Consider the following 568,399-nt stretch of genomic DNA (forward strand, 5'->3'; position numbering starts at 1 on the left):
GAGACTAGAAGGAGTGAGCCCCATCGATCCCTGAGGAAGCATCAAGGACAAAAGTCCAGGTCTGGAAGGGGGTGAGCATGCTTAAGGAAGAGGCTGGTGAGGCTGGAAGGAAATGAGTACGGAGTGAGTGAGGTTAGAAATGAGGCAGAGAGGGAATAGTCAGGTGAGGCAAATCTTGTGGGGCATGTTGGCCATGGTCAGGACATGAGTTTCACTAAGCAGTACAATATGGGAAGCCTCCCAGAGGGTTCAGAGTAAAGAAGTGACATGATTTGAATAATATTTCCAAGGGACACCTCTGGTGACTGTGTGGGGAATATTCTGTAGGTTAAACACAGGTAGAATCATGGAGACCAAAAGGTTGGGGTCTCCAGTAGTAGTTGCTGAAACAGAATTTGGAGTGCAAAGGGTTTGTTGGGAACAGGAACCAATATTTGTGAAGGAAGAAGAGAAAACAAAATTGGCAGAGAAAATAGTTGCGATTCCAGCAAGCCTTGGACAACCCAGTGGGGCATTCTGGAACAAGTACTGCCTGTCAGAGTGTCCTGACCAGCTTTCTGTCCCCATCTCGCTCAGTCACTGGATCTAGGTTGCCCAGGTAGGGCATGACCTCAGCCAACGCAGCTCTCCGCAGCTGAGGCACAGCCCAAAGGAGCCCATGGCTGCCCAGCTGGATGATGCATTTCCCAGACTCCCTTGCAGCTAAGCATGCCATGTGACCATGTCCCGACCAAAAGGATGTGAGTGGAATTGATATGTTCAATGTTGCATCCTAAAAAAGGAAGATACCTTTCCCCTAAACACACACACACACACACACACACACACACACACAGAATCATTCTTTTTCCCTCCTTTGTTGTGGACTGGGGGGGCGGGGAAAGGAGCTTGCTTCAAAAATGAAGAAAAGAACAATACCTTGACAAATGCTGGAGATACAAAATGGAAAGAATCTGACTTCCTGTATGACCTCATGGAATAGAGGCTTCTAGCTCTTGGTTAGAGAGACATAAGCAACTATCTTATCTGGACTACCATATTTTTAGCTCAGCATCTCAGTTAGGATGATATTTTTGTTACAGCACCTTAGCCAACACCCTAACTTCTTCTGAGGCAATTGCAATGGTCTGTATTTTCACCAAGGTGGGAGGAATAAAAGTGGTGAGCCATAATCAGATTCAATTTTGTGTAGAAGGAACAGTCATTGTGATCTGCTGATGGGTATGAGGTGAGATTCCAGGAAAAGAGAAGAATCAAGAATGACCTGAATTTTAGGCATCAGCAATCAGAGAAATAGAGATGCTATTTATTGAGATTCAACCGGGAGGAGGTTGAATTTGAAATGGCTCATGTAACTAAAAGTTCAGGTTTTTATCTGATAGATTTGGGATAACTAATAGACCCAAGTTGGATATGGGAGTTTGCAGTTGAGAAGTTAAGAATAGAGAGATGAATCTGAGAGACAACACATACTATTTAAATCCAGATTTATTTCTTTCCCTGACACATGCCAGAATCTTTGCACATGTTCTCTCTACCCAGAAAATGTTTGCCCAGGATATTTGCTTTGCCCTCCTTGTCAACACTTGGGGTGTCCAGCCTTCTCCAAACCTGGCTAAAGTGCTGCCCAGTCCCCCATTCACCTGGCACTTTTATCTGGACTTTGGGGTAGTGAGTCCTGGACCCCATCACTACAATGCTTTTCTTTCTACCAATGTGAATACCAGGGAGGGGACCACCTTCATGGGAACCATCAAACAAGACGCTCTCTGCTTCCAGTGCTACATACACCCTCCTGGAAGGCAGACTCCCCAAGCTTGACAACTAACAGCCTTCAAGAACACTCGAAGAAAGGTCCTCAACCTTCTCCAAAGTGTTCAATTACGTTAGTACAGTCGGCTCCTGGTTCAAACTGGCCTCTCTGGTTCAGTCCTCCCCTTCCCCCTACCCCCCCCCCCCCCCCCCCGCCTCATCCCTCAAACCACACCCATCCATTCGCACTCCTAGCTGGAGGTGGACATAAAAAAGAAAAAAGAGGTGGAAAGGGGATGATATAGGCATCATTTCTCTTCTACATTATATGTGTGAATTCTCACAGAGTAGAAAGATATATCTGTGCAATTTCCAAATAGAAGAAGTCCAGATGTTCATTTTTTCCCCTTGCGAATGTTAAAAAGACAGTTGTATGCTATTGGCACCCACCTACACATGTTAAAGATGGTCCTACAGGACAAAATGTTAAGTGTAAGCGGTAAGTTATCCCTCTCGTCTCTGACCATCGTGAGTCTTTCTTTCAAAGTGAACCACTGTGCCCACTCTCGTGGATGTCCTTGCAGGGATATCCCGTGCTGTTGAGTTATTCTCTGTCAGCCTATTTACACTGATTGCAGCCTACGATGCACATTGTTCTAGCTCATGTTTATTTCACTTAGCAATACATCTTCGTGAGCATCCTGTATCTGTAGACATGGACTTTCCTTCTTTTTTCAACCAGCTTTCTAATATATACCCATTGCGTGGGAGCATCATACTTTATTTAACCAGTAGCCTAGTGATGAATATTTATTTTGTTACCACTTATCCACTATTACAAGCAGTCTGCTGGAACATTCTTGTACAAACATTACTTTGTGTACATGTGTAAATATATTTCTGAAGTAAATTCATACAAGTGGAATCACTAGGGCAAGGGTGTATGTATGTGATTTAAGTTTTCAAAGATATTTTCAATGTTCCCTCTTTTAGAATTTGCAGAGATTATGGTCTTTTCTGTCACTGAGATTGTAACAATTCCACAGCCACCAATCCTGTGTGAGAGAAACGCCACGTTATCCCTTGTCTCAGCGGACCCTTCCTCCAATGAACACCAGGTGGCGGAGTGGACCCTCATGTGTATGCCTTGGTGACTTAGGGCTGCAAAAACTGGAAGCCTCCTTTTGGTTAGCAGGCTCTCAGGAGATGAATTTGGCAAACCAGTTGTACTTGGATGGATTTCTATAGATAGAGATGTTTCAATGTATCAGCGATAACAGATGGGCAGCCTGTGCTTTTTCCCCGCCTTTCCTTGGAAGAACACTAAAAAGATCCTCGTTCTTTGCTCTGTAATTCTTCCCCATTACCCAAACACCACGCTTTCTCCAGCTGAATGGGAAAACGTGTGAATGGTATAGAAAACACGAGTTAGCAATAACGCTTGGAGTTACATTTATGTGTGAAAGTGACTTATTTAGTTCATGTTGCTGCAACAGGGAGCTGTATGAACATATGTGTGTCACACAGAGCACTTCTTCAAGCAAAGAGAAATGAATAATTAAAGTTGGAGTATTTACTATGATAAGGCTGCCACTTGGCAGAACCCCAGCAAACCAATTTCAGAGCAGAAAAAAAACAAAAAAAAACAAAAAAACACATGATCCCCTGCCCTCCCCCCACCTCACCCTGAAGAGAGAATGTGTCATTTGAACAGAAAATATTCAATTAGAGTTGTGTCTGCTTAGCAATTTATGAGCACATATACTTTTAGATGTGAGTGTGGATAGCCACCTCCAATCCACAGTCCGCCGCCCACAGACATCCAGTGGAGAAAACATCATTGACTTGTGTGTACTCACCCGTAAAATACTTCCCAGTCAGCAGGGAAGAGATGGCTTTTGATCAATCCATCATTTCCCTAAAAGGTAAAAAGTTGGAAAGTTAATGAAATTGATCTCCTATGTTACCTCTATAGAACCAGTATTTACGGGAATCAGACCATGACCTCTTGGTTCATGGGTTCACGCCCAACCATTGAGCCACACCGGCCAGGCAGAATTTACATTTTATTACGAAGTTTCTCTGATTCCACAGCCTAAGCTTCTTCCATAACCCACTAGAAAGTTCTGTCCTAATAGTGATATTGAACAGCTGACTGTTCATCTATATCCTGAGGGTACTCCACACATAATTGTAACAAGCTTGATTATATGATTTCCTAGCTTAAGTCTAGATCAAAGATAACAAATGAGAAGGAAGCTGCTAGAATAAAGGGACCAAGAAGTGCCCTAGCTGGTTTGGCTCAGTGGATAAAGTGCTGGCCTGCAGACTGAAGGGTTCCGGGTTTAATTCTGGTCAAGGGCACATGCCTGTGTTGCAGGCTCAAGCCCTGGGAGGTGGAGGGGAAGAGGAGGCATGCAGGAGGCAGATGATTAATGATTCTTTCTCATCATCGATGTTTCTATCTCTCTCTCTCCCTTCCTCTCTAAAATAAATAAAAATATATTTTAAAAAAATAAATAAAGGAACCAAAAAGTAACAGACAAGTTTTGCTACCTCGCCCGGGGTGTCCATGAAGTCTCGAGGGGGAAAGAAAAGAATGCTCCTACCTGAATCACACACCAGGGCTGGGCTCATTACCAGCTTCTCTGTCCTTGGACTAAAGCAACGGGATGGCAATTCAGGGACGGCTGATCTAACGCATTTCAAGGCACGGGTGCTGAGCACATCCGGTGCCTCCACATTCAAGGGAAACAAACTCGAGGGGTTCCCTCCATGTAGGCTTCGCCCAGCACTCTCAGAACAAGCCTCAGAGGAAGTGCAGATGACAAAGCAGCAGAGGTTTCCACGACGAGCGAATTCGTGGGGTGGGGACACAGCGACAGAACAGACACTCCCAGAGCCCGGCTCGGCTCTGGTGCCCTCCTCCCAGCTCTGGCTCCCTGAGCAGTTCCTGGTGGGGTTTTTTTTGTTTGTTTGTTTTTTCCTGTCTGTTTAATCTTGGTGCACAGTTCTTCCCACGTGCCAGGCCCTGTGCGAGATGCTTTCCATACATGGACTTCTCTCATCCTCACAACTCTGGGACACAAGCATCTTCCCGCTTCTCGGATGCAGAAATGGAGGCTCCCCGGGTAAGAATCCCACCCAAGACCGTGCAGCTGGGATGACAGACAGCCCAGATCCAGACTCAGGCCTTCTGATTCTGGAACCTGCCCTCTGAACCCCCTCACATTTGTTTCACAGGCTGGTCCTCTGAGTTGGGGTGGGGGTGGGGATGGGGCCGGTCACCAGCAGCTCCAGGGATCACTAATGACCAGGGAGCTTGTTAGGAATGCATCCTCTCCCGTCCCTTGGCCATGCCCCACATGGAAAGAGAATCTGCATTTTCATAAAACCCCTGGGTGATGCCCGTGATTACTACATCCAGAGAGTGGTCATCAGGCTCTCGCTTGCTTCTCTGCCGAGTCTCTCCCCTCTCCTTCCACCCCCAGTCCACACGCAGGTCCTGGGGACAGGTGAGGGGATCAGGGAGTGCTGGAGGGAGGGATGGGGACGGGCCAGACGGTCAGCTAGAGGGCAAGGTCAGAGGCCCAGGAGCTGGGGCCTGTTACTTCCGCAGACATGGGAGTGACTTTTATTACTAATTCCCGATCCTGGCAGGGCTTCCGGATGTTAATGGGCTGGAGCACTCACCGTTCTAATGTTTCTCTCCCGCGCCTGAGTCATTACCAAACACACCACCTGCCACCGACCTCTGCTTTCCGGAGACGTTGACAGTCTGTAGAGCCCGCGTTGGTGCGCACCTCGTCCCTTTGATGACTGAGTTGGAGTTGAGTCAAAGAGACCTGGTGTTGGGGGTAGTGTGTGTGTGTGTGTGTGTGTGTGTGTGTGGTGGGGGGGGGGGGAGGATGTTAGCTCTCATCCAGTCCAGCAGCTCTTAACCCAGGTGTGCATCCTGGTTCCCAAAGGCTCATCCAAAACATCCCCGTGGTCCTCTCCACATGCAGTGAATCAGACTCTCTGCAGGGAGCTCGGGACCATTTTTAAAAGATTTCCGGGCTAATCTGCCACCATCTCAGGCGTGTTGAAAACAGTTATTTCTATCCCAACCCCTTCCTGCTCCCAAAAGTTATTTCTATTGAAAACAGTTATTTCTATTCCAACCCCTTCCTGCTCCCAGCACTATCTAAGGTGGCCTCCAATCTGCTCCCACCCCCACAGGGGTGGGCATACCCCAAAGCACTTTTCCCAAATCACCGGTTGTGCCTGTTTCATTTTGCTGTTTAAGAAAGGCCAAATCATGCCTACAAACGATCATGTCCATTATATGAAGTCGGGCTCCCTCCTTTGCATTCATCAGTGGCTATAGTATAAAATGATCAGAAACGTCTGCCTTGCTAATTCTTTTTTTTTTAAAAAAGATTTCATTGATGTCTGACAGGGAGGGAGAGGAAGAGAGAGGTGGAAACATCAATGATGAAAGAGAATCATCCATCAGCTGCCTCCTGCATGCCCCCCACTGGGGACCGAATCACAACCCAGGCATACGCTCTGACTGAGAATGGAACTTTGACCTCCTGGTTCATAAGTGGATGCTCAACCACTGAGCCACACTGGCCTGACTAACCTGTCATTTTTAAGGGACAAGCAGGAGCTTCACTCTGCGTTGTTCCTCAGACAGCCCCCAGCAAGAGCGAGCCCCTGCACCTGAGCTGTAAGCAGCTCAGTAACACACCCTCACCCGGAGCTTCCTACCTCAGGCTCACTCCCCGGCTCACCTCCAAGTCCCTGTCGCTGGCTCTGCTTGTAAGCAGCCCAAACTGAGCGATGGAAGCCCACCCTTGGCCGCACCTGCTCGCACCTGTTCTCCAGGTGTCGGGGAGAAGGAGCAGGCGGCCCGTTCACCTTCCCTAAAGGGAGACAGGGCCCCTAAGACTCATCTCAGAAAGGAAGGTAGGAAAACCACAATACCACCACCACCAAGGGCTAAGCGTGTGCACATCCCGCTAAGGCACTCCGGATGCATTATCCCATTTCATTCCCACCACAGGCCCAGAGGTGGGCGCTGTCAGAGGCTGGGGATGCGCCCAGGGTTGCCGGGAAGTGGAGGCGCCCAGACTGGTGGCCAGGTTTGTCTGGCTCCCTCGGCTGTCCTCTTTCCCCCAGCCTGGCATCCCTACAGTGCTGCTCACAGCAAAACCCGAATGCCCTGATTGCATCCGCATAAGAGTCCCTCTCTGGCTCCAAATCCTACTGCAAATGAAGCCATGAGCTCCGTTTCCAGCCCCAGGAACTTCCCGTTTCTGGGAGGTGGCTGGCTCCCTTTCTCCCTCCATAGCATGTAGTTTCCATCATCAATGGCATGATCCTGATGTTGCTTGGGAAAAACTGTTTTGTCTTGGGTTGCTTGCTGTGCAAAAACAGGAAAGCACAATAAGAATGTGCTTTCCAGCATTCTTATTGATTGAACCTGGTTCTAAACATTTTCATCCTGACACACCGCCTCCCACGTAGTCCTAGAGGGCAGGGATCACCCTGGTTGAAGAGGGAAGTCCAAGACAGGGCAGCATTTCTCGTGCAAAGAGCTGCTTGACTTATCCCTGGATACGGGCCGTGCCTCCAGGACGATTCAAAGAACGATTGCCCCTGAGATATGTGGCTGCTCCTGGGGGCTGTCAATGAGAAAGTCATTCAACGTGAGGACTTTGCTGTGAACCCGGCACCTTATTAACGATGTGTGATCATGGTGGCAGGGGCGCGAGGGGGCACTTCCCCACCAGGTTATCAGAACAGCAGCCACGAAAGGGAAGTCAGCTGAATTGGATGGAGAGAACACCAGCTAAGGGGTCCTACCCTGGGGTTTGAGCCCAGGCTCGGTCGCTTGTCAGCTGTGTGAGTGTGACCAAGTCCTTTACCTTCTCTCAACCTCAATGTCCTCGTTTACAAAATGAGGTTTTGGGGAAGATCAAATGAAATTATGCTTGGGAAAACTTTACACAGATATTGTTGGAGAGTGGGAATTTTTGAGCACTACTGAGGCCGTGGAGTAGGCCCCAGATAGAATTGTCAGTGCTGACACCAGGCCAGGCCTTGAGATAGGGTCTCATGACCCCTTCCCAGCATAGAGGCCTTCTTTCATAGAACACTGTCAGCTTTCTGAAGAACAGGATGACCCTGTGAACAACATGGTCGTCAGTGGCATGATCCTGATGTTGCTTGGGAAAAAACTGTTTTGTTTTGGGTTGCTTGCTGTGCAAAAACAGGATGTGGTTAATGTGCTTAAAAGGTGGTCTTGCCCAAAGGGTTGGAGCTGCTTTCTGGACTCCCTGCATGGAGAATGGCAGAGCAGTCGCCTGGTCTACTGGCCAGCCAGCTGGTTAGTTAATAAAGGCTCCCTAAATTTTAATTTGGTCTGGGCTCCAGTGAGTGGTCGTTCACTTGATCACTCCACAACAATATTAGCTTGGCTACTACTATTATACTATTATCTCTAGAAAGCCCATAGAGATTGTAGATGGCTGTCTTGCTGCACACTGGGTGACATCTGAAGTATGGAGCAATCATGAGCAGTATCTGTGCAAAGAAACTACTCAAAAATCTAAGCCTGATGTTAGAGGTGTCAACGGCATCAGCAGGTGGGAGGAAAGGAACCCATGAAATCCAGGAAGAACCAGAATGCTTTACGGAAATGGTTCTCAAAGTGTGATCCTGGGGCCAGGGGGAGCATCACCCAGGAATTTGTCCAAAATTCACATTCTTAGGTCCCACGTGGACTTATTAAATCAGAAGCTCTGGTCCTGGCTGGTTGCCTCAGTGGTTAGAGTGTCAGCCTGTACACCAAAGGATTTCAGGTTTGATTCCAGGTCAAGGGCATGTACCTAGGTTGCAGTTTCGATCCCTAGCCCAGGTAAGGGCACGTGAGGCAGGCAACAGATGAATGTATCTGTCTCACATCCATGTTTCTCTCTCTCTTCCTCTCCCTCTCCCCATAACTCAATCTCTTTCATTCTTAAAAAAAATAAATAAATAAAAAATAAAAAATCAATGGAAAAATGCAGTATCCTATATAATAAAAGGCTAATATGTAAATCTATTGAACGGTGGAAGACGCTCAATACAGGGCTGCCCCCTCTTAGTCAGTGTGCTCCCACAGGGGGAGCACTGCTCAGCCAGAAGCTGGGCTCATGGCTGGTGAGTGCAGCAGCAGTGGCGGGAGCCTCTTCCACCTCTACAGCAGTCAGACATCCCCCAAGGGCTCCTGGACTGTGAGAGGGCACAGGCCAGGCTGAGGGACCCCCCCCCCCCCCCCCAGTGCATGAATTTCATGCACCGGGCCTCTAGTTAAAAATAAAATCCAGGAACTCTGGAGATGGGAAGGATTTTCAATTTCATACAATTCAACAACATTAACACACTCCTGGTGACTGAAGTTTCAGAGGCACTGCTTTAGGTACGTGGCCTCGGTTGGTCCTCACAACAGAGATGACAGGTGTGCTTGATTATTGCCATCTTACAGTTGAGAAAACAGAGGCTCCAAAGGGAAGTTGCATGAGCTCAACGCCACGGGGATTCACCTGACGCCTATGAACTTTCTAGCTACATGGCGGCTTATCTTGGAGAGGTATTACATGTCTAAAACAGTCTGCCCAGGGGATGACTAAGCAATCTGGCACCAGCTTCTGGACCAGCCAGTACAGTGGCCACGAGTATCAGGAAGACGTGTCACCCAGCAAACAAAACCAGCAAGGGGTGTGTATTGTGCCACAGTGACTCACAAGAGCCCAGGGGCCCCATTCAGAGAGTGAGCCTTCCCCAGTGACCTTCACACAACTCACTGGTCCTTTCCTACTGGCTCTTGTACATGCTGCACAAACATATATGCTGCCCCCACTCCACTCCTGTCCCCCTGCTCCTGAGCCAGGGTCTTGTCCCTCCTTAGGTTTCAGGTGGACTGGTTGTCTGGGGGCCTCTGCTGAGCCTCCTGCCCTCCTAGACTTTCTTCGGCTCTCTGGGCACAAGCAGAAAACTGGGCGTTTCCTTCCTGCGGTAGCTAAGGGGGTCCCCCTTCCAGCCTGACTTTTAAAAAATATATTTTATTGATCTTTTACAGAGAGGAAGGGAGAGGGATAGAGAGTTAGAAACATCGATGAGAGAGAAATATTGATCGGCTGCCTCCTGCACACCCCCCACTGGGGATGTGCCCGCAACCAAGGTACATGCCCTTGACCGGAATCGAACCTGAGACCCCTCAGTCCTCAGGCCGATGCTCTATCCACTGTGCCAAACCGGCTTCAGCCCAGCCTGACTTTTGCTAGTACTGAGGGTGGGTCTCTTCTCCTTCTGGGCCTCCCTCCTCTACCCCCTGCAGCTCTTCATCTCTGGGTATGTCCCCCCATCATCAGTCAGGACAACTTAGAGTCCTTCCCAATGCTTCACAGTGTAACCCTCTTCTCTCAAATGGATTTTCCACTCCCCTTCTAGGGGACCCCCAGAGGCGGAGCTAGAGCCACCATTCCCCAGGACATTCATTGCACGCCATGTTAGGGAAGAGGGAGAACCTCACCGCAACTGAACTATTGTAAGTCCTCGAGAAATGTTTCCTTAGTGATCTCCCAAGGCTGGAAGGAAAGGAAAGCTACGGTCAGGGTTCTGTGTCAGCCACCAGAAGACTTGGTGGGTGGCCTTCCCTATGCATAAGTCGCTTATGTCTCATGGGACACTTCTAGCTGCAAAGGAGGCTGGGAATATGGTATTTTTGCTGGACACATTGCCTCCAGAATAGGACCACAAGGAAGAAGGGGCAGTGGAGTTTGGTGAGCAACTACCGTGTTTCCCTGAAAATAAGACATCCTTCGAAAATAAGACCTAGCGCATGGAAAGATAAGACATCCCCTGAAAATAAGACGTAGCACAACTTTGGGAGAAAAAATTAATATAAGACACTGTCTTATTTTAAGGAAAACGGGGTAGTATACTCAAAGGCTAGGAAGAGCTAGCTACAGGCATAGCAAGTTTTAAGATCAGCCATGCCACTGCCACACAATACAATTTGGCCACCACCGAGAGATGACCTTGGAAAAGGAAAGCTCAGGAGGCTGCTGGGTTGGGAGGGAGGTGGAATAGAATGCAATTGACAAGGGTTAGAAATGAATGAAAGGCGAGGGAGTAACGATGCAGGACCAGACTTCTCCGGGGAGAGATGTGAGTAAAGAGAAAAGAGAGGGAGTGAACGATAATGGAAATGTACACACCATTTCCAGCCTTTACTGCGACCACATCCTTTCTTCTTCCAACTCGACAAGACTTGCTAACAGCAGACATCGCCTGAGTGGAGCTTTAGCTTCTCTCTTCTTCTTCTTCCCGGGAAAGGTGCTAATGAGGAACGAAACGGCCAGAGGTCGAACCGCAGGGGGGAGAAGAGAGGCCCTGGAACATGTACCCAGCTAAGCACAGAGCAGTGAAGACTTTGTCCGTGACAAAGGACTTTCTGTTGACTTATTACTCTTACTCCTGCTGGTCTTTGCTTTCTCCTCCGTCTCTTCTTTTTATTCTTCCTATGTGACCCTTTCTTTCTTCCATTCCTTATATACGCATCTTAAATGAGGAGTTTACCTCATTCACATGAATTAAGCACCTGCTAACTGCTAGGTCCTGGGCTTGGGGGCTTTGTGGGGATCTACATTATCACCCCCATTTTACAGAAGAGGAAACTGAGGCTCACAGAGGTTAAATAACCCTCCGAGGTCATAGATTGCCACTGGAAATGGCATCCAGATCCATCGACTCCCAAACCTTTCCCCTCGCTATTAATACCTGGGTGATCCAGATGCGCTGTGAGGGGGTGACAGAAATGTCAGTTCCTTACTCGAGTGCAAAATCACAAACTAGACATGGAATTCCTGCGTATTTTTCAGAGTCCAGATCTGTCTCTAGCAAGTGCCACTGAGCGGCTCATAGAAACCCTCGGGAGGGTGAGCGTGAGGATCCTAGCGTGGTGCTGTCTGTCCGTGTCCTGTGAGCCGAAGCAGGCCACGAGGCCCCTTCCCTGAGCACAGCCCCCGCCCAGGGGCCTGGAGTGACGGAGAGCAGGAGCAGCGGCCACATGCCTGCGTTTATAGACTCTCTCAGACAATGGACAAAGGAGCAGCAACTGTCATAACAACCTGACACTGACCGTTCCCAATAAACAGAGGCCTTGTCTACTGTTACTGCTCCAATCTGTGCAGAAAAAGCAGCAGAAGGTTATCAGCAGAGACAAGACATCTGGAATGTACCCCCTGGAGGCCTTTCCAGAAACTAGTCTCTCTCTCAAATTATTATTATTTTTTTTAAGTGAGAGCAGCCTGGCTGGCGTGGCTCCGTGGTTGAGCCTCGCCCTATGAACCAGGTGGTCACGGTTCTATTCTCTGTCTGGGCACATGCCCAGGTTGTGGGCTTGATCCCCAGTGCGGGGTGTGCAAGGGGCAGCCAATAAATGATTCTCTAGCATCATTGATGTTTCTATCTCTCTCTCCCTCTCCCTTCCTCTCTGAAATCAATGAATATATATATTTTAAGTGAGGCACAGGACAAGAACAACTTGATGGCTAACAGGAGAGTGGGCTCCTGGTTTGGGAGAGGAAACTGGAGACAAACTTGGCCACCCCTCAGGGATGCCCCCTGGCCCTGCTGGTTATCTTTCTGGGGCCAAGCCCAACAGAAATTGTTACAAAGGTATCTTTGTCTTCATGGTCAGACATCTAACTCCCTACAAGGAAAGATTTTATTGGCAACATTTCGCTCTCACCTATGGTATAAAAGTAAGTGTATCCGGCTCAAGTCCTTCTACCATCTTACTCTTCATACCTGTGATTTTGTTGCATTTAAGACACCTGCGTCAGTGACAGTGAATTTGCTAGTCTGTGTTTAAGAAATTGCTTCGGAAAAGCAATAAGCACCCTACAGCCAAGTTGCCATTTGTCGCTATTCAGCTTTGACAATGTCCAAGACACCACCTCTCTTTGCCATATTCTAGCCACCAATTCGATTGTCATGAATAAGAAAAGAACCCTCCAGCCCTACCATCATAAATGCCTACTTCTGGTTCCGGTTCTTCGCTTGCACAAAGACGTTATTCTTCGCTGATGTGTCCTTGCTGCCCAGGCTCCAAAGTTGCAGTGGGCATAGCTGTGGCCTAACCAAGTATCTGGCATTGGCGTTTCCGTTCCTTTACACCATCGTTGCTGAGTCCAAGTGCTAGGAGGTACATTGTGCATTCTATCAGAGAAAAGGACAAAAGCTGCCAGCAAATAGGCGGTGACTCGGACACGTTGAAATATTTGCTTTGCTTGTTTGTTCCTTCCTCGAGCTGCCCAAGGAAGCTGGGTATTCAATGGCCACAGGTCATTTTCACACCACTGGATGGAAGGCTGGCTTCCCTTCGACTCTTTCAATATTTACCTTGTGTCAGCAGCAGCTTTAGTTCCTCACCAGAAAACTCCTAAGCTGGGGGGATCAGAGGGGAGAGAGAGGACTAACTTGGGAGAGTTCCTGTGGTGAAGGCATAGGGTTGGCATGAAGAATGACAAGGACACTAGTCATGAGGGCAGACCATGCAGTGAATGGTTTCGGGCATGGGCTGTGAGTCAAGATGCCAGGGTGAACCTGCTCTGCTGGTGGTCAGTCCGGTGATCTTGCACATCCCGGTCACTTCTTTGTGTGTCTCGGTGCCCCTTTGTTCTTCACAGGCTTATCATTGTTATTTTTGTTAATCCTCACCTGAGGATATTTTTCCATGGATTGTTTTTTGTTTTGTTTTGTTTTAGAGAGAGAGTGGAAGGGAGGGAGGAAGGGAGGGCGAGAAAGAGAAAGAGACACACACACCCAGAAACATCAATGTGAGAGAGAAACATTGATTGGTTACCTCCTTCACAAACCCTGACCGGGGCTGGGAATTGAACCTGCAACCCAGGTACATGCCCTTGATGGGGAATCAAACCCACGACCCTTCAGTGAGCTGGCTGACGCTTCACCCACTGTGACAATATTAGCACCTATCTCTTAAGAGGTGAGTTTACACTTGCCCTGGAAAGAGCTTAAAATAATTCCTGTCCTCTATACATGTTAAATGCTTTTTATTGTCATTTCTCTCTTATTAAGCCTTGTAAGATATTAAGTCTCTCTCTGTCTCACTGATCAATGAAATCATGCAGTCTGGAGCTACGGCACCAAGGGTTATTTTTCTCATGACTGTCTGTGGAACTGAGCTTTTTTAAATAGTCATTCTGCCAGAGACTCTAAAATGCAGAATATGCCGCCACAGCATACAAATGATTTTGAAAATCAACTGTTGCAGGAAGAGGTTTTTCTCTGAACTCCCCTTATCTGTCGAAAAGCAGAGCCTTCCAAAAGAATTCAACTGTCTCAACTCCCCTCCTAAGGCTTTTACAACTTTAATCACTGAAGATAAAGTCCCTGAGATCACATAAGCAGATATTGTCACAAAAATATTACCTCCTATTTATTCTCCTAAGGGTTCATTTATCTTTCCTAAAAGTCATTTGTTTTTCTTTATTTTTTTAAATCCTCACCCGAGGATATGTGGGTTTTTTTTTGGGGGGGGGGTTGGGGGGAGGATAACAGAGAGAAAGAGAGACATGGATGTGAGAGTGAAACATCGATTGAGGATTGAACCCTAAACCCAAGTAGGTGCCCTGACTGGGAATTGAACCCACAACTTTTTGGTGTATGAGATAATGCTCTAACCAGCTAAACCACCTGGCCAAGGCAAAAGTCATTTGTTTCCATATAAGTGCCCTTTCTCTCCTTTCCCTTCTCTTTTATTAAGATGGTAGATAAGCCCCAAAGTTGAACTATCCTTTGAGTCACATTTTCTTGTGTGCTTCCTGGATGTATGTGAATTAAAGTTGGTCCTTTTTCCTGTTAATCTGTTTTTGTCAATTTAATTCTCACACCCCAATCACTGACTGAATCTAAGTGCATGGAGGAAAAAAAGGTTTTCTTCCCCATCACCTTTAACCAGTCCTAGTCATCAAAACTAGTTGACAATGAGACATACGTAATACTTTCAGCAATAAAGAATTAAAATTAAATTTAAAAAAACCTATTTGAAGTATCAGTTTCTATTCCCTCTCTAGGGTCATTCCCATGATCAGACAAACAATGTTATTTTCTCATAAAAATGTACTCAGAGCCCTCAGGCCACCCTTCTCCACTTTTCCTTCCTCCGGTTTGCAGCAGCAATCTACAATCTTCTAACTTCAGTTTCTCCCTTTCTCCTTTCTCTTAAACGCCCTCCAAACCAGCTCTGACCCCCCACCCTCCACTCCCACCCCACCTCTCCATTGAAATCGTTCCATTCGCTGTTAATTTCCAGCATCTATAACAGTGCCTGAGCATATAATACATGCACAATGAGCATTGTTTAATAAAATGTGTCTCTGAACATCTTTGCACAGTCTCCTATTTGCTGGTGCCACACCTTGAATAGACATCTGAATGACCTCTGAATGGCTTTGGTGGGGGGCGGGGGGCACAGGGATCACTGTTCCCGTTCGAAGGCCACACCAACCACAGATACCATTGCAGGTTGTGCAACTGGCCAGAAAATGTTCAGTGCGCATTCAAAGGAAACAGGCTGGCACCACTCCGTGACTCCATGAACCGGCTCCACCCACGGGAGCTGACTGGCCTGCGTACACTCCGTCTGAGCCGCTTCTCCAAGCTGCACTGGAGTCTTCACTCTCTACCAGCTGGGGGCAGGTGTGCTGGTTTCACTCCTTCACCACAGATAGCGGAAGACATCCCATCTAAAACAAGATTGGAGTTTGAAGGTAGTTATGCATGCGCATTAAATGGTGTGGCTCAGTGGGTGAGCATCCACCTATGAACCAGGAGGCCCAGGAGGTCACAATTTGATTCCCAGTCAGGATATGTGCTTAGGTTGTGGGCTGGATCCCCAGTGTGGGGCGTGTAGGAGGCAGCCAGCCGATCAACAATTCTCTCTCGTCATCGGTGTTTCTACCTCTCTCTCCCTCTCCCTTCCTCTCTGAAATCAATAAAAAATATATTTCTTAAAATGGTGACTATCATAAAAACAGAAGTGAGCCTAGGTCATTGGTCGGCAAACTCATTAGTCCACAGAGCCAAATATCAACAGTACAACGATTGAAATTTCATTTGAGAGCCAAATTTTTTAAACTTAAACTTCTTCTAACACCACTTCTTCAAAATAGACTTGCCCAGGCCATGGTATTTTGTAGAAGAGCCACACTCAAGGGGCCAAAGAGCTGCATGTGGCTCTCGAGCCACAGTTTGCCAACCACGGGCTTTAGTGATGAGTTGAATCTTGCTAGGTGGGTGTGTCCACAAAGGTAAATTACACAAAGGTAGAAAGGATGTCTATTTGGCTCACCTCCGTATCAATATATAGTAAACACATAACAGATGAACATTGCAGGACCTCACATTCATTGTTGAACCACAGGATGGGAATCTGGTCATTGCCAGCACTCTCCCTGTGTTCAGCTATCCTGATGCTCACTCTTATCCCGTTTGAACCAGTTCCTAGACTTTTTGTCATGCAAGACCATAGGAAGAGGACAGAATGCTTTTTTCTAAAAGGAGAGGTAGAGGGAAGTCTTGTCAAAATCAGTAAAATAACAAAGAGTACCAAAAACATATTAATAAATGGGAGGAGAGGGAGTCAGAGCTGATCTAGTTGTGGGTAGAGGAGGAAGCATTTTGGGGTGAAAAGGGGATGTCTGAGATGCTCCTGAGAGTGTGGGAGGTCAGAGTGAGGGGTGGGGGAAAGAAGAAGAAAAAAGTATGTCTGGTTGCAGGTTATGAACTGCATATTGTTCGATGCCCTTTGAGGGACATGAGAAACACATGGCGTTCTTTTCCCTTTAACTTACCTCCTTCTGCCCATCCGTGCTTCTTTAAATGAGGCTCTATTCCAGGTCTGATCCTCTCCCCTTAGGGGTTACAGCAGAAAGATCTTGAGCCCCTGGGTGACAGGGAGCAGTTCTTCTTCCTTTTGGATTTCTGAGACTGGCGGGAATGCCTGCTGCGGAGTGGGAGCTCAAGAGCGTGCTTGAGATGGAACTAACCAGGAGTCTCACACCTACAGGACAGAACGGGCTTTGAACACCAGGCAAGGCCGCTCCACGCGGGTGGGCCAACTGGTTCTCTGACTGGTCCTCAAGCTTGTCTGTTTCTTTTAGTGGATGCAACTCTTTAAAGAGGCTACAGGTTTGTTGAGGCATAACTGACTTATAATAAACTGTTCATATATTTGAAGTCTAAAGTTCACTTTTGGTAGGTGAATACTTGTGAAACCAGCGAATAATGAGGTAAGGCCTTAGCTCAAAAGTTTCCTCAGACAACAGTGTGGTGATTTCTGGGGGAAGAAGAGGGAGGAGGTGGAGGGGAGAGGGGAGGCGAGGATTGGGGGGTGGGGGGGTGGGTAAATAGTGATGCAAGGAGACTTGACTAGAGATGATGACCACACAATACAGGGTACAGAAGATGTGTGGTGGAACTGTGCAGCTAAAAGCTGCATAATTTTGTTAACCGGTGTCACCCCAATAAATTCAATCAAGAGGGGGATAAAAAGAAAAAAAGAGGAAGAAAAAAGCACCAGACAAATAAGTTTCCTTGTGCCTTCCTTCAGTCAATCTCTCCTCTCCCAAACTCACTGTTCTGATTTTTATCACTATAGATTAGTTTTGTCTGTCCTACAATTTAATATACGTGGGGTTATACAATTTGTACTCTTTTGTGCCTAGCCTCTTTTGCTCAATATCATGTTTCTGGGATTTCAAACAAAAAGTTTCCTCCTGGTGCTGATGTTTTGCTTTGTTTTGGATTTTATTATCCAAAGAGATAAGGCAGGGGACAGATGGCACAGGATTCCTCAGGCGCCGATCACACGTCTCCCCAGATGGGTCTGGGAAGGCGTCACGAGGGAAATGGAAAGTACCTGCTCCCATGGGAGTGAACGGGAAGCTCTGGCAGTTGAGTGGGTCCTTGCATTTCCCAAGAGCTCAGCCATTTTCAAAAAGCAATTGAGAAGTGAGGGTGGTGGGTGAGGTTGCAAGTTTGAAATGTGGGTTCCACGGTAAATTTTTAGACTCCCTCCTGGTGTCATGTCTTGCTTCCTAATTCACAGTCACTGGGGATGCAGGGACATACATCTGTCAGTTTGGGAGGAAGATCTGGCTTGGCAGAGGGGCGCTCTCAAATCAGTTCCTCTAAAATGAAGACGTGGCAAAGTGGAAAAGGACCAACCCACCTTGCATTTGACCAAGACTTTAAAACTTCCCAAACAAATACTCTTCTGTTCATTGTCTGGTTAGAGTTTCTCTTTTTCTTAAGTATATATTTTTATTGATTTCAGAGAGGAAGGGAGAGGGAGAGAGAGAGAGAGAAACATCAATGATAAGAGAGGATCATTGACTGGCTGCCTCCTGCATCCCCCACTCTGGGGATGGAACCCATAACCTGGGCATGTGCCCTGACCGGGAATTAAACCATGACCTCCTCGTTCATAGGCTGACGCTCAACCACTGGGCCCCACTAGCCCTGCTGATTAAATTCTTAAAAAATTCCTAGGGTAATTATGCATATTCCCATTTTTTAGATGGAAAACTATAGATTTGGAGAAGTTAATTTATCCAAGTGTCACCATCCAGTAAGTGTTGGAGCTGGTGCCTGAACCCAGGTCTTCTGAGAGCCACATCTTGTGCCGCAGCTGTTGTAGGAAACTGAAATAACGCGAGAACAAACATTATGGAGGAAGCTGAAATACTGGACACCAGAAGCTGCTCAGGGCAGTCCACTTGTGGACTGTGGCGAAGGAGGGGGAAAGGGACAACAGTTTTACATAAACCACTCTGGTTTGGAACCATCACTTTAGTGGCCTAGCTTTGATCCCTGCCTCCAGACATTGGGTCCCCCTGCTCTAGGCAACACCTCTTGAGAGTCTCAAGCTCACTCCTCTAAAGACAGGAGTCACAGAGGAGGGATCCTACAAACTGTGTTCTGTCTACCATTCTCTACCATCCCCTTTTCTCTCCTGCAAGGTCCCCATGAAACAGCAGATGTAAAATAATCGGGGCCCTAGCTGGTTTTGCTCAGTGGATACAGCGCTGGCCTGCGGACCAAAGGGTCCTGGGTTCGATTCCAGTTAAGGGCACACACCTCAGTTGCAGGCTCCTCCTCGGCCAGGGGTCCTGCAAGAGGCAACCAATTGATATGTTTCTCTCACATCAATGTTTCTCTCTCTCTTTTCTTCTCTTCCACTCTCCCTAAAAATCAATAGAGAAATATACTCGGTGAGGATTAACAAAAAAAAATAATAAAATAAAATCATCAGGAATGCCCAGACTGACTCCCAACCCCTCCCCAGGGGTTCTTTCTGTAATTCCCTCTATTTGAGGGCTACCCAAGGAGGTTTCTCAGGTGGGTGGCCTAGGGCCAACTCTGGTTCACATTCCCATCAGTCCTTGCCAGGGGCAGTGTCACACTGCTTGATCATTCCCTGCTCCCGGCACCCCCCCCCCCCCCCTTACAGTTGAGCGGAGCTATAGACAATTGAGCACTCAAGCTCAGCCCAGCTATCAATCAACAAACTTCCAGTTCGTTCTCTCCACAAGGAACAACAGTAATAAATGAGGCAAGAAAGCAAAGCCACAACGTGAAAGAAAAGCAATATATTTCTCCATCTGGTCTACCCACTGCTGCAATCAGTCACTCCGAACACAGATGTGCAGGCTGCTGCCAAGGCCCATTGGTTCTTAGCTCATCGTCCCTATTACTTTGTGCAGGAATTCCACGATCAGCAATCCCAGCTTCCAACTCCCCGCTGTTCTTCCTCCACCATCACATCAAGGCTTCAGGTAAATAGAAAGACGCTTGTCTTCATAAAATGTGTGAGGACTTCTGTCTCATAAAAATGGCTGTGAGGAAAGAATCATTTGTTTCATTCTACCGTGCTCCCTTTGATTTAGGATGATAAAGCAACTAGAGGCTCAGTGCACAAATTCGTGCATGGGTAGGGTCCCTCAGCCTGGCCAGCGATGAGGGCCAATTGGTGCAATAGGGGAGGGACCACGGGAGGTTGGCTGTGGGAGCACACTGACCACCAGGGGGAAGCTCCTGCATTGAGCATCTGCCCTCTGGTGGTCAGTATGTCATCATAGCGACCAGTTGACCAGTTGTAATGGTCGCATAGGCTTTTATATACATATTGTAGATTAACATTCATGGCTTGAGTTACCTAAGGTGGAGAATTTGATCTACTTTCCTATCCTTTTTTAATCTTTAAAAAAATCCTTGGACTGGAGAGGCCACTATGTATGGTGAAATTTCTATTTCTAATAGATTATCAAGAAGGTGCCATCTCTTTAAGCACTAAGTACATTGGCTGAAGGGATTGGACCTGGGCCAATAGTGTGTGCGTGCCCCATGAAAGGCCAGTCCATATCTTGCACATGAGAAAATATAAAAGATATTCCTATAATCTAGCATTCAATTAGGCAATTTTTAAAAATGGTAACCTGACAGTCTATGTGAAATGCTCTAAGATAGTATATACTTAGAATTTTTATTTATTTATTTATTTATTTATTTATTTATTTATTTATTTATTTTACTTCTTGAAGTGTTAAACAACATGTTTTTGGGGTTTTCCCCCCTTTCTCTTGGATGTTTTGGTTGTTAATGTCATTTCACTTTATTTTTCACTCATCTTCCACCCTCCTCCCCTTTGGCAACCATCAGCTTGTTCTCTGTTTCTAAGGGTCTGTTTCTGGTTTGTTTACTCATTTTTTAAAAAAGATCCCATATATAAGTGAAATCATACAGTATTTGTCTTTCTCTGTCTGACTTTTTTCACTTAGCATAATACCCTCTAAGTCCATCCATATTGTCACAAATGCCTAAAATTTTGTTCTTATTTATTGCTGAGTTATATTCTGTTGAGTGTACTAGTACATATATACTCACATCCTATATAATAAAAGCTATTATGCTTTGTCCAGTTGGCCATTCAACCAATCAAAGTGTAATATGCTAATGATATAATATGGACACTCAACTGCTTGCTCTGACTTGCTCTGACCACCAAGGGGTAGTTGCTCCCACTTATAGGTTAGCTTGCTACTGAGTGAGATAGGCCAGACACACCCTGGAGCCTTCCGGCAATCCCTCCCTGGCCCTGATTGTGCATCAGTGGGGTCCCTTGGCCTGGCCTGCACCCTCTTACAATCTGGGACCCCTCAGGGGATGTCGGAGAGCTGGGTTTGGCCAGATCCCAGGTCAGGCTGAGGGATCTCACTGGTGCATGAATTCATGCACCCGGCCTCTAGTCTTCCTATAAGATTATATGTTTCATGTGTACAATTCTATGATACATGATCTGTATATTGCGCTGTGTGCCCACCACCCAAAGTCACATCTTCTTTATCCATTCATTTATTGATGAACTCCGGTTGCTTCCATCTCCTGGCCCTGGCAATTGTAAATAATGCTGCAATGAACATAAGAGTGCATATGTCTTTTTGAATTAGTGTTCTTGTTTTCTTTGAATAAATTCCCAGAAGTATAATTACTACGTCTACGGCAGCTCTGTTTTTGAATTTTTAAAAATATGTTTTTATTGATTTTAGAGAGAAAGGAAGGGAGAGAATGACTGAGAAATATGGATGTGAGAAACATCTTCTGGCTGCCTCCTGCACGCCCCCTACTGGGGATCTAGCAGTACCCTGGGCACACACCCTGACCAGCAATCTAACCAGTGACCTCTCTTGGTGCACCCAAGATGCTCAACCCACTGAGCCACATGGGCTAGAGCTCTACTTTAAATTTTTTGAGGAACCTCCATACAGATTTCTATCGTGGCTGCACCAACTTTCAGTCCCACCAACAGTGCACGAGGGTTCCCTTTTCTCAACATCAGTGTTTCCCAAACTTCTGACATATGTGTACCCCTTCTATAGTTTTCGTAACGCTGAGTACACCTTGTACTCATGAGAACGTAGAATTAGGCGCAGCTAAGCACGGTGCAGTGCATATCCCCACCAAACTCCGGCGCAACGTGTACCCCCACCAAACTCTTCCCGTACCCCTGGGGGTACGAGTACCACACTTTGGGAAACACTGCTCTACATCCTTGGCCAACACTTACTTGTTGATTTTTTTTTTTTTTTATGACTGCTGTTCTGACAGGTGTGAGATGGCATTGTTCACTTCCTTGATGTCCTCAGTTCATGAAGTTGATTTGTGAACCTAGTGAACACTAACGAAATGCTGGGAGATGGGTGTTGCCCCTCGTGTATCTCAATATCCTCCAGGCAGAACGAATAAACATTCAGCAAGTAATTAGTTGGTACATCCCCAGTGCGTCTTTTGCATATGCATGCCAGCTATCCTCTCACAAGCACTTTTACTTGGTAATTTGCGAATGCACTGGCTGCACTCCACACCTGCCATTACCAAAATAATTAGCTTAGTATGCAAACAATTTCCAAATTAAAGTTCTGGACTTGTAAAATCAAGAAAGCCTGATGAGCAACGCTGTAACAGTGGTAGGCATCAAGCAAGGGGATGGATCAGAACAAGTCCTTTTAGCTAACCCACTTGCAAACCAGAGGGCGATACCGGGTGCCAATGAAACACAGGACCACGACTGGAGACAAGTGAAAGGTCAATATTCAATGATTTTGTTTTTATTAAATATATTGGGGGTGACTTTGGTTAATACGATTATATAAGTTTCAAGTACACCATTCCATGATACATGATCTGGTTATTGCATTGTGTGCACGTCACCCAAAAGTCAAATCATCCTCTTTACCACCCCTCACCTCCCTTCCTCTGGTAACCACCATGCAGTCGTGTCTATGAGTTTGTTTTATATCCCACACGGGTGAAGTTCAGAATCGCTCCCTTTCACCTGCCATCCATATATAAACAGCGTGAAGGTGTGGGGGTAAGGCATTTAGGCACACACAAGTGGAGTGGTTTTAGCCAGGCGAAACTTCAAATCCATACGTGCTGATAGAAGGGGCAGCTGCAGAGCGCAGGCAGCGGGGCCAGGGTGGGAGCAGGTCCGACCAGGCGGGCGGCGCTGGCGGCCCATCCTGGGATCCAGGGCTCCTCTGGGCCTCGCACGGGCAGCGCAGAACTCCGACCCGGAGAGGAGAAAAGAGGAGAGAGAGGAGCTGGAGGAAGCCAGTGGGGATGGGAGGAGGGGGACGGGAGCAGAGCGAGAGCGAGAGAGAGAGAGAGAGAGAGAGAGAGAGAGAGAGAGAGAGAGAGAGAGAGAGAGAGAGACAGAGAGAGACAGAGAGAGAGAGACAGAGAGAGAGAGACAGAGAGAGAGAGAGACAGAGAGAGAGAGAGACAGAGAGAGAGAGAGAGAGAGAGAGAGAGAGAGAGAGAGAGAGAGAGAGAGAGAGGAGCGGAAGCAGAGGAAGGAGGAGAGGCGGGCGCAGGCAGGGGAGGAAAAGGGAGGAAAAAAAAAAGGCGGCGGCAGCGGCGAACGGGTGCGCCCCGCCCAGTGTCCGCCTACGCGCCCCATTCCGGGCAGGCTCTCCCCGGGCCACCGCTGCGGCCTCAGGTTTCTGGGCTCCAAATGCCCCCGCCCCGCGCGCGCCCCCGCCCCGCGCGCGCCCCCGCCCCGCGCGCGCCCGCGCCCCGCGCGCGCCCCCGTCCCGCGCGCGCCCCCGTCCCGCGCGCGCCCCCGTCCCGCGCGCGCCCCCGTCCCGCGCGCGCTGCTCTGGCGTCCGGGCATGCGCGGTGGGCGGCGCCGCTCCGGGCCGCCTCTGCCGCCGCCGAGAGTAGGAAGCGCGAGAGCCGGGCGCCCGGCTGTCAGTGAGCGTGGGGCCAGCCAGCGAGTGAGCGGCTCCGCTCCGCGCCGCGCCGCGCCGCTCCGCCCGACTCTCCCCGGCCGCCGCCGCCGCCGCCGCCGCCGCGCCTCCTCACAGGGACCGCCGCCGCCGCGCCCCTCGCCCCTCGCCGGGGTCGCCCGTGCCCCGCCGCTCCGCCCCCGCCCGCCCACCCGGCCCTCCCGGGCTGCAGCTCCCCGGCGGCGGCGGCAAGAGGTGGTTGGGGGGGACCATGGCTGACGTTTTCTCGGCCAACGACTCCACGACGCCTCTGGACGTGGCCAACCGCTTCGCCCGCAAAGGGGCGCTGAGGCAGAAGAACGTGCACGAGGTGAAGGACCACAAATTCATCGCCCGCTTCTTCAAGCAGCCCACCTTCTGCAGCCACTGCACCGACTTCATCTGGTAGGTGCGCCCGGGCGGGGCGCGCGGACCGACCCCGGGACCCCTCCCCGGCGCCGCGGCGGGGGGCCAGCCCTCCCCGGGAGTCCGGGATCCTTCCTTCCCTCCCCACTACCCCCCGCCAACCGCCCCGGGGACCCTGCTCCCTCCCCGCAGGAGTGTGCGCTCCGGGGCGGACTCGCTCGGGGAACTTGGAGAGCCCGGCGGGAGTCCCGAACTCTCTCTCGCCCGGAATGACACGCGCGCGCCCGCCGCCGGGGCCACGGCCGCCCACGCGGGCAGGACTCCCGGGAAGTCAGCGCCCGATCGCACGCCCCCTGCGGCCGCGGGGCTTGGGGGGCGGAGGGGGAGGCAGGGACAGGGATCCCTTCCACGAGGCTAGTGGCCCCGTGCCTCCGGGCGCGCCCGCCCGCCGGGTGTGAGCGAGCGAAGGGGAAAGTGAGAAGGAGGATCCAGAGGGCAGAGTTTCCCGGGGAGCACGCCCGCCCGCCCGCCCGGGAGGAGCCGCGGCTGCGGCGGCTGCGCCTCCTCGCTGTCCAAGTTGGCGAGCCGGGCTGGGTGCCCTCGGCCGCGGGGGGGGGGGGGGGGGGGGCGCTATTTTATGTGTCCCAGCGGGCGCGGACGCCGCTGGAACCTTGGGCCGCTGCCTACTGTATAGCTTGTATCTACTGGGCACGGAAAGATTTTTGACTTTGCCGGCTGAGCCCAAAGAGAGACGAGGCAACAAACTGTTGAAAGCTTACCGTGGGGGAAAGGGGGGGAGGGAGGGAGGTGGGACTAAAACAGCAAGGCAAAAGGCAAGAAGGGCAGAGGGAGTCATTTAAAATAGACCCTGTCAACACCAGATTAGACCCGTAACCCTGTCGGTGAGGACAGAAGCCTTATTTAAGAAAAATACTGTAAGGGCTCAAGGTGTCAGAGTTCAGGTAATTTCCAGTGAGCTCAGCTATTCTTAACGCGGGGTGCGGGGAGGAGAGGGGTTTGGGAGGCCCTGGGGAATGCATGGGCTGCTCTCAGGGGGCCTCTGAACCCTGTAAAAGTAGGCGAACTTGTAGGTGCTCTTTGTGGGTGAGATACTTACAGCTTTCTTGAGACGATTCTCGAAAGATCGGTGACCTTTCCCCCCTCCCCCGCCCGCCTTAAAACAAAGAAAAAAAGAAAGACATGCAAAAGTTTAGAAAGCTGGAATTAAGGGACTCCAGGTCGTGCAGTGTGAGGAGCTGAAGGTTTTTGGGGCTTTCCCCCCTGGGTTGCCGGCCACCCTGCCTTTTCTGTGGCTTGTGCACGGATAGCTTGCCAAGGTCCCCAAGTCAGAGCTGTGGCCGAGGTCCCTGAGCGCTGCCCTCTCCAGGTGACCCGGCCACGGAGAGCGCCCTGCCGCCAGCTGGCTGCGTGGCGTGCATCTTGCCGGGGCCCTGGGGAGCAGCATGGCTGGTGGCTCTGTGTGAATGGATCACAGGTGGGGAAAACATCTCCAAAGGTGAACCCCACAAATTCGGCGTGCTGAGGAGCTTCGTTTTTCCTTCCCTTTTTAGACTCCTGCTCAAAAGCACACTTTTACGAAAAGCACAGCCACCTCTATGAATGATTCCCATTGTGTAGTCAGCCTACGAAGCAGTTGCTCTCAGAGGAGTAGGTGATTGTAGATAAGGCCACTTAAAACAAGTTCTTGGAGCATCAGGGGAAAGAGGACATTTAGTGTGAAATCCCATTAAAGGGGAGCAGCTAGACTGCTGATGACTCGTGCAGGAGGTTGGTACGTGAGGAAAGGGTCTACAACATACATACCCAGGCTAGCACATGTTTTTCCACTACCGGTTGCCCTGAAGAATTAGCCCCTGGTGACCTGATGTGGGAGTCAGGTCACCAGGTCTAAGGTGAAGTGGAAAATAAAGGTCAACCTCTGTCTTCATGTCTTCCCCCTCCCCACCCCACCCCCCAACCCTGAGGAACCCCAGCAGTGTTTCTCCAGCAGCCACTCGGAGGTTGCAGGATAATAATCAACAGGCTTGTCTAGCCGTGGTTTTCATTTTTCAGTGTTTCTCTAGGTCCTTGATTTGTGTTTTATTTACATATTCAAGCACTGATAACTTTAAGTGTTTGGGTTTCAAGTATTTTTTTTTGTGTGTGTGTGGGGGGGTATGATGAAGTTAATTATAAAAATGTGAAGTGTTTTGTAAATGTAACAAGCTATGTAAAACAAGGGATTAGGACTAACCACCTTCTGAAAAAATTTCAGTCCATCCTCGTTGGGAGAACCCTGTTTGTAATTTAACGCCCATGTCAAGGTTCTCCACTGGGGGAGTAAATCCTTTACAAGAACAACAGAGCCTCCATAAATGTTTCAAATGCTCTTGGTTCTTAGTAAAAATTAGATCATAATGTTAAATGCAGGCAATAGGAATGCTTTGTAAGACCTGGCTCCTTTAAGCCAAACTTTAATACAAGAGTGATGCTGTTCAGTAAATTCTAGACAAATAATATTTTTAAACAAATTCACAACAAATGAAACCACTTTTTAGCTGTCTTTAGGGAGAAAAAATTTTTTCAGTTGGTCTTTAGAGACCAAATTAAGGCACGTGTTGTTTTGCTTTTTCCCCCTTCACCATAAGGTCCTTTTTTTTTTTTTTTTTTTTTTTTAATATATTTTATTTATTTTTTACAGAGAGGAAGAGATAGGGTAGAGAGTTAGAAACATTGATGAGAGAAAAATCATTGATCAGCTGTCTCTTGGGGATGTGCCCGCAACCAAGGTACATGTCCTTGACCGGAATCGAACCTGGGACCTTCAGTCCGCAGGCTGATGCTCTGTCCACGGAGCAAAACCAGTTTCAGCACCATAAGGTCCTTTTATGTTATTTGAATATTGTGGCCAACTGCTTTGAATATACAATTATGTGATTGTCTTGAAATTTAAGTGTTGATAACAGTGTAACATTTTGGAAAGAATCTGGATACATCGAAATAGTTCAATGAGCCTTCAGACAGCAGAGAGATTTTTTTCAAAATTGAATTTACACAGTACTTTGAGCTATGTAGGCATGTTTCCCCAAGCAAATCGTTGGGTTTTATGTATTTCCTTTTAACTCTGTAGAATACTTTGTCATATAACTGGCTTGAAATGTGGCATCCAACACAAAATGTGTTAAGTTATTTTGTTCTTGTTTCTGTTTTTCAGGGGGTTTGGGAAACAAGGTTTCCAGTGCCAAGGTAAGCTGCCATGTTTTCTTTTCTTTTCAAGCACAATGTGAAATTGGCATCCAAACAGGAACTGTATTTTCAGTCTCCTTTTCTTTGTCATCCAAAAAAGTTATTTAGATATATGCAAACTATGAGGGCTGTGAATGTGGGCCTTAAATAAACATCATGCTGTATTGCCTAGTGGTCTACATATTGAATATAGAGCTGCCTTTTTCTCATTGAAAAAAAAAAATCCCACCAAAACCTTCCTGTCATTTTATCTTTCGCCAAGAATATTCTTGTCAGAAACTGCTGTCTTTGTGTGGGTGTTCAGAGAGGGGAAAAAAAAAAAAAAAATTGGAAATCGCTTTGTAATCGTGTGGCTATTCCTGTTCTTCATCTGTGTCTGTTTATCTCTCACCCATGCATTGAGTTGGACTCCTCATTGTAGGGCACACATTACGCTAGGGAGCTGTTTGTTATTTGATTGGTGATTGGCATCTAGAGCAAAGTTTGCAGGTTAATGTAAGGTTGGGTAGATGCTTGGATCATGACCGTGTGCTGTGACACAGGGCACACTTCTCCTCCAGCTTACACCTGTGACAACATACGATGCTGTCCATTATATCCAGAAAGAAATCAGATTTCACACATGTAAAATATATAACTATTTAATCTCTCCATTCTACTTGTCCGTCCTTCCTTCCTTCCTTCCTTCCTTCCTTCCTTCCTTCCTTTTTAAGCATTTTGTAGTTTGTGGAGGCGTCCCAAGTTTTATTAGCCTACCTCTGGCTCTCCTGCTCTCTGTCTATATTATGTTTATTCAGTGCTGGTTACATTTCCCATCTGGGCATAGGTTTATTATTAGGGCAAGTGGAAAGTACATTCTAGCCTGGAAAATATTATGCGAACAACGCTGTTTAATATTAAGTGCAAGAGAGAGAGAGAGAGAGAGAGAGAGAAGACTGCACTTTTTGTATCTTTACTGTCAATTACATTTAAAACCTTCTGTTAATTTGTGAACTTGTGTTTTTTTCCTTACAGTTGTAAGTACAGGAAACAGTTTATTCTTGTAGCATTAATTATTGTATTTTCCATACAAACAACTGTAAAGCTACGTTTGCCTCGCCCTGTGCATTTTCTAAAGATTTTAAGGGTGGATATTTTGTGATGTAATTAGTACTTGTCCTTTTTACACCATGTGCTTAAAATCCCTATCAAATAAGTCATTTTGAGAATTACATTAGGGAACCAAGGGATATTCCTTAAAGAGAGAGAGAGAGAGAGAGAGAGAGAGAGAGCGAGAATATAGAGAAAGATGTGTTGTACTGGTATCTTTATAAAAGATGAAGGTGTAATTCTTTCCATTCCTCAAGTGGCGGACCTGAACGTCTGAGACAGTGTTCGGGCCTACCCTTGAACGTGATTTAAGGAAGCTTAAGGATTAAACTTGGGACTGTGGACTAAGGTGGTTCGCAGCGGGTATTTTTGGTAATGTGTTTGGGTGGGGACCTCTGGAAACCAGTAAGAAAAAATGTTTATTAAATTTTCAAAATAATAACTGGTAGAAAGTAGGGTATGCTATTTTAAAAACTATGGTATTTTTCAAATAAAGAACTCTGGGTCAAGTTGGTCCCTTTCAGACCTGCCCTTCAGAGCAGATTTTATTGGTAAAATCAAAGAATGGCTGCATGATTGGGCCAGCTGCGGAACCTGAGTTTTCCCCCCTCACATGATGAACTTTTGGTGACTTATCAGATTCATAGTCCCAGCACAACTCACGAGTTATGATAGTGATAGTCACAAAAATTGTGAACACTTTACAAAAATGAAATTGTATTCTTTTCTCCCTTTCCACCCTCAGTGATAACTTCTGTTTATGATAACCATTCATTCACTCAATCACACATACTTAGTATTTTAAAAAGCAGTCACATTTTTAATCATTCGGCGACTTAGTTTTTTTCACTCAGCAGTATATGGTGGGTACCCGTCCATGCCAATACATCAGCTCTATCTTACTCTGTGTAGTGATTGCATGTGCAGATATATCCAGATTTACTCACCCGTATCTCTCTTGATGGGCATTTTAATTGTTTCTGAGTTCTTAACAGTACAAATATTGTTGTTGATAATATCCTTGGATACTTGGATGCAGTGCACAGGAAACAAATAAAACATTGAATGTCATAGATACAGGTATTTTTGCCATAGATACAGAGAAGGGTGTGTATACATTTAAAAATTAAAAAAAACCCACACCATGTTTTATTGATTTCAGAGAGAGAATGGGAGAGGGAGAGAAGGCTAGAACATCAATGATGAGAGAGAATCATCAATTGGCTACCTCCTGCACACCCCCTACTGGGGATCAATCCCACAATCCGGGCATGTTCCCTGGCTGGGAATTGAACCCGGTGACCTCTTGGGTGATGCGTGGGTCAGCATTCAACCGCTGAGCCACACCAGCTGGGCATGGGAAGCACTTTTGACTCTTGAGCCTTTTCCCTGCTAGGATTATACCACACGTTGTATTATACTTACCTCGTGTCTCTCCCTGAAACTCTGCACTTTTTAGGAGTGAAGGGTTAAAAGTCAGCTTCCCTTCGCCTTTGCTGAGGACATTGTATTGTGGAGGCCTGCCTCGGGGTAGCCATTTCCATCAGCTCACCTGAGCAGGGTGGTGGTTTATATTCCTCCTCTCAGAATGAACTGTGATGTTCGAGGGAAGAGGAAGGATAAAGAACTAGACCCCCTTGGCCACACAAGCTGAGGAATTCCAGCAGTTAAAGGGAGGGTGACCTTTCACAGGACGGAGATTGAGTTGGCAGCTTTTCAGAAAAGAATGTCTAGTTATTCTAATCAGAACGCAGGGTCTGAGTGCCAAGAAGTGCGGGCACCAAGTGCCAGCAGATAGGAGTGGGCTGAGGTCCAAGTTGGGCGGAACATGAGGTTGATCCCTCTCACAGAGCATCCATGCTTCCTGTATATGGGGCTGGCCACCCCTGAACTCAAATAGGCCACTGATTTTTAAAATTGATCTCAGTATTTTTTTTTTCATTTTCAATTGCAGTTGACATTCAATGTTTTATTTGTTTCCTGTGCACTGCATAGTGGTTAGACGTTTATGTAATTTACAAAGTAATTCCGGACCCACCCTACCCTGCCCCTCGTAAGTCTGGTGCCCCGTACCTGATGTCAGGATTTTCTGTCCTTCATCTTTAAAACACGGGTCAGCTTCTCGGCACTGCACTTTCCTTTGGCTGCCCCGGATTCAAAGCTGTGCTAACCACAGATGAACTCCTGGGGTTATCTGTAGAGTGCCCAAAAGACAGGCCCATGGAAGAATGAGTGTAATTTGAAAGTTGTACACTGAGGTCACATCAAAGCCTTGTTTCAGAGTGGAAGATAAAACTGCCAATAATGCCTAAAATAAGGAAAACGGCAGTGGAGGTGGGCAGTGACAATTGCTTTTCGCCCTGGCCCATGGGGCTAGGTTGGTTGGAACATTATCTCATGCATCAAAAGGTTGTTCATTCAATTCCAAGTCAGGGCATATGATCAGGTTTTGGGCTCAATCCCCAGGAGAGGCCATAAAGGGAGCAGCCAGTGGATGTTGTACTCTCACATCAATGTTTCTCTCTTTCCCCCTCCTTTCCTCCCTCCCTCTCTCCCCTCTCTCTCTCTCTCTCTCTCTCTCTCTCTCCCCCTCCCTCCCTCCCTCTCTCTCTCTCTCTCTCTCTCTTTCTCAAATAAATAAATAAATAAATAAATAAAATAATCTAAAAGAAACACAAAAAAACCTGCTTTTCTTTTCAGTAGTTCCCCATCCTTCTCCCTCCCCGCCCCACAAACCCACAAAGATGCATTAATACTTGCTGGAAATGGGATACACGGACAAAACTAGTGTTGGGTGTTTCCATTTGATGCTGTATACTTGTCGTGAAATGATTTCTGATGCACGGCTTTCGGGATTGTACTTAGTACATTAAGTGAAAGTGTTTTATTGTTTCAGTCACACATCCCCACCCATAAGCCGATGTAGCAGATGAGTGCTTATTCTTTCTACGAGGCCGTAGAAACCTAATAAATATGTATTTTTTGAGGATGAATCTGACATTCCAGTTTCCTTTTCTTTAATTTTTTGATGAAATAATTTACTTCCCTCAGAATGTTTACCCTCCGGGGACGCTGTTATTCAAATTTAAATCTTTAGGCATCTTAACCCTTAGCTTGCTCATTCATTTTCCTGCTGAGGATTCTGATTTCAAAACAGCTCAGCTGCCAGCCATCTCCTGGGGAAGCTTCTGTCTCTAAGGTCCTGCTGCCTTGCTTTTCCAGTTTCATCTCAGGATGCTTCCTTCTTCCCATCCTCCCAGTCATTCTGGCCATGTTGCTGTTTCCCAGAAAGGGTTTTCTCTCTCCAGTTCTTCCCCCACCCTCTGTTTGTCCCCCCAAATGCCTGTTTCCCCAGGAAATCTTGGCCCAGCCCTTTTCCGTCCTCTGCCCTCCCTGTGGTAGAACCCTCACCTTTTGTCGCTTCTTGTCTGCTCCTCTGCCAGCCTGCGAGCAAAGGCGGAGGCTCAGTTCTGTCTCCAGTGTGCCTGGCGCTCGGTGGACTCTATGTAAATATTAGGAGAGATATGACAAGAATGCCCATAACCGGGAGGATTACAGTGACTTCTGCCTGCCTGTTTTTTTTTTTTTTTTAATCTGTTTATGATCCAAAGTTAGGGAGATCTTTAGGTGGCTTAAGGAAAAGTGCTTTCCAAAGCTAAGCCTACTTATTCAAAACACGGAGCAGGAAATCTTAATCTGTACCTCTCACAAGTTATATGTAATGCTAAGCTTACAAAATGAGCACCCTAAGAGGAAACCGCTCCATGTGCTGCCCTTCTGTCTTTAGAGAGGTACCCAAGCGTCAGAAATGAATCTTTTTTTTTTAAAGTAAATTTCTTTTTAAAAAATATATTTTACTGATTTTTTACAGAGAGGAAGAGAGAGAGAGAGATGGAGAGTTAGAAACATTGATGAGAGAGAATCATCCATCAACTGCCTCTTGCACAATCCCTACTGGGGATGTGTCCACAACCAAGGTACATTCCCTTGACCGGAATCGAACCTGGGACCTTTCAGTCTGCAGGCCGACGCTCTATCCACTGAGCCAAACGGGTTTTGGCCAGAAATGAATCTTATTGTCACAAATAAAATGAGCATGTTGCGGGCCGCAGCAGGAGGGGGGACATATCCTGGGGTGGGGGGTGGGGCGGGAGAGGGATGAAAAGCAGCTCCAATCCACGGGTCTGGTACAGCCATGGAGTGTCCCGCCTTCTGTCAAGATTGCTCATAGCTGACACAGATGGCCACGCTCCAGAGGCAGTAGCTCAGCACGACTGGTTCTGGTTTTCTTCAACAAGAAACGTACCCAGGACGCTCCTGGGCTTTGGTGTGAGAGAAATAGACAAGGGCACCGTAGAGAGGCCGGAGGAGGATGGTTATACCTGAATTACAGCCACTTTAAAAGTTTCATCTGCCCAGAAGGAAAGACAGAGTAATATTAAGTAGACGTGCAATAAGCTGGACCTGTCGGAGTTCTCACGTTGTGTATGGTTCCATTCCAAAAGCACCCCATTCAGCACGGGACTGTATCCCCTCCTTAGAAACGGGAGTGCAGAAGACTACCAGGCCGGCGGGTGGGGTGTGGGTTCAGATTCTCACTCTTCTGCCGAAAACATCTCTCAGAGCCAAGTGGAAATTTTTTGGGTACTTACGAAGCCTGGATTTATATTAGGAGAGGAAAGAATGATGGCGTTAAGGGAAACATGGAACATTTCTTGGTGACAGAGAATTAAGGCTTCCCTGTCCTCGACTGTCAGAATTTCCATGACACGCCCTTTATTTGAGGTCTTTTAAAAATATTTTATTGATTTATTTTTATTTATTTTTTTTGAGAGGAAGAGAGAGGGATAGAGAGTTAGAAACATCAATGAGAGAGAAACATTGATCAGCTGCTTCCTGCACATCCCCGATTGGGGATGTGCCCACAACCAAGGTACTTGCCCTTGACCGGAATCGAACCTGGGACCCTTCAGTCCACAGGCCGACGCTGTATCCACTGAGCCAAACTGGTTTCGGCTTTGAGGTCTTGTTTTCTACCAAGCACTGAAACCTCATGGTAGACTAAACCCGATCTGTAAACATCTCAGTATTGGAACAGTATTAATAGTCAAATCTAATTGAGATTACTGAGGCTACATTAAAAACAGAAAAAGCCCTCTGTTAAATTATACAAAGTGGAAAATGGTTTCTGGAAATAGGTTTCTATCAAAAAAAAAAAAAAAAAAAGGGATGGAAGGGAATGATTTGATGAATTGTCAGCACAAGATAAGAATTATTTAAGAGGGAGTTCAGAAAGTAAGATTAGCTTGAGGGCAGTTCATCTCTGGTGCTTTTCCTGGCTATCTGTTTTGTCCAATATCTCTGGTTTGGGCATTTGGGGAAATACCAGTTCCATCGATAATATGCGGGGTGACTCCAGGAGGCAGTTAGGAGATAAATAATGAGGGTAGAAATATAGGATGGGAAGGTGTTACAGGTTTAGCTCCAACTTGGACAAAACTGTATGAGAAATGGGATAAGAGGAGAGTCCGGGTAACAAGCTGACAAGAGAGCCACATTCTGTTTTAGAGCTGCTCGAACTCCCGTCAGCGTCCATGATCCCGTGGGTGAGACCATGGGTGTTTAGAGATGTGGATCGTAGTCACGGATGGCCCCACACAAAGTCTGATGTGGATAATTTCCTGTACTTGAAACACTAGCAATCACCTGTGTGCTTACTCCTAGACATTGTTCCAAACACAGAATGGTTTCAGAGAGGAGGAGAAGAAAGGTAGGAACGTCAGTGATGAGAAAGAATCATGGATGGGCTGCCTTCTGCCTACCCCCTCCTGGTGGTCGAGCCCGCAGCCTGGGCATGCGCTCTCTCAGGGAATTGAACCATGACCTCCTGGTTCACAGGTCGACACTCAACCCCTGAGCCGCGCCAGCCGGGTAGAAGCACTTTTCATTAACACATCTGATCCTCACGATTCTGAAATGGGTAAGCAGTGTTATTACCTCATTTCACAGAGGAGGAAACAGTCACTGAGACACAGAGACATTTGGTCACTTGCCCAAGATCACCCAGTCAGAACATGGCAGCGCTGGGACCCAAACCCAGGCAGCGTACGGGTCCAGGCTCCAGGCTGGCAACCCACGTGCCCTCTCCGTGGCCTCTCAGTTCCCCTTGTGTCAGACTTAAACTGCAGCACCGACTTGGTTGTGGAGGTGTGGAAGGATGAAGTAACAGCCATTCAACTCGTGCTTACTACCTGTCGTAGGAGATTATGCCAGACATGCGGACCTCCATTGAATCTGTTGTGCCAGACGCTACGGGGACAGTCTGGTGTCAGGGAGCGTGGAGCGGAGCAGCCTCGATGAAACAGCTCATTGTTGTAGAAGTCTGAATGAAGCCGTGTCGGAGCATGCGAGGAGGAGGAGGAGGAGGATGTCTGGGCTCCTTAGGCGGCGGCTCTGAATTGGGCTCTGAAGGATGCATAGAATGCCCTCTGGAGAGATGTGGGATGATGTTCTGCTGTAAGAAAAATAGCACAAGAAAAGGAGAGAGGGACAGAAGTGACTGGTCCCTTCAGGGAGCCCTGTAGACCAGGAGGGAGGCTGGACTGTGAGACATTAGTGCCCCAAGCAAGAGAGTGGATGGGAGAAAAGTATGTGGGGTGTTATGAGTCCTTCTATACCGATACGTTACTTCCTTTTCTGTCTTTTTATGGGTATGTCATGCTTCCTTTCCAGGAACATGTTGCAATTACGGGAGATTAAAGCTCGTATCTCCATGAAAGATCGATAGTGTTGAAGCTTGGAAAGTAACTTCTTGTTTTACAAACTGTGCTGCTTGGGCACTAACTCAGGGGTCTCTACAAGGACCAAGCTGTTACTGTTGATCACAGCATCCCGTTGGAAATCCAAGCGTTTTACAGCCTGGGTATTCTGGGTACCTTGAGTTATACTAGGTATGTCCCTATGCATTCGTGAGGGAAATGGAAAAGAACTAAAACATTTCCCTGTTTAAAGTCACCACTTTCTATTTGAAAAACTGCCTCCTGACCCATTCTGTCTGCATTTCTGGTTCGTTATTCCTTCCTCCTTCTCTGTGGGGCCAAACTCAGGAGAATGGTATAACCCAGTGGTCAGCAAACCCACTAGTCAACAGAGCCAACTATCAACAGTACAACAATGGCAATTTCTTTGAGAGCCCAAATTTTTAAACTATGTAGGTAGGTACATTGTTATTAACTTAATTAGGGTACTCCTAAGCTGGCCTTTGCTAAAAACTCAAGGGACTAGAGAGCCGCAATTTGCAGACCACTGGCATAACCCTAATCAGAAATGCTTGCAAAGGATGGTGCAGGGGGGCTGCAGAGCGCTCCAGGTTGGATTCTCACCTGGATTTCAGACTAAAAATCACGTGATAGCACCACCATGATGACATGTACCTGACGCTGTGCCCCCACCGCAGGGAGCCGGCATTACTGTGCTTGCCCTGCAGGTGCGGACGCCGGGCCCAGGGAAGTAGGGAGCTTGTGGTCACGGGGCTGAGACCAGGCCGATTTAGGATGTGTTTAATCGTAGTTGTTTTTTAGTATCTGAAACTATGCTCTTAAGTAACTAATTCCTTTCAGTCATATCTTTCTTTTATCTTCCCTCAGGGTTTCTAATACAGTATGATTTGTGATGCTGCTGTTGTCATTGATAAAGCTCTCCTTGATTCAAGAAAGTTAGGCTCCTGCTTGGAAAGGCTTTTATTTGGTGGCTTCCATTTGGATGTGTCTTGAACTGAAGTGGCAGTAAAGGAGCTTCCGTTATTTTCCTGTTGAATGTATGCATGTTACCATGTAACGATCCTAAAACGGGAACCCGGGAGATAACTCATTTACTGCATCTTGATTCTTAACTACTTACAATGTGGAGAGTAGTTTAAATCATACTTATTTTCTCATATTCTACACAAAAGGTGCTTTTAAAAATGCAGCTGTAACCATGAAAAGTTGTGCAAGGATGTTTACTGTCTCATAGGTGGATTATAAAATGCCACGTTGTGAGTCATTTGTCTAATAATAACTTTGAAATATTCTTTTGAGTAAATCTAATTCTTTCACATGCTGAGTGTTTTTGATCACTAAAGTGATTTTTGTCACTCTGGTTTCACATTAGTTACTTTGATATGAGTGACTCATTAATGTGGAAAACTTCATCATTCTTCCGTTTTGATTTCATTTTCTCTCACACAGGTGCCTTTAAAAAATCAAATGATCATTCATTTTAAACAGTTCAAAAGGAGACCTGACTGATGTTTCTTTTTTCACTTTTCCTTTCTATGTCCAAATTCAGGATTAGGGATAAGGGCTGAGGGATGCAATTATCCCTATTTATCCCCCTCCTGTTTAAAAACAAAATATTTATTTATTCATTTATTGAAATCTCTTGCTTTTTTATTTTATTATTTCTTTATTGATTGTGGTATTACATATGTGTCCTTATGCCCCCATTATCCCCACCCCCATTCATGCCCCCACCCCCCTGTTGTCTGGGTCCATTGATTAGGCTTATATGCATGCATATAAGTCCTTTGGTTGATTTCTCCCCCTTACCCCTACCGTCTCCTACTTTCCCTGAGATTTGACATTCTGATTGATGTTTCTCTGTCTCTGGATCTGTTTTTGTTCATCAGTTTATGTTGTTCATAATAGTAGTGTAGTGGTTATCACGTTCGCCTAACAAAATATTTATTTAAAGATGTTTTTATTGACTTTAGAGAGAGAGAGGAAGGGAGAGGGAGAAAGAGATAGAAACACCGATCGGCTGCCGCCTGCATGCCCCCTACTGGGGATTGAGCCCACAACCCCAGGCATGTGCCCTGACTAGGAATAGAATTGGCAACCTCTTGGTTCATGGGTTGATGCTTAACCACTGAGCAACACCGGCTGGGATACTTTTGGTGCTTCAGCACCATAGCACCTGCTAGTAGTGAGCCACGTCTGTGCCCATGTGGTACAAATTAACTTGCAAGATTGCATTTTATAAAGATGAATTATTGGGCGGGAGCTGGAGTAGTTGGTATGCTTAAGACTCGTCTTGTAGTCTACGCGGAATCTAATAAAATGCCGTGGAAGCATAATTAAGATGGAAGGTAAAGTACTGGAGAGCACAGGATCACTCATGATCGAGGCTCTGGGCTGACGAAATTCTTCAGTCACTATGATAATGAGAGGTATACTACTGAGGCTTGTTGTAACGTATTTTAAATTTAAAGCATAACCATGGGTAAGCAAAAAAGCATTCGTGATACTAAGTTTGATAGGCTCATGATCTGAGTGATCCGATGTTTTCCTGGATCATAAATCAGACCACTCTTTTAAGAAAATACTGCTGCAGTGGAGTATGCTCTTCGGGGTGGCCAGCCTGTGGTCACTGCGGCTGCTGGGAGGCTGTCACTGTGAGTGTACATTGCTTCTCATTGTTGGGTCTTACTTACAAGGAGGATAATAGGAATGGAAGCCTATTCTGAAGGTCTCATGCCTGGTCTTCTCTGGAGAGATGAGCTAGGAATTCAGAGCTTCAGAGACCTGGAAAGCGGGCTTATGTCCTAGACCAGGCATGTCACACTCACGGCCTGTGGGCCTTATGCAGCCCCATAATGAATATTTTTGCGGCCCAGCCAATATAAAGGTGTGTAAGAAAGGTTTTAGTAAAAATTTTGTGACTTAATTTTTACAATATCCTGGTGTGCATAATTATTAATAACGAACTACAACGTTCCCTAATGACCGGTTATTATAAACATTTGCATTCATTTCCCTTACGCGCCTTATGTGCAGGCGCACCATTTCTCTCCACTAATACCAGCAGCGAATATTTTAGCAGCCAATTGCCATGTCATTAGTCTTGGGCTGACTTGTTCGATGTGCCTAAGAGGAAATATTTCGCTTTTGGAGAACAAGAAAAATAGGTTTAATTGCCTTATGTTTACTCACTTGTGCAGTTATTCAGTGTCTGGTAAGTTAATGTTCAAGAAAAAAATATTAATTTTTATTAAAATGTTCTATTATTTTATGTTAATATTACTCATTTATTTCAGCCCTCTGTACTCAGCACGTATCTATCAAAAAAAAAAAACACCTATGTTTCTATGAAAATTAAAGCTTTTGTTTTCTTGAGGCCCACATAAATGTAAACCTTGTGTATTTGGCCCGAGTTAGCCTTTGAGTTTGACATGCTTGTTCTAGACTGTTGTCCAATAGCATTTTGTGCGATGATGGGAATGTTCTCTAATCTGTGCTAATACAAGTATGGCAGCCACTAGCACTATCTGGCTATTAAGCACTTGAAATGTGAAACTGAATTTTTGTGTGTGTGTGTGTGTGTGTGTGTTTTTTTTTAAGTAAAGTTTAAAGTTCAGTGACCACACGTGGCAAGTGTCTCCACATGGGAGAGTTCAACTTTAGAGCATGCTGAGCAAGTAGAATTGGGTCATGCTTTCCTTCTGAAATAAAATGGATACTTAAAATCACACAAAAAACTCATGGTTTAATGAATTATTCTCAAGCAGACATCCCTGTAACCACGCCTCGGATGGAGGAGTAGAACTGGGTCTGCCTTGTCTCTTCCTCCAAAGCGACTGTGATGATTTTTAGATTCGTCAGTGCTGTGCAACTTCTTTTAGTTTCGTCATCCAAGTGGCTATGCATACACACTATAATCTTGTGCATTTAAAAATAATTGGAAGTGTCCTTGAATCTTGCAATCTACAACTTCACCCTCCATCCCTTCTCTTCCTTATTACCTATCGGGCAGAGGACCTGAGCTTCCCGGGGTAGTTTGCCAATGGAACACTCCGGGTGCCGGGCACCAGATTCCAAATTGGCAGCTGGGTCTTGAGGTTTGATGAAATGGTCTTAGGTTCTGTTTGGATCAGACAGTTTGTGTTTGTGTATGTTTTAAAATATATATTGATTTCAGAGAGGAAGGGAAAGGGAGAAAGAAATAGAAACATCAAAGATGAGAGAGAATCATTGATTGGCTGCCTCCTATGAGGGATCGAGCCTGCAACCTGGGCATGTGCCCTTGCCTGGAATTGAACCCAGGACCTTTCAGTCCACAGGCTGACGCTCTATGCACTGAGCCAAACAGTCTAGGGCTGGGTCAGATAGTTTTTGAGATGCCTTTATAACTTCACATACTTGTTGGTTACGTGTACGTCAGTGTGGAAGGAACACTAATGGAGTGCTTTCCATCAAATGAAGTATCCGATTGAGAACAGTTGACCTGGTTAGATTGGTTTATGCTAAATTTTGCAGTATGCAGTCTGCCACATGGAAACTTCTGTGTATTACTTGTGGAAAACGAGGTTGCCAGAGGTCTTTCTGAATCTGTGGTGTTCATAATACCTGTGTGCATGTTGGTTTTTAGGAAGTGCTTCTGTGAGCAAGAGGGGTGTGTGTGTGGGTGTGGATGTGTGTCTGCCTGTTGGAGGTGGTGGAAAGAATTGCTAATTGAGTGGTAATGTAGTCATTTGCTTGTCTAAAGCTCACCCCCATGGCTGTACATACCCTCTTGTGTTCTCGGCCTTTTAGTTTCCAACACAAGACCCACTTGGGCTCCAGAGTTATTTTTGTGCACTGGACTATCTAGGGGCAAAGAGAAGAAGCATGTGACAAGCGAACTGGTGTGTTCTTATTTGAAGAAGCGGATGGGTAAACAGCTCTGGACCTTCTGTGTACAGAACCTTACAGAAGCTAATGATGCGGAGGAGGAGGGGTTTCTTAAGAATTAGAGGGCCGGTTCACTCTCCTTGGGGAGTTTAAAATATAACTGGATAAGTATGACTAAGACACTCAAGAGTTCTTTTATTAAAAATATTAGCCTGCATAAGTGTAAGTGCAGTCAAAAGAGACCTTTCTATGTGGCAAATAAGCACTAGACTGGAAGTGAGCTAATCTGGCTTTGAATCCAGGTGAGGCCTCTGTCCTCTGTTAGGGTAGTAAACGTGACCTTGCCAGCTGCTATGGCGGACAACCCTAATTAATATGGTCCTTTTTCAACTTCAGAATCCTTCTTACCTCAGTGCTCCCGGTAGCCATTGCACAGCACTTGCCTGGAATTGACACGGAAGGCCAAGTCTTCTTGTCTTCCCTGGTTTCCAAGATCCCTCCCAGCTTTTATTCTCCTGAGGATGGACATTCTTGGAAGTGCTCAATCTCCTAACTACTCAGTTTTTATATATTTCTTCCTCCCCTTTTATTTCTTCCACAGAAGCATAATATCCTGGAAAAATAATCTATGGTACTGAAATCTTTTTTCTCTTAAAAATATTATCACGAAATGTTGAAACTTTCATGCAAAACAAACTATCAGTTGCTGGGAATTGGCCGAAAGCCAGGAATGGAGTTGGTTTAGGATGAAAAAAACAAAAGCGAAACACACAAACCCTGTTCATGCCTTGATGTTGTTTTTCTTTTTGAGCAGCATGTAAAATGTTTGATTTTTCTGACTTCTGCTGTGTCCAAGCCGATGGTTTTCACTCTCCAATTTATGTGAATTTCTTAAAGTCGAAATCTGGTATTTGAGCCATTTTTGGTTTCGTGGTGTTTTACAGAGCTCTGCGACTCAAGTAATCACTCCTGCAGCCTTCCCCCACCCTCTCTTTCCCCCCTAATCTGGAGAGGAAATAAAAAACTAGGAGTTGAGCTTTGTGTTTGATCTTGTAGGAGCCATAATGAAGGCTGAAATAATGGTACCCTAAGCCCAGTGATGGCTGATGATAGCAGAGTACAGATTGCTCTATTCAAAAACGCACAGGAGAGGAAATTATGTTGGAAGCAGCCAGGCAGGATGCAATGTTCCTCGAACTGTTTGGGAACAGAGTTAAGAGAGAGGAGAGAAGCTCTGAAGGGTGGGTAGCTGTGATTTTTTTTTCTTTCTTTCTTCTTTGAAAGCTTGCTTACAATCCTTTGAGCTAGAGAGAGCCCCAGGATTACTTGGAGTGTATATACTGTAAGCTTTTGCATGCACAAATCCTAGGTGTGAAAATTTGACCTTTAAAATAACTTCCATTACTGTCTCCCATCTGTTTCCTCCTTTCTCCCCCCCCCCCTTTTTTTTTTTTTAAAAAGCTGGCCATTTGTGTGAACTTTTAGGTTTTATGGTTGCTGTTTGGCTGGCTACCCTCCACCTACCTATAATTATAGATTCAGTGCATATTACCTACCAGGCATTGTGTTAGTTGCTGGGGATAATAATAGTACCTAATGTTTAACTGGATATGTCCTTTGCATATGGTTCAGTGTGAAGCACTTTGCATATATGTCCTATTTACCCGTCACAACCAAAATGAACACAGGTTATTTTATTGGTGAGGCTCAGAGGTTGTTGCCTGAATCATACAAATAGGGGTCTGGGTTAGGTTGGAATATAGATCTTGATTATTGATTCATTTTGTTAAATTTTTTGGGGGAATTTCATCTGAAATGTGGTTTTTGAAAGATAAATGCTTCATGGATTTTTAAAAGCAATTTCCCCCTTCTGACAGCTTGGGTCCAGATGTTGTCTTCCCTCCCTGGCAGCCCCCCAACACCCATCACACATAATAAAAATGTAGGAACTCTGTCTGCAAGAACACGCTCTTTAATTTCCTGGCTTATATGTTACTGCTATATGGGGATGTTATAAAACAAGTGAAGTCAAGCCACACAAACATTAAATCTGGGAGGTTTCAGAGACGCGTGGAATGGGTTTATAATTTAATAAAAAGATTACTTCAGCCCCCAACAGCTTACTTGCTGGGAGGGTTCTCTTTTTCTGCCCTCACCCGAGGTAGGGAGACACGTGGTGACTGTGTGTGTGCTGTGTGCCTGCTCTGTCCATCCTTTTGAAATGTTGAGACCAATTTTGTTGAGCTTATCCAGAGTCAGGAAGGAATCTGGTCATCAAACTCCGCTTCGCTTCGAGTTCGCTGTGTGTACTTACCTGTGTTCATGGTGTGGGCTTCTGTTGAGAGAGGCCCCTACTTATCAGCATTTGTGAATGCGTGGTATTTTAAAGTGGTAAAGGGGAGATCTGCCAAAAGTGATACCAGGTGGTACCATCGTTTTCCATTTGACAATCAGCTTATTTAAAAAATAATTTTATTTAAAAACATGGTGTGTCACCTTCCGCTTTCATAACCCCCAAATAGTTTAAATCAGCTTGGTAAACTTATGTTCTTCTTCATCTATAGCACTTAATTCTTGTTGTTTTTAAATAATAATTATTTTTAATATTTTAAAATTGATTTTAGAGAGAGAGGAAGGGAGAGAGAGAAGGGTAGAAACATCTTTCCTGCATGTCCCCTACTGGAGATCAGGCCTGAATCCTGGACATACTAGTATACCCCGACCAGGAATCAAATCGGCGACTTACTGGTGCACCAGACAGCACTCAACCAACTGAGCCACACCAGCCAGAGCCTTAATTCTTTAATCTATTCTTTTGGCTCTATCTATATCTTTTTATTTCTCATTAATTTGAAATTTGAAGTAATCTTTTACTTAGCTTTTATTTGAATATTAAAGAGAATTTTTTAAAAAATGAGGCCTAAAATTTTATATGGCTATTAAAAAAATACATATATGTGTGTATGTATTCTATATAATAAAGAGCTAATATGCTAATTAGACCGGACAGCAGAACGTCCTTCCAGAATGATCTTCTGAAACAACCGGGGAGGTGGGGCTAGGGCTGCTAGGGCTGAGCCCCTTGCACGAATTTCGTGCATCAGGCCTCTAGTATATATAGAATAGCTATATCTGCCAGGCCTGGTGTCTAGTACTAGAGCTATAAATAAGCCACACTGAGACTGTTTATGCCATAATCCCTCCAGTAACGGACCCAGCCACTGATCCAGTAATCATGTGGGCCAGCAGTGATAGGCCGGCCGCTTATGGAATTGGAAAGGAAAGGGCCCCAGGTCTTTGGCTGTGGGTAACAAGGAGGCCTAACTCAGGCTTAGGGTCAAGGAAATCTCACCTGAGGAAGCAGCATCGGAATGAGCTCTGAAGGATGAGTAGCGTTACCTAGGCGAAGAAGCGGAAAAGCCTCCCGGCAAGGCAGCCTGCACAGACCAAGGACAGACTGTGTGACCTAAGAAGGGACTCAGCCCTGTTCGGGGTGAGGAGAGCAGGGCAAGCAGGGGCTGGAGAGGAAGGCCAGGGCCCCCTTGCAGGCCTTAGACCATGGTGAAGATTCTTCCTTTGTCCAAGGAGATCCATGGAAAGGCTTTAAGGAAGGAGGTAGCCTGTGGGGGGTTTCCTTGGAGAAGGGCTCATGCCTGCTAGTAAGGGGAGAACAAATTAGAAGTGGGCAGGGGTGCCTGGGGCTGGTCCTCATTCTAGTGAGAGGTTTCCTGCCTGAAACTTGGAGGCGTGGTGGAGGAGAGATGTTGACACATCCAGGAGCTGTGGATGAGGTGAAAGCAGCTGGAGATGGTGAGGGATTGGATGTGGAAAGGGTGGGGCAGGTCAAAGAGCAGAAGGTGGAGCCCTGCACTGTTGGTAGCAAGCTAGAGGAAGGACAACTAGGTTTTGGGAAAGAGCACTTGGCTTTGAACCTGTTGAGTGAGAGGTGGCTAAGGTCTCCAGAGTGGGGCACGGGGACTGCCAGCGGGATTTGGCACCGGATGTAAGAGGGATGGGCCGTCAGAGGCATCTGCTCATGGTTGGTGAGGAGCAGCGTGCCTGGGAGAGGGCACGGGGTAAAAGGATGACAGGGTCTTGCCTCATGTCCTGGCAGGACCCTGACATTCACTGGCTGTGTGGGTAAGACTGAGCCTGCATAAGAGAGGGATTGGGGTGGGGTCAACGAGGCAGGAGCCAAACCAGGGGCTGTGGGAGTGGAAAGCAGAGGGAAGAGGCAGACCTGTTGCTGTAGGCAGGGGAGGTTTCTGGACAGGAGTTGTGTTCACGGGCTGATGGGAAAGAGGAAGGGAAATGGGGACAAGAACTCGCTGAGCAGTAATGCCCTGGACAGTATGAGGACTGTCCAGTTAAATGCACCCGGAGGTTGGGGTAGTTCTAGCTTCCCAAGCATTGCTGTTAAGTAAGGTTCTGGCTTCCTGAAAATGTCCATTTCTACCAACCAATTGGGGTAAAAATCCTTACCCTGCTTTCTATCTTTAGAAAGGGATAAAACCGAGTTATTTCTAATTGTTAAATTTTTGTGCATCCAACACCCAGTTTCTTTGTTTTGTTAATCCTCACCAGAGGGCATTCCCCCATTGGTTTGTAGAGAGTGGAAGGGAGGGGAGAGACAGAAAGAGAAACAGTGATATGAGAGAGACACAATGACTGGTTGCCTTCCGCCTGGGGCCCAGGATCCAGCCTGTAACCGAGGCACATGCCCTGGACTAGAATCAAACCCACAGGCGACCCTTCAGTCCTCAGTCCGACACGCTATCCATTGAACCAAACTGGCCAGGGCTCCATCCAGTTTTTACTGAGCTGATCTCATTGGACCTTCGCTCTGCTTGTCTCCTGGGTATTAATACAGAAGGAAACAGCTGGGACGATAAGCTGTTCTCAGATCATTAATTGGATGTGACTCAGGGAGGCATCCACCCCAACCATTGCCCTCTTGCCTGTGTTTACTCAGCCAGGACATTTGTGTGCATCCGAAGGAGGACTGTTGAATTATTATTATTATTTTTTTTAGTCACACAGCTGTAATACCTACTCATCGTATCAGAAAAGATAAAACGGATCAGTAGACAAAGCAAACATTTGTCGGTGTTTGGAAGAGATTTTATTAAGCTCGAATATTCTATTAGAGACTCAGCTCCATTTCCAAATATTTTGTTAAAAGGGTCTCAGGGAGATTGCAGGGAAAGGGGTATTTGGAGGGTCATGCGCTTGGACATTAGCTAGATTACAGAATTTTACGTCTAAGTTAAGATGGAGTTTAAAACAGCAACAGGGCAAACGATTTTGGACTCATCTGTGTGTGGGGCTGAGGCTGGTAGAGATAGGATTAGTGAACCCCGACGGGGGGGGGGGGGGGTTGGGAGGGGGGCGGGAAAGGGGTTCTGGGAGGAAGGAAGAAGGCAGATGGCTGCTTGTACATTCCTTCTACTCTCAGATAGATGGCTTATTTCTGTGCTTTTTTCCTCAGAATTTTTTTTTCTTCCTCAGAATTTAGTCTGTATTCATAACTGTTCCATATTTTGAATCCCTGGAGCCACTCCATGAGTTAACAAGAGGGCACGTTTAAGATGCTGTTGATAAGGGCAGCCCAGGTTCCGTTCCACCCTCGGCCCTTTGGTTGAGTGGGCCGGCACTCTAACCACTGAGCAGCACCAGCCAGGGTGGTCTGAGCCTTTTTTAAGGCTCTGGATCCTTATCATCATATTGCCTTCAGAAGGGTTATTAAATTCCATTTCAACCAAGTGCTCATTTCATCTTATCTTTTCAGACACTATATATTATCGTGAAAAGCAAATTGCCTATTAGGCCCAACAATGGCTTGTCATTATTGTTTTCCCTGGCATCCATTTTCTTACTGGTGACTTTAAGTAGATTTCTCACTTTCATTAATAGTGCCCGAAATCCAGGGAGTGCTTCCTTCCTTCATTGGATGAATTTGAGTCCCTACCAGGTGCCAAGCCCTTTCGAAGGGCATAAGATCAAACTGGACATACTGTCAAACAAGGTTTAGGCACGTTACAGTTTTCTCTCTGTGCTTACAGTCTAGCAGACAGGGCAGTGAGACAATGATAATAAAGTGGACAGGTGCTATCAAATGAGAAGCAAGCCTGACATGGGAACAAATATTACTGGCTCTGAACCCAGTTGCAAGAGGCAGTCTCCTCTGTAACTAAAAGCTGGATGGGAGATGTCCAGGGGGTGAAATGGAGCCCAGAGGAGAAGTGATGTCTCCAGAGAAGGTGCAACTCAAACTGACCACATGTATCGATTTATATATTGATATCTATTTATAGATTTTTTATATAGATTTTTAAAAAATATATTTATTTCTGTTAGGATTTGGCTACTCATTATATTTTCTCCCCTCCCCCCCATTCACTCACCTTTTTTCTGGTTAATTTTCAAATACCATTTATGTAGTAAATTATTACTCTTTTGTCACTTATGTATACAGGGTCTCCTCCCCCCAAATATATATACATTTTAATAATTACTCTAAGTGTGTGTACAGTTTTTGGGGACACCCAATATTTTATTTTTGTATCTTTCTTTGGTTCATTCCCCCTCTCCTCATAACTTTTTTCTTCTCCCCATAACTTTTGCATATGATTTTTTTTTTTTTTTTTTTTTAATGACAATCTGTGGCAGGAAGGACCTGGCATAGAAGAGAATCCAGAGGAGGGGACTGTCCTTCCCCGAGTCCCAGGCCTGCATCTGTGCACTGGGGCCCGGCCAGCACCCTCTCCACTCTCTGGATGCTTTTTGAGCCCCCCAGGCTCTGATGTGGGCCAGTACGTGCTCCTCTGAGACATGCCAGGTCCCAGCTGGATCCCTGCAGGCAACCAGAGATTTCAGCATTTTTTCCGACTTCCTAAGGAGCGCCTCTGCTGACGGCCAGGTCTCCTTTATGTTTGTAAGAATCTGTTTGAGGAGAGTAGATCGCTATTGTCACTTCCTCTATGGTAGGGGTGTCGAACTCAATCAGAGAAGGGGCCAAAATCTAAAATCCCGCCTAAATCGCGGGCCGAATGGTTTACTGAACAGTCATAAACTGTCATTGTGATGGAAACGCAGCGGAGTGCAGTGATGACAGCGCGGTGCGGGCCACATTGCAAGGCCTGGCGGGACGGATTTGGCCCGCGGGCCTTGTGTTTGACACATGTGCTCTATGGAGTCCAAGTAAAGATGCTGGAGGGCAGGGGAGAGTTAGGGGCTGGGGACCCTGAGTGGTCTGAGGGCTTGGAAAGGATGGCAGGTGAGGGAGTGGAGGTGGAAATACAAGCCATTGGCCAAGCACCCGTCCACGCCCTCTCAGGCTTCAGCATTGAGTCTCCCACGTTACAAACTAGCCAGCCCAGTCTCCAGGAGGTAAGTCACTGGCCCAAGTCCTTGAGCCATTGTTGCTGGGTGGTGGACCTATTGAATTGATAACGAAACTTCCTCTTTCCCTAATGCCCCTCAATGCTTTTTGTTAGATAAGAAAGGGTTGGCCTTGGCCTTTTGACTTTGGGTGCTCACAGCTTGATTCTTAAAGAAATCCTAAATGCTGGAGCTTTAGCCTGAGATGAATTAATTAGTTTTGTACTGTCCCATGAATCCAGAAGTCAGTTTTTAAACTGTTGTTGCTAAAATGTATAAGTAGTGTGCGTGTGTGTGTGTGTGTGTGTGTGTGTGTGTGTATATATATATATATATATATATTTATTTTATAATAACCTGAACATTTTTTTGGCTGAATCTTTCAGTTTTGGTAGGTGACTTATTCTCCGTGAGGTCACGTTAACCCTGTGGATTCCTCCAGGAAGGTGCCCGGGGGTATTCTGGGGTAACCCAGCCTGGCCCGTCATCTTTCTCCTGTTCAGGGAGCGCTGGGCATTGGCACCGCCTGAGGCTGCCAGGCCGGTCTGTTGCAGTCACCAGAAAACACGGGCTTTCTCTGGTCTCTCACCAAATGCGTCCCTTTTCCTTTCTGCTGGCTCTGCACTGGAGACGTGCGTCCGGTTTTCAGGACGGGCTGCCTGGCCGTCCTGTGCACACCCGCCACCTTGGCCGTGAACCCCGCTCTGCATGTTAGCCTGAGTACCTAACGGGGCTTCACTAAATCGTCGTCGCGAGGCAAAGGCTGGCAGCAGGAGCGTCTGCTGGGGCTGGAGGTGTTCCTGGCATTGGTTTTTCTGACTTCTAGGATGATTTTTATGACTATTAAATAAGCAAATTGGTATGCTAAGGACATCCCATCCTCCCTCTTAGCACCTTCTTCTCCCCCCCCCCCCCTTTCTCCCCTCGAGGCATCTTAAACACGGGGTCTGGGGGGGTTAATGTTCAAGCTGTCTTATAGGCTGGATTTTTAAAATATAAATGAAGCAGCACTCTGCAGCTGCATCTGGGCGCTGACAGTGTTCTGGGAGGTTACAGTGGGAAGAAGTGGGGCGGGGCGGGGGGGAGACATGCATATTTTGTGGAATGGACAAATAAGCTGTTTTTGCGATTTTAATTGGCTCTTCCTGGCAGAGGTTTCATACAGCTGTTTCTCAGAGCCACTGACACAAACTGTTTATGGTAAAAGGGGTTGTAGATAGCCACAAACACTCGCCAGGAGTATTGCGACTCCATTTGGAAACGTGTTTCCTTGTCCTCAAGGTAATAAATGAAGAGGACGTGGTTGCGGCTGCCATCCTAGGCCTTCCCCTCTGGCTGTGCCTGAGTTTATCTTTGTAAGATGTTCATTGCTGCAATGCAAAAACAGGCTTTGGTCTGTCTTGCTGGCATTCCCTAGATCCTTATGGACGGAGATGTGCGTCTATATTCCAGGAGTGGATAGGCTGGGGCGGGGGTAGGTGATGGCTTTAATTCTGATAACTCTCCTGCTAAAAGGAGTGAAATAGGCACCCGTTAAATGGTCACTGTTACGCTGTCAATTGGAACAAGGGGGTGGTTGGATGTGGAAGCTGACTCTTCGCACTCAGGTCTGGAGTTGAAACCTTCCAGGGGTTACAAGAATGTGCCTCTCCCATCACTGCCTCTGAGCTGGCATTGTGTTCCTGTTGTTTCTTTGTCATAGAATTGAATCCATCTTTTTTGTTTTTTTTAATTAGGCCTTCTGAAAACTGAGAGGCTCAAAAGGAAAATGGATTCTTTTGTGAAACCCAAATTTCTTAAGTTTATACATGGACCAAGAGTTCTCTCATTAACTCAGGGATGCTTCTTTTTTTAAATTTTTTTATTTATTGATTTCAGAGCGAGGAAGCGGGGAGGGAGAGAGAGAGAGGGAGGGAAGAAGAGGAGGGAAGGACATAGATTTTTCCCACTTATTTATGCTTTCATCGCTTGATTCTTGTATGTGCCCTGACCAGGGATCAAACCCCGAAACCTTGCATACTGGGGACAAAGCTGTAACCAACTGAGCTACCTGGCCAGGACAAGGATCTACCTTTCTTCCTTCCTTCCTTCCTTCCTTCCTTCCTTCCTTCCTTCCTTCCTTCCCTTCCCTTCCCTTCCCTTCCTTCCTTCCTTCCTTCCTTCCTTCCTTCCTTCCTTCCTTCCTTCCCTCCCTCCCTCCCTCCCTCCCTCCCTCCCTCCCTCCCTCCCTCTCTCTCTTTCTTTCTTTCTTTCTTTCTTTCTTTCTTTCTGACTGCTTTGGAGCTAACTTAATTTTCATTTCAGTGTATGCTAAAACAATTTCTTACATGACTCCTACAGTTTCCCTCGCGTTATTGAAAAGCCCATTTCTGTGAAGGAAGTTTCTATTCTGCTGTTCATTTTAACTGCCTGATATCGCTTTGTCAGTGCTACTCGAGGGGAACTCGGGTCTAGGGAACCATGACAGCCATTCCGGAGCGCTTGGAAGGGCTGTAAACGCCAGAATCCGTTGTTTTTCTTTGCCTCCCTCCTCTCTCCCCAAAGACCTTTAAATAGAAGCTGCTTCCTTTGCCGCGCTCGCCCCGGACCCTATCTGATTTCTCCAGTTGCCGAGCAGAGGGAGGCGGCTGGCCTCTGAAGGCCACCCTAAAGGACAGACATGTTTTATGGAGACAGCCTGATGTTCAAGCTAGAAAGCAGCAAAATAACCCACCACGAAGAGCCCATCTTGAAATCTGCCGGTTCTGATACGAGTGCATGCTTAATCAGCTTTCCCAGTGCTTTCATCAGAGGTGAAAGGGCATGGTCTGAATTAGGACTTGGATTGTATGAGCTACTGAAGGAAGCCTTAGCATCTATTTATTCCAGGCTTCACAGGAGGACAATTTGTGTGTGTGTGTGTGTGTGTGTGTGTGTGTGTGTGTAAACACATGGTGTAGATTAGCTCTGTGTTACACGCACCTTCATCTTCTTACTGCATTCAACTCTTCGGGGGAACAGATAACAAGGACATTGAAGCCTTAGGAACAAGTTGCACACCCTAACATGTTTGTAGCAGACAGTAGCCAGGGACTTCGGCCTAAGACAAGTCAGTCATGGAAAACAATGACCAAGGCCTCAGGGGTGGGTGGTTGACCTTCGGCAGGCACTGGGGGTCCTGGCTGGTGTCAGAGTGTCCGCTGTAGTTTGTCAGCACAAGGCCTCAGCGTGGCTCAGCTTGGGGACAGTCCAGAAGCTCTAGCCGAGACTTGGTGCCCCTGACATGCAAACACTGTCTTCCCAGTGGATGAATTTGGCTGACGTGTAACTGTGGCTCCTTCGTTTCTTTAAGGAAGGGAGAGAGAACATGACTGTTCAGGGAGAGAAATTAGAGCATAAGTCTTTGGATATTGAAAATGTTCAAGGGAGAACAAAGAAAAATGTCTTAATTAGGTGGCGACTCTGGTCCTAAGCAGGCAAAGCCTGTCGGAATGGGGATATCGCAGAAATCCCTTATTTAAGAAGTCATTCCTCTTCGTCACTGACAGCACCTGTGAGTGCTGTTAGGCCAGAGCAGTCACTCTGCTACCGGGGAGGGGAGCCCATTGCAGCCTGTAGGGCCCAGGAGGAACTCCAGGCGAGCTCCTGTTCACAGGGCCCATGCCAGCGGTCCGGGCAGCCCAAGGCTAGTTATGTGGGGGTCAGAGGAGAGCAGGGCAGGGGAGCCTCATGTCCTTTGTAACTTCTTATAGATCTGGAAAGTCACATGCATGCATCTTGGTAATTTTTTTTTTTAAGGGTTGGGTGAGAGACTAAAAAGAGCAACAGCTCCCACCTCATGACACCTTGCTGAATCTTGATTTTTTTGCTGGTCACAGACCCCTATCTCTAAAAGGTTGCCAGCCCCCTATTTTATTTTATTTTTTAATTTTTATTTTTTAAAATATATTTTACTAACCTTCCACAGAGAGGAAAGGAGAGGGATAAAGAGTTAGAAACATCTACGAGAGAGAAACATCGATCAGCTGCCCCGCGCACACCTCCCACCAAGGATGTGACTGCAACCAAGGCACATGTTCTTGACCGGAATCGAACCTGGAACCCCCCAGTCCGCAAGCTGACGTTCTATCCACTGAGCCAAACGGCCAGGGTTCCCTATTTTATGATAATAGACATTTAGGGAAGTATGGCAAGGCTCCTGTTTTCTTCACGGTGATGCTGTTTGCTGGCAGTAAATATTAACTGAGCTCTTCACCGTCTGTTTTGTTCCATCAGATCACGGCCACTTCTGCATGTAACCTCTTAGGTGCAAATGGATAGGTATTCAGTATTTTTAAAAAGCAATACCTTTGTTTTGCGTGACCTCTCCTCGGAGAGGTGCAGAATTGAGGGAGGCATGTTGTTCCGCAGTGTGTGCTGGTGACTTGCCTTTGTGACCGCTTGTTAACTTTGAATATCTTGCCTTGAAAGATGTTTGAAAGGCTTTAAAAAAGCACTTTAGAAGCAATCTCATGGCTTTGACTTTTTGAAGAATGGTTATAACTAAGGAACTGTTCTGATGACGTGAGTTATAAACGGTAATCAGTCACAAATAATTAACTAGATATTTGACCGTGCCAGGACGATCCTAGCACAGTGTGATAGCAACTTGGAATTTGAAATTGCACTTGACCTGGTTACCTTCTGAAGGTTAGTTTTTCTCTTATGTGAAAAACATCTTTTGTGCATGTTGCCCTAAACATTTATATAAAAAAGCCACCTTCAGCTTACTGCAATTTATTAAATAGGAGTCTCAAACAGGAAAGCAGTTTAAACAATTGTGATAATTATTTTTAGTGAATTGCTTCCTTATAGTTCTTATACAAGGAGTTCGAGATTTTTGAATTACTTTATAGTTGCCACAGATATAATATGTGTGGTTTAATAGAAAAACTCTCTATACACTGTTTTTGTTATAAATTTCACCATCAGCTGTTTCCAGAGCACCTGCTATCCACAGACACTCGGGGGGGGGGGGGGGGAGGCCAGGGGGACCCTGCATTTAAAAGGGTGCTGAAACCCATCCAAGTCCAAACTGAATCCAAACAAGGAATTCAGAGATAGAGATACTGTAGGAGGCAGGGTGAGCATCTGAACCCAATTAAATAAATGTAGGTGGAACCAATGCCAAACAATTAAGGAATTTATGGGAACAGGACAGAGTGTGAAAATTACATCTTTTTTTTTTTTTTTTCACTCTCTAGGTTTGTAACTGAACAAAAATATGGAGGCAGAGAGAAATAAATAAGAGGAAGTATTAGCATTCTGGTATCCACATCTTTCAAAGTAGAGTCAACCAGTTCTGCCTAAAATGGAAGCACATCATTTAAAAAATTACTCCAGTTTCTTAATATATATACGTGTGTATGTGTGTGTGTGTGTGTATGTATATATGTATATTTAGCGTCTCTTCATCTTAAATTCTGTTTTGTTATGACAAGCACATTTAAATTTAATATATCAACAATGACATAGCATATCGACAATGATCCCATTTTTATACAATTATTTCTCTCTACCTGTGTCTTCATTCATCCATCCATGTATGTGAAAAGATGCCTAGAATGGCTTTTGCCTTATGTTAATGACATTATTTCTGTGTGTTGATGCTTGAGTTGATCTAATTTTGCATTTATCTTTTTACTCTGCATAAATTCTTTTAAAAATATTTAAAAATTGTACAAATATGCCAAGACCTTAAAAGTAGATAATTTTTGGGTGTTAGGAATATGAAGAGTTATTATTTTAAAATATTTTTTATATTTTTAATTTCTAAAATGAGAGAAGAGGGTAAGTGGGAGGGAATATTGGTTACTATACTGAACATTGGTTATGTTACACATCCAGCCTAAGTTTCCAAAGTAACTGAGAATAAGGCCTGTTGATATTTTTGATATTTCATTCACCTCTTCTCTACCATGTTTAATTTTTAAAAAAATATATATTTTATTGATTTTGTACAGAGAGGAAGGGAGAGAGATAGAGTTAGAAACATCGATGAGAGAGAGTCATCGATCAGCTGCCTCTTGCACACCCCTACTGGGGATATGCCTGCAACCAAGGTACATGCTCTTGACTGGAATCGAACCTGGGACCCTTCAGTCCCCAAGCCGACACACTATCCATTGAGCCAAACCGGTCTCAGCCCATGTTTAATTTTTCCCCCCCACATCACTGTCTTCCCCCTGCCCCCAGCCCGTTCAAGGGTGTGTCCCACTCATAGACTGGTATGGTTTCCTTTCAACGAAAGCTTTTCCCTTGATTAAAGTGGGTGTGAGGTGGAGGGAGATGGTTTTGATATGATGCCTTTTAGAACTTCACCCAGCCTGTGGTACAGAGACCAGGCTGGAGGGAGACGGGAGAGAATGTGAGGAGGCCTGTTGTATTCCTGAAGCCGTCCTGCCCAAGGCTGACAGTGGCTTGGACAGAGGAGGCGGACATAAGAGAAACGGACAAGGCCTATGGGAAGATTGGTTGCGGAAGGAGGAGTGAAAGAGGGAGTGTCCAGGGTGACTCCTAGGCTCCAGGTTTGCACAATAGGATGGATGGCGGTGCCAGGCCCTGAGAATGCGGCCTCAGTGATGCAAGACAGCCTTGATGTTGGTAAACCTGACTCATGACACCGGACCAAGTGGCCTTGGGCTTCATTTCAGAATCGATAGCCTATGAATGGGCTTTTGGGGACCCCTCCCTCCGGAACTTAGAGTAATTGTCAGCAGCATTTTCTGGGGAGAGGTTCCTTCCGTGTCTTTCATCAGACTTTCTGGGAGGACTTGACTCAAGAAAGGTTAAGAACCACTAAGTGTGTTTCATCACAGTTACCATTCAATTAATACTTGTCCTGGGCTTGTGAAGCACAAGTAACAACACCGGTGAATGGGGATTTCCTGTTCAGCTTGACACAGGGAATTTGAACTGTTCTTCCCTGACCACCTGAGACCAGGGTTCTCTCTCCCTCCTAATTTCTTGAGAAGATATTATGCTTATGACTTCTGCCATATATATACACCACCACCCCTCCCCCCATGTTTCCCTGAAAATAAGACATCCTCCAAAAATAAGACCTAGCGCATGGAAAAATATGACATCTCCTGAAAATAATATCTAGCACATCTTTGGGAGCAAAAATTAATATAAGACACTGTCTTATTTTTGGGGAAACAGGATATATATATATATATATACACACACACACACACACACACACACACACACACATATATTTAGTACATCACTTAGCATTTTGAACAGAAACAGCTAACAATGATCAGCATATCCCTGTCGTAGGTGATTTATGTAATTATCCCTGTGAGATTAGTATTGACACTTCCATAACAGCTGAGGAAACTGAGGTGTAGAAAATATATAAGAAAATAAGTGGCAGAAGAGGGATTTGAATTCAGTCTCTATGACTCCAGAAGCTCACAACTTTGCAATATACAGACAAGTCCTGTCGGTCGGCTGAAGCGCTGCCTGTTCTTAGATCTTGGCTAGTGCTTTGTACTCAGATCTTTGCTGAAAGCATGAACAAGCAGACTGTAGTTTGATCAAGCCTCTTTTATGTAATGCCCAGAGTAAAAAATTATCCCTTTTGCTTTTCTAATTTGTGAACAAAAATGCCCTTTTTTATCCTCTATATCTGGGCTTTCTCAGCAACTTATATATCCTATCTTGTTTTGGAAAAAAAGCAAAATTATTCAGATTCACAGATTTATTATACCTATGTCACATATTTGAAATTTATTTTGCTGTGACCATCCTTACTTCCTAATCCAGCTTCGAGCTAGTTTTTAAAGTACGTGTTGGTGGTGTTTGTTGTTGTTGTTTGAATTAAAAACCTTGTTAGGAAGTTGGATTTCTGAAGGAGTCATTTATGTTCAGCCTGTGTAACTAATGGACAATTATCTTTTGGTTTTCTCTGGAATCTTGCTTTAATGATGTTCAGAGTAGTGTTTACATATGCCATCGCTTGCCCGATCAGTTTTATGAGGACATCCATGCAGTCTTGGGGCAGCCACCATTTCTCTTAGCCCTGACAGTGTTCTCTAGGTCCCCCTTCAACTACTGAAGACTGGTTCTCCCTGAGTTCCTGGCCAGGGGACCAGTCCTTCACCCAGGAAAAGGGGAGAAGGTGAGTGTCAGAGGAGGGTGAGTGCACCAGTCTTTCTTATTGTCAACAAATCTCTTCCTCTTATCGTGAAACTGAATTTTCACCCTGAAATTGTGGACAGGACACATGAATATAACAATTGCCTTCAGATTTAGGGTGAAGAAACCCCTTAACTCCGAGAAAATATGGAAATGAGCAGAGGTTGAGAACATTTGAAAAGTCTTCATAGCCCTGATGAAAAGTGCAATGAAGAGCATCAATACTTTGGTTCTGAGAAGATGGCTAAGGGTAGTGCCTGGTATATACCAGATGGTTCGTTAATTCTATTGGATGAATGCATATATAGATAGGTGGATGAATGCTGCCAGAATATAAACTCCATGAGGGCAGAGTTGCTGTACTGCTAGTGTTCTATAGAAAGTATGCAGTAAGTATATCATGAATGGATGACTGAATGAATGCCAGTAAAAGTTAAGATTTTTGTGCACACTCTATAGACCTTAAGAGATAACAAAGTATGCTTGAAAAGTCAAGCTTTTTAGAGATAGCCCTGATTTTTCTACCATACCAGAAACCCATTTTTTTCATTTGAAAATATTAAATAAAAACATTTTGAATTTTTTAATGTAAATTATATTAGGGCTATAGTTCTTAAACTTTTAGGTCTCAGGACCCCTTGATACTAAAAAATTATTCAGGACCTCAAAGAGCTTTTGTTTATGGAGATATTATCTACTAATATTTACCTTATTAAAAAGGAAATCTAAAAAGGATTTATTAATTAACTTTATGTCAAGTAAAAAAAAATAAATATAATTTCATGAAAAAGGGCATTTTTCAAAACAAAAGTTAGTGTGGAATTGAAAATCTGTCTGATATCTGACTTGAATAAAACTCTGTCGAACTCAACTGGTTTTGCTTCCAATCAGTTGTGACATGTTGCTTTGGTTGAAGTTTATATCTGACACAGATAATGTAATGTAAAGAGGGAACAGTACTAAACAAATTATTTTTTAATCCTTACCTGAGGATATTTTTCCGTTGATTTTTTTTTTTTTTTTTTAAGAGAATGGATAGGAAGGTGAGAGGGGAGGGACATCGATATGAGAGAAAAACAACGATTGGTTGCCTCCCACATGCAGCCGACCCAGGGCCAGGGATCAAATCTGCAACCCAGGTACATGCCCTTGACAGGGAATTGAACCCGAGACCCTTCAGTGTGCAGGTTGACACTCTGACCACTTAGCCACACCAGGAGGACAGGGATAGTGTTTTCATAGCCTTTTCAGATGATTGGGGGCATTTTTCTTTGGTAGTGATAGTTGGCAAGTGAGCGTTGAGAGTTCAGTTAGAATATGAAACCACATCTGTGTCGGTAAGTCTGTCTGGAGTGCCTCTGCCACATGCCTGTGTGAGCTCATCCTTTGTTGGGAAAACACCATTTCATTGAGCCCCACAGGTCTTCTGAACGTTGACATGTTTCATTAAACAACATCAAAAAGCCAGTTGTTAAGATCAGCATCAATCTCGTCAAAACAAACAACAAACAAAAAAAGACCTTTAAGAACTAGGAAGCTGTCAAGCCCATGGCAGGTACAGGTTTTCCGAAGTTCTGCTTTTTTCACTCGGAAGCTTGACTTTTATCATCGGCAGTAAACCCTGCCAGTTATTTTCCAGGAAGTGACAGGTTCTCACTTCATTCATTGGCAAGAAAGGATCTGCCAGATAGCCTCGTCTGGATAACCCTGGTTTGTAGTTCTTTCAAATAAAAATGGGCTTCCGTGGGAAGAGTAGGCGAGACAGCCCCCGTGCTCTGAGTACAGCCTGAGTGCTGTATGCGTCACACAGGATATCAACATAGAATCAGTGCGCCCTTAAGACTTTCTTAGACATGAAACTGGCATTAAAAAAAATAACAAGCCCTGGCCATGCAGCTAGCTCAGTTCGTTGGAGTGTCGTCCTGTTCACCAAAGCGTGGTGGGTTCAATTCCCAGTCAGGGCACATGCCCAGGTGTTGAGTTTGATTCCTGGTTGAGGCGCATATGGGAGGCAAACGATAAGTGTTTCTCTCTCTCTCTCTCTCTCTCTCGACCTTCCTCTCTCTAAAATAAATTTAAGAAACAAAGACACAACACTGGGGTTTCACAGTGGGAGGAATGTCATGCCGTGCAGAATGGTGCTGCTGCCTTGGTTCTTGCTAAGTCACCAGTGGCCTGACCAGCATCGCTTTCCCACCTTAGGGATCCATGTCAACACGGGGAAGAAGGCAGATAACGACTTGGCATCATCAGGAAAGTCGTTTCATCATGCTGACCCTGGGAGGTCTGAGGAGCATGCTTTAAACAGACATTAAGAGTTTGGGAATAGCCCATTAAAATTCATACTTAACAAATTGAAATTGTGGTACCAGTTGTCCAGAACAACACATAACTCAAAATCCCTATTTATCTTGGAAGAGTGCATTCCATGGCATTCATAATCACTACCTTGTTTTGCTTCTGTGTGTATTAAATTGGTTTGCACACCCTTAGCCTATATCGGTAGGTTCTGGACATTGGATCCAGGAGCAGGGGGCAGCCTGCAGTTAGGAGTAGTGAACACATGAATCATCTGCATGCGGATAATGGAGCTGTTAATGGCTCTTTGCTTTAGTCAGCTGCTTAGTCAAAAAGCAGTGGAAACTATACACAGATAAAAGTTACAGGTCTCCAAAATAGATACTTTGTGCAAACTTGCTTCATTTATTGATATTTATTGATTGATTTCAGGAAGAAAGAGGGAGAGAGAGATAGAAACATCAATGAGAGAGAATCATTAATCGACTGCCTCCTGCACGACGCCCCCCCCCCCCCCCCCCCCCCCCGCAGGATCAAGCCCACAACTCAGGTACGTGCCCTGACCGGGAATGGAACTTTGACCTCCTGGTTCATAGATCGATGCTCAATCACTGAGCCACACAGGCCGTGCTGTGCAAACTTTCAATGTAGCATTTAACTGAGCATGAAATCTAGTGTCGGGTTGAGAATTTTTCATAAAGCCTCTGTCTTCACGAGAGCTTAAGTAATTTCTTTTACGAAACGTTCCAGCCGCACCAGAGGCTGAACAAATGTGAATAGCCCAGGTTGCTCTTCTAAGGACCACTGTCAATTGGGGCACCTGGCACCCTCTTCCTGGGCATAACTGGAGAGTCATCTGGTAAAAAGAAGTTATCTTATACCTGTGGCAGCAGGTCAAGAGCAAATACTTCAATTTTGCCTGCCATTGAAAACGTGAGACTATGGCTTTTCTCTTGAGATCTGTATTTTAAAAAAGGAGGAAAATTAAAACTCCTGCAGAGGCTGGGCTTCTGAAGACACCTGTGCCTTTGGTATGCTGTGTGAACTCCTTAGGACCAGGGTGGGGAACTAGCAGCGTGCACCCGCCTTAGCGAGGACAGGGCTGTGAGGGGCTTGGCAATAAGTTGTCACATCCTTTGCGTCCTCTCTCCTCCAGTGTTTCATTTTTCTTCTGGCCCGAGGGCTGGAAGAAGTGAATCACCCTCTTCTACCAGTTTGGCTGCGTAGGGCTCGCCCACGTGGTGGACTTTGGCAGGGCAGAGAGGGTTTTCCGGGGCCTCCCGGTTGTCCGGCTCCTGTGTTCTTGCACCTTCCGTGGGCTTGCTGACTGCGCACAAAGCCCTAAATTCATTCCTCCGGGAGCAAAACACTTGGTCAGCTTCCCCAAAACCGCTCATGCTCTCCTCACTTGCGCAGCTTTGATTGAGTGTTAGGTATCTCTCCCTGGCTGCCTCCACGGCTTCTTATTTTTAGGGCCTCCGCCGTGAATGTCTTCTGTGTGTGAAACATGAAAAGTGAGCCATAGCTGCTGGAACTGGAAACTTAGGGTTTTTAGGCCACCAGTCCCTTATCACATGGCCCTATCGGGTTCTTTAGTTACAGAGGTTAAAAAAAAATCCATCCTAGGGGCTGGTAGCTGGGTGCGGGGGAAGGAAGGGGGAGGCTGCGCACCCAAGGGGCAGTGAAAAGAGATATTGTAACTAAAGCTCCGGCCAATGTCCTCGGAGCTATGGCCTCTCAGGTGCTGGCAGGCGTCTGCTTACAGCTCAGCCCACTTACAAACGAGGGGACGCACTTGTGGCAACAGTACTTTTTTTTATTTGCCGCTGGGGGCTGGCTTGTCCCATGGCGGAGTGATGCTGGGGAAAACGAAGATGCCCAGTAGGGAGGGAGGGCTCTGGAGGGGCACGGCCAGAGGGGCCACGTGGGTGGCCGATGGCAGAAAGCTGGGCTCCCCGGGGTGGGTGGCTGTGAGCCTTTAAGAGACAGGGAAAGGTTGATTATTGGGGTGACGATTTTATCTCCTCCTTCCTGAAATAGAAGAATGAAATAAAGTAAAAATATTTAAAATTCTGTTATTTTCCACCTTTTCGGAAGGCTGAGCATTTGTGTTGGGTAGTCACTGCGGTGAAATGAGAATTCATAGCAAGTCCCCAGGCCTCACGGAAACCCAAGGCCTGTGTGTTCTGGCTCCTCCCTCCCAATGTGTGGCGCTATAGAGAGCTTGTGTTCTCTGCAGTCCCGCAGTATACTGTGCTTCTCTTCTCACCTCGTCACCAACCACAGTATATTACACTTGCGTATTCATTTCTCTCTCTCTAGCTAAAGTGTGAATGACTGATGGAAGGAAAATGTGTGGACAGTCTGTTCTCCCCACTACGTGGTACTGAGCCTGGTCCATGGTGAGGGTGAATATGCAGTGACTGACTGTTGAATGGGTAGAATAAATACAGCCAAATTTATTGGCCACACTTTCCAAATTTATTGGAAAACCATGGACAGTCAGCGCTGCTCTGATTTTATTTCTCCTTCCAACTGTAGATGCATGCCCTCTAACAGGACAGAGGCTGTGCTGGCTAGAGGCTGTACATTCCCTTGCCCACTGCACAGTTTGGGTGCCTCTTGCTTCTGAGCCTTGAATGAGCTTTCTCACCATTGTGGCAATTCCTTTGGTCTGTGTTTTACGTCTGGGAGACTCTTTCTGGGTTTGAAGACTTGAAAGAAACACCTTTCACCCAAGGTCTTTGGATTTTTAACATCTCATCTCTTAGGACAAGGACACTATTAATACTTACTTAAACTTCCTCCTACCCATGTGGCTGTGTTTTAGAAAGGGCTATGGGGAAAATAAAATGTATTTTGAAATTGGAGACAATTATATTTTAGTATGTGCTGCTCAAGAAATAGTCTTCCAAGGGCTGTAAATCATTAGATGTGAGCTTTTAAACGATTAAACATATGCCTACATTTTATTAGTTACAAAAAAAAAATACAAATGCCTACCGAAGCCGGTTTAAGACATAAAAGTAGGATTTATATAAGGACACACAGGGCACTTCACTGGTCAGGGATAGGAAATGCTGCCCAGCTATAGGGGTCTTGGAACAGGCATTTGGCTGCATGGGGACCCCAGGCCCTTTCAACCTGAGGCCCCTGGGGCCCACCCCACTTCCCTCCCTGGATTGGCTTCATTCCTCTATAGGGGAACAGCTGGGCTTTCTCCACTTCCCTGCTTACAGGGTCTACAGTGGCCAAGTCAGATCCTGAGAGTACCAGCCCACAAGTTCACGAGCAAGCAGATACACGTCTCGGTTTAAATTCCTGGGGTAGAGCCTGGTCGGGTGCCCACCCCGATCCCATGCATTCTGCCCGGGCAGGAGGAGTCCGGGGAGTAAATGTAGCTTAGGTTGCTGCAGAGAGAGGCCAGCGCCGGAAGCTCTCTCAGAAGTCTGGAAATAGTCAGCAGGGCTGCACCCCTGGGAGCAGGCCACAGGGTCTGACAGCACCTTCCTTCCTTCCTTTCCTCCCGCTTCTTTCCCACTGTCCCTTTTGGGACGCAGCACCTGCCTGGAGACCCATCTTTGTGCGTGAGATGGAGTTTTCAGAGCTGGGCATGGCATTGGCAGACCATCTCTGCTGTGGGGTTGTTGAAACAGACATTCTGTCAAAGAGGTCGAGTTTCCATGAACAGCTCCTGTGAGAATGAAAAGGGAAGAATGGTAGGAAAGAAAAGAACATCTCAAGTTTTTTTTTTTGTTGTTTTTGTTTTAATTTCCGTTTTATGAGTTGTGCTGTTTTAAGAGTTTAGGGAGAAGGGAAGTGGTGGGGAATGAATGGTATGAAGGACATTTTTGAGTTTTTCTCTCAGACAGAAGAATTTTATCAGCCATCTTCACGGTTTGGAAATACTTCTTAGATGTGACCGTTCAGTAATGTTTTTCAATAACAAGTTAAACATCTTAATCTGTCAAAGGTTATTGTTCATGGTCAACTAACTTCACGCTGGTTGCAGCAAAGATAGTTTGGTTGTGCTGCCAGGCTCTAAAGAGAACTAACTGCTGGACAGCTGGGCAGCGATGGTGCATTAAACTAATAACATCCCCTGGTTGAAGGGGTGTGTCCTAGATTTGACATTGGAAATCCTTTCCATCAAGTGTAGTACAGGCAGCTTTTTCTGCACATTTCGGTGAAGCTTAACCATGTTCGATGACTCACTTGGATCATAATCTTTATTTTTTTCTTTATTTTTTTATTTTATTATGATTGTTATTTTACATATGTGTCCTTATCCTCTCCATTATCCCCTACCTCCACTCATGCCCCACCCCCTGTTTATTTATTTTCTTTCTTTTTTTTTAATATATATTTTTATTGATTTTATACAGAGAGGAAGGGAGAGAGAGAGTTAGAAACATCGATGAGAGAGTCATCGATCAGCTGCCTCTTGCACACCCCCTACCGGGAATATGCCTGCAACCAAGGTACATGCCCTTGACCGGAATCGAACCTGGGACCCTTCAGCCCCCAAGCTGAGGCTCTATCCATTGAGCCAAACTGGCTGTTTATTTATTTTTCTAATTGCTCCTGGGACCCTCCTATTTGGGCTGTTTGCTCAGTGGTGATGCAGGTATGCCCTCCTCAGCAGACACAATGGGCCCCTTTGATTCAGAAATGCAGTCTGTTCTAAAAGCACTGAGGAGCCCCCGACAGAAAGACCCTGAGGAATACTCTGAAACGCAGGACGCACCGTGGTGTGGGGTTTCGTGGCTGGCTTTGAGTTTGGTGGCCCTGGTGGACTGCTTCCAGAACCTCGGAACAGATGCAAGGACCTCACTTCAGGCCTTTAAGTATCCTCAGTTTCTGGGGACTTTTTTTTTTTTTTTTTTTTTTAAATAAGAGTTGACTTTTCATTGTCGTGATTAGAATGTCCGAGAGAAGCTCATTATTCCTTGCTTATATTCTTGCCTTTAAAAACATCCCATCTTGAACATTTCTTATGTTTCGGGCATCCATTCAAATAAACCTGCGTTGTCTGTTTTGTGGGAAGAGCTTGTGGCTGGGGTTGTAGACTTGAGCATTCCCTCCTATTCGATTGTGTTCTTGAGTTAATGCATACCCATCTCTGGACTTCCGGGTTTTGTTTTGCAAAATGAAGGAGGGCGGCTACAGTGATCTCTTAAGAGAACTTCCAACCCAACACGCCAAGGCTCAAGTTAGAGGCACTCAATTCTAGGTCATGTAAGTCCCATTAGGCAGATTCATTTGTCAGTTATATCAGCCCCGCTCCCTGAATGTGGGCTCTGGGTCTCGCATCACTGTCCACACCATGCTTACCATGGTAGCTGCTTCATCAACTTGGTTGTAATCCTATTACAACCCTTGGGAAGTAATCTGAAATAGGGGAGCTTTTTGCACAATACACGTGTCCGTTGCTGGTTTATAACAGCGAGAAATGGGAAACAGCCTTTATGTTTAGTTTTGGGGGAAATGGTTCCATGAGGATTAGTGCTGTATATTCTTCTTAAAATCTTCGTTGTTGACTGGTTGTGCCAATGAATGCATGGATGCACAGTGGCCATCCCGAAACGGCTCTGTAGGATGAATGCCATGTTTCAAGCCAGCCTGAGTCCGACCTCTGTCCTTTGGAGTCTGTTTTGAAAATGGAAGATTAAAAATCTCCTCCCTGTAGATCACAATGTACAGTCTCCAACCAACCTCGAATGGCCCAGGTCTTACTCTGCAGGACATTTATTCCCAGAAGTATGGGGGGCTGTTCCTGTCTCTAGCTTATTTGCCCTGGGACTGCCTCCCTGACTAATCAGTTTAAGCTCTTCCCTCTTAGGCCGCTAATCCTATTTCTCCGGCCCAGAGCATCAGGGTAATAGTAATGCGTCCCGTAGCTATTACAAAAATGGCATTGCCTTGCACATAAATAAATACTTATTTTTTTTTTCCTCTGGAAAAGGATGATTAAGCAGAGATTTAATTTTCATTTATGCTTTTGCCTTTTTGTGATATTTCTTTATATCTCCCAGTGTAGTCAGGGGAGACATAATTTAATTGTTATTGTCAGTGCTGGCTATACTCTACTTATTTTCAGCATCATAACTTACAGGCTGCTTTGCCTCTCGTATGTGCTTATGTTTTACCAAACCCATTATGAACCCTCGTTGCCAGAGGGGAGAAGGCAGTGAAAATGGAAATGATCTTTGGCAAGTGGTATTTTCTGAAAGATTAATTTGAAATAAGCACATTTTATGGTATTTGCTAATAACAACATTCTCCAAATTCCTACAGGTCACATTCTCATTGAACACATCCCCCCACCCCCACCCCCTCAGCTTACATGTGTAGAAAGGGCTTCATTAAAACTGAGATCATTCTAATTCAATGATAAGCAGGCAGCCAACCCAGGTCTTTTAAAAGCCTGCTGTTTGTGCTAATGAAAACTCGGCAAGCGCTAACGCAAAGGTGGTGGTGAGACCCCTCTGCTGCCTGTCGATTTAAACAGTACATTTCTAGGATTTTTGGAGTGAAGTATTGCAGTTGCTTACCTACTGGTGATGGAATTCCTCGTGCTCATCTGCTTTTGCTCCCGGGTCTTGAATTCACAACATTGCATTTCAGTCCGGTGATGAGGGCACGAGTGCTTATTACAGCATTCTCTGAGCTTCCGTGTGTGTCTGAAATGTTTCCTCCCCATCATCATGGCCATTTTCATTTTGATTCGAGAGTCATTCTGTGATGGGCTCCAGCTTCTGAGAAATCAACCCTTGGGAAGTAATCTGAAATAGGGGAGCTTTTTGCACAATACACGTGTCCGTTGCTGGTTTATAACAGCGAGAAATGGGAAACAGCCTTTATGTTTAGTTTTTGGGGAAATGGTTCCATGAGGATTAGTGCTGTATATTCTTCTTAAAATCTTTGTTGTTGAGAGTATCAGAGATGCCTTCCCTCTTCTTACACACACACACACACACACACACACACACACACACACCCCCGTCTCCTTCCACCCAGTTCCCGGCCCGCCTCAGGCCTTTCCTATCCTCCTGTGTCCATGGGTTATGCACACGTGTATACATTCTTTATTAATCTCTTCCCACCCCCACCCCCACTTTCCCTCTGAGATTTCTCAGTCTGTTTCATATTTCCATGCCTCTTGTAGTACTCTGTATTCAAGTAGTTGACTATTAAAGTGTTGAAAATCACTTAAGGCAAATACGGGGAAATGATCATGAAAATACTCTGCCACTCATAAGCTGTGAGATGATGTGCGCACTATGATGACAGTGATTAGGTAAAATCCGTAGGTAAAGACCCCAACGGTGATGGTGATACGTGAAGAGATGGTGGATGATGACTGGTTTTCCTGTCATCATTTTCTCTAATTTTCTATATTGCCCAGTTTTTTGTGTGTTTTTTGTTTGTTTGTTTGGTTTTTTTTTTTAAAGGGAACCACACTATTTGCATAATGAAATATCACATAGATGGATATTTTTAAAGTGAACAAGGCTTACAAAACAGGTGGGAATGGGTGATTGGATAATCAGAGTATCCCTTAAAATGAGTTCTTTTGAGTGTAGAAGTCTTTCCTTTTGTAAAGGTAATTTCAAGGGGACAGTGTTGCTGGGAGGTGAGAGAGTTTCCAACTCACAGCTCTGTAGGTCATGTGTCATAGCTTCTGATGCGGCTCTCAGTCAGGGGCAAGGAGATGGTGGAAAGAGAGGGAGGGTGCTGAGGTAGGTGGGGATACCGTGGCAGGTAGGGGAGTGTTGCTGCAGGTAAGGGTACAGCGGCAGGTGGGAGTGCTGTGGCAGGTATGGGGGTTGCTGCTGTAGGTAAGGGGTGCTGTAGCAGGTAAGGGGTGCAGTGGCAGGTAGGAGGGGGCACCAAAGGAACTGTAGTCTCACGCTTGAGTCTGGACCAGCTGTCTTGCATTCAGCTTTCTGTTTTATTGCCATTATATTTTTTATTGCCAAGTCAGCCTTGACTTAAGAATAGTAAGGTCTGTCCTGATCGCAGAGATAGCAGAGGTATAAACAAACAAATCTATAATAATAATAATAATAATAATAATAGTAATAGTAATAATAAATAAAACTTAGATTTAGAATGCATTCTGACCCTTTTAGAAAGTGTATATCCCTGATTCTGTACAACGGAGGACGGTAGGCTGGCTGCAGGGCTTTGGGATTGGAAAGGGGTTGAATCCTGGCCCTGCTGCTTAGTAGCTCTGAATTTTGGCCAAGTTGCCCAACTTGCTCCTGTCAGCGCTTCCTTAGCTATAAGATGGAAAATGCCTTTCTCCTAGGGCTTGGAGGTTATTAAATAAGAGATCAAGTACATTCAGGCTCTGACGAGAGAATCTGACTCATTGTATGCTTGGTCGATGACGGCTATCATGAGCTAGCAGTAAAGTAAACGTTGTTATTTAAAGACCCACCGAGTGCTGGGTCATGGGGTTCACAGTCTGCATCACGGTAGCTCAGAATTCTAAACGGTTCCTTGGAAGTGCCCATGGATGGCAGAATGACTGCTGATGAGTTCCTGGGTAAGACCATCTTTCGGGTGAACTCGGAAGCCGAGAAAAGGGTAGCAGATTATAGAGAGCGTAGGCTATTAATCAGAATTAATATGACAATTATAACCGAGTTATCTTTTGTTTTGCTCTCTATTTACTATTTTGTAATTTATAATTCGATCTCTTGAGCAGTTTGAAAAGCAGAAATTCAGTGAAATACTTAAATGTGAATGCTTAGGCAGAGTTCTTATGTTTTTGTTTTTAAGACTGAATTTAAACATGATTCCTAGGAAGGCAAAGGAACTCTTAGCTGTAATTGAATCATCCATGTCACCCGAGGTAACAGGTGGGCCCAGCTGATGCTCTTTATTAATGGTTGCAAAAATGTGTAAGTTCTTTGAGGTGAGAGCCCGATTTATTTATTTATTTATTTATTTAGTTGGTTATTTAGTTAGTTAGTTAGTTAGTTTTATCCTTTCAGTATCTAGAGTATTCTTTGCACATAGTAGTGAGTAGGTGGCAAATGATTTTAGTCCACCCAGTTCCTTTCTCATAGATTCTGTTATACAGCTAACCTAATACTGAGAAAAAGAAACACAAGCAGCTACTTTTCTCCTTACAGTGCAACAGTCAATTTAACAATTGGTGGGATTACAGTATACCGTACTTAACTCATTCATTCATTCATCAGTTTATTCATTCATTCAGTCATTCATTCACTCATCAGTTCATTCATTGGCATATAAAACACGTACCAGCACCTCCTTGATTGTTCTTTTAAAATCATTTTCCACACGATGTTGGCACATTTGCTCTGCTCACATAAATTCAAGATCTCATTATGGTTGATTCATGTAGTGATTAAAGTCCAAATGGCCCTGCTCCCACCAAGAAGAGTGTCTCATTTTCATACTAATAAGCATGTTCTTCTACTTGATTTCCATAGTTACATAGACTGTGTCAATCCGAGGAGTTAAAAATAAATTTTTTTAGAAATTGACTTTGAGAGAGAGAGAGAAAGAGAGGGAGAGGGAGAGGGAGAGGGAGTGGGAGAGGGAGAGGGAGGGAGAGGGAGGGAGGGAGGGAGGGAGGGAGGGAGGGAGGGAGGGAGAGAGAGAGAGAGAGAGAGAGAGAGAGAGAGAGAGAGAGAGAGAGAGAGAGAGAAACATTGATGTGAGAGATATACATGGATTGGTTGCCTCCCAAATGCACCCAACTGGGGCCAAGAATTGAACCTGCAACTCAGGTATGTGCCCTTGCCTGGGAATTGAACCCAAAACCTTTCGGTGCGAGGGCTGACGCTCTAACAACTGAGCAATGCCGGCCAGGGCACAAATCATAAATTTATAAATGATGTTAGAACCTGCTGAAGATGTCTTTAAAAAAAATTGCAGTTTCTTAGTATGTTCAGAACTGGATTTGGTACACAGAAAACTGGTTTCCCTGTCTCCTCAAGAAGCTATCATACCACATAATGATATAAACCTCTCAGTGGCTATAAAATGGACAGGATTGACGTTTTTATTTGTAGAAGAAACCCTGGCTGGCCATGTGGGTCTTGAAATTCTCTAAAGAGAAGGCGACTCAGTGATTTTATGTACTAGAAACACCTATGATGTGTCCAGATGACGCAAGGGGCAGGTTGAAGGATATTGACAGACAACTCAATAAATTGTGTCCCAAATGCTAATAATAACAATTCATTCTAGGCCAATACCAAAAATATTTCAGAGTTTTTTTTAGGCTTCTCTCAAGCAGTTGGGAACAGAAAAGGATTATAGAAATATTTATAGTAAGCATAAACTTGCATAGAAACTCAAAGTACTTCAAGCAAGCGAGTTGCAGTTCCTTTAGAGAACTGGAATAAGTAATTCATACCTTGTCGCCTCTGACTACTTAACTCCTACTGAGCCATGCCCATTCCCTCAGTGTCTCTCGTTTAGTCTGTGTTTCATCCCTTCCTGTAACGTTCTCTAGACTGGAGTCACAGCGTGATAGCCAGGGCATCTTTACAGACAACGAGATTGTGAGAAAGCCACTTACTAGTCCATGTAGAACTGGGAATACCTCTTATTGCTATGAAATGGGACCAGCATTTCAGAATCGTCTTTCCACTCAACATGGCTGGCCTTGGTGTATTTTACTTCTTTGTAATATTTCAGCTTGGAGGGAAAAGTGTCCTCCACAGCTGTCCTGTTCAGCAAACCAAGAGACCCTTTCACGCAGGCTGAAGGTGAGTGAGTATTAAAAATGATATCGATCCAATCAGTGGTGGTTGCCCTTAATTGATTGGCACTCCCCTTCAGTCCTTGGGAGTGGGACGGGGAAGGACTAGAAGGAATCCGTCCAGAAAAATGCTGGGTGAGGAGCTCTTAGACATTGGGTGTGGCAGCAGGAAGCATGGGTGATCCTGAGGAAGGGCCAGCTTTGACAGGCAGTTCAGGAGCAGCGCGTGGGTCAGATTTGAGGGCTACATGGTGCGTATTTGCAGGATCTTTTCATCTGTTCAGGAGAGAGTCTCAAAGCTGTTCTCCGTGCTGAACTGGGCAATACAGTGACTTGGCTCTGTGGCCCCCGGCTGAATCCAAGGGCCAGAAACCAGTGAGCTGGTGGTTGGCTGGTTCCAAAGTGGCAGAGAGAGAGAGAGAGAGAGAGAGAGAGAGAGAGAGAGAGAGAGAGAGACACTGACTCAGTGAAGTGCCAAGGGAGATTAGGAGTGAGTTTGGAGTAGTGTCCTTTTTTTCTGGTTGAAGGAACCTAGGGGATAGATAGCCTTTGTGCTGTGGTGCTTGACTTTCCCTTTTGTTTTGGGTAGGCAATTAAAAATAGAAAGACGAGAAGGAGACAAAGTGAGGTCTCAGCGAGCACCCAGTGATCTGTGGCCGGATTGTTTTCTTGGCGGTTGTGTACAAGGCCGGCGGGCCTAGAGCGCTGTCTGGCTGGGCCCGGGGCCTGAGACCCCTGAGCCACTGCTGGTTGCCCCTTGTGCACCTGCGACGCGGGGCCTCTCCGCCAGTGGCTTCCGTGTTCTCTCTCATTCCCACTTTCCCATTCCATCGTGGTCTTCTGCAAACATCTAACTTTAGACCGATCGATGTGATCTTTCCTACACACGTGTGGGCTCCGTGAACCCTTTAAGATATTTTCCCATTCGCAGGCTATACCCGAACTGAAGAAGGTAAAATCTCATCCCATCAGGCAACGAGTCCCATTATACGTGTTCATGACTCCCCAGTGTTCTATCTGCAAGGCTCTCTGATAAGAAACAGTTACTTTGGAAGGAAAAAAGGGGACTTCTATGGAAAGCAGTGTTTGTCTGCATGTCCTGATGCCCCCGGAATAGGTTCTTGCCCTTATTGCGCAGTTTCCTTGAAGCTTTCGGGAAGGGGACCAACTGGAATGATCTGGGCAGACTCTCGGGAGAGTCCCCACTGAAGTTGAGCATTCTGTTGGCTACGTAGTACGTATTGAGCAAGACAGTGGGCTGCTAAGTCTTGGCACCGAATACATCCTGCAGGAGAGGAGAGGGGAAGGAGAGAAAGACTTCCAGGCTTGCTGGCTACTTACAGCCTGATGCAGCCGGAGCAGAAAAAGCAGAGGGTGTGAGTGGGTGACCAGCCCTGGCTAAGCGCTTTACATGCGTGATCTCATTTAATCCCATTCCATCAGCGGAAATTGCATATCTCAGATAGATTTGACCCAAGAATATACGCTCTTAACCACTCCACCCGTTTCTTTACCAAGAATTCTACACTTCCCTTCTCTTATAGGTGTACTTTCCCCCCACTCCGCAGTACCTAGGGTAAGCCTCCTGGCATCCCACATGCTCTGCGAATTATTTGCTGAAAGGAAGGAGATTCTCCTTGACAGAAAACTGGTTTTGTTCAGTGTTATATCCACGGAGAAAACAGGCTGATGCATGTTTCACACTCCCCGATTATCACAGGCTCCCTTATTTAAGCAGAAGGATGGAACCCATGCCAAAGCCTAACATAAATGATTTATGATGCACCGTTTAACGTTATCCGAGCCTCGGTTTTTCATTGTGGTTATGAATTGAGTGTTGACAGTAATGCAGTGTTCGTGTTCTTTTTTTGGTGTAGGTACAGAAAGCATTTGAAATAGGTAACTGCTACTTTTCTGAGGGGCCGAGGTATGAATGGAGATGTTTATGTTTTATGTGTCCATACCGTGACTGGGCTACTTTGTACTTTTAAAGCGTGCTTTGTAATTAAGAGCATGGAAGCTAATGATCTGCCGCCGAAATCATCCCCACATCGCCATGGTCTTTCCTTCCATACAAAGGATCTTTTTCTACATTTTTTGATTTGTAGCATTAAAGAAAATGATCACATGGGTGACCTTTTAGATGTCAACACAGATGACCTTTTTTTTTGGGGGGGGGTATTTTATTCATGATGCAACTGTAATACTTTAAGGGGAGGGGAATCCTTCCTAAGCCAAAAGTTTTATAAGATCTTCAATAAGTAAAATATAGATTGCTATAGTTGGAAAATGTACCTTAAAGCAAAACTCACTCTGTTTTCCGAGTGACTTTCCCTGCGAGGCTTATTCCTAGTCACATGCACCTGGCGAGCTTATGAAAAACAAATGGCCTGTTTCTGAGCTTAGAGGCTAATTGGGAAGCACTCCTTTCTGTCGTGAATTCAGAAGAGACAGTCACTGACTCTGAGGGAAGGGGGCTCGGCGTGGTGGGGAGTTTATCAGAGTGAAGTAAGAGCCACGAACTGAAGGGGTGAAACAGCAGGACTGGAGGAGAAATTGAGGAATGATGCGTGACGGGTGGGCAAGCTGCATGATGGAGAAAAGGACCTGTAAATGGCTGGCCCACTCTGGCCGATTTTCTTGATCCAAAAATGAGTTTTAAATAGCACTTCAGCCCCAGCCCATTTCTCAGTAGTTTGAGCATTGGCCCACCGTCAGAAGGGTCTCAGGTTTGATTCCTGGTCAAGGGCATGTACCTCTGTTGCAGATTTGATCCCTGGCCCCAGTTGAGGCATGTTCAGGAAGCAACCAGTCAACTTGTCTTTCTCACATCAAAGCCTGTCTGCCTCTCTCACTCTGCCTCCTCCCTTCTCTTTCCTTCATTCTCCTTTCTTTCCCTCGTCTTTATTTCTCCCTTCCCTTTCTCCTTCCCTTCCACTCTCTTTCTAAAGACCAGTGGGGAAAATATGCCCTGGTGAGGATTTTAAAAAAAGCACTTCATAATTAAATTGTTATCTTAAATGCATTAAATAATTTGAGAAGCACATGTGGCACGTTCATTCCACATTGTCCTTTGTAGACCAGTCATTGTGATGTCAAAGTGACTGTGATAGGACAATAATTGTGATGTCAGGTGACCTGCCCCTCCCTGCTTTCAGGTCATTATTTTGTCAGGGCAACTGCACTGTCTGGAAAACATTGCTTTCAGGGTGCCAGACATAAGCTACATGTGACTGGTCTCCATTTGCAAACAGTTTGGAAGACTGGAAGTTTTTAACTGGACCATCCTGAGTTAGAAAAGTCGGATTTCTCTACAGGAAGCAAAAAGGGTTCGAGTGTTCTCGGTGGAATCGATGTTAGGAAACCAGCCGTTCAGTCCCTGCAGCAGTAGCTGGGCCATTGGCCAAGAATTCCCCGGCTTGGAGCCTGAGCAAAGGAAAAGCCCCTGGTCGCACCAGTGGATACAAGACGAATGAAGGCTTGGAGCACAGGTGAACAGTTATGGTCTGAGTGCCAGAGGCTGTTTCGTAGAAATACCGGGTGACAGAGGTATCGGGCAAAAGCCCCCACAATACCTAAAATGAATTTACAAAGCAAAGTTTCACAAACTTGGGGGCTTTCTATTTCTATACTGTTCTGAATTCTGTACTCAGTCCTTCAGAATCTGTTCAGCTGTTGTCATTGTAACAATCATTTTTAAAAAATATTTTTTAATTGATTTCAAACAGGAAGGGAACAAATGATGAGAGAGAATCATTGATAGACTGCCTCCTGCACACCCCCTTTTGGGGATCAAGCCCCCAAACCAGGCATGTGCCCTTGGCCGTAATCGAACCTGGGACCCTCAGTCCAAAGGCTGATGCTCTATCCACTGAGCCAAACCAGCTGGGGCTGTCAGTGTAACAATCTTGATAGTAAATGGACCAAAATGGTCTTAGACTATTTGTCTCTCCTGGTGAAAGGTGAATTGGGGTAAATAAGAGCAGTTCTGTCTCATTTGAAACAACTAGTCCTTAGTCTCCGGCGACCAGGTTTGCATCTGAGCTGCGTCCTTGCTGGCCTTTTGGCTCTCGGCCAGTGTTCAGTGTTCAGCTTCACCCCGTCGCCTCGCTGACGGAACAGGGACAATGCTGATGTGTAACGCCTGCAGGCAGATGTTGAGATGGTACCTGTGGAAGGTCCTCCTGCAGAATGGGTGCTTGCCAAACCTGACGCCTGTGCCTGCCTTCCCCAAAGAAGCAGTAAGACTGCCCCTCGCAGTGAATCTCTGTGTGAGTGAAAGACCCTGCAGGTGCTGTGATCTGTGATCCGCCGTGGGGCGTGACACAAATGAGAGGCATGAAGATATGACGCTGCGCTGAGATGTTCGGGGAGCTGTCCAGCTTGGTTAGCCCTGTGAACTCAGCATCCCAACCCCGGCATCCCAGCTGTCCATGCAAGCTATTTCTGTTGGAACATGTTTAAGACAATGAAGCTCATGTAATTCTGGTGTTTCTTACCTCGAATTGAATTCTGTGGTTTAAATTGCTGTGGCTGACTGGGCATTTTGAAAATCAAGGGTCCGTCATCTCCTATTCCAGTGACTTTGGGACCTGGAGCAAATCTCTTGGCCTGTTTATTTCATGTTTCTCGTTCATAATATAAAGACACCTTCTTTAATCAGGGGAAGGTGCATGTGAGCACAACTTTTTAAAATACTAAGTGCCCATCCAGGTGCAAAATGTTGTGATTCACATGGAGCCTCCTGATTGGTTGTGGGGGCAGGTAAGGGCCTGGGTCTTACTTCCTGACCCAGAGAGCTCTCAACCTCTCATCTGTAAGTTGAGGGAGCTTGGCCAGCTGATTCCCTGAACCCCTTAACATGTTTTAAATTGATTTAAGAGAAAGATAAAAACATCAATTTGTTGCTACACTTATTTATGCATTTCATAAATAAGTGTAACCTGCTTCTTGCATGTGCCCTGACCGGGTGCCAACCCCACAACTTTGACATATCAAGATGACACTCTAACCCAGAGGTTCTCAACCTTTCTAATGCCATGACCTTTTAATGTAGTTCCTCATGTTGTGGTGACCCCCAACCATAACATTATTTTCATTGCTACTTCATAACTGTTAATTGTGCTACTGTTATGAATCGTAATGTAAATATCTGTGTTTTCCTATGGCCTTAGGCTCTACAGCAGGTGCTACTTTGTACTTTTAAAGTGTCTCTACCCACAGGTTGAGAACCGCTAGCAGGGTTGCCTAAGACAATCAGAAAACACAGATATTTACATTATGATTCATAGCAGCAGCAAAATTACAGTTATGAAATAGCAACGAAAATAATGTTATGGTTGGGGGTCACCACAACATGAGGAACTGTATTAAAGGGTCTCGGCATTGGAAAGGTTGAGAACCACTGATCTAACCCACTGAGCCACCTGGTCAGGGCTCCTGAGCCCTTTCTTCCCAAACATCCCATTCTAGTCGTTCCCAAAGCTCCTGGACTGGCACCTTCTTCTCAAGGGCAGTGCAAGGGTGGCTGATAGGCAGGAGGTCGGATCCGTGTCTTATCTGTAATTTAGATTACTACTGTTTATAATTCAGCTTCTGTTGATTAAGCAGAAGCTCTGCCCAAGGGATGGGCGAGTTAAACATGTGGAGTGCTGGGCTCTTATCCCAAAAAACCCTGCTCTGGCAGGGCCTCCGAGGCTCCCGCTTCTGAGTGGGATTCAGTGACTGGACCCGTTGAACAAGGCCTACGATAGATACTCTTGTCCTTGTGTTAGAGGGGTCCTGTGAAGATTTCTCTGTGCTCTCAAGACTCCCTCAGAACACAGCAGGTGTTGGTGGGTGGAGAGACGGGGATTTCTTCTCCTCCCATTCTCTCTCACGTGAGTTCCCTGGGCCTGACTTCAGCTAGCTGTTGGTCAGGTGAAAGCAACCAATGCTGAAACGAATGATTCATTAACCTGGAAATGTTTAACTTGGGGGCCTTGGACTCGTTTAATCTCCCAGAACTTTCTATCCCCACCCCAAATAGTCTAGTGTAGGAGTGTCGAACTCAATCAGAGAAGGGGCCAAAATCTAAAATCCAGCCTAAATCGCGGGCCGAATGGTTTACTGAACAGTCATAAACTGTCATTGTGATGGAAACGCAGCGGAGTGCAGTGATGACAGCGCGGTGCGGGCCACATTGCAAGGCCTGGCGGGACGGATTTGGCCCGCGGGCCTTGTGTTTGACACATGTGGTCTAGTGAAATGTGTGGAAACATGGAGCCATCAACAACCCACCTGCATTTTTTTTTTTTTTCACTGTTGACTGTGGTGGAGTCCACTTTTTTCTAGAAAAACACGGAGGAAGTGGGGTGACAGCTCACCGAGCACCAGCCGTCTTCATCCTCCCTTTGAGGGCCGTGGCCCGTGCTGGGCATCCCCTCCTCACCTGTGAGGCCCGGCGGAGTGGCCACCGCTTCCAAGTGTCTTTCCTGCTCTCCGTTCTGTCAGGACCATCACAAGCCTGTTTGCGTCACTGCTGTGGGACCTAGTCAGTACTGCCACATCATAGCTTCATGGTTTTTATTTATTTTATTTTTTTATTGTTCAGGTGTCTTATCACTAGGGTACACATAAACTTATCATCCAAACCAGGACACAGGGAAGTGGGGAGTGCCATTGGTTTTACGCTGAGACAGCAGGTGTTCAGCAGGACCGTCCAGGCAAACCTAGACATATGGTCGCCCTGCTTGTCGCTTGTCCTTGATTGAAGCCTTCTCGGTGGGGAGGACCGTCCTTATTGATCTCAGCCTCCACAGCGGCACAGGCGTAGTTAGTTCATTGAGTGACTGAATGAAACCCATTGGTAAACTTGAGGACCAGGGATGGTAAGTAACCAGGGTGCTTAACTGTTAATGGGCAGTATTGTCAGATGTCACCAGAACCGGGCCATTCGATGGCACCTTTCTTGTTCTACAAATATCACCTAGTGGCCTTTAAAAGGCACCAGGTAGCTTGGCCAGCATGGGCCAGTGGTTGAAATTTGACCTATGAACCAGGAGGTCACAGGTTTGATTCCCAGTCATGGCACATGCCCAGGTTTCAGGCTCGATCCCCAGAAGGGGGCGTGCAGGAGGCAGCCGGTCAATGATTCTCTCTCATCAATGATGTTTCTATTTCTCCCTCTCTGAAATCAATAAAAATATATTTAAAAACATAAATAAAAGGCAGCATGTAAATTATAAGTAAAACAGTTCATACAATTCCTCTATGCCAGGCCCTATCATTCTAAGAACTTCACCATTATTGAATTAATTTCTATGGCAATGCCAACATAGCTAGTGGTACTGTTATCCGTGTCTTACAGATAAAGAAACTGAGAGGAAGAGGGAGAGATGGGACCTGTCTGAGATTGCCTGATCCTCTCTTTACCCCCAGCTCCACCTCTCCCCGCTTGACCCAGCTCCCCCCAAACCCAGATTCACCTTGTCACCTGTTGTGATACAGAGTGCTTGGTGTGGTTGTAGGGTCCCTTTGAAGGTGGGCTGAGGTGTCTGTCTTCTGAGAGACTGATGAAGGCTATCAAGGTCATGTGGGTGTCACCTTGGTCTCTTCTGCTGTTCACCGGGCCTCTTGCACGTTGGTTACCATGGCACCCATCCAGCCTAGAGGCGCCTCCGCTATCTAATTTCCTTCCTCATCCTCCTGTCCCTTCTTGTACCTCAGCCTCTGAATGAGTTCAGCAAGCACACAGCTCCCGGGCATTGTAAACGGGAGCTGGCTCCCAGGGTCGGAGGTCCTGGTCCTCTGGCGGGAAAGGAATGACACGTGGCACCTGCTGTCTTACCGTGTGCCCACACCTGTGAGGCGCAGGTTTCTATGTTGAATCTCTATCCCGATACATGGCGCGCGGTCTCGGGGTGAGCGTTAGTTGCATGGAGGTCTTTACCATCTCGTGGAAGGATTTATCATCTTACCTGTGTACCTACAGAAGATTTCTGGGGCCAGACGTTCCTGGAGGATTAGGCAGAGAGGAGGAGAGACTGAGCAGAGCTGGATTAGAAATGGTTCCAGCGGTCAGGGAAAGCCTGTGAGGAAAGGGAAGTTCCTAGGTCAGTTAATGAATATTTATGGCCTGTCACGGCTTTCCACACAAGCAGCTTTTTTCTGTTTGACTGGCTAGCTGAAGACAGGTAATGACTCTCTGCCGCCTGGTGATGGATGGTTGGTCTTTCCCTGGTCTGCTGTTTCAGAAACGGAGCCAGGGATGCTCCCCGCCGGTCTGCATTTTACCCTGTTAGCCACCACCCCTTGGTGAAGCCAGGGTAGCATCCCACTTCGGTTGTGTTCCAGATTTTGTGTATGCCACGCTTCCTCTAACAGCACATGTGCTATTGAAGCTTTGGGGGCAGTGTGTGTGTGTGTGTGTGTGTGTGGCTTTTCTACCATTTTTAAGGGTCCGTTTTGTTGCGTTCTGGGCTTGTTTTACCACTCTGATCATCTACCAGGGAAATGCTGACCTGGGAGGAACAGGTGCCACGAACAGTAATGTATAAAGACACAGAGGCTCAGGGTAGCTCCAGTAAAACCTCACAGTCCCTGGCTTCTCAGGTTAGTCCGGCCCATCCCACCCGTGTGGAATGGGCACTTACTTCCGCGAATCCTTCTGAGCCCGGGCCCCTCGGGCAGCTGCGAAAGGGGTGTTGGCACCTGCCTTGCTGATGTGTAAGGATCAGCCGAGGTCACAGATAGTGGAGTGCTGGGCACTTGAAAAACAGGATTGAGGATTTAGGTAAGGATCCCATTATTTACTCAGCACCTACCGTATTTTTCGGACCATAAGACGCACTTTTTCCCCCCCCAAAAGTGGGGGGGAAAAAGTCCCTGCATCTTATGGTCCAAATATAGCCTACACATATACTTTAAAAAAAAAGTTTTTTTACTTGCCCGGCTCTGTGTGGTCTCTGTGTGCTTGCCCGGCTCTAAAATGGTTCTAAATGCTGCTGTTTACTTTACAGGGTTGATTACATGTGTTTATGACTGTGATGTTGGGTTTTAATGCACATAAAATATTTTAGGACACTATTTGTTTCAGAATCTTTTTTTCTTCATTTCCCTTCTCTAAAAACTGGTGCGTCTTATGGTCCGAAAAATACGGTAATTACTGACTTCCTGCGGTAAGCCGGGCACAGCTCCAGCCTGAGCTGGTGCGGAACCCAGGTTCCCAGCTGCTTATTTCTGTTGTTACTAATGTCCCCGTTCCTCGTGAAGAATCACCAAGGGACACAGTTGCGCACAGCATATTTTAATGTCAAGGTTCTTTGTTTTGTTTTGTTTAGCCACATGTTTCATGTTCAGCGACAGATTTATTGATACAATTCACCCGCCATAAAATCCATCCTTTTGAGTGTATAATTCAGCAGTTTTCAGTGTTGTCCCAGCATCGTGCAACTCTCCACACCACCTACTTTTAGGATATTGTCATCATTCTGAAAAGAAACCCCATACTCAGTGCCTTCCCAGTCCCCACTCTCCAGATCCTGGTCACCAGGAATCTACTTTCTGTCTCTTTGGATCTTCCTGTTCCGGACATTTCACCTAAATGCAATGATATATGATGTGGCCTTTTGTGTCTGGGGTGTTGAAGAATCATCCACGTGGTGTGGATCATACCTTGCTATAGCTCCACAGCATTTCATCGTATGTATAGACCACATGGTTCGTTTTCCATTCACCACTTGGTAGCATGTGGGTTGTGTCCACTTTTTGCTAATGAGGAGTAAGACAGCTGGGAACATCCATGGACACGTTTTTGTGGGGATGTGTCTTTCATTTCTCCTGAGTCTATGCCTAGTTCTGAAACTGCCGGGCCATGTTATCTCCATGTTTAACATTTCAACGATCCTCCCAGCTATTTTCCAAAGAGGCCACCCCACTTTACCAGCAACAAGGGGTTCCAGATGCCCCCCATCCTTGCCAGCACTTGTCATTGCTTGTTTTTTTTATTCAGTCATCCCACTCGATAAGACAAGAGGTACCGTGGCTTTGGTTTTTAGTTGCCTAATGACTAATGATGTAGAGCATCTTTTCATGTGCTTTATAACTGTATTTTCTTCGGAGGAATATCTCTTCAGGTTCTTGGATTGTCTGTTATTGTCATGCACTCTCCATATAGTTTTAGAGACAAGTCCCTGATCAGACATTTGTAAATATTTTCTTCCATCCTATGAGGTGTCTTTTTACTTTCACTTTTCCCCCTTTCCTTTTCTTTAAAAAAATATTTATTGTTGAAAGGATTGCAGATGTGTCTCTTCCCCCCAACCCCACACTGAATCTTCCAGCCCACTCCCACTCCCACCCCAGGTCTTTTCACTGTCTTAATGTTGTTCTTTGAAGCACAAACATTTTTAATTTTATGAAGTCTAATTTATGCATTTTTTCCCCTTTGGTTGACTATACTCTCGGTGTTAGATATAAGCAACTGTTGCAAAGTGTAATGTTGGGAACATTTATTTCTTTGTTTTCCTGTAAGAATTTTATAGTATTAGCTATTATATTTAGGTCTTATGCTCCCTTTACAGTGGAGTTGTAAGGCTTTTTTACTTTTTTTTCCTCTTCTATTCAATGTAATCTTTGGTTAGGGTTATTGAAGTATATAATAGGTATAAAAAGCACTTTGATTTTTTCTAAAAAGGATTGATGTTGTTGAAATTACTAGCTACAGGACACAAAAATTATAGGTTCTGTTTTTTTGAAGGAATAAATGCCCCAGTCTGAAATTAATATTATTCTAAAATTGAGCTGACTACTAAGACAAGATCCAATTTAGGAAGTGTTTTGACATTGCCCAGTGAGCATTTTGAGAAACACATGTTACAGGAATAAGAATGTAAACATTCATGTGGGTTGCCTGGAGGGATTTTTTGGTTAGCATTGTATTTGACTTTATGGGAAAGACTTGAGAGTATGTGACTTGGTAGTCTGCCCATACTTATACACACACTTTAGATCTGCAAATAGACCATCTAGTTTTTCACCAGAGAGAGAGTAGATACATCTACTTAGGTTCTTTATCATCCCTATTTTAAAATGATAAATCAATAATACATACATACCTAATGGGGTTGCGAGTATAATATTAGTTGGTATATTAAAAGGCTTAGAATAGCCCTAACTAGTTTGGCTAAGTGGATAGAGCATTGGCCTTTGTACTGAAGGGTCCTGGGTTTGATCTTGTCAAGGGAACAAACCTTGGTTTCCGGCCTTATCCCTGGTCTCAGGTCCGGGCACATGCGGAAGGCAACCAATCAATGTCTCTCTTTCATATGGGTGTTTCTCTTTCCCTTCCTTCCACTCTCTGAAAAATTAATGGGCAAAATATCCTTGGGTGAGAATTAAAAACCCCCCCACACGCTTAGAATAGAGCCTAATGCTTAGTTAAATATTCAAGTGCTTATTGTTAAATATATCATTTACTTAAAAGGTATTTCTAGTATACAGTTAAGCCACTAGCATAATTTGTGCTAAAAAAAAAACACACACTAATATAATGTTCTGGAATTAATGTGTAAATATATGTTAATGATTAATTTTGCCCACAGTGAAGGAATAAAGTTTTTATGAGTAACTTAATGAGATCTTCTAATAACATTTCGATTATTTATAACATTTTTTACTTAGTTATAATCTTGGCTCAGAAGAGCATTGTAGAACCTGATGGGAGGATGGATTGATATCCGGTTCCTCGTCCTTACTTACCACAGCTTCGTGGGGAAGATGCTGTGAGGGTTTTTCATGAATGGCCCCGACAAAGGAGAGCACACCAAACGGGGAAAATGCCGCCCGCTGTAGAATTTGTTCCTTACAATTTGTTCCCTTCTCCTGGAAAGGATTCTCTACCGAGACAAGACGTTCTTTTTCTCCCAGCCCAATTGTGAGATAAGTCACAAATTTGCAAGAGGAGCTCCTAGGGTTTTTTGGAGATGGCTTCAGGCCAGTTACAAGCCAGCCTTTATAGCTCGGGGTTCCACCTCTGTCCGCAGGGAGCTCCCAGTTTAGGGGCGCAGGAAGGATGTGTTTGGGTGGGTGACCTGTGGAGGTAATGAATTCACCAGGTGGAAGCTGGTAGAAGATGAATCCAGGAAGCAGCGAGCAAAGGGAGGGCCAAGCTTGCTTTTGGGGGGATGGGGAGGATTGGGCAATCAGTCAGGTCACAGAGGAGTTTGAGGCCAGCGTGGCCTTAATTTACAAGCCATTTCAGGGACATACCGTTAGGTGTAACTAGCTAGCAAAATAGAGGTGGTTAGCAAAATAGAGATGGTTAGCAAAATAGAGGTGGATTTGCCCATGAAATAAAATGTGATAAAGACTGTCTCCTCCTCTTCCCGCTTAAGGTGTATTGAATGACTGCTTCACTTGCGGGATTCTGAGAAATGGTTTAACTTGTGTTGCTGTCATTTTAAAGGAATCCTGTGATTTCTCTCTCATCTGTGGACTCCCACGGCAATAGCATGGGGCCAGAGTGCTCCTTCCTTCTTGTTTGTCAAGCTCCGTTGTAATCGGGAAAGGGTTTTTGATGCTTCTTTTGAACTGCGTGCTAGGGAAGTGACAATGCATTTCATGGCTTCTCGGAGGAGAGTGAGGTTCTGGGGAGAGGATGGCAGCAGAATACCAAATGCGGCGCGTCTCCCTCTGTTAACTCCCATTACGGAAACTTTCCGATGTGGGTTAATTTCGTAGGAGGGGCGCACACGGAGCAGGCAGGGCGGTGCTGGGAACGCTGGTTTGGCGGAGACAAGCCTGTGTCCTCCAAGCCTCGGCCTTCAGAGCGGCCGCAGGGCTGAGCCACAGCCAAGGAGAACACAGGCCGCGGTGGAGGAAAGAGAACCGCCCGCCCTGTGGTCTGGACTGGAGGCCATGCATCCACCCCGGCTCTCAGCTTGGAGTTAGTCATTCAGTGTTGGCTCCTGCTATTCCCCTTTGTATTTTAAAAACTTAGTCATTTTAGTACATAACACATAGAAAAGTAAGAAAGCAGAGGAAGAAAAGGTGGCTTCAACCTAGTGGTTCTCAGTCGGGTGATCCTGCCCCCCTGCCCCCTGCCCTCCCTTTTGGGGTTGGGCATTTGGCAATGTCTGAAGACAGTTTGGATGGTCACAGCTGGTGGTGACAGTGCAGTGACATCGAGTGTGTTTGGGTCAGGGATGCTGCTTGACATCTTGCATGCACGGGACAGACCCCACAGCAGAGAACGGCCCAGTCCCAAATGCCAGCAGTGCTGGGGTTAGGAAATGCTGTGATGATCCCACTCTAACACAAAGTAATTCCACCTCCAAGTGGGTTATGTTGGGTTATTTCCTGCCATTATTGTATGCGCTACATACAATAATGCTGTGATCATAGTATGTGTATCCAGATCTTCTCACTAACCATTATATCCTAGTCAAAAGGGCTCATCTGTAGTCTTCCAGACTCTGTATCCCACGTTTCTTCCCTGTAAATATTCTAAATTATTGCTCTTATGTACAACCAATAATGAACAACTTTGAGCATTTCGCTTTGAAATTTCTCTGAATTTCCCATTGTTTTCTAAGGGGTGGATTTAAAAATATATATTGATTTCAGAGAGGACAGGAGAGGGAGAGAGACAGAAACATCAATGATGAGAATCATCAGTCGGCTGCCTCCTGCGTGCTCTTCCTCCTCCCCCCCCCTCCCCCCGGATTGAGCCTATAACCCTGGCATGTGCCCTGCCCAGGAATGGAACCGTGACCTCCTGCTTCATAGATCGACGCTCAACCTCTGCTACACCAGCTGGGCAGTTTAAAAAAAATTTTTAAGCATGAAGGAAGGTTTGGAAGCAAGCTGGCTTCTGCATTACTTCCTTGTACTTATCTATCCTTTAGAGTACATAATAGCGCATCTTGTGAAATGCTGGTGTGATAATCTGAGTGTTGTGTGGCTCCCGTGGAAGAATTGGTGAAAATGTGAAGAAAACCAACGTTCCTTGGCCTTGTGGTTGAAGGGGTCTCCCTCCTCGTTGCAGCACAGTGTGCTCCACAGAGAGGAAAGGTTCCTTCCTGCTGTTCCGCGTTGCCTGGCATTTGCATGTGAGCAGGCACCTCCTGCCTGACGAGGTGTTGCCATCCATTGGGGATGACTGGCATCAGCTTCTGGTAAAACGGGAACACATTCTGCGACTCGGTTTCCTTTGCTTTGCGTAGGGCTGGAGGGAAGACACAGGGAGGCACAAGGTTAGGGTGAGAGGCACCGTCACTGCTGGTGAATAAAGGCTGGGCATCCGTGCGGGCAGGAAAACGGAGGTTTCTGCCCGCCAGGCCTGGTGAGGCGGGCCTTGTTCCCCATCCCCGGGTCCCCTCACGGCTAAGAGCTGGCTGCCCCCATGGGAAGGGAAACTGGAAGAGGCAGACAGAACTGGCGAGAGGCAGCAAGAGGCTCTCGGTGAGGCCTGGGGAGGACCCCGCTCCTGGGAGAGCTCCCCTGACCTGGAGTCGGCGGCCTGCTCCCCTCTGGGCAGGGACTCCTGATGGTCCAGGCCAGTGGCCGGCAAGCTGCGGCTCGAGAGCCACATGAGGCTCTTTGGCCCCTTGAGTGTGGCTCTTCCACAAAATACTCGCCTGGGCGAGCCCATTTTGAAGAAGTGGCGTTAGAAGAAGTTTAAGTTTAAAAACATTAGGCTCTCAGAAGACATTTCAATCATTGCACTGTTGGTATTTGGCTGTGTGGACTAATGAGTTTGCCGACCACGGCTCTCAGGGAATGGGCGGCCGTGAGCCTCCAAGCTGGAGGTGTAGATTGTTCCTCCACCCCAATCGGAAAGGGAGGCTGGTCTCCCCAGAGCAGGGAATCGGTCAGACAGAGCCAGGCACCCCTTCAGGGCTGTGCACATGCGGAGCTAAAGAACAGACCTGCAGGGTTCCCTCCGAGTGTTCCAGGAACAAAATCCTAGCTCCTGAGGCTTCTTGGGGGATCTAGGAGTGAGAGGGGCTTTCCCATCGGACAGGTCAAGTGGACTCCTTTGCAGCCAGCCTTTCGGCAGTTCTGGAGGCTCACGGCTGCCCGTTCCCTTAGAGCAGGGGTCCACAAACTCATTAGTGTGAAAGCACTAGCTGGCCCGCAGGCATTTTCCACTCTTCACCCCACGGACCACTCACCATGGCTGCTTGTGGCTCTTCCTCTGCCCCCCGAGGAGAGGGGACCTGGGACGGGCTGTCAGAGCCGTGAGGTGGGGAGAGAGTCCGTCCTGTTCTGGGTGCATCCGGGCTGAGCCAGGAGCGCACACAGCCCTTCCCAGTGTTCACGTTCACCGTGTTGACAGGGGAAAGGCACGGCCTTTCGAAGAAGAGCTTGCCGTCTCCTCGGAAAACTCCTTCGCCTTTACCATATTTGGAGCCTTCGCTTCGCAGTTCCTCTGCGGTTCTGCGATAGCCACACTTCCCCCCTTCGCCTCCCAGGGGCTGGCGTGGAAGCGCCTGTAGCTGTGCCTGCCTTTACCAGCAGGTTGGTGAGGGGCTGTGTTTCGTCAGCGGGGCCCTCCTCGCTGTGCGACGTGCTCTGAGCCACGGGCAAAGCCGGCGCTGGCGTTTTTTGTTGTCGCCCTGGCTCGATTCTGTAACTATGCTTAAGGAGTCTCCGCGTCTCTCAGTGAAAGGCAGTGCAGGCTGCTGCACGTAGTCAGAACTTCAGCTCTTTTCACCAGACACCACAGGGCTTTGCTAAATCCTAAACACGTGTCCCTGACACCGGAGGGCCACCTCCAGACCACTTTGGGGGGAACTGTGTACACTTGCCAACTTCTTTTTAATATATTTTATTGAGTTTTTACAGAGAGGAAGGGAGAGGGATAGAGAGTTAGAAACATCGATGAGAGAGAATCATCGATCAGCTGCCTCTTGCACACCCTCCATTGGGGATGTGCCTGCAACCAAAGTACATGCCCTTGACCGGAATCGAACCTGGGACCCTTCGGTCTGCAGGCCGACGCTCTATCCACTGAGCCAAACCGGTTTCAGCTGCCAACTTCTTGAGACATACAAGTTTCTACAGCCCACACCCTAGGCCACTGAGAGAGAGGCGCTTCTAGGCTGTGAGGCATTTCACTGGGTACATAGAAAAGAAACTGTGGAAAATAAATGTTCAGTGTAGTTCCAGAGAGGGAATTGTGAGCGTGGACCCGGGGGCACCTGGAACATAGGGAGCCCTGGGGAGAGGGGAGGTCACTCTTCGCAAACCTGGGTCTGGACCCCAGACCTCTTTCGGGGTGAAGTAAGATGAACCACTGCTTGGTTTTGTTCGCATTGTAGCTGGCGGTGTTTCCCTGGGAGAGGATCTCTAGAAGGTGTGGAGGAGGGGAAGATGTGGAGTCATGGCAGGCGGTTCTTCCTAGCATTTGGTTGTCCGCTTCATCCCAGGTGTGCTTGGGGTCTCAGGCACCGGCCACGCATCACACACACACACACACACACACCACAAACGATCCGCATTGTCACTCAAATCCAATTTGTAGTTGTCTCAATGCAGCGAAGGGCAAAATGCACAAGACAACAAATACCCAAACAAAAGAAATCTGACAGAGGAGCCCACCCCAGTGATGGGGGAGCAGCTCTGATGGACAGGGAGAGGCCCCCGTTTCCTGTTGCAGACTTGAGCTCTGGGCCCCAGGGCCTGGGTTTGTGCAGAGTACAAGGGAGAGCATGTCAGGACTCAGTGCTCCCCTGAAGGGTTTTTTTTTGGGGGGGGGGCGGGGAACGGGTTGTCTTCTCATGTCATTGACCTTTAGAGCAGAAGAGACTAGAACAAAGGAGGAGGAGGAGACTCCCCAGGGCCAGGCAGCAATCTGCAGAGGGGGACTCCGAGAAGGGCAGGTGGCCCCACAGGGGGGTGTGCTTTGCACTGAGGGAGACAGTGGCCATATATGGGGATGGAGGATCTGGCCTGGCATTTCACATGGACAAAGATTATTATTATTATCGCTTCCGGAAAGCAGAGGTCCACAGAAGCCACGGCCCGGTTGACCTCAGAATTCTTGGAACTGGATGCTCGCCTCACTCCCAGCACCAGCCCACCCTCGGATCTGTCTGTGTGGGCGTGGGGTGGCTAGAGACAAAGTGAGCATGAATTTTCAAGGAAAAACCCACAACCGAAGGATCAGGTAGGAAGACACGCTGGCTGGTGTGAAGACCCAGGAGTGCCGGTCTTGGTTATTAGTTCACACACGTTCAGCATCCATTCCCCGTTTGCTGTGTGGCGTGTGCACCCTGGGTCCCAGGTGCAGGGTAGTTAGCAGTGGACAGAAGATCCAGTTCTAGTGGGGCTTCTGTCCTGTGGGTGGGGGACCCCGTCTGTGAAGAGGGTGGGTTTGATGCACACCCTAAAGAAAGCAAACAGTTTCATGGCTGAGAGTGACTGTCTAATATAGATAATGTTACCATTGTAACATCTATGATAATAAAAGGGTAATATGCTAATTACCCTTCCTTCCCGATAAAGCCGGGACCTGGGGGAAGCCAGTTCGGGCCCCGGGTGCCTGAGGGCCGCCTGAGGGAAGCTAGTTTGGGTCCCGGTTGCCTGCGGGCAGCCCTGGGGAAGCTAGCTGGGGCCCGGGTGCCTGTCGGGAGCCAGAGGAGGGAAGGCAGGTCCCGGGTGCCAGAGGAAAGCTGGTCTCGGCAGCCAGGGGAAGGAAAGCCTATTCTTGCACAAATTTTTGTGCATTGGGCCTCTAGCCTATATATATGAAAGCCTAAGCAACAATTACAACCAAATAACCAGAATGACCAGAACAACCAATCAACCAGTCACTATGATGCCCATTGACCACCAGAGGGCAGGCACTCAATGCATGAACTGCCCCCTGTGGTCAGTGTGCTCCCACAGCCAACCTCCCGCTGCTGGCCAACCTCCTGCAGTCCCTCCCCCCAGTCAGTCCCTACCCTCTGCCAGTCGGCCCTGATCCGCCCCGATCTGGCAGGCCAAACTCCCTCGGTCCCTTCCCCTGGCTCTCCCCTGGGCTGCCGGCAGGCCCCAATTGGCCCGGCCCCAATCTGGACTGGGTGAGATGGCCCCAATTGTCCCCGATCACCAGCCAGGCCTAGGAACCCCACCTGTGCACGAATTCATACACCAGGCCTCCAGTGTAATATAAAAGTTATCAACATTTTTGCACCAACTTTTCTAAATCTGATGTGCATTTTGCACTTAGAATATTTTCATTTGGACTTGGATGCATCTCAAGTACCCAGTGGCATCTGTGGGCTATGGACAGTGAAGGCTCAGTGCTGGGGTGGGGGTGCAGGCCCACTCTAGTCTTTTCAGCTGAGGACAAGGCATAGTTCTCACAACTCATCTATCTTGAGTGTTGCTGCTAATATGCCCACCCATCATGGTACATTATTATTTTTATCTTACTTCAGCGGATCAGAACAGCTGGCTTTTCTTTTCTTTTTTTAGCAGTCTTGCTCTGGGCACTGTTGGAAGGGATACCCTGAGGACAGGCAATGAGAGATCACTCAGCGTAACTGGAGGTGACAGTGGAGAGAGAGGGCTGCAGTCCTCCAGGAAAAGCGTTGGGGCCTCCAGGGGCCACATGCCGCCAGAGCCCTCATTTGCATGCGGGGAACTTGGCGGTGCAGGTTCTGTTCTCTCCATGGCTTTCCTTAATGATGGGAAGGAATCCCACAGCGTTTATGTGTAACCTGAAAAGTCTCCCTCTGGGAAAAGTCCTTGGCACAGGCAGCCTGACTATTTTTAACACTATTTCAATGCAGGTTTGAACTTTACTTTATTGACTTATTGCAGCTATTCATTTTTAACTTCGACAGGGAAAGGTTACTGAATATAGTTTTGTTCCCACCTACTCAGCCCCTTTGGCTGGGTGAAACACTGTTTGTCAAATGTTATTAAAATGTCCTCCTGAGGTTTTCTGGGTCAGCTGCCAATCAGGGAATTGGTTTGGAGTCCGTTTAGGAAGAAGGTCTTGGAAAACACTGGAGAGTGTTGTGTGAGAGAGAACTAGGTTTTGCAATGAAGGGAGTGGTAGAAAGTACTTACAAAAAAAAAAAAAAAAAAAGCAAGCAGTTTTCACACATTACCTTCTGTATAAAAGTAATAATGTTCTATGGGGCCAATTTGAAAAAAACAGAAGAATAAATCATTTGTAATTCCTTATCTTTTCCCCCCCTGTATCTCTAGACATCTATTTTATAATGAGCTTCTGTGTGGTTTTTATCTTGCTTTTCTACCATTAATGTATCCATAAGTATTTCTCTCTTTTGTAAATATATTTTTAAAAAATACCGGGTGGGGCAAAAGTAGGTTTATAGTTGTGAGTAATTGAAACAGGGTGTACTCTTGTATTCTTCATTAATTACTATTTTCCATGAAAAAAAAACACACTATAAAAATACTCTACCTTATGTTCTTTCATTAATTTAAATTTAATTGACCCTCTATTGTTCATTTTCATTTTTATTATAAGCAGTGCTGGAGTGAACATCCTTCCACATAAATATTTATATGAAAATTGAACTATTACAGTATAAATTGCAAGAAGCAAAGTTATTGGGTTAAACAATATAGATATTTGTTAGGGCTTTTGATAGGTGCGGTCAATTTATTTTCCAAAAATGTCACACAGATCTACATTCTTACCTACACTGGTGTATACCTTTCTCCCCACAGCCCAACCCATGCTGGGGTTTATAGTTACAAAGGAACTTGCTAAATTGATAAGTGATGGGTGTGTCTTTTTGATGCAAGAATTTAAAGTTAAAAAGATGCTACAATAAAGGCAGATGCTCCATTTTTCTTAGCCAATCTTTTGGAGCCCTTGTCTTTGACTGACAGGGGTCACAGTTGGTTTTCATTGGCTTTTGTTTGGTTTGGTTAATTCTCATCCAAGGATATTTATTTTTTTTCATTGATTTTTTTTTTTTTTAAGTGAGAGAGTGGAAGGGAAAGAGGGGTAAAGAAAAGAAAGAAAGAGAGAGAGAGAGAGAGAGAGAGAGAGAGAGAGAGAGAGAGAAAAACATTGATTGCCACAGGATCCAGGAATCAAACCTGCGACCCTATAGACTAGGTGTACCAGTTAAAATTAGGGTTTTTTCAATAGATGGAGTTACACATATGTTGATATATATGCAATTTGATGTGTACGCTTAAAAATGTTGAATTTCGTGACAAAAAAAAGAGAGCATTTGCGGGAAGTTTTAATTCATTACTTTAAAGAAAAGTGCCACTGAAAGTTACCCCTGGTGGTCAGTGTGTCATAGCCACTGGTCCTTCCACCGGTCATCCCGCCGTTTGGTGGATTTACACACTAGGCTTTTATTACATAGGATTATAGCATCATGTCATCTTCTCATGCAAAGCAGGGTTGAGGAGTTAGAGACCTTCTGCTGTTAAAAGCTTCCAGAGGTTCCAGTGCACGAGGCAGACGGGGTTCCTGTGTTCACTTTGAGAATCAAGTTTATGCTCTCTCCAGAGATTCACTTCATTTAATGCTCAGTTTCTGTGTGTGCGTTTACTCGTTCTGCACTTTCTCATGTCGATTCAGACCCAACTTGGAGATGAAATATCCAGGCCACGTGGCTATGGAAAGCAAGGGGGAAGGATGCCATGGGTGTGAGGGCCCACTTACTTGGTGGACATCCTTTTCATAGGGGCTTGTGGAATTTTCTTTTAAGAAAACAACCATCATATGCAGAAAATCATAATTTCTTTAAAGCAATAAATGGAATTTTGGGATGTTTTCTTTGAACTTACCAGATTTTCAGTCTGCATTGTTGGTTTTCATTGTGGTAACAACGTACTCTATTTCCTATGGAACCATCTTTAAGTACAGGTGGTAGCATTCTGTCACTGTCGTGACGCGGGTCTCCAGAGCTTTTCTGGTTTTCAAAATGGAAGCATTGTCCCTAGTAAACGGCAGCTAACTCCCCCAAGCCCCTGTCTTTGAGGAAGAAGTTGAAGATTTAGGGTAAAATAATGAGGTACAGAGCCGGGTTCTCGCAGATGCCAAAGAGGGTGGGCTGAAATCTTTGTGAAGTCAGCATTTAAAAGAAAAACAGAGATTAAAGATGCAAAGTTGAATCTTATTGGAAAGACACGGGAGGGAACATGAATGGCATTGGGTAGAGAAAAACTCCTGAATGTAGGTGGACGGGGTGCTAACGAAAGGTGTTTGAAGGATGATATGGGTGATGAGTCCGCCGTTTCATCCGCACCGTTGTCACAGGTCCTCCCGCACTGACTCAAAGCCCACCTTCTGCCCACCCGCCTCTGCCCCCACAGTGCCGCGGTTCTGGTCTCTCCCGCTGCGTGTAGTGCTTCACGTTTATGGATTGGTGGGTTCGTTACTCACAAGATGGAGCTGTTTGGGTATGGGGCACTCTGTATTTTGAGCAGCATTGTTTCAAGAAGACCCTACTGGGGTTTTCTTAAGAGCCCAGTGACGTCGTAGCACGCGTTACATTTTAATTGGTGACGCGTGGCAAGACATGCTATGCTGGGAGCACGTGGAAATCATGGTAATATGGTTTAGCATCACATGTTCCAAATACTTGTACCGCCTAAAACATCCCTGCATTCTGGTCTAGCCTACGGAGATGCTCTTCCTGACCCTGGTTTGGTGGGAAAATAAAGTGATGCCCGGGTCTGAGGAGGTCCCACTCCTCACACTCCTCCTGCACCCTCTGCAGCGGAGAGCTTGCTGGGGGTGTGCTTCCTTCCGTGATGGGCACGTGCAGGTGTCACTCACATTGCGTTACAGCCCCCAAGGAAGGTGCTGGCACTGGTTCCATATAAACTTGCCCCGAGAGCTCTTAACTCAAATCCTTGGCCAATCAGATGGGAAAATGAACCCCTGGGAGCAATGATTTACTTAGAACCCATTATAGCAATTTAATTGCAAGTTTTCCAGGTATAAGTGCTCAGGCCTCTGCAGGAGGGCCGGTGGAGACGTGGGCAGATCGTTATGAATGCTCTCGGCGGGAGAGGGCGGGTGGGCACCACGCAGTCTTTCCGAGAACCCAGCGGCAGCCCTCCATCCAGTTAGGAGCCCTCCGAGTCGTAGGGCTCGGCCGCATAATGCTAGTTTTCGGTAATGTTATTAAAAGAAATCGGAGGTTTAACTCCAATGCGTGGGGAAATGGGGCATTATACGATTCAATCAGTAGGAATTAATTTTCAGTGGGTCCTGAGATTCCATTATCATTGTTTTATTGATTGTTCAGGCGGTTGAATTTAGGTTGTTCAAACAGAAAAGGAGGCGGATTCCAGGGAAGAGCACTCGTCTTACGCTTTATGTTAAGGATGGCGGAGGCCTTCCCAGAGCTACACACACTTCATATTGCCGAGGGGCAGAGTTCCATAGTCAGTGGCTGCTCGTTTCATATCTTAAGAAGCAAGACTGCAGCCAGGCCCTGTGAGGCCCAGTGGTTGAGCGCTGACCTATGAGCCAGGAGATCATAGTTTGATTCCCAGTGAGGGCACATGCCTGGGTTGTGGGCTCGATCCCCAGTGGGGGGTATGCAGGAGGAAGCCAATTGATGATTCTCATCATTGATGTTTCTCTCTCTCTCTCTCCCTCTCCTTCCTCTCTGAAATCAATTAAATATATATATATATTAAAAAGGAGTAAGGCTGCAGGCAAGCACCAGGCTTGTTATTCACTCTGAATTCTCACCATTTGCTCCCCAGTCTCTTCCACACACTCACACGCTGGTTGCCCAAAATGGATATGAACTTTTTCAGTTACAGTATCCAATCTAGGACCGTGCGCTAAGAGATTCACAGGAAATGCTCGTCGGTCGTTTTCACGGTCCTGCTCAGAAAGCCTCTGCAGAAAATCCCCTCTGCCTGCCGAGCATCGTTTTTCAAATAATCAAAGAGGCGCTTCCTAACCCCGATCCTCCAGGAAGAAATTCTTAGAGCTGCCTCTGATAAAGTGCATTGCAGCCGTGCACAGCTGAACAGGCCAGCAGCGACTGAGTAATGGCAGTCTTAGTGTCTGCGGCTTGCAGTTCTGGTTGTTCTCCCTTACTGGGGGCAGCTCACTCTTTGCAGGCTCTGGGAGCTGAGCTGCAAGCTGTCCTCCCCGGAACCGAGGGGAGGGTAGGGGGGAGTGGGGGGTCATAGCCAGCTGGCCACCGCAGAGTGCCTGGAGACATCATTACTTAGGCCTGGTTTTGACATTCACTTCTGAATGATCTAAATGGCCCGCAGACACAGTGACAGTGAGCTCTGTTCCTCTGTTTTCCTGGATTTACCTTTGGACCATCCCCTTCTCTCGGTGATGCTCTCTGGCTCGGGTCCAGTTGTTGTTTGACTTGGAAAACGCCTGCCTATATTTCGTGTCACCAGGAGATCTTCCAGCATCAGGGTTCTGTGACTGCGTATTCCTGAGTAATAGGATAAAAACCAACCCACCCAGCCCTCTGTACACATGCTCTGTGGATTCCACCGTTAGAGCGGACATTTGAAGATGTCGTTGGCTTTACAATGTGAGTGTGATGATAGGTCCTGGTAGGCAAAGTGTATTTCTCTCTGGGTTTGTAATCCCATCATGCAACCCCTGTTCCTTTGCTTGTAGAATGAATGAATGAATCCTCCCCAGTGGGTGCCAATGCCTGCACAGGAGGTGGCAAGAAATTCCTGGCAGAGGGCTCTCTGTGCTCTTCATGAGCAGCTTTTTCCTGGGCTCTGCTGGGCTCAGCCAGGTGTTCGGTGGCCGTGCTCCTGTTAGCGGGTCCAGGGGCCTCCTGTGGACAGTTACGATGGTTGGTTTGGAGGAGGAACTGCACACGTTATTTTCACCTCTTTACCAAAACAGGGGTGAGGGGAAAGGTGGCTTCCAGCCAGCTGTCGGGTTTGCATGCCTGCCCGTTTGTGCTGTCGCACACTGAGTTAGTGGGCTGAGTTAATGATCGCCAAACCCACCCAAACCTCTTCCAACAGGTGCCTAAGGAAACAGGAGGAGGGATCTGTATCTGGTTCAGTCCAGGCACACCTCGGCGATATCGCCGGTTCGGGCCCAGACCACCGCAGGAAAGCGAGTCGCAGTCCTTCTGCTGGAGGGGCCTGCCTTCAGCTCTTCATGAAAAACGCAACATCTGCGAAGTGCAAGAAGGCAGGGCACGATAACACGAGGTCTGCCTGCACACTGACTGTTGGTCATACTGACCCAAAAGCTCTGGTTAAGAAAGGAAAAAGGGCTGCTTTGAGTTAAAAATGTGATTTCTCGATAGGCTGCGACTCTCTCCTAGGATGACTTGCTGTCAGAAAGTTTCACCGGATACGCTCAGATATTTTACTTCATAAAAATGCCCCAATTGTGCAGACGCTGGCAACATGTTGAACAGAAGTCTTGTCTGGGTCACCGAAGGGTCTGGTTGGAATCCAAAACAAAATTGGTTCCTAGTGGGGGGTTAGGGGGGTGCTAATCACCGCCTTCCGTATCCTGCCTACAGGAGAGCACTTCTCTTGCAGGGAGCTGTTGGCAGGGCGGACAGTGATGCCCGGGCAGCTTCTTGAAGCATCGTGGAGCTTTTCCGGGGTTTCCTACGTCACGGGGAGATGTCAGTGGATGTGAATCTGTTGTGCTGGTAGATATCTGTCTGGAAGTTAAAGCTTGAAATTGAAGGATCATTTCATCCTCTGCACTGACTTCTGTAATTGGTTGGAATCGAGCAGGTGGAAATAAAGGCCCTCCACCTTCGCTCTGTCATTGCTGGCAGGCCCTGCCCTGCCTGTGAGTGAGAGGACTGGGGACTGTGTGGGCTTGTGTCCCTACTGGGGAGAGAGCTCTCATCTGCTTCTGACTCTGAACTCTTGGCAACTGCATCTATGGAAGACACTTCATTTCCAGGAAATCAAATTTCAAGACAGTGATTGCATCTCTGAAAGTCTTTTGTCTGTGACCCCTACACGGTCTTCCCGGCTTTGAAAAGCGAAAGGCCGGGTGTTGGTATCTTCCCCCACCGTGAGGATCCGGCGCTCCTGATTCTGTGCGTGTCCAGCAAGCGTCTTGTCGAAACAGGAGTCAAATGCATGAATGGTGATCCTGGCTCATTGTGTTTTTGTCTTATCCCTCCATCTATTTCTTTGGACCTAACCATGTCCCAGAAATTGTTCGCTTGAGACTCAATAGACGTTTGTGTGATTCTGCTACTCTGAAAACCATTTTACATTTCTTGTTAAAAAAAAAAAAAATCAAGTAAAGATTCCTTTACAGTTTAATCAGCGTATGTGCAACAGTGTTGCATTTTATGGTTCATGAACAGAGGTTACCACGTCTTAACATGCAAGAATGAAGACGTTCCTTCTGGAACACTTCAAACAGCATTCGAAGTCTGTCTTTCACACAGGTCCACACTTCTGTTTGTTTCTTAGAAATGGGTGATGGATTAGCAGTTTAAAAAAAATCATTATTTTAAAATTCATTGTTTTGAAACGGGATGGGTAGGGACTTGAGTTTTTATGTAATTTGTTGTTAGAACCACCCAGGACTCTAAGAAGGTTACAAGGTTACGCTCAATTGCATATTGTCAGAATTGGCATTGACACTAATTCGCTTCCTGTTACCCTTTTTGGGAGGATGGATGATACACAGCATCGGGAAGATATCATGGAAAACATGCTCTAATCAAAATAGACTGTCAAAGGCAATTGTAGGTCTACGACAGGTTATTTGCAGTAACCTGAAATTATACGAAAAGAGAAATATTTGGAAGGAGCAGAGTTTTGATCTGAGTATTTCGTGTCTAAAAAGTCTGCTAGCTATGAGACTGTGTTGACTGTATTTCACCAGTTGCGTTTTAAGGCAGCATCTTAGTCTGAAGGTTGTCATACATTTTAATATCATCACCAGAACTTGGGAAAACTACGTTTGTAAAAAGAAACTATACTTCATCTATGCCAACTAACCATTTGAGTCCATGATTTGAAATCCCGCTTGGGTGTTAAAGCACCAAATGTGTGTGTGTGTGTGTGTGTGTGTGTGTGTGTGTGCCCAATCCACATGGGAATGTCCAGACCCCAACATTTGGTACCTAACTTTGCATGCTTTTAAAAAATTGGTTTTAGTCTCACTCCCTCCATTTTAGGGCAGATATTCACTTTGCTTTACCTTCACCAGCGATTAGGGCAGGGAAAGAGAAGGCCACACACACACAAGCTGTGTGCTTGCTGCTTGCCAGCTGCTTTGATGTGGGGGAAGTGTGGCACTTTGGATGCAGTGTTTGGCAGTTAACAGAAAACTTTTTTATTTTTATTTTTTATTTTTATTGATTTTTTACAGAGAGGAAGGGAGAGAGATAGAGAGCTAGAAATGTCGATGAGAGAGAAACATCGACCAGCTGCCTCTTGCACACCCCCTACCGGGGATGTGCCTGCAACCAATGTACATGCCCTTGACCAGAATCGAACCCGGAACCTTTCAGTCCGCAGACCGACGCTCTACCACTGAGCCAAACCGGTTTTGGCAAAAACTTTCATTTTTTTTTTGGAAACCTTTGGTTACCACATGTAGGTGATGGCTGGAGGAAGTTTAGAAAGCATTTTTAAGTCCACTCATCAAATATGGGATGGTCATGAAATAAGGGGTGGGGAGGAGAGGGTGAAAAAGGCTGCCCTTGTTGAAAATCTCGGCTGTTTCCACCAGGTGGTGGGGCCTGGCCTGTGTGTGCCTGGTACCCTCTCCGTTGCATTCGCAGCAGGCCACACCCTCCTTATCTTTGTATCCTGTGTACAGTGTTTGTTCTATCGATGAATCACAATTTATTCTAAAGATTATTCATGTTCCTAGGGAAGGGAAAACTTAGGAAAACAAACGCATTAATATATCCAGTAGACTTATACGATTTATCTTCTCACTCTCTCAGACGTACTGGAACTGTTCACAATTATTTGCATCTCCGAAAATTAAGTATTTGAGAAAAGTTTGATATTTAGATAGAAGTATGCTCTCCTGCCCTTTTTAAATGGATGAAATAAGAAGTTCTCCTTATTCTGAGAGTTCCAGATAGAAATTAGGCTGTTAGCAGATCCTACTGGTCTGTATACCATCATCTGCTATATTCATTCATTCATTCATTCATTCATTCGTTTAACCAACAGGCACTAGCTGGACACATGCCAACGTGCCAGGTGCTAGGTCAGGTGGAGTGAATGTGACAACTGTCAGCATCTCCTTAGTCCCTTTCTCAAAAGTTCATAGTGTACGTAATTGTGGGTTTCTGCCTTAGCAGATTATTTAATTTTGTAGGGGATATTACGAGGAATTTGAAAATTATCACGAGACGTCATATACATATCCCCACCATTATTTGAGGATGCCTTTCCTTTATGTGAGGAATATTTGTGATTCATGTAGGCTGTAAGCATTGAAAAAGACCTCCCAGTATATCTTAACGACTCATGAGCGAATTTGCAAGTGGAGTCTTGGAAACAACTAGCCTGTTACTTGCTCACTGGAAACTACTGAGTTATTCGTTTTCCTCGTTTAAAAGACAATTTACAGTTGCTCAAACTGCTCAGTAAATACCCTAACCTAAGGAAACTGCATCTTGGATTTAAAAAGAAAAAGTGATATATTGTTATTCTTGGTTTCTGAAAGCAGTCTATAAATGTCATTCCAGTTCATTGAGGTTCTTAAGTGGTTGAACTTTTGAACTTGACCAGCAAATGACTTCCTCAAACGTGTGCTTTACAGGATCAAGGTGTTTCTTTTGCTTTGGCTCGGAGATGCGTCCGTCCACCCCTCACTGAGCCAACGTGAACCAACTTCTGCATAGAATTAGTATTTCCTGTGTTTGACTATTGTTTGCTGTTTCAGAATCCTTAAAAAAAAAAAAAAAAAAAAAGAGCAAGCTTTTTTTTTGACACCTTAACCATTTAAAGATTATTTATGTACTTCTTGTAAAAATAAAAGGAAAACCATACTGAAGTACCTATAGTTTTTCTGCCCTCTGGGCCAGTGGTCCTCAGAGCATGGTCTGTACATTTCTGGGGGGGCGGGGGCTGGGGGGGGGGTGCGCGGCGGTGGTGTCTACAAAGTCTTGACTTCAAGGTCAAGCTTCTTTTCATAATCACACTCAGCTGCTTTTTGCTTTTTAGTGATGTTGACATTTTCTGTGACGGTGCAAAAGCAATCGTAGGCAAAACTGCTGGTCCCTGGACCAGCACTGTACTAGCAGTTGTAAAAATGTCCACTTAATGTCCTTGGCAAAGTATTAAAAATGATTAACTTTATTAAACCTTGGCTGTTGAGTTACATGGCTCTTTTTATATTCTTTGTACTACAATGGGAAGTACATGAAAAGGGCCTCTGCGGACTGCTGTTGCATGGTTGCTTTAAGAAAAAAAGACCTTGGGGGAGATAAGAGATCAACCGAAGGACTTTATGCATGCATATAAGCATAACCAATGGACGCAAAACTCTGGGGAAGGAGGGCATGTATGGGAATGGGGGTTGCAATGGTAAGATATATACACATATAATACCTTAGTGTTAAAAATGAGGGGAAAAAAGAAAAGAAAAAAAGACTTGTGCAATATTGAGTTATGAGTTGAATTAGCCAGTTTTCTCATGGATCAGCGTTTTCACTTAAAAGTGACTGACCAATTTATGGTTATTCAGACTTGGGCATTTGTTTTCTTTTTACAATGCATGAAATTAGCTTTTCACTTCAAGCAGAATAGCTGGTAGTATTTGTCCTGAGCCCCAAGTGTGAGTATGCCGGCTCTGGGAAAACGGGTGATTCCACGGGAGTGGGGAATCAGTGGATATATGAAATCCTGGCTGAGTCGAATTTGGTCTGCTTTCAGGTATCCCAAGCACTCCTTACCCATTCTAGCTGCAAAATGGACGTGTCATGTTCTGGTTAATAATCTCATTAATAATATACTGTTTTCCCCTGCTATTCTGTACAGAACCAGGGATGTGTTTGCATTTCTTAAATAGGATGACTGGCTTGACAGCAATTTTGGTCTTCTGGGGTCTTTGCTACTAATTCTGCTTGGTTTCTGTTTATGCGTGACAATATGATTCGAGCAGATGCTATAGTTCCTGGCTAGGTAGGTGTTGTTCTAAGTAGGGATGGGGAACGTCCGCCCTCAGACTGAATCATTTGGTCTGGCCCTTTCAAGGCCACTGCAGGTGCGACTCAAAATCGAGGAGCTTTTCTTTCCATAGCAATGTAACTTTTAAGTGGATAATTTTGCATGGCCTCCAAATGATGTTATAAATACCCAAATGGCCCTTGGCAGAAAACAGGTTCCCCATCCATGCTCTAAAGCAGTGTTTCCCAAACTTTTGACATATGTGTACCCCTTCTATAATTTTCATAACACTGAGTACCCTTCGTACTCATGAGAACGTAGAATTAGGCGCAGCTAAGCACAGTGCAGTGCATATCCCCACCAAACTCCGGTGCAACTCGTACCCCACCAAACTCTTCCTGTACCCCTGGGAGGAGTGTACCACACTTTGGGAAACACTGCTCTAAAGGAAATAGAATACATTGTAGGGAGCTGTTTTAATACATTGTGACAGAGTATGAAGCCACTGAAAATTGTTCTTAAAGACTAGTGACATAGTTTTTTTTTAAAACGGGTCCAAATGTGTATGTATCAACCCCAGAGGAAAGGTATTCGTATTTGCATATACCCAGGAAGAAAAAAAGAGTGGAAGGAAACATACCAGCCTACTAACATATCTTTTTCCTTTGCATCTTTATGCATTTTCCAAATTTTCTAAAGTGAGCTGGGTTACTTTTATCAGAAATTTAAATAAACTTTTTTTTTTTTTTTTTTTTTTTTTTTTTTTACCAACTCACAGTGAAGTCTTTCATAGTAAAGTCTGTATAATCTTTGCTGACTTTAAGTTCAGCAGTGTTATATATTTAACCGTGATCAAGATAAAAGATGTCCTTTAATTTCTATTTTGGTGTGATTCTCATTTAGAAAATAGCCAGTCCTGTGGACTTTCATCCTTATAGGTCAGAATACCAGATTAGCATGAGGTTGACTTACACTTGAAGAGAATGCTGTTTATAATTCTCACAGGAATCAGAAATTAGAAGCTTTCTGTAAGAAGCAGTTTACCTACACCTGCTCAGCTGTCAATTATTAACTTTTGGCCCAGCGGTAGCCCTGAATGTCCTAAGCCAGTGGTCGGCAAACTCGTTAGTCAACGGAGCCAAATATCAACAGGACAACGATTGACATTTTTTTTGAGAGCCGAAAACCGACTTCTGTGCATGGGCCAGGAAGTTTCCATAGCAATGTACATGCGCACTCCCACGTGGTATTTTGTGGAAGAGCCACACTCAAGGGGCCAAAGAGCCGCATGTGGCTTGTGAGTCACAGTTTGCCGACCACTGTCCCAAGGCATTCATTCAGGACTACCTTTTTGGAGGCCAGAGGTTTGAAAACCAAGCTACCATAGTTCTAAAAGCATTTTCAAAGTATTCTTCTTGTTATAAGATCAAAGATTTTCTTATATGGATGTTAGAGATGTTATCTTCAAAGTATGAAATCTTACCATTTACAGCAGCATGAATGGACCTAGAGGAAATTGTGCTAAGTGAAGTAAGACAGACAAATACCTACATGGATGCTGGAACACAAAATAAATGAGCAAACGAAATTGAAGCAGACTCATTGACACATAACAGACTGACGGTGGCCAGAGGACTGGGGAGTTGGGGACTGGGTAAAAAAGGTGAAGGGATTAAGAAGTACAAATTGGTGGTTATATAATAGTGCTAAGATTTCAAGTACAGCACATGGAATATAGTCAATAATCCTGTAATAACCAAATAGGGGGTCAGGTGGATACTTGACGTGTCTGGGGGAACACTTTGTAAAGTAGTATGTGATTGTCTAACCGCTAGGCTGTACACCTGAAACTAATACAAAATAATATTGAATGCAAACTGTAATTGGAAAAACAACAACAAAAATCTTACGTTTTAATAACCTGAAGCAAGAACAGAAAAAAAATAGTATTTGTTGAGTCAAGAAGCTGACCCTTTGGATACTCTTTGTTCCTAAAGACCAACACATTGGCTTTGTCTGAATTTGGGGGGAAGTACAAACTAGTTACAATAAGAGGAAGAGAAGAGACCTGCCGGACTTCTGACTGGCTATTTTGACAAAGTCTTATACTTTGAGGCCAGTTTTAGATCAAGAAATACTTGGATGGTCCCTTTCAACCTGAGTTCTGGAATTCAGTGATGTCATTGGGCCTTGCTCACTTCCCTTTCCGGGTGCTCCCAAATCCTCTTTACATCTAAAGGTGATAAAAAAAACAAAAAAAACAATGGTGAGCCTGACCGATGTGGCTCAGCGGTTGAGTGTGGACTTATGATGAACCAGGAGGTCATGGTTCGATTCCTGGTCAGGGCCCATGCTTGGGTTGCAGGCTTGACCTGCATTGGGGGGTGTGCAGGAGGCAACGGTCAATGGTTCTCTCTCATCATTGATGTTTCTATCCCTCGCTCCTTCCTCTCTGAAATCAATAAAAACATATTTAAAAAAAATATTGAATGCAAACTGAAATTGAAAAGTAAACTTCAAAAGAAAGAAAAAAGGTCCTCTTTACAGGGAGAAATCCGGAACAAAAAGGATTGTGGTTTCTCATAGCTTATTGGCAATGCATCCGTTTTATACAGAAGTGGAAACATTCTTAGCTTCTCGACGAGGGCATGACTGATGGGCACGGTGAGAACATTGTTACACGAAGAATCTTGCCCGGGAGCCACAAGAGCTCCTTCTACCCCTTTCCCGCCCCGAGTTCCACATGCAAACCACCTCCTTCTGCTTTTACTCACGGGGAAGAGAAGTGAAACCAAAAGCATTTGGTTGAGTAACTTCGAGAGGGAAAATGTGTTTTTTTTTCAATCTTTGACATTTGGGGGGAAATGTCACAGATGTTCACAGGTTCCTGTCATGGAAAGGGACTCCTTGGAGGCAATTTCAGGGTCCCTCCACCTGGAAGGAAGGGGCGTCCCTCTTTCCCCTGGACCACCCACTTCCAACGTTGGTCTGTGCCAACGTGTCACCGTGTAGCCACCGAATTTTTTTTTTTTAAGTGGGTCTATTTAGTGGCTTTCAGTGTCACAGGGATGTATTTATTAAGTTCCTTTTCCTCTGCCTTTCACTTTTTACTCTTCTTACCGTTGCTTTGGGATGAAGCTATAGTGCTGGGTGGGACTCGCGGAGCTGAGTTCGGTGTGTCTCAAGAGCTCAGTTTATGGTCATTATATGTGACGTGACCTAGAAGGTCAGCACCACGAGGCAGGGATTTTGTGTGTTTCATTCATTCAGTGATGCCCCTGTCACTGAAGAGCGAATGTTGGACGGATGCGTGTCATGAAAGAAAGTTAAAGGAGAGCCATAAAGCCATGTTAGTTTCCAGTTTAAAAAAAAACAAAACTCAAAAGCAGCAATGATTTTCATTAATCACAGGGCTCCATGCAGTGGTGCTAAGGTAGAGAGACTTGCATTGGAGACAGCAGAACAGACTTGTCTTAGCCTTCCCTTGATGGCACCATGTCAAGTCTTTTATTTTTTATTTTTTATACTATGATACTATATTTAGAATGTGGTGCTTGGGATCATGAATAGCAATCTTTAAAATTTATTGAACCAACACAGGTAAGATAGTGCTCTGACCTCATTTGATTAAAGTATATTGGGGGGAGGGTGTCCTTAGAATGCTGGACTCCTAGCAAAAAGTTTGCTGAGCCTGGCTGGTATGGCTCAGTGGTTGAGCATCAACCTATAAACCTGGAGGTGACTGTTAGATTCCTGGTCAGGGCACATGCTCTGGTGGTGGGCTTGTTCCCCAGGGTGGGGCGTACAGGAAGCAGCCCTTCAGTGGTTCTCTCTCATCATCGATGTTTCTATCTCTCTCCCTCTCCCTTCCTCTCTGAAATCAATTTTATATATATATTTTATATATATATATTTGATATATATGTGTGTGTGTGTGTGTGTGTGTGTGTGTGTATATATGACATTGGGAGTTGCCGTGGAATGTCATTTCCTTTATGATACCCAGGTGGTGGTGTCCACCAGAAAGCAGAGCAGATATTGTCCCTGCAATTATCAAGGCAGTACTTTCTTTTTTTCTTTTTTCTTTTTTTGCCCAGATTCCTGCTCAATGCACCCTTTCCTGCACCATAGAAAATAGCTGTGCGTGTCTTTTTTTTTTTTTTTTTTTTTTTTTTAACGATTGCATACTTGGACATCTTGTGATAATTAGAAACGTACAGGTTTGAACCTTTGATAGTTCAGAGAGATTAGACTAAATTTGTAAGCGAGGGATTTACAGATCAAATTAATAGCATGGAATCATCCCACCAAGAGAGACTGAGATCTGCTTCGAGTAGATGCCTTCAGAGGCATCATTTGCATACAGTAATTGTTACCCTCACTCCGAAGGCCCTTTCCCACCGGACACCGCCTGCCAGCGTGCGCTCTTAAGTGGGCTGTTACTGAGGCTTTTTAATGCACCTGGGGGTTCTTCCCAGGTAATCTGCAACGATGATGATTACAGTGTACCTGAACGGCCTGCCCCCAAGTGAGAAACACAATCCTATTATGCAGTAAAAAGAAATATTTAAAGCCCTCTCCAGTTCCAGAATCTTACATGGATAGCTCTAATTAGCCTGGGAGCGCCTCTCTGGAGTGGAACATGTTTAAGAATTCAGTCTTCTAAGTGCTGGCGATGTCAGTTTTTCAAAGAGCCGCATGCTGATCGAGCCAACTCGAGCCCTCTGCTCGCTGCCCTGCACTTGAGCTAAATAGAATCGAGTGCCCGTGTGCAAGTGCTGCGGGAACCTAAAAACCCTGTTTATTGCAACAGTTCTCCTTGGCACTTTGTAGCGTTATGCTAATGCTGCCTCTGCAGAAGTGGAGGCGAGCTGGGAGCCCCGCGGGAGGCTGGAGGGGAGGACGATGATGCTTTCTCATGGTGTGACTTTGGGAGAAGCGGATTCTGGCCTTTTCTTTCCTGCGCCAGCGGCTGTTTCTCAGCTCGCCCTGCACACCTGCAAGGCCTTCCCGGCGAGAGGGAACAGCAAGGTTTCCGATATCGGCCCTGAGTTTGTGCTCACATCATAGAAACTCCCGTTCTTCTAGAAACTGGCGTATTTCCGAAGTAATGTCACCTGAATAGCAATTAGTGACAGGGAAAGAAGTCTCCTGAATCTGGAAATCTGTCTATGGAAGATCCGTAAGGAACCTGGCCTTGCCTCGTTGCTCCTGCACACCGGGCACGGGCCTTTGCGGTGCCATGTCCCCGTGGACGCGCCCAGCACCGCGCCCTGCGTGGGCGGGCATCCAGCCCACGGTTGCCGGTCCTGTTGGTCGTACGAACTGTGTAACTCGCACGGTGTTTGAATGGGCGCAGCCAAAACGTGCCGTCACTGACGGATGCCAGTTCTTCCCTTTTCTGTTGGATGCAGAAAGGCAGCATGGCATCCCTGGGAGATGCCCCTTTCTCCAGCCTCTGTCAGCATCCACACGTCAAAGCCGACCCATGCAGCCTGCTTCCTGCTGTCGTTCTGCCAGCCAGGCCTGCTGTCCTCACCCTCCGAGTCTGGTTCTCCTCTCTCTGCCCTGCTCGCCCCGGCCGGGGCTCCCCATGGCGCTGTGATGGGGAGTACTGCTGTTTGCTGCTTATTGTGTGAAGGGAATTTGTCAACCCTCTTCAGCCTCATGGTCTGAGGCCTTCTGTTGTCATCGTCGTCGGAGGTGTCAGTGATGGCACACTGGCAGTTCCGCTGGAAAACCGCCGTTGAAGGCCTATTCATAATAGTGTCGAGGGTGAGAGAAATGGTGTTTCTGTGGCCTGTTTGTCTGAACCTGAAACTTCATGGCACGGGAATTGATTGCATGGAGCTCAGGAAAGAAAGGGAGGGAGGGAGGGAGGGAGGGAGGAAATAGCCAGCCGGGGTTGCTCAGTGGTTGAGCGTCAAACCAGGAACCAAGAGACTACTGGTTCAATTCCTGGTCAGGGCATCTGCCCAGGTTACAGGTTCAATCCCCAGTAGGGGGTGTGCAGGAGGCAGCCGATGAACGATTCTCTCTCATCATTGATGTTTCTATTTTTTTCTTCCTCTCTCTAAAAATCAATAAAAATCTATTTTTTAAAAAAAGGACTTTGTGTCATTTTCAAACCCAGTCATTCAAAGTGTGGCTCAGTTGTTTGGAGCACCGTCCGTGTACCAAAAGGTGGTGGGTTTGATTCCTGGTCAGGTCACATACCCAGGTTGTGGGTTAGATCCCTAGTCGGGGCACATATGGGAGGCAGCTGATTTATGTTTCACATTGATATTTCTCTCTCTCCCTCCCTTCCTTCCTTTCTCTCTCTCAAATCAAGATTTTTTTTTTTTAAATGGCACATTATTTGTTTGCAGGTAACATATGCTTTGGAATGCCCTCAGGTATCTACAGTAGGTTAACTCTAAAATGTTAACCTGTGGGAGCAGGAATGTTCTTGAAAGGATTCTCGGGGGTGGAGGGTGGGGGGAAGGTGGTGATTTAGGAGGAAGAAAGAATTATTGCAAGCCCGGCCAGTGTCTCCCACACATTTCCTCTTTCTGGTAGCTCTGAAGTACTCGTGGTGGCCCTGACGTTAGGGACGAGGACGATGGATGGCTGTCCGTGTAGCTGAGTCACAAGGCGGCAGCATGTGGCTGTGCTGTGTGGGAGTCAGACCCAGACCTCCCAAGTCTGCGTGGGGTGCTTTTCCTGAGTGCCCCAGCCTGGGAACCTGGGAAAGATGGAGGAGTTATGTGGAGGAGAGGGAGGCCGTTTCAGGTTGAGGAAGCAGCAAGAGAGATGGTACAGGAGGGGGTCATGAGCTGATCACAGTGGACAGCGAGTCCTGAGCACAGTAGCGAGTTGGTGTGGGGCTTGGAGGAAGTGGTTGGCTCATGGTCAGACACCTGTGCAGACGAAGGGTCTGTATTGGCTCGCCCAGTGCTCAGTGGTAAGTCCTGTTTGGTCTCAGACCGTCGTGGGCATCCCCTGCAGGGGTGGGCTGTGATTCTTGTCCGTGAGGGAGGTGGCTGCCGGGAAAGGTTTCCTTACCCTGGAAAGGGACACAAGGAAGAAGCCATGTGTGCCTGTTGCCATGTGTGCCTGTCTCCTGGAGCCGTGGCAGCCATTCTGTGGCCACGAGGAGGGCTAGCTTTGTCCGAGAGCTGAGGTGGAGGGAAGTGGGACTTAATGGCATAGTTGAGTGGCTGAATTAATCCATCCTGGGATTTTCCTGCCTCAGGCCTCCCTTGTTTGTAAGAGAAGTCATCTTTTTTTGTTTAAGCCATGGGCCACCTCTCCCTGTTGTTTTTTTTTGGTAAATGAAGTTGTGTTGGAACCCAGCAATGCCCACTTGCCCCTGTGCTGACGTGGCTGCCTTTGCATTGGAACGGCAGAGCTAGTGGCTGGGAAAGAGACCGTCAGGCTCACAAAGCCCAAACTACTTATCGTCTGGCCCTTGGGAGAAAGATTTGTTGACTCCTGGTCTGAGCTGTTTCCAGTTAGATAGGCTACCTCTCTGCAGCCAGCGCTGCGTCTGTAAAGATGCTGAGCTTGTTTTGTACATAGTCACTGGAGACGGTTGTGTAGACACGGGCTTTGCAGGTCACAGGTGTAGTCAGACTAAAGAGTCACGTTTGGGATTCAGTGGCACGTCTCAGAAACCCAGGAGGAAAGGGTTTCCAGCCGCGGGTAGTCAGGAAGGCCGAGTTCCCATTGGCTGCGATTTCAATCCGATGGTGAAAGCAGGAGCCCCACAGCAGGGGTTAACGAGGGGGACTGAGCAGGAAGAGAAAGCCAGAGGGCAGGTTAGTGTGTTGTAAATTGAGGTAAACATTCCGGAATTTCACCCATGAAAAGAAGGCATATCTTGTTGGTCGTAGACATGGATATTAATGTTTAATCTGATTGTCCCAGACAAGGAAAACGTTAATTATCTCTACAGCCTCTGTGACTCATGCTCTTGCTCCCTAAGAGTTGAGGAATACAGGTGACCCTTTGTTTAGGGCCATTGGAAGTATGACCCATAACTTTTATAATCTTTCTTATCGTAGATAAGACCTTGTCCCTGTAGTAATGGCCCAGCTCATGCCATCGGCTTCAGCAGATCCCCTCCCTGTGCCTGACTGCCGTGAGCTCACTGGGACTGGGTGTGGATAGATGGATTGGTGGAGGGAGGTATGATTTGCAGGAAACAATGAGTTGAGCAACCACACGTGTTTAATCTCGATGAAATTGGGCAGAGGGGATCCCTGAAGAAGGACCGTGGCCCTGGCTGGGTGGCTCCATTTCAAGAGTGGAGAGTGGAATGCTTTGTGCAGTGCCATCAGCTCTGTGGCCCCAGCCACCCAGCCAGACAGCGCCCACTCCCCCACCCCCTCATGTCTCAGGACACAGTAGATGGTCCTGCCCATGAAAAGCATCGTCCAGGTGTGGTCAGAAGCTGGGCTTGGGCTCTGAGTGCTGAGCCTGAATCAGGGGAAAGGAGATCTGCAGGGGCTTTGGGGGGGGCGGGGCTCCCTGCAGTGCACTGAGCCCTGAGAAGGGCCCGGGATCAGAACTGACTGTAGATCTACCTCCGGGAGAGCTGGATTAAAATATATATATATATATATATATATATATATATATATATATATACACATACACACACACACACATATATATACATATATACACATATACACACACACACACACACACACACATATATATATATATATAATTTTTACAGAGAGGAAGGGAGAGGGATAGTTAGAAACATCAATGAGAAAGAAACATCCATCAGTTGCCTCCTGCACACCCCCTACTGGGGATGTGCCTGCAACCAAGACCAAGGTACATACATGCTCTTGACCGGAATTGAACCTGGGATCCTTCAGTCCACAGGCCAGCACTCTACACACTGAGCCAAACCAGTTAGGGCGAGTTTGATTTTTATTCATGGGAAGTTGCAAGAACCGAGTTAGTCATTGTGCTGCCGTTGCCCACACAGCTGAAACATGAGGACGATGGGGGAGCACCAGGACATGGCCGAGGGATGGGGCCTAGGGTAGGAGATGGCTGTTTCAGGCCCAGGCTCCCAGCAGCACCCCCTGATTGCTTCGGTTCTTTTTAACGAATCCTTCACCTTCCACGCAGAGAGGACCAGTCCAGCCTGCTGACTGACCGGGGCTTCCCGGGAACTCACAGGGCCCGTGGCGAAACGGAGGGTTCATTTGCTTCCTAGGCTGAGACTGCTGTGTGGAGCGGAGCCCCGGCCTCCGGCTTGTAATTAAACCACAGCCGGGCCTTCTCGTTCACACTGGAAAATGTTCTGTGTGTGCCTCGTGAGCAGCTAGCTTTCAGAATGCTGAGCTGCTTCTCCTAATTGTCCGCCCGTTCATTGTCTTTCCGACGGGAGGGGGAAATAACAATATATTTGGTCACCGCTGCTCATGGGAGACTGAGTTTATTGTTTTCGAGACTGCTGGATATTTCAGACGCGGAGCTTTCTGTGGTACGACATTCATGTTTATTAGGGCCATTTCAGAGCAGATGGAACTGAGCTCGGTGCGGCTGTGCTGGATGGCAGTCCTGGGAATGAGTCCATTTTGTTGCCTTGTTTTTGCTTTCCTTTGGTACTCCAGATTGTTTCTTTCTCCCCCCCCCCCCCCCCAGATTTTATTGATTGATTTTTAGAGAGAAAGAGGAAAGGAGAGGGAGAGAGAAATATTATTTTTTTGTTGTTCCACTCATTGATGCATTCATTGTATGTGTACTGACCAGGATCGAACCCACAACCTGGGCATATGGGCATGATGCTCTAACCAACATACTACCCAGCTGAGCCTTTTCATATTTTTCTTTCTTTCTTCCTTCCTTTTATTGTCCTCACCTGAGGATATTTTTTCCCATTGATTATTTTTTGGGGGGGAGGGAGGAAAAGAGAGAGGGAGAGAAAGGTACCTTGATGTGAGAGGGACACATAGATTGGTTACCTGCTGCATGTACCCCGACCAGGGCCAGGGACCAAGTCTGCAATTGAAGATGGAATCCACAGCTCTTTAGTCTGAGGGCTGATGCTCCAACCATTGAGCACACTGGTCAGAGCTCATATTTTCCTTGATGGGACAGATCAGGGTCTTCAGGCAAGGCGCCCTCACGTTTCCCCTCGCCTGCCAGGAAACGGTGTGAGTTCCATGGCCTCCTCTGGTTCCTGACCCAAGCGGGTCAGAACAGGAGTTGACTGCATCAGGACTATGTTGCAGAGGTTCTGCCTCCGCTCGGCAGAGGTCTGCAGGGGGAGCGCCGCTCTGGATGCAGCTGAGGGGCTTCCCGCTCTGGGTGCCAGCACACCCCTCCGAGTTCATTAAGGACCCCTTCCACCTGCATTCCAGTTCAGTGCCTCGGAGGCTGGGACTTGAGCTGCTGGGCGGGATGGGGATGTAGTTCAGTTTTCAGAGGCTCCTTTGTTATCTCCCCCGGTTGCCAGCTTCTTCGCTCGGCCCCGTTTCCTTTTCAGCTTTTACTCTCCAGTAAGCATGGGAAGCCAATAATGGAGCATATTAAATTCCACCTAAAACAAGGCCAAATTGGCACTGGGTAAACCTCAGGACTCCTCCTGTGGAAAAGCCAATAAGTTTCCCCCACATTCTCATCCTTTAGTCATCTGTTCTGAGAGTCAGCCTTTCCAAATCACTTTCAAGTCCATTTCTCAAGCCATCCATCGGCGGAAATGGACCCCGAGAGGCAGGCAAGAAGGTTTTCATGGTTCCTGTCCAAGAAAGAGACTCTCCTCCACAGGGGAAGCAGTACGGTGCCTTCATTACTCATGTGAGGAGAGGAGGAGCCGTATGCTTTGCGGACAGTTTCTCTGAGCCAGGCCGGGAGCTGGTCCCGGGGAGGGTTTGGGAAAGCATGAGGCACAGGGCTGGCAGGCGTCAGGAGCAGGGCGTGGGTGGGCGTCCGCTGTCCAGGTCGTGCCTGTGAGCCTGTTGCTGATTGGCCTCCTGACAAGAGCATGGGGATGGCCAAGCCTGTGTCCTGGTGCCGAGCTGCCATTGATCATTTAAACGGTGGTTTCTTGTTACCATGACTACAGGTCAGGGTCCCCCCTCCCCTCCCCCGGCCTGCCCCCTTCCACTTGGCGGTTCATTCTCAGACAAAGCTGCAGGAGACCTTCAGGGAGAGTCTGCCTGTCGTGATTCATTTTCCTTCCCGGTGATATTTCATTTGCAGAGGTCTGGACTTCATTGCACTGAATATTCGAGAAAACTGAGGCTGGAGGAGATGATGTGGCTTTTCTAGGTGCCCAGGTGGTCATCGAGAGCACACAGTCACTGTAAATCCCCTAGGTCTGAAGCATCACGATGCCCTGGGCTGTGCCTTATGCACGTGGGTCTTTTTAGTGCTTCTCACACAGTAGGTGTGCAGCTGATGTTCGTTGATTGAATAAAGTGAGGCTGCCAGGTTTGGTTTATTCCTAAAAGCCCAGGTCCGCCGAGTACCGTGGAAACCCCCGAACCCCTGCCTTTACAGTCAGCACAATATCTGCCTCTCAGTAGGTGAGAGGGCAGCTGGACACGCCAGGCATGCCGTCAGGCGTGAGGAACTGCAGGGGGAATGCCCTGAGCTAGGCTCCGTGTGATCAGCCAGGGAAGGAGGAAGCCCAGAAAACGGGGAGGGGCCGACTAGGGGTAAGAATGCCTAACCTGGATGGATCATTACTGCCTTACTTTCACTTTTTTAAAGCAGAGAGGATTCTAGAGATCCAGTTTTGCAATGACTGGGGTGCTCTGGGGAGGCTGTGTGTGAACTGGTCCGCGTGCTCCCAGTAGCACATGCCAGAGGAAATCCCAGAGCCTGAGCCCCCCTCGGCCCTCGAAGCGAGGCCTAATGACGTTACCTCCAGGGACGTTTCCTATAAACAGTCTAGGGCAGCTTCTCCCTGGCCCTCGCCCTCGCCCTCTCTGGTCTGTTCTCTGAAACAGAGTGGACTTGTTTGCTGTAAGCACAGAGGGGCTGAGGGGACAGGGGTGGGGCTTGAATTCCTCAGCCCAGACGGTCCCCCAGGACACCCGGAGTGTTTCCAAAGCCTCTGACTCAGACCCTCCTGGAGGCCTGGGCACTGGGTTGTTTTTGTAGGACTTCCCTGAGGGCCTGGGACTCCCCCGTAAGGGGAGTTCTAGTGCAGTCCCTCAGCCGGTGGGTGGAGCGGGTGGGGCCCACGGAGGTGAATTTCCTGGCCAGGAGAAGTGGGGGCCAGGATGGAACCTGGCGTCTGGGCCTCTGGGATGCTTGCTCTTTCTCTCTTAGCTAAAGGCTCCCTGAGGTTCTCCCAGCCCCCTAGGCATGTCAGGAGCCAGCAGAGCTAAGAAACCTATTTCTGCTTTGAGGTTTGGAGCAGCGTGAATGGGAGACAGGGCAGTAGGTGATCCTGAACATGAACAATAGCTTTGTTGTACCCAGTGGACAGTGCTACACTGTTCCTGCTCTCATACTCTCATCCCTGGATGAGGCTGTCCCTGTAGCCCCACAAAGGGGCGGGGCTGGGAGTGTGAGTGACAGCCAGCTGCTCTGCACTAGACATGATAATCAAATGAGTTTGTGTGGGCCTCCTTAAGCCATTATGGACCCCACCGTGCTGTGGGGGGCCTGAGTCCAAGGACCTCAATGGATTTAAGTGATGATTTGGGGAAGGCAGGTAACTACATCCATCTGATCGAGTAGGCCCTGCCCACAGGGGAGCGGGCATCGCAGAAGCCGGAGGCCCGTGGATTCATTCCAGCCTCAGCTGCGGGGACTGTGGAGCGGGGCTCCCCTTTCTTTGGTCTGCGCTGGCATTTCCGTGATTCCCCCCTTTGCTTCAGTCCCCGTAAAGTGCAGGCCCCGCCGTGGCTTCGGAGTCGGGCCGTCCATTTCATTTCAGACGACAGCGCCTCGGCCTGCAGGCTGTGTGGCCTGCACAGGTTGCCCGACTTCTCGGTGCCTGATTACAGTTATGCTGTCCAGCCTTGTTTCTCAGTTATAAAAGAACGCCATCTACCTCATGGGGTGCCTGGGAGGGTTAAAGTACAGCCATACTGTCACGTGCTCCGAGCCTTCAACAACAGCGACTGCTCAGTTAAGGCTATAAGACCACCACCACCAAGGAATCCCAGCTTTGAACATCCGCATTATTCCGTCTCCCACACTGGGCTTTTGTGGTTTGATTGCTATTTCTCCTGATGCTGTTTTCCAAATATGTTTGTACTCGGCCGTTTGTATTCTTGTGGGCAACCTGTGAGCATGTATAAATGAAATAAACATAGATCCAAACACCGGGCTCCGGCCAGAGAGGCCAGTCTGCTCGGGTTCAGAATGACTGGGGAGATTTTTCGAAGCACAGGGCCGAGGACGGGCTGGCGCTGTGGCCTGACCTCCCACCTTTGGGCTGTTGCCTGAGTTTTGGTGCCTTCCCAGTCCTGCCCCCTCCTTATTCAGGCCCACAGAGCGTCTGGAACCGTGCCCTGCCACACTGGCAGAGAGTGAGCCTCTTTCTTTCCGACTCTTGACTTATTTTTTCTTTTTAGGTTTTCATTGTTTTTTGTTTGTTGTTGTTTTTTAGAGAGAGATAGGAAGGGACAGGGAGAGAGAGAAACATCACACATCAATGAGAGAGAAACATTGATCAGTTGCCTCCTGCACGTCCCCTCCTGGGGATCAAGCCTGCAAACTCGGGGAATCGAACCCATACTTCCTGGTCATAGGTCGACACTCAACCCACTGAACCACACCAGCCAGAGCATTCTGACTTCTTCTTAAAGTGTAGTTTCTAGTGTCAAATAAAAAGGCCCCAATGTTGTGATAATCAAGCTTGGTCCTCTTTACACCTGGCAGTGAGCATGTTGGTGGGATAGTATCACTTTCTATCAACAGCTGTAGATGTGCTCCCGGAGGATTTTTTAAAACAAAACTGGATAGTAAAAAAAAAAAAAAAAAAGGAAGAGGGAGGAAAAATATTTCTAAGTCTTCAAAGCTGGGAACTGGTAGGATGCACCGTGTTGGTGTTGAATGAAGATCATGTGGAAGCTGGAAAGACATAACTTTGCCGGAGGAAATGGTCAGCTCTTTCCAAAAGAGGAGAGGAAGAACGCGTCCCTGGTTAGACATTAGGACCCTGGTCTCCAAACCCCTCGGTTCAGACTCCAGTTCCACAGGCTATTTACTGTGCAACTTAGGCCCGAGTTACCTCTGTGTGTCTTTGTTGCTCAGGCCTACCTCATAAGGTTGTTGTGAGGATTGAGATAACTAACAACTGTGAAAAGTTTAGAACAGTGCTTGAGAAGAAGTCTAGGTTTGGGAGATGCTGATGATAAAACTCGGAGAACAAAGGATCTTCCCAACTGAGTGAAAAGCAGAGGTTGGTAAATGGGGTCCAATGCAAATGGAGATCAGCTCTGTGGGTGCCTTGAGGATACCCCTGTGGATTGGTGAGGGGACCACAAAGAACCCAGGAAAGACACAGATAATGAATAACCCAGAGAATTAGGAAGCAAATCAAGGGACTGTGTTGTCATGGAAACTAAGGAAGGAGAGCAGTGTTTTCTTCCCCTTTTTTTGAAAAGATGTCATCCAAGTCAGACATAATGAGAATTGAGTGAAAATTGAGAGGGGAAAAATGTGCTGCTGATTAGGCCTGGAGACTGTTAAAGATGCTAGATCAGTTCAGTTGAGGATGATTTAAAAGCCAAGTTCAAGGGATGTGAGAACCAAGATGAGAAGTGAAAGGCAAGAAATAAGATGGTTTTAGAGGAGTCAGCAGAGCCACTGCAAACCCCCGACTTCCCCAGGAGACAGTTGACTGGGTTTTTATTTTTTTATTGTTGTTCATTCTCACCCGAGGATATTTTTTCCCATTGCTTTTTCAGAGCCAGTGGAATGGAGGGAGGGGAAGAGAGACAGAGGAGAGAAACATCAGTGTGAGAGAGACAGACACTTCAATTGGTTGCTTCCCCCGTAGGCCCTGACAGGGCCTGGGATTGAGCCTGCAACCCAGGTACGTGCCTTTGACCAGGAATCAAACCTGCGACCCTTCGGTGCACAGGCTGATGCTCTAGCCACACCTACCAGCCAGGGTGAAAGTGGGGCATTTTAAAAGACACGAGAAAAGCAGCCGGTGGAAAACAGAAAATTGGAAATACAGATGCAGGAAGGAACACCTGTGGGTGCCAGGTAGGGAACGGGCGGCACAGTGCTCACAGAGGAGGGAGAAAAGGGCTGTACCTGCAAGATGAGGGGGAGAATGGTGGCGTAGAGGGCTGTGGGGGCGGGGTGCAGGCCTGCAAACAGGTTTTCTCTCTAGGAAAGAAAATCTACTCTACGGTTTTGCCTCGTATGAATGTTGACGCGTCTCACACCTTTAGAGACTTGCAGGTTGGTTTTGTTTTGTCTGGGCAGTGTTTCTTATTCATAAGGCTTCTCAGCTCCGAGAAGGACGTGACTTGGGAAGTATTAAAAGCTTTTATTTTAAAGAGGTCATTTCTCCCAGGAAACGTTAAGTGTGGAAATGTTCCCAAGTCTGGAACGGTGGCTTGGAGCCAGAGGCCCTGCCTGCGGGGTGGCCCCGGAGCAGGTGCAGCTTAGGAAGAGGTGACCCTGGGGAGCTGGAGTCAGGACGCTGAGAGTTCCAGAAGCAAGGGGCCGTTTCCTCAATGTCCGGCTTCAAATAGATGAGCCCAGGGCGTAGGATCATTCCTTAGACAGCTCCAACCCATGGAGCCACATTGCCAATATCTTTCACAGGTTCCCTTTCTTCTTCTTCTTCTTCTTCTTCTTCTTCTTCTTCTTCTTCTTCTTCTTTTTTAAATATATTTTTTATTGATTTTTTACAGAGAGGAAGGGAGAGGGATAGAAAGTAAGAAACATCAATGGGAGAGAAATATCAATCAGCTACCTCCTTCACACCCAACACTGAGGATGTGCCTGCAACCAAAGCACATGCCCTTGACTGGAATAGAATCCGGGACCTTTCAGTCAGCAGGCCAACGTTCTATCCACTGAGCCAAACCGGTTTCGGCCGCTGGGGCCCTCTTATCTTTTGCTGAGGTTCCCAGCCAAGAAGCCCCCGTGTTCCTCGCGGGACAGGCGCACCTGTGCATTTGACTGGAGGTCCTGACCAGCACTGGCAGAGAAGGGGAAGCGGCGCCCCGTTCCTAAGCATAATATGAGAGTGGGCTGTTGCTTTTCCATCCGTGCCCACGCACCCTGAAAATCCCAAAATTGGTGCACCAGCCCCTGCTGACGGATTTCCTAAATCTCTCTCAGGAAGCGCCGGGTGATACATAGGCCCTTCGAGCTCGGGAGCCTGTTGTTGCCCTCTCCCCAAATGTTCTTTCCTTATGGAACACTGGGAACATGGAGCCCCGGAAGAGCGTCAGCCATCGGCTTCTGCGCGATCACGACTGCCTGGGGTTGATCAGCTCGAGTTCCTGATGACGAGGAGCATTCAGATGACAGCTGCGATCGTACGGGTCTCCAGTCCTCCACCCGCCCCAAAAGCTACAGGACAGAAAGGCTCCTCGTCCTCTGTGGCCGAAGAGGGTGGTGACTGGAACATGTCTTCAGTCTTTTCTCTTTTTGAAGATTGTATTTCATTTAGCAACTTTGGACTGGGGTGGCTCTTCAGGAACAGACAAATATTTACCCAGTTCCCATTCTCTCAAGCCCTGCGGTAGATTCTGGAGATACGCCAAGGGGCCCCCGGCCTCCCAGATTTCGGAGTTCAGCTCGGGGATGGATATTCAGCAATAAACCCAAATATTTACAGAGTCCTCACGACAGTGGCACGGTGGGGCTGGTGACCTAGGGGACGGCATCACAGCTGGGACGAGGGTGGGCGTGTGACACTGTCCCCTGGAACCCAGGACACGGCACCAACAAGACCGGGGTGTTCCGAGTTCACCGCTCCAGCTGGCTCCTTTCCCCCTGGCAGAGGGAGACCGCTGTCCCCGGGGTGGAACCCACTTCCCCTTGCTCTGCAAAGTCTGCTTCTATATCTAAAAATGAGCCGAGGCCCCATCTGTCTGCTGATTAAAAAAAACACACAAAAAAACCTTGAAAATGTTTGTTATTTTTGGACAGCTCCATGTGACTCTCCTCTCAGGAGGGGAGCTGCTGTCCCTTTCAGGTGGTTTTGCGGTCATGCTCCCTTAGAGAGGGAGTAGGAGGCCCTGAGCGCCTCCATCCCAAGGGGGCGGAGTCAGGTGGAGCTTCCAGGTTGCTCCACAGTGAGTTTTATTCAGTTGAAGATGGAGAATATCTATCTAATTCACACAGAAATGACCTGTCCCCCCAGCCCGGTAACTAAGGCCGGGAGTTTATTGACACCGTAACAGACACCAGTGGGTCACCTCCGGGGGATGGTTTTCCTAGAAGGAATCCTCGCCGATTGTGTCTTGTGGTCTTAGTGATCCAAGGCCGCCTCACACCCCCCCTCCCCCAAGTGTAGTAGCCTTTGGTGACTGGTGGGTGGGCGGATGAATGGCCAGTAATGCCAACCGGGACTATACCGGACTTGGTCTTGGGTGAGAGTTCACGAGAGCGAGCCTGGTTATGGCCCCAGCGCTGCCAAAGGGAGATTTCTACTTGGCATCATCTTATTCCACCTTGGTGTCAGTCTCACCTGCTCTGGGTCTGGCCCCCAACCTCTCAGCGGGCCGCCCTGTGTCCCTCCATGCCCCATACCCCCTACCCCCCATCTGTTCTCTGCTCCACAGATTGGTCTTTAAACTGACCCCTTCCACACATACACACCGAGTGCTTTCTGCCCCCTGCTCTCCTTTGTTGAGAGGCTTCCCTTGTTTTTAGGGTGACGTCCAGCCCTGTGTCATCTCCCCCTGCTGCTTTCCGCACCCCCTTCCCTTACTCTCCAGGTGCCCCGTGTGGCCCTGCTCCCTCCCGTGTCCCCGGCCTTCGCCTGGCTGTTCCATTGGCTGTGAATGCTCTTCCCCGTTCCCCCCACCACTACCACCTGGTGGGCTGCTCCTTCCGTTAGCACCGGCCCCAAACACTGTTTTACTCTCAGGCCTTTTCCCCGAACCCCGGACCGTCTCGGGTCTCTCTGATTTGCTCTTGTATCAGCCACATTTTTCCTTCCTAGTGTTCATGCTAGAGAGGATACATTTAGTCTTACCATTATTTAACCCATGGTCGTCTCTCCCATTAGGCTGCAAGCTCAGTGGGGCCAGAGGCCATCTTGCTGTTTATTTACCCTGAACCCCAACTCTTAGCACATACAACTACCCAATATATGTGTATCAAATATTTACTCTTAATGCTTGTCTTTGCTTATTCATACAGATACGTGCACATACTTCCCATTTCTCTCTTTGGGGATCACGGTTCTGGGATTGGGTGGCTGTGAGCAGTCCCTGGGTCCCTGTGGGCCCAGCTCTGCCCACCACCTCACGTTAGTGTGCTTCTTGCCCAGAGCAGTTCCACACACGGTGTTTCCTTCGAGCTCAGGGGATTCCCTGGGTTATCAGGGGCTCGTTCTGTTAGGCCAAAGGTCAGCACCTTCGCTGTTGCCGGCAGTAGACAAAGGTGTGGGATCAAGATCTTCTGATGCTAGTTCGATGCCGGGGGCGGCCCTTTCTGAATCATTCCCATGCTGATCTGTTACGTTTTATAACGACAAGCAGGCTCTGGCGGGAGGCTCGAAAGTAGCAAAGGAGAGTAACGCCGGGGCGACTGTGCCGAGGTGGGTGGCAGCTGTTGCTCCTGGAAAGAAATGGAGCCTTGGTTCCCGAGACGGACAAACACAGCCGGACCTCTGAGACGTCCTCGGGTGTGGAGCCCAGGGCTTGTTTGCTCTGGCTCAGAGAATCCCCGTGAGATTTGAGGAAGGAGGAACTTGGCTCAACAAATAACTCACTGAACGAGTTACACACTTTTCTTCAGCCGCAAGTAGACGTCTTGGTTACGATGAGTAGCAAATTGTGGTCCTTGTCGGGATACGCGCAACTGAGTCAACCCGAAGCCTGCTGTGAGCCTCCCTGTTCCCTGAAGTGGAGAACTGGTCCTTGGTAACGAAATCCCTGCTAACTGGGCTGTGATGGGTGTGGCCCACTGAGTGAGAGGAATAAAAGGAGTGGATGGGAAGAATTCCTTCTCTTTTTAAAGCAGCCTGGTATTCCATTGTACAGAGGCACCATAGTCTTCTAGTCCAGTCATCTGCTGATGGGCACTGGGGGGTGAGGGCAAGTATGGGAGTGGGATGGGGGGGGCAATGGAGAGATATGGACACATGGAATACCTTAATCAATAAAAAAAAATTGAAAAAAAATGAGGAATGCTTCTTTGCTGCCAGAAGCTGTGAATGGGGCTGGCGAGAACCACGGGAGAAGGGAAGGCATTGGGCGGATACCTGCCTCCCCTGGGGAAAGGCCTGTCCGACATGCAGGCTGGGAGGGGAATTCCGGGCTGTGCACCCAGACCAGCCTGCGTGGGAACTTGTGCCCCGCCTCTGACGAGCCTCAGGAGGCTATTCGGCCTTTCTGGGACTCATTTTCTTATTCTGTAAAATGGGAAGGGTGACCATACTGCCTCTGAGAGTCACTGGGAGACACACATGCCACACGTGTGTGAGTTGCCAGTACTGGTCCTGGCACCGAGCCTGGTGCATATTCACGAAGTGAATGGAAGGCAGCCCTAAAAGTCGTCCTGGTGCACTGCTGTGGGTTCCGGTTTTCACGTCCTGGACTCCTGGTACTGGCTGGGTCACCGATTGTTGCCCTATCTCATTGCATGTAAAGCACCCATGTTTCCACATTCCAGTGGTCTGCAATCTGGGGGTGTCTTACAGTCGCTGGCATGTCATGGTTTAATCAGCAGCATTCTTTTTTTTTTCTCAGAGGTACACCTTACAATGGATGGCATCTTGGGGTCCCTCAGACCCTTCGACAGGTGACTCTCTGAGAGTCTTTGGCCGCCTGGTAATGAGGCCTCGGAGCTCAGAGTCCTCCTCCCCCAAAGCTTCAGGGGCTCCCTTTTGTCTGGAATGGAAGGAATTGCCTGTTCTGTTTGCCGTTTCTGGAGTTGCTGATGAAGGGGGAGGGTGTCAGGGCTGAGGCGTGTCTTTGAGGCTGGGGTTCAGTGGATTCATCTGGGAAGGTGTGTTGGTGATGAATCTGGGGGAGGGTTTCCCCTGGTTGTCTACCTGTGCAGGAGTTTAATTTTAGCACTTGGGCTGGTGGCTTATTTGTTGAAAAGTACTCCCACCTCGGAAGCCTTTGTTTGCACCTGGTGGGGAGGATGCAGCTATTAAGAGCAAAATATAATTTCCTTGCCTGCATGTTCCTTTTCTTAGCGTTTTAGGAAATCGCTCTCAGTGTTCAGAGTCCTTGAGCACCTTTCGCCACCTGCTCGGGACACATACCGCATGCAACACAGCACACACACAATGTAGCATGCCACAGGCATGCACACTGACTGGCCTATGGGGCCTTGGCGGGCCCTGAGCTTTGTCGTGACACAGGCCTGCCCTGGCTTTGCCACCTGACTCGCCTCAGGGCATCATGTCTGCGACACTGGCCCAGGAATGGACTTCCAAGGAAAGCCTGTGTCCCCGTGTCTCCGGTTCCCTTCGCCCTGGGGTTTGAGTCCTGCTTGTTCAGGTGTTGGGATGCTCCCAGACATGAGACCCAGGTCGTGTTGGAAGGAAAGGGGGGTGAAAACAGCTCTACTTCATGAAGAGGAGCCTCAGCACTGCCATGTCCAGGCCGGCTGGGCGCCATGGGTCTGGGTGCTGTTGACTGGGGAGTCCAGGTGTCGGAGGCCAGAGGCCATTCAGACCAACCAGCTCCGAGTAGAAGGCTTCTGGGGGCGTGAGGGGGAGGGACTCCCGGTTATTAGGGCACAGACATTACTGAAACCCTCCCAGTAGGAGAAGGCTAATTGAGTGTGACCCCTCCGAGGACCTGAACATGTAGAAACTCTCCTCTTGTGGCCTTACACGGGCCTTACACGTGGCCAGGGAGCTGAGCCGATAGGCAGACACGTCTGCTCTCCAGCGCGCCGAGCCTGCAGAGCGTGCGGGGTGAGCATTGCAGACAGCAGCCACCCCTGTGTTCCCTGGCATCACAGAGGAGGCTGCATGGCCTGGGCTTCTGTTTGTGCAGGTGGTTTCATGTCTGCCTTAGGGCTGGGTTCACCTTTGTTCTGGGAGCTAAGCTCACCTTTGAGCCTGGCCTTGTCTGTGACTCCAGGGACCTTGGCCCAGCAGGAGGTGCTGCTTTCTAATACCGTTCAATGGTATAGTCTCTCTTCCCACCACCACTGCCGCCACCTCTGCCAGCAGACAGGGCGGGGCTGGGTGGAGACAGGCATCCTCACTGTGGCCTGCCCAGGCGTCACAGGGCAGCACCAGTGTCCACCTTCTCCCAGAAGGAAATACCTTCTGTCCTTTCTGCTCAGGAAACCAGATGCCAGACATATTCAGCGTCTCTTGGGGGTCATGATGGGAACTCAGTCTAATTCTGCTTGAAAAGTAGAGACTGGTTGGGTTTCCTAAGCAGCTGTGTTCTAAAGGGATGTAGGTTCGGGTCAAGGGCTCTGAGTGCCGCCGGCCCTGGGCACTGAGGTCCAAACAAGCCGGTGACTCACTGCGGTTTGCACTGTCAGTGCTTGTGCGTTGTGCGGCCCTGAAGCCCAGGAGGCTGCACACAGGTCACTCCAGGTTGCGGCACCTCGCTCTGCGTCTGCGGTGACTCATCCCAGGAAACCCAGGGCCGGGAGCCTGGAGAGCTGAGGTCCCTCCTGGGGCTGAAGTGAAGGAGTATCTCTGGGGGCTCTGACGACCCCCAGATCTGCAAGCAAAGAGACAGCTGACATGAATAGAGGGTTTGCTCAGGGTGTGTGGGGTGGGGTGGGGAGGGTGTCTTCTCGCTCTGATCTCAGGATGGAAATGTCCAGCTTGTTTTGCTTTTTATGGCACAGTTGTTTCTGAAGATAAGTGAAATCCCTCCAAGAGTTGTAGGAATCCACTGTACTCATATTTACTTATTTATTTTTAGTGAAATAGACTTCATCTATATAGAATCCATATGTTTATGACATTCTTAAATTAACAGCATCATTTTATTTTTATTAAGTTGGCTCCTAGCCCAGAGTTCTTTCTTCCCCAGAAAGAACCAAGCAGACACTGGCTAAAGCGAGTCAGGCAGACGGCGAGCATGTCCCGGGCAGCGGGAGGGTGTCCACAGTCTCTGGTGAACACGTTTGCTGGTCTCTCAAGCATATGCCTGGGAGTAGGGCTGCTGAATCGTACAGCAGCTCCACATTTATCTCCTTCAAGTACTGCCAGATAATCTTCCAAAGCGGCCACTCCATTTTCCATTTCCGCCAGCAGCGTCAGGCAGTCCGAATCCCTCAGAGTCCTTGGCGACACTTGTGATTGTCTTCTTTATGGCGGCTGATCCTGCTGGGTGTGAGGAGCCATCTCACCGTCATTTAAATTTGCATTTTCCGCATGACTAGTTATATTGATCATCTTTTCATTAATGTATTGGCCATTTATCTTCTTGGGAGAAGTAGTTCTTTAGATCCCTTTCCCAAGTTTTAATCGGTTTATCTTTTTATCATTGAGTTGTGAGAGTTCATTTATTCTGAACATGAGTCCCTTATCTGACATGTTATTTGCAAATATTTTCTCCCATTTCGTGGGTTGTCCTTTTATATTCTTGATGGTGTCCTTTGAAGCACAAAAGGTTTACGTTTTGATGACGTCCCATTTTTTTTTTCCTTCTGCCGCTTCTACTTTTGGTGTGATAGCTAGGAAACCATGGCCTACCACCAAGGTCATGCAGGCTTATTCCTACAGGTTTAGTTCTGACATTTAGGTAGATGGTCCATTTTGAGTTAATTTTTATATGCTGTGAGGCAGGGGACCTAAAGCAGTTCTTTTGCGTGTGTATTTGTCCCAACACCACTTGTTGAAAAGACTATTTTTTAAAATTCAGTTTATTTAAACTAAAAATAAGATTTACCCATTTCCCTAACTGCCCCCCACCACCTGCTGCCTCTGGTAACCACCCATCTGTTCTGTCTTTATGAGTGTTGGATTATATATATTTATTAGGGTGCTCATATACCATATTTTTCTCTGTTATTTGATTTAGCAAATGACTCCATTTTAATTAAAAAAAAAAAGTATTCTGCAGTCTTAAGTTCCAGAATTATTTTGATATCAAGCCATCAAGAAAACAAGAAGAGGGTAAGTCCTATATTTGTAGGGCTAGCTCCCTGAGAATGTTTTGGGTGGAACCTTAAAATGCTGGTAATGTGTGAACAGCGAGAGGCGTGTCCTGTTCCTGTATAGGATACAGTGACAGAGCTGAGAGGTAACGGGGATAACTAGAGAGAGGGGATGTTAAATGTAGGAAGCAATGAACTTAGATCCTTTTCAAGTTTCTGTGGGGAGGGAGATGGACAGACACATCTCTGGAGGGAGGAGGCACTCAGGGGATGGAGAGCTTGGGACTGGACGGAGGTCACAGGACAGGTGGCATTTTTCCTCCCGGGCACCGGTTATCCCCACGGAGACTTCCACCCGCAGATCAGCTCTCTTTGGCGGAAGTTTTGGCGGGACAGAAGGGTCTGTGGCGATGAACACACAAGCAGGTATTTCAGGCCAAGGGTACTCTGATCTGTAGGTTGCCCAGTAACCTGCTCCTGTGCTGCTGTCCATCTGTCTGTCTTGAGTCAGTTGTGCTGCGTTATTTATGAAAAGGACTACTCGTGCACCTGGTGGGGCATTTTGATTTCTGCATTTTAACTCGGGAAGAAAATGGCACTGCTCAGAACTGCCGCTGTGCGGAGGTTTCCTCGCAGAGGGAATTTTTAGAACTGGGCTGACAGTAGAATGACCTGTTCTGTGGCTCTCACTGTCACTTTACAAAATAAATAAATAAATAAATAAATAAATAAATAAAAATAAAAAAAAAATAAAAAAAAGCTTGGTGATGGGAAGAAAAAGAAGAGGTGGTGCGTTTCAATCGATCCTGGGAAAACCACAAAACAGATGTAGTCTCAGGACCTCTGTTGTTCTTTCTTTGACTCTTCAATTCATTAGCCAAGTGGCATATTGATTAAAATGATGACATTTAGGAAATCAGACATTGGTATTCATCTTTAGAAGGAAGTGGGCGGTGGACGTGCTAGCCTGGGGGAGCTACATATCAAATTCTCTTTCTGCTTACGCTGCGGATTTAGTGTGTTTTTCCCGCCAGGCTTGATCTATAAGTGGTGGTTCTAACAATAGAATATTAGACTATGAAGGAGTGCTCTTAATTACAAAAAAAAAAAAAAAATTTGGTTAAAGCTCAGAATAAGAAATGCTCTTTTTCCCTAGACCAAGTTAAGTAAAAGATGCTTTTGCGCGCGCGCGTGCGTGTGTGTGTGTGTGTGTGTGTGTGTGTGTGTGTCCTGGCTTTTGTTTGCTCTGATAACAGGCAGGCCACATACAGTCTAAGTTTTGCTATCTCATAGAATGGCAAGAGCCCTTTTCTGATTAGAATATGTGCACAGGATTTTAATGGTCCTGTTCGAACAACGTCAGAGGGTCGCACAGGTGTTTTGCAGGAGTGGCTGTCCAGGTTCTGTGTCTGCTTTTCTGTTCGCAGAGGAGCAGGTCTTGGGAGCCCTGGCGGACCGAGGGGCATGGGAGGACCCCTAGATCCTGCCACCCTTTCCGGGCACAGCCCACCCACCATGGAGCATGAGCCGCAGGCTCCTCGGCAAAGCCGGCTACGGGCCTTGGGTTTCCTGTGCAGCCCAGCTAACGCGAGGGTGACCAGTGATGAAGACAGAGGCCAGGGGACAGAGCAATTTTCTGTTCTGTCTCCATCTGACCGTCCAGAAAATTGGATGAAAAGCAGGACCTCGCCGCCTGGAAGTAAATCTGATTAGGGCTTCCTACACCACAGCCTCTGCCAGCTGGTTCACGTCACAGGACACGCCCCTCGTTTATGTAACGTCATGTCGGGGGTCGATCCTCGTAGCGGGGACACTTGCAGACTGACCCCAGGGGACGGAGGCATTGGGCAGCCTTCCTCTCCTCGGGGCCTGGCCGATTCCATCGATGGAAAAGACCACCACTGCTTTCCTTTTGTCCAGAGAAGCGCCTCCCGTCCCTCGCCTTCTCTTAGGCATCATTTGGGCGCCTCTCATGATACCATGGAAGCCTTGAGACAGAATGGGAGTGGCCGCCCCAGGTCCAGGTGCAGCACAGGTGTAACCTTTTATTTGGGCACTTCTGGAAAGGGTAAAATGTTTTGTTTTGTTTTGTTTTTTGAGCTTTCACAGGGAAACAGAAATAGGCTAGCAGATAAGGGTCTGCCCACTGTTCTGCCTTGAGCTTCCCATTCCCTCTTGGGACAGTGCACGTTGTAGGGACTGCAAGGGCCTCTTCGTCATCATCTATGAGCCCAGAGGTTGCCATGAAGCCCGAAGGAATGGGCCTGAGCACTCCTGGCTAAAACCCACTTAGACCTCATTTCTGTAGTGACTTAAGTCACAAACACAACTGTCCCCCAGAAACGATGGGACTTGTCTGGCTGGGTTTGCAAACCACAGGGTCTCTTTAACCCCCGCTGTGCTTGATGTACCGAGCTGTACCAGCGACCACATTTAACCACGTGTGTATGGATGTTCTCCACCCGCCACCCTCGCCCCCCATGGCGGTCTAGGACACAGAGCAGGAAGTCCTCCTGCCCTCCTTCCCATTGGCTAGATGGTCATGAGATGGAATTGCCCCAAGTCGAAAACCATTGAGATGGGGCTGTGGCTCAGGGTAGAGGCTCTGGGTGGCGGGGAGTGGGACCTTAGGGGACCCCAGAAAGAGACTGGGGACCAGTACCCCCTCTACCAGTACCCCCAGAATCATACGATTCTTCACAGTCGCCTTTTTCTCTGTTCCCCGTTATTATCTCCAGAACTGGTCAGCTTGCCGCCCTTCCCTTTCCCATCATCTGCTTTGGGTCGAATTTGGTTGAAAGCAGGATGCCTCCGGGAAGTAGATTAGATTAGGACTTCCCATCGCGTTTCTGGGTTTTTTTCTCCTGAAATTGGTCTCGCTATTTCCCCGATAGCTTTCTCCCTGATGCAAATGCATATCTTTTCGAGGTTTTCAAAAGCAACCATGTGGCTTAAAGGGGAGTCAGAGAAAGTTAGGTTTTTCCAGACCAATACCCGGGGCATTCAGGTTTTATAAAATGCAGGATGTGATCTTTATGTACTGGAGCCAAATGATTTTTTTTTTAAATCGATAACTCCACTTGGCAGTGCATTTTAGCTGTCGGTGTTGGATATGAACCCAGCCCTGTGGAGACATTGGTTTCTTTCCAAAAACAATTCCCCCTCATGCCCTAATTGCATGATGTGATTTTAGCAGAATTAATATGAAATAGCTTAAAATTATGCAATTAATGGCATTCAACTTCAAATTACAGCTTGTGCTCGCTGCGGGGCGGCTGCCTGCATATGGAGCTCTGGCGGGCGCTGAGGCTCTGTGCTCCGTGGTCAGCACGCCAGCGGCCCAGGCCAGCACTTTGGGGATGACGGTCTCCAATGGGCAGTGCCCAGTGGCTGCCCTTGCAGGGTGGACGTGTGTCCGAAATGCCAGGATACAGTAAAGACCAAGGAGATCAGGGTCTTTGAGAGAGAATGACTTTTATTCTATTATTTTTAATTTTTATTTATTTATTTATTTATTAAATATATTTTATTGATTTTTTTACAGAGAGGAAGAGAGAGGGATAGAGAGTTAGAAACATCGATGAAAGAGAATCACCCATCAGTTGCCTCCTGCACACCCCCTACTGGGGATGTGCCCACAACCAAGCTACATGCCCTTGACCAGAATCGAACCTGGGACCTTTCAGTCTGCAGGCCGACACTATCCATTGAGCCAAACCGGTTTCGGCTATTTTTAATTTTTAAAATATATTTTTTACTGATTTCAAAGAGGAAGGGAGAGGGTGGGAAAGGTAGAAACATCAGTGATGAGAATCATAGTAGTTGCTGCCTGCATTCTCCCTTCCCCCTCTCCTGGGGATGGAGCCCGCAACCCAGGCATGTGCCCTTGACCAGAATCGAACTTGGGATCCTTCTGTCCACAAGCCGATGCTTTATTCAGTGAGCCAAACCAGCTAGGGCTCTTATGTTTTTAGAAGAAAACCCAGATTCAGGTACTGAGGGCTGGAGGAGGTAGGGTCTGGGCAGGTTTTAAGGGTTCCGTGTCAGCTAGTCCACCATGGACCCTGGGCCGGGCCAGACGAGGAGAGGTGCCGGCCTGGGGATGGAAGGGCTGAGGGACCAGGGGCCTTTGTGGAGAGAAGAGGAAGCTGGTGGAGGCAGATGGCAGAGAAGCGGACTTATTTTTTCTCAGACGAGGGATATCTTTAACTCGGCACAAATAAGTCAGGGACGGCCTGTATTCAGCGTCTGCTTCCTTTGGATGTTCTTATTTTCTTCACAAACTGACTTTGTTCGCACTGACTGCTTGGCAGTCCATGACCGAATTTGGAGCCTAGTTCTTTTTGGCAAGAAAAGTTCATTAATTTTCGTCGGCTCCCCACACTTTTTTACAAATGTGCTTGAGAAAACAAAGTGCCTCTTCTGGCCACACAGACACCATGTTCCTGCCAGGAGTGCGAGTGTTCAGGCGGGAAGGACCACCGTCGCTGGGGACACGGTGGGAGAAAAAGACGCTCCCTGAAGCATCAGGAACTAGAGCTGGCGGGCAAGCAGCGCCCACCACTCAGCACAGGCAGTGCGTGGACTTTATGCATCAGCCTCGGCTGTCTGAACATCATCCTCATCTCCTGGCTTCTGTGAACAGACATCCGCTGTGAAAGTGATGGGAGGCAAGCCTGGCAGGCATGGCTTAGTGGTTGAGCGTTCACCTATGAACCTGGAAGTCACGGTTCGATCCCTGCCCAGGGCATATGTCCGTGTGCAGGTTCGATCCCCAGTATGGGGTGTGCAGGAGGCAACAGATCAGTGGTTCTCTCTCATCGTTGATGTTTCTATCTCTCTCTCCCTCTCCCTTCCTCTATGAAGTAAATACCTATCTATAAAGAATAAACTGTTTTCCTACTCACGACTGTAAGCCCACGTTTGCCCCCCCTCCACTCCCGTATATTGAGCCGCAGCACAGCACCTGGCTCTCATGAGTTCGCAGTCATTATCATTCGCCTCTGGGATCACCTACTCCAGTGGTCGGCAAACTCATTAGTCAACAGAGCCAAATATCAACAGTATGATGATTGAAATTTCTTTTGAGAGCCAACTTTTTTCAACTTCTTCCAACACCACTTCTTCAAAATAGACTCGCCCAGGCCATGGTATTTTGTGGAAGAGCACACTCAAGGGGCCAAAGAGCCTCATGTGGCTCGCGAGCCGCAGTTTGCCAACTGCAAACCTGCTCGACCTTCACAGGATGAACAAACCAGGCCTGATGCCCGTAAGAGTTCCTAGCGACGATGCAAACCTGTCATCTCTCATCCATCAAGCTGTGTGGAGCAAGCAGCCGGACATAAATGTTATAACCGTCACAAAGTCATGCCCTGAAGGTGGTGACTTCCAAATGAGGCAGTGTAAAACGAGAACTCCACAAACTACTTAGTTGGTGGGGTACACCGATTTTAATTTTTAAAAACTGAGATATTGAAGCGTGAAAAATAATCTGTTTTTCAGGACACACAGTAAGTGTTTTGTCAGGATCTGTGTGTGAATTCATGTACTTTCTATTTAGGCCATTGGAATAAAGTTATAGCTAAAACATTTATGTAAGGCTCAACGTGAGATCTGGAACAGAACTTAGACTCAATTAAACAAATACTGAGTACTAGAAACAGCTGTCCTCAAAACCCTTCACGTTCATCTTACCCTGCCAGGGGCCCCCTGTAAGGACCCTTTTAGTATCTTCTGTAAATTACAATACTTTGTTATAATATTCCTTATAGCAAGCGTGTCAAACTCTCTTGCCTTATAGGTCTGGCTACTGACTTTCCTAGTTTATATGAGTTTGGAAAGAGCAAAGGATATAATATTTATTAAAAGCATATTATGTGCCAGGTGCTTGAGTTTATTATCCCCATTTTATCGATGGGCAAGTAGAGTCACAGAGAGGTAAAATCACCTGCTGACGTTTACCCAGCTACAAGGGGTGCCGTTGGGAATTGAACTCAAGTTTGATTGTCTGTGTAGCTTTCCCACTCATGCGCGGACACGACGTGACAAAAAGCAATCTGACTTCAGACACATGAATGAGCTCCTTGCAGCACTGTAACCAAAGGCCAGCATAACCAGGACTCCCTGAAAGGTCAAGTTCATGTCATGCAGCTCTTGTTTGAGAAGGCAAGAAAGTACACACCACCATACTCTTTAGAAATGTTCATAGTTCACATGATTTTAAAAGTTTTGGTCGGTGCAGAACAAAGTTTGCATTGTCCGGGTAAGTCCTCCGGTGGAACCCCTTGCCTTCTTGTGAAGCCGAAGAAATGAGATTTCGCTGTGTCTCATTCTGATGAGAAGACCAGCTCCTTCGGGTCTTCCTTGTTGAAATTGAGAGAAGCATGGTCGGAGCCTGGGAGCGTTCTGCTGGTCTTACTTGTATTTATGACCCGATTCCCTTGGGAGTGCTTTAAACAAATAATCACCTGGGATATTGCTGGGCTTTTTTTGTTTGTTTCTGTTTTCTTCTCTTTCGGGGTATAAGTATTGCTCTCCACCTGCTTCCTGGCATTGTTCTCCCCTGCACTGTCAAGTGAGAGGCATGTGGCCTGCCGGGTGGTGGTTGTCAGTATAACATGGGACACGTGCAGGAGGTGCGCGTCAGCGGCCTGAGTAATCCATCCGCAGTCTCATGGATAAATCATGCATGAGAGCAGCTTTCCATCCTGCTCACGGGTGCCGGCTTTTCTTGCAAAGTCGATTTTTTTAAAAAAAAATTAACCTTTGCCTTCCTGTCTTGTTTCTCACACGGTTTTTGAAATAGGAAGTTCACAGTGTTATATGGTGGTTAGTTTTTTTCTGAGTAAGTCCACAGGCATGGGCATTGTTAGCATCAATAAGCATGCCACAGAATAAATTCTATAAATGAAATCTACGAAGATTGTTGATTATGGACTTAGAAATACCCAACAAAATTGAACGTTGTGTTAGAGTGTGTATGTATGTATGTATATGCTCATGATATGTATAACTGAAGTCATGGTTCTTAACCATGACAACATGATTCTTAGTACTATGTAAGGGTGTTTTTCTTTAGCTCCCTTGAGGTTTTATTTTGTTTAAACACTTCAACTATGTAAAGATCTTGTGTATGAAAAAAATGCACACACGTATACACACAAATACACTGATCTCTGAACGCATAATAATCGGGCCACTCAGTATATGTATGTGTGTGTATATGTGTGTGATGTGTGTGTGTGTGTGTGTGTGTGTGTGTGTGTATATATATATGAATTTGTGCATGAATTTTTGCATGGGTGGGGTCCAGCCAGCCTGGCCAGGGGAGGGGACATAGGCTGTTGACTGGCCTGCCTGTTGGTCCACTCCTGATCCTGGGGACAATTTGCATATTAGCCTTTTATTATATAAGATATACACTGAGTGGCCAGATTATTATGCGTTCAGAAATCATAATAATCTGGCCACTCAGTGTATGTATATACATACACACATGTATATGAACACATATATATGTTTACACACACACACACAATTAACATACAGGGTTGGTAAGCTAAGGCAAATCATCACTCCCAAGTCCACCTGTTTCATCCCTTAACCCCGTCTCTCAAACTGGTGCGCATGTGCTATGAGCACCTGTTGGTTCTGATTCGGCAGTGCAGCCAGGAGAAGCCCATCTATCCCTCCCTGGACTCTGGCACTGTTGAGGTCGAGGGGAATACACCTTGCCTGCCCTCCCAGCCAGCGATCCATCCTGCTAAGGCCGAGAGCCTGCTGGTGGTGTGCCAGCCTGCCAGGTGACGGGGAGCACCACCAGGCTCCAGTGTCGCCCTCGCTGTGAGGCAGAACAGCATTCCCAGGACCTGACACGCGGGAGGTGCTCGAGATCAGCGGAGCGGGGGCTAACGGCTCTGCGTGCCCTGGCGCCTGCCCCAGGGTTTATCTCAGAGGCAGGGTGACGAAGGAAGCATGTAGCCTGCCCTGAGATTAGGTCTTAATATGTTCGGTGTTTAGAAAAGCACATCCAAGTACTTTTGAACGTCACTTCTGGGCCTTGTCTTCTGGAGTTTAGGGGTGTGTGTGTGGGGGGGGGGGCAAAAATATTCTGGGGAGCGTTTCCTTCCCCCCCCCCGACCTCGTCGTTTCTCCTCAGAACAAGGCAGGCTCCTTCGCTGTGGGTTATTGACCAGGATTTGGCCTCAGTGAAGCTTTAAAAAAAAAATCAAAGATGGAATATCAGCTATTGACTGTTAATAAGTATTGCACATAGAATCTAGACATCTTAATTATAGAAATTAGGTCAACCTAAGTTCCCCTTCTCTTCAGGGCTCAGGATACCACAAGGAGGACCTCCACACTGAGGTTAAGAAAGGGAAGTCAGTATGGGAATTTGAACTGTGGCCACTTCCTTCATTAAAAAATAAATAAATAAATAAATAATTACTCATGTCCTTAGTTTAAGTTTGAGACTGGCATTCAGTACTGTGGAATGGTGGAACGATTCATTTTTCATCCCAGCAAGAAATGTTTCTGTGTGTGTCTATTGTGTTGTATATTTGTTCTCTAAACTCTTCGGCCCTGAAGTTAGGAGAAATTTTTTAAACGAAAGCAAAACTACACCCACGTTCAGAGGGAACCTACAACAGAGTTGTTTGCTGATGGCTTCTTTTCCCCAAAAACATGCACAATAGAAATGCCTCTTCATTGAGTGGCTCCTTATTCTCTTCTCTCTCTGAGCATCTTAGAGAAGGATGCTGACACCACGTCTTGCCCTGGTCCACAGATGGGGCTGTGGAGAGTGCTTTTCATAGAGGGGTCTACCAGCTGGCATCTGGGCCATAGCGTGGTGCCACCCCGTCATGGATGCCAGTGTGCTGAATGGGGCGATGTTTACAGTACTCTGGTTTCATGCTCCATCGCCACATTTCTTCCGTCTTACCTGGAGTTTAATATTAAACAGGTTATATTCCCATTATAACCTGGCTGGTTGACTCCCTCACTTTCCTCATCTGTAAATCGGGCCTTGTGACTAAAGGATAGCTTGGATTTCATCGTGAGCAAAATACTGGAAGAATGGTTCACTTTAGCTGGGCAAATGTGTTATTTTGCAGAAAAAAAGAGCCCTGTAAGGAATAGTAGTCTGCGCTGCTGCGTTTTAACGTCAACGTGCAATGCGTTTGTGCTTTTGTGAAACTTCTCTTTGCTCTGTTAAGTGTTGATGTGACTCTCATCTTTCCTTCCAGTTAGGTCTACTTGCTGTTGCTCCGTTGCCCTGAAAGCAGGCATCCCAGAAACGGTTCTCCTTTGGCTAACTCCTCTGAGCCACTTACCAGCTGCTTTCAGGAACAGTGTTCTCGAGGCGACACTTCCTTTTCCTTCTTGTCAGCTAAAACAAGCCTAAGCTGTTTCTCTGGGATAGTAGTTATTCATATAAGTAAATCTTTTCCACTTGATGTGTTTGGGCTTACAGAAATGAACACTGTAGAGTGACTTTTTCCTTGACTAGGTCTATACTATGTAGTTACCTATCAGGAAACAATATGCACCAACCTCCTCTATTTTTTTTAGTGAATTAGGAGGAAACAATCTACTTTTCATAGTCTCTATGTCCTAGCAATTACTCTCCCAGCCACAGCACAGTGAGTGTCTACCATAGAGCTGAGGAGATCCATGACCTGTTGAGGTGGCTGGCTGGGTCTCTGGCTGTAGCTGAGGAGGTGCATGTCCTGTTGATGTGGCTGGTTGGATCTCAGGCTGTAGTTGAGGTCCATGTCCCACGGGGGTGACTGGTTGGATCTCAGGCTGGCAGTAGCTCACATTTGTTATCTCAGTGCAGCAGTTTGCAGACCGCCGGCTGACTGGTTCCTGCGGATGCATATTTTGAGGGCTAATCATAATTCTTGCTTTTCCCAAGGTCCGGCACATTTGCAAGTGACAGAGCGTATCTGGCTGAGAAACAAGCTTCCTGCTGTCCTTGCTGCTTGTTATCTGAGGTGTCGGTGCACTTTCCCGGGGAAGCTGACAGGGAATAAATGCCCAGGGAGTGGAGGATGTGCTCTGAAACCCAAGTACAGAAGACCCCCGAGTAGGCCCCAGAGGGAGGGAGAGAGATGGAGAAAGAGGGAAGGGGGGAGGGAGAAAGAGGGGAGGGAGAAGGACTAGAGACAAAGGGAACTCCCTCTGGGTGTTGTCAGGGGAGGGAAGCAGGCTTGCCACTCACCACTCCTCTGACCTTCCTAAATTACCATTCCTGTCTAGTTTGCGGTTCAGAAAGTTTTGATTTTGTTTCTCTTTCCCTGGCAGGGGGAGTAGCTCAGCTACATTTTCTTTGGGAACTTCACTTTCAAGGTAGACATCCTAATCAGCACCACAGAGGATGTGCGGATGGTATTCTAGAATCTTCTTCGGGCACCACAAGGTCCAGCTTCCCCTGCAGATGCCCTTGTCTCCCCCAAATGCAGGCCAGTCTCTGTGGGCAGTGTCCCTCCCTCCTCATTTGTGGGCCAGGCCCCTAGGAACGCCCCCTGGTGGTAGCTGGCTACAGGAGGCGTGCGAAACTCTTTATGGGCTCCAGGTGCTTAGCTGTGAGCAAATTTGCTGAAGACAAAGATGTCTTTCTCTGCTCTGTCGCCAGCATGAGGAGCTGGTCAAGCTAGGAGGATGACGGGCACTGGACTGTCTATGTCCAACTACCTGCTGAACAAAGGATCTATCATTCTATGTAATCTTTATGGGCTCGTAGGAATGGTATGCTTTTGTATATTGGAGATTCACTGGGTTATTAAACCTTTTCATGCTAGTTTCCAATCTCCCAGCCCCTAAGTACAAGGATTCCTGGGATTTTTTGAAAGAGAAGAGCTCTGGAAGTAGAGCTTAGTGCCAAGACCCAGTGGCCAAAGTCTTAGAGGAAACCAAAGAGTCAGTGGCCACATGAGTGTCCATAAACTTCACGGCCTAGAGAGAAACTGTTGATTTAGCTATTTTAAAAAATATATATATTTTTATTGATTTCAGAGAGGAAGGGATGGAGAGAGACAGAAACATCAATGATGAGAGAGAATCATTAATTGGCTTCTTCCTGCAGGCCCCCTACTGGGGATCAATTCCCCCAACCTGGGCATGTGCCCTTGACCGGAATCAAACCAGGGACCCTTCCGTCCCCAGGCTGATTAATATATTTTCATGGATATTAACATTTTAATGAATATTTTTCATTGACTTTTAGAGAGAGTAGAAGGGAGGGAGCAGATAGAGAGAGAAGCATCTATGTGAGAGAGAGACATCAATTGGTGGCCTCCTGTACACACCCTTCCCAGGGCTGGGGATCGAGCCTGCAACCCAGGTACGTGCCCTTGACCAGAATCAAACCAGGGACCCTTCCGTCCTGAGGCCAACTCTCTAACCACTGAGCCATACTGGCTAGGGCTTGTTGATAATCTGAAAGATGATGTGGAAAAGCAGGCTCTTTTCGTCAGTAATCCTCAGTAAGTGTATCTGTCCATTGATGCGTTATGCTGTATGTGTGTTCTTTTCTTGATTTTTTTTTTTTTTGAATGGGTTCTTTTTTTTTAGGGGGGAAAAAATGACAAGGTTTGGCTGTATGTCCCAGCAAGAGGCCACAAAAATGAAACCTCAGAGTCACATGCCAAGAAAGAAATTCCCCTGACATATTTCGAGCGGATGCTTAACGGGCTGGAACCAGTTTGCATTTTTACAAGTGGAGACAGCCACAGGCGGAGCTCCCGGGCCCCAGCTGGCCCTCTCGGGACCTGTTCTGGGCAGACCTGGTGATTCCCCGCCCGCCACGCTCATGCTGAAAGGGCACCATGAGCTCATCACTTCAGTACCGACAATTGCCCTTTTGAAACGGTCTTGAAGGACTTGATATTTTAGGGTTTAGTTATTAGGGAGCCAGCAGTGCAATGCCGCTTCGAAAGAAATGTCACATACTCGAGTGGAAGAGGAAAGGGAGTGAATTAGAACTTAAGAAGCAATCTCCTGGCCCGCTCTCGCCTCCTGGGCTGATTGGGCACCGAGCAGCTGTGCCTGAGTCTTCGTTTAATTACACAGCGCGAGAGAGAAAGCCCACCCATTTCTAAATCTTGCCTCTGACCTGTACACTGTCCCTCTGTTTTAGTTTAACCTGTGCCTCCTGCACAAGCTGTTGTATGAGTTCTGGAGCCTGAGGAAATACTAAATGGGCGAACGTCAGCCTGATTTTGGACATAATGCTCTCATTTCTGGAACCTCAGACTCATGTTGCATTTGCTGATAAGATTCCATTTCCCTAGTATTTTTGTTCCCATAAAAAGTTAGTATTTGCCGGAACAAAGTCGATTTTACGTGGGTGGTGTCTGTAAGGAATACATCACCAAGAAAGATTGGATGCTCTGTATCAGATACGTTCCCAGCTCTGTTCTCGGGCGGTGTGATTGAGGGTAATTGCAACTTGTCCTGCAGGGGCGTGTTTATCATAGGTGAGCAGGCATTGTGTCTGTTACTAATTAGCTCCCGAGCGCCCACGGGTGATCCATCTCTCCTGCGCGGCCCGTGTCTGGCACATAATAGATACCCGGGGAAGGTATATCGAACGGGATTGAGTGGCGACAATGGGTATAGACCGGACTGTCACAGGAAAACACTGTCATCACAGGCAGCAACGTCCGCCCTCCATGATTATAGGGGAGAGCCAATCTACACCTCGTTTTCAGACCGGCGAGTCTGAACCAGTTTGACAAATTGAATGCATGTTTTTCTGCACGTGGATGAGTGAAAATTACTTTCTAAAGCTGGAACGGAGAGCCAGGATGGAAATCTGATTTCGCAAAACCTCGGAGGGGAACTTGCCTTGCTGTGTGGCGCTCTCTGTCCCTACTTGGTTTCTTCGTGAGAAGGTGTGGCCGAGTTGGACTTGACCCCCGGAGAGAAAGTGGCTCACCTGCAGGGTCCCTGTGAACCACTCAGGGGTGGGGGTGGGGGTGGGGCAAACAGCTATAGAACGACTCACTCTGCAGGACTCAGAGGGGAAAGGTGAAGCAGGAGAATCAGAATTGGATCCATCAGTGTGGTCGATGAAGCTGAAACTGGGTTAACAGCCACCTGGAGCCCCGGGTGGGGCGGTAGCTTCTAGAAGACCCGAGCTTGGCCCTAAGCTGGTTCCCGGGGCTGTGGTCAGCAGGGAAGGCAGGCACACCTGCTCACAGCCCTCCCGGCCCGGTGCAGACGCCCCTGTGAGTGCTCCTGGAGGGCCACAGGGTGGCTCCCGCTGAAGTCATTACTGATAGTCCTGCTCGCATTTCTGCAATTTCCTCTCTTGTCAGGAACAGAACTCTGTTATCAGGCGTCCCCACAAAGTTAACCTGGTATTTCCTCCCTGGGTTTAGTGCTCGGTTGCAGAAAAGAAGTGAAGAGTCAGCAGTTTAGGCCAGTCGCTGGGAATGAATGTCTCCAGTGAGCAGGACTGGATCTAGATGGGTCAGGGCCTCCACCTCAGTGCCCCGCGCGCCGCCCCCTCCCACCCCCCTTTGGAAAGGAGGTTGTTGGAAACGAGGTCCAGCCCTCTTTGGGATGCTGCATGGATCCCTGACGAAAAGTAGGGTGAGGATTGGGTTACGTGGGCAACGGCTATAGCTCATTTTTCAATTTTCAGAGAAACGGGTGCCTCTTTCTAAGAGGCGGTAGCTTTTTCTGCCCCTGTCTGAGGCTTGGACCTGGGCTCGCCCGGTTCGAGTGGTGAACGAGGCAGCCTGTGTTTGCCAGGCTGGAGTCAGGGCCTCAGCACACGGTTCCTCCTCCTGTTTCTTTCTGGAGCGGACATTGGCCAGAGTTGGACCACTGCCTGCCTCTCCTCCCCCATCCTCTGTTCCCTCCTGTTCCAGCAGGGATTCCTCTCGATCGCACTGGTGGTACGGACACACACATACACACGCGCGCGCGCGCACATCTGACCCAGTGCTTAGACCTCAGCCTGGGGCCCCTGCGGTTCTGGTGCCTGTGCCTGCCGTCTGCCCTGGGCCCAGATCCTCTCTGATTGTCCCCTGGCCTCGGGTTTCCCTGTCACCTTGCCTGCTCGCCACACCTTGGGGGATTGCACAGGCTCGTCCCGGGTTGCTACCCATCTGTTCCTCTCAGCCGGCGCTGCTCTGCCCGGCTCAGGATCTGTCTTCCCTCCTGGGCCCTGGCACATTCCCCGGAGCTCCCGCCTTCAGAAAGGGAACCCCTCGCTGGCAGGACCCCCAGTAACCTTGGAGTCCCTCAGTCCGGCCAGTCCTTCACCATCCTGCTGTTGTTCAAACCCAAGTATGATGGGAGGGAAAACCAGAGCCCAATAATCGCCATAGCAACGCCAAAACCAAGGGCCCCAGGAGCTGCTGCTGTGTCCTGGTGGGAACCTGAGCCAGATGGGCAGGTTGGGAAGTGAGCCGCCCGGGTCTGAACTGTGTGACTCCGCAGTTTGCTTCTCTGCCGCACTCTCTCTGCGTCCTTCATAAATGCATTTGGTAAGCATATTATGAGGACTTACTCTTACTATTCCTTATTTTCCCGTGTGGCCAGCTCAGGTCCAGTGGCCCAACATCGTACCATAATAGTTAGAGATCCTCCAGATCGGGACCCAGTGATGCCGTCATCTGACCTCCTGAGACTGACAGGGGTCCCGCGTCTGCAGCCTTGCGCTGTCCAGATGGAGTACGGAGCGGGCCCAGGCTCACTCGCCAGTCCCCTGGGGCCCGTGCCTCTGTGCAGCAGGGTGCCTCCTCCCCTTGCCCTGGCCCGGCTTCCTGAGGCGCCTGGGTGAGGGGAGGCCCCGGGCCCAGAGGGAGGCCGTGAGGGGCTGTGAGACACCAGCCAAGGCACTGGCTGCGCTGAGTCTCTGTCAACAGCTGGCCTTGGCCACCTCCCCGTCTGCGCGGTGGCTGTCCGTGTCCCCCCGGAGTGCTTTCTCTCTGTTTCATAGGAAGGAGGAAGAGCTGCCTTCTCACAGGCCTGAGGCCCAGGCTCCCTCTGTGTCTCTCACTCATTGATTTCCACATCAGCTGGACTCTGTCTTCCCATTTTTCTCTCCCCTTAATCTAGTCACTAGTTTCACATTAATTTGGAACCCTCTGAAAGGACGTGCATTTAAAAAAAAAAAAAAAATGAATTTCCTTTTTCTCCTGGCTGGTGGAAGGGAAAAAGGGTTATTTGTGGAGTGCCTGCCCCCGGTGTCTCGGATCTGGGCTGGAGCTTCATTTATACCAGCCTGTCTGGCCCTTCACAACTGGTGAAGTCGGTGGCGTCCATGCCCCTATAGAGGTGGGGAGAATGGAGGTTCTGAAGTGAAAGTGCCCAAGGTCACATGGCTGATGAGTGGCGGGGGAGGATGGCACGGGACACTGCCCACCCGTCCTGCCAGGCCAAGAGGCTGTGCTGGGTTCACACTGCCCAGGAAACGGCTGCCCTACCCCCCCACTTCTCCCCTCCCCGCCGAGAACGTGCTCCAGGTGTCCAGCACCACGTCAGAGGCCCACACTTCGTCCAGACAACATAGAAAAAGAAATCTCCAAGGGAATAAAAATACATCCTTTCCATGTTGAGGACATGACTTAAAATTCAGAAAGAAAGCAGAAAGGGGAGCGGTATGACCTCTCAGCGTTATTCGGGGACGTGGCTTAGCGAGGCCCATGGACGGGTTATTGAATTATCCCTGGTGTTATACTGTGTCTGTTTATTTTGAGCGTTTTAAAAATAACTCTGATATAATTCCCATAATACACAATGCGCTCATTTAAAGTGTTTTCAAAGCCGGGCACCCATCAACACAATGCGTTTCAGAGCGTTGTCATCGCCCCAGAAAGAACCTGTTAGCGGTCCCTCCCCGCGCTCTGACTCAGCAGGCCTTCCCCACACCGAGTCTTAGACTCTAGTTCTTGTTCAAACCAGCCAGCTCTACCAACGTAGTGGTTGTTAGCCTCACTAACAACCTGAATAGTTTCAACAACTAAGTAGAGTTTTCCTGCAGTTTTCATGGCTTGCATCGTAGTATCTCGGATGGACACCTGGTAACCTGATTCCCATGGTGGGATTCTTAGCTGCCTTCCGACTTCCTGAGATTATGTCTAATGCTGCTTTCAACATCTCCCATGCCACATCTTTATGCACATCTCTGATCATTGTCTCTTAAATTGTTGAGTGCCAAATTGCTAGTGTGCAAAACAAGAAGTTTTTACACAGTCAACAATGAGATAGATGTGACTAGTATTCCCTTTTTTGTGCCTTTCCCCACCTCGTTGGCTAGTCTCAGTCACTGTCCGTAAGCATTTGTTGGTTCTGTTTTCTGTGCTCCCAGCAGCCTGAGTCACGGAACTGTGTGAGATACCTAATGGACGAGTTAACACAACATTTTCAACTCTAAATACGTACACGGTTATTTTTCTTAGAGGGGATGATTTGGAAATCACTTTGGGATCTCGTGGCCTGTTCTTACTATGAATATTATCTTTAAAGTTGTATTTTTAGTTGATACATGAACAATTGCAGACATTAGAAAATAGAGGTGAACAAAAGGAAAGAAAGGTGAAATGAAATCTTCTTGGACACCATCTCAGACACAATCCCTTCGCCGCTTTGGTCTGGACGATGATTGTCAGATGTACGTTTTTAAAACATGTATGTAAGTGTAGGTTAAAAAGCAGCTTGGTCTGAAAATTCTGAGTAACGATTCATTGCCTTACACTCTTCCTTTGCCTGTGGGGCCTGGCAGGCTGTTCGGAAACGCCGTGGCTGTGTTCGTTGCCTCCCCACCGCTCTCCACGCCTGAGTCCTTATTTGTATGAAAACTTCCCTGGCTCCTTTGTGTGAGGGCTCCGCAGTTGTTCCCCTTGTGCCCCAGGTTCCCCGCGGGCACTGGAATCCCTTGGACACCTTCATGTTTCCTTTCTGGAAACTTCTGGCCTCGCTGCTTGGTAATTATGTTGTGTTCCACATCCCTGATGCTTTATTGGTTCCCAGCATATTGGATAAAAGGGAGGTAATTAGTGGATTATGGCTCCTTTTAAGTTGTTCTCCAAGATAAGCAGAGGGAAATGCTACGTGGGTAAAAATTTACATAATAATGTGAACAGATTTTTGTCGCCTAAGCTCTATGTAATCTCAAGAAAATGAAAGCATTTTATTTATGGAAACTTGGTCCAGTGTATTTATCTCTGAGAATTAAAAATTGCCATGGCTTTGTGGCCACCCTATAATTTTAGAAGCAAGGCTGTACCGGTTTTTGTTTTACTTTTTGGTTAATCCTCACCCGAGGATATTTTTCCATTGATTTTTTTTTTTTTTTTTTTTTTTTGATGGCGTGGAAGAGAAGGGAGGGAGGGGGAAGGAGAAAAAGAGAGAGAAAGGAACATTGATGTGAGAGAGACACATTGACTAGTTGTGTCCCGCATGCACTCTGACCTGACCAGGCAGGAAGAACCTACAGCCCAGGTATGTGCCCTTGACCAGGAATTGAACCGTCCACCCTTCAGTGTGAGGGCTGATGTTCTGACCACTGAGCACACCGGCCAGGGCCCATGTTAACTTGGATGATGCCCTGTGTTTGTAACTAAAGGTTAACATCCTTCTTTCAGTTCTGAGACAGCCCCACTCCCCCGTTCCACCGTCAACAAAACCAAACCAGGACATTACGGATGGAGCACACTTCCCCTCACGCACCACAGGAGCTTTGCAATTATACGACTCAAACAAATAAAACAGACATTACATTGGATTCTGAAATGAGAGCGTTCACTGCAGTATTTGGAACAACTTCATAATTTCCTCCGGTGAAGCTTGACCCAAGAAAATTTTCTTGGTAGATACGAATCACATTTCTTTCTATCAGAGCTTGATTTTCCTCTGACCTCTGGGCTCTTGGTCTCCCGGGGGTTCCAGGTGTTGGTTTTCGGGGTGGGTTTACGCTTGTGTGGGAGCCTCCGTTGCCTCCCCACTGACGACTGAGAAGGATCGGTCATTGTTATGAATGTGATTGCAAATACCAGCTAGGATATTGAACATGACGTGTTTAAAAAAAAAAAAAAGCGCCAATGGTTTTAATTTGGGGCTTCTGATTACACTTCTGTATGGAACACTTTAAGCGTTTGGACTTTATTAAACTCATTTATTAAACAAATGCCCCAGCTGCATTTGAAATTTCACAATTTCCATTTCATACCCTCAGTTCAGGCTCACATCACTTGTTTCCTTCTTCAGCCATCATCTTTGTAGGCACCTATTTTTCCCTTTGGGGGTGTGAACAGAACCTGAGTTTATGAGTTTGCTATTGTTGGTTGCTGCTTCGTACTGAAAGACCCTCCCCGTCTGCACTGGGGCTGCGGGTCAGTACTAGAGACCCAGAGCGCTCTTAAACAAGGGGCACGCAGTTCACGGGGAGAGGAGAGAACTGTCTGGGGCGTTCATGCTGTAGGCAGGCCTGTGTTCTGAGACGTGAGCCACCTGGGAGCTCAAGAAGCAGGTCCTGTTCCCCTAGACCTGTGGTCGGCAAACCGTGGTTCGTGAGCCACATGCGGCTCTTTGGCCCCTTGAGTGTGGCTCTTCCACAAAATACCACATGTGGGCATGCACGTACAGTGCGATGGAAACCACATGTGCAGACGTCGGTTTTCGGCCTGGGTGAGTCTATTTTGAAGAGGTGGTGTTGAAACACTCAAGGGGCCAAAGAGCCGTGTGTGGCTAGTGAGCCGCAGTTTGCTGACCACAGCCCTAGAGTAAGGAGGTTTAGACTGGAGGGGGAGGAGGAGAAGGATGGGAAAGAAAGCAAAGTGTACCGTTCCAGAGCCCAGTTCAGCCCCCTAGTGCCTTGTAGGTCTCTCACAAACCCCATGAAGCCATCCTAGGCAGAAAGAAAAGACTTAACAGTAATGCAGTAAGAGTGATGCAAACTGTGGACTTGGGTGATTACAATGTATCATGGTAGGTTCATCCGCTGCAACAAATGTACCCTCTGGACATGGTGTTGACCCGGTTGCGGGGGGGAGGGAGGTGTGTTAGGCGCAGGGCTGTGCATGTGTGGGGATGGGAAATCTCTGTACCTTCCACGCAGTTTTCCTGTGAACCTGAAACTGCTCTTAAAAAAAATAAAGTCTTTTAAAAAAATATTGCAGTCTCCTATGAGGGGCTTGATGAACCCTTGTGTTGAAGGCATGTGATGTATTTTTTTAGGGTCAGAATGCACATGGGGTTTTGATGTTCATACATGGAGCGTGTATTGCCAAGTCATGTGACTCTGTGCCCTGAGAGACAGATGGAAAAGGAAAGCTGGATTCTTCAGGTGATTTTGAAGTCGGCGCAAAAGCGCTGCAGGATTGGAGCTTAAAAATCAAACCTTACACCGAAACCAGTTTGACTCAGTGGATAGAGCGTCAGCCTGCGGACTGAAGGGTCCTAGGTTCGATTCTGGTCAAGGGCATGTACCTTGGTTGTGGTCACATCCCCAGTGAGGGATGTGCAGGAGGCAGCTGATCAATGATTCTCTTTCATTGATGTTTCTGACTCTCTGTCACTCTCTCTTCCTCTCTGTGAAAAATCAATTATATATAAATCAAACCTTAGAATGTTTCATCACACACGTTGTTGGCCTGGCTTGTCATCAGCTTACCTAGAAGGGATTTTTTGTTTGTTTCCATACAGCATATGAGCCTGTATAATGCAGTTACTGGGGCATTACGATGTTATTACTGTGTATCGGTAGTTGGTATCTGAAAAGTCTATTCCATTTCAGTCTGAGTTGAAGAATCATGGATACTGGAACTAAGTAAAAGGAAGGAGACTGGTTAGCAACCACCTGTTAGCATATGGGTTGCCACCGTGATCTGCATTTTCCCAGGCGTGTGGCTCCGGGGCCATCATGGGCCAGTGATCATCAGAGCTTCCCTGAAAATCCTTTCTGCCCTCAGCCCCAGGCCCTGCTTGCTGCTCACTGCTTCCCCCTCTTCCCCTCCCCGCCCACCTCCTCCTCTCCACCATCAGCCACACACGGGGGCTTCCCCACCACTCGGCGTCTTGGCGTCCTCACCACGATGCTGCCTTCCGCTGTCAGCCACGTGGATGCCTCCCAAACCCCGTCCCCCGGCCCAGGCTGTCTTTGCACCTTTGCCTTGACCTTCCACTTGCTTGCCTGACACATCCACCCGGGAGGCCCACCAGCACATCCTCCTCTTGTCCACACGGAGCCCCCTGTGTAAACCACGCAGAGAAGCGTGTCTCCTGCAACCCGTGTTCTTCCTGGGGACCGTGCTCCCGGGCTGCCAGGCCCCAGCTCCAGGTAAATTCCTTCTCACCTCCTGGCGTCTTCCCTTCATTTCCCACCGCCCAGGCCTCCCTTTACGTTTAGGGTTCTTTCTCTTGCAAGTACAGGAGAGTCAGGTCAAACGTGTAAAACAATACAACGCATGTATGATATGACCTTATGAGTTCAGAACTATTGACCTCTGCCATGTGTATGATAGATGTGAAGAAAATGACGCTTTAAAGAGTGTCTGGAGGTTCCCATGCCGGAAAAGTCCGGAGGTGAGCGATGTGCCAGCGCGGAGATCTGACTTCTCTCTGCTTACTCTCTTGCTCTCTCCGTCTCACCCGAAGACTCCCTCTTATGGTGACAGCGTCGCCCAGGTGCCCTGGCTAATCACCTAGGGCCCACCCTTGTCTCCCCTTCCTTCACCCCTCATATGCATAAAGGTTCCCTGTGGACCCAGATTAATGGGGTTCAAGCCGTCATGTGGCAAATCCTGACTCCAACAGAGAGCCTACTACATTTAATAGTTCAGCTTTGCTTAGAACAGAAGACTGGCAGCTGAGCGTCCGAGAGCTCCTTTTTTAGATGCCTACATGGCTGCCTCCGTGCGAGATGGTTTTAATTAAATCTTGCTTAGCTGGAGGGGACTGTGAACGGTAGCGGCACATCAGAACACAATGAAAATGAAAATCTAAGACGGGTGAACTGCACCTTGGCTTTGCAGGGCAAGTAAGGAAAAGCGGAGCTTATATGATATTTGCATGTGTAAAGAAAATTATTGGTTTCACATTTGTAACCGTGAAAACAGTCTTCTCGGGGGATACACGTTCAAGTGGTCTGAAAACAAATCAAATCCACGTGTTTTGTCACAGTCTGACGAGGGCTATTCTTCAGGCAGCACGCAGATTCGGGCTCTAGGCATTGGGTACACACGCCCATCAAACTCCACGGAATCCCCAGTCTCTCCACTTCTCCTCCTCGGGCGGGGGGGGGGGGGGGGGATCATTGTTAACCTTTTTCTCAGCTCTCTTTCTCCGAGGTCACCAAGTCTGAGGGATGCTCCCTGTTCTGCGTTTCTCCCTGGTTGGGTTTGCAATGCACTTTGGAGAAAAGGGCTAAGAGGTTAAACATGAGGCGTGCAGGAGGCAGTAGATCAATGTTTCTATCCCTCTCCCTTCCTCTCTCTCTCAAGTCAATAAAAACATATGAATAAAAATAAACTAACAAGCACAGATGAGAAGCGCCATAAACACCAACACGGCAGCGTCACCACACGAGGTTTGCTTTTTCTTTTGAAATTTTTATGAGTTCTTGAGTCAAATGTAGGTGACTATTATTTGTTGTCTCTGAAACATATAATACTTCTGACAGATGGCCAAAACGCTCCTTCATTTCCATTTCGTCTGCTTCCATAAGTAAGCTTAGTGTGCGCCATGGACCAGCAGACCGAGCATGACTAGGCCAAGCCCGTGGTCTTTATTATTCGTGTCCTCCCGCGTCCTTTGCTTGGTGTGATTGGTGCATTTCCTGTGGCATCCCTCATGGTTGGGCGGCATAAGCACATCACAGAGAGGATTGGGGGGAAGCAATTTTGTGCTTTGAGAATAATTTACCTTGTGATTTTAGCTGCAGGACAGCTTCCTATTTTAACACCTTCCATTTCATTATACAAACAGAGGGGCCCCCAAGCCTTTGAGCACAAGGCTGAATCTCAGAGTCTTATTGGCCCTCCTGTGCTTGCTTAAGCAAAGGTGTCTTAAAGGGCTAGGGGCCAGCCAAGGACCCAGCAGGAATTGCCATGATACATATCTACTTCTTCTATTGGAGTGGTTGCTGTCTATATATATTGATTTCAGAGAGGATGGGGAAGAGAGGGGGAGAGAGAAACAACGATGAGAGAATCATCGATCGGCTGCCTCCTGTACACCCACAATGGGGATTGAGCCTGCAACCCAGGCATGTGCCCTGACCAAGAATCGAACCATGACCTCCTGGTTCATAGGTCAACGCTCAACCACTCAGCCATGCTGGCCAAGAGGTTACTATGTTAATGCTGATGTTGCCCCACTCCTCACCAAGGTCAGGCAACTATTTATCAAAAGCAAACTCTATAACAGGTACCACCTTATTCCCTCGCCCTCTCCCCATTTCCCCTTGCTCCCCATAACATGGTTTGATGAACCTTGAGAATCCCAGATTTAAAGGACACAAACCATAGCTCCTCATGTTCAGCCCGAGGACACTCCCTGCTGTCCAGCCTCCAGGTCGACCCTGCATATCTCTTGTTTTATTGGGTCTTTTTCTCATTTTTCGATGACACTAGCAGGACCTCTCAAATGTGTGCATCATATGGTCTTACACGATACGCATTACCCAACGGAGTCGGGAACTTGAAACCAAAGGTCAGGGCCAGCCGTCAGTGATTTGGGAGTCTCTGGCCCTTGCTCAGGTTTCTGGGACAGCCTTTCCCTGGCAAATGCCAGAGTCCCCAATATTGAGGTGCTCCCCTCACTGGAGGTTGGGATGAGGGAGGGCTGATCCAGATCTCTCCTCAGTCACCCAGGCCTGGGCGGGGTCTGTCTTCCTTCAGATCATCCGTTCTGAACCTGTGGTCTTTGGACAGGCCTGCCTTCAGAGTCTTCCTCCCTCCAGTGACCTGCGTGTAAATGTGTCTCTGGAAACACACGAGCCTTTTCTCCATGTTCCAATGGGCCTCCCAGGCAGGTCTGGGTCCGAGACTTCTGTGGAAGGCAGAGGGCTCCTAGGCCGGTGGGAAGGAGTATTCTGGGGCAGATGGTGGGGCTGTGTGCTGCTGTAAATTATACTGTGCAGGGAGGGCCTGGTTCTTCTCAGGAAAACACAAGGTGTGAGATTTGGGGGGCATAGTGTAGAAATAGTGTTAGCTGGAGACGTACAGTCACGTGGATGGGTTAGTGGGGATAGAAAGGACAAATACAGAGGACAAACTGTCCCTCCAAAGGGATTTGATGAATCTGGGTTTTCTTAAGAGTGCTGAGATGGATTAAGAAAGGGGGGAAAGAGAGATGGAAGACCGGGAATTTTGAATGATTAAGTAGGAAATGAGAATGTTTCTTTTCCCTTCGAAACACTGTGTCCATAAAACACCATGAAAAAACACAGTAAAGCTCCCGCCAGCCTCTTCCGTTAGTGACTTCCCTGGCTCCGGTGAGTGAAGGGTGGCTCTGTGCCTGGGGAGAGGCAGCAGGGGAGGCTGATGTGTGCATCACGGCTCTGCCTTCCTCCTCATCCTTACAGTGTGGCCATGGACATGCTTTCCGCAGGAACACGGTGGAACGGCCCTGACCGAGGGCAGTGAACAAGAACCCTCATCCAGGGCATCCCTGCTCCAAAGCGATGCCCTTTGAAGAGCTCTGCAATCGTCATGTTCCTATAGGTGGCTCTCTCATAGGCCCAGCTCTGCCTGCTCAATGCCAAGCCTGCATTTTCCTTTTGTTAAATGTACCGTTACAATGCATTGTATTATGGCAACCCTAAATGACAACTTTTTAAAGAGAAAGCAGTCTAACCTATCCTACTTCCCAGCCTCTGCATACCCATAACTTCATCCGCTGGGCTTATCCATCTCTCTCTCTCTCTCTCTCTCTCTCTCTCTCTCTCTCTCTCTCTCTCTCTCTGTCTCTCTGTCTCTCTGTCTCTCTCTCTGTGTGTGGCAAGCAGGCAGAAACAAGAAGGCATGAGGGTGTTCCCCGGCCTTTCTTCATTTCAAAGGGCTATCATTCCCTATAAACTGGGTTTATGTCTTCATGAGTGTCTCCAGTTCAGAATTTTGCTCAGGAAGTTCTGTAGCCCACATTTGGGGGTATCCATGTATTATTTATAGTTATAGACGCTCTATAGTTTATGTCGCCTGCAGGTTGTGACGTTTATAAGCCTGCACATGAGTGGGAGTGTGTTGGTATATATAGGACAGTGCAGAGTAATTTACATTGCCACCCTTGGTTTATACCTTGAGACACTGTCTGACAGCCTCTGGCTCTCGCATTCAACTGCGAACAGCGGGAACCATGGTGTGGCATCCTCAGCAGGGTCAGTGCTGGCGTCCTGTGGTGCTGTTATCTGTAAGTCTCACCGATACTGCTGAGACTTGACTGAAATGCCTTCTGGTTGATGCCTGAGGTTCTGGCTGTCCTGAAATTAAATGGGCTCCTAGCAGTGCAGAGCCCATGTGGGAAGCTTGTAAATGCTAAATGCAGTCTGTTCTAACGCTCCTTTTCTCTTTCTCTCCTCCAGTTTGCTGTTTTGTGGTTCACAAGAGGTGCCATGAATTTGTTACTTTTTCTTGTCCGGGTGCGGATAAAGGACCCGACACGGATGTAAGTAACCTGGGGAACTATTGCTCGATGCCCACGCGGGTTCCACATTCAATGTGTTTAATGCCTGGACCGCTGTTGTTGGGGCCCACACTGTGGATGGGAAGACTTGCCAGTTCGTCGCATGCTGTCTGCCTTGTGCTAATGAATGGCCGCACGGTCTTTCTAAGCCCCGTTTGGACCACGTGGGGACCGGGGAATTTCCTGTTGGCGGGTCCTCTTCCGTCCTCCCCTCTAGGCAGCCACGTGGACCAACTCCACCAAATGTGTAGCAGTAGCTTCCCTGAACACAATGTGGGTCTTTCCCGAAGATGCATATACATATTATATAGCGAATCACCCCTCAGTTGACCAAACACCAGGCCTGCCATTGCGTTTGGCCCGCATGACACACTATTCCTGGTTCGTATAGCGAGAGCCCTGCTGCCTCTCATGGCGGGTTACAAGTCCTCCTGTTGAATTAAAGAAGTTCATAACTGCAATGGCTGACGCCGTGGTGGTGTTCCCCTGCCTTGTGAGTCTGCCTGTCTCTAGGAGCATCTCTGTGGCAGCGTCTGCGTGCCCAAGACAGGGTCAGCCGAGGGGGTGGGACGTCAGAGACAGGGTGGGGCAGCGCAGGGTTGCAGTTGTCCATGTGGACCATGATGCAGTAGTGAATAAATAATACAACAAGAATAAACTCTGTTTCGCATACAACTATAGGCCTCCTGTGTCCCCCCTCCTCCCATATGGAGCGGAAGGAGCCTTGGGCTGTTGCACGGAAGGTAATATTGTAACTGAAGAAAACAATGTTGTTCTAGCAGTGTTTCCTAAACTTTTGACAGATGTGTACCCCTTCTATAATTTTCGTAACGCTGAGTACCCCTCGTACTCATGAGAACGTAGAATTAGGCGCAGCTAAGCACAGTGCAGTGCATATCCCCACCAAACTCCGGTGCAACGCGTACCCCCACCAAACTCTTCCCGTACCCCTAGGGGTATGCGTACCACACTTTAGGAAACACTGCATTAGCTGTTCGCCTTAAGGGAGGAAAGCTGCAAAGTGGCCCTTTCAGAGAATCCTACCAATGTCAGTCCTGCTTGTAAAGCCACAGTGTGTACACGCGCTCGCGCGCGCACACACACACACACACACACACACACACACACACGAAGCAGAAGTAATATCTGTTGTGAAGCTGGACGCTGTGGAGGGCTGTACATCCGGAAAGCAAAATTGAAAATTGCTTTCAGTTCTTCACAACAGTCTTGAGGATTCTCTCCTCTCAAGTTCTTTTTTGGTGTCTTAGAAACGAATTGAATTTTTAAAAAAATAATATTAAGGCTGCTAAATTGTCTAAAATTTAACATTTCAAAGCTTCGTTTATAACAAAACTCAAGGCATTTAAAACAAAAAATATGGAAATTTAATTAGCAAATCTATTTTCTCAAAGTGTGCTCTTATCTTTGCTATGGAAATAAGACAATTTCCTGAGCAAACCCAGTTACACCCACAAGGTTTCTATACTCTTGAGCTGACAAAGTAAAGCAAAGTTTGTAAAAGGTGCAGGCTCTAAAAACATGGCATTTGGAGGCAGAGGGAGCTCAGGAGGGCCCTGGCGTGGCAGCTGGGTGTTCTGTCCTACCAGGTAGCTCACTACAAACCTCTCTAGATCGTGTTCTTCTTTTCTTTCTTTCTTTCTTTCTTTCTTTCTTTCTTTCTTTCTTTCTTTCTTTTTAAAATAAATATAGGGGATGAACTTAGTGGTCTTAAAGTTGTCCTCAGCCCTCAATCCCATTCCACCTCTAAATATGTAAGGACTTCATTCTGTGAAGATGAGAAGGGGATGACAATTTCATTCCTGCCCTCCCAATACATTCTCTTATATCACAAGGATGAGTGAAGCAGGCCAATCGTTATGATTTTACTTGGCCTGGCTGGTGTGGTTCAGTGGTTGAGTGTTGACCTGTGAGCCAGGAGAGCATAGTTCCATTCTGGGTCAGAGCATAGGCCCCGGGTTGTGGGCTCAATGCCCAATGGGGGGCGTGCAGGAGGCAGCTGATCAATGATTCTTCTCTCTCATCATTGCTATGTCTCTCCCTTCCTCTCTCTGAAATCAATAGAAACATCCTTTAAATGAATTTGCCAGCTGCATACGTAGCGAAGAAATAAAATGCTTTTGAGTGTAAGTGGAGGGAGGGAGAGCATCTAATGGGAGAATGCGGGCAGGCTTTCTGAAGGTGCTGACATGTTAAACGGATTATAGTTCTTTTCCAAAGTTTCTTTTACAAACACGCAGACCAGTGCTTTCGAGTATCCCCTGCTTAAGGGAGTTACCTCTCTTGCCGAACGCTGTTATCCGGGGGGGCACACAAACTCAGGTGACGCATCCAGGCTGTCCCCCCCAAACGTAGGTGCACTTCAGAAGCTGATGGCTCCACTTTGAAAATGAGGTGCGGTTTAATACACCCTGCCTTTATCCTTGTTCAGACTGTGTGTGCGCATTTTTTTTGCAAGAAGCCCTGTGGCAAGAACAGCTGCACGGAAACCGCGGTGTTCTGCACAGCGCCCTGGGCTCCCCCAGGCCAGGTCCTGAAGCCACTCCGGCGCCCGCCCACAGGTACCGCTCCACATGGGCTGCGGCACACGGGACGCCTTAAAAACAAGCTATTCCAGAGAAATAAGCCTAACCACGTCTCCTGTGCTGATTCCCATCCCCGGAGGGTGGGCCCTCCTATGCACCAGATTCGCCGCAGCAGAAGCATTTCCCACAAAGGGAAGGGACTCCTGCTACTTCTGCACCAAATTAATTTAGCTTGGAATTAAAAATAGCCCTGAAGTCGTGCCCTCCTCGTCCGCAGCAGCGCTGATGATGAGGCGGCTGCCGGGCAGTGGAGCGCCCCTTCTCCCCCTCCCCAGGTTTGGCCGGTGAGACGTGTGCCTGGTTGATGACAGGGCCTTCAGAGTTTAGCCCCCCACGGGGCCCTGGGGGGCGTCTCCGCTCAGCCCCACGGTGGAAGTTGTCACCACTCAGACATCTTTGGAACGCCGCTCAGAATAGCACGGAAGCCGGGAGCACATTCTTTTCAAAGCCTCCCTCTTGGCACATGGTCACCCTTTGAGAGTGTGGAAATTGTTTGGGGAAAGCAGCCAAAAGTGGGGTGGAGCCAGACCTGGAAAGGGGGCGTGGTTAAGTGGGCAGTCCTGATGCGGGTGCAAGAGGAGGTCAGAGGATTCGGCCGGGAGTGATTTTTCTCATGAAAGTTGTGAACTGTCCCTGGCATCAGGTTTGGAAGAGGCTTTCGTGCGTGAGGCAGGCAGGGCACACAGGTCCTTTTAGTGAAAGCCTGTGTGTGTTCTTACGGTGTTGCATTGCTTAATGATTACGCCCACGCGGTGGATGCTCCGTGAGCAGATCCTGTCTTTTCCCTTTAAAAGCGAAGAGCCCAGGCCCCTAGCCTGGCACAGCACGGACGCTGGAAACATATTGCTGAACCAAAGAGAGTGAGCGGATGAGGGTCTGATAACCTAATTTGATCACCCGCTGTTTTTATCTGGACTCCAGTTACCTGAGTAGTTTTCTCTGTACCTGAGATGGTCACGGAACTGCCCCGGAACAGGGGCGTGGCTGTTTCATTGCATCGCTGTTGTGTTGCAGGATCCACAGGGTCGGCTTGCCTGCTTTTCATGACAGCCATTTGAAACTATTGCCTTATTTCTTTGGAGTTAAAAAAAAAAAAAATGGTGGATCTGGGTAATAATAGCCTTCGGACTGGTTGGGATACAAAATAAATAGGGTGGTTTCCTTGTTTATTCTTCCTGACCCCTACAAGTGGCTTAGGAATATCAGATAGTGGATGTACAAATAATCAAATTAACCTGCCCCTGAGGACTGATGCTGGAAATGGCCCCTGGGGAGCCTGCCTGAGCTTATAAATTCGCTCTGCAACAGGCGAGGTTTTATGGGGGTTTTGTTTGATATAAACCTGCCTAAGACAAAGGCAGTTTGCACTTTCCGGAGGCAGTTTGCCCGTTGCGGGCTCTCTGCATTTTGCAGGTCCCTAGCCTGTCTCTCCCGCCTCTCTTTCAGGGCAGGAAGATATTGATACCACAATATCTGTGGTATCAACGCGGGGTAGGAATATTTAAAGCAGGAGGGTTTCATACTTGGAAGTGATATTCTCCGTGGAGGAGGGTGATTGTAGGTTTCCAGATATTAAGCTGTATCATGACTCACTTGTTCTTAAACAGGTCGTTCCCCTGTTTCTACAATTAATCACAAAAGACCAAGGAAGCTTGAAAAGGAAGAGGAGTTGAACACAGCAGGCCCTAAAATTAGAAAGGCAGGCTGCTCTCCTGAGCACTTGCTAAGTTTGAATGATGCACCAAGGTTAAGATAATTCATTTTAATCACGTGTTTGTTTGGTGGGTTACTTTTTTTTCTTCATTACAAATCTGTAACTTAGAGTAACTTAATGTACAGAACTAGGGGAAGCCAATGGTAAGTCGAAGATTTTAGAAGGAATTCATACCTAGGTGAGACAGACCTCCCTGGCGGTCCACATGCCCACTTTTGGTTAGGAGCTGTTGGCTGATACTCTGTTCTCATGAGTAAACGTCTGTTCATCCAGGAGCCATGTGACTGGAGACTGCAACAAAATAGCCTCTGCAGACACACACAGTTCGCCCAGTAGCCTCCTAACTTGCTGCTCACTTCCGCTCTCATCTCCTCCAGTGTATCCTCCACACAGCAGCCAGAGCTGGTTTTTGGTTTTTGGTGTTTTTTGCATGTCTCAGGCAGATCGTATGACTGCCCTGCTGGGTCTAAACCCTTCAGGGGCTTTCCTTGACCATTAGAATAAAATACTAACTTCTTCCCTTAGTCCACAAGGTGACTGATCTGGCCCCCGTCCACTTCCGGGAGCAGAGCATGCCAAGCTCATTTGCATCTCAGGGCCTTTGCGCTGGTGGGTTCCTCTGTCTGCATCTCATTCGCAGAGAGAGGGATGCATGTTCACACCACTCCCGTCTCTGCTCAGAGGGCCCTGCCCCGATTATTTCCTATCAGTCTTGCCTCCTCCCATGGCTGGCATCGCCCCTGTTGCCACCTAAGCTATGCTATCTGTTCGTTGTTTCATTATTTTTTTTTAAATGTTTTATTGATTTTTTACAGAGAGGAAGAGAGAGGAATAGAGAGCTAGAAATATCGATGAGAGAGAAACATCGACCAGCTGCCTCTTGCACCCCCCCCACCGGGGATGTGCCCACAACCAATATGCATGCCCTTGACCGGAATCGAACCTGGGACCTTTCAGTCCGCAGACCGACGCTCTACCACTGAGCCAAACTGGCTTCGGCTGCTGTTTCATTATTGCCTCTCTTCCACCACCATGAATGCAGGGTCGTAGCTTACGCACTCTTCTATTTAACCTAGCACTGGCATATAGTAAGTGCTCAATTAATATTGGATGGGTGGATGGGTGAATGCATGTTACTTTTACGAGAGAGGCATGAACAACCTTACAGGGTCTTGTTTGTTTGTTTCCTTCTAATAATTTAACTAAAAGGGCCAAGACCGGTTTGGCTCAATGGATAGAGCACATGTGTCAAACACAAGGCCCGCGGGCCAAATCCGTCCCGCCAGGCCTTGCATTGTGGCCCGCACTGCGCTGTCATCACTGCACTCCGCTGCGTTTCCATCACAATGACAGTTTATGACTGTTCAGTAAACCATTCGGCCCGCGATTTAGGCTGGATTTTAGATTTTGGCCCCTTCTCTGATTGAGTTCGACACCCCTAGGATAGAGCATCGGCTTGGGGACTGAAGGGTCACGGGTTCGATTCTGGTCAAGGGCATGTACCTTGGTTGCGGGCATATCCCCAGTAGGGGGTGTGCAAGAGGCAGCTGATTGATGACTCTCTCTCATCGATATTTCTAACTCTCTCTCTCCCTTCCTCTCTGTACAAAATCAATAAAATATATATTTAAATAATAATTTAACTAAAAGGAAATGCCCAAGGTCCTGTGGAGATCTTTCGTTCTCTATGATTATATGACGTCACCTCATATGGTTAATAAACTTGCCGTGCCAGTTAAATCCACTGAGCCAAACTGGTTGTGGTTGGATGTGTCTTCAAAACAAACAAAAACCGACAACATGTTGTTCTTCATAATTGTTCCCCCTCCAAATCTGCTTTATGTAATTGGGTGGGTATAAATTAATGAACAAAACTTAAGCAAGATACATGTACAATTTAACAGAACCTGATAGTCTTATCTTTTCATTTTTTCCCCACCAAATTCAACTTTAAGGCCCATAAGAAAATTAACCCATCTATGGATGCGACAGCCAAATGTCAAATCTCTAAGACATAGTTGACATCCTAAATGCCTCTGTAATGAAGTTATGAAGAAACGTGTGTTTTGTACCCAGAAAAGTATCAGAGTCAAATTTCAACTTGCTGTAAAATAGTAAGCATTTCTGAAGTATTAGGTTGACATTGCTTCTCCTTCTGCTAATGAATTATTTTTCCAGTCATAGTATCACTCAGCTGAACAAATAAATCGCCTCTGAGTTCATAAAGAATAATAAGCACCTGCCCAGAGGGTAGAACATTACAGCCCCATCTGTCCCAGACCATCTTTGCCTCTGACCCTCAAAGCTCACAGATTCCGAGTTCTCACGGTAACTGCAAGAAAATGATGCGGGAGGAAATCCTTTCTTGAGATCACAGCTATGAAGTCATGTGGTTATACAGATTCTGCACTTGTGTGCAAAATGTGAAATACAAGTCTTGTCCTCCCAGCTCGCTAGACTGCTGGTCAGCTAGCAGGACATCCCAAGAAACGGAGCTGTGTGTTTTATAACTTCGCTAGCCTCAGCACTGCAATAATAGATGCAGTATCTTTTTTGCTATGGTTCCAGACAACACAGAAGGAGGTCACAGGAAAGACGAAATGAAAATTGTTAAAACGGAGAAACTTTTCTTAGTTCCACCCTCGCTCCAGTGTCACTTTTACATCCTGCGCCCTGGCCTAATTCAAGCTCCATACATCAGAAACCTCAATATTTAAAATGCACATTGACTTTTTAAAAAAATATATTTTTATTGATTTTTTACAGAAATGAATGGAGAGGGACAAAGAGAAACATCAATGTGAGAGAAACATCGATCAGTTGCCTCTTGCACACCTCCTACTGGGGATATGCCCTCAACCAAGCTACAGGCCCTTGACCGGGATTGACCCTGGGACCTTTCAGTCTGCAGGCTGACGCTCTATCCACTGAGCAAAACCGGTTATGGCTTCATGTTGACTTTTAATTATCACCATATTAACCAAAATAGTTAGATAAAACCCATAGAAAAGGGCCTTGTGTCTCTGAGCCCCAAGAGCCAGGAATTGGGAATTAAGATCATGAACAGGAATTAGGAATTAAGATCATTCTTAAAATTCCTGCATGACTGCGGAGATTGGGGAAAAGTGTGTCGTATTTTAGAAACGTGTGGGGGAAAGTAGGGGGATGTTTTTAGGTAAAGTCTTGACCCAGTGTTTAAATATGTAGTTGTATTTGGATCTTGCTCTTGCTCTAGGCCAGTGGTTGGCAGACTCATTAGTCAGCAGAGCCAAATATCAACAGTACGATGATTGAAATTTCTTTTGAGAGCCGAAAACTGACTTCTGCGCATGGGCCACAAAGTTTCAGTTGCACTGTATGTGCGCGCCCGCACGTGGTATTTTATGGAAGAGCCACACTCAAGGGGCCAAGGAGCCGCATGTGGCTCTCGAGCCGCAGTTTGCCAACCACTGCTCTAGTACATAAGAGTTTTACAGAGTGTTCTAGCAGCTGTGTGTGTTTACACTGTGTGTATTGACGATGAGAAAGAAGGTACTGGTTGTTTTTCTCAATGAAATAACTTCCTCTCCCCTCCTCCCCCTCCGAATTATTTTCTGAAGTTGCTGGCATTTATTTATTTTTTATTTTTTTAAATATATTTTTATTGATTTCAGAGAGGAAGGGAGATGGAGAAAGATATAGAACCATCAATGAAGAGAGGGAATCATTGATCAGTTGCCTCCTGCACTTCCCCCTCCACCCCCAATAGAGTCTGAGTTTGAAACCCCAGCATGTGCCCTTGACCGGAATCGAACCTGGGACTCTGTAGTCCGCAGGCTGATGCTCTATCCACTGGCTGAAGTTGTGGGCATTTAGGTCAAGGTTTTACTAAAAGCTACATTCTATAACACACACACACACACACACACACACACACACACACACACACAGTTGCTTTAAGCTTGCTTGCGCAGTTCTTTTTGTCCCCCTTGGAACTGGAATTCATTGCCTTAGGTCTTTTTAAATAATGTATCATTGTATTGTTGGGGCTGGCGTTCTGCTTGAAAACCAGCCTCTGTAGAAGCTGTTATAAGTGCTGTCCCTGTTTGCAGTTAGGAAATGCAGGACCTGAAGTGGCCTCCTAGCTTATAAGCAAACAGATGCACCATCCCCTTTCTATTAAAAAAAAAAAAAAAAAAAGTTCATGTGTCAAGAAACCAGTGGGGTGAACAGGATTTAATGTTCCTCATAATCTTCATGTTAAGAACATATGGTCTGTAAGGTTCACTTACAAGTCACATATCTGTAATCCACCCGAGAAGACCTAGTCATGGCCAGGTTCTGGGTAGCAGCCATTCTGGATAAGTGGGACAATTGTCATATTTGAAACCTTGAGAATAACATTCATCTAATGGGATCAGCTTCGGAAAGCATGGCGGGGCCGGATGTTAGCCTGAGAGCACGTTCTCCTCGTTAGACTTCCCTCTGCAGCCACTGGCCACTGGTGTGGTCTATGCAGGTTCTTGCTGATCAGTTCTGATTGAGATGCATCAGTGTGATGGCAAGTGAGCAGGCATTACGAGCGATGATTATGAGGACATGGGAAAATGCCTCTAAGACACAAAGGCTTAACCTGAAGCTATTCCTATGATGAGCACGATGGAGCTTGTATCAGTCCACGTAGCTCATAACTGTGGTGAAATGGTTGCTTTTCTCTCATCATTGATAGTTCTCTCTCTCCCTCTCCATTCCTCTCTAAAATCAATAAAAATAGATATGTTTAAACAATCCCATTTGGCTTCTCTTCTCTCCGACAACCCTCTCCATCCCCGGACTCCTTTTTTCCATCCCGTTCTCTGGGGCTGCCTCTCTGGAGACAATTATGACGCCGCTGCAGCCATCATGGTCTGGACCACACGCTGCAGCGCCTAAGGGCACGCCTGTCTTTTATCCCCCATCCCCTGTGCTTACCCTCAGCCTGGGCTCTCAGTGAGTGATCATTGAGTTACCAGCACATGAATAGAGACCAGCGAGTCAGTATCCATGCTATACAGCGTCTCTGTGTCCCTGGAACCAGCAGCAGCCTGTCAGCACCAAGGGTGGTCATTGAGGATGAAGAATGGCACGCAGCTCTTTGTGCAGGTGCCCTCTCGTTCCAGCGTCTGGCTTCCACGCATGTGATGAGGTTGAAAGTCACCCCTGGGGCTGTGTGTGCGAAGCACCTGGTGAGCATGTGGACTGCGGGGCAGGGACGGTGCTCAGAGCGACCGCGAGGGCAGAGCTGCCAGCTTCACGTTGGTTTGTGGAACTAGAATAAACAGAGAAGAACCAGGCAAGTTTCAAAAATAACCTGGTGCACACGCAGGTGAAGGAACCCTGCTTCCAGCGGCTGAAAACCAAATAGGCCGCAGTTCCGGCTGCCGTTCCAGCATTTGTACAGTCCGAGGGCCCTTTCCTCTGTAGTCATCGGTGAAGGAAGCATCGTGGTGGGTCAGCGTGTTAGGCAGGGAGGCGGTTACGCAAGTTGTTTGGGGTTTCATTTTGGTGTCATCTCATCTGCGAGAGAATAGCAAATGTAGTAGGGAGGGAAAAGGCCATTTCCGCTCTCGTCTGTGTTGATAGCACAGGATTTAGTGAAAACGCACACCTCTCCAAGTTGTTTTCAGTGTGTGACTTGGTAAATGGTTTGACGGGCATTTGAAGTCCTGCCCCATAAGATATTTCCAATTTTAATTTTATTCAGAAACAACACATGGTGTGGGGAGGAGTTGCCTATAAGCCTGTAGCTGTTGAAGGAATGCCGTATATTCACCATAGCATTTGAGCCAGCAGCATTTCACTGTGATGGCCATCAGAGAGGTTTGGTCTGTCTCTGCTAGAATTTTCTAAGGGAAATGGATGAGCCTGGTAACCTAATTTCAGGCAGATGGATGGTACGTACAGTGTTCTGAATGAATTCCTCCTATTAGGTGTTTTTAAATAGCCACATGAGAGGATACATTCAAGAAAGAAAATACTTCATCCTCAAATCTAATGCCCAGAAGATTGCTTTTAGTCTCCTAAACCGGATAAGCATTCTGGTAATAATGTCAAGAGAGCTTTCTGCACCCTCTTTCTTCTCCTGCCTGTGTGATGCTGCTGTTGTCATGGAAACAGATCTTGGAGTTGCTTTATGATACAGTGCAAGGGACTCCCTGATAACGGAGAGTTACTGTGGGTCATTATCAACACAGAGCCTTTATTCAGTGTTGTCTACAATGTATGTTGTAGAAAGCATGAAGCTCCGTGTTTTGGCCACTTACATGAAAGACATAACATTGACCCCCACAGACACAAAACATACATCCAGTCGTCAGGCGTAGAAGCCTTGAAAAGTGCAAGCAATGGCCAGTTGCTATTTTTAACACAGGTGGTGGGTTCCATTCTTGGTCAGGGCAGGTCTTTACCTGTGCTAGTGAAGATCTTATAGGCTTATTGAGAGGGGAGGGTTTGGGGAGATTGTTGAGCGGGACAGGACAAGGAGGAAGCCAAAAGTTAAGGGGGATTGTTGGAAATTCGCAGCAGGAATTCTCAGTGACCATGGAGAGGTGGGCATTGGCTCCCTAGATGAGAAAAGACTGTTGATAATTGTTCTAATGCTCCGAGGCCTCCACGTTAGAATATTTTATTAGCAAGTTGTCAGGTAGCCCACTCAGATGTTAATGCAGGGCATCTCACCAAGCACGTGACTCTGCTGATTGGGGCCTGATGTGGGGGGAAGTGCCTGGAAGGTGTGGTGGCCCCTCGCTGCCCTGGGACTGTCTCTGGCCTCCTCCCTCACCAACGAACACCTAGCCGTTCTTGGTATCCTTCACTCACCTTTCAACTGCTGACGCTGCCAGGGGTTACCCTGGTGCTTGGTAAGGACTGAGTCTCCTGCTCCCTCGCCCCTCAGTGTTCCCAGGGGCAGTGGTTGTCAGAGCCCCCACCTGTAACTCCATTATTACCTGGGAACTCGTTAGAAAGGCCGGCACTCAGGTGCCACAGAAGTGCTGAGCCAGCACTCTGGGGTGGGCCGCCCCCTGTGTGGAGAGCTCTCCAGGTGGGCTCGCTCTGTGGGAGAACCAGTCCCCTGCACGTGTTTCCGGGGATTGGTTTTCCCTTGCATGTAGCTGAGTAAATTCTTGCTGCCCTAGAAAGTTCCTGGTCACAGACAGAACCGGCTTGCTCCGCTGTTACAAGAAAGGTATTGAAGAAGGTGGTTTGGACTTCTGAGCTCTTAGAAGAACAGATTGACATTGAATGAAAAGGTCTATTTATATTTACCTTGCAATAAAAAAAAAAGAATGTCTAATTCAGCCTATCAACGTTAATGCAGTTAGCAACCATTTCCCCCTTAATTTTAAGGGGTTTCTATTTACTATTGATTTATACTTTTTGCTTGAGCTACAGAAATCATTAACCGCATTCTTTTCTTTTTCTTAAATGTATTTTTATTGACTTCAGAGAGGAAGAGAGAGAGAGAGAAAGGGAGAGAAAGAGAGAAACATCAATGATCAGACCGAATCATTGATTGCCTGCCTCCTGCAAGCCCTACAGTAGGGATCAAGCCTGCAACCTGGGCATGTGCCCTGACCAGGAATTGAACCTATGACCTCCTGGTTCATAGGTCAGTGCTCAACCACTGAGCCATGCTGTCTGGACGACCACATTCTTTTCTAACTCCATCATCCGTCTTCTTATTCTTGAGTGAAGGTTGATCTAATACCCAAAAGATTTGCCCTCAGACTTAACAGGAAAAGTAGAGGGATTCCAGTCCCACCTGCAGCTGCTATTTTAGACTCAGTGCAGTTCTCCTGGGTCCGTCACTCCCGATTTTATTTCTTTTTAAAAACCTGCTACAGAATATTTATAAAACACACACACAACTCTGCAGTGATTGAAGAGTCTCAAACCAGGGCATCGCTGGTACATGAGGCGGCCAGGGGCCTTAATTTATGAGACACGTCAGCCACCTGGTGACGGCAGTGTCGACAGGACTCTTTGGGAAACTGCCCACTCAACACAAACCAAACTGTAGCTTCAACTAATTCTGGTTTGGAAATTACCCCCCTGAAAAGAAAAGTACTAAAAATGTGTGACATTTACAGGGTTTCTGCAGCCGTCTGCAGTTTCTCTAACAAGGGTATTTATTCACAGACATTGAGGGTGCGTGGCAATTGCTAACTTGTTTTTATCTGGCGGAGGAGTACAGATATAGTCCCCACGGCATATCAGAGTGATGGGAACGCAGAACATGATGACGATCAAAGTCAGGATTCTCATGTCTGTCCTTTTTCATCGTCTCCAGCTCCCAGACATAAACGCGTCTGTAAGGATAATGATCGTGCGTGACCACTGAGAATGGTTTTTTTCTCCTCCAATTCTTGTTGCTTTTCACACTTACTTTTTCTAGTAAAAGTTCTGTCTCTCGGGTCCCAGAAGAGTGGGGAAAATGACAAGGTGAGGTTCAACTTGGTTCTAAGGAAAACCGAAATGTGATCTTTTTTTTTTTTTTTTTTTTCTTCTTGTTGGCTAATTAGGACAACTAAGAGTAACCATCCAGTTTCGGAATGGTCTGGCCCGGCCTGTATTCTTTAAAGACGAGAATGTATGTTGGAAAGAGGGCCAGTGTAAGACAAGTTTCGATTTTCTGGAGAGGACAAAATCCTCTTGGTTTTTACCATAGACAAAAGAAAAGAAAATAGGGTCAAGGATTGTTTCATCCCTTTACTCTGAAAAACAAGAACACAGGCTTGGGAAATAGTGAGACCTGGTTTCTACTTTGGGATCTGTCTCCAAAATACTGTTCTCTGAAATAACAGAATGCTCACATGAAGAACGAATTGGGGGAGTTAGCTCTGAAAGAACCCTTCCTTCAAGCCATGCCCCCCTTAGCTACTGGTCAGTCTCATTTCCCTCCTGGCCATATTTTGGCTCCTATTCTGTGTGACGAGGCAGGGAGTCTTTCCCTTGGTCTGGACCATTAATCCCACTAGATGTCCATCGGGGAGCTGCTAGGGTCCTAGCTGCACATCCTCCTGGTAGCCGGGGGCACAGGCAGCAGGCCTGCAAGGTCGTACCAGGCCTTGGGGAAGAGCTGATGGACATCCAAGACTTCCTGTGAGCTGGGGGAAAGCCAGTGAGGCTGGCTGCAATGGGATGGGACGCCTACGCATTACAAAGCATCCCCGTTTTTCTTCGGCTTCCTGCAATGTCTGTGTCTACTTTGTTTTAGTATCTAGTACTGTCTTTATGAGTCAGCAGTGCTGGGCAGAAAGGGGTCCTGGGTTCTGAGTGGAGCCTGAAGGAGAGAATGGCTTGGGGGAAACAGTAACTGAAGCAGGAGACACCCTTGACGAAGGAGATACTCGGGGGGATGGACTAAAAGCACATGGTTGCACCTGGCCAGTGTGGCTCAGTGGGTGAGCATCGACCTATGAACCAGGAGGTCACGGTTCGATTCCCGCTCAGGGCACATGCCTGGGTTGTGGGCTCAATCCCCTGCATGGGGTGTGCAGGAGGCAATTAATCAATGATTCTCATCATTGATGTTCCTATCGCTTCCTCTCTAAAATCAATAAGAATATATTTAAACATTTTTTAAAAATCCATACCCGAAGAAGGGGGGTGGAGCATTCATTATCATGAGGTCCCCATGAACCATGGAGCCTTGAGCTCCGCTCCCTGAGGCCTGTGCTGTCAGGATTGCGTGACGGCCCCTCCGTACAGGAGAGAAGACAGTGCTCTGCAGGGCGTGTGGCCTAAGTCACCCGGGCAGAGCTGGTCAGGTTCTGGTCATCCTGTCATTCTGCTTTCAGAAAAACATAAGCAGGATCGATCAGTTAGGGCTGCAGAGTGTGGGGCCCCTAACTCACCTGACATGTTTCCCCAAATGCATTTCCTGGGCCCCACTCTGTACTCAGCAGGTCTTCATTGGAGAGGACCAGGGCTTAGCATCAACTTTAGAGTCAAAATAACCGTAGGGTTGAGTCTCTGCTCCAAATACCCTTCCTAGTTCTGTGACCTTGAGCAGGTCAGCTAACCTAGACAACCTCCGTTATTTGACCTGATGACAAAGGACAAATCATCATACTTTATAGAGCATGGGGACGAATGATATGCTTGTAAAAAGCTTATTCGCTCACTGCCTGTCCCATGGAAATCATTCAGTAAGTATGAGCTATTACTACACTTAGCCAACATGTGTGTGTGTCAGATGGCTGCCCAGGACTGTGGGACTGTGCGAAAGAATTAGAAAAATTATGCTCCCTGCCCTGACAGATACACAGCCAAAGTGGCCGAGAACAGCACATGCACACGAATGTTCGGTGCGCTTTGGGAGAAGAGGGGACATTGTAATGGCACTGAGATTGTTGGAAGGTTCTAGAAAGGTATGGTCTGGACCTGAGGGGGCCCAGGTGGTGCCGGTGGAAGGGACGAAGGCAGTGACTCGGGAGCTGTTTCAGAGTGAGCGTTAAATGGGCTCGCCATGAACAGAGCTGCCTTCGGGTGATGTCAACGCGTCTAATACAGGACTCTGACTAATTGCTATTTATAGTTGCTTATATTCGAAAGCTTGTTTATACCGCTGGTGACTGTCAACAGGATGCAGTGGCAGGAGCTCAGCGCTCAGTCTCACCTCCTGAATTCTGGTCCCCATGCTGCCCTCACCAGCCAAGTGACCCTAGACATTAGACAAGCCACTTCATTCTGAGGCCTCAGCTTCCTCGCTGTGGGAAGGGGGTCAGGCAACTGCCAGGGGTCATGGGCCTCCAACACTAACCACCCAGCGTTCAACTGTCATTAATTGCACTTCCTTTCCATAGCACCTACTGTGTGCACCCTTGGTTTGCAGTTCCGGTGCTGTGGCAGAGCCGTTGTTGAGTGGAAGACTGTGTGTTTTGCAGATTTCTGGCTCACAATTCGGATTCCTATCATGTTGACAAGGGCAGACATTCCCTCTTCTGACAGCATTTTTTGTTCTGTTGGAATGATGCAGACAGTCTACTTGGTTCTGCATCCTCTCCCCCCCCCCCCCCCCCCAAGAATCTTTCAGTGTCATTCCGGAAGGATTAATCTGGGAAAACCTGGGCACTTCCTTTCTCTGCTCTAGTCCTAAGTACTGGTAGCCGCTGACATATAAACAGCTGAGTTCCCATGACCTGTACTCACAAATTTCCATGATCTCGGATGTCAGGTACGGTCCCCATCTCTCACTGCAGAGCTGCTCGGTCATTTTCAGTTCAGAGCCCCCAGGAAGCATTCACCCTTTCGTTTCAAGGTCTTCACTGCGTGTCTGCTGTGGGCCAGGCCCTCCTCCGTGCCCTGGGGTCCATCAGACAATAGTCCCCGTGCTCCCAGGGCAGGTGTGCCAGTCGTATTCGCCTGGAGATGGGCCTGCCCTGTTCCCCCAGGTGACAGGTGTCTGGGTGTGTCTTCCTTGATCCAGGATCACTTCCTGTAGACTAGGGGTGTCGAACTCAATCAGAGAAGGGGCCAAAATCTAAAATCCAGCCTAAATCGCGGGCCGAATGGTTTACTGAACAGTCATAAACTGTCATTGTGATGGAACGCAGCGGAGTGCAGTGATGACAGCGCGGTGCGGGCCACATTGCAAGGCCTGGCGGGACGGATTTGGCCTGCGGGCCTTGTGTTTGACACATGTGCTGTAGACCCTTCAGGGAGACTAAACCATGAAAACTACAATGCACTTTTACACAGAAACGGTAGAACATACGATTCTGAGGTACAGGTGGTATTATATATTGCAAAAAAATAAAAATAAAAATGGCTACAGATCCTCCGTCCTTATTGTGTGCGCCCCTATAACAGTGGTCGGCAAACTGCGGCTCTCGAGCCACATGCAGTTTGCTGACCACTGGACTAGACTAAATGTTACCGTGTAGTTAGAAGCTGTGAGGATTAGGCAATTGTGGCACATTGTATGCAAAGAGGTAAAGGGTGGTATATGACAGTGGTCGGCAAACTCATTAGTCAACGGAGCGGCAGACCGCGGCTCGCAAGCAGCATGTGGCTCGCGAGCCATGGTTTGCCGACCACTGGCCTATAGTATGGCTTCATCACACCTTTAGTCGGGAGTGGAGTCCGTTTCTCCAATCCAGCGAGTCTAGACTAGCTTTGTGCCCTCCTCTGACCAATAGGATGCAGCACCGATGACCGTGTGGGAGTTCTGAGCCAAGGTTTGACAGCTCCCACTCTTTTTTATTTTATCTTCACCCCAGAATGAGGATATTTTTCCCATTGGTTTTTAGAGAGAGTGGCCGGCCTCCTGTTCAAAGCTGTTCTTGTAAACAGTTGTGCCCGTTCGTTAACGAATGTCCTGTGCGTGGCTGCTTCGGCCCTGTCACAAGAATTGAGTGTGAGTGCTTGTGACAGAGACTGCATGCCCACGGAGCTGAAAATAGTTACTGTCCGGCCCTTTCCAGAAGAAGCTTGCGACCCCCGGTTCCTACTCTGCAGCGGAATCATTTATACGAAGCACATTCCGTTGCCGTCTCCACCTCTCTACCCTCCCTCAGCCCCCAGTTTCTTTTGTTTTTTTCCCAGTGTGTGTGGCTTTCTTGTTCCTGTGTGTGTTTGTAACACAGAGCCAGTGGGGAGAGCAGGTAATCCTGGCATCTGGATTTGGCAGGGGCAGCCGATACAATTTATGTCCACCAGCTACAACCCTTAAACCAAAGTGTACAAGCCGACAAATGGCACACTGTAGGGCCTGCAAGTGAGGGAGCCAGTGCTTGCTGCTCCGGCCTGGACTGTTAGTGCTTTGTGGTTCTGCGGGTCCTTCCTGAGGTTGGACAATAGGGTGATTGTTCCCCTGCCGCTGAGAAAGACAATCTGATTGTGTTTTGTGTGGAACGGAGTGCCAGTCAGCTCACCTCTGCTCCCTGTCGAAACCATTGTGGGCTCAGACTTCCCTCCTCTGTCAGCCTGGTGTGGGAGGCCCACGCCTCCTGGGTCAGCATATACCCTGTTTTCCTTCTTTTTCTTTTGTTGTTAAAATATTACACAGAAATTTTAAAAGAAGAAAAAAAAAGCCCACTATCTCATACCTACCACCTCCTCAGCGTGTGCTTTTCTCAGCCAGATGGGAATTGCATGGTTTTAAAAGAATAATCTTGAAGACTGTGTGGAAGTATGGAAAATGCTTGTGATATGGTCTTCCGTAAAAAAGATCACACAGAATCGCTGCTGGTGCACTGTTGCAACCATGTCTTAATGCATATATGTAGTAGACAGAATACGTTACCTTTCATGGCAGAAAGTACTTTTCAGGAGTGACTCACTTAAGGATCATGAGACGGAGAGATTACCCTGGGGTATCTTGGTGGCCCCGGGACAGTGAAACAAGAGGGTCAAAGTCAGAAGAGGACATGGAAATAGAGGTCGGAGGGTTGGAAGATGAATGAGCCAAGAAATATAGTGGCCTCTAGAGGTTGGACAAGGAACATAGTGGTTGGCACAGGAACAGAGGCCTCCATTGGAGCACAGACCCACCACCGTCTGGATTACAGTAAGATTTAATTTGGACCTGTAGAACTGCAAGATGATACACTTGTGTTGTTCTGAGCATGTTGTTATAGTAGCAATAGGAAACAAATCCAGCACATATAACTGGAAGGGAAGACGTGTCAAAATGATAGTTGGAAGTCATTTTATATATTTTAGTTGGCTCTAATGTTTTTTGATTGGGTGTTTGGAGAGTTTATTTGGGTTAGGTGGTTAAGACTTAGAGGCAGCAAGTGACCTTTCAATGTTAGTGGAGGGAGAAGTGGGAGAATTTGACGTTCAAAATTGAGCAAATGACATATAAATCTAGCAAAATTGTTCTCCGGTTTGGGTTTTGCTGTGTCAGGGTGGCAATTGGCTCCAGCCTTCATAGGGAAGCCATTTTCTTTCTTTTTTTTAAAGCCTCTCTCTAGTTTTAAACAGATTTTCTTTGAGCTGAAATGTCATTTTTTTTTTATTACTGTTGACATCCTTGTAACTAAGATCTTTGCTGAAGTTGGAGTGCAAGCATTAAGCTAAAGACATTTGCAAACTTCCATCAAATTCTGTCAGGTGACCATAACATTCTGTAACTTAGGCATTCTGTTATGTACCGATTTTCTCTCCATCCCTATTTTGCCTCACTCTTCCCAAGGTCTAAGAAGCTGTTTCCTAGTCCGGCCTCCATGATCTCACAGTCATGTGACCTTGCAGAGAGTGGGCCTTTATTAGTAAAACGAGCTTATCCCGAATTTGATGCGCTCATTGTTGGGTGGAATTCCAGAAGCTCATAGCTGGTCTTTGCATTTTGGGCCACAAGTAAAATAAGATTTTTGAAAATTTTCATGTGTCCTAAGGCTGGCTTTACGTATTTGGTGTACCTAGATAAAGATCACTGTGAATACGTCTGTATGGCTCATCGGGTGAGTCCACAGCTTAGCTAGTTAAGGCAGAGCCCTACGCCCTCCTTCAGCCTCAGTATCAGCTGACAGCGATCCTGCCTGGTGGTGTGCGGGCCGGTCACCTAGACTTGATATGTTAGCTGACTCACTCCATATCCTTTCCTTTGTTGCTTCTTCTCTGCCCTCTGTCAACCCAGGTCTGCAACGGGCAGTAAGGGAAACTGAGTCAGAGAGGAGTCCGCACTCCTCCCATCACTGTGAATCAGATGAGGAGCCACGCCCTGGGCTTGGATCAGGTCCATGTCCCGCACCCTTAGAAGTCCTTGGAAAGTAAATGGTGGTAATTTGGCTCCTGTCCCTTAGACTCCCTGCTGCATAATGTGTCCTGGCTGGACTCCGTCTACTCCAGTCCCTACTCCCTTGACATTCATCAACTACTTGGAACTCTCAAAGTAGGAGATGTAAGTCGAGTACATGTATTCCAAATGAGATCATCTTTAGATAAAAAGAAGGATAAACACACAAATTACCTTTTAATTAAGCCAAACCCATGGCCCCATCTTATTGACCTGCACGGACGTGGGCGGCAGAATGAAGTTCACCGTTCAGTGGGCCTTCCCCCCAGGTCCTGAAAAACACTTGGGCAGAAAGAAAATACGCAAGACCACGTTTTCCAGCTGCAGGCAGGGCTGGGCGTGAAGGACAGAATAGGACCTTGCATTCTGTTGACTTTTGGACGGCCCTTGGTGTGTTGTCAGCTTCCATGAGGAATAAAATGGATGGCTTCCCAGCACCTTCTATTCTCTCTTCAGGAAGTGTGGAGTTCCAAACCTTCTGTGTTGTTGTTGTTAGAGGGACGGACTGTTGGTAGCTCAAGCCCAGGGCTCCCTGACCCATTTTCAGGCGCCCTCCCTGCCAGGCAGGAGAGTCCAGGAATCCGTGAGGCCTGCGCGTTGAAATGCTAATATGCCTCCCCTGCCTCTCAAAGGTGGTAAAATTGGGGCAAAGGGGGAGACCTAGAAAAAAATCATCTTTGTGCTCCTGCCTTGCCCTGGCTGTGGAATAAACAGCCAAGCCTCTCCTCTCCTTTCTCTCCCTTTCTCTTTCTCTCCCTCCCTCCTTTTCTCTTTGCCTCCCTGCTCCCTCCCACTCTGCTCCCTTCCCCAACACCCTCCTGTGTCCTCCTGACAACACCCAGTGGCTTAATTGATAACCTGATTGCCTAGATTTCTGTTGACAGTTCAGGGTTTTCGGGTGACACTCATTGGCCTGTGGGACGGACCCTCTGTGGATTTCTGCTCACTCAGCAGACACTAGAGCAGGGTCCAAGAACGCCTGTGGCTAAGGGGCAGGGACTCACAGCCGGAAGGCAGGGCAGAGGCCCGAGGGGCAGCCATCTCCAGGAGCATCTGCAGCCCGGCAGGCGGTCCCTCACAGGCCCCTGTAGGCCAGTGCTTCTCAGCCCTGACTGCACCTTGCAATCCTCGGAGCTGTTTTTATTTATTTATTTATTTTTATTTTATTTTATTTATTTTTTCTCACAAGAGTTTTTCTTTTTGTTTTTTTTATTACGGTATTATATGTGTACATACGTTACCATTGCCCCCCCCACTCCCTTACATGCCCTCCCTTCTCAGAGTTCTGTGTCCATTGGTTGTACTTATATGCATGCATACAAGTCCTTCGGTTGATCTCTTATCTCCCCCAGATCTCCCTCCCCTCCCCGCTGTAATTTGACAGTCTGCTTGTTGCTTTACTGTCTCTGTATCTATCTTTTTGTTCATCAGTTTATAATGTTCTTTATGATCCATAAATGAGTGAGGTCGGGTGGTGTTTCTCTTTCACTGACTGGCTTATTTCACTCAGCATGATGTAAAGGAGGGCCAGGCCTGTGTGATCTCAGGATCAGTTCAATCCCAGTGGCAGCCATGGCTTCCCAGGCCATGCTGATGGGAGGCAGGAGCTGAGAGCCTGGCTTTAGGTTCGGTTCTTTGGCTTGTCTGGAGGGGAGAGCAGACTCCCTTTGTGGCTGATGTCCGGAGGCAGAATTTGGCTCCGTGCTGTTGGCACCCTGGGCCTGTCCTGGTGTGATGGCGTGACTGTTTCGGGTGAGGTGGCCTGGCCCATGCTTTCACAGGTCACCGTAACAGTGGCCTCCGGTCTGCCACCTCCCTGCAGGGCTCAGCCTCTGCGCCCAGCAGGAGCGGAGGCAAGTGGAGGTTCAGATTCAGCCTTCCGTCCCCACCGCTTCTCCCCCCACCACCTCGTCCTCCCTCACCCAGTGCCAACCACCAGGGCAGCACGTGGATCCCACAGAGACCACCCTTCACGCTGTCCGCCAGGGACTGCTTAGCGGACGGAGATGGTGGGCTTTCTTCTTAAAATGCCATTCCTGAGGCTTCACCTCCCGCATTTCCACGGGTGGAGTTTACTTTCCCCCAGAGGAGCGTGTTTTGTCTCCTTGCATTCTTTAACAGGGACCGGAGGACATTCTTCATGCTGCCTCCCACTCGGGTGCCAGGCAGCCATGTCCCGCCCAGCGCCGGCCACGTCTCTGGGCCTTGCTTCTGTGCACTTGCTTCTGCATAATTTAGCTCCTTTGCCACCAGAGCACTGTATTCCACTACTAAGCAGACCAGGGTGGATTTCCAAGGAGGAGAACTGCAGATGGCTTTGCCTTTGGGGATGCCCCCCCCCCCAACTCCCCCCTCACTCACTTCTGGGAAAGATCTGGTTCCAGCTCAAGTCCTGGTTGTCCCTCTCTCAACCACTTTTGTGCAGAAGGAATTTCAGGGCCCACACAGGGCTTTTACAAAGCTCTGTTGGTAATTCATTAGCTTTCTTCTGGTTGTTTTTAACCAGACTCAATTTTCTCTTTTTTTTTCCTCCTAAGTACCATTCATTCACTCCCCACTCCAACCCCATAAGCCTCTATTAGTCTTTCTAATTGAATTACACCCCCCTGCATACTTCCCCTTCTTTGTGTGGGATAAAATGCCAAGGACCGGCTTGGACTTGTGTTCTCACTCACCAGTGACCTGGCTTCACCATCGGTAGCCATGGCTATGGCCTTGGCCATGGCCGAGCCAAGTCCCACAGTGGCCTCCCCTGGAAGTCAGCATCTCAGCTTCCCTCCTGAGGGCTCGGAGGTTCAGCTTGTTCTCAGCAACTCCACTGCCGCTGTGGGTAGGGATCAGGTACACACACACTATGCCATGGCGTGGAACGGCGCTTTCTCAGCACAATGCGCACGTTCCCCTTCCTGCATGCGCTCTGTGGAGGGAAATCCGTGGCTGGGAAACACGTGAACCCAGTTGAAACTTGAGGCAGTCAGCAACACTTCCGCCCTTTGAACTTTAAGGCCAACGAGACTTCAGACATGAGAGCTTCCCATGACGTGTCCTATAGTGACCTTTTTAACCCCAGACTTCCTCTCTCCTATTGAGATCATTTCAAGGGATGCCCACACGTGTGCAGAGACGGGATCGGCTCTTATTTCATGAAATTGGCCACTTTCCTCTCCTCACAGCTTCCCTTAACCGGCGTGACTGCGTGTGCCTTGCCTGAGAGGAGAACATGTCCTGTGCTCCCATGTTGCTTCAGACAGCACACGCCTCTCCTCAGCCTCTAGGAGGCACCAGCACATCGGTCACACCCCTTGTCCCTGGAGTCCTTCCTGGGGCTCCGCGCTGGCCTGTCCTGCACCCCGTTGGTCTGCCTCCTGCTAATTATTAGGCCATGCGTCTCGGGACATGTCGCATCCGAGGCTAGGAGTCGGCATGTTAAGCGCCTGGCTTATGACGAGGCCTTCCTCTGCCTGGGCAGCAGAGGGCTGTGTTACGTGCCAGCCTTCTGCTTCCTCTTGAGTGGCAGGCCAGTCCTGCCCATCCTTTCCCCCTAAGGCTCTATTAACTGGATGCCGAGGGCCAGCTCCGGCAGCCAGGAAGGACCGGAGGACATTCTTCACGCTGCCTCTCACTCGGGCCCGCTGAGAGGGGCCATTGTTGGCGGAGGAACGCTGCCTTGGATGGCGCGGAGCATTCCTTCCCCGCCCCGGAGCCTGTGCCCCGGAGGGGGCCTCTGGACTGCCTGCGCAGCTCAGACAGCCGGCGTCTCGGGCGTGTGGACAAGCTCCTGGAGGCGGTGTGCTCCTGGCAGAAGTGCCCCTTGCATTCTTTAACACAGAAGTACTTCCCCTCTGGAGAAGTGGGAAGTGGGATGGGGAAGCTTGACATTTGCTGACCTCATTCCCCACCCCAATTGGAAAACGATTGGCTTTGATTACGCTGACCTTGACCGGCCCCTTCTCCGGGGAAGTGGACTGTGTGGTTTAGTGTCAGAGCCCGAGGGTCACGCTGACGCCCTCCCCGGGCCTAGAGCTGCGCAGGGCTCGGCCGTTCCAGTTCTCTGAAGGGCACAGGCGGGGTCTCTGGGGCGTGAGGGAGCTTCCAGGGCCCTCTGTGCATTCTCTGTAACCCTGACGGAGGTTGCATCTTATCCCTAAGTGTCTGGCTTCCTCTGGAGTTTTGTATTCTGACCATTAAACGTCACAGGTTGATCTTTCCAAACATTTGGGGCCAAATGTGCGTGAATAAATACATTTCCAGCATGAGGGACACGGGCCAATCAACCCGAAGACATCACCATGTGGCCCACCCCTGGATTTCCGTCACCAGCAAGGAAATAAAGGATGGTCGCTTGGCAAGCCCAGGCAGCATGTGTGGGTTTTGTGGGTCCAGAGGGCAACGATTTGAATCGATTTCCATTCCGGGGAGGCCAGAGTGCAAGGAGGGCTTTACTGTCGCCGTTCACATACACCAGCCCCGTCGTGAGTGCCTTTACCCCGTGCCTTTGCCTTTCAGCAGAAGCCGCGGCATCATGTGGTCTAATGGCTCCTCCAAGGTTTGCTCAGGCAGCGCAGTGGGCACCTCGCAGTCCGGCTTTCAGGTTCACACTTGGAGCCGCTCTTCCCTGTCCGTCTACCCAGCCTCTTGCACGTCACTCGTATTTGGCAGATGGAGGAAGCTCACCCAGGGCGAGGCCCGCCAAAAACGTTCTTGAGTGGAGAGGGGCCATCTGTTGGTCTGCGGTGTCCCTCAGGCCGGGGCCCTTATCTCAAGCCCGCGTGGCAGAGAAAGAAATAGGTCGCTGTCCTCAGCGTTAATGAAGCAGCAGCAGTCAGGGCGGCTTCCTAACTTTCTTTAACTTGGACTCAATCCCCTCTTCCTGCTGCCTAGAGGCCTCTCCCTGTGGGCGGGTGTCCCCTCAGCTCTGTGCTGGCCCCACTTCTCAGGGGCGGTGCTCTCATAGAGGGGGAAGGGGGGCGCACAGCATAGTTCTCGAGGGGCCAGCACCAGGGGTCAGACTTCTGAACTCTGTCCTTTTATCTTCCAAGCCAGGAAAGGACCTTCCGCTCCCTCCCGGCCCCTCCAGCAGCCATCTGAGCTCATCTGTGCCCAGGCAAATGCACGCAGTGATTTTTGAAGGCTGTTTTGTTTTGCAACGTCCTATTTCTGTGTAGCATTCTCACATTCGTGTTTCCTTTTAGTCTGTTTTAACCCCGTGACTCCCTCTGCCTTTAAAAAAGAAAAAGAAAAAACAACACTCCCTTGCATTCTTGAGAACATCAAGCTGGTGTGTGTGTGTGTGTGTGTGTGTGTGTGTGTGTGTGTAAATGAGTGCTTTTGGTGGAGACTTTCTGTTGTGTTAAGTCAAAAGGTAAAGAAAGGACACATCTATTTGTGAATTATTCTTACATTTCCTCTTCTCAAGCCTAATGATTTCATCTTGAAATTCAAGCTTTCAATTTCAAGAAGAATGGTAAATCTTGACAGGAGAGGGTGACATATGGAAACCACGTTGGGCCTGTCGATGGTTCTTGTCACTCAGATGTGTAGGCCTGGGTTTCCCCGCCCTGGATTCCACAGCACCCTCAGACGTGCCTCAGACAGGCCCCATGTACGCCTAGGTCACACCAATTAAAAAAGAGTGAAGAGCATAAAACAGTGTTAGAAAAGGTCACCACGCTTAGAGATAGGAATCCAGCATTGCTCATGCAAACTGAGGATGGAAAAACAATTTGAAAAAACAGTTGAAACCGGGTGGCCTCCTGTCTTTCCGTGGAGAAACCCAGTCTGTGTCCCTCCTTCCGACGGGGAGTTACAGAGCCATTGCCTCTGCTGCCAGGAAAGCATAGTCCTCCACCCCCACTCCAACCCCCCTGAAACCTCAGGCCAGCAAACTTCTGGAAGCATCTGTGGCAGCTTTGAATGCTGCTATTTAAGAGCTGATGAAGAGGCAGCTTGCAGAGAAACCTCAAAAATAAATACTCTGATTCATCATTGTTGTTCAGGCTCTCCAGAGCCAGCCCAGGGCTCCTAAGACAAAGGGTAACATTCAGCACCGAGCAGGTTCAGCCCCAGTCGGGAGCCCTGACTGTCAGCGAGGGGGTGGAGAGGGAGGCAGCTGGCTGCAAACCCCGGGACCGGGCTCCGCACAGAAGGGACAGCCTGTGCCCGTTCAGCTTCCTGGGGGGGAGTGAAGACTCTAAAGACGGGCATCTTCTGAGATCGGGGACTGTCTCAGAAATAGCCCAGCGCAGTCAGCCATGTGGCGGCTGCAGTATGGGGGCCGCAGGCAGAAGCAGGCCTGCAGTGGGGTGGGGGAGAGGGCCTGCAGCCCTGAGCTCTTGACATCCCAGCAGTCTGCAGGGGCCGCGGCAGCAGCACGGAAGGCACTGAGCTGGAACCCCTGGGTATTTGCAGACGGTTTCTAGGATGTGGGCCTGTTAGACCAGTATCCGATGATTCCCATTTCTGCCATCGCTTCTCAGGCTCCACCTTCTGCATCTCGGTCGGTCCTCCTGTCCATGGAAGAGGGATGACAGGCCCCCCTTGTGGCACTTGACTGCGGCGGCATGTAACCCGTGCATAGTCAGGGGTGGTGGTCAGGTTAGCCTTTGACCTCTGGGTCTGGATGTGTTTCATTGTGCGTTTCACTCTAAACCCTCGGAGCCTTGGCTTTCTCAGCAGGGGGAATGGCAGCCCCTGTCCCACCCCACCCTGCTGTGAGAGCCCAATACGATGAGATGTGGGCAAGAGTTTAGTAATTACTCTACAGCGGTCAGAAGTGGCCGTTTGGAGTTTTCCCTCATGTTATCTATTCTCCAGTCGCCACATGCTGGTTAGTGACAATAGCAATAACAGGGAAGGCAAAGGTTTAGATGAGGCTCTCAAAGGAGTCTGGCTTATTCCTTATAATAGTTCTATAATAGTAAGAGGGTTTGCTGAGCCAAGATGTGGAAGCCAGGGTTGGTTTGCTTCTTAACGAGATTTTTATCTGCCGTGCCTGTGTCTGCATTGCAGGGATGAGCAAGAGTGCCGTGTGGTCTTGGGGAAGGTGTTGTGTGTGTCCTTGGGGAAGGTGTTGTGTGTGTCCTTGGGGAAGGTGTTGTGTGTGTCCCATTTGCTCCTCTCTCTCGGGTTCTTAACGGGGACTGAGGAGCCTCAGCAGAGCCAAGGGAGACCAAGAGATTTGGGAAGCGTAGCTCCCTCATTATTTTTTTCCCTCTGTGGCCTGAATCCATTTCTGCGACCAAGAGCAGCTGACGGAGATTCAAAGCTAGTTTGCCCTCCTGAACGGGGATGTGGAAGGAGAACTAGTCCCCACTGTCCAGAGGCGCATCCAGGCAGCAGCTGGCACACGCAGCTCTGAGACAGGAATCATGTGGGAGGCTAGGCCCGGCTGCTGGCCCCGTGTCCCAGCCTTTGGAAGTGCAGTGCGAGTGACTCTGGTGCCAGCTGTATGCAAAAGCCACTCAGGGAGCAACCAGTGATGCCGAAAATCAAGGAAAAGCATGACATGCCTGTATTGGGAGTTTCAGAAAAATATTGTATGTGCCCTGTAAAATGTGTACTAGTTCTGTTGTTTAAAACTCTGAGTCTGTTCAGATTTTCCATCCTTGTGTGCCTCTTGGTTATCAACTAAATATGTCAAAGGCCTAAGCTTGCATGAACCCCTGGAACATTTTTGGGTCTCACGGGAGATTTTCATAGGTTCTCTGACCATATTTGTTCTAGGTGAGGTTGATGATAAGGCAGCAAGGGGAATCCCCTGGAGGGAGCTAGTGCCAGGCATTCCCAGAGGCCCGAGGCTTGTGCCACAGTTACTAATGGTTCTGTACAAAGCCACACGGCAGAGAAAAGTCATCCCACGCCTTTAAAATTCAATAGTTAATATTTTAAGAGTTTATACAGAGGTAAGCCAAACACTTTTCCTAACCTTAAAGGTGGTCACGGAGTATCTGTAACCGTAAAGATGATCACAGAGTGTCTATAACCTTAAAGATGATCACAGGATGGTATATCAGACAGCGTTAAAAATAGAGTATTTTTTCCTGTGTATCATGTCTAGGATTGTCATGGCTCAGTTTGCAATTAATTGGCGCAGGTCACATGTACTAGCATCATTCCAGCCACACGCTTCATGTTAGTTCTGTGGACATTCAGTGGTGGCACTCGGCCCAAAGAGCTTCTTGTATGTCACATGTGTCAAACACAAGGCCCGCGGGCCAAATCCGTCCCGCCAGGCCTTGCAATGTGGCCCGCACCGCGCTGTCATCACTGCACTCCGCTGCGTTTCCATCACAATGACAGTTTATGACTGTTCAGTAAACCATTCGGCCCGTGATTTAGGCTGGATTTTAGATTTTGGCCCCTTCTCTGATTGAGTTCGACACCCCTATTGTATGTAGACAGGAGATGGTCAACTGGCACAACCCAGGGCTCCGAGAAAGCCAGGGCCCTGGAAGTGGGAGTGCTGTGGAGGTGAGAGCGAAGGGTTCCTTCTGCCCGAGGAAGGTTTCTTGGACAGTGGTTGGCAAACCGCAGCTCTCGAGCCACATGTGGCTCTTAGGCTCCTTGAGTGTGGCTCTTCACAAAATACCACGGCTTGGGCGAGTCTACTTTGAAAAAGTGGAGTTAGACGTTTAAGTTTAAAAAATGTGGCTCTCAAAAGAAATGTCAATCATTGTACAATTGATATTTGGCTCTGTTGACTAATGGCTTTGCCCACCACTGTTCTTGGAAAAAGGAGCAAGTACAAAGGACCTTGGAAGGTGCTATAGTAAGACTTGGGTGAGGGGACACTGCAGCCAAGGGCAGAGCATTCTGGGCAGAGGCACGGAGTTAGGAAGTGTGAGGACTATTCAGAAATGACTGGTTGGGCAGAATTAGAATTCCACAGAAGAGGCCTGTGTTAGGTGAAGGCTGGGCAGATCAGTGGGAGCAGCTCGGAGAGACTAACGCTTTGAGTCTGCTTCCCTTGAAAAATGCCATCATGCTATTACATGACAAAGCACAGTTAATGCCTATTCTTTTTGTTTTATTGAATTAAGATTATATTTGGCAGGTCATGTTTTTTCTAGCGTGTGCCCGTCAATTTCTCAGAACAGGGGCAGCATGGTAAAGGCAGCACTCGATGAGTCAATGAGATCTTTCCAGGATCTTGCTGTACTTGGAAAATGTAATGGTTAGAGCGTACCTTGGAGTGCCAGCTAAACAGTCAATGATTGCTTCGTCTGTAGGCATCCAATTAAAGTAGAATTATGCTATTATTTTCACCCAGTTGCCAACGCCACACACTTCTATAATTTCTGCTCTTGTTTATAGTCAGTAAAATGTTTAGCACAATATGTTTGATTTAGCACCTGATGATGTATGAACTTTGCCTCCTACCTGGTCATCTGCCTTTTCTCTTCGATGGCAGCAGGTTTCCGAGCGGTGAATGGAGCTGAAGATGACATGTGAACTGTAATTGGGGGTTTTCTTTCCAACAGTTCAAGTGTACTAACTGAATGTTCAAAAGAAGGCCCATGTCTCGTGGCTTCCTGGCAACGTTTAAACACCGCGTGTTTCCTTCTTGCTCTTCTTGCCAACCCGCCCCCCCCCCCCCCCCGTCTCATTTACCTAAGGAGAAACTGTAAGATACTGAAACATGTCACTGTGAGGTGAGGCTTTGGATGTGATTTGAAAGAACCAAGTGCATTCCAGCTTCTCTGATAGCATCTGTGAGGGGACACCGTGCAGTACTATGGACGCCATTCGGGGCAGCGTAAGTGCTGGGATGAGGCCCCTGTACCCTGTGCTGTATAAGTGGCCAGCGCCCGGAGTCCATTACCCTAAAGGAGCCCGACCTCTGGCTTCCTCTGTCTGGTTTTGTTCAGAAAGACAGTAGACTCATTGAGAACAAGACTAAATTTCTTTTTTATATATATTTTTAAAAATACGTTTTTATTGATTTCAGAGAGAGGAAGGGAGAGGGAGCGAGAGATAGAAACATCAATGATGAAAGGGAATCATTGATTGGCTGCCTCCTGCATGCCCCCTACTTGATGTTTGGAATCAAGCCCCAAATCATGGGCACATGCCCTGACCTGGAATGAAACCATGACCTGGTTCATGGATCAAGGCTCAACCATTGAGCCACATCAGGTAGGCTAAAATATATTTTTTACTTACTTTTTAGAGAGAGGGGAAGGGACAGTGAGAGAGAGAAACATGGGTGTGAGAGAGAAACATCAGTTGATTGCCTCCCTTACGAGCCCTGATCGGGGACTGAACTCATAACCCAGACATGTGCCCTGACCTGGAATCAAACCGGCAACCTTCTGCACCAGGTGCACTGGGTGATTCTCAACCAACTGAGCCACACCAGCCAGGGCAGGACTGAATTTCAAGAGGCCCAATAAAGAAGTGAGACTGCTCAAGGCCACGTAGTGTAGAAACAAAAGCCCTGTGTAGCTCACAGACTTCATTGCAGCGGAGTGGAATCCTATAAACACTGATTCAGGGTTGTCATGGTGACCATTGAGAACATGTTTAATTATATTTATGTAGTCTGTTTAAGAAAGCAGAGTACTTACAAACAGGTTAGAAATATTTGTATACACATTGGTTTAAAAAATAACCAACTAAAAACAAGCCTTAGTCCATAAAATGCTTATTTGCTTCTGTGGCTCATGAAAAGAGGGGATGTGGACTGGCCAGGGCCCCACACAGTCCAGCTGACCATTCCCTTCCACTTTGGAACAGGACTCACTTGAGGCCCTGGCTCCTCTCAGGAAACGGGAATCTTGGGGAGAGGGGGGTGATGCCTCTGGAGGTGGGCAGCAATGGATGTGATTGTGTTCTAGCCACGCACTTTCAATCAGCACTAAAACGGGGGCAGAAACAGCGCACTGCATACAGATTGATAGTCCATAGTTGTGCAGGTTCCATGTGGACTTCCTCTGGTAGTGTCTCTAACCTTGACCGGGAGTCGAACCCTTTGGTCCGAGGGCCAGTGCTCTAACCACTGAGCGCCGGCCAGGGCTCAGCACTTGAAGAGAAACAGGTGCCCAGGAAGGGCTGCCCTTCTTTCTGATTGGTAGGCATGATGGATGGAGGTGGAGCCATGCAGAGTGTGTGTCACCCTCTTTCACAGACGACCTCTGGGCAGCACCACACGAGACCTCCTCGACGGAAACTGCCCCCTACAGATCCCTCCCCACCGAGAACGTGCTTTCCTGCCATCCTGCAGAGTCCTGGTGCAACCATGCTTTCCTCCTTAACTTCCCTCGGCGTTACTCATTCTCCATGTCACCGGGTCACCTTTGGACGGAGAAGCCAGATGGCTGCCCCCGACCCGATGCGGCAGATCCTCTGGACCAGGCGTCTTCAAACTACGGCCCACGGGCCACATGCGGCCCGCAGAGGAGTCTGATCCGGCCCGCCAGGTTTTTTGGGCAGTGAGCGCAGCCGAGGTGTTACAGTAGGAATTAGTAGTTCATATAGTCCGGCCCTCCAGCTCTCTGAGGGACCATGATCTGGCCCCCACTTTAAAAAGTTTGAGGACCCCTGCTCTGGACAGTTGTCTTAGCAAGTGCTCCTCCTTGGCTGTGTATCCTGTCCAAAAGCCTGGTTTCTAATTCCTCCTGAGACACGTCGAGGCAGCATGATGCCCATCGCCTCGTGCATTTGTAAGAGCCGCTCCTGGGGAACCACTCCTCCCGGGCGCTCCTTTGAGGTGCGGGGACAGGAAGTCTTTGGATTTATATTAGTGTTATTACTGGCACATCTGTCAGGAGCTGCGCCCGATGACAGACTGTTTCCGTAGTAATTTTAGACTGTCCTGAGGTTTCCCCTTCAGGGGGCTGTTTAAGATGAAAAATGTGTGGCCTTCAAGAAGCATTTATAGAGTGTTTCCTTTGCGGCACCTTGGCAGTGGGTGCCGCTAATTATTTCTTGGTTCCTGTCATTAAATAGAGAGCCTTCTCCTTTGTTTGGCCAAATGAATTTTCAGTCACTACCAGTTTTTCTTAAGAACAATGTTCTGGGAAAAGGAAGGCATTGCTCCAGCTCAGCTCAGCATGGGCAAGCCATCCCTGGAGCTGGCCCCTAGCGGGAGAAGAAGGCTTTTCTCCCCCCACCACCCCCTCCAGCTGCCTCTGCACAGAGAACACCTTTGAGTTTCTGCCTGGGCGCTTCCCATCTTTCGCTGAAAGGCATTTTCAAAATGGAAGGATTTGTTTCCATCACCAGAAACACCTATTAAGTAGGCATCTGTCCCTGGAGCCATTACCAATGAGTTTCAATGTATGTGCTCCGAGAAGGATCTTTAAAATAAATAAGTAAATAAATAAAAACAGTAGTTTTCATAGGCATTAATGACCAAAGCTCTCCAACGCCATTTTAGTCCATAATACATTTTTCAAAGAGAATATGACAGAGTGGACGCAGAAATGGAAATATTTGACCAAAGAAAGAGACAGTTGGAAGAGCTCAAAGCTGTTTTTAGACATTAGATAGGCGGTTGGTGATTCCGAAGGAAAGGCCAGGTAGGACCAGGGTGGAGCCAGAAGGAAACCAGCAGCTGGAGGGCCAGACCAGGTGGTTTCACCACGTCGTAAGCCTCTGGTCACCTCTCTTCAGAGGCGAGTGGGTGATTTCCTTCCCCTGGTTCTTCCAGGGGCATTGCTTCAACTGGGAGGAAACGGGATGAGCAGGACTCATTGAAAGGGTAGAGAATTATCTACAGCGTCTCTGATTTTTTTTAAGGGACTTGAAGAAGATACATAATGAATTATTCAGAGACACCTCCCTGTGAAGCAAGTTGCACTGAGACAGACAACTTAATACAAATTGGAATTCTAAAATTGTTAGTAATTTATTTTCTTCATGTGCTCCACTCACAATAGCAGCTTTCTGCTTGACATTTCTTAGACACATCGCTCATGCTCCCATAGTTACTCTTTGAATGGGTGTGGAATCTGACGCAGAAAATGAGGTAGATGGTTGAATGGGTTATGCGTGTCTTAAAATTTGGGGAGGAGGAGGGAAGGTTATTCATTAGGATTTTTCAAATGCATATATTCAGTATAATTGCTGATGTAACAGCTTTCTTCATGGAATAGATCCCAAAATATGGTTTATCTTTTACATGGGGTGGGGGAGGGAGGGAGGAACTTTTTTGAACAACTTTAGCAAAGGTTAATGCTTCTTTTAGGGTACATTGTGGTGGGGCCCACAGAGATTTCTTCAGCAGGCACAATGGTTGTTTGTGTCTTATTTTAAAAATTTGGAAACATTTCCCCCCAGTATTTGTTTCCCTGGTGAACAAGACCCATCTTGGCAGGTTTTTGGTAGATGGTGAGGGGATGTTTGCTAGACAGCAGTGTTTAGAGTTCATATGCGGATAGATGCCCCAAGATCCCAGATGCTCTCCCTCCCCCCATTCCTCTCTCTATAAAATTTCCTAATATATAAAAAAAAAAACAGGGGCCATCATGACTGCAACAACTGGACAGACTACCAAACAGCAGGCTGCGTGGGGCGACCAGGCCGGCAGGGGGGTTTAGTGAGGGACGACGCTGTCCTTGGAGAACTTAAAAAATACCACCAGCCCCATCTCTGGCATTTTCCTCCCACTTGGTTTTGGGTTGGCACCAGGTCTTGGAGGTTTTCAAAGCACTTGGGGTAATTCTGGGCAAACCTGGCTGAGGCCTGATAGTTAGGGGGTGCTCTAGGGAGCTTAAGGGCCTCCATCTTCAAGAAGTCAGTCATTGGTCCAGGGAGATTGTCAGCTGTCTTCTCGAGACAGTGCTGCCTTCCGCTCTGCTCACTTCCTGACCCTCTCAGGTTTTCCCTGGAAGTTTCCCCATTTAAATATTGATTCAGCCAAAGCCTGCTGAGGATTGAAGTGCTACGGAGACAAGGTGGGCCCTTGGAGAAAAGGTGGGCCCATGGAGAGCAAGAGCCACCATTTTCCTCAAAGCATATCATTTAGAATGATTCTGCAGCCTGTTAGACTAGACTGATGAGATTAATCTGATAAGGTGGCAGCAGGTTAAATCTGCAGAAATGATCTTTTTTCATGCCATTTAATTCAGTCAAGATTAATGAACGCCCTTGTGTTTACTGATAGAGTGGAAGTTTAACATTTCGAGTACAGGATTCATTATCCTGTTTTAATGAAGAAATCCAGCTTTCTTGTCAGCTTCCATACAGTGCAGCTCGATGCTACTTTGAGTTACAAAGATCCCAGGGGAACAGGCAGCGGGAGCTGCGCTTTACCCTAAAGCTGGGTTAGCTTTGACCCTGCCCCTGAGAATGTGTCTTCTCGTCTGAAGAGAGCACATCCTGTAGACTTTATATTGCCATTCACGGGGTGCCATTTCCACACCCAGGGACAATGCTGCTCTGGAAAACAGGGTGTATGATCCAGCATTTCCATTTGGGGGTACCTACCCCAAAGAAATAAAAACAGGGCATTGGGATATTTGCACATGTTTATAGAAGCATTGGTCACAAGAGGCAAAAGGTTGGAAGCAACCCAAGTGTCCACCAGAGAATGAACGGATAAGCCAGGTGTGGTCGCTCCATGCAGTGGAACGTTATTTGGCATTAAAACGGGAGGGCATTCTGACACATGCTACCACATGGATGAACCTGGAAGACATCATGCTAAATAAAAAAGCCAGTCCCAGGAGGACAAAGACTGTATGATTGCACTTACAGGCTGTACCTAGAGCAGTCACATTCTTAGAGACAGAACAGCAGCGCTGGAGCCACAGAGCCCATGAGCTTGGGAGCACTCCTGGTGTGACCGGTCTGAATGGAGGTGTAAGTTCTGCCGTGAAAAATACACATCATATTTTAAAGACTTAGCATAAACCAAAGGGTGCAAGATACCATTAATAATTCCTTGCACTGATTATGTATGGAAGTGATAGTACTTCAGATAGATTACATAAAATACGTCACTAAAATTGCATCGGTTTTCTTTTCACCTGTTAAATGTGGCCAGTAGAAAAACTTAAACTATCCACATGGCTCACGTTCTATTTTGTTGGGCAGTGCTGCTAGAAAAAAAGTGATGGTTGGCCTTTGTCTGCTGTGCTCCTCTAAGTGTGTCATTCAGCTGCTGTTTATGAGGCACCCACGGTGTGGCAAGCACCATGCAAGCACTTGAGATGAGTCAGTGACTGAAAGGAACAAAGACCTGTGACTTCATGGGTTTTAATACATTTTAGGTACGAATATCATGCAATTACTTTGGCACCTCCCCCCCCCCCCTTCCCCTACTGAAAGCACTCTAAAAAGACTGGTGCTCCTGTGAAGAGAATGGAGGCTTTCGGAGTTAAAAAAAAAAACACGGTTGTCATTGTGGCCCCAGTACTCATCCCTGGTGTGGCTTTCCGGCTTTCCGCCATTTCTTACCCTGGAAGCCGCCAGTGCCTATCGGTACATCGGGAGGAAATACTAGTAGGAGTCAAGCGCGGGTCCCGGAGGTCCTTCTCACTCAGCTTGGATTCCATGTGGAGCGCTGCAGCTTCCGGGTTCCAGTCCGATGCCCAGCTCTGCAGAGACCGTGCGTTCTCAGGGCACTGGGGTGGGGAGAGCTGCACTGGTTCAGTGCCCATTGTCTCTTCTCCATTTACATTTCCTGACCTTTCCCTGTCTCACCCAGCAGTGCCCCAGGAGGCCTGTTCTCTGGGGCACCCACCTGAGCTTTAATCCCCGCTTCAGCTCAGACAGAGCCTTGTAGCAGAAGTGAATTGTCGTCTGGGAGCTGTGCCGTGGGGTTTCTGTGCACAATGAAGGCAAAGGGCATTGCTCTGGCAGCGAGCTGGGGCCGGAGGGCAGCAGTGGCCTCAGGACTTGCAGCCTCAGGTTTGCACCAGGAGGTCCCTTTTCCTGCCCTGGGGTGGTACTGACCCCTGCCGGGGTGGTACTTTTTTTTTTTTTTTTTTTAATTCATTGATTTTTTTACTGAGAGGAAGAGAGAGGGATAGAGAATTAGAAACATCGATCAGCTGCCTCCTGCACTCCCCCTACTGGGGATGTCCCTCAACCAAGGTACATGCCTTTGACCGGAATCGAACCTGGGACCTTTCAGTCCGCAGACCGACACTCTATCCACTGAGCCAAACCGGTTTCAGCTAGGGTGGTACTTCTTCATATATGCCTTGGTAGGGTAGATAGCAGTCCATGGAAATGTCTGGAACCTGTCTGTTCTTTACTACTGAGGACTCCACTGTAGCCCACTGATCTTCCCACTATAGGTGTGTCTTCATTTTAATTCTTCCTTTGAGATCATGGATGACTGGGAAATCTAAGTCAGCGATCATAGTCCTAGGCCTCAGGTGGCTTATATACCTAGGGATAATATGCCCATATTTGAGGGAGAGATGAGTTGAGGGGCTGGAAAGGGAGCCCCAAGAAGGGTCATGGGGCCCACCCAGCTGTAAAACAGCTTTCCCCACTTTGGGGTAATAAAAGGTTTTCCCTCTTCTTTTTTTTTCTTTTTTTTTTTTAATTCTAGTTTAGCACTTCTTTTTAAAAAAATATATTTTATTGAGTTTTTACAGAGAGGAAGAGAGAGGGATAGAGAGTTAGAAACATCGATGAGAGAGAAACATCGATCAGCTGCCTCCTGCACACCCCGCACTGGGGATGTGCCCGCAACCAAGGTACATGCCCTTGACCGGAATCGAACCCAGGACCCGCAAGTCCACAGGCCAATGCCCTATCCACTGAGCCAAACTGGTTTCGGCAGGTTTTCCCTCTTGAATGCTGTATTCAATGGGCCTTAGAGTAATGAGGGGAATCTTCTTCTTTTTAAAGGAAAAGGTGATTGATGCAAGTATAGTTGCATCTTACCAACAAGAAATATCCTCATTCATTAGACTAGAACTATTTTTAGTTTGGCAACGTGTCCTGAATGAGAGCTGCCCTCAAACTTAAAAGTACACATAGGATTTTCAGTCTCCTCTGTGACACCAGGTGTTCTTTGCTAAGAAATGGAACTTAGACGAAATATTTTAGTATGTGTTAGTGTTTCGTAAATTCCGTGCAGTAAGGCAGGGCGCTGGGGTGGGGATCTGGGCAGTGCGCTGCTCACCGGCCTCCCAGGGATGCAGAGGCGGTGTTTGGGGGCAAGAGGCTTAATGAAAGGATGTTTTGTAATTTCGAAAGATGAAAGTTACCACGAAGATCATTAAAGCCTACATGGAAATATTAGCAAATATAATTGTCACCGTTATATAACATTTAAACATTTTCCATTGCATGTGGGAGTACATCCTGTACTTGCTGTGGAAAATGTGGAAAACGCAGACCCTTCTGCTCCTGTAAGTAAATACCAAGGGGAAGTTCTCTTGACACCGAGAACTTTCTCTAATCATTCCTTTAGCTCAGCATGAAAATTTCAGTCTAATTATCAGCAACCAATTTCTCTAGTAAAATGCAATGTTGAGCAAATAGGAAATGGGGTGCCGAGATGACTGCGTAGGAAGACAACTTGGGTGGTACTTCATGCAGCCTCACCAGTCAACTCACGGAGCATTACAGCATGTGGCGCCCTAGCTGGAGAGGGCCCTCTGTGTAGTGGGCGAGCCTGCCCCCTGCTGGTGGACTGTTACCAAATGGTGGGTGTTAATGAAGCAGGTCTCCATCCCTCACCTGGCCAAAGGTCCTACCAGGCTACATGCAGGTCTGTCCCTGAGGCTATGCTTTGCACCAACTCTTGTTGTCCTTGGCAGAATTCCCAGTGAAAGGGGAAATGGGCCTGGCAGGTTATAGTTTTCTGGTCCAACCATCCACCATTTCTACCTTTCCCTCATCCAGGACCTCATGGTTTCCTCTCCCCACCCTGCCTCTGTCATCTAAAGGTTTCAATGAAATAAAGCAGTGGATCCCCCGAAACACCACTTAGAGGTTGAAACAGCAATGTGATGTTCATCAAAGAACTATTTGAAAATATTTAATCTTAGAAGTGGAAATCAGATGGGAAGAAATCCCAAAATCTAATTTCATGCCATGACGGTGATATAAGCAAAGTCTCAGTGAGCGGATGGTGGGGGAGAAAGGAAAGCGATCATGTTACAGAAGACTGTTATGTGCACATTTCCTGGATAAAAATTCTACATAGAACAAAAAGAACACTAAACACAAAGAAAACGATTGATGTACTGGACCACATTGAGAAACAGAAGAACAGAGTTGGCGTGCCTGTGGAGGTTAGCATTTTCTCCAGCTCCTGTTTGTGATGCTGTCAGTGCTGCGTGAGGAGGAATCCATGATTTACCAAATGGGAGTCCAGGTGCTCTCTCAGAAATGCATGTTTTACATTAGTGTATCAAAGACCAAGAAGGCTTGCACCTCAGGAATCTGATTATTTCTCCCCCATTCCGCCAGTCACTGTTCCCTGGGCACAGCTCTCTGGAATCGCTGATATGGAGTTAACCAAGGAAGGATGTTTCTAAAATCAAATGTAAGAAATGGGTTTTGAGAAGTACAGCAGGAGTTCCCTGTGGTACAGAATGACATTGTAACCCTTTCATTCTGAGATGATTTAAAAATCATACCCTCCTGTTCTGTGGTCTAAAGCCTACCAGTCAGGAAGAATAATAATGTTGTATCACTCAGGGAGGTGGTGAAGTTGAGTACGAGGCCTTCCATCCTGAGACTTACGCTTCCTGTTCACATAGGAATCACGCAGGGATGCTTAGGGGAATGGAAAGCTGAAAACTTGGGTCTTTGGGAGCTTTTTCTGTGCACATGGAAGGTCCACTTTTTTATAGAAAAGGGTGGTATTTTCGATAAATGAGGCTGGACTAATAGGATATCTATATATTAAAAAAACAACAAAAAAAAACAACAACAACTCCCCAAGTCGCACCCTACATGCCTGGGTTGCAGGCTCAATTCCCAGTAGGGAGCGTGCAGGAGGCAGCCAACAGATGTTTCTCTTTCATTGATGTTTCTCTCCCTCTCCCTTCCTCTCTCTCTAAAAAGTCAACAAAAACATTTAAATCAATCTATCAATAAAAAGAATATTTATTTTAGAAGTGCCTTCAAGTAAATACCCAGGCCTCCGTGGTGATGGTGTCCGCAGGGAGCTGGCTGAGCCTTGTGAAAGGAGGGACGATGCCCTGCGTGGAGAGAGAGATTGTGTGGCCATACCCCTTCCTTGCATGTGAGAGACTCCTCCTTCGCTCTTTTCTCCACCTTCCCTGCCATCCTTTAGTAGATCTGGCAGCTTTCCTGTTCAGATTATATGTAATGCCTTGCTGTAGCTGCTCGTCTGGAGCCGAGTCTTTAAATAGCTATCAACTTCTCAACCTGGAGGGTGGGCGTGACCCGTTCACCCGCCCATTGACAGCGCAATCCAGTGGGATGTAGTCTGGGCCGGAAGCCAGAACCCTGGGTTCCAGTTTCAGCTTCCAGTCCGGGACCTGGAACAAGCCATGTGGCCGTTCTCTGTGGAATTTCTCCCCACCCCTAAAATAGTAACATGAAAGCTACATATGGATATCATGCCACCCCCTCTACGATTGCTGTGAGGATAAAGCGAGGCAACATCTGTGAGCGTGGTTTCCAAATTGTGACGATTGGGTGATAAGTTGGCTTGCCTAAACCACTCATTGCAGTGAGATTCCAGTCACATTTACATGTTTTTTACATTTCCTAGTAAACGCCTGCAGACATGCGAGGTGTGAAAACCAAAGCACAGTTTTAAAGCACACACTGGAGGAATTCTGGAGCGCTCTAATGAGCAGGGTTTTCCTGTTCCTCATACCCTGTGACTTTGCTGCATATCGTGTATTTATTTCTGCGTGTTCCTGTTAATAATAGTCACCCACAGGGGGCGGCTGAATATACAGGAGAGGAGCTGCCTCTGGAAATTATTGGTCTGTTACCAATATTTCTCACGTAATTTTTGTCAGTGTATATAGACATGTTTAAATGGAATTACTAGCCCATTAACAAATCCTAATATGCCAGATTAGCAGTAATTTTCACACTGCATTATCATTGTAACTGTTATCACTAATATTTGGGAGGGAAAGCTAATTTAGAACTTTTAGTCAAATAAATTGGTCAGGAGAAATATATCTGAGGAGAGCAAAAAAAAAAAAAAAAGAATACAACAAACAAAAACGAAACCCATGTTTTAATTAACTTTACTTTAATTGAGCAATCTTCCTAAGTGAATTCCTTGGAAATTGTTATCCTCAGAAAAAAGACTATGGGTCTAGGCCAGTGGTTTTAAAACTTTTGTTTAGCATCAGATGTATATTTCTGCAAATAAAACCTTCTGCCGAACCTCAGTGTACAGGGCAGATAGAAGGAAGGTCGCTGTGTTGGAAGTAGGGGTGTGGAGGGGAGGTGTATTTGCTGAGATTTGAAAGGCCTGACAGACACAGTGGACAGCTGGGTGACCATTCCTCCAGGCTGTGGTGGAGGGGACATGTCATACGTGTGAGGACATTGTGTTGGAATTCTGTCTCCACGTGTCATCCCATTAATCAGGGTGCTCTCTGTTCAGCAAACTGGTGGAGATGGAATTCAGTGACTGGGCTTCTGAGATGCTGTGAGCCCAGACAAAAGGAGTCCGATCCCTAATCCCTCTAGATGCTGGTCAATATAAAATGAATAAATAATAACTTCAGTTGAGTTTATACACTTTTCAGAATGAATACTGTGCTTTGTGAGGCTGTGAAAAGTATCAACAGCTACTCTAAGAAAATGCCCAACATGAGCCAGCTCTCCAGGAATGTTTCAGTTAATCTAATTGTCCAGGTAACCTACACTTAACCTCTTAACCACTGAAAGTTTCCTATGAGACTTTTTTAACGAACATATTTAAAAACTAGAGGCCCAGTGCACAAAATTTGTGCACAGGTAGGTCCCTAGCAGCTGCCAGCTACCTGCAGGGGCCTTCTTTCACTCCATGCTACCCCCTGGTGGTCAGCACACGTCACGGCGAGCAATTGCACAGTCCTGGTCGGTCGAACTCCTGAGGGGACACTTTGCATATTAGGCTTCTGTATATATAGATTTGTTACACAAGTTTTGTTTTGTACTAGTTTTTGTTAATGTATGAGGGATGCATATCTGTTCCCCTTTTAGTTATTTTCAATTTTTAAAAATGCAGCATCTGTAATTCAGTAGGAGAGACATTAGGGAAACCTTACTCTCAGATTCACAGTGTGATACCACCCACCACCAGCATTTTTAAAAAGATTCTGACAACGGCTGTTCTGGGAGCTTTAAAAAGTACGTCTTTGTTTTCCTGCGTTTGAAAGAGCTGAATTTTGTCTACGGAGGAACTTTGTCCTGATTTACACACACACACACACACACACACACACACACACACACACACACCCCGCGCGCCCCCCCCCCCCCCATAACAGTTTATATAGAAACACTTGATTCGGGGGTCGAACCAATGAGAGAGCTGTAGATTGTTAGAAATAACAATAACCGTAGATTGCTGATAGCTCTAGATTGCTAGTAAAATGTTGACAAGCATTTGTAATAGAACATAACATCATTCTTTGACTTCATGCTCCGCCGTGGCTTTTCGTGATCTATATGTAGCGTCCTAAGTGTTATGTTTGTCTCACTTGGAAGGGCCGTATCTGACCACCAGCTCATAAAAATATCCCACCTTCTCAGAAGATGAAATGCCAGTAGTAAAGAAATGTCTAGAAAAACGGACTTAAGGGTAATGGAACAATTTAGTGAGACAGGATCCTTCTTATTAACGAGGCTGATCACAACACCCAGTGTTGGCAAGGGCGTGGGAATGAAAATGGCAATAGCTTGTCTCGTCCTCGACCTGCACGTTTATGTGGTCCTTTTGGAAATGAATTTGGCAAGTATGTATCAATAAGCTTTACTAGTTATAACCTTGACTTAGCGATGATTTCCCTTTTGTGTTCATTTACCTGAAGAAAGAATCCATATTTTGAAAGCCACATTGTTAGAAAGTCATAAAATGCTCAACCCAGTGGAGCAACGGTATTACAGGGTGGGGCAAAAGTAGGTTTGCATTGTGCGTATGCAGAGCACAGAGTTTATTCTTGTGTTATTATTTATTCATTTTATATTGTCCATACGAACAACTGTAAACCTACTTTTGCCCCCCTCCTTGTACTAATCTTCCGTCCAAGGGCCACGCTTCAGTTGGACTTGAATCCAAATGGCTGTGGACCAGCTGTGTGCCTTGGGCAAGCTACTCAACCTCTGAGCCTCAGTTTCCCTACCTGTAAACAAGGATGACGGTAATCTCTGCCTCTGAGTGCTTTTATGAGGATTCAAATAAAACTTTACTAGGCGCATAGAAGACACGCTTGTAAACAGGGTTCCATGGACAGCGCCTTAAGCATTGTTGTGAGTATTCAATGGAGTAACGCTCACAGGCAGTTTTGGGTAATAGGTGTCAGTGTTAATACTAGTCCCTAAAATTAGAAACCCCTAGTCACCCAGTAACTGGAGGGGAAGGCACAGTAAATGATAGCGGCTCCAAATGGCGGCCAAGACAGCCACGTCACAGCACAAGACACTCACAACGCAGCCGTGAGCGGGAGGATGCCCAGGTGTGCGGGCGCACTGTTGTTGCGTCCGTGTTGTGCATGGGAAGACACACTAAAAGAGCCTTCTCAGTTGTAGTACCAACTTGTGTGGTGATTGACAGCATGAGGACGCTTGGATGCTGACCTCCTGGCACGAATTGAAAGCATCAGGGAGACGTAAGCCCCCACCGCAGATGCACCACTAAGATGAAAGGAGAGCTTGAATAACTCCAGACCAGCCTGTAATTTGCAATAAATGCCTCTTGACGCCCCACAGCCCGTGGATCTTTACTTGGGCGTGTAATTTGCTTCCTATTGATTTTCGCAAGGGGCCTGAGGACTTTTCTTCATGCTGGCACTTCATCTCTGCTGTTCACAAAACAAGAGAAATTTGATGTCCATGTACAACTTCACCAGGCTCAGAAAATGCCAGTGAATGTGCTTGCTCAGCGCGTCACATAGAAACGAGCAGACTCAGACTTCGGTGGGGCACCCGCACGGGGGAGCACCCTGCACCCCTGTCTCCTGAGCGCGGAGCCCTCCTGGCATTCTCACGCACAGAGGGTTCGTGGTGGGTTGTTGGGCTCCAACTCCCATTTCTCCCTCCTCCAGCCCCTACGTTGTTTCTAAGTAGAAAGCGGCAATGCACTTCGTATGTGGACAGCCTTTCGTCGGGGGTTCAAAGCTGATGAAACAAACACTTAGGGGGATGCCACCAGGGTTCTCAAGACGAGGATGTTCCCATTCCTTGCTCCATGTCTGCTTCTGAGTTCCACTCCGGGTTTGGGCCAAGGAAGTACAGGTCCCCTTTCCAGACTAGAATGAAGGCGGATGGAGTCTCTGAGGTTCAGGACCTCCCAGGATGTGTCCCATTGCCTGGGCTAGGGGTCCTCTGGCGATGGGGGAGGTAGTCAGCTGCCTTCGAAATGTCAGATCCAGAACTGGTGTGTGTTTTTTTTATCTGTGAGAAAGAAAGAGACCGATTTTTCTTTCTTTTTTTTTTTTTTTTTTTTTTAAGAAAACACAGTGAAAAGAAATAATCCCACCTTCACTGTCTGCTTTGATACTTGCCCTTCCTCTTTCCCCAGAGTCAGGGCTCCCCCAGGTCAGCACACCCGTGACACTGCCCCCCTGTGGCAGGGAAGGTCCCACAGGCTGGCAGGGCTGCCACATAGCTTGTCCATGGGGTTCGGTCTCAGAAGTCCTCCCATTCGGTGGGGTTTCACGTCCTTGGAGAAGGATGAAGAGGGAGAGGAATTCGCAGAGGCGCCTGTGTCTGTGTTTTCACCCCCTCTGAAACAAAGGCGGTCCAGGAAGCACACCTTCTCAGCTGGGGGAGCAGCCTGTCTACGCAGCCACGAGGGCTGGCCTAGTGTGTACAGCTTGTTCCTTCCTCCAAGTGTGGCATAAAGAAAGAAAGAAATATGTGAGAGCGATTCCCTGGGCGTTCTGGAGAAGTAGTGGTCCAGGGTCACCATGTTCCTGCCTTTTCCATCTTTTATTCCGAGCCAGGCCTCGCCTCTGCATCCGGGCGGTGTTTCCCATTCCCAGTGTTCCCTCTGGTCCCTCCAGGCCCGGATCAGGTGTCACTGCCCTCTCTCCTCCACTGCATTGGGCTCCCCAACATCAGGGGGGGGGGGTGGTGTCCTCTTAGTGAGTCCATCCTCTCTCAGGGCCCCCATGCACAACGGACACTCAACAAGTTTGAAAAATACAGGGAAACACTTTTACAGAGCTAGAAGGCAGATGGTTTCCTGAGCAATTTGAATTTTCAACATCATCTTAAAACTCTGATGTGCCCTTCACCTGTATCTACCTGTGGCTTTGACAAGAGGGTTCCTTCTTGGCCAAACTGTCATCGTTCTCCGAACTATCCTCGCACCCAGCCCCTGGCCTGTGGGCCTCTGGGTCTGTCTCCACATTGCCCGGTTTTAGCCAGGGTCCTGCTACGTCAGCTCAGCCAGAACCCTCTCCTCCACCCTCCATTCCTCCATATCTGATCACCCTCTGAATCTGATGGAGGTCCTCACCCTCCTCTGATCTCCAGGCAATGTCTGATTGCCCGGCCAGCCTTCAGCAAGAATCCCTTTTCCCCCTGTGAGAAGACCCTGTTGCAGGGGTCCCTGTACCCCGGGATGAAGACTGCCTTCCTGTTGGCAGCACGTGTCATCAACAGTTGTTTCTCTAACCTTAACCCTAAGGAAAACAAATCCTTTGTGGGGTACCAGAGGTCTGCTGTGAAAGCTCAGCTTTCCATTTCCTGTCACCCCGAGGCTCCGGCTCACGCCTCCATTCTTCGCATTCTTCAGGAGTCAAAAGGTTCCTTGACAGCAGCCAGCCCCGAGCTGCCTGCTGGGGTGCCCGCCCTCCTGCTCGGATCTCCAAAACCCCAGACTCCTCAGGCTCTGAAGCCAGCAGGATCCGGCAGCGGGCTGGGGATGGGAACAGGCTGACCCTCTGGGCTCTCCCCTGGGACCTGGCACCCCTGTCATCCAGCGTGAGACCACAGAGCCGTGTTTGGGCTCCATCCTCCAGTTCCATTCATCTCAGACCTGAGGACACACACTAAGCCAGTGGTCAGCACACTCATTAGTCAACAGAGCCAAATATCAACAGTACAACGATTAGAATTTCTTTGGAGAGCCAAAGTTTTTAAACTTCTTCTAACGCCACTTCTTCAAAATAGACTCGCCCAGGCTGTGGTATTTTGTGGAAGAGCCACACTCAAGAGGCCAAAAAGCCGCATGTGGCTCGCGAGCCACAGTTGGCCAACCACGGAACTAAGGCCTTCAGCTGCTACAGGGCCAAGTGAAAGAGAGGCCATCATTTTTTTACATAAATGTTCAGAGACATTCAAGCATACTTTTTTCCCCCGTCTAGCTGGTTTGGCTCAGTGGTTGGAGTGCTGACCCTTTGACCGAAAGGATTCCAGGAGATAAATTTGCGAAAGTTTTCAAAAAGAGACCTCACAACAGAAGGAATAGAGTCAACAAAGAATGAATGAATGAATGAATAGCTAACATGAGTAAATAGAAAGAATGAATGATTGACTAGGTAAAGGTGCCAGTGATTGAGTTATGGGACTCTGAACATGTTTTCTTCATTTTACTTTATAATGCAGTCACTTTTAAATTTTAAAACATTTTTATAAATAGTATATCTCTAAGGGTTATGTTCCCTAGAGTATCTATTTCATGCAGATTATTTCAGTCACTAAAACTTAAAAGATACAGACTTACTTGACTGGCTTTCAAATTAAAATAATAATTAGGCAGTATTATCTTAATGAGAACATGTTGCTTAAGACACATGGATTAATTTTACTTTTGCAAAAACACTCTAGGGTTAAATGTTTCTGTCGCTTTTCCAGTTCACATAGTTCGGTGGAAAAATTCAGACATGTAATCAGTTAAGTGCAGACTTTGTTGCAACCAGCTATGAATTACCCTTTAAAAGTGTATTCCAACCCCTCTGTTAAAAACATAAAAATAAAAATCTGAATCTTGTTTATTTAAAGGAAAATGCACTTAATTTGATTTTTAAGAAGAGTTATTGTTGAGGTCCAGTTTAGAAAACACGCCATGCCATTTTCTCCTCCAGTGTGTGTGGGTATTTATCCCGAGGGGCATATGGCAAACTCTGCACCTCATTTTTATTGTATTTTTGTTTTGTAGCAACATCTGGTTCCTTGGCCACCCCAGGGTACTTCCTAAGTGGATGTGCTCTGAGCTCTAGCCGCTATTTCTAGGCTCCACCGCCTGCTAGCTGCTCACATGCAGCCCAGTTGGATCTCCGGTACCTGAAGCCTGATCTTAAAGCACAGGGGTTGTTTGGGTGCCCACAAGGTCAGCTAGGTCTCACTTCTGGATTTATGTTCAAAGTAGAGGCCCAGTGCACGAAACTCATCACTTGTAGGGTCCTTAGCCGCTGCCTGCTGCCAGCAGGGGCCTCCCTCCCTTCCCCCAGCCAGCTCTGCCCCCTGGTCGAACTCCCAATGGAGAGGACAATTTGCATACTATGCTTTTATTATATAGGATTCAGTGGACCACTGTCATTTTGATTGTACATACCCTCCAAGTAAAAGAAGTTAAAAGCAATATTTAAAAAGGAAAAGATTTGCCCTGGCCGGTTTGGCTCAGTGGATAGAGTATCGGCCTGCAGACCGAAATGTCCGGAGTTTGATTCCTTGGTTGCAGGCACATCCCCAGGAGGGGGCGTGCAGGAGGCAGCTGATCGATGTTTCTAGCTCTCTATCCCTCTCCCTTCCTCTCTGTAAAAAAATCAATTAATTTTTTTTTTAAAGGAAAAGATTCATTATGAATTTGGGTAGCTAAGGATTTTGTGATTTCAGAACAAAAAGAAGGCTCTTAGTATTGTAGTTGGAAAGCTGAGAAAAATGACTTTTAAATGTGACTGCCTCTAAAGACATAGATGGTTTCTTCTGAACAAGATACAGTCAGAAAATTGGAATCATTTTGAAATCAAAAGTGGAAATAAGTTATATAGATATAGGTATGTATGTACAGTATATAGGTATAGATATAGATTTATAGATGATATAGATATATTAATAAATATAGATAGAGATAGAGATAGAGATATAGATATATTTAAGCAGTATCTGGTGAACCAAACAGCCAAATCCAAAGCAGAAATGGGAGAGACTTTTAACTGTGGAAATAGCTTTATTTTTTGGTTGTTGTTGTAAATATTTATTTTTTAAAAATACAGTTTTCCATATTTATTGTTTTTGTGGTTTCATTAACATGCAATAAATGTAATATAAATTTCAGCCACTCAAAGTTATAGCTCAGTGATATTTGGTAGTATATTCATAAATTTGTGCAAATAAAACTATAATTTAATTCCAGAATATTTTATCACCCCTAAAAGAAATCCCGTACTCATTAGCAGTCACTCCCTATTTCTCTGTTCTTCCAATCCCTGGCATCAACGAATCTACTTCCTGTCTCTATGGACTTGTCTGTTCTGGCCAAGTCATATACCTGGAGTAATAGAGTAAGTGGTCTTTTGTAACTGGCTTCTTTCACTTAGTGTAATGCTCTCAAGATTCATCTATGTTGTAGCATGAATTTACTTCATTCCTATTTTATGGCCACATAATATTCTGTTGTATGGTGCATCACGTTTCAAAAATCTATCCATCAGTTGATGGCTATTGGGCTGTGGCCACTCTCTGTGAATACTGCTGCTGTGAACTTGACTGTACCGGTTTGGTGGGGACACATGTTTCCAGCTTTCCTGGTTCTGTACGTGGCTGGGTCACATGGTAACTTTATGTTCAGCACTTTGAGGCAGTGCCAAGCAGTTTTCCGAAGTGGCTGCACCGTTTTATAGTCCCATCAGCAATGGGTAAGGGTTCTTGATTCTCCACTGCCTTGCCGATGCTTAGAATAGGAGATCTTGTTGATTCTTGTCATCCTGATGGGTGTGAAGTGGTACCTCACCGTGGTTTCTTCGGTTTCTATGTCCCTAATGGCTAGTGATGTTGAATTGAGCCTCTCTTCATGCGTTCATTGGCCATTATTTGTCTCTTTTGGAAAGATGTCTGTTCGAATCCTTGACCTATTTTGTAATTGGGCTATTTATCTTTTCATTGTGGAGTCGTAAGAGTACTTATTCTGCATTATGCATGTCTCACCATGTGAGTAGGAAAATGAAAGGAAGAATAGCAAGTATTTTACACGCCACAGACATTAGAACGCTTTGATGGTTGCATAAGTCCGTGTAACTTACTTTCAGGGATCATTCTGGTGGTTGGGGAAATCTGACATTGATAACATAAATGTGTTAAATATAGCACACACATAGAATCTTCAGTCCTCAGGGGAATACTGAGCAAGTGGAGAGAAACTGCATTACAGTGAGAACTCTTTGGTATCTATGAAGTTCTCACACATAATAAATTTGAAAATCATATGTGCAGTGGAGAATAGTTGACAGATTCTGTTGGAGTTTGTTTTTTGGAGTTTTTTTCTTTCTTTCTTTCTTTAGCTAAGTTGTATGGAACCCGAAGAGATAAGTATCTCATTTGTGGCATTGTGAAATTTTTCCAGGAGAAGAAAAACCTCTTTTTCTTGCAGGCAGTTGAAGGAAATTGTCATTTCTGTCTTTAAATGATCCTAATTGACTTTCTACACCACAAGCTTGTAAAACTATGGGGTATGTATAAAGCCATGCTCGTTCATTTACTATTCTGAACGCAAGTATGCTAAACTGAATTGTGTTAATTTCAGAAGAATAGGGCAGTGCATTCAAAATTAGGCACTTCTACGCATGTTGTCACTGTGTACGAGGACTGCTTGTCTTTCCGATAAGATCCAATCTTATCCCAAAATCTAATTAGCAGCGGCTTATTGATGTGTCTGACATTTCTCACCTCCATAGCCAGCACACCATCACCAGGTGAGGAGAGCAGTGACTGTTAACTGGAGCCCTCTGCCTGGTGTGGGCTCCTGAGGGTGGTGTCCAGGCCAGCACAGCAGGGGTTGGAAGGAGCAGACACCAGAGGTCAGAGGCATAGCAGTCTGCCGAAGAGAGAGTTTACAGATACACAGAACTGAATCTCAAGATTATAAACACTTTCAATCATCCATGCTCTTTGATGCTTCTAAATCTGTTCCCAGGCTGTTAGTTTCCTAGGGATGCTGCAGGCAAACACCACAAACTGGTAGGCTTAAGGCGACCGAAATGTCTGCTCTTGCAGTCCACGCATGTCCATTCCCACTATTGTGGGGTTTTTTCTGGCTGTTTTGGAGGGGGGTGCATGCTCTGTTTTGTCATCCTGCCAGGAAGGGTTTGGGGGTAGAGCTGTAGCAGACATCCCCATTTTCCACGAAAACATTGTTATTCACGGGCATATCTGTTAAGAATTGCATGCAGCTGTACGCAATAGAGAAGCCCCAAACAACAGCAGATAAAATAGGAGCCTTTGTTTCTCTCTCGTGGGAAGAGCGCACGGAGAGAAGTATGCCAGGGCTTACAAAGCAGCGCCACGTCGTCAGGAACCGAGCTCTGTCTCTGCTGCATCTTCCGAGCCCCTGGCTGCCATGCACAAGTCCCCTTGGCTCCAAAGTGGCTGCGGAAGCCCCAGCCCTTGTGGTCATGTCGCCTGCCACAGGTGAGCTGAAGGCCACGTCTCCCAGCGGAGGGACCTGCCTCAGGCAGCCTTTCCGGAACTCCACAGAACACTTCCGCTTTATCTCATGTGTCACAAGGCCATGCTTAGCTGCCAGGGAAACGTTTTCGCTGCCCATTTCAGCATGCCAGGTGAAGACGGGGACTCTGCCAGGCAGGAGCGAGGGGATAGATGTTGGGATGGGTAGCCAGCATTCTCTGCTGTGATGGGGTTGTATTCTCAGGGCTCTGAAGACAGCACTTTGGGATTGAGGGTCTGATCTGGGAAGTAACCTACATTTGTAGCCCTGGGGCAAAAATATCCTGCTCTAGAACCACGGTCGGCAAACTGCGGCTCGAAAGCCACATTCGGCTCTTTGGCCCCTTGAGTGTGGCTCTTCCACAAAATACCATGGCGTGGGTGAGTCTATTTTGAAGAAGAGGCCTGAGAAGAAGTTTAAGTTTAAAAAATTTGGCTCTCAAAAGAAATTTCAGTCTTTGTACTGTTGATATTTGGCTCTGTTGGCTAATGAGTTTGCCGATCATTGCTCTATTGTTTCCCAAACTTTTGACATATGTGTACCCCTTCTATAATTTTCGTAACGCTGAGTACCCCTCGTACTCATGAGAACGTAGAATTAGGCGCAGCTAAGCACGGTGCAGTGCATATCCCCACCAAAATCCAGTGCAACGAGTACCCCCACCAAACTCTTCCCGTACCCCTGGGGGTGCGCGTACCACACTTTGGGAAACACTGCTCTAGAACAACAGCCTTGCAAGTGATTCTTAGGACACTCTTTGAGAAGCTAGAGAACTGTCTGTGCTCCCCACTTGCGAGGAAATACTTGATTAGTATCTCCATTTTGATCATTTCCTGAGTAGCCATTGGTCCTTTCAGACCTGTGTATGCTCTAACACGGGTGGGGAACCTCAAAGGCCATTTGGATATTGATAACATCATTTGTGGACCATAGAAAATTATCAACTTAAAAACTAGCTGTGCTATATTTGATCAGACGTTTAATTAACTCACCCCTAATGCCTTGGCCAGACCAAATGATTTCTCTGGCTTTATACCGCCCGACATTCCCCACCCCTGCTCTAGGAGATGAAGCACAGCTTTGGTAGGACTGCCTCCAGTTTAAAGCAAACCCACAAACTGTAATTACCAAAACCAGCATCACAGAGCAGTGAGAAGAAAAGCCCCCCTGCCAGGGTTCATGACCTGTGCCCATCTGAGGTTTACGTGACACCCCTTTTCTGCCTGCACATCGGGGCAGGGCCTGGAGCTCCAGGGTCCCTGTAAGCTGCTTGGGTTTGAATCTTGAGTGTTTTACGTATAGACCCAGAACTAAGAAAAGTACTCAGTGCTTTGCCTAGCCATTCTGCTGAGCGAGCTTTTAGGCAATGGGACACCTGTCACTGCTCTGGATCCTGGTTTCAGATGGCAAGAAAAATAGACATACCTTTCTGTAATTCCCAGCCTTTCCCGGGGCCCATTCAGAAAGCCTGGCTGGCCCCTAGCAAATCACTACTTGCTAACTGACTGGGAATTTAGTTCTGTGGAATGCAGACAGACCATAGTATGTGGGATTCATTTAGCACATGTAAGTCTCTGTGGGAGTCTTTGCCCCTGTCACCTCCATCCTAGTCATGATGACGGAAAAAAAAAATTGTACATTCAACTGTCAGACTTGGATTCTAATTCTGCCTCAGCACCAGGTAGCGGAGGATCTTTCAGCAAATCCTTTAAATGTAACACAAGCTGAAAACGCTTTGGCTCAGTGGATAGAGCGTCGACCTGCGGACTGAAAGGTCTCAGGTTCGATTCTGGTCAAGGGCATGTATCTTGATTGGGGCACATCCCCACTAGGGGGTGTGCAGGAAGCAGCTGATCCATGTTTCTCTCTCATGGATGTTTCTGACTCTCTGTTCCCCTCCCTTCCTCTCTGTAAAAAAAAAAAATCAATAAAATATATTTTAAAAATAAATAAACGTAACACGAGGTACAGTCATGAGGAGCCCTTATAGCGCGGAGATCAATTTTCTTGTTTATTGCTTCAGTTCATTTTTCAGATGATTTTGGGCAGTCACTGCCCTAGGCACTGGGGGACTCAGGGGAATAAGGCCTGACGGCTGGTTCCATCCACCGTGGTGACTTACGAGAAGGCCAAGCTTGGAGCTGTTGTTACATGCGAAGACACAACTGTCCCAGGCTACTGAAGACGGTAACAACCACTGGGTGGAGCCTACGCTTTAATGAGACAGATTAGCTCTGAGCCTTGATCACACCATTAATTAATTAATGAACACTTGTGGTAGATGTGGTAAGTTTCTATTCCAGAGGAATCCAACGGGGAGAAGAAGAGAGTGTGGCTGGAAGGTTAGGCAGTGAGGAGGTGGGATGGGCCTGGGGCCAGGAGGAGCCCAACTGTGGGGCTGGTCCGCTTCCTGACAGGAGCAGAAGCTCTAGCTTTACCAGGGCTGCAGGGGTGGTTGAGGTTCAGGACACAGGCGCCTGAATAGCAGACAATATTAAAAAAAAAAAAAAAAAAAAAGGAACAAAATTAAGTTCCTCATTTATAATCCTGACCAACACAGAACATTTATAAACAACAGGCTCTGGAAAGGCGAGACCGAAGGTAGTGCAGCCTGTCTGTTCTTAGTCTCTTCCGAGTGACACCTGTGAGGAGCCCCAGATGAGAGGGGGCAGGTGCTCAGGCGCTGTGTCAGCTCAGGGCCCGACAGGGACAGGGTGATGGGTGGGTTTTAAATGTGGAATATCTGGGCCGTTTCATGGCTTCCGACCTACCAGGTGTGGGCTGTTTTTCTTCATCTCTGTAATCTAGTTTGGGATTTTTTTTCCCTCTCCTGGCCCATAGGCGGGGTTTAAAGCCCCGCTTTGTTCTTCAGAAGGGCCCCGCTCCATCTGCCCGCAGATGTCTCCTGTCGTTATCTGACTTACTTCAGCTCCCTGGGTCTCAAAGAGGGAGCATCCCAGAGCCACCGAGATCAAACAGAGAGCAAATCTGATGATGAGCCAGGAGAAACGGGCCGACGTGTATCCCTAATCGGCCTGTTCCATCCATGTGGGTGAGCTAGCTGGGAACCCCATCGTCTCAGGCAGCTCTGCCTCCAGCTCCCAAAACCGGGGGATCCAGAGATGGAAGAAACCGGTGGGCAACTTCCGGACTGTGGTCACAGACGGGCACACCGCTCACCCACATCTCTTAAAATCCATATTGAAATCGGGTCAGAATTCCATAGAACCGCCTGATGACCAACAGCCCTTCCTTTGTCGAGTTCTTGTAAAGAGCATGGAGGACGTTTGGAAATAAAGTGCTTTGATGGATATGGTAGGAGCTTCTGTGTTACCGTGGGAGAGAAACTGGCATTGGTTTGAACCGACATGAAGATTTCATCAGACTAAGAGGCAGCGGGCTGATTGTTCAAGGCCCTCTTGGTGGCAGAAGCATAGCGTGTCACGAGAGTTCCGTTGGCCAATGTGGTCACATGTTCATGTGGGCTCAGAAGTGCTGCATTCATTTTTAAGTCAAGGGTAACTTTATTCTTTCAGTACACTGCTGAATGAGTCCTGACCTTGGTGCACATGTTAAACATAATCATTCAAGCTGGCAGGCATGGCTCCATGGTTGAGCATTGATCTATGAACCAGGAGCTCATGATACAATTCCCAGTCAGGGCACATGCCCAAGTTACAGGCTCCATCCTCGTTGCGGAATGCAGCTGATCAATGATTTTCTCTCATCATTGATGTTTCTATCTCTCCCTCTTCCTTCCTCCCTAAAATCAATAAAAAATATATATATATTTTAAACATCATCATGTAGCTGCTCATTCATGCATTCTCATGTATTTTTCCTCCCTAAATGTTTATGTTTATAATCTTTGCTCTCTACCTAGACCAAGCATGTCAAACTCGGGGCCCACGGGCCACATGCCTCATTTATTTGGCCCATTTTAGCCTTTGAGTTTGACAGGCTTGACCTAGACTCTCTATATACATGTTACAAGTATTTTATTTGTAAAACAAATAGGTTATTTTTTGGACCTATTATGATTTGAAGAAAAATCATGACCGTTTCCTCTTGTATTCTAAGTCAGTTGAAGGAGCAAGGGTCAGGAAAACAACTTGGCAAAATGGCAAAAGGATGGGTTCTTCCCGGAAACAGCTGTCCCCTGAGTCTGCGTCCTGAACCGTGGCATCATGGAAGCGAGAGCCGGTTGCCAAGGGAAACAAACTGGAATCTCTCCTCAGTGACCCTCTTTCTGGTCCCCTGGGTGAACCAGTCTAAATTGGGGTGTGACACTGGCCGAGGTTAACCCTCCGCGTGGCCGTGGATTTGAGGAAACCCTGAAGCCCAGCGTGGAGGCAGAAACACTTGGCTTTTCAGAGCGAGAGCAATCGCCGTCTCCACCTAAGGAGGGAGGCCTGTTGGCTTTTTTCTTTTTCCTTTCTTCCCTGGGAGGAAGTGACAGCTGATGCCTGGCATTTTCACATGGCCTATTTTCCCCGTGGGAAATGTTTTAAAATATCCATTAAGGCTGCTTTGTCTATGCAACAGAAGGGCATGCCATGCCCCTCCGGTGCCTGTCATTAACTTCATCTGCGGAGCGAGGGCCTCCGAGGGATCGGAGGCTGGGCGGACTTCTTGAGGCCACAGGGTCTGGCAAAGCTCAACTGTGTTGTATCTGTTCCTTCTCTTCCCCCCCACTCCATCTCAAGGCAAAACCTCATGGAGCAGATGTTTTCAGGAGTCTGTTATAGCGCCTTTTCACCCTCCAAAGGGAGGGAGGGAAAGAAGGAAATGGAGTGAAGCTACCCGTATAATGCCCAGAAAACTGTGTTGTTGTTGTTGTTTTTACCTTGGCTTTGCTTTATGAAGCTATGCAGGAATGGAGGGGGTTAGACTGAGATGTGGGTAGTTGTTACTTAGGAACAGCCCAAAACATTGAAGAAAACAGGCTTTTGGAAGGAATGAAATATTTCTTCCCAGTAAGCCACACTGTTACATGTTCCCTTCAGTGGCCGCAATGGAGTCATTGAGAGCACAGGCCCATAAGCCTGGCCAATGCAGAAGGGTCACCCAGCTTTCAAAGAGCAGGTTCCCTTAATGAGCTTTGTCACGCTGTCACGTCAACAGCAAACATGAGAAAGAAGCAGTGATTCGATGGGAACATGAAGAAATGGATAAAAGCCACAAAACTGCTCCGTGACTCATTGGACAGCCTCTGTGGCTGTTTTCCTGTCACGCTGAAAAACAAACAAACAAAAATAAACAACAACACCCAACTCCCTTTTAAAAATATATATATTTTATTGATTTTTTTACAAAGGGAAAGGGAGAGGGAGAGAGAGTTAGAAACATCGATGAGAGAGAAACATCGATCAGCTGCCTCCTACACACCCCTCACCGGGGATGTGCCTGCAACCAAGATACATGCCCTTGACCGGAATCGAACCCTGGGACCCTTAAGTCCGCAGGCTGACGCTCTAGCCACTGAGCCAAACTGGATAGGACCCAACTCCCTTTTTAAGAGAGTTGCCAAAAGGCTCCATGTCCAAAGAGGGAAGAGAATTTGCCTCTGATCATCAAATGGCTGTTCCGCCTCCAGGTGGGAAGATGGAACACCTGTAACAGGACATTAGGACTTTTTTAGACGTGAGCCAGACTATGTTGACATCTGACTGGCCAGAGCTGTGGTTACTTACATGTTCTGTTAACTAGACATGCTGCTAGTCCAACAGACACCAAAGATCTCTTCTTGAGAGGGAAACAAAGGAATAGATCGGTGTTAGGTATCTAACAATGTCTGCTATGGGGAGGGAGGAGGACACTCAGACCCCAATCACTGACAACGGAGTGATTCTAAGAAGTCAGAGTGAGCACGTTTCCCACAGCCCGTTGGCCCTGCGGATGGTTTGTGCCCTGGGCCGCCGTCTCGCTGCCAGCTGACCACGGGAAGCGGACAGTTGTGTACCTGGAGAGGCACAATTTCCGCCGAACCCCTCTCCTAATTATTCCCTGTGTGTTTTGTGAGAGGAAATAGCTCCATCCCTCAGCTAACAAAATAGCCTTGAGGTCTGGAGTGCATTTTAGCATGGAGCGTCCAAAAATAGCTTCGCTCTGAAGTTCCGGGATGAAGTTGTCCTCTGGCGATTGAGTAGAAATAAGTCGTTATCTGTTCATCGGCCCGCTTGGCACTGGGCGCTTCCAGTGGCTCAGTGCTGCCTCTGCATCTTCTACCCGGGCGTACGGACTCCTCCTAGCCCGAGTTCACCAAGAAAGAAGGCTTCCTCTGTGCCTGGCGTGCTGGGTGAATGGGTTTGTCCCAATCCGGGACATCTCAGGGCCTTGGGCTTCAGAGACCCAACAGGGTCGACCCAGAGGAATGGTCGCGTATTGGCATTGCACGACATGGCATTTTCTTGAGGGCATTTTCATGGAATTTTGCGATTCCGGTTATGTCTACAAATATTTCTCTCTGAAACGCATCGAAATCATGATTTTATCCATTGAGGCATTTACCGAAACCTTATTTCTCCAGCAAGGACCCACTGACCCCAATCCCCTCCCTTCCGTTACGTTTACCGACAGACTGGGCTCCACATTTGCCACTGCTAAGCCGGGTGTAATCAATTCGGTGACACCACTGGTTGTGGTCGCTTAGCATTCATACTGGAGGATCACAGGCTCCACGTAGGAAATGGGTAGAACCATCTTCATCAGAACCAGATTTCTTAACACAGAGCCTTTGATCCGTGGGGCAAGGGTTAAGTGGAAACATTAAAAATAGATGCCTCGTGGAAGGAGCAGGATGCACTTTGCAGGACAAATACCCGTCACTGATCTGGTTGTTTGTGTTGACATGTTTTCTTAGAAAATGTCATGGAAACCTCAGGGAGCAGCAAGAATAAGAGCGGATACCCGCTCGAGCCGCATACAGCTTCCAGATGTGACCAGGAACATTACATCCGAAGCAGGGTGCCTGGTTGTGTCAAAGTGACTTCTGATCCTCAGATGTGTGTGTAGTGGTAAACCTTAGCAGGGTTTTGCAACTAAATGCAAAGAGTCTACATTCATAAGAGGGTCTTTAAAGAAAAAGAAGGAAGAAAGGGAGGGAGGGAGGGAGGGAGGGAAGGAAGAGAAGGAGGGAGAAAGGGAGGGAGAGAGGTAAAGAGGGAAGGAGGGAAGGAAGGGAGGGAGGAAGGAAAGGAGGGAGGGAGGGAGAGAGGTAAAGAGGGAAGGAGGGAAGGGAGGGAGGGAGGGAGGGAGAAAGGGAGGGAGAGAGGTAAAGAGGGAAGGAGGGAAGGGAGGGAGGGAGGGAGGGAGAAAGGGAGGGAGAGAGGTAAAGAGGGAAGGAGGGAAGGGAGGGAGGGAGGGAGAGAGGTAAAGAGGGAAGGAGGGAAGGGAGGAGGGAGGGAGGGAGGGAGGAGGGAAGGGAGGGAGGGAGGGGTCTTAATAAAAAAAACTCACACAGAGTTTTAATAACCATTGTCACAATCGTCTGTCCACGATTGTGACGATGGTTATTAACTATGGTTATTCTCGGGAATAGGGAGCTGCTCATAGTTAATTGCATGCACACGTGGCCATCTCCATCTGTAATCTAAGAAATGAAATTAACAATAACAGAGGAAAGCGGATTACAAACAGATGTGTTTACCACCAAACTGTTAGCCCAGCAGAACAGATCCCTTCCCCCGAGGACGGCTCTCGTCTTTTCAGTGGAGCCCAAGGACAGAACAGCCATGTAACCAACTAGTTTTAATGTGAGTTGTAGTTGGACTTGACTCCCAGTGGTTGTCTTCCGGTAGGACCCTGGTTTTCACATTGATGTGGGAAACTGACGTCCCCGGGAGATGACATGTCAGAGGGACGCGTGTCTGGAGATTAGCTCCATAAACCGGAGAGGACTGACCTTTCCCGGGAAACTTTGTTGGTGAGAAAGTTGAACGTCACGACAAGAACTACGGGCTGTGTCGCCTGTCGCCCTTCCCTCCCGCTTCCCGAAGGACACACAGGGAAGGGTTTTCTCTCCTCTCTTGCCGTGCGGGGAGAGCATTGCCGTCTGTTCACCTAACACTCCCCCTTCTCACCAGAAAACCTGTGTCATCCCTCTTAGCCGTGTAAGTTCACAACTGGAGTCAGTTAAAACTTCTGAAATGTTCCTGAGCAGGTAACAGTGTATCTAGCACCTGATTGTTCCATCCTTAAATCTTGACCTTAGCTAGAAGTTTTTATCCAGACGAGCAGCCCAGCTTGCCCCCTGGCTGCAGAGAGTCCCACAAGCCCTCCTGCCTGTCTCTGCCATCGTGGCTCTTTTCGGGAGGAGGAGAGAGAAGAGCAAACACAGCCTCTCTGGGAAGAGACATTGTGCTACACAGCAGCCACCAGCCACCGGTGGCTGCTTACGCTTAAGGGACGTGAAAGTAAGTGAGAATTTAAAGATTCTGCTCCTGCCCCATCGGGGTGACTCGGAGGCTGAGCATCAACCTATGAACCAGGAGGTCTGGGTTCCATCCCAGTCAGGGCATATGGCCGGGTTGTGGGCTCGATCCCCAATGGGAGGCGTGCAGGAGGCAGCCGATCAGTGATTCTTTTCATCATTGATGTTTTACTAGTCTCTCCCTCTCTCTTCCTCTCTCCCTCTCTCCCTCTCCCTCTCTTTCCCCCTTCCTCTCTGAAATCAATAAAAATACATTTTAAAAGGAAAGATTCAGCTCCTTAGTAAAAGTCGCTATATTTCCAGTGCTCTGCAGGTAGCTGGTGGTTCCTCTGTAAGACAACGTAGATAAAGGCAGTCCTGCCTTTGCCGAGGTCCCGTTGGTCCCGTTGGGGTGGGGGCTGCCTCGTCAATTTCTCTTGATGAACAAACCTTTCATCTTTCAAAATCCATGAGAAAGCCTCACAGGGTGTTTCTGTCGCACACTACCCTCCCTGTTGCCGTTTCCATCTGCATCCCGAACAGCAGAGGCCAATTAGACGGTTTAGCTGTCAGGAGCTGTGGACTTGATAAAAGATCACAGAAAATGGTCTTCCAGAAAGAACAGACTGTTTGAGCTGCACGCATCCTGGAGGCTGAGTCAGATTCCGGCCTGACTTAACTTCTTGGGAACAGGCTGTGTCCAGAAGAGGACTGCAGGCTCCAAAACCGACATCCGTCAGCACCCAGTGGCCGCAGGAGCCCTCCCTGCCCAGTGGTCACAGCCTCCTAAGTCCTTTGACCTGCAGCCCTTGACCTCATCCGTTCTCCTCAGTAGGAACCCAGAGGTATCTGTTTTTCTGCTCCCGCTTGGACCTGTGGGCAGTAGTAGGAATGGAAACTTAGAGATGGTAAAGGCGGAAATTGCCCTTACCATTCACTTCCATCTCGTGATAGGCTGCGTCTTTCTATGTTACCGTTTGCACATTCTGAGTCTGCCCGCCATTTGTTCAAAAGGGTCGGATCTGCCGAGACCGGTTTGGCTCAATGGATAGAGCGTCGGCTTGGGGACTGAAAGTTCCCGGGTTCGATTCCGGTCAAGGGCATGTACCTTGGTTGCAGGCATATTCCCAGTAGGGGGTGTGCAAGAGGCAGCTGATTGATGATTCTCTCTCATCAATGTTTCTGACTCTCTATCTCTCTCCCTTCCTCTCTGTACAAAATCAATAAAATATACAAAAGGGTCGGATCCATCAGTTGAGCTAAAAGGCGAGAGTTGAAATCCTGGCTTTGCCACTTACCATCTTTGGGTCCTGCTTAGATCACTTCCTTTCCTGAGCCTCATGTCTTCATGTTTCACCTCAGACTGTCCTCCTCAACCCTCCAGCCAGCAAGGCGAGCCCTTCCAGAGCTAAGCTGTGTTTCTGACCCCTTCGCCTGCACCAGAGCACCCTCTTGGGGAGGACGGGTGAGCAGGTAAACTGGAAGCGTTTCCCAGCCCTGCGCATGCAGGCAGAGGAGCACCAGAGTGTGGAGCGGCCTTTGAACTCGTGACGGGGGCCCATAGGATGCCTTTTGGCTTTGTTACACTTCTTTTTCTTTTTTCTTTTTCTTTTTTAAAATGCATTTACTATTGATTTCAGAGAGAAAGGGAGAGGGAAAGAGATATTGTAGAAACATCAGTGATGAGAGTCAGTCATTGGCTGCGTCCTGCACACCCCCTACTGGGGACTGAGCCTGCAAAACCCAGCATGTGCCCTGATCAGGAATCAAGCCTGGGACCCTTCAGTGCCCGGCTCTCTCATCTACTGAGCCAAACCAGCTAGGGCCCATTTTTCTTTTAAATGTTGACTTTCCTAAGGTTAAGCCAGTTACTAGAGGGGGGTGGAAATGTTGTTTTCTAGAATACCAGCCATCACATTGTTTCTGTGTCCTCAGAGATGAAGGACAGCACTTAGAGGAATGCACAAACGCAGTGTAATGGCACCGCCTCCGCGGAGAGGACAGATAAGCCCGGAGGATGAAACCCTCGGGCGGGACAGGCAGCTCTGAATTTCCGCCCTAATTGTGACACAACTGTTTACTTCAGGTAGAAACATGAGCATGTCCTGAGTGATATTTTTGTTAGGTATTTGTTTTGCTTTTAAAAACAAAACAAAACAGCCCTAACCAGTTTGGATAGAGCGTCGGCCTGTGGACTGAATGGCATGTACCTTGGTTGTGGGCACCAGTAGGGGATGTGCAGGAGGCAGCTTATCGATGTTTCTCCTCAATATTTCTAACTCTCCCTCTACCTTCCTCTCTGTAAGAAATCAATAAAATATATTTAGAAAAAATAAAACACTAAAACAAATTTCAAATGTGCACCGTATGTTTCTGCCACTCTAGGGTCCAACTTCCGTGTTTTATAAGAGGTGCACAAATAGAACCGCGGTCTGCGGTGAAGGATTGCAGGTGTCGGGCGCGGTTCGGAGGGACAGAGCTGAACAAGTGCCGTTTCTGTCATCCTTTAGGTTGAGCTCCGGGGGGCATTGCTGCGGATGCGTTTAAAGTCACTGTTGGAGGAAAGCGCATTAGCGTTGCCTCCTCCTGTTTAGGCAGAGAGGAAGGGAGAGGTGTGCGTGCGCCCGGCACCTGTGGGTGCTCTAGGCTCTCCAGCACCCAGCAGCCCAGCGCAGAGCTGCTTGGTGAAAACTGCAGAAGCAAAATGCAGAGTGTGCACAACAGGCAAGTGGGAGAGGACGGTTCAGTTGCACCTGAGGCCGTGCTTTGCATAATGGAAGCCTCACCCAGTCCCATAGAGCCCAGGGCATCAGTGTGGGACTAAACACCAGAGAGCATAGCGGGCGAAAAGAATGGGTTTTAAAAAACATGGGAGACATTCTGCTGCCTTACAGATTCAGCCCAACCATCCTCCACTGACAAATGAGCCTTCGCTGCTTCTCAGCTCCCCATCTTCGAAAAGAAATGAAAAGCTATCAAGAGAAAGAACTGTCCGTTCTTGAGGGCGGAGGCGGGGAGGCAGTGTCAGGCTTCATTTGGGGGAGACTCTCGGCAGGTGCAGAGCGCACAGGAGCAGCCAAACGCCAAGCAAACGCCTACACCTGACCAACACCGAGCCCAAACCAAGAGTTAAAAAGCACCGTTTAGCCGAGATGGAAAACTGGTTACTTCTAGCTTCTCCAGAACAACCAGATGGCCTTGATCAAAACCAGACCCGGCTTCTCGTGGAGGGAGCTTTGAAAGTTTGTCTTTTCTGTGTATCTTTGTGGCCTTTATCCTGAGAGCCGTGGGGGCTCACAGACATTGGGTGGTGTTGCCCATACTAGCGAGATTAGAAATCACCTCGATGCTCAGGAACAGGGGGACAGGTGCATCATTTTGATGAAATATCACACAGTAAAATGTGGCACTGCTTTATAGTTAACAACATGGAAAGATGTTTAAGATGAGCTGTTAGGTTGTTTTTTTAAGAAAAAAACTAGAGAGCCAGTTTATTTAGGATGATTCTTAAGAAAACACACGCGTGCACCTACACGCTCATATCGTTCTTGAATGAAACATAACCAAAACGTATATATATAAATATATATATATATATAGTCATATTCCTTTCTACTTCACTGTATCCTGTTACAATAAATATGATCATATCTGCATACTAGAACATTCGAATAAACAACTGAAAATAACAAGTTTGTGACTAATATTTTGCCATAGGCTGCACATTTTATATATTTTTAATTGATTCTTTTACAGAGAGAAAGAGAGAGGGATAGAGAGTTAGAAACATCGATGAGAGAGAAACATCATTCAGCTGCCTCTTGCACATCCTTTACTGGGGATGTGCCCGCAACCAAGGTACATGCCCTTGACCGGAATCAAACCTGGGACCTTTCAGTCCGCAGGCCGATGCTCTCTACTGAGCCAAACCAGTTTCGGCAAGGCTGCACATTTTTAAAGATAAAGCATGAGGTTATAGTTGCAAAGATCCTTGGATGTCAGGAAGTAAATATCTCTTCACATAGCCACGCCCAGAGGAGGGGGAAGGACAGGGCAGGGAGGGAGGGATCCAGAAGGATTGATTGGGAGTGACAAGTGGCCTGCAGGAAGAATCAGGCATCTGGAGAAAGAACCTGGTCCCTTTGGACTTCGATTCAAGAAAGAGATAGGGATCGCCTTCTGCCGCCTCTGTTGGGTCTAATCAGTTGAACAGATACCAGCTGCTGGGCAGCCTTCCAGCCTAATGATAGACATTTCCAATCCGTGACAAAAACAAGGGCAGCATCTTGGGCCTGTTATCCACCTGCAGCAAATGTGAGGCTGCTGGACATGTGCCACAGCATCTCCTCCTGCTAGGCCGGCTCCTCACGGGAACAACAGCCCGAGTCCGTCTTCACTCAGTCCAGCCAAGCTGATAGGATCTCGGATGCTCTCAAATAAATGTCTCCATTTATCCCTGATGTGTTCTTAGGTAGTCACATAAACTTGGCCCTGGCTGTTCTTTTCAGGAAACAACTTTGTTCAGGACTGGCAGGGGATTACATAAGGACGATGCTTCTTGTATTCCTGTTTCATTTTCCTTGCAAACTGTGGCCTTGGAACTAACTAGGTCTTTAATGAGCAAAAACCTGATTTGTGCTATCATAAATTGCTATGAAACTTTATCTAATGGACATACTACCTGGAATACCGTAGGGGTACAACTTTTATGTTTTTACTGATTTCAGAGAGGAAGGGAGCAAGAGCTAGAAACATCAATGATGAGAGAGAATCATTGATTGGCTGCCTCCTGCACACCCCACCCTGGAGATCAAGCCCACAACCCCGGGCATGTGCCCTGACTGGAAATCGAACCGTGACCTCCTGGTTCATAGGTCGATGCTCAATCATGGAGCCATGCCGGACAGGCATGAATCATTTTTTTTTTTTTAAGATGAAATGAAGAAACTGGCTAGCTAACTAAGAAATGGTAGGCTTTGTGGTTTGAATATTTGCACATTTTAAACCTCTTACTTTAACATCAGCATTTCAGACAAAACCATTGAGGATTCTTTTGTAATGATGAGACAGTGTGACATGTGTCAAGCTTTCGTCTGAAAGTGGCGACAACATAAATTTTTTTTACAAGTAGGGAGATGTGGCTTTTGTATGATGGAGCTTTTAATTAAGATTGCAGCTTTATGGATGGCTGGTGGTACCCATATCTGCACAGTGATCTCAGCAGATTGCTAGAGAAGCTAGCGGCAAAGCCATGTATCGCCATATACAGCAGTTGTGCCCCAATTTCCCCAACATACTGGGGTGTCCCAGTATGTTGGCATCTCATGAACCAGTTAAAATATAACCATATATGTTCAGGTGGGAGTCATGGTGTAGTTTAGATTACATAGATGTGTATGAATTCATTTTTTTTAACTTAAACCTTTTCATGTACTATTTCAAGGCTCCTCTCTGCCATCTTCACAGCCAGTCTGTCCCCACATTTCCCTGGAGGCATGCATGTTGTACTTATACCGTGTTTCCCCGAAAATAAGACATCCCCTGAAAATAAGACCTAGCGCAACTTTGGGAGAAAAAATTAATATAAGACACTGTCTTATTTTCGGGGAAACAGGTTATATCTGTCCTGCTCTGTTACCATTCTGTATCTGGAGGTTATATTTAATCCTGTTTTTATATAAGAGACATTCTATTTTCTGTTCCATTCTCCGGCTTCCTCTTTTCATTAGACACTCTGTCTTGGAGGTCTGTCCGTGTTGCTACAGGAACATGTTGAGCTCATTAGACTTAGCTGCGACGTAGTATCGCTCAGTATAAATATGTTACAGTTTATTTAGCTTTGCCTTGCTGGGAGAGGTTTATATAGAATTTTATTCCAAGCGTTTGTCGACATAAGGCTTAGTGCATCTTGCATAGCTTGGCAGAGGGCCTATAAGAATCCTTCTACTAGCAAAGTCTGATTAGACAAGTTAGTCCAACTGTGAAGGTGGATGTAAACCATGAGAATAAACTAGGGTTACATGAAGAGCAAAAATTAGTGGTCACCAGACAACGGAAGTTCCTTAGTTCTTTCTTACATCAGGCCACCTGCAATGAGACCAGTGTAATCAAAGTCAGAGTGCCCTGCCCGAGCCCGAATGGTCAGCCGGGCGGATTCTGTAACCTGACGGGGGCTGTGGGCACCTGGCTCAATGTAATAATTATAATGTGTCCATTATATATAATGCCATCCAATGTAATAATTATAATGGCACCCAGGTCACATAAAATCACCCTGGTCATATGATCTGGTTTGGGAAATAGTCTCACATTAACAAAAAAATTTAAGTAGGAATTTAAAAAAGCATAGAGTTATTTAAAAAAATAAAAAATAAAAAAAACACAAAACACATACAAATCTGCTTCCCACGAAATGGAAGATCACAGAAATGCTGCCAGATTCCGCTGAGAGCAATGTTTTTTTGGTGTCGCTTGTGTAGTCAGCATGTGGGTGACATTTAGACCCAGGCTCGGTTTACAAGCATGATTCACGAGCACACATCAGATGGCGAACGTGGGGGAAACTTCCCTTGGTGTTCAGACGGAGCAGCTTGAAGGAGCCGCAGAGCTCCGGGCGAGGGCGGAAGTCCCACCGCAGGGCGTCACCCCGTTAAAAACAGTCTTGCCCGGAAACTCAGAACCTGAGCTCCAGCCCTCCATGGCAGCCGTTTGGTCCTTGAAGAGGAGCATGTGGAGGGGAAGGGACTGAGGGGGCGAAGGGGGCCTAACACATGAAGATGGAAGATGATTTGATTTTGAGTGGAGGGCACATGGCATAACATACAGACCTTGTATCATAGAAATCTATACCTGAAACCTATATGATGTATGATAAAATAAATAAATAAATAAATAAAAAAGGCTAGGAAATGTAAGACCCAAACAGCATCAGCATTTGGTGTGATGTAGGTCTGTGGGCTTATTTTTAACACACTACACAACAATGATGATGGTGCTGATGAGGAAAGACCCAGAGAGTCCGGATAGAAACGTTTCTGAAGCAGGTTAGCGAAGCTTCTGCATTAGAAACAGACTCACGGGTGCTTGCCATCGAACTTGAAATGTCCGTTATTTCCCCCCCTAAAAGGTCTAGATTCGGGTTTGTGGGTTAGCCTTCCTTTGCGCCTATGAGAATTGGTTTAGTCTAAAATCTCTTTTTTCTCCCCCGGCCGTGTGCGTGCCAGAGCATCTGAGCCGAGAGTTTTCCCTCTCCTGACGCTGTAATGGCAGGCTTGTGACCCGCGACAGCAGGGTTCCTGCTCCACTTAATGAGGGGCTGCCAGGGCCCGAGAAGGAAGGAGGAGGAGGATTTGCCTGCATGGGGCTAAATGGGGAAAGGTTGCTAACTTGGCAAGAGTTGAGGCTGGGCGTGTGTGCCAGCCGTTTCTGTGTGGCCTTGGGGGCAGCCGAACGTAGCTTCTATGTGCGGTAACTTTCCCCAGAACCTTTAGTGAACAGGGACAGGAGGATGCTCTGTTAAAGATGTCGTGGTTCCTTGCATGTACTTAAGGTCCGGCATGTGTGAGACAATGATGGGGGCAGGTGGGGGGGGGGAGGGGGTTAAAACAGATTTTTGCATCCTGGAGCTTTGCAGTCCCAGAGGAACTTGCTGTGATTCTTTTCCCTTTTTGCTTTGGTTTCCAGGAAGCTCGGGTAGAGATCAACTTAATACTTAAAACATCATTGTCAGCCTTGGGCCTTGGTTCTGGTCCAGTTGTGCATTCAGCCACATGCTTTTTAGACAGCGGTGTCTGTCCCCCAGGTGTGTGTGTGTGTGTGTGTGTGTGTGTGTGCGCGCGTGTGCATGCATATGTGCATGTGTGTGTATGTGTGTGCGCTCTGCGAGGTCAGAGGAAAGAGGAACGTTGGCTCTGGTGCAGGCCTCTGGGGAGGCGTCCTGAGAGGAAGAAGCAGCCTTCACTGTTGCCTTTCTACATGTTTCAGCAGGTGGGGTCATGGTGTAGGTTGGTTATAGCAGGTAGAGGGAGCAGGTCATCTACGAATGGTTTAGCACCAGGGGCCTATGGGGACTGACCAGCCAGGGGGAGGGACTGCAGGTGGTTGGCTGTGGGGACACACTGACCACCAGGGGGAAGCTCCTGCGTTCAGCATCTGCCCACTGTGGTCAGTGCGCATCATAGTAACTGCTCAACAGGTCATTCTGGTCGTTCGGTCATAATGGTCACTTAGGTTTTTATATATATAGATGCTCTGCTCCTCATGGATTTGCCCATCTGAGCTCTTTACTAAGATGGACTTCTGGCCTCATCTCAGTCTGGTTCCACTTGGAACCTCGACAAGGGAATGGGGAGTGGGGGGAAGGGTGGTGACCTTGGCTCTTAGCCCACAAGTGTGCCTTTTTGTGACCGAAATGAGCAACTTTGCTGCTTCTCCCCGCAGGACCCCCGGAGCAAGCACAAGTTCAAAATCCACACCTACGGGAGCCCCACCTTCTGCGACCACTGTGGGTCGCTGCTGTACGGGCTCATCCACCAGGGGATGAAATGCGACAGTAAGTACGGTCCCCTTCCCAGCCCGCGGCCAGGCTCCGAGCCTGTGCCAGGGCTCCCTGAGCGCGGCGGGTGCAGTAGCGTTTCAGCTCCAGCTCATCGAGAAGGAGACCTCATTCCGATATATACCGGGCCAGTGGAGCGTAGGATTTCCCCCCAGCCAGCGTTCCGGTTTATTAAACCACATAACTGCCTAATTATGGACCCCAGAAAGCACCCAGTTTATCCGTGACATTGGGGTATGTCACAGCTTTGGGGGGTAGAACTCTTCTGTCCCAGTGGAATAAAGGCCCATCAAACCCCGGAGCAGATGCATGTGTTCTTAAAAGACTCAGCACCTCCATGCTTCACGTTTGGTTCTGCTTCAGGATAAGCTGAGCAATCACGGTCACTATCCTTTTGGGTCTCTAATGAGCGGGCGGATGTGGGAAAATCGGTAGGTTCTCCTTACACGGGAGCCACCGTGAAAATAAGAGGCAGGATGGCTGCTCACTTAGCTTCACTAGCTCTGCGTGTCCCTGCACAGCTCAAATTCCTGTCCGTCTAACTAGGACGAAATCACACCAGACCACGGGTGGGGACAGCAACCCAGCTCCGTGCTCCTGGACGGTTCTGTGTGCATCTCCATCGACTACTGGGGTGGGGGTGGGGGTGGGGAACCACTGTGGGAACTCTTGGCTTTGACAATTCCTATGTGTTGAGATGCATTTCTCAGACTATTTATTGACTTCGATAAGAGTGTGTACTTTGAGGACACAGGAGGTAATGACTGAGTCTGTTTTTCTAGTAGACAAGAAAGCATCATGGGAATAGCAGCATCTGGCCATTCGTTAATGACCGTGATTGCGGCCAGAAGCTCTCTATGTGTATCCTAAGTAGGGCAAATATGGCACATAAAAATGAAGACACTTGAACTTCACAGAGTAGATGGGTAGTTTCTTAGAACACAGGGTAATCCCCTTCAGCAAGCTGTGGAAAATTTTTAAAAATCATATTAGTGTGTTGTTTTTTTCTTTTTTTAAAAAAATATATTTTTACTAGAGGCTCAGTCCACGAATTCGGGCACAGTGGGGTTGGGCCTGGCCTGTGGGATTGGGCTGAAACCTGCTCTCTGACATCCCCTGAAGGGTTCCAGATTGCGAGAGGGTACAGGCCAGGCTGAGGTACTCCACCGGTGCACAGTCGGTGCAGGGGAGGGATGCAGAAAGTTGGCCATTTGGGTTGGGACCACAGGAGGGCTCCAGGGTATGTACTACCATCTCACTCAGTCCCCATCTGCTGGACCCCAGCAGCAAGCTAACCTACCAGTCTGAGTGTCTGCCCTCTGGTGGTCAATGTATGTCACAGTGAGCTGTTGAGCAGCCTTAGCATATCATTAGCATAATATGCTTTGATTGGTTGAACCGACAACCAGACACTAAGCATATTAGCCTTTTATTATATAGGATTGATTTCAGAGAGGAAGGGAGGGAGAGAAAGAGATAGAAACATCAATGATGAGAGAGAATCACTGATTGGCTGCCTCCTGCACACACCCCCTACTGGGTATGTGCCCTGACCAGGAATCAAACTGTGACCTCTTGGTTCATAGGTCATCACTCAACTGCTGAGCCACAACATCTGGGCCAAGCTGTGGAATTTAACAGCCTCACGTAACCCAGGGATGCCAAAGACATGTTTTTCAGGGGCTCAGCAGGTGTACTTAGGAAGTGCATTTGTAAGGATACTTGTGGCTGCTTTGGGACTAAAAGGAGCACTTGAGTGTGTGGCACACTCAACCTTGGCACGCTGAGGCTGGCGTGGGAGCCCGGATGTTGCCCAGCGTCACTCACTAAGAAGAACGAGTAGCCAGGTGTCTCCTGCTGCCTCCGCTGCTCTGAAGAGTCCCCAGGCCTGGGAGACGGGGAGCTGGGGTCCTGGTCCTGCGTCACTGTAACAAGAAGCATCAGTAGCCGAAACCAGTTTGGCTCAGTGGATAGAGCGTTGGCCTGTGGACTGAAGGGTCCCGGGTTTGATTCCGGTCAAGGGCATGTACCTTGGTTGCGGGCATCCAGTAGGGGGTGTGCAAGAGGCAGCTGATCGATAATTCTCTCTCAATGTTTCTAACTCTCCATCCCTCTCTCTCTCTGTAAAAAATCAATAAAATATATTTTAAAAAGAAGAAGAAGCATCAGTAAACAAGTTCTTGAGGCTGAACGGGGACTTCACCCAGCACCCCTCACAGCTGGTTTTAAAATGTGTTTGGATCTGAGGACTCTGTTGGTTGTCCATGAATGTCTTTGTAATAAGTAAATGGCATAAATTTGAATTTATTATATGCTAATAAGATAATACTCATCTGGTTTACATATTAGGATTCTGCTTAAGTCTTCATTGGAAAATGGGTTCTGTTATTTTTTTTTTTAATCTGAAAACCAGTGCTTTTTAAAAAGTATTTATTTTTATTGATTTCAGAGAGAAAAGGAGAGGGAGAGAGAGATAAAAATATCAATGATGAGAGAGAATTATTGAACAGCTGTCTCCTGCACGTCCCACACCAGGGACCAAGCCCACAACCCGGTATGTGCCCTGACCAGGAATTGAACTGTGACCTCATAGGTCAGTGCTTAACCACTGAGCCACACTGGCTGGGCTGAAAACCAGTGCTTTTTATTTTGTGTTAAACCCCTTTCCTTGGAGTCCTGAGGCCTCTGGGTGGCCACCTGTGCTCCTTCGGGGAGGGAGTCAGTGCCAGGACCAACCCCCTCCCTCACCTTCTGCAGTGAGAACCCTCTGCCTGCCTGCACGTTGTAGGTCATAATCCTGTGGTGGGAAGAAGCCTATCACCTGCCTGTCTGGGCCAGCCTCTTAGTCTGCAGAGTAAGAAATGGAATCGGAAAGAGCAGATAAGCTTCCCAAGACATAAAAGGCACTAATGGGAGCAGCCAAAACCAGAGCAGAGCCCGGCGCGCCTTCACCTCCCTCGCCCTCCCGGTTGTAGGATCCTTCACCGAGGCTGTGGCCTTTGATTCCTTTACATTTCAAATGCTTCCCAGGCTCTTGAAGGTAATTTCAAGAGTCTGTATCCTTCCTAACCAAAAATACAGGGCTCTGAGCTGTTAACTTTGGAAATGGAAGCCCAGGCAGAGTCCACGTGCGTGAATCAGCCCTCTGCTGTTTATTCCCACGCCCATCATCCTGCCTCCGGGTTCCATCCCGGCACACAGACATCCTCCGCCATGCTTTTTGCAGTATAGTTCCCCCGGTTGAAATTCAACTCTCACAACGAAATGGCATGAAGGCTCTGCCTTGCAGGTCACAGAGGAGCCTCGTGGCACCCTCGGGGACCGGAGCCTGAGGGTGCAGGGACCCTGGAGCCACAGCACCCCCACGGGGCCGTGTGTGTGTGTGTGTGTGTGTGTGTGTGTGTGTGTGTGTGTGCTCCACACAGGGTTCTTCGCAGGGTGTCTCTGGTTCGCTGCAGTGACTAGTCTTTTTTTCATCCTCCCCCGTCTCGCCCACGTAATGTCAGCCGGAAAGGAATGGCATATCATGCCAGGCGTGTATTTGTTGTACTTGCAGTAATATTTAAATATTTGAAGTCGGGTTTAAAATATCAAATACAAGTTCTTTAAACACACACACACACACACACACACACACACTAAACCAAAGGCAATGTATGTTAGCCTTCTTGAAAAATAGTTTTCTTTGGGAAAGGAAAATGTTATGAATGTCCTCGATTCAACCCACAGGTTCTCATGCTTTCTAAGTGGCGAGCTAGGAAGGCGTAGCAGTTCCTTGGCAGAAAGTGGCCTCAGCTTAAAATGTGCGTGTTCTTTGCCTCTGTGTCCATCGCGTGTGGATCCGTCTGCAAACGTAGGCATTGGCCTGTGCGTGCACCGTTACGTGTGTGAAGCGGTCCCAGAAGACCAGGCAGCGAGGTTGCTTCAGTTACGACTGAACCAACAGGGCGTGGGTATTTAGAGGATGTTGTGGCGTGCAGGAAGCCTGTGCCGCCAGGGACATCTGCTCCCAGCTCTCCGTGTGACCAACAACATTGCAACAAAGTATCCGTGTCACCAACAACAGGGTAACAGAGTATCGCGTTAAAGGGTGGCTCGTTTTCACTCGCGCTCCTCCAACCAAAACACGGAGCGAGGGATGGTCCGGGTCCATCTGCCCAGCCTCACTCACCCTCCGCTTTCTCGATCCGCAGCCTGCGACATGAACGTGCACAAGCAGTGTGTGATCAACGTGCCCAGCCTCTGCGGGATGGACCACACGGAGAAGAGGGGCCGCATCTACCTGAAGGCGGAGGTCACGGACGAGAAGCTCCACGTCACGGGTAAGGCCTGCTCCTGGAAGTGGCAGGTGCGTGACTTCCGGACGCAGGCGTTCGGACGCAGGCCGGGGAGACACCGAGGCAGGGCCGGGCCCCACTCAGAGCCTCGGGTCCCCATCCGCGTGTCTCCTAGGAGACGGCTCTGTCCGCGGAATCGAAATGCTCGATGTCATTCAAAGTGGTAACTGCGTGTGGATGGGGGACTCTGACGGCGTGGCCAGTGTGGTATCCCCTGGCGACGGGGGGATGGGGAAGGCGATCCAGCAGAACGCTGTGAGTGAGAAGAACTAGGGCAGGGGGAGGCGTCAGGCTGGGATGGCCCGGGAAGTCCATCTTGGTGACAGTAACCACGGCAGCCACGGAGCGTTACGCTTCCCCTGTGTTCGGCCTCGTGCTGAGGACTCTGTGTGGATTAATGGACTTAGTCCCCATGACCACCTGGTTAGGAGCCTCATTTCCCGGAAAGGGAAACGGAGGTATAAACAGAGGTCCGTCACGTGCTATGTCACAGAAGAAGGAAGGAGCCAGGCTGGGAACCAGGGCCTTTGGACTCCACGCCCTGTGCTTCTAAGGGTCCCGTCACGTGCACCTCCTACAAACAGCCCGGCCCTGGGGCTGCAGTCCCGTCCACGGGCCAGGACGCTCCCTCCTGGGGCTGGGACGGGGGGGGGGGGGGGGAGCTCCCCAGCAGCCTGGCTTTGGCTCCGGTTGCCCTCCCCCTGTCCCCCTCGTCCACTTTGGGCAAATCCGCACACTCTATTGAGTGACCCCGGTGTCTTGCTGGCCCGGGACTGGTCCTCGGATACCTGCTGTACCTGTCACACGCCATTCACGTTGACTTGGGGTTCAGCTCTCGGGTGTCGCCCTCCTGGCCTTGCTCAAGGGGCTCCCTCAGGTACCTCCTTTCCTTGGACAAGAGCACTGGTCTCCATGAGAGTAGCCGAAGGTATCATGTGATCTCGTGGCCATTTGCATAGGAATGCTAAGCAATGGTAAAAATGGAAAGACTAACTTGAATGCTATTTATTTGCAAATAGCAGGAGACACTACAGGGAGGGAGAAAAAGACCAAAAGGGCCTATTTAAAGAAAGAGAGAGAGGGAGCTTCAGAAAAAGCTCACTTTTAGAAACATCCTCGTATTTCTTTTATTGGAAAAATAAGCAAATTTTCTACCCAAAGCTGTCCTCTCAGATAAGAATTCAAGGACAAACAAAGGGTGTTGAGGTATTGCTCATAGGCGCTGGGTGACCTTAGGAAACAAACCAGATACAGCCAGCGGTCCAGATTGCACAGTGAATACCCTCCCCTTCTTTTGCACCAAGGGGGCTCGGGTGTGTCTCCCTCACACCCCTGCCCCCCCCCCCAGCCCCACACTTGGTTCTCTCTCTTTGCGATTAAGGCTCCTACCTTGTGGGAGTCATGTATGAGGCCACGGAGCATGCCATTTAGGAGAAAATTACCCTAAAACAGCTCTTCCTATGAAGGCACTAATCTCAGCAGAAGGTATGGTATTGAGACGAGGAAAGTGATTGCCTATGGACTAACCCAGTGGTCGGCAAACTCATTAGTCCACAGAGCCGAATATTAACAGTACAAGGACTGAAATTTCTTTTGAGAGCCACATTTTTTAAACTTAAACTTCTTCTAATGCCACTTCTTCAAAGTAGACTTACCCAGGCCGTGGTATTTTGTGGAAAAGCCACACTCAAGGGGCCAAAGAGCCACATGTGGCTCGCGCCAGCCATGGGCTAAAACACTTCAATGACCATCCTTCATATCCTAAAGCCACCGCCCTCGGCATTACAATGGCCTTCCTAGGCAAACTGTCAGAGCTTCATGTGAGGTCCGCAGCTCCTCTGAGGCCAGAACGTAAGGCAACGTTTTTAAATGTCCAGCTCTTAAGCATTGTGCTTCTGAATACAGCAAGACGCAGCCTGGGCGCGCTGCTGGACCCGGCCGTGGGCTGCCCTGTAGCAAAAGCAGCCGCCGTAGCTGGCTGCCGAGGTTCCCGGTCTCTCCCGTGGGCCCAGGAGGCCTGCCGCGGTAACACTGCACCACCGAGGGCGCCCGGGCCCTGGCCGGGGGCACATGGCAGGCAAGTAGCAGGGAAAGGTCGGGTCGGGTCCTGCAAGGATGGCCATTGGAGGCCTCCTCGGGCTTCCCTGCTGACCGCCCCTCTGCTGCCCTCGGTTCACAGCTGCAGAGTCATCTGAGGGCACCGGCCTTCCCAGAGGCAGGCACCGGCTTTTCACGAAAGCCAGCCAGTGTGGCTCACGACCACAATCTAGGTCGTGTCTCTTGAGAATTGGTCTAAAAATGTTTGCAGAGACACAGCTCTGCTCTGGGACTAGGAACTCGGCGATCGTTTAATAACAGTCACAGCAGCGGCCGCCAATGCTAACGGAGCCCTCCCCATACAAGGGACACTTCACATACATGTGCATGCGTGTATCCAAACGTCAGTGGGTAGAAATTTGCCTCCTTTTTCTTCCCTTCTACCTGAGGAGAGCGAGGCACAAAGAAATTAAGTAACTTGTCCAAAATCACACGGATGGTAAGTATAATGCTTAGATGTTTAACTTAGAAAAGGAGAGCTATTTTAATGGAAGTCTCAACAACCACTGCCACTGCGTCTTCATCTAGGCTGCCGTGACAAACAGGCTGGACTGGGTGACCTAACGTTTCCCTCTCATGGTGCTGGAGACGGGGAAGTTCAAGGTCACGGTGCTGCCCACTTGGTGGCTGGCCACAGCTCTCTTCCTGGCTTCTAGCTCTGTTCTCATCTGGCAGGGAGAGAGGGGTGGAGGGAGGGAGTGGAAGCAACCTCTCTGGTGTTTCTTATGAAGTCACTAATCCCATCGTGAGGGCTACACCTTCATGACCTAACCACCTCCCCAAGGCCCAGATCTTCAATCTTAGCAAAGGAAAAAAAAAAAAAAAGAAAGATGAAAATAGATATGTATGCGCACACACAGAAAGCATGCGTGGCGAGATGGTAATAATTAGTGAATTTAACATACAGCCGTTCACTGTACTGTTCTTTCAACACTGTTGTTTGACATTGTCAAACCGACCAAACTTGCAAAAAGTTGGGCAAGGTTATGCCGAAACCGGTTTGGCTCAGTGGATAGAGCGTCGTCCCGCGGACTGAAAGGTCCCAGGTTCTATTCCCGTCAAGGGCATGTATGTTGGTTGCAGGCACATCCCCAGGAGAGGGTGTGCAAGAGGCAGCTGGTCGATGATTCTTTCTCATCGATATTTCTAACTCTCTATCCCTCTCTCTGTAAAAAATCAATAAAATATTTTTTTTTAAAGAAGATTAAGTCGGAATGCCCGCCGGTTCCAGCCACGCAGCTCCTAAGAGCTCTCTGTAGGGATCCCTCTGGGCTTGCAGGAAGCCTCCAGGTGAACCAACCTGAGTGCTTCCCCTGGGGATGCTAATGCAAGGCCAGCCCCTCCAGACACCTCCCAGGAGTGGGAAGGGGCGTGAGCAGCCCGGGAAGCAGCTGGTGGCCGAGAGCCTCGCCCTCCTGGGAGGAGACACCAGCATTGACTAAGCGCCTTCCCGTGCCAGGCCCCTGACTGGATGCTTCCCTGAATGTTACTGCATCACAGCCGCCCTTTTAACTGGGGAGACTGGCTGGGCGGAGCTCCGCTGGCCTGTCCGAGGTCACAGGGCTGCCAAGTGGCGGATACTCACCCTCAGTGCGGGCGTGCCCCACCCTTCCCTTCCCCAGCCGACTCCTGGCGCTGGTTCAGGAAGGTGACAGACAGGGTCACAGCCCTCTCCCTTCCCTGGCCACGTGTGGCTAACGTGCTGGCGAGGAGTTGAGGCTGCACCATGGTGGCCCTTGGACACCCGTGCTTCCTGCAACGTCCCTGGCACCGTCGGGGGTGAGGGTCTGCCATTGCTACCCGGAGCCTGCCTGTCCCAAGGCCCAGGTAATGGCTGGAAATGAATATGTCAGCAGGGAATCTGGCTGAACTCCCCTGCCTTAAAGTGAAGGATTAAAGGGGCAAGGATGGTAACGTCCCCTTCCAGATGTGTTCGGATCGGGCGTGAGATGGCCAGACAGGCGTGCGACTTGACTACGCTGCCCTTTCTCGTCCTCCGCCCCTGGCTTTTCCTTCCTGGCCCCAGTTCTTTCCCATCACAGACCTGTCCTCGCACCCCACCCGCAGTGCCACCGTTTGTGGAAGCGCCCATCCCTGGCTGTTGTCTTCCCGAAGGGCGTGCCTAACACCCACCCATTAGATGTTTGCCCAATCCTTTGCAAAGGAAAGGGGAAAACCTCTCAGCGAAAAGGAAGCGGCACTTGGCTTGTACCAGAGGAGGCTGTGCCCATTGCCCATGCAGAGGCACCTGCTTACAGGTGATGCCTGGAATGTTGGCAAGGGATGTATCGGCTTGGTCTTCTTCCTTGAGTGGACATCCCGAATATCAGGTGTCACGTGTCGGGGTGACCCCTTTAGCAGCCAGTACTCACCTCTGCTCCCCTGGTCCCTGCTCCTCAGGAGAGCCTTCCCAGTGTCTCCCAACATTTCCTGCCTTGCTAACGTGACCACTTCTCCCCCTGCTCTTTACAACATTTGTAATGGGATTTCACTTAGGTTAGCTTATATGTTGGTTTCCCTTCACTCTTGGAAGTCAAAGGTTATGTCTTATCCCCTGTACTTCGCCCAGTACCTTGAGTGTGTCCCTAGTACAGGTTTGTTGACAGATGATGATGATGATGATTGATGTTGATGGAAGTATCTAGTAGGCACAACATAAAAAAAAAAAAATCACTACGCTTTCTACTATGCTCCTCTATCCCCAGTCCAGGCAACTCTTCCCACTATTAGCCCTAAATCCGATCAACTTTAAATGACCCCGTTTTAGCCTAATTTCATGAAGCCTGGGGTCCTTCTGAGAAACCCAGCCAAGAAGGAGCTTGCATCTTCTCGGAGACGTTTCGGTATTCCGTCCTGACGGGGGTGCCTGGTCCTGACCTAGCTTTGACAGAGCTAAATGCCAAATGTGTACCAACTAGCCGAGTGCCTCCTACGGGTGGTTATTCCTGTTCAGTGCTCCGTGCCTGGATCCCAGCACTGGTCTCCACCCTGCGGCTTAGTCACTGGGGTTCGTGGGAGGCAGCAAGACTAGGGCGAGGGGCAGTCGCCAGTGTCATTTCCTTAAGGCCCAGTGTGCCTGTGTCTTAAATTACCCAGCTATCCAAGCTGAAAGTGGTGTAAGATGATCTCAAGTCCCTGGATCCACTTTTTTGTTCTTTAAGATTTTTTAAAAATGTATTTGTTAATTTGAGAGAGGAAGGAAGAGAGAGAGAGAGAGAGAGAGAGAGAGAGAGAGATTTGTTGATTCACTTATCCATGTGTTTATTGGTTGATTCTCTTATGTGCCCAGGCCAGGGATCAAACCCACAACCTTGGCATATCAGGACGACACTCTAACCCACTGAGCTATCGGCCAGGGTGCCCTGGATTCTTTCCTGAGGCCTCTGTCTTCCATCCACGTGGACCTCAGTGCCTCCTGCCGGGAGGAAGCATCCTTGAGCTGGCTTTGAATGCCTGCATCCCCAGGAAGCGAGAACCAAATTATTTCTGGGGCCTCTTTCAAGATTAGCCGTTAGCATATAGGGACATCAACACCGACTGAGCAGGTCATGCCGGTGCAGGATTTTAATTGCTTCTAATTATAGGATTATCGTTTAAGCACAAGATTAATTGCCATGAAATTATCGCAAAGAACTTCATCTCCTGGAAAGGAAATGCGTCAGCTAAGCGAGGAGCCTCAGACGCTTGCCCATGCTGGTTTTTTCACCACTTCCTTGGAAACTTCCTTCTCACTCGGGTTTAGGACGGAGGGCAATGTTAAAGGGGTGGAAGTGGAGCAAAGGGCAGATGGGTGCCCCTCGTGCACCCCCACCAAAAGGGTGGAGAACGTGAGCATCCTGAAACGTGTCCTCTCTGATCCAACCAAGCTGGGAGCCGCCGGTGCTGCCCGATGGCTCCCTCCAGCACCAGGCCGCTCGGATGCCCCCAAGCATTTGCTTGCCACGTGTTTTGGGCAGCAGCCTCCCGTTACCATGTCTGCACGTGACCTGGTATGGCATCGCCATGGCGCAGGGGAACATTAGCTCTGTGCCGCTGGGCACCGAGGCACCTCCACCCAGAAAACCCGAGGTGTCCGCTGCTGGGGTGGCTCTGACATGCCCTCGTTCCAATGGAGGGGAAGGACCCCCTGAGCGGAGTTCTGCCCCCGAGCCTCCCCACGGGGCACGGTCTTTGCTGAGAAGAACAGTGGCTGTACTTTCCCTCCCGTTTGGTCATTAGTGCACGGTTTGCGGTTAATTAAAGACAGGGTTCCTTTTCAAACCAAGGCAGGCAATTTTCTCTTCCCGGAATAATGACGCGGGAGTAGAGTTGCCAGCCAAACTTCCCATCTGGGTTTCGAGGTGGGGGAGCTGAGCAGACAAAACAACAGGTAATGCCGGAGCCCTCAGCCCTCGGCCCTCAGGGGTGTGCTCTCAGGTGCTTTGTGGGGAGGGACTGGAGCCCATGAAATGACTAAGGAGGAGTGGCAGGGCCTGAGCTTCCGTACAAAAGTTGGATGTGACTCATAAGTCCCTTTCGAACAAATGAACCTATTCCTGGCCTGGCCCGTTTCCAGAAACAGCCCAGGATAAAGAAACAATTTTGATTCCGCGACATGTGTCCCATTCAGCCGCCGGCCCCATTCGTCACCTCCTGTGGGGGCGCTGTAGCGCAGCGGCCGGCCTCCCAGGGGGAAAGGAAGCTTAGTGGTGGCGGGGCCCCAGGAAGCAGAGCTCTTTGCAGGGGGCCACAGTCAGAATGACCCGGGACAGGTGCCAGCGTGTGATTAGGGCGGGCGGACTGGACTAAGCCCGCGGCCTGCGTTTTGGGCCTGAAACGACTCTCCTCAGAGACAACTTGGTGTGCAGGCTGCTGGCTTGCTTGCTTGGCCCAGAGAGTCTGGTCCCTCCCGCCCCCGGAGCTCAGCTTTCCTGAGGAAGGCCAGCTGTGAGAATGAGCTAGTTGACTGTGAAGCCAGGCTATCTGGCCCTCCATCAGCCGGGGAGAAGAAAAACCAGGTGCCTTTTACCTGTGAGTCATCACCACCGGTCACCCCCACGGTGAAGAAACTGGTGTGTCTCCTGCTTGGTTTGTAAACCGGGGTGGTTATGCTGAGACCGGCAGGGCCCTCTCCCCTCTGTGCTCCCCGAAGCACTTAGCTCTCATAGGCCCACCTCATGGGGCCTCAAAGGGGCTAGCGTCTTCATCCCTTAGTTCGTCTGTGACTTGTAGGCCCTACCAACACTGGCCAGTTCGTCTTCCTTCCGCTTGGCACTTTTGCCAATTCCGTGAGCACCTTGGCCCCACGGCTGGCCTGGTGTTGGGCAGGCACCTTGGTTCGTTCACTGGATTAAAAGTTTTACTCCCACACCATGGCCCATGTGGCTGCTTTGGCTGTGTGTCATCCTGTGCACCAGCAGGTCACTGATTCAATTCTCTGGCTCAGTCCCCAGCAGGGGGTGTGCAGGAGGCAGATGGTTGATTTTTCTCACATCGATGTTTCGCTCTCTCTCCCTCACACTTCCTTTTTCTCTAAAATCAATTTTTAAAAAACATACTTAAAAATAATTTTACATCTGAGATGCTCAGTCCCCAGTCTTGTCTTTGCAGAGTGAACTGCGCCCCCCACTGGGTTAGAAGCACCTGAGCCCCTTGTGCCGGTCTGAGGCGGTGACGGTGGGGCTGGTTCAAACAAAGAGCCCGAAGGTAATGACAGGGCCCAGGGCTGTTTTGCTTCCTGCCTGTGGTTGAGGTGATAAGAGGCTTCGCCAGGTAAACATCTCTTAGCCTTGACATCTTGAGTTTAATGAACGTTCATCTTCAGCTTCGTATTCTCCAATTAGAGACTGCGATGGTATATAATGGATAGAAAGGCTGAAGAATGGCTCGTTATTATAACTGTCTCTGTCTCTGCAAGGAATGTATGTTCCAAAGATAAAGACTTGGAGACTCTCACTCCCATGACCCCCCACTAGCCCCTGATAGGTGTGTCTCTCAGAGGATCAGGTCTGAGGTCCTGCAGGTGGGGGGACATTATTGGGGGAGAGAGGCAGCTGGTCCCTCTCCTGCCATTTACTTTTGGAGGTCGGGGGGGGGGGGGGGGCTCCAAAAGTCTATGCAAGGTTCTGTATCTACATCCTGAGAGGGAAGGCAGCCACAGCTCTCCAAGGCATCTCGTGACCTTCCACCCCAAACTGGAGAATTATTTCCGGGATGAAGGACAGTGTAAAGGACCGTTCACTTCCTAGTATCCAGGTACAACTGTGGACAGAGGCGGGTCATCCATGAAAACCAAGGCATCAGCATGCTGTCAGTCCGCATACAGGCGGTTTGTGGGCACAGTGGAAGGAATTTTGGAGATTTCCTACTCCAAGCAGCACATTGCTTTCTAGACAGACTACATGGTCCACTGGAAACTGCCCAAGACGGCGGGTGGAGGACTAAGCAGGCTGGAGCCCCACGCTCCTTCCCTGGGCTCTTCCCCGGCTGCTCCGAGTCTGTACGCCCCATCCGGAGCTCCTGAAGGTTCAGTAACATCACAGCTGGGGGTGAAATGACCCATGAGATGATGTAGGACTGAGTTAAACAGACAGCTTTGATCTTTAAAGGACAGACCCCACCAGGGGATGCACGTTGGAAATCTACCCACCCAGTGACAGACAAGGGGACAGTAGGACGCACAGGCAGAGTGTCTGCCATGAGAGATGAGGGGGCAGCTTAGGTCAAACCGAGACTGACATTCGGACTGAGTGGTCGAGAGGAAACTGTCCGCCTTCAGATGGACCAAGCTTTGGAGAAGCAGTGGGATTCCAAGAGCTGCTTCAGTAAGCAGTGGGATTCTGCACTGAATTCTGCGAGCCAGCTGGTGACCTCCGAAATGCGGCCTCTCCCATGTCCTCTAAAATGCTAAGGAGACCCACGAAAAGACAGAAGCCACAACTGAGACAAACCACCTACTGCCGTCTTAGAGAAGTTTCTCAGCCAACATGGGTCTGCATTAAGAAAAAGGTTATCAGTGGTCTGGACAGCCTTGGTCCATGAAACAGCCAAGCTCTGAGCGGCTGGGAGAAGGCCAGAGAGATCTGTATGCCTCACCTAGGCTCAGAGAAATGGGTCTTCTCCGGCCAGGAAACCTGGGAGGTCCCCCTTTACTGCAGAGCGTCTCGAACACATCATTTCACACAATGTCTCTTCCAAAGGAACAGCGAAGGAGAGGCCAAGGAAAAGGGCTGGTCTTGGCACAGCGCGTCCTGGGGGCCCTGAGCCCTTGGATGAAGGACAGGGACAAGGATGAAAGTAAGAATCTCAGCGTCGGTGGGACCAAAACGGATGCCATTGGTTCGGGGTGTGATTGCCATGAACAAGGGAATGGACATGTGCCCACCTGGGTCCACAAAGACACCATGATACTGGGTCAGGGGTGCACGTATGGGCTAACTTGAGGAAAGTTCTCCAGTGGCCAGGTAGACAGTGGACAGAGCCAATGGGAACATCGTTTGGTTTCTTCATTTAAAATGAGCAAAGAGCCCTAACCAGTTTGGCTCAATGGTTGTGAGCTGAAGGGTTCCAGGTTTGATTCCAGTTAAGGGCATGTACCTTGGTTGTGGGCACATCCCCAGTAGGAGGTGTGCAGGAGGCAGTTGATCGATGTTTCTAACTATCCCTCTCCCTTCCTCTCTGTAAAAAATCAATAAAATACATTTTTTAATAATAAATCAAAATGAGCAAAGAAAAAAATATACAAATATTATATGGCCCATGAGTGAATATCCTATATAATAAAAGCCTAATATGCAAATTGTCCCCTCAACCATGAGTTGGATTGGGAGTTTGACCAGGGGGCGGGGCCGGCAGCCATGTTGGCAGGCGGCCAGGGTAAGGGAGGCACCCAGGCAGGCAGCCAGCAGCAGCCACTAGAGATCCTACCTGTGCGCAAATTCCGTGCACTGGGCCTCTAATATGTACATAAAGGGAAGGGAATATCATGAGGAATGTGTTTGAAAATGGGTTATTGCCGAAACCGGTTTGGCTCAGTGGATAGAGCATCAGTCTGTGGACTGAAGGGTCCTGGGTTTGATTCTGGTTAAGGGCATGTACATTGGTTGAGGGCACATCCCCAGTAGGGGGCATGCAGGAAGCAGCAGGTCACAGATGTTTCTCTCTCATCGATGTTTTTAACTCTCTATCTCTCTCCCTTCCTCTCTGTAAAAAATCAGTAAAATATATTTAAAAAAACACACTCACACAATCGGGAGGCCGTTTGAGCAAACAGGCTGAAAGGAAATGCAAACAGTGGTATTTTTTAATACATCATGACAGAGGTATAAAGAGATTTATCAGGTGAACAGAACAAAGCAGCCTCGTGGCATTGCCCCGATTCATTGCACCTGGACGGAAAAGGCTGTTTCCAAACTTGTTGGAAGTTAGAACCTTGGGGCACGGTTTGTGGTGGGAACTGGCACCTGTGGCCTGACAGACACAAGCAGAAGCCACGGGACCCAGTGGAGAAGGTGGGGCTCACGCCCCAGTGTTTCAGGGAAAGTTGTCTGAGCATCTGTGAGAAAAAAATTAAATTCGATCTTGCTCTCCCTGCACACCAAAATAAATTTCAAATGGATTTAAAAGTTAAACATGGAAAAGAAATAAAATAATAAAAGTAAAATCCCAGAAAGGGCAAGGCTTTCCTAAACTTAAAATAAATGGAGGAAACTTTTAGAAAGTGTTTGACAGGTTTACCTGTATAAAAACGTAAGTGTCGGTGTTTCTGGTGGCAGTAAATGAAGTCTAAGTGCATTTTGCAACAAATATGACTAAGAGCCGTTTTCATGCATTTACCTCTAGAGAGCTCTTCTGAGCCAGTAAGAAAATTCCTTAACCGACACCCTGTAGGAGTCTTGAAGAGAGAGTAAGTCCAAGACAGACAGGTGGCAAATAACCATAGAAAACAAGTTGAACCTCAGAGATTCTCAAAGCCAAAATTACAATGTCATTTTTTGCTTTGCTCACCACACCCTCGGTAAGACTTTGGTATACGCTTGAGGGGATAGTTTGCCAATATACAATATGTTAAGCATTTTGAATGATTACAAGAATGTATCCTGAAGGGGAGGGGGGAATCAGGGATTCAGGAGAATATTTATTTATGCATGAATGTGATCAGTTGTTGTTTATTCAATGCTTTTATTGATTTCAGAGAGGGGGATGGAGAGAGATGGGGGAGAAAGAGAGAGAGAGAGAAACAAACTATGTGAGAGAGATACATAGATGGGTTACCTCCCATTGAACCTGCAACCTGGGGCATGTGCCATGACTGGGCATCCAACCAGTGACCTTTTGGTACATGGGATGACACCCAACCAACTGGACAGGGCAGCTGTGTTATTAATGAAGTAAAGAATTTTAAACTAGCTAGATGGCCCCCAACAGGGGTTGATTAAATCAGTTTATCATATAGCTGGATAAGGAGATACAAGGCATTTAAAATGTTGTCATAGCCTGCCCTGTTATGTTATAAAGGCAGGATCTCAAATTATGTTTATAGATATAGACTCTATAAAAAATATATATATATTTCAAGCTAGATGTATGCAAAGCAGAGAGCCTGGCGGTAAACACCACCAATATGCCAACTTCTGCTCAGAGCAGAAGTTGGGGTGATATTAATTTTCTTCTTTGTACTTTATGCATTTAGAATTTTTAGATTGAATTTATTGGGGTGACATGGGTTTGTATGTAGATTTTTATATGTGTATCCATTAGTCATATATATATATATATATATATATATATATATATATATATATATACACACACACACACACACACACACACACACTAATATGCAAATTGTCCCCTCGGGAGTTCGACCTGGAGACCAGGAGTTCAATCGCTATGATGTGTGTTGACCACCAGGGGGCATCATGGAACGAAGGAAGGCCCCAGCCAGCAGCCAGAAGGCCCCGATTGGGCCTGATTACTGGCCAGGCCTAGGGACCCTACAAATTTTGTGCACCAGGCCTCCAATAAGAAAAATATTTCTTAAAGTCTTTCTATGTTGTGTATGGAGGATCATACCGATCTCTCAATACCTAGAAACTATTATTTCTCTCACACCCAGATTCAATTTCCTTTCAGAACATCAGGCTTAGGAAACGTTAGCAGAAATGTTTACTTTCCACTGACTATCAAAGAAAAAATGGTGAAATATTTACAATCTGTTCCCAGGGCCCTCAGCTGCCCTTTCTTGCCTCTCAGTTCTCTTCCATAACTTTTATTCCAATGGGACTTGGGTTGCTGGCTTATGTTTTTGGGTATGTGACTGGCCACTGAATTTACCAGGACAGAAAACACATTCTTAGCACCAAGCAGTGAGTCTCACTAAGGAAACAGGACGTTCCACAAATACTAGTAGGTGCAGAGTGTGAGATGATGGTGTCCCTGAACCCAGGTTTTTGCATGGTTTCTGCCTAGTGGGATGGGGATGGCTGAGCAGGTGCATTCTTAGTACATCTCATTCTTTCTGCCTTTGTCTTTGGCCAAAAAAGAATAAATATTACAAACGTATGGGTCATAGCATATCAACATGGAAGAGATCAAGTGAAAAATTCTGTGGGTTTCATTAACACAGATGGAGTCAGCTGACTCAGCACAGCAGAATGGGAACAAGTGGGTCACACTGAACAGCACCGCCTGGCCGGTGTGGCTCAGTGGTTGAGCATCAACCTATGAACCAGAAGGTCATGGTTTGATTCCAATCAGGGCACATGCCCAAAGTTACCAGCTCCATCTTCTATGTGGGGTGTGCAAGTGCAGCCAATCAATGATGCTCTCTCATCACTGGTATTTCTATCTCTCTTTCCCTCTCCCTCCCTTTCCAAAGTCAATACAAATATTAAAAAAAAAAAAAAAAAAAAAAAAATAACAACAACAACTGAACAGCACCAAGGCCCCAGTTTGTCCCCAGAATCACAAGCTGTGGTTACCTAGTCAAAAATCACTCATGGTTGATGACGTCTTTGCATTTCATTCTTGAAATCCTGAGGATTTCTATCTGGCGATTTTTCCCCCAGGAGAAAACTGCCCTTTCTGACGTGTTTCCTGAAAGCAGGAGCTGAGTTCTCTGTCCTTCCACCTTTGTGGGCTCGGTGATCATTTCTCCAGAGCACAGACTGTTGTCTGAAGAGCGCGGACTCCTCTGGCCTGCCTTGCTCCTCCCCGGCACAGGCCTGTGAGGTTTCTCCTTGTCCGACAGTCCCTCCAAATGGAAGCTTTCGGTACTGCAACCGAAACATGAACCGTGTGCAGGCTCTCCTGTCTGCTCTCACTCTTCAGCCAAACAAACCTCCACTGGGCGCTCCGAGGTTCTGCCTCAGCCTGTGCTGACCCTGGAGGGGGTGGGAGGGCGGCTGGGGGAGGAGAGGGACACGCCACACCCAGGTGTGGAGTGGGATGCAGTCCTCACTGTCAAGTGGCTGTCAATCTGTAGAGCACCCCATGGTGCTCATGGGCCGAAACACCCCACACCCTTACTGCCTCAGAATTAGCATCTCCTGCCCCTCCCAGTCACTTCCCTGCTGGGCAGGGCCCTCAGTGGGCTATGACTGCTGGTCGTGCTTGAGACAGTACTGAACTGACATTAAAAAGCATTAAGTGACATGGTGAGAAAACTATTCCCTTTTCAATCATCTTTCAATCCAGCAAAACGACTCCACCTGGGGCTGGAATCGTCTTAACCCTCGAAGCCCCGGTAAGCTCCCCCTTTTGTAACCAAGAGCAGGTCTCGGGCAGCTGTGCCCGCTGGAAACGAGGAACACAGTTGTGTTTTCCTGGTATTTATTTGTTTTTCTGGTAACTGTATTGATGGCAGGCAGTTTCAGTGTCCCACCTACCACAGTGATCAGTTCTGAGTGCTGCCTCTTTAACTCCTGAGTGTTAAAAAGTGAGTAGATTTTTTTTTTTTTTTAACGTGAATAAGGGTCTGAGTCCTCAAGTGGTGCCAGCGATGCCAGTTCAGGAACCACGCTTAGAAATGCTCAGTTGGGAAGCCAACTAGATGCTCGTGCCTGGGCCTCAGCCCAGACCAGTTAAGTCAGACTCTCCGGTGGGGTGGGCATCACTCTTCGCTCAAACATCCCAGCTGTTTCCGCACGCAGTGAGGTGGAGACCCAGTGCTGGCATCTGTTGGGGAGGGGAGTGCAGCATCCTTACACCCCTGACTGCATTGCCCCTTCTTTCTCTCCCCTGTCCCTAGCCCTTCTGACCATCCACTTCCACGCTTGTGTTGCACCTCTCTCTCTCTCTCTCTCTCTCTCTCTCTCTCTCTCTCTTACTCTCTCTCTCTCTCTCTCTCTCTTTCCCTCCTTCCCTCCCTCCCTCCAATCCTTCTTCTCTCCCTATTTCCCTCTCTCCCCCCGCCGTCTCTCTCTCCCTCCCTCCCCCTCTTTCTCTCCCTCCCTCCCTCTTTTCCTCTCTTTCCCCCCTCTCTTTTCCTCTTTCTCTCCCCCCTTTCCTTCTCCCCCCTCTCTCCCCCTCTCTCTCTTTTTCCCTCTCTCTCCCTCCCCTCCCTCAGTTCCCCTCTTGCAGCTTCCCCACACCTGCTCCTATGGGAACACCCTCGGACACCACTGCTTAAGACGGTGCTGGCACCGTGCAGTCGCCACCACGTTGGGCGATTTCCCCATCGCACCGCTCTTCACGGGTTGGCTTGCCAGTGTGTGCGCTGCCAGTCCTATTGCGTCCCTTCAGGCTGTGTCCTGTGCCAGGAACGTGGATTCACACCCGGTGATCGCATCATCGCTGATTGTCATTGTCATTGGGCTCTCGCTGTGCACCTGTCGCTGTCCTAAGCTCGTTGTATGTGGGAGCTGCATCATCACCGGGAGGGACAGTCTTCCCGGTGAAGACACTCGAGGGGCAAGGAGGCTCACGCCTCACCCAGATCACACACCCAGAAGGGCAGAGCCGAATCCAAGCACAGGCTGCCTGCCTGGCCCGCTTGTTCTGGGCAGGGGGGACCCAGGTCAGTCGCTGCCCATTCGAATGCAGGTGTTCGGCGTGCTGACTGTGCGATGGGAAATGGGGGTTTGGGCATCGACTTCAGTGACATTGGGGATTGATAGCTTAATTACACGTTCTGCTTACGTGATAACGTCTCCACAGGAAGCCCGCAGCTTTAGGAGTAAACGCTATTGGTGTTTTAATTCGTCACCGTTCAGAGAGATGGGCCTGCAAGGCCCGTGTCCCAATGAGCTGATGGCAGAGCCGCAGCCACAGCCATTCAGCGAGGAGAAGGGCTGTTGGTTCCGATGAGATCTTGTCTGGAATGCAGCTCAGGGCTCCCTCGGCATTCAGGCTTCTGCTTTTTAAAAAGGCTCTGCTCCTCATTCCAATGCCAAATTGGAGGGAGAGATCACAAGCTGTGGTTACCTAGTCAAGAATCACTCCGTACATGTTCAGCTTAAGTGATAGTGTCTCCATAGGAAGCCCACAGCTTTAGGAGCAAACGCTCCCGACAAGGCATGGCTCATCTCTGTGCCTCATCGGGAGCTTCCTCTTGACGCTCCAGTGTTTAACCTTTTGTGGTCCAGGGGCCACTGTTCCAGGAGACTGGCCCTCCTGTGTGGCCTTAGAAGTCTCCTGCCAAAGTTCTGGGGTTCTCGGGCAGCCCGAGGCGGCCAGGCGCCCTGGAGACCACCCACCTCGTTGGCGAGGTCGAAGTTGTGGGTCGTGGGAAGGAGTCCAAAACACATTGCCTGGGCAGCGTGGGCACTCACAGCGTGAATCTCTTTTCCCTCCTCCATTTCCCAAACCACCAACTGTGTAGAGCACATAGCACCTCATGTCATTTCATCCTCCCAACAAGGCTGAGCCCCTGGAAATACGCCCGTCCGTTTTCCTAGATGAGGAGAGAGTTTCCGTGCCAGGTTCCGTGGTGAAGGAGGCAGGATTGGAAAGCAGGGCCGCCAAGCGCATGCTATCCTGTCCATTGCCTGCTGGATAGGGGCCAGACCTCCCCCCTCCCCATTATTTTTTGTAATATTTCATCTTCCTTCTCCCTTCACAGTACAAGATGCGAAAAACCTAATCCCCATGGACCCAAATGGGCTTTCAGACCCATACGTGAAGCTCAAACTCATTCCCGATCCCAAGAATGAAAGCAAACAGAAAACCAAGACCATCCGCTCCACACTGAACCCCCAGTGGAACGAGTCCTTCACGTTGTAAGTGTGTCTTCTCTCCTTGACCAAGCGCCCTCCCTGCTCACCACAGCACCCCTCGCCTTGTGGCTGGAGACCCTGAGGGGCTTGTTATGGCTGTCGCTCAACATGGCTTCATTCCGAAGGCTTCTCAGGCTGGCGGGGGAGGGGGGAGACACACCAGGTCACTCATGTCTGATGGTCAGTAACTTGGTTTACCAAGAGTTTCATGATGCTGGCCCCAAATTATCATCAATATCTACTCTGCACAAAAATGCTCTTACATTACCGATGATATAAAAGCGTGTGAGGGGCAAAGTGTGATGTAAGACAAGCGATCCTCTTTGGGGACTTGAGCACAGGGAGCCATTTACCTGGGTCAGCTCTCATTTGTGTAGAATAGAGGCCGGCAAGCTGTGCTCTGTCAAGGACTGGATTATGAGTCATTTTAACCTGACGGGCATACAGCCTCTGTTACCAGCACACAGTTTTGCTGTTCTAGAGTCAAAGCAGCCATAGCCAATATGTAAAAAGAAAACAAACAAACAAACAAACAAAAAAACGGTGATGGCTGTGTTCCAATAAAACTTTATTTACAAAAACAAGCCGTGGGCCGGATTTGTCCTGTGCTAACCCCTGGTCTAGAGCATTGGTTGCCAGGAGGCTGGTTCTCTTTTGGCAGTGGGGAGTCACAGGAAGGGAATCGAATATACTTTTTATTAATCTCAAGCTCAGATCTCAGGAAACCACCATCAAGGTAATCGTGTGTGTGTGTGTGTGTGTGTGTGTGTGTGTGTGTGGTGTGTGTGTGTGTGTGTGTGTGTGTGTGTGTGTGTTCATTTGTAGCAAATTGAAACCTTCGGACAAAGACCGGCGGCTGTCCATAGAGATCTGGGACTGGGACCGGACGACCAGGAACGACTTCATGGGGTCCCTTTCCTTCGGCGTTTCGGAGCTGATGAAGATGCCGGCCAGTGGATGGTAAGGAAGCCCGGGCGAGGACGTGTGTGCCCACCCAGGGCCGGGCGCTCAGAGCCTTGGAGCACTCAGAGATCTGGAAACAGCGGGTTCCAGTCTGGAAGGACCAGGGGCTGTGTGGTGGCCTGGCTGTCCTCTCCCCATGGGGTCCTGCCAGAGGGCAAGGGAGCGGGGTTGCTGAGCCGGGGCCCTGACTCTGCCCCTCTGCCGTCTCTGAAAGGTACAAGCTGCTGAACCAGGAAGAAGGGGAGTACTACAACGTGCCCATTCCCGAAGGGGACGAGGAGGGGAACGCGGAGCTCAGGCAGAAGTTCGAGGTGAGGACCCCCACGGCCGCCGGAGCCCCTTTCCCGGAGAAAGCTTCTCCTCAGGCCGGGCCGGGCTCGTGTGGTCACATCCCACGGCGGGACGGCCAAGAGCCGCCTAAACGCTCTTTACGTAAGTGCCGCTCTTTCTCTCTGCTGGAGACCAGGAATATTCCTGGTCCACGTTGCCTTCGCCAGGGGTTGGCATTCTGTGTCTGTTAGCGAATAGAGAACAGAAACCAAGCATCCTGGGAAGCCAAGCATTCTGTGTCTGACCTCTGCATAAGAAACCGGTCCGCACGTCCTGGGGCGCGGGGCAGGGCTCCCGTTAGGAGGAGCTGTGTTCCTCCAGAGGGCAGGGGGTCCCCGTGGCCTTCATTTGGGAGTGTGTTTGGGGGCGATTGCTTCGCCAGCATCTCCCTGTTTGCTCTAGGTCTGTGGGAAAGGCCCCCAGCTCGCTCTCTCCTCCCCACTGGGCATCAGTGTTGGCCTCCGGATATTTACTAGTAGAGGGACACAGGGGTGAGCGTTAGGGTTGGGGTAGCTTCAAGCAGAAGGATCAGGCACAGCCCTTTTCCTGTTTGCTTTTTTTCTTCCCTTGTCTGATTATCGACTGCCTCCTCCACCCCAAGCTGAGGACAGGAGCCCCGTCCCCAATGCCACACGGCCCGTCTGAGGCAGGACCCTGCTGGAGAGAGTTGGGGGACACCGGGTGCCAGCATCTCTCAGATGCCCCAGTCAGGGAGGGACCAGAGGAGCCAAAACAGCCTCATGGGCTGTCCTGCCGCCTAGAGCGGTCATTAGCAGTCACAGGGCGGGGACCGCTGAGGGGAACAGCCTCGGGCATCACGAGGGGCACACTGGGGGCGGCTGAGGCCTCGCTTTGTGGGCGGAGAAACGTTCACCCGCTTCCAGTGCCTCGTTCCGGGACTTCCTGGTGAGTGGCCTTCCTGTTTTTCTGGGCAGGGAGACCCGCTTTTTATAAAGGTCAGAGTTCCAGGCTCAAAAAAAGAAACAGACCAGAGGGCCCTCGGCCAAAAGCGCAGCATTCCGCTTCTCCCCGGAGGCTGGTTAGCGGCCGGGGGTGTGTGTCCTGCCGGTGGCCGTCCTCCCTCCCGGGAGAGCCGTGGCCTTTGCGGTGGAGCACCGGCCGCGGGCGCTTCCCCGCAGACGGGAAAGGTTACGTCCGCCGAGCTGCATGCTGGTGCGCTGGTGCGCCGGTGCGAACTCGCATCCCGCTTTTCCTCCGATCGCCGTTCAGCGTGTGCTTCCGAGAATCCGCAGGAGTTCTGTCAGCTTGTTTGTGTAGAGCATTTGTAAACCACACAGCCAGAGACCGGCAGGAAGCCCCGAGGTGATGGTGCCAAAGACACCGAGGATGTTACGACACCTGCCGTCCTGCATTTGAGTGGAATGTCCAGGTCGGATTTGAGGCAGGGCTTTGCTCCCACAGCGGCTTTCTGTGGGGGTTTGTAAACGTGACCATGGTGACGTTTCCCCAGGAACAAACTGTTGAAAAGCTGGGGGACAGCCAGCCCTCCCGAACCGGGTGCCATCAGGCATCAAGATACACTTTGGGGGACTGCCTTTATGCCGTGCCCTCCCGCTCAGGCCCCAGTCACAATCGGATCGCTTCCCACTGTCTCCAGCCTCCCCTTGCTGCTCCCTTCTCTCCTTGGACCCCCCACTCACTCTCTTATAGATGCTTTCCCAGCCTCTGGTGACAGTTCCATTCAGCTGAGCGCCATGGGTTTTCACTTACAAGTCGGGGGTGAGTCGGATTGGATGAAACGCTGCATGACGGCTGGTGGTTCTAGGGGCAGGTCTCACTCACCGAACGGCATCCCTCCTCGAGGGCAGCGATCCTCAACCTTTCCATCGCAGGGCACCCATGCCCCAGTGACTGAAGTTCTGCGGCACACCACAAAACATGTTCTATCTTTTGCCGATCTGACCCAAAAACAATAGGCCTAACTATTTCACATCGAACAGCTACTGTGTTGGCTGTTGTCATGGGTTTTGTTTGTTTGTTTGTCTTGACAGTCAAAGGGGAGAGAGGTCCTGGCCAGGAAGTACATGTTTAAAATGGCACACCAGCTGAAAATCACTACTCCGGGCTACGCTTATTCTTTCCCTGACCAGCACTGTTTTTCTAGAAGGAGTTCCCGACATGCGGTTTTCAAATCCTTCCGCAGAAATCTGAGGTCATTCCGTCTGATGAAAGAACGAATAATAATAAAACACCCGAGCAGTCATAACTCTGCCACTGTGCTTGCATTCATCTGATAAGAACATGGAAAACATTTCAAATTTATTGTTGATTTTAAAAAAAAATCCTGGCCAACAGGATGATCAATGAGTGGAGCTCGTAGGAGCCAAGGAAATTCCCGGGATGCCTGGCAATGACCTTACTCTGTAAGGCTTCATCCCACGGGAGCCATTTGTCCACCCAGAAGACAAACCGACCAGGACCTGGACCGCAGTCTCCAAGGCAGTGCTCAGCGGGCCTTCACCTGTTCCATGTTCAACTTCAAATGAAGCTCAAGAGGTCCCTGAGTCAAAAACATACAATACACATCTGTTCTTCGTTCAGTAATGTTCCAGAAGCCAGAAGCGAATGGAAGCAGTCAGTCCCTCCTGTCTGCCGGGTTCCTGTGGGCCCTGCTTCAAATCCTTTTGGAAATGAGGCAGGAAGCTGATGGAGGCATGAGCGTGAGGCCCCCCTGTGCCTGTCAGCAGTTCTCTGGCCCGCCTGTCGCTGGTGAGGACATCAGGGGCCTGGGCTTCCTCCAGCTTCCAGGCCTCCACTGCCTGCAGGGAGTTTCCTGTGAGCGTCAGAGAGGAAGGCCTGCCTTCCCTGTGAGGTGGCCGCAGGATGGTGTGGCCCTTGCTCAGCAAGCCTCTGTAAAAAGTCAGTAATAAATACTTTGGGCTTTTGCAGGCCTAAGGTTCCAAGTAGTACTTGCAAAGTAGGGGTTTCTGTGGCAGCTCCCAGCTCTGCCTTTGTAGCACAAAAGCAACCACAGGCAACATGTAAGCAAACGGACAAGGCCGGGTGCCAATAAAACTTTATTTACAAAAGCAGGCAGGCGGCAGACCAGAGTGGCCAGTGGGCTAGTTTAGCAGCCCCTGGTGCAGCCCTGGACTCTAGTCAAATCCTGGCTCCTGCCCTATGCATGGCCTCACTGTAAATGGGAATAGCGAGCAACACTGTCTTAATAGTCTTATATTGTTTGGTTTGTGATTTTTTTTTTTTTGTTGTTGTTGTGGTTGTTAATCCTCACAGGAAGATATTTTTCCCGTTGATTTTTAGAGGGAATGGAAGCGGAGGGAGGGAGGAGGAAGAGAAGGAAAGAGGAACATCTCTGTGAGAGAGATACATCTCACATCTGTTGCTTGCCTCCCTCACACACCCAACTAGGGCCGGAGGTCAAACCTGCAGCTCAGGAATGTGCCCTTGCCCAGGAATCGAACCCAAGAACTCTTTGGTGCGCTGCCCAACGCTCTAACCACTGAGCACACTGGCCAGGGCAGTAGTAGTGTTTTAAAGTTTAAATTAGTCAACAGAAAAGTCCTAAAAGCAAACTTACATACAATTGTTAGCTCTTACCATCATCATCAGAATGTTTCACTGCAGAAACTGGGTTAAAGAGGGTGGAGTTTTTATGTGTGTGTGTGTCTTTTTTTAATTCTGAAGCTTCCTTAAAAACATTTTTTTATTTTTAAAGTATGCTCTAAGAAACGGGCATGCTCTCTGTCCTGAAGTCGGGCCATTTTATGAAATAGAGGCATATTAGAACATCACCACCATTTAGGACATTGTTTCTGTGGGAAAATAGATCCCCATGTAAATTTAGATGGATTTCTGGAACACGATGTGTCTGTGAATTGGGAACTTTGTGTATCTGGCCATGGGTCAGCTGCTCTGGACAGAACAGGGTTCCGGTGGTTGTCAGGGGAGTAGATAGTCTCCCACCGAAACATCGTCCACACTGGCCTCCACGCAGTGCTTTGGGGTCCTCATTAGAGACCCAAAAGTGAGCACATCTGAAGGGTTTGGCATAAACCACATGAGAGAGGGCACAGCGTAGGGGCAGCGGCAGCCTTAGTTAACCACAGAAATGGCAGCTATCGATACTTTGCTGCTGATTGTGTTCGCAGGAAAGCTCCGTATCTCCGTGGTTTCCATGTTGCTCTTTTACAAAATCTGGGATCTGGACCATTCGCCTCTTGAGCTCTGCCTAGAGGGTGGTGTGTGACATACGCATCCCAGGTAGAAGGGAAGGGAGAGGTCCCGGCTCTACGGGAAAATCACCCTCCCAGGAGGTGGGCCTGCAGGCTGTCTGAGGTCACATACGCGTCTCCTTTTATGTACGTATGCCATGGAGATGTTTTGAGATTGACCCTATTACTGATGAACAAACGAATAGGGTCCCATTCCTATTCCAGTTAAAACATTTAAATTAACATAGAGGAGACTCTGTGGCTAGGTGGTGTGTGGAAAGAGCCAGCAGGCATCTTTCTGTTTATGGTTATTGAAACACTGGGTTTTCCAAAAGCATCCATTGTCTTTGAAGACTTTATCTAATCAGAATGTTTAAATGGGAGGTCAGGGAGAGGAGAAAGTAGCTTATTGGAGACCTTCAGATAAATTGTAGGTATTTGTTGATTTGATCAGGCCTGCTGTTACTGTTGCTATGGAAACTGAGTACTTGCCAATGACCTTTTGAACACTAAACAGAAAGCCTATGGATTCTGCCCTTTTTTTTTTTTTTCCTGCAGTCACTCAATAGTTTATTTATTGTACTTTGTAAACTGTGTGATGTTAAGGGCAGAGAGAGGTGGATCTATAAAATGCATAGCAGTTGAAAGATTTTATATATTTTTCTGTAATAAATGCACCCACTTCTTTTTTATTATTGGTTCTGAGAGAGAAACATTGATGTGAGAGTGAAACATTGATGGCTGCCTCCTGTGTGCCCTCTACTGGGGACCCAGCATGCAACCTGAGCATGAGTCCGGACCAGGAATCTAACCGTTGACCTTGCCATTGAGCACGGGTCAACGCCCAACCAACTGAGCCACATCAGCCAGGGCCAAAGAGGGATATTTTAACCTTGGCTCTTCTGTTGGAAGCAAAACTTTAAACTGAAATAGGACCAGCTTCTCTGTCCAGGTCCTAGTAACTCCAGCTCCCCGGTCTCCAATGCAGCTCGCTGCGGAGAGTACTCCTGGCCTGGTGGGCGTGGATGGCATCACAAGGACTGGACCACAGAGGCCTCCGAGAACTCAGACCGACGCTCCCAACGTGAGCCCAGGCCATGCCGAGCACCTCTCAGGGCCTCAGCCAGTCCAGAGCCCTCTGTACCGGGAGGATTCAAGCGCAGATTGGGCATTTCTGTCAGAAAGGTGCTGGAGGGAGGCCAGATGGCATTCCCCTAAGGTTCTTTCCAACAGCAAGATGCCAGCAAAGGATGTTTTCCTTGCTATTGTTAGTTCCCTTTAATCTAGACATGGATTAAGATATCTCGCCTAAAATAGAGCTTTGGGGTTGGAATAAATTGGCCTATTTTGAGAAAAATTATAAATAGATTTGTGATTATGGACTTAAAGGACCACAGTGATACGACGTAATGGGAGACCCTCTATCCGCACCTGCTCAAAGGGACATAGAATTCACAGCATGACCCGCGTCCTCTCTTAGTCGGCAGAGCCTTCCGCGTGCAAGGCGTCACTGGTTTGTCTCCGATCTTCGCTCTGACTGGGCTCGGGGGGGTTGTGGCCCTTTCAGGCTGTGGAATTTGGGTTCATAAAATCAGCCCCTCTCTCTCCGAGTTTTCCCCCAGAAAATGAACTTGCAGGATATTAATCCCATGGCTGCTCATATGGACTTCTCAGTTAGGATGCCTTCAGCTCACTTTTTTCTCATTGGTCCTTGAGGAAGTGGCGTTACCCAGTTAGGAGGGTCACTGTAGACAGACGCTGAAAGGTAGAAAGAAGTAAATCGGGAAAGCAAAACCTGGTTACCTGGCGTTGGCCCACCAGCTGCCTCGGTTTCTGTTTCGCCATAAGCTTGGGTACTTTGAGATACTGCAGAGCCTTCTACATCATCAAGAAAAGACTAATTTTGTTACAGATAGTTTTCGTGGTCAGTGGGCTTGGTTTTGTTCTCATTTATGGAGTAATGGCCGTCTGTGTATAAAGTGATCAGGTGACTCCGATGCTTGATTAACCAAATACCTCATTACTCCATCGCATGGATTGGCCAGAAGCAGAAGGAGCAGACCTGGGTGAGGAGAAGCTGTGTGCGCCCATGAGCGCCATAAGGGAGAATGGAGAAGGGGCACGGCTCCCTGTGTTTGATACCCACCCTTCCTCCCGTCCAGGACTCAGTCACTGTTGCTCCCCGGGGACCGTTTCTCTCTGGTGTCCATTGGAAAAGAAACGGCTTCCTGACTCTTGCCAATGGTGTGGGCGGGCAGCCAGATTGGCACAAAACGGATGGCTTTGGGGAGGTGAGGGGGAGGGGAAAGCAACCATGGTTTTCTTTCTTCCTTCCTTCCTTCCTTCCTTCCTTCCTTCCTTCCTTCCTTCCTTCCTTCCTTCCTTCTGTCCTTCCTTCCTTCTTTCTTTCTTTCTTTCTTTCCTCTTTTTTATTTTTTAAGTATTGAGCATGAAACCTGGGACCGTGCCCCGACCAGGAATGAACCGGCAGCCTTCTGGTGCACACAACAAAGCCCAACCAGCTGAGCACACAGGCCGGGGCATGGCCTCGTGTCTTATTAGGGGTTCCTTCTGTGCCCCAATTCCCCCAGGCCCTAGCAGGGTGTAATTAAATTATTTTAAATTTCATTAGCTTTTCCTCTGCCTGTTGGCATCCTCCCCCATCCACTTCCAAGGCTGGGAACATCCTGTCCCCTGCCCTCCACCCCACCCCTTCCCCACCCCACAGCTCCTCCTAAAGATCCCCTGTGCCCCGGAGACCGGCCCTCACAGCCAACACTGGGGCTCTGGCCAGGCCGCATCACCTGAGGGCAGGAGGGAGCCTCCCTCCCAGTCTCATCTGTGCAAGGTCTGCCTACTGCCCACCCGCTTCCCGGAGGAGCAAGCTCTCTCCTGACGCCCAGCCTGGCAGCAGCTCCTGAGCTCCGGCTACGCCCCTGTCTCTGCAGGAGGGAGAAGCTCCCACAGGGGAGGCAGGGAGCTGTCGTCCATTTTACAGATGAGGAAACTGAGGCCTCCGCCAAGTCAACAGCACCATAGCTGGAGTTCCGGCCACTTCTGGTGGACTGCGACTTCAGCAGTAGATTCCCCTTCCCGCCCCGCCAGCGTCCCCCGTCACCCCACTGCCACAGGAACCCCCAAACAGCCCGAGCCGTGCAGCTGCCGCCAGCCTGGAAGCAGGTGTCCCATTGAGCTATAATTAGGCTCCTCATTTTAAAAAACTGGTGTGGCTTCAAAACACTCAGTGAAGATGGGATGAAATCAACAATTATGTAAATTTTGATTATGCTAAATGTAATTGCCATGGCCCCGCTTTCACAGCGCTTGCGGCCATCAATTAGTGACATTTATTTAAAAAAAAACACACACACAAAAAAAACACCTCACTGAGTGATGGAGCGGACGGATGAAGTGTGTGGGGGGAAGGATCATCTTTCTCTGTGGGCACCTCTTCGGTGAGGTGCCCAGCCCTGCCCAGCCCTCCAGCAGCGGCGGCAGATGAGTAAGAAGTATCTGGAGCCGCCCCCAGGGACCTGGGCTTTATTGCTAAGTTAGGGCTTTTTTCTTTCTTTCTTTTTAATTCAGGAGATGCCATTCCGTGGTCATTTAGCTCCTATTGAATTTCCCCGGTGGTGGCTTTTTTATTGGATTCTGTCCTCCTATGACGGCCATCATTTCTCATTACTTCTCAGATTGCTCTGTGGTTCTGCCTTTAAGATATATGACTCCCGCAGGCCCCTCCAGCACACTCCTCACCCTTCTCTCCTCCCCCGAGACCTCGAAGCCTCCCTTCTCCTCTTCTTGTACCCCTGACCTGCACAGCTGGGGCCCGATCCAGCGTTAGACTCCGAAGACAGAGATGTGTCTGGTTGGGTTTTTTTTTTTAATAAAGCACCTAGCGATCCTAAAACGCATCCATGGCATCAGACCACACCCATGGGCTTCCAGCAAAGGCCCCAGCTGTCGTGTGAGAGATTGGAGCCGTCTCTGTGAAGGGGTCGCTGGGAAGACGGAAGCTCTGCATGCTGTGTGCCGTTTTGCGGCATTTGTGGGAACTTGACCTCTGAGGGCCAGACTGGTCAGCCTTGCTGAGCGATCCCACTCAAAATGCAGTCTGTGCAGCAGACACCACAAGAGGGCAGTAAAGGTTTGCAAGTCGAAGATCCTGTGAAAACCTGCACACAGGGTAGAGGTGAACTTAGGTCTGCATCTCGTTACTTTGGATGGATGTGAAGGTGGGATTACCCCGGGGCCCCCAATTGCCCTGTGGTTCTGGGGTGCTGAAAAGGCAAGCCGTCCAGGGTTCCCATAGCCTGTGGGAGCCCCTAGGTCTGGTGGCTCCCACAGGCTATCCCGGCACATTTCCTATCCACTCTGCGTCCGTTGCTCGAACTGCCTGCTTCGGAGTAGCGCTGTCGGCAGTCAGGAGGACAGTTTGCTTGGATGCGTCCGTGCGCGTCTGACCCTGCCATGGCCAGCTCACCAGGCAGAGCAGCGTCGGTTCCAGCGGGAGCATTTCTTGCAGGGAAAGGGCTTAGGGTCCAGCACCAAGGAAGTGTCAAGAACACGCTGACGGTAACATGCTCCCTCGGGCCTTTCTAAGGCGGCCACCAGACGCCTGGGCACTCAGCTCCCTGGTAGGGGACAGATGGTCTTTGGGCAGATGGGAAAACTTGGAAGTAGGGTGTTTCTGGTGTCCGTATCCTCATGGGAGTCTGGACTCTTAGCTAAGGTGACCAGACATCCCGCTTTTGGCAGGACAATTCCGATTTTTAACAATTTGTCCCTCATCCCACAGCGTTTTAAAACAGTCCTGATTTTTGAAACCCGGGACAAATTGTTAAAAATCGGGACGTCTTACTCTTAGACGCTGGACATAACTAAGGGCAGCAGCTTCCCAGGACCCGTGTAGCAGGTGACACAGGCCGTACTGCGTCCGCCTGTTAATGACAATCCGCCAGCCCAGCCCAGGGCATGTCAGCGTTCATCCGACAGCTCTGTGAGTGACGGGAACACGAGGCCGGAGGAAATAACACGGTTGGGTGGCTAAGGTGCATCACCCTCGATCCAAGAGGCCCAGGCACTCCGATTTCCACCCCCTTCCTTCTCCGAGGGTGGCTCAGTTGCCATGACAACACCGGCCCACTGGCCTCCTGTGCATTTGTCTCCACGGTGGTAACAGTAGATGGGTCCATAAAACTCTTTCTCATTAAGAGGACGACTTCATATGGTTTCCCTTCCGTTTCTGCTCCGCTGGTTAAGCAGGCAAGCTTTTTCCAGGACCTGTCAGCCAGCCCCGCCTCATGGAGCAGACGGGGTCGTAATTTAATTCAAGTGCATTTTGGGTTCTTAATTGGGGCTGTTCTGATAAGTTAGCAATGGAATACAGGTGTTTTACTTAAATCTAATTGCAAATAAGGATGTATACATTGGAGAACCGGCATGATCTAGGGCCGGGGCAGGCCAATTAGGAGTCATCCGAGCAAGTCCTAGCTGCGGCCTGTGTGTGTGGTTTAAGGTCTCACTGGAGCATAGACACGCTCCTGCACTCATCCATTCGCGCAGGACAACGGAGACAGTACTTGGTTTGCAAACCCCCCCAAATTTATTATCTGTCCTTTCCTATTTACCTACCTTCTATCCAGGAGAAGGAGCACTGAATGAAAAGAGCCACGTTCTGGCCCTAACCGGTTTGGTTCAGCGGTAGAGCGTCGGCCTGCGGACTGAAGGGTCCCAGGTTCAATTCTGGCCAAGGGCATGTTCCTTGGTTGTGGGCACATTCCCAGTAGGGGGTGTGCAGGAGGCAGCCGATCGATGTTTCTCTCTTGTCGATGTTTCTAGCTCTCTATCCCTCTCCCTTCCTCTCTGTAAAAAATCAATAAAATATATTTTTGAAAAAAAGAAAGAGCCAAGTTCTGGATTCAGAGCCCAGGGGGAAGGACTGGTTTTGATACATCACTTAACCCCCTCCCCTCTCCCAACCTCAGTCTCCTCCTCTGTAAAGTGGGCAGCCTCACTTAGCTCATCTCCAACTTCCTCTCAGATACTAAAAGCTCCCTCGCCCTGTGCTACGGGTTCTTAGCCCCAGGGCACGGCCCTCCCCCCCGCAGGGAGATGCAGGTCCTGTTTCAAGGACAGATATAGAAGACATCGATTCTGGTCTCCTCCCCCAACACAGCCATGCCCTGTGCAGGGGCAGGTGGTGGAGCTAGTTCTCTAGGCCTCAGTGTCTCCACCTGCACCAAAGTCAGTTCCGACCTTTCCAGTACTGGTCACCTGTGAACCCCATTCCAGGAGGAAACATATTAAAGCATGCTTTCAGGCCACCAGATTTGATCTCTGTATAGATCAGTTTTTTATAAAATATTTGTTTATTGATTTCAGAGAGGGAGGGAGAGGAAGAAAGAGAGAGAGAAACATCATTGATGAGAGAGTCATCGATTGGCGCGCGCGCGCACACACACACACACACACACACACCAACCAGGGATCAAGCCTGCAACCGGAACATGTAACCATGTAGCTGGGAATCGAACAGTGACCTCTTGGTTTATGGGTGGGTGCTCAGTCGCGGAGCACACCCGCCGGGTGTTACTGTGCCTTTTAAAGGAGCACTGCATCGTCCCCACAGCTTGCCACGGAGGTTCCTCTCCGGGGGACATGGTCCCCCTTTGGCAGGGCTACGGTTTCCTTCTGTTGGAAAACCTACCAGTGAGGAAAACATCAGCACAGGGTGTATTTCTCTCCTCTCATGTGAGCTATGCAGATTCCCCCACTTCTGTCCCGGGATGAGACCCAGCCGGCCCTGGGCAGAGCCCCCGACTTGGTTCTTGGTTAACGAGAGTGTCTCCTCATAGGTCAGGGCAGTTTCTGGGCACTTGGCAAGGGCTGCCCTTCGGGTGAGTCCAGCCACTGAGTGCGAATAGGTATGTCTCCTCAGCCTCCTCCCCTCCCTCCTCCCCCTCCCCCTCCCAGGGGCATCAAGCTTGGCTACAGTGTTTTCTGGCTGTCTTTTCTGGGGGAAGGAATGTCTGACTGTGTGTCCCTGTCTGCCTGTTGTTCAGAAAGCCAAGCTCGGCCCCGCTGGGAACAGAGCGTACGGCCCCTCGCCGGACAGGAGACTTTCCAACAACCTGGACCGCGTGAAGCTCACCGACTTCAACTTCCTCATGGTGCTGGGAAAGGGCAGTTTTGGGAAGGTAAGAAGGGGGGCCCGCCCGTGCCACGCAGCCGGGCCTTCGCTCCGCGTGCCGGGTCAGCTGGTACTCCTGGCATTTCCGGAGCAGCCTTGCAGGTTCCCCGCTGCCTGCGCCTGCGTCTCAGGTGCTTCCCACCTCATTTCGTTACCAACAACTGCATCTGAATGGTGTTGGCCGAGTGGATAACTTTCACGCCTGGAAATGACACGTTGACTTGTAGAGAGTGAGTGGAATTACCGCGAGATTCTGAGCTGGGCGTCTTCCGCCCAGGTGTCTGCATTTAGCTTTTGTGGCCCCAGATCTCACCCTAAGTGTAGGACCTCATTGCCGTCCTGCCTGCTTCTCTGTCTTGGCTCCAGGCTCATGAGAAGCTTCTGGAAGTCAGGCACTGTTTTGCCCTCAGGATGCTCCTGGGACATGGCACAGTCCCACCCCAGCGCTGATGATGCTGCCGCCTATTCCTATGAGCAGCCACAACAGCGCCATCGTGTGGTGACAGCCTGCACAGTGTGCAAGTCTCGCCGTCTTAAAAAAAAAACACAACAGCGTGCAGTGCGGGAGGGATTTATTGGCAGCGACCTGCGATGTTTCATAGTTTGCACATCAAGTGGAACTTTAGGAACACTTTCACGTCCCACGTGCCCACAGCTGCACGCCCTGCCTCACTGACCCGGCTGCCCGCTGCGCTCCCCCCCGCACCTGAGGAAGGCCCAGCCGGTCTCAGGTGGCCCCTCCTCTGCTCCCAGGTGATGCTGGCCGACAGGAAGGGCACGGAAGAGCTCTACGCCATCAAGATCCTGAAGAAGGACGTGGTGATCCAGGACGACGACGTGGAGTGCACCATGGTGGAAAAGCGCGTGCTGGCCCTGCTGGACAAGCCCCCGTTCCTGACGCAGCTGCACTCCTGCTTCCAGACCGTGGTAAGGGCCCAGCACACCGCGCCCTCAGGCCGCCCCGGCCCCGGCACTGCCCTGCTCCCGCTCCTGCCGCTTTTACAGAGAAGGTTGGAGGCACTGCCCTGCTCCCGCTCCTGCCGCTTTTACAGAGAAGGTTGGAGGCTGCTCAGCCCTGAACCTCCCCCGCCCAGCAGAGGGGGCTTTTGCAGAAAAGGTTGGAGCCCACTCAGCCCTGAGCCCTCCCCGCTCGGCAGAGGGGACCGGGGACCGCCTCTCCGCCCAACGCCCCTGCCAATTCGGAGCGTCCCCTCCTGGTGGTGTGCCCTACTTAGAGACTTGGCATCCATTCCATTGAATTCAGCAAACGTTTGCATCCAAGGTTTTTTGTTTTTTTTTTCCCCTGCAGGGCAGTGGCTGGAACTTAGAGACGGAACCACAATAACATAGCGCAGGGTGCTGGCTCGGTAACAGGCCAGCTAGCCAGCTGCCAGGCGCTGCCCGGGGCCTGGAGGAGGCTCGGTTTTGTGAAACAGTGTGTTCCTTTTGGGTGTGTACAGCAGGGGTGGGCAATCAGGCCTGCGCTGTTCAGCCCGTGAGCTCTAAGGAAGGCTTAAGGAGCAATAAGGGTTCCATTTCGGGGCCGGGAGAGGTAGGTGGAGTCCAGGTGTCAGCACCATGAGACGCTTTCTCGGCGCACCACCAGGCCCAGGCGGTCACTGTCGTCCGTGGCCGCCTTCCTGCTATGAAGGCAGAGTTGGGTCGAGGCAAGACACGCACACAGCCTACAATATGGACTGTCTGGCCCTTTAAGGAGAACGTTTACTGAGCCCTGGCCTGTGGTGGAAGTAGGCAGAGGACAGAGACCATTCTGGAGCACTAATCACCCAGTGGCGGGGCCGGGGCCCTGGCGCGGTGCTCGCACTTGGCCTGCAAGAAATAGGAACTCGGCTGATACCGCTTTGGTTCAGAGGATAGAGTGTAGGCCTGCGGACTGAAAGGTCCCGGGTTCAATTCCGGTCAAGGGCATGTACCTTGGTTGCGGGCACATCCCCAGTAGAGGTGGTGCAGGAGGCAGCTGATTAATGATTCTCTCTCATTGATGTTTCTGACACTCTATCCCTCTGTAAAAAATCAATAAAATATATTTTTTTTAAAAGAAAGAAAGAAAAAGAAATAGGAACTCAGCGGTGGCACCCATTGGCATCATCCCCACCGCCCAGCTGCTCTGCTTATAAGACGGGGCTCAGTAATCAGTGGCTGTCACACTGCAGCATGGTGGTTACTGTTCCCTTCCTCCCTCGGCCAGAAATGGACTTTCTGTTTTCTGTCCGCCTTTAAAACTCTGTGGGGGGGGGGGGGGGGCCTTAAAGCTCTAGGATTTTAGACTCTTGGGGGGGCGCCCCCTTAAAGCTCTTGGGTTTTAGACTCTCATAATGGCAGTGCAGCCGCACAATATCAGACGCAGGGTGCAGAGCCAGGCGCAGCCATCATGTGCCAGCCCCGCGCCGGGGCCCGGGCCGGGCAGCTCCCCGCCCCCAACAGCCTCTGAGTAGCACTGAGCAGAGAGAGAGACAATGTGCGAGGAAGGGAGAGCCACGTCTTGAATCCCAGCCCGATCCCGTCACCCTGGTTACGCCGATTAAGCTCCAGAACGCTGCAAAGCAGAGAAATAAAGATGAAATTAGAGTTGGTAACGGCGAGGCTGGAGAAGGAAGCTCCCAGCGCCGTCTCCCGCCTCGCAGCAGCAGCTGCCTCATTTCTCCTTCCCTGGGCGGCACTTGAAGGTTTCACAACCTCTGAGACGGCCATGTTTTCTAGAAGAGAGAGCAGAGGTCAGCTGCCACCCGGGTGTGCTGTCCCTGCTACCCCCGCCCCGTCCCCTCTCTGTCCCAGCCCACCGCCCTCAGACACACGCACGTTTATTTGGTTCTGTGATGTGAGCCCTTCCCGGGGCCAGCGCTTAGCACACCAGTCACAGAGGCCATCAGAGCCACCCGGATGGGCACATCACGGATGCAAAGGAGCTCTGGATTCGCCTCCGCTGGCGGCCCCTCCCCCACAGCGAGTGTGGTTGAGCATTGACAGTGCATACCCCTGTCTCACGGGGTTTGTTCTCGGAAGCACCCGGTTTATCCTGAGACCTATTGTATTACCGCATTGCTCCCGCACGCCTCTTCGACAGTGCAAAGCGGAAACACTGGTTGAAACTAAGTAATTGGCCCCCTCACTTAGGACGGTATTCCGAGTGTAGGAGCCAAGGGTAGGCCATTTGAGGCCATGACTGTCACGGGGAGCATGCATGACCAGAGGGGCCGTGACTTCTGGGTTAGGGACTGACCGCCTCCCCAGGGCCCTCGCGCAGTAGGTCCCGGCGGGAAAAGACGGGTCGCAGGGCCGCCCTGAGCAGACCCGTCAGCGAGGCCCACAGCCCCGCCCGGTCAGGGAAGGTGAGGGGCACCCTCCCCCCTCAGCTCACCTGTCGCCCTTGGCCCTCAGGACCGGCTGTACTTCGTCATGGAATACGTCAACGGCGGCGACCTCATGTACCACATTCAGCAAGTAGGGAAGTTTAAGGAGCCACAGGCAGTGTGAGTACCTTGTTTAAGTGCCTTCATTTAGACACACAGCGGCCCCCGCTGGGAACTCCTGGCTGGGTGAGAGATGCAGGTGGGCTCTGCCCAGTTTGGGGGGGCCGTCAGTTCGGGGGGGCGGGCAGGTTTATTGGTGGGGTCCATTTCTGTGTGTCCTAAGGAGAGGTTTACGTACTTCTTGTACACCTGGGTGCTGGCGTGTCCACCCTGGTTGGTTGGCACAGCCCCTCGGCTGCTGGGCTCATGGTTATGCACACCCACCACGCCCCAGGCAGCGGGACGGTGGAGGACCGAGCAGCCCCGGCCCCTGGGAGCTCACCCTCTGGCCCGGAGTGGGAGGACTCACTCGACAATTGTAAGAGTTGCTATAACATTAAAGGTGGCACAGGACACCATGCAGCCCCCCAAAAAGTGGAGAGTGAGGGAAGAGCATCCTGGGGGCTGCCTGTCCCAGAGGCTCAGGATGTGGAGGGGCAGTGGGTGGATACTCCGGGTGACACGTCCAGTGGGTGCCTGGCCAGGGAATGGGAAGGTAGGTCTGGCCAAGAGCAGAGGGGAGACGGGGGTGCGGTGTGGCTGGTGAAATCTGTGAAGAGCAGGGAGAACAACGCGGGGGGACTCGTGTCTTCTGGAGGGAGAGAGCCAGACATGGCGACTATGGGGGTGAGCAGGGAGAAGCCTCTTTGTGTGACGCCCCATTTTAGGGGGGGGGGCAGGGCAGCCAGCCAGGAGGAGGGGTTTGGGGGAGAATCAGGAGCTCCGTTTGGGAGGTTTCACTGGGATGCGCCTTGGATGCCGGGATGAGCCTCAGCCACACAGGAGACAGACCTGGCTCCGGGGAGAGACGGAGAGCCTTCCGTCCAGAGGGCGGGCGTGGGTGCCTGAGAAATCACCCCCTTTCTCGGAGCCAGGAGGTCCCGGGCAACACATGGGAGCAAAGCTGGACACACGGGGCTTCTTTCCCCTCTGCTGCGAGGTGCCATGTGTCCCAAGGGACACGTGTCTGTGGGATTCTGGCCGACGTTCAGAGCAGAACTGAGTCGGAGATGCTGCCTGTGTGCGGGGTCTGCCCTGGGCCAGGTGGCCAGGCCGCGGGGGAAGTCCGCTAGCGAGCGTGGGAAACGTGCAGGCGGGTTTCCTGCCCTTCAGTTTTCAGAAACGCCTGCCCTCATCCCCTGGCTCGTGTTGCCCGTCAAAAAGCCTTAGCGTGCCCGGATTTGTCGAGGGAAGCCGGGCTGAAGAGCATGGAGCAGAATGGCCACCCTGTGTTACAAAGTGACATAAAGGGCCAGACCCCTTTCGTTGTATTTGTGTTGCCAGGAAGGTTTTATGTTTAAAAAGATAGAAAGCATGAAAAATATTGTCCAAGCCGCCTATAATCCGTCTCCTATTTCTCTCCGATCTCTCCCTGCTCCCACCTGCCCTCAGAGGTGCTCGCCTCCCCAACACACATGCACACACACACACGCACACACACACACACCCCGGGGAAGGGTTTGGTCCTTATGGTCGGGGTTCAGGCTCACGCAGACATCTGTGCTCACCTGGGCCTCCTGGTACAGAATGCACAGGCAGTGTGCTGAGGCTCCTCAGACTCCAGATTCCCAAATACGACACCAATTTAGCAAACGTCTCCCAGCGTTTATCCTGAGTGTCAGACACGAACCTGCGAGCGGTCTTGACGTGACGGCAGTCACTGCTTTCTATCCTGAGTCACTGAGGAGGGTAAACTCGGGCGTGAGTCACGGCGTGTGTCCCATTCATCCCTGCGCTCGGGGCAGAGGTGGGTGAGGAACCCGCTCAGGAGCTCGTCCCACACCACGCTTTGTCTTCCAGGAATGACGGTGTGTTTAACGCTAGTGCATTCTGTCCAAGAGGAGGAACGTGGAAATCAGCCCTGCCATAGTCCTGGCATAGAGCCACTCTTAAAAAAATAAAATAAATAAAATAAATAAAATATAAAAAAAATAAAAAATAATAAAAAATAAAAAATAAACAATAAATTAAAAAAAATATATATATATATATATATATATATATATATATATTTTTTTTTTTTTTTTTTTTTTCAGAGAAAGGAAGGGAGAGGGAAAGAGAGAACCATCAATGATGAGGGAGAATCATGGATCAGCTGCCTCCTACACGCCCCCTACTGGGGATCAAGCCCACAACCCAGGCATGTGCCCTGAATGGCATCGAAACCCTGGCCTTCCTGGTTCATGGATTGCCTCTCAACCACTAAGTCATACCATCTGGGCTAACAGCCACTCTTTACAAGATTGTATTAGGGCCCCAGCCGGTGTGGCTCAGTGGTTAAGTGTCGACCCGTGAACCAGGAGGTCAGGGTTCAATTCCCGGGCAGGGCACATGCCCGGGTTGCTAACTCGATCTTCAGAGTAGGCTGTGCAGGAAGCAGCCGATCCATGATTCTCTCTCATTGTTGATGTTTCTATCTCTCCCTCCCTCTCAGAAATTCAAGTACATTTTTTTTTAAATGTTTTTGGACAACGATTGTATTAGGAAATTCTCCTGTAAGTTACCTGTCCACTTGCCCCAGACGAGACGTGCTTGTTTCTGGGCGGGAGCTAAGCCCCTCTTGTTGTTTTAGTAGCTGTATGGTTTGTAGGGGAAGTTGATCGATGCGTGGCAGAGGAAAGGGTGGGGGCGGGAAGAGCGAGCAGGGGGAGTGGGGGGGGGGGTGCTAACCTCTGACAGCCGGGTTGTGCATCCTCACTTTCCCGGCGTCGGAACGGGGCAGGATGGGGACCGAGCCTCTGGGAGTCGAGAGGAGCCTGACCAGCTCTCTCTCTTGCAGATTCTATGCAGCAGAGATTTCCATCGGGCTCTTCTTCCTTCATAAAAGAGGCATCATTTACAGGTGCGTGGCAGAACTCACACCCTCCGGGCAGTCGAGCATTTGGCTGGACCCTGGGTCTCCGTGGGCGAGTAATTCTGGGAGGGGACTATAACCCCCGAGGCAACAGACACCTGCTGGGACCCTCCAGGCGATCGGAGCCACCTTCTGATCTCGGGACCTCACATATCCATCTCCTTTCTGCTTCCCACAAAAAAATAAAAAATAAAAAACACATGCTTTTCTCTCCACCAGCCACTCCCACCTGCCTCTGCCTTGGATGCGGGAGGGAGGTCAGGGAGCAGTAGAAACAGGGTTTCTGTAAGATGCTCAGCTGGATGAGGACATGGGGAAGAGGGGGAGAGGGGCCAGGGAAACGGTCCTTAATTAAATCCTTCTGGTCGTCAGCTGTCAGGAAGGCCTGGTGCCAACTGGAGAAGAAGGTCTCCCAGCACTGAGTGGAGAGAGAGAGGAAGGACCTGTGGCCCTAGGCCAGCGGTTCTCAACCTTCCTAACGCCGCAGCCCTTTAACACAGTTCCTCATGTTGTGGTGACCCCCAACCATAACATAGTTTTTGTTGCTACTTCATAACTGTCATTTTGCTACTGCTATGAATCATAATGTAAATATCTGTATTTTCCGATGGTATCAGGTGACCCACAGATTGAGTGCCGCTACTGTAGAGCCTAAGACCATTGGAAAACACAGACATTTACATTACGATTCATAACAATAGCACAATGACAGTTATGAAGTAGCAACAAAAACTATGTTATGGTTGGGGGTCACCACAACATGAGGAACTGTGTTCAAGGGCCGGGGCATTAGGAAGGTTGAGAACCACTGCCCTGAGCAGAAGAGGGACCTGTGTGGGACCCGTGGGGTGGCTCTGTACCTGTGGTCTGCACACCTGGTTTGGGGTCAGGCCCCTCGGTGTGGGAGGCACCTAAATCGGACGGCTGGCTGGTCCCACGTCTGCTAACTCGGAATCTCTGGTGATCCCCTTGGGCAGCCATGGTTGGGGACTCGCTAATTCGGCCATTCAGTCATTCACCCGACACCCATCCACTGAGAACCTCCTGTGTCCCGGGCACTGTGTTAGGCTCCGGAGGTGAAAAAATAGCATTTCCTGGTCCCAGCTCCCCGGGTACTTGTAGTTCACGCCCCGCTGAGGCGGCAGCTCGTCAGACGTGTGCCTCACCAGCTGCTGAGCGAACCGCGCTCCCTCCGCACGCCGCTGGCAGGCGCTGACGCTGTGCCGCTTCCCCGCAGGGACCTGAAGTTAGACAATGTCATGCTGGACTCGGAGGGGCACATCAAGATCGCCGACTTCGGGATGTGCAAGGAGCACATGATGGATGGCGTCACGACCAGAACCTTCTGTGGGACCCCAGATTACATCGCCCCAGAGGTAGGGGATCCCCCCCCCCCAATTCTCCTTGTTGCCTAGACCAGAGCCTTCAAACTGCAGCCGCTGCTCCCTCCTGGGCTGCGCAGCCCTTCTCCAGTCACTGAGTGGGCCTGTGGGGGCAGAACGCGCTGAACAGCAAAACGGGAGACAGAAATACGCACGCCCGTGCCACCTCCACAGTGCACGCCTCGCTTTCTGGATCTTTGCTCTCCCGTGAGCACACATAAGCCAGCTGCACGGTAAAATGGTCCCAACAGCTGGAGAAGCTGGGCAGGGAAGGAGGGCTCTGGCTTGTCAGAAGGTTCTTCGGGGGAAAACTGCATCAGAAGGAGGTTCCAGTCATGGCTTTTTCGGGAAATCAGAGTGATTGGCGCTGAAAGGTCACACTGGCGTTGACCGCGGTGTTTATTCTGTGTGGTTCTGAGCAAAGTGGTTCTGAGGCACTTACCTAGGTTGTGGGAGGCAACTAATTGATGTTTCTCTTGCACATTGATGTTTCTCTCTCTCTCTCTCTCCCTCCCTCCCTCCCTCCCTCCCTCCCTCCCTCCCTCCCTCCCTCCCACTCTCTCTACTTCCCTTCTTTCCTCCTTCTCTTCCCTCTAAAACCAATAAACATATCCTCAGGTGAAGGTTTAAAAAAAAATCTAAAACACTGTTAAAAATAGGTCACAGGGACTGCTTTTAATATATCAATAGTTATATGAACAGATTTCATTCATGTACTTTTCAAATATAGATGCTAAAGTGAAATAATGATTTCAAAACTCCTTAATCCTCAAAGCCCTTTGATGAATATTTTATTGGTCCCAGTAGGAGTGATTACATATCTTCGAAAGCTTCAAATCATATTTTTAAGACAAATCTGTCGCTATTCTGAGCACCACCTGTTAGCTGATGGGCTTCTGGCAAGTCTCCCAAACGCTTGCTCCTCTGTTTTCTCGCCTCTAAAATGGGAACAACGATCATTTCTGTCCCATCGGGTTATATAAAATGTGTTTGAGCATCGGGCGGATGGCAGGTGCTCGGCAGGCGTACTTTTCTGTGCTTCTACTTGGTCAGGGGTCTCCTGTCTGGGCCCTGGAGGGACATTATTTCAGGTCACTGGGTAATACATTAGAGACTCACTTTGGTTGGGTTTTTTAGTGCTTCTGTATGTGTCTTTTCCAAGTTTTCAGAAAAGAACAAATGCCCTTTTAAAAGCAATGACGACCTCCTTGTGGGCCCCTTTGTGGGTCGTGTTCTTGTCGGGGAAATGGGCCACAGAGCCACCGAATCCAAACCCGGGCCCTCTCGTCGTCGCCTGCGCTGAAGTGAGCCACGGGCGTGCCTCGCATCCCACCGGGAGACATGGCAGCGCTGCCTTAAAGCAACGGGGCTGGGCAGACAGGCAGGGAGCGTGTCTACGTCCCCGGTCACTTAATTAGACATAGTGTGCCAATAAAAAAGTACGTGGGCCGGCAGGCATAGCTCGGTGGTTGAGCATCGACCTGTGAACCAGGAGGTCACGGTTCAATCCCTGGTCAGGGCACATGCCAGGATTGCGGGCTCCATCCCCAGTATGGGGGCACGCAGGAGGCAGCCGATCAATGATTCTCTGTGATCATTGATGCTTCTGTCTCTTTCTTCCTCTCGCTTCCTCTCTGAAATCAATAAAAATATATTTTTTTAAAATACCTTGGGCCCTAGCTGGTTTGACTCAGTGGATAGAGTGTCAGGGGCACGTGCCCAGGTTGCTTGCTTGGTCCCTAGTAAAGGGCGTGCAGGGAGCAGCCAACCAATGATTCTCTTTTATCATTGATGTTTCTCTTTCTCCTCCCTCTCCCTTCCTCTCTGAAATAAATAAAAATATATTTAAAAACACCCTGGAACATTTCTAAGTCAAATTCGCATGCTAAGTGGCAGGACGGTCCTGCCGAGGGCCTGTTAGTGTGTCTTCACCGGGAATCCCCAGCGTGATGATGGGCCTGGGGGTTGTGTGTTAGGTGCGCAGCCTGCCTGCGAGGCAGCGAAGCCAGTGTTAGGACACCAATCACCACACCATCCATCCTGCCTAACAGGTCAGCTATCACCTCTTAGCGTCACCTGCTAGCAGGACCACATTTAACTGTTCCCACTTCCTTTTTTACAGTTGGCTGGTTAGAATTAAGCTCGGACAAGGTCCGCATATTACATGTTATGTCTCTTTTAAAGCATTTTGAAACTCGTGTCATTCAGCAGCTCTCATTGTACCTCTGTGAGCAACACAAAACTAGAAATTTTACTTTCGTCATTCCTCCTTCCCTTTTTCTTTTTTATGCTGATGATTATCATCATCTTCTTCTTTATTACTCTTAATGAAATATTGTTACTTCGTTTGGTTATCTTATTGATGAGACTCAAGCTTTGAATGACCTCTGCTTTTTCCAAAAATTAAACCCACTTCAGTGCCTAGACACGTTCCCCTAATGAGGATAGTTAAATCGACCTCAGACGGCGCTGTGGCGTCTTGGGGGGATTCGGGAGACGAGTTCCAGTCGGGATTGAGACGGTGAATGGAGGGGTGACAGTTCTTGGCGTGCCCAATTGGAGGGGCGTTCTTCCCTTGGTGTAGGAATCAAAGATGAGTTATCACCCCCTCGTTTGCAAACCGTGAGAATGCCCACGTGCCTGACTTACCTGTCCTAACGCGGGCTTTTTGACTTGACACTGAATGTAACCGATGTGTTTGTTTTCTCACAGATAATCGCTTATCAGCCGTACGGGAAGTCTGTGGACTGGTGGGCCTATGGCGTCCTGTTATATGAAATGCTGGCTGGGCAGGTAACGTTTCCCTGTGTTTTCATGCTTGTTTATCGCCATCCAATGCCAACACTTTTGCTCCGCGGGGGCCGAGATAGCAGGACCCGGCAGTGCGGCAGGACATGACTGGGCTGGCTCCCTGGCCTGGGTGAAATTGTATTCAGTGTGTACAGAAATTCTCTTCCGATCACAAAACCCAAATTGAAGGCCGCTTCCTGGAGAAGAGACAGGGTACGGCCGTCGCCTTACGCACAAAAGCCCCCTGCGTGCTGGTGACAACATAGCCCCTGAGTTTTGGTGGCTCGACGCTGGGGTAGGTCCCCGCGAGCTCATCTGCAGAAACCACTGGTGCTGCTGTGCGTACCCGCTGTCCCTGAAGCATGTAATGGCTCCATGCGTCTCCGCTCATCTCACCATTGGCAGCTCATTATAATGCCTGCGAAAGTCCAATGAGGCTGGACGTCCAGCTAAGAAAAGGCACATGTGGTCCCCCGTGGGAATGCACATCGAGCTGATAATCGCGTGTGTCTTAAGGAGGCAAGTCGCTTATCTCTGGACAACCAGCTAGGAGGAGGTGGAGCTGGAATTCTGGTTTATGTCTGCCTGGCTCCAAAGCCAGGGCCTCCCACAGAGCCTCCCTCTCTACACAGGGGCTGCAAACGGGAGGTGTCGGGTGGAGCTGAGCTCCTGTCACCGCCTCCACGCGGGGGGCAGCTCTGTGTTGGGTCCGAGGGGCCCTGATGTGCATTCCGGACCCAAGCAAGTCCTCTTTGCCCAGGTTCTGAGATCCCCGTCAGAATCCAAGGGCATTAGCATCCTCCACCACCACCCCATTCTCTGAACACACAGCTGTCTATAACCTAACTGGGTCATAATTCCATTTTAACACATAATTGCAAGATTAATGGATTAATTATCATTTATTTGAAAAAAAATCAAAGCATTACTCAGAAACACTTTCCTCAAAGATTGCTTTGGGTTGCCCAGGGAGATCATTAGAGGAGCCGAGGAAAGCATACACCTGCGAGCGAACGAAAGCTGGGCTCATGTTGGCCCCTGGGGCACTGCCTTCCTCAACGACCTGCCTGAGTATTTCTCCATCTTTCTCTCTCCCGGAACAGCCTCCGTTCGACGGTGAGGATGAGGACGAGCTCTTCCAGTCCATAATGGAGCACAACGTTTCTTACCCCAAATCCCTGTCCAAGGAGGCCGTCTCCATCTGCAAGGGAGTAAGTGAACGGGGTTCCTTTTACGATGGCAGACGCGAAGGGCGGACGGGAGCTCTTTCCCACACGTCTCAGCAAGCGGGCGCAGGGACCCTGCGGCTGCCCCCCGCCTTCCCGGGCGAGAGCCTGGTGACCTGCGGGGCGTGGTGGGCAAAGCGGAGCCTGGGACACGGGTTGGCACCCCAACACCTCCCGAAACTCAGTGGCTTTAGTTTGCCATCCTTCCCCCCGCCCCCCATGAAGTTGTGGGGCGGTGTAGCAAGTGATCAAGGACCCTTAGAACGCGTTAGTTCTCCTCCGCACACCACGGTTAGTGCTGAGTCCATTCCTCTGTTGTTGAGATGTAATACGCCTGTAGAAAAGGGCGCCGTCATCAGTGTGCAGCCAGCGAATGGTCACAAAATGGACACGCGTGCCCAGCACCTCGAGAGCTGCCCCTGTCCCGCCCGGCAGTCACACACACACACACACACACACACACACACTGTCACTGCATGCCCTCACTGTGCCTGTTTTGAACTTTGCACACATGGGTCTTGCCGTGGATGCTCCCTGGGTCTGGCTTTTCCCCTGACCTTGCGATGGCGAGATCTCTCCACGCTGCTGGGCGCGGTGGAAGCCCGTCTTCCTCTTGGCTGTGGGGTATTCCGTTGGGCGCATGTGCCGCTCTCTGTGTGTGCACTCTGCTGGTGGGCGCTCGGTCGGCCGCTCTCTGGTGAGGGGCTGTTACAGATGCACTGCCATGAGCCTTCTGGGTCGTGGGTTTTGAGGAGCATGTAAATGAAATCTTCTGCTTACTTATTCAATTTGATTAAGGAACAGTCCTATGTAGTAAAAGGCTCATATGCAAATCAACTGAATGGCGGAACGACCGGTCACTAGAACGCGCACTGAACACCAGGGGGCAGACGTTCAATGCAGGAGCTGCCCCTTGGTGGTCAGTGCGCTCCCACAGGGGGAGTGCCTCTCAGCCAGAAGCCAGGGTCACGGCTGGCAAGCACAGCAGTGGTGGTGGGAGCCTCTCCCACCTCTGGGGCAGCACTGAGGACCCCTCGGGGGATGTCCGACTGCTGGCTTAGGCCCAGTGCAGGCCGAGCTGAGGGACCCCCCCCCCTCCAGTGCACAAATGTCATGCACCGGGCCTCTAGAAAACAAATAAAATTGTAATATATTTAAAGTGTACAGCAGGATGCGGTGATAGATGTATGCACTGGCCATTTGTATCCACGGGTTCTGCATCTGTGGATTCAACCAACCACAGATGGAACATATTTCTTCAAAAAAGTGATATGATTGCTGACATGTACCATGGAAGGAGGCCTACGATGGCTGTGTCTATGCTGAACATACACAGACTTTTTTTTCTTGTCATTATTCCCTACAATACAGTGTAACTGCTATTTAGATGGCATTCACATTGTATCAGGTGTCAGTAACTGGGGGATGATTTAAACTATATGGGGGAATGTGTGCAGGTTATATGCAGACACTGCGCCTTTTCTATGAGCATCCGTGGATTTTGGTATCCACGAGGGGTCCTCGAGCTAATCCCCGTGGACACGGAGGGATGACGGCACCTTATGAGAGGAACCCCACGGTCACGCTAGCTCATCCATCACCTCACGGAGCCCCGCTTTTTCCTTCTGTGGAGAGAGAACCCTTGAGTCTTCTCTCCCGGCACGTTTCAGTCGTACAGCACATCCTATCAACTGCAGTCCCAGGTCACGCATCCGACCCTCTCTCCTGCCTTCCAGCTGATGACCAAGCACCCGGGCAAGCGGCTGGGCTGCGGGCCCGAGGGCGAGCGGGACGTGCGCGAACACGCCTTCTTCCGGAGGATCGACTGGGAGAAGCTGGAGAACAGGGAGATCCAGCCGCCCTTCAAGCCCAAAGTGGTGAGTCGGGGCGCCTCCACTTTCTGGGCCCCGGTCCCCCAAATCCTGTGGGTCCCACCCACCCTTTTCCCCGAGCGAGGATGGCAGCGACCTCGGGATGCTGCAGGCGGAAATGGCCAGTGCCCGCCTTGCCCTCCGCTCTGTGTCTGAGCCCCCAGCATTCCTGCTGGCTTTGGGAGTCAGGACAGATGGGCAGCGAGGGGAGCCTGTGTCTACCGTGCACTGCAGCAGTGCGATGGCCAAGCAGCCCCAGAGGCGGTAGAGAGCCGGGCAGGGCTGCTTGGTTTGATGTCATGGTCTGTGTTCCTTGCTGAGAGGCCTCGGCGGACTTCTCCGCGGCTCCGGTTGTCCTGGGCTTGCCTGGCACCCGGAGCAGAACCTGTGGGCAGGCCCTGGGCGCCGGTCTCCCATTGGCCGCTGCCCCTGCTGCAAGGGGTGTATCAGCCACCATGTTTGGTGTCGCCATCTTTATTCAGACTCTTCCTATAGGGCCCCCACTCTCTCCATTTATTTAACGAACACAACGCCCAGGCCCTGTCCTGAGGGCTTTACACAGTCGTTCATTTAACCCTGAAGGTGGGTACTGTCGCTCCCAATAACCGTTGAGGAAACTGAGGCTCAGAGAGGCTGAGTGACTTGCCTGAGGACACACAGCTGGCAGGTGGTAGAACGAGGGTTGGGACTCTGTGTTCTGGCTCCTAGATCCGTGTCCTCCCCCACCACACCCCTCCCTCCCCGCTCCGCCTCGAGGGCTGCCCCCAATGCGAGCGGCGCCTGCTCCTGCCTTTCTGAATGTTCCTGTCTCTGGAGGTAAAGTGCCTCCAGGCCTCCTCGCTCCTGCACTGCCACGTTGCAGGGCCTCCAAGGAGGCTGTCTCTGCACCCGTGTCTGAAGCCGGGTGGGTCCGTGCCGCAGCTCGGTGGGCACCTCCGCCAGCGATGCTGACAGGCGGCATGATGGCACAGGCGCCTCTGCTGGCGGTGCAGACAGGCGGCATGATGGCACAGTCGGTTTCAGAGGCGGTCCTGGTGCTGGCTCGGCCCAGATCTGCCTCCAGACGGGTGCCCCCGGATCAGGCCGAGGGGGCCCTCCGGGTGGCTGGGTTACTGAGTGGAAGGCACACGGCTTCCTCGTCGAACGTGCTCATGCGCCCTCCACCCCAAGAACAAAGCCGCGGGCAGCCAGTGGGTTTATGGTGCCGAGGCATTGTTAGCACGAACTGGAGAAACACTGACATTCATGAGGTCAGTGCCTGTCTCCTGAGTCATCATCTCAGGTGGGAGCCTTATGCACCTGCCGCCCCACCTCCTCCCCAGCCAGTCCCAGGTCTCGGGGTCTCCAGGCGCCCTGAGCTCCAGGTCGCAGAGCCTGGTCTGAAGGGGGCAGGGGATGAGGACAGCGAGGAGGGATGCTGGGGGCTGTCTCAGCAGAACCCTGTTGGGGGTTTTCCTTTGTCCCTTTCACCATTACCTACCCCATGACATGGAACATGAAAGGTGCACCCTCACGTCGCACCCGCAGCCTCGTTCCTACAGGGCAATGTAGACACTTGCTGCCCCAGCTCGAGGTGTCAGCAAAACCCCTTCCCAGAACAAGCCGAAACACAGCCAGGCCCTCACACACACCTCTCAGTCCCCACCTCGCTGTCCGAGGACAGTGCTGGTTCGCAGGGGCTTTCGCCTTCCTGGGTGTTCGGCCCTGGACTCGACCTTGGGGAAGAGAGAACATAACTGGCGAGGCAGCCAGGAGTGCCGGGGCCCCAGGGCCGTGGAAATCACTGGGTGTGTAGTCCGGCAGTGGAGCCGCAGGCAGTGTGTGTGTGTGTGTGTGTGTGTGTGTGTTCATTCCTGAGGCCCTGCTGTCTGTTCGGTTTCTAACCGAGTGCCCGTTAAAATAAAAAGCCAGTCACCTCTGGCTGTGAAGGGACGGCCCAGAACTCACCAACGGGAGCAGAAAGCATGGCCAAGACCCCGACACTGACGGCTTTGATGGAAAGGCCTGTTTGGCGAGAGCCCTGGCCAGAAGGAAGAAAGAGACCTTACACGCTCACAGCGGATTCCTCAGGCAAGGGCCTAGTAAGACCTGAGCCCCCTCGGTTACCCAGGGGCTGCTGGGGTCGTTGTTGTGCTCCTAAGCTCAGAAGTCTTGTCTTCCTTATATTTGTTATTTTTGAACCTCCAAAGAGAGATGACCCCAAACCCCTGACTTCCCAAAGCGAGCGGAGAATTCTGTCACTGCACCACACAGAGCTCATCGGAGGACCCGGTTTCCTCCGTGCTCCGTCTTCCTTCATTTTCCTGCCGGCCACAGGGACATGGCTGACATGAGGCCCGGGGGCCCCTCGAAGGCGGATCCCCCCGACAGGACAGGGACACGTCACGCCGAGTGGGATCCATCCAGAGGCCCTAGGCAGGACTTTCGATGGTGTGGCCGCGGCCTGGATTCTCTCTCTTTAAAAAAAAAAAAAAAAAAAAATGGTTTTTAAATTGATTTTTAGAAAGAGAGGAAGGAAGGAGAGAAAGAAACATAGATGTGAGAGCAACATTGATCAGCTGCCTCCTGCACACCCCTCACCAGGGACAGGGCCCACAACCCAGGCCCGTGCCCTGACCAGGAATCGAGCTGGCCACCGCCCGCCCTGTGCATAGGATGGTGGGCAACCGCCTGGGCCTGGATTCTCTCTGAGGCGGAGCAGAGGGAGGGAGTGACCGAGTCAGGTGAGGAACGGTGGGCATCTCCCCTGAGACTGGCTGGTCTGGAGCTCACACGGAGGCACAGGGGGGCCGTGGGGAATGAGGCTCGGCCAGAGGGACAGCCTGCACTGCGGCGGCCCATTGTGGGGAGGCCCGTGGGGAGGTGGCGGGGGAGGTGATTTTCTAGAGCAAGGGGTGATCGCTGTGACCTGGAGGTTTTGTACAAGAAAAGCAAGAACAGAAACAGCCGCTCTGCCCTCCTGGGTGTGAGGCCGCACAGAGCTCTCCCTCGCTGTGGAAAAAGCAACTGCAAGCCGCTCGCTTCCCTCCAAGAAACCCGGAGGGCCCCGGCCCCGGCCCCGGCCCCGGCCCCGGCCCGTCCGCTCAGCATTTGGCCGAGTTCCGAGCGAAAAGCCCGGAGTCATCAAAAACAGGCCCCATCAGACGGTCCCTCGGAAGGAGCTGCCTTTTTATTTTTAGGTTTAACGAAGAAGACACTCAGCAAAGGTGAATACTTCATTTCTGAAGGGGACACACACACACACACGTGCACACATGGGAGAGTCAGTGGCAAACCTAATGCCTCTTCACATCTGATGCCTAAAGCAAAGGGCATTCCAGGTGCCTATTCTGCCCCTGCCAGGGGAAGGGGATGGGGGCAGACAGCCCTGCGGGGCTGTCGGAGCCATCACACGGCTGCATCCAATCAGGAACGGGCAGCGGGAGGCGCATTGTCCCGGCCTCTCCGTGGAACCAGCAGCCCAGCAGCGGTGACACTAACTAAAGGTGAGCCCCGGACAGATGCGGGAGCTTCTCGGCACCATAGGAACACGCACAGCCATCAGGGCCAGAGGTTCGGCCACATTCTGATGCACAGAAGGCGCTCTGAAGCCTTCAACCAGCCTACGACAGCACTTTCTACTCGGTTAATTAGAGGCGAGAAGGCTTCCTTTCCCCGATAATTACCCTCCCACAGACGGTTCTGCTCGAAAGAGACACGGGAAGCAGGGTGGCCTTTAGAAGAAAGACCCACAGCGGCCACAGGTCTGGTACAAGCCTCCAGGAGCTCCCGCGGGAGTGGGCGAGCTGACAGGCTCCCAGTGTCACTGCGGTGGCCACTCCGGCAGCCTTTCTGGGAAAGGAGCCTGATCAGCTGGAGCCGGCCACTTGGGAAGGCCAGCCCAGCCGGCGGGCTGATGTTTAGCATCGACCTAAGAGCCAGGAGGTCACAGTTCGATTCCCAGTCCAGGCACTTGCCCAGGTTGTTGGCTTGATCGCCAGGGTAGGGCGTGCAGGAGGCAGCGATCCATGATTCTCTCATCATTGATGTTTCTGTCTCTCCTCCCTTCCTTTCTGAGATGAGTAAAAATATTTTTAAATGTCAACAATAAAGGAAGGCCAAATGGAGGGCATCCTGTCATTCCGTAGAACAAGCCCAGGCCCACGAGAACCCGCTCATTCACCGTGTGCCTCACAGCCTGTGTCCGCCAGCAAAACCGCGGCCTCCTGACCGGGCCTGGCCTTTCTGAGCGCGGCTCTGAGGCGACGGGGGAGGTGAACACGGTTCCGTTTGGTCTGAGAAGCCACAGCCTGGCTCGTCTCTCGCCACAGGTGACGGCAGCAGGTGAAGGAGGCCCCACCCCCTTTATAAAGTTACTCTCCGAACACCAGCTGCAGGTGGTGAACTAGACGGCTCAGCAGCAGGGAGGGTCCCAAAACAAAGACACTTGTCTCCCATCCGGGGCCACTAGCCTCAGGGTTCACGTCTGTTCCGTAACCTCCGGAAAGTGGTACACGCGCGTGCACCTACACCCACGTGGGGCCGCACCATGCCGCCTGGCTCGCACCTTATGGCTCTCAGGACAGCAGACCTCACAGGCGTCTCCACGGGTTTGTGGCATCCTGTACACACTGGGGTTCCGGGGACGGGCACTGACTGTTCCAAACGCTCTCCCTGTCCGTTCTTATTCTCCAGGCCTTCTGCACCAAAACACTCTGGCTGCAGTGGGCATCCCGGCCCTCGGTGAGCACACCTCACGTTCAGCCCTCGGCGCCTGCCCCTGCTTGCGCTGGCCGTGCACGGAAGACCCTCCCCGGAGCATGCTGGCCTTCTTAGAGAGGCCGGGCCAGGCTGCTGCCCCGTGGCCCTGCTCCCTCCTGGGTGGCTCCGTAGCGTGGATCTGACCTCCCGGGAGGCCCAAAGCAGACGGTGTCCACTCATCTCTGTTGTTTAATCCCATGGAGACGGCACCCACCCAGGGGCAGGGGCCACGCGCAGACATGGGAGCGTTCTTACTAACACTGCGTGCGCCGGGACCCGGCACGGGGCTGCGGGCTTGACATGTGAGCGCGGCTCCCCTAAGACCAAGCACATCCTGCTGCCTCGTAGTCGTCAGCCAGGGTCCCACCTGGTGCGTGTCCCTCCTCCTCCCCGTCGCTACACGCCTGTCCTCTCGGTTGGTTGCGTGCTCTTCCCGCTCTTCGGGGCTTTGTGTGGATTTGCTTGGAAATGGCAGTGTTTTCATGCTACTCACACTCCCGTGACCCTGCCGGGGACCCTGGGTTAGAGTCTCGTGCCCGGGCACCGAGGGGAAGGGCAGGGTCCTCACCCGGTGGCCTCTCCCAGGTCAGGACCGGAGCGAGGGGCCCGCCTCCACGGCCTCACCCACAATGCCAAGGGCGGAGAGTGGGCCGGGGGCCACCTGGGCCCTGACGGGGCATCAGGGGCCCAGGGTCGTATCTCTCTGTGCTTTGTCACAGCTCCCCAGGCCTAGCATCGCCTAGGTTCGTGTTAGTAATGGGTGATTTTACCAAATGGGTAGGAATGACAAGGCCAAAAAAAAAAAAAAAAAAAAAGCGAGGTCCCGAATATAGAGCTGAGGGGGAGGGGGAGCTGGCTCCTGGTGCTTGCTCACGCCTCGCAGGTGATCACACGCCTCTCACACGCCAGCACCTGCTCCCCGTGGTGCCTCCGCCCAGGTGGTGCCTCCCTCAGTCCCTTGGGTCCTCAGAGGCGTGCAGGGTGGACGTGCACGGCCTCCTCTGACCCTTACAGAGGTCCCCTCACGGCGTGTTGTCCGAAGCATTGCCCTGGGCTTTGGCACTCTGGTGGGTCCCTCGTCCCCCTGTGTCCCCCTCTTCCTGGTGTCAGATGTGGCCCACTGAGCACAGATGTCCTCTGGGCTCCAGCCCAGGGGCCAGAGGCTGGGCTGCTGAAAGGGAGGGCCCCTCGCCAGGAGTTTTGCCCACAAGTAGCAAATGCCGCCCTCCGCTTCTGCATGCTGTGCGGTGGCCGAGAGCCCTGAGCCCAGGGACCCCCAGGCCCACCGTGGTCACAACCGCGACAAAGGCTGCAACCACGGTAGCAGGTTCCCCAGCCCCAGTAGGGGTGAGTGTGGGAGGCAGCCAATGACTACGTCTCTCACAGTGATCTCTCTCTTTCCCTCCCTCCCTCCCTCCCTCTCTTCCCTCCTTCCCTTCCATTCTCTCTATAAATCAATGGGGGGAAATATCCTCAGGTGAGGATTAAAGAAAAAAGAAAAGAAAAGCGGGTGGTTGAAGGTCTGCTGCAGTATGACCTAGGGAGCGTGCCCATTCCCAGGCCAGTTTCTCGGGGGAGGGGGGAGGACTGGGTTCCCGGCATGAAGAGCCCCCTGTGGTGGGGAAATGAGCGCTGCTCCTCCCAGGGCGGAACGGCTGGTAAAAATAGCTGTGCCCGCGCCCCCCTCCCCGCCCCCGTGGGAGAACGTGGCGTCTTTCTGGTGTGACCCCCCTGAGGACAGCCACCCCCCCCTGTGTCCTCCATCTCCTCCGTCCTCGGGGTCCGCCTCCCGCTCTCCAGGCTTCCTCCGGGGGCACTCGAGGCACAGCCCGAGCCTCAGGTGCCCCGTCCCAGGCATCCTCACCGGAGGGAGCGGGTTTCCATCTGCCCACATCCTGTTTCTCCCTCTGGGATCAGGAGAACTCCACGGAGACTGGGAACTGGAGAGAGAAGGGAGCGGTGTGCGGGGGCGAGCAGCCCGGGGGCCTGCGGGCCGGCCCCGTGGGCGGTGATCCAGGGCAGAGCTCGGGTGGCCCGGCCCCTCCTTGCCCCAGGCGCCGTCCATGGTCCGTGGCCGGCGTGAGGCTTTCAGAAGTGGGGGTTTCTGCTCCAGGTGTGGCAGCACGTGGCCCCTAAGCGAGCCCTCAGGAGCGCCCTGCGCTGGGTGACGCTTTAGAATTTGATGCCCTGGACCAGGCGTCTTCAAACTACGGCCCGCGGGCCACATGCGGCCCGCAGAGGAGTCTGATCCGGCCCGCCAGGTTTTTTGGGCAGTGAGCGCAGCCGAGGTGTTACAGTAGGAATTAGTAGTTCATACAGTCCGGCCCTCCAGCTCTCTGAGGGACCGTGATCTGGCCCCCACTTTAAAAAGTTTGAGGACCCCTGCCCTGGACCGTCCGTCCCCTCCCCAGGCTTCTGCGTGGGCCGCCTTTTAGATCTTGGGAGCTCTTCCTTCAGTTGTGTGCGTGTGTGTGTGTGTGTGTGTGTGTGTGGATTTCAGAGAGAGAGGGAGAGAAATCAATGATGAGAGAATCATTGATCCGCTGTCTCCTGCACATCCCCTACTGGGGCGCAAGCCCGTGACCCAGGCAGGTGCCCTGCCGGGAATCAAGCCATGGCCCCCTGGCTGGTGGGTCAGTACTCCACCACGGAGCCCCACCCGCCGGTGGGCTTTCTCACTTCCTGTTCTGTGACGGCTAACGGCTGGCTTTGGACTTCTCTCTGGAAGAGGTTTGGTCCTCCAACGCTGCCAAGATGGTACTCACATGTCCACACAAGTCCAGAGCGAGTCAGGAGACCCCAGCCAGCAGAGGGACGTTCGATGCCCTGGACCGGCTGGCCTTCCTCTTCCTTTGAGAGACGTCCCCCTCCTTTCCGTCGTCCCAGGAGTGCCTCTTGCCCATCTCTGCCTGGTTAGTGAACAGCAAAAGGCCTGCAGGTGATTGCTCCTCCAGGGAGCATGGCCCCAGCCCCTGGAGACTCACTGAGCGGTGTCCATCGGCCAGGTTCCCAGAGGACGTTCTCCTTGAAGCCAGCTGGACAGTGGCTGGAACGCTCGCTGACAGCGCTTGCGCCGTGGGCTTTGCCGTTTGTCCCTTCTCTGCTCGCGGATGCCGTTCCTGCCTGATCTCCTTGTTTGAGCTCAAGCCCGCGTCCACCTGGCTCCGCCATCTTGGTGTCAGCGCTGCTGACATGTCAGACCAGGGTGTCTAACAGCACCCCTTGCCTCTGCCCACTAGAGGCCAGTGACACCCCCGGCCCGAGTCATGATAACCAAAAATGCATCCAGACATGGCCCAGCGACCCCAAAAAGGAGGTGGGGTGCGGAGTTGTCCCTGGTTGAGAACCTCTGGTCCATCCCAAGGAGGGCTGTTCCTCTAGCTGTTACCGCAGCTGCGTGTCTGCATGTGTGTCTCAGCCTCCACAGGGTGGCTCTGCTTGCCGCCCGTCTTCCCTGAGTGCCAGGGGGACCCAGAGGAGAGAAACATCCCCACAGACAGCCAGCAGGCTCTGCTCTGCATCCTCTGGGCACTCCAGCCTGAGGCCCCTGCACACAAACTCCATGTCGACCCATGGGCTGGCGGACCAGATCTATCCAGACAGGCGGAAGTCTGCCTGTGCCCTGGGGGTGTACCCATCCTTGCCTTCACCGGTCCCCCCTCATCCCCCTGCAGTGTGGGTCAGGGACGGGTCTAGGGGTTGAGCAGTTGGAAGACACGAGTCACAGCGCCTTTACTTCATTACAAATATGGTTACAGAGAAGCAGACGTGGAGCAGTAACCCCAGCCTCAGGGTCTAGGGGTCACTGCCTGCACCCCACCCATGTCCTGGCCTTTCACATGGAATCAAGACTGATGTGTGGGGGTGCAGGCCTCGCATGCGTATGTCTGTGCGTGTGTGTTCGCGCGCGCGCGATCCATGCTCAGGCCCTGCTTGCTCTGTAAGATGGACTTAAGCAGCGGCCCCCTTGGGTCACCTCACTGTCCACCGTGCACTTCTGCTGAGGGGTTCACTGTGGTCAGGGGGTGAAGACGCACACCTGAGCGAGGTGTTGGCTGTGCCTGGCTTTCCATCCAGCGGCCTGCAAGCCTCCGAGTTCTCCCGCCTAACCTGCCCGCCGCCCGGCGGCTCCTCCCTGCGCGGTGCCCTTCGCCCCCGCGCCCCGCGCGCTTACTGACCTCCCTCCCCTCCTCTCCTCTCCCTCCGCAGTGCGGCAAAGGCGCGGAAAACTTCGACAAGTTCTTCACCCGCGGGCAGCCCGTGCTCACGCCTCCCGATCAGCTGGTCATCGCTAACATCGACCAGGCCGACTTCGAAGGGTTCTCGTACGTCAACCCCCAGTTCGTGCACCCCATCTTACAGAGCCCCGTATGAAGCTCGCCTGCGACCACAAACGCCCCCCCCCGCCCCCGCCCCGCCCCACCCCTTCCCCGCCGCGGGACATGACCGCCACCCTGACACTGCGAGGCCCAGGCCTCCCTTCTCGTTCCAGACGGAGGCCAGCAAGACCCTCCGGTGGTTAGTCCACACGTGACCTCTCGGAGGTCAGGGCCTCTCTCTGAGAACCAAGAACCGTATCTTAGCGGAAGAGAACCAGAGCTCCGTGTCCAGTCTCATCATGGTGTAGAGGCCGCCTCCGGCCGCAGGGTCCCCTTCCTGGAAAGCAAACAGACTCTTGCCTCTTTTTGGTACGATTTGATATATTTCCCCCTCCCGTCCTGTCCGTCGGCGTTCACCATCAGCATCCTGCCCCCTCACCCCCACCCCAACCAGAGATGCGGGCTGGATAGGGCCCCACCCACCCAGGCGCCTTGGGAAGGAGCCGGGACCCCCGAGAGGAGAGGAGAGGGCGAGCCGGGAGGGTGGGGGTGGGCCGCGCGGAGCACCTGCCCTTCGCTCTCCATGGAAACAGTCGCCCGGCCAGCTCGCTGCTCCCAGATGTGAATAGTCATCACCCAGCGGCGACCAGTTATTTTTCTTAAGAAAAGAGAGAGAGAAAGGAAACCTCCGGGGGGACATCGGTGGGTCTGTTGTCTGGCACCCACGCGTGGTCGCTTCCCGTCGTCACGACGCCTGCATTTCTTTGCAAGAGGCCAAACCTTCTAAGGACTTCGCTGAACGAGCACAGGATGTCCGAGGACCGACGGGTGCGTGCGCACGTCCGCCGTAACCTCCGGGAGATGACGCCGCGGTGCGGTGCGGTCCGGGGTGCCATCCGCAGCAGCACCACGCACCAGTGTAGTTCGCCAACCCTCCCGCCCCCGCGCACACCCACGTGCCGCTGCCTGCGCCCCAGCGAGCGGAGGGCACGCCCCGCCCCGTCCCTTTTGTATTTATTTATGGACTAGGCCGCCGTGGCGTTTCGGGGAGTACGATGTACAGGAACTTAAAAGTGTTTGCTTGAGACTCGGTCCCTCCCGAGGGACTTCTCTCCCGTCCGTCTCCGGCCCTGGCACCCCCCCGAGGGATGGAAAGCTATCCGGCTCCGGCCCCCACGTCCGGCTCCTGCTGCAGAGACAGGAAGCCTGGCTGCGAGATGCTTCCTTGCGAGAAGGGTTTTGCTCTGTTTTGCAGATGCATCATTGCAACGGAGTCTGCGTGTTTATAACAAACCTTCATCCCCAGTGAGTCTCTGTCACTGAGATAAGCATATCATCAAGCATAAGGAGAGTATTACCATCCCTTCACAAGAGAAAACTGTGCTGCATCCGGGAAGGCTCTTGTTTCTCATCTGCTTCTGAGATTAAGTTTTAGTACATCCGCTGCTTCCTCTCCCCCGGCCCCACGTGCCCCCTGAACATGGCCTCTGTGTTGGGCATTCTGATTTTTTAACCTAGATCGAATTTCAGAAATGAATGGCCATTTTACCTGATTAATCGGACATATGTGTACATATACATATATATATATGTATGTCTATTTGATTCTACCTGCAAACACGCGCTTTGGGGTTATTTTTGAGATGAGACTGTCTTGGCTCCCTCGCGCCGGCTTCTGAGTGGGGTCCGGCCCTCTTGCTCCTGGGGAGGCGGGGATGGCGGACTCTGGTGGGAGCAGAGGTGGTGTGCTCACAGCCCTTTCCTGGCTCCTGGGAGCAGCTCCAAGCTGAGGGCCTCCTCTGCTTGGTTCTGCTGTGTGCCTGATGCTGGTGGGACGCAGGGGCTTTGAGGGGAGACCCCGTCTGTCCTGGGGACGAAGGGAGGGGTGGGGAGCAGGGCAGCCCCGGAGAAGCCACTCCTCAGCCGCCCCGGGTGGACCGTAGAGTCCGAGCAGCGGTCCTGCTGGTCGGCACACGTGTGGGGGTCGCGTCCGCGCCAGGCCCCCCTCAGTTTGACCTGGTAGAAAAGGGACCAGTTTATAGAAGGAGCCTAAGAAGCGGAAGAGCCGGTCACTGTGACCAGAACGGAGCCGAGGGAAGGAAGGTCCCAGAAATGTCCTCGGCCTACACATCGCTCGTCCGGGGCCCCGAGCCCTCGCCACCGTCTGTGCTCAGCCCGACTCCTTCCTCCAGGAAACACACACACACCTCCCAGCTGCCCGCATCCTTTCCTGACCTGTGCCGTTTCCAAAGAAAAGGCCCGTCTGCAGACCGGCACTGCGCCCGAGACAGCAGGCTGGGGGCCAGGTGGGGAGGCTGCCCCCGACCCGGCCTGCTCGGTGTGTTGCTGTGTCTGGATCTCGATACAAACTCCTGCTTGGAAGGTTCTGGAGCCCAAAATAGTCACTGTGGGAAGAACATGTCACGCGGAAACCATTCCCAAGCTCGCAGCCACAGCGCCTATGGAATCCCATGGCGTCCTGCGCGTGAAGACCCAGCAGCCTGGTGGGGCTGGAGCGAGGAGGACCTTCCGGGTGACGGGGAGCCTCTGGGAGGTCCAGCCGGAATCACCAGGGCCTGTGGAGGTCCGGCACGGTCGAATCTAACAGAATCCGAGCCTCCACCGAAAGGCCGTCGCAGGGCCCTGCAGCAGTTCCTTCTCTCTGCAGCTCAGCGAAAGCCGCCAGGTGTTTGGTTTGAATGGAAGACTCGGGTGCAGCCCGCCGGAGTTGGCGGGAGGTTCACTCAAGGCAAGAACTGACTCCGAAGGCTGATAAAGGACTGCTCGCCACACGTCCATGCAGCACCGCTGTCTGTCTGTCCTCGTGAGGCTTCTTATTGGGATTTTGGTGGGAAATCAGAAGGGTGGGAGCTCTCTGGATAGGACCCGAGACTGCAAGACGGGGGTGAATGCAGCCCACACGTGACCCCTGTGCACCACTCTGAGCTCAGCTCCAGCAGAGCGTGGGGCCTGCTGGGGGAGGGTGCAGACCCCAAAGGGACATGTTCTGAGAAGCAAGGGTTGGCGGAGGCAGAGGCGGGGGAGGCGTTGGGAGAAGAGCAGGTTTCTGTGTGTCCGGAAGGAGGCTTGCCAAGGAAGAGGAGAGGGCACCTGGGGGGCTGGGGGGGGGGGGAGAGGGGAGAGGCCGGGGAGAAGCTGTTCCGTTCCCAGGGCTTCCATCAAGGTCGCTGGTGCAGAAGAAACGCTGCTGGCTGGCCCTGGAGAGCAAGTTTGTTTCCAGGGACTTAGCCTGGTCCTCACAGAGCAGCTCCCAAATGCCAGCAGCATCCTCACCAGCTGTGTCCTGCGTGGGAGTGGCTGAGCCCAAACCACCCACCTGCCCTGGAAGCCAGCGGGTCACACCTTCTCCCCCGGGCGCCGCCAAGCACAGGGCACAGGGCAGCCGGCGAGGTTGGGGGAGTCACCAAAACTAACAGTGGCCCCCGCCTGATCCCACTTGGCAAGGGGAGTTTGATTTCTGTTTTTAGGGGGTTTTGCTGGGATTTACTTTCTCTCTGCTGCAGAGAGGAGAAAGCAAGCGTCTTACGTTTTTAGAAGAAGCAGGAAGTCACTGCCCCTGACAGTCCTTCTCTCACTTGGGTCTTGCATGCGCCGTTCACGCCATTTCCCCGTTTCTCTAAAACCCGGCGAGGGGGGAGTGCTCCCCCACCGAGCACACCAAATCATCGGGATCTCGACACAGGTGGGCGCTGAGCCAGGGCCCTCCAGGGCTGGGGGAGCAGCGACTGCCGACAGGTTGTGGAGGAAGGGGACAGGGTTGTAGGGCCTGCGCCCCAGCCTGACAGCGAGCTGGGAAGTATTTTAAACACCTTCTTCTCAAGTGCTCGGGTGGCAGGAAACCGGGGAAGGTTCCCTGAGGTGGACATGGATGAAAGCCGTTGTCACGGTGACCACAGCCCCGTGAATTCTGTGATGCCCTGGACCCTGGGAGGGTTCCCTGTGCCTCTGCCTGTGAGCAAGTGCCCGTCAGTCACCCTGGAGGCAGGACTCGGTCATCCAACAGCCTTACGACGCCCCTACACTAAGGCCCACGGGTTCCAAAGACCTTTTTTAAAAAACCTTAAGACATTAACTCCACGAGAACAACTGGGCGTGCTGGGCTCTTTGTACTTTTTTATAGAGAACTTTAATAACTCCAGCCTTCTTTTAAAATGAGTTTTTAAAATAAAACCACTGACAATTTGATAAGACTCCCATCACGCGCTCCCTGCGAGGGCCCAGCGGTGGGCAGCTGGAGCAGCCCCCACCTGCACTCCCATGCGACCTCCTCAGAATGACAGAAAGTCCAGGTGGAGCATCTGGCAGACGGACACTCTCCGAATTTGTCACAGACCCTGGGGACAGCCGTCTACGACCTAGGAACTCATAGGCCCTCAAAAGATGGCTTCCTTGTCCCTCTCCAGATGCAGCCCTCGGATAGCTCCCAGGGTCCCTGAGCCTTCTCCTTGCTCTGCATGGCTCTGAGACCACCCTTTGGCGGGAGAGAGGATGCTTCCTCAGCTCTGTCTCCAGTCCCCGGGGGTCCCCAGGCCCCTCACACTCGGTGAAACGTCAGAGATGTCCCCTAGGGACTCTGCTCACCGGGCAGCTCAGACACAGGTCAGCATCCCTGAGAAGGAAGAGGCAGCACCTGGTGCCCCGGCTTTGTGCAAAGTCCTTTCCTGTGTGCGTGGACAGGGCCCCCCTTTTCAGAAAATAACTATCCAGTCCACTTTATAAGAACCTTTTCTTCTACGATAAGACAGAGGGTGGCTTCGCGCTTTCAGACTAGACAGCGGCGTCCACGTCTCCCCTGCGTAACCCTGGAGGGGTGCCGGGAGGGTCCGCAGCGTGTGCTGATGCCCCTCCCGGGAGAATCCGTTCTTTCCCCGCGGGGGCCAGTGGGCACGAAGTCACCCATGAAGACGGTAATCCTTTTAGGTCCAAAGGGTCTAAAAACTCACCTCGTATTCCCTTCTCTTAGGGTATTTCAGAATAACTTTTCTAGATGGTCAGAAACATTTGAAATCATTGCTTTTGCTACGTAATTTCATGTGTGTGTGTGTGTGAAGGACCTGCCATGTGTGAAGCGTTCATTGGAAACCGTCGCGTAAGACCCCAGGTTCGCGTGAAGGAGGAAGACAGAGAAAGGGGCAGAGGTTTCTCTCTTCTGTATCAGCACCTGCCGACAGCTGTAGGCCGTCCGCTGCCTGCTGGCACTGGGGGTATCGCGGGCGAGATGAATGTACAAATTACTGCATTGCTTTCCTCGATTCATATGACCTCTAACCTTTGTTTGCATGACATGCTTTGTTAGGTACATTATTAAGTGTGTATGAATAAATATAATGATCATTCCTTCGTGTACTTGGTCTCATTGGCATCCTTGGTGTTACCGGAGCCGTTACTGTGTCACAGCCCGTGCCCTCGAGGTGTTCACCAGCTCAATTAAGGACACCAGATGTATGCGTCAGGATTAATTAAAGACCAGGTCTCGAAGGCTTCTGCCGAGCTCATGCCCAGGGAACCCATGTTCCCGTCTCTGCCATCGGCCCAGCCGCTGGAGCCCGAGGCCACCTGTCGCCCGTCACACAGAGTGAGGGGTGCCAGCCCTGAGCTCCCTCCGGCCTCTCGCGGGCTCTGGCAGTGGGATTGCAGCTCAGCTGGAATGCTGATGCACTCGGCACAGGCAGAAGTTATCTGTCTCACATCGTGTCCCCGTCTGAGAGCCCGCACCACAGGGAGCAAGGCCGAGCCTGCAGGGAGGGTGCCAGAAGTGCTTTTGGCTCTGAGGAAGCAGAACTGGATGTCTCCCCAGGATTCTTTTTTTTTTTTTTTTTTTTTTTTTTTTTCACAAAAGCTAATTCGATAAATACATTGCAGAGAGGCTTGTTCTAGACGAGAGAGGGGAAAGGACAATATGGTTCCAGAGACACAGAAGAGCCGGTGATGGGCTCAAGGACTCAGATGCAGGTGAAAATGGTAAAGAAAGTAAAAACAGAACGCCGATTATAAACACGTACACACACACACACACACACACTGATGAGCATGCTAGGTACTTTTCTGGTCCTTTACATGCATTTATTTAAAGTCCACAGAGACCACTCGAGGTAAGTCCTCCTTACTGTGCCCATTTTACAGGAGAGGAAAGGTGAGTCCAGAAAGGTCAATAACAATTCCTGGGTGAGCTACACAGGAAGAGCAGAGATGTGGGCCACACCAGGGGCCTTCCTGGAGGAGGCAGCCCGGTGGAGGATAAAATGGAAAGCAGAGGACACGCACAGGCAGGAATCAGTGAACGGGTGGAGGGGAGGGACTTCCTTATCCAACAGCTATCGAATCATGTTGACATAATCATTTCTTGGCACTTGTGCAAATAGAAGTCACTGTGCCCATCTTGCAGACGGGGAAACTGAGGCCCAAACTAATTAACCGGCTTCCAGTTACGTAACTCCTCAGCAGCACGGCGAGACTGGGCACCAGGTCTCTCAGTTTTTGACCAAAGAGGCAGCCTGGGGGGTGGGAGGGAGGCATCCTGGGGCCCTCCCTCATGGCTTCCTTCAAACTCACCCCATCTCGTGGCTGACTCTGATGTCTGCGAGACTAGATGCCCCTCGAACTGTTTCTAGAAGCCACTCTACCTTCAACTGACTTTTTTTTAGCCTCTGGGTGTGGGTGGAGAGAAAAATAGCCCTGGGATTCTCAGAACCCTTTGCAGCCATCCCCCGCTGGCTGACTCTTGCCTGGAGAGGCCCCAACGGAAGGAGCAGGGGCAGGCAGTCCTGTCTGGCCTGGGGCCACCCTCTCACCATAGGACAGCCCTGCAGGAAGCCCACCCAGATGGCAAAAACAACTGAAACTATGTGCCTGCAGATGGCCCCCAGGGAGAGGATGTGGGGCATGGAGGTGGGGGTAGGGGTGGGGAGTGAAGGCTGGCCAGGTGAGGCCAGCATCATCATCCAGTGCCCAGAGAACGTGTCCAAGGAAAGGGCCTATTTCTTCGGCAGTGGGCAGCCTAGGGCGGCGCCGTGGGGCTGGGCTGGGGCAGAATACGATGGGAATGCTGTTAGATCATCTCAAAGAAATTTAGAAAATGTACAAAAGTGACGCCTGATCCTTGTAGCCAATATAGATAAGGGGGGGAAGCTCCCCATTCCCAGATGCCCACTGCCATGTTTAAACCGCTTGGTACCTTGCTCGCTTCACTGGATTTTTATTAATTGTTTTGTTAGCCTTTCACGGTGGGGCAGGGAAACCCTCCTACGGAACTCCGAGAGGACTTGAAGCTGAGCTTTGGAGGCAGGGAACGCAACATGGGCACGCACACGCTTTAAACATGTGACTGTTACTGGAAGCCTGTACGCACATGACTATCAGAAAGGATGGCCACTCTGAATGGGAGATCTCTCTTGTGCATACGCTCTACACATAGTGCTCGACCTAACGTCTCCGATTTGAGTTTATTTGAAAAGAAGCAAGATATTCCCAAGGCAGCCTTCTGTGCACATTGCCTGCCGCGGTGGGGCACGGAGCAGAGATGCAATCCAGCACCCCGCTGTTTGAGTAGTGCCACTGCACACACGTTCCTTCCAGTCCTCAAGAACTCCGTGTGCAGAACACCCTGAAGGGCCACCACTTCCCGATCAGCAGGTCGCCACAGTTCTGTGACTCACGGCCCGATTATCGGACTTCTGGGTTGCTTCCTGGTTATACATTGTTTTAAACAACGAGGGGAATGAGTGTCTTGGTGCCTAGAATGTGGAAGGCCTTCTGGGAAATGTTCAGAAATAGAGAGGCTGAGCATCTTTGAGACTCTGGGTACTTCCTTCCCTTTGTCTTGCTTCCGGAAACCCTGCTCGCCATGGTAACACTGTCCTGCTCGTGGATCAGCTGGTAACTCATGTTTCTCTTCTATGTCAATGCCTTTCTTTGTGGGTCATTGTCGATTGCATCCATTCACTCATGTAGTAAACAAATATTTATGTGAGCACTGGGCTAGGTGCCAGCTCTGGCCTAGGTTTTAGGGGACATGAAAATTACCGGAGCTTATCATCATGAGAAATTCCCCCTTTTGCCTTTTCCCCCAGGATTTGGAGTGGTTTGCCAGTAAAACACTCCGTGTGATTTGTAAAATAAAAATAGAAGGTCAGGACTAAAGACCCTAAAAGTGTAAATATATTTCCCATAAGAGTTAACAAGAAAGAATTTAAAGGAGAGAGAGGGAGAGAGAGAGAGAGAGTTAACAGAATTGCTGTCACTGATCCTTAAACTTGGCTTTGCACTTCATGGCAGCAAAAAGAAAGAAGAAAAAAAGGTCAGAATCATGATCCCCAGGGCTCTCGCACGTGGTGAAAAGGGAAGCAGATGCGTTCCTCCGGGGACAAAACGCCATTCTTACCACTCAGTTTCAGGAGAAATTTCTTGGATGTGATTTCATTACATAGAAGGGAGACAGCAATGGGAGCGATAGTGTCCTCTGCAATGCTGTGGGTGTTGCATAAGAATACACTTTTGCACGGTCTTTCTGCAGTGATCTTGACCATGTTAGGGGCATGACACTGACATGCACCTTCATGGAAGTGGCCGACCAACTGGCTCAAGCCAAGTCTCCAGGTAAGTAATAGCCAATGAGGTGGCCCAACGTGGTCCACAAAAGATAGCTTAGAGTTCCTGGAGGAAAAAGAGCAATGAGATACCTATATGTTTTATCTATCAGCTTGGCCACGATTAAGCTTTGTTTAAAGATTAAAACCCATCTTGGCAAGAGCTGGGAAGCCAGCGTGCCCATGCATGGAGGGTGGGAGTATAAATGGGCACCATCTCTCTAAAGGGCAATTTGGCACAAACTCACAAAAGTCTTTAAAATGTGCTCACACACAGCAAATAGCAGGGGAAGAGGGGTCCCCTAAGGAATAACCAAAAGTGCAGACGGAGACTCGTGTCAGAGCTGCTTCTCCTCAGGCTCCTTGGTTTGCAGTAAACACAGAAATGTCTGGATTTGAGGCAGCTCTGGGAGCTGGGTTTTTGTTGTTTGTTTGATTTCTGTCCATGTTAGCATCTTAGCTTCTCTTTTATTTTATTTAAAAATTTCATTTTAAAATAAGATTCAAAAGAATTTGCAAAATAAGAGAAAAGGCCCACCCCAGAGCGCATGCGCATGCGGGAATCCAGTTTGGATAAGTGATCTCCAGGAGTGCAGAGGGCCCCCCAACAGCAAATAGCCCTGACCTTTCACCCCAGGGGGCCGCCCCTAATCCTCACTGTCTTGAACAGGGGTGGGAAAGACGGGCTGACCTGAGCTTCCTCCTGGAAGGAGGCCGGCCGGGACCTTTCCCAGGAGGTGGCAGTGGTGGAGCGGACCTGGGAGCTGAGTCTGTGATCTCTACAAGCGATGGCTGAGGGGTTGCCATTCTCAATCCAGGTTTCCAGAAGCTGGAGGCGGTCAGATAACCCCAGGCAGGCTCGTTTTGGGAGAGGCCGGTTTATTGTGCCCAGAGGGAGTTCCCCATCTCGATACCAAGCTCTCGATACCAAGCTCTGAAGGATTCGCAGTCCTTCGCTTGGACTGAAAGGCCTGCCAGAGCCCAGGAAAAGCTCGGATTTCTGGGACCAGCTCTCCCAAATAATGTTCATAATTAAAAAGCAAACTTTTGGACAATATAAAAAGTATAAAGAACACAATCATCGTAATCTCTCTTCCAGGGTTAGTGACTGTGAACACTTTGGTATATTTCCTTGTAGTTCTTTTTATTTTGATTTTTTATTTATTGATATGAGAGAGAGAGAGAGAGAGAGAAATTGATTGCCTTCCCGTATGTGCTCTGACCAGGAATGGAACCCACAACTGTCTAGTATTCAGGATGATGCTCCAACAGACAGCCACATCTGATCTTTTTTATTTTTCACAGTGTGTGTATGTATATTATTTCATTTTATTTTTTTCACAAAGTAGGTCACATGATATAAATATTTTGGGTCCAAATTCTCATGTGTCTCTAATAAGTACATATAAGGATACAATAAATACAAGTGCTATTTACATACTATGAGCATCTTTCTATATCCTTAAATTGAAAACCTGATTTTAATGGCTGTATAGTATTCCATCCTATGGGTATGACAAACTTATCCTAATTGATCCCCAAGTAGTAGCTACTTGGGGAGTTTCCTGTTTGTGTGCATCACACATAAGGCCATGATGAGGACTGATAATTAGATCCATGGAAGCTGGGCTGCTGGATCAAAGGGTTCTAACCGTGTCAATGCTTTTGATCCCATGGCCAGACTGCCCTTCCGAAGGTTGTTCCTGTCCTCAAGCTGCAGTCACTGCCTGGGGGAGGGGGTCTGACCCGGTCCATCAGGGAGCCCAGGGGCCCCTCCAGCTGTGCCAGGGCTGGAGGACAGTGGTGGCCAGAGGGCGCACATCTGTCTTCTCAGGAGCACACACAGCTGCTTCCCACACGCTGCTGCTGAGAAAACCACCCTGCCTCCTGTCATCCCAGCTTTTTCCATTAACTTCAAAGCCAGGAAATGGCTCTTTAAGTCGCAATTTTCTGTCATCTCCATCAGGAGCCAGGTAATTGGGGGGAGGAGGAGCAGAGGGGATACAGGGGGTTGGGGGGGGGCCATGTCTGAGCCTGGCCCTGCTGGCTTTGTTCTGAAAGAGGAGCCCGGGCTCCCATTTCCTGCCTCCCTTTCTCCTCACCCCACCCCACCCCACCCACCAGGACTCTTGGCCTTTGTTATAGGAGCTCCCCCACTCCCCCCACTGGCCACTGATGTCCACACTGCAGTTGCCCCTCCAGAGGCAGCCAGTCACCTGACCCCATCTTAGGGGCGCTGAGCTGCTCTGAGCCATGCACAAGTGTGCTGAGCGAACAGCCACTAAGGCCTGCTCTCCTGGAAGTCCCCAAGGAAGTCCTGTGTCCCTGGCCTATTCAGCACCTCAGCTCCTGCGATCCGTGCCCACGGCGGCAGCATGGGTTCATTTACCAGGTGAGATTGGGGTCTCCCTCAGTCCTGGACCGCCAGGCAGGGTTTTTATAGGGTTCAGCAGAGAGCAAGGACAACCTGGAGCCTGCGGGGCCTCACTCGCCTTTTGCAAAGATCCTCCCCAGGCACTGGCTCTGCGCCCGCAGGGAGCTGTCCAGGTGCTGACCGGTGCTGCGCACCCTCTTCCTGCCCCACCTTCAGACCTTTGCTGCCACACTCCCTCTCTTCCAGGTAGGTCCCCGCTGTCTCTCCGCCCCTAACCCCCAATCCGAGGCCTTCATGCCAAGGTCATGTTCGTGAGCACCCTGCAACTTCTCAGCGGTCAGCATGGAGAGGAATCTTGTTCTGTGGGGGGGCTCGCTGCCCGTGGAACTGTTATATAAGCAATAAGCTAGTTGCCAAGGGGACAAATGGCCAGAGCAGAGGCTGAACAGCTGGTCTGCAGGGAGCAGGGAGGGCAGCTTGGGCCAGGGCCAGTGGGAATCCAAACGGCCACCCAGTCACCTCGCAGGGACATGGACAGCAGCAGCGTGGGAAACCTCCAGGCTCCTCACTCTGAGGAGGAGGGGCACCTTCTCATTGAAGAAAAGAAGTCAGTTGTTAACAGGCCGCACCTGGAGGCCTGACAGGGTGCATGGGGGAGTGGGGGGGAGTCAGCTGGTGGCATGGAAATGGCTCAGAATGAACTGAGAGGTGATGGAACAGACAGATGTGCTGAGGTCTGGGCGATGGGACCAGTGAGGTGGAACTGGTGTCCCTGTCGACCCCTCCCCAACCAGCAGGGTCAGAGTCCAGGAGAAAAGAGGGAATGTGCGGGACTGAATCCACCGTCAAGGAGGAGCAGGTGAGTGAGCAATCACACTACGCGTTTCACAAGCCCCGAAGCACAGGCGCACCGCCTGGTCCCTGCCCACCAGCCAGACAGGGACATCCCCTGGTGGCCCCGCCTCTTTGGGGGAAGAGGAGGCTCCTTCTTTCTAGCTTCCTCAAGTCCAGTATTCCAGAGCGCCTGGATACCTCGTGGCCAGGGAGCCTGTCGCCCCAGCCTTCCTGTCCGCCCAGTCACCCAGAATGTGTGGTCCCCTGTGAGCCCGGGTCCTGACCCCGGGCCTGAAGAGTCTGGTGGCTGTGCCCACGCGAGGCATGAGTGATGCCCGTGCCACTCTCCAGTGAGTGCTATACCTTAGTCATTTCCAGGGCGAATTATGTCTCTCCGCCTCCATTTCCTCACCTAGAAATAGGACTGTCCCGGCTCCTAGGGCTGCTCCCCTCATGTCTCCACGATCCCAGAGGCAGGGAAAAGAGGAAGGCCAAGACCTCAGGGGCTCCTAGAACTTCCACCTGCGAGTGACATGTGTCCCTCTGCTCATACTGCTCTGGGCAAAGCAGACCCTCCGGCCAAGCCTGGCTCCAAATAGGCCAGGAGGACGCTCCTCCCACAGGAAGCCCTGCACAAACCCGTTCCCCCAGGGCAGCCTCCACCTCCCCCTCCGAGGGGCCCAGCTGGGCCTGTGCCCTCTGAGACATAACTGGGTATTTCCCTTCACTTGAATGCGAGGCACAACTTGCAAAGCTGGATGTGCTCGTGTATGTGTGTGTGTGTGTGTGTGCACACGTGCGTATGTGCATGTGTGTGTGCACGTGTGTGTGTAGGTGTGTGTGTAGGTGTGTGTGTAGGGTATGTGTGTAGGTGTGTGTATGTGTGTGTGTAGGTGTGTGTATGTGTGTGTAGGTGTGTGTGTAGGTGTGTGTGTGAAAGAGAGTATGTGTGTGTGTGTGTGTGTGTGTACACGTGTGAGTAGGGGTGTGTGTAGGTATGTGTGTATGTGTGTGTGTGCATGTGTGTGTAGGTGTGTGTGCACGTGTGTGTGTAGGGGTGAGTGTGTAGGTGTGTGTGTGTGTTACTAATTAAGACCTAATGCATGAAGCCATCCCTGATTTGCTCAGATTCGCCCAGGATTCAGAAAAAGCAGAGGTTTTATGAAACTTCTCAGCCAGCGTGGAATGCATGAATTATTGAAAGGACAGAAAAAGACCCAGGGAGGAAGCGCTGCTCCATTATTCATCAGGCCCGGGGTCCCCAAGTCCCCGAGCGCAGCCGGGGGCGGTGACACCTACAGCATTTCCCCGTTGTGTCTCCAGCGAAGGCTTTCGACACACCACGGTGACAGCCTCCTGCCCACACCATCCACTGCCTGGCTCGTTACCTGGACCAGTCCAGGCCGAACTGCGGGCTAAGTGCGTTGGTGTTTAGTGCCCACCCACCTCCCCTTTCTAGCACTTTCTGCTCACAGGCCTCGGAGCTGAGGTCCAAACTCAAAAAAAAAAAAAAAAAAAAAACACCAGAAATGCTTTCATGCTGACCCCAATGTGTCTCTTCAGGTTTATCTCCATTCTCCACCCCCGGACTATTTGCCTTTCCTCGAATATACAATAGTTTCATAGTCTCATACCTTGGCCCATGCCGGCCTCTGCCTGAAACACCCTCCCCAGCCCTTTCTCTACCTGGCAAACATCTGTTCATCCTGAGGACCAGATCGGAGGACGGGAAACCAACTTCCTCGGAGCGCCCTTGGTTAGCCATCATCTCAATGAAGTGTCACGGTAACCCAGTGAGGTGGGTATTAGAATAAGGTGGCCAGACATCCCGCAGTTAGAACCAATGCCAGCTCCATACTTGGGGGGGGTCCGGTGCAAACTGCAAATGCAGCACCGTGTTCAGAAGTGATTTAAAATTTTAGGATGGCAAAAGCAGATCATGAAATTAAGCATACCGCCTTTCTGAAGGCAGGGCTGTGGGCTTAAGTCACGTGCCCATAAAGGCAGCCCTGGGTATGGAGGAAGAGACGAAAGTTCAGAGAGGTTAAGAAACTTGTCCAAGGCCATACAGTGTGTCAGAAGCAGAATCCGGTTGAAAACCCTCATCCATCAAATCGCAACTCCAACAGGCCCATCACTCCACTGCCCTGGAGAACTGCATCACACAGATCAAAGCGAGCTTGGGAAGCAAGTGGGCATCTCACATCCCTCCCTCAGCCCACGAGGGAGGATGCCCACTGCCCCAGCACAACCCTCCTCCTCATACTCAGCCTCAGACAGTCTGCTCACCCCCAAACTCACTCTGCAGTTGCCTGAGGACATGGCTGCTGACCTGGATCCCAGGACAGCGTCTCTGGCCTTTGCTGGGAATGTTAAGTTCAAACCTTGAGAGGTTACATCTCCTGGCCGCTATGCCCATTTTTCATCTTTTCACACCACTGATACAGCCTCACCAGTGTTAGTTTTTTGTTTTTGTTGTTTTGGTTTGGGGGTTTGCTTTTTTACTGTTTTGGTTGTTTCACCTTAAATGCTTTCATTCAACAGTCATTCATTCGATGTGTTAACTGCACACCTACTATGTGGCAGGCCTTCTGCCTTTAAAGAGCCATTTGCTAAACACCACACGGACAGAAAACATGGTGAGGCTTTAAAAGAACAGATCCTGGAGCCACAGGGACCTGAGCTGCCATCCCGACTCTGCCATGTTCCAGCTGTGTGTCCTGCAGCACTAGCTACTGCTCTGTGCCTCCATCTGCAAAATGGGATTGTTGACCTAACCCATGGGGAGCGCTTTGCCCAGTGCCCAGTGCACAGTCAATGCTCAGTAAAGACTGAGTGGCATTGTTGTTGTGGTGATTGTTATTACTGAGCCGCAGCAGCAGTAACAGCTGGAATTGGAAGGTAAGTGTGACCCAAGGCTGAGCAAAGCCCGCTCAGGCGCTTCTCCCAGAGGTGCTCCTCTCCAGGGAAGGAGGGCGGCTTCCGCAGGGTCCAAAAGCCCGCGGTGACAGGTGGCATGGAGATGGGAGGCCCCGCCCCCAGGCCGTTCCGGCCCCTGCCCCGCCCCCAGGCCACCAATCCCCGCCCACAGCCCGGCCTGGCCCCGCCCCCGGGCCGCCCTCGCTCGCGGAGTTGGCAGCCGGCGGCGCTGAGGCTGCAGCCACTGTCGTGGGCGCGGGGCTGCTCGGCGGGACCCGGAGGACGGGCGCCGGGGGAACCTCGCGCGGTGCCCGACGCCCAGACGAGGCACCGGCGTGGGCATTGCACCCGAATCGGGTCGCGGCCGCTCCAGCGAGGTAGGAGCCGGGGGACCCGGAGGCTCTGCCGTCCCCTGCGCCCGCCGCCCCCTCCCCGCACCGCGGCCAGGGCGGGGCGGGGGTCCGGGCGGCGCGGGCGGGGCTGCGGGGGAAGCGTGTGAAGTGCGCGGAGGCGGCGATGCTCCTCTTGGCGAGGCTGCTGGCGGTGCTTGTGGCCGCTCCCGAGCTGCGGGCAGACAGACTCCCGGGCGGACGGAGGGGCTGCGGGCATTGCCGGACTGCGGAGGGCGAGCCCCCGCACCTGTTGCGCTGGGCTGTCCGCGCAGGTGGAATCCACCGCTGCCCGCCCGCCCGGTGTCCTCTCCCCCAGCGGGTCCGGCCGCCCCCCGCCCCTGCCCCGCGCTCCTGCCGCCGGGCTGCGGGGACGGAGGGTGCATGGGTCCGGCCGGGCGGGAGGAAGGGTCCCTACGGGGGCCCCGGAGCAGAGAGGGGCGCGCGGGGGAGCCGGGCGGCGGCCGTGGGGCTTCCGAGGCTGATGCACTACTCTCTCCAGTCGTTAGTGACTCCATCCCGCACTCCGCTCCCCTCCTCGTCGGGCCCCCGATGAAGATGCAGTTTGGTGACATTTTATGAATGAAGCCAAAGGATCACTTCCTGGGGCCGATGACCACCAGATTGTCACTTTCTGGGGCTGGAAGAGTCCAGGAACCTGGCTGGGAGGGAGGAGCCTGGCCACCCTCAGGGTGCTGCCCCCGCGCTGGGTGTAGCCATAACCACGCTCTCCTCCGCCCCGAGAGCCTGCTGGACACTCCGTCCCCTTCTGGGGTTGGAGAAGCTGATGTTCAGAGGAGGAAAGGGATCCGCCCACTTGGCCAGATGCGAGCAGATCTCAGGACAAGGTCCCCCAATGTGACATGTCACACTCCCTCCAGCTGCCCTGTGCCCGCTCCTGCTCCCCACAGTCCGGAACCGGAGATGGGCCCACCCTTCAGACCCCGCCTCAGGCGGCTCCTGCATCTCCCCAAATCCCAGGGCTTGATGGGCGAACATCCCAGACCGCCCTGGAGGTGGGCGAGGGGCGACTTTGGCCTGGATCCCTCTGATGTCCTGGGTTCAGGACCTCAGGCACCTTGGTGGCAGGTTGGTGGCATCTTTCTGCTGACACGACAGCCAGCCTGCCCCCAGAGTCTGCCAGCGACGCCCTGGCTGTGTCTCACTTTCCCACTGACGTGGCAGCTGGAGGTGGCTGGGGACACCCCGTTTCAGGGCCAGGTCCTAGAAAGGGTGAAATCTGTTGCTGCGCCTGAGACATCCCCACCCCCAGCGTCTGCCTCCGTCTGGCATGCGGAAGGTAGCGGGTGCCCCGAGGGGTGGGGCGGAGCCAGGCAGCCCTGCCCACACGTGTCCAGTTTGTGAGGACCCTGGCATCCCCATAGGCTGCACCCACGGCTCCGCCAGCGGGCATCTGGCTTGTGAGAGCAGGGCCATTCTCAGGTTGTGAGTCCGGGCCTATGACCTGGGGCTGAGGTGGGGAAGGGGAGGGAGGAGGGGAGAATCGGCTGGATTGTCCACACCTGGCTGCCGGCAGCCTTCTGTCCTGGTGGAAAACGGGCTGCAACCACGCTGGTCACCGGCAGCGAGCCTCGGTGTCCTCATGTGTAGGGTGGGGCCGGGGTGCTGTGTGCAGCGAGCGCACGGATGTCGTGTCCAGCTCACTGGGGGTGTCCAGGGTGCTCCCTCCTGCCCCGCCTGACGCCAACACTGCCCCTGAGGGAGATGGTCCTGCAGCTGGGACCCTCGTGCCACCCTGGGTGGAGGAGCCGGTGAATGTCTGTCAGGGTAGCGCACAGGTGGGGCTTGGAGTCCCAGGAAAAGAGGAGGGGGGAGGCTGGGAACCCAGTCTCCACCAAGCCCTGCCTTTGGGGGAGTTGGCATTTCTGCCTCAGGGCTCCAGCCTGGGCCTTCCCCATAGACTCTCCCCACACGCGCGCGCGCACACACACACACACACACACACACACTCGTTCCCAGGGGGTCACGGGGCACCAGCCTGCGGTTTTATTCCTCCCGGGTCTGGGGTCAGCCTGTTGCCCTGGCAGCATCGAGGCCAGCTGCCTGTGACTGCAGGAGCCCCAGGACAAGCCCTGCCCCCCCGGGCATCATTCTGTTCCCCCAAACCTGGCCGTCTGCTGCCCAACATCCCACTGCCAGAGACTCGTGCCTTTGGCTCCTGGCCTTGCACTCGGTTGTGTCAGCTGCTCACTGATGCCTGGTTTAAAAGCTTCATGGGAGAGCAGAGGGCAGAGGAGCGGGAACGTGGCTTCCCAGCCTCAGCGTTCACAGAGACGGCCAGCTGGGAGCCCAAGGAGGGCCCTGGGGGAAGGAAAGGCGTGAGGGGTAAGGGGGGGGGGGGGGGCAGGCGGGGAAAGCTGTGAACCTCACATGGGATTCCTGCTGGGAGTGTGGGCTGGGCAGCCTGCTGAGTGTGCAGGTGTTGATAGAGGCTTCCAGAGGCTTCCAGTGTCTGGGGGGGGGGGGGGGGGACCTAGGCAGCCTATTTCTGGAGGCGATCTAGGCCCATCCTTCCTTCCCGCGCTGCTCTCCTGTCCGTGACCGTGCCACGCAGAGTTGCAAGGAGCCCATAGGTGGTGTTCGCGGGCAGGCAGCTGCCGTGGAGATCTGTTAGGTCAGCAGAAGGCTGGGCGGAGCGGTGCAGCGGGGTTCCAGCACCTGTGCCTTCCTGAGCACCCACAGCCCTCCCACTGCCCGTCCTGGGAAAGAGCAACAACGCCCGAATTCCCTCGGACCTGCAGCTCCTGGGCTGTGAGGGGCTGCCCGAGTCACTCCCAAAGACTGTGTAGGGGGGTCCTCACTCCGGGGTTCGTGGGGGTGAGGACTGACAGGCCCTGCCCAGGGGGCCCGCAGGCAGGCTGGGAGGAGTGGGGAGGGGCAGGCCGCGTAGCTCGGGCTGGAGCTGTGGGGGGACCAGAAAAAATGGGCTCGTCCAGGCCCAGTGGTGAGCAGGTGGCTGCCCGTCCCTGTGCTGCTGAGGGCAGAGCTCAGACCCGTGTGACCTCTGGTCATGAGCCCCCCACTGCCCACCACTCTTAAAGGTTACCCTCACCCATACCCGTCCTTAAATAATGACAACGATAACATGGCAGCAGCTCCTCATTCTTCCCTCACAGCACGTATGAGCGCCTACTGTATACCCGCCGGCTACTGTTGTGAGTAAAGGGCACACGACTGTGGCACTGCTGGCATTTGGGGCCGGATTATTCTTTTGGGGAGGGGGCTGTCCTGTGCATTGTGGGGTGTCGGCAACACCCCTCTCCCCACTGCGACAACCGAGAATGTCTCCAGACTGGCCCCATGCGCCCTGGGGGTGAGGCCACCTGCTGCTGCGAACCATGGGGAATGCAGCTGTGAACCAGAGACATTGCATTGCTCTTCCCCAGGAGTAAGCATCACCAGCTGGAGATGAACAATACGCTTGCTAGAGAGGGACCTGCACAGGACGCTGCCCGTGACAAGGCCGGTGGGGGCGGGGGTGGGCGCCATTTTCAAAGGGGCCTTTTCTGTAGGCGACATTTGAGCAGAGAACGAGAGAGGGAGGGAGACAGGGAGGGGAGGGAGGGCCTCCCAGCAGCAGGGGGAGGAAGTTAAGGAAGCAGCTGGAGGTGGGAGTGGGTGAGGCCGGTGGGGACAGTCCAGGCTCTGAAGAGCCCCATCAGGTGACCAGGGGGCCACAGTGAGGACTCAGCTTTCCCCCTGAGGCCAGGGCACACCGCCAGGTGCAAACACCGTCCAGGGGCTGTCCGCGCACTCACAGCTGTCCCGAAAGCAGTTGTTTCCGTACGTCTGTTCCAGGCGCAGAGGGCCGGCCACTTGGGGGGATGCCGGTGGGACATGGGCTGGAGCAGCCCACGCTCCTCTGTCACCCCCCGAATTGCGGACTTGCAGCCGCACAGAAGCGCGCTAGGTCCCAGCTCAGTCGCTCGGAGGCAGTGTGTGGCCTGGGCCAGTCACAGTCCTTCAGGCTTTGGTTTTCACACGGTCTTTATAGGATGGTGTACTGTCCGCCCATGCCACCCCTGCCGCCTGTGCCATCCCTCCCTCCCTCTCCATACACTCGTGCCAGCAGGCGGCAGAGGGCGGCAGCACCCCGTTTCCCCCAGCCACAGGCGCTGTCCTGGATTTGCGCATCTATTCGCCGAGTGGCAGCAGTGCCATCTGGTGAGCTCGAGGCCAGTCTCTCGGGAGGTCACGGGAAGTTCAAGGCTCCCTCTCCTCTCCCACTGCCTCCCTGCCCGTCCCTCCCAGGAGGCTGGCCCGGCCTCTCCTGGGAGCTGGGCGGGCGGAGCTACAGACCAGTGTGCTGGACCAGGACAGGGTCGGCGGCACAGACCAAGACTCTGTGGCCCCTGCACCCCTGAGACCCGAAGGCGGGGGGGTGTCAATGGGCCCAGTGCCAGGGTCTCACTTCCCAAACGATACACGTCAGCAATAGGTTCTCAGCTGGGAACGTGGGTTTAAAAGTTACCCCAGAGAGCTCAGGCTGCAGACACCCCCTCGGTCATGGCCAGTCGAACCCCTTCATTCCTCCGTGTGCGGGGAGTCTGCCTGGGGATGGACCGCAGTGATGGGGGCGCCCAGGAAGGAAATCCCCGGGACTGTGGGCACACGGGTGTGTAGTGTGTGCCGGGGAGTGTGGGAGGCCCCTCGGGAGGCGTGTGTATCTGCCCCGTTGGTATGTCCTTGTACGTTTGCCATCTGATGGGATGGTGGGATGCCCAAGGCCCTCTGACTGTGCCAGGCAAGCTCCACAAGGGAACACGTGAGGAGCCGTTGGGAGGGAAGCGGGAGTTCACTGAGCAGTGACTTTGTGTCCAAGCACCTCACACGCGTGTTTCTCCACCCCCGCCCCACCCCCACTCCTACCCCTACCCCTACCCCCACCCTCACCCCACCCCCACCCCGCTGCCTCCCCAGCTCTCCCATCACCGCTTAACATGCATACTTTGTTGTACGCGCTCCTTAAATTGCGGTGAATCACATTCTCTGCTATAAATAAATGCAATCTGTTGGGGTTTTTACTGCGGTAAAAATACAACGTAAAATCTACTATTTTAGCCATCTTCCATACTGTATACAATGCAGCAGCATTTGGTGCATTCAGATGTTGTGCCAGCGTCACCGCTCCCGTTCCTGGACATTTTCCTGGACGTTTTCCGCCGTCACTCCCCCCCCCTTCCCCGCCGCGTCCCTGGCAGCCACCCGTCCGCTTCCGGTCCCGATGCAGTTCCCTGTGCCGGGCGTTGCGTCTCGGCGGAATCCCAGCGTGCAGCCCGTATGGGTGCTTCCCTCCTTTTTGACGGCAGAATAATACTCCGTCGTGTGGCTATGCCACGGGTGTTCATCCGTTCTTTGGTCCGTGGGCACTGGAGTTATTTCCACTTCCGCCTGGTACAAATCATGCTGCTGTGGACATCCAAGTTCAAGTGCTTGTCTTAAGCCTTGTGGCCAGGTGTTTCAGGTTCGTCCCTAGGAGCCGAATCGCTGGCTCACAGAGTAATGGTGTGGGTAACTTACTACGCCACCACCCAAACGGTCCTCCACAGCACCCTTACACGCCCCGCACCGAGCTCCCCACGTTCTCACCACAACGCGGGTTTCCTGAAAGCCTTCCAACCATGGTCGCCTGTGCTTTACGGGCAGTTAGGCACCCTGTCCACGACCACACGGCTGGTGGCACAGAGCCGGAGGCTCTGCCCTCTAGGCTAAGGGGACCAGACGTCCCGATTTTTAACAATTTGTCCCACGTCCCTCGGCGTTTTAAAAAAGTCCCGACTTTTTTAAAACGCCGAGGGACAAATTGTTAAAAATCGGGATGCCTGGTCACCTCTTTACTCTAGGCTGCTGACCTCCTCGTCCAGGCTCCTGTGTCCGAGGCTCGGGGCTCACAGAACCCCACTCATTCTGGCTCCTGACTGCCCCTGGCACTCCACCACCCATCACGGCCTCTCCTCCAAACAGAGGCCCCACCGTGGAGAGGGGGAGGGAGCGCCCTCCTGGCGCTCCTGGGCAGTGGGTGTCACCGGCCAGGAACTCTGCCTCCCCCACGGGGTGACACATGGGGAGGCAGGTGACTTCCTGTGTGCACCTCACTTGGTCCCAGAATAGCCGGCTGCTCCCTGCTGGGTGACCTTCACTTCACCTCTCATCCCGGAGGCCTGAGCTGCCCCCGCCAGCCTCGCCCGCTCTGCAGAAGGAGCACGCCAGGGGCTCCGGGGCTGGCAGGCGCATAGACCAAGGCCGGCCCCCCTTCCAGCGCACATGGCATTGCTGCCCCGAGTTCACGGAGTGCAGGGCTCCCGGCGGGGGGCTCGGCCCCTGTACATGTGGTTTCCTGAGGGAAGGGGCCGGGCTTGGCCCTCTGCACCCTCAGGCTGCCCCTCTCTGCAACCTTCCTGCAGGGCATTGCTCCAGACTTCCAGGCACCCCTGCACCCCTCATACTAAGGTGACCAGATGTCCCGCTTTTGGCAGGACAGTCCCGATTTTGAACAATTTGTCCCACGTCAGCGCGGCGTTTAAAAATCGGGACTTCTTCAAAACGCTGTGGGACACGGGACATCTGGTCACCTTACCTTATGGCCCCCTGGACCCCCGCCCACAGCACATCTCCGGAAACTCGAGGGGGGCGGCTGCCGTGTGCCCGGAGCCCTGTGGAGCCCTGTGTGGCTCACTCACCAGAGTGGGTGGTGGGTGACAGCTCGCGGATGGGCTGGGACCTGTGCAAGCGTCGCCTCATGCGTGCCTCGCCGTGTCCCCGAGAGAGACAGGTGCTGTGAGGTCCCTGTGAGGACAGGCTGTGTAAATTCAGGCTGAAGTGTTCTAGGCTGAGGATGCTGTTTGCACCACAGCTCAGCTTTGAAGGTAGTTAAGCCCAAGGCAAGCAGGAATCTCTTCGTGTGCAGGAGAGATGAGGTTGGGGCGGTGGTTGGGGCCCTGGTTTCCCCTTTGACCTTCTCCCACATCCCTCCCGCCCCCCACTTGGTAACCTCTGCTCAGACCCTGCTGGTCCGGCCCCCGCGCTGTGTGCAGACGGGAGCCCGGGCATCCACGTCAGCTAAAAGGGTGACCCCGTGCGCATTGACTGAAGGCCCGTTGTCAACCCAGTGCCAGCAGCCATGAGGGGGCACCGCTGGGTTCGATTAGAATAAAGCGCAGCCCTGCCTCTGCAGGGAAACCATGGTGGGAGGCAGTGCAGCGGCATTGTCCTCCGGTATGGATTTCCCGGGCTCCCTCTGCCTCCCCCCTGGCGGAGGGCCTGTCTCCCTCCTGATGGATGTGTTGCTGTGGGAAGAATGAGGAACACTCCTCACCTGATGGGCCTGTGGACGCACCGGGAGGGGGATGCGGGAGAGGGGGTGGAGGCCGCCGAGGAGGGAGGCGGGCAGTCTGCCCTGCGCTCCCTCCGGAGCAGAGAGAAAGCAGCAGCCCTCCCGCCTCGCCTCCTACCCTGGGGAGGGGCAGATCCAGCACGGAGCAGCCCAGGGCGCCCCCTGATCCTGGCTGAGTGGCCCCCCTGGAGTCTGTCCCCAGGGGCCCGCCTGGGAGAGCGAGCGCCTGCCTCTCCGCAGGGATAAGGGGCTGAAACAGGTTGAGGACTCAGCCTCGGAAGACAAGTTCAGGACCCGCCCCAGCTCCCTGGGCAGGACGCCTCTCAGTCTCGGCTCCTTCACTTGCAGAATGGGTCGTGCCATCCATAAGGTCATGCCACTCCTGGGCTGGGCTGAAAGGACCCAGGGTAAAGCATTGTGAACGCCAAGGGTCAAGGTCAGTGCGGTTCATCAGCGAGCGCTTCTGATGGCCCACCCCATTGCTTTCTAGGCCCTGGCTGTGCAACCTTCGTGGGGTCCGTGGTCAGAAGGCGCCGTTTAGGTCACCGTGAAGGTCTAGAATCAAATGACCAAGAAAGAGGATGAGGTAGAAGACTAAAACCCCTTCGTCCACCAGGAGGCGGGTCTCAGGACAGCTCCCAGCCAGTCTAGCCAGGAGCTGAGTTCCGTGAATGGTAAACAAGCCAAGTGGGGTGAGAAAGCAAGACGATAGCCCGCCTCCAGCCCCGTGACCCGCTCAGCTCCTGAGAGCAGACTGCACGTGGACTGGACGCCGCTTGCTTCACTCACTCCTGTGTTCCCCCCTTGGCAGCCCCGGACTGAGACTGACAGGGGAAGGGGCCCTGAGGACACGCCCACCCCACCCCCACCCTTCGCAGCCTGCGGAGCTCCATGTGACTCGCACCTTTGCAGATGGAGGGCCATCGTCCACTCAGCTATGGAGCGAGCGCCCCACTTAGCCGTGTGCATTGGACACGGTTAAATAACAGAAGTAAAACTAGAGCATGGCCAAAGCCTGGGCCGAAGGAGCAGGGAGGGCCCTCCCAGGAGAGCAGAGGGAATTCACTGGCAGCCGCCCTCTCCCTGAGGCTGCTCTGGCTTCAGAAAGTTTGATACAGATACAGATACAGATGCAGATCACCTTTTGTTAATTTTTAAATGAGAGTTTATAATGTGTGTGCACACACGAACGCACACATATGTGCACACACCCCCATTGGAGAAATAGTTTGTGCTGGCTATGGCACATTGGGAAATTCAGAAGCCTAGAAAGAGGCGGTCTCTCCTCCCCCCAGCCCCCTCCAGAATGCTGGGGGAGGGGGGTTAGAGATTTCTGGTACCACCTCTAGGGAAGGGGGTGGGGTGAAAAGTAGGGACTGCATTAGACATGTCCAGTTTCAGCAACAGAGTGAACTCAGCTAATGCACACCCATTCGCCTACCAGCACGTAAGGGGTTTTTAAAATCCACAGCTGACTCTTAAGAAAGACTGAAGCAAGTCTTCCCTCAAACCCAGAGCCCTGAGCAGGTGAACTGCCGCCAAGGAGGACCAGGAGGTACTGGGCCCAGATACGGCCATAGTAGCTCAAGCCTGAAACAGTAATGCCCACCCAGGCACAGGAGGATGTGGCTCTGGGCCCTGGCAGGGCCAGAAGTTGCCGCTGAGACCCACCTGCGAGTGGGATTGCTGGGTTTGCATGGCAAGGGCCTGTGGAACTTCACAAGAACCCGCAAACTGCCTTCGAAAGCAGCTGTGTCATTTTGCATTGCCTCCAGCAATGCATGAGAGTGCCAGTTGCTCCAAATCTTTGTCAACACTTACTATTGTCCATCTTTTTCCTTTTAGCCATTCTAGGATGTGTGTAACGGTATCTCATTGTGGTTCTGATATAACCTTGACGATGAAACTATACAGGATAGTGGAAAAAATTATAGGTCCGTCTCACTCATGAGGCCCTCGTCCAAGCTCTCCCCTGAGTGGCCAGCACCTCGTCTTCCTGTTTGCACTGGTGTTGGGAGGACTGGACCCTGGGTTTGTGGGCGTTGCTCCTGGACCCACAGCCTCCCGGCCAGCTGTCTGTCTGGCCCAGGGCTCGGAGCTCAGAGGGGCAGGGCCTCAGAGGTGGAGAGAGGGGAGGCCCGGGCGTGTGTTGCGGACCATCAGAGCCTGAGTTTTGGCCGGATGTGCTGGAGGCAGGAACGGGCAGACAGGAGGAATTTATAGAGGCAAGTCCGCCGCATCGATGGGCCAGGCCCCATCGATCGATAGGCTCCCCAGAGCCCGCCTCTCTCAGCGATTCTCTGGGGGGGGGGGGGGGGGGGTGCGCCCTGCAGGCTCCCAGCTGGCCTCCAGCGCCTTCCAGGCCCATTTCCCTCTCAGGCTCCTGTCCCTCCTCCCCGCAGGAAGGATAGGCGCAACAGAAACGTCTCTCTTGAAACACAAGTACCAACTCCGTGCGTGGAGGAGGGTCTCGGGGTCCAGCCGGAAGGCTCGGCTCCTCGCTCCTCCCTCCCAGGCCTCCTCCTCACGCGCTGTTTCATGTGAAAAATACCTGGTGTGTCCGTCATCCCCCCATCCCCCCCACCCCCGGAGTGATCCAAGGGCCAAGCAGACAAGAGCAGGAAGCCTGCAGCCCTGTACTCTCGAGCAGGAGGCTGCGGAGGGCGGGCAAAATTAGGTCAGCGTTTTCCCTTCGACCGTCAGGAATCTCAGCTCTCCGGAAGCCAGAGTTTCCACGGTGATGAGCTCAGCACCCTGTCGGACCGACTGCCGCTTCTCAGGATGAGATGCACAAGAGGCAGTTCTGCTCTGCAGGGAAAGGGGCAGATTGCTGGCTTCCCATCCCAGCCCCGCCACTTTCTGGCTGGTGACCTTGGCCAAATGGTGGGGGACCACCCCCCCCCACCCCCGATCGGTAAAGTGGAGATAGTGACCCCAGTAGAGATGACTGTGTGCGTGCACTGGGCACCAGGCCGGAGCCCCTGTCTACACTGGTTACATGTGTTGGTTCATTTAATCCTCTTGCCCCTTGGAAGGAGGTACCAGCGCCGTCTGAGTTTAATCACAACCACAGGGCTGTTTCGGGGATTCAGTGAATTAATGCGTGTCCATCGCTTAGAACAGCTCCTGGCACCGAGTCCTCCTGACCCAATAAACACTAACCGGCAGGAGCCGGGGAGACAGAAGGGCTGGGAGAAGCCGCAGACTCCGGGCCAGGGTCCCGGGAAAGGCCAGGCCAGGCCGCGGGCCCGCTCTCCTGGCCCGCCCGCCCGCCCGCCCGCCCGCCGGCTCCCGAGGCCCGGATCTGATAGATGGCCCCTGTCACCACAACCAGATCAAGCCTGAACACTGTTCCTGTCACACACGGAGACACAGGGAGGAAGCTGCTTTCCATTTCTCCTGGCCCCGGGGCGGGAGCATTGCTGACCCGGGCGGGGCGGGCGCTGCGGGAGGCAGCTGCAGCGGAGGCTTCTAATTGCCGGCGATTAAGACTTCATGTCACAGAAGGCGGCGGGGTGGTGTGCAAGTGGGGCTGAGGGGAAGAAGGAAGCGGGCGACGCTGCCTTTTCGAAAGCAAATGCTGCTGCAGAATAAAAGCCCTTTTGTGCTGGGGGTGGAACTGGGGGCGGCTGCTCTCCCTGGGGCTGGTGGCAGGGGCCGGGCGGACATCTGCTGCTGCGTGCCTTAGGCTGCGGGTGTCCCCAAGGATGACTCAGGAGGCGGGGTGGGGGGAGAGGTGGCCTGTACTGCTCATGGCTGATGGCAGGGCTGGGATTGGTGGGCTTCACAGGTCAGAAGGACAGAAGGCGCACGTCAGCCACGTTTGCTCAAATGCATAGATTTATGGAATGGTCTTAGGGCTCCTTAGTTAGTTCTATTTTACATCATCTATGCCCCTGGTTAAGGATAATGTCCAGCCTCACAATCCCGCCTCCGTGCTGTGGAGGAGAGGAGGCAGGTTTGTTGAATGTCGCTGACGGGGAAGCAGCGAGGGCTGGTCTCCTCCGTAGCTGCCGGGAGGCGGCGGAAGCACAGAGCCTGGGCTGATCCACTCTGTCGCTGTGAGCTGGGTGGCCCCATGTCTTCATCCTCAGGTTCCTCTGTAGAAACGTAACCATGATGTGACTTGGCCTGGAGGGTATCGGACGGGAATGTGGATGCTGACCCGGGCCCGGCTCAGTGGCTGAGCCCCGACCTGCGCACCCAGAGGTCGCTGGTGTGATTCCGGGTAAGGGCGCAGGCCCGGGTTGCAGGCTCGATCCCCAGGGGGAGGCGTGCAGGAGGCAGCTGATCCGTGATTCTCCCCCATCATTGGTGTTTCTACCCCTCTCTCCCGTCCTCTCTATGAAACTAATAAAAGCGTATTGATTATGTGGATGATCAGTAGACACACGGGCCCAGTGGCTGACAGCTGATTCTGGCTGTTGGCTAGTAGCCCAGCGGGGCTTTCCACCAGAGGAACATGTCTGTTTATTACAGCTGGGGGTCAGAGGCAGCAGTATGGCTGACATCCTGCTCCCCCATGACACCCCACACAACTAAGAACGGTCCAGCCCCAGGTATCAGTGGGGCTGAGTTTGAGAACCCTGCTCTAAGGCACAGCAATCTCGGGGGGCGCCAGACTTCTTACCTAGGGGCTGGGCTCCCCATGAGGGAGCTCCGGAGAGAAGCAGGTGGGAACCGCACCTCCTTTTACGACCCAGCCTCAGAGTCACATGGCATCATTTCAGTGCACGCTATTGGTCGAACCAGCCTCAGATTCACATGGCATCACTTCAGTGCACGCTATTGGTCGAACCAGCCTCAGAGTCACATGGCATCATTTCAGTGCACGCTATTGGTCGAAGCGGTCCCACACTTGCTTAGACTGAAGGGGAGGGGATGTGCTCGGACCCCACCTCTCAATGGGAGGAGTGTTAGTCAAGGAACCCGTGGTCCCTTTCTAGCCACCCAGAATGCAACGGCTTTCAGCACGGTGGACAGCAGGCAGGGCCACATGACCACTGGGGGCTGACGGTCCCCGGCTTGTCCTGCTGGGAGCTGGCCAGGCTGATGCTGAGTCCCTAGACTAGGGGTGTCGAACTCAATCAGAGAAGGGGCCAAAATCTAAAATCCAGCCTAAATCGCGGGCCGAATGGTTTACTGAACAGTCATAAACTGTCATTGTGATGGAAACGCAGTGGAGTGCAGTGATGACAGCGCGGTGTGGGCCACATTGCAAGGCCTGGCAGGACGGATTTGGCCCGCGGGCCTTGTGTTTGACACATGTGCCCTAGACCAACCAGCTCACAGGAGCAGGTTTCTCCGGGCCCGTAGGAAGCTGAGGTCAGCGTTCTGCGTTGGACTGTCCTTCCTCTTTCTCCTTCTCTCCAGTTCAACTACTGTCCAGCCCCGTCACTGGGCTCCCACGCACACCAGCACCCTCCCCTGCCACTGAGCAGAGAGGCACCTCACTGAAGGCCTCTGGTTACTGGCTCGGGGCAGGGAAACGTGCAGTCTTGACTTAATTCTCCATGAGACCTTTCTCTGTAATTGCTAGTCTCAGGTGATAATTAGCAACTGTTAATTCCTGGTCATTAGCAAGCTAATATGTGGAGGTAATGTACCCGGGTAATCAAAAAGGCTCAAAGCTGCGCCGAAACCGGTTTGGCTCAGTGGATAGAGCATCAGCCTGTGGACTGAAGGGTCCCAGGTTCGGTTCCGGTAAAGGGAATGTATCTTGGTTGCGGGCACATCCCCAGTGGGGGATGTGCAAGAGGCAGCTGATCGATGATTATCTCTCATCAGTGTTTCTAACTCTCTATCCCTCCCTCTTTCTCTTGTAAAAAATCAATAAAATATATATATGTTAAAAAAAAAAAAAAAAAGGCTCAAAGCTGCCATGTTTTCCCTTCTCGGCCCCACGCCCCAGGATAACACCGCCTCTCAGCAGCTCCCGCCCCCGGGTGAGCCTGGGCCCCGTACCCGCCTGAGGGCAGCAGATCCCTGAATTGATGGCTCTCTTCTTTGTTCTCCTCTCCGGGTATAGAAATAATACGTTTTCTTAGTGGCTTTGCCAAGCACAGGAATGTGATAAAGAAAATCAAATATCCGTGACCTGGAAGCGTCCACCACCGTCCACGCTCTGGTTTACCGGCTTTTCCCCAGCGGGGTTCCTGTGAGACACGTGGCTTTCCCTCCGGCTTCGCTCGTGTGTTATTACGTGTCCCGTGAACATCTGCTCTGGTGACAGCAACGTCTAAACAGCACCTGCCTGTCTTCCCCGTCAGAAAGTCCACATGAACCTGGTAGATGGCGGATGGGTAAGGCGACCCCTTTGGCGGGACAGTCCCGATTTTTAACAATTTTTTTTAAAATCGGGACGTTTTTAAAACGCCTGGGTCACCTTACGGATGGCGCTTGTGGGGGAAGAAGCAGCCACGTAAAGGCAAAGACGTGGACCGAAGCCTCATGATGTGGGAACTAGAAATTCACCCCAGACCAGTCGGCGTCTCCAAGGGGCTCCCATCCCTGCTCCCACCGGCGGAAGACACTGGCGGGGGGCAGGGTGGAGGGGAGCCACGGATGCAGTTACATCGGAAGAAAGTCAGGAAGGCGGTGGATGAAGATGCCAGGAGCGGGGTTTGCAGCATGGGGCCGGGCAGGTCCCGGTCATCGCTGCCTGATGCCTCTCCCCGCGGCGCAGGGAGAAACCCACGGGTCCAGCACCCACACGGGACCCGCTCACACTCTTGTCCCTCCGTGGGCCCTTCTTCCCTCTGGACCCGGGCGTTCCTGCGTGTGGTCTGGGAGAAATGGGAGCCTTCCCGCCCTGCAGGGTGGTTTTCGGATCAGGAATGCCGAGCCGGAGAGCACCTCCGGGAGGCGCGGGAGAGGATCTGGGCCGGGGACCGCCCAGAGGAAGCCCAGGAGGATCGAGAAACAGCCCTTCGCTTTGGCCGGGGATGCTCAGTGGTTAGAGCGCTGACCTATGCACCCGAGGGTCTCGGGTTTGATTCCTGGTCCAGGGCACACACCTGGGTTTAGGGTTTACTCCCTGCCCCAGTGGGGGTGCCTGTGGGAGGCAACCAGTCGATGTGTCTCTCTCCCTTTCACTCTTTATCTCTCTATCTTTATCTCTATCTCTCTTTCCATCCCTCTCTCCCTTTCTCTCTCCGTCTCCCTTTCTCTCTCCTTCTCCCGCTCTCTCTCCTTCTCTCTCTCCCCCCCACCCTTTCCCTTCCTTCTACTCTCTCAGAAAAGCAATGGGGGGAAAAATACCCTCCGATGAGGACTGACAAAACAAAAAGAAAGAAACAGCCCTTCGGTGACCCCTGGCCGTTTACAAAGACCGTCTTCCCGCTATTGCATCACACACGGTTCTAGATCCCCTATGAGCCCCGGAGATGTGTCACTGCACCCCACACCTCCGGCACCGTTTATGTCTTCCGTGGGCGGTGGTGGGGCCAGGGCACGCACTGTGGGACGAGACCTAGGCTTCAGTCCACCGTCTGCCAGCACCTGGGACTGTCCTGCAGGCTACTCACCGTCCCTGAGCCTCCACTTCCCGATCCACAGAGGGGGCTACCTCTACCCACCTACAGGGGTGTTGTGAGGCCCTGGCGTTATTTATTCGTAAGTAATTATCTCGCAATAGCATAACGACACGTCGGGGTGTTACTGTTCCCTCCGGGCCGAGTTCCGAGTGTGCCACCCACGCTGGGACTGTCCCCTTCCCCAAGCTCCCTCCAGCTTCGTGCTGGGCCGTGACAGAGCCCGGCGGGTCATCTCCGGCCGCTGCTTTTATTTCTTGCGTTTGGGGATTCAGATCCAATCTCCTCTCCACTTTCATCTCCCCAAGCCCGCAAGAGCCAAGGTTTTTATTTTCTCGCTGCCAAGATTATCATTACAATCGGCGCTCAGCTCCGGCCGGTCGCTGGCTGTCATTTTTCAGAAGCCCGATCCGGCCGCCTTACAGGAACGCGGGCTTATCTGCCCACCGCTGCCGACTAACAAGCCTTCCGCCAGCGCCGGGCTGGCCATTTCCCAAGCCCTGGCCTGGCTGCTGTGCCATGTCATCTCCCAGCAGCTTTGGGGGGGCGGGGAGGGAGGGGGGGCAGGGCAGGCCCTGTCATTCTTCGTGGGGGACAGCCTCGTTCCCTAATGGGTCCGCAGAACCAGACGCCACTGTGTGGGCAGACACGCTTGGGAAACACCGGAATGAGTGCAGCTAAACGCACTCCCCGGGGCTTGAACCTACGACTGTGCGGTGAGATTCTCCAAGGCCCAGAGGCAGCGCTTCCCACGCGAATGTGGCTTCTGTCCCTTTCCCGCTGGCTCAGCCAGGGTGCGCCTGTGCCTCAGCCGAGGCGTCACCCCTGGTCACCACCGGTGTCTCCGTCTCCCGGCTCAGCTGCTGGCACCGCCGCTCAGGAACATCCGCGTCCTGTCTCAGCATTCCCGGCTGTGCGTCATGGCGAAGGGTCGACGCTCCGGCACTGTGGCTGCTTAGGTGAGGCGCGCCGAGCGCCCAGGCCCCTCCCTCTGCCCGTCCCCTCCAGCCGCCCCTCGGAGACCTCCCTCTGGGCTCCTCAGGTCCTGGCTTCCCTGCTTGGCAGGGTTCTGAGACCTGAGCAGGTGCACGCTCACCTGGATCTTGTTACATCGCGGATTCTAGTTACAAAGCGGCCGCATGTCTAACCAGCTCCCGGGTGATGCTGTGGCCCGGCGAGGTCACCGCCTGGGCCGCGCGTCAGGGTCCCGGGAGCCCTCGGAAAGCGCGTCACCCTCGTTTGAGCCCGGCGGCACCCGGGTGGCTGGGAGGGGCGCCCAGGGCCCAGGCGGGCGTTGCCGGGCGCTCCCTGGTGATTCTCCGGCGGTCAGTGTTCAGAGCCCCGCGCGGGGCTGTGGGCTCTGTGGGGGAATGGGGAGGGAGGGGGCGCAGGTCAGCATCCATCTGCCTTATTCCTCGGCCTCCCCGCTCCGAGCCCCGTGCCTGGCGCTGGAAGGGATCCGCAGGTGTGAACAGACCCGGGAGGTCTCTCTGGCTGGCTCAGAGCCGGCTCCTGCCGATACCGAGCAGGCAAGAGTCAGACGGCTCCTCACGCGGTGGGTGTAGGCAGCCCCTTGACCTTGGACTGTGCTGTGGCTCCTTTACCTTCGTTAACCTAGAACAGTGGTCGGCAAACTGCGGCTCGCGAGCCACATGCGGCTCTTTGGCCCCTTGAGTGTGGCTCTTCCACAAAATACCCCGTACCCTCATTACGTTAATAACCATGTGCCTACCTGTAGAGTTTAAGTTTTTTAAAAAAATGTGGCTCTCAAAAGAAATCTCAATCGTTGCGCTGTTGATGTTTGGCTCCGTGGACTCATGAGTTTGCCGGCCACCGACCCAGAACTGTCCCTGCTCACAGCCCAGGAGGCAGGCGCCTTCCCCAGAAGCCTGCCCTGCCCTCTGCCCGTCCCCGAGGCTGCGGCCGCGGCTCTGCCGGGGTGCCGGGACCCCCGGAGTCCTCCACACGAGAAGCCCCAGCACAGCTCACCCTCACCCCTCCTCCTGTGCCAGAGCTCTCGGGCAGATCCCCCGTCGAGCTGCATGCACTGCTTTGTGGTGCCTTGGTCCTTCTAGGTGGGACGTCTTCAAGGTCAAGGACAGTCTTTTCATCTCCCATGTTGGGCACCATGAATGAATGAATGAATGAATGAATGAATGGCGTTATCTAGCAGGGGGACTCCCACAGAGGACAAGGTAACTCTTTGCATCCTGGCGACAAAGCTGTGAGTTCCTGGCAGGGGGAGGAAAAGGGTGGCGCCTCTGACCAGTGGCCTGGTGTCCAGAGAGCCGGCCCGTTGGTCTGCCCTCACCAGCTCAGCCAGGCGGGGTTCACTTTAGCTACGGCCCCTCATCGGGGCCTCCCCGGAGCCCTGGCTGCTCCTGCCCGAGTGCCCAGCCTCTCTCCTGTCTGTCCCCAGAGCCCGCTTCCCGCTGGCGGGACCAGGCCGCAGGCCGCCCACCTGACCATCCGTCCGTCCATCCGTCCGTCCGTCCGGGAAGATGAGCGCCTGCGGGAGGAAGGCGCTGACCCTGCTGAGCAGCGTGTTTGCCGTGTGCGGCCTGGGCCTCCTGGGCATCGCCGTCAGCACGGACTATTGGCTGTACCTGGAGGAGGGCGTGGTCCTGCCCCAGAACCAGAGCACGGAGGTCAGGATGTCCCTGCACTCGGGCCTGTGGCGCGTCTGCTTCCTCGCAGGTAAGGGCGCAGGTGGCAGGCAGCCCCGCCCGAAAGCCTGCCCCAGAGCCCTCCGCCCACCTTGTGGGGAGAGGCCCTGCCGAAAGGAGGCGGTTCCCCCGGACAATCCTCCGAAACCCGGGCCGTGTCCCTGCAGCCACCAGGACCCACCCCCACCAGAGCCTGGCGTGTAGTGTCCGTCTGAGCAAGTCCTCTCGTCTCCCGGGACCTGGGCCCTCCCCCCCCCGGAAGGGGAATGTGGCCTCCAGGCTGAGGGAGGCTGGTGAGCTCAGGGCTGGAGGTGCCCTCGGCGCCTGAGCCAGGGCGTCCCTGATCTCCATGCCCCACGGCACTGCCAGGCAGGACTGGTTACTGTGCCCGCCCTGCCCACGAGGGAATGGAGGCTCGGGAGGCGAATGGGTCCCCTTGATCCAACGTCGCTGCATCCGCCGGTTTCCAGGGAGGGCGGTCCTGCACACCCGCCTCCCGGAAGGACCCGGAGAGGTAACCATCCTCGTCTTCCCAGGTGAGGAGCGCGGGCGCTGCTTCACCATAGAGTACGTGATGCCCATGAACAGCCAGCTGACGTCCGAGTCCACGGTCAACGTCCTGAGTAGGTGCCTCCCACTTCCCAGCCCGGGCCCTGGCCAGACGGGCAGAGCCGGATGGAGGGGAGGGACAGGGGGCCGCTTATTTCTCGGAGCTAAGGTCCTCAGACTCAGCGGGCGGTGCCGGCCTGAGCTCACTGGGACTTACCGTCGATTATTGATCCAGGGGTGGTGACCGGTTTCGAAATGTCCCAGTCCTGTGACCCAGGCAAGTGTCAGGGCATCCGTACCCAGCATCTTAGTCTGGTTGGGCTGCTAGAGCACAATACCACAGACCAGGGAGCTGATAAACATCAGAGGTGTCTTTCTCTTGGTTCTGGAGACCAGGAGTCCACAATCAAGGCTCCAGCAGGGTCGGTTCTGGTGAGGGCCCGCTTGCTGTGTCCTCATACGGCAGGAGGGGTGAGGGAGCTCTGTGGGGCTCCATTCTATAAGGGCACTAATCCCCTGTGTGAGGGCCCCACCCTCGTGACCTCAGCACCTCCCAAAGGCCCCACCTCTTGATGCCATCACATACGAATTTGGGGACAGTCATTCAGACCATAGTACTCAGGGAACTGAAGCAAGCCCTCTGGCCCCCAATAAGACTGACCTCCGGGCCTTGTCCCCCCAGAGCTGGTTCTGACCTCTAGAATGTACTTGCAGTACAATTCCCCTTGGATTAGCACAGACTCCACAGGCCAAGGGCTAAGGGACAAAGCCCTGGGAGGTCCCAGGCCACCTCAGCCCGGGGAGCACCTGCAGGTGCGGCTCTGGGGCCCAGCTGGCAGTCACTGCCAGGAAGGCTCGCCTGAGGAGGGTAGGCAGCGAGGAAGGCCCCTGGAGGCTGACAGAGTCCCTTTGTGCCCTCCGTCAGAAATGATTCGCTCGGCCACCCCGTTCCCTCTGGTCAGTCTCTTCTTCATGTTCATCGGGTTTATCCTGAGCAACATCGGACACATCCGCCCCCACAGGACCATCCTGGCCTTTGTCTCCGGCATCTTCTTCATCCTCTCGGGTAAGTGTGTTGTTTCCACGCACCCGGGCCTCTGGCTCCTCCACAGCTCTGCCCCGGGAAGGCCATCCTTCCATCCGTGAAGCCATTCATTCCTCTGCCCGTCTGCCCATCCATCCAGCACGTATTCACCGGGCACCTGCAGCGAGCTCAGCCCGCCCTCTGCAGGTGATACTGCCACCTCGTCCAAGAGGGAGGGCCCGGGGGAAGCTCTTGCCCTCTCTGGGAAGCTGGCGGTGCTGAGGCTTCTCCGGAGCTCTGAGGCACCTGAGATGCTCCAGCAGTGGGCTGCGGGAGGAGAGCCGGGCCCCGGGAGGAGAGCCGGGCCCCGGGAGGAGAGCCGGGCCCAGGGAAGTGGTTGTGATGATAGCAATGGACAGGGTCGCCTGGGCCCCTAAACACATGTTAAGTGCCAAGGAAGTCTTGAATCGTTGACTTTCCTTGAACAGTCATCCTTCGAGAGGCCCTAGGTTAATCACATAAGTGGAATTGAACCTGAAGAGCTCAAAACAGAGTAATTAGTTATGTCCTGATTCGATCACCGTCACTAACTGATGGGCCCGGTGCCTGAGGCAGCCATTGACACAACGGCCCCAGGAGTTTGGGCCCCATGATTGCCAGGATCTGGACAAATGCTCCTTGACTCTCTCCCAACCGTCTCAACAGGCCACACCAGGGCTCAGGTGGGCTGGGCAGACCAGGGGCCACTTGGCCTCCACCAGGATGCTGTTCCTCCCCAATGGAGACAGGAAGCAGAGGCTGCTGCCTCTGCCAAGGGGGCCTGCCGTATCCCTCGGCTTAGCCAGAGCCCCCTGCTGGCTCCGTGGCTCTCCCCCATCCTTCCCATGAGGCCCACAGGGGACTCAGGGTGTCCACAGGCGGGGCAGGCATCTACGTCTGACAGGCGATCCTAGCCGGCAGGAGGGCGAGAACCGGTGGGCTTGCCGTGGCTCGGGAGGCGGCCGGCCAGGGCGCTTGTTTTCTTCCTTTTTATTTTATTTTATTATTATTTGAATTTATTGGGGTGACATTGGTTCGTGAAATGACATGGGTTTCAGGGGTACACTTCCATCACACGTCATCTGTGTATCGCATCGTGTGTTCACCGCCCCAAACTAAGCTCGCAAACCAAACGGAGGCGGGAGCTGTCTTCCGGGAGGGGACGGTCTGAGCCGAGCAGGGTGGCGGGAGGAGCGCGCCTGCTCTCTCTGACCTCCAAAGCGAGTGCGTTGTCGCCCCGAGGCCCCGGCTCTGGTCCCGAACCCCTCCGCACCCCGAGGCCCTTCTCTGAGCGGCGCCCGCCCTGCCCCAGGCCTCTCGCTGGTGGTGGGCCTGGTGCTGTACATCTCCAGCATCAACGACGAGATGCTCAACCGGACCAAGGACCCGGACACCTACTTCAGCTACAAGTACGGCTGGTCCTTCGCCTTCGCCGCCATCTCCTTCCTCTTAACGGAGGTAACGCCCCCGCAGGCTGGGTGGGGCGGGGGGGCACTGCCCTGCAGCCCGGTGGGCGCCGGGCCCCCAGCGGTGAGCTCTCTCCTCTGCTCCCCGCTCTCTCCACAGAGCGCGGGGGTGATGTCCGTGTACCTGTTCATGAAGAGGTACACCGCCGAGGACATGTACCGGCCCCACCCCGGCTTCTACCGCCCGCGCCTGAGCAACTGCTCCGACTACTCGGGCCAGTTTCTGCACCCCGACGCCTGGGTCCGCGGCCGCAGCCCCTCCGACCTCTCCAGCGACGCCTCGCTGCCCATGAACAGCAACTACCCGGCCTTGCTCAAGTGCCCCGACTACGACCAGATGTCGTCCTCCCCCTGCTGAGCCACACGGCCTCCTCCCCCACCTCCGCCCCCGCCCCCTGCCCGGACCCTGGATGGCCAGACAGCCTCCCTCTCGCGGGCTCCCCTGCCGGCCTGTGTGCCCTGGATCCGGCCCGTGGTGGACAGGCCGAGGCCGCCTCCATGCTTAGCTGTTGTCACGTGGCCCTGTTGTCTCCCTGCTCCCCCCAGAATGTCTCCAACTGCCCCGCAGTGGTGTCGGGAGTCTGGGGCCAGCGGACAGCGGGTTGGCCGAGAGCATGGGGGTAGCCCCACCCCTTGAGTGCCAATCGCTCCAGCCACTGTCCCCTTTCCTGGGGCAGGTGAGTGTCTGGCTGTGCAGTCATCCCTGCACACCCAGCCTCGTGGCCCCAGGCCAAGGCCAGCTCCGGGACACCAAGTCCCTTCCGCACGCCCAGCTGGACGTGTGTGTGTGTGTGTGTGTGTGTGTGTGTGTGTGTCTGCCAACGGGCCTGGCCCTCGCGTTCACGATCTGGCCCCCCGAACAAAGGTGACTGATGTCTGGCTGGTTCTGCATTGTCCAGCCGCATCCTTGTGAAGTCCTGTGTTCTTTTTGTGGCCCACGTCTCCCCATACAACACACCCGTCTGTGCTGTCCCCCTCCCTCTCTGCCCTCCGACTGCGTGGCTCCTCCTCCCACTGGAACTCAGCTGCCCATCCTGGTCCCCCGGGGGCTGAGGGCGCTCTGAGGCCGCTCTGACGAAGTCACCGAGAGGCGTTAACGGCTGGTGATGTCTTACTATGTACGGCCCCTCCGTGACGTATCCAACAGGGGTCTTCCATGCCTTAACCCCAAGGAGTGACTCTGATCACGAGACTTTTGCTGGTCACAGTGAGCATTCCCAGGCGCCGTCCCAGGCCCTGGGGACACTGCCCCTGCTCACGTGGCCTCATTTCTGGCCCGAAATCGAAACCCGTAGACGGATGTCTGCACCGCCCGCAGAAGGCAGCTCGCAGGAGGCGGCGTGGGACTGGGGCTGCTTTTGCTGACACCTGGTGCATTTTGAGTCTTCAGGCTGGGACCCTCTGGCGTCTCTCCTGAGGATGTCCGGGAACATTGGGGGGTTGCCGATTGAACCCTAATAGAGGGCCATGTCTCCTTCCTGGGTATGGGACCTGTGTAGGCATGTAGATGCCCCAGAAGGCAATGCGGCATGGTGCCCACTTTCCTGGTGGGAAACCTGGGCTAGGACGTGGGAGGCACCACCCTGAAGCTCGCGGGGGGGACACGGTGGGAGGCCTCTGCGGGCGCCACCCCTCGGCTCTCCGGGGTCCCGGCCGGGCGGCCTGGCCCCGTCTGCTTCCCCCCCTGCCCCCGCTCTCTAGGACGGCATTGTTTTTGGGGGCACACGGCTCCCCTGCCGCCTGGTGGGCTCCGAAAGGTCATGCAGAGAAGCACACGTGACGTGTGCAGCCTTCCACATGGCAGTGGTGTGATTTGTTGTTGCTCAGCTGCCGTAACAACATGCCTCAGGCCAGGTGGCTCAAACGGCCTACGTTTCTCTCACGTTCTGGAGGCCAAGAGTCTGAGATCAAGGGGTCAGCGGTTCCAGCAGTGTCCTTGTGAAATCTTTCATTTCTTTTAAATCTTTCTGCCGCCCGTGTCTCTCCATACAACACACCCGTCTGTGCTGTCCCCCTCCCTCTCTGCCCTCAGACTGTGGCAACTTCTCCCATCGGAACTCAGCTTGCTGATGGCCACCTTTTTATTTTATTTTATTTTTTTAATATATTTTGATTTTGTACAGAGAGGAAGGGAGAGAGATAGAGAGCCAGAAACATCGATGAGAGAGAAACATCGACCAGCTGCCTCCTGCACACCCCCTACCGGGGATGTGCCCACAACCAAGGTACATGCCCTTGACCGGAATCGAACCTGGGACCTTTCAGTCCGCAGACCGACGCTCTATCCACTGAGCCAAACCGGTTTCGGCTGATGGCCACCTTCTTAACCAGGCCCTCACGTGGTCTTTTCTCTGCACGTGTGGTGTCCAAACCCCCTCTTTATAAGGACCCCACCCCCAGAACGCACGAGCCAGCTTCCTGGAGAAAGCCCCAGGGTGCCCTCGTGTGTGACTCCTGCCTGTAAAGCAGTAGCAACTCTACACCCAGCTCTCCCTCCGTTGGCACCTGCGGTGGCTGCTGTGGTCTTTGGTTACTGCTTACGGAATGACATGGAAACCGCGTTCTCCCTGCTGTCGAGGGACCTTTTCCCGCCGGACGGGCGGGCTTGCAGATCTGCTCCCCTACAGCTTCGCCAGTGCAGTCAGCTCCCAGGATGCACTGGCCTCGCCCTGGCGCCCTCTCTGTCACTGGGCCAGGCTTGTCTGTGTGCCCGGGGCGGGGGGAGGGGAGGGAGGCAGAAGCCCCCTCCCGCCGGGCGATGTTGGCTGGGCCGGCCTTAGGGTGGGCCTTCGTGGCCTGGCGGCTGAGCTGCTAAGGAGCCGAGCCCCTCCCTCAGTCTGTGCAGCCAGCACAGTGGCCTTTCCGCTAGGAAGTCATCGCAGGGCGAGGCCCTACGTGCCGCCTCTCTGCCATCGAACGTTTTGGATCAAACATTACAGTATATGCACTCAACTCCGAGATCATGAGTGAAGGTCCCTTCCCCAGGACACCTTCGGATCTCTTGCTTCCTCAAGCTCTTCAAAAAGTACATGGGTGAGCGTTTTTTCTCTTCACCCTCAAAAAATGGAAGGGGAGGCTCAGACACTAAGGTCTGGTGAATTTTTGGAATAAAACGGCTGAGGGTTACCAGCCAGAGGGATGTCGGTTCCCTCCCACATGCAACTCACCACGGTGATGCCTCATCCCTGAACGCCAGGAGACGGCCTTCAGAGGAAGGGTCTGTTGTCCCTGTGCACTGGGTTGAGGGGAGGAATTATGGGAATATCCACACGTGTCCCTGGTTGAGTGGGGATGTTGTGGAGTCACACGTGGGAAGAGGCCCCTCCTCGATGGGTGGGTACCTCTCCTTTCTGCCTAAGTAAACATGCTGTGTCCTGGCTCTCCGGAGAAACAGAACCAGCAGGATATGTGCATGGAGAGATTTATTTTAAGGAATTGGCTCACCTGATGACGGAGGCTCGTCAAGTCCAACATCTTATGGGGAGGCCAGCGGACTGGAGACTCGGGGCAGGGCTCCCGTTCCAGCCTGAGGGCCGTCTGCCCGGGGGAAGTCAGTCTTTGTTCTCTTCAGGCCTTCAGGTGATGGGGTGAGGCCCGCCGCCTTGTGGAGGGCAATCCGAGTTTAAATGTTAACCTCGCCCCAAAGGTAACTTCTTTACAGAAACAGCCAGCATCATGTTGGGCCAAACACCTGGGCACAGATGACACGTAAATTACGAGATAACACGTAAAATGAACCCCCACAAGTGGATAAAGGGCAGAGGAGGGCCGTGGCCTCCCCCCGCAAGAACTGCAGGTCCATCCACGCACACCCGGGGGCCCTGTGCCTCCCCGGCTGTCCCGCTCGCGGCCATCGCTCCGTGAGTACACAGCCATTTGCAGCTCTCCCAGTCTTGCCTTTTTTAAATTTTATTATTAAATCTATGCTTTATTGATTTTTTTTACAGAGAGGAAGGGAAAGGGACAGAGCGTCAGAAACATCCATTAGAGAGAAACATCGACCAGCTGCCTCCTGCACACCTCCTACTGGGGGTGTGCCCGCAACCAAGGTACATGCCCGTGGCTGGAATCAGGTCAACACTCTGTCATCCACTGAGCCAAACCAGTTAGGGCCCAGTCTTGACTCTCATCCCACCCTCAGCCAACACCTTCTCACAAACTAATAGGCCCCGTAGGGTGTTAACTAGCCTGTGGGACGCAGACACTCCACGTCCTGAGTGGGCGCAGATGTGGGCGAACAAGTGGATGTTTCAGGGAAGGTGTCGCATGTGGGGCGGAGGGGAGTCAGCCCAGCCAGGCACGCTCAGGCGCAGGCAGGCCGGGACCAGCCTGGGCTGCGGCGGTGAGGCTCAGCAGCCACCACCCGCAGGCCTGACAGCCCCCGGAGGGTAGAGGGTGGTGCGCCATAGCCCCGTCACAGCCCCTCCGGGACCTGGAGACCTAACGTGTTCATTCGGATCACCAGGGGGTTGGATAAAAGGGTCTCCGGATTCTGCGTCCAACTCCAAAGGCTGTTGGCTTTGCAGGCAAAACCCAACCAAGTTCAAGTGATAAACTCCTCCTCCCCACTCCTTCCTCTTGCCTGAAGCACCCAACAACAAACCAAAGAATATGGAATTCGGGGAAAAGCTCAGGTGGGCCTCGGTCAGCTGTGCTCCCAGCCCAGATCCTGATGATGTTCTCTGGCGGGGCCTGAGTGTCTCTCTAACGAGCTGGCAGGTGTGGGCAAGGTTGTGCCGTGCTCTTGGTTCTAGGGCACATGTGTCAAACACAAGGCCCGCGGGCCAAATCCGTCCCGCTAGGCCTTGCAATGTGGCCCGCACCGCGCTGTCATCACTGCACTCCGCTGCGTTTCCATCACATAATGACAGTTTATGACTGTTCAGTAAACCATTCGGCCCGCGATTTAGGCTGGATTTTAGATTTTGGCCCCTTCTCTGATTGAGTTCGACACCCCTACGTCTAGGGACTGGGTTCCAGGCACGTGAATTGTTTAAAGCGCCCAACGTGGCCCTAAGGTGCCACCAGGGTGAGGACCACTGGCTGAGCTCTACCAGGGTCTGTCTGTCTGTCCCTTGGGACTGGGCTGAAGCCCCTGCTCCGGTGTCTGGTTGGAAGGCTAGTGGCTTCCCAAACAAAAACGCAAGGGAAGCATGCTGGGTGGGCACCCCAGGATGCCTCAGACCCTGGCATCCTCCTTGCTACCTCCCAGCCCTCACAGACGCTGCCGCCTCCGACCATGGCTGTGCCTCTGGCAAGTTGTCACGTCCGTGGGCTCCTGCCCAGCCTCTCAGCTCCTGGGCCCTTTACCCCAGTGAGCTGGTCTTCATTGGGGAACAGCCAGAGCCCGCCCCTGGGGAAGAGACGGCGGTGCTCAGCTTTCTGGAGTCCGCGCGCTCTCCGCCCAGCGCCGCCGGGGCCCGGGGACGGGCTCCTGGCCCGGCGTAGCCGTGATGGATGTTCAGAAACGACCTCGCAGTCTCAGGGCTCCGGCTGCAGAGTTTAAACCAATCTGCACCGCCGGTCTCTGAATAATTCATGTCACACCCGGCGATCATAAAAAGAACAGGGCTTGAGGGCTTTGGAGGTTTCTGGTCAGGCAATAAAGAGACCGTGTATGACAGGCTTCTCTGCAGACCCATCTTGGGTCCACTGTAATATTAAATCCGCCCACATTCGCACGTCCACCTCCCGCCCCGTCTCAGACACAATAAAATCCGAAGGAAAACGCCGGAATCTGTGGGGGGGTGGGGAGTATGTACAATATGCAAAGCGTCAAGTCCTTTTCTGATTGAGTTACCTTTGTTAATAAAATGGCAAAGAGCCTAGATTAAGCCCCACAAAAGGCTCCGGGTGAGTAGCATATATTAAACCCAAAGCAATTCCCGGTCTCCTGGGAGATCAGGCTGGAGGGCCTGTCCTACACGGCCAGCCCTGGGTTTGGGGGAAATGGATTTGCCACGGGCATCGAGACCTCACCAGGCGTTACCGTCCCCAACCTGCACGGAAAGCCCTGTCACGGTGGTTGGCACATAGTGGGTTCTTTGTGAGCACTACTATGAGCCCTCCTAATCCTGTGCAGAGACCTGCAGGGGGTCAGGGGCTTGCTCGTGGCCATAGAGGTGGTCGTATCTGCAGCGTTCTGGCAGTCCTGTTTCAACGCGGCCGCATCTTCATTCCTAACGCCCAGCAGGGCCCAAGCACCCACTCCCACAGTCAGAGAAGTCGTCCCGGTTTCCGAGCAAAGACGGGTGGGGAGGAAAAGGGGTCAGTACCGGGGACGGATGGTGAGGTGGTGGTCCCTGGAAGCGTTCTGCTCGCTGACCCTGACCGTGTCACACCTCTGCTCGTCATGCTCCATTCTGGAACTCTGGCCAGAGTTCGTGGAGATGCCACAGCTGGCGGGCTCAGTCCAGTCACTCACACTCTGTCCACCTCCCTCCTCAGGTCCCATCATTTGCCTGAAGAGCTCACAGAACTTGGGGAAACACACACACTCACCACCTCGTAGAGTCAAAGGTGCCATAAGGGGTTCAGGTGCACTGGCAGGTGAAGAGACCCAGGGTGAGGGCTGGGAGTGTGAGGCCCCCACATGGAAGCCCAAAGGCTGGGGAGGGGGAAGGATATTCATGTTTGTGCCACACAGTGCCGCCTGGGAGAACGTGTGTGTGTGTGTGTGTGTGTGTGTGTGTGTGTGTGTGTGAGCTGCCAGGCTGCCACTGCGGGAGGATCAGAGAGACATGTGGAGTGTGAATGACTTCCCCTTCACCACACTGACACGAACACATGTCACCTTGTTCTTCTAAATCATGTTACTCTAACTCGGAGCCATGCTCAGCCAGTGGGTGAGAAATCCAGTGTCCCCAGGGGCTGCCCAGCAGATGCCTGGAAACGCACAGCCCAGCGCAGTGTAGGTCCTGGGGTCCCTTCGCCTGTGAGGAGCCGGAGTGCGGCTGCGCAGAGAACCTCCCTCACTGCTCTCTGGCGTCTGGCCCTCAGTCATGGCTCCGTTCGCAGCTGCATGCGCCCCGTTGCATGGCTGCCCGGGCTCCAGTGCGTGTTACGGGCCCATCACGTGTGGCCAGCCCTGCCTCAGAGGCCAGCCTTTGTTCTCAGCACAGGTCTCCCAGGCGTGAGTGTTCGTGTGAGCCTTCTCTCCGGCCCTCACACTTCCCTCGCTCCAAGGCCACGAGTCAGCCAGGCCACAGAGTTTCTCCTCCGTGAGGTCTGCCCTGGCTCAACTGCTCAGGGACAGCCGTCCTTTGCCATCTGTGGGGAGGCCCAGAGCAAGGCCAGAAGGCCTCTCCCAGGGCGAGTTTCACGTTCCCCGTCCAAAGCCGCATTGCCAGGAGTGCACGCCGTCCCCCCCCATTCCATCCTACCCCCGCCCCCACCCCCCCTGGAGAGGGGCCTGTGCAGGAGACCCCTTTGGCTGTGAGTCACCAACCCCCGAGCCCCAAAACCCACAGGAAAAATGCAAATAGGTTCGGTGAACAGGGAAGTAGGGCCGCCACTGTGTGGGAGAGGATGGTATAATACCAGGCTGTCAGCACATGGACGTTATTAGACGAGGAGGGGGAGGGGGAGTGCAAAAATAGCAGCCGTCGTTCCTCCCATTGGCAGCTCGAGCTGGGCTTTCAGCGTGTCTCTGTGCCCCTGCCCCGAGGCCGCCGCCTCCGGCTCCTGCGGTTCCCCCTCCTTCCCTCTCTCCGGGAGAGAGGCCCCACGCGGGCCCCGGGACCCCTTTGTTCCCTTGGGAAAGAGGACAAGGATGGGGACCGAAATGTCCTAGCGTGCCAGGCCCTGTACCTGTGGGATTCCGTGTAGTCCTCAGAGCAATCTAATGAAGGAAGCGCTGTTTTGCCCATTGGACAGATGAGCAAACTGAGGCCAAGAGAGGCCGTGGAGCTTGCCTAAGGGTCGCTGGGCTTGTGGATAGGAAAGCCTGGGTTTGAACAGCTCCAAAACCTATGCCCTTTGCCCTTTGCTCTTTGCCTTGCTGCTCCAGATATTCCTCTGACCGATATGTGCCCAACCTCCTCCACCACCACCACCTCTCTGCAGGCAGTTAAGGTAAGGTGGCCAGACATCCCGCTTTTGGTGGGATAGTCCCGGTTTTTAACAATTTGTCCCGTGTCCCATGGCGTTTTTTTAAAAAAAAAGTCCTGATTTTCCTGCTTTTTAACAGTTTGTCCCGCGTCCCGCGACATTTTAAAAAAGTCCCGATTTTTAAAAAATCGGGACTTTTTTAAAACACCGCGGGACGCGGGACAAACTGTTAAAAAGCGGGACGTCTGGTCACCTTAATTTAAGGCCAGAGTGCCGGCCATGGCACCGGGCTTTTAGAGTCGGCTCCGTCCCCCTGAGCTGCGTGTCTCCCTCCCTGCTCGGGGCCCGGCCGCTGCTGCCGTTCAGCCCGGGGCCAGGTGTGGGCCATGATCTCTCGCAGGAGAACAGAGCAGGCGGGAGGGGGGAGGCGGAGGCTCAAGCAGAGGAGCCTTCCTGGCCAGGGGGTGAGGACCCCGGTTGTGCAGGGAGGCCAGCGGCTCAGGAGGGGGTGGCCCAAGCACAGATCTGGTCGCCAGGCAGCAGCCTGCTCTCCCAGCAGCAGCCCGCTCCTCGCTCTGACTCCAGAGGTGGCTTCGCGGCTCTGGCCGCCAGCTCGTCCGCCAGGTGTGAGCCATCGCCTGCATTCACAATGCCGATGTGATAAACAACACATCAGACAAGGACTGTGTGCACAAGGCGGCCGGGCGGCCGGCGGGCACATGGCCCCTGAGGGCCCTCCCGAAACCAAGCCGTGGGCTGGCGCTGGGGATGCAAGCAGCGGCGGTCAGCCCCAGATCCCCTTCCTTTGGCCTTCAGAAGCTCACAGGTGAGCAGACCGTGGTGAAGAGGAGGAGGGGAGGAGGAGAAGGAGGGGGGGAGGAGGGGAGGAGGAGGAGGAGGAGGACGAGGAGGAGGGGAGGAGGAGGAGGAGGAGAAGGGGGAGGAGGGGGAGGAGGAGGGAGAGGAGGAGGAGGGGAGGAGGAGGAGGGGAGGAGGGGGAGGAGGAGGGAGAGGAGGAGGAGGGAGGAGGAGGAGGGGAGGAGGAGGAGGAGGAGGAGGAGGAGGGGAGGAGGAGGAGGAGGAGGAGGGGGAGGAGGAGGGAGAGGAGGAGGAGGGGAGGAGGAGGGGAGGAGGAGGAAGAAGAGAAGAGGAGGAGGAGGGGAGAAGAAGGAGAAAGAGGAGGGAAGGAGGAGGAAGAGGAGGAGAAGAGGAGGAGGAGGAAGAGGAGGGAAGGAGGAGGAGGAGGAGGAGAGGAGGAGGAGGAGGGGGGGAGGAGGAGGAGGAGGAGGAGGAGGGGAGGAGGAGGGGAGGAGGAGGAGGAAGAGGAGGAGAGGAGGAGGGGGGGGAGGAGGAGGGGAGTGAGAGGGGACGGGGAGGGGGAGAATGGTGGTGATGACTATCATGGGTCCCCCTTGAATGGAGGACTCGCCGTTTCTGTTGCTGGGAGGGCTGTGCACAGACCCTCCACCATCAGCTCCTTTGCTTGGGGACTCGCCTCAGCTCCAGGGCCACCTGGCCATGGCCATGCCCTTCCCGGGCAGTGGACACCCAATGGCTGCTCCATTGGAGACCGTTAAGGCCTGTCTGTAACCGAACAATGCAGCTTCCAGAGGGCTGTCTGCCCACAGCGCCCCCTAGGGGTAGAACCTGACCACAGTCGGGCACTGCCTCTGCCCAGTGCCGGGCGGTCTCAAGAGCCCTCTCCCACCTCCTGCGGGCACCTCGGCTCCTTCTCATGGCGCCTCCCGGGAGCCCAGCCTGCCACGGGCATCGCTGTGATTGTGCACGTGCTGCTGGCCTCTCTGGGGGTGCTGTGGGGGAGCCCGGCCACGGGTTTGCCGGTCGCCTCGGGACGAGCCATAAAACACATCTGCCCAGGGAGTGGGCAAGGGACTCAAGCGGCCGATTCGCGTCTCTCTCTGCCCCCCTTCCCTGACAGCAGCTCTGCCTGGCACCGAGGTCACGTGTCAGGCCGATGGCTCCCTGTGCAGACACCTGTGCTCCGGTCCCCAACCTCCTGCGGACACCCCCCGCCCAGGCGGCTCCTGAGTGGGACAGCGCACAGCGGGTGCTCGGTGCTGCGCGCGGTTCTGTCTCGGCGTCCAGCCCCTTTCCCAGTCTGTGGGCGCTGTTTCTGGTCACCGGTCCCTCTACCCGCTTTGATGGAAATGTCTCTTTTCAGTGTGATTGGCAGGATTGATGAAAACTCCAGGACTTCAGGCCAGAGGCCAGCCCTGTCCTTCATGTGGGCATCGTGTGTGTGTGTGTGTGTGTGTGTGTGTGTTAAGAAAATGCCCTGAACCTGTTAGGGAAGGCGCTTTCCGCCCGCCAGCCAGTACCTGGAAGTAGGGCTGGGGGGTGAATTTACCTCCTCCCTCTATCAAATTCCGCCCTCACCCATCCAGCCTGGAGCGTGCACCCACATAGCAGCTTTATTTCCTTGGCATTTCAAAGGCTGCCCCAATTTTATAAGGAGAAGAAAAAGCCAGCAATGCTGCCCTCTTGTGGCCAATGTCTTGTTTTCCTCTTCAATGCGCTGCGTTGGGATAGAACGAAGCAGGTTCCTTTCGTGGTGTGGGCATTGCCTCGGCTGCATTTTCTTCTGAATGGCCCAGGCCCGCTGGTGGGGATGCGGGGACAGCAGCCTCGGAGCCGGCTTGCCCACCCCGAGCCCCGCTCTGGCCGCGGTTGGGTTCCATGGAGCTTTCTGGCCGCGTGGCACCGCCCTCGGGGCAGGGGACATGCCTGTCCACAGAGCCCGAGTGAGGGCCACGAGCCGACCTCAGGGCTTCACGTCTTATTGGGGAACAATCTGAAACGTACAGAAAAGCTGCAAACCCAGAACAAAGAATCTTTTTCTAAATCAGAGGGTCCCACACTTTCTCGCTAAGTGGCTCCGAGCCTCAGGATCCCGGTAGTATTTCCATGGCGCGCCTGGGCCAAAGGTGGCGTGCCTCTATCCACTCTGAGCAGGACGACCCCTGTGGGGTTCCTGGTGCCCTCCGGGGGGCAGAGGGAGGGGACGGGAAGGACTCCTGGCCTGCGGATCAGGCTCCGGGGAGCCACCACGGGGGAGCCTGTGGGGATAGCAATTCAGAGGTGATTAAATTTGTTTCTTTAAAAGAAGAAGACCCAAGGCCCATCACCATGCAAATGCATTTATCTGAACAGACAGGGAATTTTTAGCAGGAAAAAAAAAAGACAGCTGGGACACACACACACCCACGCGCGCACACACACGCACACACACACACGCACACACACACACGCACATGCACACGCACGCGCACACAGATGCCGAGCTTCTCCAGGCAGGCAGCTTTGTCCCGCTGGGAGGACTCCGCAATCAGGAAGGTGGATAATTAAGCTGCAAACATGAGATAGGGAGACACTTCTCTGGCCACAGAGCATGGCGGGATGCTCTGAAATGCCACCATGCCCAGCCAGGGAGAACAGTGTGCCGAACGAGCGGCTGGCTCCAGCAGCTTTCGCCCGCCCAGGTGGACTCAGAGATGAGGGCAGGGCAGGGAGGAGGCGAGGCGGGCAGACACCACGAGGCGGGAAGCCCCCGTCTGAGGAGGCAAGACAGGAGGCGGAGAGGAGGGTGAGTGCCCCAGGCTGCCCCATGTTTTGGCTCCCAACCTTGGATCTGAGAATGCACCACTCACTTCCTATGGTCTTCCTGCCATCGAGAATGGATTTCTCAGCAGCCAGGTTCCAGCTGTATGAATCCGCAAACTACAACTCCAAAGTGAGTTCCCTGTACATCTGTAATTAACTGGGGGAGAGGGAGGGTCATTTCAGGAAGCGAGTGCTCCTCGCCAGGCCCCAGCTGGTTGGCATGGAAACGCCTGGCACACAGATGCAGGTTCTGGCAGGTTCTGGAAGGTTCTGGCAGAGCATACCCACGCCGCTGTGCTGATGCAGCCGTCTCGGTGCCGAGGACCCTCTGACTGTGGCTAAAGACAAAACCGCTTTCGCTTTCAGATGTTGGCCCCTAACAAGTTCCCCCTCCACAAATCACGGGAAAGTTAGACGTGGAGGAAATAAAGTACAAGTTGGAACAGCGAGGCCGAGAGGACACAGCTGACCCAGGAGGGTCTGTGATCAGGGGAGGCCTCCCCGAGGAGGCGGCACCTGATGAGGAAGAGCCATTGTTTGCAGACCGGGACCGGCTGTGCAAAGGCTTGCAGCGGGTGTGAGGACCTGAGAGGAGCCCAGGGCAGCGAGCAGGAGGCCGGAGGGACATAAGAGATGGAGGTTAGGGGTGGGGATCCAGATGACACTGACTGCACATCTTACTTGGTATTTTGGGAGAGAAATGAAAGAGCGTGTGATAGAACCATTTTCCATCAAAATGCCAAGTCGAAACTTCTGCTCAAGCCGCATAGACCCGTTCCCAAGGGCTTCTGTCTGCTCTTCTCTGCCAGGTGTTCTAAGGGCATCGTCTGTGTCTGAACACACTGTGAAGAGCACAGCAGAGAAAAGGGTCGCGTCTGTATTCCTTCTGCATCACCCCCAGGAAAAGGCGGGGAGCCACTCACCTGTGTTAGGTGTCAGCCACGTGCCAGCTGCTGGGCCCGTCGCTGGACATAAGTTGTCTCCCCACCCGATCTTCAGAAGGATGAGTCCCCGGAATGGCCATTTCCTCCATCGTGTGCCCGAGAAGGTGGGCTCTCGGGGAATCCGAATCACTTCCCTTCAACCACTGGCCAGCAGATGGTGGGGCCTGGCCCTGGAGGTCAGACTTACCTGACTCCAGCACCTGTCATCCTTCCACGATTGCCTGCCACCTGCATCTTTTTTTTTTAAGTTTTTAAAATTGATTTTTAGAGAGAGAAACATTGATGTAAGCACAGAACATTAGCCAGCTGCCTCCTGCACACCTACAACTGAGGATTGAGCCTCCAATTTGGCATGTGCCCTGACGGAGAATCAAACCAGCAACCTTTTGGTTCCCAGGTGGACGCCCAGCCAACTGAGCCACACTGGCCAGGGCTCAACTAAATTTCTTACCAAAGGGTCACTGGGCCCTTGAATGATATTTATTGTGTGCCGACTGCGTGCCAGAGGCCGTTCTAACCAGAGGAGTTTACCTTTCAGGGGGCAGGGCTGGGGAGGGAACTCCATAACCAACTTCGCAGGCACCTAAGGGAGGCTCAGGTGCAAGGACAGCGAGAAGGCGGGGGATGGGGGCAGCCTCTCTGCTGAGACCTGAATGGTGGGGAACATTTGTGGAATCTATTAGTAATAAAGCTTCGGATTAAGTTCAGAAAATGGTGGCATCACTCTGAGCATGAAACGTGGTGCAGAGCCATTGGCAAGGCTGCCTGCTCAGACACAAAGGGAGAAGCCCCATCTAGCGGCCAGATCCAGCAACTGCATAAATGGAGCCTGCAGCCAGGAGAACTCCACGCACCCAACATCCACAGGTACCAGAGAGATAAAAGAATGAACCCCCTAAATTAATGAATAAAATCCTCCGAACTTCACACACATCTGTGTGTGCATGCATGCATGCATGCCACGTTTCCTGCCACACCCTGGTACCACTGGTAACACTAATATTAACTTTTTGTTCTATAGACCAACTGACTTGTTTACTTCAATACATTTCCCTTAAAAGAAAAATCTTTGCAACCGCATGCAGTGAATGGAACTCCAGAGTCATGCACAAAAGAAGTCGGAAATTGTCCTCAAGAGAATCTACGGAACATCGAATCGCGCCCTTGACTTCCCGCTAGTTGCGGCTGCAGCCTGAGGGTTCTGGGCTGCAGGCCTTGCTCTGCTGACGGTGGGACTTGCAGTCAGAGACAGGAGCTGAGCTGGGGCTCACGTTAGTCCAGAGGAGGGGGTGACATGGAGGGAACAGTTTTCCGATGGGGGATTGGACGTTGTCTGCACTCAGGCTGCCCTGTGTGCATTGGCTGGTCCAGGCCTGGAATCTCGATGGCGACATTGGAAATGGCCCTGGTGACCACAAACCCAACTCCCACCCCCACGCAGGTCCCGGGAGGTGAGAGCAAGGTCACGCAAGGCGCGGGCGCCTGCTCCAGACACGGGGTCTCCAGGCTCACGATGGCTCTGCGCCTGGGAAGGCAAGTGTCGCCCACGATGTGTGACCTCCTCCCTCCAGGTGCCTGTCTGGTTTATCGAAAGCTGCTTTAAAACAGATCTGAGTGACAGGTTGGCTCCTTTGAGTACTTTTTAGGAAGGTTTCTGCGTTATGATGTAGTAGTCCAGGGAAAGTAAAGATCATTACCTGATATAATTTTTTTTTTTTTTTTGCATTTTAAAATGTTTTATTTTTTTTTAATTGATCGGCTATATTTCTTTAGAGCCGTTTTAGGTGTACAAACAAAGAGTGTACATTTCCAAGTAAAATTTTCAGAAAAGTCCTCAAGTGCAACTGTCCTTCCGATTTCATTTCATGCCCTCACTGGCGATGGGTCTGTGGAAACAGGTGTTTTTCTGACCCGCTGAGGGGCTGGGAGCAGGAGGGAGGCCGGAGCAGGTGGCTGCAGTGTAGCCACACGGAGGCGAGCTGTGTCAGATGTTCCTAATCAATCCCTTGGCATTCCCATCCGGGGCCCAGGCTGCGAGGCCGGAAGCTGACGCTGAGGTCCGGGCAGCTGAAGAAGGCCGGCTGTGGTCCGCCTCAGGGCCCCTCTTCTGGGCATGGGGACACCACGGGACCAGGAGGGACGCTTTCCTGCCTTCCCCGGGCCCTGCACGGGGGACGGTGGGACTCAGCGAGTTGGCAGCTTGGAGAACAAGGTTCCCACAGCTCCCTGCCTCCGTCTGCTCCCCGGTCGGCCCAGCTCTGTTCTGGAAGCACCGGCTCTGGAGGTCTTGGGGGAGGCGGGAGCAGAGAGGCCTGGGAGGACTCTGCTCGGCAGCTTTAGGACCAGAGCTTCCTGCCTGGGACGGTGCAGGCAACCTTTTCTCGGAGCCCACGGCCTAGCGCCACGGTCGGCAAACTTCAGCTCGCGAGCCACATGCGGCCCTTTGGCCCCTGGAGTGTGGCTCTTCCACAAAACACCACGGCCTGGGCGAGTCTATGTTGAAGAAGCGGCGTTAGAAGAAGTTTAAGCTTAAAGAATTTGGCTCTCAAAAGAAATTTCGATCGTTGTCCTGTTGACATTGGGCTCTGTGGACTGATGCGTTTGCCGACCGCGGTCCTAGCGGGTGCGTGAAGGCACAAACGGAGAAGGTACAAACCCTCCAAACGTGACTAGGAAGCCCGCAGCGCTTTGCAAGACCCCGCAGCTGACTCATCGGGACAGCACTTACACACGTTTGGAAACGGCCATCTCTGTCCCCATGAGACGCGGTATTGCCCGTGGGCGGGGCTGCCCTCCACGTGGACTCCGGCCTGACCAGCCGTCACGCTCCCTTTGGGGCCTGGGACCGGCAGTTGGGAACCTCTGCTTTCCGTCATGTACCGTCCGGGGACCCGGGAACAGGGACTCTGCGCCCCCTTTACTTCGTAGTTAGATGGTCTCTGTTAAACCTCAGGGTTTGTGGCTCCAGAATTTTAGGACAAGCAATTGCTTTGGATTCACGGGACCTGAAGAGCTTCCCCCTGGTGACCGGGACCCGGCTCCATCCCTCCCCTCCCCTCCGCCCCGACGGGGCAGGTCACTGAGGTGAGCGGGTCCCGGTCACTGCTGGGGGCGAGGGGCGTGTACCTCCTGCCAGACAGAGCGTGCTCTGGGTTGGCCCAAGGCCGGGGACGATGAATGGTGACTTGGCCAGGTGAGAACATAGCCTGGTGCATATTCTGACTCAAGTATTTAAGTGAATATTGTTTGTCCTTTTATCCTATCAAACATGCTGTAATTGCTATTCTGCATGACAATTTTCCATGGTGGACGTTACCTGTAGATCGGGGCAGAGGTGGGCGGGAATTTTGCACTTACGGAGCACGGTCAGTTATTTTTGCTTAAACCGTGTTTTCTCTCCTTAAGCGGTAACTTTAGGACCTGACCCCTCAGAACACATGAGCTTGGAGCGTGAGAGAGAAGGGAGGGAGTGACCGTGTCCTCGCACCGAGGGTGGCAGAAAGGAAAGATGCAGTCACTGTGAGGCCTGTTAGTGATGCTGAGACCCTGCATGGCCCCGGGTTACCTGGCGAACGTGGCTCTGTTATTTAGTGTGGTGGAGACTACCTTTTATCCCTTCGAGTAGCCATTCTTTTTAAAGTTTTATATTCAGAACTGCTACAGAGGCCGAAACCGGTTTGGCTCAGAGGATAGAGCGTCAGTCTGTGGACTGAAAGGTCCCAGACTCAATTCCGGTCAAGGGCATGTACCTTGATTTCGGGCACATCCCCAGAAGGGGGTGTGCATGAGGCAGCTGATGGATGATTCTCTCATCGATGTTTCTAGCTCTCTATCCCTCTCTCTTCCTCTCTGTAAAAAAAAAAAAAAAAAAAAAAAAAAAAATCAATAAAATATATATTAAAAAAAACAAAAAATAAAAATAAAAACTGCTCCAGAGGCAAGAGGTTGAAAAGCACTGCTGTGAGCTGTGACACGTTAAGGCCAGAGTCAGGTCATTCGTTATTCATTCAGCAAACGCCGATGACATTATTGTACAGCTGCCGTGTGCCGGCTCTTTGCTGAGGTTGGGACAGCCCTTTGCTAAAGCCAGCGGCATGTTGTGCCAGATGCTTGGGCCAGGCCTGGCACAAACCAGCGGGCACAGGAGACTGCCCGTCCCTCTTGGACGGCAAGGGGGCCACTGAGGTGCCTGACCTGGGCCCCTGCAGAGAAGGCAGGAGCCCCGGTTGCCCGCATCAGCTCTGCCGGGAACTCGGGGCCTTCCCCACCTCCGCACGGTTTGGAGTCCACGGTCTCGGCCTGGGCTCCCGCCCATGTTTCCCTGTCGCCTCTCACTTTGCCACCCCCGCCTGGCAGAACTCGAACCCTGGCCATCTCACCTCACATTCGTACCCGGGAGCCGCCACTGGCCCTCAGCACAGCCGGACAAAGTTTCCTGAGCCTGGTCAGTCCCCACCCACCCGGGGGACTATTGCAGACCTGCCTCTCTGGCCTCAACTCCCAAGCACGCCCTCCACCCTCACCCCCAGCACTGAGCCCTACGCAGTCCTGCCCCGAGGACACCGAGCGGCCCTGCCTGAGCCGGCACCTCTGCCCGAGTCTCTGCCGGGGCCTCCCGCTTCCCTGGTCTCACTTCCTGCTCCTCCCCCGCAGCAGCCCGGACCTGGTGAACCTGGAGCTTCCACTCCTCTGCTCCCAGCCCCACGGCTCTCATCTCACTCGGGGTCCTGGTGGCCTATGACCTCAGGGCTTGGCACCCCACGCTGTCCCCAAGCACACGTCAGGGTCTGATGCCCCCTCCTGGAGACAAAGACAAGGTCAGCTAGTCCTCAGTCTGCCCTGCACCTCCATGACCTCCTGACCCCATCTCCTGCTCCTTCCCCTCCTCCACCTCCCTGCCCCAGGCCCTTTGCTCCAGCTGCTCCCTCTCCCTGCAACTCCCTTCCTTCCCACCAACACCTGCCTGGCTTCCCTCCCCTCTCGCCTCCAGAATCTCCCCTCCGTGCCCGGCCTGCCTTCTCCTACTGGCCCATGGGGAACCGCGTCTGCAGTCCCGACACCACGTACCTCTCCCCGCTCTTGGTGCTTCCTCTGCCTCCTCGCACCTCCTCGTGCTTTCTAGTTTTCTATATGTGTGTCTCCCTGCACAATCGATAATAATCAAAGCATAATAGGCAAATCGACCGAACAGCCGAACAGTGGAATGACCATCCGGGCGTCCTTCCAGACAACCTTCCGGACGAAGCCGGGGCTGCGAGGGCCGAGGCAGCTGGGCTGGGAAGGCCTGCTCTTGCACGAATGTCAGGCGTGCGGCCTCTAGTAGGATATAAGCTCACAAGGGTGGGGTCTTTGTCTGTGTTGCTCACTGACATAGGCCCTTACCTAGGCCCGTGCCTACTAGATGGTAAGCATTCATTCTGCGTGAGCGAGTGGATGAGTGAAACCGTGGGGAGCAGCGCTCTGTGCACCTTCGCAGGAAGCTCAGCGGGCTCTGCATCTGCTGGGCACAGAGGCCCGGACAGAACGGGGTCACCCCGGGGCGTCTCTCTGTATTCCAGGGGGGCACAGACTGTGACCCTGCTTTTGAGGTCCCGCTGAGGGGCCACCCCCGAAGGCCCAGGGCGGACAGGCGGGTGCAGCCGGCAGCTCAGGAGCAGCCCCTTCTCCCGGGAGAAGTCACACATTTCTTAAATAAACACAAAGCCACGTCCTCCGAGACAGCATCCTCGGAGGCAGTCTGTGTTCTGTTCTTAGAGATGAAAGGATCTGACGCTCCTCGCCTTTCTCTCTTTTCCTCTCTCCATCCCTCCCTCCTCCCCTCTCTCCCTCCCTCTCGCTCTCCCCGCCCCCCCAACCCGCGCACATTCCCCAGCCTCCCCCTCACAGGCCTCCCCTCTCCCGAAAGCTTGCCAGCGAGCTCAGCCCGGCAAGGCCGTCTTCCAGAGGCCTAGACGCTGCCTGTGTCCGGGACAGCATCAAAGACATGCGCTCGTCTGGGTGCGTCTCAACCCCGAGTGATGGTTTTGTCCTAAATGCCTGGTCCGCGCTTTCTCCTCTCCCCTCTGAGGCGGAGCAGCCAGCGTCTGCACAATCCGCTGATGCCAGGCGGCCTATCGCACCGGGAGTGATGGCGCGGCCTCTCCGTGTGCTCGGCAGGAGGCGCTGAGGCGGCACCCGCTCTGCCCTCCGTCCACAGATAGTCCCCGGGCACCCACCCTGAGCTTGGCATTCAGGGGCGGTGCATGTGTCTCTCCCCACTGAAAGCAAAGATGGTGCCTCGCAGAGGGCACTAAATACCCGTCCAACCAACGGGCCCTCAGTATCACTGAGTCGTAAATGTCCCATGTGGCTCTCAAAAGAAATTTGACTGTGTTTTAGAGCCGTTTCAGGTGTACAAACAGTGTACCCACCCCGCCATCTCACTAATAAACAGTAGAGTCAAGTTCACCTCCCTCTGAACCTGGGCTGGCCCTGTCTCGCACGGACCAATGGAATATGATGAGAGTGGCATGTGACTTCCAAACTTCCAGCGGCCTGGCACCTTTCCTCCTTCTGCTCTTGCTGATCTTGGAAGCCTGAGCCACCGTGCGAAGGAGCCCAGAGCAGCCCACTGGCTGAGAGACACGCTACCCCGTGTCCCAGCCCACGGCCGGCTGGCTCCCGTGGCAGCACGGACTGGCGGTCACACGCAAACACATGTCAGCCCGGCCGAGGTCGGCAGTGATGGGCTGGGGCTGGCCAGTGTGCCTGAGGCCCGTTTGTTTAGATCGGCCTCCTTCAGAAGGCCCACTCACAGCACTGCAGCCCAAAGCAGCGGTCGGCAAACTCATCCGTCAACAGAGCCAAATGTCAACAGTACAACGGTTGAAATTTCTTTTGAAGAGCCAAATTATTTAAACTTAAACTTCTTCTAATGCCACTTTTTCAAAATAGACTTGCCCAGGCCGTAGTATTTTGTGGAAGAGCCACACACAAGGGGCCAAAGAGCCGCATGTGGCTCAAGAGCCACAGTTTGCCGGCCACTGGCCTAAAGGAATCATCGTGGCTTTCTAATCTTTAATAACATTTCCCCCCAGCTTTTCAATATGAAGAAAGCAATACGTGCTTTTATAGAACACTTTGAAAATACATTCTACTACTGTTAACAAAAATACATACTTCTACTGTTAACGTTCTATGTTGTTTTATGTTTATATAGATAAACGACTAATTTTTTTTAAATGGGGTCACTCCCTACTCACTGAATTGTATCCTATTTTCTAACTTACTGGATTGTGAACACTTTTTGTTAAAATGAAGTACTATTATTTACTATTATTTTTTATTATCTGTGTATACTTTGTTCTATGGTGGTAATTTATTGAAACAATTCCCTATGGATGGATATTTGCATTGTTTTTACATTTTTGCTGTCTTAAATAATATGGAGATGAATCAACTTACAGTAGGGGTGTCGAACTCAATCAGAGAAGGGGCCAAAATCTAAAATCCAGCCTAAATCGCGGGCCGAATGGTTTACTGAACAGTCATAAACTGCCATTGTGATGGAAACGCAGCGGAGTGCAGTGATGACAGCGCGGTGCGGGCCACATTGCAAGGCCTGGCGGGTCGGATTTGGCCCTCGGGCCTTGTGTTTGACACATGTGACTTACAGAAATCTCTTGAGACATATCACTGATATTTCCCTAGGACTAATTTATGGGGAAATGAAAGGAAAGCCCCCTTTTTGAGGCTTTAGATCACATTGTCACATTGCTCCACAAAAGCATTTCTCAAACTTTCTGGTCTCAGGGCCCTTTTATCCAATCTAATAAGGAGGGAATATGCTAACTGACCCTCCTGCCATTGCAAAGATGCCGGTGCCCACAGCCAATAAGGAGGGAATATGCTAATTGACTGTCATGCCCTCAAAAATGGTGGTGCCCACAGCCACAAGATGGCAGCGCCTAGTCCCCTCAGCCCTGCTGGGGCGGCATGCGCATGGCAAGGCCTGCTCCACACGCCTGCCTCTAGAGTCCCCCAGTCCCTTCAGCCCCCAGCCACTCAGGGCCAGCTGAGGCTTGCACTGCTGGCAGTGGCAGCAGCAGAGGTGTGATGGGGCATTGTCTTCAGCTGGGTCACCTCCTGACCCTGAGGACTCCCAGGCTGTGAGAGGGAGCAGATTGGGCTGAGGGACCGCCCCCCTCCAGTGCATGGATTTTCATGCACCGGGCCTCTAGTATTCTTAATAATTGTTAAGGAGCCTAAAGAGCTTTTGTTTTTTGAGGGGTTATTTTTATCAATACTAACCCTTTCAGAAATTAAAGCATAGAGATTTAAAAATCATTAATTCACTTAAATAATAAAAATAAACTCATTGCATGTTAGCATAAATAATATATTTAATCAAAAATAACCATTTTACAAGCAAAACAAAAAAAAGTAATAAGAAAACTGGCATTGTTTTACATTTTTGCAAATCCTATTCATAGCTGACTCAGAGACGTTGGGTTCTCCATCTGCTTCTGCATCAGTATGTTGCAATATTCCAGATCCGGAGCCTCTGGAAAACTCCATTGTACGCTAGTGGGAGAACAAGACTGAAAAGGGTGAGTAACATCTCAATATTTATGATGAAAACAGCTTCGATTTCCCAGGTACTCTGAAAAAAGCCCCAGGGAGCCCTAGAGATCCATGAAATAGTATCTTTAAAAACAAATAAGCAAACAAAACAAAAACAACCAACTTAGCTAAAAAATGTTAAGCAAAAAGCTAGATTTCTTCGTTGCTGTTTTCTTACACAAACACCTGTATTGAGATATAAATTGCAATCTGTAGCGTTGACCCAGTTGAAGTGTGTAAATCATTATTGTTTCAAGCCACGACGTTCTAGGGCTGTTTGTTACACAGCCAAAGCTAACTGATATAAATTACACGTTCATATTGACAGTGAGAGAGAAGCATTGAATAATGCATGAAATAAACAGCTCCTGTACTGCCAAGACAGCTAAATCAATACGCGGCATGACGACGGTTATTGTTACTATTCGTAACCGTCAAGTATTTATTGGGTTTCTGCTATAAGCATTTATTACTCTCTATCTCATTCAGATTGCTCAATAACCAACCTATAAAACGGGTCTTATGAGCTTCGTTTCTGTCCCCATGGATTTTAAGAAATTGTTATTGTCCATCACAGTGGTGCCCGGGAGAGCCCAGAACAATGAGATGGCACCATGTCTGCTCACAATGACTTGATGAAATGTCAAATGCCTAAAGGGCATCGTCCGTCCATTCTTTCATGTGTTTATTTCCTAAGTACCATTGGGTGCACCTGGTGAGATCCTGGTTTCTCCACGTTCAAGGCCTGGGACCCGGAACAAGATATTTGATCTCCCTGTCCCTCAGTGACCATGTCTGTGAAATAGGATTGCTCGGTTGCTAAGAGGCTTACTTGCGTGTGATGACACAGGCAGAGCACGTAGAACAGTGCCCAGCACATCACTGTTCTGTCCAGCGCTCATGCTCTGGATTTCTTCCTTTCACCATCGTACCGTCAACCAGGTCCCCCATGGACTGAGATGAGAAAGTAGCGTTAGCAGAGGTGGGGGAGCATGCGCTGGTGACACACTTTGCTCCGTAGACAAGGACAGACCCCATGACTACATATGGTCTCTGGAGAGAAAAGGCCGTACAGACCGTCGGGCACGGAGGAGGTGGCACCTTCCGTCCCTGGCTCACGGTAGAGACATTCCTGCCACCAGCACAGCATCTCGGCTCCTACACGCCTGGCCAGCACCCACCCCGCTGCTCTGGCAGCTCCGCCCTCCCCCCTGGAGGATCCGCGACAGCAGTGCTGTCTGAAGCCTTCCTCACGCCCCTGCCCCGTGTCGCTGCCCTCCCTCACTCCCTGCTCCCGGCCTCCCGGATTCCTGCTCATTGTCCACACCAGAGCGAATCCAAACCCGCCGTGACTGGCACTTTCTTCCTTTCCCTTCTCATGGAAAACGTGTCACCACGGTTCCCGCAGCCCCCACTGCTCTCCAGCGAGAATAAATAGATAAGTAAACACTTTTTCACAAAACTAATTAGCGGAGAGGAAGATGCTAATGTGTCTTGCCAGCTGTGTCTCTCCCCAGCCCCGGCGCAGGGGAGGGGCTCGGCTGTTTGCTCTGGTGCCTCCCGGGGCCGCAGGCAGCTCTGAGCCCGTGGACCGGGACTTCTCTCCATCCTCCGGCTGACCGGCCACCGAGGACCCGGTGGGCCCCCTCTCCATCCCCCCACCCAGCTCTCATGACAAACAGATCCTTGTTGGTGGAGAGGCCTGTGATGAGACGGAGCCGGATTCAGACTCACGCAGGCCTGGGCTGGTTCCTGCCTCCGAGGCTTCCTAGCCTCAGTGTTCTCATCTGTGAAAGGGGGCTGCTGCGAGGACTCAGTGAGGAGCCCCCAGCGGCAGGCGGCTGTCCCGGTCGCACCGTCTCCAGTCTGCCGAGTCCCGTTTTCACACCTCACACCGTGCCGTCCTCCTGCTCGGCAGAGGGCAGCTCGTCCTCGGAGCCAGCTCCGGGCCGTGGGGGCCGTGGCCATGGACATCGGGGAAAGGCCCGTCCTCCGGAGAGTAGAGCGAGAGCATGGATGCGCAGCCACAGATGGGCCCGGGCTCCTAGAAGACAGAGAGGCGTCCCAGGTGCATGAGGGGTAAGATCAAGGCCCTCCAGCAGGGGGCGCCAGTGAGAGGCTCAGCTCTCTTGGCTGGACTGGAGGTGGTGGGGCCCTCATCTCGTCTCTCCTGGAATGGAGAAGAAGGGAAGAGGGGAACAGGGGAACAGGGGGAGAGGGAGAGAGGGAGAGAAGGAAAGAGGGGGAGAGGGAGAGGGGAGCTTCTCCAGGCATTTGGGTTTGCAGGTGACAGAAAGGGAATTGGGGGGGGGGGGGGGGCTCCTCCTCCAGAGAGCAAGGCTGTGAGGAGCCAGGCTGAGGGCTTGGAAGTGGGGGGACAGCGAGCAGAAGCCTCACGGAGGCCTCCAGGGGCGGCGAGTCCCTCCACTTAGGTAGGACAGGGCTGGCGCCAAGTGCTCGGTCAGCCCTCGCAGGGGCCGCCTCCGTGGACCCACCGCTGGCACACCCTACAGGGAGGGGCAGGACGCAGGGCGCCCAGGAGGGCACCCCTAGGCCTCTGGTGGGGGCCCTGTGAGGCCCCCAGGTCAGGACCCCCAGGAGGGCAGGGAGACACCTACACGCCAGTGCTCAGCTGGGTCCCAAGAAACAGCATTCCACACAGGAACATGGGGACCCACCAGACCCGGAGGAAAAGGAAGGGAGGTAAGGAAGATCGCAGATGAGTCTGCCATCGCCTGTTACCCATAGATTCAGTCAGGACCTGTGGCTGAGCCTGTGCAGGGCCCGGGAGCCCGGGTTCCAGGCCGACGTTGCCCCAGGGGGTGGGGGAGACCATGGAGGGAAGAAGGACTCATGCGGGCAGCGGGTTGGGGAGACAGCTCAGGCTCAAACTGCCGGCCCTGCCACTCCGAAGCTGTGTGACTTGGGGAGCGCCGTTCGGTGCTTCTGCACTTGGCCGCCCTGTCCCTAACACGGGGGTGCGAACCCAGGTCTGTTGAGCCATCCGGCAGGGGTGCGGGGAGAAAGGGCTGAGGCACGGAAAGCATTGGCGCCTCTGCCTATATGTCCGCTCTCCAGACTGCAATTTCCTCTTGGGCCTCAGTTGTCCCGCTCCAGGATGAGGGGGCTGGGTCACAGGGCCGCCGAGCTGCCCTCCAGCGCTGGCATTGGTAACCCGCCTGTCACTTAGTGATTTGGGTTGTCTGCAGATGGCTCGAAGCTCAGGCTGAGCACTGCAGAAAGGGGTTGATAGGATGGGGAGGGGCGGTGCTCACAGGATTGGGGAGGGGACAAGAGCCAGGGAGGGGTCCTAGGGCAGAGCAGCCCACACCCGGGAATCCCTTCTCTAAAGAACGGGCGCCGGGAGGGGTCAAGGTCTTCCCATCAGACTCTGGAGGCCTCAAATCCGTGACCAGCAGAGGGCAGGGCACCTGGGTCAGCAGGCCCACCGGGCTGCACTCAGGGGAGACCAGGTCCTCAGGGGGAATGGGGTGCTGTGGTCCTCAGAAAGAGGAACCAATGCCCCAGGGGCAAAACCAGCTGCCTCCGCCACCCTGGGTCACGTGACAGATGCCGGGAAAGCACGGACTTCCAAAGACGAGGAACAAACCGAGGACCAGCCTGTTGCTGGGAGCTTTGAGGTGCTGCCTCTCTATTGCCGCTCTCCTCGGTGGGTTTTCCCTCGCCGCCAGGAAGTTTGTCTCACCGACTCGGTGTCCCTAATAGAAGCCGACCGCGTGGGGATGGCCACGTAACCCGCCTGCAGATGGAACTTGCAGACAGACGAGGGGAGGCAGCAGCCACAGGGAGAGGAGAGGCGCCCCCAGACCCGTGGCTGGCAAACTGCGGCTCTCGAGCCACACGCGGCTCTTTGGCCCCTTGAGTGTGGCTCTTCCACAAAATACCACGGCCTGGGCGAGTCTATTTTGAAGAAGTTGTTTAAGTTTAAAGAATTTGGCTCTCCAAAGAAATTTTAATCGTTGTCCTGTTGATATTTGGCTCTGTGGACTAATGAGTTTGCCAACCACTGTCCCAGACCTTGGGCCGAATTCTGAGTCCTGGTGTCCAGCTCTGCGATTCCACTTCTCTTTCTGGGCACACTGGGCACTGTGGGTGCTGATGGGGATACAGAGATGAATCATGCACGCTGGGGATACGCAGCGTTATAAACTCCCTTTCCCAGCCTCCATGGAGGGACGGCCATTGACTGATACGGGCAGGAGCTTCTGGAAAGCTGTGTTTTTTCCCTGATGAAAGGGGACAGACACTGCTGTGGCCCCCTCTCTCCCCTTCTTGCCTTGAAGGCCATGAAAATGACTGGAGGTGCAGCAGCCATTTGCAACCATGAGGTAAAAAATAAATAAATAAATAAAAAAACAATAAGCCAATACATGGCAGATGGGGAGAAGAAAAAAAGAGAAACCCTGTCTTTAATGACCCGATTGAGATGTCAAACCAGCCCTCCGTGGCTCTCCTCCAGACTTCTCGGGATGCGAGATCATGAAATGCCTTTACTGATCACGTCCCTGTTTCCGTCCCTGGCTGCCAAAGCATTCCTCTCCAGCTCCCCGAGCCAGGAGCCCGGACTGAAATGCTCTCTCTTCTCCCTCACCTTTCACTCTCTCTCCTAAGTCGCCCTGTCCTGGAGATTTTATCTCCACGGTGTCCCTCCTCCTCCTCCTCCTCCTCCTCTGCAGGTCAGGCTTTCAGGCTCCCCTCTCCCGCCCCGAAGCCTCTCTCCACCGCAGCCCAGCCCGAGGGATCTTTCCAAAATGCATACACTGCACCTTGGGTAGTGTCTCTTTTTGGCTTAAAATTCTGACCTGGCTCCCCATCGCCTTCAGAATCAAACCTAAACTGCTTAGCAAGGCAGGCTCAGCCCTCGTGATTTGGCCCGACAAACCTCAGCCATTTCTCTCCTTGAACCTCTGCTAATAGTTCCCGAAGGTCGCCATCCCACAAGCCTTTGCAGACTCTGTTCTCCTCACCGCACCCCTCCGTCCCTCCCTCCCAGCTCCAGCTCGGAGAGCGGCCCAGATCCGGGAGGAGGGCTGCGCACACGCTCCGCTGCCCCTGCTTCTTCCCTGGCTTGGACCACGCTCTACGGCTCTTTCGATGGCTTGCTTTTTTCTCCCTCCCTGGCCAGAAAGTCCTCTTCCTGACAGCAGGGCCACGTGCGTGATTCATCTCTATATCCCCAGCGCCCGACACGCGGCCGGGACGTGATAAATGTGTGCAGAGTAAGAGAGAGAGAGAGCGAGCGAGTGAGTGAATGAATGAGGCCGTGCCTTCAGGAGCCCGTGCAGCCAGCCGCAGGGGGAGCGGGCTGGGCTGCCTGTGTCTTTGCAGGAGGGAGAGAACCGTCTCGGGAAACCTGCCTCCTAACCTGGCTTCCTGGAGCCCGGCCCAGCCAGCTCCGGGGAGGGGAGCGCCCTGCCCACGTGTGGAGGGAGCTGGGTCCTTCCTCCTTAAATAAATCTCCAGCCACCTGCCACCGGGGAATCACCTTGAAGCGTGACTTCCCCAGATGATCCCGTTTATCTCGGAATGTGGGGCAGGGCTGCCAAGCCCTTTGAGGTTTCCTGTTCCTTTCTTTCTCCTGGGGGGGGGGGGGGGGGGGAGATGGCTTCCATGGCTCTGAGGCTGACACACCTGTCTCGAATGGGAAGGGTGACGGGGTGCGAGCCGGGCACCCTCTTCATGACACACAGTGCCGTGGGTCCTGCTGGTGAATCAGTGGTGACGGTGTGAGTACACAGCTCCCCTGTGAATCAATGGTGACCTGGTGAGCACACAGCTCCCCTGTGATCAATGGTGACCGTGTGACCCACAGCTCCCCTGTGAACCAATGGTGACGGTGTGAGCGCACAGCTCCCCTGTGAATCAATGGTGACTGTGTGACCCACAGCTCCCCTGTGAATCAATGGTGACCGTGTGACCCACAGCTCCCCTGTGAATCAATGGTGACCGTGTGACCCACAGCTCCCCTGTGAATCAATGGTGACCGTGTGACCCACAGCTCCCCTGTGATCAATGGTGACCCGGTGAGCGCACAGCTCTCCTGTTTGTTACACCGCGACGCAGTGCCCGCGCCTCCCGAGTCATAAACGCGGGCGTAATAAAGAATTACGGGATCCAGTGAACGGAAAATTGGAATCAATTAGTTCCCTTCAGGCGAGAGCGGCTTGGAGAACATTCATCAGCTCAGCCCCGCGGCAGGGGCGGCGGGAACGGGGACCTGTTTCCTTGCAAGCAGTGTTGTCACCCACTCAGCTCATCGCGTTCTCCCGTGTCCCAGGGGAGGCACAGGGAGACGGTCCCCGGGGGCCTGGCGCCGGCCCAGGGTCTGCGTTGGGACCGAAGCCCTCCCGGGCAGCGCGGCAGTCAATGCGATTTCAGGTTTCCTTCCAGAAGCAGCGGCTCCTGGGCTGATGTATTAAATCAATTAGACGCCGGCGGCCTCGGAGGCCAGGCCGGCTTCCCGTGCGCTGGTCCCCGGGCCCATGAATCACACGAGTGCCGAGAGGGTGACGTGTCCCAAAGCCAGAGACAGGGCGTGAAGACGGACGTGGCAGCGTGTCCTGGGGACCGGGCCGGGTCAGGAAGGAGCCTGGCATGTAAGCAGCTGTTGTACCTCTTCGGTTTCCTCCTGAGTTTCGTTTATGGAAATCTGCGTCTGAGAGCTCCCAGCACCACCTCCCTGTCAGCCCACATCTCTCTCCCTCCCGCGACCCCACGGCCCCCGCCTGGCCCACGCCAGCACCTCCTCTTGCCCAGGTGGCCCAGCCTCTGGCTCAGGGTCTCCCTCGGGGGCGATTCCTAACCTGCAGACTCTGGTTCCACCTCCCTGGAAGGTTGGCCACGTTGCTCAGTCTCTTGCTTCCACATTCTTTCATGGCGTCCCATGGATTTCAAGACAAAGAGGCTCCGTTCCTCTCGTGATTTGGGGGGGGGGGGGTTGTGTAAATGTCTGCTCCCCGCCCCTCCCAGCCCGAGGCATCTGTCCCCTGTTCGCTGGCCTTTCTCCCCTCCTGGGCTGGGGCTTCCTGAAGGGGCGGCCTGGGGTCTTGGACTTCCCTTTTTTTAGCTCCGTTTCTCTAAGTGGCAAATACCCCAGTGGGCCCGGGGCAGGAGAAGGTGTGTCTCTAGGCCTGGTGCAGGGAGAGGTGCATGCGCCAGAAGGAGACGGGAGAGAAGCCCAGGGCCAGAGGGGCCAGGACCAGGAGTGATGCATTGCGCTATTCACTTATCGGCCAGGGATGGCTTGGGAAGAGGATCTGGTGCCGGAAACCAATCATTGTCTCACTAATAGAAAGAGGCTGGTCAGCCTTGAAGCTCTGAAAGGTCAGAGCCAACCACACCCTATCTAACTGAGACAATAGTAACTGAGGCAACGTCCCCATCTTGTAATCACGTAAGTCCTCACTGATATATCGATAATAATCCGCTTATTACCTGCCTAAGGGCTATGGGTGTTTCCCAAAGCTGCTTAAGGGTAATGGGTGTATCCCATAGCAGCCTCAATAAAAGGGATAGCAAGGCCAGAGCCTAGAGAGTCTTCCCACTAGAGGTTGACTCCCACCTGGCCATTTGTCCCAAATTAACTCTTTTCTAGTCTCTCTCTTCACACGGGGCATGTTAAGGGTTCCCACAGTCTGGTAGAGACAGCCCGGCTCTGAGGGCAGCCGGGGAGCGCTGCTCATGAAGGTGAGCACAGCAAACACCAGAAATCTCCATTCTCTTTAGAGCAACCCAGCCCAGGGCTGTCTAAAGAGGACCCTCGGGGACTGCGCCACGGAGTTGGGACAGTGGCCAGCGGAGACACTGGCTGGACAGATCAGAGGTGAGGGTGTGACTCCCGCCTCTGCCACTCAGTACACGTTGGTGGAAAATGGCCTAACCCTCTGAGCCCCACACTTGTGATGCAAAATGGGAACTGCGTCCACCTTGGGGGGGGGGGCGTGGAGGGGGTTCAGTGAGATGTGTTTGCCCAGCACAGGCCTGGGAGTGAGGGGGGTTTCACAGCCAATGGTTCTGTCCTCAGGAGGACCCAGGACCCAGGGGACCTGGGAAAGGAGTCCCAGGCAGCACCCAGTCCGAGGGCTGCACAGGACCCTAGAGGCTTGTCCTGAGGATGAGAGCAAGAGTGGGGTCCCGGAGATCCGCCATGTCTGGCCTTGAATAAGGTGACCAGACGTCCCGCTTTTGGCCGGACAGTCCCGGACAAATTGTTAAAAATCGAGACTGTCCCGCCAAAAGCAGGACGTCTGGTCACCTTAGCCTTGAACGTAGGCCCCCAGAGCCCAGATCCTGGCCCTCTCCAGACCTCCCACCGGCCCAGCCAGCCCTCTGGCTGCCATGCAGGCCGGGACATGAGTCAGAGCCCCCTGAGCGCCCAGCGAGGCCCCAGGCAGCACCAGGCAGCTCCTTCCCGGCCTCAGGCTGCCCCGGGCCTCCGCCGCCAGGAAGGGCCCACCCAGCCTGGCAGAGCGGGCTGCAGCTGGCGTGGCCGGAGGCAGCCCCCGTGCGGTTAATTACACGCCTCTCTTCATCCCGGCTCCTAATCCATCACAGCCTTCATCCCTTTTTTCATTAGAAAATAATGGCGATTATGCCTGAAATAATCGATTTTTGCAGTTTACATTTCATGTTCGAAGGGATGGCAGGCCTGGTGCTCCGGCTGTGACGCGGCCCTGTTTCCATCTGCCTTTTCTCCTCGGAGCCCCGGCCAGAGGCGGAGGAACGTGCTCGGAGGGCGGGCACGGCGGGCCTGCGGAGTTCTGGCCATTTCTTTGCAGCAGATGAAGCGATACCAAGGGTTCCTGTCTCTGGCTGGGATGGGAACTGAGGAGGGCAGGGAGGAGTGGGGAGGGAGGGAAGGACATGAGAAGAGGGTGGAGCTCAGTCTCTTTCCAGAAGGGAGATCCTTCTGGGCCCATGACATTCTGGGGGGACCCAGGCCTGCAGGGGAGGGCAGTTGTGGGGACCCAGGCCTACAGGGGAGGGCAGTTGTGGGGACCCAGGCCTACAGGGGAGGGCAGTTGTGGGGAACCAGGCAGGCGGGAGAGGGCAGTTGGTCTGTGGAGTTCCACCTGAGCCAGCTTCTGACCCACCTGATCCACCTGGTCCAGCCTCTGGCTGACTTCTCTCTGACGTGTCACGCCCTGCTCCTGACCCTGCGGAGGAGTGTCCAGGCTGCTTCCCCCAGGGCACCCCCACCCCAGCGGGTCCATCTCCTCCTTCTGTCCCGGATGTCTTTCCCCAGCCCCCTTTTCACCAACTTATCCTTTGAGTCCATCCCTCCAGAGTTAGCCCCGGGAAGCCAACTCTGAGCACAGCCCTCCAGCACCCCCCAGTCCCCCCAGCCTCCCCAGTCCCCCCAGCCCCCGCCACCCTGGGCCTCAACTGCTGATTGTCCAGGCCGCCCCTTCTCGGGAGTGTTAACCAGGGCAGGGTAAGAACCACACCTTCCATGACTCTGTCCCGCCCCGGAATCTGGAGCTGAGAGGGCATATCAGTGACCTGAGGCTGCTGTCACAAGTGAGCCCAAGCTCAGTGGCTTAAAACAACGCAAATGCATCATCCTCCAGGCCCGAAGGTCAGAGGGCTTGATGGTCTCGAGGAGCTCAAGTCAGGGTGCCGGCAGGAGGCTCCCCAGGGAAGTCTGCGTCTTGTCCTTGCGGCTCTGAAGGCAGCCTTCATGCCCGCTGGAGTCAGCGACGGCGGGCCAAGCTGCTCTCCCCTCTGTCCCTCTGACCTCCTTGGGAGCCCGCCCTTTTCCATTTTAAAGGCCCCTCGTGATTACAGGGGGCCCCAGATCATCCAGGATACTCTCCCTATCCCAAGGTCAGCTGGTCAGCAACTTTAATTCCACCTGTGACCTTAATTGTGATCAGTAAGAAATTAGTATATTCACAGGTGCAGGGCTTAGAAGGGGAGCGTCTTTGGGGGTTCGATAAATGCAGGTTGAACAGAAATGACTGAGTGAAATGAACCCCATGGCGGTGTACCCTCACCGGGAACATGTTGGCACCTTCTGGCCACAATGGAACCCCTTAAAATAAGGTGACCAGACGTCCCGCTTTGGGCGGGACAGTCCCGATTTTTAACAATTTGTTTTTAGCGATTCGGGACTTTTTTAAAATGCCGCGGAACACGGGACAAATTGTTAAAAATCGGGACTGTCCAGCCCAAAGCGAGACGTCTGGTCACCTTCCCTTAAAAGTGTGTCCTGAGACTCGCGCGCTCAACAGATAACCTGCGCAGAGAACACCAGCTGAGGCCCACCCTCCCCCCGCACGTGGGCTGTCATTCCCCATGGACCGCCCCCCCAGACTCCATCGGCATCACCCCCGAGGGCTCACTCCCCCCTCTGACACCTCTGGTGAACTCCCTTGGCACAGTGGGTGGATTCCACGCTCAAAATCTACATGTAGAATTTTTTTGGTTTCAAGCTGAATCTCTAATAGAGGCTTCTAGAAGGTGATGACTCATTGCCGAAGGACCCAGCCCAGGGTCCTCTAAAGAGCCAGTTCCCGGGGGCCTTTCGTACAGGAGCTGGCAGACAGCCCTGGGAGGAGCAGGAGGCACCGTGTGGCAGGGGTGGAACATCTTGCCGCCCCCAGGAGCCAGCCAGGAAGGCGTGGACATGGGGACTGAGTGGGGGGAGGGGGGGCGCGGGGAGAGCTCATGGCCCAAAGCCTGCAAAGGTCATTGTGTGCTGGGAGCAGGGGATAATTCTGTTTGGGCAGCTCCTTCTCACCAGAGTGGGCGGGCTCCCCCCGCCCCACCCCCATCCCTTTGTTTTCCTTCTTGGGGAGAACCAGCCCTAGTTGCTACAGCAACCAATTTATTTCTGCAGGTGCATTCTGACTTCTATCAGATCTTCCATTTAGCGGAAAGTTTTTCCTTGGGGGCGGCGGGCGGGGGTGGGGGTGGGGGTCCTGACCTTGGCAAGCAGCTCTTTAAACACACCCTTCCCCTCCTGCTGTCCCTTTTACTGGGAGGGGGGAGAGGGGGGTGTGGGGAGGAGCAAACTTTACAAAATGAGGCTTTGGGAGGAGAGAGAGGAAACAGAGTAATTGCATGTCCAAGGCTGTCGTCACGCGAGAATGAGCGTGTGGGATCTCGGGAGAAGTTTGCCACACCAGAGCCCCTTTACTCCCCTCCGCCCCCAGAGGGAACCCATTCCTCTCTTTTCATTCAACAAACGGACTGAGCATTGGGTGTCCTGGCCCCACGTTAGGTGGTGGAGAGTTAGAGCCGAATAAAGCAGGGGCGTCGGCTGCCCTGCTGGGCTCACCGTATGTGGAGGACAGGCATGAAACACATCAACCCTCCGATCGCCATGTCACCGAGGGGATAGGAGCTGGGAGAAAGGCACATACAGAAGAAGACTGAGGTACTGGATCCTGAATGGGCGGTGGGAAGGCCTCTCTGAGAAGTGGGACGTTTAAGTTAAAACCAAGAGATGGAGACCAAGAGCTGGGACCCAGGAATGGAAGGGAGAACTTTCCAGAGAGAGAGCGGGCCATGTGTGTGCGGGGCCTGGGCTAGGAACGGGTGTGGGGAGGCGGAGGAAGGACGGTGGCCAGCGTGGCCAGCTCCTCGGGGGCAGAGGGGCAGGCCGGGGCCGGATCCCGGGGGCCAGCCACGCTCGGGGGCTGGGAGTTGATCCTCGGGACTTGAAACACTGAGATGTGGTTTCCAGGGGAGTGAAGTATAGAGGTTGGTACAGCCCCTTCGGCTGCCGAGGGGAGGATGCACTGGAGCAGACGTAGGTGGCGAGAGCAATGAGGGGGGTAAATGAGTTGGAGGAGGGGCTTCCGCCATCCAGAGCAGGGGGATGGTGGCTCGGTGGGGGAGGCCCTAAGACCAGGGGGAGTGGGCAGGGACCCAGGTGCTGTGGAGGCGAGAGCCGGGCAGACCCCGAGGTGGGTTGGCTGTGGGGTGAGGGGAAGGGTGGCTGGCAGGCTTGTGGACTGAGCAAGGGGCCAATGCTGATACCCTGTGAAGATGCAGGCTCAGGTTTAGAAGGAGAAAATAGGGCCCACGGCACCGGCAGTGTCCTCAGAACCCTCCTGTGTCCGTTGTAGCGGTTCTAGGGCTGCCACCGGCCAGTACCACAGACTGAGTGGCCTAAAAACACATTTCTTTTTCACGCTCTGGAAGCTAGATACCTGCCAGGAAGGTGTCCATGGGGTTGGCGCCTTCTGGAAGCTCTGAGAGGCAGTTATTCCAGGCTTCTCCATAGCTTCTTGTGGCTGCCAGAAAGTCTTAACACCCCTGAGTGTAGGACATCACTCCACCCTCTGCCTCTGCCTCCACTGTGCGTCTCCCTATCTATATATATAAAAAGCTAAGCAACTGGTTGACCGGCCAGTAGGTATGACACACACTGACCACCAGGGGGCAGATGCTCAATGCAGGAGCTGCTGAGAGACAGCAGTTTTGCAGAGTGCCCCTCTTACATTCCAGGACCCCTCGAGAGATGTTGGACTGCCAGTTTTGGCCTGATCCCTGCAGGCCAGGCCGAGGGACCCCACCTGCCAGAGGGACCCCGATCATCCCCCAGATGCCCTTCAAGCCCTGGCACTGCCCCCGCTGCACCGGCCAAGGAGGGACCATGGGAGGTTAGCTCCAGGGCGTGTCTGGCCCGTCTCGCCCCACAGGCCACCTTCTAATTAATTTCCTTTCAGTGTGCACAAATCCATGCACTGGGCCTCTAGTTCTCTTATAAGGACCCTTGTCATTGGACCTAGGGCTGACCTAGCTCAGGATGCTCTCATCTTGAGATCTGTATCTTGATTACATCTGCAAAAGGCCCTTTTCCCAACCAAGGCCACCTTCTCAGGTTCCCAGGGTTCGTACACAGACATTTTTTGGGGGGACCACCGTCCCACCTGCTAGGCCTGTCAACCTAAGTGAAGGAGCGCATTGTATGTACCAGCACTCTCCATAGTCACTCGTCAGAGAGAATGTGACCGGCCGGGGACCAGACAGGAGTAAGAACCTGACGAAAACTATCAGGTGGTACAGAATCAAGTGTAGCCCACACGTCTGTCAGGGAGCAAACTCTGCCTTTCAACCAGCAGACTGTGTAGCCCAGCCTTACAATGCCCTGTCTCCCCAGAGCCAGCCCCATCCCCTGGGCCTTCCAGCACCACTCTCTTCATGTGTGGGCCCCACTAGCACCGCCCTGCTAGCTCCTCGGCCCCCGGGGCCGCGTTACCCTTCTCCCAGGGACTCCCCTAAAAGCCATTTCAGCCTCTGCTCCGCTTGTAATAAAGTCCCAAGGCGGTTGAGTTTAAAGGCACAATTATGCATTATGGATAAAGGGCAGGCCGGCACCTGCGCAGGCGCCCTGGCCTGGCTTCCAGCGAAGGCCGGGCAGGGCTGTCCTCTCCCAGCCTCAGGGCAAGCTCAGGGGCCCCTAGGTGCTGGCAGCACGGAGGAGGCACGGCCCTGGCTTCCAGGCTGGGACTGGGCCACAGATGGGTGCGCGTGAAGGACCTGCCCCCTCCCCGCCCACCTGTTAGCAGCTGGGCGTCTGGGGGCAGTTCTTTTGTTCTTCCTCCTTTGGCCTTTTTTTTCAAATATTTATGAAGAGATTTTCCATGTATCCTGACACATCTTCTCCGCTGTGGGTGTCGGCGGGGAGGGCGCAGACAACAAACTCCAGAAGGTATTTTCCACAAAGCAGCATCTGGCTCGTTGGCAAGGGCAGCGGAACCGGCGGAGGCAGCTGGAGGAGGAGACGGCCCCGGGGCCCCCAGCCCGGGTGCACGGCTCTGGGGTGTCCCAGTGGGCAGGGCCGGGGCAGGGTGCATCTACCACTTGACATCCTACAGCCCTAATTCCCGTGCGAGGCAGGGCACAGGACCCACAACTTGTCCCCGGCCCGCCTCCGAGCCTTCGGGCCCTGTGGTCTGAGGCCCAAGCCCCCCAACCGTCCCGGGTAAGCCACCTGCGTGGTGACAGCTCCCCAGGGCAGGTTCCCATGTCAGGTCAGCCGGGTGCTGGAGGGAAGATGCTGGCTGGTCCCAGGTCCCCTGCTCCCCCATCCCAGGGGCCCTGCTGGAGGCAGAGCCAGCCCTGCTTGGGGAGCCTCTCCCGCCTGCTCTGTTCGGCCAGAAGGCAGGCAAATGGCAAGACGGCCGGGACGGGGGAAGTCCGCCAGGTTGCAGGGCTACAGGCGGCAACGGGAGCCTCAGAGACTCTCCTAGGTCACACCCACCTCATACCGCCTTCTCTGCTCCCCGGGAAGGGGGTGGGGCGCGGGCCAGCTGGGCCGAAGCCAGGCACCCAAGCCCACCCTCCCTGTTGGGTGCCACGGAGACTGGGCCAGGCGGCTTGTGCTGTCGATGAATTCTGTCAGAAACCACTTTCCAGGAGAACAGGGATCCAAAGGCACCGTGGCCTTGTGCCCGGGTCCTTTCCCAGACTGCACATTAGAAATCCTTCGGGAGCTTTAAAACACACCCATGCCTAGGCCCCACTCCAGAGTGGCCAGAGCCTCGGGGCGGAGAGCGGGCAATGTCTCCGAGGCTGTGGGCAAGGGCAGTGCAGGGCCGGAAACGGTGCGGCGATGGGGAGAATATGTTCTCTGGAGACAGGCCGAGCCTGGCATCTCAGCTCTTCTGTTCACCGGCTGTGACCTCCCTGAGCCTGTTCCGTCATCCGGAAAATGGGGATCATAATGCCCTCCGTGTTGTGAAGGGCCAGGCACATGGAGCTGCTGTTAAGTCACATCCCACCGTGAACCCGTCTTCCGGGACACGCCTGTGGGAGCCGGGCACGCGGAGTCCGTGGGAAGCAGGGCCAGCAGCACCGGCTCCAGGAGGCGCAGGCCTGGGACCCGCAGGGCTGGCTGCCTCCGGGCCTCCCTCCCTCCGTACAGAGTCTGAGAGGGGACAGTCCAGGCACCCGGCCGCTGCCATCCTCCAGGTGACAACACTCTCTGCAGAGGCAGCACCAGTCGGGGCGTCTTGTTCCTGGAATTTTTAAAAGATCTAAAGCAGTTAAAGTATCTCCTCGAGGAAGTCAATTCATTTTCCATCCCCTGTTTATCTGGAAATGGCCTGTTATCAGATCCAGCTGAGCGTGAAGCTAGAGTGAGTGTCTGAGAATTCGCTCCGCCTGGTGCTGCCTCGGGCCAGGTGGGGGTGGGGGTGGAGGTGGGCATGGGGGACAGGCCCTGAGGTGTACAGTGCCCTTGCCAGGGAGCAGGTACTTCTGGGAAGACACCCCAGTGAGTCTGCAAACCACTTGAAGAGGACCCTGAAATTCTGGGTACATTACTCATCCCTACGATAAATATTATCTATTTCATATTATGTGCCTCTTGCAGTGACATCTGCTGATGCCAAACCACCCTGCCTGGGCCAGCCGGGGCCACACACATGTGGTTTGCAAATTTTGCAACAGCCCTGAGGGTGAGCCCTGCAAAGCCACATGGCAGCAGCAGAGGGGAGAGTCCCTGCACCGCTGGCTGCCACCAGCCCAGCCCTCCTGCCACGAGGATCTCAAAGGGCCTTTAGGCAACGGGCAGCAGTGGTTTTCATTCCGGCTTCGTCACCCTAAAGATCTACATGTGTGACTTTCCAGGGGCCAAAAGGCACCCACAGAGCGGGTCCCACTGAGGTAGGTGGCAAGAGCGGTACCAGGGTCAGACCGAACCTGGGTTCCGCTGTCTTGGTACTTGAGTTCCGCTAGGAAAGAATTCAGAGCCAAGACCCAAACTGTAAGAGGACATTTATTGAGTAAGTTACAGAGGTAGAAAAAATAATTCCTAGAAGAGAGGGGCTTAGAAAATGAGTTATGGAGGCAAAGAAAGGGCCCTTGGAGCTTGGGAGGGGAGGGTGAGGGAAGACGGGAGGGAAGGAGCAGGGAAAGGGGAAGGGAAGGAGGGGAAGAGGCCTGCCCCCAGGGTCAGAGATTTTAGGGGCGGTCTCAGGGGAAGAGCTCAATAGAATATTCAGCAGTTTTCCAGGTGTGTCCTTTCAGGATTGTGGTCTCCATTGATTGATTGATTGATTGATTGATTGGTCAGCATCAGGCCAGGGGGTCATTATTCCATGCAGCTGTCCTGAGGTTTTGTTGTTTATCTTGGCCTGGGACTGAAATACAGCAAAGATATTACAGTATCTCTAGGGAGGAAAGGGCAGGGGGTCCAAACCACATGACCAGCAACATGCCAGGGGAGGAGAAGTCACCCTGGGGGGCGAGGTCCCACCCTCGCGTTGGTCGTCCATTGCTGGGCACCTGGGGCTTTCCACCCTGGTGACCGGCCCTGGCCCTGCCCTGCTCGTGTCTGGCTAGCTGCCTAGAGCAGTGGTCGGCAAACCGCGGCTCGAGAGCCACATGCGGCTCTTTGACCCCTTGAGTGTGGCTCTTCCACAAAATACCACGGCCTGGGCGGGTCTGTGTTGAAGAAGTGGCGTTAGAAGAAGTTTAACTCTAAAAAAATTGGCTCTCAAAAGAAATTTCAATCATTGTACTGTTGACATTTGGCTCTGTTGACCAATGAGTTTGCCGGCCACTGGCCTAGAGCACCACTGAGGAAAAGCCTGGTTTGGGTATGTTGATGGGTGGTGGTCTGTGTTACAAAGGAAGCTTGACTCTGGGGAAGCTAGTGACGGTCGGGGGATACTGATTAATTTAAAGTGGCTTGTTAGGGAGTATTAATGAGCCAGATAATAGAAGCTACCATTTACTTAGTGCGTATTTCAATCAAAATCATAAACATGGGTCTGGAGCCTGGCGCTGAGGTTCAAAACCTGGTGTCCTACTCTACACCCCTTGGCAAGTCTTACCTCCTCCAGGCCTGCATGCCTCTTTGGCAAAATGAGACCCAGGATAGTCCCTGGCTCAAAAATCAAGTGAGTGAATGTATGGAAAAGCGCTGGCAATGGAACCTGGCCTTTATGAGTGCTGAGTACACATCAGCCATGCCTTGCCTGGGCTTCTTCAGCCTGGGGCACAACAGCCCCACGAGACAGGTGCTTGGCTCCCCATTGTACCTGGGCCCAGAGAGGTGCAGCCACTAGTCCAAGGTCACACAGCTGCACATGGCAAAGCAGGACTGGAAACCTGGGGTCCGCCTGAACCTAATGACCTTCCTTTTCCCATTCCCAAGAAAAGGGCTCAGAGAGAAAAGCAGCAGAGAGCCGGCAGCTAGCTCTTCAGTAAAAAAGTGAGCGAACTAACCGAGGAGGCAGATGCAAATATTCAATTAATATCCCTGGTTCAAAAAGACACCTGTGGCATGCCGCCAGTCCTCCCACCCAGGAGCAAGCACAGCTCCGAGAAGGCCAGGCGGAGCCACAGCCCCCGGCGCCCAGCAGGCAGCGGAGAGCCACAGGAGGCGATGAATAGGAGCGTGTGTTTCAGACGTGGGAAGCAGCCAGACCTGCCCTGAACCAAACCTTTCATTCAGCAGCCAGGCGCTCTGCAGCAAAGTCCTGCATGAAACGCTGGGGCCTTTTTCTTCCAGCCCCTGCACACGGCGGTTATATTTTAGGTGCTAAAAGCCCCACTTTGGTAATAAGCACCAATGACACGCATTAGTCGCAGAATGCGTTGTCATTGACCGTCTTTCCCCACCCTCACTCTCAAACGTCCCTGCCAGAGTCTTCCTCGGAGTGTTTTCCTCGGCCCTCGGACAGCAGGCTCAGTCTTAGAGGCTAGCTGTGGGCAAAGGAACCTCTGGGCCTATTTGTCCCGTTGAGCGTCTTGAAAAGAATGTTCTCAGAATAGCCAGCTACCTACCCAGCGTGCTGGGCCGGAAGCTTTGGCCACGCCAGGCCATTAATATCTGTTTGCTCCTCCTCAGGCTGGTTCCTGAGCAGATTCTCGTGGGGAGAGCACGGCCCCTAATGGGATCAGTTTTGGAGACACACAGATCTTAGATACTAAGCTGCACAGACTCCACTCACAAGACAATGTGTGGCTCGCTGTTTGGGGGGACTGCATTCTCCTCCTGTCACAGTGACACAGGAAAGGCCCAGGGGAGGGTGGCAGCTGGAGGCCAGAGCTGTCTCAAAGAAGCCACTGGCCTGGGGTCAGGGCTGGGCCACTCTCTCCTCCCCTCTGGCCGGCAACGGGACAGGCACTGAGGTGGGGGCCAGGAGGGAGACGAAGATGACTCCTAAGACTGATGGCTTCCAGCACCTGCCATCCGCCCGGAAACGGGAGCCTGCGCCACCCCCACCTGAGTGGCAGGTGAAGCCTTTTGCTAAGCTCTGCGCCCCCGTGTGACTTTGATAGTCATTTGAACCTGATTTCATCTGGGCAAGTACCTGCATGAGGACTGGGGGAGGAAGCAGAGGTGAGAAGAGACGTGGGAGACCCTGAGCCTCTGTGCGCTCCGGGGAGGGAGGTGCAGCAGTGTAGTAGCTAACGGCGCCTGGCTATGCACCCTGAGGAGCTGGGTTCAAATCCCAGCTCCTGCCCTTCCTCCGATCAGCTGCAGGTTTATCTTCTGCAGAATGGCGGTAAAGGCGTCCACCTTGTATAGCGATGGCCATGATCCAGAGACACGCACTCAGAAGGCACTCATTCAATGCTGCTTCGTTTCCCTCTGCACTGCTAGGGCCAGGCCTGGCGTGGGGACCGTGAGCATGCCACTGCTTTTTGGTGGCAGGGCTGAAAAAAAGAAGGCTGTGTGTCCAGCTCCAATCACCTCGAAAGGGAGCAAGTGATAAGCAAACGACATGGAATAAACGTGGACACATAAAGCCAAGAGGCATTTTCTGGTGTGCACGCTCCCTCCGGAAATACTAAAGAGAGAAAAACATCCTTCTCGCAGAGCACATAATCCGCCGGGGATGCTGTCAGCACCAGGTCCGGAGGCATTCTTCTCGACTCCAAGCAGCTTGGACGGATTGCAGATAAGGGTCTGCCCTGAGCCAAGCCCTGGGGCCTTCTAAGACGCATCCCCAGCCCTTAACTATCAAAACTCAACGTCACGCTTCATGTCTATTCACACACGATCTCTCCCAAGCTCCCCAAATCCCCCCACTAAAGCTTCTGGAATCAGCAGAACCGTCTGCCTCAGGCTTGGAAACAAGATATCACAGACAATCGCCACGCAGAGGCCATTATTTCTGGAGGACGAAGGGGAGGGACTGAGCTTTTCGTAAAGGCTTTCAGAGCCGCGGCAGAGCACGATGGCGCCCCAGCTGGCGGCGGGCCTCTCTCTCCCTTCCCCCCTGACTGCAAATGCAGCCTGCTCGCCGCTTTGACATGCACGTTACGCAGCGTGAGCAGCCTCATACTGTATTCCTCTCCCACCACGGCTGCCTGGCCGCCTCCCCCTGGCGTGGGGACGGTCGGAGGGTTTCTGAGCTCATTACACAGCTCCGTCTTCACAGCCAACGGAAAGGGAAGAATCGTGGTAATTACCCAAATGATCCCAGGAGGAAAAAAAAAAAAAAAAAAAAAAAAAAAAGACAGCTTTGGAGGACAAGTCCAAATAGCCTCACCTTCTCAGCTGTCCAGAGAGATAATAATATGTATGGTGCCACCACCACCCACTCCCCCCAAACAGTAAAACTTGCACTGAGCAGCTCCCTGGGGGAAGATGCCAAGTGTCCAGCATCTCCAGAACAAGGCCAACCCAGAGCCGAGCCTCCCCCGGAGCAAGCAAAGGGCACACCCCTCGCTCAGATCTGGAAATGTCACATGGGAGAAGCTCCAGGGACCTCAGGCAGCAGCTAAACACTGCCATTTAGAGCTCTCTAATCCCGCTGAGCAGAAATTTCCAGATTTAAACGGTGCTCACCCAGGCATGCTGAATGGCCGCAGACAGGCCTCCGTTTGCCCCAGCTCCCTCCGCCCGCCCGAGGTCAGGTCCTTATTTAACTCTGCAGCCTGCACCCTCACCACCTCGGGGCTCAGCATGGGTGCCAGCTGGGTGTCCACAGAAAGGAAGGCAAACGGCCAAGCCCCCACTAGAATCCCCACCCCCCGGATTAAAGGGTCCATAATAACACTGCCGTCAACCCGGCCAAGAGGCGGGTGAGTGTTTGGCCTTGAAGTCCTCAAGCTGGGGCCTCGCAGGTGGGAGGCATTGAACTGAGCAGGTGACTTGACTTCTCTGTGCCTGGGACTGTCCAGGTGTTGGAAGGGGGAGAACGGTGGGAATTCACAGAAAGCGCAACAGCCATCCCTTATGTGGTGTCTGACGCACTGTCTCCCAGAGAAGGTAGACAAGGGAACATGTACGGCTCCTTCCACAATGGTCGCTGTGTGTATGCGCTGTGCAAGGCTACTTCCCAGGATTTGACCCTCAACACAACTCTGAAGGGGGCACCGGGGAAGTGTCTTTCTCCAGGGTGAGTCTGGCTTGTCCGAGATCACCCTGCTAGTTCGCCATGGAGACAGCATGACATGGCAACGGCCTGGGCTGCTCGTCCACGGCTGTCTCAACTCTCACACATGCTCCTCTGGGAGCACAAGGGCAGGAGCTAACAGGACTGAGGGAGGAAGGTTTCTGGTGTCCCCATGGGATGGATGTGAGGATCTGCTGCTTGAAGAAGGGCCCCCCGCCCCCGTGTCATCTCCAAGGCACCCAGGAGCTGTCTCAGGATGACGGGGTTTTCACGGCAAGTTTCATAGAACCCTAGGGTCCACAGAGGTGCTTTGGGGCAAGGCTAACTTGTAGGTAAGACCTAGTTTGTTTATATTGGGCTTCTGGTTAAGATTCAATAGGAAACAATTATTTGTTTCTTGAAGGAGGAGGAGGAGGAGGGAGGAGAGGAAGGAGGAAGGGAGGGGAAAGGACGAGAATTAAAAACAAACAAAACAACAACGAAAGAGAAAAGGAAAGAAAGCTTGAGATGCACCCTCCGGGGAGTTTCTGAGAGCAGACCCCAGAATCCACCCAGAATCTACTCCAGAATCTACAGCAGGCTGCCCCTCTGAGCTACAGCAAGCTCTCTCAGGCCTGCTGCATGCCTGCGGGCACACTGGGCACCTGGCCGGGCGGACCAGGAGGCGGTGGGTGGAAGTACGTAGAGGTGATGACTCCTGTCCTCTGAGACTTTGAGGAAGCAGAACAGACATCCCGAAAGCAGAAGAAGGGGGCCAACAAATGCTAATTAATGTGGCCAGTCTGGCCCCTGGACTTTCCCCCCTTTTATGTATGTCCCCAAAGCAGACTGTAATTTTCCAGAGGGCCAGAAACACGTTTCCCTCATCAATATTCCTTCTCATATGTGTCAGCTATGAGAAAGGCTCACCATCCTGTGGGTGGAAGACCAGCAATTCCAGCACAGGGTCTCTGACCTTCCTCCAGCACAGGGTCTCTGACCTTCCTCCAGCACAGGGTCTCTGACCTTCCTCCAGCACAGGGTCTCTGACCTTCCTCCGGGAGGTGGGGGCCCGGGAAGGTCCCACCAGGAGGTGACATGTCAGCTGCATCTTGCAAGAAGAATAGCAGCGCTCCCTACTCTTCTTCCACTTGCCTGGGGGTTCGGTGTCCAGTCCCTCAGGAAAGCCTCCAGGGATGCCAGCGTGAGCTTCGGGGAGACCCGAAATCCCAGTAAAGCCAGCCTGGACTGCCAGGGCCTGGCCTAGGGCCTCTGGAGGACAGAGTTCGGAGCTGGCTTTCGCAGGAGGAGGAGCCTGCTCTGGCTCTGAGGGGAAGGGAGTGTGTCCAGGTTGAGATCATGCCAGCAGCGAAGGCAATTAAGTGAAGCCAGCCGGGCTTGAGGCCGAGACTGGCAATAAAGAGGCGGAGGGGCGGGAGAGCCAGTTAAGCTCGAGTAGAGCGAAAGGCAGAGGGAAATAAAGGTGTTGGAGAGTGAGCTGGGGAAAAAAAGGGAAATGGCTCAGGGGCCCAGACGTTTGACTCCAGTCCAGCCCAGGTGCTCCAGGTCTCACAGTCACACACCCTCAGAACCGGGGTCACAGGGGAGCCCCCTGCTTCCATCACAGCCTCGCCAGCGCCCCATAAAGCAGGGAGTTCTTCCCAGAGGACCTCTGGCTACAGACACCTCCCTTGCTGGGAGGAGAGTGGCGGAGGCCTGGCCTGGCTTGCGATGTCTCCCAGCTGTGGCTGATAGCTGGCATTTCTGGAAATCAGACCTGAGCACGCCCACACCCACTCCTCTCAGTCCTCGCCAGGTGAGGTACTGATCACACACACACACACTCTACAGTCCTCGCCAGGTGAAGTTACTGATATCACACACACACACACACACACTCCTCTCAGTCCTCGCCAGGTGAAGGTACTAATCACACACACACACACACACACTCCTCTACAGTCCTCGCCAGGTGAAGGTACTGATATCACACACACACACACACACACACACACACACACACACTCCTCTACAGTCCTCGCCAGGTGAAGGTACTGATCACACACACACACACACACACACACACACACACACACACACACACACACTCCTCTACAGTCCTCGCCAGGTGAAGGTACTGATCACACACTCATACACACTCCACCCATCAGAGTCCCCGGGGCCGTCTAAGGGACGCCTGGGCGCCCCGGGTTGGAATCGGGGTTCTGGGTTTGCGCCCCGCTCCCGGGGAGCCGGTGCGGCGGCGGCGGCTTGCTCGGCGCTAACAATGTGAATGGAGCGGGAGGCGGGGAGGGCGCGCGGGAGCGGGGCGGCGGGCGGAGCGAGCCCGGGCGGCGCAGGGGGGGCCGCGGCGCGGGGGGCGGCGCCGGGAGGAGCGGGGCCCGGAGCGCGGCGGCGGCGGCGGCGGGAGGGCGCGGGGCGGAGGCCGGGCCGCGGGGAGGGAGGGAGGGAGGCGGGCGGAGAGGGAGGAGCCCCCGGACGCCGCAGCCGGCGGGTCGGGCGGTCCGCGCAGCCCTCGCCCGGCCGCCGAGCCTCGGAGTTGGAGCCCGCGCGGCGGAGCGCAGGCAGCGGGCGCGGGGTGGGAGCGCGGAGCGCAGCGGGCGCCGCCCCCCGGCCCTCGGCCCCCAGCCCGGCGCCCCCGGAGCGGCGCGCGGAGGCCGGCGGGCGGGCGGGCGGCGGACTATGAGGCGCCCACCATGGTGCGATGCGACCGCGGGCTGCAGATGCTGCTGACCACGGCCGGAGCCTTCGCCGCCTTCTCGCTCATGGCCATCGCCATCGGCACCGACTACTGGCTCTACTCCAGCGCGCACATCTGCAACGGCAGCAACCTGACCATGGACGACGGGCCCCCGCCCCGCCGCGCCCGCGGGGACCTCACCCACTCGGGGCTGTGGCGGGTGTGCTGCATCGAAGGTACGGCCGGCTCCGGCAGCCCCCCTCCCCATCCCCAACACACACACACACACACACACACACGCACACGCACACACACGCACACACTCCACCCCGTCCCCGGTCCGGGGCGCCGGCCGGGAAGGGGGTGGGCGCGGCACCGGCTGGCTCCGCGCGAGACACAAAGGAGCCGGAGCCAGCGGGCGGGTCCCCTCGCGGCCAGCTGGGGACCAGCTCGGGGTCCCTCCCGGCTGGAGACCCTACCCCCAACCCAAACACACCGACCCCACAAACTCTCCGCCGGCACACGCACACCCCCTCGCACACACACAATGAAACACCCCGAAACTCACGCGCGCGCGCGCAGCCGGACACCAAACCTGTCCCCAGGGCCCCCGCCGGCGCCCCCGGGGGCGGGGAGGCTTGCTGGGGGGGGGCGGGCGGAGGCTGGGGGGGGGGGGAGCAGACACGGGAGGAGGGGAGGGCGGAGGGGAGGGGTTGCTTGGCAACCAGTGTCTCTGCGATTGCTATGGGAACTGGTCATCCCGGGGCGGGGCCGGCCGGGGGGTGGGGAGCGCCGGGACCGCTCCGATCCAGCTCCAGGCCCGGGGCCGAGGGCTGGGGGTGAGGACTGGGCTCCCAGCGGGTCTGAGGGAGCCCTGGTTGCCCGTGAACCTGACGCCGCCGCCGCCGAGACCTGCTCCATCCCCTATTCTTTCATGGGGCTGCTCGCCCGCTCCTGCCTGCTCGGTGGAAACGGAAGGGGAGAGACACCAGTCTCCCCTGGCTGAGGCAGCGGGCCCTCCGAGGTGGTCCCGGGCCCGGAGGCTGCGGAAGGCCTCCCTGGAGAACCGGGGCGCGCAGGGGGGACCCGCGGGCCCGGGAGGGGCGTGGCCGCCCCCGGCTGAGGATGGAGAGGCGACGCGCCTGGATCTCCCTCCTCCCTCTGAGGCACGAGAGGCCGAGCAGCGGTGTGAGCCTGGGATGCCTCTAGGGGCCGGGACGGGGGGCCTGACACTGTGGGGACCGCTCCCTCCGGGGAGGGGGAACAGGGCAGCCCCGGCGCCGCCAATGGCCACGTGCGCCGGGCGGACTTGAGCGCCTCGCGGTGCCGGCCGCCGGCTGCGGAGCTGGTGCCAACAGGTGGCCATGGAGGGCCCTCCGCCCCGCTCAGGTGGGGACCGTCTGCTTGGCATTCCGGCGTTCCCGCGGGAGGCAACATGGGGGAAGAAGAGGCAGAGCATCCCTTTCGAAACGTTCCGGTGGAGTTCCGTCGTTGTTTTCCTGTGGCCTCTCCCGCGTGTTCCCGCCGCCCCCCTCCGTGTTTCGGGGAATTCTCCCGCACCCCTGGCCGCCCTGGCCGCGGTTAACGGTTCACAGCTCGGCGTGGCTGGGTCTCGGTGGAAGTTGGGGAGGAGCTCTGAAAAGATGGCCCGTTTCTGGCCGCTTTTGGAGTCCGATGTACAGAGGCTTTTGTCCGATGAACAGAGCTGAGTTGGCTTGGCGAGGTTCAGCTTGTCCCCCCTCTCCCCTCCCAGGCCAGGCCTGTTCTTATCTGGAGTCCTGCCCCCCTCCGATCCCCACGTCCGCCCCCAGTCTCGGTGGCTCTGCCCTTTGCTGTCGGAAGCTTCATGCCTGCCAGGGTGCCGGTGCGTCAGGAGTTTGGGAAACACAGCTGCACAAAGGAGCGGGAGCCCACGAGCACCCCCTCCTCCTGCCTTTTGGAAAGCGTCACTTGGGGGGTGCAATGGCTCAGATCACAAACACCTACTCCCCTCCTGTGGGGGCCGTGCCCACGTCACTGCCTGCCAGGCACCTGAGTGAGACACGGAGTGGGGGGGGCCCCGCGGGGTACTGCCCACGTGGCACAGTCAGTCATGCCCCCATCACCACCCAGACTCACCCGTGAACCCGGTGGTCCAGCTTCCCCGTGGAAACGGGAGCTGCTCAGAGGCTCACACGCCTCCTTTATTCATCCCTCACCCTAATGAGGATGGACGTGTTCATCAGGAAGGCCCCAAGCGCTGGGCCGCTGGCGGAGGGGGGTAGGGGACTGCCATCAGGGGGCCTTCACCTGCGTCTCTGCCAGCCCCCGGAGGCCAGGGCTTCCAGGGCCACGCCAGGCCACCTCCCAGGGCCAGAGCTTCTTTGGACCAACCCAAGGCTGGGAAAGCTGGTTCAGAATTTCTTGTCGTGACTGGAATCATCATGACAGTCCCCCCCACCTGTGTGGAAGCTGCCAGCTTATCTCATCACAGCACATCACAGAGCCCAACGGGGAAATCTCACATCGACGACGCCATCGTCTGCCAGCCAGCGTCTGAGCTGAGCGACAGGCAGCACATTAACCCCAGGCCACTCCCTGGGAGCATGGGGGGGGGGGGGCAGGGGGCGTGCGCCCTCAGGCACCTCAGTGTCGGTTTTTGTGTGTCAGATGCGTTATTTCAACCTGTTCTCTAACAAAGTGCCCCAAAGCACTACATGGTGGAAGGAAGAGAGAGAGAGAGAGAGAGAGAGAGAGAGAGAGAGAGAGAGAGAGAGAGAGAGATCAAACCTCTGAGCGGAAGCTGAGAAACACCGCAGCAGGCCGCTTACAAAGCGTCGGTTGTGATGGCGGGACTCAGGGCTCAGTTTCCCGGTGGTTCCCCGCCAATGAAGTGGCCCGAGCAGGAGAGCCCAGCTCTCAGTGTGCGAACAGCAGCCATGCAGTTTGGCGGGGCTGCCTGCAGGGGGCCCTGGGTGCTGCCCTGGTCCCCAAATACCCCCCAGGCTTTTTCTGACACCCTCTCTCCCCCCTCCAAAAAAAAAAAACAAAACCCTGGTCTTCCCCTTCTGCCCTTCTATTGGACAAGAGTCAGCAGACTCCAGTGCCCAGAGCCTGTGCAGGTTACTGCTTGGCATGATCACCGTGGCCCTGAGAGGGCTCTGTCTTCACCCGCCCCAGAGGGGAAGCAGCCTCAGAGAGCGAAAGGCACTACCCAGAGGCCCCAGGAAGGAGGCTGCAGGCCAGATTTGACTCATTGGAGGGCTCTTCCCACCACGTCACCCCGCCCCTTCCCGACAACCTCTGGGATGCCATTACATTGCAGCACGTAGAACCAGGTACCTGACTGTGCAGGAAGGAAGGCATTTAGAAGTGAGAAGGTAGGTACAAGTGATACACAAATATTGCATAATGCATTTTCTACACACACACACACACACCAATGCAAGCCTGCATCCTGGGCATGTGCCCTGACGGGCTTCGGGAAACTGAACCGTGACCTCCTGGTTCATAGGTCAATCTCCTCCCCCACCCCCCCCCCCACCCCCGTCTCTTTCTCCCTCACCCCCACTCCCTCCACCATGTTCTGGACTAGCTTGTCCCAACCATAACCCGCCCTCTGCGCTTTCCCTCCCCAGGACCCCTATTTATTCTTTCTTTGTATCTTTGGTGACACTCAGCCCAAGTCTGGAGACATCGGAAAAGAAGAGTAATAAATCTTTGCAGACTTTTCAATCACAGGAGTCGCCAGCCAACATTCGTCCAACCTCTCATGCATTTGGAATTAGGCAAGCTGCAGATAGAATGTCAACTAGCATTTCGGAGCCGTTGCTGTGTGTGTGTGTGTGTGTGGGGGGGGGGGGGGGGAGACAGGAGACTTGGGAGAACAAGGAGAGGGACCAGGAGACCTGGGGCCCAGGAGACAGACAGCAGCTCCTGTCAGCATGCCCACGTGGTGTCAGCTCCCGAGCGGCCACGGGGGACCCAGGCCCTGGGCGGCCATCAGGAGAGCTCTGGCCCCTGAGTAAACAGTCCTGGCCAAGGACAGCCTCGGCAGCGCCCTGCCCCTCCTCCGTCAGAGCCTTAACATGGCAGCCTTGGTGCCAGGGGTGGGCCCTGTGCCCGCAGTGCCAGCTCCGGTCTGGGCATTAGCCTGGGAAGGTGTGGAAAGATTGTGGACCCTGAGAGTGACAGGGTCCTTTGCCCCAGTCATGCTCAGCATGACCTGGGCAGCATCTCACACACCAGCGTCCCCACCCTCTGTTCACACCACGGCACACCGTGGGAAAGAGAAGGTTAATCCTGTCCCCAGGGCTGGGGAGGGAGAAGACAGACATTCATGACCACCCAGGGCTCCAGCCCCTCTTCCCAGTCCTCCGGGGTGCTCCCAGGTGGAGGCAAGCCCCCGACGATGGTGTGATGTGGGGAGCATGGCTTAGTCAGCTGGGAAGCTCTGCCTTAAGCCATGCTCCCCACACACATCCTTCCTCCACCTGCCCCAGGCCAGGCACTGGGCCTAGAACCATCCCTGTGTGTATTTGCTTTCATTTTCTCTTGCAATAGCACTCGGCAGCCTGTCCGTCAGGCCCCGGGGCTTGACAGCAGGCGGCACTGGGAAGGCACAGGCCCCTTCCCGCCAGCCCAGCGTGTGTCACCCGCCTGGGGTCCTGCTTTGCCCTCTGGCGTCAGTGCTCACAGCCTTCAGGCATTGAAGACCTCGTGCGGGGACGTACATTAGTTGGTGTAATTGTCAACAGCACTCGGAGGTAGATGTTAATTATCTGCCTTTTCCAGGTGTAGACACTAGGCTCAGGGCGGCCACAGCTGCTGAGAACAGGATGCCTTCTGTTGTCCCAGTCTCCGCTGCGCATGGGCAGACAGGCCAGGCTTCCACCGGCCGGGGGGGGAGGGGGGGGGGCGGGCTTTTTTCTGTTTTCTTTTTTCTTTCTCAAATCACCCAGATTTGGGAAGGGTGTTATAATAGTCAGCTCGGGCTGCCATAGCAAAATATGATAGATTCAGTGGCTAAAACAGCAGGCATTTCTTTTTTTTAAAGGTATTTTTATTGATTTCAGAAAGGCAGGAAGAGGGAGAGAGAGAGAGAAACGTCATTGATGGTAGAGAATCATTGAATTGGCTGCCTCCTGCACACCCCACACTGGGGTGCGAGCCTGCAACCTGGGGCACGTGCCCTGACTGACGGGCTTCGGGGAACTGAACCGTGACCTCCTGGTTCATAGGTCGATGCTCAACCCCTGAGCCATGCCAGTCGGACAGACATTTACTGCTCACAGTTCTGTAAGGATGGGAGTCCAAGGTCAAGGTGCCAGCCACTTGGGTTCCTGGTGAGGGCTCTCTTCCCGGCTTGCAGATTGCCACCTTCTCGCTGTGTTCACGTGGTCTCTTCGTAGAAGGGCGCTAAGCCCATCCTGAGGACCCCGCCCTCCTGAGCGCATCCCCACTGTGTCACCCCCAAAGGCCCCACCTGCAAGCACTGCTGGGATTAGCGTGTCCACCTGTGGATTGTCCCTGCTGTGTCACCAGTCATCCGGGGAGGGGCCCTGGCAGTCCCGTCTCGTGTCTACCTTCCCTCGAGCCCTGCCCCGCCTCTTCACCTTCCTCTGTTCTTCACTCTCTCCTCCTGTCTCGTAATAAAATACTCGCTCCCTTTACCTGGAGCCTCACGACTTAGGAGAAGCTGGGCATCATGGTGGGCCCCGGCCTGGGATCTGACTTAATGGCCCCACCACAGAGCATGTCTACGGCTTCAGGAAGTTTCCATGGGAAACTGGCGGTTCTTTAAGAGAAGCGTCCCGGCGCGCCTCCTCAGAAGGCCACGATCCTGGGTGTTCCAGGTCATAGTCGTGGACGTTCAGAGCCCTAGGAGCCTCGGGTGGTCAGATCCAGGGTTCAAAGGTGAGGGGGGCAGGGAACAGGACAGCCCATGCGGGGCTGTGGAAGAGAGCCTGGTGGGCCTCCGTTTCCTCCTCTGAAAGGGGGGTCTGGGTAACCTGGAACTTTCCTCCTACCTTGGACTTCCTGACGCCTCAGCCCCAGAGAGTGCCCCCCCCCCCCCCCCACAGCGTCCCGGTGGAACCAGGCTCACGGTGCCTGCTGCAGGCTCATAGGATCGGAGCGGCTTCTCCAACCGGAAGAGCCTTTGAGGTTACTTAGTTCAACGGTCCCAGCCTTTTTTCTGCCAGGCATGTGTCTGTTCATTCATTCACACGTGCATGCGTGCGACCATTCATTCATTCACTCACTCACTCATTCAGCCCATGCTCACTGAGCACGTGCTCTGTGTCGGACCTGGCAGGCTCTGAGTCATGTTGGTGGATGGGACAGAGCCACAGCGCCAGTCCCTGCTCCCCTGGAGCTGGCATTCTAATGAGGTAGCTGGCACTTCCAGGTACTGATGAGTGCTGTGATGAAAACAGCAGGGACTGCGCTGACAGAGGCTGGGAGGGCTGCTGTCAGTGGAGGGGACAGGCAGGAGCTGTCAGAGGAGGGCTGGCGAAGGCCTGCCAGGAAGGAAAGCCAGGGTCCCCGGAGGAAAGAAGCTGATGGGGATGGAGGAGAGTGACGGGGGGAGGGCGGGCAAGGTTCCTCAGCTGCCTGGGGGTGGGGCAGAGGTTTGGAGGGCAGAGGCAAGAGCTGGCTTTATGTGAGATCCTGTAAAAAGCTTAGGGGGGCTTTAGGGCAGGGGCATAAAGGGAGTATGATTTATGCTTTCAGAATGTTGTATGGCTGCATGTGGAGAAGCTTCTGGAAAGCAAGGGAGGCCACCAGGACATGAGTCTGGACATGGTTGCAAGGGACTAGACTGGGGTCCCAGGGCCAAGAGGCGGCAGCAGAGGTGGAGAGGAAGAGGGAAGGGCGGGGGGGGGGGGGGGTGGTGACGAATCAAGGGTGACTGCCTGGACTTGGGGCTACGGCGGCTGGTGGGTTAGAGGTGTCAGTGTTGGGAAGATGGAGGAGCAGGGTTGGGAAAGGCAATCAAGAGGGTACCCATGAGGGTCAGAGCATCGGTTGTGTGGGGCTGTCCGAGGGTGTGGGAGGCGGAGCAGCACCTCTGGCTTCTCTCCCCAGCAGCCAGCAGCCAGCAGCATCTTCCTTCTGCCCAGCAAGTTGAGGCCACCAGAAATATCTCCAGACTTTGTTAAACGTCCCCTGGGGTGGGGGAGCGTGCTTCACCCCCCCTTGGGGGGGGAACCACTGCTCTGAGGAAAGCGTCATTCAGGTGGGGCAGGGGCTGGCCCTGTTGCTGGGAGCTGGCAGGAATGCCACTTGTTTCTCTCTCCTTCTAGAAAACACATGGAATGCACGTTGGGGGAGCATCTATCCTAAGGGGGTGACCCAGCTTTAGGTGGCAGGAGACATAGACGGTGCCCGTTCTATTCCTTTTTTTTCTTCTTTTTTTTATTAAGGTATTATATGAGTACATATCTTACCATTGCCCCTCCCACTCCCATACATGCCCTCCCTCCCCTCCCCCCCCTCCCCCCGTGTTTTGCGTTCATTGGTTATGGTTATATGCGTGCATACAAGTCCTTCAGTTGATCTCTTATCTCCCCCACCTCTCCCTAACCTTCCCACTGTAATGTGACAGTCTGTTTGATGTTTTACTGCCTCTGTATCTATCTTTTTGTTCATTGGTTTATAATGTTCTTTATTATCCACAAATGAGTGAGGTCATGTGGTGTTTTTCTTTCATTGACTGGCTTGTTTCACTCAGCACAATGCTCTCTAGTTCCATCCAGGTTGCCGCAACTGGTAAGAATTCCTTCTTTTTTATGGCAGCATAGTATTCCATTGTGTAGATGTACCATAGTTTTCTGATCCAGTCATCTGCTGACGGGCACCTAGGCTGTTTCCAAATCTTAGCTATGGTAGATTGTGCTGCTATGAACATAGGGGTGCATATATCCTTTCTGATTGGTGTTTCTAGTTTCTTAGGTTATATTCCTAGGGGTGGGATTATTGGGTCAAATGGGAGTTCCATTTTTAGTTTTTTGAGGAAACTCCACACTGTTCTCCACAGTGGCTGCACCAGTCTGCATTCTCACTAGCAGTGCACAAGGGTTCCTTCTTCTCCGCATCCTCATCAACACTTGTCGTTTGTTTATTCCTTTCTTAAGAATAATGAATTCTGCTGGCGGTTGCCTGAGGGGAGGGGAGCTGGATGAAAGGGTGAAGGAATTGGAAAGTACAAGTTGTCAGTTACAAAACAGTCATGGAGCTATAAAGTACAACATCTATATTAATAATCTATACTAATAAAAGGGTAATATGCTAATTAGACCGGGAGACCTCTGGATGTCCTTCCGGACAAAGCTGTGGTGGCAGGACTGAGGCAGAGGTGTTAGGGGCGATCAGGCCAGCAGGGGAGGGCAGTTGGAAGCAAACAGACCAGTGTGTGTGGGGGGGGAAAGAAGGGAGGAAGCCCGCTGGCGGGGTGGGCAGCTGGGGGCAAGCAGGCTGGCGGGGGAGGCATTTGGGGGCAATCAGGCTGGCAGGCAGAGTGGTTAGAGGCAATCAGGCAGGCAGGCAGGCAGATGAACAGTTAGGAGCCAGCAGTCCCAGATTGCAAGAAAGATGTCCTACTGCCCGTTCAGGCCTAAACCGGCAGTCAGATATCCCCTGAGGGGTCCCAGATTGGAGAGGATGCAGGCTGAGCTGAGGGACCCTCTCCGCCATACACAAATTTTGTGCCCCAGGTCACTAGTAGGAAATATAGTCAATAATATTGTAACTGCTATGTGTGATGCCAGATGGCTTCTTAACATATCAGGGGTCACTTTATAAAGTATATAGGTTTGTCTAAACACAGTGCTGCTCACCTGAAAGTAATATAAAAAAATAATATTGAATGTCAACTGTAATTGGAAAAATTATTTTTAAATTAAAAAAAAAAGAAGAAGAATGAGTTGCAGGTTGCAGGTGACCCAGCTCCCCCTGCCTGTGACAGCCCAGCATGCGTCCACACAGGGGAGGCAAATTAATGATGCGGCCCAATCCTCACGCTCTGCAAGCAAATGGGGCTACAGACCAGAGAGGTAGAGAGAGGTACCCAAGATCACACAGGTAACGGAGCCAGAAGCAGAAGTGGGTGTAGGGGCTGCCTGGATAGGACTCTGTCTGCACAGCCGGCACCTGGGGGAAGGCTGGGCGAGAAGCAGCTGCCATAGCGCCGGGTGAGAAGCAAGAAATGCAGAGAGGCAAGGACCTCATTCCCCGCGGGCCTCTCTGTGCTGCGGTCGCCCCTCCATCCCAGCTCCCCTGCACACACTCTGAGCATCTGTCCTCGGCAAGGGCGCTCTCCCAGGGGTGTGTGCACGTGCGCGGGGACCAGCTCCGGAAAGAGAGCAGAGCGGGTCTGCCCCAGGGGCGGGCCAGGCAGGACCTGCCGGACCCCCGGAGCCGCCTCCTGGGAAGCGCCACACAGACCATCTTTTCTGAGCTGTAAGTCAGGACCGGGTACCAGACCAAGGGCCTTTTCCCCTGACACATCCATTTCTGTATGAAGGAACTTTCCCAAGCTGTGCAGAGTGCGTCACGTGGCTGTCCTCCGTCTGTTCTTTTTGTCTCCAACCAAGGAAGGAAGGAAGGAAGGAAGGAAGGAAGGAAGGAAGGAAGGAAGGGAGGGAGGGAGGGAGGGAGGGAGGGAGGAAGGAAGGAAATGGAAGGAAGGAAGGAAGGAAGGAAGGAAGGAAGGAAGGAAGGAAGGAAGGAAGGAAGGAAGTGGAAGGAAGGAAGGAAGGAAGGAAGGAAGGAAGGAAGGAAAGGAAGGAAAGAAGGAAAGAAGGAAGGGAGGGAGGGAGGGAGGGAGGAAGGAAGGAAGATGAAGGAAGGAAGGAAGGAAGGAAGGAAGGAAGGAAGGAAAGAAAGAAGCGAGGGAGGGAGGGAGGAAGGAAGGAAATAGGTGAGGGACTGGGGCGGAAGTTAAAATTAGGCAGATAAGAAGGTTGAGCCCGTGAGTGCAGGGAAGCCTGGCTCCATCGCCAGCAGCGGGCGGGCCACCGATGTGTCTCTGGGCCTCCGGGGGCGGGGACAGAGAACACGGCCACGTGTCAGAGCTGCAGTGCGTGTAGTAAAAGGAAGCCATCTCTTCCGGACACAGAAGCCCCGGAGAAATGTTTGGGACTCGTTGGACACCAGACAGCCTCCGGTCACATGGATGGACTTTATTGAAAGGCAGCAAGGGGCAGAGGGAAGAGGCCACGTTTTGGGGAGAGAAGGTCCCAGGGTTGCCAGGTAGCTGTGTGGCTCTGAGCAGGTTACCTAACCTCTCTGAGCTGTTGCTCACGTGTCTGGAAAATGGGATGAGGAGGCTCTCAATGTGGAAGTACCCGGCACACCCCTACAGCTAGGTGCCCTGGCCTCCCTCTCCCACCAGGCTCCTGGGTGTGGGCCGGCAGCCGGACGAGGAACTTAGCGGCCCTCCTCCAGCGCCCGGGGGCCGTGAGGAGGCCCGGAAGGTCCCCCGTCACCGGGAGGCCGTGGGGCAGGGGCTAGATGTCTTGCTCCTTTGTGTTTCCAGGGCTCCTGGGTGTGTCTGCTGGGTCAGGGCAGGGCTGGGGTCCAGAGGACACTCCCCCTACCCCAGTGAAGTTCCAGGGTCTTTGCAAAGACCCAGGCTCTCTGCTGGGTGGAGGACGGCAGGGTGTGTGACTTCACGCTTAGCCACGCCTGGTCTTGGCTTTGGGGCCGCCTCCTCGGCCCCTCCCACTGCCAGAGCCAGGGGTACTGGAGCCAGAGCTGTGCTTGGGTCTGAAGAGTCCTCTGCTTGCTTTGGCTCTCTCCCCCCGCCCCCCGCTCCCCACACACACACATCAGGACCTCTCCCTCCTGCCCACATCCACCCACCCCCCGTCCCCCATAAAGTCAACCCAGCTCCTCCCTCGGACTCCTGAGCGCTGGTCCTCCAGGGGGCTGCACAGGGCTGGAATTTGTAAGGGCTTTGGATTTTAACAGGGGTAGGGGTGGGGGTGTGGGGGCTGCTCTTGCCCCTCCCCCAGGTATTCTCCCCTCCCCCACCTGACCCTTCTGTGCCTCCTGCCTTGCCAAGCCCATCAGTGCTCGGTAGGTGCTGTGTGTGGCTCTCCCCTCCCCGCCATGGCCCCCTCTGAGTGTGGAAAGGCCCAGGGGAGCGTCTTGACTCCAGCCCAGCTCCAGAGCCTGGGAGAGAACCACGTCACTAAAAACGCTTAGACTCCCCGGCTAGCGTGCCATCAGCCTCTCTGTCACCCGCTCTCCCTGGGGAGGCAGGCGGGGGCTGGGGGCTGTCCCAGCTCCCTCTCCCTCCCAGGCCCCACTCTTCCACCAGGAAGCGGCAGCCCCAGGCACCAGCGCTGAAGGCACACAGACCCGGGGTTGAGTCCAGACTCTGCCACTTGTCAGCTGTGTGTCTTCAGACAAATGACCTACCCTCTCTGAACTCCAGTTGCTCTCCTTGTAAAACCAAAGCATCATCGAGTCAACCCCTGGGGTTGTTGTAAAGGTCCTAGGAAAAAAATAAATAAATAAATAAATAAAAAACCACAAATAACCCTCGTGGTGCCTGCCCAGCACCTTGTACTCAGGTGTTACCTTCTCCCCATTTCCATGTTTCCTGAAACTTGGAAGTTTTCCCGAAGAATTCAGTGGCCCAGCCTTGGCAGCCGAGCTGAGTGAGGCCAGGGCCAGCTCCTTGGTGCCTGGGGCCTGGGAGGGGGGAAGCTGTGCCTCCAGGGGAGGGCGGCCCCCGGGGAGCATGGCCCTGTGTCCTCACCCCTCTGAGGCCGCCCTGCTCCCTGTGGCGTCTGTGCACCCTAAAACCAGGACCTGAGGGCTGTCCATTCAGGGCCCAGCTCAGAGGCAGCGCCTGGGGCGGTGATGGCGCCCCCCTAGGACACGTGTCCCCCCATCCCCCTCCCTGGCGGGCTCTGAGGCCGCCGAGGTGGGCTCGGGGACACGGCTGTGATAAAGGAGGTCGAGGGACCGGGATGGGAGTCAGGAGACGGAGGCCTGGTCCTGATTCTGCCACTCACCATCTGGACGATCATCTGTTTACCCCTGAACTGCTGAGAGCCTCTGTTTGCCTGGCTCTCCGGTTGGCAAACGATACCTGTCGGTCCCCCGCATCCGCCTCTCATCCTTCCCTCCATCCTCCATCGCTCTCTCTCCTCCTTTTATCCCTGTGTCCTCCGCCCCGGCCCCCGCCCCCGCCCCCTCCCGCGGTGTGAAAACCCAATGAGAGGATTCTCGGGAAAGAGCCGTGAAAAGCACAGTGGCTCCCACAGAGGCCCGCAGAGGGGCCAGGATCAGAGCCTCCTGTTCTTGGAAGCACAGCTGGCTCGGTCTCTCTCCACCCTGACACCGCGCGCCGGCAGCAGCCTCAGATGGCCCTGCGCTCTCGTCTGGCCTCCACCCCCATCCGGCCTTTCAGTCCTAGCCGGGAGGCGCTCATACAAACGTGAGTCAGATCGTGTCCTCCCCCGCTCAGCACCCTTCTGTAGGGCCAGTCCCACCTGGGATGCGTCAGGCTCGTCCCCTGGTCTGCGAGGCCCCGCCCCTCCCTGACCTCTCCCACTGGGAGTCCCTATCCAGGAGAGGGTCAGGGGAGGTGATGCCTGAACCAGGTTCATGTGCTGGTCGGTAGGACAGGTGCTGGGGGGTAGGGTGGTCGGGGAGATCGGCCCTTGACTCCTGCTGGTTCCTGTATTATCTCTGTGGCCTTGGGCAAAGTCCTTAGCGCCTCTGAGCCTCAGTGTCCTCATCTGTAAAATGGGTATAATGATAGACACCCGCAGGTCTCACGTCTCATTTTCCCCCAGAGCCGGCGGCTGCCCGGAGAGCAGTGTTCCTCACACCTCTGTCGTGGCTGAGCATGCATGGGGCACCTGCTGGGCACTGTTGGGTAAAGAGGGCCCTTGGGCAACTTACTCTCTGGGCGCCACAGAGGGAAGATGGGCAGCAGAGTGCAGCCCGGGATGCAGAGAGCATCGGAGCAGGCCTGGACGGCAGGGCCTCCTCCTGGGGCCTCAGGAGGTTACATGGGAAATACACGGCGGCTGTGTGAGCAGCGTCTTGGAGAGGACGTGATGGCAGAGAGTCCAGATCCCCCTGGAGTGACTCGGGGTTTGCATCCGGCCTCTCCCTCCCACGAGCTGTGGCCCCTCGGCCAGCCCCTGCCTCTCCTTCCAGCCTCAGTGGCTTTCTCTGCAAAATGGGGATGTTACCCTGCTTCCCCCAAAATAAGACAGTGTCCTAGATTAATTTTTGCTCCCAAAGATGCGCTAGGTCTTATTTTCAGGGGATGTCTTATCTTTTCATGAAGAAGAATGCGGTACACATTTATTGTTAAATGAAAATAAAGGAAATTTATTACCTGTATGCGGTACGGTAGTACGGTAGTTGTCAACCCAAACCAGACAAACTGTGAATCCTACAGTATCTAGAATTTACTCATTTATTCAATGACAATCATGTCATCATCTTATGGAACATCATCATAACAATCCAATTCCTGAATTTCCTGGTGAATTTCTGGTGACTCCATTTCTTTCAGAATCGGGGGACCAAATCTCTCATGTTTAGCCTGGGGGGGGTGCTTATTTTCAGGGGGGATGCCTTATATTTCACTCAGAAGGAAACCTGTAAGTAGGTCTTATTTTCGGAGGATGTCTTATTTTCGGGGAAACACGGTAGCAGCACCTGTGCCGACTTGCCCGCAGGAGCTGAGATGAGATGGGTGTGTGCTTAGCTTGGGGCTGGAGCCGGGTGAGCTGTTCTCATTTGCTGACAAGAACGCCCTGCACGTGGGGCCACGGGAGGCGAAGGGGGTCCCAGCGTGAGGGAGGGTCTCGGAGGAAGGGAGCCCTTCGCGAGCCCCCAGCCCCCAGCCCCAACCACAGCGGAGAGGAGAGGCGGGATCCCCAGACGCCCGAGGACATTCCAGGACATCCAGGCTCCCTTCCAGGGCCGGCCCGTCTGGCCAAGGCTCATCTCGGGCCCCCGAGGCCGGAGGGGGGGGGGACACACACACACGCCCCACCCTCGCTTCCTGCTCCCGCTCTGAAAAGCCGATAACAAGCCCGCATTGACGGCCCCAGTTCCCCAGGGTGGGCGCGCTGTTCCTGGCGCATCGGAGCCTGCGCCCTCGCCGTTTCCTCGCCTCAGCAGTTTGGCATGTCATACAAAGGAGCTCTGATTTCCCCTGACGGCCGCTCCTCTCGCATGAAAAATAGCGTTCGTTGTCTTTCTCCCGGCGGATCCTTCCTGCATGGGCGGCGAGGCCAGATGCCCCGTGGACGGAGAATCCCCCGTTTGCCCGACCCGTTAGGAGGGTCTCCCTTCCTCCTCCGTGGTGGCCACCGATGGCCCGTGGCCACGGCCTTGGGGTCAGCTTTCAGGGAGTTGCCCGCTGGCCCCTCGCCCGTCCCCCACCTGCACACTCATCAGATACTCTCCCCGCTCGGTGGCTGCTTTGATTTGTCCCAAAGGCCCTTGTTTTGTTTGCCTCCACACCCCTGTCCCTCCTGTCAATCACCACACCCACCTGGCCAACTTGGGGGGGGGGGGGGGGGGGGCCTTAGGTGAGCATCCTCCGGAACCCAAACCGTTTCTTTCCCATCCCCCAGCCTTGCCGCCCTCCCTCTCTCCCCTCTTTCTTTCTAATTATTTCTCCTCTGGGCCTTGGTTATCTGCCACACGTAAGTCACACAAGCCCCGTCCTTCCTGTTCCAGGCAGTCTTTTGAAAGTTCTTGACGCACCCACTAGATAAAAATGTATTATTTTAACGCAGCGGTTATTAGGAGGGTTACTAAACACGGGGAGAATTCTATTAAATAGCAAATCAAGTGCGTCAGAAGCCCACAGATGTGGAAGCTCCGAAAGGTCGCCCGGCACAGAACGGATGGGAGGGTGGCGGGGCTGCTCTGTGACGCTGGAGAGCGGCATTGGGAAGAAACTGGCCGAAAGGTTCCCGTGCGGCCGTGGGAACTGTGCCTGATGTAGCTGCTCTCGCTCTCTCTCCTTCGGATTGTCTGTCATGCTGGGGAGGAAGAGGAACAAGCCTGGTGTTTAAATGCAAAAAGCCCCAAGGCCAGTCTGTCCTCAGCCAGGTGGATGAATGTACCGTGTTTCCCCGAAAATAAGACATCCTCCGAAAATAAGACCTAGCGCGTGGAAAGATAAGACATCCCCTGAAAATAAGACCTAGCGCAACTTTGGGAGAAAAAATTAATATACCTAAGACACTTGTCTTATTTTTCGGGGAAACAGGGTATATATATCCATTTAGCAGTGATGGTGCTTCTTCTCTTTATCTTTTTTTTTTTTTAAGTATGTTTTTATTGATTTTCAAGAGAGAAGAAGGGAGAGAGAGAAATATCCATGAGAGCATCGATCGACTGCTTTCTGCACACCCCCTACTGGGGGTCAAGCCCACAGCCCTGCATGTGCTCTGACCGGAGTCTAACCATGACCTGTCCGAGCACGAGAAGGCGCTGGGCCAACGGAGCCACCCTGGCCAGGGATCTTGCCTTTATTCTTAAACGCATCCGGGAGCACGCTCCCGGCACCGTGCCCAGCCACCTTTTGTCAGAGCTTTATTGCCGGCCACCACCCTGACGTATCGCCACATTGATTCCTTCGCCAGCCATCCGCAGTCGAGTCTTTATTTCCCGTAAGCACAGTGTACACATTTCCATTCCTGGAAATCCATCTCGTATAATAAAAGTGCCCCCCACTGACCACAGGAGTAAGTATAAAGGAAAATAAGGCCTAGATATATGGCCTTGCCAACTTTTATCACATATGTAAAACCAAAGCACTTAACATAAAAGCTGCGCCAGGAAATGTCCCTTCGGGGGAATTTTTCTGCCGCAGCCAGACGGGCCCAGGTTTCTTAAAATATGAGCCTGACCAAGTATGAACAGAAGATGCTTGCTTTGTATTTTCCCTGGAAAAAAATCTCCCCGTGGCTTGTGTAAGCATGCTTCGTTGCACCCCAAGACCTTCACCCGCTTTTAAGGAAAGGGTTCTTCCGCCTTGAAGTTTGTGCACTGCCAATTCCATCTGTGTAAATTCTTTAGGGGGGAAAAAAAATCTTTGCATGGTGGTCCTGGAGGAAAGGCGATTTCCACTGTGCCTGGGCCACTCCGAGGACCCCTTGCTCCCTTGACCCTTCACATGCCAGTCGATGCCAAGGTATTAGCACTTGTTCACGAATGCTGCTTCTGTTAGCGGCCGTCTGCGTGAGGACTAAAAAGTACAAGTCATTTCGTTTCCGGATATGAATCCCTTAACAGATAATGTCATATGCAAATAGCTTTTGATCACTTGGTGAGGTTATATAAATGTGTCATCGCCATGTTGTACACCTGAAACCAATTAAAAACCAATTTTAAAAAGAGAGAAAAGCGCCGGGGGGGACGCATAGCGAGGCAGGCAGTGAGGTCCCTCGTCCAGCAGCCCGGTGCCGAGATGTCCGTGACCCCCGGGACCCGGGGGACGTGGGTGAGAAAGCGGTTCCTGGGTTCTCGCCGCGATTGCTGTGTCTCTGATGGCGGCGCCTGTTCCTTCTGTTCAGTCTTTCCTGGAGCCGGAAACAAAGCCCTCGGCTCCAGCCCTTGAAAGCCTTTCATTTTCTTGGAAGTGGTGTGTGTGTCACCTCCTCCTGTCTCCTCGTCTCCTGAGCGAGATCACAGAGGAAATGTACCGGGTTTGAGTGCGCCGGTGTTTTTTAAGCCTGGTCGCTTTCTAGTGTTTGATCAGCAGGCCTTGGTGGGGTGTCCGCTGGTGCAGAAAGCAGTCAGAGAGGTGACCCTCCCACTCATCAGAGGTGGGTGATGCGAGAGAGAGAGAGAGAGAGAGAGAGAGAGAGAGAGAGAGAGAGAGAGAGAGAGAGAGAGAAACTCTCACCTGACTTTTGCTCTGTGCCAGGAACCGCCCCCAGCACTTTAAGGGTTGATTTCGTTCATTCTCAGCCACCCTATGAGATCGGTTGGCGTGACTCCCATTGTATGGATGAGGACACTGAGGTGCAGAGGGGCTAAGTAACCAGTGGTGACGTCAGGATTCAAACCCAAGCAGTCTATCTCCAGATTCTGTCCTCTTCACGAGCCACGGCTTCTGGAAAATGTTTAAGTACAGGCGCTTAAATGTAGTTTGTCTCATTCTTACAACATGGCATGGTTACCCCGTGGGAGGTGGGGAGGCTGAGGCAGGCTTATTGGCCTGGGACACAGGCCAGCACTGCACCCAGGCCTCTGGCTGCAAGCCCATGCCCTCTGCCTGCTGCCCAGCAGGGAGGAGAGGCAGCCTCAGTTTCCCCAAGGAGAGGCTGTGGGGGCTCAGTGTCCTGTAACTATGACCCAGAGAACGCAGCGCAGGCGGCTGATGCTGGTCTGGGCGGGAGGTCAGATGTGGCGGGAGAGCCAGAGCCACAGGTGCGGCCCAGCAATTGCCTGGCACGGGAGATGGGCCCGGCAGGCTCGGCGGGCTTCTCGGAGGAGGTGGGCACAGCACAGTCGTGCCCAGCACGGCGCCAGAAGTGGGGCCCGGGCCTGACCCATGCCGCCTGGGGAGGAAAGACTCGCTGTCAGATGGAGGGCGGCTCTGAACATGGGGCGCCCTCAGCAGAGACGGTGAAAAGCGTTCTGCTCCAGACCGCTCCTTGAAGGCGGCGGCATTCACCGCACTTCCAGCCCCCGGATCCCGCGATCGGCAGGAATCCCACCTGCTGGCGCGCTTTCACACCCGGGTTCCGAGAGTTGGCATTCTCGGGGTGACTCCCAGCTCCCACAAGGCAGAGGGGGAAACCGAGTCTGACCATCCCATTCAGACGTGGCAGAGCTCCTCCAGGGTCAGGGAAGGCAGTGGCTTCCCTCGCGGATAGCTGCCCGGGAGGAGGGAGGAGACCATGAACGTGGTGTGCCCCGATCTGGGTGGCAGTCACATGGATGCAGACATGCATTCAGCAAGTGCATTCTTAGAATGACTCATAGCATAGTATCCTCAATAACAATTTAAAACAAACACACAGCTGGAGTAACAAAGACACACACACACACACACACACCCCGCCAGGTGGCTTGCCACCAGGCCCCTCCTGCCCCATCAAGCCCCACCTGCTGCCTGTGTGTCCCTCAGGTCTAGCCAGCCCAGCAAATACTCATTGGGAAAGTGTGTGCCTAGCCTGAGCCAGGTTCTGAGGACTCAGGGATTCTCTCTCATTCATTTGTTCATTCATTCGTTCATTCACTCACTGACCTGCTAGAGGAGAAGACATTTTCATATCAGTGAGTCCCGCGGTTCAGAGCTGATTCGACTGACAAGACTTCTCATGTGTTCACGCCTGGAAGTCTGTCATCTCTCACGGCCTGGGTGGGCATCGGTGTGGTCACTGGAGTCATTCTAGACGGCAGGTCATCTGAGCCAGTTTGGAAAGATGAACACGAGTTCAGTAAGAAAACGAGGAGGAGGAGCTGGTTCCGGGCAGAATTACCTGCGTGTGTGCACCCAGGGGCTCCACGTCATCGAGCGCCTGCCAAGTCCCTCCCCTGAGGAGGCTCTGGGATGTGAAGAAATTTGGAGGAAGGTGTGCAGGGAGCAGGGCTAGAGGCAGGGAAACCAGACTCGGAAAACAGAGGAGGAGTCCAGACCAGCGGTGATGAACCCTGAATTAGGACGATGGAATGGAGGAGGAGGGGGTGATTGTGCGATCCATCGTGGAGAGAGACTGGATGTGGGAAGGAGGGAGGAGAACCCCTCAGGGGTGACGGGGCGGGTGGTGTGAGCACCAGAGGATTTGTGGGTGGACTGAGGGGTCCAGCTGCGTGTGTGTGGGGTCCAGTGAGGCCCTTTCCAGTAGCTGGTCTGGTTGAACCAGACTGTACAAGGCTCTCATGTCTTCACTGATTTCTTTTCTTTCTTTAATCTTTATTGTTGAAAGTATTATATATGTCCCCTTCTTTTCTCCATTGACCCCCTTTGATCCAACTCTCCCCAACCCCAGGCCTTCACCACCTTATTGTCTGTGTCCATGACACAGCTTGTGTTACGCATATATGCACACAAGTTCTGTGGTTGATCTCTTCCCACCTTCCCTCTGATACTCCACAGTCTGTCCCATGCTTCTCTGTCTCTGGATCTGTGTTGTTTAACAGTTTATTTTGTTCATTAGATTCCACATATGAGTGAGATCATGCGACCCTTGTCTTTCTCTGACTGGCTTATTTCACTTAGCATAATGCTCCCCAGGTCCCTCCATGCTCTCTCAAAGAGTTACAGGGGTTTTTTTTAATTTTGTTTTTTTTTTACTGCTGCAATTGTATTCCATGATGTAAATGTACCACAGCTTTTTAAATCTATTCATCTACTGATGGGCACTTGGGCTGTTTCCAGATCTTAGCTGTTGTGAATTGTGCTGCTACAGCATAGGGTGCATACATTCTTTCGGATTGGTGCTTTGGGTTTCTTAGGATATATTCCTAGAAGTGGGATCCCTGGGTCAAATGGCATTCCATATTTACAATACTTTTTGAGGAAACTCCGTACTATTTTCCATAATGGCTGCACCAGCCTGCATTCCAACCAGCAGTTACTAGGGTTCCCTTTTCTCCGCATCCTCACCAGCACCTGTCATTTGTTGATTTGTTGGTAGCCATTCTGACAGGTGTGAGATGATACCTCATTGTCGTTTTAATTTGCATCTCTCCCATGATCAGTGACTCTGGGCAATTTTTCATATCACTAATTTCTCCATTATTTATCCCCATTTCACAGGTGGGCAAAGTGAGGTACAGTGAGTTACAGTAAGTCTCCCAAGTGGCCGCACTGACACTGGGATTTGGACGCAGGCAGTCTGGCTCTGGATGCCGTGCTCCTGACCTCCACACCTCCAGCCAACCCTAGGGAAGCCCCTCCCCCCTGGTCCCAGGGGAGCGCTGGGGATTTGTCAGGAGCAGGAGAGGAGCCAGGCAGGCTGGTAGCCGTTTCCCAGCAGGACATGCAGTAGCTCTGCACCCCAGGACCCTACAGGTGTGACCATCAGGGGAGAAACAGCTTCCCGGCCGTGTCTCCTGGAAGGGCTGGGCGTGCAGCTACATGGGCCTCCTCCACCTGCAGTGCTGAGAGATGCCCAGCTCCATACTGAGCCCTAGCCTGGAGGACAGAACCCAGTGATGAGACCCGCAGATACGGGTGAGCCTAGAAAACATCGTGCTAAGTGAAAAGCCAGGTGCAAAGGTTAGGGCTGCTGTCACCTCGTGTCACCCACCGGGTGGCTTAACACCAGGCGTGATTGTCTCGTGGTACTAGAGGCCAGGGGTCCAAGATCAAGGCGTCTGCGGGGTGGTGAGTGGGCCCCTGTCCCGGCCTCTCCCCCGCGTCTGGTGGCGTGCTGTTGCTCTTCCCTGTTCCTCGGCTTGTCCATCTCCGCCTTCGTCCTCGCGTGGCTTTCTCCCTGAGTGTATCTCTGTATCATTTCCCTTTTCTTTTTTTTTAATATATTTTATTGATTTTTTACAGAGAGGAAGAGAGAGGGATAGAGAGTTAGAAACATCGATGAGAGAGAATCATCGATCAGCTGCCTCTTGCACAACCCCTACTGGGGATGTGCCTGCAACCAAGGTACATGCCCTTAACCGGAATCGAACCCGGGACCTTTCAGTCCGCAGGCCGACGCTCTATCCACTGAGCCAAACCGGTTTCAGCTGTATCACTTCCTTTTTCATGAAGACATCTGTTACATTGGACTAGGGCCCACCGAATGGCCTTCTTAACTATATCTGCAATGGCTCCAGGTCCAAATAAGGTCATATTCTGAGGTTCTGGGGGTTAGGACTTCAACATGGGAATTTGAGGGGGAAAGGGTGCGATTCATCCTTTAAGAGCTGCATGTGGTATTATTTGTGTGAAATATTTAACATACTTGTGGGAACAGAAGGCAGATTAATGGTTGCTAGAAACTCGGGGGAGATGGGAATGGGAGTAACTCTGAATGGGTAAGGGGTGATGTGATGAAGATTCTGGAACTAGGAAACAAGCATAGGAATATTAGGTCACTGGTATGAGGTCAGACAGCTCAGTGGTCAAGAGGAGCGTTGTCCCAAAGCTTGTGTTCTTTCCATGACAACTGAATCCTAATGGAGTCCAACTGAGTCCAAATGGTCACGTTATGTATCTTCTCTGAGCCTTATTGTTCTCAGCTATGAAATTCAGTCAATATATCAGCCCCCTCCTCTGCTCATGTGAGAATTCACGGATGACGTATGTGAGAGGCGCCAGCACATTCTGAGTGTGTAATAAATGGTCATCGTTACTCAGTCTGTTGGGGTCCATCAGGGAAACAGAAGCCACTCTGTGTCTTTCAGACATAGGACATTTAATAGAGGGAGTTGATGACCCAGGAGATGGAAGAGCTGAGGGGCCACCTGGGGGAACCAGGAGGCACCTACAATGGAGAGAAAACAAGAGGTGGTGATTTTACCAGAGGCCAAGCCATAGGGTCATGGAGGAAACTGGGAGCCCAGAGTGAGAGACTTTCCAGAAGGAACTAGGACTCCTCAAACAGATGTGGCAGCTGCCACACTGTCCAAGGAAATAGCCTCACTTCTCCTTCCTCCCACCCTCTCATGTTCTATCAGAGCCTTCTACTGGCCAAACCTACTGGAAGTCAAGAGCAAAGGAGCCTGGGAAATGTATAGTTTACTGAGACACAGGGGTACTCTTGGCTGCCCTGGTGGTTGGTGAACAGTGTCTACTGTTGGTCTGCATGTGCAGGTTTATGTATGATACTGTGTGCTGAGATTGGACCTGCCCCTGGTGTGGTGCATGCCACAGGTCCGCAGCAAGAGGGCGAGGCAGATCTGTAGCACAGGTGTGTGACTGCACACAGTAGGGCTCAGAGCCACCAGCTTGACAAGACACAGCCTGGTCATCTGAGTCCCATGTGCCAACACCTGGCGTTGTGTGAGGCCGTCACAGGGCACCTGGAGTTGCATCCGCCTGCAGCCCATCCTATTCTGTTGCACAAGCATCTCAGCTCAGAGCTCGCACCTCCGTGGTGCCCTGTGACTCAGCCAGCCTGATCGTTTGAGCCATTGAATGGCTGCATCTTCCTTCTGTAAACTGCCCCCAGTAGGAGACAGGGCAGAGGAGTCCGGAGAAGGCCCCTGGAATATGCAGCACCAGCTTTTCTTTGGAGGGAGGAAGCAGCTTTTCTGTTTTTTCTTAGAAATACAGCTCCCTCATCGATGCGTCTGACTACTGACTCCTCCCGCAGGCCTGCCTCCCAGGCCCCTGTGTTTCCTTCGGCCCGGGAATCTCTTGCCGTCAGACAGCAGTGAGCAGCTCCTGGTCTCCGCTGCTCCTCAGGGGTCCTTAGGGATATGGGGCACAAGAAGGATGGATTGCTCTTCACCTTTCCCAGGCCGGAATGTTCCAGACGTTCCTTGATGGCGGATTCCCATTTCTGATTCTTTCATGTGTCAGGCATTGAGAAGGCAGGAGAGCTAAACAAGAAGAGGAGGATGTTAAGGGCTTTATACTCCCATCTCTAGCATTGGGGGTGGGGGCGTGGGGTGTAGATTGAGTTGAATTGTGTCCCCCAAAAGATGTTGACGTCCTAGCCCCAATACCTGTCAATGAGGTCGTACTTGGAAATAGGGGCTTCTCAGATGTGATCAGGTTACGATGAGGTTGCATTAAGGGTGGGCCTTAATCCAATAGCGTCCTGAGGAAAGAGAAGAGGCGCACACAGGGAGACGGCCTTGGGGAGACGGGGCAGAGGGATGCAGCCATGAGGCGAGAATGGCCGCAGGCACCAGGAGCTAAGAGACAGGCAGGGACAGGTTCCGCCTCAGGTCCTCCCGAGAGGGCTAGGCCCACCAACACTCTGGTTCTGGACGTGAATCCTCCAGAATGATGAAAGAATACGTTTCATCCTGGTTTGCGGGGCCCTGTTACAGTGACCCAGGAGACAGATCCAGGGAAACGAATGCAACCTTGCAAATGGCTACCAAGCTAACCCGCCTCCCGAGATTATCCCCATGTCCCTGTCCAAGGGTAGGTGGCCTTGGGAAAGGGAAAGGCCATTCCCTTAGGACCTGAGAGCTCACCCTGGGAGCCGAGAGCACATATGTGTTCTCTCGTGTAACCCTCCCACCACCCCTGTGACACAGGCACTGGCGCGATGCCCGTTCACACTTGAGGAAACCGAGTCTCGGAGAGGCACAATCCTTTCCCCCGGGTGACAGGAACATTTTCATTTCTTCCAAGGTTGTCCTGAGCTCCTGAAGGCCAAATGGACTTGTTGGATGAGAAAGGTGTTTGTTTCCTTTGCTTCTTAACAAATTAGCACAAGCTTAGGGCTAAAGCAACACAGACGCACTGTCTCCCGGTTTCCCTGGACGCTCTGCCCAGGTCTCCAGGGCTGATGCCACGGGGTCAGGAGGCCTCCGTCCCTCTCTGGGGCCTGGTGTTCTCTTCCAAGCTCGCTGGTCTGTGGTAGAATTTGTTTCTGTGTGTCTGTATGACTGAGGCCCCGTTCTCTCACTAGCCACCCACCAGGGGCCTCCCAGCGCCAGGGGGGGCCCATCGTTCCTTGCCAGGTGGCCCCAATGGTAGCTCACAACATGGCGATAAGCTTTCTGCCTGTCGGCGGAGTCTTATGTAACTCACCTGATCTTACTCACAGGTGTCGCCCACACACAAGGGGAACACACCAGGGGGCGGGGGTTTGGGGAACTATGTTAGGATTCCACCCACCGAGTTCAGATGAACTTGACTTTGAGGCCAAGATGAACTTGACTTGGAGTGGCCTTGGAGAATGTTCTTCCACCTGCCCCCTCCCACCTTTGAATCCGAGTCTCCTTATTTATAAAGGAGACAGTGATACCAGGCTCCAGCGCTGTTATGAGGATTAGATCAGCTAAACCATCAAGCACTGCCAGTTGCTAGGAGCTCAGTCAATGGCAACCCCCTCCCTTCCCTTTGCCACCGTGTCTCCTCCGCAGAGAAAACACGGGGTGGGTGGTGCATGTGGAAGGTGCCTGGCCCTGGAGCCAGGGGGCCTGGCCGGGCTCCAGCCTGCCCCTGCCCCTTCTCCCAAATGGTAGGAGTCACTACAGCTTCGCCTGGGCCAAGGTGAAGATGAAAGGAGATCCCTAAACAAACAAAAAATCCTTTGGAAAGGCCCGCCTCCCTCCTCCCATACAGCGTGAGCACCGTTCTCTGCCGGAAGCCAGAGGCCAGAGGAGAGAACCCCCCTCCTGGTGCTGAGCCAGGCAGTGAGTGACACCTGCCTTTGCTCCCGCGGGACCGACCGGGGGTCCATGTGGCACGTCTAGCGTGTTCTCTGTCGTGAATCTCAGAGGAGTCTCATACAGACTTGATCTTCCCAGCCAGGCAGGGCACGGACCAGCCCATGCAGCCCCATATATGATGGGGCCTGACCACTCCCATCCATGATGGTCCTGGGGCAGGTGGACAGCCGGGAGGCCGGCCGTCTCCGTGAATCAAGCTGTATGGGGTCAGGGACCCTGGGCTCCTGGCACTGAAACAGTCGCTGGGGGTAGAATTGGTGACCCCTCCTTGCTGAAGCCAGCCTGCTGGTCCTGTAACCAGCCCCGCCCACCCCCACCCCCACCCCCCAGGAAGGGTTGTTAGTGCTTTTCCTTTTCTGGCTGTATGTCCAGCTCCCCGGACAGTTAGAAAACACTGCCCAGACTGACCTGTCACTCCAGCCAGCAGAGCCCTCCCACCTGGATTCCCGGGGGAACACCCACCCCTCCTCCAGCATCCCCACGTGGCGGGCGGGCGGGTGGGCGGGCGGGCGGGCGTGGACTGGCTGTAAGCGGTGTCACACCCCACGTGTGGCTCTGCAGGCCGCCCCGGCCGCCTCACAGCCCAAGGCTGCCTGACTAGCTCGTGTGGGTCCAAGGCCCGCGACGGGGGCTCGACGTTTGCTGAGAGGTTTTCCATCATTTATTAATGAGCTTTGGCAGCAGCCTGTGAATTAGGGCTCTGCTGGAGACATCAGCTCTGGGAGGCTGGGCAGGCAAGGCCGCTGGCTTCCGGGGGCTTGTCATCCATGGCTGGAAGATGCTCGGTGCTTCTCTCTCCCCACCCCCCCCCACAGTGCTTGCCTGCTCAGAGCCAAACGCATGCACTTCAGGCAAAGGGCAGCTTCTCACCACCCCTGGGGCAGGGCTGGGGCAGGGCTGGGGCTGGGGCTGGGCCAGGTACCGTACACAGTGGTGCACGCCTTTTCTGTCATTGCAGTCCCAGCGGGAGCCGCCTTGCACCGGCTCACCCCCACGCCTGTCCGTGCACCCTGCCACTCGGGGGGGGGGGGGGTTGGGGGGGGAGAGAAGGCGTGTCAGGGTGGGGGCTAAAGTGACAAAGTGCCTCTCCTCTCGGGGCCGACACCGCAGGGAGAAAGCACACCAGGCCCCGAGCCGAGGGCCTCTCCTGCTTTACCTAATCCTCCCGCACGGGCGGGTCCTGCGATTATCCTGGCCAGTGGATTGGGAAAGCGAGGCACAGGGCGGCTAGGCGGCTTGTCAAGTACCAACAGCTCGGAGCAAGGCTCAGCCCGCTGCCAACCCGGCCCCCGTGGCCACTCCTGGCGCCCACTGCGCTGGGTCGGGTTAAGGAAAACGCATGTGTGTTGGGACCAGATCATTGAGTTCAAGCCCTGCTCTCCACTCGCACTTTATACGGCTCCCAGGAGCCTCAGTTTCCTCCCCGCTGAGTTTTCAGAGGGTTTGGCGGCAAACATAACGGTGCCCGGCAGGAGGCCCACGCAGATTCCTCTCTCAGCTCCCCTCCCTTCGTTCCCCGGTGGGGAGAGGCTGATGAGTGACAGCTCCAGGACGGGGGCGGGAGGAGGGGGAGGAATCGGGATCCACCTTGCAAAGCACCCTAGATTCCATCTAACCCCCTTGCTTCCCTCTAACGGATTTCCCCAGGGCCCGCTCAAACCGAGTTAACTCTGGTGCCCGAAGGTGTAAAGCCCATAACTCAGAGGCATTAGATGTAAACTATTCAGGCCTCCACGGTCATGGGGCTGGCTCCCGGCCGCCGCTGGGGCTGCTGGACGAGGTGCGTTTTCCGGTTACTTGAATGGGAATGGGGGAACGGGCATCGGGGCTTCCGTCCACAGACAAGGAGCGTGCTGCTGGGGAGGGGATCGTGTGCGGTCCCCGCCCGCACCCGTCTGACCCAGGAGGATGTGGCTTGCTGAGTAAGGAAAGTTTTGTCCCCACTCTGCGGTGGCTTCTCATGGGGCCCGAGGACCTGCAGGCTTCAGCCCCAGCTAAGCAAGGGGGCGTGATGGAGGGCTCGGGCCTCCCAGGGCCCACGCCTTGGTCTCCAGGTTGGCAGCCTCCCCTCTGACACATCAGGGCAGTGGGAAGGCATGCCAGTGCGTGTGGAATTGGACGTGGGACCCAGGCAGACCTCTGGGTTTTCCTTTTTTTTTTTCCTTGTTGCTCTCCTTTCAGCCTGTGTACACCATGGCGACTCTTCCTTGGGCGTTTGTGTTGCTTAAAATGGAGCTTGTCGGATGGCCGCCGCCCCGGCTCCCCAGCGATGGGCCGGAGCGCGGCCCGTGGGTTCAGCTCGAGAACAGCCGCGTTTATCGTGTTACACTTGGCTGGTGCCCGGGAAGTGATTTGTGGACTCAGGAGGGTTGATGACAAGCGGCGTGTGGCATTGGCATCGCGTGAACAGAGAGGCGCGGCAGGTCCCGCCACAGCCTTTCAGCTTTGCTGCTGGGCACCCTGGTAGCATTTCTGGGGTATTTCGCCCCCCGGGGGGAGTTCAGGGTGGATGTTCTTCCCACCGTGGACATGAAAACGGGGCCAAGAGAGAGCCGTGCCCCCCCCCCCCCCACAGAAGCCCTTTTGGAGAAAAAGGCTCAGTGCAATTTGACCGGCGTGAATTGAGCAGAAACGAGACACCCCCCCCCCTCCAACCCCCACTCCTACCCCCGCTCAGGGGGAGATGATTTGAATGCAATGCCGGAAGTTGCAATGATGAGGGAGTGCACAGAGCATCAAGTGCCTGCGAAGGAAAAGGGGAGGCAGGCCCAGAAGTTTCTCGGGAGAGGTGGGTACGGTGATGGGGAGAAGGGTGCCCCAGGCAAGGGAAGAGCCGGAACCAGGACGTGGTCCAGGAGAGCATGGCGCGGACAAGGAACCCTGCACAGGTCTGTGTGTGCTTATTTTTTAATGTTTTTTTATTGATTTCAGAGAGGAAGGGAGAGAGAGAATCATTGATTGGCTCCCTCCTACACGCCCCTCACGGGATCGAGCCCACAATGGGGCTCTGACCACTGAGCCACCACTGAGCATGGGTGGAGTCAATTGTGAGACTCAGGCCCAAAATTTGCCTTGCATCACTGATGGTGCAGAGTCCCATGTCACCAGATCACCCTTGCTGGTGACTTTGAGGGAGGCAGTGACAAGGCATCTTTAGGAGCTAATATCACAAGATCAGCTGATGGGTGAAATCTAGGCAGGGTGCAGGAGGAGACGAGGAGATGCCTAGCAGTGAGGGTGGGGGCATGAGACAAGGAGGGGAGGTGGAGGGCCACCAAGGCGGGCTGATCTTGCGTGTGAGCTGTGCCAAGTCTGGTCCGTGGGGCAGTTGGGTGCAGGGTCTGAAGTCGCAGAGGCTGTGGACTGGGGATCAGAGATTGAGAGTGGCGAGAACCACCAGAGTGCAGAGGTCACAGGAGTGTGAAGACAGGAGGGGGGGCAGCAGAGGAGAAACTCTGAACACTCTGAGGGATTGAAGAGGACAGTCCGGGAGAAATTATGGGCATACATGAGAGAAAGGCAGAAAAGAAACCTTTGAGAAGAATTGCAAAGATCCAGGATGTTGAGCTGATCTCCTGAAATGTCGGGGTGCGGGACACCTCACTCTTCTATCTTCTGGATAGAGAGTCACTGGGGGAAGACATCCATCTATACCAAAAATGTGAGGGCCTCTGAGCTGGGGGGCCCCGGGTGAGGTCTCCAGGCTTTGTTTAATGTGTCTGTTCCTGAGCTGAGGATTGGAAACTTCTGTCGAAGTCCCTGTCCTCCAGGACTCGTGCGTCCACTGCCCTGAGTGGCTCCCCAACCCCCAGGCAGGCAGGCAGTGCATGGCTGAGCTCACCCAGGGTCAGTGGGGTGCGGGCCAGCCCATGCAGTGCAGCCCATGCAGTGCAGTCCAACCCCTGGCCACGTGCCCTGCGCCCAGGTCCATTTCATCTGCAGGTGAAAATGGACACACCTTCTCCCTCGCCTGGCCTGGCTCTGCCTTCCCACCTGAGCACGTTTCCAAGGAGACGCAGCCATCATCTTGGTGCACATGGGTGCCTAGTATGGTCCCAAAGCTGGTGAGAGGAGTGCTCCTGAGCTGGTGCAGAGAGCTCGCCGAACATTCCATCATAGGGGTTGGGCTCCCCCAGCCCTCGCATGGCCAGCCGCTGCCTGTGTGTAGTACAGTGTGTGATGGTGGTAGAGCCAAGTGGCTTCAGGCCTCAACCTCTGAAGGCTTACTGTCCCGGGTTCTAATCCCAGCCCTGCCCTGAGGATTCAGGCGGCCTTGGCCCTGGGCAAGTCACTTAACCTCTCAGGGCCTCCCTTTTCTCACCGATCTAATGGGATCAGCGACAACAGCAGCACCTGTGCGAGAGGGTTGTCATGAGGATTAAATGAGCTAACATCTAAAGCTTTTAGATAAGTGAGGTCTTCAGTAAATGTTAGGTGCTGGTAATGGTTGTTACTATAGTAACGGTGTTGGATAGCAGCTGCTTGACCCTCGGGGCTGCCCTCCACAGACTTTGGCCCTGTGTCCCTTGCATACCTCCGGAGACTGGCGAGAAGCCAGGACAACTGCAAACTATTAGGACGGAGGAGGCTTCGAGTTTGGGCTGTCGGGCTGGGCCGCCTCCCGCAAGCACGGCTTATTTAGATGGATTAGGGAGGGGGCCTCCTCCTCAGCTGCCTTGGGAAGGAGCGATGGGCACTGTATGAAAAAGCCCTGAACAGGAGACGAAAGGAGTGATGTCCAGACACTGATTGCCTCGTAATCAGGTGATGGATGCAGCGCCCCACACCTGTTTCCAGCAGGCTGCCACCCGGCCTCCCCCCGGCTCCCAGGAAGCACAGTCCTGCCAGTCCAGGCCTTCCCTCCTCTCCCTCCCTCCCCCCTCCCCCCCCCCTCTTCGCCAGCATTCCTCTTGCTTAATGGCGAGGAGCTGCAGTGTGGCTTCCCATTAACTTTTATCCTCCCCATAAACGGCCTGCTTGACTCACAGTGACAGTTGTTCTGCTCTGTTCCCCGGGGGTTCCTCCATCCTCCATCCTCCATCCTCCATCCTCCTCTGCTCACAGCCAGCCTGTCACCGCCTCGGGCCCGCCCACCAACGCCCCACTCATGGGCCCTGCTGTGCCCATGGAGGTAGGGGAGCTGGCTTTTACATTTTATTTACTTTTTTCTTTTTTTATACAAGCAAAAGCTTCAGGCTGTAGCTTCAAAGCCCTGGAGGGAGCTGAGGCTGGGCCTGGGATTTGAAGGGCCTGGAGACAGAAGGGCCACGGGGCACCTGCCCTGGAACCCTGAGCCACCAACAGACTGGGGCCTCTGGAAAGGACTGGGAGGGGCGTGGGAGGACAAATGAGGGCTAGGGACCATGTTGCCCAGGAGGATAGGAGTGAGCAGTCCTGAGGAGGCCACCTGGGGAGGTCCTAGTGTCCCTAAGCCAAGGTTACTTTCCAAGGGGAGAGATGATGAGTCTGAGGAGGGATTTGATGGGGGCACAGATCAGCTTTGGGGAACCCTCCCTCTGTACTCCAAATCAGCCAGTGACCTGGGGTGAGGCTTTTGTCCCAGAGCCTGGATTCCGCCTGGCCTTCCTGCCCCTACTCTGTCCCCCACCCCTCAGAAGGACAGATCTAAGAAAGCAAGCCTGGAGAGAACCAACATGGGGGCGTAGGTAAACACCTGTACTCACCGCCTCCCACAACCACATCAAAATTACAACTGAAATACAGAACAATCCTCCTCCAGAACTGCCTGAAGGCTGGCTGAATGAAGTCCTACAACTAGAGAAGTAAAGAAGAAGAAAGCACCTGAGACTGTAGGAGGAATGGAGGGGTGGAAAGGGCTGGACCAGCACCCACGTGGGCTGCTTTTTTAATGGGGAGGGAGATCGTCTCTGCGGAGGCCGCTCATGAGAAGCAAGGGGCCCCAGCATCACACCAGATCCCCAGCCCAGGCTCCCAGTGCTGGGAAAAGTCATTCTTATAACTGGGCTGTAAAAACCAGCGGGAATTGGGTCTCAGTGACACAGGGGCTGCTGGAGACCCAGGTGTTTTATTTAAAGGGCCACCACACAAACTGAACTTACAAGGTCCCACTTACTATGTGCTCCAGCACCAAGATGAGGCTCTGGGGGACCCAGACACATATGAGAAAGGACTGGATTATCTGGCATTAGATTAAAGGGGTGGGAGGGTGGGGTGGTGTTCCTCGCAGGGGTCTTGTTCCAATGCTGGGACCTTCCCTGTCACCAGGCTGACTGGCAGCCTTATCTGCATCTCCATCAGCCCAAGCACACTGTTTGCTCCACGCTGGGGATTCCCCAAGACCCACTCTATCCAATTTGCAGCCCCACTCAAGCTGTTTGCAGCAGCTTTTCCATATGATTAGCCTGTCCTGGCTTCAGGCTTTGCTAAAATCTCTCAAACAAGCTACAGCTGGTGACAGCTTGCCCCCAACACATCAATAAAGGGCCCAAGCCCCGGCACTAGCACCAGCCTGCCTTGCTTCACAGCTGGGCCTCCCCTGGGCACCTCCAACCCCAATACAAAGAGCAAATAGCCGTCTGCTGATCCTGCTGAGCTCCTGCCAGGTGGTCCCTGGCAGTGGCTGACTTTGCACCACCCTGGAGGCCCTAGAGCCAGTGAATCCGGTGAACAGTTTCAGACCATAGCAGATTACAACTCTACACATCCACACGAGGCAGACCCAGTGAGCACCAAAGCCCCACTGAAGCAAGTCCTGCTCCTTAGGGGTGTCTCCCGAACACAGTTCTTCCCACTGTAGTCGCAGCTGGTTCTCACAGCCAATTGGCCTGGAGGTCAATTCCTTCCAGTGACACCATCAGCAATCAAGACTTCACTACAACAAGACTATGCACACAACCCACAAAGGGGCACACCTAAAGTGCCCAGCTCAGGTGACTGGGGAGGCTGAGCCACTGGGCCCTATAGGACACCTACTACCCAAGGCCACTCCACCAATTCCAGGAGACCTAGCAGCTCTACCTAATACATAGAAACAGTCTCAAATGGAAGCAAACTACCGGAGAGAGTTCAAAACCGTGATTATAAGGTTACTCAAAGGCTTTCATGAGACTGTCAAGGATCTTAGTGAGAATGTCAAAGACATGAAAAAGGACAGTCAGAAATTAAGCATACACTAACAGTGACTAACTGAAATAATTTACAGGGATTCAACAGTAGAGGATTCTGAGAATTAAATCAACGATTTGGAATATGCTCATTTTGAAAGCTGCCGTGGTGTGGGCATATGAGGAAGAGTCCATGTCAGTCCTGATAGGGGACAAACCTGGCCTGTGCCCTTTAGATACCTCATGGTCATGAGAGCAGGGCTGATGTAACAGCTTATGCCCAGCTCATGTGGCTCACTGCTTGAGTGCCCACCTATGAACCAGGAGGTCACGGTTTGATTCCTGGTTAGGGCACATGCCCAGTTTTCAGGCTTGATTCTCAACAGAGGGCATGCAGGGGGCAGCCAATCTATGATTATTTCCCATCATTGATGTTTCTCTCTCTCCTTCCCTCTTTTAAATCAATAAAAAACATTTTTTTAAATGACAGCTTACATGTTTTAAGCATATGATGTCCCGGGCATAGTGACATTCAAAGACTACATTAACTTGTTTAATCCCTCAAGCAGCCTTCGAAAGGTTTTCCCATTTCTGAGCTCCAATTTCACAGGTGGGAAAAGTGAGGCACAGAGCAGTTCATTACAACCCCAAATCACACAGCTAGTAGTGATGATGGAGCCAGGACTCAAACCCAAGTGGAATGATTCAGAACCTGCCACCTCTATGGTATTCAGCCCCGGGATGATCTAGGTATCACCTCGACTGGTAACCCTGCATGGAATACTGCTTTGAGAAGCATTTAGATCAAGCATGTCAAACTCAATGGCTAACACAGGCCAAATAAACGAGGCATGCAGGCCGCAAGTTTGACATGCTTGATTTAGACTGTGATCAGGAAAAAAAAAAAGTTCTGTAATTGATTAGCAATGTCTGCCCTAGACTTGAGGAAGGAGGAGTCAGAGTTCTGCAGGCCACTCAGGCATCACAGCCCTTTCTTGATACTCTAGGCCGGATCCTTCTTTAATATGGAGCTGCCCAGTGCACTGTAGGAGGATTAGCAGCATCCCTGGTTCCCACCCACCAGGTACCAGTATCACCACCACCACCCCCAGTCCTGACAATCAAAACTGTTTCCAGACTTTGTCTCCTGGAGGCAAAATTGACCAGTTGAGAACCCTTGCAACAGGGGATTGGCAAAAGAGCACTGAACTTGAAGTCAAGAGAACAGGGTTCTAGCTTGGCTCTGTCACCATGGAAATGGCCCTACTCCTCCACAGGCATCAGGTTCTTAAAGTGTCAAGTAAAGGGGATGAAGTGGATGGTCCCAGGAGCTCTTTCTAGAAGCCTGTGGTCACACAATGTGGTTCCCTTCCCTCACCCAGGCCTTCAGTTAAAACTCGGGTTTTGGAGCAATAACTTTCCAGAGATCTGCAGGGGAGACCAACAGAAAAGTCTGGAAGCTGCAGCAAGCCCTTTGACCCCTTGGAGCTTCATAGTTGCTCCTCATTAAAGGAGAGAAAGAAACAAAGGGGGGGAAAGCATTCAAATCTTGGTACTAAGATTTCCTCCAAGCCGCAGTTACCAAGCAGATACGAATAGAAAAACCACAGAGACAATAACTGAACACCCATTTCCCTGTGTTAGGAGAGGAAACCAGCTATTGGTTGGGGAAATCTCCCCAGCTCTATTCAATTATGAATCTCGGCAGGAAGCCTGGAAAATCCCGGCTTCTCTGCAGCGAAGGGTTGGAGGAGGTGCTGTGGGTTCTGGAAGAACTCACGGTGAGAGATGAGGGATGGCGGGTGGTGAGAGCGAAGCCAGGATGGGTGGGCAGGAGCCGGTGGGGAGGATGGGGGCCTCTGGGACATAGAGCTGTATCTGAGGTCCTCACAGCAGGCATCCCTTGCGAAGGCAGCGCTGTGTGGGAGGAGACGTGGTTCCAGGGCTTGGTTCATGGGCCACCCGCAGGTAGGAAGACTTTTTCTTCATTGGAATGGAGGAGAAGTCACCACTTCTGGGAGCTGTTTCCATGCTGACTCCAAATGGCCTCATTTCCTGTTCCTCCTGGAAACGGTGTGAAGTCCATGGACACCCCACATGGTCCATCAGGAAACAGATGCTGTACGGCTAACTGGTCGACCCAGTGCTTGCTTTCTCAGATGACTGACATCTCAAGAGACTGAAACTCACAGGTCACACAGCTTCCACACGGTGCATGGCGATCAGCACCCCCATCTCCCAATGCAACGTCCCTTCTCCCTCATTGGCCCTGTAGTCTCTGGGGAGCCTGTGCCCCCCCCCCTTTATTTTTTTTACCTTGTAAAAGTGTTGCAGGCGTTCCCCGAGGAAGGAAGTATGACTCAGGCTTCGGAGCCCATGAGAACTGAGTTGGAATCTCCTTCCCCTGAGGAAGGTAAGGCTGGTTGGAGGTTAGGGTTTTCCTGGTTGCAGGCACAGAAATCAACTTCTTCCTGCCTGATCCCCAAAGAGGACTTTATTGGGTGTAGAGGGTCCCAAAGCATTGAAGGCGTTTAACAGCCAAGACTGAGGGAGGGGAGAACCAGAAGCTTTGTAGCCGGCAGCACAGACCACTGAGAAAATGCCCCGTTGCTGAACTCCCCAACATCTTTCAGTCCCTGGGTCTCCTCTGATCCAAAGCCATACTCCCAAGAGTGCATCTGATTGGTTAGGCTCAGGACAGATGTGTGCTAGGATCTTGGGCTGGGGCAAGATCACCTATGTGAGCAACCCATTCCCACAGGTACACCTCAGAGGCACATCAGAGCCTCAGGATGGGCTTAGCAGCGGGCAAATGGCCCGCCCCTTCTCTCCCCACTTCCTGCCCCCTGGGTCACTGCCAAGCTGTCCAAGCACAGAATCCCTAGAGCCCAGGATCGAGAGAGATGTCGCAGTTTATCAGACTAACTGATCTCCAGTTTCAGGTCTATAGAGATAAGACCTGTCTGGGGCAGAAATAGAGTTGTCTCTGGGAAACCTACTGCCTGGGGAAGGGACTTGAACCAGAACTGGTTCCTGACAGATCCCATCACCTAGTGACATTGAACCAGAGCCCAGCCCCAATGCAACAGGTGCCACCTTCCTGATGCTGATGACAAGGGTGTCTTCTCCCCCAAATCCTCCACTGGCCTTCCTCTGGGGTGTCCCATTTGGGGGAAACATCTGCCCTGAGCCTACTGGACCTAGTCATCACCTAGACCAGTGGTCGGCAAACTCATTAGTCAGCAGAGCCAAATACCAACACTACAACGATTGAAATTTCTTTTGAGAGCCAAATTTTTTAAACTTAAGCTTCTTCTAACACCACTTCTTCAAAATAGACTCGCCCAGGTCATGGTATTTTGTGGAAGAGCCACACTCAATCGGCCAAAGAGCCACATGTGACTCGTGAGCCGAAGTTTGCCAACCACGGACCTAGACTGCTAGAGATAGGAGGTGGCTTAGAGATGGAGCCCTCTGCCTGCTGCCTGGTCACAGATTAGAACTGAGGGAGGAGACTTGGGGTCCAGGTCCCTATAGAATTCATCCTCCGTCAGGTCTGAAATACCGCAAGTTGAGGCCCAATGCTCCTCAACATGGCTCTCTCCTTGTGAGTGACAGGGAGCGAGGGGGCGGCAGGCAGAGTCCAAGGTCCCGCTGGCCTCCTCACCCTGCGCTCCTGGCAGCAGTGGCTACTGAGGCTGCCATGGCCCGTCTGGCAGCTGCAGGAAGCTGCCGACTGAGCCAGAGTTTAAATGTGTCCCTCCTCACAAGGAGCTCCAGTGTGAGGGGAACAAATGAAGAGAGAGTTTGTTAATCCTGGGGGAGTGCAGCCTGCAATCTCCCAGGCAGCTGGGCTCCTCTGAGATTAAAATAAGACGCCCAAGAGGCCCCGGGGTGGGGCCCTACAACCTAACGGGTCAAGTGTCACCTCTCCAGGCTGGGAATAAAATCGCAGACATGCAGAGCCGAGAGGGACTGGAACTCGTGGCATTAAAGAAAGCTCACGGTGGCACCTTGGAGCCGGGGGCATTAAATCCAGTCCCTTTGCAGGGCAATCCAGGCCACCTCCCTGACTGCAGCCCCACCTACATGTTCCAGCCTCAGTCACCACCCCACACCTGCTATTTTCCTAACTCCCTAACGTGCCTCTGTGCCGGAACCACCAAACATCTGATACCACTTCCCCCAGCTCTGAGCCCAGCCCCTTCCCAGAACTGCCCAGATGACCCATCCAACACTTGGGCCCAATTCTTTGGGACTCTGTGAACCTGCCACTCCCCTGTAGCCTGTGCCGCTCACTGGCTGCCTTGTTCTAAGGCGATGTGTGCACACACCTCCCTAACGCGACTACAAGTTCTTGCCGGCAGGACCCGTGTCTTTGGGCTTCCACAGCCTGCCATCAATCAACAATTGCTGAATTAAAAGGAAGAATGAGCAAAGGGAGGAATGGATGAGTCGTGTTTGCGTCAAAACCCAAGCCAGATCCTATAAGGACAATGGGCACCTCAGTGACTCTCAGCCAGAAAAGAGCACGTGTTGTCAGTGTGCTCGTTGCCCAGAGAGACTGCTCTGAACCCCACGCACTGGGCCATGGAGGGGACACGTGGCAGGGGGGGGGGGGGGGGGGGGCTCCTTCTCCCCAAACTTTAGTCAGAAAACAGGTCTGTTCAAAAGCGTCTCCAAGAAATGAGGAGTTAAAAACTATCTTCTCACCGTGACATCACCATCAGGATTTATCCTTCTCAAAACGCTTTGACCACCATGGCCTCCTTGGGCCTCCCCTCAGCTCTGAAAGACGGTAAAATATTTCCCCATTTTCCAATGGGGAGAAGCTTTCCTGTTCTCTGCCCTGCGCTGAGGCCAGGTTCCTCCGTGAAGGCCATGCCCTCGAAGCGCTGGACCCCTCTTTCAGGCTGCTTTCCTCAGTCATCATTGGATGACTATAAGCAGCAAGCTCCACAATGGCAGAGACCATGTCTGTCTTGGTTTTTTCTTGTGTTATTGATTCTGGCTGTAGCTGAAATATGCCAAAACATATAATGTCTTAAACATAAAAGAAGCAGATTCGTTCATGGAACAGTGCATGGTGGGTGGTCCTCTTCAGGGCCGGTTTCCCCCAACAACGGCATCCAGGACCCAGGTCCTTTCCATCTTGTGGCTCCGCCATTCCTTGTGGCTGGTGGGAAGGGTGGGAGGGGGGCTAATGGAGTTGGTGGGAGCACATCAACTTCTCTAGAGCCTTATTCGGAAAGGGTGCATGTCACTTCTGCTCACACACCATTTGCCAACTCAGTCACATGGCCACATGGAGCTATAAAGGAAGCTGAGAAACAGCGTGTCCATGTCCAGTCAGAGAGGATGGGTGAACAGACACGCTGCTGGGTCCCCAGCATCTATCACACGACAGGAGCTCAGTGAACACAAGTTGGGTGAAGGGACCGAAGGTCATCGTGGCTTCACAGGGTCTCAGCCAGGAAAGTCCAGCTGAGTCCATGCTGCCTCTCCGAGCCTGGGGTTTCTTTATCCGCCAGCCTGCCTCGCTGCAGCTGGAGAGAGGCCAGCCTTCGGAGGACGCCAGCGGATGCCAATTGATAAATCACAGCTATTAGGAGTGTTCTTTGGAGATAGCACGGAAGTCAATGAATTATGAGGGAGCGTTCTAAGGGGGGAAGGGAATTACAGGGAGCAAAGAGCTCGAGTGGTGGGAAGAGCATGAGGCCTGGGTTGACAGCAACTTGGAACACTGGCCTGGACACCTCGCTGAGCATCTGCTCCAAAACCTGTGTGATGAGCTGAACTGTGTTCCTTCAAATTATATATATGATTTTCCACAGAGAGGAAGGGAGAGGGATAGAGAGCTACAAACGTCGACGAGAGAGAAACATTGACCAGCTGCCTCCTGCACACCCCCTACTGGGGATGTGCCCGCAACCAATGTACATGGCCTTGACCGGAATCGAACCTGGGACCTTCCAGTCCACAAGCTGACGCTCTATCCACTGAGCCAAACCAGTTTTGGCTGTTCCTTCAAATTCTTACATTGAATTTTCAGAGACGCAATTGAAGTCTTAACCCAGTGCCTCCCAATGTGACCTTATCTGGTGTATGGGTCTTTAAAGAGTTATCCAAGCTAAAACGAGATTAGGGTAGAACTTAATCCAGTATGACTGGTGCCCTTATGGGAAAAGGCAATTTTGGGGATGGATAGACACACACAGGGAGAACGTCATTCGAAGATGAAGACCAAAATCAAGGTGATGGTTCCCATAAGCCAAGGAACGCCAGTGACTGTCAGCAAACCCCCGGACACCGAGAGGCCTAGAACACGTCCTTCCTCAGAGCCCTCAGAGGGAACCAACCATGCCCACACCTTGACCTTAGCCTTCTGGCCTCCAGAACGGCAAGACAAGGTATTTCTGTCCATTAAGCCACCTGGTTTGGGGCACTTAGATATGGCAGCCCTAGAAGCGAATACCCCTGCCTCTTTGCACTGGAATTTCCATCCTGGCCTCTGGCCTGTCATCTGCAGGCACATCAAAGGACGAGAACTGGGTCCCCCAAACCAGGCACACCGATTGCCACTGCCTTTCTTCTTTTCACACCTGCTGCTCCTTTTCGGAGTGGCCAGGGTCTTCCAACCTTGGGTGACTCCATGGAGACTGTACCATCAAGTCCCATCTGAGCCTATCAGGGGAGACCCTAGGCCCAGCTGCTGCACGCCATTGCTGCTCCCTACCCATGCCATGCTGTCTGAGGTTCTAGAACACAAGGCTGGCTACCGGCACACCCTCTGCCTGAGCATCTCCGTCTTCCAGTCACAGGTTTATTCAGCCTCAAACATCAGCCAATGCCCTTAGCCCAGTGGTCGGCAAACTCATTAGTCAACTCATTAGTCAACTGTACAACGATTGAAATTTATTTTGAGAGCCCAATTCTTTAAACTTAAACTTCTTCTAACACCACTTCTTCAAAATAGACTCGCCCAGGCAGTGGTATTTTGTGGAACAGCCACACTCAAGGGGCCAAAGAGCCACATGTGGCTCGAGAGCCGAAGTTTGCCGACCACAGCCTTAGCCCAAGAGTTTTCCCACCAATAAAGCATGTTGGGCACCCACATTCCCCCATCATGCTCCAGCCAATCAGAACTACTTGTAGAGCACACTGTGTCCTGCCTCCAGGCGGGAATGGGGTGGCCTAGGTTCAAGTCCTGACGAGGGCAGCTAATAGCAAATAGTGTCAGTAACCCTCTTGACCTCGCAGGGTTATGATGAAGGTGAAGGGAGTTAGTAAATGTCGGATGCTTGAAAGTAGTGCCTGGTACATAACAGGTGCTAAGTAAATCCTTGCCATCCTTCTTTTTGTGAGATAACACTCTTCCCCCAAGTCCTCACCCACCAGCCTGGCCAAAACCCTGCCCCTCTCAGTTCTCCACCTCCTCCACGAATGCCTGGGTCTCTCTGGAGAGAGAGACAGCCCTCCAGTCCTGCTCATCTGTTCCCACGGGAGGTTAGGGTTAGGGCTGGGGCCAGGCTCACAGATAAGCAGCTCTGGGAAAACACCGGAGGGGAAGCCATCCTGGCAAGTGATTGGCCCCAGGACGGGGAGCTCCTCCCAGGTGCCCCACTTTGAGACAAGGATTTGGTCCCTTTGGCCCTTGGACCAGGGCTGTGCCCGGCAGGCAATGACCCAAAGTGCCGTAGGACACAGCCACTTCAAATGTTTACACAGTTCAAATGGATAGCCATTTAGAAAAATACGTGTTGGGTTGTTTTCCAACACAGATGATTCAAATGAAGCTGGTGGACTGTCTGGCCCCATGTGGTTCTCATTCTCCCGCCTCTTCCCGTCTGAGCGGCCCCAATCAACAGCTGGGCCTCTTCCGGGATGTTCCACTCCTCCAACCGACCAGGAGGGTGGGAATGGTCAATGAAATCCCGCAGGGGTATCTGTTCGCAGATGTGGGCCCACGCCTGAGGCCCCAACCTCAGCTTCGAGCTCAGCCACAAGTTCGGGATAGGAGCCCCGGACCTAAATCACCTCCGCCCCCTTCCCCTGCCTGCTCTTCTCACCGCCCGAAAAGAGACCGACAGCCACTTATTTCATCTTTCTGTCTTAACCAGCTCCCCAAGAATAGGAACTTAGGGCGATGCCTACCTCAGACCTGTAGCTCCAGCGCCGGGCACAGCAGTGTGGGCTCAACAGTGGTGTGGGAAGGACGGGGCAGGAAAGCCCCACGCAGCGCCTCTTCTCCTGGCCCTCTGGCTGTGTACTCACATCCTGTCCTGGAGCCGGAAGGAGCCTTCCACGTGGGCCTCCGTCTCCAACAGCCCCGCCCACCCCCAGCTGCCTCTACCAAGGCCTGGAGACCCCATCGGAGAGCATTTTGGAAACCTAATCAGCCTTGGGAGAGAAAGGCCAGCAGCCTAGGGGTTTCCTGGGAAGGCAGCGTCAGGCTGATAGGAGGAAATGATGAGACTTCCAGGAGCTGGACTCCAGGGGCCACACCTGCCACGTGCACCCAGGCGTCCCCTGTGCCCCGTCTTGAAAGTGGGCGAAGCCTTCCCTTTGCAGCGAAGGGAGATTGTCTGATCGCCCACAGCAGGGCCTCTGCAGCGAGGGTAGTGAAGACAGGTCCTTCAACACATCTCAGCCTCTTTCTTCCGGTTTCAAAAGAGCCTTATTCCACAGATGAAATGGGCTGATGCATCACACATGCTCACACATGATCTTTCATCTTAGCCTGGGCAGGGCTTGCATGCAGACGTCGTTTATTGGGGGGTCCTCCTATGGGGAGGGGGAGGGCTGGGAGAGTGACGCTGAAATAGAGGGAGCGCCATTGCAGGAGTGACCCTGAGTGGATCATCCTGTGACTCTGTTCTGCTGGACCTGCCTCCCTGAAGTCGGTGGAGTGGATCTAAGCCGGGAGGATGGGGACATTGATCCACCAGCTCCCATCTTCCTGCTCAAAGGCCATCCCTCGAGCTTTTAGTGTCCACACACACACAGGTGCGAGGCCGCTCCCCTGGCCATTCACCCAGAGCCATGGGGCAAAAAGCAAGAAATAGCTGAATGGAGGCATCGCAGGTGCTGTGTGGGGGCGCTGGTGGCTGCATCAGCGAAGGCTGGAGTAAAGGGGGTGCTGAGAAGCACTAGGTGTGGCTCAGGGTGTCCGCTCTCAATAGGTGTCCGCAGCTGCTGGTTAGAGCGAGGGAGGAGCACGTGAACTCGTGCTTGTGAAAGCAGGTGAGCACCATTATTAAGTCTCCCTCCAGGTTCCCTTGGTCAGGACAGACCTCTGAGGTGGCCCACTGTGGGGGCACCCTGGAGCGCCTCACGGGGTGACCAACTCATCCCGTGTGCCTGGGACTTTCCGGGTTTTACCCGTGTCCTTGTTCCCTGAGGCCTGGCCTTCCTAGCTAAGGGCAGCCCAGCCCAGAGACTAACCTGCTGCCGGTGCCCTGCCGGCGCCCTCCCGGGACCACGGCTCACATTCCATTCACCTGCTTTCTGTCCAGGGGGGAGGGTCTGTGCTCACCTCAGACACACCGCCACCCTTCCACTCAGAACCAAAGACTCCGTTTCCTTTCTTTTAACAAGCCATATTGGCTCATTTCCATTCATCGTGGAAAACTCCAAAAAACACAGGAAAAGCAATCTAAAGAAGAGAATTTTAATTCGCTCATAACCCTATCACCCAGATGCGAAACACTGCACACACTTCAAGATCTTTCTTTCCAGATGTTTCCTTTAACAAAGGCGGCTCGTGATGGATGTGTACATCCCTAGACTCTTAGGGCAGAGAGAGCTCCCTCTGGCCCAATTCCTGAGTTTTGTTTTGTGTTTGTTTTTTAAGATTTGTTCATTGATTTTGAGAGAGAGAGGAAGAGAGACGGGGAGAGACAGAAACATTGATGTGAGAGGGGTACATCAGTGGGCTGCCTCCTTAGAGAGAAGGTTAGCAAAATACATTGGGAGAGATTTGGAACAATCGTGTGTATACCCTAATGCAGGCGTCTTCAAACTATGGCCCGCGGGCCACATGCGGCCCGCAGAGGAGTCTGATCCAGCCCGCCAGGTTTTTTGGGCAGTGAGCGCAGCCGAGGTGTTACAGTAGGAATTAGTAGTTCATATAGTCCGGCCCTCCAGCTCTCTGAGGGACCGTGATCTGGCCCCCACTTTAAAAAGTTTGAGGACCCCTGCTAATGTTTCAAAACCTGAGTTTTATTTTCAGATGGAATGTATAAATACATGGTTTCCTCATTTCTGTCAAAGCATTTTTTCCTTTTAGCATTATCAGTGTTGGAGCAAGATTTATCCCACTGGTCCCTACACTATTCATTTCCTTCCAGGATTTTCAGCAGTTTTGGATTAATATCAATGTATGGTTCTTTGGGTTAATATCCAAGATATAAAGCACTCATGCCACTCAACAAAAGGAAGACAAAATCCAGTTGAAAAATGGGCAGAAGACCTGAATAGACATTTCTCCAAAGAGGACGTACAAATGGCCAAGAGACATATAAAAAAATGATCAAAGTCACTGATCACCAGAGAGACACAAATTAAAACCACAATGAGATATCACCTCATATAAATCAGAATGGCTATCATAAAAAATAAAAAAAAATTACCAAGCCGAGACCGGTTTGGCTCAATGGATAGAGCGTCGGCTTGGGGACTGAAGGGCCCCGGGTTCGATTCCGGTCAAGGGCATGTACCTTGGTTGCGGGCATATCCCCAGTAGGGGGTGTGCAAGAGGCAGCTGATCGATGACTCTCATCGATGTTTCTAACTCTCTATCTCTCTCCCTTCCTCTCTGTACAAAATCAATAAAATATATATATATTTTTTTAAATTACCAAACAACAAATGCTGGCTAGGATGTGTGTGTGTGTGGGGGGGGGGGGGGGGGGAAGGAACCCTTTTGCACTGCTGGTGGAAATGCAGACTGGTGTGGCCACTATGGAAAACAGTATGGAGTTTCCTCAAAAAAATTAAAAATGGTACTTCCATTTTGACTCAGCAATCCCACTTCTGGGAATATATCCTAAAAATCCCAACGCACCAATCAGAAATGATATATCCACCCCTATGTTCATAGCAGCATAATTTACAATAGCTAAGATTTGGAAACAGCCCAACTGCCCATCGGTAGATGAGTGGATACAAAGGTTGTAGGACATTTACACAGTGGAATACCATGCAGCTATAAAAAAAAAGAGTTATTTCTTTCCTTTTGGGACAATGAGGATGGACCTAGAGAATATTATGTTACGTAAGCCAATTCGAGAAAGACAAATATCACATGATTTCACTTATTTGTGGAATCTAATGAACAAAATAAGACCCAAGGCATGGAGGCATGGAACAGACTGACATATATTGATGTGGGGTTGGGAGGATGAGAAGAGATAAACCAAATAACTTATATATTTACATGCATAACCCATGGGCAATAAGGTGGTGAAGACCTGGGATGGATGGATGGATGGATAGGGGCTAGGAGGATGGGAGTAAGGGGGGGGTGGTTTAAACCGGAGACATCTGTAATACCATCAACAATAAAAAATATACATAAATAATAAACAGGTTTTCTTAAAAGTAAGATCTATAGGTATTGACCTGGAGAGATGTGTGTACATATTGTTCAATGGAAAAAGCAGTTTTTAGAGTATAATTCCATTTTATAAATAAGGATATAGGCGTTCTTGAAACCCGTTTATCAGACCCTTATAAAGCGAAACATGCACCTCTCGTATGAGCCAGAATCTGCACACCTGGGCATTTATCCCAGAGAATAAATGCTGAGGTTCCCCCCAAAGCCTGTACCTGAAAGTTTACAGCAGCATTGTCAGAAATAGCTGGAGTCCTGGCCGAGGTAGCTCAGTTGATTGGAGCATCGTTCCATGCACCCGAAGGCCATGGGTTCAAACCCCTGTCAAGGCGCGTGCCCCGGTTGCAGGTTCCATCCGCAGCCAGGGCAAGTGCGGGAGGCCCACCGGCCTGGAAAAGGCTTGCTCTGAGTCTGGGGTACGGGAGCCAGGAAGGAGAGGAGGGTGTGGCTGGCCCATTCTGGCCCAGCCTGCCCTGGTGCTCTCACTCTTGATCACAAACACTGCCAGCTCGCTCGCTCATGAAAGAGTAAGGACCCGCCGAGCAGAGGGTGTGTGATTTCTGGGTCCAATAGCAGCACACCTGCTTGGAGCCATCACCAGGGGCCAAGAAACATCTAAGTGCCTTTTACGGACTATCTTGTGCCAACTCCTTAGGTGGTAAGGCTTGTGGTTATCTCCCTTCTGCAGAGGAGGAGTCCGAGGCGGGCAGTAAATTGTGTGTGTTTGACTTAGCACAGAGAACACTGCCGAATGCCTAGCACTCAAGGCACCACCTAGACCCTCCTCTGTCCCTCACCGCCCCTCACCAAGCCCGGCCCACCCACCAGTGGCCCTCCGAGGCCGGAGCCCCGTGGGCCTGCAGGAAACAGGGGACCTTACCCAGCACCCTGGCTCTCCGGAGGCAGCAGATGGCAGAGAAAGCTCCAGGAAGCAGCCAGGAGGACAGCTAATTGTAAACGTCAGGAGAGCAGGTGCCCATGCCCACCGGCGGCGGCTCCTGATGAGACGTGCGGGGAGACGGCCGCCGGCCTGCCGCTTGCCCGGCCTCCCGCTTGGTGTGAGGTCAGGCTGAGCCCCGGGCCAGCGGGGCGCCTGGCTGCAGCTGCAGGACGTGAAGTGGGCCCAGCTGGAGGCCCGCCCAGCCCGGCCCTGTGGGGCGGCGAGAGGAGCTCCTTGCAGGAGCCGGGAGGCTGCCCCACGGTGAGGGCTGGCTGGGCAGGGCCGGGCCTGACATCCTCTGTGCCCCCCTCTCCACCGTGTCCAGTTCTGCCCCGGGCGTCCCCAAACTGTGGGGAGCAGGGGCTGGGAGAGCTGGATGGAAGGTTCTGGAAGGGAGGGCTGGCCTGCCTTCCTGCACTCGTTCAACTACCCACGGTCCTGCCTCCCATCTAGGAAGGTGCTTCTCACAGTGGGCAGGGGAAGCCAGGCGGTCAGGAGATGACCTGGCCTTTCTGGAAGTCTCTCCCGCTCCAGGTTCTCTTCCTTCCATCCGCCTGAATGAGGGGGTTGCAACCTGTTGTGCGGATTCGGCGTGTACCTGGGGGAGGAACTGGCCATGCCTGTGTGTTTGAGAGAAGGGAAGATACAGACAGACAGACTGAGCCCCTCCCCATACAGCCTCCAGCCCCCTCCTCCGCCCCCACCCCTCCCGCTGCACAGACCGCCAATCTCCAGCCTCATCAACCTCCCCTCCACTCCCCAAACTCAGATTCTTGGCCATTTTTTGCAGACATGGCTCTGCTGTCCCCTTGGGTCGGGGATCACACGTCTTGCTTGCCCCAGGTCAGTCCCACCGGAGGTCTCTCGTCTCCGGATAGCTATGGGTGGTGTGGTCACCTTTGGGGCATCTTCCCACTGCGACGCCTGAGCCTTTCCCCTCTCCCCGCGCCCAGGGCCTGCCCAGGGCCGGGCACATGTGCAGCGACCCAGTCCGGGGTGAAGGGGCGAACGAATGACCCCCTGGCACAGCCCCCACATCCCTTCCCTCCTGTTCCCTCCAGGGATCTACAAAGGGCACTGCTTCCGGATCAACCACTTCCCAGAGGACAACGACTATGACCACGACAGCTCGGAGTACCTCCTTCGTGAGTGTCAGACCCCTTGCTCCCTTTGGCGTGGGGGGTGGGGGGGGCGGCGGCGCCGGTGGCAGGGGGGCGGCTGGAGGAAAGATGGGGTCCGTGGGAGTGGAGAGGGTACCGTTCTCCGTGAGCGCTTGTCCCTCCCTTTCTGAGTCTGAGGATGGAGTCTGTCCTGCGTTGCCATGAGGTTCTGGGATCCCATGGAGTTCCTTGGCTGATAGAGACTGAGGCCTGGGGAGAGCGGATGGGGTGTGGGTGCCCCCACTCCTCTGGTTGCTGGGTGTGGCTAGCTCCGAGGAGCCGGCTGCTGCCGCTGGGCCTGGGGCCCGGAGGCTAGAGGTGCAGGCTTGCCCAGACCCAGCATCCCTGGGGGACTGTGACACCGGGGCCCATTCCCCTCCGGTCCTGGGTCCACCCGCCCCTCCACACACCCAGCATGCTGCTCTCCTAAAACCAGAGTAGGTGGCACACAAAGACAGCCTGCTGGGGTGCCAGACAGCCCGGAGGCGACGGCGAGGAACGTGGCAAGAGCAGCCTCTGATGCCTGGGCCTTAGGCGTCTTCTGCACCGACCGGTGCAGCCACCGTGTCTGCCCGTGAGCTCACCCTGAGCCCCTGCCCTCCCGGCTGGCCAGGCTGGCCCCACGATGGAGCAAGTCCCAGCACATACTGAACCCGCAGGACCAACCCTGCTCCGCGCCGGAGTCCAGGCCCCGCCCCCGGCCTCCCCGGGGGGCAGCGGGGCCGCAGCGGGGGAGGAGCCTGGGCTGGGAACAGCGGGGGAGGAGCCTGGGCTGGGAAGTCATTTTCCCTTTTGCCTCGGCTGGGGCCTCGGGCCGGCTGCCTTTATGGAGAATCGATGCCGGTGTCCTCAGAGGAGGCACAAATCACTCCGCACCTGCCGGTGGAGCGTTCCGGGTGTGATTTTCTAAGAGGAAGGATTTGAGTGCTGAGTCATCTGGAGAAATAGAACATCATGCTGTTCTCTCCCATGGAGCCGGGGACCGTGTCCGGCTGTGCTGGCCAGGCCCAGAACCTGAAATAATTCGGCCGGATCTCCCTCCTCTCTTCCCCTCCCTGCCTCTCTCACCTTCTCCTCTTCCTCTCCCGTCCTCTCTCTCTCTCTCTCTGCTTCCTGGGGGCCAACGCTGAACCTAGAGGGTGCTATCCCATGGGGCTGCCACAAATGGTTGTGCCAGTTGCCCAACACGCGCTCAGACTATGGTATCAATGGCTCCCTCGAGGTGCACAACGTGTGGCCTGCACAGCCATCTGGGGCGGGGGGCCCTGGTGCTTAGGCAGCTGAGATGACTCAGCTCAAAATCCACCCTGACTCAGCACTTGCCCTTCGCTGCCCGACACAGGGCCAGCAGGCGGTTGCTGAGGCTGGGGGTGTGGATCTGCCCCCCATGGATCCACCCAGGACTGCAGGAAGGAGGCACTGGGGAAGCAAACCGCACCGTCTCCACGTCCCTCTTCAACTTGCCTGGCACACTAAGGTTGTGGGCACTGGTGCTGGTTCTCCCTCCTCACCCTCCTGCCCCTGCCCCCTCACGGTCCCCAGGGCGCTGGGACCTCTTCCTGGATTGGCCTCCTGACACCTCAGCCGAGGTCAGACCACTGGCTTCCTGAGGGCCCAGCTCGGGGAGAACGAAGGGCGTTAGTGCGGGGCTCCTGGCAGAGGTGCGGGCGAGGTTAAGGGATGGTGAGCACACGGGCACTGCAGAAGGAGCCTGTGCTCTCGGGGCTGGGCTGGTGGAGGCAGGCGTGGGGCCTGGAGGAGGAGCCGGGAGGACGGGCAGGAGCTGAGGGTGCAGCCACTTCCTGTGCAGCCTTGGGAAGAGCGAGGAAGGGGCTCTCGCCTGCACGCTCCTCCCAAAGCCGGAGTCCAGAACAGGATGGAGACATGAAATGGGCTTCCGAGGGGCAGACCGAGAGTGGGCCACAGACTCGCCACCCAGCCTAGGGCTCCTGCTGCCCTCAGACACACACACACACACACACACACACACACACACACACATACACACACACGCCCCTTGGTTGAGGCCCAGGGCTGGGAGGGCCTAGCAGGGATTTTCCCAACAAGAAGGATGGCGATGGCACAGCAGCAATGGAAAGAAGAGCTCTCCTCAAGAGTGGGCTCATGAGGACACCAGTCGAGGTCACTCACAAGCCCAGAGACTCCCCAGAAAGGGACGGGGCGACCAGTTTGGGCCAAAGGACAGTTGCTCACATGATGTACCTGGGCCGGGTGGATGGCTCTGAGCCAGGCCTGACCTCAGCCACCTCAGGGGCACTGGGCTCCCTTCTCTCCACCCCGCTGAGCCCTTTGTGGGAAGAGGGCGTCCAGGACCCCCGATCCTGGCCTTTCTGGCCGGCACCCCGCACAGGCACGTCTCAGAGACCCACAGGAAGCCTCCTCCCGGAGCCCGAGGCTGCAGGAAAGCAGAGGGAGAAAGAGGAGGTGGCGGAGAGAAGAGCTTCATTTAACGCCCCGAACAAGCCCCTGTCTGTGAGGCGGGGAACACAGTGGTGTGCTCACAGAGCAGGAGACAAACGCCGTCTCAGAGCTGGGGCTCCGCACACCGGCTCAGCGGGCTGAGGCGGCCGGCGCCTGCCAGCGCTCCCTGCCTCCGTGTCCCCCGCCAGGGCCGCAGGGCCCATGTGGCGAGCTTTCTGCTGGGCTGGGGGGCATGCAGGGCCCCGGGGAGGCCCATGGGGAAGGCCCAGCTCGGCTCCTCTTCCCGTCCTCCTTCCCCCCCTGCCCTTCTCCCAGCCAGCTGCTAAGCTCGGGGGCCCACATCCCCAAGCTCCTACTTTATGTGCCTTATGACCCTTTCTTCCATCAAGTTCTCACAACCCTCAGGGGCAGTGTGGGTCCCTTTTCTAGAGCTTCCATAATAAATGACCACAAACTGGGTATGAAGGATCCTTCACCCAATCACACCTACAAAGACCCGTTTTCCAAATAGGCTCACCGCCATGGGTACCTGGTTAGGACTTGGGCATGCTGGGATTTTGCCAGGATTCAGCCCCTTCCCAGTACGTATTCCTGGTCTCCCAGGTTATAAAGAGGGGACTGTGGTCGAGCACCGGTGCAAACCCGTCTCTGCTGGACGCTGTGGTCCACGTGTGTCCCTCTGTCCAGCCGCCTTCCTCTCTGTGACCTCCGGAGGCCTGTCCCTGGGGTCGATGACAAGGCGATAACGACAACAGAGATAAAGGCTGTCACTCAGGAAGTCCCAGCTCTGGCCAGGCCCTGGGCTGAGCTCCTTATTGTTACAAAACCAACCATAGAACGTAGGGGCTCCTTAGGAACTGCATCTCACACATGAGGAAGCTCAGAGATGATGTGGCTGGACCAAGGCCACACAGCAGCCAGCATGTCACAGGCCAGGGCCTGCCCCCCACCCCAACCCACCCAGGGCCAAAGCCTGTGTCCTGAGCCCCCATCGGAGCTGCCTCTTGAAGCCACGGCTTCCCTGCCCCCCAGAGGCTTCGAGGAGACTGTCCATGGCTCTCATGCTGGCCCCTTGGCCCCTGAGGGGCCCTCCTCACTTCTGGTGGCGGAAGTGCGACTCACACCCAGGAAGCCTAGGCAAGACCGGGGCCGATGTGGCCTGGCCCACCTGGTGTAACCAGCCAGGCAGGCCCATCACTTATATCTACCCAGCTGCCCCACCCTGCCCCGCTCCCCACGCACCGCGGTACCAGGGCCTGATGGGACTATGCCAAGTCAGGGGGCTGGGCCTGGTCTTCAGCATTGTGGCTGTGCCCGGGCGCAGGTGGCCAGTCTCACCGCCCTCCCTGCTCTGTCTCCTGCCGGCCCAGGCATTGTGCGTGCCTCCAGTGTCTTCCCCATCCTCAGCACCATCCTGCTCCTGCTCGGCGGGCTCTGCATCGGCGCCGGGAGGTTCTACAGCCGCAAGAACAACATCGTCCTCAGTGCTGGCATCCTGTTCGTGGCTGCCGGTGAGCCGGGCACTCTGGTCCCCCTGCAGAGCACACGGGGGTGAGGGGGGTGTAAGCAGGGGGAAGCGGGCAGCAGACCATACAGTCTCTGTGTTAACCTCAAAAGTCCGTGTGTGGTGTGTGTGTGTGTGTGTGTGTGTGTGAACTGTGGTGTGTGTGTGTGTGTGTGTGTGTGTGTGAACTGTGGGATGTGTGTGTGTGTGTGTGTGTGAACTGTGGTGTGTGTTTCTGTGTGTGTGAACTGTGTGGTGTGTGTGTGTGTGTGTGTGTGTAAACTGTGGTGTGTGAGTGTGTGTGTGTGTGAACTGTGGTGTGTGTGTGTGTGTGTGTGTGTGAACTGTGGGATGTGTGTGTGTGTGTGTGAACTGTGTGGTGTGTGTGTGTGTGTGTGAGTGTGTGAACTGTGGGATGTGTGTGTGTGTGTGTGAGTGTGAACTGTGGAGTGTGTGTGTGTGTGTGTGTGTGTATGTGTGAACTGTGGGATGTGTGTGTGTGTGAACTGTGGGATGTGTGTGTGAACTGTGGTGTGTGTGTATGTGTGACCTGTGGTGTGTGTATGTGTGTGTATGTGTGTGTGTGAATTGTGGGATGTGTGTGTGTGTGAACTGTGGAATGTATGTGTGTGTGAACTGTGGTGTGTGTGTGTGAACCGTGGTGTGGTGTGTGTGTGTGTGAACTGTGTGGTATGTGTGTGTGTGTGTGTGTGAACTGTGAGATGTGTGTGTGTGTGTGTGTGAGTGTGAACTGTGATGTGTGTGTGTGTGTGTGTGTGTGTGTGTATGTGAACTGTGGGATGTGTGTGTGTGTGAACTGTGGTGTGTGTGTATATGTGACCTGTGGGGTGTGTGTGTGTGTTGGGAGGGAGAGCCTGTATTTAGGGTCCAAGCCTACAGCTGGTTTGCTCAGGGCAGGGTCCCTGGCCCTGTGGCCAGAAACAGTCTAACCATCCCCCTGGGATGGGGCAGCAGGAAATGGACGGAGCGCATGGCAGTGCTCTCTCCACCTACGTTCCCCAGGCCATCGGGGGGCAAAGTGTCCCAGGCTCCTTGTCTGAGCGCCATGACTCCCCGACTCCTCACCCCCTCATCCTGGAGCTCTCGCTCGCTCGCCCTCTGCCCACCGCCAGCCTCCGAGAAGGAGGGAGGGGCCTGCGAGAGGCTGGCCGTGAGCACCGTGTAGGACAGACCGTGGCAGCGGCCACTCTTCAGGGGCAGCTGGGAGCTAAGAGCCCTCGCTTTAGTGCAAATCTCATCGGAACGTGCACTTCGCTGCCCATTCGAAAGGAGTTCCTTCAAAGACACGCTGGCAGCCAGAATCAAGCTGGGGGCCCCTCCCACCAAAGCAGGGAGTGGCCCCCAGCCCCTCTTCCGCCCACGGGTCCCACTGCCCCCATGGGTCTAACCTCTGCCTCCCCCCTGCGCCCCCTCTCTCCTCCCCTCTCAGGCCTCAGCAACATCATAGGCATCATCGTCTACATCTCCAGCAACACGGGCGACCCGAGCGACAAGCGCGACGAGGACAAGAAGAACCACTACAACTACGGCTGGTCCTTCTACTTCGGGGCCCTGTCCTTCATCGTGGCCGAGACCGTGGGCGTCCTGGCCGTGAACATTTACATCGAGAAGAACAAGGAGCTGAGGTTCAAGACCAAGCGGGAGTTCCTCAAGGCGCCCTCCTCGTCGCCCTACGCCCGGATGCCCAGCTACCGGTACCGGCGGCGGCGCTCCCGGTCCAGCTCCCGGTCCACGGAGGCCTCGCCCTCCAGGGACGCGTCCCCCGTGGGGCTGAAGATCGCCGGGGCCATCCCCATGGGCGAGCTGTCCATGTACACGCTGTCCCGGGAGCCGCTCAAGGTGACCACGGCGGCCAGCTACAGCCCGGGCCGGGACGCCGGCTTCCTGCAGGTGCACGACTTCTTCCAGCAGGACCTGAAGGAGGGCCTGCACGTGAGCATGCTCAACCGGCGGACCACCCCCGTGTGAGCGCCCCCGGCCCCGGCCTCCCCCCGGAACGGCCGCCTGGACCCCACCGGAGGGCGCTGAACCCTTAAAAGACAGACCCAACCCCCCACCCCTGGTCTCCAGAGGCGTGGAGCGAAGCGCCAGGATACTGGAATCCGAAGCGAGAGGCTGACTTTACCCCCCAAAGAGGGCGTGTGGGCAGAGGCCCAGGGTTCCGGAGTTGCCGTCCTGAGACTGCCCGGCCTTCGCCCGCCTGAGGAAACACAATCGAGCCATTCTCTCCTCTTGGAAACAAGGATTTCCGTAAGAACTTGCCCTCGGGGCCTTCCCTCCCCACCTGAGCGCAGGGCCGCTGGGAGGCCACCGGCCGGGCCCACAGGGACCTAGGACACCACTGGCCAGCTGCTTGTTCACCTGAGGTTCCCGGGCCCCGGAGCCGGAAATGTGGGAGCCGAAGCTCGCCCCTTCCTTCCTTCCCTCCATCCGTCTGTCTGTCTGTCTGTCTCTCCGGCAGTGGCCTGTGGCTGACACGGCTGTGACCCTGAGGAGAAAGACCTGCGGCCCATGGTGCTTTAGCCCCCGTGCCCCTCGCCCGGAGGAGCCCGAGGCCCGCAGGGGGGGGAGCCCGCCCAGGGAGCCTCTCGCCGGCCTGGTGTGAGCTGAAGGCCGCAGTCTTTCCCATCTGCTTCTGGAAGTTTCTGCCTCACCCAGGAAGGGCAGAACGCACTGACTGTGCGTGAGAGGCCGGAGGGTCCCGGGGGGGACAGGGGTCCCAGATGGCCCCGTGGCTCCCGCGGGGTCCTCCTGGGGCGAAGAAGAGCCTGCCACACGCTCTGGTTGGGCATCAGCATCCCAAACTGCTGGGCGAGAGAGGGGGCACGGAGGGCGAACAGGGACCAGGACCCCAGAAAACACGCTCCGGTTTCCGAGGTGGCTGTTCATCGTGATGTATGACCAATAGCCGGCAGGAGGGCACGCTCCATTCGCTTCCTCGTCTTACAAAGCAGCAGGATGCCCCCCACAACTCCCGTCCCTGTAACTTATTCTGCTGCTCCCCCCTCCCCCCAAAGGGCTCAGCGAGGAAGAGGACGGGGGCCAGGCCTCGGCTTTCTCCCTCCTCACAGAGGGCCAGCTCTGAGGAGGCAGGTTCCCTGGGTGACGTTTTTCCAACCCTGCCCCCCCCCCCCCAAAGCCAGCAGAGGCATGGAAGCATGTGGGGTTCAGGGGAAACACGTTGTGGAACACAGAGCTTACCCCCTTTTATATATATTATAAAAAAAAAAAAAAAAAAAAAAAAAAAAAGTCCTTTCTGGCTTCTGGAGACTTGGGAAGCCGGCCTGGAGCGGTCCGCTGGGATTCCCCGGAGCCGTTGGACTTGGAAGTGACAAGTGAATTCTTACCTCAGGCCCCTGCTCACAGACCCCCTGGTGGACTTGGCCCCCAGGAGTTCAGATCCAGGTCAAGGTCACTGCCATCCTCCCTTGCTCCTGAGAGGACATCTCCATGTGCCCCGCCTCTCACCTCCATGGACGGCTGCTGAGGGCTGGAGCTGAGGCTCAAAGCCCTCCCTCCCTCCCTCCCTCCTCCTCTCTCCCCCCTTCCTCCCTCCCTTCCTCCCTCCCTCCACCCTCCCCCCTTCCTCCCTCCCTCTCTCCCTCCCTCCCTTCCTCCCCCCATCTCTCCCTTCATCCCTCCCTCCCTCCCTCCCTCTCTCCCCCCTCCCTCCCCCCTCCCTCCCTCCCTCCTGCTGACCTTGGCGCTGTGAGGTTTGCCCAGCATGTGCCGCAGTGAATGCTGGGGTGTCAGGGCGCGTGGCCGCCCCTGCCGAGGGCTGACCCCAGCTGCCCTGCCTCGCCCCCCCACCCACACCCACACCCCTCCGCACCATGACTCCATCTTTCCAGGCTAGAAGGAAGGGGTGACGCCTGGGGACCCATGGCCCAGCAAGGCCCCAAGATTCCACAGCCGGCAGCCTGGCTGTTCCTCCCACAGAAGCCCCCACGCGCCCCGCTCCCCCGAAGCCTGTCTTTCGCGGAGAAAGCTGTGTTCCAACGAATCCTACCTCTTGCCCAGGCCCAGGCAGAGCACGCACAGCCCACTCGGGGGACCGAGAGAGAGTAGCGAGAAGCCACCGAGCGCAGGGAGAGCAGCCTCAGACCCTGGTCTCCGCAGCCTTTCTCCACACCCCCTGCCCCAGGCCCCGGGGGGGGGGGGGACCCCAGCTCTGGTTCCCGGCCTCCTCACAGCCTCTTCGCTGGGGCCGCCCGGGAGGGGCAAAGGAGCTGGGCTGCCCCTGTCGTCCTGAGACCGTGTGCTCCAGCCAGCCCTGTGTGTTTCGCCAATTAAGCACCTGTGAATCCTGTACCTACCACTGGTTTGGGGTTGTTAGTTCAGTCTTTTTTTCTTTTCTTTTTTTTTAATTAAATAAAATGATTTTTAAAACGTTCTCTTCCTGATGCGGGGGAGTGGGGGGGGAGGGGGGGAGCACCCCTCAAGCCTGTGGACACTGAGAGCCAAGCGTGTCCCTGAGTCTGGGGGACGCTGCGGACCCCCGAGGACAGCGGGTGCTCAGCGCGGGCCAAGGCCGGTTTCTCTGGCTGTCATCCGGCCGCTGGCCACCTCCCGGCACCAGCGGCTGGTCTCTGACCGGGGGCCTTTCCCAGCGGGGCCGGGGATGGCCTCTGAGCGGCTGAACAAGCCAGGCCTCAACCAGCTGTGGCTCAGAGGCCAAACGCTGCTCAGAGGGGTTCCTCAGTCCACCGACCTGCCTCCTCTCTGTCCAAGTTCCAAGCTGGCTACGAAGTGGAGGAGCCTGAATTCCAGGCTGAGCTTCAGTCCTGAGACAGCTGGATGGGAGGATGTGGCCCCGGCCAGAGGCCAGAGGGGACAGAGTCACCGGATCCCAGGCCACTAGGGGGAAGGAGGGAGGGGGGGAGGGAGGGAGGGAGGGAGAGGGGTGATGTGGACATTACTGCTCAGGTCCCACAGGACAGTGTCACCCACCAGGTTCAGCCCAGCAGATGCCCCCTGGCTGGAGGTCACCCCCACGCTCTTGGAGGTGTGAGGAGGATGAGCAGTGTGCCCTAGTTCCACCCAAGCTGCAGCCCAGAGGACCGTCCCCTCCAATCACGGGCTTTATCTCGGGGACTAAGACCCTGAGTTTTCCTGAGAGCCATCCTGGATCGGAGCGGCCTTTCCAACCCTCGTCCCAGCAGAGAAGGCTGAGGGCCCAGTGTCCTGTGTTCCCATCCTGTGCTGCAAGAACCACTCCCGCCTGTCCAAACTTTCGGCCCTGGCTTTTTTTATTTCTTTCTTTTTAATCTTCACCCAAAGAGAGAGGATATGTTTTCCATTGGTTTCAGAGTGAGTGGACGGGAGGGGAGAGGAGAGAGAAACATCAATGTGACAGAGACACATCAATTGGTTGCCTCCCCAACCCGGGGCGGGGGGAGGGAGAGGAGAGGATGCAGAGATGGGACCTGCAACCCAGGTATGTGCCCTTGACTGGAAATCAAACCCGAGACCTTCTGGTGTGCAAGCTGATGCTCTAACCACTAAGCCATGCCAGCCAGGGCCAGCCCCGGCGTTTTCACCCTCTTACTGGTGTCCCAAACATGCTGGGCCACCAGGTCTCAGGGTCAGGGCAGCTTTGGCCCCCACCCCACCAACCGACCCCCTGCTAAGCTCTGAGCTGATGGCTTCACCAGCCCAGAGCCAGCGCCACCCGGCGTTGGCACCACGCGCCCAGACTCCTGTGCCTCCTGTTTATTCTTAGCCTGGAAGAAACTGGCTCGGCACACGCGTTGCAGCCCTCCCGGTGGCCTCTGGTGGCAGTCTGCAGGTCGTGTCCTGGTGTGGCCTCCGGTACGGGGCTCATGGGGTCACATGTCTCATTCATCTGAAGACTCTGCCTCCACAATGTGCAGAGTTAGGTCCACAGAACTGGCACAGAAGTGGATGTTCTGGTTCCCCAGCCAAACCGCCATTCAGATCCTCCCTCTAGCCCAGCAGCCCCCATTCTGCCCTTCACTTACACTGAGCGGCCAGATTATTATGATCTCTGAACGCATAATAATCTGGCCACTCTGTGTGTGTGTGTGTGTGTGTGTGTGTGTGTGTGTGTACACACACACACACACACACACACACACACACACACATATATATATATTAGAGGCCCGGTGCATGAATTCATGCATGGGTGGGGTCTGGCCAGCCTGGCCAGGAGGAGGGGACATGGGCAGTTGGCCGGCCTGCCTGCTGGTCAAACTCCTAGTTGAGGGGACAATTTGCATATTAGCCTTTTATTATATAGGATATACACTGAGTGGCCAGATTATTATGCGTTCTGAGATCATCATACTCTGGCCATTCAGTGTATATTATTTAGAATAGGCTAGCAACATAACCAACAATCCCAAAGGAGGAATGGCTTACTACAATAGAAATCTATTTCCCACTCATCCAGTTCACTCCACTGGGCAGGTGAGGCTGCTCTGCTCCACACAGTCATTCAGAGATTCAGGGACCCACTCTCTGGAAGCTCTGCCATCTCCATCATGGGCTTCTAATGCTGCCCCTGGCATTGACACCCAGCAGGCAGATGGAGAAGAGAGAGGGCAGGTGTTCTTGTGAGTAGACAGTCTTGTGGGAGGTTTTAATGGACCAGGAAGTGTGACTCTCTCCCCTGCTCACATGCCATTGGCCAGAACTCAGTATCACTGTCCCATCGAAGAGCCAGGGAAGATGGGAAATGTAGTTTAGCCCAGGAGGAAAGGGACACAGTTTGGGGAACAGCAGTCTGGGCTTTCTGGTCCATGTCTTTCTGTATCTCCTTCCTACCACCCTGCCCCCAAATCATTCTGGGAGCGCCTCCTCGAAACGGATGTCTGTCTGGGATGGGTCCACCTCTGCAGCCTCAGCCCCTCCTTCAGCTCCAAAGTGAGGTCTGGCCTTTTCTCAGCTCCGAATACCCCGTCTGTAAAATGGGTCTGTGCTACCGTCTCCCTAGGCTGGAGGAGCAGGCTTGAGCTCCTGCCTTGACCCAAACAAGAACCACAAAAATCATGGGACACCGGGTCCCAAGCAGCAGTGGCAGGAACCTTAGGAATCATCTCATTGGGTGTTTCCCAAACTTTTGACATAGGTGTACCCCTTCTATAATTTTCGTAACACTGAGTACCCCTTGTACTCACGAGAACGTAGAATTAGGCGCAGCTAAGCACGGTGCAGTGCATATCCCCACCAAACTCTTCCCGTACCCCTGGGGGTACGCGTACCAAACTTTGGGAAACACTGATTCAACATTTTCATTATAGAAGAAGAATCAGCCCAAAAAGGAAAGGAAATGGCCGGGGCTGGGGGAGGGGGAGTTGGGAGGGGGGGCATTTTGAGCAGAGCAGCCTCACCAGCCTCACCCTTTATTCATTCATGAGAGAATGAATAAAAGGAAGGAAGGAAATATATGACAACCATGGAAGGAAGTCACCACTGGCCCAGTGGTTCTCAAGTGGGGGCAGTGTTGCTCTCCAGGGCACATTCATCCATGTCTGGAGATGTGTCCGATTGTCACAGCCTGGAAGGCGGGTGCTACTGGCATCTCCTGGGTGGAGGACAACGTCTTGCTCACGCACAGGACAGCGCTCACCCCTGCCCCCAAGAATGATCTGGCCCAAAAAGTCAGGCTGAGACACCGTGCACACGTCTGATTTTACAGTGAGGGAAACTGAGGCACAGAAGGGTGAGGTCACTTGTGCACGGCCACCCAGAGGCTTCTTGGTACTTGCACCCAGGCTGTGGGCATATCAGGAAGTCCCATTTACTTATCCCTGGGATTTCCTTTCCCTGCCACACATTCCAATCTCTGCCTCTTTTGAGCCAACCGTTTTTGGAAACAGAAGTTGCGGGTTGAAGAAGGAAATGGGGAAACAGCCACCTGTCCCAGGGTGGGGTTTGGGGGTGCCTTTGCCCCTGGGTTTGGGAACAAAGCTCAGGTGGAATGGAAGCAGGCAGCAGGAGAAACCTGGCCCAGCCTGACACCAGCCTCCTGCCCCGCTCACCCACCCCCCTCCCGCCCCGAGGCTGCACTGAGTGGCCAGGGAGGTGGCCAGGAGCCAGAAAGACAGGGATCAAATCTCCAGTCACCCGCGGGCAGCCCTGGGCAGGCCGCCCGGCCTCTCTCAGAGCCTGCGGTCAAATGAGGAAGGTTACGATTCCCTCCCCGGGTTGTGGGGAGACGGGTTCAGCTTCAGCGTAAACAAGGAAACAGGAGCCTGGCGTCAGAGTGAGCGCCCAGAGGTGTTTGCTGACGAGCCACACTCAAGAAGTGTGTCAACACTGATTGCTCTAGGGCCGTGGTCGGCAAACTCATTAGTCACCAGAGCCAAATAGCAACAGGACAACGACTGACATTTCTTTTTTTGAGAGCCAAATTCTTTAAATGTAAACTTCTTCTAACACCGCTTCTTCAAAATAGACCCAGGCCGTGGTATTTTGTGGAAGAGCCACACTCCAGGGGCCAAAGAGCCGCAGGTGGCTCGCGAGCCGCAGTTTGCTGATCACAGAGTGCTCTGAGAGCCAGGCTCCAGCTGTCCAGGTGCTGTGCGGTGCTCCCCACTTCCAGGGAGAGGGGTCCTCCCCCAGCTGCTTCCCTGGCTGATGCCCACTCATTTCTGCCCTCAGTGGCCCCCAGCTGTGGATTGGTGGTCAGCGCTGCCACGTGGCTGCAGTTGTCTTTGCAGGCCCTGCAACCCCAGAGCCCCACTGGGGCGTTCCCGATCCCACACAGGTGCTACAGGCTGCAAAGGCTGCGTCCTGAGCGCTCTCAGATGCCCTGGGAGCAGGGCTGCATGGGGAGGTTGTCCCGTTCTGGGTCCCTAGTGTGGAGCTCGCAGAGAGGAGAGACCTGGGGGAGGGGGGCCTCCCTGCACTGGTTCCTGACATAGCACCCCTGGCTGCCCAGCCCTAGAGATAAGGGGCAGGGGAGGGACAGAAGGGAGGAACAGTTGCTCAGAGACCTGGAATCCAGAGGAGGAGATGGGCAGGTACACTCGAAACAGGTGTTTTTAAACCTGCAGCTTCCGGCAAAACTGCAGGTGCAACCTCAGAACCAGAAGTCTGTGTCAGAGAAGGTTCCGAACTCATGTCCTGAGACATATTGCAGGCGCAGAGGATGATGGAGGGCTGATACCTCCTAACCATCACTCCTCCACCCTCCTGGGGAAACGCTTTCTCTAAGGGCCTTCACCTTTTTTCATCACTGTCATCTCCCCAACTCTTTCTTGGCCACTTCTTTCACCTTCAGCAGAGATGTCACCGCTGGCTCAAAGCCTTCCTCTGTACCTCAAGTCCTGCCACCATCAAACTGAGCCACACTAATGCCAGCAAGGGCCAACCGCTCCAATGCCCTGGCCTCAGAGCTCTGTCTTCTCAGCCCCATTGGCCACCTCCCCTTCTCGCCTCCATTGACTATCTGAGCTCATCTCCTTTGGCCATCTGGTCTTGTCATCTTCATTGACCTTCCTTTCCAACCTGGATCTTGCCATCACCCCCTGACTGGCCCCTCCTATAATCTTCAGAGATGTTGTCCTCCTCTCAGAGCACAGCTTCCAGTGTTCCCAATTCCTTCATTCCCTTACCATCACTACACCCGTTTTCCAACCTCGTCAAGCCCTTCAGGGCCTTGACCTCCCCATTTTCTCCCAATATATTGACCCTTCCTGGTTGCAGGGCCATCCTAACCAGCCCAGACACAGCAAGTCATCATCTAAACCCACCCTTGCCGATGCCCTTGGTTCCCCTGGCCCCTTCTCCTTCTAGCTTTTTCCTCCTGGAAAAGCCCCAGCTGTCTTTCAACCTCACGGTCCATCTTCTCCATCCCTGCATCAGGTGACGCCAGAGAAGGTCAAGCGAATTGTAAACCGATGCCTGTGGTAGGCAGAAGAGTGGTTCCCAAAATGCCCAAGTTCCAGTCCCTGGAACCTGTGACTATGTCACCGGACATGGCCAAAGGGACTTTGCAGGTGTGATTAAGTTAAGGATGTTGAGATGGGGAGATTTTCCTGGGGAATCAATAAAACCACAAGGATTCAGATAAAGAAAGGGAGGCAGGAGAGTCAGAGATGAAGATGCGATGATGAAAGCAGAGGTCAGACGAAGTGGCTTAAAGAGGCTGGCACCTCGATTTTCTACAGTACCTGAAGGTCACCCAGCGCCATTTCTTAGCCTCATTAAGCCTGAGCTCAAAATTAGATCAGCAGATTGCCAAAAGAGAGTTTATTTGGCCCCCACCCAGGTGTGCCCTGGTCCCAACTCTGTATGAGGCCCACCTGTTGGGGATGTTTTCCCTCAACCTAGTTATGCCTGGTCCTTCTTGGGACAAATGAAAACTGGTTCATCTGGGTGAGAAAAACACAGACATCGCCCAATCAGCTTAGTGTGGGAATCTCCTTTGAAGACTGCAGAAAATGCCCTACCTCAGGAGGCTGCTTCCTTTTGAACTTGATCACAGAGGTGAGAACAGTGCCCTCCCGGGGTGTCCCTCAGAGCCTGGAGGCAAATTAGCCATTGGTCCCAGGGTGGCCCTGTGGCCTTGAGCCACAGAAAAATGTCCTTTGGATTGTCTGGTGGAGTGAATTATTTGAGCTTCTGGTCTCGTTCTTTCAGTCCATCTGTCCATCCTTCCATCCATCAGTCATTTAACAAACATTTATGAAGATCCCAAACCGGGCTCAGATCAGGTGGGTTCTCTGAGGGACTCAGAATGAGTACCTAAAACAGGCTCACCATCTCTACCCTCCAGAAGCTTATGGCCCATTAGAGAAAGCTGATCCATCTGCAGTTTATAAATAATAACAACAGCCATCTTGGATTGGATGCCGACTGTATTAGTCAGCTCAGACTAAAGACCATACCCTGGATGACCTTAACAACCAAAATTTATTTTCTCACAGCTCTGGAGGCTGGAAGTCCTAGACCAGCACGGTTGTTGGGTCCTAGGAATTCTGCTTCCTGGCTTTCTCCTCCTCACATGGCAGAGAAAAAGAGACAGCAAACTGTTGTTCCTTCTTAAGGGCACTAATCCCATCATGAGGACCCCACCCTCATGGCCTCATCTAAACCTAATTACCCCCCAGAAGCCCCATTTCCAAATACCATTACACTGGGGTTTGGGCTTCAACATATGAATTGGGGGGAGTGGGGCTTAACTCAGTCCCTGGCACCTACCCTGGGCGAAGCTGATAAATGCATGATCTCTAATTCTGCAGCTCCCAGTCAGCCACTGCCCTCATTTTATAGCTGAGGGGAGGAGTGCTCAGAGAGGTTGGTGACTGGCTGGAAGCCACACAGCTGGATGCCAGTGGGACAGGGATCTGACCCAGGGGTTGCCGACTCCATCACTGGCAGGTTGGTTCCTACTCCCTAAGGAGCTGTCCTTCCTGATGCCTGGACAGGGGAGGACCACAGGGAGCAAGCACGTCAAACTCAGAGGCTAACATGGCCAAGTGAACGCGGTTGAAGTTTATGTGGGCCGCAAAGAAACAAACGCTCCAATTTTCATAAAAACGTAGGTTTATTTTGAATAGTAAAAAAAAAAAAAAAAAGATAAAATTAATGTTTTCTTCCTGACACTTGGCATCTCTTCTCTGCTACTGTTTTTCCTACTTTGGGGAAATCTTTTTCTCAATGACTACTTTCAAAACTGACCCAATGCCGAAACCGATTTGGCTCAGTGGATAGAGCATCAGCCTGCGGACTGAAATGTCCCAGGTTCGATTCCAGTCAAGGGCATGTACCTTGGTTATGGGCACATCTCTAGTAGAGGGTGTGCAGGAGGGAGCTGGTCGATGTTTCTCTTTCATCCATGTTTCTAACTCTCTATCCCTCTATCTTCCTCTCTGTAAAAAATTAATAAAATATATATTTTTTTTTTTAAAAAAAGGCTTGTATACTCTTAAAAAAACAAACAAACAAAAAACTGACCCAAGGTGAAGGTCAGTAATTCTGGATCTGTCAGGAGACTTATTTCCTTTCATAATTGTACATAACTGCTCACACTGTTATATTGGCTGGACCACTAAATTATTCCTTGTGGCCCGCATGTGGTCCACAGCCCTCGAGTTTGACAGCCTTGATGTGAAATCAGCCTCATGCTAGGTTTGCACACAGATTATGTTGAAAGGAAGAGCCATCCACCTTGAATGCATTTGCTGGCTGGGTTGGGGGACTCAGGACCCCTGCTGGGCACAGACCTGCCCCCTCCCCCAGGGAAGGTGTGAAAATTAACTCAGCAGAGCGCTGAGGATATGGCTAGCTCTCACTGAAACCTGCTCTTGTTAGGATCATCCCTGGGACCAGTGATCTGTGACGCCAAGCTGGGCCCCTGCGTGTTCTCTGCACACGCAGAGACAATCTATCCATTAAACATGATCAACCTGAGGCCAGGATCTTGAAGCTCACAGCCCTGCCCAGCTCGGGGTCTCTTCCTGCACTTACATCAGCCTCAGCTGCACCCAGAGAGAGCCACTGGTGACCTGAGGAAGAGGAGACAGACCCCGGGAGGTGGGTTGGGGCTTAGAGACCCGCTTGGGGGGGGGGGGATGATGTGGGCAGGTGGGCCTCTGGGAAGCCGGCCCCAGACTTTCCCAAGTCCTCTGCTATGTCCACCCACCGTGAGGCTCTTAGCTGTCACCTGTAAATCAACTTACTTCTGTTCTTTTTGACTTACGTATAGCTGTTTTGTAAATAAAAGCATAACCAGGAAAACCTGCAGCCCTGCCATTCATGGAGGTAACACTGAACCCTGACAATGAAAACAGCCGATGCTCTGTCCTCTGCTGGCCTTTCGTTGCTGTGTGAGGATCGGGGAGCCGTGACAGACTTGCCCCAGACGGCTGTCTTTTGTTTTTCTTCCGCACCCAGGTGGGAGGCTGGGAGAATCGAATAGAAAATAACATTCAGCCAGAACCAGTTTGGCTCCGTGGATAGTGCGTCGGCCTGCGGACTGGAAGGTCTCGGGTTCGATTCCAGTCAAAGGCATGTACCCTGGGTGCGGGCACATCCCCAGTAAGGGTTGTGCAAGAGGCAACTGATCGATGATTCTCTCTCATTGATGTTTCTAACTCTCTATCACTCTCCCTTCCTCTCTGTAAAAAATCAACAAAATATATGTGTGTGTTTTTTTTTTAAAAGAAAGAAAATAACGTTCGCACGCTGGGCAGTCCCAGGAACCACTGAGAGCTCCCTGTCGCTGGGGGATGCTGTGGGGCTCGGGGCAGAAGCTCTCGCCTGGGCAGTGGGCTCCAGAAGCCCTGGGCAGGGGATCCCCACCATGTCCCTGGGCATGGCCCTGGGTCCCCCAGGCTTACAGGACCAGGCCCCACGTGCCCCCCTCTGGAAACAGCTGCCCAGGGTGAGAACAGACTGCTGAGCCCCCTGAGCCGCAGGGTCTCTGCCCTTGCCCAGCAGCGACCTTCAGCGACGCAGTGTCCCTCACCCTCGCCCACACCGGGGAATCCCAAGCAGGCGCTCCGGCAGGTCTCCCGTCGCCACCCAGGGCCTTCTCCCCCGCCCCCTCCCCGGGTATTTCTGGCTCCCAGCCCTGAAACCCGAGAGGAAGCCATCCTCGGCGACGGGGACGCGCCTGTGCGTGTGCATTAATAGAAGCCTCCCTCAGGCCCCTGTCACGTGTGGGCAGCTGCTCAGCCCCAAGGCCAGCCCCCTCTGGCTCGGCCCAGCACACTAAACTTAGCTCCCCCCTCTGCACCATAACTGCCGCCGCCGCCACCCCAGCCCGCTGCCACCTGCCCAGGGAGACGCCGCCAGCCACCCGACCCTGCCCGGAGCGCCCACTCCTCCGCGACCACCATGTCCCAGACCGGAACCCTGAGGGTCCGCCTGACGCTCTTCTGCCTCCTGGTGGGCATCGTGCTGGCCACGGTGGCCGTGGTGACCGACCACTGGGCCGTGCTGAGCCCCGAGGTGGAGCACTACAGCGCTGTCTGCGAGGCGGCCCACTTCGGCCTCTGGCGGATTTGCACCAAGAGTATCATCGTGGGCGGCAGCAAGGAGGGGAGCTGCGGACCCATCACCCTGCCAGGGGGTAACGTACCCGCCCTGGCCCCCGGCCCTGCCCTGCCCCCGGCCTTCTCTGTTCCTTCCGGAAAAGTGGCTCCGGACAGCCCTCGTGCCCGGGAGAGGGGGTCTGCGTTGCATGAGGCTGTGCTGGCGGCCGTGGCCATGTCTCCCTCCCTATTTCTCTGTCTTGCGAGGCTTGGGGCTTTTCACCCAGAGCAGAGGGCTGGCCATGTGGGGCGAGAGGCTCAGTTTTGAAAGACACCATGGACCTGCCAGGCCGGGGGCTCCTGGCCCCACCAGCGGTCACTCTTCTGGGTGCCCAGCTCCGGGCTCTCCCGGCAAGGAAGCCGGTGGCCCTCGGTGCTCAGGCTGGCGGGCCCTGTGGGAGAGACAGGATGGGCCACGGAATGTACGGGCCCCGGGCAGCCTGAAAACACAGGCTCCTTGTCGTTGCGTAAGAATTTCAGAAAGGTAGTAACAGCAGAGAGAGAGAAGGGGAGAGAGGGAGAGGGAGAGGGAGAGGGAGAGGGAGAGGGAGAGAGAGGGAGAGAGAGAGAGAGAGAGAGAGAGAGAGAGAGAGAGAGAGAGAGAGAGAGAGAGAGAGAGAGGGTGGCAGGGGGGTGGGGGGGGCCTTGAGTGATGGCACAGGCTGAGCACCTGTTTGGGAACTGGGACCTGTCGCAGATGAGCTGCCTGCCTTTTCGTGAGGAACACCAGCCCTCCAGCCCATCCTCCCTCAGCTCAGGCCCCTGCAGGGCCGGGAGCACGTCCTGCCGCTGGAATGGAAGTGCATTTCCCACTTCCACCCACGGGGCGCACCACGGGATGACGAGCCTCCCGGCAATCGTCCAGCCCTCTGCGCCCCTAGTAAACGGAGCACACGCTCAGGAAAGAGCCCGCTTGGATTCAGAGGCCACGGCTCTAACCATCATTACCCATGACCCCCCAAAATGACGATTGGCAGGGGGCGGGGGAGACAAAGCCCAGCACAGCCTCCGCTTCCTCCGTGGTGCTTGGATTCAGCAGCGCAGAGGCCCTTCCAGCGCTTCCAAATGTCACTCCCAGGTGCGCGGACCAGGCTGCATGGGGCATCCCACTTGGCGCTCAGAATTATTCTGTCTGTGACCGGACTGGGTGTCCACTGAAACCTCCCCTTCAAGGGAGCCAGTGCCAAGTCCCCCAGAACCTTGCAGTGTGTGTTTGGGGGTGGTGGGAGGGGAGGGAACAGAGGAGCCCAATGCTTGTTCCTCCCTCTTCCCTCTTTCTCCTTCCTTCCCCTCCCGCTGCCTCCCGTCTTGCTCATTCCCACTGGACACTCGGAAGATTCATAAATACCCAGCTGTCCCAGGGCTGAGGGCTTTAAATGGCATGAGCATGCGCTGGGAGGGTATCACATAGCCCCGATGCCCATGCCCCGCGGCCTCTGCTGAGCATGCCTGTAAACAGATGCACCGTCCAGCCAACTCCCCTGGGCAGGGCAGGGCAGGGCAGCTCCCCCAGAAACGCGCTGGGATGGTCCTCCCACCTGTGCTGGGAGGCATCTGCCTTTTAAAGCCTGGCGAGTTCGCGGAGCAGGGGAGCAGAGGGTGAGCTGAGTCTATACAAGGGAGAGGCAGGCTGGCAGCAGGTGGCAGGGCCAGCCCCTGGGGACCAGCAGGCACGGCTTAGCCTTGAACCTGGCCAGTGTCTATCTCAGTGCCTTCTCACTCTGACCTGAGTGAATCCTACTTGTGAGCACAGCCTTGCCCCCAACAGGCTGCTGCTGGGTGCTCCTGACTTCCTCCCTCTCCTTTCTCTGCACGTGAGCATCTCTTCCTTCCCCCGCCCCTCCTACGCTGTACAGGACCACTCTTTGCTGGAGGGATGGACAGAGTTCATACATGTTCCTTTTTTTTTTTTTTTCTTATCCTCACCTGAGGATATTTTCCCACTGATTTTCAGAGAGAGGGAAAGACAGAGAGAAATACCCATGTGAGAGAAACACATCAGTTGGTTGCCACCTGCACACGGCCCAACCAGGGTCCAAGCAGAAGAAGAGCCTGAAACCAAAGTACATGCCCTTGACTGGAATCGAACCCAAGACTGACGCTCTATCCACTGAGCCAAACCAGCTAAGGCATACATGTCCTTATTTATTATTAATAACAGTAAGAATAACTGCAAACACAAATAGAGCACTATCTGCCAGACATTGTTTTAATGTTTTACATATTCGGATGGCATGGGGGGGGGGGGGGGCGGGATGACAGAGTTAGAACCTCCAGAAATCCTCCTCTCCATAAAAGCAATGTGAACATTAGCAAAAATGATCAGAATCAAGTTTTTCGGAACTCTGGAATGCATGCTGCTCAGTGGAGTGCTGCACACTCTGCGAAGCACAGAGCCCCTCAGTAAATGCTGGGAGATGAATTAGTTCCAATCATTGTAGGAAATCTCCGTGAGCTGACCACCAAACTAACGGAGCAGAGATTTCCGTGGTCACACATGACTAAGAATATAGACTTTACAAAAATAATTCAGAAAGTCACTAAATAAACAACAATAGCAAACAGAAATAGGAACAATCCTTGGGTAAGATAAGAGTCTGATTTCTAGAGTTGCTACATTATATTGTTTAAATTTTCCAGTTTTAAATTTAAATTAAAAAAAAATGTCAAGACATGCAAAGAACTAAAAACGCATGGCCTATACCAGTGGTCAACAAACTGCGGCTCGTGAGCCACGGTTTGCTGCTCCGTTGACTGAGTTTGCCGACCACTGCTAGACTAAATGCTACCGTGTGGTTGGAAGCTGTGAGGATTAGGCAATTGTGGCACATTGTGTGCAAAGAGGTAAAGGGTGGTATATGACAGTGGTCGGCAAACTCATTAGTCAACAGGGCAGCAAACCGCAGCTCACAGGCTGCATGTGGCTCTTGAGCCGCAGTTTGCCAACCACTGGCCTATACAATAATAACGTCAATAATAGATTCTTAAGGAAGCCCAGATATTGGACTTACTAGGCAAAGACTTTAAGTCACCTATTTTAGATATATTCAAGGAATTTGAAGAATCCACTGGCCTTCCTCATGTGCTAAGATAAGAACGATGTCTCATGAAATAGAGCATAAAGATATAAATTATTTTTAAAGGATATAATAGAAATTCTAGAGTTGAGAAGTATAATAACTGAAATGAGCCGAAACCGGTTTGGCTCAATGGATAGAGCATCGACTTGGGGACTGAAAGGTCCCGGGTTCGATACCGGTCAAGGGCATGTACTTTGGTTGCTGGCATACCCCCAGTAGAGGGTGTGCAAGAGGCAGCTGATCGATGACTCTCTCTCATCGATGTTTCTAACTCTCTATGTCTCTTCCTTCCTCGCTGTACAAAATCCATAAATAATATTTTAAATAAATAAATAAATAAAAATTAAAAAATAACTGAAATGAAAAAGTTCACCAGACAATTTCAATAGCAGAGCTGAGCAGGGAGAACAAATCCATGAAATTAAAGATAGGCCAACTGAGATTAGCTAGTCTGAGAAACAGACAGGAGAAATAATGAAGAAAAATGAACAGAGCCTGTGGGACAGAATGAAATGTATCAATACACACCTAATGGTATTCCCAGACAAAGAGAGAGAGGAGCAGGAAGTACCTATAAAAAATAATGGCCAACATTTTTCCAAATTTGATGGAAAACATTCATCTAGAAACCCATGAAGCTTAATGAACTCCAAGTAGGATAGATCAAAATCTGGACACATCATAATCAAAAGGTAGATAAGATGAAAAATAAAGACAGACTCTTGTGAGAGCAAGAAGTGACTCATCACATATCGATACAAGGAATTCTAACTAAGAAAAACAGCTACTTCCCCCCCCCCCCCCGAAAAAAAATAAACACATGAAGGGCAGGGCAGTGGGATGACATATATATATTAACTCATCTAATTCTCACAAAATCCTCTGTGAGGTCCATGCTATTATCATCATCCCATCCGACAGATGAGGAAAACGAGGCGCAGGGAAGTAGAGTAATTGGACCGAATTCGCACCATTACCACAGCAGCATGCTGGGCAATTCCCGAGTGACAGCGGCAGATGCCTGGCTTGATTGGCCCGAACCGAGCATCTTGTTGCTGCTGGAAGTGTCCAGACAGAGCATTAGGTCTGACCCCCACCGGTGCTGGGGCCAGCAGGGCCCACAGAGCAGCCTGTGGGCTCCAATGGGCAGCCGTGGGGCCCCGGGCAGATGCTCCTCCCAGGCCTTCCTCACGTGCTGAGCCCAAGCGAGGGGGCAGGATTAGCCTGTCTGCCCTCAAGCCCCAAGTTCAGCCACGTTAGAGAGAAGCTGAGACTTCCCCATGTCCTCAGTGGGAGCCCTGCCCACCGGGAGCCCCTCCCCCATGTGTGAGAGCCTATAACTGGGGAGGGGAGGGCCAGAAACACTGCCCCTGGGTCACTGAGGGGACCGTCCCCCCACCCCCGGAACCCACAGGCTGGCTTCCCAGACAGGCTGCTCCCCGCCCCTGTGTCGGAGCTAAGGAAGATTTTGAGCAAGGCCTGGTGGCGGCAGCGGTTTGTCCAGAATGGAGCCTGGTGTCTGTCTCCTGGAGCTGACACCCTGAGCACACCCTGCGCAAGAGGGGCCTCAGCACCCCAGAACTGCGCATAGCTGGGCCTTCATCCCCTCCCCCGCCCTCTCCCTGCTCCGGACCCGTTAACTCGGGGATGGCGCGTTGTCGCCGAAGCAGCTGACTGTAAAATACACTTGAATTCAATCAATGCCTTTCAGAGGGTTTTCAGCGATGACCGAGATTGGCCCTCACAGAATGAAACAGAAATGTTCCTTTGTCCAGAGAGAGGCCGGCGGTGACGGAGGACACAGCACAGGCCATTTGGAAGCCGTGGCTGAAGAGAATCCACAGCTAATAACCTAACGAGCATAGGAGGGCTGCATCGTGTTCTGAAACAGCCCCGGAAGCTGTGAGAGAGAAAAGAGCGGCTCGGCTCTGACATCACCACTTACCGGTGTCAGACACCCCGGGTCCCTCGGTTCTGAAGGAAAGCGATTTAAATATAGAAGCTCAAAGGGAAGGCGTTTACCGCTCGGAACATTCGCTGCTGCTAACGACGCCAGGCGTGGTCTCCAGGTTCATGTCCTCCCTCCACCGTGGGAGCGGCGGTGGCCCTGACTTGGGGGAGGACGGAGGAGAGGGGGCCACAGGCTCCGGGGGCAACGAGGTGACCTAGGCCAGAGAGAAAGGCCTGCACCCAAATGAAGGCAGCACCTGGGGCGCGTCTCCAACAGAAAGGCCTTGTGAACATGCAGGGACAGCCTGGCCTGTTTGGCTCCGTGAATAAAGCTTCCACCCACGGACTGAAGGGTCCCAGGTTCAGTTCCGGTCAAGGGCATGAACCTTGGTTGCAGGCTCAATCCCCGGCTCAGTCAGGGCATGTGCAGGAGGCAGCGATAGATGGGTCTCTCTCACACATGGATGTTTCTCTCTCTCTCCCATCCATGCTCTCAAAAATAAACAAACAAACAAACAAACAAACAAATAAATAAATAAGGGAAAATATTCTCGGGTGAGGGAGGGTTAACAGAAAAAAAGAAAATGCAAAGACAACCTGAAGGCCAAGAAATGAATGCACAACCCAGAGGCTCTCTAAGCAGAGATGTTTGGAAAAAGTAATCACTAAAGGGCCTCACACACACACACAAAAAAAAGCAACCTAATTTACTTTTCTTAAAGAAACAGCCTAATATCAAATAACCCATTCATCTACTTCCTAAGTCAAGAGTACCATATTTTTCCGGCGTATAAGACGACTTTTGAAACGAAAAAAAGCCTGCTCAGGTTGGCCAGAGTCAGAGAGGCGGTCTATTAAAAAAAGAACTGGTGTTGCCTCGGAAGTGGGGGGTAGTCTTATACAGCGAATATAGGCCTAAACCTGTGTTTTAACTGTAAAATTAGGGGGGTCGTCTTATACGCCGAAAAAATATGGTAAATAATATTAACCTGTATTCAATATGCAATAAAACTATTCTTTCATTGGATAGTATCTCTATAGGAGAGATGAAAAGGAAAAACAGAGGAGAAATTATGCCTGAAATTATATTTAAAATCGGCATCAATTTCTTTGTTCCGAGAGCTTCCTCTACTCCCACTACTGTCCGCAGATCTCCTTCGGCTTTCCTGACAGTTATCAGGCAGGCCGGGAAGCCAGCCGGGAAGGTCTGGGCTGTGCTGCCTCCGCAGCCACAGGTGTTGAGGGCCCCTGAATGGGATCTCTAACCCTCACCCAAGTCCCGCCCCGGTGGCCCACTCAGAAGGGCACTTAGGGCGTTTGAAGGGGCCTGGAGCAGGGCCTCCCAATGTGGCTGCTCTTCAGAATCTCCTGGAAGCTTTTGAAAAGCTAGTGAGTCAGGGGGGGCCTGATGCTGAGAAACAGTTCCGGATGCTGGCAGGATCCAGGGGTTCTCACGCTCAGCGCTACTGGCACGTTGGGTCTGGAGGATTCCGTGGTGCAGGGGCTGTTCTGTGCACAGGGATGGTTAGCAGCATCCCGCCTCTACCCACTAATGCCGCCAGCAGCCCTGCCCAGTAATCTCAGCAAAAATGTCTCAGACATTGCCCTGGGTCCCTGGCGCATATAATCGGACAAACCACTGCGTAGCCTTTTGTTGACCGAGTATCCTGTTCTCCTGACAAATGACTTGAGCCCTGGGCCTCAGTTACCCCATCTGCCTCATGGGCTTGGTCCCCACAGAGCTGTCCGCACCTTTGACTCAATCAGCCCTGGCTCCCTGAGGATCTCCCAGCCTCTTATGCAGCCCCCTAACCTGGCGAAACATTGGCCTTAGGGTCAGAGAACGGTGCTGTCTCAGCCCGGGGGAGGGTTTGGGGAGAAGACTCCGGCCGAGAGGTCCCGTCCGCCCACCTGGTGGGACCACACCCACCCTCTCTCAGCTGAGCCTCTGCCTCAGCTCCGGGCCCCTTCCCCTCAGCTCACAGGTGTCTCCTCCTTTGCAGAGAAAAACTGTTCCTACTTCCGGCATTTTAACCCCGGCGAGAGCTCCGAGATCTTCGAATTCACCACTCAGAAAGGTGAGCCCGGGGCAGGCCCAGAGTGGGGACAGGGACTGGGTCACACCTGCGGGGACAGGAGATCCTCTGGCGCAGAAGTCCGCCCTCCCCGGCCTGACGAGAGCCCGTCCCCCTGTCCCAGCCCCGCTCTGTCCCCCTGTCCCAGCCTCCCCTCTGTCCCCCTGTCCCAGCCTCCCCTCTGTCCCCCTGTCCCAGCCTCCCCTCTGTCCCCCTGTCCCAGCCTCCCTCTGTCCCCCTGTCCCAGCCTCCCCTCTGTCCCCCTGTCCCAGCCCCCTCTGTCCCCCTGTCCCAGCCCCCTCTGTCCCCCTGTCCCAGCCTCCCCTCTGTCCCCCTGTCCCAGCCTCCCCTCTGTCCCCCTGTCCCAGCCTCCCTCTGTCCCCCTGTCCCAGCCTCCCTCTGTCCCCCTGTCCCAGCCTCCCCTCTGTCCCCCTGTCCCAGCCTCCCTCTGTCCCCCTGTCCCAGCCCCCCTCTGTCCCCCTGGGTCCCAGCCCCCCTCTGTCCCCCTGTCCCAGCCTCCCCTCTGTCCCCCTGTCCCAGCCCCCTCTGTCCCCCTGTCCCAGCCCCCTCTGTCCCCCTGTCCCAGCCTCCCCTCTGTCCCCCTGTCCCAGCCTCCCCTCTGTCCCCCTGTCCCAGCCCCCCTCTGTCCCCCTGTCCCAGCCCCCCTCTGTCCCCCTGTCCCAGCCTCCCCTCTGTCCCCCTGTCCCAGCCTCCCCTCTGTCCCCCTGTCCCAGCCTCCCCTCTGTCCCCCTGTCCCAGCCTCCCTCTGTCCCCCTGGGTCCCAGCCCCCCTCGGTCCCCCTGTCCCAGCCCCGCTCTGTCCCCCTGTCCCAGCCCCCCTCTGTCCCCCTGTCCCAGCTCCCCTCTGTCCCCCTGTCCCAGCCTCCCCTCTGTCCCCCTGTCCCAGCCTCCCCTCTGTCCCCCTGTCCCAGCCCCCTCTGTCCCCCTGTCCCAGCCCCCTCTGTCCCCCTGTCCCAGCCTCCCCTCTGTCCCCCTGGGTCCCAGCCTCCCCTCTGTCCCCCTGTCCCAGCCTCCCCTCTGTCCCCCTGTCCCAGCCTCCCCTCTGTCCCCCTGTCCCAGCCTCCCTCTGTCCCCCTGTCCCAGCTCCCCTCAGGCTGGCGGAGGCCGAGAGGCCGGTGCCTGGGGCAGGAGCGGGCAATGGAGCCAGTGCTCCCCATCCCCGGGCGGGGTTCAGGGTGGGCGGGTCAGAGTCTGTGGGGAGCGGAGTCCCTCCGGTGCCATCGAGCGCTCCCCGAGAATCAGGAGGGCAGGGGCGTGGGGAGACGCATCCGAGTCCAGCAGCCCCGAGCACCCCTCTGTCACGGGTACAGACCCACTCCTGCACATGTATGTACAAACGGCGGCACACAGTGTGGGCGTGCACACACATATGTGCACACACATGTGCACAAACACTCACTCTGGTAGATCCTTATATGCCAGTGCAACACTAACACACACACTCTGGCAAATCTTACACCTGTCTCACACACACACACACACACACACACACACATACACACCACACAAATCTTACACCTGTCTCACACACACAACACACACACACACACACACACATGCTCTGTAATAAGCCACCTTCCAGAGGCTGCCGTCAGCCCAGGACAGACCACCCTGGCCAGGCGCCTGCTGCTCTCCGCCCTGTCCCTCAGAGGAAGCTTCTGCCCGGGCCTCCTGCCCTCCCGCCCTCGGCCTGGTAGGGGGGGTGGGGGAAGGGATGCAGGTTAGTGCAGCCCTCGAGTTAGAATGGAGTCATTGCTCAGGACCGGCTTGGGTGCGCGATGGCTTCCCCCGGGCCTCGGTCTCCCCGTGTGCAATGTGCTCACCTGGCTGGCCGCACCGCCGTGCCCCGAGGCCGGCCGGGCCGCTGCTGAGGCGCCTGGGCCCTGTGTGTGTTGCAGAGTACAGCATCTCAGCCGCTGCCATCGCCATCTTCAGCCTCGTCTTCATCATCATGGGGACCATCTGCGTGCTCCTGGCCTTCACCAAGAGGCGGGACTACCTGCTGAGGCCGGCGTCCATGTTCTTCGCCTTCGCAGGTAGCGGGGCCCTGGCCTGTGAGCCCGGGGTGAGGGGGCGATGCCCGGGGTGAGGGCTGCTGTCCCCGTCCTCCCTCCCGCCTTGCTGTAAGTCGGGAGAAATTCCCGGGCTCCTCCAGGAGCAGACTTGGTCAGGACTCATCGTCGCTCGGTGGCGGCGGGCCTGGGGAGAGGCTGGCAATGTGTGCATTTAATCCGCACGGCACTGGGAGCAATGCCAGTCCCCATCCCATTTTAAGTTCATCCAAAACAGCCCGAACCAAAGAAGGAAAGAAGCGCCGTTGAGTGTCCGTGCGGTAGGCGGGCAGACGGTGGATCACTGTTGCAGGTCCCCACGTCCACTCCCGCCCCGGGCGGTCTCCCCCCGAGGCCGGGCCTCCCCCTGGTCCCTGGGGGAGCCCCGGGGGGCTCGGACACAGGCCGGCGGGCCCCTGAGCGTCCCGCTCTGCCCCAGGGCTCTGCATCTTCGTGTCGGTGGAGGTGCTGCGGCAGTCGGTGAAGCGCATGATCGACAGCGAGGACACCGTCTGGATCGAGTACTATTACTCCTGGTCCTTCGCCTGCGCCTGCGCCGCCTTCGTCCTCCTCTTCCTGGGCGGCCTGGCCCTGCTGCTCTTCTCCCTGCCTCGCATGCCCCGCAACCCCTGGGAGTCCTGCATGGACTCGGAGCCCGAGCACTAGCCCTCCTGACCTCCCGGCGACTCGCAGGGCTTCCCCCCCCCCCCCCCCCCCCCGCAGGGAGCCCGGCCCAGAACATTCTACGGAGGAGGCGGGAGCGAGCGTCCCATCTCTCCCGTTCCCACCTGACCCACACACACTGCTGCGCGGCTCCCCCTCCCCCAGCGCCTCTCCGGGCTGCCACAGGCTCCTGGGGGATCCGGCAGGTGGAAGTGATGCAGATCTGCCCTGGGTGGGGAGGGGGGTGGTCCGGCAGGTGCACAGGGTCTGCAAAGGCCCACCTCCCGCTGGAGCCCATAGCTGTCCCCGGCGCCAGCTGCCCGCGGAGCTGGCTCCCGCTGTCCCATGAGCCTCATCCGGGACGCCCCGTGCTCAGTCCCCGCGCGGGTGTCTCCTCCGGGGCAAGCAGCCAGCCCCCGCTGTGTGTGTTGAAGGCCCGAGAAGCCTTTCTCACGGGGCACTTTCTGACTGTGGCTGGAAATAAACGTTCTTTGAAAAACGTGCTTTTTCCCGGTGTCCCGCGTAGAAAACGCCGGGACCCCTGCCTGCAGCCCCGGGGGCCGAAGGGGACCCCGGAGGAAAAAGGCGAGGCCGCCCTGGGCCTGCGGGGGGCGCCCGTGGGGACCCCAGGGGAGAGGGCTCCGAGTGCCCACGGGACTCGCCGTGCGGAATGCCAGCGTGCATCCCCGGGCCCTGGGGATTTCTCTGGCAGAAACCGGAGACCGGCCGGCGGGGCGAGGGTGTTAAAAATAGGAGGGGTTATTTCCAGAGCGCGGGCCGGCCAGGGCCCAAGTGCTAACACAGCAGCCAGGCCGCCCGGCCGCCAGTGTCTGACACCCGACGCCGGGTTTCTGCTGCAAAGAACACGAGGAAGCAGGGCTTAGCTGTCAGACGCGGAGGGCGGTGACTCACACTGCCACGGGCCAGAGCCCGGCTGTCCTCTCCCCGCCGTTGGGGTGGGCACCCAGAGCCGGCCAGGGGAGGACCGAGAGCAGGGAGGGAGGAGGGCGGGGGGCTGTGTGAGTCCGAGAAGAGGAAGATTACAAAAAGCTGAGAGGAGGGCTGGTCCACGTGAAACCCATCTGGGTCTGCTCACGGGCACTTATCAAAGCGAGCTCCTCTCCTCCCTCGGACCCGGGGCCAGGCCCCCTTTCAGGGGTTTTCCTGGGTGGGCACGGGAAGGGGGACTGGGCCATCCTGTGGGTGCGGGCCTGAGCTGTCAGGAACGGCCGGTGTTCGCTCAAGCCTTTACACCACATGTGTCAAACACAAGGCCCGCGGGCCAAATCCGTCCCGCCAGGCCTTGCAATGTGGCCCGCACCGCGCTGTCATCACTGCACTCCGCTGCGTTTCCATCACAATGACAGTTTATGACTGTTCAGTAAACCATTCGGCCCGCGATTTAGGCTGGATTTTAGATTTTGGCCCCTTCTCTGATTGCGTTCGACACCCCTACTTTACTCAGTGGAATCGAGAAGAGGGCCCCGCCGAGCCTGGCTCTGGAGTCTGGTCAGGGAGGGAGTCGGTCAGAACACAGCCGCCCCCCTCCCGCGGCTAATGGCCGGCCCGACGGCAGCAGGAAGCAGCGAAACGCAGGCCGGCTGGGCTTCTCATCAGATCCGACCACGCTGCTTCCCCCGCCCGTGTGTCTGGTCCCGTTCGGGTCCAATGTTTTATTTACACGCTCATGGCTAATTCATATCCTGCCCTCGCTCCCGAAAGATCCCAAGCGGGGACGAGGTATAAATAAAGCCGTGAGGTGGAACATTCCTGTTAAGCCCAGGGCTGGCGTTGGGCCGGGCGTCGCTGCCCTCGGCCTCGCGGGCCCTCCTTCCCGACTCACTCAAGTGCCGCCCGCCGAGGCCTTAATTAATCCCCACACGCGGCATCGATCCTGCGGGCGCAGCCAGTTCATTAGGGCGGCCGCCGTTTCCAGGAGCGACGCTGCCTCCCCGTCTTGCTCCTGACGAGAATGTCTGGCCTCAATGAGAAAGAGCCAGCCTTCTGGACATTCTTGTTGATCTGGGATTAGACCCTGCCTCTCTGGTCACCCACAGCGCGGTCCTGCTAGCGCCCCCCAGCCCCCCCCCCCCCACACACACACACACAGGAATGGAGGATGGGGGATTTGTCTGTCGCCACAACCTGAGAGTCCTGGGCTCTGAGCTTGAGGAGTTCGAAGCTGATTTCCACGTCCCCAGTTGAACCGTTAACACGCCTCCCGCCCCCAGCCCGCCAGGGGCTGCTAACAAGGGCTTCTGGGGGCCGAGGGGGAGTTGTAAAGCACGGATGAGCGTCATAACGCCGGGGGTGCAGTTTTACCCGGAGACACCCAGGAGGCAGGGAGGTGACAGGTACAACCTGCCTGATGGGGAGGAAGACAAGAAAAGGGACAGCCAGGACCGTCCCAGCCCGGGACAGAGGCGGCCAGGGATCCGTGACAAATGAGACAGCAGCCAAGCCGCCCGCCGCAGCGGCTGTCTTGGAGAGGTGACGGGTGTGGCTGAGCTGACAGGGATGCTCTGGGGCCACCCGTGAGGGGCCACTGCGCTGCCGGTGTCACAGGAGTGGAGTTTACAGAGGACCCTGGTAGACTATGTCTCTCCGCCTCCTCACTGTCTTCAGATAGTTAGGCGATGTCTCCTGACCAGACAGGGCACCTGGGAAGTGAGCTCAGACCCAGCTCCATCCTTAGCCGGGGAAGCCCCCGCCGGCCTCCGTGCACATACCAGACTTCAGTTTATTCCAGCACCCCTCACTTCCCCCGTCACCGGCCCCCACAGCCCCTCCACAGAGCTGAGCCTCTGAGCTGGACCCTCCTCTGAAGGGGACCTCCCGGCCACGTTTCTTCGGCCTTCTCTCCGCATCCCTGCCAACTCCCTGCCTGTGTTTCAGGGGCCGGGAGTTTTGTTCCGTGTTTGTCTTCGTGAGGTTCAGGCCTGGGCCCATCTGCGCAGATAACATGGCACAAGCAAATATCCCTCTGTTTGTCTTTCTGAGTCACAAAGTTTGCTCACATTGTCCAACCGAAAAAAAATAATAAAATAAAACACCAGGGCTAGATTTAGATACCAAACGGCATCTGCCTCTGATAAATTCCATTTTCAAATGTTTGTGTGCTTCTGCATACCGTGATTGCTCTAGCAAGCTGATTTTACAAGAAGCTACCATAAAATGTATATACGAGAGCTATAGAAAGTAAAACATATATTTAATGTATTATATATATGTAGACCTTACATTTTTTAGGTTCTAACATAACGCTGAGGGTTTGTTTTGTTTTGTTTTTTTTAACAAGGATTCTGTTGCTTAGATTTCTGGGAACCACTGACAATCCTCTGATCGGGTGACCTTCAAGGTCCCTTCCAGCTCCTTTCGGTGCAGCTGATTTTGGTCAAAACTTGAAAGAGTTCAAGAAAGAAGGAGCTCCTAGGAATGCATGTATCTTGCTTAATGACAGTGGCCAAGGAAGGCTGTAGAGGAAGGAAGGGACACGATCCAGATACAGGAACAGAGAGGTGCAGGTGAGATGTGTCTAAAGGGCAGAGGTCACCGGCGGAGACAGACGCTAGAAAGTATCCGGGAAGTAAGCACCATCCCTTTTTCACGACCTCCACCCTTGCCTTTCATCTGTCCGCTGGCAGGTGTCTTGAAAGAATTCTCTGCCTCTCCTGACACCCCTGATCTTGAGGGACCATTATTCTGTCCACCCCCCTGAGTGACCACACTGCGTCCTGGGCACTGTGCTAAACTAGGACATGACTGAGAGGGTCAAGTCGGCGGTGTGCAGGCATCTCAGACGATGATGGAAGAAAACTGAATTTATTTAAAGAAACTGAGGTGGGGGATGGGGATACCCAAAGGGAAGGGCTACACAGCACTGAGCCAAAGAGTACTGGATCCATGATGGCAGCAAAAATACACTGAGGAGCCGAAACCAGTTTGGCTCAGTGGATAGAGCGTCAGCCTGCAGACTGGGGGTCCCTGGTTGGATACTGGTCAAGGGCATGTACCTTGGTTGCGGGCACATCCCCGGTGGAGGGTGTGCAAGAGGCAGCTGACCGATGATTCTCTCTCATCCATGTTTCTTGCTCTTTATCCCTCTCCCTTCCTCTCTGTAAAAAAAAAATAAATTTAAAAAAAATCAATAAAAAATCTTTTTAAAAAAATACACTGGGGACAGTGAAATCAGGAAGGACACAGAAGAGGCTATAGGAGAGCCTAGGCTGGGCTGCTTGGCTCACTGAGAAGTCAGAGAAAGGGGGGCTTTGGAGACAGGTTGCGGGGGTGAGCCTGGGACGAGCTGCCGCTGCTCATTGCTCCAATGGTTGCAAGTCTTGTGGGGTAGAGGTTAGGGGATAGGTGCCTGTGGGGAAAGGGGAGGGGGAGGAGATGGCAAGGGCATGCTCCTTGGGGAGAGAGTGCACACTGGTCTTTTGTCCTGAGCGTATTTCTCTCTCTCTTGCAGGTGGAAGGCTTGGGGTGGGGGGCGTGGCTCAGAGGAGTGTTTCAATCGAATATTCTCCAGCTTCCCAGGTGTGCTCGTTCAGGGTCATTGTCTCCACTGACTGGTTGGCGCCAGGACAGAAGGTCATTAGTCAGTGCAGCTGGTGCTGAGGCGGCCTGGTTTAGCTGCTTTTCTGGGCCTGGAGCTGAAATACAACTGAGGCCTAGATGTTAACTTTAGGGAGGAAAAGGTCAGGGGGTCTAAGCCGCATGACCAGGGATGTGGAAGGTCCGGGGTCCAAGCCACAGGACCAGCGATGTGCCAGGGGAGGACAGGACACCCAGTGTTGCCCCTTGCCAGGCACCCAGGGCTTTCTGCCCTGGTGAGTTTCCGTATCTGGCCCATCATCCCTGCTCTGCTCACGTCTGTCTAATGATAACGAGGAATCTACATTATGGTCCTGTCCTTCAGGAACTTAGCATTCCATGGCAGATGGTTTAAAAAATAAATTATAACCGAAACCGGTTTGGCTCAGTGGATAGAGCGTTGACCTGTGGACTGAAAGGTCCCAGGTTCGATTCCGGTCAGGGGCATGTACTTTGATTTCGGGCACATCCTCAGTAGAGGGTGTGCAAGAGGCAGCTGATCGATGATTCTCTCTCATTGATGTTTCTAACTCTCTCTTCCTCTCCATAAAATATTAATAAAATATATAAAATAAATAAAATACAATAAAAATAAGTTATGAGCCATGAGGGCGGGCGGGCTCCTCGGAAACACAAGGGGGCATGTGGTCTGCCCTCTCTGAACTGCTGAAGCCCTGCTTGTTCTGCAGCTCCCCCCTCCCCCCCTCCCCCTCCCCGCAGGCATCACCAAGTGCCTGGCTCTCCAACCCTCAGTGCGGACTCCATGCTTCCCTTCTCCCTGGACACCGGGCTCCTGTTCCCAGTGCTGGGGGTCAGGATAGCTCTCAGCTTCTGCACCCTTTGGTCTCTGAAGGGAAGGGACTTGCTTTCTTCCGAATCATGCTAGCAGGCAGAACCTCCCCCATCCTTTCTTTCGAACCTCTGCGCAGCGGACAGTACGCAGCCCTGGGGTCATGCTGGGGCCCGGACCACGTGCCCCAGAATGCTGCGAAGGAGGCGGCGGACAGGAAGAGCGGGTGCCAAGATGCTCGAAGAGAAGAGGCGGGAAGTGCCGTCCGGAGGCCTCGAGGAGCCAGAGAGGCGCTTGAAGGAGCTGCTCTCCGCGCGGCTGCCGATCCCAGGTGTCCGCAGCCCGCGTGGCTTGTCCCCGCGCTCGGCCTGGGTGGGAGGAGTGAGGCCGGGTCGGCTGTGCTCCCTACAGCACAGAACACGCTGCGTTTGTCCCCATGAGACGACTTTCTGAGTTACTGCGCAGCAGCGGACAGACAGCCCTTAAAGAACAGACGGATTTCCTGAAGTACTTTTTCCAGAAGGCTCAAAACCTTCAATTACCCTAGATTACAATTTTTTTTCAAACTGTGTTCTCTACCCCGCTATTAGCAGAACCAGCCCGGTAGGAATTTCAGTCCCAGAAAGCCTACAGGGTCACCCCAGGAGATGTGATTCGCCAGGAAAAGCCTGGGTCCAGCACTTCCGTTACTTTTGCCCCAAGTTAGGCAACTTAGGTCAGGCCCGGTCAGGAAGCTGAGGATTGCATCCACACACCTTTCTCTCAGAAGAGCCTCAGCCTCACTATGTAAAACCATGAACAAGTCTGCATTCCAACTAGATGACAGACCTACCCAGCAGGTGGACAGGGCCCCTCCCTGTTGGCTGCCAGCGTCTTTTGCTCATAAAGGAAGCACAGGCCTGAGGACTGATGAGAGCACGTCTGAGTCTTCTTTTCCAGCTCTCCTCCACTCTCAGGCCCTCTGCCCATCTCAAGAGGGCTTGCCACCTGATTACATTTCTATTCAATTAGTGAGCAAACAGTCTCAGAGCACATTCTCCCTGGTTTTCTTTGCTCAGAGCCAAGAGCCTGGGGGCAGCAGCTGACAGCCACACCCACCTTCCAGAACCTTCTGCAGGCTCATCCCTTCACCTAACCAGGGCCACTTCCTGCTCAGGGATGATCAACAGTTTCCCCAAGCAATGATTCAAAGCAATTTGCAGAGCATCCGTTTTAATGAGCTAAGAGGAGGATAATACCCTAGATTTCTGCAAGCTGCAGCTTCTGTTCAATTTAATTACCTCCCTCTGAGAATTTAGCATCCGCTGGAGCTTCAGACAAAGGGGGATTTCATCACTCTCCCGAACGCTGCTCGGTAGGCACATGCCCACAGAACCCCGATAGGCTCAAGTAGGCAGCATCCATCACGACCCAGGTAACCATGGTGAAGCTGTCAAACTGAGGGATCTAGCAGGGATACCTGGCAAGTCACAAAATATTCGTGAATGCTAATGCGTTGTCACCGCTCGGAGAGCTGAGTGGAGTGGGCGGGTGTCACTGCACAGGGCAGCTTACTCCTCCTCCACCCGAGCCATCACCCTGCCATCTGGCCACACACCATTGGCCAAGGATGTCCGAGGAAGGGGAGGGTGTCTTTTTTTATTTTTATTTTATTTTTTAATGATTTTAGAGGTAGGGGGAGACATTGGTTTGTGGTTTCGCTTATACATTCATTGGTTGATTCTTAGGTGTGCCTTGGGGGGGTTGAACCCACAAACTTGGTGTGCCAGGGTGATGCTCTAACCAACCGAGCTCCCTGCCAGGACCAGGGAGGGTGTCTTTAAGTTATTCTCTCAGTCAAGCCTGCGTTCCATCTCAGCAAGTGTGCAAGGGCCGGCTGGCTCTGTAGAGGCCTGAGGCATAACCTCTGCCTTCCAGAAGCTCACAGACTCCTAACTACAATCCCCAAACCGTGATGACAGAGATATCGGACTTCACTGCGGGCAGAGGAGTTGGAATTCACAGCCTTGAATAGTAAGCGGAGCGCCTGGTAGTAGATGGAGGTTGGAGGGTCTGAGTGCTGAAGGGCATGCTCCCGGGGAAGCCCGGAGGCAAGAGAAGCGAGGGCTGGTCCGGGGAGGGCAGGGCGCCTGTCTGTCTCCCTTAGTGTGCCATGTGCAGAGCGCTCAGGAACAAGGTTTGGGGTGCCTCCAAAGCGCAGCTTAGGGTGTGATGGGAAACTCTGAGGGCTTCTCAGAGCAGAGTGGCACCATCCAACCTGTTACAGGGAGGTAACTGGAGAAGGGAACCAGCCGAGGCAATGCCATCAGCGAGGGGTTTCAAAGGAAAGGACTTGCATCCACAGGGGCCTGGTTTGTTAGGACAACACTGTGTGAATCAAGCAGCAGAGTCCACGTCAGACCGGGCCTCTCCGGCCAGGAGAAACCAACGGCAGGGGTATTTGGATGTTTCTAATCCAGCCAAGGTAAGCACAAACAATTCTGCACTCACTGAGCCAACTCTCCATCTTCACAGCGCCCCCACCTTGCAGTTTTGGTGAAATTACACTTTCCCGCTCGCTTCCACACTAATACCTTCAAAGAGCACAGATATGACATAGAATTAACACCCGAGAGAGTCTTAACTGCATTTTCCCACCGAGATTGGGGCCCTGAGTTACTGCATTTAGAGCAGGTAAGCAGCTCAAGGAGTCCTCCACATCCAGTTGATTTATACATTGTTTTTTTTCTTTCCCAAACCCAGGGATGATTTATGCCGTTATCACGTCAACTCAAAGAAGCAAGGTACTTGGCTTTAAAAAATGACTCATTGTGTTGAGTTAGAATTATAAGTTGTCTTTATGAAAGGCTGACTGTCCTACCTACTTACATTTACAGACTTTGAGCACAGTATATTCAAGTTAGATTTATGGTGCCACATTAATAAGAGGTTAAAAATAAAATCGCCGAGGCACACGAAGCATCCTGTGACCTGATAATGCTTCTCAAAACCGCATTCCGGCCAATGCAAAGGATGACTCCCCGACAGACACAAGACCCCAATTCGGGCCAACTTTCTGCACAGTCGGCATTGGGGGGAGGAGATGAAAGAGGGCAGGAGATGGCTAATTCATGCTGGTCACAGGCCACCGCCAAGCGTATTCCTATATCCTCACAGTGAATCGCTCTAAACTAGGTGGACACATTCTGAAAGAAATTCTGGGCTGCATAAGCGCAGCATTAACAAGAGTCATTCGTCATAATTTTGTTAAATCCCTAAGATCTGCACTGAATGACTTGAAAAGGGCATATTTTCTCACTGACAACTGATGATTTTTTAAAAATATCTTTTATTTGTTTTTTTACAGAGAGGAAAGGAGAGGGATAGAGAATTAGAAACATCGATGAGAGAGAATTATTGATCAGCTGCCTCTTGCACACCTCCTACTGGGGATGTGCCCGCAACCAAGGTACATGCCCTTGACCGGAATCGAACCAGGGACCTTCCAGTCCACAGGCTGACGCTCTATCCACAGAGCCAAACCAGTTTCGGCACAACTGATAATTTTTAAACTTTCAGGTAACATTTTTAGCCTTTAGGGTTAGGCCTTTCCTACTGCTGATGGCCAGAGATTTAAGTCCAGTCACCGTTTTCTGGAAACGAAAGTCACAGTTTTACAAAGGTACGCTGAGTTCCATCACATTAGCTACTTTTACCAAACTAGTATTATGGATAAAAGCGAAGGGCTGTGTTTACGTTGATCTTAAACTTGAAAGGAGGCGGAGAACGGTGGTTCGCACAGAATAAACAAATCTCCACATTCTTAAAAAGACATTTTACTATAAATACATTTTAGTTGTAGCAGTAAAATACATTTTGTGTTACCACGAATCTTTTAAAACAAAAGAACTTCACTGAGACAATGATCCCCAGGGACGAGCTGTAGACCCCCAAACTGGAAACTTGTTCTAAGGAATCCATGTGGCTAAAATAATTCCAAAACTAAGTTTAAAAAAAAAAGAAAGAAAAAGACCAAAAAAGGAAGAAAATTAAAAAACAAAAAAACAGTGGCATTGGGTCTCTTCAGGTACTAGAACCTCTCGCACGAGGTATCATTGACATCAGAAAAAATTTGTTATAATTTTGCCGTAAATTAGAAATGGCCACACAACTGAGATTTCTGGGAGATGGAAACTGCCCACCTCCGTGTTCCAGCAGCCTCCCCCTGGAAGACTTGCCCAAGTAAGACCCAGTGTGAACGTAAGTGATTTATCGTAAGAAGTTAGTTGAACAAGTTTAGATAAGAACTATATTTCTGAAGCATTAAAACAAAACAAAACACTATGTCACTAATAGCAGGACCCTTTAATAAAATGCAAACCCTTTTAACAAAACCCATTACCTTTATACTTTAGAGAGGTATTTTCAATCACCATGGTCACCTAGGATACAACTACGCATACCCAGTACCTCCAGGGGTTTCGATGTGTCAGGTCAGATGACTGGCACAGAAAGCGGATACAGTACAATGTCATACACTTGGGTTTTATAGGAAGTAGGCATGGTCTGGACACATGAAAATCCAAGACCCTTCCTCAGGAGTGACTGGCAGGTTAGGACTTCAACCCGGACAAAGGTGCCCTCGGAGCTACTGAGGGCGTGGAGCCGTTCGTGTAGGAGGTACTGCGTGAAGAATCCCAAAGCTGTGTAAGCGAGGATGCTTAGCATGTGGACTTCTACAGTGAAATTGTTCTACAAGTTATTACCTTAAAAATATCTTTTCTCTTTCTGGTATCTCAATACATTCAAAGGCAAACTACAATAAAAACCAGAGGCAGAGCCCAGTACCTCTCCAGCTACAGTCCAATGAGGAATAGTAACGATGACATTAACACAAAATTTAAAATATCCAAAGACTTGTCAGGTTTATCATCTCATAGACAGCTTCCTTCTCAAAAATAACTTGCTCACCCATATGCACCTATGGTTTCTGAATAACTCATGCTGTGTAGGTGGGAGATTCCCCTATACTGTTTTGCAAACATATATAGGTGTTTTGAAGGTAACAGTTTTCTGCCATATAGATATGTCTATGTATTACTGCAGCCTCCTCTAATACCTGCTGACAAGGCAGAGAATCCAAAACAATTCTGTTAACCTGAGAAATACATAATTTGAAAAGAAATCCCTTGCCCTCCCCCTGCCCCAATAATAAAAACTACAAATACATTATTTGGGGATTATCTATGGTTTTCTATGTCACTGGCATCTTAGGACAGGGCCTCCTGTGCCTCGTGCCAAGGGCATCCTCGTGACATTCCGATGGCTTCCTTCCACAAGTCTCACCTCCATGTGCACGGATTTCCAAGACAGACTCTACCCACATCAAACAAATGCAGTTTCCGGACTAAAGCCCAGGCTGCAGTGAACACAAATTCAGACCCACCCTAGACATGGGCTCCTGCACCCTCGTGAGGAGGAGGGGCACTGACCTCAGAGGGGGCGGGCAACGGGCCGGGTGCCAGGCAGCCCGAAGGGCTCATCCCTCAGGCAGGGGTCCTCAAACTTTTTAAAGTGGGGGCCAGATCACGGTCCCTCAGAGAGCTGGATGGCCGGGCTATATGAACTACTAATTCCTACTGTAACACCTCGGCTGCGCTAACTGCCCAAAAAACCTGGCGAGCCGGATCAGACTCCTCTGCGGGCCGCATGTGGCCCGCGGGCCGTAGTTTGAAGACGCCTGCCTCAGAGCGTTCGTTCTTCACGGATGTTCCGCTCACAGCATCTGAATTATAAAAACGCCTCGAGAGCTCTGTTTTTATATGGAGTAAGTAAATGCATGGTTGAAAAGACTGTCAGGCTTCCTCTGGACCAGTGGTTCTCAAAGGGCGGTCCCTGGACCTGATTCCATCACCTGGAAACAAGTTGGAAATGATGGGGCTCTAGCCGGGAATCAGACACTCAGGATGGAGCCCGGCAACCTGAATGTTAATAAGCCCTCCAGGTACTGCTGCTGCTGGCTTACGTTTGGAACCACTGCTCTAGCCTGCTTGGCATTCTAAAATCTTACAACAGGACAGACTTTTAAACACACTTCTGACTTCCGTTCTGCATGGGAACCTTTATAATTCGCCACCCCTTTCCCTTACTTTCTCAAAGATCAAAAAATGTATTAATGGCCAAAACCGGTTTGGCTCAGTGGTAGAGCATCGGTCTGCGGACTGAAAAGTCCCAGGTTTGATTCCGGTCAAGGACATGTACATTGGTTGCGGGCACATCCCCGGTAGGGGGTGTGCAAGAGGCAGCTGGTCGATGTTTCTCTCTCATTGATGTTTCTAGCTCTCTATCTCTCTCTCCCTTCCTCTCTGTATAAAATATATGTTTTTAAAAAATGTATTAATGAAAAAACATTTCAAAAAAATAATACTGATTTCTCCTCATCCATATAGTTCTAAGGTAGGCCATCACATGCTATAATGCACATGTGTCAAACACAAGGCCCGCGGGCCAAATCCGTCCCGCCAGGCCTTGCAATGTGGCCCGCACCGCGCTGTCATCACTGCACTCCGCTGCGTTTCCATCACAATGACAGTTTATGACTGTTCAGTAAACCATTCGGCCCGCGATTTAGGCTGGATTTTAGATTTTGGCCCCTTCTCTGATTGAGTTCGACACCCCTACAATGCAAACTAAAACAGAGAAGAGGCCTCATAAGAGGTGTAGAAATGGCTAAAATGACTCCCCAAGAACACAACGAAAATGCCAGTATCGATTAATGAACCCACAGAATTATATAAAACTTACTTGATTATGCTTAATATTTGTATCAAAATAAAATCTGTTGAACAAACTGCAAATAAAGTTCAGTCTACTACTCAGATTACTGAAACTACAGGTCTCTGAAAGTCTCTGGGTTTCTTTCCTTAACACTCCCGTTTTGGAAACTTTAGGCTCCTGTTGTTTAATTGGGCTTAGGATTTAACCACAACATCTCACGCTACTAAGTCTAGGCTCTTCTGTTAGGTAACTCCCTTCAAAAAACAGTTAGAAACTCCTGTTGACTGTTTCCTTCAAGTTTATTCCAAAGTAGATATTTTCAATTATTTCAAAAATTGTAAATGTTACATTAAAAACTTATTGTCAATCTGTTTAAATTGATATTCTTGGTTAAAGCAATAACAATGACATTTTCTGCATGTGTTTTATAAGAACGTTCAAGGTTAGTAACATTCATTTCTTGTAACAATGGTCTTGAAATGGCTAATTAATGAAACAGGCATGAAAGTAGTAAGTGTGAATATAGCAGCTTCACAGTAAAACCTCAGCAAACAGATATCCAACCTCAAGTAGATGGAAAATGCGAGAAGCCCAGTATAATGAGCACGTTGAAGACTAGCATGCCACTTACGCTTGATATCTTTATACCACGTGATGGATATAACTGAGGTGACCATTTGGACAAGAAATCATGGTTTAAGACATTATCCATTGTTTCTATCTGCTAGGTCCGTGGTCGGCAAACCGCGGCTCGCGAGCCACATGCGGCTCTGTGGCCCCTTGAGGGTGGCTCTTCCACAGAATGCCACGTGCTGGTGCTCACACTCAGTGCGACTGAAACTTCGTGGCCCACACACAGAAGTCGGTTGTCGGCCTGGAGAAGAAGTGGTTCTAACGCGGAGCCACACTCAAGGGGCCGAAGAGCCGTGTGTGGCTCGCGAGCCGCGGTTTGCCGACCAGCGTTAGGTCATTTGTGGATCAGATGGCAAAAAAAAGAGAGAAAAATCAGAACCATGAGAACATCTACTTGAGATTTAGGAAGACACACAGGCTGGTGTTAGAAATTAAAGGTTTTCATAAGCTAAGGGATGGTTAGCAAGGAATAATGTCTGGTGAATCATAAAAGGCAAATTACTGCCTTTCTGGAGCTAGAAGAGAAAAAAATGGTAGCCTAAATAACATTTTAAGGCAGCAATTTGTATCTTTTAATATATTTAAAGTTTAGACTCTTTCTGGAATTCCCTTTTTAAAAACAACTCCAATAGGAGAAAAAAAAAATGCTATCTACCATAAGTATAACAGGTGTCTCTTTTTAAATGGCTTTTCCAGTAAATCTAATTTTCTTAATAACAGTAGTTAAAATCGAAAATTTATCTTGAAACTGTTTTCCCCTGGCTCTTAGGCAAGGTGGCTCCCTCTAGCCAAGGTACCTAGAGATACATTCTTATATGTTTATAGCTTTGCTCTTGAGATGTATATATATGAACCATATTAAACGCGTAAAATCAACACTAGAGCAAGATAATTCTACATATTACCTCCAAGTTAGAAAATTCAGTTAGCTTTCTCAGCAATTTCAGTGCCTCCACAAACAAGGAAGCTATTTTCACAAATTGGTCTTGGAGATTGCTATGTTTAATTAGGTAATGCTTATTCAGTGGGAATTCTGCTTATTTTACTTATTCTCCAACTCTTTGAACTGAAAAGACCAGTTGATGTTTATACCAAACCTGAACTTATTCTAGACTCTCTGACAAAAAAAAAAAAACCCACAAAGCAGTTTGTTATTTCATACATACAAAACAGCCTAGATAGAAAGCACATCTGTCTAAGGGGGAAAAATTAAGGTCATGTTAGTTTAAATGGTCAATAATTAACTACTGATGAATCAAAAACAAAGTTCTGCTATAACAAGTTGGCAATGCATATGCCAAAAGGACAATCAAAACCCCCTTCAAAAACACACCAGAAAATACCCATGTTCCACCGAACGAGGGTCTTCCAATCTTAATAAAAAATTAATTTTCAGGCCAGGAAAATTTTTTCGGCATGAACGTTTTACAAAGTCTGTCACCCAGAAGAATTTCTTTAAGGGGGAAAAAAAATCTTAGTAGCACTGAAACTAAAAAGTGAAATGAATAAAAAAATAGTTCTGGCAAGAAAGAGGAAACTTTCTCATGAAACAAAGGACAGACGTAAACAATGAACCTCACTTAGAGAAATCTGTTCTAGAAGAAAAGGAAGTTGGTAATACTGAGGACTATTCAAAAGCTAACCAATTTTTTTTTTAACTCTAGGGTTGAAGCTAGTCTTTAAGTTGTTTAAAAGTCTTATTTGTGGGTACTTGCTGATATTACCCAAACAACACCAAAACAGCATGGCTGGTCCTCAGAAGCCAAGCCTCGTTTCCATGGAAACTTGCAATGATTCCTGCAGTAAGACTTGCTCAGAACCATTCAAGAGATTATGCATAGACAACAGGTTTAATGACCAACGGGAAGGGTGGTATTAAATATTGCTGAGAAAGTAAACGTGCTGGGGGCGGAATCACCATCAAAGCAGACTCTCAAAGAGGACCAGACGAAAACGGCATCCGACCCCTGATGGCTGTAGGAGCAACTCGGACACTCACGGCAGAGCAGGGGACTAGTAAGTGGCTACTATGTTCAGTTTTGTTTTAGAAATCGCCACTTAGGAGTGTCACAACTTAACAGCTCCCTTATCCAATGCTTCCATCATCAATATATCTATATAAGGTGGCGGGGTGTACACATGGCTTCTTTAAGTAAATATAAATATAAATAATTTTAGAACGGATAATTCTTAAAGGTTCAAGTATGGAAACCAGAAAATGAGGCTAGTATTTCATGACAAGGGGTCAACCTGACATGATAGTCCTGTCTTCATATTATCCAGATGCCTCTGGACATTTATCTGGCGTGTGTTATAGTCTGTAGATTTGGGGGAGAGGGGGTCATCATTGCCGAGAAAATGATTTTCACTGACAACCTCTCACGCCAGGTCGTTTCATTTGGGCTATGTCTTCCGTTTTGTCACGGAGTTGGAAACACAAAGCTTGAGGGCAATTTTTTTTCTTCTTTCCTGGTGACTAAAGGATGCTGGGTAAAAGCTACACATGGGGACCTGACATCACACGGAGAAAATGTGATGCTGTGATTTATACTCTTTGCATGTCTGCACTCTGCACACGGAGACCCGGAGACCCCGCAGCCACAGACAGATGAGCAGAAAGACAGCTCAGGGGGAGGCGCTCTGCATCTCTCTGCCCTGCAGCTTGGGAACCTTCGGATAAGGGCCGCTCTCCTCCTGAGCTGTCTGGGATCGCGGGCGCAGCGGCTGCCCAGGATCAGAGATGTCAGCTTTCTTCACCCTTGCCATTTCCCAGCCCTGATTTAAAAGCCGACTGCGAGGACAGGACGGCCAGGGCCTCCAATCGATTACCAGGACCCACTGGTCCATTTGCAGTGTTCCCAACCTCCTCATTTTAAAAAGTTATATTGTAGTTTCAAACTACTTCTCAAGTATAAGTGGAGGTACTAGACCAGGAAAACAACAAGAACATGCATGGCTTCAAAATGGTTACGAAACCACAAGTTTCAAGAGGACAAAGGTTTTCCCTTTGGATTTTTACAGAAGTTCATTCAAAACAGCTCTTAGACTGTAAAATATTTAAGATTGCCATAGAAAGTTTATGTTTTTGTACAAGTTCAGTGGGGTTATTTTAGAAGAATCAAAAGACATGAAAAAAAGGGTAGTTTTTCTGCCTCAGATTTTGATGAATGTTGATGCATCTTTGACAAACATGTTCCTTTTTGAATGATTTCCTCAAACCAACCGGTTAGTAAAATATCTGAATTGCCATGTATAATGTCACATTGTTATGTAAACATTAAATAAGGTACCAAAAATTTTTACGGGAGGGGGGAATAACCTTAAAGCGGCACAATTCTTTATACCACTGGCGTGGGCGGGGGGCGACGGGGAGCCAGATTACAAACGTTTACACATGCATAGTGAGGAAAAAAAGATTTTACTAAATCCACGCATTTTTAAAATAGTTATCAAGTCTACTAAGCACCAACAATCCTAAAAATTTTTCAGCTTCATGATCTGTTTTAAAAAAAACACACACTATCAAATGAACATTAAAAACAAGCTTGAAGTGTAGCTTGTTCAAAAAAAAATAACTACGTATGCCCATGTTTTTTCAAGTTACAAAAAAACAGGGGCATACAGTACACCTGCAAAGAATGCCTCTGACTCTATCCTGCAGTGGATGGAGATGATGTCAGCACATCATACGTGGTCTAAAACTGTAAAAGTTTTAGAATGCAGCATCTTGTCACAAAAAAAAAAAAAAAAAAAGCTGGTAAAACTTACAAGTATTTAAAAGATGCTGCCCTTTATTTTAAAAATTTTTAAATGAATTTAAGCAAAAATAACATACATTTTGTACATAACTGGCCATTTCTGGTACAGAAACCCAGCATATGGTAATATTATTGAATAAATGTAAATGCTACTTACAACTTTTTTTTTCTTTTTAAATACATTTTAGACAAACTTTTTTCTCTTTTTTTTTTTATAGTTGCACAATTAACCTCTTAGCTGCTAGCTTGATGCAAACATATGTAACAATACACAAATTTAAAAATATTTTTATTCTACATAAAAGCTGTCAAAATTCCGACTCATGTCAAAAATGCAAAATAATGGACTATACTTTTAAAAAATTAGTTGCAAGTCTAGCAGCGAAGCAATTAAGTGAGAACATATTTAATATTAAAACAAAGGAAACTGTGCATCTATAGATGAAGTCCAACTATCTTAATTCTATTGAAACAAAAATTAAAACGTTCTCCCTGGAGGCAAAAACAAAGTGATTATTTAAAATAGGAGTAAAAGCCGTTGCTGCCCGCGGAGCTCCCCAGGCTGAGTTCCTGGAACAGAGACAGAGGGTCGCTACTCTTCTTGGCCTGCTCAGGCGGGGGCCTGGGCTTGGGGGGCGCCCGCAGCGCGCTGGCATAGGACATGGCGGGCTTGCTGCCCCCCGGGGTCTGCTGGCCACTGCTGTTAGCCGACTCTGCGATCTGCTTGTTGGGCATGAGGGGGGGAAACTGGCCGAGATGCTGCAGCACATTGTAGTTGAAGGAACTGGACGCCTCGAGGTTCTCAGACTTCAGTGGATCCTCAGGGGGTTTGACGGTCTTGGGAGGAGCTACAAGCAGGAAACAGAGACACCGATTAAGAGCGAGTCTGGTGACCCTCATACATCTCATTACCACATGTCACACCTGGCTCTCGTCTCCAGGAACTCAGGGACAGGGCAGCCAGGAGGACAGGCAGCTCTGCCACAAAATGTCAAAATCATAATGCACCAACCAAAGTTCTCTCTCTTAACACTCAACCAGAGTTCACTACAGGAGCGGGAATAGCTAGCATATAAAAACTAAAGGTCAAGTCTGAAGGTTTGCTTTCAAAACTCTAATATGTACAATTGGACATTTGAAATTTATTATTTTAACTGATCATGGTTTGAAAATGGAAACGAACCTGTTCTTTCTTAAATAAAAATAAGCTGAATAGGCAGACTTCTGGTCAAAACAGCTTTGTAATAGCTGCACTGAATTCCATTGCTTATAAATGCTACCTTTTCTTGCAATACATAAGCAAACACGGCATAAAGAGAAACCGCTATCAACTTGAGGTCACGTTTCCTATAATCTGCCTGACTTTCACGGTCCTTTAAAATTTAACTTGACTCCTCCTAATTTTACTGCCCACTAAATCATACCTTGTTTCCAAACACTGCTCTTGTTTTCAATCTTTTAAGATTTTAGCTAATATTATATTGGATTATCATCATATACATATTCACTGAAGAATACTTGGAAATTACACAAAAGGCCAAAGAAGAAAGCCAGTCAATGATATTCCCAAATACCAGAGATAAGCCTTAATTTGTTGGTGTATTTTCTTTCCAAAGGGCAATATATAATGTAGATAAATTTTAGGTAACCTCTCATTTTTAGAAATTTGGATTATAAGCAATATTTCAGTCATACACTATGATAAATGTTATTGGAAATAAACATTTATTAATATTCACAACTATTTCCTTAGGATAAATCCCTAGTAGTATAATAGCTGGATAATAAGGTATACACACAACAAAAGGTTTTCATAACTATGGTCAAACTTCCCTGCAAGAACACACTCAACCAACAATGTTTACACATCTCCCCACTTAGTTACCACATCGGTGTTTTTACTTTTTTAATCTTAACCTATTTAATAAAGAAATAATCTTACTGTAGCTGATTTGCATACCTTTGATTACTGGTGTTTATGGACATTTCCTGCATGTTTATTACCTATTTGTGGATTGAGAGGTTAAGGTGAAAATGTTTCCTTTTTTGGTCTTAATAATTCATCGACTCAATATGCTAATTTCAACAGTGTACTTAAAAATTCATAAAATCGTTCAAATTATTTTAAACCACTTCACATCCTTCTAGAACATTTAATTCTTTTCCATCTCAGTGTCACTGATTTTGTAAGTGAAACAACTGCTTTTAAGAGCATCTGTCCAACATTTCAATATGAAAGTGGACAGTACTGCCTATCATAGTACATAAAGCAAACATTTAATTGGCTATTAAAGAACTTACTGTTTTTATTTACTAAGATTTATTTTTAACCATGTTCTCATTTTCATGACTATATAATCAGTTTATAATAAATACCTACAAAATAATATTTTAGAGGCTGTTTCGCCTAATGTCTATGCTGTTATATCTAACTGAATTCAAAACTTCTATTAATTTATATATTTAACTCCAGATAAGAGAAACTATCCTTTTAATGTCTGGTAAAGTACGTCTCCTTACCAAGGTAAGTGAATAGAGCCCAAACAGAGGCGACCTCACCTGCCGGGGGAACCCATGCCCATGCGTAAAGGCCCTGCAGGGCATGGGACCAGCCCCTCACTGCACAGGATCTATTTTCATTACCTCCTATCAGCAGACATTGAAAGAGCCTGAAATGTGATCAGCACCAAAGTGGGAAATCCAAAGCTTAAAAAGGTCACAGACATGGTCTCTGCTCTCAGGCTTACAACTGTGGAGAAACTATTTTCCTGTTGATTCACCACTGGCAACTGCTGCATTTCTCCGAAAATAAATATGTATGTATCTATATACATACCTGCTGATAAACAAGTTGTACCTCAGGATATTAGTGACTTTGAATTAATTTTTACATATTTAACTGTTACTTTCAACTAAAGAACAGTACCATTTGTCTCCTAGCAATGAAGAAAATCTTATCTAATGAAAGAGTGATATGCAAATTGACCAATACTCCAAGACACAAGATGGCTGTCACCATGTGGACACAATATGGCTGCCACAAGATGGCCTGCTGCAGGGGAGGGCAGTTGTAGACAGTTAGGGGTGCCCAGGCCAGCAGAATAGGGCAATTGGGGGTGACCAGGCCAGCAAGGAAGGGCAGTTGCAGGGGAGCGGGGGAGGACTCAGACCTACAGGGGAGGGCAGTTGGGGGCGATCAGGCAAGCAGGGAGAGCAGTTAGGGGTGACTGGGCCAGCAGAGGAGGGCAGTTGGGGAAGACCAGATCAGCAGGGGAGGGCAGCTGGGGAGACCAGGTCTGCAGGATAAGGCAGTTGGGGGAGTCCAGGCCTGCAGGGTAGGGCAGTTGGGGGGGGACCAGGCCAGCAGGGGAGGGCAGTTTAGGGAAACCAGGCCAGCAAGGGAGGGCAGTTAGGGGCAACTGGGCTGGCAGGGAGCAGTTAGGCGTTGATGAGGCTGGCAGGGGAGTGGTTAGGGGGTGATCAGGCTGGCAGGCAGAAGTGGTTAAGGGCAATCAGGCAGAGGCAGGCGAGCTGTTGGGAGCCAGCAGTCCTGGATTGAGAGGATGTCTTACTGCACATTTAGGCCCAATAGCATTGGATCGGGCCTAAACGGGCAGCTGGACATCCCTCAAGGGGTCCCAGATTGGAGAGGGTGTAGGATGGGCTGAGGGACACCTCCTCCCCCACGCCCGTGCACGAATTTCGTGCACCAGGCCTCTAGTAATTTTATATGTGTGTAAAAGATACCAGGAATGACATGCACTTTAGGCATCTGTTCAGGAACTTTCTACCTTATCAGCTCAGGTTAAATTTTTATTGATTTTGACCAACAGCTATCCTAAAATTTAAGTGGAAAAAAGACTGAAATAATGTTGTCTTTAAAATAAATTATTATAAACAAATCAAGGAAAAAGTACAAATTTCCATCACTGGTTTATAATTTAGATCTTTCTTGGGAAATTAGAATGTGATAATAGGAGTGTATTTACATTCAACCTTTAAAATGAAAAGGCAACCCCAGGCAAAATACAGCATACATATGGTAGGTACTAATGAATGTTTAAAGATTAAAATGACAATGTCTTGCCAGGAAACAAAACCAAAATCTTCTTACTGCTTTTTGCCCTACCATGTCTATAGTTCTAAAAATATGCTTGCATGGCACACACTCAAAAATGGGTCAGTTACAGAAACAATGGGTTCACATTCTAAAGATGAACAAAATTAATTTCAAATACAAAGGTTGCTACCAAGACAGAAATTCACCAAAGATCACAGACTTGTTCCTAAAGATCGATGTTGACAGCCTACAAACAGAAGGCTATAGATTACAGAATGCAAATAGTAGCATTCATTTCTTTACATTCAAAATACACACACATACACACACACACACACACACACACACACACACACACAAAGAAGGAACGAAAGGAAGATGAACATTCATGTTCAAGGCTAAAGAGGAAGACTATAGACATCCCACCATACATGTTTTGAGCCATACCCATTCCAATGCCTTTCTATGCTCTTGTTTTTAACTCTTTAGCCTTTGTAAGCCCAATATCTTAAAGACAACATCTTTTACAAGAAATAAACAAAGGATTTCTAAATTTCAAAATGTTAGACTTTACTGATTTCTCTCATGGCCAAACTACCATGTCTCAAACTTTATTGAGAATAAATCCTTGAAAATTGATAGTGACCTAACCAATTTTGCCATCCCCCACTCTGAAGAAACACCCCTCCAAAAAAACAAACAAACAAAACAAAACCACACAACAGAAAACAGACATTTCCCAAGCAAAGGTGTCTATCTAGTATTTAGAAATACATTTTAAGTTCTATTACCTCTTTCATTTGTTCACAGGTCAATATGATCAGTTCTCCATAAATATTGATCCACTTACCTTCTAGACCATAAATATGGAATGAATATGGCCCTAAATTAATGTGTGCCTGAGACTACAGCCACTAAACATTATTCAAAGTTAATAATGCAAATGGGGAAGACGGAAGGAGAAAACCCCATAAACAACCACAGTGTTAGCAGCCCACCAACTCTGTCTTACCTATCAATTCTCTGGGCTGCGCTGCTCTGCTGGATCCATTGCACGGAATGTTCTGATAGGGAGTAGATGAGGTGGCGTTTACCCAGGACTCCGGGGACAAAAAGCTGAAAGAGGATTGGTTACTGTGGTCCTGGAGCTCCTTACACTGAGCAAGGCTATCTTGAGGAGTGCTTTCTTCTTCAGAGCACGGCTGGACTGAGCTAGAGGAGATTCTTCTTTGGTACAAGGGCCGGCCAGGTCCTCTGGGTTCATACTACACAGAGAAAAGGACAGTTCATCAATCAGTGGGACTTATGCTCTCCCCGCTTCCTTAGATGCACAGCAATCTCACTGTATTAAGTAGAAAATCTCAAAAATATTCTGTCTTCTATAAGCAGTGCCATCCTGAGCAACTGACTTAACTTCTTGGGAACTTCATCTGTAAACGTAGATTTATTATACACAGTATCTACCTCTTAGGATTATTGTGAAAATTAAAATGAATTCAGCATGCATAACATTTAGAACTGTTCCTGGCTCACAGGATGGGCTTGCTATTATATAATTGTTTTAATGTAACATGTAAAGATAAGATTCCATGTGAGATCTTTTTTTTTTAAATATATATTTTATTGATTCTTTACAGAGAGGAAGAGAGAGGGATAGAGAGTTAGAAATATTGATGAGAGAGAGACATCGATCAGCTGCCTCTTGCACATGCCCACAATCAAGGTACATGCCCTTGACCGGAATCGAACCCAGGACCTTTCAGTCCACAGGCCAATGCTCTATCCACTGAGCCAAACCGTTTCAGCTCCACGTGAGGTCTTAAATGACAGATTGGGATTAGTTTTTATTGCCCCCTCTTTACCCATTAATAATAAAACTGCTGTTCAGTTTGTGGTCACCAGGATTCTGAGGAATCTTTTCTTCACCATGGTTGCTAGCAATAATTGGAAATCAGGCACTGGAGGCTAGATTACAAAGGAGACAGCTGAATTGGTACAGTCATAGCAGGATGCTTTTTGGGAATCTAAGCACAAGCAGGCATTGTTAGGCCAGTTAAATGGGAAAAGTGGTGGTGTAGGCACTATGAGGGTAAGGCCGCCACAGACAACCACCAGAGTATCAGCCAGGCAAGGGCGTGGTCTGGACTGGCTGTCCCTGTGCAGAAAGGCAGGAAAGGGTGGAAGGAGAGCATTTCTCTAGCTATTAAGTGATGAATGCCCAGGTGGTTTCTGCATTGCTGAAGTCTTAGCTACTGGATGAGAAAGGTGAAAGATAATAACTTCCATCTAGTTAATTCTTTCTCTCATATTTATTGTTGTTCTATATCTAAGAGTAATATCTAAATTCATCTTTAAGTTTACTCTGCTTTAAAGGCAATTTTTCTTCAAATGGTCGAGTTCATTAAAACCATTTAATCCTGGTTTTCTAGAGGATGATCCAATCTAAATAATCAGCACATTTGAAATTTCTTCGCAAAGGTTATTACAGTCAGGTATTGAGTAGAATAACTAACCTTTCTAAACTGCTTTGTATTCTCTAGGGCAAGGCAATCCCTGGATGGCTGATCTTAATAGCTTGTGCAGTATGTCTTTTCTTATCAATCTTTGTTATGAAGATGATTAGCTCATTGAATCTAAATGAAGTGCTTCTTTTTAGTACCAGGCCCTGAGTGGTTAGCCCAGTCGCAGTGTGCAGGGGATCACATTCTGAAGTCTTTGTGTGTGAATACTTAAGCATAAAACTAATGTCAGCTCTGGACTCATAAGGAACAGGTTATAATAAATCAAATCCCCTGCTGATAACACAACACTAAATACATTCATGTGAATTTCAGGCGATAATTTTGTAAGCCCTTTTTCATTAAATACTTAACATATATACACCAGCAGCATATACAAACACCTTTTGGCAATGAATAGTTCCATAAGCCACAAAGCTTACGTGAGGAAAACTAAAAATCAGAAAGCAATAGAAGGTTGATATAAAAAAAAAAGACAATATTCAATTAAATTTTTTAGAAAATATGTATCATCTGTGGCTTCCAAACTGAAATTAAAAGGAAAAAAATCACACAGCTGACAGGCACAGCAGGACATGTTTATAACAGATCCTAAGCAGCCACTGACAAAGATGAATGTGTACATGAAATATGAAATTCAATTCCAAATCACATGATGAATACGACTGATCCTTTATGTTGGAAAAACAACCAAAACTTGAAATTACTTTTATGTTCTTCAAATTAGATAGATAAAATTGAAGATTTTATATGTATATATAAGAGCCTACTGTTACATCTATTTCATACAACACAGATGAAGGTAAACGCATAAAAATATGATTTGCTATTTTGGAATCTGTCCTCCAAGGAAATTTGAGTATAGGCAGAGAAATCTTGGTGACAACTGAACAAAATGATTTATACACCAAATAAATTACATTTCAGCAGTTTTGTAGTTTTCAGCATACAAAGCCTATACAAACTTTGATAGATTTATAACTTAGTATTTAGTTTTTTTGAGTTATTGTAATGGTATTGGCTTTCACATTTGTGTTTCTAATTGTACAATGCAAATTACAGAAATGGGATTGATTTGTCTGTGTTAACCCTTTATTCTGAAAGCTTGCTAAATTCACATTTGTTGGTTAGTTTTCTGGGTAGATACCTTGGGTTTTTCTACTTTGACAATCATGTTATCTGTGAACAGAGTCGGTTTTATTTCTTCCTTACCAATCTCTATGCCTTTTATTTATTTTTTTCCTTCTTTTTTTTTTTTTTTTTTTTTGCCATACTGCACTGGCTAAGACTCCAGTATAATGCTGAATATGAGTATTGAGAGTGGACATCTTACCTTATTCCTAATCTTAGAAAGCATGCAGTCTCTATTATTCAGTATGATAGTTGCTGTAAACTTTTTATAGGTAACCTTTAGCAGGTTAGGGAATTTCCCTTCTATTTCTAATTTTCCAAGAGATTTTATGAGTGGATGTTGTGTTTTGTCAAATGTGTGTGGGCTTTTTGTTGCTGCTGTTGTTATCTTACAAGTCCAGGAAGCGCACAGAACCCCAAACAAAAGGAATCCAAAGAGGACCACACCAAGACACATCATAATTAAAATTCCAAGAGCAAGAGACAAAGAGAGAATATTAAAAGCAGCAAGAGAAAAGAAGGTAGTTACCTATAAAGGAGCACCCATTCGATTGTCAGCTGATTTCTCAACAGAAACCATGCAGGCCAGACGGGAATGGCAGGAAATATTCAAGGTGATGAATAGCAAGAACCTACAGCCAAAATTACTCTACCCAGCAAAGCTATCACTCAAAATCGAAGGCCAGATATAGAGCTTCACAAATAAAAAAAAGCTAAAGGAGTTCATCACAGCCAAACCAGAATTATATGAATTGCTAAAGGGGGTTCTTTAGGAAGAGGAAGAAGATAAAGATAAAAATTATGAACAACAGTAACGTAACTATCAACAAGTGAATCTGAAAACCAAGGAAATAGAATCAGAGGTATGGAAGGGGAGTGGGCTGACAATTCTCGGGGAAAAGGGAGTGGGGGGTGTGGGAAGAGACTGAACAAAAACTGCACCTATGGATGAGGACAATGGGGGTTGGGGAAAGGGCAAAGGGTGGAGTGGAAACCTAGTGGAGGGGAGCAATGGAGGGGGGGGGGACATTTGTAATAATCTAAACAATAAAGATTTATTTAAAACAAAAAAAGAATCAAGAATCCTAAAAATGAACCGTCTCCCTCTCTTCTCCATCACCATCCCCCAAACCCAAAACAGAGAACTTCCTACAACTGAACATTTAATTCTTTGGTCCCAATAACTTGGCTTTTCCTACATCTGCTTTATGTAATGGCAATCATTTCTCCTTTTCCAGCAGTGAACCTTACTCCTAGCATAAAGATCTGAACAACATAAGACTGGAAGTCAGGAGTCTCGGCTCCACTTAATTAGTAGCTGCTCAAGCTACTATTAATAATATCCTTCTAACATCATAGTGCCTCAGTTTCCTTTAACAAAGAGGACTTATATAAATTATCCTCAAGCCCTAGCCTCGCTGCAAAGCTCTAGTTTGTAAAGTCTTCAATAAATGAAAACTCCTGTCAATGAGTATTTTAACTTTTTATCATTAAAATATCCAAACAGCCCGGCTCAGTGGTTGAGCATCGACCTATGAACCAGGAGGTCACAGTTCAATTCCCAGTTAGGGCACATGACCAGTTTGATCCTCAGTGTGGGGCATGCAGGAAGCAGCCAATCAATGATTCTCTCATCACTGATGTTTCGATCTCTCTTTCCCTCTCCCTTCCTCTCTGAAATCAATAAAAATATATTTTTTTAAATATATTTTATTGATTTTACACAGAGAGGAATTGAGAGGGATAGAGAGTTAGAAACGGTAATGAGAGAGAAACATCGACCAGCTGCCTCCTGCACACCCCAAATTGGGGATGTGCCCGCAACCAAGGTACGTGCCCTTGACCGGAATCGAACCTGGGACCTTTCAGTCCGCAGACCAACACTCTATCCACTGAGCCAAACCGGTTTTGGCATTAAAAATAAAATAAAAATATATTTAAAAAAATATGTCCAAACATAAACTATCACCAAACTTTAATGATCATCAACAATTTGACGTATTTGTTAAAATAATTCAAGTATAATGACATATTCAAGCCTATTTATTTAAATTAAAAAAAAAACCTACAGATCATGTTAATTGACTATAATAAAATGCATTCTGGACTTATGATTTTAAATTTTCAGATTTTTTCCCCCACAGAGGGAAATTTCTATGAAGTACACTGAAAGACAAGGGACCCAAACAAAAATTTTAGAGGAAGATCCCTGTTCTGGGGGGGAAAAAAAAAAAAAAAAAAAAAAATTTCTGGCTGAGAACACCCTTTATATTTCTACACTTCAGTCTTATGGGCCCCTAGGCTATTTAAATATATAAGCTATACTTTTTTCCTCTTCTTTCTTATTTCTTGGCCATTTTTTGTTCCCTGTTATTTTGCCCAGTTCTCAATTTTCTCCTATAGAGACTATTCTTTCTATAGGAGAAAATAGGATTGGCATCATCATATAGATGCCAACTCTATTAAAGATGGCAACCTGACACTGGGGTTTAATTTAGAGTTGTTGGGTCTTTAATAATTTCATTATTTATTGCTTAAAGGCTCATCCTACTCTGTCAGAGATCCTTACTCTAGGTTCAACTCCATATACGTTTGTATGTCTATAGATATTCTTTATGTTAATCTATGAAATCATTACATTGCATGATCATTATTTTCTAAGTCTATTGCTAATATCTTTTTCTAAATATCAAAATATGCTAAAATTTCAAAAGCCATGTAAGAAGGAAAAACTAAATGACTAAATTCATGTATAAATTTCTAGTGTTGAAGATGGTTGTCAGTTGAATTAAATTCATAATTTTCTTATCACTGTCTTATAAGGTAATCTCTAATATCTGAGATTAGCAAGCTATTTTACATGTGTGTGTATAAATAAATAACTGGGGGAAAGATTAGCAACCTAATGAATTAGGGCTCTCTTTACAATTATACTATCAAAATTAATCTAAGAAAGAACTAAATGCTCTAGTGAAAATTCCAAGTCTCATTAACTATGGTGCCAGAAACTTTAATTAAAACAGAACATCTCATTTAAATGATTAGCTTTGACAATTTAAGGATGAGTATAGGTCTAATTTATTAATTTGTTGATCACTATCTCTGTTATGTGAATTAGATGCCATATGTTAGCCATGTTTCTGAGAAGACACTTCTGAGAAGACAGCAATATTACCACCCGGTTATACCACTCAAGTCATAAGCTGTCATCATCCACTTAAAAAGTCCCAACAGGAAGAACATGTAAATCAGCCAAGAATATAAACTTCAAGCTACATTTGTACAATACTTGGCTACATAAAATGGAATTGGGAACAGGGGGTGATTAAATAGCAATACTGAAATAAAAACTCTCAACGAATTTCAAAACTAGACTTGTTTGAAGGAAGAAAGTGAAAATGAATAGATGGGTCAAAATTGTCTTTTGTTCAAAAACCAACATACAGATAAGGAATATTTCAAAGCAGATACATCACAGAGACATACATATCACCTCTAAGATGAGATAAGTAAATGCTGAGTTATTGAAAGCCGATCAAAATGAATGACTTAAAAGCATTCCATTTTCAATCCAAGGCTGTCACAACAGCAGCATCTCTGTAACACCCAACCCTGCAGTTTCATAAACAAATCCTAGACTTTTAGCCCTGACTGGTGTGGTGCAGTTGGTTGAACAATGTCCTGTGCACCTAAATTGCCAGTTCAATTCCCAGTTAGGGCATGAGACTGGGTTTTGGGGTCCGCCCAGGACAAAGGGTGTGTAGGAGGCAGCAGATCGCTGCTCTCTGACATCAATATTTCTGTCTCCTTCTCCCTTCCTTTCTCTCTAAAAATTACTTTTATAGTGACACTTTTAAAAATAATTTTCTGTTTATATTAGTTACAAGCACTTTTAATCTACTTCATGCAAAGCATGTTTAAAATGGCAAAAGCTTTGTTCTGCACCAATATCAGTATTGCTGGTCCTATATTAAGTGAAAGTTTTTAACATGGTAAAATTATGCCCACTTACAAAAAATGAGGATTTGTCTCTCAAGATAAAAAAAAAATTGAAAAATATAATGGGGGAAAAAAGGTCCCACTCATAACCAAAAATAAGGAAAAATCAACCTAAGGCTAAATTTAACCAGAAATGAAGACACTCCAGAATTTAGCAGAGGAATATTAATATATATATATATATATATATATATATATATATATATATATATATATATATATAAAGGGAGAGAAAGAGAGGTAAGGAGGGAAAAAATTAAAATAATGAAGACTGCATGAATCCCTAAATGAGAGGCTTAAAATATTTATAAGGACACAAGTCCTTCAATTTAAGCTATACATTTTATGTAATTCAAATTAAAATCCAAGAAAGTATGTATGTGTATGGTTTTTGGTGGGGGAGGGGGAAGAGTTCAAAAGGTATTCTAGCCGAAACCGGTTTGGCTCAGTGGTGGAGCCTCGGTCTGTGGACTGAAGGGTCCCAGGTTCGATTCCGGTCAAGGGCATGTACATTGGTTGCGGGCACGTCCCTGGTGGGGGGTGTGCAGGAGGCAGCTGGTGGATGTTTCTCTCTCATCGATGTTTCTGGCTCTCTATCCCTCTCTCCTCCTCTCTGTAAAAAAATCAATAAAATATATTAAGAAGAAAAAAAAAGGTATTCTAAACTTCAAGTAAAAAAAAAAAACATAGAAGACCCTCACCCCACCCCAAACACACAAACAGAAAAAGGGAGAAAAAAAATAAAGTAATAAGGGAGACTTTACACTATTAAATTAGAATATTACAAAACCTCAAAAGTTAAAACAGTGTAATTTTGGAATAGAAACATATAGATAGATGAGGAGAAAAATATAAAATCTAGAAACAGATCTTAATACATACTGAAGAACTGTATCTTACCCAGAGATTAGATTATAAAGTTATCACACAAAGTGAAACATTTCATACAGGCAAAAATTATCCAAGAAAAGTCCTGAATCATGTCAAAATCAGTAGAAACTGAACCATAGAAAGCTCAGAAGCCAAGAACTTACTTTTATTATTTCTCTTTGCATTTCATCTCTCTCACCTCTACAGCCTTTAGCCAAAATGCAAGGATGATATTCAGTGCTATTACAAAGAATTGAAGTATTTGATGAAAGCTGCTATCCTATTTAGTGAGACCACAATCCCATATAATATAAGGCCAATATGCAGGTAGACCAAATGGTGGAACATCTGGAACAACCAAACAACCGGTCACTGTGACATGCGCTGACCACTAGCGGCAATGGCCCTGGCTGCGGCGGGAGGGTGGAGTAGGTGAGTGCGGGCACCAGGCCAAGGCAGGGTGCCAGTTGCTGTCATTGGGGCAAGCCTCTGGTGGTCATTGAAAATTCTTTGCTCTCATGTGCCGTGGTCCCGCCCGGTGCTCGCACCTGCTGCCGGTACCAGCCCCCTCGCACATGCTGCCGGCACCACCACTTGCACCTTCTGTAGGTGCTTGGCGCTGGTCTTAATCACTCAGTGCCATCAGCGGTGCGAGCAATGGCTGCCAGACCCAATCGCCCATGAGGGCTTCTCTACCTCTCCCTGCTCCTAGGGGTGATCGGGGCAGCAGCCACTGCTTGCACCCACTGACAGCATTGGCCCCACTCGCACCTGCTGCTGGTGCTAGTCCCAATCGCTCCACACCATCAGTGGGTGCAAGTGGCGCCATCAGTGCATGGGAGCAGCAGCAGGGGGAGCGGGGCTGCCAGCAGACAGGGACCCGGGGCCGCGGTGGGAGGGGCCAGGCAGGGGTGCGGAGGATGGGGTGAGACCTGCCCCTGTGCCTACCACAGCCTCGCAGCCCACAGTTCCTTTCAAGGGACCCTAGTAATATAATAAAGAGTATGGAATAGTGTGCAACACGGCCCAGGTAAGGATGGCACTTTTGCCCTTATCCATTACACAGGAAAGCAGCAGTGTAGGGCAGGCTGCAGGCACTACTACCAGACACATGCCCAGCCTCATCCAGGCAGCTGAAGGCCAGCGCTTTTGCTGCATTTGAGGAAGGTAATGAAGACCTACAGATCAAGCCTTACACAGCTAAATGAGAACGCTTTAAAATTTTTAAATAGCAAAAAATGTCATACAATAGGAACAAGATCCCTTTTAGGGTGCCTTGACCTAGAGAAAGAAAGGTTTCATGGGGTGATGTCACTGAGCACCACAATTAGGGAAAACAAATGTTTCAACTTTTCTCAACACCCAATGCCCCTCCACTAATCAATCACACCTTCATATATATGAATGCTTTTGAAATATTATAGTAGCAGACTTTGTATAGTAAAATTAGAAATAATTTCTCTAACTTTTACATTTTCCATACTTCATTTGTCAAAAGAAACTTGCAATATTACAAAAAAGAAAAAGCATAATATGAAAGACCATTTCCATTCAAGTTAAATGTTAACATCTACATGCTTTCATTTTATGTAAGATTAATCTACCAAGGTTTCTGGCAAGAAAAGAACTCACAGTAGGGAGGAAAAAATTACTTTTCTGTATTTGCTAGAAGAAACAGCAAGCATATAAACCATTCGTTCTGTAAGATGATTCATGCAAAATCACTCTGTATAACATAACAGTTACAAAAGTTATCCTAATGCACTGAAAACATCAAAACTGCAATATGGTAAAAATTATATTTCCCTTGTCAAGGAGTTTTTCAATGTTGCAAGTTAGTCATTATTTGTAAATCTCATGCATCAAAATAAAGGTGACCAAATGTTTTTGGAAAAGTAATTTCACTCTAAAAACCCACTGATAATTGAAGGTACTTACTCATATACTCATAGCTAAAGAGTAATATCAAATGTTAAGTGCTTGGGGGTACAAAGGACTGAATTCCAAAACTAAAGAACATTTAAATAGGTCAATGATTACAGTACATTATTCAGTATTTTTCGTAAAATACAAAACTTGGTAAGACCTTACAAAAACTCTGGCACGTTGTTCCCCTCACATATTATGAACTTCATTGGCAAATTAAGTCAAAACATCATCACAAGTGAAATTCCGAAGAATTCCGAAGTGCAGCCCTCTAAAAAGGCAACGAAAAATATGGCAAAACTGTCACAATCAGCTTTCTTGGGATTCAAGAAACTAAAGCTTGCAGCAGTCAGGAGAACACTTAATGAAGAAAAACCAGGACATTTCAGTAAGAACAGAGAGTTATGTGGTGTTACCTTACCTTAGTCCCAGCCCCCAGCTCTCCAACTCAGCAGTAGCCTTGAAGTAAGACTGCATTTCAGCCACCAGTGCCAGAGGAGAAGAACGGGGCCTCATTCTCAAAGAATTTTAATTATTTGTTTTGACCTGTCTGGTGGCTTTTAAAAACAAAACAAGACAAAAAAAAAAAAAAAAAAAAAAAAAAAAAGCACTTGCCCTATTTTGTCCAACTCAGCATTCAACCAGTGCTACAGCGACCATATGGAAGACATTTACCAGCGAATACATTAGTTGCTGCTGCCTGAGGTCATGGGTAACAGTTGGACTGAACAGTAGCCTAACCGACAGCTTTGAGGAAAGGCTGGGAGGGAATAAGGGCTTCGAACAGCTCTGACATATTCCTGAGAAATCCAGAAGACCACACACATTCTGAAAGACCCAGAGAGCTGGGCGGCCATATAAGTATCAGAAAAAAAACATGCCTGAAGACAAAAATTGTTATGTGAGAGAAAGGACATTTAAAAATGACTAGAGGCTCGATGCATGGATTCATGCACCAGTGGGGTCCCTTGGCCTGGCCTGGGGGACTGGGCCAAAACCGGCTCTCCGACATCCCCCAGGGGTCCTGGATTGCAAAAGGGCGCTTCTCGGTTGATGCATCCGGGAATCAGGCCTCCTCTCTGGTTCCAGGTGTGTCACCTGAGAACCACAGCTGCCAAGTCACCACAGCTTAGCAGCTCCGGCACTGAGCGTCTGTCCCCTGGTGGTGAGTGTGCATCATAGCTACCGATCAGTGTCTGCCCCCTGGTGGTCACTGCATGTCATAGCTACATCTCGGACAGTTGAACGGTCGCTTAGTCTTTTATATATAGAGAAATTAAAGAAAGTCAATCCATCAAGAATATCAAACAATTATAAATATATGTAAACCTAAGACAGAGTCCCAAGATACATGAAGCATAAACTGATAGAACTGAAAGAAATAGGCAATTCAACGATAATAGTTGGAGACTTCAATATACTACTTTCAGTAATGGATATAAAACCTAACAGAAGGTCCAAAGAAAACTGGAAATTTGAACAATATAAACCAAATAGATCTAATGTAGCTACAGAATATTCCACCCAACAAGAACAAAACATATATTCTTCTCCAGGTCACCTGAACATTACAGATCATATGTTGGGCAACAAAACAGGTCTCAATAAATTTTAAAAGATTAAAGTTATACAAATATGTTCTCCAAACAAAATTAGAAATCAATAACAGAAGGAAATTTGGAAAATCCACCCTGAATATACTTGCTTTTCTCTAATTTTGCCAAGTATGTACCCTAAACATTATAATGGAGGTTTTGGCTAAGGCAATTAGGCAATAAAAAGAAATAAAATGCATCCAGTTTGGAAAGAACAAAACTGTATTTACAAGATGGCATTATCATATATAGTTGGATATCATATATATATCCAACTAAGGTATCCACACAAAAAAATCTATTAGAGTTAATAAAGAGTTCAGCAAGTTTTTATACTCTATACCATTTTGAAAGCTTTATAACTTGGAATTACTGAGATTTTTCCTATCAGTGATGCTCTTTGCAAATACCTGAGTAGTTTAAAATAAAAATTCAATTTCCCTTAAAATGCTTAGTTTAACAGAATCAACTCTATGTTAAACATGGCAAATTCTGACATTAGGGAATCAGAGTATGATTTTGTGTCAATTGCCTCTAAGAAATCACCAGATGAGTCACAGGAGAAAGAGCACAGAACTTGGAATTGGCCGCTGGCAGAGAAAGCCAACCTCTATGGAATGCTCTAATTAACAAATGTAACCTAGGCAAAAAGATAAATCACAAAAACCATTTCCCCAGATTAGACAGGACTAAGCAAGCTTCAAGTCAATCAGACGTTTCAAAACAACAATAAAAGACTACCGTGTTTCAACAATAATGGCCATTCTAAAAAGTCTGAGATACCCCAGTAAGGGGTGGAAATTAAAATAAGCTCCAGGAAAAGATTAGCTTTAATAGACCATTAAATTCAGTGAGATCTGTCCACTATTATCAAATCAATAAATATTTGTTTTTTTCACAATCAACTAATCCTCCCCAAACTCCTACCTCCATCCCCCCAAAAAGGAAAAGAAAGGCATTTACCTCTTCTAAACTAGGGAGCGAAGAAGAAGATACTGTTCGAGATGACAATGGGTGAAATGGCTCTTGACCAATAGCGTGTTGATGATTCTGTATTTGTACAAAAGGGTTTTGTGGTGGCCTGTGAGGCAGCGGAGGTAGGCCATAGGGAAAACCCGGCCCGATTAGGTGATTCTGCTGTAAGTTAGCAAAAGTCCATGCTCCATCAGATGCCAGGTATTTCAAGGGAGGAGGGGCAAGGTGTTCAGATGGCAACGAGAAAGGTGAGCTGAATATCTGGGGTGGCAGTCGCTGCGGAAATGCTGGGTTGTTGGCTACTTCAACGTCTCTGCTACTGTCGTTAAAGTTAGAAAAATGGCTATTGTGGTCTGTGCTGGAGGGGGAGGAGGGGACTGCTGGTGGGCTCCTAGTCTGAATTTGTCTATACTGCAAAAGTCTTGATTGAGGTGGTGGCATCTCAGCTAGTTCCCGTGCTTCACTTTGATCACGACTGGACAGTTCTCTGAGTAAGTCCTGAAACCTACATGAAAGATGATGAATGTGAGGAGGAGAAAACAAAAGAAAGTCTCCATCATATTAAGGAGAGTTTAGTCAACTACGTGTGCAATTTCTACAAACAAAGTCATAACACATAACTTGAACTAACATTAATTAATCTCAAATATAAATATTAATACTTAACAAATGTGGAATTAAAAACACTAAATATGTTCAAGTACCTGATTTCTTTCTTTTCCCTTTGTATTAAAAACAACTGTCTTAGTCTCTACCTGCCCCTGATAACTGGCAGTGATAGAAGGTCACCACAATGGTGGGCCTTATTCAGAAGGGATTAGGAAACACTTCGGTGCATTCATATGACACTAGCCCTAAAAACAAATTTAGAGTCAGTAATGAACACTCATAAATACCTGTAGTTAAAAGGAGGTAGAATTCTGTGCTACTAGGAAAAGAGTTAATAAAAAATTTATATTTTTAACTTTTAACCATTGATTTACTTGTCTTCATTCATTCTTTATAAGTATTACTACTGAGTAAGAAGAAGAAAAATTACTGAGAAGGACAGTATGTTTCTCTTTTAGAAGAGACCCCACATCACTTCTCGGCCTTTCGGCTACGATCAAGTGCAGAAGAGACCACAAAGCACAGAGCCATGTTAGCTTAGTGTTTAGAGCAGGCTGTCTATACCCAGATTTGCAGAGTTAAACTGATTCTCTCTATTTCAGGGTCAATCAATAGGACTGTGCAGTATGTGCCCAGAAGGCCAGCATCCAATTTCTTTGGGACAATATTCCAACTTAAGGCTAAGAGGACAGCACTCAAGAATGAAAAGAGTGGTTGGGTCGTGTTTGAGGCTGGTTTTAGTTGCTAAAATACCTTGACTCTGTCGTTTCTGCTTCACCTTCGGCACTGCCTGGCAGCTTCCAGTCTGCCCTCACTGGCGGCTGATGTAATCCAATGGGCGGCTGAGGAAGATGCTGGAGGTGAGGATGAGGATGGTGATGGTGTGAGTATGGAATACCGCCCTGACTCAAATAGGCGTGATGCTCACTCCACTGCTGTAACCGCACTTGCTGCTGTCGCACTGTTTCCAAGGCTACATTCCCATGCATACGATCTGCAAAAACATTTGCGAAAAGTTTAAGTTTTCATGTATAAAGGGTTTCCAGTTAGTATTTTTCAAGAGTTTTTATAATCAGATTTTCTCCACAAAGACAAAGAATTGGCTACAGTTTTCGCTTTGGAGAAAGCAAATGTTTTTTAAATTTGCCAGTAACCAGAGTTATCGTGATGATGATGATGATGATGATAATCACGGAACCCGGTGTAGATTGGATGCTTAATGTTACATAGCATTTACAACTAAATTCTGATTATTACACTAAGTGATTGATTTTTGCTGGCATTGTTTAAAGAAATGAATCAAACCTGACCCACATTAATACATGTCATTTTAAGTAAATAATCTCTGAATTTGTCACATTCAGCAGTGACAGGGCAACTTACCTAAAGCCTCCCCTATCGGCAGTCCTGGGGGGTTCTCATCGGTGAAGTTATTCAGATGTGAAGGGAGGAGGGGGGCAGGCTGTGCAATGGCCCGTAAGGGACTGTGGCTTTCTTGCAGCACAGGAGGGGGCTGCTGCTCAGGGGCCACAGCCTCTGCAGGAGGGGACTGCGGTCGAGGAGGAACTGCATTATTGAAAAAAGCACTGTTGGGCCCTGCCTGGTAGGCAGGAGAAAGCTGAGGAGGTGGCGGCTGTGGAGGCAGCTGATTCAAAGGGTTCTGCTGCTGGACTACCTGATTTGGCTGGGGTGGCATCTGGTTTGCTTGTTCAGACAAATTATTCTGCTGCTGGTTTAACAAGGTGTGCTGCTGCGGAACCGGAAATGGTGCTCTTGGTAACTGGGGAAGGGGATGAAAATGACGACCAGGGATGGCATACTGTGCAGGGGGAGTAGGAAGGGGAAGGTTTATGTGTCTTGGGTTGAGATTATCTTTGTGATGAAATTTGGTATTGGAATAAACAACACCAGGACGTGATTCAGGACTTCTGTTCTGTGGATTTGAATCCAAATCAATCTAGGAAAAAATGAGAAATCTTTTTTAACTGGAAAACCAAGTCTGGTGGCTCTCCGCCTTTCCCCACCCCTACCACATCTTGAGGATATTATACATTCTTATCAGTAATAGCAGGAGTACAGGGTACCCAATCAATCACTCTCTGACAATAAAATTAGGGGATAGTATTTTTTAAATTAGGAAAGATGAAACAGATAAACAGCATATTAAATCTGAGTCATAGAAGAGATATTGCCATTTTATTAGCATATCCACTTGAACTCATTCAAAAAACATTATTTTTAATTTCACACTTTCTTCCTTAGAAGATTACCATTTCTTTCTTTCAGATATAAATCATTAAAATGTGTTCTTTCTTCAAACATATATCTCTTTCTTCAAACATACCTCTATTAACTTAAAAAGCATGAAGTGAATAATTTATCTATCACATTTGTATAATCAGTTTGGTTATCAATTTTTGCCATTGTGACTGACATTCCTTCAAGAAAACAATTTTTGAGGGCTTTCTAAGGGCATTGTACCTGGTGCTGGAGATTAGAAAGCAATAAGAGGATTTAGTCTGTGCCCACAAGAGCTTAGAACAGCAGGGGTTGGCCAGCTATGGCCCCCAAGCCATTTCTAGCCCAACAGACTTTTGTAAGTTTTCCTGAACACAGCTCTTCACTTACATGCTGGCTATGGCTGCTTTCTCACTATAGTGGCAGAGTTGAACAGTTGCAACAGAAAACATGACCCATGAAGCCTGAAGATTTCCTACCTGGTCTTTTGCAGAAAAAGTTTGCTAAGTCCTGGCTTAGAGCCCAGTAGAGGACACCAACATGTAAATATAAAATGAGAAGTGCTGTAAGAGGAAATGAGGAGATCCTGGGAAATTAAGTGGCTTCGCACAGGCTACGGCAATTGTACTGAATTTTGCACAAAGAGCTGAAATTTTCCAGGAAGGGAAGGACATTCTCGGTAAAGGGAATAGCTTATACAAAGGTGGAGAGAGGAGAAAAATTAGACACATTTGAAGAGCATGAGAAGTTTTGTGTACACAGAGGTGGAACTTCACTTGTTTATGTATTAGTTTTCCCCTTCTTGACAAATGATGATGCACACGACCTTGAATGATTCAATACTGGGCATAAACATTTTTTAAATCCTGTAAACTGTGGCAAGTTCCAAAGGCTTATAAACTAAGGAATGCAGCCATCCTGAAACATGAATCTGATCGTAAGTGGTGGCAATGTGAAAAATGAAATATAAGGCGGAAAGAAGCAATTTTTGTTTTCCATCTCTGACAAGGCACTCAATGAGCTGCTATGGTACATCAATGTCCTTACAAGTTTCAATGTTGAAATAGTCACTGAAGATTACTTGCTTTGCCAAAGGCTCTCAAGTTAGAAATGGAACTAGCTACTCCCAAGAACACAGAACAAGTAGCTTGTTCCTGAACTGAAGCTGTGGTACACCTAGCAAGCAAGCTATAGCAGCTGATGGTTTCAATGAGCCAGTCCAATCCCAAGTGCACTCTACTCTAATCACTAGCTCTAATGGACTGCCATTACATTGGGCCAGTAAGTTCCTTAAGATTACTAGGTGTATGCAAATAGTCTAGTAAGTGAAATGAGCAGGATGACCATTCTGTCCCAAGCTGCTGCAAAATCTGCTTTTCAAACGTCTCAGAGCCTGATTAAAGTTCTTTATAAACAAACATTTTGCCCCATAATTTTTATTTTATTTTAATGACTGACGCTACATTCAGCTGGGATGTATACTTTTTCAAAGACTGTTGATATGCACACTTTGATTGCACAAGGGAGACCATGATTAGATGTCAAGGTTCTTTGTGGATAAGGGCTGTTCTAATTGCCTCCTTTACTTCTGACTTTGACATAGTCAGGAAGCTAGATCAGTGCCAGAGAAATTTAGATCAAGACATGCCTCTTTATGATACTACAAAGGCCTAGGACAGGGGGCAAACCGCAGTTTGCAAGCCACATGCGGTTCTTTGGCCCCTTGACTGTGGCTCTTCCACAAAATACCATGGCCTCGGCGAGTCTATTTTGAAGAAGTGGCATTAAAGGAAGTTTAAGTTTAAAAAATTTGGCTCTCAAAAGAAATTTCAATCATTGTACTGTTGAGATTTGGCTCTGTTGACTAATGAGTTTGCCGACCACTGGGCTAGGAGAATAGAGAACTCTAAGGTCTGAAGGAGTCTGGATCTACAATTATCAGAATTAAACTATCACTTTACTCTTAATAATAAGTTCCTGACTGAAGGAGAACTAAGCCCCCCCCCCCCTTTCGCCCCCTCCCCCCTACTTCCTCCTACCTCGCAGGACAAAGCATCAGGGTAGGGAAGAAAATAAAACATGTCTATTGGATTGCCTAGTCTCCTAACAGGGAAGGATCATAACGGAAATTTAAAAACAAGGACCTGAAAGACACTAGTAGCTATCCTGGCTTCAGTTGCTCTGACAGCACCTAAGATTCTTATGCTGGATTTTAACTATCGCTGCACTGTCCCAACATGCCCTGTTCTCTCCCTGCTCCTCTCCCAAATACACAGGACTTCCACTATCACTGCCACAGCCCTCTTTCTCTATTGGGAACTTCCCTGGCTGCCTCATTCCCACTGCGGCCTCTCCAGGGGCACTGAGTCCTCCCAGCTATTGAAGCTGAGTGAAAGCTACTTATGGGACATGAGTAACTGACTATAGAGAGCAGTTGCTCAAAGCAAGGCTGGGGTTGGAGATCCAGATTTGGAAGTCATTATCATGGAAATGGACTGGTGTACAGTAAGAAACCATAGTATGCAAGGAGAGGTGTGGGGCAGAATCCTGAAAACCCCCAACTTAAGGATTAGGAAAAGATGGAAAGGAGGTGGACAGGGACTTATAAAAGGGACAGAAGTTCATGTTAGAAAGAACTGTGAAAAGTAAAAATATGTGTCACAGAAACCAAAAGAAAACAAGATGGTCAAAATGAAAGAAGTAGAAAATATCAAAGTGCCAAATATCAAAGGTAAGTCAAATAAGACTACAACTGAAGCATATGCATAGCATTTGATCCCTTAGAACCAAACAGTATCAAGATACTAGACTATACTAGTTAAGAGACATAAAAATAAAGCTGAGGTAGGAAGGAGAAATTAGGTAGTAGCTATAAGAAGATGAAGAAAAAGAAAGTGACTTTTACAAAAACAGTCTATCAATTTACTTAGGAGCTGAGGAGGAAGAACCTGTAGCTAGAAAGAAACTAAAGACAAATGAGAAGAGAAAACAAGGTCGGTGAGGTGAGCAGGAGAGAGATTAGTTTTAACGGAACATCTTCTCTAAGCCTGGTGATAAGGAAGCAAAGGTGTTCAAGGATGCAGAAAAGTGTTAAGTTTAAGGTTTTAAGTTAGCAAGGTGAAATCCTAATGACGGAAGTATAAGGCAAGATCGTCTCCTGATCAAAAGGATAACAGAAGCTGAAAGATAATCAGGCATGAGAAGAGCTGCTGAGAAAATCGAGCAAACGGAGCGTACATGTGAAAGAAATGTGGGAGAGCCCCTCGGGTTCCCTGAGGTTGGAAAACATAAATGTGCAATGACTCTAATTCAGTCAATACTTTGGTTTTCCCTAACTAGCTCACAAACACAGAAGCAGAGAAAGTAGATGAACAAATGGATAGAGTTAAGTATTTATACAGTGGGTCGGAGGAGAGAATGAGGTGAATGACTTGAGAAAGTTAAGTCTTCCTCTGAGGAAGCTAATTCTTCCTTCTTCTTCACTATACAGCTTCTTTTTTTGGAGACAATTTTTAACGACACAACTATTGCTGTGTCTTCACTGACTACTTTATCATGGAAAGTCTCTTAAGTTCAAGTCTATAACTGATACCACAATTTGAGAAAAGTATACTGATAAATTATAATGTAGAAAAAAAGAAAAAAAAAGATGGAGAGATGGTAACATGACCCACCAGATCACTATAAAACAATAACATTAAAAATACAAATAAAAAGTAAAATTTTTTAAAAACATTAAAATTCCAAGATGACCAATCAGACTAAATCAATTAGAACAAATTCAGTCATTAAATGTAAGCACCATACCTGTTTTGATTCTGTAAGCTTTTTCTCTGGTGTTCGAATCTTATTAATTTCAGGTCCAGGATTATTTGTATCACTTTTACCTAAGAAAATATTTTAAAATTTTTTTAAATTTCCAGTGAGGATATTTCCAATGACTACCCAATATTAGACAAAAGAAAATATTTTAAACATTTTTCACCCATTATTATCAATTTGTATTATTGCTTGGGTTTTGTTCTTAAATTTTCAGAGACAGTTTCTCTACAAGAAAGTAAATTTAAAAATATAGCAAACCACATTGACCAGGCAAAAGCTTTATAAAAGGATATAATCTTAAAACATCAAATAATTCCAAAGATAACATCCCAATCTCCAGGTATTTACAGCCTAATTTTTCTTAAACTAGACATAAAAAAGAACATGGCATTCTTGCTTATTTATAAAGGCTCAAAAATTTGATCCTTTATAAATGCAATTAAGCAAAATCCAAATAATGTGTCAATCTAATTTAGTAAAGGAATCTAATCTGAGTAAAGACATTCTGAAATGTATGCATGCTGCTTAAAGGTAATAGATATTGAGCTAAATATAAGTGAAAGAAGTAAAATTAAGTTTGAAAATATCACAGTTATAAAAGATAATGCCAGTTCATCCATGTGAAAGGCTTCTCCTATATAAGAATTAACTGATGGAAATTTTCAATTCCTGAAAGAATCCTTAACTTGGGTTCTTGTTCAAAAACATAGGGCCAAATCTTTAAAATGAATTACTACTAAACTTTAAGAAATAAGAACTACAATGTCTGAGATAAAACATACACTGGATGGAATTAGCAGCAGATTAGACAATGCAGAAGAAAAGATTAGTGAAGCAGAAGGCAAAATATGCAAAATAAAATACAAAAAGAAAATTGATATTTTTTTAAATGAAAAAGTGTATGTGAGGTGTAGCGAAACTTTAAGCAGACTAATATATGGGTAGTTGGAATTCCTGAAGAAGAAATAAGGTAAGACAGAAAAAAACCTAAAGAAATAAAGAATCAAAACTTTCCAAATTTGATGAAAACTGTAAACCATCCAAGAAGCCCAACAAATCCCAAACACAAGAAGCACAAAGAAAACTACACCAAGAAGTGTTATAATCGAATTACTAAAACCAGTATAAAAGAAACTCTTATAAGCAGGCAGGGGAAAAAGACACATTTCATACAGAAAGCAAGCATAGGGGTGATTTCAGATTTCTCTAAAAAACTTCATCACTAGCAGACCTGCACTACAAGAAATGTTAAAAGAACTTTGGGCAGAAGGAAATTGTATCAGATGAAAACATAAATATATAGAAAAAAATAAAGATTACCAGAAATGCTAATTACATGAGTAATATAAAATATTATTTTTCTTATTAAAAACTTTTTAAAAAAATACACGGATATCTTAAGAAAAATAACATTTGGAGCCTATAACATATGTAAAAGTAAAATGCATTATAACAATAGGATAAAGTCTAGGAGAGAAAAAAATGAAATGTTTTGAAGTTATTTTAGTGTACACGAAGTGGTAGATATAAATTGGAAAGTAGACTGTGTAAGTTTAAGATATATACTATAAACCTAAAGAAATACTAAAATAATAAAGTTATAGCTAATAAGCCAATGAAGGAGATAAAAAAAGGAATCATGAAAGTATTCAAATAATCCAAAAGAAGGCAGAGTAAAAGAAAAAAGGAAAAAGAAAAAAAATTAGAAGAAGAAAAAAAAAAGAAAAAGAAAAAAAAACCAGTTTGGACAAATTAAAAAACCAATAGAGCGAGATGATAAAAATCAAACCTAACTATATTAATAATCACCATAAGTATAAATGGTCTACACAATCCAATTAAAAGAAAGAGGTTATCATATTGGATTTTTTTAAAAATCAAGGACCAACTATATGCTTTCTAAAAAAAATGTATTTTAAATATAAATACAATAGATTAAAAATAAAGGGTCAATAAATGATGTACCGTGCTAACAATAGTTAAAACAAAGCTAAGTGACTTTATTAACATTAAGCAAAGTAGATCTCAGAGCAAAGAATATTACCAGAGCTCAAGAAGATCATTCCATAATGATGAATTTGTTAATTAATCAAGAGCATAGTATTTTAAATGTCTATGTACCTAACAACAGAATTTCAAAATTCATCAAGCAAAACTTACAGAAAAATAGACAAATACCAATTATATTTGAAGACTTCTATTTTTATTATTTTTTAAATATATATATACTAGAAGCCTGATGCATAAAGATTCATGCAAGAATGGGCATTCCTTCCCCTGGCTGCCAGCACCGCCTTCACTCTAGTCAGAGCTGCCTGTCTGCCTTCCCACAATGCCCAGAGGCCCAGAGTGGCTGGGGTGGTGCAGAATGCCTATGCTGTTGCTGCCCAAGTGTCCTGCCCTGCCCTGGCCAGTCAGTGCCTGTTTTTGCAAATTACCCCGCCTTTTTTGGGTTGATTTGCATATTCACTCCAATTGGCTGGTGGGCATCACAAAGGAACAATTAGCACATTGCTCTTTTATTAGTGTGTGTGTGTGTGTGTGTTTTTAAATATGGAACACTTCACAAATTTGCGTGTCATACTAGCACAGGGGCCATGCTAATCTTCTCTGTATCATTCCAACTATAGTACTACTAAAGCAAGCACTTAAAGATATATTTTTTTATTGATTTCAGAGAGGAAGGGAGAGGGAGAGAGAGATAGAAACAAGAATGATGAGAGAGAATCATTGACAGGCTGCCTCCTGCATGCCCCCTACTGGGGATTGAGCCTGCAACCCAGGTATGTGCCCTTGACCGGAATCAAACCTGGGACCCTTCAGTCCACATGTCTTCTATACACTGAACCAAACCAGCTAGGGCATATTTGAAGATTTCAATATTCCTTTCAATATTTTTTTTTAAGTAGGTAGAAAATCAGCAAGGCTATAAGAGACTTAAGCAATCCTATCTAACAATTTGACCTAATTAACATTTAAAGAGCACTCCTTTCTTCTCAAGTGCACTCGGAAAATTTACAAAGATAGACCATGCAGTGGGTCATAAAACAAATCTCAATTATTTCAAAAGGATTCGATTCATATAAAATATATTCTCTTATCACAATGAAATGAAAGTCAGTAACAGCCGAAACCGGTTTGACTCAATGGATAGAGTGTCAGCTTGGGGACTGAAAGGTCCCGGGTTCGATTCCGGTCAAGGGCATGTACCTTGGTTGCGGGCATATCCCCAGTAGGGGGTGTGCAAGAGGCAGCTGATCAATGACTCTCTCTCATCGATGTTTCTAACTCTCTATCTCTCTCCCTTCCTCTCTGTACAAAATCAATAAAATATTTTTTTTTTAAAGTCAGTAACAGAAAAATTCTTAGAAAATCTCCAATGATTAAAAAATAAAACTCACCTTCCTAAATAATCAATGGGTCTAATTTGTAGAGAAATGATAAAATGTACAGAATGAAATGAAATAAAAATATAACACTGTACTACTGAGGAGGAAAATTATAACACTAAATACCTGTATTAATCTTTCACCTTAAAAATATATATGCAAGAGTTATATACTGAAAAGCTTTTTAAAAAATGAAAAAGATTAAAGATCTTGAGAGAGACATGTCCTCTTCATATATCAGAATACTCAATATTGTTTAGATGTCAATTCCCCCCATATTGACATCTAAACATTGACAGATTCAACACAATCCCAATCAAAATCCTAGCAGGCTTTTTTGTAGCAACTCATGAGCTGATTCTAAAATGTATATGGAAAAGCAAAGGACCTGGAATAGACAATTTTGAAAAAGAACAAAATTGGAAGATCTATATTACTGGATTTCAAGGCTTATAGAGCTATAGTAATCAAGACAGCGTATTTGGCATAAACACAAACATATGCATCAATAGAACAGAACAAACTTCACATAAGTAGTCAACTGATTTCCAAAAGAGGCACCAAATTAGTTTAATGGAAGGATAGCATTTTCAAATGCTGCTGAAGCCACTGAATATATATATTAGTATATGCAAAAACAAAATACAACCCCTTCAATTCTTACCTCAAACCATATACAAAAATTACCTCAAAATGAACCTAGTATAAGAGCTAAAACTATGAAACTTATAGAATAAAAGAAAATGGTCTTTGTGATCTTGAATTAGGCAAAAAATTTTAGACTGTTATGAAAATGAAAACGCAAGTCATATCCTGGGAGAAAATATTTCAAAACATATGTATAATTAAAGACTTATATCCAGGATGTACAGAGAATTCTCATAATGCAATAAGACAAACCAATAAAAACTCGGGCAAAAATTAAGAATACATACTTCATTAAAGATATATAGATGTCAAATAAGCACAATAAAAAGATATTAAACATCATTAATTATCAGCAACATGCAAATTAATACCATAATCAGATACTATCAGATAACCACTACCAAGGGTAAAGTTAAAAAGACTGACAATATCAAGTACTGATAAAAATGTGGAGCAACTAGAAATCTCATACATTTCTAGTAGAAATGAAAAATGGTCCAGTCACTTTGGAAAATAGTATGGCAATTCCTTATGACATTTCAATCCTGGGTGTTTATCCAAGAGAAATGAAAATACATGTTCACACATATGTTCATAGCGCTTAGGAACCAAAAATTAGAAATAACTAGGGTGTCCATCAGTTGACAAACAGATAAAAATACTGTGATGTATCCATGTAGTGGAATATTAATCAACAGTAAAATGAACAAACAATTGTCACAGGTGATATGAATGAATCTCAAATGGATTAAGCTAAATGAACAAAGTCAAACACAAAAAAACTACTTCCCCTAAGACTCTATTTATGATATGCTAAAGTAGAAACAAAAGTCAGATTAGTGGTTGCCCAGGGCTAGGGATTGGAGGAGACTTACTGCAAAGGGACATGAAGGAACTGTTTGAGGTCATGTGAATATCCTGTGTCCTTATTAATAACTCTGTATATTTTGTCAGAGTATATCTAACATTTTAAAAGAGTGAATTTTACTGTATATAAGTTAAAAGTCAATAAACCTGATGTTAAAAAATAGAGTAGGCCCTGACCGGTGTAGCTGTTAGTTGGAGCATCATCCTGTGCGTGGAAAAGGGTTTGATTCCTGGTCCGGGCACATACTCAGGTTTCGGGTTCAATCCCCAGCTAGAAGGTATATGAGAGGCAACTGATGGAAGTTTCCCTCTCACACTGATGTCTCTCTCTCCTCTTTCCTCTCTCTTAAATAAATTTAATAAATGTCCTCAGGTGAGGATTAAAAAAACAAACAAGCCGAAACCAGTTTGGCTCAGTGGATAGAGCATCGGCCTGCGGAGTGGGGGATCCGGGTTCGATTCCGGTCAGGGGCATGTACATTGGCTGTGGGCACATCCCCAGTTGGGGTTGTGCAGGAGGCAGCTGGTCATTTTTTTCTCTCTCATCAATGTTTCTAGCTCTCTATCCCTCTCCCTTCTTCTCTGTAAAAAAATCAATAAAATATATTTATAAAAATTAAAAAAACCAACAAATACATATGATGGCTAACTTTCCTTTATTTACAATTCTAAGAGATAAGAGACTATAACTTGCATAAGAAACAACTAGTTTAAATCAATTATTGCCACAGCAGTGTTAATGTTTAATATACAACAACAAAAATATCTTGGACTAACAAAAATGTTTAACAGATAGGGTTTTCTGTCTCAATATTAAATGACTACCATCTAAAATACTTTAAATATTAACATTTAATATTTTTTCAGGAAATTGGTAATGCCAATCATAGCTGGTAGGTTACATGCAAATTTTATATGTGTGCATCTTCCAGAGAGAGTCCACCATTTTTATGTCAGATTTTTCTCAAAGAGGTCTATGACCCATAAACAAGTTAACAATCATACTATAAAAGGAACTTTCTATGTTGATACAGGTTGGCATATCATTATTTTAGGAACATGAGACCAGCAAAGCAACTCACCATTTCGTTGTTGCTCATGCTGATCCTTCTCCTGATGCGGGTTCTGAGGCTGCCCTATGCTGACAGGGGGATGATGGCCAAGGCCATAAGGTAGAGGAGACCCCCGTCCGTGCGTCTGTAAGAGGTTCATATTGTAGGCCATCGCTGCCTGGTGTGTAATGATTCGAGGATCAACTGCAAACCTACCCTGGTATCCTGTCCATGGTACCTAGGTTATTACAAAACACAAAATAATTTCATTATGTACATTTTGGAAGGCAAACTTCAATAGAAAAAAGCAAACTCACACAGAGAAATGTTAATTTTATCAAAATGAGTAAGTACAGTCAACGTAATGATAACGATTGATAGAATTACTGCTATATCTCAACTAGCCTGAAATGGCTCCCTGAATCTTCAGTGTGTAAGGGAAAATTTATCACTGTACAGGTTAGGAAGAAACTGAGAACTTAAAATTGGTAATTATTTCTTGAAGCATTAAATCATCTTATAATCTTGAATCATTTCCCCTCAATATAAATGTATACATCTCACAGATTATCCTGAAAATTATCTCTTAAAGTCCTAAGTGCATAGTTACAGTGTCTAACAGACTGAATAAGAAAACCAGGGGGAAAATTAAGAAACAATTTAGTCTAAGGAATTTCAACTCAAAAAAATAGGTATTCTAACTTTATATGAATAATCCAATAATTTAATGTTCATTTATGATATAAGCAAAATTTTAAAAGGTCATTCATTTAATCAATGCTTTTGATTAAATCAGCTCTTCCTTTAAGTACAGAAACAGAAAATTTCTTTAGGTGTGTGTGTGTATATATATATATGTGTGTGTGTGTGTGTGTGTATATATATATATATATATATATATATATATATATATATATATAAATAATCCCTCTATATTAACATAAAAGGGATAAATACAAATGACATCTGCGCTACCTTCCTATTATTTTATTATAACTGCTAAATGCAGACTCTGAGAAATCTTATATAATAAAAGCCTCTTTGACCTAGTAAAATGAAATATAAATCCTAAGGGACTTACTATTTAAAGCAGACGATGTATGATGTTGCCAGGCTGTCTGGGAAGAAATAACTCAGCTAAAATTAAAATCTGTGGGGAGTGGGCATGAATTATTATACATATTTCTTACCGACAGTTTTTTCATTGGCTGCTGTGATTGTGAATTATTATGATCAACATGGCTGAGAAATGTCTGCAGCTTGGCATTTTTCCATTTTGGGGGTGTGGGCAGAGATGCCAAAGATCCTTGGCAATGATTACCTCTGCCTGATATTACAGCACTTTCCTTAAATGAAAGGAAGGTTTTCTAGGCTAAAATTCCTAAATTTGGAAATATTAGTATATCAACAAATTAACAAAATTATCAAAATATTCAGTATGTTAAAGGAAATAAAAATGAAGTTTTACAAAAAGGAAGCTCTCTAAAGATCACAGTCTAAGAAAGATTTAATGTTTTTAAGTACCAATAAGATTTTATAAGGTGTCAAATTTCTCAGATAAATTTAGACTCAAGGGAGTTAGACTAATCTAACCTTCTTTGCTTCCTCCAAAGAACTACATTTCTTAGGAAGAGTTAGTGAATTATCTATATATAAATATAAGCCTAATCAACCATAAAAATCCAATGACCAGAATGACCAGTTGCTATGATGCACACTGACCACCAGGGGGCAGACGCTCAATGCAGGAGCTGCCCCCTGGTAGTCAATGCACTCCCACAGACAACCTCCCCTGATCAGGGCTTGGAGATTCCCCCTTCCCCAACTCAGCCCAGGGCTGTGGTGGGGAACCAGGATGAGTGGCAGCTGACGCTACCATTGCTTCCTCTCCCTAGCCCACCAGGGTCTTCGGGACCTGATCAGCCCAGCCCTGATCGCCAGCCAGGCCTAGGGAACTCACCCATGCATGAATTTTGTGCACCAGGCCTCTAGTACAAGAATAAAATGCAAAAGATAAAAGAAAATAATCACTTTCTAAAACAAGAGACCAATTTACTAGCTCTGTTAACTTTTGGCTCAATTTCCCAGTAAAAATATTTTAAAAGAATACAAAGGCTTCTCAATCAAAATATCCAATTTACAGATTTCTTCATAGCCACTGATAATCTAATAAGCAAAAATTCACATTTCTTTGGTCATTTCAAAATTATAAGGTTAAAGATAAGAACTGCTTAAAAAAAACTTACATGCATTGAAAAGTTTTTATAAAAAGAGGTTATACAATATTTTATAAAGAGAGGTAGGACATTATATGGGACAGTCACTACTTTGGTGAAGCCTATTTTATTTTATTCAATAGTATCTCAAACATCCACTTACAGGTAAAGGCACCGACATAACTACATTCCCTCCATAGACAGCAGGTACGTAAAGAATACTTGTCCCTGTGTGAGGATCTATTCTCTGGACAGGGCTTGGAGATTTCCCCAAATTTGGATGAGGTCCAAGAGGAGGTGGAGGAGTGTATGCTCTAATAGGATTGCCAATAAGAACGGAAGGATTGGGTTGAACTGAAAAAAAAAAAAAAATAGAGAAAGGGTATATTCATTAGCTGTACAATTCACCTAGACAAAAATAACTTGAATCATCCAACAGCAAAATATATTTCCCAAGTGTGCCACGAGATATCTTAAAATCAAAGAAGTATTAGTGTGGAAGAGTAATGCATATTAAATAAACATAATATAACCATTTTTAAATGTTCCCTAAAGTTAACTTGAGATATGCAAAGTATTTTCTTTATAAACTAGCATATTTTTAAATGTCTTTTGAGGCTGGAGATGTGCCCTTCAAGGGAGAAAACCATGCGCACACCTACACTCTCAGTAAACATTCTCCAAGACTAGGAAAATATATATAAGTCTTCAGAATAAAGTTTTGACTTGCAATTGTAATATAGCCACATACCAAATGAAGGATAAGTAATTATTATTTTAAAGGCATAATTCTGTAATATTTTAAGTAATTGATATAAACTTTATCTTGAATTTTGAATAAACTTTATCTTGAATTTTAAACATATCTTGAATGTATGACTCAACATTTATAAGATATAACTATGTTCCAAAAACTTAGGTTACATAGAAGGCTTAAATGCTTTTCCTGTTTCTGGATATGTACTTTGATACCTACAAAATCACCCCTTGTAAGAAATGACATATGAGCCGAAACTGGTTTGGCTCAGTGGTAGAGCATCAGTCTGCGGACTGAAGGGTCCCAGGTTCAATTCCGGTCAAGAGCATGTACGTTGGTTGCAGGCACATCCCCGGTAGGGGGTGTGCAAGAGGCAGCTGGTCGATGTTTCTCTCTCATTGACGTTTCTAGCTCTCTATCCCTCTCCCTTCCTCTCTGTAAAAAATCAATAAAAAATAAAAAGAAATGACATATGAGTTCTGGCCAGGTGGTTGGAATGTCATCCCATACACTAAACATTCAGGGCACATATCCAGGTTGTGGGTTTGATCACTGGTGGGGATGTGTATAGGAGACAACTGATCAATATTTCTCTCTCACATTGATGTTTCTCTCTCTAAAAACATTTCTCTCTCAATAAAAATATTTCCTCGAGTGAGGATTAAAAAAGAAGAAATGATATATGAATAGAAGAGTTAAATGAGTTCCAAAGTGTGTGTGTGTGTGTGTGTGTGTTTCCCTCTTCCCATCTTTCTCTTTCAAATGATGAAATTTATGGTAAATACCATATCACAAAAGTGAGTTTTCATAGGGCTAATGTTTCCACTTACCAATTCCATCATTCTGGAAATGATCATTCTGAAGGAGGCTTTTCCCCTTTACAGAAAAAAAAAAGCAAACACATTTAATATTAGAGAACAATATTAGTTCCTACTCCTATGCAAATCACATGTATGCAGCAACAATTAAAATGCAAAGACTACAAACTCATAATTAATAACCATTAGACTGTTCTGAACTTTTTTTTATAAATATTAAAGTCATGGTGTTACATGTTCTTAGCTTTCAAGTTAAGGATATCTAAAATTATTTTTTCATAATAATCTATATATATAAAACCCTAATATGCAAATAGACCAAATGGTGGAACAACCGAACAACTGGTCACTATGACGTGCACTGACCACCAGGGGGGGCACGCAGAATAGGCGAGTGTCGGCTGCAGTGGGATGGTGGAGCAGGTGAGCGGGGCTGCCAGACCAAGGCGGGGCACTGTTCTCTGTCACAGGGCGAGCCTCTGGTGGTTACTGAAAACTCTTTGCTCCCACGCTACGCGGTCCGACCCGGCGTTTGCACCTGCTGCCGGTGCCAGCCCCACTCGCACCCACTGCCAGTGCTAGAGCCACTGTTCACACCCATTGCCAGTGCCGGCCCCACTCACACCTGCAGCTGCCGCTGGATCTGCCACTCATACCCACTGCCAGAGCCCAGTGCCGGTTCTGACTGCTGGGGGCCATCAGCAGGTGTGAGCAGTAGCTGCCAGCCCTGATCACCCCTGTGGGCTTCTCTACCTCCCCCTGTTCCTGAGGGAGTATTGGAGCAGCAGCTGCAGCTCACACCCTCTGGCAGCGCCAGCCCTGCTCACACCTGCTGCTGGTGCTGACCCCAATCACTCCAAACTGTCAGTGGATCCAAGCAGGGCTAGCACCATAGCCATGGAAGCTGTGGCGGTGGGAGCAGGGCTGCTGGCAAAGAGGGAACTGGGGGGGAGCAGCAAGAGGAGCCAGGCAGGGGCACGGAGGATGGGCTGATACCTGCCCCTATGCCCACCACAGCCTCATAGCCCACAGTTCCTTTCAAGGTGCATGAATTTGTGCACTGGACCCTAGTTTTTTATAAAAATAAATATGCAACCAATATGACTGAAACCTAAATTCTATTCCTTTGCATTTTCTCTGTAAATTTTCCATGAAATAACAAAATGTAAAAGTTGTATTTCAAGGAGAAAATATTAGTCTTCTATTCTTGAGAATGAGAACCTTTAAAACAATAACATGGCCCTAGCTGGTTTGGCTTAGAGCGTCAGCCTGTGGACTGAAGGGTCCCAGGTTCAATTTCAGTAAAGGGCACATGCTTGGGTTGTGGGATCAATTCCCAATAGAGGGCGTGCAGGAGGCAGCCTATCAATGACTCTCTCTTATCACTGATATTTCTATCTCTCTCTCCCTCTCCCTTCCTCTCTGAAGTCAATAAAAATATATTTTAAAAAAACACACAATAACATGAATATAACTATAGTTTGGGATTTACAATAATTTGAGTATGATCCATGGCATCTTAAAGTGTATAATTTATTGGGGGGGGGGGGGGGGGACCAGAAAGACACACTGTCATAATGTACTTAAGAGAATATACAAATTTTCCAGAAAGCAATTTGGCAATACCTATTGAAAGCATCCAAAATGTACATACAAGTTGGTCCGAAGGTTGTGGGTTATTGTTAAGCTGATTAACAAAACGTACATACACTTTAACCCAGTAATTGCACTTTCAGGGATGTCTCCAAATGAAATAATAATGGATTTGGCACAGATGTTCATCACAGCATTGTTTATACATGGGATGATATGTTAACAACCTAAACGTCCATCAATGAAGGATTTACTAAGTAAGCAATGGCAGATTCATATAATGGTATACTAACCTACTGTTAAAAAAGATGAGTTTGGAGCAGAAACAGTATTTGAAGAGACAAAGGTTCTGAATTTGTGGACTTGGCTAAAAAAAATTTTTGTTTCCACTGGCTAAATGTAATACATGAAGCCTTTATAAAACATAAGTAACACATTATACAATTTACCCTTAGACACGTACAAATTGCCATTTGTACATGACATCTGACAGTTAAAGGGGAAGATAATGTCCATAGCAAGAAGAAAAACCTGTTCTTGACAAGAGCAAAAGTACAGTGATGCTTCATTTATCTCTGTTAGCAACATTAAATATTCAGATCAGTACTAAACATCAAAGGTCAGTTGGTTAGTTATAAATGTGAAAGGACAGCGAAGTTCTAACTTTAAAAAATAAAAATAAAGTCAAAATAGAATCATATTTGGTCCATCAGCCAGAAGAGAATCTTTACAGTGATTGGCACTAGCTATAAAATACAAACTTCTGAGGAACAGAGAAGTGATGACAAAAGCAGGCAGGAGAAAGGAGGAAAAGTGAAAAGGAGAAGATGGCAGGCAGCAGAGCTGGCAGAGAAGGTGGAAGATCAGAAGCAGAGCAATTATTAAATAGATGTCACAACAAGAGCAGTCAGGGGCACAGGCACTGACAGAGGAAACAAGAGCTGAGAGCCGAGGACATAGACGATAAGACAGTTCTAAGAGGATAACAAGCCATTTAGATTTCCTAGTCTCTAAGGACCCATCAATCAGGGGCAACTGTGTAGTATGTGAAGAAAACATAGTGGTTTAGGCAGGGTGGGAGGCAGAATGGCCCCCCAAAGATGTCCACGCCCTAATCCCTAGAACCCCTGAATATGTCATGTTATGTGGCAAAAAAGACTTTGCAGATATAATTAAAGTTATGGGTTTAATATAAGATTATCCTGGAGTATCTGTTCATATAATCTATTGACATGAACCCTAAAAGCAGAGCAATTTCTCCAGCTGAGGTCAGAAGATGCAGAAGAAGGAAAGGGAAGATATGGTGGAAGGGGAAGCCAGAGAGATTCTAAGGAAGAGAAGGCTCTGAGATGCAGGGGCCACATGTGAGACCTGGAGAATAGATAATATTCAGAAATGGATCCTTTGAAAAGACCAAAGCAATATTTTATAGGTTTTAGTTTGTGAGTTGTTTTTCCCCATCTATCCTCTGAATAGTTTTTATAGTGTATGAATCTGTTCGATTTTATCAAAGCTTCAAACTTTGCTCCCAGCAAGTGCCCTAGGAGGAAGCAGAATGAAGACAGGGATAATAGTTTTCTCCTGCTAATTCTGCAGGCGCCCGTGAAAGACATCGTTATAAATGCCTGGAGGGAGGGAGGCAATGAGGACTGGCTAGATTACTCACTCCTGGGTCCCCTAACATTTTGTACCTTTGCTAAGCCTTATCACAGAACTGAATTTTAGTGAGAGAATAAAGTTATTTCTAAGCAGCAAGAGGTATGTTTTGTTGACAAACAGCCCTGAGGTAGCAGCTCCTGGAACATTTTTCACCATGATCCAGTCTTCTGGTGATTTTATCTATATGAAATCTTATTGGGATTTTAAAACTTAGTCTAACATTGAGATACTAATTTTTAATATTTCTTATGCCCTGAATTGTGCTGACAGTTGAATATTAAGGAAATCTAGGGGGAATCGTATGGCTTAGTATAGTGGTTGGCAAACTGTGGCATGCAAGCCACATGCGGCTCTTTGGCCTCTTGAGTGTGGCTCTTCCACAAAATACCACGTCCTGGGCGAGTCTATTTTGAAGAAGTGGTGTTAGAAGAAGTTTAAGTTTAAAAAATTTGGCTCTCGAAAGAAATTCCAATTGTTGTACTGTTGATATTTGGCTCTGCTGACTAATGAGTTTGCCAACCACTGGCTTAGTATCATGTTTTCAGAAATAGCACCTTTTACTAACAATGAAGTAAGTTTTCCTTTACCAAAAGACACCAGCACATACAAAATAAATTATCTAGGATTTGTCTCAAAATTTTCTAGCGGGTGTATGTGATGGTGGTAGAGTGGAGGAAGTGGAATGTAGATGAAACAAGATTAAGTTAATTAATGAAGTTGAATGATAAGGAATTTGTTATACTATTCTCTCTACTTAGTTAAATGTTTGAAATTTTCTACAATAGAAAATTAAATAAAAAGGGACACCAGTACAAATTCAAACCTCAAAACAATGTCATGGAAGTAAAGAAAATACGAGGAGAGGAAGGAGGAAAGGTGATAGCAATAAACTTCGGTTCACAATAATTATTGCATATGGTATAAATAATAATTTACAATAACCAGGTAGATAGATAATTTGGTGAACCACTGTACTGTTGACAGAAAAATAACAGATACTATCGACTAGTTCAGTGAAGATTCTCTAAAAAGTTTTTAAAATTGGGGAGGTTGCTGCTTTGAACTTTAATTTCATAGTATTCTCATTGAAAGAAAAAAGCCACACTACTGGCTGCATCATACCTGTTATTCACTTATCAGATACTTACTGAGCACCCGCTATGTGCTTAAACTTCAGGAAGTTTGTGGTTTTGGAAGAGCAAGTGGATCCAACATATATTTTCTTCACCTTTAAAATAAAACCAGCCCAGTGGTTTGGCTCAGTGGTTAAGCATTAACCTATGAACCAAAAGGTCACTGGTTTGATTTCTGGTCAGGGCAAATGCCCGGTTTGCTGGGTTTCAGGCTCAATCCCCAGTAGGGAGCATGTAGGAGGCAGCTGATGAATGGATGTATTTCTCATCGATGTTTCTATCGCTCTCCCTTCCTCTCTCTAAAATCAATAAAAACATATTTAAACAAAAACAAAAAGCAAACTGCAGGATCTTGCTTAGGTTCAGCAGACATCTGCTATCATGGCTTGAATCTAGCTGAATCTATAGCACATTAATTGATGCTTACTTTGCTCAATTAAAGGAAGAATTTATTGTACTTAAGAATGTGCAAAGGATATAATGACTTTGCAACATTTTAAATAAAAATAAAATGTAAACATTTCTACCTGGGGTCCCAGCTCCTCACATACCCAAAACTAAAAGCCTTTTGCATAAACTCTTTCTTGAGCTTCACTCACTCATCTAAAAAATACTTTAAAGCATCTAAGATGAGCCAGATGTTGTACTAGGCACAGAGGCTAAAGCAGTAACTAATACAGGTAAAAATCTCTGCCCTAATGGAGCACATATTCTATTTTTGACTTGTCTCCCCAATCTTCCACTACCTCTACCCACTCAGTAGATTCCTAAACAAGATCTGACCATACCCTCCAACATCTGCCACTGGAGGCTAATTTGCTTATCTCTACTTCTCTAGCACCTAACATAAAGAAACTTAACTATTTGATTTAAAAACATATTTATTAGCCGAAACCGGTTTGGCTCAGTGGTAGAGCGTCTGTCTGTGGACTGAAAGGTCCTGGGTTCGATTCTGGTCAAGGGCATGTGCCTTGGTTGTGGGCACATCCAGTAGGGGGTGTGCAAGAGGCAGCTGGTCGATGTTTCTCTCTCTCCCTTCCTCTCTGTAAGAAATCAATAAAATATATATTTTAAAAATAAATAAATAAAAACATATTTATTAATAGCTTAAGCTTTAGAAATCTAGAAGGTTCATTTAAGTAAAATTCTTAATCCCTGAGTAACCCCAAGTCACTAACACATTATTGTACACTAGAGGCCCAGTGCACGAATTCATGCACCAGTGGGGTCCCTGGGCCGGACCTGCAGGATTGAGAAGAAACTGGCTCTCTGACATTCTCCACGGGGTCCCGGATTGTGAGAGGGCACAGGCCAGGCCGAGCGAGCCACAGTTTGCCGACCACTGTACTAAGCCATACGATTCCCCCTAGGTTTCCTTAATGTTCAACTGTCAACACAATTCAGGGTATAAGAAATATTAAAAATTAGTATGTCAATGTGAGAGGTTGGCCAGCTGAGGAGGGACCACAGGAGGCTCCAGGGCGTGTCCAGCCCATCTCTCTCACATGGCCAGACCCCAACAGCAAGCTAACCTACTGGTCAGAGCATCTTCCCCTTGGTGGTCAGTGCAGGTCATAGCAAGTGGTTGAGCAGCCTTAGTATATCATTAACATATTACGCTTTGATTGATTGAACAGCCGACTGGTGGACCAGACACTTAGCATATTAGGTTTTTATTATATAGGATTAGATTCATTTTTATTAAACTAAGAATATGCAACAGTATATTAACATAGAAAGTAGTTCTATTTTCAGCTAACTACCTATTTAGCTAAAAAACTTTCCAGATAATAAACCATTAATTATTGCTTACACATTAGGTTTTATGTTTTGTAAATGGAGCCCAAAACTGCCATACTCTATTAAATTTAATACCATGCTGATACCTATAAATACACCAAAGCACTGGAACAAATACTAAACATATCATTTTCACAACTTTCTGTTCTAGATCATGTGTATTTTTTTAAGGCAGTCTAGTAAATAAACCAGCTGTCTCTGCCCCAAATAACTATGGTTCAAATGTAGAAATGGCTTTGACTCTCCCACCTCCACTTCCTCTGACTGGATTACTTCTTATACAACAAATATAGGTCGAAATCAACTAAACCTTCAAGTTGACCACATTTTCTCACTGTGGCAAATACCACTTGTAATGAACTAGTACTGAAATGAACATGTCTAGTATTATGGAACATACAAAATATGCTCTCAATTAATTTTTGAGATCAATCGCAAGTAACATGGCCAATGCTCAACTATCCACATGGACCTAGAATGATGATTTTTGTTATCCATAATAAATAACTATTTCAAAACAGAGAACTCATTTTATAGAAGATGTGTACTTCCAGGCTTTCTTAATCAAGAAAAGATTAGACCTATTTTCTTCACACAGATATTATTATAATGTTATTCCTTATAACATATGATTTTAATAAGTGTGCTAGTCTAGTCTTTTAAATTAGCTTTGTTTTATTCACATCTTGCTAAAATAAGTCTATCAGTAGAAAGAACTAGGAGATTATATTATTCAAAGAACACAAGAAGAAATCAGGTAATTGAAAACTTTTTGAGGATGATCAGGACATTAACCATGGCTAAACACCACACTGTATTTCCTCACTAGACAACTGCCTTTCAGAAACTGCTTGCTGAATACTTCGAGTAACTAGCAGCTCAATAAACCTTTGACACCTCTGTGCTTCTGTCCCTTTAGCCTCTTCAATTTCATTAACAGGCTTTACCTTGGGAGGTGACTGCTGCAGCTTGTTGGCACTTCCTGAATGCTGCAGTCTTAGAGCGCGGGGGATAAATTCGGGTGCCAGTGGATTCAATACATACGTCTTCTTTAGTTCTAAAGCCTCTAGTTGAGCTTTGATCTGTTCAAAAGTGATCCCGTGTAGGCTATTATTTTCGTGACACAGGGCAATAAACCGCTCCCAAAATTTCCTACAGAAAAGATTTAGAAGATCAGTTTACAATTTCAGTGGATGAGAGCACAGAAATAAACATAAGCTACTGAAGATGATTTCAAATTTCCTTCCCCCACACTAAACTCTTCATGTTCGATATTCATCTATGATTCAGATATAATCTTCCCACTAAATCACAAAACTTCAGAGATATAAAATGTCATTTCCATCAAAGTGACACGCACACAAAACACCCCCTTGGGATCCTTGCATTAGCTGTTCCCTTCCTGGATCACTTTTCCCCCAGGTGTGCACAGCACACTCCCTCACCACCACTGTCAGCTTCTCAGGGAGGCCTCCTCTGACCACACTATGACAATCACAAGCCAGCCCACCCCACCCGTCATTCCTAATTCCCATTCATGCGCTATTTCTCTTCCATTCAACTTACCACATAAAATACGACACTATCTTATTTTGTTTATTGTCAGTCTTCTTCCCCCCAACCCCCAATAATAAGTAAGCCCGTCAAAAGCAGAGATTTTTGTCTATTTCATTCACTGACCTGTCTTCAGTGGCTAGAAGAGTGTTTAAAACATAGTAAGCACTGGAGAAATATCTGCTGACTGATGACTGAATGAATAGGTACACAATTATGTTTAAAATAGACTCAAAGCAATATATTTTTGTGTTCCTTCTGTTTATCAGGTAAAGTTAAACTTGATTGTAATTAGCCAAGAGGTCATATAAATAAACATACACAGGGGTGTACAAATTGCTCTACATTTCCCCCTTTAACGTCTCAAATCAGTAACACATAATTACCTGCATCTTCCAACGGAGCACAGAGCAATGGGATCACCCACAACAGCCACCAGGGACTGTGCTCTGGTGATGGCAGTGTTGAGAAGTTTGTAGTTAGATAAAAAACCATAATCTAAGTCCTCTGTGGAATCTTCCAGCAGTTGTTCTTTCTTTTTAATTGGTGTCTGTTTATGTTTACAAGTATGCCTTGTTCGTACTGTGCTAAGAAACAAAACTCTGAATTGCTTTCCTATTAAAAATAAATAAAAAAGACTTAAGATTGTTATTCTGAAGCACTAATAAAATAAAAGCATTTCCTTTTTTGTCTCTTTTAATGTTATTGCTAAATGACAGGTATTGGCAAGGATGTGGAGTAACTGGAACTCGTGCACTGCAGGCGAGAATGTAAAATGGTATATAAAACACTATGGAAAATAGTTTGGTTCCTCAAAAAATTAAACATAGAATTAACATGATCCTGCAATTCCACTTCTGGGAATCAATCCAAAAGAATTGAAACAGGGATTCACACAGATATTTGTATACCCATGTTCACAGCAGCACTATTCAAAATAGCCAAAAGGTGAAAGCAACCCACATATCAACAAATGAACACATAAACAAAATGTGTATATACATATAATAAAATATTATTCAGCCTTAAAAAGAAATTCTGACACATGCTACAACCTCATGAACCTTGAAGACATTATGCTAAATGAAATAAGCCAGTCATAAAAAAACAAATAGTGTATTACTGCACTCAAATGAGGTACCTAGAGTAGTCAAATTCATAGACAGAAAGTACGATGGTGGTTGCCAGGGACTGGGAAGAAAAGGGAAGTGGAATGAACACATAAAAATGGTAAAATGGCAAATTTTTTAAAATTTTAGTATTTCTGAAACCAGCCTTAGAGATTCCAAAGTCCCACTCAATACAAAGAACTTTCATTAAAGTAGGGTCATCTAAACTCTTGCTGATTCCATAAGGAAGCCTTATTGAGTACAGTTTATACAATAAATTTCTAATGCTCTTTCTTATAGTAACACATACATTCCCTCATTCTTGACAGACCTTCAAATACTTGAACACAGTTTTCACATTAGTCTTTTCTTCTGTAGGCCAAACAATCCTACTTCTTTCAACCATTCCTAACTCCCATGTGGCAGCTTCTATAACTAGATCTCCATTGGGTGCTTCCTAGTACTATCTTTCTAAAATGCACCCAAATTCTGTGTGATCTGGACAGCAGCTGGTATAAGGGAGAGTTATTTTTCCCCATGATTTAGAAATTATATTATTCTTACTATTATATATTACCATGAAACCTGAAATTGTACTGGGCTTTTTTAGCATTTACATCATGGTGTTGTTTAATATATTTAAAAGCACAAATTTTAGCCGGGACCGGTTTGGCTCAGTGGATAGAGCGTCGGCCTGCGGACTGAAAGGTCCCGGCTTCGATTCCGGGCAAGGGCATGTACCTTGGTTGCGGGCACATCCCCAGTAGGGGGTGTGCAAGAGGCAGCTGATCGATGATTCTCTCTCATCGATGTTTCTAACTCTCAATCTCTCTCTTCCTCTCTGTGAAAAATCAATAAAATATATATTTAAAAAAAAAAAAAAAAGCACAAATTTTATAGCAACTAGTTGCTGGTAACCATTCACTTAGGAAAATCTGTAGATGGAAAACAAGCTGTGCCTTTAAAAATGCATTTAAGCATAACTTGCTTGACAGGTACAAACTTGTAAAAATCTTTATGAACAAATTAGTCCTCAGAGTATAACAGCGATTAGGGGCAATTGAATGCTATAGATAGGTTGTGTGATTTATACAATTACAGTCATAGAAAAAGTTAATTTGTTCATACTTCTTTTATTTGGATATAAAAAAATCTAATCCTATATAATAAAGAGGTAATAGGTAAATTAACCCTCACGCCCTCACAAGATGGCTGCCTACGACCAGGCCGGCAGGGGGGTTAGTGAGGGATGACCAAACTACTAAACAGCAGGCTGCGTAGGGCGACCAAGCTGGCAGGGAGGGCAGTTGAGGGGCGACCAGACTGGCAGAGGGGGGCAGTTGGGGGTGACCAGGCTAACAGGAGAGGGCAGTTGGGGGCAATCGGGCCAGCAGGGGAGTGGTTAGGGGGGCAATCAGGCTGGCAGGCAGGTGAGTGGTAGGAGCCAGCAATCCCAGATTGGGCCTAAACCATCAGTCAGACATCCCCCGAGGGATCCCAGATTGGAGAGGGTGCAGGCTGGGCTGAGGGACATCCCCGCAGTGCCATGAATTTCGTAAACATATATAATACATGAGCTCAACCTTTAATTGCCAAATTTGGCATCAAAGAACTTGATATGAAATGAAGACATAATTATTTGTCCAGGAAAGAGATCTTGAGAATTAAAAATCCAATGTGCATACATTTTAAGATTTCAGAATCTGAATAACTTAGTTTCAATTAATACTTACCTTGAACATTTAGCACCCTTTCTACATTAACATCAGATAATCTCTTTTTTCGAAGTTCAGCACGTATCCTAAACACTTGATCAGCATACGGAGTCACCACACCGATACTACCATCATCTAACTTGCCCCATGCTACTGGCCACTTCCTTCTTAACTCTTCCACACGTTCCACAACTTCAAATACCTTTAAACAAACATACATACACATATTAAAGTTATGCAAGTGTTTAGAGAAAAGAATATGGTAACTGAAATAGATGTATAAAGGATTCTATTTTATCATTTTAAAATTACCTCTAAATAAGAATGCTTTGCTTTTATAAACACATTAAGAGTTCAAACGTTTTATTTACATTTCAAACAGTAAATTCTATAATAATGCACCCAGTGAAAACATGAAAATGAGAGACAATGTAATTGGCAACTGGCCCCACCCTTTACCCAGTCTCCTCCATTCTTAAATAAGGTGTGGTTCAAGTTCCTGTGTAGGAAGTAGGACAAGGATATAGCCATAAAACTGACAACCCCATGTAGGGAGACAGAGAAGCAAGTCCCGACAGTCTCAGTAGTTCTCAGTTCACTCTCTCCAGATCAGGCTTAACAACCTAACCACCAACTAGCGATGCCTAGAGTGAGTGCCACCACTCAGCCTCAGCAATGCAAGGTCTAGCACTGCCCCTCCTCCACTGATACAACTAAGCAGAGCAGCCAGCAGCTGGTACCTAACCACTGCTGGGACGAAGACAAATGTGGATCAAAGAGACACATTTCTTCAGAATTCAGTTATCTAGCAGTTCAAGTTTGCCCAAGCCATTTCATGAACCTTGCAATAAAGTAATTTCAAACATTTAAAAAAAGGTTTACCTTTTCTTAAAATTAAATGGCACAGACTAACTGAATGTCAAGTTTCTTGCTTTCAGCTAGGATTTTATCAAGTGGGTGCTATTGATTTTCTTGTACTAACTTCTAACTACAGGCCTCTGATCAATTTTTAAAAGAAAAATGAATTGCTATTATATCATAAAAGCCATGTCTTTGAAAATAAAATGAGTAAAGAATAGGACTTAAGGAACAAAGCAAGATGGATATCGTAGATCAAGAGCAGTTCCCCTGAGTAACCAGGAACCTCTCCTCAACCCTCCTCTGAGTTTCCTGAAGTCCATGCACTGTGATGACCAGAACTTATCTAAAGGGTCTCTGGCTTGCTGGCCCCCTAAAGACTTCACCAACTTTTTGTCTGCTGCCCAATCTGACCCCTCATACTACTCACACACTTCTGAAATTAAAGTCACATTGTAAGAGGACCATACAAGTTGTAGCACATCACGGGTTAGCAACATCATCATCTCAGTCTATGTGATCTCTCTGGAGTACAGGATTCTGCAATTCAAGTCTTACTCACTTAAAATGATATGTCATTTGAGTATGCACTATAAAATATAATTAGTCTATTTAGATGGCTAACAATAATCCTATCCTATATAATAAAAGCACAATATGCAAATCGACTGAATGGCCGAACAGAGGAACGACCATCTAGGGCAGGTGCAATGTGACTGGTCGGGGGCCCGGCCATGGCCTCATGATCACCCGCAGAGGGAGGCTCAGGCCATCGACCGGTGGGGAGATCAATCAGGGTCTCCACAATCGCCCCAAAAAGGGAGGCCCAGGCCACTGACCAGCGGGCTGTAGCAGGTGGGCAGGGCCTCCCTTGCATGGGAAGCCAGGGGCCCGCAGCCGGTGTCGGCAGCCCGGGGAAGGAGCCTACTCTTGCACAAATTTCATGCATCAGACCTCTAGTAGTATATATAAAATCACCAGCTTTTCTTTTCAATGAAGTCATGTATTTTGTATTTTATCGTAAGACAACAAGTAATTCAAAGGTTTTGTTTCCTACAGGAGATTCATCTTAATTATTCAGTTACGCAAGAAAGAATGAACTTTACATACTATTTTCATGTAAATGAAGTTAACACCCAATAAGATGTCAACTCAAAATTTTAAATAAATGCTCTCAACAGGACCAGACTATGTGACTGTGAAATATTAACAATTTGCAAAAGAACTAAGATACCTCTGCATTATTAAAATAAGCTGTGCTATTTTTTTCTTGTACATCTTCCCCTCGAGCTGTAAAGAAAGTGAGTGGGTAGAAATCCTTGTGTGCTGGTTGCTTTCCACTGGCCATCAGTTTGCCCTCATAGAAGAGCTCAGAGGTGTAACTGCAGAAAAAGACCAAAATAAATAAGTAAAGAGCAATCTATTATCAAAATTCAATTCACCCATAAGAAAATAAATATGTCAATTCTAAAAATGTTGCTTTATGTCCATGATTAATTTTAATCCAAGCCATCTAATACCAATGAGGCCAAGGTTTTCTCCAAAAATCACAGCAATGGCATCAGAATAGACTCCAAATTGCTAAATGAACTGATTTAGGTAAGGTACAAAGCCAGAATACAAAAAGAAAAGGGATAAATGATGACAGTTCAATACTAGATAAGAATCTTGCTCTGTGAGGAAATGTGCTAGCTAGTATATTTTCTCGGTTAATACGTTTATATCATATATATGCAAACAAAGATATTCAGATATTGAAATAATACACACAACTGAAGGACATTCAAATCTTCAACAATAAAATGAATGCATTTTGCAGATGAAGATACAAGCTAGAACTTGATTCATCAAGGACTGCAGCAAATGACTGACAACAATCACAAAGGAAGCACATACTGAGATATTAACAAAGCCACAGTTAAATCTAAATTTTTATATTTATTCTATTGGTTTCAGAGAAATCTAAAAATGGTTTTCAGATGACTGACATAATCAACATTATTAAATCATACTAAACTTTAAAACACTGTAAGTTTTTGGTTGAAGGAGGGGCTTTCCAGAGTGCTGGGAATGTTCTAATGATCTAGGTGCCAGTTACATGGGTGTACTCAGTTTATGACTATTCCCTGAGCTGTCACTTATGATATTTTTATTTTTATGCTCATGTGTATTATATTTAATAGAATCCTTTATAAACTTTATTACTAAGTTTCATGGTTTTCCTTCCTCCCTTCCTTCCTTTCAGATTCCTTGTATAAGACAGACACAATAAGCAAACCATTATGTAGTTTATCAACATATTTATTTATTACATCACATAGTTTTACATGTGTACTATATATTCAGTCACAGAAAAATATATCATAGCTAGTATGGCCTAACGTGTTAGTTTCCAGAATTGCCCTATTCTGTGAAAAATTACAGCTTTGACTTTTGAAGTGTCTTTTACAAACATACAAATGAACATAATCTGCAACTCAGGAGACCAGGTGACACTGCTGGGAATAATCGGTCCCTAGAAACAGTGCTGTTTTGATCACAGGAAGTGTGGTACAGAAAGGGCAGTTCACACCTACTTGATGATAGCTTCATGGGAGCGGTAGTTCTCACAGAGGAGGATCCTGCACGGGAACTCAGCAGGGTAATGCTCATAGAGTCGATCAAGTAATGAAACATGAAGGTTTCTCTCCCTGGCAAACTCGCTGTAAACAAAAGGACTGAGCTGTAACAGACAAACATACAGAGAAAGCTTAATTAAATATGTGAATAGTATTTTTTAACCTACTCATTAAAAAATCCGCTATGCTGGCCCAACCAGTGTGGCTCAGTGGTTGAGCATCAACCTATGAACCAGAAGGTCACGGTTCGATTCAGTCAGGACACATGCCCAGGTTGCAGGCTCAATCCCCAGAGTGGGGCATGCAGGAGGCAGCCAATCAATGACTCTCTATTATCACTGATGTTTCTCTCTCTCTCTCCCTCTATCTGCCTCTCTGAAATCAGTAAATATATATATTTTTTAGATCCACCATGCTGAAACTGCTGATGTACTAAACTTCAACATGCTGAATGTTAGAACAAGCAGAAAATATATTTTCTTTTTTTTTTTTTTTTTTTTTTTTTTTTTAAATATATTTTATTGATTTTGTACAGAGAGGAAGGGAGAGAGATAGAGAGCTAGAAACATCGGTGAGAGAGAGTCATCGATCAGCTGCCTCTTGCACACCCCCTACTGGGGATACACCCGCAGCCAAGGTACATGCCCTTGACCGGAATCGAACCCGGGTCCCTCAGTCCCCAAGCCGACGCTCTATCCATTGAGCCAAACCGGTCTCGGCAGAAAATATATTTTCTATGAACAATTTTACTACTATAAAGAATGAGGCTAAAATTTCTAACTTTTCATTTCACTATACCTACTGTATAGAGTTCCTATACAGAGTTCCTACACTGACCTAGAATTCCTACACATAGGTTAATAAAGGGCTCCTCCAATATAATAAATAGCTACTATTCAATAATTTCAAGAATGCAACCCATTGCATCATTGGGGGAGTCAGCCAATCAGTTATTTCACTAAAATTGATGAACTATTTATAACGGTGAGCTGGTAGGGTATTTTGCATATGAATAAAAATTTTAATAATTTGTAAAGTAATCTTATTTTTCTCATGACAAAGTATAAAAGGAGCTATCCTTGATTATATCTCTGACAGCTAGAAAACAAAATTAAATTACTTTTTGCAAAGAAACAAAACAGAATTTGTTCCTCTACACATTCAACTCTTTCCTGGATGTCTTGACAGCTACGGCAATATATAGATTCAATCTTACCTGTGGCAGAAGAAATTTGTAAAACAGATTTTAATAGAAAAATTGTATTTCTCCTCTATGCATAGTATGCAAATACATAAAATCAGATCTGGTTTTGAGACTTTGACCATTATTTTTAATTAAGCACTTTGTTTGCTATGATAGCAAAAAATGAACACTACGGGAAAACAAATGTAGGAATAGGACTTGGGGAATTGTAAAAAAAAATAATTTGAATTTAAATTTGCTTTATAAAAAAAAAAAGACTCAAATATTCATACTATAGAGAACTGAACTTCAAATTAACAAACATGAAAATGTTGTTAGATATTGTAGTGCGATTATAATTTCCCTTAAAAAATACCAGTATGTTTCACTATTAGTGCAGAAATATTTAAAGTACTTAAAGTATAATACATGGCACAATTTCATTGGGTATTTTAGAAAATAGTATTAAACTTCAACATATAATTCAAAGTTCCTCTGAATATGATGACATAAAGGACACTTACCTGCATGTGGTCACCAGCCAATACAATCCGAGTGCTTTTAGTTGCTAATGCTAGAGGCATAATGGTTTCACACTCCATGGCCTGGGCAGCTTCATCTAACAGAATGTGCGTAAAAAACCCTAAATGTACACAGTAAACACAGTAAAGCATATTAAAACAGCAATAGAGGCCAAAGCAGTTTTGTGTGGGGGTTTTTTCATTTCTGCTAAAGAAAAAGTTTAGTGTGCTAATTTAAGAGTTGTGAATACTCAATTTAGAAAATCATCTATTTAAATTAGTATTTAAAAACCAGAGGTTAAAAGGAATAACTATCTTACTCAGTAATAAATGGCATCTGGTGCTAAAGCCCCCAATACTAATAGCTGAATCACTATACTTAAAGATATTTAAAATACCAGATAGCAGCTCTTCACCAAAAAGTGGGGCTGGCAGCTAAACACTAAGGGCCCTAGTCCTTTCACTATGTATTCGGTGAAACATCAAAAATAAAACAATGGTAATGCGTAAGTAACTTCAACCTAGATATGCACATCAGACATTAAAATAAAGAAAATCACACTCAAAGTCTAACATAAATAAGAGTTATAATTTAATTTTAAAATCTTAAGATTATCTATTAGCTTATTCACTAATTTGATTAGATTTAGTGTGTGTAGAGGCAAAAGTAGGTTTATGGTTGTAAATATGCAAAGCAATTTATTCTTGTATTATTAATTATTGTATTATTTTCTATACATACAACTATAAGTATACTTTTGCCCCACTCTGTATAGATACACTATATATATGTTTTTTAATCTAAGACCCTACAATGAAAATATGCCTGGGGGAGGGGGGGACTAATAACAAGTGTCAAAAAGTATATTATCACAAGTCCCCCAGATGCAAACACCTACAGTAGAAGGCATCCTCCGACTTGGTTGCTACTGCCACTCACACTGGGGCACAGAAATCTGTGTGCAGAAAGGAGGAAGAGTCTCTTTTCCTCTAAAAGGGGGGAAAGAGGCAAAAATCTCCTTGCTGTCCCAATGTTGAGAAGGAAAAAGCTGTCCCCTACTGCCAACTCAATGAGGTCGAGAGGGGACCCTCTTTTTACTAACATAGTAAAGAACACAAAGTAACTTCTCAACAGAATGATGAGATAAAACTCTGAGTTATCAGCCACTGTGAGTTGGCCCAAGAACCTAGCCTCTACTTCCATCCCTATTTGTATAAATGTCAACAAATTCCAAACAATCTGTTCATACAACTCTCTAATGCAACAGTAACTCTCAAAATCATCCATTTAAACAAACAGCTAAGGCTGACAATACAAATACTAATAACCCACAGTGGCCCAAGCAAGATATGGACACATGCATTTTTCTCCCTGTTGAAAGAATTGTGCTTCTTGTTCCACAAGACTAATTAAGGATGTTGATTATATAAACACAGAATTAAATTGGAGGGAAACACTGAGACTAGTGAAAAATACCTACTGTTTTCATTAAACAATATTATAATTAAATAGAGCTAGGTTTGAATCAGGAACTAAATCATTAAATTATTATACCTATTGCTTAAGCTAATAAAGGAACTTGAATTAAACTAATTTAGCCTGAGTCTTAGTTTTCTTATCTGTAAAATAACACTCCTCAGGGTTAATATGAGAATTAAACACCCAGAACAAAGCATAGTTGATGTCTACTAAGTATTCTTCTATACTCTCGCTCCTCAAAGCCATTCTTTACTCCTTCACACAAAACTAGACTGTTTAGGAAGTTTGGGTATTTAATCTGTATGGCAAATATGCAGAGTATAACCATAAAGTAATGAGACTGATTGTTAAATAAACATACCAAAATTTACATTTCAAATAAGTGTTGTTCCATTCAAAGAAGTCAGTTGGGAGGAAATATAACTCATTCCAATGATGCAGTCACTGTTCAAAACATTTTTGAAACTCTGCTTTTGTAACTGCCCTCACCAGCCAGCTATGAGCTGCATGCACAAGGAAATAAGTCTCATTACTGAGAGGCACGTCTTTTTCACTTTTTTTTTTTTTTTTTTTTTTTACCACTAATGGTATTGCTCAGTTTGATCACCTGCCTACCTTATTTACCAGTCTCAGAAAGACTTACATTTCTCAGAAACATTTTGAAGCTTTTCTAAAATTAAATCTACCTTCAAAAAAAGAAAGTTGGCCACCATTCATTTTTGAGATAAAAAGAGGTTTATCAAAGGCCTCCGCGTTTCTATGCCCTGGGCCAGGAATACCAGATGAACAGAATAGTCTCTACCTGCCAGGATGGTCAAAAGAATTGGTCACTGGCTCTGAAAGCAATTCCAAAAGGAGAGAACAAAAAAATGTTGAGCCATGCCAACAATTATAATATGGCAGCAATATATGAATATTCTTCCAAAGCAACTTATTTAAAGTGATACCATATTTTGATGGTTAAGTTCTGCCATATTTATCAGAATTTCTTGTCACCTTATATCTGTACTTTGCATAACATCAGTTTAATTTTATATAGCTCCTGTCCTATAATAATCTCAATAGTATGTAAAAAAACAAATCATGATCATTGTTGTGTCTACACTAAACAAAAGTATTTTAAAGCAAAAACTTGAGAAACTGTAAAAAACACCAATATTGTCCAAATTTGAATTTTTCACATAATCAATAGTAAATAAATACCATCTGATCAATTAGAGAATTAATAGAATAGCCATCATTAAAATGTCTAAACTAGGGGTTGACAATTTTTTTTTTTGTAAAAAAAAACACAAACCAATATATATTTTAGGTTTTCTTGGCCAGACAACCTGTTCTGCAACTATTTAACTAAGCTGCTGTAGCACAAAAGCATCTATAGGTAATAAATAGGTAAATAATTAGGCATGGCTATGCTCCATCCAATAAAATTTTATTTACAACAACAGACAACAGGCCAGTTTGCCAGCCCCTGGGCTAGACTGATGCAGAACCCAGGCATTGGGAAACCCCCTATCTGTGTCTTGAGTCAGCATACCAGGTTCAAGGTCCAGCTGACAGAGGTACTGGGAAGTATTCAACGTAACCACCACCACTCGGTGCTTAAGAACATCTTCTTTCTGTGGCATCTGAAAGGTGGAATGTGCGCTTGAGATCAAACAGTACTGATGCACAACTGGGTGAACAGTCTTCACCCAGCGATTTCTGAAATATACCCTATAAAAGAAGATAGTATTTCTTATTTGTATTTATTAAGTTCTTACCAGTATTTGATTATCAAAATAATGACGTTATTATTTAAGCCTACAATATCTGGAAATTAGCAAATTTGATAACCATTAACACTCTACTGGATTAGAATTTCATGTACAACTGTGACTTCCCCCTACCAAAAAAGATTCAAACAGAAAGAATATGCACTACTATAAAATAAACATCTAATAATTTTCGTATTCAGATTTATCTTACAAACAGAATGACATGAAAACAATTTCATAAGCATCCAATTTTAGTTCAAAGCATTGCCCATTTGGGAATTACTTTTTTCCTAGAAAATTCTTATAAAAAATACTAAATTTACAACAGAATTACATACATACAACAGAAATTAAAAAGTTAACTGTATTTCACTTTAGAATATATTTTTATTTAAATCAACCCCTAATGTTCTAGAAATTTAAAAATCAAAATAAATTTGGACAATCAGAAAATCTTTAAAAATAGTATCTCTTCCATTAATTGCAAAAGAAAAATATTAGTAGGCTGCATGCAATAGGTTACTAAGATGGTACAAAAACAACCTTTCTATCTATCCACCCACTCACCCTCCTTGAAACACTGTCTTCCCTCAGCTTCTATGACTCAACCTTCCGCTGCTTTTTTTCTCCCTCTCCAAGGTCGGCATCCTCAAGTCTTAGTCTTGGTTCTCTCTTCTTCTCAAGCTCTGTTCTCTCCCCCTAACAATCTCATCCAGATCCTTGGCTTCAATAACCTAATGACTCACACATTTTTCTCTCTCCAACCAAGACCTCACCTCTGAGCTCCAGGATGTATATCTAACTCTTTATTCAATACTAGAGACTCAGTGCATGAATTCATGCACCTAGGCCTGGCCTGTGGGATTGGCCAAAACCAGCTCTCCGACATCCCCCGAGAGGTCCCGGATTGCAAGAGGGCACAAGCCAGGCTGAGGGACCCCACCGGTGCATAATCAGAACTGGGGAGGGACGTGGGAAATTGGCCAGCCAGAGAGGTACCATGGGATGGTTCCAAGGTGAATCCGGCCCACCTCACTCAGTCCCAATCACCAGACCCCAGCAGTAAGCTAACCTACTGGTGTCTACCCCCTGGTGATCAGTGCACATCATAATGAGTGGTTGAGCAACCTTAGCATATCATTAGCATATTACACTTTGGATGAACAGATGACCGGACACTTATCCTATTAAGCTTTTATTATATAGGATTTGTCTCCTCTAAGATATTCACAGGCAGCTCAAATATAAAATGCACAAAAACTAATCTCATGATCTTCTAAAATGGATTGTAACCCTCCATGAAATACTTCCTCTTTTAAGCAAAGCAAAAAAAAAGAAGGTATTTAACAAATGTCCCTAAAAAACCAATATCATTTCTTAAAGATGCAAAAATTTTAAACGTTTTAAGTGTTAGTTTAAAAAATGTTAATCAGATCAGCAAAGCAGAATTTACTTTAAAATGTATAAAAAATCTCATTTTACCAGCTTCCTAAAAAAATCACTTGTAAATTATGATTACATTAAAGTATATGTATGTAAACATATAAATTACTAGAAATTAAACTCTAAAATGTTAGTAGTATTTATCTACAGCTGATGAAATTACATTTTTTATTTTCCTCTTTATTCTTTTCAATATTTTTCATATTTTCTTAAACATTTCATGTAAAATCGAAGTGATTTTTCAAATTATTCATTAAATCTAACTCCAAGCACTGTTTCTTTTTCAAAGAAAATACAGAAATTGAAGTTTAAGTCTCTCTGTTACTCTACTAACTTTTTGGTCATCACCTTAGAAAACTACCTCATGTTGAAGCTGGTAAGAATACAAAGTTTGATCATTAGGTTTATCTTGCCTTAAAAATACAATATTCTAGTGCTGGCTTCAAAAAGATTTAAATATTTTCTTGGTACTTTCATTTTGTGCAACATTTAAAGGAGACTCTGTCTATAAGATTATTTAAAACACATTCAAGAATATTTTCCAAAATTGGAGAATTGATAGTTGCAAGTGACACTTTCAGGCTCATAGTATAAAATGTACCAAGTAATTTACTTATCTCTAGAAACTAACCATTCACACATCCCACATAAAGTATTTGATACCTATATTAAATAGGCAGTTTCCTATAATAAAACTTCAGTGAATTAAAATTTTATTTTTAATTCACTGAAGTTTTATTCATATATTAAATTCATATTAATAACTTCCCAAAAAAAGTTATCACTTTAAGATACTACAGAATGAGAAAGACCTGATCCCAAAAGAAAATCTGCTTCTTTAAAAATATATATAAGACAAATAGCTTCTATTTGCCCAAAAGCAGTAAATGCACACTTTCCCCATAATCTCCATCCACTGAGTGATAACTATGCCAGTGCCAGATTCCGATCTTCAGAACCATACATAGAACAGAATTGTGTTTTCCTTTCTACCCCACTTTACAATCTAATTCTAAGAAAGTAAGAAGTAAAAACTGAAACTAAATGTAATCTAAAATGGTTTCTACAACCTCCAGCCCCAATATTTTAACAGTGACTCCTGGCAACTAATAGAATTTTATGCATTTTAACTGTAAGGATGCATATTTAAACATATTACTGCATTAACTATTTAATGTTCATGAGTATTTTCACACTTTATCACATTTACCAAGCCTGCTCTAAACTATACTGTGAAAAAAGCAAACGCCTCATCAGTCCTACTCCATAGAGACACCACATCTTCAAGGTCATATGCAGACACTTTATGCATTTTTGTTTTCTTTCCCCTGCATTCTGGGACAATTTAGATAAAGCTCATCTCCCCAGAGTGCTCAGCCATTCTAATTTTCTCTATCCCATCTCCCATACCTCTCAAGTTATTGTCCATTATGAAAATTATAAATAAAACTGAGTAATTGATGGTGCTAATAAATCCTAACATTTCAATGCATTAATTCTCATATGAAATACATTCATGAGAGAAAAACTATTGTGAAAATGTAGGGCCACATTTAAAAAAAAAAAATACCTGGAGAATTCAAGTCTTTTCTTATTTTATTCCATTAGTAAAATGAAGTAACATAAAATTTGTGTTTAAGTGTACTTAAATATTTTTCCATCTTGACTGAACCACTCCTGAGATTTGTGGAGAGGTGATAATTTTCTGCTTAGATGGCAAATTTCTGAATCGGGGCCATTACAACTACATGTGTACCCTAATGAAACATAACTTATTGTACATATTTAGATGCACTATATTTTAAATCATAACCACCAACAGAGAATAATTTTACAAGGGAAAGCTAAGCATAATGATAGTCAAATGATGGATTTTAATGTTTATCAACAACAGTTCAACTGCCCCAAATGTCAAATGATTTAAGCTAGGCTGACCAACATGTGAGAAGTTTTTACTCATTATTTCCAAGCCAAGTAGACCACGATAACTGAGATTGCTATGGTTCCCACATAACATAAAGATAAACACACATGCACACTCTGCCAACAACAAAGCAAACAAGCATCTCCATTAAATAAGTGCACTCATAGCAAAAATGCTACTAGCTATCCAATTTTCTCTTATGAGCTAAAAAAGATTAGAATCTGAAGCAAACTAGCTATTGACAAATTTAGCCACTGGCAAATGCCACATTTTCATTTATAGTGATTATATACATGTGATGTTTTCTTATTAAACACAACTGAATTATATTGAAAATAATAATTTCTGCTCTAATTTCCAAGGGTGAAATCAAAATATGATATAAATTGTTGTGTTCACAGACCATGCCACTTTTTTCTCATTTGTTCTTTTTAATGTAACTGTAAAATCATTCAAATGGTTTGTGTTATGAATAGTAAAGAAATAGCAAAATCTCATTTTTTCCATGCCTAGGCTCAACAAATAAAAAGTTAGTGAATTATGATTCAAAAGTGTGGTTAGAAATTAATTTTTAAACAATAATTGTAGTCAAACAACAAGGACATGATATATTAGTTTATAAAATGGCAAACTAAACATTAATTCGTATAACAATGAAAGCAAATGGTATAATAAACCATCTAATGATTCTTTATTGTTTTCTGAAGAAAAGGATTTTGTTCCCCCACAATCCTATATATATTTAAGTACTTTCATCTCCATATACACTGGAAGGACCTTTCTATATGAACCTAAAATTTTCTTGGACACTGTCTTGTAAATGACAAAAGTTATAAATACCAGTTAATTACAATTTGTTGCAGAAATCACTTCAGTATTTCATGCTTCTCTAATATGTAGCTTTTATGAATTACCTGCATGATCACAGTCAAAATCTTATTTCCATAAAGTACTATCATGCATGACTACTCTGCCATACAAAATATGCTAGAATTTTAATTACATTTTATTGTAAATCATATTTATGATACTTCATCATAGTAGCTTTTAGAGGTATACATCAAAATCAGCTCAGACTATAACAACAATTTTACATACCAAACTTAAAAAAGGATGTCTTTTTCTTAAGGTTTAAGATGTGAACAGTCAAATATTTTTCAATTTTTCTTTAATTTTAAATGGTTTCTTCAAAAGGCATTACCTCCAAATGCCAATGCAGAGTTAAAGATTTTGGTATTCTCAAAGTTACTAAAACCTTTACAGACACCTTTTCTTAAGAATAATAAAGTGTGATACAGATACATAATAAGCCTTAAAAAATACCTGAGAGGTCTTGCCTGGGGATTGCCTGCTTCTACATAGGGATGTAAATAATCCTTTATGTAGAGATCAGCAGCACTATTAGAATGGGTGCAAATGAGAATCCTGCTGAAATAAATGGTGCAAATAAAAAGAATGATAAAACACAAAACTATTCAAGCAGTATAATACCAAAACAAAATAAAAATAAAAAAAAGCAGTGGCCATCTTAACATTATACATTTCCCTCAACCTATTCAGTAACCTTTATCATATTATTGAATAATGCTCTTAAGCAAATTGTATTACTCTTTATGCTATCACAGAGACAAGTCCCCTAAAAATACAAGATCTAACATATAAAATTACTTTTTAAAAATCCAATTCTTTGGTTCTAACATAATCAAATTCTTTAGCAGACTTGGGGTTTTGCTGGTTATTATAAAGCTATCATTCTCTATGTTGTCAATTTTTAAAATAATATGTTTTTAGAGAATTCAAATTTTAGTGTTTGGGGATTTGAGTGTAGGTCTTTTTCTCTTTTGTATTTTTTAAAACGTTTACAATCTGGAAGAAAATGTTCTTGCTAGCCCTCACTTTAAATTCCGAACAAGGACAAAGGCTGTGTCCTAGAAATGAGATCGGAGCACACCCCTCACCATCTCACCTCGTCTCCTGTTGCTGGAGTATGTGCTTTACAGCCTGAGCTAGCGTGAAGGTTTTGCCTGTCCCATAGGGTCCAATGATAAGAACAGGAGGCAGCTGTATTGAAAGTGGGGTTGTAATGGCCAGAACAGCTTCTTTCTGTTTTGCATTTAGTCGAGGATCCAACTGTTCATCCCATTGTCTAGAAAATAAAATTTTAAGTTACTTTAATTAAGGACATCTTACTAATAAACAGAACACAACATACAAGTATCCTGAATTTCACTGAACCATTAAAACTACGGAAATAAAAAAAATACTGAAATGACATAGCATCTATAAAAATCAATGCTTATGCTAAAATTATTTCTTAGAAAATTACCCAATTTTACTATGTTGATCAAAAGTCACTTTAGTTATGTTGTCCTATTCCAAGTGCAAAAAGATAAGTAACCTAAAGACATCACACGCTATTAGTCTAGTTTCTGCCAAGTCTGTATAGTAATGACAATGTCTTTAGAATATAGATACTCTCTGTGACATAAAAGCATCAAATAACCTTTTTTTCTGGTAATAGTGAAGTAGTAGTTTCTTTGCACAGCAAATAAAATGCAAAAGAGAAACTAACTGATTTCCAAATTCCAAGCCAAAGATCTCTTAGTAACATTTAAAATAAGGAGAAAAGAAAAAACCTGTATGTTCCTAGTTAAGAGATATCAAACTTTTATGAAGTTCTTAATTCATAAAACAGCAGTTTTTTAAAAGGCTGAACAACATAAAATGTTCTCTAGTATTTTCACGCGCACAAATATTATACATGTCTTATTTTTCAGGATAGAGAACACCTGTCATGGCAGCACAAATGGCTGCTGTAATGAGATCCAGCTTCCTAGTGTCCCTTCTATGACTTGGCTAAGTTTTGAAGACTTAAATGGACAGCAGATGCTGAGAGGGATCAAACCAAGTGGAGAACCAACAGCATTCTTTCCCATAACTAAAATTAAAATACTAAATATCGCAACAAGTATGGTAAAAATGATAGTGATGTGAACCAAAATAGGAAGGGTGTGTAAAGAGACTTAGAAGATGTGCAAAGTGCCTACAATATAAGCCTGAAATGGGAGGACATGGTGTAGTGAAAATTCCCTCTGTGAATCTGTACTCTACTTAAATCAGAGGCTAGTTATTTATGGGAAATCTTCTTAACACCGTTTTTTAAAAATTATTGTAATAGATCATTTCAAACAAACAAAATTCTCCTAAAAATGTAAAATTTTAGAAAATAAACATTGGCCATTTAAGCATTCCATTACTTATTTTTCTGAAATTTAAACCTTTCTGGATAAAAAACAAAAAGACTCTGACCACTGGCACTCAATTTCCTATTAGCCAGTCACTAAAGCTCAAGCATTTTACTCCACATAGTTAAGCATTAACCAACTTATTTCCTCATAATTCTGCCAGTCCCGGGCAATGTTTCATCTTCTAAAAGGAGAAGCTGCTTTAGTGATTGCTAAGTACAGATCTAGTATACATGGCAAATACTGTGGAATGGTTATCCCCACACCATAGCAGCCTTTCTGCCTTTCCTCTATTGCAGCTAGATAGCTAACTACTTCATTTCCCAGCCTCCTCTGCAGGAGACCCAATGCTGGTCAATGAGATATAGAAGTTCTTCTTCAGAAGAGCTTCTGCACCCAATAAAACAAAAACAACAACAAAAACAAAGCCTCACTAGAAGCAAGCCCTTTCTGCTACTTTGCCTTCCTCCTTCACCTGGCGGAAATGAGCTCGTGGCAAATAAAACTGCAGCAGCCATCTCGTATTCGTGAAGCAACAGGCGTCAAGAAGAAAACCAGTATGTTGTGTAAAGGAGAACCGTGGTCCTTGGTGGCACTCCGTCTCCTGCACTAACTCTGGACCACCTACCTCTGGGCCTCTTTCTCTACATGTTGATGCCACAGGTAGGTCAATACCTGAGTTACTGTGATTCTGTGATACCTGACCCCACTGTTCCTTTGTCTTTACATGGAGATAGCATACTTGCATCAGATGGTTATTTTAAAGATCAAATGAGATAACGCATACAACCTGTTTAGAAAAATAATTGAGCAATAAGTGCTTCCATTATTATAGTATTTTCTAAGGCTTTCAAAAAAATGAGATATAAGTTGACCAGTACACTTCAAAAAACAAAAAGTTTTAAAATCAACCTCTAATCTTTCAAATTTAGGGATTTTAATTATCTTATTAATGAAGAGATATTAGGCTATGAGATTAAATGACAGATTTATGAGTATAATTCTAAAGTATTTATTTATAGAGCCTAATATCTCTTCATTAATAAGATAGATAGATATATGAGATTTATGGGTATAATTCTAAAATATTTATTTATATAGCTTAATATCTCTTCATTAATAATATATTTATATGAGATTAAATGACAGATTTATGGATATAATTCTAAAATACTTATTTATATAGCCCATTCTACTTATCAATTGTTTCAGTGTAAATAAATGCTTCAAAGCAGATCAGAAATTTTAACAATGTTGGTCAACTCTGAATAGAACAAATCGTCTTTATTGTGCCACCTATTAAATAAAGGGAAGATTTACAATATACATGCTGATAAGAGTCATCTCTGATTTTCACAATTTAAAACAATATAAAGTCTCCTCAAGTTTATTCTGAATTTAAAAAGTGTTATTTTATCCCCTGAACCAAATTAATTCTAAATTATTTTTTTATCCTGGTCTAATGCACTGTTATAATTAATTTATATACCATCTGCCCAAGAATAATTTCTCTATGTCTAGCTTATTCTAGGAAAATTTTTAAATGGCTAGTGGTTTCTCAGTATGTCCCCAGACCCAGATATCTTTCAATTACTTTTTGTAATAATAGTGCTATGGACTCTCTTCCTACTTAAAAGTTTTCTGCCACTTGACATTTTCTTAATTAACTTTTACAGTTAATACTTGCAGTCAGGGGTATTGAATACATTGTCATATATAATTTTCAGAAGTGAGCATATACAGTAAATGCCTAATAATACTGGCATAACCTCACATTTGAAACCCTAATATTTCTTTAAACTTTAAATTCTTACTAATTTAAATGTGTCATATATTAACAATGTGCAAGGCCCTGCTGCAGATTCAAAAATAAGATGTGGTCCCTTCCTTTAAAAAACTCAGTGGGTACTAGACTTTGGGGGGGGAAGTGGGGAATCACTTCATGAGTTATACAAATGTGTAACAATGGTATACCTGAAACAAATATAATAATGAATTTCAACTATAATTGAAATTTTTTAATAATTTTTTTAAAAGTTCAGAATCTAATGAGAATAGTTGACATGTAAAAAATTAACGAATATTAATTTGAGATAAATTATGCTTGAAAACACAAAATTAACTGTACTTAGCACATACTAGGCACTCTATAAATATTTGTTCAAATAATGAAATGAAAGGATAAGATTTATCTACTTGATGGAGAGAGCATTTGAGATGGACTAAATCTTTGAAAAAAAATTCAACAGATCAACATTTAGCACAGATTACTTCAGGGAGAGAAGATCACTTACAGATGAGAAGATAGGAGTGGGGAGGGGGAAATGTGGAGTTAAATGGGTATTAAGTTTCAATTCTGCAAGATGAAAAAGTTCTGCAGATTGACTGCACAACAATGTGGGTATACTTAACATCACTGAACTAAACACTTAAAAATGATTAAGTACTGGCCAGTGTGGCTCAGTAGTTGAACATCAACATATGAACCAGGAGGTCATGGTTCGATTCCCAGTCAGGACACATACCTGGGCGGCAGGCTCGATCCCCAGTTGGGGTGTGCAGAGGCAGCTGATCGATGTTTCTCTCTCATTGATGTTTTTATCTCTCTATCCCTCCTTCTTCCTCTCTCTAAAATCAATAAAAACATAGTTAAAAAAAGAAAGATACAAAGGCAAATAAGTGTAGGACAAATTAGGGGATTTAGAAAGAAAAAGAGGGTTTCAAGTAGAAAAAAGGAAAAGAAACTGAGAAGATAAATGTTCAAAAGCACATAATAGAGTTTAGTACCAGCTGCTCAGACTTTATATACATATCAAGAGAAACCTACAAAGATATGTAAGAAGGGAAATAAAATTATTATTTTACTAAACTCACTCTAAAAGAAATCTGAGAGCTGGCCCCAGAGAACAGAGACAAAGACGGCAGGACAAAAGACCAACTAGAAAGGATTGAAATAGTCCAGCTCTAAATAAAACCTGGGCTGTAAGGATAGGAAGAAAGGGAAGGTTGCAGAGATGATGAATCAAATGAGACCTGGGCAGGTGTCACTGAATTTCTACAATGAGTAGATCAATGATTAATTTCAGGAGAGTGAGGAAGTAAAAAACTGAAATTACAGAATGAGTAAAGAATACTGGAAATATGTCGACTATTCCTGCTCAAGAAATGGAGCAATAAAAATAAAAATGGGGATAGAATAGTTAGGGTAAGTAAACAAGGAACAAATTATTTAGTTTTTGGATTGAAAGGCATATTTTGTTTTGTTCTATTTTTAGGACCAGAAGAAATAAAATGTGAGGAGAATATATGCCACCTCTAGGCCTGGCACATAAAATTTCCTATATGATGCTTTGTGCTTTCTTCCCCTGTCTGCCAGCTGGGTGCCAACCAACACCCAAGGTGGTTGGAAACCACTTACTAAAGATACCAGAGCCCCCATCAGAGATGGGAGAACCACCCTACCGTGATTGCATTGACAAGTGATAAATAAATTTCTCCTGTGTAGAGCAACTGAGATTTAAAAAAGAGCAAAAGCTGGAGTGAGCTGAGAGGAGCAGGGGCCGCGAGGATAAAACCCCGTGAAAAGGACGGAAAGAAGGATGTGGTCACACAGGCATCACCGCTGTTATTCTGGAAGCAAAGTAGAAGTATCATATTTAATTACACTATGTAAAGAAGTGCCAAATAGAATCTAAGCAGGAAAATATTTACACAACCATTAACTTGAGAATGGTTTCTGAAGTGATATCTTCTATGACAGTCTTCATTTTGCAAAATTACAAAAATGTCTTCAATATTCAAAAATTATTTGAAGTTACTTTAAACACTATAGAAAGGCTCTAATTTTCCCATTCAACTACTCACACTATTGCTAAATTGCCTGTTATCCTATAAAGACTGTGGAGAAAAGTAATAGAACTCATTTAGATACTGAGGAAAAGTAAACAGATGATGGACTTCAAATGTTGAATTCTTTTACTCTCATTTTCCAACTAATAAAATGGCTTCTGAAGAATACAGAGAAACTTTTTTAAAAAAATGTTTTTATTGATTTTAGAGAGGAAGGGAGAGGGAGAGATAGAGACATCAATGATAGATGAGAGAGAATCATTGATTGGCTGCTACCTGCACACCCCCCACTGGAAATTGATCCCACAACCCGGGCATGTGCCCTTGACTGGAATCGAACCTGGGATCCTTCAGTCCTCAGACTGACTGTCTATTCCTTGAGCCAAACCAGCTAGGGCGAGAGAAACTTTCTTACAAAGGTATGCCTGAGTTATCTGGCACAGACATTTAATTTAACATTAGCATAACATCCTTTAATGAGATATCTCCTTTTTGTACCTGTTGGGACTCCAAGGTATGGTTGGAGTCATAGTGATGTCTGGAAATAAAACCCCATTGTCCTTGATCCTGTCTAGTGCATAATGCATTTCACAGAGGGGTAATCGATTTAACTGAAACTGAAGTTCAACCTGAAACATAAGATTAAAAATAATTTTTTAAGCATGAAAGTAAACATCAACACTTGCAGCTCACTAGAATATTTTGTGAAAATAATCTTTTAAGGGAACCAATTTTAGAGATTCTTTTAAAGTACAATTATATTCTAACTAGAAGCCTGATGCAAGAAATCGATGCATGGGTAGAGTTTGTAGGCCTGGCCAGCAATCAGGGCTGATCTGCAAGGCAACCAGCAGGGCGATCAGCCAGGGGTAGGGGTGGTGGGGGAGTGCTGACATCAGCCTTGACAGGCCTGGGTCATGTGGGCTGGGGGCAGCTCCTGTGTTAAGTGTCTTCCCCCTGGTGGTCAGTGCACATCATAACCACCAGTCGTTTCACCAGTTGTTTCGCCATTTGGTTGATTTGCATATTAGGCTTTTATTTTATAAGATATTATATCCTACCACATAAAAGAGTAACTTGCAAATTAACCATCACTCCGTTCAAACCACGCCCACCACCCATGCCCACCAGCCAATCAGAGCAAGTATGTAAATTAACCCCAGCCAAGATGGCTGCAGCCACAGAGAGCACTTGAGAGAGGCTTGGGTTTCCCCGGCAATAGAAGAAGCCAAGCTTTCCATTCACCCTGGTAATATTCATTATCTTATGGTTAAAAAGAAAAAAACATTAGCTTTCCAGTTAAATATGGCACCTGAATACACAGTTCAACAAAAAATCCAAAGATAGAGAGAACAGGAGCAGATACATCTTCAGATGAGAACTGTCCCAGGGTGTAACTTGGCTTCTATCTGTTCTTCCAGCGCTGATTTTAAACTCTAATCAGAAAACTTTACCTTGTATAAATCTGGAACATTTCAGATATTACTTAGATTAAAGAGAATTGCTTTTCTCTGAGAGTTACCAGAGGTTCAATTCTCCACCCATTAGTATATCACTTTGGGTTATGGCAGAAGGAGGAAAACCAAACCAGAAGAGTGTCAGCTGATAAAGAGACTGCTGCCACACTTGAAACATACCTGTGTGTCACAGTCAGGCCGAAGATTAAGTTCTTCACAGCATTCCCTGGATATCCTTAAAAATATATATTCTTTTGTTTTTTCTTCAATAGTAGCTTCATAAACCTTCTCTTTGGTTCCCTGGGTCTGTACTAAATTCTCTTTAGGGACTGGTAATAAATAAACAGCATTGACTTTGGTCATCACAAGCCGTCCAGCCAAAGTATCTTCAGAAAGTGTTTCAGTAAGCTTAAAGCGACCAAAAAGCTGTCCATTCTGAGCATACTTTGCACCTCCAGAAACTCCAGTGAGCATGAAGCTTGCCAGAATCTGCAACTGCACTTTAAGATTGAACCTAAATCAGAAGTGGAAAACGAGTTTGAATATTCTACATCAAAAACTTTAAAACTAGAGGAGTAATACAAAATAAATCAAATATAAACATTCAAAAAATTAAAACTCTACTGGGTTACAAACTACATACTGTCTCACTTTTATCCAAGCTGGAAACAAAGAAAACTTTTCTTTTTAATAAATTAACTCTCATTCAGTAACCAGACACGTATTAAGTCATGTTGAATACACACAACTTTTAAAGTATGAATATTTAAAATGAAGCTAAGTATGATTTTTTTAATAAAATGAAATATTACATAAAAGTGTTGACCACACCATTGGGACAAATAAGCCTTTACAATCACCTAGAACCAGAAGGAAAGGCACTGCATGAAAACTCAATGGACTTTCATTAAACTGATGTTCTCCAGTGGATTTTACCAAAAAATTCTAACATAAATTTCTCTTTCAATGAATAACATTTCTCTGTTAATATCATCCAAAATAAATTCCCATTCATGGCTACATCAAGGCAAAGTTCAACCTTTCTAAAGACCCTTATTATAAACTGCCAAACAGCCCTCCAGAAATACACAAGCGCTGTTCGCCACCAGTGCTCATTTTGTATTGCAGATATTTTTAGGCTTCTCTTCAAGTGGCTTGAAGCTATTCCAAGATGCTCTTGTAGTAAATTCTCATCTACTTAATTTCTTGATCAGAATCTGACCTCCATAAAATTGTAGGGTTCATTTAGATAAATTTCTACTTAAAATCAATAATCCATAAGCTTACTAATGTTTAGTTATAAGTTCTAAAGTAATGTATATGAAATAATTTGTAAACTTTAATAAAATATTAAACAAACATAAATTAATTTATAATATTTTCTAAATTTCTGGTATGGTATTCCAAAATGATTTCTTAAGATTCCTATCATCCACCCAGTGGGGCTCTGTGGTTGAGCATCAACCCATGAACCTGCAGGTCACGGTTCGATTTCCGGTCAGAGCACATGCTCGGGTTGCAGGCTCGTTCCCCAGTGGGGGGGGGCGTGCAGGAGGAAGCTGATCTCATCATTGGTGTTCCTTTCTCTCTCTTTCCCCCTCTTTGTTCCTCTCTAAAATCAATAAAAAAACATTTAAAAAAACAAAAAGATTCCTGTAAGCTTGTAAGCTCTGTCTCATCCCAATATTTATGACTTATCATAGTGTTCCTTTCTCAAGGAAAAAGAAACTACAATAATATAAATAAAATACATGCATATTAATAATGTGAATAATGCATATGATACAAGCCACTGTCCTTGCTATTTGATAACTGACCATTTCATTAGAACTGTCTATAGAAACAAATGTCCTTTAAGGGACCATCAACAGGCCACAATTGAAAGTCTTAGAGTAATGAAAACTATAAATATTCTAATTTTGTAAATATTACATGTATTTAATTTGAATGAAATACTTTTCAAAAGTTAGATCATATTTAAACCATAAAGTAACACAAAGTATGTTTTAAGTTTTCACTTTTCCTTTTCTGAATATATCCCTGAGTATTCAATATCTATTAATATTAATGATAAGATATTGATAAGACACCTTGGGACCCATGTAATTTTATTAAACAGTCACACCAATAAATTCCACTAAAATGGGGGAAGGGGATTAAGGCAGCTTGGTTAAGGTATATTTGAAGGGAAAACTACTTATAAAAATGTGTTTGTGCCTCATAATTGTGGTTCAATTTTTAAGGTTTGTTCCATTTTATTAAAAAGCAGAATGCTACTCCAAATACAACAACTATTTCATTAACATTTTCCTTCACTCAAACTTTCATTTCTCAGATTATCTTTTCTATAATGATTCAAATAAGTTTTTCATTTATAACACTTAGTCTTAATCTATGGGATATGGATAAAATGTAAAATATGTTAAAGCATTTATAAACTGCTATAAAGGTACTTTATTATTATCAAGTAGTTTTCTTGAAGATTTAAATCATTTCATTCTTAAAATTCCTTTTCAAAATATGTAGTCTCTTTCAGTTTTTGTACATTTACTAAACAAATATTCACTGAGTACTTGCCCTGGCTACCATGAACAGAAACCTCCTAAAGAGCTGGGACCACATGTTTAGACTCCCAGCACCTGGCAGAGTCGTGTGGAAATGAACTATGTACAAAACACTAGGGCTACCAGGATGGGCAAGACACAGTTCTTGCTTCAAGAAACTCATATACAGCTACTATGATAAATAACAGCCACTGAATAACAACCATTTATTTCCCTATCTGTCTTCACATAGAAACACCTCCATTTTCAAAATGAAAAATAACATCCAAAGGGTAAATAACCAAAAATAAGTGTTTCTAATGTAACTTACTTGCTTACTTCTTTATACTGAGCTATCTCCTCAATATAAAGAAGGTCATGCAACCGTGACTGATAGTTGGTCTTGGTCAATGACTTGTCTAAAACAGACTGGGTAAACAGCTGGTCAGCAGAGAGAGGAATTTGGTATCTGATAAGAAGGCTCTTCTCCAAATCAGTAGTTTCATTAGGTTCAAACTCTACAATAGTCTTAGAAGAAGAATCCCAACGCTTAGCTGTGGTTACTAGCTGTTGTTTTGCATGCATCAGGTACTCAAGATCTAAATGGAAACAAAACCATATATTCTTATAAATGCACAACATTAAAATTACCAAATAATGCCCTGTACTTTTAGTAAGAGAATTTTATATGCTAAAGCTCCAATTCTTAAAAACAGAACAATAAAAACCCATTTGACAGAGTATTTTCCCCACATCAGAAATATTTTTTGTCTATCTTAACAAAATAATATAATAGGAATCCATATAGAAAACATCTTTTTTAACACAAGACTAGGTCATTTAGAAAGTGTTATTAACAACTTAAAAATACAGATTAACATTTAGAATTTAATTCTCCAGTCAAGAGAAATCTGACCTAGGAAGAAGATATGATAAATTCCTCATAAGACAAAAATCTACCAGGTGATAATCACTTTTCTCCTCCTCCAATCAATACCTGTCCCATTATAGAAAGAGAAGATCAGAACACTGTGAAAGGTTAAATCTCTTCTTGTGTGGTAAAACAGAGTGAAACTCTGAAAGTCAACTTACAACAAACAAAACTCTTTTAGAAAACATTCATGGAAAACACCAATAATTCCACATTAAAATGAAATATGATATACCATTCAAGTGTCTTTTTTTTTTTTTTAAATCCAGCTTGGCCTCAGTTATATTATACTGTAAGTAGGGCACAATATCAAAATGAATGACTGTTCCACCCTGCTGAATACCAGCACAGGGTGAATTATGTTGTAACAGATCCTGAGCCCTGGGTAGCCTCAGTCTGTCTGCAGAGCAAGCACGTTACTTTTCTGTTAGATGGAACATACATACACCTGTCAATGTGAAGCTTAACCAAAAGAAAGGTTCCTTAACTGACTTATCAGGCAGAGATTCTGTTTTCATCTAACGTAACTGGAAAGATGATTTCACAACTCAAGTTAAAGTTTTAGGGAGAAAATAACAAAAAAATTAAACAGAGATTAGAGTTAGCCTCCGAAGTACAAAGACAAGTTATCGTGTGCTATCTTTGACATGAGAGTAAAAGGCATCTAATGGCCATGTTTTGCTTAATAAGAGATTTTGCTACATTAAATGTTACATATAAATTATAAACATGTAGCCATAACCAAGAGAAATTTCTCAATATTAGAAAGTAGCTTATTCTAGTATCTTAAGAATGATTACAATGTAAAGGCCCAATTTAAAAATAAAAATGTAATTTTAAAAAAAACAGTAATCGCTCTAAACTTTGCTCCTTGAAAAGGCATTTTACTACTATATACCAGTTTTATTATTTCTCAAATGCAACTATAATCATTAAGCTCTAAAGATGGTCTGCTCATTAAACATTTGCATTTTAAAATACTCTGGATGAGACAATGATGGTCTATTTTGCAATAGCTTCACAAAAACAGCTGACCCTGAACAACAAGGGTCAGATCCACTTATACATAGATTTTTTTTCTAATAAGTACTATATATTATTTTTTTCTTATGATTTCCCTAATAACATTTTCTTTACTTACTTTAAGAATACAGTGTAGCCCTAGGAGGTTTGCTCACTGGTTAGAGTGTTGGCCCATGAACTGAAGGGTCATGGGTTCAATTCCTAGTCAAGGGCATGTACCTCGGTTGCAGGCTTAATCCCTGGTCCTGGTCAAGGCATGTGTGAGAGGCAACCAATTAATGGGTCTCTCTCACATCAATCTTTCTCTCTGTGTGTCTCTCCCCCTCCCTTCCACTCTCTCTAAAAATCAAAGAAAAAAATATCCTTGGGTGAGATTAACAACAAAAATAGAATTGGAGAACTAGACTGGCACAAGATATGCTTCCCAACGTCCCTTGCCCTCTGATTACTGACAACAGCTCTCAGTTCAGCCTCATAGTTATTATTCTAATAGCGCGTCCAAAGGGTTGGTTTGTTTTGTCTTGCAGTATGTAGTACAGAGCAGACTTGAAAATATCTTTAACAGGACCTGGAGAGTGGATAAGAAGAAAGGAAGGAGGAAAAAAACCAGTGTTCTACAGACTCAGCACAAGGGCCAGCACAAAATAAGCATGCAATAAATGCATGTTAAATATGGAATTTGCTCAAAACAGCTATATTTATCTAGGACTTTAAAAGAATGAGATGAAATGTTTCCCAATTCCAAAATTAGGTAACACACTCATCCTTAGAAAACAGTTTTGTCTGGCTTTACAGGTCTTGACTGCCCAAATTAACAATAAACTAAAATCCAAAAAATCCCAAACTACCATTTCTGCTATCCATTTCAACATAACTCTTTTCACCAAAACTGATACACAGAAGATAAACACTTCTGAGTTTTTCCATGTTGTCTGTCCCTGTTTTCAATCTCTTTGCAAAGCTAATAAAAAATTAAAACATGCCAAAACTGATTTGGCTCAGTGGATAGAGCGTCGGTCTGCAGACTGGAGGGTCCCAGGTTCAACTCTGGTCAAGGGCATGTACATTGGTTGCGGGCACATCCCTGGTGTGGGGTGTGCAAGAGGCAGCTGGTCGATGTCTCTCTTTCATCGATGTTTCTAGCTCTCTCTCTCTCTCCTCCCTTCCTCTCTGTAAAAAATCAATAAAATATATATTTTTTAAATTAAAATATGAAAGTAATAGCATAGGAGTATTTTTATACATTTTACATGCTTCCACTCAGTTATATTTATCTTTTAATGACAAATATACAATTTTTAAATCTATTTTTCTACAATATTACTTTCTGATCACATCATATTAAATATTACATAATATGTTCTTAATTTAGCAACTAAATTTGGCAGTTGAAGATCATTTGTAGGTCATACTAATTTTAATGTTAGTATTAACATACACTGCTAGACACAAAGGAGAAAAATGTGTGATACTAAATTTCCAAATTTAAATATAAGAATTAATCTTCAACAGGTAGCTTTCAGAGACAGTCAAAGCAGAATTCCAAACCAATTTTGCCCAGCAAAAGTTTTCCATCAACTCAAAATTGTCGAAGGCATAAATGCAGTTTTCTAAGAAAGGGGAAAACTCACTAACTTCCTTCTTTTGTAGATGTTTTATACCACACATTTTTGAGAGGCACATCTTTAATCCAAAAAAAATTATTTGAGAAGATACTGTATTTTTTTCTGAACCCGAATTGTATCAACAAGGGGAAACACTGAAAAAAATAAAGTTAAAGTTATTCATATTTCCCACTTTATAGAATTACCAAAAGACTAGAGGGGGTAAATTCATTCTGACCTGCAAACAAAAAAGGTTTGGATGCTTGGTGTAAAAGACAAATAAAAAAAACTGTGGAGTATTTTCCCAGTTCAAATTATAATCACCTAAAGCAAGGAGACTTTTTTAGCTCAATAATGAGCAATAAATTAGAAATGTCTGCTGTGTGACTAGCATGGCTCAGTGGTTGAGAGTTGACCTATGAACCAGGAAGTCACAGTTGGATTTCCTGTCAGGGCACATACCCAGACTGTGGGCTCAATCCCTGGTGTGGGGGGTGTAGGAGCCAGCCAACCAATAATTCTCTCTCATCATTGATGTTTCTATCTCTCTCTCCCTCTCCCTTCCTCCTGAAATCAATAAAAATGTATTTAAAAAAAGAAATGTCTGCTATGTAACTTAATTTTAAGTTTCAAGGAGTAATAAATGAATATAACTAAGTTCCATGGTCAAATCAGTTTGACAGACTCTGAGCCCTTAATTACTGAAGAGCACTGTGAATTTCTAAGAGGAAAATAAAGCATGCACCATTTCCAAATGTATTTGGACATTAAACTCTATTTATTATTAATGTGTATACCCCTATTAATTTCTGTGGAACACAGTTTTGGAAACATCAAGCTAATAAATAAATGACCTACCAAGGCCCAAATTTATAACTTTATAAAAGAGAAATATACATTCCCAGCATTAATTTAAGGACAAAAGCTTAAACAATGAATAGCCAATCAAGTGGAAGAAGTGATAGAAATATTTCCTATTCACACCAAATTCTTGTTTCACACCATCACTGCATTTCTGTGTGCGTAAAACCAAATTATATTGTGATATAATTTATAATGTTATCAAAATGGCATAAAAACATGATAAAGCTCAGACATAATTCAATTCTCCAATGCACAACTGCCTTTTGGCCAGTTTGTACATAGAATAACACTTTTCTCGGAATTCTAGGCCAAGGAAAATCAAATAATGAACTGGTTGAGGCTAGAGGTGAAATCAGCCAGACTGTCAGTTACACTGTCACCAATTTAACAAAGAAGTTCTTTGCTCTCAATGCCTCTGAATGTTATCCACACAAAAAAATTGCAGGAAAAGATAAAAATGAAAGACTCCCACTTTACATTTTAACTATTTCAGAATGTTTTATAAAATTGTGATTTCACATAAATAAAACATTTGCCCTCAATTATTTTTTTGCTGACAAGCATTCTGCTATACTAATCAAAAAACACTAACTAGTACTAAGATAGGTGCAGGAAACAAATATTGTTGTTTATGTCCTACTTTCATTTCTCAAAAATTCTGTTGGGACTCTGTACACAGTCACACTGAAACAAATATAGTCACACAATGAAAAATTTAAGAATTTAACAAAAAACATCAAGATATTCAATGACATCAATTTTAACAGCATAAAAGTGAGTGGGGGAAAGGTGGCATATGTAATAGGTTCAACAATGAAGATTTTTTTAAAAAAGAATTTAAAAGATACCTGACAAAGAACATTAGTACAACCGGGTCAGCTAATTTAAGCAATGACAAAATAATCAACCTAACGTCACCCAGCTTGTCTAAAACTAGATTTAAGTTTTCCTTTTTATAATATTAAAATCTCATATCATCTTATAAAATAAAGGGCTAATATGCGAATTAGACCAAACAGCAGACTGACAGTCCAGAAGACATTCCAGATGAAGCCGGGGCTGCGAGGGGCCGAGGCAACCAGAGCTACGGGGCAGAGCCCCTTGTACAAACGCTATGCATCAGGCCTCCAGTGAAATATAGTTTGCACATTTTGCACTGTTCTCCTGTAAATTTGCTTTTCCTGTCCTTGAAAAACAAATTTCATTACGTGAAACTGTTTCAATATACCCAAATTAGTTCAATAAAATATTTAACTTTTCTCAATTATTTTCCTTAACTAGATAGAAGTAAAACCTTGTTTAAAATGACATAGGCGGCCTGGCTGGTGGGGCTCAGTGACTCTGTCTACCCATGAACCAGGAGGTCACAGGTCAATGCCCAGATTGTGGGCTCAATCCCCAGCAGGGGAAGTGCTGGAAACAGCTGATCAATGATGCTTATCAATGATGTTTCTATTCCTCCTACATCTCCCTTCCTCTCTCTGAAATCAATAAAAACATATTTTATTAAGTACTCATTTTAAAAAAATAGGCAAAGATATCAAACTGCAAAGAGATCACTTAATAGTATTATTTTTTAAAAGGGGGCTATAGTATTGTTAAGTACTCTGTCCAGGGTCACACAGGTAACAAGTAGAAAATCAGGATTCAAATCCAGTTTTATTTGACTCTGAAGTCTGTCCACTGCTCTTTTTCTCCAACTAGAAAAGTAGAACATATCTCAGGAAAAGTAGCCAAAGTAACCTCAATCTCTCAAGTCCATGAGGGTGCTGAAATCCTCTTCAGACATTTAACGCTTTATATCATTAAACAAGCTTTTTTTTAGCTAGTACAGATTCTTGACAACACAAACTATTTCTATGAGAAATGAGTCATGAATTACAATCCACCAATCTAAAAGCAAACTTTTAAAATACAAACCACATGTAAGCCAAGACATCTTTTCAGAGTTCTATTTGAGGAAGGGATACATGTTGCTCTCTCTTGATTTAAATCTCCTTATGATTGAAAAAGGATGCTCCCTAGTTATCTCAAGTTCTAGTTTCTAAAAGCAACTTACTAGTACAGAAATAGGCAAACCACAGATTGCAAGACAAATCCAGCCTGCTGTGTTATTGAATAGTATTATTGTAATACAGTCATGCCCATTCATCTACATATTGTCTATCTGGCCCTTGACAGAGAAAGAATTTATATTAGTAAATAAAAACCAAATATTTTCATTTTGTCAATGATCATAGCTATTTGGCTACGGAAAATAACATTTTGATTTCAAAGATTACTAAGATGACAAAAACAAAATACAGCAGAATAAAAACAAGTAAAAGAAATCAAAGTAAGTGGGAAATCAATGTGGAATGAGTCTGGGGAATAATTAGCATATATACAAGAGAGTAATGCCTAACTGTTCAATTTGGACACAAATGTTGCTTTAACCTTACCAGCAGCTAAAGTAAAGGAGACAGAACCAATTCCACCTGTTCACTATGTCCAAAAAGTTAAATCCTAGCATTTGCTCATGAAAAAAACAAGTTTTAGTTCTTATAAAAGGGACAGGGGTACAAAGGAAAAAACATCCTCCCCAATATGGTGAGTTACAGTCAATACCAAAGCAAGTTTCATACAGCTCTGCTACATGAGTGCTTGTTAAATACTTAGTGTTAGGTAAATAAAATAAAGCGCCAAAGAAATGTAGGATAATGTGACCTTTACTTGTGGATTTTGGCATAATATTTAGGTATATGCAGCAATGTGGTTATGTACAAGGAGATTCATCGTCTTCTACAAGTGCTTACATGTTGAACCCAGGGATGTCTTCCCAAGGGTGCAAAGACAATTGGGTTTCCTTTACACTAGTGAATGTACAACATCAATTTATGAAAGCTTATATTTAGGACTTTTCATTCAGAGATAATACACTAACATCATCAAAGTTAATTGGACAGTCAGTAAAACATGGAAATAGACACTGTAAGTGTACTCACGATTACCATTAAAATTATACTACTCTACCCAAAGCAATATTAAAAGTTTTTATTGTGCTAAAATCATCCTATCGATACTTTAAAAATTAAGTTGGGAGACCAAGACAGACCTGATATAAGCTTTGCCTGATGACTAGATAAAGAGAAAGGGCATAAAGTGAACCATTCTAATCCTATTACATAGTTAATGAGTCCATTCTTTAGAGATTTTTTTTTTCCTAATTATTCCCTCCCTATCCATCAAACATAGAGGGGCCAATACATATATTTCAATGTAGTTATGAGTCTCGTTTAATACATCATATCAGAGGAAAAAAGTCTAAATATTACCTTCTGTAGAAGCTGCATCAATCATTACTCTTTGCATGAGTACTGGTTCCAATCCAAAGTCGAAAACTATGGTTTGGCGAAAAGTTCCAAATATTTCTGTGTTAAATGCTATCCCAACTTTATACACGTAATGATCTAATCCATTTTGGGCCATGTTTCCTCCTATCCATTCTTGACAGTTTTCTGGGACTTCTTGTGATACCTGGGTAGTACTATCTCCGGCAGATATTGCAATGATACTAAAATGAGGACGATGAGCATCATAAAGCAATGCTACACGATACAGCATTCTTGCAGGCTACAAGGAAGTTAAAATAATTCATTGAGTACAAGGGGGTGAAAAATCCAATTGTAATTGGGCTCTTCAACAAAAATATTTCCATAAGGGAATTTTACTTTCCCATACTTCTAAGATATTATGTTAAAAATACAAATTGTGCTCATAAGCCATTTTAAGAAAAAAAAAATCAGAATTTTTAAAAATGTTAAAAAAATAATATATTTATGATGTCAATTATACTTCAGTAAAGCTGTAATTTTTTAAATGATATATTTATGCTACATCACAAGCTCCCCTTCTCTTTTCTGTGTATATTCACCTTTCACTGTGGCAAAGGCTATCACTGTGTCTGACCATCAACCTCCAACTTTCCATGCCCTCACCCTAAACCAGTGTTACCTATCCTCAAGAAGGAAGTCTTCACAGGCGGGCAGTTAACCCTGAAAGTACTGGATTGGGTTCAAGGCTAAAGCTAAATGCTCCCGGATTTTTCACCCCAAGTTGCAGCTGGTACTGTGGAAGAAATGCCACCAAAAAGTATACAAACTTTTCCACTGCATATATTTGCAGAAATGTTTATTTTTATTCATTCTTAAAGTTTGAATATTTTACTTCAAGATGGAATGTACTGTGAAATCTCTCATTTTAAAACCCCGTTATAGAATTTGTGATTTCAACAAATCAAATGTAAAATTAAGTTGCCATTATTTTAAGATCTTAGAGCTGCCAGATTAAACAATTTGATTTTTAAATAGTGAATTATAAGCCATGAACCCCATCCCATGTTCGAAAGACAACAAATCGAAGTTTGAAAGACAACAAATCGAAGACCTCTTTACCAAATCAATAAATAAATGAGCAAGCATCAAAATATCTAGAAGGATTTTTACCTCAAAAGCTAAAACAAAAACTGTATCTTTAATAATCAAAATACAGAAATACACGTTAGACGAACATAGAACCTATGTTAAAATGTACTTAGATTAAAACATTTTCAACGTTCTTTTAACACAGAGATTTAAAGGTCAAAAAAGTTTTGAGAAAAATGGAAAAAAGTTACATTATTGGAGTAGCACAAAATTCATACCTTACAGGTGAGAGCGAAAGTCCATGTCTGGTGAGACTTTTTGGTGTTGACGGTAACCGTCAGGTCAGGGTTATGCTCCACCTTTACTCCTTCTACACATTCACTAAGCTGAAAACAGAGAGCAGATAACGTTAACATTTCCATTCCTAAAAGCTCACACAAAACTTCTGGCATACTCAATACCTTAAATGTCAATAGTAAGATGTGATGGAACTGTTTACAAAGCAAAGTGTCTTATACATTAATTTTCAGGTTTTTTTGTTCTTACAAAATACAATAAAGCAAAAATAAAAGACGTAGAAAACAAACAAACAGAATGCAGTAAAAACTCACTGAAAATAAATTAATTTAATACCTGCAAATCTCCAAACGGCTTAGTTTTACTCTTTATTTTTTAGCAAATAGCTCTACTTTTGCTACTAAAAACACTTTTTTAAGAATCAAGTTCTTCATATAGAGGATAACGAAATAAACCAAAATATAGCACAAAATAAAGTCCAAGACTCAAACAAAATCATTATTTAAAACAAACAAACAAACAAATGCAGTTTATTTTCCTCACCACTTTCTCAGGAGATAATGAATTCATCCACTTTTCTATCAAGGTTTCCATGTAACTGCCTGAGAACTGTTTATTCTCATTTTGCTGTTTCAATTTTATCAATCGTGAAGCGTATCTTTTCTGCCATTCTGCTAGTTCTTCCTGGGAATGTGCTGAAGTACACTGGGCACCATACCTACAGATTCCTTGCTCTAAAAATCTAAGTAGAATAGGAAAAACTGTTTTATCATATACTTTGCTGGACCATTTAAAAGATAAATTTTCAGCATTTACCCTCCAACTCCTCAATAACAAAAATAAAACTTAGTCTCTTGAAAGGCCATATTTATCACAGTGTCTTGCACAGAGGAGGAAGGAGAGGTTTAGAGAACATTTACAACAGTTCGTCAAAACAGCAACTCCCCATGTTAACTGACCTTCTCCTTGAGAGTAAGGGGATGCTAAAGCAGAGCATAATCATAACCACCCCACCCACAAAAACCATCGCTGAAAAGGTAGCTTCCTTCATGATGTAACAACTCTATTAGGTTCTCTTAGAGCAGCATTTTTTACAGCAACACTGACATCAAGTGGATTAGTTCGTCAAACACAGGTACGCCCTACTCCCCAAAATGATACAACCTAAAGAAAAGGTTCCACAAAGAATTTCATTCTGAAAAAACTTTACTATATCAGTAAATTAGCCTTTTTAAGGCTTCTACTCTTTACTTTTACTCTTTTCTATATTACTATTACCAATATTTCATTTAAAATATTGGACTATATTAATTTGCTTGAAGTTTTAAAGAATAAAAGTTTTATATTAGAATCTCAATTCAAGAGATTAAATTCTTTAATAGCTAAATTCATAAATGTTCATTTTAAAGGTTACAGAATTAATAGTCTCTCAGTGTTTATAACTCAAAATATTAAACTGACAATTCAGTAAAAAACTGATAAAAATGCAAGATTTTGATCATTTTTTTAAGTTTTAAATACCCTGCAGAATTATGGATCCAGCCAATTTTTAAATGATTGAAGCATAATAAAATAAAGCACCTTATCTATGATTTAAAAATTTAAACTATAACTAGCAAAATGAGGACAAGAGTGAGATTACATCATAGTTTTTCAACTGGTAAAATATGGATAGTAAGAAATACAAAATGAACCACAGCACAATTTAAATTATCAAATGGCTCACCTTATTTGAAAAGATGAGTATATATAAAGCTTTTCTTGATGATACACAAAGCACTTGAACTTAAATTGTACTACTTATTATATGAAGTTCTCTTATGCATCATAAAACATCTTGAAAATCATGCATTTGTTTCTCTTATGTATGTCTTAGTGAGCCAAATATTTCCTTAACTTTCTACTGCTGTGTTTGAAATTATTTCCCTAGAAACTGAAGATTGGATATTCTCATTTGGACTATAAACTTTCTTATACTTCCTTTGATAACGGATTGTGTTCTACCTCTCCTACAACAGGATGCCACCAGGAGTTTCAAAATTCACTACTTAGTTTATTTCTACTATAAAATTAAATCTGATGTCTTAACTATTCAATCATTAACATTACATATCAAATTTTCTTCATTATCAAAAGCAATCTAGAGTAGTGAGATTTTATATCTAAAACCCCACTAGGTACTAGTGCTTATAAAAAAAATCTTTCTAAATGTGACTAATAATTCTTTCCACTCAATACGTAATTATTAAGTTCTGAAAGGTTAGCCCTTCAAATATAAATTACTCAAATTCTTTATAAGGATTACATGAAGATAGTATATTTTTAAAAGGTTATTAAAATAATTTAACAATTCTTCATCTATTTTATCTTCTATTTCAGTTTATATAAAGTAATTTCAATGACCATAACAGATAAATTTCACATAAGCAAGAGATCAACAATTAAATTCAGTCATATCAATCCAACTGGCATTATAAGAGACTTCTAAACAATCTCCATTTATATCATTGTTTTGTAATTAACAAAAGATTCATCAATATGGCTTTGATTTTTATTTTTTTAATAGTAATAATGACTATTATAGCTTGTTTCAAATTGAAAATAAACCATTTTACTCAATCATTATACTTCTTCCTTCACATATTTTCTTTGAAAAAGTGAAGGAAAATTAACTATCCTTTGAATAAAAACATGTCATGGGTTTAAAAAAAAAATTCACGTTACCTTTTACACAAAGTATATTCCTCGCTGCTTGTGATTCCCCTAGGTGGTGGGCGGAAATGCCAACCATTACAAGATCCTAGAGAGTAATCAGGATATAGTCTTATCATTTGAGGCTTGCTAATAATTCTGATATCTTAATGTGTAAAAAATTCTATAAACCCTCCACACACATCATCCCAGATGATGTAAAAAGAACATAATATACTTGCCTCTACCAAAAAAGTAATTGACCAATCAAGTGAGTTAAATCAACCATAAAAAACTTAAAAATCACTGAAAAAGCAATTACCAAGCAGCTAGTAAGTCAAATCTATGACCCTGACTATCCTACCAACTGGTGGGCATATTTCCAGTGCAGTCTCTTTCAAACAACTAACAGGGGGAATGTTGGCATGTTTATCATTTTTCAAGTATGAGATGTGTCTTTATTAGGAATACTTCAGGAATGAGAAAATTATGTATCCTGGGAGGAAATTTTAGAAAACAAATTCCAGTACTGCATTACTGAGTGAGAAGAAGTTTCCCATCACTACCCATGTTCCTCAGGATCTGTCTGACATGTCACTGCATAAAGTAATCCTTTTTCACAACTGAAATAAAGTTCAAAAAGTTGAATTCTAAGGTAGGAGCTTAAAAAGAAAACACGTTTACTTCTGAATACAATGAGCTTGTATTTGTTTAGAGAAAAGACTAGAGTAACAGAGGCTGAGCAGGGCAAGTTTCCAAGGACCTCAGAGCCATTACCTATACCTAACCCTCATGAGTCACTGTGCCTCCCTGCCCCACCAAAAAATATAGATACTCAGCCAGGTTGAATGTAAAGCTAGGTTTCATCCCTTACTAGCTGTGTGACTGAGGAAATTACTGGACCTTAATAAATACCAGTTTCATCCCCTCTCAAAAAGATGGGGAAGGGCTCTAAGAAGTCATTATACGTTTGGCAAAAGCCACTATAGCCATCCACAGTATCCAGCAAGCACTCAGTGAAAGCTGCTCTCTCTTCCCTTTCCTCTGGCAAGAGAAGATTTTACTGGTGGCAGAAACAGCTCTGTTTACAGATTAGAACTTCCAAAAAGTATTAATTGTACTAGCCTGGGAAAGAGAGAGGATGAAAGACCCCCCACCCCCACCCCTAAGGACTGCTAAGAATGAGTTTTAAACTATGTGGAGGCAAGAAAATGAAATAGATAACTTCTAGAGCTACCTTATACCCTCTCTTTACTTCATTATTCTAAGGAAAGGGGCCAATGAAAAGAATTGCTTTCATCCACATTTTTTTAGAATTAAATTTTTTATTTTTATATTCTCTCCTACAACTCCACTTCCATGTACTGTAACTCAGTAAATTTCTTCCCAATAATCAATAAAAAAAAGCAATGTCCAGATCACAGTTACTAGAAGTTACACAGAGTTTGGTACTTACCCTCTTCTAAATCTTCCACGTGATATTCAGAGAGGACGTGACTAGTTGCTGTCTGCAATTTTTGAAATGAAAGGTACTTTTATAATAAGAAATATCCAGTTGATGTCGAATTAAACTTGGACAGTTTCAATATTCTTTAAAGGTTAAGTCTGAACACTCAGAAAAATTTAACATTAACATCTCAGATACGTTTTATGTTAAACTGTATTTAAACACAGAAAACAGTAATTGTGTGGCCCTCATTAAGGAAATTGATAAGATTTCCTACATAAAAATTACCTGGTAGCCAAAGAACAATGGTCTAAGTCCCCCATCTGGAACCCACAGACTAGCGCCTTCCATCCACGTACTCCTTTCGCTCTTCTCTTCCAAACAACCCGAGAATGACCAGCTAGCCTTTTCTCCTGTATCAAGCGGAGCACCGACTGGGGGCCTCGGAGCACGTGCTGCTAAGTCCCCCTCACTGGGGGATGAGCCCTTTTCCACAATGGCGTCCACAGAGGGACCCACTCACTCTGACTTGGTTTTCTTGACGCCCTTGATGCAGATAAATCCTCAATCTGTGTCTTTGGCTCTAAGATTACTTTAAGCTCCACACCCACAATTCCAACTCAGTGCCAGCCATAGCACTTTCCATTAACTCTTCCTCAACATTTTACATGCTGATCACTGCCATCCACGTACAGATCGTTGTCAAAAGCCTGCCCCTTTACGTTCCCGCCCCTCACAGGCAATCTGGCACATACTGGGTACTCAGTAAATGGTGGATGAATGGCTGGATGCACTTCAAACACAATTTGTCCAAAACAAAGTTCATCAACTTTACTGCAAATCTCATCCTCCTTCTCTGCTCCTTACTTCAAGTTCATAGACTCATCTTCCCCAAAGAGGGCAAAACTGAAATTAAGAAAACCATCTTGAACTCTTCCTCCTCTGTCCTGTTCTGAGTATTCTCCGAATCCTGCCCAACCAGGGGTAGAATGTCTCTTATAATCTCTACTCCCACTGCCACGTCCTAGGTAAGGAACTCATTACTACCTGTCTCATCTATCCTTGAACCAAATGACTGCCAACCTTACCCTGCACCAAGTCACCTCTAGGTCTTCACTTAGCTACTTCCGTCCTGTGACCTGGGTTCCCAGATTCCTGCCTCCCTGGTTTCCCCACAGAATGCTCTCCTCTTCGTTCCCGGCCTGTACTTCTGTTACACAGCTCTTACTAACCACAGGCTGCCCTCTGGGCACAGTATCTTGTGCACCTCATACCTGCCCATCGGATTGTTTTTCATTAATATCTCAGCTTTCCAAAACCCACAGAACCTTGAACAGCATAGGTACACAGTAAATGCTGACCTGCATCAGGAGGAGGAAATGATATCCCAAGGTGAAATTTGGAATGTCTTGTACCATAGAAAGAATGTCATAAATGCTAATTGGGTATAACTGAAACAATAATATCACTATAATTCACATGTTGTTAATTAAATTGGACTTTCTAGATTGGGCTGGAACTGAATCACTATAATAACTCTACTGGAAAATGCCTTCTTATTCTCAACACTGCTTACTAATAAGTTTTTAAAGACAACCTTTTTTTTTTTTTTTTTGTAAAATGAGGACTGTATATAAGAATGCATACGCTAACAAATCAGTTGTAACTGCTAACATTATAAGGATTTTATTCTCATAAGATACATTAACAGACCTCTTTAAATTTTATGAGCAAGTTCTAAATGCCATAGTCCCACACCTGGCCTTAAAAAATGATTCCATCTACACAGAATCTATAAGAATAAAAGTATAATATGCTAATCAGACCAGATGTCTTTCTGGACATCCTCCCAGACAACCTTTCAGATGCAGCCGAGGCTATGAGGAAAGCCTGGGTCCTGGGTGCCAGAGAGAAGCCGGTGCCGGCAGCCGGGGAAAGGAAGGCCTACTCTTGTACAAATTTCGTGCACCGGGCCTCTAGTGTATAAATAAAAAACTAAAACTTGACTTCAAGTATGAATTTAAAGGATCCCCTCTAAAATATTTATCAAAATAAATTTATCAAATATACAAAAAAGATGGGCATAAAATGTTTGGTCATAAAAATGAAGGCTAAAACATTTATGATTGTTGTTAGAAGAGAAAAACACACAGTGCATTTCCCGAGTCAGCATCTGCATGAGAAAGGACAGTGGAAGCCTGAGCTGACACTAGAACTTGCAGGCTGGGATGATCTCAAACACACAACCTCAGAGCTGGTGAGACAGAGAGACAGAGACAGAGAGACAGAGAGACAGAGAGACAGAGAGACAGAGAGAGAGAGAGAGGGAGAGAGGGAGAGAGAGAGGGAAACTCGGCTTTGATGAGTATTTGGTCACAATGACTTTTAGGTTCCAATGTATTGTGTTTGGTTGGGGTTTGTTTTTTTGTTTTTTTTTTTAATATATATTTTATTGATTTTTCACAGAGAGGAAGAGAGAGGGATAGAGAGCTAGAAACATCGATGAGAGAGAAACATCAACCAGCTGCCTCTTGCACACCCCCTACCGGGGATGTGCCCGCAACCAATTTACATGCCCTTGACCGGAATCGAACCCAAGACCTTTCAGTCCGCAGACCAACGCTCTACCACTGAGCCAAACCGGCCCCGGCTGGTTGGGTTTTTTTTTATGTGCTCAGGTCCCAAGACAGAAGGGCAAAATGAATTAGCTTATGATCTTTAGTCTTCATTGATACTTTCAGGGAAAGCAACCAAATTTCATATTGCTAGAATTCCGATAAATTCACCATCAAATCTATTGATTTGATATTTTAAATTTTACTAACTAATACGTATTGTTTTTGTTCCCATTAGCAAGCCCTCAATTCCATGTCTTTATCCTCATCTACTCTCATTCACAAGTTAAATACCAGCTCAGCCCAATCTTTAAATAAAAAATGTTGCTTTTTAGATGTCATAATAATAAATAAGGGAAGCATTGTTTGTTAACTTTTTTCTAGATGGATTTTTAAAAATAATTTCAGTTCACTAACCAAAAGAATACTACTTTGGTTACATAGAAAAGAAATTATAAACAAAACTGCGGGTTTGGCTCAGGGGATAGAGTAGGCCTATGGACTAAAGGGTCCCAGTTTCAATTCTGGTCAAGGGCACATGCTTGGATTGTGGGCTCGGTCCCAAGTGAGGGGCATGCAGGAGGCAGCTGATCAATGATTCTCTCTCTTCATTGATGTTTCTATCTCTCTCTCCCTCTCCCTTCTTCTCTGAAATCAATATATTTTTTTAAAAAGAAATTATAAACAAAACTAAATCATTTCCAAAAGTACAGTCACAAAATAAGAGTCAAGTGATATTTGTGACCTTACATGTCTCAGTACTATAAATATTAAAAGTAAAATTTTACATATATCTACATTTGCATATGACTGGCAAGCTGGGTTACAGAGGCTCAGAAAGTTCCACCACCCCACCTTTACAGCCTGCTATCTTAGCCGATGCCCAACGATTTTCAAAATTTAATACAAAACACTGGCCAAACTGAGTGAAACTTTCCAAAGAAATACATCTTACCTCTGTTTCTGTGAGAAGTGTTTTTAGTCTTGTTAAGTCTTTTGTTACCATCCCATTCTGAAAAGGTAAATGAAAAAGGGAAAAACCGATTAGTATATTAGTTCTTGACTATGGGGACTTAATTCCTTAACTATTCCTAAGGTTTATTTGTAAAGAAAACAATGCTACTCCTCACTTACATCCGGTCATTAATCATGATAATCAAGTTAACCATCTATAAGGAAAGTTAAAAGGTTAATTTAACAGAATAAAATATATAGTGTACCCTAAAGCACTGTATTCACCTTAAAGCTTAAAATCAATTCAATAAAATATACACAATGGGTATCACCAAAGAGCAAGATAGGATAAATGAAAAAGAAAAATAAGCCTAAACTTTTAAAAAATATTTTTCCCTAAAATTAATCCTAATACATAAAAACCCTGGGTCTGTCACATCCACGACTGGAGGCTCAACCTAATGGCCAGGCTGCGCGCACAGCAGGCTCTGTGGGCGGGGACTTGTGCCGACAGGGACAGGGGAGGCGGGGCTGGCACGCACTCACTCATAACTGCACACACGCACAGACACACAGTGTCCACCAGCTCACAGCCTTTGCTCCCTTTCTTTCCCTCCCGCCCAGCTCGCTCTCGGAGCCTCTCTCAGAATGCTGAAACAAAACATACTGGGCCTGAAGACACTTAGATGGAAGGTAAGGCAGGCAGAGAGTGGAGTGGCCCCCACTGGCCCACCCCCTCCCAGAGGGGAGTGGGGAGAGGGGCAGAGGAAGAGGGAGGAAGGGAGGCAGGGAGGCCTGGAGGACTGCTGAGAAAAACAAAGAGAGACAGGACTGGGTGAGATCAGGCTGGCAGGGGAGGGCAGTTAGGGACGATCCGGCAGCAGACAGAGGCAGCCAGTGGCGATCAGGCAGGCAGGCAGGCAGGTGACGGTTAGGAGCCAACGGTCTCAGATTGCGAGAGGGATGTCCCCCAAGGGGTCCCTGGTTGGAGAGGGTGCAGGGTGGGCTGAGGGAACCCCTCCCCGTGCACGAATTTCGTACACCAGGTCACTAGTGATCTTATATTTGCAAAACGGTGAATTCAATCAGATTCACATAAAATAATGATAGCACTTTAAAAGTGGCTCATTAACAAACCTGATAAAGGAAAATATGCAAAATATTCTCTCTTCTGAAATTCACATTTCACTTGAGATTTAAAGGCAACTTACTTCTTCCTAGTTTAAAAACCCAATAGGTAAAACTATGCAATATGATAAACTTATATAAAAAAGTCCCTTAAAGATAAAATATTCTTAATAATAGAGGTATATTATCACCTACTTTGAACTACACAGCTATAACATTTTGCTATATTAATACATTTAACCTTTAATGTGAATTTGGTGAAATAAAAAAGCAATGGTAAATCAATTAAACAATACACTACACAATAATTCCTTAGAAATAAACTACTCTCTGAGATGAGTCATTACATTACACTCAGCAGTATACTAAGTACTCTCTTAAATTCTTTTTTGTCACCAAATATATTTATTTCCATTAAAAAAACAACTTTATGCCAGATTTTCATAATTTCTATCAATTCAAAAGAATAAGAGAATAAAATAAAATAGGGAATTCATGCTATATAGCACAGTATACATATACTTCCTTGCTTTCACTGTTTTTCATTATGATTCCTGAAAAATATCAGAGAATTTTATAACAGTAAGCAACTGGTGAGAAAAAGAGTTATACTATCATCCTGTTTTCCAATCTTACAGATTGCCAACTGTGAAGTTCCAAAAAATAGTTTTTAATTAAGTCAACCAAAAACAAACTCTAGAAAATTAAATGCTACATAAAAAAAGTTAATCCCAAAGTCTGAATAGAATTAAATAGCTCCATCAGAGTGGTCATGAATATCAACTTACACCCATATCATCTTCAAAAATAAAAGTAATTATTATATAGTTTAGATAAATGTAAACATTTTATGAAATAAGCGGCCAAATTTAAGGACCCTATAAAATCATATATCCACAGGAGAATTTTAAAACATAACAAAACCAAAATATTTTCAAGTTCTGATTTAGCTAGACTATATTTTCAAAGTTTCAAAAAGCAACTGCAATTCTTTTATATATCACAAACTACAAGAATCCAATGGTTAGACATCAGTTTGTTGAAAAGAAATGAGTATCTCAAGGTACCCATGAACTTCATTTCTGGTAGAAGAAAATGCACACTAACTGTTTTTCCCCACAATATTCCTAAAGAGTCATATATATATAAATCTCTTTTCAGACATTCAAAATTAGAATTCATTATCGTATGATTTCACTCACACGTGGAATATAAAACTGAAAGCAACAAATGAACAAATAGGACAACCAAACAAACAAAAACTCACAGACACAAACAGCATGACGGTTACCAGGGGGAAAGGGCGTGAAGGGGGTAATGCAGTAAAGGGTAAAGGGGGTCAAATACATGGCGACCGAAGGAGATATGACTTTGGGTGGTAAACACACAAGGCAATATATAGATGATAATCACAGAATTATACACTTGAAAACTATATAATTTTGTTAACCAGCCACACCAATAAATTTTTTTTAAAGCACTGGAAAGAAATTAGAGCTCATCACAGTACCAGGGACTCTCCTGTCAGTGACGTGGCAAGAATGTTGGAGACAAGTTGAAGCTTTCCTTTCAGCTGCATGCAGCAGAGCACAGCCTGAAAGGCGCCATCTCCCCTGGCCAGTCCTTCTCCCAGCACTGTCAGAAAAGAACAGCCACTGTTAATCACATGACGCTTAATCCACATTTTTCCTTGATTTCACTACTGGCACACTATCATAGGCATGACTTGTTATACACTAAAAGAAAAACTTTAAGTACTAGAGGAAAGGGTGATGCTTCAGTTCTGTCTAAGACATGCATAAAGACAAGAAAATAAAACTCTGGCCAGTGTGGCTCAGTTGATTGGGCATCATATGGTATACCAAAAAGTTGCTGGTTTGATTCCTGGTCAGGGCACATGCAGGGGTTATGGGTTTGAACCCTAGTAGTAGGTGTACAGGAGGCAGCCAATCTATCAAAGTTGCGCTTTCTCATCAATATGTTTCTCTCTCTCTCTCTCTCTCTCTCTCTCTCTCTCTCTCTCTCTCTCTCTCTTCCCCTTCCTCCCTTGCCCCTTTAGCCCAAAGTATTTTTCCCAAATGTTTCAAAAGGAAAATTTTAATGACAATAAAAACTAAATCTTCAGTCATTAATAAAGTGAAATCATTCACTGCTTGGATATAATTACATTCTCTGAACCAACATTTCAAAAATAAAAACATTATTTTTAAGAGGATATAAATTTATAAATTCCTGTCCTAAATATCAACCATTTAATATTTGGCAATAAATCTCATTTTTTTAAAATATATTTGGGGAGCCGAGGCCGGTTTGGCTCAGTGGATAGAGCTTCGGCCTGCAGACTGAAGGGTCCCGGGTTCGATTCCGATCAAGGGCATGTACCTTGGTTTCCGGCACATCCCTAGTGGGGGTGGTGCAGGAGGCGGCTGATCGATGATTCTCTCTCATTGATGTTTCTAACTCTCTATCCCTCTCTCTTCCTCTCTGTAAAAAATCAATAAAAATACATTTTAAAAATATATATATATATTTGGGGGCGGGAGTAGTATATATAAGCAGATTCCAAACATTGGAAGGCCTACCAGTAAATCTAAGTATTAACTAGAGTAAAATGTTCATTTCTTATAAGTATCAAAAAGTACAACATCACCCAGAGTAAGAACACTGTGGGCAAATCTCTGACCAGTATCCCTTTGGCCATATCTGGGTTTTCCCCCAATATTCTTCTTCTCTGCCTCGACCCTTTTCCCTTGCCCTCACTTTTCTTCCAATTATAATAAATAAACACTTTGGACATGTGGGCTGCAGCTGTTGTGGTATATTGTGTTCTTCCTTCCAAGGACTTTCATAGATAAAATATTTCCTTTATAAAATGCTTTTGGAAAATGAAAAGCCTTAACACTATTCAATGCTATCTATACCTATAACCAGCTGAATATTTCAGCTTTAAATACTGTAATACATTGTTGAGTTTTAATCCCTGCTACCTTGCTCCTTTCAATATTAGGTCCTTAATCCGTCATACAAATCGTTATGATCTTTTTGGGTTTGCAATGAGCATTAAAGTTAAGCTCTTATTGCATACTAGAGGCCCACTGCATGAATTCATGCACTTCGGGGGTGGGGGTTCCCTTAGTCTGGATGGATTGCAAGAGGGTGCAGGCCAGGCCTAGGAACCCCACCAGTGCATGATCAGGGCCGAGGAGAGACACAGGCGGGTTCAAAGGTGTGTCCAGACCATTTTGCTCAGTCCCAATCACTGGACCCCAGCAGCAAGTTAATCTACAGGTCAGAGCTTCTGCTCCCTGGTGGTCAGTGCACATCATAGCAAACAGTTGAGTAGACTTAGCATATTATTAACATATTACACTTTGATTAGTTGAATGGCCGACTGGACACTTAGCATATTAGGCTTTTATTATATAGGACTTTTGGAAGAGTTCTTTCCTTCAACTACAGTTTATTGTAAAGAGCTTGGACTCCTTCCTTCTCAATATTTTCATACTTCAGAAACAGGTCATTTCTCCTGGTTTATTTTCAACATTCCAGTTTAAATTTTAGAAATAATTCACTTATGTCCCTCAACTTCCTCATTACTATACAAATCCTATAAAGTAGGTCCTGGGTTATATTGGAGATCTGTTCCTATGGCACAATGTAACACAATTTTCACCATAAGTTGGAACCCACCTACATAAGCACCTACATCACTCACATGGAGCACATACACAGCAGTAATAAAATGAAACAGTAAAAAAAATTTTAAAGATAATTCCTGACCTTTACTTGTGGTAAATAAATAACATAAAGCACATATGTACATATGGCGAAATAATGGAACTTTTTAAATGAATAAATAGAAGATGGTGACGTAACCACAAAACAATATACGTTGAATCCGATGTAACCCAAGGACTGCCTGTATAATAAAACTCTAATATGCAAATCAACCAAATGGCAGAATGGCCAATCACTATGATGCACACTGACCACCAAGGGACAGATGCTCAACTCAGGAGCTGCCCCCACTGGGGTTGGGGCAAAGAGGCAGCTCCTGAGTTGAGTGTCTTCCCCACCGAGAGGGAGGCGACCAGTAGCGGTGATCAGGGAACAGAGCCGGCCAGCGGGCGGTGAAAGCCACCAGCCAAGGCAGGTGCCACCAGGGCCCCCCCTGATCGCCCCACCCACCGGTCACCCCACAGGTGGCCTTGATCACCAGCCAGGCCTAGGGACCCTGCCCTATATATTGAGAACAGTCTCTTAGATTTAAAAATTAAAACCTGGCAAGGGCACTATAACACTGAAAAAACAGGATGAAGCAGCGATGACATGCATGGACTCTGGCTTGCACATTTTGTGGTCAGCCCTGATTCTGACACTTATAACTGTGTGACAAAGCCATTTACTTAACTTCTCTCTGCTTCAGTTTTCCACTCATTAGATGGGGAAATGGTACTACTGCCTCAGAAGGATCATGTTATGTACTACTTTTTATAATCAGGGCAAAAAAATATAGCTGTCCATACAACGGAAAAAGCATCAAAAAGCTAGAATTCTAGTCAGTCTCTTCTCTCTAAGGGATATCTTCTAATGAAGGGGAAAGCCTTTTAGAAGGGATAGGCCCAGTCTTTCAATTTATCCAAGCTTAACATTTTAATCAATGTGCGTTACAGTTCTTAAAACTTGGCTCCTATTGACTGAAAATACTCACACAAACTTTAAAGGACACTATCAGTGTTCCTGAGGGAGAGACCAGAATGTCAATGCTCATGAGTGACTAGGAACAATGTTGGCCTGCACACACATCACAGCAGAAAAGTCATCATCCATGTCAGTCACTAGTCACCACAGTAAGGTGGATTTTTTAAATTTTATAATCACTTTTGAAATTAGCATAGGGAAAAAAGTAAACCTTAAACATTGCTCAAATTATTCAAAATCTAAATCAAAGAAGAGTCCCATTTTTACACATACCATGCCTACAATCTTCATCAGCTTGTCCATACTTTTTCTGCAAAATAAAAGATATGAGATAAATATCATTAAGTAGTTCAAGGGCTGCTTACAATAGAGATTTTATCCAAAAAAATCTTAAGTTGCAAAGTTTAAGCATTAATGTTGCAAATTTAATATTCATAGAGCAAAGCTAACTCATGTGCTCTCTGAAGATTACACAATACTCTACAAATAATTACCACAATATACTTCCCTAGTCCCGTGGTCGGCAAACTGCGGCTCACGAGCCACATGAGGCTCTTTGGCCCCTTGAGTGTGGCTCTTCCACAAAATGCCATGGCCTGGGTGAGTCTATTTTGAAGAAGTGGCATTAGAAGAAGTTTAAGTTTAATAAATTTGTCTCTCAAAATAAATTTCAATCGTTGTACAGTTGATATTTGGCTCTATTGACTAATGAGTTTGCTGACCACTGTCCTAGTCCATTTATTCACACTCCTACTTCTCACTTTCTCTAACTTCAAATCATCAGAACTTCCTGAGCCCCCTTTCTCATTCTCAGCTAGTGCCTTTACAGAGAAAACCATAGGAACAAGAAGAAAATTTCCATAGACTCTCACATCTACCCAGGTCCTACCACACTCCATTTTCTACCTGTTACCAGACAAACTCCCTATGCTCCTTTCTAAAGGCCATCCTACCACCCATGGAGATGTGCTCTCTGGCCCAGTGAAATATATCATTCCAGCAAGCCTCCTCTATTTCTCCTACATCATTAATTTTTTTTTTTTTTTTTTTTGCTTTCTACTGATTCAGTCCTATAAACAAACATACTATTATTTCTTACATCTTAAAAAAAGAATCATTTTCTTGACTTCACTTCTCCCACCAGCTACCATTCCATTTATTTATTTATTTATTTATTTATTTATTTATTTATTTATTTATTTTGTGTGTGTGTGTGTGTGTGTGTGTATGCCTCTCTGAGGCAAAATGTCTTAAAAATTGTCTACAATTATGTATTTAAACTCCTACTCTCTGACTCTCTCATAAATACTCTTTAATCAGACCTTCATCCACTGCTCTATGGAACAGCAATGGGCACTGCCGAAATCCCCTTGTCTGGGTACACTTTCTTTACTTAGCTGCCAGGACACCATACTTCTTAGTTTTCCTTTACCTCAACGTTGCCCTTCAAGCTGCTTTGCATGTTCCTCTTCCTCTCAACCTCTCAACGCTGTGGAGCCACAAGGCTAAGTCCTTGGTACTCTCCTCTTTATCAACACTCATTCCCTTGGTGATGTGACCCAGGCTCAAGACTTCATATATCACGCATAGGCGAAGACTCTTCAATTACTATCTTTAGCCCAGACTCCTCTTCCAAACTCCATACCTGCATATCTGGCTAATTGCTCAACATCTCCAGCTGCATGCATATAAGCCTAACCAGTGGTCACGGACAACAGGGGCGTGGGAGGTATACGTGGGGAGGGGTTTGGGATGGGAATAGGGGGATGAGGACAATTATGTGATTCCTTAATCAATAAAGAAATTAAATTTAAAAAAAAAAAAAAAAAACATCTCTAGCTGGATATCTAAACATCTCAAACTCAGTATGTTCACAATGAATTCTTCCCTCACAGAACCTGTTCCCCACCTATAGCCTTTTCATCTCAGTGGAAGGAAAATCCATTCTTCCAATTGCTCAGGGCAAAAAATGTCAAGGTAAGTAATCTGTGACTGTTCTGTATGCCTGACATTCAGTATATTAAGAAATTTTTATTGGTTCTAGCTTCAAATTATAACCAGAACCAAATCACTTCTCACTGTTTTCACTGCTACCATTTGGTCTGGGTCACTGTAATCTCTGGCCTGGATTATTCCAATACCCTCCAAACTAGTATCCCTGCATCTATTCTTCCCCCTTTATAGTCTACTAAAGGCCCGGGGCACGACATTTATGCACTGGAGGGGGGTCCCTCAGCCCAGCCTGCACCCTCTTGCAGCCTGGGATCCCTCAGAGAATGTCCGCCTGCCGACTTAGGCCCGATCCCTAAGCCAGTAGTCAGATGTCGCTCTCCCAGTCCAGGGCTCTCGCAGTCCAGGACCCCTCACTCCTTACCGCCCACCTGCAGCAGAGGCAGGAGAGGCTCCTGCCACCAACACTGTGCTCACCAGCCATGAGCCCAGCTTCTGGCTGAGCAGCACTCCTCCTGTGGAAGCACACTGACCACCAGGGGGCAGCTTCTGCATTTAGCATCTACCCCCTGGTGGTCAGTGCACATCGTAGCAACAGGTCATTCCGCCGTTTGGTCGATTTGCATTATTAGTGTATTATTATATAGGACTAGAGGCCCAGTGCACAAATATGTGCATGGGCAGGGTCCCTCGGCCTGACCAGTGATCGAGGCCTATCAGGACGCCAGCCAGCCAGAAGGAAGGACCCCAGGGGATTGTCCATCTGGCCCCCCAAACGAGGCCTATGGGGGCGCGGTTGGCAGGGAGAAGGGGCCATGGGAGGTTGGCTGTGGGAGCGCACTGACATTTCTGCATTTAGCGTTTGCTACCTGGTGGTCAGTGCATGTCATAGCAACTGGTCAACTGGTCATTCTGGTTGTTAGGTCATAACAGTCACTTAGGCTTTTATATATAAAGACTCTCAACACAAAAGCCAGATAATTCCTGTTAAATCAGATCATGCCACCCCTCTGATGAAAATCCTACAATAGCTTTCCATCTCAAATATAATACAAACTAGTCCTAGAGTGTCCCAGAGGATCTAGCCCTCTTAACAACTCCCAATGTACTTCACTCCAGCACAATGGCCTCCTAGCTGTTCTTCAAAGATGGCAGTCAGGGTCTCTACACTGACTGTCCCTCTGCCTATAATGATCTTCCTCCAGATTCCAACATGGCTCACTCCCTTACCTCCTTCATATCACCTTATTTATAATGACTACCTGACCACCCAATTTAAAACTTCAACCTTAGCCCTGACCAGTGTGACTCAATTGGTTGGAGAGTCTTTCCATACACTGAAAGGTCACAGGTACCCAGGAATTGTACATAGGTTGCAGGTTCAATCCCCAGTCGGGGTGTGTGAGGGAGGCAATTGATTGGTGTTTCTCTTTCACATCGATGTTTCTCTCTCTCTCCTTCTCTCCCTCTCTAAAATCAGTGAGAGCATGTCCTCAGGTGAGGATTACAAAATAATAATAATAAATAGAAAAACTGCAACCCTATCCCTAAGCCTAGTGGCCCCAATATTCCTTGCCCTGTTCTACTATTTTTCATGCAGACTGTTACTTTCTAACAATCTAAAATGTTTACTTAGTTATAATGTCTCTAGCATTTATTGTCTTCACCCCTACTAGAAAAAGTACCATGAAGGAGGGATCTTTCTCTATATTTTTTACCCATGTATACCAACCACCTAGAACAGAGTCTAGCACATAGTATGCCCTCAATATTTGTTAAATACAAGTGCTAAGTACAAGTTTCAAGACTTAGAAATACAGTTGCTTGCCATCAAAGATTTCCAGCAATCACTAGCCACTTCACTCACCTCCTCAGCCCACATTTAAGTGACTTGTAGTGGGAGTGACCAGCATTAGTGGCCACTCAACGAAAAGGGCCTTTTTACAAGGCTTGGCACTGACTTATCAACACTGTTTACTTACCAGTTGCAAAAATGAGGCAATTCTGTAAAGAAGACTCTCAATTTTGATGCTTTCTATTTCTAGTGAACATGGCCCTGTGAAGTCAGCCATGGAATACTGGCCAAGAGAAAGAAGGGCCTCTGTGCAGTGTTTGAGGGCCATTTCATAGTCCTGCCTCTTAAGGGATTCACACGCTTGTTCACATGACTTCTCAGCTCTTCTGTCTTCCATGACTCAGGGACAAAAATCCTAAAGACGGGAAAAAAACAAGAGAAGGTTTTAAAAACTTATTAATTATAAATTCTAATACCATTCCTGGCTCAGCTGGTTTAATTATCTATCTGAATAGTTACTCTCCACCAGCCTTTTGATCAAGGTCACAGCTGAGCAGCTATTGATGCTACAAAATCTACACTTCTCTTTTATATTTTATAAAATCTTTAATAAGAGCCAAACAAAATATCAACCACAAATCAGGGTCATACCAACAATACATTCAATTTATAAATGAGACAAATTTATAAATGAAACATGACTTTGAATATTGCAAAGTGCAACAAACCATAAACGGTTCCTTTTTAATCAAAAGGTGCAGGAATGTTTCATATCCAAACCTTCCAATTTCACTTTTGTAATTCTGTGGCTGTGTTTACAGAGAATCAAAATCTACACCATGCAGAATTTTTCCCACCAATATTAAAAAACTGGCTAAAATGCAAGTCTGAACTGCCGATTAATTCAATTCAGCAATCATTTCCTGAGGCTAGGCCCTGTGTTTAGCAGCACTGAATTCAAAGACAGAGCATGTCATCACTACTTTTAAGAAACTCAGATTCAAAACAGACGTATAGATCAATGGAACATAATAGGGAGCCCAGAAAAAAACCTACGCCTTTTATGGCCAATTACTATTTGACAATGGAGGCAAGGACATACAATGGGGTAAAGACAGTCTATTCAAAATATGATGTTGGGAAAATTGGACAGAAAAAATGAAACTAGACCACCTTCTTACACCATACACAAGAATAAAACTAAAAATGGATTAATGACTTAAATGTTAGATTCAAAACTATAAAAATCCTAGAAGAAACCACAGGCAGTAAAATCTCCAGCATTTCTGGCAGCAGTATTTCTTCTGATATATTGCCTTGGGCAAGAGAAATGAAAGAAAAAATAAACAAGTAGAACTACACCAAACTAAAAAGTTGTTGCACAACAAAGGAGACCATCAACAAAATGAAAAGGCAACCCACTATATGGGAGAATATATTCACCAATGACACATCTGATAAGGAATTAATATCCAAATTTTATAAGGAACTTATAAAACTCAATACAAAAAAAAAAAAAAAAAAACCAATCCAATTTAAAAATGGGCGAAGGACCTAAATACACATTTCTCCAAAGAGGACCAACAGACATATGAAAAGTTGCTCAATGTCACTAATCATCAGAAAACTGCAAATTAAAACTACCTGACACCTGTCAGAATGGCTGCCATCAATAAATCAACAGCAATCCTGGCCAGTGTGGCTCAGTAGGTTGGTTGTCATCCCCTGCACAGCAAGTTTCAGGTTCAATCCCCTGTCAAGGTGCATACCAGACACAGTCCATCAATCCAATCAATGTTTCTCTCTCACATGGATGTTTCTCTCTTTCTCCATTCCTCTCTCTCTAAAATCAATTTTATATTTATATATATATATATATATATATATATGTATGTATATATATATATATATATATATATAGAGAGAGAGAGAGAGAGAGAGAGAGAGAGAGAGAGAGAGAGGGAGAGATATCGATCCTCAGATGAGAATTTTTAACTCAACTTTGAGAACATTCCTATCACTAAGTTCTCATTATTTTTATAAAATAGAAACCTGTTTTAAAATCTATCCATCTTAGTACAATCCCAAAACAAAAATTGATAAATTTGACTTTATCAAACTTAAAGATTTTAACTCTTTGAAAGATACTGTTATAAGAATGAAAGGACAAGCTCAAGACAGAGGAAACTACTTGCAAATTGCATACCTGAAAAAAGGTTTGTATCTGAATATATAACAAAATCTCAGAACCCAACAAAACAAAAACAACCCAATTGAAAGCTAAGCAACAGACACCAGCCAGGTCTGGATCTAGCCCAATGCGGGGTGAGGGGGGCAGCCAGGTCTGGGTCTCATATAATTTTGAGGCGCATGTGGGTAGGCGGGGACTTGACTCTGGGTCCCCCTTTTAATGTGCACGAATTTCGTGCACCAGGCCACTAGTTTTGACTATAATCTGCCTCACACATTACTTTCCCTGTGAAAACTCCATTATTCTCCTGAAAACAAAATAATAGAAGGTTGTAAAGCATTGTGGCAGCAGAAAGAAAAGCCAGATTAATACATTATGAAAATGACCTACATGACCAGCATAGTGGAGAAAGCACAGCAGAACCTGTCCCTTTCCCCACCAGGCAGCATGGCCTTGGAGGGACAGCGCAGCTAGTAAAAGTGTGTCGTGCTTCCTTGGGGACGAAAAAAGTTAAGAATCATTACTTTAAAAATGTCACTTTCTTTGGAACCACAAAGATGGTTCCAAAATGCCTATAAAATAGCTTCCCAAGCTCATGACTTGATATCCAGGCTACCCAATCTGGCTACAACTTAATTTTCCCACCACTCCCCCCAACAGGCCCCAAGCACAGGCCAGATGCTGAGTCTATCTCTAACAATGCCATTCCCTTGCCCCAATGTCCTTTCCTTCCTCTCTCTGAACCTAAATCCTACACAGCCTTTAATCAGCACATGTGTCAAACACAAGGCCCGCGGGCCAAATCCGTCCCGCGGGCCAAATCCGTCCCGCCAGGCCTTGCAATGTGGCCCGCACAGCGCTGTCATCACTGCACTCCGCTGCGTTTCCATCACAATGACAGTTTATGACTGTTCAGTAAACCATTCGGCCCGCGATTTAGGCTGGATTTTAGATTTTGGCCCCTTCTCTGATTGAGTTCGACACCCCTAAACAAAGAAACTGGTGAAGCCTATAAAAAGTTAAGAAAAAAAATAGATTGTTCTATAAAAGATTATTATCCACAGAGAGCTACTGCCATTTTTTTTTTTCATTTTGTTTTGTCTTTTACAAAAAGAGAATGCTTATTTGTTTAAGAATCACATCGATCTGTACCTAGCCTTTTTACTTGTATCACACACCAGTATGCCATGGCTGAGTTAAAGATGTTCTATGACACAGGAGTTAAGAGTACAGGCTTGAAGCCAGATCTGCCTGAATTTGAATCCTGGCATTGCTACCTGAGGCAATCTGCATACAAATCTGTCTCATCTCCAAACCTGCAAATCTGTCTCATCTCCCAACCTCACAGGATTGTTGCAAGAATTAATAGGTTATAAAATGAAATCACTCAGAACAGTGCCTGGCCTTCACTAGTCACTATAAAAATATTAGCTATGACAACTATTAATCACTACAAAACTATTATCCTCTGGATCTGGAACGTAAGTTCCATGAGAGCTGGGATTTTGTCTGTTTTGTTCATTGTTGAAGCCCAAGAGTCCTGGCATAACAAGTATTTGTTGAATAATAAAAATGTGTTGAATAACAACACAGAAGCCCAAAGGAGCAGCACTAAAATCTCCATAATACTTTAGCCTCAAAGGTTAGAGTTCATGGAGTGTTTTTACCTACGTTAGTTCAAGTGATTCACTGAAGATGGTATCTCCACCTCTCAGACAAACTAAGACTCACAGGACTTAGATGATTTGCTCTAAAACAAAGTCTGAGGTAACACAGGAACTCTGGAAGTAAATCCTACTTCTGTTCACTCTGGACCCCACCCCAGAAAGCTTGAAACATACCCTACCAAACTGTTCAATTCTCCTTCCCTGCAAACACACAAAGGGTAAAGTCACCAGAACACCTTCTCCCATTTGCTTCAATATATAATAATTGATGGGGGAGGAGAAAGAGATGAAACATTGATAATATTGAAATTGGGCAATGGGTTAGTGGGATAGATTACAATCTTCTTTCCACTTCTATATGTCTAAGTTTCCATAAGAAAAAATATAATTAAAAATAAAGACCTTACTCCCCAACATAAACTCTCCCACTTCCAACTTTCTACTGAGCACACCCAGGTGTGAGGGAAACACCGCAGCTGAGAACCGGCAGCGCTTCTCAGTCTGAAGCAGCAGAGAACTGGACTGGGAATCAGGAAGCTTCCCTAGGCTATTCTTTCACTGGTGTGAGATCTCACCCAACCATCTAACTCCTTTAGGCCCCGAGCTTCCTCATCAGTTCCCTAACGTAGGGGTTGCCAACCTTTCAGAACTCACAGACCACCAATGGTCTGCAGACCACTGGTTGGCAACGGCTCCCCTAAGGGATTAAATTTTTTATTTCTACTTTCTACTAGTAAATCCTTAATCTCAACACAAAAACCAATTCATCTTTCTCTAGTCTCAGCCTCTGAGACCTGTTCTTCCTCCTGACATCCCTATTCCTGATGCCCCATTCTGTCAGCCACCCAACCATAAAAACTTCAACCATCTCTGACTTGAGACAGAACTGACTGTTCCCTTACCTTTCTAATCAGTCACCAAATCTTTCTGTTCAGCCTCTAAAACATCTCTTAAATCCATCTCCTTTCCATTCCCAAGGCCACCAATTCACTTCAGGTCACTTGGAGTATTACTATGAACCAAAGTCCCTGTTTCAAGTTTCTCCAAACTACCAATCCATCGTATTGATCCTCAGTCTGACATTTAAGATCCTCCAAAACCCAGTCCTGATTACTTGGCAGCCTCACCTTCCACTATGTTCCTTTAAGTATTCCACGTCTCGGTAATTTGGATATGCAGTTTCCTGACACATGCCTCATTTTTGACACCACCCCGCCTCCCCTGGCCTTTGCTCAAGCTATCCTTCCCTCCGAATGTCTCTTATTTCTATTGCCTCACAGTAGTATAATGTAAATGCCCCAAAGGGGCAGTATCACTCCCTCCACTTAACTGCCTAAGCACTTTGTCTGAACCCCTTTTATAGCACCTAATTCTTATTAGTCCTTTCATTTTTTTAGTGCTCCTGTTCTCCCTACTAGATGACTCCTTCTTCTCTGTAGGAATGATGTTTTATTCATCTTTGTATCCCTCAGAACAGAGCTGCTTAAGGAGAGTGCCATGGCATAGTGGAATTTGCCATGAATGAGTTAAAATGGTCTGGACAGTGACCCACTCAGCCCTCCAAACAGCCACAAAGGGTCTTCAGCAGCCAGAGTCGCCATAGGTCAAACCTCAAGCATTATCAAGCAGCCTCCTCCTTCAACAAGGTGGGAGCCATGATGATAACTTGAGAAGCCTTCAGGGAATGCAACAGCACCTGGTACACAGGGGATGCCCCATAAGTATCTGCAAAATTCACCTATTCCCCTTTCAAACACTCTTCCCAAGATCACTTACCATCTAAACCAGACTCTCTTTGAACATTTTCACTGAATGTGCTCTAGTTATTTTTTTAATAATCACCTGTTTATTACCTGGTTATACTTGCTTTATCATCCAAAGCCCACATCAATAATTTATTGAATAGCTGAGAATATGAACAAACAATTCAATATGAAGAGGTTCGAAGACAAAATTCAACATTGTAGAAAAAAGAAATGCAAGGGCCACTTTACACTATTAAATGAGCAAAAACTTTTCAGGAAAAATGTATTTCTGTCCAGTTTTTGTGAAATAGAACTATCCATGTATCTGTTAGTAATACAAAGTGGAAAATATTCTTGAAAAATGGTATGGCAAAGCCATAAAAACATTCTTACCACGTCAACAATAATGTATTCAAAATTTTATCCTAGAGATATAGTTAGTCAGAAAAGACTACAATATCCTGTCTAATAAAGAGGGAATATGCTAATTGACCATCACTCCATCACAAAGATGGCTACACCCACAGCTGAGACCAAGTTCCCCTAATAGCAATCAGCAGGGACCTGAGGCTACGCCCTGCCCCACCCCCAGGGGGCTTGAAGGGACCTCGGGCCTCGCCCCCTGTTCTGGTGCTTAGGCCAGGGGACCTCAGGCCGCACCTCCCCACCAGGCGGGGCTTGACAGGGGACTTCAGGCTGCGCCCCCCACTGCGACACCAGACTGCGGGACCTCAGGCTGCACCCCAGCCCCAGCACCGGCCAAGGGACCTGAGGCTGTGCCCCCTGCCTGGCGGGGCTTGACAGGGGACCTCAGGCCACACACCCCCATCCTGTGCAGGGCCAGGGGACCTGAGGCTGCCCCCTGCCTGGCAGGGCTTGACAAGGGTGGGAAGGGCCAGGTCTGGATCTAGCCCAATGGAGGGTAGGGGGCTGCCAGGTCTGGGTCTCATGCTATTTTAAGGTGCATGTGGGTGGACGGGGACTTGACTCTGGGTCTCCCTTGTAATGTGCCCCAATTTTACGCACCGGGTCACTAGTATTTACAATAATGTAGATAAAAGTATTAAATGAAAACCAGCCAGCAGCATAAGTACTTAACATAAAAAGATTTAGGTAAACTATGAGAGTATGACTTGATGAAATATTTTGCAGCCTTTCAAAATGTAATCATATAAATTAAAATAATGACACCTTTAACATGGAAATGTTTCATGATCTAATAAATAGAAAAAAAAATCAAATTATATGCATAATTTAAAAACAGTAAAATGTATTTTAATGGAATGCCAAAAAGAAAATCAACTATATGGGTAATAACCCAAATTTTAACTATTTAATATCAATTCTTAAATTACCTAATTTAAGAAAGAAAGTTGCCCCATACTGAGGAAAGAGAGGGGTTCCAAGATACAAGCTTGATATAGTCTCAAGAAGAGGTCTGCCCCTCCCTTGTACGCCTCACTCTGGCCTTACCTGGAAGCTCTCCTCTCCCACACTCTTTACCATGATAACTATGACCACCTCAGATCCCAGCTTTCCAAGGACCTACAAGCCACCTCAACCAGTCTTCAGATCATCCCCAGGAACCTGTGGGGGCTGCATCGTGCAGAACAAGCATATACTCAAGAAGCAAAGAACCCCTACAACCAGGTATTATTTGAGCAATGAGCAAGTAACCAAGCCCAAACTTAATTATAAATCCTAAAAGTATAGAATAGTGTCACATTAAAGTCTCTAAGATCCTCAAAGAACTTGCTGGCTCAGTGGTGGACTGTCACAGTTAAAAAGCAGTATGAACTGGTGGACAAATGAAAGAACTAGGGGCCAAGATACTCTGGTACAGTTTAAAAAAGAAAAAGAATGATGCTCAGCGGTTGAGCATCGACCTAAAAAGGGAAAAATGTTATTTAACCTACAAGGAACAGAAAACTAAAACCTCCAGCTTAAAAGAGTTAGGTAAAAAGTAGCTGGCAATGTCTTATAAATCTTACCCAGCCAGCCCTAACCGGTTTGGCTCAGCCTACGAACTCAAGGGTCCCAGGTTCAATTCTGGTAAAAGGCATGTACCTTGGTTGCAGGCACATACCAACTAGGGTGTGAGCAGGAGGCAGCTGATTGATGTTTCTCTCTTATTGATGTTTCTAACTCTCTATCCCTCTCCCTTCCTCTCTGTAAAAAATCAACGAAATATATTTTTAAAAATAAATAAATAAATAAATCTTACCCAGCCATATTTCAAAAGGCAGGATGGCAAGTCATTTTATTAACACATGAAGTTTTCTAGAGTTGGTGATATCTAAAGACTAATATTGAGAATATATCAAAAAATAATTTTAGCCAAAGCCAGTTTGGCTCAGTGGATAGACCATCGGCCTGCGGACTGAAGGGCCCGGGTTCAGTTCTGGTCAAGGGCATGTACATTGGTTGTGGGCACATCACCGATAGGGGGTGTGCAGGAGGCAGCTGGTCAATGTTTCTCTCTCGTCGATATTTCTAACTCTCTCTCTCTCTCTCCTTTCCTCTCTGTAAAAAATCAATAAAATATATTTTTAAAAATAATAATAAAAATAATTTTAGCACTGATGCCCCACAAGGTCAATATTGAAACAGTATTCTCATTGTTTTTCTACAGTATTACCATTATCTAAGTCTAATAATGAAAGATCAAAGTACTACAAGGAATCAAGGAAACAAATTACTGTGAAATAATATGTATTACTTACTAGTAGCAGAGCATTTCAGCAAGAAATAATTTGAAGGACTATTATAACCATTGTGTGGAGGGAACACAACCATGAGTGGAAAAGTTTAAACTTTTGTTCCTATTGATGTATTCTCAGTATCCAGATCCTCTAAGATGCAAATATACAGTCACTCATGACAATATATGCAGGGCAGATAACAGAAAAAAAAAACAATTCAATAGTTAACCAAGTTCATCAGAGCATCGGGTGATTACCACTCAAGAATGTTGACACAAAAACTGAAGGACCTCTCCAGTTCCAATCCTGTTGATAGGTTGAGCCCCTGCGCAGTTACTCATTCAGAACAGAGTGGAAGATTAACCTACCCTCACTTCTCTTCACACAGACTGAAAAAGCGGCAGGCGGTTTCTGCAGAGGCTGCTCGGCATCATCCAGTCTGATCCAGAAGCAGCCACTGAATCAGGACCCACATCTTCAGGTCACCACGCTTCGGCCCTGTCCCATCTCATACTATCTGGCCAGAAATTCTCATCTAGATGAGATCTGCTCTGTCTCTTTCTCATACATTACCAGGTTCTTATTTTCTAAATAAAGCTCTCACAAATTTTACTCACCTGCAGTTCACTGCACTGGGTATCACCCAAATAGCCCATCAGAGCTCTTTATAATTTCTGAAAGAGAGAGAAGGGGGCTTTTAAACACAGAGTAGAAAATACCATTGCTGACATAGTTCTGAAGCATTTGGTCTTTTGGTCCACAGTATTTCAAAAATATGTAGCATAACCAGCCAGGACCAAGAGTCCTGAGATAAGAGTTCTGGAGATAGAAGTTTGGTTTAATGTTGCTACTACTTAGTTGGGTGACCTTGGACAAATCATCTTAATTCTCCAGGCCTAAAAGTCCTTGTCCGGAGAATAAAGATAGACTAGACAAAAGCAGGAGAGCACAGTGGAGAGAACACCAGCACCACTCCTTGCCAGCATTGTGCTGTTATGTTAGTTCACATTTCATCTAAATTTCCTCCTTTGCAAAATGTAAATAACAACTATTTGGAGTTGTTATGAGAATTAAAGGAGAGATAATAAGTTACAAAAAGCCAATAGTAAAGATGTAATCCCACAGATGGTAATTATCACCATTAACTCAGCCCTATAGTTATATGACTTCTATTCATCAATACTTCCTTCCTTAAAATATCCACAAATCAAAAACTTTACGATTCCAACAATGGAATTAACTGTTGAAGTGTTTCAATTACTGTTATCTTCAATTGCTGGTAGTTTAAGATTATCAGTATTACTTAACATCACAGGAAATAAGAGTGCCATCTGAACAGTTCAGTGGCCATGCCTTCCCTATTTCTCCCTCTGCTCTCACTGCTACCAATACACCTCAGCACTGAGAGTTTTCCCAAAAGCCAATGACACTAACTGTTTTCTATGGTCAGCTCAGGAGAACACGACTAAAGATGGAGGAGGGAGAAAAAGAGGCTTTCCTGCCAAAACCGGTTTGGCTCAGTGGATAGAGCGTTGGCCTGCGGACTGAAGGGTCCCGGGTTCGATTCCGGTCAAGGGCACGTGCCTTGGTTGCGGGCACATCCCCGGTGGGGGGTGTGCAGGAGGCAGCTGGTCAATGTATCTCTCTCATCGACGTTTCTAGCTCTCTATCTCTCTCAATTCCTCTCTGTGTAAAAATCAATAAAATATATTTTTTTTAAAAAGAGGCTTTCCCTTTTATTCTATTTTACTTCATACACTTAAGTACTGCTCATATTTGCCTCCTATAGAATGCATCAGTTTTGCATAAAATAAGTGAATAAAAATAAAAATCTTAAAATGATTATTAGTTACACATATTGTCTACTGATAAGCAGCTCACTTTACAATCTTTCACAAGAATTTCCACAAAAGAAAGCATGGCACAGAAATAACAAAAATCACAAACATTCACATTTCAGAATGGTCCAGTCAAAAAACATACTATGTACCCTTTGAAGAACCTTGTGGATGAATCAATTAGTTTTGGTTTTCTGTTTGTTTGTTTTTGTTCAAAAACAAGATGAATATACAAATTCTGGTTTTATCAGACAACTTACTGCTCTTGGAAAAACTAATCCAGTACAATTGACACAAGTAAACAAATTGGTGTGACTATTTGGTAGTATGCTGAAAAACTTTCAATGTTTTAAACAGATGGTAGCTTTTGAAAAATTATTATATGTAAATTAAGTCTCCATGTCACATCTACAATATTATTTTTAAAGAATTATTGCCTCTATTAAATTCAGGATTACTCAAAAGTATTACTCAGCCACCACTGAAGTGACCACTGTGTTTTATGCTCCTTCTAGCCAATGCTACAGAAATAATCCTGACTACACCCATCAATTTAAATGAACTGTAAGCTGGTGAGGCCACACTCTCCACACATATCATAGTTCTCTCCTAGAAGACATTTCAAAATGTTACGTAGAAATCAAATTATATTGGCACATACACTTATCTAAGTTTGTGAAAATAAACAACCAGAACAATTGCTTACAATTTTTAAGTAGCCCCTCCCCCTCTCATGTGGGTTGATAAAGTTAGCCCTAAAATCTTCTATGCATTTGAAACAACAGCCAAAGGACCTTATGTCTTGTGCTGGGTCTATATTTGACTCTTAAATATAGTCTGACAGACAATTATAGACTGATTTGTATTTAATATCAATACCAAGCCCACTTCTTAAACAGAAAATAAAAATGCATGTATAAGACCTGGTCTACTTATTTGTAGTCCCTCTACAATATGTTCTTAGACATTCATGACATGCTGTATATTTTCAAACTGCACAAGGCCTTTTGCAAGTAGGAATGGTTTCTCCTGTTGTTGGGCATCAGTCCTCTCTCCAGTAAAACACTGGACACTCCATAAATGGATATGGACTTTAAAGCAATGCAGATTAAATGTTTATGGTATCAGAAAATGAAACTTCTTGCTAACAATTGCAAAAGTTTACCAGCTGATAGAGGTACTTACTTACTGGCTCCCAAAACTACAGCCTTCCCTAAAAATAGTGTCCTGGCTTCCCAGCCAAAAGGACAGACTAAAAAAGCTATGTCTTTATTCAGCTCAAAGACCCAGACTTCTACTTCACCACAACCTTCAAGACTACGGTATTTCCCATTTTAGAAGAATTTGTGAAATAACTTGTTTGGTGGCCAACCACGAGCTTCACTTTGAAGTGAAGACTAGCACTTCACATGGTCCACATGTGTGAAACCTGTGGAAAATGTCTTGACACAATACAGGCCAAACAACACTAGCCACACAAGATTACTTATTTCTAAATGTTAAATTTTAGACTACAATGAACATCACCAGAGGCCAAAAGGCAGGTCACTGGTTCCTTTCCACAAAGTAATTTGTAAATTTTTTTTAAAAAGATAAAAGTTTCAGATTGGGAAGCCTACAGCAAGAATATGTCTCCATCTATAAGCTGAAAATAAATTTTAAAATCCACATTTGCTCTTCAAATAATAAAAATAAATGTAATACACACAAGCACTGCTGAGTTTCAAACACAAGCAAATGTGATGTGTGCACTCACAAAACGATCGTAGTTTATGTCCACTTTTCTCTCCCAAGTTTTTTTTAAGGTAAAATGTCAATTGTATGCTTCAATCTGAAAAAAAAAAAATAAAGCACTTCTTAAACATTCTTAAACAGATGTTGTGATAGATATGAAAAAGTTTGAGAGACAATTTCAAAACCCAAATGCTACCCAGATGTGTTAAAAAAAAAACAAAAAAAAAACCTGTGGTAACCAATCTACCATAACTTAATTTTCTCAATAAAATTGTTTAAAGTTCAAAAGATTGCTTGTGAAAAATGCAAATTTCGCAAACTTTTTTCCTTTTCCTCAATACTAAATGCCAACTGTTTACTAACACGACATCAATGCCCTTTAAGTCCAAAGCATTAGAAGTTACATTAAATAAAGTAATTTGAATTCACACACCAAGTGTGACCAGGAAATAATGACAAACCAGACTTACCCTTAATAAATTAAACAAAACTCAGCACTCTCCTTTTTATTTCAAAATAACTATGAGAGGGACAAGTACTATTCAATTTTTCAGAAAATAAAAGCAGGAGTGACTGATCTACCTAAAATGATTCTTTGCCATGGAAATGGTGAACTTTACAAGAGTGCTCAATCTGTGGAAACAACAAAATCCACAGGCGCAATCACTGACAGTCAATGGAGAGTAAGGGGACTTTACACTGTGGATACCAAAACACTGATAAAATTAAGACATCCAATTAAAATTACACAAGGAAATTTAAATAGGCACGCTATAATTACCCCAGGTGAAGATACTGATCAAAGATAGCTGCAAATAATATTTGGCTCTGGGTAAGTTCCACTATGACAGCATGTTGGAACCACTGAAAAAGTTTGGGGTGTGTGTGTGTGTGTGTGTGTGTGTGTGTTTCTAAATCTAGCTTTGCCTGTACTATTATATACCATCTGACAGAATGAATGATTTGGAAAATAAAGATGGACCCATCAAATTCACTTAGTCTCAGCCTTACTCTTATGAATTGATTAAAATAAAGAAGGGAAAAAGGTAGGTCATTTTTAACTGCCGTCTCACCTTACACATCTCACCAGCACTGTAGTTCTTTAGCGATCAATTACTTCGTCCGATTCCTGAGGTAAATAGAAAAGTAAAATGTGTCTACACACCACCAGTCACGGTCATGATCAGCAGCAAACGGTTTATCAGCCTGAAGTGAAAGGGCATCTAAATTTCAAGTGGAAAAAGTTACCAAAATGGTACAGTAGGAAGCGTGTAAACAAGTCTTAACTTCAAAACAAAAATTCCAGTGTGATAGAGAGATTACAAAACGTTCTGAAAAGCCACAACTTAAAAAGTCATCTCTTTCAGTACTAACTGACCTTACTTTCAAAAAAAAAAAAAAAGAAGAAGAAGAAGAAGAAATGAAGGAGAAAAAGAAACCCATGAATGTGAGTGTGAGAGGGTAAAATTAACAACAAAAACTAGCCAGGACAACTCCCCCGGCCCCCACCCCGCCCAGGAATCCACTGTCTCCGGGGTTACACATCTTCCATTAATGATTTGCCTGAAAAAGTATAAGTTGTGAAGGCATAGCCATCTTTTGAGTTTCAAACAAAAAAACCTAAGGAACCCAATCCAAAAAAGAACCCTGAGCCCCTGGCTTCCAGCTCTACCTGGAGGACCCTCCGCACGGGGGTTGCGTGGGGAGGGGAGAGGGTGTAAAAGGCCCAAATCATTTGGGGGGGGGGGGAATCCTAGTCCCTAAATAGACCCGCACCCCCTGAGCCCCAGAGAAGGAGCGTCTGGAAGGGACTCTCTAGGGAAGGGGGGTCTGTTTTTATTTTTGTGGACGTGCCGGTGGCCCAGAGAGAATCTCCGAAGAGGGGGGCGGAGAAAGGGGGGGGAAGAAGAAAGTGAAGAAGCAGAGGCCACAGCTCTGGGCGGAGGAGGAAGGAGGGGACGCCCCCCTGACCCACTTTCCCAGACGCCCACCCTCCGGCACCCGCCCCGCCCGCCCGCATGGAAGCCCCAGCCCCGCGGGGCCGAACGAGCGAGCGAGCGAGCCAGCGGGGCGTGGGAGGCCGCACGCTCCACACCCCCGGCCGCCGCCACCCGGGGGGAGGAAGCGTGCAGGGGGCTGCCTCCCCCTCGCGGGGAGCCCGGGCCGGGCGAGACCTCCCGCCGCCTCCCGGGCCCGGGACTGCTGGGCCCCCTCCGCCGCCGCCGGGGGCCCGGGGCGCCGCGGCCCCCGGCGGAGAAGGGGGGGACCGAGGAGGGGGAAACGCTGTAAACAGCCCCAGCGTCCGGGCCTCGCCTCGAAGCGCCCCGCTTCGGAGGCCCCCGCCGCGGGCCGCCCGGGCCCTCCGCCCGCCGCGGGGCCGCCGCTCCCGGGGCCCGGGGGGCCGGGGGGGAGTCCGGCCCGCTCCCCGGAGGGCTCCGGCACCTCGCAGAACGGTCCCGGCGGCGGAGAAGGGGGAAGTCAGGACTTACCTGTCATTACTTTCTACGCCATCTTGGATCCACTTGTCAACGTCCCCACAAAGCATTATGGGTAAGAAAGAGCCTTTAAAGTGACTCCCCCCTTGGCCCCCGACTCCCGCCTCCGCCGCCGGCGCCGCCCCTCGGGCCGCACCTCCCGCCCGGAAAGTTGCTGCTCCCCGGGGCTGGCCGGCCGGCCCGGGGCGCCCTCGGCCCGGCCCCCTTTTCCCTCCTCTGGGTCCTTTTGCATTTAAAAGTCACCTTGTATGTTTTCAATAAGGTGGCTTTGGGGTTTTCCGCTCGGCTCCAGCCCCGGACTCTCTTTTCCCCCCCATCCCTCGCCTCCACGCGGGTTCCCCCGGCCCCGCCACCCTCCTGCTCAGGCAGACACCCCGCGTCTGCATTTAATCAGCCCGAGGTTTCCCCGCTGCCGGCGGCGAAGAGTTGCTCATTGATTTATTTGTGCGCATTCTGGGTCTGTTATTGCTCCGGCTCTTGGGTGCGCGGCGGCGGCGGCGGGCTCCCGCGACCGACCGGCTCCTTCTCGCTCCGGGGCGGCCGGGGGGCGCCTCCGGGGGGCGCTCTGACTCCCGCACCCGCGGACCGCGAATGGGGTGCCTCTGTCCCGGCACACCGTCCCGGAGACGTTGGACTCCCGGATCTGGCGACACGGAGTCCCCGAGTCCACCAGTGTCGAACCCCTTTTTTTGGGGGGATGGGGAGAATGATCAACAAAATGCAACTTGTGTGCTGTTGACTCTCCCTCCCGCTGTCTCCTCCCCGCGGCCGGTAAAGTGATGCAAGACCCTCTAGATAGGAGCCCCTCCCCTAGGAATGCCGGCTCCGCCGAGTCCATGCGGATCGTGACTCCCCACCCGGGGCAGGTAGCCCGGGGCGCGGCGGCAGACTGGGGCGCGGAGGCGCGCCACGCGGACCCGAAGCAGGGACCCCAGAGGGTCGGAGGCTGCAGGGAGGGGGGAGGGTGCCCGCCGGGGTCCCTGCGGGGCAATCAGTCCGAGCTGCCGGGCGAGGGGAGTATGCTGCGGGCACCACCACCACCACCACCCCGCCCAGAGGGGGGCGGGGTGGAGGGACGCACCTAACCGCCCGGCTGCGACCCGGAGCGAGGGAAATAGGGGGCGCCACGACGCCGGCGGGGGACCCGGGCGTGCGACCCCGCCGCCGGGGCCTCCCCTGGGCCGGCGGGCTTTGCAGGGGCGCCGAGTTCTCGCCCCGATCCTCGCCGCCCGTTTTTGGTTGCACCGGGCGCCCTGGCGCCCGTGGGTCTGTCCCCACGCTCTCACGTCCCTGAGCCTCTCTGCTCGGCTCTGCAGACTTTGGAGGCCAGCTCTGGTTGCTTTTTTTTTTTTTTTTTTCCAAAAAAAAAAAATTTAAAGAGGTGTCCAAGGGAAAAAAGTGCTCCAGGACCTCAAGACTTGTGAAACTGCACTCCGCACAAAATGCTGTCGAATGAGTGAAATTAGAGGAATGCACGGGCATTGACACCCCGCCGGCTTCGGTGCACGGGAGGGCGGGCCTCGGGCCCCGCGGGGCTGGCTACCCAAGGGTTCTAGGCTCCTCCAGACCCTTCGAGAAGCCTCTCTCGAGGAACCCGGTCGGCTTGCTGACACGAGCCCTGCCCCCAGGGAGCTAAAAAACTCCACCAGGCGATCGTCCCTGCCAAATGGGTAGAGCGAGGTGTAGGCTCATTAAGGCATTGGCCCGGGGTCAGCCGCGAGGGAGGGAGGGGGAATGAGTCACTCCCGAGCCGAGAGGGCGGCGTGCTGGGAGGGACCTCCCCTTCGTCACCGCGAAGTTGGCAAACGGGAGCCTGGAGCCACGGTCTCAGGCGTCCGGCGCAGGCAGGCGGCCACGTGGGGCCGCGGGAGGGAGCCGGGCCCCGGCCGAGCCCGCTGTGGACCAGAGTCGGCTGCGCGGCCCCGTTTCAAAGGCTCCAGAGTCTCTGCTTCGGGGGGTGCCCCGGTTGCTCCCTTTGCAGTTTCCCATCAGCCACAACTGTGCACTGATTTAATGGTTGCTTTGTGTTTATACGACACCTCTAGGTGTGTGGTCTGTTTCCTATAATTAAACACTAAATGCGCGGAGGGCCGCGACTGTGCCTCCCAAGCGGTTCTTTAAGAAGGTCCCTTGCTTTGCCTACATGCCTTGGTCCAAAGAAATGCTTCATTTACGTGCTGCCTGGCCCATCCATCCACTCGAGGGTACATCCCGGTCCTTCTTCGTCCACATACCACCTCCTCTCCTCCCTGCCTCCACTCTGCCCCCTACAGTCCATTCTCCATCTGACCGACCAGTGACATCTGTGATGTTCCTGGATCTCCTTACTCCTCTGCTTCACCTCTCCAAATGTGTCCCCATCACACTCAGAATAAAACCCGAATTCTTTTTTTTTAATATATTTTACTGATTTTTTTACAGAGAGGAAGAGAGAGGGATAGAAAGTTAGAAACATCGATGAGAAAGAATCATCAATCAGCTGCCTCTTGCACACCCCCTACCAGGGATGTGCCCGCAACCAAGGTACATGCCCTTGACCGGAATCGAACCTGGGACCTTCCAGTCCGCAGGCCGACGCTCTATCCACTGAGCCAAACCGGTTTCGGCTAAAATCCAAATTCCTAACCACTGCCACAAGCTCCAGTGTAAAGGGGCCCCTGCCTCCCCTTCCCCACCAGGATTCTGCACTGGCCCTCTCCTCCCCTGCAGCACCCCAGCTTCCCTCCAGAGGGAACCTTCCTTGTTCCCCAGCTCTGACGATCAGCTTTTCAGCACTCAGGTCTTAGCTCAGATGTCACCTCCTCAAAGACGACTTTCATGATCCCTTTTCCAAAGCAGGCCACTCTCTATTCTCTAAGCCCTGGGTTAGAAGTTTTCTTGTGCACCAGTTTGTTGACTGTTTATTATCTGCCCCACCCGCATTGGAGTTTAAGCTCCATAAGGGCCCTATCGCATGTGGTTCCGTTGGTTGGAGCATTCTCCCTTGCACGAGAAAGTTGTGGTTTCAATTCCTGGTCTGGGAACATATAGGAGGGGCCTCTCTCTCTCTCTCTCTCTCTCTCTCTCTTTCTCTCTCTCCCTCTCTCTCTCTTTCTCCCTCTCCCTCTCCCTCTCCCTCTCCCTCTTCCTCTCCCTCTCCCTTTCCCCCTCCTTCCTCCCTCTCTTAAAACACTACATAAGGACACAGGTCTTGTTTGGCTTCTTCATTCAGAGCCTAGACCAGGGCCTGCCACCTATATACACGGAGTGGCCAGATTATTATGATCTCTGAACGCATAATAATCTGGCCACACACTGTGTGTGTGTGTGTGTGTGTGTGTGTATGTGTGTGTGTATTAGAGGCCCAGTGCATGAGTTCGTGCATGGGTGGAGTGGGGTCCGGCCAGCCTGGTCAGGGGGAGGGGACATGGGTGGTTGATTGGCCTGCCTGCTGGTCGAACTCCTGGTTGAGGGGACAATTTGCATATTAGCCTTTTATTATATAGTACTAGTGGCCCGGTGCACAAAATTCGTGCACAGGGGGAGGGGGTGTCCCTCAACCTGGCCTTTACCCTCTCCAATCTGGGACCCCTCAAAGTTGTCCTACTGCCGGTTTACAGGGATTGGGCCTCAACCAGCAGTTGGACATTCCTCTCGCAATCCGGGACTCCTGACTCCTAACCGCTCACCTGCCTGCTTACCTGATAGCCCCTAACCACTCTGCCTGCCAGCCTGCTCGCCCCCAACTGCCCCCTGCCACCAGCCTGCTCACTCCCAAATACCCCCCGCCAGCCTGATTACCCCTAACTGCCCCCTGCTGATTTGCTCATTCCAAGCTGCCTCCCCTGCTATCCTTATCACCTCTAACTGACCCCCACTGACATCCTGCTGCCCCCAACTACCCCCCTGCTGATCTGCTTACCCCCAATGACCCCACCCCCCTACTAGCCTAATCACTCACAACTGCCATCCCATCCTAGCCTGATCACCCACAACTGCCCTCCCCTCTTGGCCTCTAACCGCCTTACTTCGGCCCCACCACCAATGCTTTATCCAGAAAAACATCCAGAAGGTCTCCTGGAAAGTCTCCCAGTCTAATTAGCATATTACCCTTTTATTAGTATAGAGATACACTGAGTAGCCAGATTATTATTCGTTCAGAGATCATAATAATCTGGCTACTCAGTGTAGATGCTCAGCAAATGTTTGTTGAATGAATAATCAAACTTACCAGAGCTAGAAATAGGGATGAAAGAAGATACTGAAGAATCCTGGAATGAGCTGCTAAGAGCCCTGTCCTTCATCTCTCCAGTTCACTCTAACTATGCACAGCCAGACATGGGCAGATAAGAATGGAGTTGTGGGAAATAGATCCTTGGCCAACATTAATGTTACCTTCATTCTGCTTCTGAACTGATGAACACACAGCACCAGATAATTATGCAAACACTCCACTTGCTGTTTCCTTGTTTTCTCTTCTCCATTCCCTTCATGGCCACAAGTCTCAGTCCTGGGTCTCTTCTTGAAATGCACACTCATCATTTCTTCAGTCTCAAGGCTTTTAAATACCATCATTACCATGAGTGAGGAAAGACTTCAAACCCAAAGCTCTAGCCAATATCTTTCTCCTAGATAAACTCCACCTCCGATTAACCTGCAAATCCTGGTTTGCCTGTAAAATATTCCGTATTTGACCATTTCCCATCACCTCCATTGTGGCCACGCTGGTCCAATTCACTACAGTCTCCACTTGACCCCCATCCGGTATATTCTCAACGAAGCTGCCAACACTGGTATTGATGCAGCTAAGTTAAGTCCTATTCCCACCTCTGCATATGGCTGTCTGATCTCCACTCATTCTGGAGAAACTGGAGTCCCACACACCCTGTCTTCTCATCTCTTTGGTTGACTTCATCTGCCACCTCTGCCTCTGGCTCAGTTCAGCCATAATATCCAAATGGCTCACTCCTTCACCTCCTTGAAGCCTTTCCTCACCATAATGTGTGCCTTTGTCATCATTCAGTATAAAATTCAGTATTCCTCAGCACCATTCTATTATTATTCCCCTGCTTTTTTGTTTTGTATAGCATTCATTGCCTTCTAACATAATAAATAACATGTTCAGCTATTTGGTTCTTGTCTATCTCTCTCCATGTGAAGTGTTATCTTACTGATCACCAAAGACTTATGCTTGTTGCCGAGAATTAGATTTCCTAGCTGCCTTTGCATCTAATCTAGTTGGGTGACTAGTTCTTACAAATGGACCTACAGCAAAAGTGTGACTCTAAATGAGCATATGGAAATCTTTCTAATCAAATACACATGCATTGGACTCTAAGCTGATCAAACAACAGACCTTTAATATGCTAATCCACTGAGAACTTGTGATCTATTTATTATAGCATTTAGCACCTTAATTATTATGCCTTAGCTACTATAGCCCACTAGAATTGGAAGCTCAATAAAGGCAAGGACTTCTGTATATTTTGTTTATTATTGTGTCTATCTTCAGTGTCCAAACCAGAGTTTGGCAAAAATAAAAATAAAAATAAAATAAAAAATAGGTACTTACTAAGTATTAGAATGAATGAATTGCCTTTTCCACAACCAGTCATGAAAATTAGTGAATAGTTGGTAAGGAAGGAACAATAAGAAAGGATTTTTTGTTGCTATTGTGAAGAAGTAGAAACTGTGATTTTCTAGAAAATCATTGGCTGAAAGACTTTGGTGAAACTTAAAGAGAGTTCCCTTGAATTTTGTTCTTCCCTGTTTTTACCTTTTTTCTTTTCTTCTACCTCTTTCCAAGTCTGATTCCCCTCAAATCTTTCTTCACTCTTACCTTCTATTTTTTCCTTCCTGGATTTCCTTTTTTTTCTTCCCACTTAATCCAATAAGAATTCATTGCTCATTAATTTGAGCCACTGTAAATGCTCCATCAAAATATTCTAAATCACTTAACATATAGTAGTGGGAGATAGCATGAATTAAAAAAAATACACAAAAAAAAACATTAAATTCTTGAAATCTTATCACTCCCCTTCTACTTTTTAGCTCTACTTCATTTCTACTTAAGATATAGAAAAGACGTAATGGTAGACCAGGTGATTCAGACTTAAAACGGACAATATATTTGTCAAAGCCTATGCTCGAACACATGGGGAAAGTTTAAGAAAAGGGAAAAACTACCAAGGGTAGACAGAACAGGGAGGTGATTCTGAAATTTGGGGTCCTTGTGCCCTTGGTCCCTGGGCTTTTTACAACCCGAGTCAAGAGTAAGTACCACCTCACACGCATTAAGATGGCTACTATCCAAAATTTTAAAACAACACAAAAAATAACAAGTTTTGGCAAGGATGCGAAGAATCAGAACCCTGCACATTGCTAGTGGAAGTGTAAAATGGTGCAGCCACTATGGTAAACACTGTGGCTATTCTTCAAAAACTTAAACAGAATTGCCCTAGCTGATTTGGCTCAGTGGACAGAGCATCAGCCTATGGACTGAAGGGTCTCAGGTTCGATTCTGGTCAAGGGCCTATAACCTCAGTGTGTAGAAAGCAACCAGTCACATAAATACTTATCTCTTTGTCTCTCCCGCCTCCTTTCCACTCTCTCTAAAAATCAGTGGAAAAATATCCTGGGGTGAGGATTAATAAAAAAAATAAAAAGAGCCCTAGCCACTCTGACTCGGTGAACAGAGCAACAGCCTGCAAACTGAGGGTCCCCAGCTCGATTCCGGTCCAGGGCACAAGCCTGAGGACCTGCTGGAGGCAGCCTATCAATGATTCTCTCTCATCATCAATGTTTCTATCGCTCTCTCCCTCTCCCTTCCTCTCTGAAATCAATAAAAATATATTTTTTTATTTTTTTATTTTTTTAAATATATTTTATTGATTTTTCACAGAGAGGAAGAGAGAGAGATAGAGAGTTAGAAACATCGATGAGAGAGAATCATCGATCAGCTGCATCTTGCACATCCCCTACTGGAGATGTGCCCGCAACCAAGGTACAGGCCCTTGCCTGGAATCGAACCCGGGACCTTTCAGTTCTCAGGCCGACGCTCTATCCACGGAGCCAAACCAGTCCCAGCAAAATATATATTTTTAATTAAACAGAATTACCATATGACCCAGAAATCCCACTTCTGGGTATATGCCCAAAAGAATTGAAAGGAAAGATTCAGACAGATATTGTACACCCATGTTCACAGCTGCCTTATTCACAATAGCCAAAAGGTGGAAGAAACGCAAATGTCCATCAACAAATGAATGGATGAAAAAGCATGGCATATCCATATGTTTATAGTTGTACGTATGGAAATATAACATAATAATAGTACAAAAATTCTGAATTTCCTATACCCACAACTGTAGACCTACTTTTGCCCTCTCCGTAGAGAATACTATACCCACTGCTGCACATCACCAGTTCTTTTCTGGTGTGCATGGAATGTTTATGACAATACTAGACAATATAGCAAGTCTCGGCAAATTTCAAGTGATATAAATCATACAGGGTGCATTCTCAGACAATGATGCAATTAAGCTAGAAAATAAGAAAAGTTAGTTTTCAACTAAGTAGGGAATTAGTTGTTTCTTGCTAATTTTCTCTGGGTTGTACAAAGTGATATTTTAAGGTGTGCAACATGATAATATATGTATACACTGTAAAATTATTACCACAATCAAGTTAACTCATATATCCACCAAATTACATAGTCACCTCTTTCGGGGGCTGGGGTGGGGTGAAAACCCTTAAAATTTCAAGGGTACAATACATGTCCTATATTGGATCCCCACAACTTGTCACCTTATAAATGAAAGTGGTACCCCTTAACAGCATCCTCCCACTCCCCCCTCCTCTTATCCCCTGGCAGCCATTGTTCTACTTTTTGGTTCTAAAAGTGACTTTTTTCAGATTCCACATATAGAAGTGAGACCATACAGTATTGGTCTTTCTGGGTCTGGCATATTTCACGTAGCATAATGTTCCCCAAACTCATCCATGTTGTTTTTGCTCTTCGGTTCTTTCTTATGATTCACCCTTTCCATCTCTCGTCCAGTCAGATCGGTTCATCTTCCTGTGTGAGCTTGCACAGGCACCTCTCTGGGGCTGCCGTTGCCTCGGGCGCTCTGACCTTTTGCAGGCTCCACTTTGCTGAGTATGCTTTCTGCAGGCAGCCCTGGCACTGATCATGACAGGAAGCAAGGCTTCCTGGGGTCCTGAATCAGCAGAGCAGGAAGGAAATAAAGGCCACAGAGCTGTTGAAGGGGAAGGAGCCAACTTGAAGGCAGAATCCATACCTCTAAAGATAGGTCCAGAGAAGAATAACATATGTTGTGCCCGGAGTCCCATTGTCTGCGAAGCATAAACTCTGCCCCAAGGCCCAGCTACTTCCTATAATCAGATAACCCTGGCTGGGGAAGTCCCCGGCCTCTCTCTGCTCTAGTTTCCCCATCTGTGAAATGGGAATGATAAAATGGCCTTTCCCTTGGTGGCTGTGAGGATTACAGGTATCTCAAACCATGGCTTTGGATAGAATCAGCCTGCAATGAGGTTAGCTCTTACTACTTTCAAAGGCTCTGGTTAACACTCTTATTTTCTTTTCTTTTTTTTAATATATATTTTATTGATTTTTTACAGTGAGGAAGGGAGAGAGATAGAGAGCTAGAAACGTTGATGAGAGAGAGACATCGATCAGCTGCCTCCTGCACACCCCTTACCGGGGATGTGCCCGCAACCAAGGTACATGCCCTTGACCGGAATCAAACCCGGGACCCTTCAGTCCGCAGACCAACGCTCTACCACTGAGCCAAACTGGCTTCGGCAACACTCTTATTTTCTTCCTGCCTTTCATCTTCCCTATATTCCAGTTAATAATTCATATCAAACGAGCAAGCAAAGCAAACCAGAAACACAAGCATTTGCAATTGAACCAAGACTTCTTCTGCAGGAAAATGGCCCTCAGAATAATGTCTGAAGATTTTTTCCATCCCAGATTCCATTGCAACTGGAAGTAGCATTTAGGGCCCACAAGCCCAACTCCCCTGTTTCTGAGAAGTTGTAAGCTGAGTGGGGCTTTGCATTCGGTGGAGACAGTATGAGGTGTGCAGCTCAGTGATGAATGCTCTCTGGCGGTGTTGGATGTGCTGGGGAAAGCCCAGACTCAAAGGCGAGTGGCTTGGCCCCACCGGCGTGGCTCAGGGGTTGAGCATTGACCTATAGACCAGGAGGTCACGTTTGATCCCTGGCCGGGGCACATGCCAGGGTTGCGGGTTCAATCCTCAGTGTGGGCAGTGCAGGAGGCAGCCAATCCATGACTCTCTCTCATCACTGATGTTTCTGTCTCTCTGTCCCTCTCCCCTCCTCTCTGAAACCAATAAAAATATATTTGGGGGCGGGGAAATAAGTGACTTGACCTTGTTTACCATGAGATCTTGTGCTAATTACTTCATTTCCTTGGGTTTTCCTGCCCCCCAAGTTTGGATGTTGGACTAAATGGTCTGTAAATTCCCTTTGATTTAGTGATCAAGAATTTTGCTCTTCTGCCAAAACCGGTTTGGCTCAGTGGTAGAGCGTCAGTCTGCAGACTGAAGGGTCCCAGGTTTGATTCCGGTCAAGGGCATGTACATTGGTTGCGGGCACATCCCTGGTGGGGGGTGTGCAAGAAACAACTGGTCAATGATTCTCTCTCATCGACGTTTCTAGCTCCCTATCTCTCTCCCTTCCTCCTCTCTGTAAAATATCAATAAAATATATTTTTTAAAAGAATTTTGCTCTTCTAATATCACACACACACACACACACACACACACACACACACAAAAAGGAGTCACAAAGATTTTGGCTAAGAACCAGCTAGGAGGGGGAAAAAAAATAGGCCCCTGAGGTCTTTCTTTCTAAAAAACAAAGTATGTCTTAATTATAAGTCAAATTTCAGTTTAAGGGAAAAAACAACCCTTAGGCATTTTCTGTTCTATTTTAGCTTAACTTGAATCTTTTTCTTCAGTCGAAAGGTTCGGGAAGGCTTTCCACACACTTTCTACCTACCGGCCAGTTACCTACATAAGAGGGCTCCCCGAAGCCACTTGCCATTTTTACCTCGTCCTCTCAGTGACCAGAGTGCATCTCTCGGTCATTTCTGATGCCATAGGGTTAATCCAGTCTGAAGAGAGTGACAATGTGCAAAGGCTTTTTTTTTTTTTTTTTTTTTTTCTTTCATGGATTCCACATTCATAACCAAGACCTTGGCAGCCTGCCCTCTCACATGTTACGACACAGAAATGTGTTGCCCTCAATGTGTTTTTAATAGGCCGAGCAGTTTGTTTGATCGCTTGGGTCTAGACTCAGAGACATCAGAACTTTCCCACTGCCTGGTCACTGCTTCAGTTAGCATCTTGGTTTCCCTCGTTCTTTCCGAAGAACATCCTGGGCACACGGGGTAACGCTATCCTGAGATCAGCGACAGGCCCTCGTTCTCCATCTCGCAGCCTAAACTCATCAAAGGGATGTGCATCCAGATTTGCAAACTGTTTTTGCAAAACTTGCAAAAATTCACCAGCTTGAGATTTTGAAATTGTTTGGCACAGGCCAGGGTCTACAATCGTGAAATTCTCATGAGTGGGCTGGAGCCGGTTTCTATAAACAAAGCAAACTCCAATCTCTGCAGCCCTCCATAGAAATATTTATACCCAGGGAGAAAGGTCTCTTCCAGTTGTAGGATGTGATAATGTAAACATTTTACTAGAAATGAAGTGCTTGGGAACAAACTTGTCCATCCCCTCCGAAACTTGAAGTGCGCAATTTTACCTAAACACATCTTTTTACTCCAAAGTCTTGGCTGGAAGGAAAATATCCCTTATCATTGTCCTCCCAAAAAAGGTTTCCTTAGAAAGGGCCTAAAAAAAATAAACCTATTGACTCCAAAGCCGTTGACCAGCTTTACAGTATTCAGCAGGTCTCCGCGGAGCCTCCGCAGTGGGCCCTCCAATCATATCAGCCATGTGTCCCAGAAGACAGCAGCAAAGCCATGGGTTGGTTTGGCAGGAGTTATCAAAATTCCTCCTTGCACACAGTTGGGTTTCTTTTCAGTGTAGTCTTTTTTTTTTTTTTTTTTTTTTTCCTGGCCCTCTTACCATGTTCACTCACCTGATTTAGTTACTGAAAGTCTTTATTTGAAGTCAAGAGAGTCTCCAAATGACAACTGCAAGTGGATGATGGATGGATCCTTACATCAGATAAAGCTGTCCCTCCCAGAACTCTCCTTTTCAGATAAGTAAGAGGCCACAGCTCCAGGGCCAGAAGAGCCAGCCTCAGGCAGGCTGGAGCTGCTGAACTTGACCATCTTGTTATTCCTGATCTCTCCCTAGCCGGGCCTCTCTCATCCCTGCCTTCCCTGCCTCTTGTCTTCCTTCTCTTCCCTTTCTCCCTGTTCAGTTGGAATCTTATTCACTTAAACCACAGCTCTTAAACAGAGGCCTTCGCTGTATTTCATCCTACTTTCTTTCTTTTTTTAATATTTTTTAAATATATATTTTTATTGATTTTGTAGAGAGGAAGGGAGAGAGAGAGATAGAAACATCGATGAGAGAGAGTCATCGATCAGCTGCCTCTTGCACACCCCCTACTGGGGATATGCCTGCAACCAAGGTACATGCCCTTGACCGGAATCAAACCTAGGACCCTTCAGTCCCCAAGCCAATGCTCTATCCATTGAGCCAAACCAGTTTCGGCTCATCCTACTTTCTAAAAGCATTCTCAGGGTTGTGTCTTCACTTCCATGGGCTAGGCCACCAGGCAGTCCCAATATTGTCACTTACATCATTATTGCAAGGTTTCCCTTATTGATTATTTTTCTCTTGCTTTGACCTATAGGCTTGTGATACACCCAGATAACCATTCTCTTCCCTCCTTGGTTTTTTCTTTTTTTATATTTATTTAATATTTTTATTGATTTTTTACAGAGAGGAAGGGAGAGATAGAGTTAGAAACATCGATGAGTCATCGATCAGCTACCTCTTGCACACCCCCTACTGGGGATGTGCCAGCAACCAAGGTACATGCCCTTGAGCGGAATCGAACCCGGGACCCTTCAGTCTGCAGGCCGACGCTCTATCCACTGAGCCAAACTGGTTTTGGCCCTCCTGGGTTTTTTGATGGAATGAGGCTGCCCAGACTGCAATTGCAGCCAGAAGTTGTCTTGCAGCCAGAAGTTGTCCGGGAGCAAAGAGATGTAACCAGAACTGTTGTGTGCAATGTCCAGAAAATGTTCTTTGCTCCTTCCTACTAGTTCCACTGACAAGAAAGATGCAGATGTGCTGTCTGGAGCTTGAGTGGCCAGCGTGGATCATGAGACTGCAATCACATTTTAAGCCACTATTATTTTTGAAAGATGTGTGACCAAACATACATTCTAATATATAGAATTTATAAAGTCATATTGCATATAAATCAAGTTTACCTAGACGCATGCAAAAGTATGGGCCTTACAGAGAGAATGGATATAAAGGTAAGAGATTTGAATGACTCAAAATCCTTTTGACCTGTTTTCACCTGTTTACAGACTCCCTCAATGCCAGCAATGGCATCCAGTAATAGCCTTACTATCCAGAGGCAGGAGATACTTGAATGTTTTGTAACATTTCTGGCATAGTTGCAGATTTACCACCAAATTACAGGCATAGTACAAAGAGGTCCTATCCTGCCTTAACCCACATTCTCCAAATGCTAACATGTTACCACACTCGCTTTATCATCTTCTGTATATCAGAGATTTTCCCTCAAACATTTGAGAATAAGTTGCTGACACATTGCCCTTTTACCCATAAACACGTTTAAGGGAGTGTGTCCTAAAAATCGAGGGCTCGTGTGGCAACTTAACCACAGTGACATTATCTAAATCAGACAATGTGACCTCCATACAGTGCTGGGAGCTAACCTACACGGTGCCTTCAGGTTTTGTCAGTTGTTCCCAATGAGGTCTTTTATAACAAAAGGAAACCCCAGATCATGTGGTACACTGTTGTCATCGTGTCTTCCTAGTCCTCTTCAATCTGGAAAAATTTTCTTTCTTGCCCTATCTTTCATAACTTTGACATTTTTGAGGAGTCGGTTATTTTGTAAAATGTCCCACACAGTCTGGGTACATCTGATACTTTTCTCATGATTAGATTAAGTTTGTGCCTTTGTTCTCAGTACATCATATCAGAAGGCATATGGTGGCCATTTGTCCCATTACTGGTGATGTGAACTTCTTTCTAAGTCCTTTCTTTTTTTATTATTTATTTTAAAGGGGAAGAGAGAGAGAGAGGGAGAGAGAGAGAGAAAGAGAGAGATTTGTTGTTCCACTTATTGATTTTTTTTAATTGTTTTTTTTTACAGAGAGGAAGGGAGAGGGATAGAGAGAGCTAGAAACATCGATGAGATAGAAACATAGACCAGCTACCTCTTGCACACCCCCTATTGGGAATATACCCACAACTAATGTACATGCCCTTGACTGGAATCGAACCTGGGACCTTTCAGTCCACAGACCAACGCTCCCAGGGGTCCTCAAACTTTTTAAAGTGGGGGCCAGATTACGGTCCCTCAGAGAGCTGGAGGGCCGGACTATATGAACTACTAATTCCTACTGTAACACCTCGGCTGCGCTCACTGCCCAAAAAACCTGGTGGGCCGGATCAGACTCCTCTGCGGGCCGCATGTGGCCCGCAGGCCGTAGTTTGAAGACGCCTGCTAGTATCCGCTGAGCCAAATCAGTTTCAGCTGTTGGTTGATTCTTGTATGTGCCCTGACCAGGAATGAAACCCAAAATTTTGGCATATCGGGACAATGCTGTAACCAACTGAGCTACCTGGCCATGGCTGGTGACGTTAACTTTGACCATTGATTAGGATGGTGTCTGCCAGGTTTCTCCACTCAAAGTTACTATTTGGTCTTCGTACATTTTATAAGTATTTTGTGGAAAGATATTTTGAGTCCTAACTGGTTTGGCTCAACAGATAGAGCCTCAGCCTGTGGACTCAAGTGTCCAGGTTTGATTCCAGTCAAGGGCATGTACCTTGGTCGTGGGCACATCCCCAGGAGGAACTGTGCAAGAGGCAGCTGTTTCTCTCTCGTCGATGTTTCTAACTCTCTATCCCTTTCCCTTCCTCTCTGTAAAAAAATTAATAAAATATATCTTTTTAAAAAGAAAGAAATATTTTGAGACTGTGTACTCTCCTCTTAATCCTTCAGCTTTCACCCACCAATTTTAGCATCTGTTGATGATTATTGCCTGAGTGAATTACTACTATGATGGTTGCACAATAGTGATATTATAACACTTTCTCTTTTATGTTCCTTTCCAAGGAGGGCTGAAATTTTTTTTATTTATTTATTTACTTTTTTAAAAAGAATAGTTATTGATTTTTAGAGAGAGAGGAATGGCAAGTGAGAGAAGCATCTATGTGATTAGTTGCTCCCTACCAGGGATGGAGCCCTGGACCCAGGCAAATGCCCTTGACTGGGAATTGAAACAGCAATCATCCTGGTACATAGTATGAAACCCAACCAACTGAGCCACAGCAGGTAGGGGTATTTATTTATGTTTAAACCACTTTACAGACATATGAGGACTGAAATTTAGAACATGAAAGCAAAAACCCAGGCCTGTGGGGCTGTCTCCATGAACACTGTAAATAAAAATAATCGCCCCAGCCAGTTTGGCTCAGTGGATAGAGCATCTCCTTTTCCCTCCTTCTCTCCAAAATCAATGAAAACCCCCCCACACAGTTTAATGAGATATAATTTACATTCCATAAAAGTCACCCATTTTAAGTACAATTTAATGGTCTTCAGTACATTCACGGAGTTGTGCAACCATCACCACTATCTAATTTTAGGATATTTCATCACTTCAGAAAGAAACCTTGTACCCACTAAAGTCACTTCCCATCCTCCCCCCAGGCCCGGCAACCACTAAACAACTCTCTGTCTCCATAGATTTGCCTTTTATAGCCACTCCATACAAACAGAATATAGTATGTGGTCTTCCTTTTGTGACTGGCTTCTTTCAACTCAGCCTAGTGTTTTTGAGGTTCATCCCCGTCAGTATTTCTTTCATTTTTATTAATGATTAATATTACATTTACGGATAGAACACATTTTATGTATCCATTCACCAGTGGATGGGCAGTTGGGTTGTTTTCACTTTTGGGCTGTGATGAGCAATGCTGCTGTGAACATTTTGTGCAAATCTTTGTATGGACACATATTTTCATTTCTCCAGGAGTGGAATTGCTGAGTCATGTGGGAACATTTTGAGAAATTGCCAAACTGTTTTTCCAGTGATTGCACCATTTTTACATTCCCAACAGCAGTGAATAAAGGTTGTACTTTCTTTACAGCTTTATCGGTACTTGTTATTCTTTTTTATTCTAGCCATCCTAGTGGGTATAAAGGGGTAACTCATTTTGGTGTTAATTTGCATTTCCCTAATGACTGAGTGATGTTGAACATCTTTTTATGTGCTTATGGACATTTGTATATCTTCTTTGAGAAATGTTTATTCAAATTCTTTGCCCATTTTCCATTGGATTATATGTCATTATTAAGTTATAAGAGTTCTTTCTTTATATACACTGAGTGGTCAGATTATTATAATCTCTGAACACACAATAATCTGGCCACTCAGTGTATAGCCTATATAATAAAAGACTAATATGTAAATTGCCCCCTCGACCAGGAGTTCTACCAGCAGGCAGGCGGGCCAACTACCCATGTCCCCTCCTCCTGGACAGGATGGCTGGACCCCACCTATGCACGAAATTATGCACTGGTCCTCTAATATATATACACTGAGTGGCCAGATTATTATGCGTTCAGAGAGCATAATAACCTGGCCACTCAGTGTATAATGAATGCAAGTACCTTATCCATTATGTATTATGCTAATTTCTTCCCATTCTGTGGGTTGTTTTTTCACTTAATGATGTAATATGAAATATAAAAGTTTTAAATTTTGCCAAAACCGGTTTAGCTCAGTAGATAGAGCATCGGCCTGAGGACTGAAGGGTCCTAGGTCCCATTCCTGTCAAGGGCATATACCTTGGTTGCAGGCACATCCCCAATAGGCAGCTGATCAATGTTTCTCTCTCATCCATGTTTCTAGCTCTCTATCCCTCTCTCTTCCTCTCTGTAAAAAATCAATAAAATATATATATTTTAAAGTTTTAAATTTTAATAAAGTCCCATTTGTAAATGCTTCCTTCTGTTATTCATGCTTGTGGTATCGAATCTAAGAAATCATTGCCTCACCTAAGATCTTAAAGGTTTACTCCTATGTTTTCTTCTAAGAGTTTTATGATTTTTAGCTCTCACATTTAGGTCTGTAATCCCTTTTGAGTTAATTTTTGTATATGGTGTAAGATAAAGGTTTAGCATAATTCTTTTACATGTATATATATTCCATTGTCCCAGCACCATTTGTTGAAAAGACTTGTCTTAGCACCTGAATTTTACAATGGTTCTGAAAGTTAGATCCAGTAAAAGGGTCTGAGAATTAGAACTTGTTTATTTTTGGATGCGATGTGACTGCATTAGGTTTTCAACATATGTGAGGGGCTGGGAAAGGCAGTAACATTCAGACTATCACAAAAGGGCCCTCCCAAAAGTTATTTTCTCTTTTGGGAAGAATGTGTGGTGTTTAAGTCAATAAAGACATCTGCCCAAAATATCAGTCTGCCTAGTGTCTCATTCAACTATTCATTCTGCAAAGTTCTTCTCACCATTTCTCTGAGGGCATTTCTGGGGTTTGTACCGAGCCAATATTTCTGATGTTTGCTAGAGGATGTAAGATTATATCCATGCTATATACTGATTGCCAGCCCCTAACCACAAACACCCAGCTGTTTCTGCACGTAAGAGATACTAAGTACTAAAATCCTGGATACAATTCAGACTTTTTTCTTTTGATAATTTAGAAACAGCCCCTAGAGTGTTCTTTGATATAGAAGAGAATTCTTTCCTTGCAAAGCAATCCCTTGTCCTTAAACCTCCTTATCTTATAAGACCCTTCCCCCACCCATCACCTTCCCTACAGAAATGTTCTAGCCTTTCTCCCTCTTTCTCCCTCTCTGTGTCTTGCAAATTTCACAGGCCTCTGGTGTCAAAAGGATGTTTACAGACTCTCTCTTCTACCCCATTGCCGCTGCTTTGCAGAGCATCTGGTGGCTCCAGGGACTCAATACTTTGAGGTTTTCCCGGGGAGATGGGAAGACTGAGCTCTGGTTTCAAAATGGGAGAGAAGGGGGTTCACTTGGGATTGCATCTGGTTTCTCCTAAAGAATGTCAAATCAAACATCTTGCCTTGATAGGGACTTAATTTATTCCAAAACCCTCTCCTGTCTGGACTACATAAGAAGTTTGTATTTCTTCTATTAATGCCGCTTTGACTGTTTCCCTAAACTAACCCGTTAAGTCCTTGCTACGTGAGTAAGCACATTTTTCTGGCGCACAGTTGCATGACAAAGCACGCTACCAAGGCTGACAAAGACTGCTGGCTGGCCCAACTGGCTAGGAAGTTTCTCCCTCCCGAACAAAGGTCCAGCACCTTGGGGGTGCGGGCAAGATAAAAGTTCAGTTCACCAACCTCATTACAATCACCACTGTTCACGTCTCGGAGCCCTCCCCCAGCCCCCACCCCCAGGCTGGGAGAGCCCAAGGAAGCGATGTTTGCAAATTCTTTCAAAATTGAGTCAGCAAATGTCTGACCTAAATAGTAAATCCCCGAATAAATAGAACTTCAAAAAAAAATCAATAACCACCACAACAAATCTCTATTTCCAGGCTATATTTTATTATCTAGGTTAGGCCAGACAACCAATTTACTGTGCAGACTTTATTGTGTTGCTTCTGGAATGGATACTCACCCTAACATTCCCATTTTCAAGTTGTCAATGTCCAATCGAGATCAGAACTCCTCTCTCAAAAGCCCATGACTGCTCTTCGGTGAACTTTTGTAAAACTGAGCAAAATACATCCTAACAGAAATATTTAGACACAGGGCCACTGGGCTATTTGGACTAAAGAAAGTAATATAAAACTGTATCTAAAAAACCCTGTTTTTCAAATTTGCCATGAAAATTTGCCATTTAGTGATCTTTGTACTTTATGACACTTGATCAATGCTATGTTTGCATCAGTGTCTATCACCAGCCCTATCCCTGGATTTAGATGATGATCAATAAACATTCAATTGACTATTTTTTAAAAAGACCACTGGAGGGAAATTATCACACCAGAGCAAGCAAAATTGTGATTTACTGACGCTCTAGCCACTGAGACAAGCCAGCTAGAGCTCAATGATTCTCTTTCATCATTAATATTTCTCTCTCTCTCTCTCTTCCTCTCCCATCTCTCTAAAAGGCTGGTGAGGAAATGAAAAGACATCACAAAAAGTCAAACATTTAACTTAGTGAGTTTAATGGCTTACACTAGAAGCCTAGTGCATGACTGGGGGGGTCCCTCTCGGCCTCCTGAAGGCTGGAATGTGGGCGTACAGTCTGACCCTGGCCGACAGGACCTCCAGGAAAGCTTCTCCCCTGACACAGAGACTCATGGGAGGAAATGCCTTTCTTGGCTTGATGTGTGCATGTCTGCAGTGCCTGGAACTGCTCAACTCTGTGTTCTGACCACAAGGAAGGGATGCTGCTGACGTGCCGAGCGCGGCCAGTGGGATGTTGGATAGTTGGAGAGCACCTTGTCCTCAGGGTCAATGAGCCACTGTGAGTGGGGAGCAGGATATGCCATCGCAAAATGTGCCACCTTGGCGTGTGGGATATTTGGAGCTGAAGGCAGGAGACTCGAGCAAAACTTTTATCTCTTCCTTAACTACCAAACAAGAATTTAGAGGCCCTGGCCAGGTAGCTCAGTTAGTTAGACCAGTGGTCGGCAAACTGCGGCTCTTTGGCCCCTTGAGTTTTTAGCAAAGGCCATCTCAGGAGTACCCTAATTAAGTTAATAACAATGTACCTACCTATATAGTTTAAGTTTAAAAAATTTGGCTCTCAAAAGAAATTTCAATCGTTGTACTGTTGATATTTGGCTCTGTTGACTAATGAGTTTGCGGTCCACTGAGTTAGACCATTGTCCTGATATGCCAAGGTTGTGGGTTTGATTCCCTGGCAGGCACATACCTAGGTTGCAGGTTTAATCCCATTTGGGGCACTTACAGGAGGCAACTAACCAATATTTCTCTCTCACATCGATATTTCTCTCTCTCTCTCTCTCTCTCTCTCTCTCTCTCATCTCTTTTTCTCTCTCTCCTCTTCCTCTCTCTTTAAAAAATAAATAAAAACATATCCTTGGGTGATAATTTAAAAAAAGACCCAACCAGTGAATGCATAAATAAGTAGAACAACAAATAAATGTTTCTTTCAAATAAAACATTTTTTTTTTAATCTAAAGAATATAGATAGAGTGCCTAGCTTTATCAATGTCAAGGGAAAGTAATAATTTTTTCTCTAAGTTCTTCTGGCTGGACTAATAATTAAATTGACATGAGACAGATTAACAGAACACAAATTCATTGTGTGTGCACATACGGAGTTCCATACACATGAAATCCAAAGGCTCAGTGGGGAGTTGAGGCTTACGTGGATTCTGGAGTAAGGAGAGGGAGGGAGGCCGGTTCACAGGTAAGCCTTACAACAGCTAACTTATCTGAATGACCTATCTGTATGGCTGGGCAAACAACTAATTCCCAAATATCTGGCACCTCACCCCCAGAGGATTATTTCATTGGTCTGCAGTGGGGTTCAAATGCTAGCATTTTTGTAAAAGATTTTTTAGTTGATTTTGAGAGAGAAGGGAGCGGGAGAGAGGAGAAACATCAATGTGAAAGCAGAACTTCTATCAACAGCCTCCTACACACACCGCCACCAGAATTGAGCCCACAACCTGGGCATGCACCCCAACCAGGAATCCAACCAGCAACCCTTTGGTGCACAGAAAGACCCCAACTGACTGAGCCACACCAGCCAGGGCTCTGCTCTTATTATTCTGTGAATCATCCTTCTCCCCTTTGAAGCCCCAGACCCCTATCCCAAGCCTTAGCTCAGATGATATATAAGCCTCAACTGCCTAGCTTGCCCTTGGGTATCATATTTTTATATGGCTCCTGTATGTAGGGAATTAAACATTTGTTTTTATCTTGGTAATGTCTATGCCAATTTAAATATTTCTGTTCACATAGGCAGGTGTTTTGTTTCATTTACCAGCATGGGCACTTAATAAATACAGGATGTCCCCCAAAAATGTATACACACTTTGGATAATTATTAATTCCAATGGGTTAAATCTGAAAAGAAAGAAATATCAATTGAGCTATACGCTGTTAAAGTGTACAATCTTTTTTGGGGGACACCTTGTACTTGTTGAATGAATGAATGAATGAATGAACATGAATGATACTGATAACCTAGAACACCCTCTAATTTATATTAAAAACCAATCATGCCAAATCCGGTTTGGCTCAATGGATAGAGCGTCAGCTTGGGAACTGAAAGGTCCCGGGTTCGATTCCGGTCAAGGAAATGTACCTTGGTTGTGGGCATATCCCCGGTAGGGGTTGTGCAAGAGGCAGCTGATCGATGACTCTCTCTCATCTATGTTTCTAACTCTGTATCTCTCTCCCTTCCTCTCTGTACAAAATCAATAAAATATATTTTTTTTAAAAAACACCAATCATTTTCCAGAAAGTAGAATAATGGTTGCCAGAGGCCAGGGGAGGAGGAATGAGGAGTTATTGTTTAATGGATATAAAATTTCATTTGGGGAAAAATGAAAAAGTTATAGAGACAGATGGTGGCGATGGTGCACAACAACGTGAGTGTGCTTAAAGCCACAGAGCTGTCCACGTAAAGCTGATTAAAATGGTCCACTTTATGTAATAACTATCTTATCACCACAAAACACTAAGCTATTTGCAAACCTTGCTACTTAGCATTTCAAGGAACACATTGCTGCCTACAACCTAGCTCACACCCGAGAAAACTACATCTATGAAAACCGTGATTACTTTCATAATCAACAAAGCTCTGGTCCAGCTGTTGGTTGGATTCATTTGCAAACAAAAATTTCATTCACAAATACTTAATTCTTTTTTACAGATGAGTCCGCTGTGGGGTGGGGGGACTAGATCATCTATTTGCATGGGGAGCAGGGGCAGAAAGCAGTGCTGTGCTATGTACCGGACTGATTCGTGCTTGTCACAGAAATGAAAGCACACAGAAATGAAATCCCAGGTTGGGACTCAAGACACACACACACATACACACACACACACACACACACACACACACACAGTATCAGGAAAACAGCCTGTCCATTCTGCCCGCGGAGGCAGGGATTTTGGTTTCCTTGGCTTCTGAGCTATTCTTGGAGCAGGGCCATGTAGGGAAACTGAGCAAGTACATGGGTCTCTCGAACTTGGGCTGGATCCACGAAGGACACAAAAAGCAGACTATCCGGCCCTCTCCCCCAAGCGGAGCGGACAAAAGTGTCGTTGATGCTGGAGCCATGGAAAGCTTCGGACGGTCCCGGGGGAGGAAGCTTGGCATGAGAGGCAAACGGCTCTCCGGACCCTGGAAGGGAGCGCCAGGCTGGGGTAAGATCCAGGCCTCTGCTCAGCCCTGACCGCCGACACCCTGTTCTTTCTCAGCGAGTGAGAGAGAGGCAGCCTGTCTCCACAGGCTCTGCCTCGCAGCCTTCTCGGAGGTCTGAGGAATTCTCTCAAAAGAAGGCCACCCGTGGGAAAAACGCTGCATACAGTGTAGCTCACACCCGAGGGAACTGTACACCATGCTCTAACGTTAAACGGAAAAGTCACAATGTATATACACACATATAGAACATGTGTAATATAATATAAATATGTATATCATGTATGCTTTAAAAAAAATGTTAAAGCATGCTCTGACGTCGGCCTTTGAACTGAAAGGTCCCAGGTTCAATTCCGATCAAGGGCATGTATGATACCTGGGTTTCAGGCACATCCCCAGTGGGGGGTGTGCAAGAGGCAGCTGATCAATGTTTCTCTCTCATTGATGACTCTAACTCTCTATCCCCTCACCCTTCCTCTCTGTAAAAAATCAATAAAATGTATTTATTTTTAAAAAATGCTCTGAAAAACAAAACCAGAAAAAGAAGAAAGTCGAGGAGGAGATGACAATATTATCAGTGATGTTCTCCGCGCGGTTAAATAACAGGTGATAGTTTATCTCTTATTGACGTTATTGGGTGGTTTAACATTTTCCCTGTGACTGGAGTGTGTTATTTGATAGACATAAATGCATTTTGAACTGCACCAACTCAGCAGCCCCCGGGCCTGGGCGAAGGTGTGGGCCACGGAAAAATGGGCGGGAGCACTCTCAGAAATATTTGGCAGTTGTGGTAAGCTTCCTGCAGAGGGGAAAGCTGGAAGGCCGGGACCAGAGCCCTCCCTTGCTTTTTCCCCTGTAGTTTTTCTCAGTCACTCGTTCCCCTGATGTGAGCCTATGGAGCCAGAAACACAGTAGCAGATCTGTTTTTATGTTTGAAAATGTAGTGCAAAGCCCCCTAGCAGAATCAGCCTTTGGCCCGTGCTCCCTGGTTCGTCCCCCTCACCTGGCATTCCAGAAAAACTGCCGCAAAAACGGTTCCCACCGGCAAATCCTCAGAAAGTGTGACTCCAGTGTGTGTACTGGAGGGTGGGGCCCTGGTGTACTTCCGGCCTCCGGCCCCCTGCTGCTCTGCTTCCTTTTAAACCAGCCCTCCTGCCCCTCTGCCATGTTGGGTCCAGGTTGCTAACACCAGCCTCTGCCGTGGAAAATGACATAGATATTCTGTCTTTTGGAAACATTTGGCATGGGCCTGGGGAGGAAAGACTGAGCTCATTCCAAGAAACAGGAGAGAACTGGGAATGACACAGTATCTCTGGATCCTGCAGGAATAATCTGTTTTTTGAGCCTCCCTCTCCCTGCCCCCGGCTTTTATTATCATCCAAGTTTTTTGTTATTGCTGTTTTTTGTAGCCCCTAATTTCCCAAAGAACAGATTTTCTTCACAAAAATACTATGGTCGACCAATACCACAGCTACCTCAGAATAGCAAAATCACGCCATCTTCCCAGCTGAGTCTCAGGTTGCTTTCTCAGAATTTCATCTTGTAGCCGGGCGGGCTTGTGGGGCCTTAGAATGCAGCACAGAGCTTGTTCCAGGTGCCGGGAGGTGGTGGAACAGTGAGCATACAGCAAGGTTAATGAAGCCGGGGAGTGCTAGGAAGTGAGCCCCAGCTGAGAGGCATGGGGAGTGGGAAGCGCTGGGCGGTTTGCCCACTGCAACCCTTAGTGTATCCAGGTATAAGACACATACACATACCACACACACACCACACACACACGCACACACATACACACCACACACCACATATACACACCACATCACACAAACACACCACACATACACAAACACACACACACACACACACACACCCCACACACCACATATACACACCACATGCACACAAACACACCACACACACACACACACCACACACACACACACACATCACAGCAGATGGGAAGAGGGAGCATCTTTTTTTCTTTAATCCTCACCTGAGAACATGCTTAGGAAGAGGGAGAGAGAGAAACATCAATGTGAGAAACATCAATGGTTGCCTTCCATGTGCACCCGGACCAGGGATGGAACCCGCAGGCTGGGTAAGTGCCCTGGCCTGGAATGGAACTAACAACCATTTGGTGCACAGGATGGTGCCCAACCAGCTGAGCCACACCTGCAGGGCAGAGGTGGCATGTTCAGACTGTCCTGTTGGAGGCTGCCCTGCTGCTGTCATCTTTTTTTAAAATATATTTATTTATTTATTTATTCATTCATTCATTTATTTATTTATTTATTTTTAGAAAGGAAGGAAGAGGGATAGAGAGTTAGAAACATCAATGAGAGAGAAACATCAATCAGCTGCCTCCTGCATACCACCCACTGGGGATG

General features: G+C 48.8%; 5 protein-coding genes, 1 long non-coding RNA gene and 1 other non-coding gene across 21 annotated transcripts; 5 read left to right on the forward strand and 2 right to left on the reverse strand.

Moving 5' to 3' along the window:
• Positions 1-23,574: 23,574 nt before the first annotated feature.
• PRKCA (protein kinase C alpha) lies at positions 23,575-272,637 on the forward strand. 3 transcript variants are annotated; one of them, XM_036451538.2, is made up of 18 exons: positions 23,575-24,047; positions 27,223-27,254; positions 145,387-145,469; positions 211,143-211,254; positions 215,451-215,579; positions 231,733-231,889; positions 232,712-232,846; positions 233,064-233,160; positions 244,437-244,571; positions 245,318-245,491; positions 247,964-248,055; positions 250,874-250,936; positions 252,186-252,324; positions 255,043-255,123; positions 256,224-256,331; positions 258,083-258,223; positions 267,167-267,825; positions 270,430-272,637. In XM_036451538.2, exons 1-17 carry the CDS (start codon positions 23,875-23,877, stop codon positions 267,329-267,331), a joined length of 2,016 nt encoding a protein of 671 aa, XP_036307431.1. In that variant the 5' UTR covers positions 23,575-23,874; the 3' UTR covers positions 267,332-267,825; positions 270,430-272,637. The 3 variants fall into 3 exon arrangements, with proteins under 3 accessions (XP_036307431.1, XP_036307434.1, XP_036307436.1); XM_036451541.2 differs by lacking the exon at positions 27,223-27,254 and having other exon boundaries at positions 23,926-24,047; XM_036451543.2 differs by lacking the exon at positions 145,387-145,469 and having other exon boundaries at positions 23,972-24,047.
• On the forward strand, positions 32,447-33,549 carry LOC118726597. The gene is made up of 2 exons (XR_004990333.2): positions 32,447-33,128; positions 33,367-33,549. It is a non-coding gene; the product is annotated as an uncharacterized LOC118726597 (long non-coding RNA).
• A 9,596-nt stretch (positions 272,638-282,233) lies between the features above and the next one.
• CACNG5 (calcium voltage-gated channel auxiliary subunit gamma 5) lies at positions 282,234-303,807 on the forward strand. Its single transcript, XM_036451544.2, has 6 exons — positions 282,234-282,386; positions 299,704-299,981; positions 300,487-300,573; positions 301,425-301,565; positions 302,875-303,020; positions 303,129-303,807. The coding sequence occupies exons 2-6, from the start codon at positions 299,786-299,788 to the stop codon at positions 303,384-303,386; spliced, it is 828 nt and encodes a 275-aa protein (XP_036307437.1). The 5' UTR covers positions 282,234-282,386; positions 299,704-299,785; the 3' UTR covers positions 303,387-303,807.
• Positions 303,808-347,051: 43,244 nt separating this feature from the next.
• On the forward strand, positions 347,052-399,528 carry CACNG4 (calcium voltage-gated channel auxiliary subunit gamma 4). The gene is made up of 4 exons (XM_036451492.2): positions 347,052-347,492; positions 392,248-392,331; positions 396,159-396,299; positions 397,743-399,528. Exons 1-4 carry the CDS (start codon positions 347,273-347,275, stop codon positions 398,279-398,281), a joined length of 984 nt encoding a protein of 327 aa, XP_036307385.1. The 5' UTR covers positions 347,052-347,272; the 3' UTR covers positions 398,282-399,528.
• A 10,473-nt stretch (positions 399,529-410,001) lies between these two features.
• On the forward strand, positions 410,002-420,578 carry CACNG1 (calcium voltage-gated channel auxiliary subunit gamma 1). Its single transcript, XM_036451491.2, has 4 exons — positions 410,002-410,360; positions 417,356-417,430; positions 419,346-419,483; positions 419,938-420,578. The coding sequence occupies exons 1-4, from the start codon at positions 410,126-410,128 to the stop codon at positions 420,162-420,164; spliced, it is 675 nt and encodes a 224-aa protein (XP_036307384.1). The 5' UTR covers positions 410,002-410,125; the 3' UTR covers positions 420,165-420,578.
• Positions 420,579-436,332: 15,754 nt separating this feature from the next.
• HELZ (helicase with zinc finger) lies at positions 436,333-544,496 on the reverse strand. 13 transcript variants are annotated; one of them, XM_036450759.2, is made up of 34 exons: positions 544,393-544,494; positions 542,977-543,032; positions 538,949-539,005; positions 530,214-530,441; positions 526,555-526,591; positions 523,091-523,215; positions 520,454-520,510; positions 516,893-516,944; positions 515,470-515,545; positions 513,289-513,487; positions 512,727-512,834; positions 511,360-511,657; positions 503,955-504,222; positions 501,261-501,594; positions 500,122-500,252; positions 494,496-494,675; positions 493,853-493,957; positions 488,943-489,121; positions 485,929-486,047; positions 484,180-484,325; positions 482,838-482,985; positions 480,764-480,947; positions 478,308-478,536; positions 477,315-477,519; positions 470,195-470,240; positions 468,771-468,961; positions 466,422-466,629; positions 460,421-460,500; positions 456,051-456,332; positions 455,759-455,924; positions 455,129-455,369; positions 453,755-454,271; positions 441,764-442,016; positions 436,333-437,539 (listed from the first exon to the last, which is right to left on the reverse strand). In XM_036450759.2, the coding sequence occupies exons 4-34, from the start codon at positions 530,421-530,423 to the stop codon at positions 437,205-437,207; spliced, it is 5,709 nt and encodes a 1,902-aa protein (XP_036306652.1). In that variant the 5' UTR covers positions 530,424-530,441; positions 538,949-539,005; positions 542,977-543,032; positions 544,393-544,494; the 3' UTR covers positions 436,333-437,204. The 13 variants fall into 13 exon arrangements, with proteins under 13 accessions (XP_036306652.1, XP_036306648.1, XP_045442248.1 ...); XM_036450755.2 differs by adding an exon at positions 531,246-531,342 and having other exon boundaries at positions 455,759-456,332; XM_045586292.1 differs by adding an exon at positions 541,926-542,000 and having other exon boundaries at positions 455,759-456,332.
• LOC118726685 lies at positions 462,983-463,087 on the reverse strand. Its single transcript, XR_004990366.1, has one exon. It is a non-coding gene; the product is annotated as a U6 spliceosomal RNA (small nuclear RNA).
• Positions 544,497-568,399: the final 23,903 nt, after the last annotated feature.

The sequence above is a fragment of the Pipistrellus kuhlii genome, unplaced genomic scaffold, assembly GCF_014108245.1.
Source record: "Pipistrellus kuhlii isolate mPipKuh1 unplaced genomic scaffold, mPipKuh1.p scaffold_m20_p_22, whole genome shotgun sequence".
Classification (NCBI taxonomy): domain Eukaryota; kingdom Metazoa; phylum Chordata; class Mammalia; order Chiroptera; family Vespertilionidae; genus Pipistrellus; species Pipistrellus kuhlii.

Excerpts from the sequence above, each read along its gene's own strand:
- PRKCA (XM_036451538.2), top strand. The coding sequence starts at position 23,875 with ATGGCTGACGTTTTCTCGGCCAACGACTCCACGACGCCTCTGGACGTG. Across the intron at positions 211,255-215,450 it reads CCAGGGGATGAAATGCGACA|CCTGCGACATGAACGTGCAC; the intron begins GTAAGTACGGTC and ends CTCGATCCGCAG. Across the intron at positions 256,332-258,082 it reads CCGTCTCCATCTGCAAGGGA|CTGATGACCAAGCACCCGGG; the intron begins GTAAGTGAACGG and ends CCTGCCTTCCAG.
- CACNG5 (XM_036451544.2), top strand. The coding sequence starts at position 299,786 with ATGAGCGCCTGCGGGAGGAAGGCGCTGACCCTGCTGAGCAGCGTGTTT. Across the intron at positions 301,566-302,874 it reads CATCTTCTTCATCCTCTCGG|GCCTCTCGCTGGTGGTGGGC; the intron begins GTAAGTGTGTTG and ends GCCCTGCCCCAG. Across the intron at positions 303,021-303,128 it reads TCTCCTTCCTCTTAACGGAG|AGCGCGGGGGTGATGTCCGT; the intron begins GTAACGCCCCCG and ends CTCTCTCCACAG.
- CACNG4 (XM_036451492.2), top strand. The coding sequence starts at position 347,273 with ATGGTGCGATGCGACCGCGGGCTGCAGATGCTGCTGACCACGGCCGGA. Across the intron at positions 347,493-392,247 it reads GCGGGTGTGCTGCATCGAAG|GGATCTACAAAGGGCACTGC; the intron begins GTACGGCCGGCT and ends TGTTCCCTCCAG. Across the intron at positions 396,300-397,742 it reads CATCCTGTTCGTGGCTGCCG|GCCTCAGCAACATCATAGGC; the intron begins GTGAGCCGGGCA and ends CTCCCCTCTCAG.
- CACNG1 (XM_036451491.2), top strand. The coding sequence starts at position 410,126 with ATGTCCCAGACCGGAACCCTGAGGGTCCGCCTGACGCTCTTCTGCCTC. Across the intron at positions 417,431-419,345 it reads CGAATTCACCACTCAGAAAG|AGTACAGCATCTCAGCCGCT; the intron begins GTGAGCCCGGGG and ends TGTGTGTTGCAG. Across the intron at positions 419,484-419,937 it reads CATGTTCTTCGCCTTCGCAG|GGCTCTGCATCTTCGTGTCG; the intron begins GTAGCGGGGCCC and ends GCTCTGCCCCAG.
- HELZ (XM_036450756.2), bottom strand. The coding sequence starts at position 530,423 with ATGGAAGACAGAAGAGCTGAGAAGTCATGTGAACAAGCGTGTGAATCC. Across the intron at positions 493,958-494,495 it reads CTCCAGCAACAGGAGACGAG|CAGGATTCTCATTTGCACCC; the intron begins GTGAGATGGTGA and ends CATTTATTTCAG. Across the intron at positions 437,540-441,763 it reads GCAGCCCAGAGAATTGATAG|CTCCTCCCAAGACCGTCAAA; the intron begins GTAAGACAGAGT and ends TCCTGCTTGTAG.